General features: G+C 31.6%; 27 protein-coding genes and 1 long non-coding RNA gene across 55 annotated transcripts in view; 11 read left to right on the top strand and 17 right to left on the bottom strand.

Moving 5' to 3' along the window:
• The first annotated feature begins 5,508 nt into the window (after window positions 1-5,508).
• Nachrbeta1 (nicotinic acetylcholine receptor beta1) lies at window positions 5,509-13,630 on the top strand. 2 transcript variants are annotated; one of them, XM_072904767.1, is made up of 7 exons: window positions 5,509-5,875; window positions 6,131-6,267; window positions 6,434-6,588; window positions 6,923-7,261; window positions 7,432-7,809; window positions 7,973-8,303; window positions 8,476-13,630. In XM_072904767.1, the coding sequence occupies exons 1-7, from the start codon at window positions 5,818-5,820 to the stop codon at window positions 8,638-8,640; spliced, it is 1,563 nt and encodes a 520-aa protein (XP_072760868.1). In that variant the 5' UTR covers window positions 5,509-5,817; the 3' UTR covers window positions 8,641-13,630. The 2 variants fall into 2 exon arrangements, with proteins under 2 accessions (XP_072760868.1, XP_072760869.1); XM_072904768.1 differs by having other exon boundaries at window positions 5,871-5,998.
• Window positions 13,631-22,027: 8,397 nt separating this feature from the next.
• Window positions 22,028-200,627, bottom strand: LOC140672535 (nicotinic acetylcholine receptor alpha7 subunit). 2 transcript variants are annotated; one of them, XM_072904764.1, is made up of 12 exons: window positions 199,390-200,627; window positions 146,399-146,541; window positions 80,735-80,779; window positions 60,777-60,886; window positions 32,841-33,021; window positions 30,285-30,360; window positions 28,287-28,481; window positions 26,022-26,108; window positions 25,200-25,309; window positions 24,035-24,143; window positions 23,377-23,777; window positions 22,028-23,093 (listed from the first exon to the last, which is right to left on the bottom strand). In XM_072904764.1, the coding sequence occupies exons 1-12, from the start codon at window positions 199,436-199,438 to the stop codon at window positions 22,926-22,928; spliced, it is 1,674 nt and encodes a 557-aa protein (XP_072760865.1). In that variant the 5' UTR covers window positions 199,439-200,627; the 3' UTR covers window positions 22,028-22,925. The 2 variants fall into 2 exon arrangements, with proteins under 2 accessions (XP_072760865.1, XP_072760866.1); XM_072904765.1 differs by lacking the exon at window positions 146,399-146,541 and having other exon boundaries at window positions 22,029-23,093; window positions 199,390-200,625.
• On the top strand, window positions 43,420-196,742 carry LOC140672538 (uncharacterized). The gene is made up of 5 exons (XR_012047911.1): window positions 43,420-43,506; window positions 44,237-44,291; window positions 46,134-46,175; window positions 141,951-142,048; window positions 196,658-196,742. It is a non-coding gene; the product is annotated as an uncharacterized lncRNA (long non-coding RNA).
• Window positions 200,628-210,603: 9,976 nt separating the features above from the next.
• Window positions 210,604-213,233, top strand: Rpt5 (26S proteasome regulatory subunit Rpt5). The gene is made up of 3 exons (XM_072904920.1): window positions 210,604-210,745; window positions 211,509-212,642; window positions 212,934-213,233. Exons 1-3 carry the CDS (start codon window positions 210,704-210,706, stop codon window positions 213,042-213,044), a joined length of 1,287 nt encoding a protein of 428 aa, XP_072761021.1. The 5' UTR covers window positions 210,604-210,703; the 3' UTR covers window positions 213,045-213,233.
• A 312-nt stretch (window positions 213,234-213,545) lies between these two features.
• On the bottom strand, window positions 213,546-214,691 carry Tsu (40S ribosomal protein S12 homolog tsunagi). Its single transcript, XM_072904924.1, has 4 exons — window positions 214,473-214,691; window positions 214,063-214,209; window positions 213,725-213,986; window positions 213,546-213,639 (listed from the first exon to the last, which is right to left on the bottom strand). Exons 1-4 carry the CDS (start codon window positions 214,531-214,533, stop codon window positions 213,609-213,611), a joined length of 501 nt encoding a protein of 166 aa, XP_072761025.1. The 5' UTR covers window positions 214,534-214,691; the 3' UTR covers window positions 213,546-213,608.
• Window positions 214,692-214,830: 139 nt separating this feature from the next.
• On the top strand, window positions 214,831-217,547 carry LOC140672625 (testis-specific serine/threonine-protein kinase 3). 3 transcript variants are annotated; one of them, XM_072904922.1, is made up of 7 exons: window positions 214,831-214,871; window positions 215,699-215,893; window positions 215,979-216,148; window positions 216,317-216,466; window positions 216,588-216,861; window positions 217,178-217,354; window positions 217,428-217,547. In XM_072904922.1, the coding sequence occupies exons 2-7, from the start codon at window positions 215,723-215,725 to the stop codon at window positions 217,545-217,547; spliced, it is 1,062 nt and encodes a 353-aa protein (XP_072761023.1). In that variant the 5' UTR covers window positions 214,831-214,871; window positions 215,699-215,722. The 3 variants fall into 3 exon arrangements, with proteins under 3 accessions (XP_072761023.1, XP_072761022.1, XP_072761024.1); XM_072904921.1 differs by lacking the exon at window positions 214,831-214,871 and adding an exon at window positions 215,415-215,572; XM_072904923.1 differs by lacking the exons at window positions 214,831-214,871; window positions 217,428-217,547 and adding an exon at window positions 215,415-215,572 and having other exon boundaries at window positions 216,588-216,869; window positions 217,178-217,262.
• A 117-nt stretch (window positions 217,548-217,664) lies between these two features.
• Window positions 217,665-220,979, bottom strand: LOC140672622 (glycerol kinase 3). Of its 3 annotated transcripts, none has more exons than XM_072904913.1 (10): window positions 220,619-220,977; window positions 219,960-220,218; window positions 219,661-219,878; window positions 219,358-219,570; window positions 219,058-219,168; window positions 218,719-218,975; window positions 218,431-218,636; window positions 218,188-218,325; window positions 217,993-218,070; window positions 217,665-217,925 (listed from the first exon to the last, which is right to left on the bottom strand). In XM_072904913.1, exons 1-10 carry the CDS (start codon window positions 220,697-220,699, stop codon window positions 217,828-217,830), a joined length of 1,659 nt encoding a protein of 552 aa, XP_072761014.1. In that variant the 5' UTR covers window positions 220,700-220,977; the 3' UTR covers window positions 217,665-217,827. The 3 variants fall into 3 exon arrangements, with proteins under 3 accessions (XP_072761014.1, XP_072761016.1, XP_072761015.1); XM_072904915.1 differs by having other exon boundaries at window positions 219,960-220,208; XM_072904914.1 differs by lacking the exons at window positions 217,665-217,925; window positions 217,993-218,070 and having other exon boundaries at window positions 218,188-218,321; window positions 220,619-220,979.
• Window positions 220,980-221,758: 779 nt separating this feature from the next.
• On the top strand, window positions 221,759-226,579 carry LOC140672620 (uncharacterized). 2 transcript variants are annotated; one of them, XM_072904911.1, is made up of 12 exons: window positions 221,759-221,967; window positions 222,946-223,172; window positions 223,259-223,420; window positions 223,527-223,715; window positions 223,797-224,125; window positions 224,213-224,454; window positions 224,603-224,783; window positions 224,900-225,137; window positions 225,242-225,382; window positions 225,781-225,897; window positions 226,139-226,294; window positions 226,367-226,579. In XM_072904911.1, the coding sequence occupies exons 2-12, from the start codon at window positions 222,951-222,953 to the stop codon at window positions 226,577-226,579; spliced, it is 2,190 nt and encodes a 729-aa protein (XP_072761012.1). In that variant the 5' UTR covers window positions 221,759-221,967; window positions 222,946-222,950. The 2 variants fall into 2 exon arrangements, with proteins under 2 accessions (XP_072761012.1, XP_072761013.1); XM_072904912.1 differs by lacking the exon at window positions 221,759-221,967 and adding an exon at window positions 222,027-222,413.
• On the bottom strand, window positions 223,717-320,549 carry LOC140672619 (midasin). Its single transcript, XM_072904910.1, has 20 exons — window positions 320,330-320,549; window positions 319,892-320,130; window positions 319,153-319,413; window positions 317,967-319,018; window positions 315,115-317,859; window positions 314,430-314,913; window positions 313,790-314,162; window positions 313,376-313,693; window positions 312,977-313,285; window positions 312,668-312,892; window positions 312,457-312,585; window positions 239,561-239,705; window positions 239,216-239,442; window positions 238,192-238,403; window positions 236,854-237,851; window positions 235,476-236,599; window positions 230,577-234,985; window positions 227,890-230,325; window positions 227,462-227,702; window positions 223,717-227,333 (listed from the first exon to the last, which is right to left on the bottom strand). The coding sequence occupies exons 1-20, from the start codon at window positions 320,399-320,401 to the stop codon at window positions 227,154-227,156; spliced, it is 16,179 nt and encodes a 5,392-aa protein (XP_072761011.1). The 5' UTR covers window positions 320,402-320,549; the 3' UTR covers window positions 223,717-227,153.
• LOC140672623 (uncharacterized) lies at window positions 263,153-307,820 on the top strand. Of its 3 annotated transcripts, XM_072904917.1 has the most exons (9): window positions 263,153-263,513; window positions 281,912-282,328; window positions 299,555-299,756; window positions 300,833-301,085; window positions 303,290-303,544; window positions 303,826-303,945; window positions 304,276-304,458; window positions 305,767-306,078; window positions 306,349-307,820. In XM_072904917.1, the coding sequence occupies exons 2-9, from the start codon at window positions 282,319-282,321 to the stop codon at window positions 306,514-306,516; spliced, it is 1,503 nt and encodes a 500-aa protein (XP_072761018.1). In that variant the 5' UTR covers window positions 263,153-263,513; window positions 281,912-282,318; the 3' UTR covers window positions 306,517-307,820. The 3 variants fall into 3 exon arrangements, with proteins under 3 accessions (XP_072761018.1, XP_072761020.1, XP_072761019.1); XM_072904919.1 differs by lacking the exon at window positions 281,912-282,328; XM_072904918.1 differs by lacking the exons at window positions 263,153-263,513; window positions 281,912-282,328 and adding an exon at window positions 284,390-285,490.
• A 2,418-nt stretch (window positions 320,550-322,967) lies between the features above and the next one.
• Window positions 322,968-323,372, bottom strand: LOC140672325 (proteasome assembly chaperone 4). Its single transcript, XM_072904373.1, has one exon. It carries the CDS (start codon window positions 323,370-323,372, stop codon window positions 322,968-322,970), a length of 405 nt encoding a protein of 134 aa, XP_072760474.1.
• A 421-nt stretch (window positions 323,373-323,793) lies between these two features.
• On the top strand, window positions 323,794-325,045 carry LOC140672564 (MKI67 FHA domain-interacting nucleolar phosphoprotein-like). The gene is made up of 4 exons (XM_072904812.1): window positions 323,794-324,008; window positions 324,215-324,421; window positions 324,505-324,613; window positions 324,695-325,045. The coding sequence occupies exons 1-4, from the start codon at window positions 323,883-323,885 to the stop codon at window positions 324,952-324,954; spliced, it is 702 nt and encodes a 233-aa protein (XP_072760913.1). The 5' UTR covers window positions 323,794-323,882; the 3' UTR covers window positions 324,955-325,045.
• A 95-nt stretch (window positions 325,046-325,140) lies between these two features.
• Window positions 325,141-328,759, bottom strand: Btn (buttonless). 2 transcript variants are annotated; one of them, XM_072904810.1, is made up of 5 exons: window positions 328,666-328,759; window positions 328,057-328,345; window positions 327,296-327,603; window positions 325,341-325,498; window positions 325,141-325,262 (listed from the first exon to the last, which is right to left on the bottom strand). In XM_072904810.1, the coding sequence occupies exons 2-5, from the start codon at window positions 328,338-328,340 to the stop codon at window positions 325,176-325,178; spliced, it is 837 nt and encodes a 278-aa protein (XP_072760911.1). In that variant the 5' UTR covers window positions 328,341-328,345; window positions 328,666-328,759; the 3' UTR covers window positions 325,141-325,175. The 2 variants fall into 2 exon arrangements, with proteins under 2 accessions (XP_072760911.1, XP_072760912.1); XM_072904811.1 differs by lacking the exon at window positions 328,666-328,759 and having other exon boundaries at window positions 328,057-328,434.
• Window positions 328,760-332,267: 3,508 nt separating this feature from the next.
• Window positions 332,268-341,455, top strand: LOC140672286 (aminopeptidase N-like). Of its 2 annotated transcripts, none has more exons than XM_072904301.1 (15): window positions 332,268-332,525; window positions 333,033-333,243; window positions 333,905-334,246; window positions 334,458-334,613; window positions 334,767-335,075; window positions 335,240-335,423; window positions 335,721-336,149; window positions 336,933-337,137; window positions 337,445-337,698; window positions 339,038-339,228; window positions 339,453-339,617; window positions 340,093-340,254; window positions 340,449-340,521; window positions 340,661-340,765; window positions 341,112-341,455. In XM_072904301.1, the coding sequence occupies exons 1-15, from the start codon at window positions 332,504-332,506 to the stop codon at window positions 341,178-341,180; spliced, it is 2,877 nt and encodes a 958-aa protein (XP_072760402.1). In that variant the 5' UTR covers window positions 332,268-332,503; the 3' UTR covers window positions 341,181-341,455. The 2 variants fall into 2 exon arrangements, with proteins under 2 accessions (XP_072760402.1, XP_072760403.1); XM_072904302.1 differs by having other exon boundaries at window positions 332,268-332,538.
• Window positions 341,456-343,278: 1,823 nt separating this feature from the next.
• On the top strand, window positions 343,279-360,803 carry Kal1 (anosmin-1 Kallmann syndrome 1). Of its 2 annotated transcripts, XM_072904310.1 has the most exons (8): window positions 343,279-343,781; window positions 347,386-347,510; window positions 356,277-356,469; window positions 356,856-357,191; window positions 358,809-359,005; window positions 359,339-359,483; window positions 359,601-359,815; window positions 360,002-360,803. In XM_072904310.1, the coding sequence occupies exons 1-8, from the start codon at window positions 343,706-343,708 to the stop codon at window positions 360,227-360,229; spliced, it is 1,515 nt and encodes a 504-aa protein (XP_072760411.1). In that variant the 5' UTR covers window positions 343,279-343,705; the 3' UTR covers window positions 360,230-360,803. The 2 variants fall into 2 exon arrangements, with proteins under 2 accessions (XP_072760411.1, XP_072760412.1); XM_072904311.1 differs by lacking the exons at window positions 343,279-343,781; window positions 347,386-347,510 and adding an exon at window positions 353,931-355,379.
• A 1,029-nt stretch (window positions 360,804-361,832) lies between these two features.
• Window positions 361,833-364,697, bottom strand: LOC140672299 (uncharacterized). Its single transcript, XM_072904331.1, has 5 exons — window positions 363,778-364,697; window positions 363,341-363,440; window positions 362,656-362,763; window positions 362,192-362,347; window positions 361,833-362,094 (listed from the first exon to the last, which is right to left on the bottom strand). The coding sequence occupies exons 1-5, from the start codon at window positions 364,524-364,526 to the stop codon at window positions 362,044-362,046; spliced, it is 1,164 nt and encodes a 387-aa protein (XP_072760432.1). The 5' UTR covers window positions 364,527-364,697; the 3' UTR covers window positions 361,833-362,043.
• A 1,379-nt stretch (window positions 364,698-366,076) lies between these two features.
• On the bottom strand, window positions 366,077-368,438 carry LOC140672297 (uncharacterized). Of its 2 annotated transcripts, none has more exons than XM_072904326.1 (6): window positions 368,309-368,438; window positions 367,147-367,961; window positions 366,896-366,995; window positions 366,641-366,745; window positions 366,253-366,408; window positions 366,077-366,160 (listed from the first exon to the last, which is right to left on the bottom strand). In XM_072904326.1, exons 2-6 carry the CDS (start codon window positions 367,923-367,925, stop codon window positions 366,110-366,112), a joined length of 1,191 nt encoding a protein of 396 aa, XP_072760427.1. In that variant the 5' UTR covers window positions 367,926-367,961; window positions 368,309-368,438; the 3' UTR covers window positions 366,077-366,109. The 2 variants fall into 2 exon arrangements, with proteins under 2 accessions (XP_072760427.1, XP_072760428.1); XM_072904327.1 differs by lacking the exon at window positions 368,309-368,438 and adding an exon at window positions 368,213-368,277.
• Window positions 368,439-370,164: 1,726 nt separating this feature from the next.
• On the bottom strand, window positions 370,165-372,599 carry LOC140672292 (uncharacterized). Of its 3 annotated transcripts, none has more exons than XR_012047876.1 (6): window positions 372,393-372,599; window positions 371,234-372,054; window positions 370,854-370,953; window positions 370,599-370,706; window positions 370,332-370,471; window positions 370,165-370,219 (listed from the first exon to the last, which is right to left on the bottom strand). XR_012047876.1 is itself a non-coding variant. In XM_072904315.1 (6 exons), exons 2-6 carry the CDS (start codon window positions 372,016-372,018, stop codon window positions 370,169-370,171), a joined length of 1,200 nt encoding a protein of 399 aa, XP_072760416.1. In that variant the 5' UTR covers window positions 372,019-372,054; window positions 372,393-372,596. The 3 variants fall into 3 exon arrangements, 2 of the variants coding, with proteins under 2 accessions (XP_072760416.1, XP_072760417.1); XM_072904315.1 differs by having other exon boundaries at window positions 370,169-370,219; window positions 370,332-370,487; window positions 372,393-372,596; XM_072904316.1 differs by lacking the exon at window positions 372,393-372,599 and having other exon boundaries at window positions 370,169-370,219; window positions 370,332-370,487; window positions 371,234-371,905; window positions 371,967-372,033.
• A 631-nt stretch (window positions 372,600-373,230) lies between these two features.
• Window positions 373,231-376,546, bottom strand: LOC140672291 (uncharacterized). Its single transcript, XM_072904314.1, has 7 exons — window positions 376,481-376,546; window positions 375,264-376,086; window positions 374,853-374,952; window positions 374,550-374,657; window positions 374,232-374,387; window positions 374,065-374,147; window positions 373,231-373,261 (listed from the first exon to the last, which is right to left on the bottom strand). The coding sequence occupies exons 2-6, from the start codon at window positions 376,052-376,054 to the stop codon at window positions 374,097-374,099; spliced, it is 1,206 nt and encodes a 401-aa protein (XP_072760415.1). The 5' UTR covers window positions 376,055-376,086; window positions 376,481-376,546; the 3' UTR covers window positions 373,231-373,261; window positions 374,065-374,096.
• A 1,746-nt stretch (window positions 376,547-378,292) lies between these two features.
• LOC140672295 (uncharacterized) lies at window positions 378,293-380,578 on the bottom strand. 3 transcript variants are annotated; one of them, XM_072904324.1, is made up of 7 exons: window positions 380,347-380,578; window positions 380,130-380,217; window positions 379,400-380,071; window positions 379,015-379,114; window positions 378,772-378,879; window positions 378,483-378,638; window positions 378,293-378,375 (listed from the first exon to the last, which is right to left on the bottom strand). In XM_072904324.1, the coding sequence occupies exons 1-7, from the start codon at window positions 380,363-380,365 to the stop codon at window positions 378,325-378,327; spliced, it is 1,194 nt and encodes a 397-aa protein (XP_072760425.1). In that variant the 5' UTR covers window positions 380,366-380,578; the 3' UTR covers window positions 378,293-378,324. The 3 variants fall into 3 exon arrangements, with proteins under 3 accessions (XP_072760425.1, XP_072760426.1, XP_072760424.1); XM_072904325.1 differs by having other exon boundaries at window positions 379,400-380,036; window positions 380,347-380,576; XM_072904323.1 differs by having other exon boundaries at window positions 379,400-380,217.
• A 2,287-nt stretch (window positions 380,579-382,865) lies between these two features.
• LOC140672298 (uncharacterized) lies at window positions 382,866-384,988 on the bottom strand. Of its 2 annotated transcripts, XM_072904328.1 has the most exons (5): window positions 384,070-384,988; window positions 383,726-383,825; window positions 383,478-383,585; window positions 383,031-383,186; window positions 382,866-382,943 (listed from the first exon to the last, which is right to left on the bottom strand). In XM_072904328.1, the coding sequence occupies exons 1-5, from the start codon at window positions 384,831-384,833 to the stop codon at window positions 382,893-382,895; spliced, it is 1,179 nt and encodes a 392-aa protein (XP_072760429.1). In that variant the 5' UTR covers window positions 384,834-384,988; the 3' UTR covers window positions 382,866-382,892. The 2 variants fall into 2 exon arrangements, with proteins under 2 accessions (XP_072760429.1, XP_072760430.1); XM_072904329.1 differs by lacking the exon at window positions 382,866-382,943 and having other exon boundaries at window positions 383,037-383,186; window positions 384,078-384,988.
• A 1,484-nt stretch (window positions 384,989-386,472) lies between these two features.
• On the bottom strand, window positions 386,473-389,114 carry LOC140672290 (uncharacterized). The gene is made up of 6 exons (XM_072904313.1): window positions 388,035-389,114; window positions 387,644-387,746; window positions 387,386-387,493; window positions 387,024-387,179; window positions 386,824-386,887; window positions 386,473-386,582 (listed from the first exon to the last, which is right to left on the bottom strand). Exons 1-5 carry the CDS (start codon window positions 388,823-388,825, stop codon window positions 386,837-386,839), a joined length of 1,209 nt encoding a protein of 402 aa, XP_072760414.1. The 5' UTR covers window positions 388,826-389,114; the 3' UTR covers window positions 386,473-386,582; window positions 386,824-386,836.
• A 2,848-nt stretch (window positions 389,115-391,962) lies between these two features.
• LOC140672294 (uncharacterized) lies at window positions 391,963-395,029 on the bottom strand. Its single transcript, XM_072904322.1, has 5 exons — window positions 394,016-395,029; window positions 393,671-393,770; window positions 393,135-393,242; window positions 392,333-392,488; window positions 391,963-392,232 (listed from the first exon to the last, which is right to left on the bottom strand). The coding sequence occupies exons 1-5, from the start codon at window positions 394,795-394,797 to the stop codon at window positions 392,182-392,184; spliced, it is 1,197 nt and encodes a 398-aa protein (XP_072760423.1). The 5' UTR covers window positions 394,798-395,029; the 3' UTR covers window positions 391,963-392,181.
• Window positions 395,030-396,270: 1,241 nt separating this feature from the next.
• LOC140672293 (uncharacterized) lies at window positions 396,271-400,508 on the bottom strand. Of its 4 annotated transcripts, none has more exons than XM_072904317.1 (6): window positions 399,679-400,508; window positions 397,973-398,872; window positions 397,633-397,732; window positions 396,988-397,095; window positions 396,522-396,677; window positions 396,271-396,441 (listed from the first exon to the last, which is right to left on the bottom strand). In XM_072904317.1, exons 2-6 carry the CDS (start codon window positions 398,752-398,754, stop codon window positions 396,391-396,393), a joined length of 1,197 nt encoding a protein of 398 aa, XP_072760418.1. In that variant the 5' UTR covers window positions 398,755-398,872; window positions 399,679-400,508; the 3' UTR covers window positions 396,271-396,390. The 4 variants fall into 4 exon arrangements, with proteins under 4 accessions (XP_072760418.1, XP_072760421.1, XP_072760420.1 ...); XM_072904320.1 differs by having other exon boundaries at window positions 396,276-396,441; window positions 397,973-398,429; window positions 399,679-399,696; XM_072904319.1 differs by having other exon boundaries at window positions 396,277-396,441; window positions 397,973-398,429; window positions 399,642-400,508.
• Window positions 400,509-400,968: 460 nt separating this feature from the next.
• On the bottom strand, window positions 400,969-408,519 carry LOC140672301 (putative carbonic anhydrase 3). 2 transcript variants are annotated; one of them, XM_072904333.1, is made up of 6 exons: window positions 408,398-408,519; window positions 404,551-404,598; window positions 402,526-402,681; window positions 402,006-402,229; window positions 401,672-401,905; window positions 400,969-401,502 (listed from the first exon to the last, which is right to left on the bottom strand). In XM_072904333.1, the coding sequence occupies exons 1-6, from the start codon at window positions 408,444-408,446 to the stop codon at window positions 401,308-401,310; spliced, it is 906 nt and encodes a 301-aa protein (XP_072760434.1). In that variant the 5' UTR covers window positions 408,447-408,519; the 3' UTR covers window positions 400,969-401,307. The 2 variants fall into 2 exon arrangements, with proteins under 2 accessions (XP_072760434.1, XP_072760435.1); XM_072904334.1 differs by lacking the exon at window positions 408,398-408,519 and adding an exon at window positions 406,769-406,923.
• A 2,051-nt stretch (window positions 408,520-410,570) lies between these two features.
• On the top strand, window positions 410,571-412,097 carry LOC140672300 (TWiK family of potassium channels protein 18). Its single transcript, XM_072904332.1, has one exon. It carries the CDS (start codon window positions 410,657-410,659, stop codon window positions 411,686-411,688), a length of 1,032 nt encoding a protein of 343 aa, XP_072760433.1. The 5' UTR covers window positions 410,571-410,656; the 3' UTR covers window positions 411,689-412,097.
• A 2,290-nt stretch (window positions 412,098-414,387) lies between these two features.
• On the bottom strand, window positions 414,388-416,869 carry LOC140672302 (carbonic anhydrase-like). The gene is made up of 6 exons (XM_072904335.1): window positions 416,781-416,869; window positions 416,292-416,339; window positions 415,687-415,842; window positions 415,146-415,369; window positions 414,821-415,051; window positions 414,388-414,639 (listed from the first exon to the last, which is right to left on the bottom strand). Exons 1-6 carry the CDS (start codon window positions 416,848-416,850, stop codon window positions 414,466-414,468), a joined length of 903 nt encoding a protein of 300 aa, XP_072760436.1. The 5' UTR covers window positions 416,851-416,869; the 3' UTR covers window positions 414,388-414,465.
• Window positions 416,870-425,356: 8,487 nt separating this feature from the next.
• Nachralpha4 (nicotinic acetylcholine receptor alpha4) overlaps window positions 425,357-453,660 on the top strand; it is a 161,878-nt gene continuing 133,574 nt past the window's right edge. For 2 of the 6 annotated variants that reach the window (XR_012047875.1, XM_072904303.1), the window contains exons 1-2: window positions 425,359-425,946; window positions 433,109-433,391. Coding sequence is in view for 2 of the 6 variants with exons in the window: in XM_072904303.1 (XP_072760404.1) it covers window positions 433,188-433,391 (204 nt within the window). In the remaining 4 variants the exon portion in view is untranslated. Of the gene's footprint in view, window positions 425,947-433,108; window positions 433,392-441,317; window positions 442,522-453,660 lie in introns of those variants that run through there. The other 4 variants (XM_072904305.1, XM_072904308.1, XM_072904304.1 and 1 more) reach the window with 3 other exon arrangements.

Genomic DNA, 453,660 nt, shown 5'->3' with positions numbered 1-453,660 from the left:
TATTATATATGTCTTAAATATATGACAAACAAGATTTATTTATTGTAGTTTTTCTTTACAAATTAGCGAAATTAAAAAATTTAAATCTTATCTGATTACTAAAAAAAAAAAAAAAATAAATAAGCAACAAAAGAGATATTGGTTAGAAAAAAAATTAAATTAAAAAATCCAGCAATATAAATATGATTTAATAGATCACTGATGCGTTCGACAGCGACAGAAACTTGCGTTAAGTTTTGTCGAAAGCTTTAATCCGCATCTGAGTTTGTTAGAGCCGATTAATAGAGTTGGTTTGATCAACCGACAAGCCAATGTACGTGTCTAGCTGAATGCGGAAGGATTAAGGCGTTTGCCACGGGAACACTGAATCGGTAGCTTAGCGGTTAATTGAGAACGTCCAGATATTGACCGGCACGGGATCGATAGACGAACGATATCCAGGAAGACAAAGGGGCCGTCCGGACATATGCTGAAGTGGTCATTTGTCTGCGATTTACGTGGAGATTGACGCTAACCCGCTCATTGCTCGTTTGATCCTCGTAGTTCCCATGGAGATTCCATAAATTTAACGCCGTTATCAAGCTTTTTCTGCATCACAAGATAAAACATCGATGGAATTTACATTTTGGTCTTTAAACGTAAATGCGCGTAAAATATCTGTTAAATCATAACTTCACAGTTAGAAAAGAAAAACGGTAATCGAAACTATTATATATTGACTTGAAAATTTAATTTTCGTAAATTTTTAAGTATGCAATAATTCCAAAAATGTGCAGTATATTTAAGGTTCAGAAAAATGGATGTTCCCGGAAAATTATTGACATATTTATGTCAAATATTGAATATTTTCGAAAAATGATATTGCCATCATTCCTAATATTGTAACGGAATTTCAGAACTTCAAAGGTGATTTACGATGCGTTGTCTTATTTTTTCAACTGCAAAATTATTTGCATATCAATAAACTTGTAAATTATTTTAAAACTAATCTTCTCATGTGACTAGAAAAAAGAACTTTAAAAATATAGATTTAGACACAAGTATACTTATATTTTTAAAAAGTGATTAAACAAAGACTCGCATTGCTGTGTAAATCTTTATTTCGCCAAACAAATTTATACGTATTTTATTAAACAAAAGTTTTACGCGACTGCAATTTATAACAGTGTGTCCTTCTTCGCCGATCAAGATAAAAAAATAAATTACATACGAACGAGTCGTCAAACGTAACTAGTTTCATGGGAGAGCGTATTTAAGTAGCACAATGGCAGTGGACGAATGCAAACTTAAAGGAGCGTTAATTAGTTTCATTGAAGTCTTTTTTGTCTCTCTAAATGAATACAATTTTTCATGAATTTCTACAGTTTTCATTGTTACATGCGCTTCTTTGAATGTGAAAATTGATTTTCAGGATGTAGAGGTTGACCTATATAAAAAAAATGCATTTATATATAATATATGTGTAAATAAATATTGGTTTTAACAATTTCGTATTATTAACTAAAATTAATTTTAATTTTCAAATATTTGTTTAAAATTAATTTTGTTTCATTTTCTCAATTTTTAAATTTTAAATTAATAATTACAAAATATTAATAGCTTTAAAATAATTTTTTAAATAACAGAAAAGTATTTATATTAATTTGTTTTTTATATAATTTTTGGACATTTTAATTATAAACTTTTATGATATATATAGTATACATTTTAAAATTGCCAAATTGATTTTTAACAATACCAGATATAGTTATTCACATTTTTTATAGTTATAGTATATTTTTAAATGCTTACTTAAATTAAAATCGATTTTTCAATGAAAGAGTGACATATAGATATCAATTTGCTTGATAATCTTTAACCAGAATATTTGCAAGAAAGTTTACATAAGAAATACATTATTAAAATAACGTCCTATTTTTGCTATAATAAAATTCAAGTTTATCGATTTACATGTCCGCCAAAATGATCGATTTCATCGTAACTTTATCAATTCCATTGCATACAAACGCCTTGCTTTATTCGCGGCGCCTTAATATAAAAGTAACGTGTTTTTTATTGCTATCTCGATGCATCCGTAGGTTATGCATTTTTTTGCATTATAAGTGATAAAATCCAACACAGTTTATCGCCACTAAATTTTCATAGTTACGCAATGAGCGGCACACAAACGATTTTATAAAATCGCATGCTCTGAGAAATGCGCATCTTTGCGAGTGGGTTACGTAAACATATAGTTGCAATTTTTATTTTATTTCTGTGGACGAATGAATGACCAACAACTGTGGTTGCTTGAAATGCACGAACGAAAAAAAATTTATCTGTGCGCCATTATGTGTGTGCTATTATGTTCATTAAAAAACCAAGTTGCTAATACCGAGAAGTGGCTCTCCAGTAATGTACGGTAATGATCCTTTAAAGAAGATTAAATTTTCCCAAGTATAAGTAAATGCTTAAATGTCTCACTTTATGTTTTATGCAGTTTAATTAAAGAATTAAACTAGATATAATATTCTCGTCGCTAACTGATAAATATATTCAATATTTTGTTTTCTAAATGTGCAATTAAAAATGACAGATGCTTATATTTTTTTCAAATTGATTGCATTATTTTTAAAATCATATATAATGATTATAAAATCATATAATATACGTTACATACATATATATTTTGTACTAAATATTTTTTTTCTAGTGGTTTCCGCTTTTAACAAAGAACAAATTCTTAAGCTATTGGTTAGCAATATATATATATTCACAATTAGTTAAATAAAATAAAACATTATAAAATACAATAAAATAAAATAATTCAGTCGAGTTTACAATCGAGTTTGAAAATTTATTTCGCGGCAGATGCGTTTGAAACACTATAGTCTTTGAAGAGTCTTCTCTCGGGAAGTGACAAACGCGTGCACGACCGCAGAAAGCGGATTGTAAATATTGCGGTAAATTTGTGACTGCAAATATTTTTCGCGAAAAAGTTGTCGGTGAAAAGCGGACAGAGATTGCGGCTTCGTTGCAGTTCGGACCAAGTTTTGCGCTTCATCATACATGAACCGCCTTGCTTCGATGCAGTTGCATGGCGCTTAATCAAACAATAACGCGTACCAATGCATACACGGGCGGTCGATGCGCGTATGCAGCTTCGTGAAGCTGGACCAGTCCGTGCATACGAGCGGCATGACAGCTTTGTTTCCTGTGTGTAGGGCGCGATATACACTGCGAATCTCGCTCGTTGTTATTTTACAAAGAGCGCCGTTATTACCCGATTCCATCCATTCGGAGTTTCCGGAGTTTATTGTTTCTGGTCAACCAAGCCGTTGATTGTTTCTGACGCTGTGACTTAAGGAGAAACTACGTGAATCAGCTAGGTCAAAGGTTAATACATTTCGAGATTCATGCAATTTGACATTTGCGCAAAGTCTTTTCAATCTTTTAAAATATAAAAATTAATAATCAATTTTTATAAATTTTTGTGGTACAAGGTTTCATATAAAAGGTTTGTCCGATATAAGGTAATATTTACGATTTTGAGATTATATTATAATTATAATTTGTAACAAAGATGATGTAATTTTTCCTTGAAATTGTCTGCAGTTGTAATTTTTTATAGTCTTCTATAGTTGTTAAAATTTTTTATATCTTTTATAAATTTTTTACATTTTTTCTTCTGCACTGTAAAAACCTACTGAGATATTGTCGATAAACGGATTCGAGACTTATTGTTAGAGGCCAATAATCCATTTCTATCTAATAATTAAAATGGCAATGTTTTATTTTAAAATAAATTACGATGAATCTAACAATAAACTGAAATATAGTACAGTATTAAATATGTTTGATAACTATAATATGTCAGTGTATATGTATACCAATAAAATTATATAGGAGAATTTTGTAATATTAGGTATAATTCAACATGTTGTGGCAGAATCTTGAGAGAAACGCGTGTATAATCTTGTTCCTACGTCTACAATTAAACTGATGCAAGCCAATATCGGTCAGTGCTAGCTGCACCAGTAGTACCTTCGAAATACTAGTTTAACTGTACAACATTGTCGTACCTTAGCAATGTTGTGCCAATAGCAGCGTTACCACAGAATGGTGTTACACTCCAGTCAAATTTAATTGATGCAATGCTGACAATCAATATTGAAATAATTTATAAAAAATTATTGAATAATAATTAATTTTTAGATGAAAAATTGCAATGCAGAAATAATTTACTAATTGTTTGTCACCTTTCAAAATAAAATCACATTTTAAAATAAAATATATACGAAAATTGACAAAGAGTAAATAAATAAATAAACAAATACATTCAATTTTATTTTGAATATATATATATATATATATATATATATATATATATATATATATATATTTTCATAATAAAATTGCAAAGAAAAAATTTTCAGAAAACTAAATGTAAAAAATCGTATGAAATTGTTGTTATACTTAATAAAATAAATTATTTTAGATTTTGTTTAAAATTTGTTTCAACTGTCATCATAAAATTATTACATTCTTCTGATGCGTCAGGTGCCATCCGATTATCATGTTTTATGAAAACGTAATGCATGGATAACGAGCTAATAGAAATGTAAATGATAAATTTAAAATTCAATTTGAAAAACTCTGCGAAAACGCTACTGTGCAGGATACGATTAAATTTTTCGCAGAAAATAATAACAATATTATATTTAGCGATAATACGTAATACATACACGTCTGCTATATGACAGTTATCGCGTCGCACCTGCACTGACATAATAACGAGGGATAATGTGTAAGGAAAGTTTCGAATGTGTGTATTTTCCAAACAATTTGGAACTCGTGCGTAATATATTGCCATTTCGCTGCAATACGGCCTATATGTCACCGGAAAGTTAGGAAGCGTTTCGAAATAATCTATAATTATATACAACTTTGGCATAGCTTTCCCCACATACAGCGAGTTTCGAACTATACGGTTGGTTTATATGCAATATATTATAGAATCTAGGAGATTCCAATAATTACTTCTTAAGAGTCATAAGAGACACATCTACGTATAATGATAATTTGATATGTAAGTCAACTCTTTACCATAACTTGGAAATATGCAAATTGCCGATGATGCTTTAATTATATTTATTCTCGATGTACAATCTCACAGATGATAAAAAAAAATTTTAATAAATATTAGAAAATGTATATATGGTATAATAATAATAATTATATATAAAACAGATTCAATGACTACTTTCCAAATATATGCAAATTATATATTATATATGTATATATTGCAATTGTATATATATGTAATTATATATATAACTGTATATATTAAATTCAAAAAATGATCCAAGAAAATCCATGCGAGATTCGTTCATTCCCCTCTATGTAACTTCATCTTCCACGGTTTGTCCAGAATCCCTCGGTAAAGCAGTGCATCTACATCGAGAATGGCCAGCCAGCCCCTTAGTTGCCAACCCCTCGGGTAGCACAATTTATTCCAGTGTATTGAAAATTTCGCTATAGTTGGTGGCGTTTCTCCGTGTTCCCCTGATAACATCCCTTTTCGCCGAATGAAGTTACGGCAATTTCGATGGTGTCTTCGACAATGAATCTCCAGAGATTGTAAGAGGGTGTGCGATGACGAGAACATTTGCTTGTCGAGGGTAGGTTCGGTGTGTCGGGTTGCAAGGAAGGAAATGCAATTATTGGCCAGCGTCTGCGCTTCTATATTGATCCGTGGCAGCGACGGTGGCGGCGGCGATTGTGCTTGCGGCGCGTACGGGTGGGACCACAATCAACCCCACAACGAACCCGCCCAAAATGTATTTCTGCTTGCGTCTCGCGCGGCTATTCCTGATCTCGGCGATTTTGTGCGTCGGTAAGTGTGCCGTTTCCGGGGCGACGAAATGAAACCTGAGAGAAAGCTTGCGCGCTTTAGGAAAAGTTCAGGAATGCTTGGATGTGTAAACTTTCTGACATGACGAACGAGAGAACGAAAGAAGTAAAGTGTGCGACAGCGAAATAAAGGCGGCGTGCAAATTTTTAATTTTATATAATTTTTTCTCGCGATTTAGAATTTTCTTTATCACACTTTGATCATTTTCATTAATTGCGGTAATTGTTTTACTTGCAGGTCTGTGCTCCGAAGATGAGGAGAGACTGGTGCGAGATTTGTTCAGAGGATACAATAAACTCATCCGACCAGTGCAAAATATGACGGAGAAGGTACACGTGAGGTTCGGCCTCGCCTTCGTACAGCTGATCAATGTGGTGAGATTCTCTTGTTCCGTTTCTTCTTCGCGCAATTGAGAAATAATTTTAATCGTACAACTTTTTATTAAAAAATTTTAATTATATAAATAATTGTATATGAAATTCTGGCTCTCTCAAAAAATATCTTTCAAAATTTTTACATGGATTTTTTTTTAATTTTCAGAATGAAAAGAATCAGATCATGAAATCGAACGTATGGTTGAGATTCGTATGGATGGATTATCAATTGCAATGGGACGAAGCAGATTATGGCGGAATCGGTGTTCTGAGATTACCACCCGACAAAGTGTGGAAACCGGACATAGTATTATTCAATAAGTATGTGAGAAACTATTTATTAAAAGAATTTATTAAAAGATTTATTAAAAGAAGCTATATATTAATTGTTTATTAATCGTTTATTAATCGTTTTTATTAAAATCGAGCTATATTAATATTGTTGTATGTGCGTGTAAAATAGATTATTTAAAAATTGCAATTACTTTAAACTAATATGAATTAAAAATAGTAAAAACAATTAAATTAATATTTGCATCTATTCGTCAAAAGAAACATCATGACGATGAAATAAAGTCAAAATGTGATTTACTTTTTATTATAAAATAAAATTTGTTTTGTTATTGATTATATAACCATTGACCTTTGTTTATAGTGCTGATGGCAACTATGAAGTTCGTTACAAGAGTAACGTATTGATATATCCGAATGGCGAGGTGCTCTGGGTGCCGCCAGCGATCTATCAAAGCTCATGCACAATTGATGTCACGTATTTCCCCTTCGATCAGCAGACATGCATCATGAAGTTTGGTTCGTGGACCTTCAACGGTGATCAAGTCTCTCTCGCACTCTACAACGATAAAAACTTCGTTGATTTATCCGATTATTGGAAGAGCGGCACATGGGATATTATCAGCGTCCCGGCGTATCTTAATACTTATCAAGGTGATTTTCCCACGGAAACGGATATCACTTTCTACATAATTATCCGCAGGTACACATTTTTTATTCTTACTAATTTTATCTTTATTATTGCCTCAGCTTACAATATACGGATATTTTGACACGTTTTCATTAATACATTTATAATTAAAAACTTTAATTAAAAAAAAAATATTAGCCATACATTTCTGAAATCTTAAAATGTTTATATTATTTTTACAGGAAGACTCTCTTCTACACAGTAAACTTGATACTGCCAACAGTTTTGATTTCTTTCCTCTGCGTACTCGTCTTTTATCTTCCTGCGGAAGCTGGCGAGAAGGTCACTTTAGGTATCAGCATTCTTCTATCTCTGGTTGTGTTTCTTCTGTTAGTTAGCAAAATTCTGCCGCCTACCTCTCTTGTGCTGCCACTGATAGCCAAATATCTACTCTTCACCTTCATCATGAATACTGTCAGTATCCTTGTAACTGTTATCATCATCAACTGGAACTTTCGTGGACCGAGGACTCACAGAATGCCTCAGCTTATACGCAAGATCTTCCTTAAATATCTGCCAACAATTTTGTTTATGAGGCGGCCAAAGAAAACACGATTGAGGTAAGAGATTAATTTTAAGAAATATTATTAACAATTTGAAAGAATTTTGAAGAAATTAAAAGTATAAAATTAATAATTATTACAATTAGACATAAATGTTATAGAGATATACGTGATACAAATAATTAATATAATAAATGTGTGATACATATTTTCAATTCAGATGGATGATGGAGATACCGAATGTAACACTGCCAGCTTCCACATATTCCGGGAGCCCGACTGAGGTGCCGAAACACTTGCCAGCTTCTTTGGCCAAATCGAAGATGGAGGTGATGGAGCTGTCCGATCTGCATCATCCGAATTGTAAGATCAATCGTAAAGTGCATCACACCACGAGTAGCTCTAGCGGTGCTGGAGGAGGAGAGGGTATGGGCGATAGAAGAGGATCCGAGAGCTCGGATTCCGTGTTGCTCAGCCCGGAAGCCAGCAAAGCCACCGAGGCCGTGGAGTTTATAGCGGAGCATCTCAGGAACGAAGACTTGTATATACAGGTGAGAAAGCTTGCAATTTTTCATCTCTCTCTATAAACACTGTAAGAAACTTGGTAATAAACTATACCTTTATGCTTTATAAGCATAAAACAAAAAAGAATTTTCTTAGATTTACGTAACTAAAGTTTTCTTTTACTAAATCTTTCTTTTCTCCGACGTCTTTCTTTTATAGACAAGGGAGGATTGGAAATACGTTGCAATGGTGATCGATCGACTGCAACTTTATATCTTCTTTATAGTAACGACCGCGGGTACCGTCGGAATCCTAATGGACGCGCCTCACATTTTCGAGTACGTGGACCAGGATCGTATCATAGAAATTTATCGCGGAAAATAAAATCTGATTTGTCTTAACGAATCGCAATTACAAATAATGTGCCATCGTTACCGACCGTTCTCATTTCGTCCTTTCGTCAAAATCGATTTCGTCACGTGAATGATCTTGCCATGACAGTTGTAAACGTATAACGTTTACAACTCAAACGATTATTCGACACACACGTAATTATTTTTTATACAGGTTTTTATCAAATGTTATGCAAAGTACAAATTTATTTAATGAAAGTTTCAACTCAATCTGCTGCCATTGTGTGTATACCTTTTTTTTTGTTTAAGATTAATAAAATTTTTCACTCGCAAATGCTCTTAATTACGAAGTTGGCGCGGGCGATCGAAATGGCATACATTATGTAGATAATAATTCCACTAGAGTTAATCCAGGCTGCCTCTGCGATTGTTGTCTTCCCCAATGTCATTAACTTCCGATAGCTCTATCGCGACATGCTTAGACAAAAGATTTATAAAGCAACCAGGGAATCGAATGGTTCTCGTCTTTTATTTTTCGGAGAAAATAGATATTTCCAAAATTCTTGAGCACATTATATATTATAAGTTATTTTATCAGGTTTTTAATTTTTATTAATATTTAATTAATATGAGACACGAGGTGATATATTAACAAAAGAGATATTTCTATTTAATATTATAGTTTTTAAATTAGAGAGAGTAACTCTATTGTTTAAAAAATTTGGATTTTATTTCAAGAAAAGATATAAAAATGGCATAAATTATTTTAATAATTATGTACATTGGATAAATTTTTGTTAAAAAGAATTTGACTTTTAAAGAATGTGTTTTACTAGTATAACTCATATGTGTTGTTTAGTTCTATCTGTTTATATATTATATTTTATAAAATTGTATAGATATTTTATTGGAAATATCATGTTTGCTTCTCCAAATGTAACTACCATGTAACACACTTAATGTTAAACGATGAAATCCGCTTATGTAGTATTATATAGTATCCATAATTAGACAAATGCGGAATTAATGGAACTCTTTGGCAAGATTATTATAATATATTAATAACGATGGTACGCACAAACACATATTTAGTCAACTATATCGATATATCTCTTAAATTAGAATACAAATAATCCAATAGTCTGGTAAGTTAGCAAATATATAACGAAAAATATTATTTATATTATAAGATAATTCAAACTTACAAAAGGAAAAAAAGGAATTCACGTTTAACATTAAAATTATGTAAAATTGTCGCGTATTTTCCTAGGGCCGTAGTTTCATCATAATTTCTTAATAGATCTGTCATTAAGAATATATTTTTGTTTTTGAATTTCAGTTGTATGCACGTTTAACGTATATACATAATATGTACGTTAACAAATTTAATATTAAGTGTGTGATGAGAAAACGGTCCTTTATCTGATTTCTTGATCGCAATTTTGGCGATCAGTTTCGACCAGTATCAAAGTCTCAAATATCAAAGTTAAAAATCGTCTTGTAAAGTAAGGTCGAAACCTTCTTAATAATGCGCATCTACATGCGGATAGATATGCGGAATCAATTTTGCGACGAATGACTTAGATGTAGATTTGAAATAATTTTGATAATAATTGTGCAAATCGTCGTTGCCACATTGTAATTTAGCTGAGCTCGCGTTTGATACTCGTCGTACTGATTATATGTATTAATAGAATCGCGACGACTTCAACAAACATGCTCATCAAACATTCGCATCGACGAGTTTTTAGCGACAAATTTCATACGAGCATGAAAGATTGTAAATTAAATTAATACAAATTGTGAAGGGGTTTTCTGTCTTATCTATATGCGAATTTAATTAAATTTAGCATTGGAAGACCAATATAAGTCAAGATATAATTAAATAGAATTTTGATTAGAATTTATTCAATAATAAAATCGTGTAAAATTTGCATTATTGTTAATTTTAAATAGAAATTATACTTTCAGAATATGTTTTGACTTGAAAATTGACTTTCTTAAATTAAAAGATTCAGACTTGTACTACTTTATCGTTATAAAGTTATCTAAATAGTTATTATTGAATTATGTAGAAAATATATAAACATGGTGCACATGTCTTTTATTGTTTAAATTTTGTTTTTATTTTTAAATATTTCAATTTTATTGTTGTTATTTTTTGTTACAAACATAAAAGTATGATGGATGGCTTTTATTATCACAATTAACTTGAATGCTACGTAATAGAATTTAATAGAAAGTTTCGTCTTAGTATACAAAATAAGTAAACAAAGCAAAAATAGATAATATTTAGTTATCTAAATAGATATATGTTTAGTTGCGGGATGAGCCAATGTATTTGCCCTAATAACTATAAATGCGCATATTAGAAAAAACCCGAAATTTTACGTTCATCATAAGAACGTAGAATTGTCGTGCGTTAATAGAACATCATAATCATGCTTATCGTATTGTATTGCGTATATTGTACAGAGAGGCTGTCAAACGCTCATGTGTTCTCTAGATAGAACGTTCAGCTGACAATGAAAGAAAAGTTGCAGTCGGTTGTTGAATAGTGAGGATTCTTATGCAAGTAGTAAATTGACCGAAAAAAATGTAATCTCTTCATATTACTCTATAATTTTTATGCAGTTGTCATTTTTTACCGTATTTCTCAACGTATATGTAGATATTTGCAAATTTACAACGTTTATAAATTTTATCAATTTTATATTTCTCGCAAAACTTGTATGTACATGGCCATTCATTCGATTATGTCGAGATTAATTGTTAATTGATCAGTCTCATAGAATTTTTTAATATAACTAGCAGTTATTGTACGTACATAAATATTTTATCCTATTTGATGAAATTTAATGTTATATATATATTGTGACAGGTTTTTAAAAGTATTTACGTCCGTTACTATGTAAATTGAGCGTTATGTTTGTTCAAGCAAGTAGTCGAATAAGTTTCTTATTCAAAGACGCTTGACGACGATAGCAGTTGATATGAAATCTTTAATAAAAGACATTTTTGATCTCTTTATGTTGATTATAGTGAATTATATGGAAGAACAAGAAAAAGAATATAGTTTTACGTAATTTCTAAAATTTATAATATAATTTTTTTCTTATTTTTAGTAAATTATTAATAGTTAAGGATAAATTTTTACAAATTTACAAATTTTGTTTTTATAAACAAATTTACTCTGCAATCTTTATTATTATAATTCATTTAAAAAAATTACTGTACATCCGTAGTAAAATGAAATGTAACTAGAATAATTTCTCTGTGTTACAATGCGTTGATTACTGATAGCGAATGACGTGTCTTCCTCGAAAAAAATACAATAATTAAAGTTTTTAGAGATCAGGCATACTGTGTATATTCCGTTTTATTTTAGCTCTTTTACATTGATAGGTTTTACCTAATTTATTCAGCGTAATTTAATATAAATAATGACAGCAAAAAAATCTTTATTTCACCCAATGTATATGCGTTCTTTCGCTACTGCGAAAAAGATAATTACCACGTCAGTGAATGTATGTATTATACTTTACTTCTGCGTATCAAACGAGAAACCGTTATTGTTGAACCTACCAAGTTTGTACTTTATTATGCATGATAAATAATAGTGACTATATATTCGTTCATTACTGTATGTTGGTAGGTAAAAGAGAACTTTAACGTAATAGCTAAATAGTCCTTTTTATAATGAAATAACACATCAATAAAATCATCGAATTTCATACCTTCATGTGTTTTGATTAATATACTGTAAAAATAGTATTTTATTCTCACCGCTCAACTTCATATACAGTATATACAGGGTGTCCTCTAATTGATGAAAAATCTGTTAATGACAGATTCTTGAGATCATTTAGAGTTGTATTTTCCTCAGTGAAAATATCGAGAGACGCCATGACTTTTTGCAAGTTTCCAATTTTTATCATTATACTATATCTTTGTAATTAAGCCTTAAATTAAAATTCTATTACAGTAATCGTCTCCGTATGATCTTAAAAATCTGCCATTAGCACGTTTCTCATCAATTACTGGACACCCTGTATATAAAACATAAAAATATATATATATTATTGTTTCGAGTTGCCGAGTTGAGATGAGAAACTAGAATAAATGAAATGTTTGTGCATGGCCGAAAGAAACTGAAAAGAGGAGAGAATGGAAGACGTTTATTTTCATTTCATTTATTTCAACAATTTCATAATAACGTAATAATGTTAATAATATTACAATGCGGCGATTACAGTGCTCACCAGTTAACAGGGATTCTCATATCGATCAACGTTGCCTCGAAAAGGAGCCCAGCGTAGAAATATAACAAATTTTTATTCACGCTCTCTTATATCTCCTCCGTGGTATGGATTTACTATTATCGGACCAGGCTGTTGTTCAGAGGCATAATTAAAAGTCAAGTGAGATCGGGTGAGTTCAGTTCAATTGCATCGTCCCACCAGGGTCTACGGAAACATAGTAACTCTTTTCATACATTCTCGCGTCTTCTCTACTCTTCTTTTCGTATATATTCTCGATGGCGATCGATAACGCACACCATTGTCGATCTTAACGATTGATTGTAACGGTGGACAATACGTGACGATACCTTTTTTTTTTTTCTTTTAAAGTACATAGGGAATAAAGATATAGGTGTAGGTAGATAACGAAGAGAGTTAGATCGCGTTTTATATATAATCGGTCTTCTGAAATCGCATCAGCGCGGCTTTTACGTTCTGTTGAATTCAATAGGTTAGCATTGAGAGATAATTAGGTATAACTCCTTCTTTCTTCATCGTTAGTTTAGAGAGAAAGTGATCTCGATAAAGTTCGACCCTAACTGCTAATAGACTACCTCTGAATCACCCCTATAATTACTGTCAGAGTATAACTACGTCGCTATTGATTACAGACTAGCTTTTAATATTCAGTTAATCGATTATTAATCATTTCTTTTTATTCATTATTACGAATATGACTTTAGCATTCAATAGTTTAAATATATATAGTTTATGTTTAATGGTACATGTGATTTTTTTAATAGTTTCGTTTTTATTTATTTATTTGTTTGTTATCATTATCATTATTTATTTTGCGGTAATTTTTGATGATTACTTTTCTTCCTCGCTATTTCGCTAATCATCCAGCGCGAATACTTATATCTTTTTTTTTCTTTTTTTCTTTTTTGATAAGACAATGCAGCTTCTTGTGGAATCGCGCGTGGTAAATTAGCCGAACGAGGATCCAGTACGGAAGGAAACGAGTATTGCCTGGAAATAACTGAGTTTTACTTGTGTAAAAATTCATTTTTAAATTCATTTGGCTGTGACGTGTTTTTCTATTATCTGTTTTTTTTTTTTTTTTTTTTTTTTTTTTATAAATACATTTTTTTCTGTACGTCCTTCTTTTACTGCGGAATTCTGACGCAAAATATGTATATTCGCTCGAATCAAACTCAGGAATTTATTCTCTCCTTATTCTTTCGTTTCGCGCAATAAATTCGAGAATTACTTGGCACTAATGTTCTGCGTTTGGGCTAAAGCATATAAAAATTTAAGACAAATGTAAAGCTAAACCAAATTAATTACTTTTGTTAATACGTTATAAAAGTTGTACGTTTTGTACAATTTGCTGTCGATCTGATCGAAGAGAATGTCACATATACTTTATTTTTTTATTACATGTAAAGATGTAATCGATGTTATATATCTTTCTTTTTGCGTAAATAAAATTCAATCCTGAGATATAGAGAATAATTGTTATTACAATAATTTAATTTCGTTTCCAAAAGTTTACAGCTTATTAAACTTAATGCAATTGTGAAATAAATCGACGGGGCATTTGTTCATAGCAAATTTATAACAAATGGCGGAGTAATTTCGCAGACTCTCCCCGATCCTCTCGTAACGGATTAATTCATAATCGATCCTAATTACACGCGATTTCCGCGCCGCCTTTGATCTTTCTCACGTTAATTACATTCCTATTCAGCCCTATCGCGTAGCACGTTCGCTCCGCAATGCGCTCGTTTACGCTTTAAGGATTAGCTACAAATTTGGCACTTGAACTTACGCTTCACCTAATCAGTTAATCTAATTAATTAACTCGCCATCGTCGTGAAAAAAGATACGTGCACGAGCCTATCTTAAATATTTCTCTTCTTTTCCTTGTTTCCGCGCTTTTGCTCGCGCTAATCGACCGATCAATCCGGGCAATTGATCATTGTAATTCTGTACAAACAATGGCACAGTGGAATTTACACAAAACCTTGCCCCGAATCGCGCCGGCAAAACGATTCGACGATGATAACGTGACACTCGAAATCTACGTCGCCGCGTATGAATGGTATGAAAAGCGTCGTTTTGCTTTTCCAATTCTGTCGTGATAGATCCACGAGCCATCAAACGATACGATGACGTAGTTTTATAGCGGAAACATCCTCTATCTCTCCGTACAATCGTTCTCCATCAACAACGATTTAACTCGAGATTGGACGCGTCAATTTTTTTTTTACACTCGAAAGAGTATCGAATTCTTTTTATAGTCGACCGTTGCGTATTTCATCCAAATCGAAAATCCCTCTTGCTTGTTACACAGTTTGATATTTGTATTATTTTTTTTAAGACGTCTGAAAAATATTTACATTATTTATTATTAGAATTATTACGTAACATTTAATTTTTTTTTTTGTTTTTACGGCAATTGTTGTTTTCTTCGGCTCGTAAAATTTTTTTTATAGAAAGATTTTCTGCAAGGAGTTCATGCAATGATTGACGGTGAGCAGAACGACGCGATTCATGTAACGAGCAGCGAAATTATACGCGGACGATATCTCGTTTCGCTTAATTTAACAACGGGGCTGAGCGCGAGCAACGATTTACACGCTATGTGTCGTCGATATAATTATATATATATATATATATATATATATATATATTATATATATATATAAATCTCTGTCGGGTATATGTATAATATATAATACATGTGTATGTGTATATATATAAAGAGCGGTCTAATAAAAGAACAGGCAAGGAATCATCGATCTTTCGAACGTCTTCACCAATCTAAAATTTGTGGCTTCTTTTCAAAGATGTAGTATTTAACAAATAAAAAGCAAATTGTATTTCTGTTTTCTTTGACACTTCATTCTCTGTGACACTGATTAAAATCATCTTTAATATCACTTTTCGTTCTCTCTTCATCGAAAGCATGCGTGTGAATCATTTATTATGAAAAATTCACACTGTCTTTAAAGTCAGCACAAAACTTGGCATATTTGAAAAAAATTTGTATAATTGATTCAATCAAGTAAATTATAAAATACGTTGAGATTTAAAATTTAGAAGATTGATCATGTAATTGTGAGCCAATGTATAATTTTATTTTAACTTATTTTTTTTTGTTTTAAATGCATACAAGTTTTATTCGATGAAATCTTATTTTGTTTTGCGTTGAGAAAGGTATACAATCGCGATTTTGACGCAATTATATTCATGTAAAATGCGTAAATGTAAATACATGCATTTACTCTTAAGATAAAATTATACAATCAATTTGTCGAAATATCCGGATAAGGAAAATCCTGATAGTTTCGTTTCATTTCATTTCGCCTTTCGCTTCCCATCGTGCGGCCAGTTTCATTGTTAGATCTACGAGCGTAAAATTTGTCGCTAGAGCTTCGACTACTTACATCACAGCGAGCTACTAACGCTGAACAGCTGAATGAGCAGTTGCAACGACTTTCGCGAGCGTTCTTAAGAACCTTAATTATATCCCCTTGAACGATATTAGTGCAAACGGGATCAGTTCACGCGAGCGCGATTTACGATGATGATCTCGCGAGAGTTTCGCAACCGAGAAGACTCGTCAGCTATACTAGGCGACTAATGGCGGAAGACTTTGGCATGCTATAGTACAATAGACCTTACAATAAATTACGACAGATAATGCATCTGTCGAATTAATCTCTCGTGTTAATTAGAGGTAGTATTATATATATCGAGAAGTATAGTTTTCGTCGTCAGCCGCTTGGAGTCATCAGGGGATTGTCTTGACACTTAAACGACAGGCATAATCGATGAGCAATCGTAATTATCTCTATCGTAGTAAATCCTTAGGTAAGTCTTTAAAACGCTCGAGTAATTAATATAGGAGTTAAGTGAAGAAGAAATACTACAAAACTCGCATATGATTTAACTCGTTATAATCCGTATAAGTAAGAAAAAACAGAAAGTATTATATGTATTATATGGATTTTTATTCTATAATAAATTGAGGAAATTTACACTTGGTTATAACGAGTTAATTCCGTTGTCACGATGGGAACGTCATGTCGATTCGATGAAACGAAGCTTATCGTTTATAATTTCGAGATTGAATTATTTTAAGAGTAACAACAATAATATATATATTTGGTATATTTTTTGATCTTTTCACATTTCCGATTATTCCTTGCCTTTCATATCGATTGATGGACAAGACGTTCAAAAAATCGTTCACGTCGCACTGTCGGATTTCCTTTTTTTTTTTTTTTTTGTCGCATCACCCTGTACATCTGCATTACTACAATATCCTATGAGTCTATTAACCTTTGTTTAGTTAACTCACATATTTATTCAATTTCTTTTTTTATCTATCTTTCTGTCCGCCGCAACTACCCATTATTCGGGAACGATTCGATTCGAAATCGACTTAATCGTACATTAACGTTGTAGAAAGGAGATTTCAACATTTCGTACAGGCGAAGAGTCTCATAGCTAATACGTTTTAATATTATTATTGTTATTATTAATAATAATAGTAATATTATCATTTATCGTTATCATTAATCGTTAGCACTAACTCGTTATCGTTATTAATATTCTTTTTTTTTACAAGATTACAGTTTATATATAACAGCCCCGCGAGTATTAAGCTGAGTTGTCGATTTTAAAGGCGCAAGTCACGTTAATGCCGCTTATCTTATTCATCTTTCTCTCTCTCTCTCTCTCTCTCTCTCTCTCTCTCTCTTTTCTCACACTCTACTCTCTTTTCTCACACTCTACTCTCTTTTCTTTTATTCAGTCGTTTACTTAAAATGGTCAATTTGTACGGAAATTTCCTTATTTACTGCCACTCTAGTTTAAGATTTATAAATTAATTTGAAGAAAAAACAAGTATGAATCTAAAAATAATTGAAACATTTTATAGAATTTTTCACCCTTCTCCAAGATAAAAATTGGAAATATTTTTCTAGTTATTCTTTGTAAAATTATAGACTCGAAAAAAATAAAAGTTAAGTATATTAAATATATTAAATATATATTATAAATTAAAGAAGCATTTTTACGTGTACAAAAATTAATTGAGTAATTATTTATTTAAACACATATACCACGTACGTACGTATATATTAATTTATCAAATATGACATGAGATAATGAAAATTAATTAAAATTTGCAAAATTGAAAAATTCTACTTCTATTTGTAAAAGCTAAAAATAAACTAATAATAAATTGTACAATTAATATCCTTTTAATTTAATCTATTTCATCGAATAAGTAATAAATTTTTCAGACTTATGACCATCCATTAGTCTCGCCTACGAAAGCGTAGGCGGATCACACCATGCCTGAGTACGTTTGCTGCGTTATCTTCGGAAAATTGTCTATATCGAGTTCAAGGAGGTGGAAACTTTTCGCGCGAAGTGTCACGTTCCGCCTGAATTTAAAATCCACTTTATGGAAATTTGTGATGTTCGAGAATTTGCTGATTCCCGAGAATCTCTTTCAGCAAGAAAGATCATCGATAGCGATAGTTCTTCTTTCGATTCCTCGTCGCGGAAATCGCGGGAAGAAGCCCATTAAATTGTATAACAATGTAATCGTACGCGGAATTTGAATTTTATATGCCATAAAACTGAACAACTGTGCATCACGGTGTGAAGAAAGGTTTCAGAATCTGGCATATTATCGGATTTATTTAACTTAGCCATGAGCTTCAGTTTTAATCTCTATTATTTATTCGTTTATTGTGCAATATAGATTCAAAACCTTATCCTTTCTTGATACAAAGTTGCATTATTCCACGAATACCGGAAATCTCGCGTTGTTTTATTTTTACCTATATTTTTTTATCGTCAAAATCTTCTAGCTACTTCCGCGCAAAGGGAAAAAACGGTTGTTTCTACCGTCGTTCGCGGTGCGCTTATTAATTTATAGGAAAATAAATCAGCAGTCGTTAGCGACGAATTACAGTGAGCAATTTTCTGTCTTCGACGTAAATCTCATTACGATATGTGATAATACACATTTACAATTATAATTATAGGACAAGTATCGTCGTACAGTTATCGCGTACCGTGGTAAAACGTATTATTTTCTTTTTTTTTTTTACTATCTAATCGTTAAATCTTGATTATACATTAAAATCACGCGTTTGCTTCGCTAACACGACTTTTTGATACCCGTAATGTTCTAGGACTCGTAATCCATATATATCGCTGTTTCTAGATTAATTTTACACTTGCGATGTAATTAATCGCAGTGCCAGTATAATTAATCTCGGCCTGATACGCGTATTTATTTCTTGCGTATAACAATTGCGGTTAAATTCGCGGATTTAGAGCGAACAAGCGAAGGCTTCATTAATTAGGAAGCCCTACTTTCGACGCGACAGCAATGAGATTACTCTTTTTTAATGTACTTAGTGACTTGGAACAATGTGGCAATATTTTAAGAACGCGATAGCAATGAGATTACTCTTTTTTAATGTACTGAGTGACGTGAAACAATGTGGCTATATTTTAAGAACGCACATACATTTCACTCTGATAATATAAATACAAAGAAATTGATTACATTAATAAAACAGCCTTTGTGTTGCGATCTTAAAGATAATTGTCATTTTAAAGAAAGACAGAAAAAACAACTAGACAGAACTGGACATAAAGTTTAGCCACATCTTTCTACTTTATAAAAACTGATGGCGCATTCTCCTACATATCCTTATTGCAATAAATCGACATTGTTAATCACCTTTCCACCAACTTGAACTACAGCAAACGCACGTAAAAAGGAACGATGGGACCGGACGTTTTCCTGCAGCGATAAAAATTATCGGAGCATCGAGAATCTTCTATTTTACATGTTTCTTTGAAAACAACACAATTAATGATATTTTAAAAATAAATGTTTTTTTTTATTTAAACTATAATATTTGAGTAGTTTATTCTAATTTTTGTTATGTTATCGAGTTAATGAAAGGCTGATGTTAAGCCGCGTGTTAATTTTTATCGCATAAAGGATAATTCCTCCGGCATTAAAATGTATATGTCGATGTCTCGAACTCTCTATGCATCTTTTTTTTTTTTTTGACGAATTATTTCTTTGATTTCTTGTTAACTAGTGATAAACTTATGTGATTAATCGCGTTTCTCTCGTCTATGTAATGTAATGTACTCTCTACCTCCCTTACGAGTTTAATACACTTCGACGGTATTCTGTTATCTTTTATTTTTTAATCGTTCGCGCGCTAGAGATCAAAACACACCGTTTTATAGTTTTTATCGTACTTCTACGCGTAATCCTGCCCGCAACGCAACATGATCAACAACGGTTCATTATTTTAATAACTTTTAATAGTACATATTTAAAAGATAACGTGATTGGTTGTCGCGTATCCAGTGCCGATAGCTGAAAAATGTACAATACGACTTGAGTTCGTCTCCCCGATGTCTCGTCGAGACGGCGTCCGCCTACGTGTCCGTGAGCAAGAGCATCCTTTCTTTATCGGTCGCCATCCCACGTTGATTTTTCCTTTTCCTATTGTGACTAATCGACTTCGTCGCTTCCGCGATTTTTTACCACAACTCTCGAGCGGCTTGTGAATTAATAGAGAACGTGACGCGTGTTAAATGCACTTAAAAGTAAAGTCATGTTTCTTGTAAAATCTATCGTTTCTTGAGGAAAGAAATATTTGTCGCAAATCAACACATCGATCGTAATATTTAACATTGCGATATTGATATCTGTACAGAAGAGTTTTTCAATTCTTTTGCAATCGAGATACTTAATGTTTATCAGCGGAAATGCGCTGCGATCTTTCTAAAAAAAATGCGATGACAAAACGAGGGACGTTGAAATCACATTTCTTGTCTAACATAAGAGAAATAAAAGTTCTACGTTTAATTTTTGCGTTCTTAAATGGTTTTTCGATGTCAGAAAGAAGGTACATTATTTCCGCGATAATGATCCGTGTAATGGAATTCTTATAGCAATGAGAAAGATTGATGCATGTCAGACAAAAAGGTACGTGAGTGTTTCTATTTAGTGTGTACCAGAAAATGTGTAAGTGTGTCCGCGTAAGTCTGTTTTATTTTATCTACGTGTAATGCGAGAGATAATGATCCACTTTTTCAATGCACATTCAACGATAAATATTCGTTTTATTTTATAAATTTAAAGCTCGATAGCAATTTGTTAAATTGTTAAACTCGACGTTTGTTTAGTTCTTGAAATGTAAAACTAGATGTAAGATTATGTTAAAACATTTTCACTATTTAATTTTGGATCCAAGATAAACCAGATATCAGCGTTAAATGTGCGACGAAAATGCAGACCGGTGATACAAATAATTCGCACGTGTTTGCGGAACACCAGGGAAAGAAAGTGCGTTGCGCTCGAAACATTGAATCAGTTCAAGCGGAAATTATCGAACAACCACACAATTGTCCTTCGCGTTTTTCTCCCGCGCCCGCTTTCTGCATCCTTTCACAGTGTGTGTCCTTCGGATTTTTTTTCTCTCTTTTCTCTCCTCTCTCCCCGAGAGAGTATTTATGTTATATGACCGCCGCTTTTAAATCGTAGTACAAATCCTCCGTTTATTAAGTCGTCGTCGATTTTTACATACTAATGATACGGATAAGAAAATTCACTGGCATTATTTGAATCACCTTGGCAGTTCATCATGTGTATTCTGAGAGTGTATGCGTGTGCGTTTTACCTCTAATTGTAAAGCCCATTTCTTTTTTTCTTTTGATCCGATTCCTTTTTTTTATCATTTTTATCGTTTTCTTTTCTGTTTCTTTTCTGTTCCTTTACTTTTTATACAGCTCAAAATAATTAGTGATCGTCCTCTGTATTTTCAAGCGCTGCTCTTTGCATCTCGTCCTAGACGAAAACCAATGTCAATTTGCATATAGTAATCTCCGAATCTTTTCTGCTGCTTATATATATATTTTCGAGAACTTAAAAATTAAGTATTTGAAAACTTTGATTTTATCAATCAATTTTTGAGCATATTAATATTTATATATATTTTCGATTTTTACTTTATATAATTGTGTATATCATTTAGGGTTTATTAAAACTTTTTCCAAAGTTCTTTTTTTTTGTTTTTTTTTTTTTTGTTTTTTTGTTTTTTTTTTTTTTTTTTTTTTTGAGATACTCGAATTTAAGTTCTTTACGTCAATTCGTAATAACGTTACGAAATTTATTTAGACAGTTACATAGGATCTGTTAATACCGACAACAAATACCTTGTGTACATTCGGAGATTTCTACATCGTATCAACCTTGGGCATCGGAGTATTTTTAACTCATTGGCAAATCACGCTTCCGTGCGTATCGTCGCTCGTATATGATGTTACGTGCCTAAGTATGTATGTGTATATGTGTGTAGTTACATCCCTAAGTAGTAGTCGCGGAGGACAGACTCGTCTTGATTCGACCAATTACGTTTTTACCTTGGTGAAAACGTAATTGAATTCTGTATAGAAACTGATGGTTTAACTCTTCGTTCGAGAAAATGTACCATTTCAGCTATACAAGGCGTTCGGTTACCTTGTCCGACTGCTCTCAGGGATGCGTGTAACAAACCAACATGTACATGTCTTCTCCCGCGTGTCCTCGTGTACGTGTTTCCTTTGCTCTTGCGCGCGCGAGCTCGCGCTGTCTTGAAAACGGTGTGTCAACGTGTTTCGCTAAGGCGTCCTCGTGGGATAATTATACGATAAAGTTTTTTACCGTTACTATTACGTAATTATTATTAATACTATTATCGTTATTCTCATTATCGATAGCGTTATTATTTTCATTTTTACTGGTATTAGTATATATATCATAAAGAAACGAAGTTACTCCCCGTATTGCTTTCTTCCTAACGCGCAGGTCTCCGAAACGAAGCGGCATGCGAATCCGAAGGCGAGCACCCTCGTGGCCGATCCGGCAGAATCCGGTTAACGGGAAGGGCGGGTGCTTCGCTGACGCGAAGATGCCCGTCGGCGAGATTCTCGTCAGCCCTGGAACCACCGGCGGCAGACTGACTTTTCTGAATCACGTGACGATAATGTGCGGCGCCGATAGCAGGACGGTGATGGTAGCGATGATGGTGAACAGAGTAAAAATGATTAGGCACATCCTATCGATCACCATCGCCGCGAACTTCCAATCGTTCGTGATCTTCGTGTTCTCATCCTCGGCCTTTAGCTGATTCGTTATTATCTGAAACGAGAAATTGCTCCTTTGTGGAAAATCGTCAACTCGCAACTTTTGACTTTTTTCAAACTTTAGATGCTTAAAGATTTGAGAGGTTTTGGGCTTGGATCTATAAACTTGAGTTATTATAATTTTTTAATTATTTAAAGAAATTAAACCGTGCTGTTAAAAGCTTCGCATTTTATTCACCATACAATTTTAGAATTGTTGGATCATAGAATAAAATAAATATTTTAGAATCGAAGAAATGATCTCTGAAGATTTCTCCGATTTCTCGTCGAATCGTTACCTTAATTTCCTTCAGGATTAGCACAAGCTCGTAACGAGCGCAGAAGCACGCATTTTGGAGTATCGTTTCGACCTGCGGCCCTGACGCGTCTTGCGGATGTGGGTGATGATGCGGCGTATGCGAGATCTGGTGGCCGGGGTACGATGAGTGCGGCAGCGGCGTCGCGTGCTGATGGTGCGGCGTCGTGGGTGCGTGGCTGTGATGATGATGGGGCGTCGTGTGTATATGACTGTGGCCGTGACCCATCGCGTGCGCGTGGTGCGGCCCGGGCGTGCTATACACGTTGTTCAGCAGATTATTGTGAGACGCCAACGCGTTGTCGTCCAGGTCCAGGACGTTCGCCAACAGGGATTTACTACTCCTCTGGTGGAGTTCCAGATCGCCGTATGACTTGCTCGCACCTGACATTTCCAAAGAAAAAATGTTAGTCGTTAAATTATAGGAATGTTATGCAATTACAGTAATTATGTAATTATTAACGCGATGGAAGAGGAAGAAATGTAATTATATTAGAAAGAAAATGTATTATACGTCAATTATGAGAAGAGACTCACAATTAAATTATCCACATAAACGATATTGTAATCAACGAATAAATTGTTTAAATTTAATTAACATGCTTCTATTGAAATTTTTTTTATTTTCAAGATAATCTTACCCGTCACCGGAGATGGCTTTTGAGATTTTTGTACTTCCTTGTCCTCGTCTCCCCCTGGCCTCGACATACGGAGTATACAGGGCAGCCAGTACAGGAAAACTACCCTAATCTGTAATGCATTTTAATTAACAATATGATTCAATATACGTAATTATCTATTGGTTATTATAATGTTATTATAATGATCAAATTTTCAAAATCGCAAAAATTTGTGACTTTCAAGAGTAAAGCTGCATTTACTAATTGCATACATACAAGTTAATTTAAATTAGTAAACACAACTTCCCTCTGGGTACCTTTTGGTTGCGGAAATCTAATCGCGCGAGTAATCAATCTTCGAAATTTACATCCTAATTAAAATGACGTTTGACGAGAAATTCGATAATGCAACGTGATTTAGTATCGCGGCGCGCATTTGGCGGAGTGGCCCTTAATTATTCGCCTATAAAATTCCCGATTTATCCGTGATGAAAAGAGAGCGATGTATCGGTCTCAGTAGCGGCACGCGTTGTATTTTAATTAAAACCATAATTATTTGCCGATACATGCGGAAGTCATATAACACCGGCAATGAATTAAATTGAGCTTTAACAAAATTGTTTTTATCGTATTCCTTACGCGATTGAAAGTAATGATACAAATTGTTTGGCTAGTACATTTCAGAAACATAAATCCAGAGAATATGTAGCATCAATTAATTCTAAAAATAATTTAAAAATTTTGCACGGATAAATCGACCAATTTAATCAAATGAATAAGCCAAAGATCTTCAATAAAATTCTATGTAAGTTATTGTTGGCTATCGATTTTATATTGACAAGTTATATTAACATAAACTAGTTTATCCGATTAATTTTATACAATAGAATCAGTTATTTGTTTTATTCCATTATCTTCATTCAATTATTATTACTAATTTTGCTGCCAATAATTCATGCCATTCTTTATAAACTATATATATAAATTTAGAATATTTTAAACAATCTGTACATATATATTTTTAAAAAATAATAATAGAGAATTATACTATTAACTAGATTCTTACTATATTAACTATATTTAATTATATTAGACTAACCATATTTTTACATTATAATGCTAGCGAGATAAGTGAGTTGTAATGGCAGCAATATTATGCACTTTCATATCAATCAAAGTAAATTACCCATTCAGACATTTCATGGGAGTCGGCATTCCGATGATGATAGTTTAAGATGAGAATCGTGCTGACCACGCTGCTGGCTACCATAAACATGATGCAATTGAAGTACGTTCCTGAAAAGTACAAGATTAATTATGAGAATAAGATTAAATATAAAAATATAATTTAAAAATAAGCCAAATTATGTATATTACATATACACACATATATATACACATCAAGCAATAATTATAATACATAATATTAACTGATCAGAGTATAAAATTACATACAATACTGTAAAATTATACATTAGTGTAAAATTTGAAACTTGTTAATTGATATAAGTACCTGAATATGCTTTATTTTTCTTTCTTTAAATGTTACGTAAATTAGTAAAAACTAGCGTTAAGTTTATTCTGCATATTAAATAAATATAATTAGATTAAATTCTTTCTCAAACAAGATCGTGATTTATGTGATAATAGTATATGAATATTAATAACATTATTAGAGAGATAATAATAACATCATTTCATAATAGTTTTCAATTATTCTATTATTTTATAATTATAAATTATAATTTAATATATATAAGTATAATAATAATAAGAAAAAAAGCATATGATATTAATAATAAATTAATGAAACTTATTGTCAGTTGCATGTCTTCTTGTCTTAGGCATTTCACACTCAAGGAGCAAATCCTAGAAGACTGCAAAGATAAACCCTTCGATCCTTTTTTTCTCTATCTTTTTCCACTTGAATGGTTCACAATACAGGTGATCAATCACGCTCTCATATTAAAAAATTAATCATATCGAAAATCAATTAAATCGAGCTTACCTAAAAGCGGCACAGCGTCAGACGTCGCCGGCATTGTCTCGGCAACCATATTCAGGAACACAGTGAGGGACAAGAGGATGGTTACTCCTGCAAAAGAGGTTCGTTGGCTTCGATTAATTATCGAATGCTTCAAAGAGGTGGCCAAGCGGATTAACCCTCGGCCCTTGAACGCTCGAAGAGCCTTCAATGCGTAACAACTTCATGTTGAAGGCGCTTCGATTATCATCTTAAGACAACATGATGTCTCCGACCTCGTCGTCACGAATACAGTGACAGACAGTCGCAAAAATATTTATTATTATATTTTTTATTTATAATTTCTTGAGGAAACATATAATTATTAATATAATTATTAAATATTTTGTAACATAAAAATAGTAAGATAAAAATAAATAGTACAATGTTTTGTTGATTTTTTATTTTAATTAGTTTATCTTAAATCTTGAATAAATATTTTTGAAGATGATTAGCACATGCAAGATCTAAAAATCTAGATCTATCTTAATCCGTCACTATGCTCGGACTTTAAACTCGGTATGGCACTCATTCGCGAGCTGCGGTGTCGCGTTAAGAGCTACTTTCAAATTATTTAGACTTTCAAAACGTCGCGGCAGGTGCCTCATTTAAATATCAGATGTTACCCGAGTTTTCTCGAAGCTCGCGATATAACGCGTTGAAAGGTGTTCTCAAGTCTCTTAGGGATGCTGAGATCAATTACGATTCAAGAATATTATTTTTTCCTGCTTGTTTATTATTTCTCTTGGAATAGAATATATCTTCATTTCTTCTATTATCCGAGATTTGCATTAAGGTCGTTAAAATTGTGAGCTAACAAAAAAAAGGTATAATTTCAAAATTAATCAATAATCAATTTTAAGAAAAGATTCATTGGAAAAGTTGGTTTGTGTGTCGTTCTATTTATAAATTAAGACGATTATTGTAGAGCGACATCGCTGTGGAGAGACATTATTATCATATCTCGATCTATGAATAGCTATGAGCTTCGAAGGAATTCGCGACGGAGACGATTGCAATTGCTCGACATTGTCATTTCTATTGTCGCCGTATCTCCGCGCCGGTGATGGCGATTGTCGCCGATCGCTTCCAAATTCGACGGAGATTCACGGTAACGTTCAGCTCGCACGTTCGAAGAAACTCCTGAATAGAAGGCTCGCTGAAGTTCGCGCACCGGGATGCCGTTTCAGTCGGGATCGAGGCGAAATCTAATCGCGTAAACGTCCGATGCGCTTAGCAAACTCCGGCGCATGACTCTAATCATGGGAGCGTTTACACGGTAATGCGAGGCGAGGCGGGCAAGGAATCGGAATTATGCAGCTGAGCGGATTCGAGCTGTAGGAGGCAAAATTTCTACCGAGCATCCGGCTTCTCGCTGAATTCCAGAACTACCATGCTTACGAGGTAACAATGAAATAAATTGTGTCATGGATAGCGCTAACGTAATCGTTTTCTATCTGTGCTTCTACAATTGTAATGACATTACGACTAATTGTAAGAGATAGTCTGGAATCACATTATTCCATGTCTTATGCACGCTAGCAATAAAACTATATTATATACATTTTTCTATTAAGAAACATTCTTTGCCAAATTAATCATCATCAATGGATTATTTGCTACTATAAATTTTTTATTTACTTTAATTTAATTCGATAAACTTACCGTTAGTTTTAGAGAAAATAAAAAATTGAAAAAATACCGAAAAAAATCATACAAATATAAATATAAATTTAAAAAATTTTTTATATCTAAGAAAAAAACTTGTCGTGAGAGAATTAACGTAACGTAAAAATGTATAATAAAAAATATGTGTAGATACCCACGTATAAATAAAATTAATATTGTAGGAGTGAATTTCAATTGTTTATCTCAATTTGACATAGAATTCGTACGTTTGACATTTGATCGTTCTTTATTGAATTGCGCGGCGGTGTGAAATCGTATTCGTAAAGTTTGAATTCAACAAACCAAGTTTTCGTATAGTATATACGGAATTTTATCGGTTCTAATTTCCACGTCGAAACTCGATAAAGTCCCCGCGGTATTTGATTGCGGAAGAAACTCACTACGACACGGTGCAGAATAGTTTCTTCCCCGCGTTTCCGGATGCGGGAGAGTCCGCCGGAAGTAGGTCGAATCTAATCGCGTAAATGTCTGATGTTCTTAACAAACAGGGACGTGCCTAATCGCGAGAGTTCGAATTTACGAACTGTTGGAGAGGGAGTTTTGCATCAAGTTGAAACTTGCCGAGAGAGAGTTTCTCGCCGGAATCGGGCGGTAGGGTGAACCCGAGGACGGCCATGCTGGCAATTAGAACGCACGGCACGATCAGGTTGAAAAAGTAGTAGAGTGTGCGTCTTCTGATGATGACGACGAAAGTGATGTCTATGTACGGTTCCGGGCAGCAATTGTAGTAGATTTCGTTCCTCTTACCAGGTACCCCTAAAGGAAACAAAAGTGGGCATTAATATTATATCATTAATATTATATTATTATTTTTTAATCATAAAAGCACAAGCGAAAAATCAAAAATATGTTTTTCTAGATAGAAATATATAAAAGTCATATATATTGCAGAGTTTATACATTATTGAACATTTTGAAAGAGAGGAACTTGAGCATTTCAGTTGAAAAATGAATATCACTTTAAGATTGAGAAACTAATGGATATCAATATTCAATCGACGCTTTGAACGAGTGATTTTTCTATCGCTTTGTGAATGGCTCTCAATAGAAAACATATACACTTGAAATTTTTATTCAAATTAACATTCTCAAACGGATATTCAATCTAGCACTTATGACGTCGCGCACACGTGTAGAAATAATCGATACTGTCAATAAAACGAAATGCGCTGTCGAGCGTAACAAAAGATTGCCGGAAGCGAAAAATTCCTCTACTCTACTCCCTTGAATTATCTCGTGCAACAGGGTAGAGAAAAACGGACGATTCTATCTTACGCTATTCCTCCGGGTACAAAACGGTGCGCTCTGCTGCAGCCGTAGTTACTTAAGATACATTTCTACCGTGAGTCTCATAACTTGGGCACATACATTACACGTGTACACCGACCTACGCTATTCCCACGCGTAATGCATCGTACAATTTTTCGAAAGATACGGGAAGGGAATGCTCTTGCTTTTGCATTAGAGTAACGATAAAGACACTACGTGTGTGTTTCCTAAATTTATCCACAAAGAATTTATCAACAGCAAGTAACATATGATCGAACAATACAGTATAATTACGTTGTTATCTTTTCGAGAAATATAAACCAGATGTTTCTATTTTTATGCTGCAATTCCAATATAAAGCTACGCTTTCATACACAAGTTTATTTTCAAACCATTACAATTTAACTTGTGTAAATAAGAATATCAAAGCAATTTTTCCTTATTATAAATATTATTAATCAAATATTATTAATCACAATTATTCATTATATTATTTTATATATTTTTATATTCATTATATTATTAAATTGCACTAAAAATATAGTCTCGTAAATTTTTAAATTTAGTAGATATATATTGGTCCATTAAAAGCAGATTCCGAAAATAAAATTTATTTTTTTACATTGTAATCGACAATCCCTGCATGGGTTGATTTGAGTAATCCGAGTTTTGATATATGCAAAAATTAATTTTACAAATTTTATTGATTTTAGAATAAAATTTAATATAAAGGAATATTTTATTACGTAATTTGCGGATTAAGGCAAAAGGATTTTATACGTAGATTTTCAATAATAATCCTGTGTACACATACCTATCTATTTATGTATATATATATATAATATTAAAATAAAAGTCCATAACGGAAAATGCTATACATCTGTGAGTAAAAAACTATAATTTAAATTTTGACCTTAATAAATTCTCAAGCGATTATTCAACGATTGTGATACAAACTAGTATTCACACTTTTCAAGTGAGACCCTTCGTTGTAATTCCGACACTTTACCGATCGCCCGACGTGTGTTCGCCAACGAAAACACTAAACTTGGGGCGCGCACGAAGGGAGCCGCGTCGTGTCTCCTCTTCTCCCCCTTCGTTTGACCCAGATACAGGCAATTTTGACAGGGACAAAGCGAGGATCAATACCGTTTCCGATTTGCGAAACGATTGATCATCCGCCCGTGGCCGTGCAAGACTTTAGAATTGCTAATCGGCCGGGAATCACTTTCGGTGCAAACTATCCGGGCGTGGCGACGGTCCTCTTCGATAAGGACTGTAAAAACTCACCCAACAGATCCCACTCGCCGTTAGTGATGAAACTGCTGATGTCACCCCCGGACTCGTCCTGCAGCTGCAGATCCAACTGTCGACAATTTATGACAGCCGATTAGAGAAAACTTATTGCAATTTCACCGCATGTAAGACGACTGTTTTGTTTCAAAAGCGACAGAAAAGTCTGTTCTACAGTATGACTGAGAGATACGGAAACTTATTCTTTATAAGAAACGCCATAAAATTTGTTAGAACAAATAAGAACTACATACGTTCTCTGAATGTTTACAGAGTACTTTAAAATTAATTCATATATTATTAATATTAACTATGATTCCTGGAATATTTGTTAATTAAACATTATAGCTCATTTCTAAAATATCTGAAGATATTCTTATTTATTTGTAACAAATACATATATGTCAAGTCAACATATTTAAGAAATTAGTACTAAGAGAAAGAGAGAGAGGGAGGGAGAGAGAGAGAGAGAGAGAGAGAGATGCAGAATAAAATTATATGTATAATATAGCTAAATAATATTATTATTTACTGTGATAAATGGTCTATCAAATTTTTGACTTTATATAGTTATGACTTTATATAGTACAGTTTTATTGATATAACTCGTATGAATTCATGCATATTTACGCCAATATGAAGCTCTTGCAGCTTTTCCCAATTTCTGCACGGTTGAATGTCAATGCAAAATTTTTTTTTTTCTCGTTGACATTTGGACGCAATCTATGGCAAATTAATATCTGGATGCGAATTGTTAAGTGAGAATGGACGATTAAATCGAAAAGTCTGTTTTGCATTTCGTTTGTATTCAATTGATCGAACCGAGCTCGGGAAAATCGTGGTGCATTTTGCTATCTCCCTTGCTTTTGCGCCGCACTTCAATTACGTTCTGCTTATTGTCTTTCTTAATGAACCTCCGAGCGTTCTCGAATTGTCCGGCACCGTGTAATTCGCATCTTGAATTTTAATTATTCCAAAGTTGCACGCTCGACAATTAAACTCGCCACGTGCATTAGTCGTATAGTAGAAACGTATATTACCGGGAGAAATCGGTATTACACTTTTGTCATAACAATGGCAATATTATAATTATCATAATTTCTCTTTCTTTATCTCTCAGATATAAAATATTATCATGCTATACAGCAATCGTGTTTTAAAACTAAATATATTTTTTTTTAAATACAGAGAGAAAAAGAGAGAAAGAGAGAGAAAAAAGGAGGTTTTATTACTAATTTCGATATAGTACTTCTTTTATGAGAAATATGGTAAAATAATCACATACATATAAAAATATATTTTCCTTTTATTTTTATACAAAAAGTAGTTTTATCAATTATTAATGCTTAATTATTTACCGTTAATTGATTATCCAATTATTTATACTTTATTTAATAATTTGTTTTAATTTAACATTTTTATATTGTGTGTTTAAAAATTATTATATAAAGTCTTTCATCTTTTATAAAATTTTTTTGAAATATTGTTATAATAAATTTTGCTTTTAAAATATTTATTTAAAGTTTAAAAGAGAGGGATTTCTCTTTGATGTATTGAGTAAAAATAAAATGACAGCAGGTAAAATCGCATGTAGGTGAGAATTTTTGATGTCGTTCTCATGTTTATTGTCCTTTAAACGCGTCTTCCATGATTCGCAAATTTCCTGCAATTCACCTCGAAATGGCGTTTGCCGCCCACATCGTTGGTGATGTTTCGATGAAATGTCAAGTGCATTTTATGCCCGTTGCGGTATTCCTAGAACGCCCTAGAAATCGAGAATAGTCATGTTTCTTGAATATTTTCTAGAAAAGGTTTTAGAAAATGCATATCGATGTTCCCATAAAAAATTTGATAAAAAAAATTAATAAAATATAAAAGTAAAAAAATTTACATCATATCCTGCTTTTTCTTGTAACAGACATGAGATAATTAAAACTGAGATAATTATTTTTCTAAAATAAAAATATCAAGATATAAATTGACTTTATCATTCAATTATAGAACGTTATAGAAAGAAATCATTTATTACTTAACTCTCTCTCTCTCTCTCTCTCTCTTTCTCTTGTTCTTTCTTTCTCTTTATATACAATATTTATCACTTTATAGAATCCTACATTATATTTTTAATACAAATAAATAATCATTTTCACACACAGTTGAGACAAACGGGTACAATCTCAAAAACACTAACTCGACTTGCGTCGGAAAGGGCGGAAAATGCACCGTCGTTACGCGATCGGAGTACTTTACTCAAAGCCTGCTCCGTTCTCAGGAATTTCATGGGATGTTCTCGCGAGCGAATCTCGCATTGGCAAACAGCGAAGATTCTCTCTCTTCTCCTTCTCTTTTCCTCTTTCGTTCTCGGGTGCTAATCAAACTCTTCGATGCCGTCGCTTTAAATTATTTCCGCGTCCCGAAACGTATCGACGAGAAGTGCCGACGTGCTTCCGACAGATTGGAAAATTCGTAAGTTTGACGTCAATGTCGGGCGAACATATCAAGAAACGACGATTGGCTGACCCAATTCCGGTAATGCCTATCCCCTATGCTCACCTGAAAGCCGTCGTATGTCCAGGAGCCGAATTTCATCTCGCAGCGCTGATCATCAAAGGGAAACCAGGTAATGTCTATCTTGCAAGTACTCTTGAATATACCGGGTGGCACGTACAAGCAGGTCCCATTGTTCTTTACGACGACGTTCGTCGGGTAAGTGCCGTCGAAGCCCTCGTCGGCGCTGTAAAGAACAAGGATTCATATTATTAATCTTTCCGTGATAAAATGTAGCAGGTCGATTTAATGGGTAAATTCGATATGGTAAAAACAAAAATTAATTAAATCAATTTATAAATTTTCAAAAAGCTTAAACCGTTGCTTTATTTAAGAAAATACAGTTGGATATGTTTAATTATTGATACATATGCTCGATAAAAATTAAATGGTACAAGTATAATTATTTTACTTTATTTTTTTTTTACATTTAAAAAAATGTAAGTCATAAAAACAAACCATCGAAAAAATATATCTTTGTTTACATTTTGTATTTTTTGAATATAAATTATCCCTTTGTTGTTTTATATGTATATATTTTTTTTATTGCTTTTATTATTTATTTTATACAAAAATCCGCCTCACACTATTAATATAATCCTGTTATATCACTGAGCTATATAATTACAGTAGTTTTTATTTAAGTATTATGTCAAACATATTTTTCGTGATTTAGATAATTCCTGGACATGTGTGAAACATTTGTCTTTCTTTAAGAGACTAAACAATATTGCAGAACATGTGAACATAAAACTTAATATTAGAGCACTGATGTCCCTGAAGTAAACCCGTTGGTTTATCCCTTCCCTGCAATAATTTAGAGATAATTCAGTTGTCCCTAATGCTGTTTATCGTTACGAAGGAAAGCAACGACTATCTACTCTTTTATAATTAATATATGATGCAATTAATTCAATCTTGCATGTTAATGTCTATTTGCAAAATTACTATGTAAAAATGACACATATCTAATTTTATATGATCAATCCTATGCTTTATTAAAAGCATAATTTTGCAATTATTATAATAAACAAAATAATAAATAAAAATTATTGTAAATAAATAGTGCAAATAATAATAATAATAATAATAATAATAATCTTAGTTATAAATATAACTTTGCAAATTGTGTAATAAATTGAAATAAACATTTTCAATAAAGACAAATTTATAATATTAACAATTTTATTAATATCGAGTTATATTTATAGATATTGACATATCAATCTAGGTTCATTAAATGTTGTGCTACCAATGATCAATTGCTCTGGAATTTCGCTATACATACTCAGAAAATATGTTGATAATAAATAATCGCTGTAAAAACGAGCCGCCATCGTAACTGTAGAGTGGCATTTAAGTGTGCAATATATCCTGACATCTCGTGCAGTAAAATAAATTACTGCGAAGGCAAACATTACTTTTATGGAATATTCTTCAAAATTTAGATTGTAGAGGGGAATTCTTACAGAAAATTCAGTTTCTCCTACGAAAGCTTAAGGATAAGTTTTTATGTTATCTCACAATTGCAAGATTGAAAATGCAATATAATTTTGAATAAATTGTGATATTAGGCGACATATTAAATATTCTACACGCTGATGTAAATATACTTATTAATACTTTCTTCATAAAAGTAATTAAAGTAATTAAACATGTAAAATTGTTTATAATCATGATATGAAACAGAAACTATACTCTCTTTTACGCGTGTTTTTGATTATTGTTAAAATACGATAATTTAATTAATATTTAATTAAAATGTAAAATGTAGGGAGAGTGCGTCACAGAAATCTTCTCGTAAAAGGAAGTATTTCCTTCAATTCCATTATATACTTACTTAAGATGTCTAGAAACAACTTCTCGTACCTTCCCTACTTGGATTTAACTTACGACGACATATACGATTAAACTTCTAGGCGGCGTCACGTTAAAGTAGACTCGAATAGACTAGCAGGAGCTAATTATGGACGAATCTACGTCCCTAGGCCTTTGACGTCCTACCTCGCTTGTCCTACACCCCTTTCGATTCCGTTCCATTTGCGTTAACTAATAGGACAAACGCCAACTTTTCCTATACACTCGGACGCCAATTGACGCGATATTTATTTTTGCAGCTTCCCTCGAAGAATTGACTTTTTTATGTTTACGCTATAGAAGAAATATTCAACAGTTTTCGCCACTAGTAAAGCGTACAAAATACGTGAAGTGGGATAGTTTAATTACATTTATTTCATATGCTTTATTTTTGTTTTGATTACTTCGTTTTAATTTAAAGTTACCCAGAAGTTTTAAATTTTTTAACAGCTTTCCATGATGACTGACTTCTGCTCATTTAATAATGCGTGCAAATGAGATTTTACTATATACAAAGTGTCAATTAGAGTAATAGCTATATATTCAAGAAAATATTTAGCTTAATGTGATAGTTAATAAAGAAATTTCAAATTAATTATGTATTTTAATTTATTGACTCCTCATTAAAGTCTATCAATGAACGAGATTATTCTTGCACTAAAAAACTCGTCGATCAAAGAACTTTTCAGGTAATTAGTTTAGGTTTAAAATAATAATTATGTAAATGAGTAATATTAAAGTAAGAACAAATTAATTACAGTACACGGCGTTCTTTATTTCATGCTTGTTCTGTGCATTAAAAATAAGACAATTCTAGAGTACTGGCCTTTATATTGAAAAGAAAAATTCTATTATGTTATAGACTTAGTTTCTTAATAATACACGCCGTACATTCTTTATTCCTATTGTCTTTATTTAAACAGGCGTATATGAGCTCACATTCGTGAGAAAATATTTGTAGGAAAGGTCGGTGTACATACTCAAACCTCGTTACATTCTACAAAATAGGGTATTCTACCTCAAGTGCGTGCCTTGTGTGATAACGAGAAAGATGTAAAGAAAATTCGCTTGCAGAATTCTTGAGATTACATCGAACTTTTTAGCATCACCACATCATTCTGTTGGTGTTGCATTATTTTTATGCACTCTTAGAATGAACCGAAGCTTATTCAAGAAAATAAAAAAAAAAAAAAAAAAAGAAAAACAAAAAAAATATTTCGCCTTTCAGTTATTAAAATCGTCTTTGTCGGAAATTCTTCGTGAGCTTATTGTTTATTTTGCGCGACAGCGCGAATATTATGAGAATAAGCACACTGAGATTTTAATTTAAGATTCTTCTAAACTAGATTACATTTTCACTTGGTTGTCATCTTTTAACTGGGAAAATAGCAAATGTAATTCCGTGCCATATTCAATTTAAAAGTCCTGTTAAATGCTAGATTTATTTAATATCTACCAAAATTTTTTTTTTCATATATATATATATATATATATATATATATACATATATATAAAACTCATTTTCTTTAGTAAGAAATTTTAAAGCTATGATATGGAATAATTATTACAAATTTCCTACAATTTAAAAACAAAATGAAAACGCCCTGTTTTCTAGAAAATTACAAAAAAGATTTTGAGCGGTTTAACTATAATTCCGGATGTGCTCTACTTAATAATGAGAAGAGGTAACCTCAGGTTTTCCCTCTCGAATACTTAATGAAATAGTCACGAGATTTCCACGAATCGAGATGAGTCCTTCATTCTCGAGGCGTTACTATCCCTGTCTCTCCCACGAGAATAATATCAATGAGTAATACGACTTTCAACGAGAAAGCATATTTAATTATAATTCTGAAAATGTTCATCTTTTTGTAAACATTTTTAATTTATAATAATTATTTGCAAATTGTTAATAATTTAATTCAAAATTTTTTAATTATACCACTAGTATTTTAATCTGACTACGATTAATAACTATTCGGCCAACTAACGAGCAAATTTAAATGTGTTCACAAAATAATAATATTTATTCCTGTTCTAAATTACATCATATACGTTTCGGCTGTACGCAGCCTTCTTCAGTACATACTGAACGCAAATACAAATACAAAAAATTCGTGTAACGAAAACTACAATCAAATCCTCATTTTTAAATCTCGCATCAGTACATATGTAATGGAGCCTTTAGAGCCTCCGTGGTAGTTTTTACTACGCGCAAAGTATAAGCAAGCTTAATTGATGCCATCATAAGTTATTAGTAACCAATTATTCTGTTATCAGTTGAGGGTCAGAATTTACAGCTATCCATCAACAATCTGTGCGTTTTTAGATGCGTGGAGATGTATATTTTGTGTGTCCATTGTTTTAAAATATCAAACACCTCTTGACTCTACAAAACATCTCACTTCCAACAGATTCTAAGCTATACATTGCGTTCAGTATGTACTGAAGAAGGCTGCGTACAGCCGAAACGTATATGATGTAGTTTAGAACAGGAATAAATATTATTATTTTGTGAACACATATTTAAATTTGCTCGTTAGTTGGCCGAATAGTTATTAATCATTGTTAATAATTTATTTGATTGAGTGATTACTTATCTAACAGATTTATTCAGCAATGTTGATATTTGTGTATGTTTTGTTTAAATTTACGTAATCTTTTTCTAAATTTTATTAACAAAATTGATTAAATAATAATGATGACAATTATATCGCAAAAGAAGCAATTAATTAATAGTATAGTATACGACATTTACAAATGAAAAATTGTACATATTAAATACTTTCGGCTTGTAATTAATTGTGATTTATACATTTGTGCAATTGTTTCATATAATAATCTTATAAATCACAATAAAAGCTTTATAAATATAAAATATTTGTAAATATAAAAAAAGATGTCGTGTATATCTAATTATACAAATGTTTATAAATTTATAAAAATATACGTATACAATATAAATTCGCGCAAATTATATTGATACAATTTTTCACAATAATATCAACTATCGAGTTTGCTTCATTTACATCGAGTTTACTTGAGACTCCCACGTGCTCCGTATTACTTATCGTAAGGATGAACCCGTTATCGCAATAGCAACGTCTCGAGTACCGTTCTGGAATTCTTAATGAAATGGTCACGAGGTTTCTACGAATCGATTCACCCACTCTCAAATATATATATATATATATCATCATTCCTCATTCTTTCTGTTTCTTAATCGGTCCTTTGGGAGCCCCCGTCTGAAGAGAAAGCATAACCATGAATGAAAATCGCTCAGACATGCGATTATGAATATATGTACTCGAGAATGCGGCAATAAAGTATTGAATCAGTACAAAAGTTGTACTAACTGTTGAATGGCGCTAAAGTTCAGAGAATATTTTTGTATTTTTAACATCTGAAAAAGTTTGAATATCCCGAGATGTAGGAATATATAACTTCAGGAATATTATTTGTGAATTGTAAAAGTTGTAAGAGAAGTCTACACATATAGATTATTGAGAAGAAGTTTCATCTTGAATTCTCGAGGCATGATTCTTGACGAAAATCGCTGTGGCAAAAGCAAATACACGGTTTAAGAGATACTCAATTCTAGCATTAACGTTACAAAATATGTTATCGAAACTTTTTCGTGCGCGTAATTGTATCTAGTTGGAGCGAACACAATTTCTCAGCTACAAACGCTCGATGTAAAACGTCACGAGACTCTCGTTCGGGTCGATTCACGCTCATTCTACACAATTCTTATTTCCTTCTCGCCCCCTAGTTGTTCGCAATCTCACAGAGAAATATGATTTTGAATGGGATGCAACGGGGCGATTCTACGAATATAAGGCGGTTGAATGGTATACATAATATAGTCTCAGTCGCATCCGAACGACGAAGGATTGGTTGGAACCCAGCCAGTTGGCCGCAACCCAATCCGTTATTTCATTCTTTTCGAATCCACCCTCTGTACCACTCGTCTCGTACTCACTACCCCGCAAAATCATCTCGAGAGCATCCCGCGCAGTATCCAGTGCCACACCCACCACTACCATCGTCATCGATAACGAAGAGTGTTTCGTCTTTCGATTCGTTTTTGTCGTTCGATAAATCGCATAGGTAAGTTAAAAAACGCATTGAATGTATGAGTTTTGGCTTGAATTTGTATTGTCAATAGCAAACTACTTATGATGTAACGTGTTGCAATTTTGCACAAATTCGCATTTTAGAAAATAAAAATGAGTATGAAGATTATACAAATATAGACGGATTGAATATTATTATTCAGGTGTTAACAGTTTCATTTTTTTATAATATTATTACCTTATTTTAGATTTTTTTACCGTATGTCCACATCTATTTTAATTTTTATACATATATTATATACATTATATTTATATATAATACAAATATTATATTTTTTTTATACGTACGTATATATTCTTCTGCTCTTATTGTCACCAATCTTATTGACGAATTTTATTGAATATTTATAATCTAAATGTTAAATTTCTATAAAAAGGCGTATCTATATTTTTGTATAAAAAAATAAAACAATAAAGGGAAAAAATATATTTTGTCATGTGTGTTAAACCGAGAAACAATATAAGCGTTTTAGCCAAATATCCCATATGATCCCATAAGAAAGATCCATCATTGAACAAGCTTACATAAATAGCCATAGTATGTTATTATCTTTCAGTTTTTATTGCATTGCGTTATCACGTATTTTTATCGTTTTCATTTTAGTACAAAAGTTATGCATGTGAAAAAATGTTGAGAAACAGAAAAATTGGTCGGCCGTTACGTTACTTTGTGCGAACGTTCGTTTAACGTGCGCGCTCACGAGATACGGCAAACAAGAGAGTAATAAACGAGCGTATGAGGTAAAAGACCACGCGGGCATATTGATTTTGCAATGCAAGCGTTATCCTCGTTCCACTCACCCACACGATCAATCTCCCCGGTTCTACATTTAATACCGCATGTGCGTTATAGTGTTACGGAACTTATATTTCGGTAGAATTCGAGATTCTTTTTTGTCCTGTGAGTTGATTAATAGCACATATAAAATGCCAAAGTTTTTTAGAAGAGGAAGATTTAAATCATACAAATTTAATTCTAGACCTTATTTATCATTTATCCCATTCATTTTATTTCTGCATTATATTACTGACTACGCATTCTTATATATGATTTCGTATACATACTTTTTTTAAAAATATTTTTAATATTTTAAATTTTTTATCAATGTATAAATTACAGAGGGAGCTGATCAAAATAGAATAAAGTAATGAGTAACTCTATTGAAAATAATTTTTCAATCGCTACGAGATAAAATTAATGGTTGCAAAATATCTTCATAATATATGTTGCATCATTATCAAATTAATTTCCAATTACTAGGAATGTTTTGCAAAAAGCAGAGAAATGGTTGATTAGCCCACATGGTTTTGTTACTAACAGATTGCAATTTGATGGATATTTATCAAAATATGCCGACATGTTATTAATATAGTTAATGACTTATGTGAAAATTACCTTTTGCCCAATCTGAATAATTCGTGAATCATAATATTCACTAACGACAACAAATCATACTAATACTCAAACAAGTATCACAACCGTTAATTATCATTGTTAACTATCGATAATTTTGCGAGGCCACCAATCACCAATTACGAGAAATTAAAGAAAATTTATTTTGTGTATTTGGCGAAAATTTATTTTATATTTGTTTTGAATAAATGTTGTGTGTGTGTGTGTGTGTGTGTGTGCATCATGACAACGCTATCGTGCTAGTGGTTCCAAAAAATTTCCGGATTTTTAAATTTATTCAACATATGTTTCATTACATTTTTGCAGCATTTTATTAATTCTCGTACTTTACTTGATTTGTTTGCTGACGTCTCGGCGATAATAATTAGGAACTTCCCTCAATTGTAGCAATTATTGTTCAGCAATGCGGGCATTTTGAATTAAACTGTCGTTTCTGTCTGATGACGATGAAGCCATTGTCGATTTGAGACTCTCTCGTATGACGTTACCTTTGCGGATGTAATCGCGTTATCCTGTTATTGCCTGACATTTGGCAGAGTCTTTCCTAACGAGATAGTTCGCAAAGATATTCGCAGGATCATTTCGTGACCGAGATTTTTCAAGGTGAGAAATGACTTTGGATTACATATATTTGAATTATTTTCTTTCATTGTCAGTAGAATTAACTCTTTAGTAGAGATATAAAAAAATAAACGTAACATAAAAAAGATTTATAACAATATGTCTTTATATATTTGATACATAGTTACACCAAAAAAATATAGTTTAATGTTTAATAAGATTTACATTCATGTTTTCAGTAGCGTGTAAAGTGTAAATAATCATTAATAAGCAGCATTTTTTATTAAAAAATTTTCTGAAATACTAGCTACTGTTATAATAATTAACTCTTAACTTCACTTATTTGGCATTATAATTTATTATATATATATATATATATATATATATAACATAAATATCTGTATATACATATAATCTTAAAGAGAAATTTATATTTTTGTATATATATACCAGAAAATTTATTTGTTTTAATATAAACGAGATCACGCTTATTTTATGCCATTGAATTTAATCAAAGCCAAACTAGTGGATCGGCAATTGCATTTCCCGACAGATTAATGTAGAATAACTCTTGTCAAACTATTGGAAACAACCTATTTTCAATATCTCGCAATTACTACAACCGCCAATTTCGATTTTGTATCATAAACCGAATTGTACACTATGAGTAATATTCTGGTTTTCCATAATCATTATTGACATCGATAGAAATGTCAATTTTTTATTATTTACTCGATTTTTATATCAAAGGTTTGTCTATGTTAAAGCAACTTTACTACTTTTTGTAGAAGGAAAATAAACGTGAAACAAAATAAAATTTCAATAATTTATATTGACTCGTAAATTCTTATTTTTCATGTAATGCTAACTTGAATAAACAACAATTTAGTTTTTTAAATATAGTGAATCTAAAATTCTGAAAAATATCAATGTTTTGTGGTAACTCTACATTAAAAAAAATATTTAATACGAGAAGACTTCTCATCAACCTACATACATAGCACGTACTGCAATTGTGACAAGATATATCTCTTGATGAGCACTTTAATCTCGGTGGTAGTTATGCAGTTACGTTCGCAGCAAAGGCACATAATTGCATATTGCGCATAATGCGTACCGTCGAGAAAGGTATAATATGATGAAAACCACAAGAGTGCTCTAATAAAGCATAAAGCATTTAACCTACTTGTGAAAAATTTATCGATTTTTACCGAGCTTCTTACTGTGACCTATTTTTGAATTCATATATATAGTTACAAAACGAAAAAAATTAGGTGGTATATAAATCAGTTTAAATATAGAGGCAAAAAATATATATATATAGACACATACATCCACACACACACACACACACACACACATACACACACACACACCCCACACTCATTACACACAGAGATATATAAATAAAAATATACATATACATACATACATATATATATATTTATTTATTTATTGCAACACATTTATTGAAACAATTCAAGTAACAATATTTTCTTTAGGTTTTGATAATGCTCTAAATCGAATAGAATTCATCATTATTTAAAATATTTAAAAAAAGCCGTAAAAGAATAAGGATTTGTACTTTTTTCTTTAATGATTTAAAATGTAAACAAAGGAATATTATTTATATATATATATATATATATATATATATATATACATATACTAATTGCTCGTTGCAAATATTGTTTTACTGATATTTTAAATTAATAAAGAAAAAATAAAATCCTTATTCTCTTTATCGGTTTTTTTAAATATTTTAAATAATACGATTAATTCCATTCGATTGAGATCATTATCAAAGCCTAATGAAGATATTGTTACGTTGTTTCAATACATGTGCTACAATAAATAAATATATAAATAAGTATATATATATATATATATATATATTTCTTTCTTTCTTTCTTCATTTATTGCAGCATATTTATTGAAACAATTCAAGTAACAATATCTTCATTAATTGTTATATAATGTCCTCAATATATATATATATTTTTTTTTTGGAGCATTATCAAAGCCTATTAAAGATATTGTTTTAATAAATTGTTTTAATAAATATGCTACAATAAATAAAGAAATATATATATATATATATATATATATATATGTATATATATACTTTTTTATTTATTTATTTATTGTAGCACATGTATTAAAACAATTCAAGTAACAATATCTTTATTAAGCTTTGATAGTGCTTTCAATCGAATGGAATTAATCGTTATTTAAAATATTTAAAAGAGCCAGAAAAGAGAATAAGGTTTTTTATATTTTCTTTAATAATTTAAAATGTGTGTGTAAGCAAAGGAATATTCGCAGCGAGCAATCATCTGCGTATCAAACAACTAATATATTAAATTATGAATTTATACATAATTGAGAATATACGTACGTAATTAGATGACATCGTTTCGTTCGCTTCAGAGTTATTCTTTTCATATACGCAATACGTACGATATTGATAGTACGTATAATATTTTATATATAGTAACGAAGGATAATACGACGCACAGAGAGAGCGACTCCTCACGTACGTGAGCGCACGTTTTTTTTGAGACGCATACCTCGTCCTGTTTACATTCAGTCGCTATGCCGTCATTCGCGCGGCAGAGGTTGAGTGAGTAGGCAGAAGGACGAGTCCCTCCGTGCGTCTCATTATCCTTCGAGACACGATCGCGAGAGTATCACGCGATGAGAGGTACGAACGTTTCTTACAATAAGCGTCTATCAAAATGCGTAAGGAGCGAATTCCTGCGTATGTCAATAATACGTCGTGTCGCGTGTAGTTGTCGGCACTCGTTTAATAGACTTCGAAAAGCGAAACGACGTCATATGATTAATACGTATGTATATAGTCGCATATATATATAAATTCATACTTCTATATTTATTGCGTAATCCATAAATCTAATATTTGTACGTTAGCAATTTGTTGGAAGTATATATCGCGAGATTTATTCGGTGAAATTCTATCGCGCGACAATCGGTAATGTGATATTCCTATCATATTAGGGACGGATATTTAGCCTCAGTTATCAAATTTAGATATATATGTAGTTTTGAATGTAATATTACATAGCGGGATTGCTCTGTAAAACGCGTGAGCATTTATTTGTTAGTCAAAATGAAGAAAGTATATTTTAGGAGCAACAGGTGTAGCGACGCCGGGGGGGTGATGACGTGCGTGTATGAAGTTTGTCGCGCGTTCCTTCCGCTCGAGTTTCGTCATTTCCCGCTAATTCGCGAGACGTCACGTACATACATCAAACGAATCGTGTAAACGTATTCCGCATTATTCTTTCGTCGCAGTGTAATAAAGTTGTGTGTGTAAGTAACGTCGGGAGTGCCGATTAAAGTATCGCGTGTCGTATTTTAGTGATTAGCGCGACGATAATTAACGTGTTATAACGAGTGCTTTGAAACAGCAGCAAAGGGAGAAGGAGGAGGCCAGGAAGGCATCAGGCTATGGCAGAGAAATTAATGGTAATTTATTATTTATTATTTATGTATTATACTTGCAAAATTATTGTTTGTCTCTACGATGAACGCGTAATAAAAATAATATATAACATAATTTGTGTGTAATTTTGCATAATTGTAAACGTAATAATCAGGGTATTTGACAACAGCTGAGATAAAATGTAAAGAGATTTTTACACGATAAAATAAAACAATCAAGAGTAACAAAATTATGGTGAAAGCTTTTTTGTGGTTAAAAATAGTTGAAAAAAAATTGGCATGAAAAGTGCCTGAAGCAAATCCTCCAATTTCTGGCCTGTAAGCTACATCGGTTGAGTCACCTTTAAAATACACTGTGACGCAAAAGTATATTTATCGTACTTTTGGTACTTTTTACAACCTTGCAAATATTTATAACTAAAAAAGCGAAGCAATTTTGTTACTTTTGATTTTCGTCTTATTTTATCATGTAGAATCACTCTTTAAATTTTGTCCCAGCTGTTGTTGAACACCCTGTTTATATGAAGTATTTTGAAATTAAATTTCAGAAATATACATGATTAAAATACTATAAACAGGGTGTCTACTCCCTAGAAAAATATGAAAAACAGGGAATATTGTAAATGAGATTCATGTTATACTGGCGTTTCGATATTTAATTTGTTTAATAAATATTCTAATAATTTTTACACATACCTAGAACTTTGTTTAGAAAGCATAAGTAATTGCAGAACGACAAAAAATAACACAAAATCTCATTTAAAGGCGATTGAACATTCAAAATATGACCAATGTTTCATCTTACAATCAGTACTTGTATGTTTGGTGTCTCTAATCTAATTTGTTTAATAAATATATTGTAATAATTTTTACGCATAGAACTCTCTCTAGAAATTAAAAGTGATTATAGACTAACATTAAATTTCGTTAAAGTCGATAGAATTATTGAAATAAAACCAATGTCTCATCTCTCGATATTTATACGTTTGGCATTTCGGGCGATCTATATTTTGTAATCTGTTTAATAAATATTCTAAAAATTTTGATGTATAGAATTCTCTCTCTCTCTCTCTCTCTCTCTCTCTCTCTCTCTTTCTTTCTCTCTCGCTTTCTAAAAATTAAAAGTAATTGCAAAATAACAAAGAATAACACATCTCATCAATCGATAGAATTATCGAAATATGATTAGCGTTTAATTTGGCAATTTAATTAATTTAATTAATATTCTAATAATTTTTACAATATATAAAACTTTTCTATAAGTATTGTGAAATTCCTAAGCGCTTAAAATCTGATAAGAAATGCTTAAAAAATCGTCGACAGATAAAGTGAGACAACATGAACTTGGCGTCTCAGTTTGTTCCGTATTATAAATATATATATTTTTGTTTATATACTTAATGTCTTAAGATAATATTGAATAAGAAGTACATATATACTCTTTGTAACTTTTAAAGATAAAGAAATGAAAATTATATATAAATGAAAAATTAGCTTATGAAAATTATTCAATTTTTTTTAGTACATTTATAAATCTAACATTGAAACTTAAGAGGCTCTATGTTTTTCCTTCGTATGAATAAAAAACATTAGAAAATGCATGTAATAAAAAAATTTATTTTAGAGAAAGTTGTATTAAAAAATTTAAAAAATATTCTTTTTACTTGGAATTTTGAACAAAAATACCTGGAAAATCAGGGAATTTTCAAAGAAGTTTTTACAAGATTTGAGTAGACACCCTGATAAAATATTTATAATTATTAATTTACATATACATATATACACCACGTAAGAAATTCAATACATGCAATCTTTTAAAATATTATTTTGAGTGTTGTTATAATTTAATGTATTTATATTTTACAGATCAACGTTTCCCCTACAGTTCTGCTATTGCGTATCATGTTAGTGAGTACTTAATTATTTTTTATATTAATTTAAGATAATATTGATCTGTGTGAAAATTATGTGTGTCAGATATATCAAAATATACATGTATTGTATATCAGAAAAAATAGAATATAATAAGAGAGAATTTTATACATTTTATATTTTATATTTTAAATTTATTTTAAAATTATATAAAAATTAATAATATGTATTATTAATATTAAGATATGTTTGTAGCTAAATTGATGCACATGATTATTAATAGTACAACATCTTTTCATTGTTTCACTTATATTTTATTGTCCTTTTCGAACATCTAACATAGTAAATTGAATTAAAAATTGAATTACTCGCGTATTAATAAATACTAATGGTAAAAACAAAATCATGTAAAATAACATTATAAATCATGTACAGTAACATTTACTCTGCATCACAGAAAGTTGTTGTCATTCTTGTGTTATAATTTATTACGAAACATATATCTAACACATTCATTCTGTATGCAGAATAAATTCTAGCTACTCGATTGTATCCACAGTATCTCCGATACTGTTCGCGCTTGCGAGACCCGAAAACCACTTAATATTCGTCAAATAGAATGAGGGAAAGCGAGATAGGCGGATGGATTTTGTGAGAAACAGAAAGGGAGACACAGAATGGAGGGAATGAGAGGTAGCAGTTGCATTCGGAATTGCATATTGGCGAATCGGACTTTCGGGTACTGCCGCCAATATATTGTCTACTATTCTGGAAGCGCGATCTGTTCTCTCAATATGTAATTACTAGTAAATCAAACGGCCTGACCAAATTGATTTAGATCCCAATAACCAGTAACCAAAATGGCTAAAATCAGTACAGATAGTCGGTCACATTCCGTTTGACAAAAGATGCGCTTGTTGACAATAGAATCGTGGAGATCTTTTTCGTATAATTAATCGATTTTTCGTTGCAGAAACTTATTTTAAAACGTTCGCTGTTAGTGAAATGTTAATGCAATATGATACGTTACTATCACACCACGTGACTTCTTTCAATGTTTTTATAATACATTTACATATCATAAATATTAAAGAAACTACTGTCAACATTGCAAATGAGTATAAACAACAAGTTAACAGAGAATATGCTTTAGGACGGAGATAGAAGTTGCTATGACGTTAACATAATAAATAGCGAATGTGTTAATCCAGTATTATATGCATATTAATATATTTATTAATGTCTTTTAATATCGTGATTAATTTTTACATTTTTTAATTTAATTTAATTTTGTGGATAGTTAGCAATTATGTTAAATTTTAGATTTATTTATATTTTAATATTTTAAAGAGATGGTATATATAGATATAGATGAAGATCAAATGCGATGAATGGTAATTATCATTTACATTATCTGTATATTGTTATTTAGCTAGATAGCTAAGCTTTGTAGAAGAGAGAAACTAGAGATGTGGTTCGCGTTAATTGCTTGAAATGCAACTATTACGTTTGAGCAAATTGATCTGGTTATAATAGCTGACTGTGATAGAACAACTGAAACCTCACCCTTCCTTTATACGAATAGATAACCGCACTTGGGTGGGCTAGATAATTGAAATATCATGAAAGACGTCGGTATGCTCGTTGGTTTAATCGCAAGTTTTCGTATAATGCAGTATTATGGACAGTTTCGTTGGGGTAGTTTCATTGACGTTGAACAAAGATATTTGCTTGGCAGAACATAAATGAAGAAAAAAACTGATTATAATCGTTGTTTAATTTATTAAAACTTTATTAATTTTTCAATTAATAATGTGATAATATAATATTAAAAATTAATTACTTTTTAATAATCAGTGCACAACTAATCAGCACAAGAAAAACAAAGACATTTCGTGATATAAAAATTTTTGAAAAATATTAATTATACAATATTTAATTTATTTCTGTTTCGAAGGTTTTTTAATTTTTACGCATTTAGAACTGCCATTATTGCAGACATGAGTAAAATTAAGGAAACAATTAAGAAATTAACGCAGAAATTAAGGAAAATATATAAAATATTTGCAGGAGATTCTACAACAAATTTTTTGCATTATATTACTATCTCTTTTTATTTGTCATATAGCAGTAAATTTCTAAGAATTTTTATAACTCAATTTTAAAGGAAGTCTTAGATTGACTTTCAACTTAATTAAGAAAGTTTTAGATTGAATAATTGTATGATATTCATTAAGGAATAGAATAGAGGGAAAGCGTTAATCCTGCAAATCCATAGAACCGATGTATAATGAAGTTAATTCTTTAGTTCTAGAAATTGATAAAGAGTGTTCACACCTTGCATTTTTATATAGATATTTAAATGGTACATATATTAAATATATATTTTTTTAATTTGGTATTATTAAATGATATATTAAAGATACTAAGATATTAGATATATTAAAAATATTTTAAGATTATTATTAAAATTGTGTTATTACTCTTGCAAATTAGAAGATGGATGAAATTGTTTTTTTAAGTGTATAATGGATGTGAGAACGTTGATGTGATTTTGATAAGGTTTATGATAAGTTGTCATAAAAGAGATATGAACAAACTAGATTAAAGAGACAATTCTTTAATTCATTTTTACAAAACCGTGAAATATTTGTATAAAGATTCCCAGTTTTAAATTTATTTTTATAATATATTTGATAAAAAGCTAAAAAAAGAAATATTTTTACAAAGGATATACGCATGTATATTATTTTATAATTTCACCACTCAAACGCCGCAACTTGACTGGCGGAATTCGTAATCGCATCCATTTTCGAGAACTGTTGCCTTCTACGATGCTATAAGAGACAATAATTTCAGTTGCTTAGATAATTAATCTTTAATATCGGCCACTCAATCGAACCGATTCCGCGAATTCGCGCGTGCATAACCCGCAACCGAAATTTGACCGCATTCCGGAGCGTGTTCGTTGACCGAAATGCCGTAAAAGCTTAAGCATATTGAATTGACATTCATTATGCACGGGAAACACGACACGAGCGGTTTAGGATATAGAGAGCGCAGAGAGGGAGAAAGGCTGGCGGGGCAAAAGAATAGCGGGTGAGGAACGATTGACGGGACTGGTTACAGGATCGCCGTACTGTTTAATCTGCTTTGGCTTGAATTTCAAAATACGCGATAGCTAATACATATTGCCTTTGGCGCCACTCCAAGTCTCCTATGCAGTCGAACCCCACTCCCTCCCCCTCTCCTCCCCCTTCTCCCCCCTCTCCCTCTTTCGTTCGCAACCATCCTTCTGACCCCTCGTACACATCCGTTCTACCAAACTCTTCATTATATGTGTGCCCTACTATACTAACGCCGCGCCGTTGCCACCCCTTCGCGGCCAATGTAAACTCATTTTGTCATGCATTAAATGCCGCGAAATGTCGCTCCCTCTCCTTCTCTTACACAGTTTCTCACTGTTTATCGACACGCCTATATCTGCAATTCGTCTATCTCTCTTATCCTCTCGTTTCCTCGCCTCAAACGATATTTATGCCATATTAATTGGATATCTCCTTTATATGCGCATGCATCCTCCTTTCCTTCTCTGAGCAACTATCCCCCTACACAGTTCTCTCGTTGCCGTGTCCTGTGACGGTGGCCTGAAATTGCGGACGACCTCGCGTTTGCCTGCAACCAATCCCGGCGGTCACTTGTGTGGCGGTGAATCTTGGCGCGGGTCATTGATGATCGACTCTCGTGTATATAGATCGGTGCGGTCGCTTATTAAATTTAGTGCAACTAGCTGTAATACCAGTATTGAGTTTCTATTAGTGTCTTCATGCCATTACGTTATTAAAATGAATCTGGGACTCGGTAATAATAAAAGAAATGAACAAGAGAGCAGTCTTTCGGAAAAGAAAGTTAAATTATTTGAATTTTTACAGAATTATACATTAAATTATGAATTTCATAAAGGTGACAGATAAATAAAACAGAGATACTTATTAAATCACATATATTAAACGAAGAGATTTATTATATATGTCAAACAGAGAGATTTGTTTATGATAATTACAATATGATAATTATTTATACTATTATTACTTTTAACGACGTAACATGACGTAATAATGCAGCAATAATGACGAGTTAATATTTCTCGCGTACATTTGTACGCTTACGTACCTTTTGCGTGATATACTATAGTCTAGGGAGAGATAATTTCGATAACTTGGCCATTAACATCTAATTGAAAGGATGCGAATTGGCGGAAGGCAGAAAATTGCGCAAACGAGAAGAGATTCGATTACCGGCGATCCCAGCGATATCGTATCGAAACCGACGAAATGCGCTTAATATACTTAGGATCGTTTGTTCCACTGCTCCGACTAGCGATCCGAATCAGTCTCATCACGGCTTATTCCCGTCCGGAAAATGGTCGAAAATTGCTTTTTCGCATGCACATTCACCCGACAAACGTCAGTTGATATTCTATTATTTCGCTCCTGTGTTTCCAATTATGTCGTACAAAAAAATAGTTTTTTTTTTTTTCCTATTGAATTATGTTTACATCGCACATAATTAATTTAACTTATGTTTATCGTAATAAAGAATAATTAAATGAGAAATTATGCTTTTATAGGCAGGTTTTCAAAATTATACGTTTTGTGCATGAGTTGCGGATTGCGTGAATTTATGTTAATAATTTAAACTAAAATTTATTTAGTAAAAATTAATTTAAATAGTATAACATAATTAAAATATTGTAAATGAATTTATTCAAAATCAATTATATTGCCAAAGAATATCACAAAAAATATTTCTTTTTTCCTTTTTTTTTTTTTGATTATTCAGAAAACATATATATATGTGTGTGCGTGTGCGTGTGTGTGTGTGTGTGTGTGTGTGTGTTGTGTACTTTAATATATATACATGTATGCGAACGGTCGGTTATGACAGAAATAGACGGTCGGTTGCGCGAGAGTCATAAAATTTTTATAAAGGAACCCCGTTCGTCTTCGCGTATTCCATGATGTATCGGAATCTCGAGGCTGAAAGGAACAAACATTTTTCTCAGTGTTTTTGAACAGCATGGCAGGCTCTTTTTTATGGTCAGCCACCAAGATAGTCTGTTCCCACTCATAGTCGACGAGATTCCGGTAAGTGCACTAAGAAACAGACGTTCTATCGCGGCCAACATTCAGCTGGAATCGTCTTTTGACGACTTTTGCTTCCAGAATGCGATATATTGCAGCACTATTTCAGAACTTTAAGATCATTGCGCGTGATTTAACGTATCGAACGTGAGAAATATTTTAAAAACTTATTTTGAGAAAAACAATCTTTTCTAGTTACAATTAGCTTAATTTTTCTATTAGTTAAATAATTCAAAATAAAAATTACTTACAATTTTATGTTCTGCGTATTCTAATATATATATTGATATATATTCTTTTCGTGTGCATGTTTTATATATTTAATTCTTCAAATTTATTTTCTGCATTACGCGATTAAATTATAAATTGAATTCTATTCTGAATTTTGTCACGAATTAAAAGTAAATTTTACATACAAAAGAGAGAAAAGCAAATCAAGTGACTAAACATTCTAAATAATATTTAAAGAATTTTTCTGTCAAATAAATTGTTCCGCATAGTTTTTTAACTCTTCATTGTGGATTAAAATTGATTGCAAATTTAAAAAAAATATTTTTCGTTAAAAATAAATATTATTGATTTTAAAATATGTTGTATAATTTAGTAAAGATTAAAAATTATAATTAAAGAACTTTCTGTCAACAAATCCATTAAAATGTTTTTTGTTATAATTTTTAAAATAATCCGTACAATAAAATTTATAACACACGCATATTTTATTTAATCAATCTTCAAAATCGATAATCCGCTCTTAATTTCTACCTTGATATGTGTACAGTAATTTTTTTCAAGCCTTAACAAATCTAATACGATACTCTGTTAATGTTTGTCGACGTAAAAACCAGTGGATGGGAAATGCGCGTGAAAGTGGAACGAAAATGATTTAATCAACCGCGCGCGTAAATCGTCAATTGATAGTATCGGTAGCCAATGAATTATCTTGCCCTCGCACAATAAATTACTCTGAATTATTGACAATCATGGAATTGTATTTAAAAGGATACATTGCTCTATATTCACTACCATTTATTGTTATAATCCAAAGAATCCAAGTGATAAAAGTTTCTTATTCGCAGTACTTAAACTGATTAAATTGTATAAAAAAGATATGTGGTTCAACAAAATACTTGTAAAATCAAAGAATTTTGTTAAACAATTTATATTAATATTTGTAAAATCGAGAAAATTGAAAATCAATTGTTAGTTTTGAGAGATTCTCTTCCTTTGAATGAAATAGTTTTTTTTTATCAGATAATACTATATATACTATGTATCTATAAAAAGAAGAATCTATAAAAGCAATTATGTGATTTATATATATATATATATATATTATATATATATAAATCACATAATTGCTTTTATAGATGTATATATATATAGAATAACGGAGTTACATAATAAAATACTTATAATCAAAAATTTTTTTAAGTAATAAGTTATAAAAAATGTATGTATCAGTGGTTTGTAAAGAGTTTGGTCAGCCGGATGATATTGCACACGATAACTTTATATTTTTAATTTTTTGTTTAATTCAATATTTCTGTGTGTTAGAGCAATGCTCTAAAATATTTTATAACATATATTTTATTAAAATTTTTTATTTCTTTGCTTTTTTATTCTCTCTCTCTCTCTCTCTCTCTCTCTCTCTCTCTCTCTCTCTCTCTCTCTTATAGTATAATATTTTAATTTACTATCATATATAATTTATTACATTAACATAAGAATAATATTGTGTTATTAATTTAAAAAACTTAATTCATTATACTTACTTATTTCTTGTACGAAAGGCTATTGTAAATATGCGTTGTACAAAAAGGTCTTTGTATATCCGAGATAATTTCTCGATGTATTGTCTGACAGTGAGTGTGCGCGTTTTCAATCTCTTTTCAACACTATTATCGATACGACGTCGCTTAAAGTGTTTCCAATTCGCTCGTAACACATGCCATATCATTATCACGCAATTTTCCTTTAACAGAAATGTCGCCGCGAGCATTACGTTCTCTCACGGATAACACGAATAATGATTACATTTACACGTGAATTTGTGGGATACGCGAATGGTGCTTCGCGAATTTGCGTGCCTCGAAGCCATCGATGTAGCACGGAAACGGAGAGTAGGCGTTTGCCTGAAATATTAATTCACGACGATCACATGGGAAGTAATATGTCTACTAAACTATTCGCCTTTCCTTTGATCCCATGTGGAAGCATAAAGTACGGTTGTATTCGCGCGAACGTTAGATATACTCCGGATGGAGATTGCGATTAATCTTTGAATATAAAGCCCCAATAAATCGTTGCTTAAAACGCACTGTCCTGCGAGCATGCGGTCTATAAAATTATTCGAATGACGTCAGTTGTTAAGCTGTAAAGTCTTACGCGAATATATTTGGCGCTAACGGAATAGAAAAATATGTCTATTCGCAAAAATATCTTAGGAAATAAGCTTTGTCGATTTCGTACAATTGCTGTAGCACACTTAAATCTATTTTTAAAAACCTCTTTCTTGAATTTTGATTGTTGAAAAAAATTAAATACGAATCTAATAATTTTCACATTTTTTTGAAACTGCGAGATAATTAGATTTATCCGGAATATATGAATTTTAAAAGAATCTTTATTTATTTTAATTATTTATTTATAATTTTCCAGGCTTTTATAAATATATTCAGTTTCTTTTAATTAAGAACTATTTATTAATTTAGACTACATATAACAATATAATAATATTAATAATAATAATAGGAAAAAGTTTATTTTATTATTTTATGTTGAATGCGTGAAATGTTCACACTGACATGACAGCTTTTCGGAGCTAACCGCGACGAATTCTTTTGCGTCGCCACACTTGAAGTGTTGCATTTATTTAAAAATGTCAACTCTTCTAAACTGTTGTTTGCAAAAACAACTTCATTTTTGTACATTGTTCGAGCATAGCTTACAACATGTAAACCGATACGCTTCCATTTGCGTTTATGCTTCACTGCTAAATCCACGTTTCCGTTATCCAAGATTAACTCATCGTCGTACAATGTTTTATGATTTATTGTTCTATGCATATTCGCGTTCTTTTTAATTTGTGGATTAATGTGGCATCATGATATAGCATTTACTGGTATATTATTGTTCCTTTTCATTTTCTTATTCTTCATTTGTTTATCGTGCCACTATTTCACTCACGTTACATTTATATGTATATAATTAATTATCTTTTCCTTTTATAGTTGACTTTTTTATAAATATTTTATTTATAGCTTTGATTCATAAGACAAAATTAAGAGATATTGAAAGAAAATCGTATCAACTTAACTCTCATTATTTATAAATGTCATAGTTTATTATTGACAAATAAGATCTCATTTTCTATAATTTTTGTCGCGATAAATTTTAAATACAAATAAGCGCGTCACCAATCTCATATTTCGCGTCGTCGAATGAATACTCTTTTGACATCCCGATGGACATTCCCGGAGAATAAACGCGCGCATTTATCACAATTGATATGCGACCGAGTGATTCGTTATTTATTTTTTTTTATACAAAACCTTGCCTGTTTTGTTGGAAATTCACTTGGCTCGTTGTTTTCATGTTTACGGCAATTTTACGAAAAAAAAACCATCAGCCGCGCGCGTTCTCGCTTGAGCCATTCGCCACGAAATGAATTTTTGCCACCATCTCTCACCGTTCACGAGTGGTCCATGAAAAATTGCCGGTTTGATGGATTGACGGACGAGTAAGTAAACGTAATATCAAACAACGGTCTACTCTTCTTCTTGGCGACAGCCTGTAAAAGGAAACTGCACAAGCATCGAAAGCTGTCACTCTAGACAGATTGTTCTTGCTTTAAGAAATATCGAGATAACTGACGGTTAAAATGACATAAGAATTAGGGCTATTTTCTCGCACAGTTTAGAGATATCTTTTTTATCGATGTAAAGAGGAATAATTCAAAGTAGTTATTTAATTTTCTGATTTACATATTTTTTCGGTGAAATATTGTAATATATGATAATTATCTAAAATAGACATTTTCTTATTTTACTATTAAAATTTCATTTGTGCAGTGTAGTTACACTGCCGTGTAATTTAGATTTTGCAAGTTTCCGCATTACATTAACAGACATTATCACATGTTAAGTTCATGCAAGTAAACTCGAGGTTTAGTTTAAAGTAAGCTCAAGGTAAGCTTAAAGTAAGGTAAAATTTCATCGCGCAGTAATTACGTCCTGTTGGTCCTTTTTATGAACGATATTTGATGAAAGATTAATGTGTGACACAGGATTAATCGAGGTCGTCGTTAACAAACTAAACAGAATATAGGAGCGCGAGAGCGAAATAGCTCAAGAGCGTTGAAACGCTTGAATGAATAATCGAAGCGTGGAGCGTGAACTGAATGAGGAAAAATGTGATTGTGCACAGTTTTTGATGCACCGCCTGTGAGATATACTCGATAGGGAGGTATCAAGAAATTTTCTGTTAAAATTCAACTTCCGACTATCGTGCGGAGATATTCAAACGCTTTAAAATATTTAAATATTAAAAATTTAGATTGTCGCTTTTTTTCTCTTTTCCTGTCTGTCACGAGTATAAAGGCTATAGTTTTTGAAAAGGCCAAATAACACAAATTTAGGAATCGAACATTTGATCTATTACATTTGCGTTTAAATGTAACTATGATTTATTTTACACGCGTTAACAGATTCTTAAACCTCATCGTTCGGGTTGATTGAAATGTCGACTGAAGAACTGATAGATATCTTTATTATTGAATCAGTCTAACATTGTGCGATTAATCCGACAAAAACGAAAGTTGGGCAATCAAAGTCGCAAATCGACGGACAAAGTTTTTGTTCGCGACGACCGCGTAGAGATCGTACCATTAAACGTTTTACTTCGCCCTTCGCCGGCAAGTTGGCCAGCCATTCGTTTCTACTAATGCATCGCAAGGCGAAGTTTTAATTCGACAAATACGACGACGATGGCGACGGACACCCGATGCATTACCTACTTAAAGACAATGGTGTGGCCGCAAGCGTTTTCCGACAATGTATTATCCCGTCGGGCGGAGATACTTTCCCTGATTCCCTTTAAATGGTGGCGGTGGCTTTGTTTTTAATGCGCGTGACCCAGTTGGCCCAACGCTCCACTTTACCCATTGCACGTTGCATCTACCTCCGATAGTTTAAAACGAATTTACGCGGCGTATTCGTGATGATCATCCTGGATGAATTATTCGAAGGGATCGAATGCGTCTGGGATGTAAGTCCCGTTTTTCTTACTTTACGTTACATATCGGGTGATTAATTATCGCGTTACAGTTAGCGACATAGTCATAAGCTAATAAGTTAATAAGAAAACTCGAGAAATATATAACGAACGTTCAATGTATATGAACAAGTTTAGCATTCAATTAGAACTTTCACGTAAATCATCCTTCGAAATTTACCGTCGGGCTTTTCGAAATTCAATATGCGACAACGCTACTGGTAAGGGCCGTTTACTAATTAGCGACATCTCAGACACGTTCGAAATATATGGCAGCAAGTTTGCATTATGCGAAACAGCATATGGTCTAATATTGGCATCTTTTAGCAGCGCAATCTTTACTTTGGAAATTATTTTACTACATCTTTTGCGAGTGAAATTTATTTTTAAATTACTCAGCGCGTGATGCGAGGTGTCGATATCGCGTTGTACAAAAAAAAAAAAAAGTAACAATTATTATACACGTTTTTTTTCCTCCGTCGAATTAAACTCCGTCGTTTAGTTAACTTGGAAAGATATATATGTATATCTCGAATTTATATATATAAAAATATATGTAATATCTTGGCTTTATTGCACGTCTCTTTTGGAATCGTAGATGTTAGAAAGGAAAGTAAGAAAAATGGCGATTTGCGTATGGAACACCTTATATGCGGAATATGCACGATAAAATTGCCTCTGCGGTATGCACGTGGAAATCTGTACGGACCTGGATGAAAAGTGGAACACGGGAGAATTGCGCCGTGACGGAGCGACAAAGCAGTTAAGTGATCGATCAGTCCTTAGGCGTGTGCACCATCTTTGCGATTGACCCCCCGCGAAGCCCTCCTCTTTCAGGCCGCCGTTATATGGTATATGTATATTACGTGGTGTCCGTGCTACATAATAACGTCGGATGCAGCGCATAAAGGCGCCGTCGACGCGACGGAGACCGATTATGACTGGGTGCATGCCCGACAAAACACACGCTGCGGCGTGTATATAAAAAGAGTTCACATACTCGACTTCGTTCATTGCAACCGACGATGCATCATGCGCTCATCTCACATCAGACTCACATGGTTTCGGTAAAAATGAGGTCACTGCAAATAATAAAATTTTATATACTCAATAGTTTTTAATTTTAAACTTTAACAGAAATTGCACCGTGACTAAAATTGGATAAAATCTAATATCTAATATTGAAAATTATAAAGTTATGAAAAATAACTGTGTTTAATTAAAAAAAAAAAAAAGAATTTTATTACAGTAGCATTTTTTTTTTACATAATCAAATAACTACGCGGAATCTGAAATCGAACGACGAAAATGCCTGACTTGTAGAATATTCTTTAGTATAGTTGTTGAAATATATGTTTGTTAATAACATTTTCAAAGTGCGACACAATCAAGGAACAAAAAATGTGTACAGTGTCGAGTTGTTTACAATTTAAACGAACAAACTAAAGAACAGTGAAGTACGTATATAGTGAAATGATTATATTTTGTCTTTTCTCCATTTACTTTTTATTGAGTGAAATTTTTTTTAATGAAAGTTTTCATTATCTCTCTGTCAGTGAACGCAAAGAGCGAAAATTAAATAGCGGAAATTCTCCTCATTCAACGAGTAAATAATTCATAGCGAGCAAATTCGCACTGTGAGAAAACATGCCGAGGCTCGCTCTAAAATAATTCAACGACATTGTTTTATCGATCAATTTGCAACTCACTTTGAGCGTAAGCCGTCTTTGTAACTGACCCGATGACCTGCAGTACATTATATGGCCGCACGTTGACGTTGGTACGGCATATAAACGCAACTATGTGATAGACGTTGTATACGATGGTGCGTTTATAAACTTTCTCACGCATGCACGCATACAATGCACGCCGTCCTCGCGAATAGATCGTACAAAATAATGAAAAACGTTACAACGACGATAACGTTGCCATGTGACTAACCCTTCACGCTTAACTAATTACCGTACATCATGACAACACGTTTATTGAAAAATAAATACAGAATAGTGATGCACATATATTCTCTTTCCCATTTTATTATAAACTTAAAAAAAAAATTTTTTTCTTTTAAAATAATACAATAACATTTATGGAATGGTATCATTTTAAAACAAAACGCATGTACGATAACTTGTTTATATAAAATAGATCATAAAAAATAATTACTAATGTTAATGCAAAATTTTTAAATCTATTTTACAATTGCCGGCATCATGTTTTTTTTTTACATTTTAAATTATTACAGATTTTATACTTTAATTTATTATAGTTACATTTTCTAAACAATGCAAAAATTTCTTAAAATACAATGAAAATACTAGTGTGTGTATCAAAATGAGTAAATATTCATAAAATTAGCAAAATATTACAAGTCTCGTAAAAATAAATATATTATTTTTTCATACTGTGATACTATTGCACGAGATAAATATTAATATGTATATTTTATGTTAAAGTTTAACAGAACAAAAATTAAATTATGACTTTATACGCTTTAAATCGCTTAAGTTGTATGTATATGGAAAAAGATAATAATGTTTTATTTTCTTCTTTTTTTCAATAATTTTATTATATTTTAAATTGCATATCGTGATGCAGTACTTTAAAGAGGTCTGCATTTTTAAATAAATTACCGTAAACTGGTTAATCGATTAACTCATGGTACATCGTGGCCGTATATTACTGTTCCGCGCCGATCCCGCAGTTTAGTATTATATTATGTGGTTACAACCGTGCAAGGGCAACTATGTGAAATATGTTTGAAACATAATCGATATGTGTGATTTCGATATATTAGCAGCGTAAAGCACATATGTGTATATATAGAATTTCTCTGGACAATAACCCGCGTCGACATTACATCCTTCATTAAAAGTTGGAAATTACACCAAAAATAAATAAAATGTCGTTACAATTACCATTACACAATTGGATGCATTTTTACAATCGCGGATATTGTTTAAATATGAAGTTGAATAATATTAACATAAGAATATATTTTCTTTATTAATCCAATTTTATTGATTAAAACCTTGTTATTGTATTATTTTATATTCATAATTTTATTAATTTTATTGACTTATGCATAAATGCTTCATATATATATACTTTTTTTTAAATTATTTGTTTTATTAATTTTTTATTTTATTAATTCTTTTTATTTTATTTTTTTTTATTTTTATATACCTTGATTTTTTGATACTTTTATATACTGTTTTTATGTATTATACTAATCGTGAAATAAATAAATATATATATATATATATATATATATTGTTTAAATTGCAATATAAAGATTTTGTACATATTACTTTGAAAAATGATAATTGAATATTTTATATTTACGTTTCTAGAATTTTATCAATGAAAAAAATATGCGAGTTGAATATGAGATATCCTCATTAAATTGCATCCAATAAATTCCAACATGCATGATAAATGTTATGTAAAATTATCGAAACATTTCATCGCTTAGCTCTTCATGTAGCAAGTATATTTTTTCTAAACAATTTTAAAATATGACGATGTTAAATAAACGATAATTAAACTCAATACGTATTTTCACGAATAAGCGGGATCGTTTTAGACATAATGCACAGTTGGAAAGCAAATGACTCGTAGATATAAAGTGATATTTTTCAATGTTTATGGATGGCATTTGCTAGGTGATCGAAGGAATTTTTTTACTGTCACAAAAACGTTTCGAAAAGTTGATGAATAATGGCAAAATTGACTGCCGCGTATAACCTGTTTCTATATTTTACATTTAATGTGACGTGAACACTAGATATCATAAATATGAATTCGAATGTATGCATAAGAATGTCACCAAAAATTGTTAATATTTTATGGAGAATATTATTAATATATTTTTACGTAATATTTAATTGAGGATTCAAAACAATTATATATTATTTATTATATAGATATAATTGCGTAATATTCCTGAGTTTTTTATTTTTGATATCTCTGATTTTTGCAAATATATAAAAACTATCACTTTTTATCTTAAAATAATATTCTGACCCAAGAATTTTTCAGAATGTAGAATGAACTTATAGAAAGACACACAAGTTACATTCAAATAATGCCAATCTTTAAAAAATATATGTCAGTTCTTATTTCAAAGATGCCTTATTTGAAATTCAGAGAAATATAAAGAAGATGTACGCGTATATGAATAGGGAAGTACAGTTTTTTTTTTTTTTTTTTTTTACATTACCTGTTATACATAAGAACATCAGGTTTCCATAGCCGATGCGGTGGGATTCTTAGATCTCGCACGCCTCCGTAGTCCGAGACGTTCCATCTCATATTCACGTCGTTCCATTCCTGTAATTGAATGAAAATTACGCACGATTATACGAAAATAAGAGATAGGGATGGTTAGCGAAAAGATGAATGCAAAAAGTGACAAGCATTCTAAATCTCAAATCAAGTAAATAAATACAAACGAACATAAAAAGGCATTAATTATTAATCTCTCTTTATTATTTTTACAATAATTTGTTATAAACTTTTATATAAAACAATGCTTTGTAAAATTTTTTATAAACTTTAATAAAATAATCTTTTGTAAAATTATCAATTAAAATTATCAACTAATACTAACTTAATGCTGATATTAGTGAATGCTGTTTGTTTGCTTGGTTTCAGTTTTAAATTTAAAAAAAATATAAAGTTTTAGAAAATACAAACGAGAAATATATTTTTTAAGATAATTGCAAATGTTACAGCTATAGTTTAACAGCTGTTTATAAGAAATATCTGACATGTCTTTTTATCGATTAGATACGGAAACAAATTGATTAGAGCATCTTTTGAGCAAAATTAATGTTTCATAAAATCAGTAAAAAATATAGACTTAACATATATATACAATATCAAAATCACGTTCAACTCACTCACTGCGTTCTTTTTAAAGTGATGTTGACATTATCGATTTTTCAAGCAGCAAGTGTCGACCTTCGCTTTTCGCGCAAATATTTTAGACTACATCGTATACGTCAAGTAAACACTACAGCATTTCAATTTAATTCTCGTCCGGGGAATTTACGAACGTGCAACTTTGCGAGGCAAGTTCTGTCCTTTTGCTTCTGTAATGTACAAAGCGCACCTTTGGGAAGCCACATTACGAGTCCGTAGTTCATGTGCAAACAAATTCAATAAATTACTTCCAGTATCTTTCGTCATTTGTTTGATTTCTTTGAGTAATTTTGACATATAGGTTTAATAAATAAAGGTGTGTTGGCTTTCGTTGCAGAGAGAGCAAGAATAAATTAGTTCATTAACGTTGAAAGCTTTTAACGAAATTTTTTATCATTATTTTTTATGATAGTAAAGTTCAATATCTGCTAATAATTTTTCGACATAAATTTTAGTTAGAATTTTAGCAGTTTAATACTACATACAATATTAGTCTATCAAAGTATGCTTCTGAAATTATGCAAAAGACTATCATAGCAAAGATAATACATTTAGTTGGACACTGAGTATTACGGTGCTACGTGCCCCCTAATACTCTCTTCCCGTAGTTTTCAAGAACATTTTCCAAACTTTCCTTGCGAGTTTTCATGACTCTTCCGAAGCGATTTAGAAACTTGGAAATATTTGTGGTTCAGGAACTCTTCACTTTGTATCTGTCCTTCCTTTCTTTGGCAGAGCAAAAATAAAATAGACAGAATCGATCCGGCCAATGTAATCGTAACAGATTGCACATGTATTTTTTATCGGATTCGTTCAAGAAGATTATTCCGGTCATGTGACAAAGTCGAAAAAATATAACAAAAAAACGATATAACAACGTATGTCGATTGTTTGAAATACTAATTAAATGTTGTCCCTTTGTCATTGATTTTTCAAACAATATTCCATCTATTTTTTTTATTTATCTTTATTTATATGAATATCCAAAAAATAAAGCAGAAGTATATTTTTCTTATTTAAACTCATTAGGCTTTTCATATTAAATCAATCCACACACATTAATATACTTCAACATATTAATATTGCTGCTATTTTATTGGTAATTTTTTATTTTTTATGTTGAAAGTTACATTTTCAAATTATATTAAACATACTTTTATACTAAATAGATCTTAAGGATTAATAAGATCTTATGGACTGTCTTAATAATTATAATTATAATGAGAAAAATATATAAGATTATAATTAAGAAGATAATTAAGAAGAATATAAAAAAAATTTGCTGAGATTTTCTAAAAGGTTTTTCAATAAAATAACAATTCTTATTTTTGATAATAAGTTCAAACTCTAATATATAGCAAGCTCAAATTCCGTCGTCTCGATTGTCGTACTCGCGCCGTTTAGTCACTGACCCTGATTGATTAGCTGTTGATGGAGTGCGCTACGAGATAATTAATAATAGCGCGCGTTATTCAGCGCCGCGTGGTGGTTTGTGGAGTCGCCGTGTCGTGTGTGGAAGTAATTATTATTGTATAATCATCTTGCACGTAGGCAGAAAGCACTCTGACGTTACTAATTGCCATAGTCCAACCCTTGATACAGAAAAGTCTTTTAGCTTTCTCTCATATACAAGAGCAATATATCATCTTTTCTTAATATATCATCCGATTAATCTACATCAAGATACATATTTATACATATAATGATATCTTTAACTTTTTGTATATTGTGATTTGTCGGTCTTATATAACAACTGATGTTTTTTTAAAATCAATTAAATATATAATATATGCATATTATATACATGTATACTTTAAAAATCTTTCGATGAGAAAAATTATTTAGCGTTTTAACTTTTATTTTTATTTGTGTGTTTGCCCGAAAACTCTTTAGAGTTCTAATTTTTGTTCAGCGAAAATTCTGTTCACATCACGTTCATGAAAAGCTTGCTCGCCATTATCGTTCTCTTTAGTCTCAGTATACTGTTACTTTTTGCGAAAGAAAAACTAATTGAGTGATTGGACGTAGCCATTGAAGGTAAATCTTTCTTTTACAAAAAGCCGTCTTGTTGATCGCAGGACAACAAAGCTTGTTCGCTTTTTCCCAGAGTTAAAAACGATTCGACCCTGCCTCGGCTGCGTCTTTTTACACGCGATATCGCACCTTATCGTCCCGTTCTATGAAAAGCGAGATTCCCGAACGCGAGCAATGATCCGTCCGTCTTCCACAGAGGAGACAAATACCGGCAATCTCCTTTCGCACGCTCACTTTACAAAACATCCTCCCCTGAAAAATACGCCCCTGTGATGTACGAGCCAATGAACCGGATGCAAAAGTAACCGGATGCACCGGATAACAGTCACGAGATCGGAGCGGAATGGAATTTCGTTGCGAAATGTCGTGCAATTTTGCGAGCCATGCGGATTCCGAGCGGGACAGCTTACGAGATAAATGCCATTTACAAGTTGTGCCTTTAGAAGCGCGACCTATTTTCTAAGACGGTAATCTTTATGGAAAAAGAGAATTCTGCAAAATTTATTTTTTCTAGATAAAAATGTTTATATTATCGTTACATTGTTCGTAATTTATTTACTTGTTATATCCTCATTATTTTCTTAAATTTTATTGTATTATATTTTAATCTCTTGATTCTTGCGATATATTAATTATTAATAAGAGAAGGATAATTCTACGCAGTAATTTTCGAGTAGAGCTCTAATTGTTTCATAAGAGAACTAATCGTTTGTGGCCGATTTGTGGCTGACCCGTTAAACCACGATTTCTAAAATAGGAGTGGCTCAGTAAAAGATGAGTGTAAAGCGGCGCGACGACGGTAACGACGGAAAACCATAAAACTTAACGGTATTGCAAGCACGTGTTTTCATCTTGCGATTCCGCTGTTTATGTTATTTCACGACCGGCAAATATAGAAGAAGTAGTATAACGGATAGAATTGTTATATATTAAGATAAAAAAAAATGAGTAGAAAGATACGAATATCGTTCGAAATTGTTTGTGCAATTATGCATAATTATATATAGCGAATGAATTAGCAATTCATACAATATTCGGTAATTTTTATAAAGAATCTTTTTCCCAAACTCTTTGAGTATTAGAAAATTTTTCTAATTAAATGCAATGTATAATTTTAATTTATTACAATTTAAAAACGTGATTTATTAAAAGTAACGTGTATATATCATATTTGTGCAAAAGTAATAATTATATACAATCTAAAATTTAGCATTTATATTTTAAATACTCTTTAATATTAAGTGCCTTCATATTTATTATATATAGGTATAAATAATTCAATAATATTTATATTTGAAAGAAAAGGATAACTATAAAATATATACATATATATATAGCGTCCTATGTTCTATACAAACATAATTTATGTTTCATTAAAGTCAAGAGAGAGAGAGAATATCTATCAAGCGTGCTTTCTCTGCATGATAATTATGCATCGAGCGAAAAGTAGGAACTCTCGTGTAGTTCAGTGATTTGCATGTCTAATCCAGTCTTAGTTAGCATAACTTCATGGAGAAAACGCAGCCTAATATTCCTGCGCGTACCATAATTCCTGCAACTGTATAATGTGGGATGTTCATAAACTTGAAATATATCCGTCATATAATTTGACATCAATTTCTATGTCACGATTGAAGAATTCATTATTTATCTCCTTGCTGTTATCTTAAATTATTAAAGCTGTTTAACATTGCTGCTATTATTATTGCTTCTATTATTATTGCAAATTTAATGTAAACAGATTTAAAAGCAACTCTCAATATTTTTCTTTTCTCACATTATAATTATAAATAATACCATAATCTTATAGCAACATAGAAATTATATTTGCCAATTTTATTTTGTCAATAACTTAATTACGCCATTATTATTTATGTGTATAAATAATTTATTTATTAATACAATCACTCAGAAAACAATATTAAAATATTGATTGTGTATTTATATACATACTGCTCTCTCTATGTCATAACATATTTCATTCGTAGAAAAATTTATTTTCTTTTTCACGGATTATATTATATCGGAGCGACTTTTGTCCTTACTCAGGAAACGCAAACATATAAATGCGTTTTATGAGTTTAAAGGAAATGTCTTTTATGAGTTCACATCCATTACCAGTCCATTTGCTCGAGACAGCCACACTCTGTCTTGGAAAGAGCGTTCCAGCGGGCGACGCTGTAAAAATCAAGTATAAAATACTAACGGCCATTCTTTCTATAACGACAATTACGTATCTGGAAGATGTATGCCGCCACCCGCGGAACGAAACACAACGAGACATTATCGCGCGAGACACTTCGCTGGAAGATCGAGACAAATGAGGAAGCTTAATCGAATCGCCAGCCAATCGCGAATTCCTTCCTTTAGGAATCCACGCTTTTTTTCCCAGCCGAACGATTTTCATGAAACGAAGAGCTAGGATGACGAGGGGACAAGACATTCATGTTTTAAATTCGCAAATCGGGAATTCGAATAATTTTGATTACCATCGCTACTCAGATTCCCGGAATCCCAATCGCCATTTTATCGCATAAAATCGGGAATTGAATAAGGGGATGCGGTAGTCATGAGAAGACCGATCTATGGCGCCACATCGTCGGCAATCTTCCTTTTCGCTTCCGCTTTCTCCTTGACAAAGTTGTCGATTAAAGTAACGAACGACCGACCGAAAAAGTAATAAACTTTTTCGTGAGACAAGATTATTCAATGAAACGTAACTCCCGCGAATTAAGATTGAGATGAAGTAGAAGAAGTTGAAGTTGAATATCGTCTCCTTTTTACAATCACCGCTTGTTCCTAAATTTGCAGTTACTTTTTTTTACAATAAATGTCAAGTAAACCTATTACATTTCGCAACTTTTCAAATTTTAACATTTGATATTATCTTAGAAATTAAACTGATCAAAATTCGCATCTTTGAAATTTCGACAAAACTTTTATTTTAAAAGTCGTTTTGCTTTAAAAATACTAAAAGGATTTTTTTTAAACAAAAATCACTCATAGAGCACTACACAAAGTCTACTTTTTCTGTCAGTTTCAAAAAATCTTATATAATATATAAGAAATATATATAATAAATATAATATATAAGAAAAGAGTTGAATAATCAGAGATATTTTATAAATACTATATATTATTAAGAGAATATTATTTGGTACTTTTATTAATGAGAAATATTGAATTTATATTTTAGACTATTAAGAGAACACTTCTAAGAGAATTATATAGACTATTGAGAATACAATTCTAGTATTTGAAACCGCTATTGTTTCGATTTATATTCGCAAGATGTTAATAGAGTTAATGACCGCATTGCTACTAGACTAGAAAGCTCTTAAAGTGTCTACGTGCATTGCAAACCAAAATACGACACTTTATTAGTATTAAAAACACGTACTTATACTACAAGAATACGTTTCGGAAAGATAACGAAATAATTTTCAGGAGATGCTTCAAAATTGCTATAAAAAATTACATTTAATATCAAATCAAATGTGTGTAAATAAATAAAATAAATATTGTCAAAAAATACATATAAATGAAAGAGAGTATACATTTTTACTTTTTTATATTACATAATATTTCATATATCACACACATGTTAAGAAATAAAATAATTTAGTGCCATATAAAGAGAAAATTAATATTTAAATATTAAAAAATTACAACAAAATGATTTTTCATAATTAACTTCAAAGTCAGCAAAATATAATCATTTTTTGATATAATTAATATAGAGACTCGAACTACTTGAATACTATTAATAAAATTTGGAACAGTGCTTAATATTATTGTTAGAATTTCAATTAAATTCTTTGCGATCATAAAATAATTATAAAATGCAATTTAGCGAATTTTATTTTACTAAATTAAAATAACGTCGCTTTCGGATATCTCGCTTTGTAATGTTCTTAAGAGGAAGACGGATCGTTGGCTTTTCAACTAATAGTAAGTCTTCATTCTCTTCATGAAAGACGCAATTACAGCGCCTTCTGAAGCTTATACAAAAGGTGAACAGCAAAGGATGATGGAAGAGAACGTTATGTTACGATACGATGTTGTCGCGATGCGTAAACTGCACTATATATAGTATGTGTTCGCCTCCTGGCACTTTTATCAAAAAGACTGCAACGAGCTCTTGTTGCATTGTAACTGACAGCGTTCTAGATCGGTAGCGAATAAGGCAATACAACGCATTTCGAAAAGATACATTAGTAGTAAGAGCTTGAAAAGAGAAGCTTCTTGAAGAAATGCAGTACCGACTTATATATATATATATATTCTTTACGGAAGTTCCATTTCAGTTCTTTATATATACATATATATATATATAATATATATATTTTTTTTAATTTGCTTGTATTGCACTCAGTCATACACTCCATATACATCCGGCAAAGCAATACGTCATAAGAATGTACAGAATAGAGAACATGCTGTTGATGTTGTATTGAACTAAATTATAAAAATTCTATATAATATATTTAAATATACTTTTCGCGCGAGATATATTTAAATGTGCATATTACACATATATTTAATCATCATCAAATACACATATAAATAACTTGAAGCTTGAAATTATAATTGTTAGATTCGATCAAGAAGGGTGCCAAGGACGAGAAGTATAAGAGGGTCGCTTTTATAGTATATATTTTTGCCACTGGTTGATAGTCGTCGTGGCCAATAACAATTTACCACGACACGACTATTTCGGCACGAGTTACCCCCAGGGAAACGGAGACTCTTTTATCCAATGCCCTACCTACTCATAGAGATCCCCTTCGGACGTGGATTTAATTTAACGAGACGCTGAAATTCAAGCTACGCTTGACAAACGAAGCGCCAAGTTCAGTCCTCCCTCGAGCACATAACCTCTTGCTGTACCGCAGTTCGACCTCAATTATCTTTCTAATGTTACCTCAATTCTATCTTCGGAGAAAAGAGGAAGAACAGAATATATTGCATATTCCGGGATCTAAGAATGATTGAGATACTTCACCGATTAGGTTACATCTAGAAATAAGAGCAGTGAGTTTATAAAAAAGTACGAGAGTATGTTGAGACATTATAATGTTACCATTATAATATTTAATAAATAAAATTCAATGTATGTTTTTCAAGTAATAACAAGTTTAAAAAATTGTGTTAAATATTACATAGTAATAAATTAAATTACTTTTACAAGTTACAATACATTAATTTAGAAAAATTTATCAGCGTTGTGGCATTATTTTTTTCTCTCTTATTATTTCTTCTCTTGTATTATTTTTATAATATTATACATATATAATGTAGTTATATGTACATTTACCTAGTATTATTTCTGATATTAATCTTAAAATTTTATTTAAATTAATTTTTAATTAGCTGTCTAATAAAGCTGTCTAATAGAGTTTGTTCACGGAAATAGTGCAAATATATTTTTTGTATTCTGCATTTGATATTTTTTTTATAAATACATAATTAAAGTAATTGCACTTTAATTTTTCAACTTTTCAATTTTACGCAGTTTTTTATTAAAATATAATTATATATAATAAAAATATTTAGAAATCAATAACTAAATATAAATAAACTAAACTAAAAATGTATTTAATAAAAAATATCATTGGAAGCATTGGAAGCTGATTTTGAGATGAGAAATAATAAGGTACAAGAAGCAAAAGATATATATTTGAAAAATGTGCAATAAGATACTAAATAGCGGTAAAGTGAGCACAAAATAAAATGGAAAAAAATTATAATGAAACGTATAAGAGATAGAATCTCCTCTTTGTTTTTCATTACCTCAACTTCTGCAGATATTTTTCAATGATATTTATACAACAAAATGACGTTAATGCCATTCATTTATCACGAGATCATCAAGCTTGTTCGATAAATAATATAGCAACAGTATAATATCTCATGCAGCGTTAATAAAACGTTTCGCGTTGCAGGAGCTGCAGCTACGAAGTTTCTTTAGACGTCGCTAATTAATTATGCGAAGAAATTGTTAGCCAACTATTATTTACGTTTAAGGAACGTGCGTCCGATCGCGTTTATCTCCGTTTAAGGTTGAACCACTTTTAATTGTTGGCGTTGTTATTATTACAGCACAGCAATTCCTGTAATTCGGCGAGTTAAAAAGTCGCAGGTAATTAAGAGGCATCGAGGCTCTACTTTAATTTTAATACTCGGAACGCCGCCCGTTGCGTTCGCCTTTCATTGCTGGTTAATTAAACTCGTACGGGAAAGTCGTTTCATTGTTGTTAAGAGCATGAAGAGCGCAGAGTGAGAAATGGGAAGCGACGAAAAGAAGTGATGGCGAGATAAAAGCTATACAAGAATCCTTCCCCTCCCTCCTCAAAAGAAGTAAAAAGATAAGGACACAGTAATTTAAGTTACGTCTTTCCAAGCAACCTATTATAGAAGGCTTAACCCTTACGTATGCGAGTTTTTACCCTCTGCATGCGGGTTATGAATCTCCCAGCGTTAATCCTTTTCGTCATTTCCCCGAAATTCGCAGCGTCAGCGAACTCGCCGCATTCGCAGTTGCGAATCGTGCAACTCTCTGCGGTAGATTAGGCCAGCAAACAGAAAAGTGTATTTACGAAAGTAACGTGCAGGACTCGAAGGCTGTGCTATCGTGGCAATGCTTTAATCACGTTCGCAGCGCACGTATCGTATATTTACCCCAATAGTAAATACGCCACTTGCCTTAGCGCATAACACGTACTGATGCAGAATGCGCATAGGATATGCCCATTAATCGTGATCAAAGCACGAATGGAACTGGGTCACCCAAAGTTTCGCAGGATTTTTGTCTGTCTTACAATAGTGTCTCATGGTATTCATTCAATCTTTTCATGTTTTTCGAGTATACAGTATAATTGGTTCGTAAAATAGAAAAAAAAAAAACTTAATATATATATATATATATATATATATTATTTGAATTATATAATTAATATAAGAAATTTATTATTTGTCATTTTAGTGATTATATATTTCTATGTCAATGATTAAGCCATATTTTGTTTTTAAAGATATTTTAAAGATGTTATTTTATATGGTGAGCCGAGTAAATACATATTTGCAATATGTACATAAATTTTTAGTTAATCATTCATAAATATGTTACAAAAAATATTTTTAACGTATTGTTTTAATTTCTTAATTTATGTGTATAATTAATTGTTCAATTTTTTTATAAAAGTAAATAAAGAAAAACATGTTGTTAACATAAATTACATTAATTAATATTATTTATTTATCGAGTTCAAAGTGACTTCTTGTAATAGTTACATTATTAACTTTTAATTACAACAACTTAGAGTTAATATCCCTCGAAGTTACGCAACTCATCGTTTCTATGTAACTAAAAGCTATAAAAAGCTATAAAAGCCGTCAAAGTACTCGCGTGTCCTGCGCAACTCATACCATCACAGCAAAGAAGAAACTTTATTAGATCCTTTTTACGTGCTCGGGCCCGCATCGTGTATGCTTGCAAAAAACTTCGATCGCATGCAAACAACGAAGTAGTTATTCAGAGCAATCAAGATGAACGGCTCGGCCGGTAGATACGCGTCGAGGAAGAGACTTATTGTACTCGCACGAATATACTCACATAGAAACGCGCGCGCGTCCAAGTAAAAAGCGAAAGAGGCAAACGAGAGAAAAGAAATGGAGACTCATAAAAGTGCTGAATAACTCGGGGCCAATATAAAGCACGCCAAAGTGAAATCGAGCTTGGCACGTGAAGATCGAGCGCTTCGCGCCCCCGAGTTTACAGCCTGTCACAGCTAGACCTTGACGAATGGCTGCGGAATTTGCTCGAATCGAGTGGGTCGACTGTCCTATTTGGCCTCCGGCCTTGGGAATCAAGTAGTCTGAGGACCACCTGAATTCTTTCTTCCCGTAATTCTAAAACGACAGCTAAATGCCATTCTTTCTCGTCTTTTTCATCGTTTTCGCCCGCATGAAGGCTCTTTTCTTATTTATCTATCAGCATTTCGGAGCACGAATACGCAAGATCTCGCTGATTTCGGTACGTGAGGATAATTAAAGATGCCCAATGAACGGATATTCGTCACACGGCGTGGACTATGATGGAATTTGCGCCAAAGCCAGCGAGATTTTGCACCCACAGCTTATAACACATCGATATCCTTTGATCAGGGAGGTACCAGCAGCTAGTGGCGTAACTCAATTTTCGGCCAGAGCCAGTTAATACACCCTCGATTACTCAAGCGACCTGAATTTATTGGAAAACGGCACCCTTGTGTAAGGAGCCCTTTCTTGCCCCCAGTGGACGCGTACGTGGAGTTGAATCCCGTAGTAACCCAGATCGCGATAATACCATTCAACGTTTCTGTCCCAGAATCCGTATGACATGTATGTACGTGTAAATTTTGTATGCATATGCTCTGACGTTTGTAAAGTTTAGATTTGTACCGTGTTAACATTTAACGGGTGACGATTATAATTTAAACAATTATTTGATAAGCTTTATATAACGAAATTCATTTCACAATTTACATTTATATTCGCGACACTCTAATACAATAATATTGATTTCGCAAATTAACTATGAATTTTTCCGAAATCGCCAACAAACCGAAGTAGTTAGCCCAATTCAATTCTACACGACATAATAAATAATATGTTTAAAAAAATGGAAAAGCTGTGGATAATTTTATGGAGACAAATATAACAGCTTGGCTGAAAACAGTTTTTCATTCTCGGGGCTTGCATTTTGATCTTTCTCGAAAACATGTTTTCACGACAAATTATATTTCATTAACAGATTCGTATTTTTGTATCGCTCGTATATTTTTCTTCAATTCTCTCAGTTCGTTAACGCGCGGCGTAAGAGAAAGCTTTCAAGGATAAGAAAGAACTTCATTCTTTTCGCCATCTTTTAATGAACTGCTTTCGATATTTGTGAAAAATGCAACTTCTTTATTTCACTCACGTCGTTATGAAACAATAGAAGGAAAAAAATGAGAAGTAAATAATTAATAGAAATATATAATTACTTCAGGAATAACTGTTAATTACAAAGTTTTTTGTTAATATTAATTGAAATCTCGGAAAATCAAATATAAGAACTTAATCAGTCTATAAAAATGTCAATATTTCGTAAATTGGTGTCATTGTTTATAATATTACTTTCTATAATACCTATGGTTATATAATTATAATTAATTATATAATTACTTTTAGAATAACTGTTAATTACAAAATTTTTTGTTAATATTAATTGAAATCTAAGAAAATCAAATATAAGAACTTAATCAGTCTAATGTCAATATTTCGTAAATTGGTGTCATCGTTTGTAATATTACTTTCTGTAATACCTATGGTTAATGCTCGATTTATAAGATAGATAATAATTTACAAATTTTGCTTTAAAATTTTTGTATATTTAAATGCTTAGGCACTCTTTTAAGTAAGTTGAGAAAATATTTACGGGCAACTACATCGTTGCAGATCTAATTTATTCAACCACGTGGAATCTAAATAATTCATATCACCCATAAAGTATGCCGTTGCATCGCGAGCTTTTAACAAGAATCTTTCGAAGAAGCAGCGTAACTCTTGAAAAAGTTGGCTAATTTATCCTTAATCGCGCGTACGTCTTTCAGAAAAATATTTACGAGAGAGAATATTTTCGAGATACATTCTGTCAAGAAATGAAGCGGAAAGATTTACTGCGTATTTTCGCGATTTCTATGCTACACAGACTGCCCTAATTTCTCGTAGTTAAAATATCTTTATACACAACAGGATACACTATGCACTCTAACTTTAAATTGCTACTAAAGAAATAAAAACTATCGATCAACTCTGCTCTTTTTTCCGTGTACGTACATATTTCATGTGTTGCACTTTAAACCACAAACGTTGTTAAAAATGCTCGTTTCATTCTTACATCTTGAACGAACGCGCGTATTAAAATCACAAACCGGTACAATCGAATGCAATCAACGGCGAATTTATATTGAATCGTTGTATTAATTAGCGTATCACGCAACAGTACACACTAAATTTAAAAAAAAAAAAAAAGAAATTTTTGTATCTTTAATAGACTGTCGCGGATTTTTTCTTTTTTTCTGTTTACCCTTATATTTATGTAAATTGATAGCATATAATGTGATCTTTTTTGTCTAAAAGATAGTAAAATAGTAGTGTTAAAAAATATTTTAATTAGATGTAATGCATGTTATAAAATGAGAAAGATCACTATCTTTAACGTTTCAATTAAATAATTGTTAGCTCTTTTTAATGAGAGCATAATTTTATTTGAAGCGTTTTACGAGAGATTTTTTTTCAAATTGTTACTCGCAAATTCCGCACAAAAGATAATTGAAATTGTTCGCGTGGGATAGTCGAAACATTATAGTCGGGCGTATACTTCGGCAAATATTCCGCTTGTTCCAGTGTGCTCAAAGCTTGTGTGACGGAAAAGCGTCGTTTCCAGGTATGGCGTACGGCGGATTTGCACAGGAATTTGAGGAAACCTATTCGCATCCATTGTCCAAACATGGAAATGTCTCCGCTAAGAGAGCGCGATCTCATTGACGAAAGAATAGCTAATAGCTGCTGTTGAATGACGAGAGAAGCGTTTATCCTGTAATTTATGTACTTTTATGTTTCGAGGAGATAAAAATGCAAAGAATAGATATTTCGAAGAAAGAGAAAAATGTGCTCAATTGTATGTAGATTAATGAGTAACTAACTTAAAAATATATTGTTACATAATTCAGCATTCTTACTACATAAATAAAATATACATCAAATTATCGAACGTTATTGAATATGATAATACATAATGTGTTACATAAAAATAATAAAGATAATATATAATAATGAAATTATTGATAAATAGAGCCATTTTGATCGACAAATACTCCTTAATTTGTAATTAAATATAAATAAACTAGTAGGCTTATATATAAATTTTACGATATCTGATTGAGATGAAAATTGACACAATTTTATGTTTGATTTTACATACATATATATGAGTCTACTTTAGATAATCTATAATTTGCGACAACACGTTTCAAAATTATATTTAGGTTTTCATATTTTAATATAGATGTGCGTGATTTTTTTAAGTTTTATTGTATTATGCGATATAATTATAAAGAGAATTTTTGTGTCCTAACTTTTGTCGCAAACTATTATAGATTTTTTTAGAACGGGCTTTTTAACAAATAAAATTGAATGTGTTGGAATTCTAAAGAACGAGAAGTACGAAATTGATAACGAAGGTTTAATCTTTCATTTAAAAGACAGTCTAACCATTAAACTTTCCAGATTTATATCTTTGATCTTTATTCAGTCTTAATTCCCTTAGGCGAAAATCCTGTTATAGTTATTATCCGTGCTACAAAGCAAAAGGAATACATAAAGCCGAGCTTAAGATTTTCATATTTAGCGGAAATTTATACATCTCTCGGGAAATTTGTGTACAAAACCGACTCAAAGTTTAAAATTTGGAAAGTTTTGGATAAATATTGATAAAATATAAGTAAACAAATATCGTTGTCTACCTATTTCACACAAGTTGATGACTTTTCAACTACTTCATTATAAGTTAAACATTGATATTATTTTCAGTCTTGTTATAAACTATAAAAAATTATTGTCAAATTTTATTTTATATTTGAAAGAAAAGACAATTAGAAAAAATAAATATAATTATCTTAATAAATTTAACTATATGATTAAATTTAATTATAATTATTAAATTCTCAAATCAAGATACGATTATGTTTCTTTGAATTTCCGAGCTCTAAACGGCGAATGAGAGTACTCGGCATTCGTGATGAATTTTACAATGACCTAATTAATGATTCAATAATAGATGCGTACCTTTTAATATCAAGCTATTTTTTTTTACCGATATGAAGGAACGCAGAGAAAAAGCGCAATTAAAGCGGCGCCCTGATGCTATGAGCGCTGCAATTAATTCTGTAGGGATATGGCATGGTATTGATTAAGGTAGTGGCGGAATTAAAAGTAAGTCGATACGTGACAGCCGTTCGCAATTCGTGAAATGCCGATTGAAACGATCTAAATGGTATTGGCATTTTTTTAGATATCTATTCAGAACTTTCTTCACATCAGGAGATGCTCAGTGATTCAATGATTTTTCAACGAAAATATTGTAATTTTCCGTGATTGTTGGCCTGACAGTATGTATTTACATGGTAACGAAAATTTATTCTTAATCAGTATGCAAGAGCTATTGAAAGCGACCCGCGTATTGGCGCTTTTACAATATATTACTGGCTTCTTTTTACAAGATAAACCTTTTGATAAGGATATTGCACTCCTTCATAAATAGATCCTTGCCCGCGGTAAAAAAGAAAGATAAGGTATACGGTATCGAGGAACATTGAAAATTAAATCGATGTGAAATTAATATCAGGTAAAATCGCTCCTAACCGCTCTATTTTTTTATTATACTAATTGAGTAATTTTTGACGGATAATGGCACCTCGAAATCGAGAGTTCTCATTTTGAATAATTAACGCACGCAAGATAGTATTGTAATTTAGCTTAATCAAGATAGTAGAAACTTTATTCGATAAACACACCGGTTGAATTATTTATGATTTGGACTTTCTAGGTGTGGAATGTCCGTTAATAGTTAAATCGAACTTTAATCGAAAACTTTACTGAGTTTCTTTTTCTGTATAAATACTTTTTAATCTTTAATTAAAATTCGTTGTTAAAAGTTTCTGACTTAAAAAAAAATCAGTTGTAAACTGCTGCGTGAAAAGGCAATTGTCGGTGCCGATGCGGTTTTCTTGTGACACATTTTAATTAGTAAATCAGAAAGTTTTTAAATAAAATATCTGTTTTGCACACGTTTTTTATTTAAGTATTTAAATATTGTTTTATTTTCTAATTAAAAAAAATTTGCATTAAATGTTACATATTGTTGCGTGAAACAATTTTTTCCATCTGATTCTAATTTTTCAATTCCAAATATTTGATGTAGAGAGCAAATATAGAAAAATCCACTTTGCTTACTTAACTAAGCCAGGTATAACGTCAGTTTGATAAAACCTGCCGTACAAAGAATCGTATTGCTTTTCTTTGCGATTAATTCTAAAATTAAATACAAATCTTAATTCAAATTTTTATATCAATTCGTTAAATTATTTTCTTCTACATTCCCGAATTTAAATGGAATACATTGAATGGATGAATTCGCCTCTAAATGCACGTACGAAATGGGAAAACCGTGGAATGCGAGTGAAAAGAAGGATGAAAAAATGCAGTATACAAGGAGAAAAGCAGAAAAAGAAGCAAGAAGAAAGCAAGAAAAGAAACATTCCACTACGAATGAAAAAGAATGAAACTCGGCTGCTTATAATACCGGTTGGCCCATTAAAACTCGCTGAGATTCGCTCATGTTCTACCTTCTCGAGTGTTCTCTTTGCTAGAGTCGACCGAGAAGTTACATCAGACATAGAGAGTTTCTTCTCCGCAATCGTCTAGATTTTCTCGCGTGAAGCAGAAGTTTGTCCAACTTGAAAAAAAACGTTAGATTCGTCGATTCAATATCGCCCCGTTGATAACGTGAATAAATTGAAAATAGATGATAAACGTCTTAAAAAGTACATACATGATATTAATCATGCTTAGAAATCATTTGATATTAGAAAAAAATAATTTTCTTTTCAAATCGTCATCGATGACGAATTAAAATATATATTTAAAAAGTCTAGCCACAAATTCGTATTGCTTATTTTAAAATGTTACTAAGAATAAGTTTTTTAATTAAGATTGTTTCGAAAGCTGATCGTTTTTCATCGCGCGTTGTAACGTTTATGAAAAATCGTATTAGTCACGCCTCAAGCGTAATTCGCATACTGATGCACTTATACGTAATACATCGTCCTTGACGCGGAGCTATATATATATTTTATGTCGCACAAGAGTTGCACTGGTTTTCACCCTTAGCACGTAGTAAAGCACACACCAGTTTCGTTCGGAAACTTTTCCATACACGCATCTATATATTATTTTTGCTCCATGAGATTTATCACCTCTGCGGTAGTAATGGAACTCACGAAACCTTTCTGACAAGAAGCATGTATGTACCCAGAAGTTTTTTTTTTTTAGATATCCGTAATGTAAAACCGCCTGATAAGTTAACAAATGATCAAGAAACCATTTATAACAATATCAACAAGTTCATATACAATTATTGAATTAATTTCGAAATAATTCGATAGATACATGCAAAAATGAAAGGTCTCTGGAATCCGGAAAAAGATGATCTCACGTACCCAACGGTTACGTATACGGACGTTTTGTCTTTCGAAATACACTATATAGTCGAGAGGAAGATAACTAAATGATCTGAACACGGTATCTCCATTACCCGATAGTCTATAAAATCCCTGGGCAGCCGTTTCACCGGTCCCGCGCAACCATCACCCATCCATTGGAAGAAATTGCCAGACATCTAGGGACAGTCACGCGCATACGTGCAGATTACAAGACACCCGGTATAAGTTTCGCGCTCGCTCGCACACGCTATCGTACTTCGCACACGCTATCGCCGGCGGCTTGCGGTATCGTGCTAGTTGCATTCCCTGTTCCATCAGCGAAAATTATGTAAATACATTTCCTTCTTTCGTCCCGGTACATAGAGGCGATGGAACCGAAGTAACGAAACTTTATGCAGCGCCGTCTCGTCTCGTTTCATCTCGTCGCCAGTTTCGTCGCATTGCATTGCGTTTTTCCGCGAGCAAGTTCCGTTCTAGTTTTTACATAAATTTCAACACCGATCGTCTCGGTGTTCAGTTAATTTAAGAGAAAGTGATGCGATATATAAATATATCGATATTTATAATCGCCGTATAAACAGCTGATTGGAAATAATTTATATCAATTCGATAGTATAAGAGTATTAAATAATTATTTATCGATAATAATAAATAATTAGACCATAATAATGCCAATGATGATGACAATTTGCAAAAATGATGAAAGGATTAATATGAAAGACTAAATTTTAAATATTATACTCCCTCTCTCTTTGTCATCCTGTTTCTATCGACATACAAGTGCACCATGATATTTATTTATAACTTTTTATAACACTCAAAAAAATCAATAATTTCTCTGAAATTAATTCATCGTTCAGTTTGCAAACCAAATATTAATAAAACGCGTCAGTCTATTCAATACTGATACGGGCGAATTGGAACGGAATTGCTTTATGAGCGAGCTTGAGTAATATTCAGAGTAATATTGAAGAGTTTCTAGCGTATAAAAGTTATTTTTTAACCTTATATTTTTTTCAATTTATACATGACAAGAAATAATTGTCACGTCACTCGCGATATAGATCTGGAAATGGAATATCCAGCACGCTTGCTGGATGTGATTTAATGATCGAGCCACAAGGATTAAATTGATAATTTCTAGTGGTCGTAATTACAAATATCAAATGCATTTATAATATTGACACGGACTGTGCTAATACATCGTGCATTAGTCGACATTGACATTCAATTAACATTGCAAGTTAAATTTTGATGTATAATATGTGTATAATGCAGTCCGAAAATTATTAGAGGCAAAATTATTTCACGGATTATTATATTTTTCAAGAAATAAAAATATTTCTCATTGATCTCTGTTATTTTCATGACAGATAAAATATATTTAACTATATCTTGAAAATACGATTTTTCCATCTTGAACATGTATGTCTTTCTTCGTGGAACACGGATTTAATTTCGGCTCTTTTCTTGTATTCGATACAAGTGCATTTGATAGCGACGTTACATATAACATCATATCGATACTCGCGGACGTCGAATGTTTCTTGAATATCTACATGATTTATATTTGCAAACGTATCGGTTTTCTGAGTCAAATGCAGCTGCGTGTTACTTCCGTATGCATTGGCCGTCATGAGACACAGAGGAAAGATTAAATAGCGAGACATGGAAGTTGACGTTTCTATATCTTCGGTACGATAGTACTTTCGAAATTGCAAATGTTATCAAATTAACTCATCAAATGTCACAATGTGAAATAGTTTTACAATTGAAACAAGGTAGTTACTAAGCAAAGTATAGTATAGAATCTATATATTAAAAATAATAACGCGATAGCAGTAAGATAAATTTAATAAAATTTGTCTCGTTGAACGAATAATATTAACTCGTGCAGTTGCAAAAGTTTAAAATCACCGCGGGAAAAATTAGCCGCTAATCGGCACAATATGTAATGATAACGATTTCCACTCTCGATGCCGTCCTTTGAATTGTCAGTTGCGCCGAATGTCGCGCGTCCGACACGGTGTGATTAATCAATCAGCAGTCAAAAATGCTCATCCATAAAATCGACTATATTCGAATTTGGGTCATTGTTAGGCGCGCGTAAACTCGTGTAGAATTTACCCCGCTCGATAAACCGCGAAAAATATGCAACGACGATCGGTTTTCGTGCCCTGTGTGAGATGATCGAAACCCACTTTGTGAAAGAAAACATTATCGCAGTCTTAATAAGGGCGCATCTTGAAAGTAACCTGTTGCGGCTATTCTATTAATAGTGGGATGCCGATAAAAATCCGATCTGATGTCGCCATGGTTTTACTCCAGAACTTTTTTATCATTTTGAAATGTATTAATGATCTAATGAGAAAGTTGTAAATGCGCAATATAATCAACGTTTAAAAGTGATAAAAATATTTTTTATATCATTGATTTTATAAACTATAAAAAATGTATACTTTTTTAGATTGATAAAACAATTGCAGTTGCATATCTATTTTCAATTTTTGACGTATAAAAATGTAGTGATAAACAGACTGCGCGAGTAAAATGCACCCATATGTAAATAAAGTACATCATATTCACGATATTTTTGTTCCCCATCTTTTTGCACCGATAACTAACATGATTTACATGACGCAACTATTTCGCGAGAACGATTTGAAATGTCGAATAAAACTGAATGATGTGTAACGCGGTAATTGGATCACTCCCAAATACACTTGGAACAATTTTAGATCAATCAAGAGTGACGTTCAATTAATGGAACAGTGAAGTTTCTTTAAAAAGTGACTGAGATAGTTTCGAAGAGTTTTATACCGTTTGTGTAATTGGCAACGATTAATTGAAAAGAAGTCGCGATTTGTTTTATTTTTCATGAATTAGAAACTTTGAATAGATCAAAGAGACTTACCAGTTTCAACCAAAGATTCGTGATGAGCAACTGATTCTTCTCGTCCTGTAACAAACATTATAAATGTTAATCAAATCGAACATACATCACACATATATTAAACAACTGTTTTCTCATGAAAGCAAATTTTTAATGTTTGAATGAAAATTATTATTATTCTCAAAAAAACAGCATTTAACAATACTATTACTTATTATTATAACGACACACATTACTATTTACTATTAATTACTCAAAATTTATAGAACATAAGGATATATTTAAACAAGTTTTAAATTTCTATAATTTAGAAACTAGATGAGATGATGAATGAAAAATAAATGAAAACAAAAAAAATCTCGGTTATTCTGTGCAAAAATATCTTATACACTTTGAAAAGTAAATTTGTAATATTGCATGTTAGCATTATAAATACGTACACAGTTTTTATTTTTTTATAAAAATAGACACAAACGCGTTTGACATTCGTACGACGCAAGACAAATTAACGCGCTAGACGCAGCCTTGTATCTCATTATACAGTTTTATATCGCAATTAAAAATTGCTGTAAAAAAGCGTATATGCATTTAACAAAAAAGATTCGCGAAGACGAAGGACTTTCATTGCTCAGAGTGTCTGCAGGTTGCATAATAAAATGGAACATACAAAGTGCGTTATTATTTAATTAATTGCACATTGTTGGCGAAGTAAATTATTTGCGCATATTTTCACAATTACAAATTCAATATAATAAATTTCCGAGAGCGCGCGAGCTTTTTTAGGTGTTAGAGAACGAATAGCAAAAGATGGCCGAGCAACACTATAAATTATGCGACGTTGCACACGAGCATGATAAATATGAGATCTTATTTTTCTCGTTTGAATTTTTAGGAATTTTTTACTTACAAATTTGTGTTATATTAAAAAAAAACAAGAGAACGAATTCTTGAAAAAATGTTGCAAACAAAATGCCACGTTTAAATGTCTCTCTCCCCCCGCCCTCTCTCTCTCTCTCTATATATATATATATATATATATATATATGTGTGTGTATATAAAAAATTATATCTTTAATAATATATCTAATGTTTATTTTGGATTAAGTAATATTTTATATTACATAATTTGTTTTATATAATTATTATTATATAAAAATTATTTATTTTAATGTACAGGTAATGTCGTTTGTAAGTTTAAAAATTTATTTATTTTCATTGAAATTTCACACGCGTCGCCATGGAAATAATACTTGCAATATTTTTCAAAAATCCGTTCAGATGCATCACATGAGTGCGATGATTTTAAGCTTTAATTATGATTACAGTCAAAACTGGAATAATCTTGTTCTGGTTTTTATCAGTTTTTGTGTTATACTAATTAAAGCTTTCAACTCTTATAAAAATGTAAATTTTTTGAAGGTGATAAAATTAAAAATTAGATAATATATATATATACTAACTATTACAAAAAATCAACTTGCCATTTTATATATATATATATATATATAAGTTATATTGTAATAGGTTTAAGAAGGAATGTATTATCTAAAATTTTTCACATTTGCATTTTGCAGTTCTTAGTTTAGTTCTAAAATTTTAGTTAATGTTACATTAAAATTATATTAAACAAAATCTGTTGATCATAACTGAAAAGTAGAAGTATATGAAAAATAAAGTTTATGTAAAATAAAGAATATAAAACTATAACTTTGAAAAAATGTCGAAAACAAGATATAAGGTAGCTTCGGAAGAAAAGTTTTATATCCCATCCGCGATGTCAAGAGAAATATTCCGAAGACAAATATGGCGCATATGCGACGAGTGAATGCATGCAACGATCCTCGCGACTTCTTGACATACAAGATGAAACTGTCCTCGATATATAACGTTTAGTTAACTATATGTTGCCATTTTTACTACTGTCACAATAGGAATTTTCCGGTTTCGTTGGTTCGTTCATTTCGCGAATTGTCAGCCTCGTCACGTAAGGCATTGGCTTTCGGGTTTCCTAGTGTTCAAACCGCGTTCTTATCCTGATTACAAGCGCGTCTTACACGAGGAATGCTCACCTCCCGAGAAGCTGCATTCCCGTGTCTCAAGGGAGGCTCGCATCCACGAAGATGAGCTTCGATATATCCTCGAAACGTACAGCAATACGAGACATGGATATCGATCGTTGTATCCGGAAAGTACGCAAGGGAGAAGCGCCGGTAGGAACAAGGAAATAATATATCATGTTGTACTACAATACGAACTTTACACCGCGTTAAAGAAAGACGATTTTCCAGCCAATTTAGTGTTGGGAAAATTAATCAACAAGTATTTCGTAATTGTTGAAATTAAAATTAACAGATTAATCCTTTCTTGGATACTAAATAATTCTGTATTATATATATAGAGATAGATTTTTCTGATTTGTACTAGATATTGTAATGTTAATCTTAATATATATAATATCATATATATATCTTATCTGACTTTTAAAAATAAAACACAAGATAGACGCTATTCTATTCGCGCTTATCGCCGACAATCCTATAATTACCTCCTATCTCGATAGTTCGATTTTCTAAACCGTACATATATCAACGAAGTTAACAATCGGCTTTTCTTCTCTCACGACGTACATCGGATGTTTTCGGAGTCTCGGTCCATTCCACGGAGAAAAGTGAGCTCTGAATTTTCCGCCGGCTTATCCTTTCGTTCGCGTCCGCGAGATAAACTGTTTCTCGATAATTGGATCTTATCGTTTAACCTCGCCCCTTTCAAAAACTACCGCTCAAAATCCTCATCTAAGGTCGAGGTTAATCCACATTACTTTGCCGCATTCTCTTGCATAATTTAACGTCTCGTTGGAACTTTTCATTGCCGGCTGAGTTCTCCAAAGATTCGTCGATCTTGTAGGCTAATAGGACCATAGTTGCGCATGATCGGACAATTCTGTTTCGTTGATGTAACTGCAGTGAGAATTGAGAAATTATGTACTCAGGATAAAAGAATTTTTAAACTAACATTTCTTATGCATTTGTGCAATTAATTTTTTTGTTAGAACAAATTTCAAACTCTGTTATTTCTTAATTTTGTGTTTTATTTTTTAATCTTAATTTTCAGTTTGAAATATATAAACTTATATAATATAAAAAATCTTTTTTCAGTTATAAAATTTTTAGTTAAAATAAAAAATTAGTTCAAGCAAACTTGAAATAAAAGAAATACAAATACACAGAACAAGAAACTAAATAAAAGTTCTATTCTGCTTCACGAAGTGTAACGGTAATCAAATCTTTGATTCAGAGAAATTTTCTTCGCCAAAAGTAACGGTACTTCGTTTCTCTCGATGACTGTCGAAACGCGCAGCATACTATCTGCTATCGCCTGGATCTGTTCCAACGTACTCTGTTTTTCTGGGCCTCGAATCCAGCCAGAATTTTCGAGCAGCCTGGGGCAAATATTTGAAGGTTTAACAAGCTGTCATCCACTACGTAGTTAAACGAGAAAGAGACAGAGAGAGAGAGAGAGAGAGAGAGAGAGAAAAAAAAAAGAAAAAGTATGTTTTACTGCAATATATCACAAAACAAACTTTCACGCGCGCGTTTATCTTTTATCATTTCATTTTGCTTCTTACGTAGAACGTAGATTATTTCAAAGAAAGTTGAATAAGCGACACTTAATGAACGGATGATTGCTCCAGTAAGTGACACATAACTCTATATTCACTTTTGCGATTATATAATTCGCGTGTGATATGATACTGTCAGATTTTAATTATAAAATATTTAATTTGCTAACGTTTATCACCCGCTAATAAAAAATTAAATGCTACTAGAATTACTTGTTACAGAAATTTCACGCTCATTTAAATTAATTAAATGGCAACTCGCGTGCGTTTTAGCTATATAGCATTTTCATAACCAGATACAAGTACGCAACCGTTGCGGATATTTTGGATACTGATTAAGAAACTATGCCGAGGGTCGTTTCAAGGCTCGCTTGCGATATAGCTTAGCGCGATTGTACAGATTTTATGTGACCAAAGAGAATGTTCAGAGCCTGCCCCGACAAACTGAACACCGCCGCCGCAGACTATTGCGGTCACTTCAATCAACCACCCACAAGCTCGATTGCGTCTACAAGCAAGGTATCTCTCAGTATCTCCACTCGACACGTGCATCTAGCTATCTTATCCGATGATACTTGCACTAACAATCGTCTTGACCTTGATTATTACTCTTTAGATGAGAAATTAACCACTAATCGGATCAATGATGCTTTGATTGGCATTTTGAGGGGCACAATAACTGATTAGGTCAAAGCTTAAAGTTTTAGATGGAAACTAATTTAAGATATCTAGAATTTGCAAAAGATTATGGACAAATTTAATAATAGAGAATAATAGAGAGAATAGAGAGTATATGATTAAAATTCAAAAATATATTTTTTTGTCTTTCCTTTTATTTCATAAATTATCTGGATACACAGATTTAAATTTCTTGAACCAGTAAAAGACAGACGCGGATGATGTTAATTTAAAAAAAAAAATAATTTTTCCTTTAATTATAAAATTGCACTAGGATATAACAATATAAAGATACTTTTCTTATCTATTCTTCTTTTCGAAGGATTTATTAAAATAGTTTTGAATGAAGATTTATTTAATTACTTAGTATTGCATCAAGGAAAATTTATGTCTTGTGCACAACTATTCAGTTTCAAAGAAAAGTTAACTTTCTTTAAAATTGACATACATTCTACATCTGGTTCTAGCTCCGAGGAGTTTAAATTTATGTGTTTTATATGACAGCCTTACTAATTACATTCTTAATACACAATTTATGTTATACAAGTCGCACACATTGATGGCACGAAATAAAAATATTCAATGTATCTTATAAAATGAAAATATTCAATGTTACACGTGTATATTGCAATTTCTAATAATTAGTTAAATATTCCGCAAAGTAACCCGATTTGGATCGTGGACAGCGAGTAATAGAAATATTCCTTTTAGTGTGATGTTGTAAAAAGAAGATTGGTTTACGAAGATAATTGCAATTATGTGAATTTCCATTCAAGAAATCGCTAGTGAAAAATGCAAAACTTAATACATTTAACGTAACATTAAATATTGCTGGAACATAAATAAAATTATCGTGAAGTGGAGCGTAATTTACTTTAGACTCGACAAACTTGAAAGTATGTTTTACTCAATGATAGTTTAACTCTTTTGCCACGTGCAATGTAAATGTAACTTAAGTTATTTTTCTATGTAGATTAAGAATTTTTTTATATTAATTTTATTCAATATTTAATGTCTATGATAGAAATTAAAATAAAAAATTTATTAAAACAATATTGATTTGAAATGGAATGAAACATAAGATTGTTATTTTTAAAATCTAATTTAGTAGAAAAGTTTTTATTCTAAATATTGTTTTTTTTTATTAGCGAAATTTTTTAAGACAAATTATGTTCTTCGATAGAGTCAATATCGATACTATGATAGAGATATGATGTTATATAATGTTAGTCAGCAATTGTAGGAATGATTCGAATAACTAAATAAAAAAATGCTATCATCCTGATAGATGAGCTAAATGTCTCGATGATTTTTCATTCGTACAAAGAGAACATTCGACAATTTCATCGAAGAAAAAGCGCAGAAATATTTATGGTGAAATAAATAAAATTATCATGCGAAATGTATGTGTATGGGTGAAAGATGGTGGATATTCCTTCCGGGTCAGTGGTTTTAAGCCAAGTGTACCAGAAATATTAACGATCGCTCTAACTGTAGTAAAATATTAAAAGGCTGCTAAGACAACACACTCACGTAGGACAATTCCATGTTATTTTCGAATACGTAAACGTCGAAATGCGGAATAATTCATAAAAGTTACAATTGTAAATTTGGACTCATTTCACGAATGAAGAAAAATGAAATAAACAATTCAAAAATCTTTTTACTAAAAAAGAGACAGAAAAGACAGAGAGAGAGAGAGAGAGAGGTATGGAAGCAAATAAGTTAAGACGGATATGACATTATGTGGTATGGAATATAGCGCAATATTGCGTCGGATAAAGTTTCGCAATGGGATATTTATGTAGCTTTATACAAACAAAGTTGAATTCTCTAGTTTATGAAAATTTGTTTTATATACATGAACTTTCTCTCTCCCTCTTTTTCTCTTCTCTAAAATTAAATTAATGCAGACAAGAAATGCTTTTATTACATTTTTGAATAAAATAAAGTATTAATGTCTATTCTTTTCGGTCGCAATTAATTAATTCCGATTGGAAATGTTTTATCTCTTTTTAGATAATTTTCTAAGTAATATATCTCTCGTTTATTGCAACTTAATAATTTTTGGTAAGATATTTTAATAAAACGAATAAATAAGTTTTTGCATAAACTAAAATATCTTGTAAATTTTTCGAATATTAAGAACATTTTGATATTTGTTATATAAATATTTTTACATTTAATTAATATATAAAATTTATTACGTACTATAAAATAAAAAACTTTCTATGCTGACCACGCAGAGTTTTACTTGCTAACGAGCATAACTTGTTGAAATTATTTTATTACTTTTTATTACTTTTAATTAAAATTATTTGAAAAATTTATTATATATATATATATATATATATATATATATATACACACACACATACACTTGTTTATACATATTATATATGTATACATTATGCATATACATTACTGTTAATAGTATTGTCAACAATATATGTATGTTAATCAATATGGTGATTTATTTTTTGACGGATGTAACATTTCAAATATATAGTTTATATAATCTACCGGTTTTTGTATCCAATAAACATTTATATTCACGGTTGGTCACAATCGTATTCTGCAGAGCGGAACACAATTGATTGGATGTTAGATACGAATTGATGCACTTATAATGTTAGATTTACTTTAAAGTAGGCAGATGCGCGATCAGGACCCGAGTAATTTCCAAATCAATAGGTGTTGCGATTGCGAAGTCTTTCGAACGACTTGGCAAGGAATTTGCGTGTTCGAATGTTCGGCTATCCCGGCGGAGACATGAATCGCAAATTCGTACTCCACGCGATGGTGCATCACCGACAAGTTATACCTACTACATCGGATATAGATACGATGTAACAAAATCGTCCCAAGGGATATCATTTTGCTGCATATATCTTAGCAGCTCAAACTATTCGCGGAATCACGCTCCCACGCAATTTCTTACCGAGATATGTATTCTTCAAAAAGTTTAAGCAAATCGAGTAGTAGCATTATCCAGCGCATGAAATTTCCCACTAAATAGATTGTTTCTGGGAATTTGTATGCGAGTCTCGTAACTCATTTGTATTGTCACCGGAAAACGAACAGTCACCTAGAATTTCGTAATTCTAGGAGACATAGATATGCAATACTCTGACACAAAAATATTTATATTGTTAGATATCAGAGAATATACTTTTTGTTTTAAATAATCAGTATGAATTAAATCATAAAAGATTTATTTTTAATAATAATAATAACAAAATTTTAATGCATTATTCTCTTTAGATGTATACATCAAGACATTTAACATATTAATGTCTTAATAAAAATTATTTTCTAAAAAAAAATTCTTTTATATAGAAATCAATATGAAAATATTATTTATATACAGGATATAATGTTCCAACTATTTAAGTATTAATATTGACAACCTTAATAATGACATTTTTTAAAATAAAAAATAGTATTTTTACTGTAGATATATATTTGGCGATGTAATTTTTTAAATTGATTTTTTTAACTGTATTTTATTTTTTATACAATATTAATATAATATAAAAGGACATAAAATATGATATCAAATATAAAATTTACATAATATTGTACATATTGTTTATTTAATAAAGTCGAATATTTAAAGTTAATTTTTTCAAATTAAAATATAAGTTAATAAAAATCTTAAAATATATTAGTTATAATATTCCTAAGATATTATGTAAAATATTGGATAAACACAATATATGAATAATTTAAATGTTCTGCAAATATAAACTTGTTACTAAATAAATTAGGGTAAATAAAAATGGTCATATATCATTATTATACATCACTGTTATTTTCTATTAGGATAAACTTAGTTAACAAATTTAGTTACCTTAATCAATCGGGAGAGAATATTGTATCGCATTGATACGGTTGACATTTGCATTTCCTACATTACAGGAATTACACACACACATGTATAGCATCGTGTGGACGAAAAACTTGCATGAAAGCATGTTGGCAAACTCACTGTTGGCCCCTGAGTACGATGCATGGAAAGCGTTCTCCGAAAGCTCATCATTGGTTTGAACGCATTGTTTGGCAGATCGAGATGGGAAGAGGGGAGGGATGTGGGATGTTATGTGTACATGCATGTAACGGCTGAGAGCAATGCCATAACGTGTCACAGTCATTTGGAGAATGCCATAATATCACGTGGCCAATTTGCGTCTCGGCTATGTTTCGAGGAATCACGAACCCACGAGTGACCTCCATTGCATTGAAAAGGTCATCTGTCGATTGTTGCAACAATGTAATCGAACGGATCCATCGAGCTAAACAGACTGATCGATAATGTCCAATAGATCATTGATAACGATGTTGTGCGAATGGACACATGATGACAGAAAGATTAGAAAAAAACTGGAGTGCGAAACGTGGGCTGTGGCACTCTATATTGCGTTATGTTTTTATTAAGTTGAAAAACTACTGCATTTTTTAAATAATGATATTATTAAACATTTTTATTAAAGTATTAAAAATCTTGTCATTTTTTAAAAATCTCTTTACAAAAATATTAAAAAATATATATATATATATATATATATATATATATATATATATATTTAAAACAAGAATAAATTATTTTTTTAATATTTTTGTAAACAGATTTTTAAAAAATGACAAGATTTTTAAAATTTTAATAAAAGTGTTTAATAATAAAAGATCACACACACACACACACACACACACACACAAACACACACACACACACACACACAATTATAGAAACAATTAGAAAGGTACATTAATTGAAAAGGGCAAAATTCCAGTCTGGTTACGCGTGCGCAATCGCAGCTCATTATACGCTGTACGTCATATACACAAACGCGCGATTAAATGCTGAGTGGGCAGTAATGCGCCGAAACAACGTTGCTTTGATCAGGTAAAACATTGTGACTCGATTGATAGTTTTTAATACAATGTTCAATTATATAGTAATCGATAGTTGCCAATCAATTTCAAGCTATAAGTTGATGGTAATTTTTTTATACGTAACATTTATTTAAATTCTCTATTAAAATTATATTTAATTACACACTTCTTGGTAATTTAAATCATCTGTTTATGTTACTACAAGAAAGGTAATTAATCGCTAAAATTTTATTTGAATAATTTAGATTGTTTTTACTTTTAAAAATGTAATTGGAAAATGTAATCACCGATATATTAAATACATACGATAGCATGTAGATAAACGTCAAAGAAACATGTTTTAAGCACTCTCGTGGCTAGTGCAATACTATTATTGTACAAATGTTTTTTAGGGCATTCTATGTAGGTGAGCGATATGCATGAAACATACTATTTTTTTCGATAAACGATACTTCCGCACAAGAGTAACGTTTTATTGGAGAATTTGCAGGGGCAACCAAGCGGCTTTCATTACATCTGAAAGGTCATTCGTTGATTGCTAAAACGTCAAATAGAACAGACGGCTAGGTAACCGACAAGAGATACGAGTGTTCCCTCTTTCAAGTGATTTTAATTTGATATCAAGTGAACATATATGCATTGAAGAGATCACTCTCAAATTCGCTTATAAAAGTTTTCCAAAACAATTGTTACAAAAAGTGCTTATCAAAAATATTAAGTAGATGTTTGTTTATACAAATTATTTCAAATTGCGTATATTATTAACAGTTTTACTTAAAGTTTTATTTAAAGTTATTCTATTTAAAGCTGCAGAGAGATAAATACGAAGAGTCAATATCAATCGTATGATTATCACATCTGTCAAAAATAAAAATTTTCTCGAAGAGAAAAATATTTTAAATATCGCTTAATTTTTATCGCGAAGAATTTTATTATTAATAATAATAATAATAACTGCCAGAAAGTGAGCAGTTCATTCATTCATTTGTTAATTAGTTGACATTTGAAATGTCAATTTAAATAAGCATTAAATAGCAAGAGATGTAATTTTCTCCTCTTTTAAACGAAATTAAATCAATGGAGCGATAAAAATATAGATTGAGATGTGAATATTTATTTAAATGAATGCACTTTAAAATTTTATTATCGAAGTAAAACTGTTAATAATGAAACTAAAATAAACTTTCCTTGACATTATTAATCTGTATATACATATATATATATATATATATATCCAAAAGTCTGGTATTAAGAATTATCCTAACGCATAATAGTAAATCATTAAAAAAATATTATCTATCACTAATTTATCAATATGAATAATCTTTATATAGGATATAAAGAAAAGTTAAAGCACTATTCCGACAATATATTTCTAAGATCAAATTAAGCCAAAAAATTTTTAATAATTTTTTTTCTTAAAGTTTGTTCTCAGGAATACGCTGCTAAAAAGTGCCTTAAACTTATATTTGCACTCTGTATATTGCATATCATCCAGAGAATTCAGAGAAAGATCGAAAATAAAAATGTTACAAATATGATAAGAACTGAAATGTTTCATATATTTTTATCTCGAATATTGAGAAACGGAGTGAAGTATTACGAAGAATTCTTGTTTCAATACATTGCTATTATATTTAGATATAGCAAGCGTCAGTATGTCGCGTATGACGGATGATACATTTTACTATGTTATGAGAGTCATAAGTTAGAACGGTAAAAATACCGACTTATGCCACTTTTGCTTTTGAAAATCTTCATTTCTTCTTGCGTGCAGAAGGATGCTTTACGGCTTAACGATGTTGCCCTTTTTTTATTTAATCCTATCACGGTAGAAACTTGGCACGGTCTTGCAATTTATCATGTCTATTGGAAAAGAGTTTCTTATCCACATCCAACTTCTCACGAAAGCTTCAATAGCTTAGTTCGACTAAAGTATGAAAAAAAGAGTTCGAATTCTGCCTAAACTAGATCGCTAATAAACATGGTCTAAAAACGGAGCCACTAATTAATATAGTAAGATTATGCTTGAATTGTTAATTAAAGTGATACAAATTGATGTCGCCGCAGTATAGAGTTATTCAATATTTATATGAAATAAATCCTCGTATTGAACAATCTGATATACGTGTCGTGCGTCGATGGCGTCGGAAAGTAATTAGATACTGAATATAATTGCACGACATTGGCAGGATGTGATATGGCGATATTAATATCATAAAATGTATATAATTAAATATAGGACATTATCACGTGTGACATTTGTACAATAATAATATTGGGAAATGAATAAAGACCAACATTTGATAATTTGATAATATAACAAATATTTTTTTGTTTTTTAATTATTTTTTTTTCCCTCTCGATAAAAAAATAATATACAATTAAAAATAATAATATAATTATATAAAATTAAAAAGAATGCTGAATTTTTTGCTTCCAATTTTGATTATTTAACCATTTGAAATTTAATATTATTTTATTAACAATTAGAGATTGGATAACTTTAAATAACAGTTTCTGTCATTATTTTTAAGACATAGCGTTACAACGTTATTAATTTCTAGGATATCTATTTTTAAAAGAAAGTTTAATAGAAACCTTTTTTTCTCAAGCAATATCGTAATAGCAAATTTATTTTCACATTTTCTTAGTTTCTTTTAACTGAAATACTAAAAAGTGTTCTACAATATCATTTTTCTCCATGTAGAAGTATTCTGCTAAAGACAACGATAGTTTACATAACTTCAATCTGAGAGATACAGGATTATTTTCTATATTCTGGATTCTAATTTTTCGCTTGTTTGAAATTGATGTTGAAATTGGCAATCATCAGAAAATAATTTCAATAACATATATATAATAGTTTCAGTATACATTATCTTCAACATGTCATAATTTGCGCTATGCTTTTTTAATCTTTTTTTTTTTTTTTTTGTCAAATAGAACGACGGTGAAAATTTTTGCGCTTCCGGATTTCTGAATTTTATTCATTTCGAAAGTAAATTCAATTTACTGCGAACGTATCGAATGTAAATCCTGGAAGCGAATTCGCGCCGCGCGAGTAAGCACAGTCTGGCTCAATTAAGGCAAGTCGGTCGAAAAAAGGGGGAAATGAGAGATTTCAGCAGATCGAAATATCGGAGCGAATTCCTTTCGCGTGCGTACACAATCTATTACAGCGGCGGGTTTATATTCAAGTCACCAGGTATCGAGGGTGCGAACTTTTTCAGTAATTAATCGGGCCCGATATTTTGTTCCTTCCGGGCACTCTGGTTCACCTATTCATTTTATTTCTCATCGCCGTGCCAACCGGCAAGACCCCATTATGTTCTCGGGTAGGGTCTCGTTTTTTAATTGACATTGGCTCGATAAACTTTACTGTAACTTTGACGATGAGGGACTCTATCACCGATCGGAATAATGCCAAAGGTTCCGACACAGGTCACTATCGATGGGATCTAGATTAGCATTGGCCAAAGTTAGCCACTCAATTATTCAAACCATTGCTACAAAGGAAACTCGAGAAACACGAAAAGTACACTAGAACAAAAAACGCGCTAATTAATTGGCGGGCTCAGATGTGAAGTATTGTAACTGACTTTCGCCTTGAAGCATATTATTGAATTTTTATTAGTTGATTCCCTAATATACGTATATAATATAATATACAGTGTTTTACCGTCTGTATGACCCACAAACAAAAATTCGAAGAATATTAGATCATTTAAAATTTATTTGAATATAGATTTAATAAAAATTAATTATTGTAGATACACATATCAACATTATACGAACAAATTGTAACTATAATAAATCATTGGAAATTTAATGTTATCAATGTGCGACATTACATTGACGCGTGCCGATTAAGTAAACTTTTTGAACGGACATTAAGAGACGTATTCTTAATTGCGTCGCAAGCAAGCAACGCTAATTTCTGATTCAATCAGATTTGTAGACGTTTTAGAACGAGTCAAAGTACGCCCGGTGAGAATTAAGCGTGACATCCGACAGATGGATTAATTCCGGCGGTCCCATGCGGTATCGGAACTGGATATCATTGGTATATGCAAGTGTTATGTCAGTTGCGTGTATTAACGACCGTCAATAAACGGTCGTTACAAACATTGTATTGTGGTTTTGCGATTGGTCGCGTTTCAATACGGAACAAACGCAATATCAACAGTCGTCAACTAGATATAACATGGATATAAAACAGGAATTATTTTTTAAATATTGTACTAACCTTTATCCACCGCGATCTACCAGAATCAAAGCCACAATTGTTATATTAATTCTGATATTAAAAGATTATAGCTTTATTTTAGAAGATTTTTAATTAATTTAATATTTAATGTATTATTTTTAGCAACGTTCAATTTTATTCATGTTAATTTGATTTTAATTTCAAAATTCCTATACAAAATTTAATATCTTAATATTATAATATTTTACAGATGCTTTCATGTAGTTAACTAAAGCAACGTAATGGAAGAATGACAAAAACGCTTCCATATTGCGTCTTTTCATCAGTTTACTTTAGTCGAGACTCAACAAATCCAACAATTCTGCTCGGCAAGAGAGAAAACAAGCGTATTCCATTTACCGAGCATTACGCGCGCGTTTTTCCTTCTCGTCCGGCGTAAAAATGGCGCCATTTCCAAGCAGAATAAACCAAATCGTCATGCTCGTTCCCTTTTCGTCTTTCACACGTGTTATTTATCGCAGCGATGGGGAACCAGCGGATATAGACTAGAGATCTGACGATTTTCATGTAAATGCAGGGATTATGCGCTTTTCAACGCTCGAGAAGGTATAAAGAAGTATCTTCGACTCGGATACTTTTTAATATAGTGTTACGTGACTCGAGAGCTGTGGGATTTAGCGGATGAAAAAGGCGACCTCTCGATGCCCGTTTTAATTTTTCGCTACGTGTCTCTTCAAAAAACGTAGCGATGAGCTCCTCGCGCTATTGAACGCGATATCATAAATGGTTATAACATCGCTCGATTAATGATCACGTCATTTATTAAATCCTTAACGTTTACACTTGGTCTCCACGTGCAACTTATCTCAACTTATCTCGAGGTAGACTTTATATGTTTGCAAACAAAGGACAGAATTATAAATATCTTATTGTTAGTAGTATTTTACTTATTTATAATTTGTATATTTTAGTTATATAAAAGTTAATTAAAAATTAAAAAATTACACTTATATATATATATATATATGTGCTCTCTAAATTACAAAATATTCAATTCAAAATTTAAAGCTACTTAACTCAAGTTTAAAAATCAACAAATGCAAACTTTGATACATTTATTATATCTTTGAAGAGGATATTAGTCATCTATAAAATTCGCTGGAATAAACTTTTATTTAACATGAATGATACGTATCTATAACTGCAATTAAATATATATATATATATATATATATATATATATATATATATTGATATATATATAATGATATATATATAATGATATATTGTTCGTACGGAAAAGGAAATATTTTGTGTTCTTCATTTTGATTCCGTTTGGTTACGAATTGCCGACAATCTCTCGGTTACATTCGTCGGAAAAACAAAAATTATTCGGCGGTCTGGAAATGCGCTTCTCCAAAGATGTAACTCAAGCGGCGTGTCCCCGGCAACTGATTCTGATTTAAGCACACGAGGTTAAATCTTGCGGAATGCTTGAAAACGCTATCTACGTAAAATATGAGGCGTTCAAAAGAAATGAATTAAATTTAGAATTATCATAAATTTAGGATTAAGATTAAGACACATATTCCTTAAAGGATAATAAGTAAAGCTCACAGTAATCTGTGAAATGATTTGCATCGTTTGATACTATTATACATTATAAGAGCAAATATAATAAGTAATCGAATACGTATAATAAATCAATTAAATTTATTATAATTTATATTAATATTTGAGTGAAAATATTTCAACCAGGTTGCGAAGTAAAATTATAAACGTGGAATAAAATTTGCAGAAAAATGTCAGGAAACCGTTGAGCTACATCGGAAATGGTAATTACATTCAAATCAAGCATCGAAGAGAATCTCATCGATGATACCAAAGTGTTATATGCCACATGGGGCGACGTTATTGCGCCGTTCGAGATTCGACACATTTCGCAGTAGCAATAGAAAAAAAATATCCCGAACTGGCTCCGTTACAAGACTTTTACGTTGCTCCGGGGAAATTGCTACGGCAATTTCGATTGTCCCACGTCGGTAAACTTCGACCAAAAATTAACATTCATCTTTCGAGATACGTGAAATGAAAAAGCTCGTTAAAATTTAACTCTTGAATATTTTGAAAGCTTCGTAAGTAATTTGTGCCGTGAATACTATGTTAGTAGTGACGATTCGCTGTCACATCACAATCATTATTGCGATTATTAAATTGTCTTGTTGCGAAAGAAATTTATTTGCTGAAAATACAAACAGTCTCAACTATATTTAAGCAGCGAGAACAGGAATTTCTGTTTTCGACCATCGTAGGAATAATATCTGACACTGCATCTGTACATCTATAAAATATTGCAGAAGTTTCGAAACTGTATAATATATATATATATATTTCATATTATACAACTGCTTGATATAATGTCAAGAATATTGTAGAAAGCCGCGAAAATAAATTTAATCTATACAAGAGAAAGCCGCTAAGATTGGAACAAATGATTTTCCTTACAGAACAGTCAACTTTAATTTATATTTGGAAGCATTAAAAATTTATTTAAATAGATCATCACATAAATAGCACCGCATAAATGATATTTTCATTAATAATATTTAATAGTCTAATGAAAAAAAGAGAAAAAATAGATTTTAAAAACGAAAATCATTTTTGATAAATGTCAAAATTAAAGTCTCTTTTTCTTGTGTTAGAAATTTAGTATATATGCTAAATATATTATATTTACTGCAATTATTAATATTTTTGAAATTTGATCTAACCTTTTCAAAGATTATAACAATTTTCAAAGATATAAATAATTGTAAATACAATTAAATTATACAATTAAAGATTATAAAGAAAAATGTTTTTCTAATCTTCTTTAAAATATAATTTTCTTAATTTATTTTTATACGATAAAGTATGGAATATATAATATATAATATGAAAAAAGCTGTGCAAATTTTATGAGTATTTTGATTCAATATTTGATAATAAAAAAACTGTTATCTTTGAATACTCAAGAAAGAAGTAAATATTTGTCATAAATCAATCTTTTCTACATAAACATTTTAATAATTTTCAACAGGAAAATTTTAATAATTTTCTCTTATAAAAAAATTCAATTATTATTAGTTTTTCAATATGAAAATTAAATTTTTAATAAGGAAACAGATGAGCTTACCTCAACAAAGTGTAACAAAGTATACTTTTTCTATAATTTTCAATTGAAAATTTATATTTCTCTACGCTGTCTAATAACGTTAGAATATCAGATTCAATACAGCATGTCATCGCGAACAACTAAAACTCCACAGGTGCCAGGCAAAACCGCGCGGAATAAAGGGATGGCAAACAAGGGTAAGAACGCGAAAGGGTGGAGAGATAGGAAGAGCGAACGCGACCCACAGCCGAGAACAAGTGTAACTTCCGGTTAGACACGAGAGTCCGATCGGTGGTTTCGCCACTTGAGTTCGGGCTTGGCGACGAAGTAAATTCCGCTTACGTCTCCGCAATGCCATCGCGCAGAGGGACCCAATGCCTCCCCTAAGAAGACTTTAAGACGCTTCCGCAACCGCGCAACTGCTATTAATATAAATCATACTGCTCAAAGTCGCATAGTATAGTTTAATAAACTTAAATAAACCGCGACAGTGTAAATTTATCGTAAATGAAGATGGAGACATATAACAACCATTTTTTTTTCTTAACTTTTCAATGGAAATCTACGATCTCTTCTACAATATAAAAATATGATGTTAATGGTGGTAATAATAAAATGAATTATATGTAATTAAAGATAATACATATATATATATATATATATATATATATATATATATTTCATGATTTTTATAAATTCAATTTTTTACTAAATCAAATAATGAGAAATCTTAAATTTTATTTATTTTAGAAATTATAATATTTTATATATGTATATAGTACATACAAAAAAACTGATATTTTCCATTATTTAATATACATATATATTACACATATATAAAAAAAATATATATACAGTTATTTAAAAGATATAAAAGTAAAAAATATTATAGACTTAATTTAAATATTTTCTCGAAATCCAAAATTCAATATTCATTATTTATTTAAAGATATTTAAAACTTTAAAAAATTTATAATAAGCTCTATAGAAATTCTTAAATTTTTGCTGAAGAAAAACCAACTCCAAGATTGATTTGGACCACGTCATGCGTTGCATCATGTCCTAGGTTTCTGCGCCAATAGACTTCCTAACTTAGCGGAAGCGAAAACTATACGTCAATCAATGTCGTCGCCTTCGCGACATCCGTAAATTCAGATAGGTGCAGCTGCTAAGTCGGATAACTTCTACCAACCCGTTTGTTATGCTGAAGCCGAAATATCCATCAGCAAATTGCTCTTCATCGAACAATCAGACAGTTAGCTAAGTATTTTGCTTACATAAGCATTCTGTAAAGTTATCGGCTGTTCTTCTCTGCGATAAGTTCTTTTTCCACATAATCATCATAAAACTTGCAAATTAGATTTTATTACAAGTTGGAGAATATTTTAATGTTCTGGTTACATTCTCTTTTGAGTAAGTAAATATTTATTAATCTATTATTATTTATACTATTTAATTTTTGTTTTTCTTTTTGAAGTTAATTTAGAAATAAAATCTTTTTGAATGTGCAGTCCTTCGATGTTTCCCTGCAAACCATGAACGGTCGCGGTGCAAATTCTATCATAAATTACGCGAATTGCGAAATTATTTTCGCATGTTAGACACAGTGTTTTTTTAACTCTTTTTGCGGTTTCGCGCAAACTTTTGCAAAGTGTGACGATGTGGAAATATCGTTCACGAAGATGCAGTAGGACGCGCCACGTTATGACGTGGTCCCTCACGAAAAAAAGTTGGATAATGGAAGAAAAGAAGAGGCGTTTCTCACCGTAAACGAGCCGTGAACGTGATTTCTGTTAAACGAACACAGAAGTTTTTCTATTTGCAGTTTTCCTGCTTTTCTTCGTATTCCTTGTTCTTTAGCTCGTTTCGGGATACTAATTAAAAATTCGTAATTCTGAGCACTCATACGTGTTACACAAAGACTAAGACCTTGTAATGTCTGAGATGACAGAAAGAATGATGTGTTTTTACAGTCGGAAATTATGCAGATTAATTTCAGAATTAACAATATTTAAAATGACAAAACTATACTTGTTTTTTTGTAAGTTTGATTGTATTAATAACAAAGAACAATATATGTAAAATATAATTATTTAAATTTAACTAAATAGATTAATATGACACAGTCATACAGTTTCACATGATACATTTACACATGTATATTTATTATTATTGTTTATATTATATATATAATATAACAATCAAAGTTACAATATAAAATATAAAATTATATATATATGTATAAAATAATAAGTACAATTAAAAATTATAAGCATCCTACTTTTTTTTTATTCTCAAGAACTCTTAATGAAAAAATTATATTTTTAATACTTTGTTTTCTTTTACAATATTATCAAAAAGAAATATAAATAGTCTAATGGGTATTCAATCATGCCCATCATTCACATCTATATTATTTAATAATTTTATATATTCTTCATTTATTTCTCAGAAATAATTCCGCAAGTTAAAAATATCGCACTTTATTTTCCAAAACAGAATAGTGTAATTTTGAGAATTTCTTTACTTTCTGGTTTAAGAAAATTTATCGGTTTTTTACGTTATATATAACTATCATTGTGCATTGCTTGGCGAATTTATGGAAGTTTTCACACGTGGAGGATTTACTTCACTAACGCTTATTATCACGAAACTTGTGTGTAACAAGTTGTGGTAATTTGATTAAGATGCATATATCATATCAAATTTCCTCTACCGGCGTTTTAATAAGCTACTTCAAACTTATATGAATTATACAATAAATTTTCTACACATCCTTCCACTTTCGCGAATATTATCATTTTGGAAAATACTCTGCTTGACACATTATGTCTAATCCAAGTCAGATTAGGTTTCGTGTATACGTGGAAGAAGGCGGAAGATGCAAGGCGTTAACTTTCCAGCTCCTTAATTCTGTGCCTTTAGTGTTGATCTAATTTTCGTCGCGTCTGCGTTTGAGAGTGCGTTTTGCCTGCATAACTTGCAGTGAAATAAGCCGCGTAATAAGACCGTGTAAGCTTAGCTTGATGTAGATCCTGTTCCCCAAAATGAGTTCTCCGGCATAACTGCTAATTGCATTTACCATACTGGTAGTATCACGTTCGAGAAAGTAAATAATAATATAAAGATAATACCTAACTGCTGAAGACAATCGGACATAACTAGTGACTTGCTAAAACATGTAAAATGTATTTTCAAAGCTGCTTTGCGTTTCACAAAACAATAGAAGTGATTACTCTTGTAAAATCATTTAAGATTTTAAAATTATTGGTATACATATAAATGAAAAATTCAGAAATGTTGTTATTGCAAAACACTACAGAAATCTTAGAGTTCTATTCACAATTTGAAAATGCATGTAAATTGCATTAAATAATAATAAAATATAAACTGATTTATGTTTTTACTGAATCTGTATTTTTCCTTTTTTCTCTTTTTAGTTATTTTCTGTATATTTTATAAAAAATTATTAAAAGGAAATAATAATTAATAAAAATAATTATTAATAAGAAAGTTATTAATAAGAATAATATTTAGAATATTTTGAGATTGTATCAGTAAATTCAAACTGTTTTTCACAAAGATGCTCGTGTAATTATTTTGCCGTAAACCATAAGTATATTTTTAAAACCTTTATAATCAAAGCAAAATGATAAAAAAAGTAATAGAAAAAAATCAAAAATAAACTCGAATTTTTTTAAATTTTTTTACACAATCGTTAAAACCGTAAACGAACGATAAATATAGAGTTTACCATATTCTATGCGATATTGAACATGATTACCATTTTGTGATTATTAGGCCATTAATAGTCAAGGTTTTTCTGGTCTTTTCTTCTGTCTGCGTAGAAATCTTTTAAATTACATGAGATTTATAGGAATTTGTAAATACGCCGCTATGTAAATATTGTTTACTTTACCTACCGGAGAGTACGGCATATGCTATAAGTATAACGAGCAACTTAAACAAGAATCTCATTCTACCGCACGTTCTACGATCCTCTACACAATTTTATTACTTAGCTTAATGGACCCCTAATCCGTGAGAAAAGCGTTATAATTACAGTGTTGAGAAGCATTGTGGAAAAAAAGACTTGTTCCTTTAGTTGGATATAATTCTCTCTTTGTTTTTCTTCCCCCCCCCCTCTCTCTTTCTCTCTTTCTCTCTCTTTCTTCTCTCATCACTTATTGTTAGATTCCATTTCAATTTATAATATACAAATCATCTAGGTATACTATCGAGTGTTATAGTTTGTTCTTCGCTATTGGTATTTATAATATATATATATAAAATTTATGAATTACACACATAGAGCAATAGCTTCGATATAATTTTGACGATTATTTGAGGTTTCGTTAAATATTTAAGCTTATCCTATTTTGCATCTCTTGAACCTTTGACCCGAAAAGCTCTGTGTCTAATATTTGCATAAAATTGTCATGACACATTTGCGGAAAATTGTGAGTAGAGTAAATTGCTGAGGAAAGCTCCTTTCCTGATATTTTATTTTATTTTTTTTTTTTTTTTTTTTACTCTCTTTTTTTCTTTCTCTTGCCTTGCCTTATCCGTCCTCTGTCCGCAACCTTTTTATTTGCTTTGGAGTTGAAAAGAGCCACACGCCGATTGGTTCGCCAAGTGATGGCGGTTCTCTCTTCCGTAGTATAAAAGGGGTAGGGTTTCAATTCCGATTCGATCGCGTGAACCAACAGCGGGAGTCGAAGGATGGAAGGGGAAAGGCGAGGGTGGCTGTGCAATGTAGTATATGAGGGTTGCGTCTACAGCCAAGCCGAAAGGAAACACGTCTGCGTTGTTGATCTCTGATACGCTTGAAATGCCCTGTATAACGGCGTGTTAATGTATGACTGAAGACGGAAAGTAACGGAAGATATTAAGCGATGGGTTAAAAATTTCAACGATGAAACGTGTTATTACAATAAAAACGTCTGATGTTGATAGCGTATCGAGTGGATTATAATGGAGTATAACGTATCAGTTTGACTATATGACTTGCAATATACTAACAATTTTTTCACTAGGGACGGCTCTCGATTTTTTAAACAACATATCTAATAAAGAATTCAAGAAATTAACGGACGAAAAAGAAAACCTGAAAAAAATCTGGCAAAATCGCGCATGCAATATATCGTGTGAAATCGAATGACGAATCGTGTGGTTCATTTTTTCTGCGTGAGTGCAATTCGTATGCATTGATTTATACGAACCAATGCAACACTCCCAGTTTGTGGACAGCGAAGAATATCGTACCATCTCCCGACATTAATATAACAATTAAATACGCTAATTCTTTATCCGCGCTGCGCGATCACCGATGCGAGAAGCATCGGTCCGTTTATTATGTGTACGCTTATTCACAATAGCGTTCTCGTGAAACTGATTTCTCAGCTGGCTACGAGCTCGATACTCGAATTCAATTACAAGTAACGAGAGATACGACGATCGATAATATTCCAATACTGCATCTCCCTTTGCAACGTCTCGATTCCACATCGGCGTATAAGGTAATTCGATAACTACGGGGAGGGGGAGGGGGAGTATCCATAAACATTTTATCTGTCTCGTGACTATAAAATGTGCAAACTGCATTAGTACCTTCGTGGAAAGGAAATCGCGTGTCGATGAAATTAAAGGAAAAAGAGATTGAACTAGAATGAGTGCTACACTTTGACAAAGTCCATGAAAATTAGATTATTTCGAAAAGCGCCAGTTTACGACGTTCTATTTATTTTATAAAGAATTTGTGCACAACTTATAATTTTGCAGTCTTTAAATATTACACACATACTTAATTTAATAATATTTTATCTAAATTATATTATGAATAATAAGTTCTATTATTAATATTATTAATAATTAAAACAAAACATTTATCTTACTCATATGCACATTATTAATATATAAATATATTAATAATGTGCATACATTTCTAGTATTGTTATAATTTAAATACAACATTGCTGTTAATTAATTTTACATAAAATGAAGAATTCTGTTGAAATCTTTCATCAATAGAGCTTACAAGTAAAATATATAGAATCCGAAAAATGTCAGATGAATTATTTTTCGAGCGAGAGCCAATTTATGACGTAATTAATCGATCTTTTACACGGCAGAGGTTTATCGAGAAGCGATGTGATATCCGCAATTTTGAGATTAAAACCGCAACGGTTTCGAGCCTCGCGGAAAATCAGTATCGGCCGCGCAAACATGCCGGTTAACGTGGTGCATCGGTTCTCGTTTAGATCAGCAATAATAAATGTGTCTGGGGCCGTACATTTCGGTATTTATGGCGGCGCGATTAAAAATTTGCAGCGTAGAAAAGGAAGGGAACGTTCACTGAGTGGGCGTCGGAAAGATAGCATCACTCGGCACATCGTGGGTGTTACGTCATGTTAAAGGGGTATAATACAGGTATAAATCTTGTTCCTCGTAAATTGACGTGGACTTGTAATGAATATCGCGGAAAGAAAGAGATGATGTAATTCAACTCTTAATTGATACCTACTTTCACTTGCAATTTATTTTCAAAATCGCGATTGAGCAATATTGGAATAATAATCTCCCTTAAATTTTAGGATACTCGAAAAGAGATTACATTCTGGATTTATTTAAGTAAAGTATTAAATCAAGATGTATTTGTATAATTTCCATGTAATGTCGCTCATACATGTAGAGCGATTTAGCGTGCATAATTAATTTCTTCGATGTAAATCCGCAGATGTACAGTGTGCAACATAACAGAATATCGGATAGTGCTATCGACAGAATCGATACGATCGTGGTTGGATAAACTTAATAGTCCATTGTTAAAGGCCAATTAATAGCTTAATGAAACATGTAAACGGATTAGCATTCGCGAACGCGAGTGCAACGATAAAATTCGTAGCCTTTTGATTAGTGGTTTCCTGTAAACGACATAAAACATCAGCTTCAATGTTCAAACAGTGGAAGAAGTAACTATAAACTAGCTGTCACTATCGGAAGCAATCCAAAATTGCGAGACATGTAATGCGCTGTCAAGGCTTTGCTGTTCGGCCAACTTTGGTTGGATATGTCTATTATGGTTAACATACTTGCACAGTTGATTTGAGCGATACAATTAAGACGGGATATGAAATATAGTTTACTATACGCAAGTTTTGATGCGATGAAATGCGTAATTTAATTTCCAATCTAGATATTAGATTTCGGACATAGATTATAGAAATGTGAAATATAAATACAGCACACACACACACACACACACAAAAAAAACAATTAAATCTTTTTTTTTTACTACTTTCTACGTCTAGCATAAGTGAAAAATTTCTATCAAATAAAATTACTTATAAATGTTTTTTTTTTTTTTTTTTTTTTTTTTTATCAGAATATATTAACAAAGTTCCGTAATTACATTTGACACAATTTGCATCCACTTGACGCATCGTTCGAAGAAAGAAGCGTTATAGTGAGATACAAGAGATACTGTTAGATTTTGAAACCTGTATCACGGTTAAATAAAAGTCAAAATCACATACAGCTATAGCGGTTTAAAGCTAAATGTGTGCACAGTGAAAATACAGATCAAAGTAACCGAGCGCGCGATACAAGTAGTACAGTCGCGAGTTACTCAGCCGCGCCGGAGAACATCGCGATTACTTCCACTCGAGTTGGTCGAAATAACTCGGGGACTGCACGACCGAAAACTACCATCGTAATTAAGTTTACAGCGCGCGCAAAGACTTTGCAGATAGAACACGATCTGACGCGATTAAGAATGTTCACAAACGTGTGGGCTGCTTGCTTCCGGTATGCTTTCACCGATGACACTTTTGTGTGTAATCCGAAATTACGCGCAACTGCTATGCTCCCGGGTGTCGCCTTACTTTTGCGGTGGAAATGCGGAATGTAACTGTGTGTCTCTTAACTTGCGCGAGGTAGCAACTGAAAAGCGCACTGGCAAGTTAAGGGAATGAGATTTGCGAGGGAGTTTCGGAACGTGATGCATGTTTCCACGAGGACGATGTCCTCCAAGAGCAACACTAAATTTAATTTACAACTGGCCAAGTTATTTCTCATTGTATTGTTGCAAAAATATTACAGCTGTTTTCATCGCGTTATGTTTGCAATAATGTTAGCTGTAGTTGACGTACGTAATTTTGCTGAAAACCAAGCTTTTTTTTTTAATACTATTGAATTACCCACAAAAATAGTTTTCAAGCTCGTTGTCAAGTTTTCTACTTTTCAAGCCCTGCAATAATATAAGAGTAAGAGTTTGAAAGAATTAAATATTTTCAAAATGTGTAAATTTATAAATAACATATTTTTCTATTTTATAATTAATCTTAAATAAATTTTTTCTTTTAATTTTTTACTCGAAGCACATTAAGATATTTAAAATTAAAGATTAATAGAGAAAAAAAATTATTTCAATTTTTTAGAAAAAATATTGCTCATAAGTTGTCGAAATATATATGTTACATGTATATGTACTCATGTAATATATTACATATTTTGTTTTCCTTACTCTCATATAAAAATGTATAAAACATGTACATATATTGCTTTATGTACATACACATACATATCCTTTTTTATATACGCATCTTTTCAAACACGTACAGTACGCTGAATGCGCTGCCTACATTGTTACAATTCTAAAGAAATCGTCCCTGATTCCGTTAGATAAGTAAAAATGTAGTGTAAATCGAACAGCTGTTGAGTATTACATTGCCAACCGCCATTATCTCACCGGTTGGCACAGCTGGTATCCTGTAGCAAAATTTCATTTCACCGCAGCCTCTCGTCACACGTTTTTACTGGTTTCCGCCGTAACAAACACAATTTACCGGCGTCCTTGCAGAGACCTGTCCTGCGAACAGCTTCTCGCATGATGCAAGAAACTAGCATTGTTCCAATAATGGACACTGCAAAAAAGTATTATTTAGCCAAATATATCGAATAATTATAAAGAGGAGCAAAAAGGGAAAATTTTATCTTGAGAATAGATCGAGCTGGATTTAATTTTTTCTACATAAAAAAATTTGGAAAGTTTTAAAGGAATGAAATTTTCAACATTCAGATAAATATTTTATTTTTTAATCTCGATAAACAAAAGAAATTCGCAAACACATTATTTAAAATCGCATGTAGTCGAAATTCTTGGGATGGAAAACGTATGTGGAATAGCTTTTCTTTTGTACAGAGTATCAGCGGAGAAACGGAGGTGTGTCAAGTTCGTCTTTTCCTTTGCTCATTGCTTGCCCTTTTGCCATTTTCCTCCCTCTGTCTCGCGCAGTAGCTCGACGTATAAGGGGAAGCAAAGGTACTATCATACATGAACAATCAAAGAACAAAGAAGCATGGAGCTAAAATTGAAAAGTCGACGGCGAAGAAGAAATAGATGAGGTTGAATTGCATTGCTGGGCTTTTCAGCCGAACTGCGGCGAAACTCTTCCTTCGATACCTTCCTATCGTCGAAGCGATTTATCTGGTCAAGACAACTATAATGATTTATAATGTATACGTTACGTTTAATTTAACTAAAATTGTTAAACAGACTAAACTAACGAAAATTATCCACACTGGGAGGAATTTGCGTGCCATATTATAATCTTAGGTGTTAAGAAAATATTTAGATAGGACCTCTCTCATACATTGTACAAAGTTAGAGCCGTCTTATTTTACGATGAAATAAGCGGCAAGATTTTCTCCGTTTAATTTTAAATTAACGAACATTTAATTTGACTATTAAGCCATTTAATGTTATATTCTGAAAAGTTATGACAGAAAATTATCACTTACAGTGATAATTAAAACTTTATCTTATCAGATAGATTAATGAAATGAACTGTTTTATAAAATTTATAATAAAGAAAATGAGAATTTCTTTTAGATTTCTCTTACTAAACAATTAATTTTTAGTTTTTAGTAAAATTTTAATAATACAGAATTTTTTTTAAATTGGAAAGAAAGAGAGAAAGAGATTTAGAAAAGAAAATGTTTTGATCACAAATCAATAATGTCAGAAATTCTGGTTTATTCCAACTGGTCAAATTTTACGATGGACGACACAAGTAATGGGAAATAGAGTTAAGCGCAAAATTTTTCGATCACAAATCAGTAGTATCAGAAATCCTGATTTATCCGAATTGGTCAAATTTTACGATGGACGACGTAAGTAATGGGAAATAGAGTTAAGCGCAAAATGGGAACCCATATGCAATATTTACATTCGGGGAACTCTTACGCCATATTTGCGGACGATAAGGTTGGCAGCGGTATATTTCACAGTGCGAAGTTTTCGGATCACGAGACTACTTTTTTTTTACGAGCACATATGTTGTACGAGTGGCATCTTTTGCGAGGAAATATATTTCGTGAGGACATCTCAGTCTTCCACTTTCACGATGGACTGTCGTACGTGACGTGAGACGAGTGCGAAGTTTTATTCGGATTCGTATATCTGATCCTGTATCTAGGTACAAGGTAGAAAATTATTTTCTCCTGAAAAGAGAATTACACATATTAGAAACTTGCTCGCAGCAAAGAAATTGCTTTTATTCATTTTGATTTGAAAATACATACTCACAGTAGCCGTACATTTTATTATCGTAACAAATTTCATTTATGTTCTATCGAAACTATGAGAAAATGTAAAATTATAATCCGTCGCGTATTACGCTAGAATAATTTATAATGAAAATACATTTATATTTTTTATGAAAGAAATTCTTCCTATCCCATTTGTACGTCATCGATACGGATTCTTCAAGTTACAAACAAGTTACGTAGAACTGTGATTATTTAGTGCTTTTGTGCATTCCTATCTGGAAGTGTTTCAAAGCGAATGCGGAAGCAATCTCGGCAACGAATCGGAAAGGTAAGCTCGAACGCGGCACAAAACTCGATTAAAAATTTAATTTCACGATGCACACAATATATGCCGACATTACGCGGCTTGCCACTCGTTGCCGACCGCGAATAAAATTTCCATTGTTCTGATTTGAATATCCGGAAAAGCTGTTTTCTTCTTCTTCTGAAGAGCTGTTGTATTACAATACGATATTGAATTGAAGCTTTCGTGCAACTGCGGCGAAGGATCGTGTTTAAATCAATGTGTGAAACTCAAAAACCATATTCATCATTTTCTTATGACCATACGAGACCCAAATTCTTTCACATCATTAGTCTTTAATTAATTTGTTCTTTTTATAAGCTTTTATTAATATATATTACATATAATAAATAAATATATATATATATATATACAAGTAATAATAAAGTTGAGAAAAAGTAAAACGATAAAGATGAAAAGAATTCTTATTAAATCTTTTTTAAAAAAGGTTTAATTTCAACGAGAGATTCTCTACTACTAAAATTTTTGTTCTTATTAATTATGTAATTAATTATTTACATCTTCGCGATTTTTCGTAAGGTATTTCTTTAACAATAACCGTCGCACCACCACAAAACAGACAGATTACTTTCGAATCGGAGTGGATTTTGCCAAGACCGTCGTATCTCGCAAGATACAAATTAAAGATTAACATTTAAAAGTGTATAAGTATTAAAGAAAATTGGAAAGAACGTAAAAACGCAAAAGAATGCGAAAGGCGAGATTGGATGCTCTTCTTGAGTAATACCTCATCTATCGCGATATACATTCTTATCGTTCCGTATCTTGGAAACGAAACGGAAAAGCGCTGACAGATCCGTTGGGAAAACGCGCGCGCTGTGAGTAATAAGAGTTCGAGATCAATTATACAACAGAAATTTTCCCGTCATCTTATCTCACCTCTTACATCTATTCATGCTTGTCGAGGGCATGAGATTTACCGCTAATTATTCAACTATTTTACTCAAAGTAATTATCTTGCTTTATTTTTACTAAGCTGTGGAGTTATATTATTAAATTTTTTGATAGAAATATTATTATTATTGTTATTATATATAATTATATTTGCTAACAAATATTTATATGTATATATGTATATTAAATTGTTTTTTGTAAAATTAAAATATTATTTAGCTTACATTTTAATAATAATAGAGAATAATAAAGCAGTTAAACTATACTTTGAATTGTTTATTATTAGAAATAAGGTCTTAATATATATATATATATATATATATATATGACTATAAAAAGGAGACAATAATAATCAAATGTCGGTATGTAATCTTATTTTTTGAAAATAGAACGTACGTTTGCAATATGCTTCACATTGCACAAATTTTGGCGGATTAATTAAAATCCATGGTAGCGGATTGTGTTTCAGCGCAAGCTAAATTACACAAATTAGCGGATAACAGTACAGGCGTTGAAGTGGATCATTTTTGGAATTATGTCGGAATAAAAATTTTAAAAATAAATTCTATCAAAAATACAACATTCGATTTTTTTTGTAAAGAAACTGCAACACTTGATTTTATATTATTCTTTAGATTTTTAACGAGAAAATTATCGCGAACCCCAGCCTTATATTCCCAATATAACCTACCTAAATATAAACTGCATGAAGGCTAAAATCATTACACGCTGTTTGCGATGCATCGTTCTGAATACTTATTTTCGACGCGCAAGTAGTTTAGTTTGTGACAGACGCGTACTATTATCGTTGTTAAATGAATCCCCTGGCGAATCGCGACTTGCACTTGCAGTCGACGATAGATCGTCACAAGGATAGACGAAGAAAACAGAGGGGCAGGAAAGGGAAAGGATTACGAACGAAGAGGAAAAGAGAAGGATGAGAAAGACGAGAACGCGAGAACAGCCCTGTGGGGAAGACTCGGCAAGTAATAAGAAGTCGGGGGAGTAATTACACGCCGGGGACTTTTCCACGGCAACCCCGTTCCCTCCTCTCATGGTCCACCATCGTCTTTTTGTAACCTTTTTCCAGTCTCTCCGGGTTAACGAGCAGGTGTCCGAGGCGTCGCACTAAGAAACGCGCTGGAGTCGAGAAGGCATAACTAATCCTCGAGTTTTCCCATTCTTTCGACACGCGGCTGCTGTTTCCCTCGCGTCTTTCATCCTCGAAAGAGAATGAAAGAAGCAAGACGGTTTAACAAAAATTTTTATTTTTATTTTGTTGCTCAAGACTTGTAATCGATAGATTCTCCGATTATTTCGGTAAAATAAGAACGAGAAAATCTTTATTGAATTCAATTTCCAAGACAATAAATCTCATATGAAAGTTAATCAAATAATAATACGATTAAATTTTCTTATTAGTGCAAATAATAAATTTTATAACGGCCGTTATTCACGAAAGAATAAATAATAATATTTGAACAAAACTTGTTTTGCAAACATACTTTTAAAGAACGCAATGTCAGATCAATGTATGTCATTTATTAATTTGTATGTATGTACATATATAAGCTGTTTATCTGCTCTTTTATTAATACATAATGAGAAATGCACTTGAAACTGAGAATACGTCTGCCATTCTTGAGATTTTTCAATTTGTTAACACGCAATCTCAGTGTTTTACATCTAGTCCTGTCTTTTTTAAGATGTTGCAAGGTAGATGAATAACTTAAACATAGAAAAAAGTTTGTCAAATGGAACTGTTCAAGGCATCGCTCGAAATATATACGTATAAATTATTACGATTGTGATATAATTTTATTATTGTGATTCAAATATGTAATATAATATTTTTCAATTACTATTTAAAAATAATCTACTAGAAGTGGAATAAAAATGATGAAAGTGTCGCTTTTGTATGGGTCAAATTGTTTATCTCGACATATAAAGTTAATTGTTGAAATATCTAGATTTATTGTTTATATTTGCAGAAAATTATGGCGGACGTAATGCATTTGCTTTGCACAATTATCGCAAAATATGTAACGTTTAGTGTGATTAAAACTCGTAATAGACAAAATACATTTCGCATACTCAGCATGGATTAATACTGATTATTCCAGTTTATTCTAGTCAATTATACTTTTCATAATGTTTTGTAATATTCTATAATTGTTTAATTCATTTTTTGTCAGACAATCAGTTAATGTTAATCAAATTTCTAGAATTTTACTTAAATATTAGATTTATTAAGAGCATTTTATTTAAAATTTGTTACAATAAATGTGCAATATACAAATTTTATATCAGAGCAAGATAAAACAATTTATTTATAATCAATTTATATGAATAAAATTTTTATGTCAAATATATACATATATACATATATATTATAACTGTACCATTTTTATTTGCAATTATATAAAATTTAATAATATTTTTATTTTCTACATAAATCTTAAATGAAATTTATTTAGAATTATTATATTATAAATGTATATCTGCAATTTCTTTCTTAAAATACATTACTGTGCGATAATAGTATACGATAATAGTGCAAATGTTTAAAAAAATTAATATATAAATTTATTTTACAAGATAAAATATTAGAGAATGTCATTGCTTCACAATAATCTACTTAAATAGACAAAAATAACGTGTGTAAAAATTAATAATTACTGCAAATAATAAAGATCGAAAACATTTTAATCAAGAAATAATTGTTAATAGCAAGACATCTTGTTTGAACATAAAATATTCGACGAGATTTTAGTATTTTATTGATGACCAGAACTGAGATATAGGGAAGAATTATAATTCTCCGTGTAAAGATCTAGAAATGTGCACATAGTGACGCGGAATTCGTTGAATATTTTACCGCAACATCTTGCCCGCGTTAACCTAACCGACTTACAAATATTCGAATCTGTATCTATCGTTTTATTGAAATCGCGAAAAACCGCTGCCGTAGAAAAATTTCGTGAAAAATATCGCACGAACAACGCTTACACGGCAGAAAATCATGGCCACAAGCGGTGAGCCCACCATTATTCTGTTGGGAAATTTAACGTTAATCTTTGCTTCGTCCCGTGGTGGTCGCTCAATTTTGGTGAGATAGAGCTTTAAAGCTATATGCAAATTTTAATTCCCTAGAAACAAACGTGCGTTTGGAATGTTACATTTTTCGTTGGATGATAAAACTGTAACAATACGATCGGGTATCATATACATATATATTAAGTAAAATATAGTGGAAAACATAAAATAAAACTGAAAGCATGTGGATGGGTATTGTTAACAAACAAACACCTGACGTGAGAAGAGAGAGAAATATTACTTTTTATTACACAATATTATTGTATATGTATGTATACAGTGTATTGTATGTGAATATTCGTTATTATTTCAATCAAGCTAAAAGGCTTAGTTGGAAATAATTTCTCGTTACAGTCATTACTTAATTTCTCTGATTGTTATATCTTTTTGAAGAACGACATAACGCGATCATTAAATCAAAATCAGATTTGTCTACCACTGTGGTGCGCAATATACTTTCACATGATCGTTGGGTATCAAATCTGCGGTAAAACAAAACAGGTATACAACCGCTTTCGTACAACTATACATATAACACTGTGGCGAAACTGCAGCAAAATTCCGCTGAAACTTTAATGACTTTTTGTGCCCTACAGCGGCCACTTTGCTCTAAGAGGCTCGTAAATAACAGTACCACTGAAACCTCAAAACTTCCCTTAGAGCATTACGTGGCAGGCTTACATTGAGTGCCTGTCAAAGATTTCTTTCGCTAAAATAATGTACATTTTTACATTGCCAAGTTAAAAAAAATTTGAAAAGACATTTATATCATCAATTTTTTATTCCATGACTCTTATTTTTCGTGAATAATTATTTTTAATAAATTTGTACAGATTAATGTTTCAAAAGTAATTTATTGGTTAGTATATATCAATCTATAAATCTCATGTGTATTTTAGAGTAATTTCAAAAGTTTAAAACAACATTAAAAATATCATTTGTGTTCTTTAAGTTAATTGTATATAAATATATACATATATATATATATATCCTTTTACAATTAACAATAGTTTTTGTAATTTATCATAACTTTTTGTTCTATCTATATCTATTCAAAATTGGTTATAACAAATATATATCTATCGTCTAATAAATATGAATCAATTTTTGTAAAAAAAGAAAAATAAAATAAAATGTAGCGCACATGCACGGAGCGCCATTAATCATTATATGCCGTGGCTAAGAGAATGTTAATGTTTAATAATTGCTAAAATGAAACGAAGGAAGGCAAGCAACAATTCGAACAATATGTTACCGGATGCCTGTGCAGAAATATCGAATACCACGTCGCGCGGCTTGCGGTAATCTGAATCGAATAGGACTCCGATATCTATCTATCTATTCGCGGTATGTATCCGCAATTACGGATTCGCGAAACGTCAAGTTGCAAGAAGCGATGGCCATCTGTCGCGCACGTCGTTTGCTGGAAAAAAGGACCGATGGAAATAGACAAGTTGAAAAGTGTTCACAGACCGAAAGGAATTCGCGCGCGCGCATGCGACGAAAAAGTCGCGGATGTCGTGATGCGAATTTAATTCTGCGTATAAACGAAAACTTTCGTGGAATTCGCCGACGCGGCGCAGTAAATCGCGGCAGCGAAAACTTACCCTCGTCGCGCGAGATTTACGAGCCACGATCGATTTATCGTCCGAGCGGCAGTCGGACGCGAGCGATTATCGACGTCTTAAATCTGCCGACGTGACCGGCTTGGTCGCGCGCACGGGTTATCGGAAAGCGATCTGAAATCTTTCGCAAGCAGTGGACTTCCGCTGTACTACCCGAGGGAAAACTCTACACGGCTATATTTTTTTTTTTTTATTTATTTATTTTTTGATAAACTGGGACGAAGTATATGTTGCAAAAAAGGGCAAAATCTGAAGCAACGGGGGAAGCATTCGTTGAAAACCTGCGTACACAGCTCATTAAATGTAGCAAGATTTCAATTGTATACAGCATTTTTTTTTTTTTCATTCATTATTTTAATGAGTTTTGTAATTAATTGAACGAATATCCGAGAAAATATCGCAATCGCCTGTTTCATTTTTTAACGACGGTGCCAGAAATATAGTATGTAATTAATGTATACATGAATATATCGACGCATCATTTATTGCAAGAGCAAAATTTATTGTGTTAGCAGTTTGTATAATTTCTCTAGAAATGATATTGTCCATTCTAATTAATGCGCGAGAATTCACCACTATCAGATCGCCAGACAATTGTATAGATATCATATATTAATTAGTACATAAATAACATAAATCAAGATATATTCTATTGAAACAGCGTTAGTGTTCCGAGAAAATTTTTCGTAAAAACGTCGCGTTACATCTCGGTCGGAGGGGAACGATTAATTTTGAACAAGGCCGATTTTTCATCGTCTATTACACACCGGCCATCAATTCTCTCATGACCTACTTCGGATTTCGGGGACGAAAGCCGACGACGGAGGATATCTCCTTCGGGCGGCTCGTGATCGCTTGAGGACATCAATTAATCGTGCATACTGCTGTGCAATGTCTATATGCGTCATCGTGACGTTTGAACTCTAGGTTAGCGGGATAAACTGGGGCCTCTGAGACGCACGTTTACTCATCGAAATTCGCTGTAACAGCATGTGTTCGCAGGCGCATAGTAAGCGCATTTAAACTTGTGCACAAATGCTCGAGCATACTTGAGTTTTGATATAATCGACATACTAACCGCAGCGATCTGTTTATATGAAGATTTCGATTATCGTTTTTAATAACAAAAAAATTGATTTTTTAAACTCCTCTTCCCGAGTCGAAATATTTCCCTTATTTTTGATTTTAATTTTCAACCTAACAATAATATATATTTGATATTTCAAGGAATTAAATCACTCTCTCTCTCTCTCTCTTTCTCTCTTTCGAAACTATTTAATTTATAGTTATGTTGAAATCTCTTCTTTTTTAAATCTCTAATTGTAAGTGAAATACTGTTTATTCATTGTTAATATAAAATACTAAATAAAAGAACTTAATTTCTATATAAATTAAAATTATTTAAATTATTTAAAATTTATAAACGTGATGAGACAATTGAGATCGAAAGTAAGAGAAAAATTTTTATTCAGATTACTAAAGATTTCATTGAACATTCTAACCATCGACAAAGTCGTGCTATTAAATTTTCAAGAAGTGTTGATAACTTGCAACGTGAAGAAACATAGAACGTAAGATTTTAGTAAGGATCATTAAACAGTAACGATATTTCTTGAATGGGAAAAGCAGTCAGGATCCGAGACGACAACTTCAGTAATTCCGAGCAAAGGCATTGAGCCGTCCACGCTCGTTAAACGTTGCCATCTTGTTTAAATCCGTTTAATGATCGAATGGAAATAAAGTGGTGAAAACAATCTATAGAGGATTTCTAAAGAGAAATGTACATGCAGGTATCTCTGACAATGAAATAGCCATGTTTTAAAAGCACAACATACATTTTCGCATAAACAACGTTTAAAAATGATTTGAGATTTACTATAATTCCAAACAATATAACATATTATTCAGATAAATCAGAATATTTACAACCCATTTAACTCACTTAAATATTGTGGAAAATCTATGAATCTATACGATTCTATATGTTTCTGTCTAGATGAAAAAAACCTATTACTTATTGTTAGTATCGCGTAAATGTAGAAATCGATTTTTACTGGCGAGTACAGTCAAGGGCTTGAGAGCTTTTACTATGAAACAATGTTCTCACTCACAGAATGCAACGAGTTCACTAAAATTATAATACATAATAGCGAGCGTTGAAATTTGCGAATGCAAAATGTTACATATGCTTTTATAAGACGTAAAATATGTATCGAATTTCTTATTGAAGCAAACACAATTTTTTTTTTGTACATTATACGAAATTTGAGTAAATATTTTTTATAATGATATTGTGTTTGATGATGAAAAAAAATCATTCATTCATTTCTAAAAAGAATATTCACATTTATTAATTTATAATTTATACAGTCTTATACATATTAATTTATAATTATAAATTATATATTAAAATAACTGATATATATCATATATTCGGTTTTTTATGAATTTTTAAAATTATAATAAAGACAAATATTGTGAAATGACTATCGAAAATAATGTGTACATAAACTTGTTGGATTTTAACAATATTATTACGTGTCACTTGAAAATATAATTTTCATGTCAAATAATCGTAAAAAGAGCGACGTTAATATCAACTCGACAGATATTTTTTATCATTTATCATATGTAGAATATAATAAATGATAAAAAATATCTGTCGAGCCGGTATTAATGTCGCTCTTTTTACAAATGTTACAGAGAAATGGCGACAAGAAGCGCGTCGCTGAATCTTTGGGATTAATCGTACGTAATAGAGCGCTTAGTAAAAAGAGTGTTTTTGTACGCGTGTGTCTACAGGCTTGCATTTTCGTGAGAAATGTTGGAATTGTCCTATTTTTCTGCCCATAATCATAAGTTTTGCGAGCGAAAAGATTCATATTCTTTCCGTATGTTTTCACAAATCTTTTGCAACATCGTTAAAATAACTTCGAGCCGAACATCTCTATCTCATTCCTGTATAACGTTCATTTTTTTCCAATTTTTTGCAGCAATTCTTCATAGAGTGATTTTATTGATAATCTCTATTTTTCTCGCCGTATCCGCTGATGAATGACCGTGTAATTGTTTCTATTCTATCTCCCGTGTATCTGCGTAACGTTGAGTATCTATAGAATATAGCATACGTAATCGATTCACTGGTTCAAGATTGCGTCGAATAAATGCGTCACTTTTTATGTCGGAGCTTGAATAGATTCAATTTGAGATCGCATATTCCGCACGCCCATAGCAGCTGCACATATTTTGCGGCGTGAATGAAAATGCACGTGAATATGCATGCACATGACGTCTGTTCATCCGTTGCTTATTTGTGCTGCAGTATCGATTTCATCAAATTCTCTAAATAGTATTCTATGCCTGAAATGCACATATGCATATAATATACTTTAGTCACATTATTGGCTTTAAAATATTATCTATTCCCATAAACGTATATAAAGTATTCATGGATGATTATTAATATTAGATTAATTAATATATCAATAAAATATTTTAGTTATATTTTTTCCTCCAAATATAAAATGTGCAATTAAATTAAGAGAGTTTATCACAAAAAAAAAAAAAAATTGTAGATGTAGATATATACATTTGAAAGAGAGAGAAGTACAATACACCAGTTTTTTTTTTTTTTTTTTTTTTTTTTCTAAAGATACATAAATCTCGAAAATTATTCAATTTACGTGAAAAATAATTAAGATCTACAATAAATATAGTCTGCTGTACTGTAACAAAATATTTTTTGTATTCAGATTTTGCGCCTTTGATTTAATGCATTCTTACGCGTTATTAATTCCCTGAGTCAATAGCTTGGATTATTCCGAATAAATCGACGGGCGTGTGTGAGTGTACTATGGATACTGCCTACTAATTACTCACATCGAGAACGGATCCTCGCTTGGTCCAGATCTCGCAGCAAGATATACCTCACACTATTCCAAACGTCAAACCCGCCCCGTCGATCGAGATATCCATCGGTATATCTACATATTAACGGGTACAAGGTGGTCGGTTTGATTTTGATCTCTTGAACTTGATGCTATTTCACAACTATTCCATCAGTCTTTTTGTCGTATATGTGATGCTAAATTCTACTTTCTGATCGTATATAAGTTTCTGCTTACAAAAAATATGATAAAAAAATTATATATATTAATTAGAGATAAAATTTCTACATCGAATCAATAAGATACGACGGCGGTATAATTGTAATGAAAAGTACAATCATTCCGAAGCGGTCACTCGCGTGATTCAAACAAGAGTATTTTATCGTAAGACGACATTTTAACGATGTCAAGCCGATCACCCTGTAAGTATGCTTATACGGCATGTACATATAAACATACGACGGGGGCCGTACATATGCGCCATATATATGTATATCGTCGAGGGAACAGGCGGATTTGGCATTTCCAATTCTACTCGCATTGTCAAGTCGTGGAAGTGATTCAAAGCCACGGAGAACACGTTACCGTGTACAATCGCGATTCGCGGAATCCGCATTGTGTGCATGCGCACGTGAGAGATCGCCGGTTACTCTCGTCGGCACGCGGGGGCGGATTTTTATAGGTTCACATGTTACGCCAACGCGTGACAGACGCGATCTTCGTTCTGGCTTTACATTTTTTTTTCTGCCTCGTCGGACAGAAAATACTTAATCTTAATTTTCTGACGTCGCACAATGAACTGTTTACGACGTGTGTATCGCATTATAACTCTATGTAAACTTACTAATATATTCCATAATACGCAATCTTTTTCGTCATTTTTTGCCGATTAAACTGTTATATAGTCTCTCGTTTATACATCAAAATCGTTTTATACATTAAAATTGGTTCATGTCAAAATATGTTTGTTATGTTTTTTCGTCATTATTATGTTAAACGATTTTAAACTTATTTCCTCTTTTTGACAAAATGGTGCGTACATAATAGCGTAACAATAGTGTAACACTTCTAACGCTTTTAAAATTACTTTAAAATTAGAAAATTTTTATAATTATGTTTGACGCATAAATGATTAATATTCCGATCCAAATCATCATTATTGATTTTTCTCTCATTTTCTATATGTATAATGTTATATATTACATATAATGTTTTTGTATTTAAGAGATAAACTGCTTATCTGGCTAAAAACACAATAGAGCACATTGTGCTATTTAATCTTGATGCATTTTATGAGATTATAATAGTAATAAAATTGAGAGTTAAATAAAATTGTTACACTAAATCCTCCAATTTCTTAAAGTGAACAATTATCAAATTTCCTCTTTTTTCACAAAGTTTTTAATGATTGTCGGACACGCCCATATATACGTCTCTCATTGCGGAAGAGTTCAAGTACGCAATAAATCATCCAGCAGGATTACGTTTTTGTAAAAGTCATTGTAAGGGAAGCGAGCTCTGTTTGTTTAACCCTTTTATTCGTAAATCGTGCCAACATCATTCTAATGAAGGATATATAAATTTTACAATTAATCATCATTTATTCCTAAAAATTTTTGATAGCTTGTATATGTATATAACTGTTTTACACAAATAGAAAGTTTGAAATATCAAAGGAAACACACATATAATATGTTACTTTGTATTTATATTGTATTAAGCGCGATAAGATTTAATTATTTATGTTCAATATTATTATTATTGTCATAAAATTCGATATTATTATTATTGTCATAAAATTCGATAAAATCTAGATGAGATGAATACAGGCAAATGTAGATATATTATTATTATTATTATGTAAAACATCCAACTAAGCAGCTTTCAAGCTAGATTATACGCTAGAATTGACTAATTATTGTATGCAATAATATGAAATTACATATTATGCATGTGATTTAGCAGATAACTATTATCGTGGTTCGTGTAGGGAATATAATCTCGCTCTTCGAAAAGCGAAAGGGCGGAACGCTTGAAGAACACTATGTATGTACGATTCCAAAACTTCATAAATGTTTCGCAGGCCGCGTTTCGCTATAGCAACAACTAGGTGAGAGACCTACAGGTTTCAAGAGTCCATAAAAAGGTTTTACAGCCAGGTCTATGTAGGTCGTAGAGTAGAATGTTGCGTGTTGGTCCATGTGTTACACGAATTGTGTGGCGTAACACGATAAAGCCACACACGATTGTTTCTTCGTCCAAACATAAGATAAAAAACAATTACTGATACGTTAAATAAATATTTTTAGTTAATTAAATTGGCATGAGAAAAACTATACTTATTATTTTAACGGATGATGTAACTTTTTCATTTCTTAATTTCTTCGAAGCTTTTACTAAAATGATAGCATTTTTTTCCTGACTTTTAATAAATTAACATTGCGCAATATTTATGAACGTATAAAAATGTAATTAAATTTAATTAAACTTTTATTTTTGCATTATTGCAGCAATATGTTAATGTGTCTATTGTTGTGATGTTAATTACATTAACAAAGAAAACTTTACTACGTCACGCACAAATGATTGATAAACATTTAAAAAAAATTAGTTAGTGAAACTTATTAAATTAGATTCTGCAAGTACTCGTCTATTCAGTAAATCGCACTTGACAATTATAATTTTGCCGCTTGGCACGCGTAATTGCGAGAATTCCACGACGACCGTGTTCCTCGCCAAAAACTTTCGTAAAGCGAATTTACTCGTTAGAAAAAGTGTACGAATTGTGACAAATGGAACTTGACGTCCCTTCTCGAGGAAATAGAATTATGTAGAATTTCATTCTAGCGTTCTAAAAACGTAAATCCACTTCAACTTTAAATTCTGACTACAACGTATCACCACATCGCATTTTCCAACGCATCTATGCAGCCTGTTAATCTCTTAGCTTTTTACGTGATTGTCACATTCTATTTTTTATTAACAGTTTGCGCATATGTCTTATTTATAAAATTATATTAATATATATCCCACCTTTACCGTACATTCTGCTGTTATTATAATAATAGATTTTCTTCCAATTCCGAATTGATTTTTATTTAACGGACTGTCAAAATATTTATCATTCTTCTATCTAAATTCTGGAATAACTAGCAATTAATCATATAAGTGATTTTTTTTTTATAAAATTATCTTAATTTTTGCAGTTAATTTTAAAGAACGGCCTTTAACAAAATTTTAATAAAATTTTTAATTCAAGATATTTTTCATATAACGTCATACTTTGCATATTTTAAATATCACATATATCTAGTTTTCAACTTAATTTTTAACATATCTAGTTTTAATATTTTAACATTTTTTAAATATATCTAAAATAACTAAAAATTTTTTTATTTTTTTATTTTCCATAATATGATTGTTTATGCGAGACTGACAAGTATAGGCGTGAATGCACTTCTCACAGCAGTGTTAAGTGTAGACCTAGATCTATTTCTGGCTATTATTGTGCAGTTCGATTTAGCGAATCAATATAAAGCAGTTATCATCGAGTTAGCAACTTAAATATAGAAAAACGAACGATAGGGTGAAATTTAATTTGTCTATCCTACTCTTGCTCTCTCGCGGATTAAAGTAAATGAAGAAAATATCGATCCGTAGGGAGTTAGTTTGAGAAAGGTAGTCCTAATCTCCGAGGAACAACCCATGCCTGTTCATGGCCGGATGGATTATCGTAGTCGGTAGATATATATGTATATGCACGTCCCCGGCGCAATTTTGACGGGTTATAAACCGCTTTATAGTTTCGTTTATATACACGAGCGCCAAGATTCTTTTATGCTGCCGTCAAGTATCAGTCGGATACTGGTAATTCTTCTATCTATATACTACCGACTTTATAGGATAACAGAATATAATAATTATGGAGTGAAAAAGCTGTACATTGCGATTTTTCAATAATAATAATAATAATAATAATAATACAATATGATATATTGATAGATCAATGCCTAAATAATCTGCAAATATTTTTGAAATTATGGCAAAGTTTGTTTCTCATTAAAGTATATTTAATGAGAGATTTATAACAGTGAAAATGAGCAGCAAATGGAATGCATTCAATCAAAAAATAAAATTTACGTCAAAATTTGCATCGTATATTGTTACATTTTTGCAAAATTAACTTTTACTTGATAGATGTATAGAAAAATTATTCTTTTAAAAATGTATTTTGCTGAAGAGAGAGATAGATTTCAACTTTTAGAGATATAAATTAGTCTACTTTTACGTGTGATTATAATAGATCATTTATTATCGTTTAAACAGCGGTTATTTTTAATATCATTTTGTTCCCTTTATCTTTTATTTATCAATGAAAAATACAGAATCAGTGAATATTTTGAAATAACTATACTTTTTACTATATTGCAGTTTATATCTATATTGCAAACTGCAATATTTGATAAATCGCAAATCGATTTAAAATTGCGGAAAGCGTACTTCGATTAAGTTCTAAATTGAATTAAAAGGAATATATAATAATTTATAACATATGTATCCAGAGACAATTCAATTCTTTCGTGTAACTGCCGCAAAACATTGAGTTCTGTTTAAATTGATAAAGCAAATAAACGACAAAACTGCTGTCAACTCTCAACCGATATTTAACGGGAGCGACGTACTCGCACGACCGGATTAACTGTTGGGTAGGAAACTTCTGAATTCCCTGGATAAATTGTCGGATAGTGCAGCACGGTTAAACTCGCGAAATACCAACCTCAAAACTCAACTTTTTTGCGATAATTACAGTAGCAGTCATTAATTTGTAAACGTTTATAGAGAATTGCAAATATGCTAAGTGAAAAGTAATTCTCATTAGTTTTGTCTCTCTTGTAACATATCAAAAGTTTTTTTAATTTAAAGTAAAAAAATGATAAATATTTTTAATTAATTTTTACTTAATTTTAATTAATTAAATTTATTAAAATAACGTAATTTTAGCCATTTGTGATTTTGCTTGCGACAGAACTTTCTTCTTGTTGAATTTAATTGTTTATAAATGTTAAAAGTTAATAATTTATACACATTGAAATAAAGTTTCTAATTTTATTCTATCTCTCTATTATAATGCGTTTATTGTTATGATTACTCAAAATGCATGTGTAACTTGATTTTGTCTAAAGCATTTAGCAATTTTATCGCTGCATTACAATGATGCAGCTATCTATTCAAAATACTAAGTTTTTTTAATTCTTGACAAATAAGTAGAAAATTAATTGTCGGAAAACTTGGAAAGGAAGACCAGAATTTTACGAGTAGAAGGCAGTGTTCTTTTTGTGTTCACAAATGAACCGACCATTAGATAAACGTTAAGATCGCTTTTATGGCGCAGGTAACACACATACACACACGCATACACACACAAATATCGCAGGTAAATTGTGACTGGTTTTCTTCACTTGCAACGATTATCCGGAAAACATTCTGACATTGTCTACTAGGAATGAGTAGCGAAACGTAGCGCGAAAATCGGGTTAATGGCCACCTAAATGGTCGTGTTTGATCATGGCTGTGACGCGCATACTATCGATCCTTCACGGTAGGATGCTTTAACGTACGGGAAAGCAAGAGGGTTGTGGGCGTGTAGCGGATAAAATAATATAAACGATGCTTCTCAATTAAAATTAATCTCTAATGTAATTTATCTTTGTTTCTATATTTACCCATATTTTTTTACATAATTCAAGAAATATCTTACGATTAAAAGATTCTCTTTGCGCATGTGCTTTACGTATATTTTATGTTTTTGGCACATTATTTTCTTATGCATATTTTTACATTCAAAACTTTATTAACGAACATGTATACAATGTATTGTAACTGTGTATTTCCTCTAATAATAACATATGCATTGGAAATCATTTTCGACGGTACAAACAATCACGTCTCTAGCAAAAAAAAAAAAAGCTACAAAAACGCAGTGGAAATCTGTTCAATCAGAAATACAACCGATTATCATGTTCTTTTTTACCATAAAGAATTGAAATTTAATTGATTTATTAAACGGTTGAGCAGTATGTTACCGTGAGCGTATGAAAACAAAATAGTCACAAAAAGCGTATTTTGCGGCTGCAGCTCATTACGCCTGGCAGAGTAGAGCGTATTTATGTGCTTATTACTACACTTTAATAGTATCATTAATTTTAGCATGTACAAAGGCAAAGCGAAATAATGTATTTCACGAAGGTCACGTGGTACAAAGACGACCGTGCAAAGTACTTCCCGCTGACACGTGTTTACCAGATATTCATCATTGTTCAAGTGGGAGTTCATAGTATTTGTATTTGATAGCGGACACAGCGTGGACGATATTGAGTTTTAGAAGAACAAATAGACTGTAGGCGAAGTCAAACAATCGCGCCAAGCGAATGTATAATTTCAGAGAAGCGCAACTGCAAGTGCAATTTCGAAGTTAGAGTCAAGAATACTGGCGCATGAAAGTCGGTAACGATACCAGTGGAATAATAAATCTCGATAATATCGCGAGATAAAATATTTTAAAGATAACTCACCTTTTTGATATTAAATTAATTTATAAACAGCTCAGGTAATTAATATAACATTATATGAATACAATATAATGTTATTCAATAATATGCAAGACAAAGAATTATATTAAAATATGTAGCAAAGATATTTAATATTTCTATATTTCTATACGTAATACATATGTTGATTGTACTCATAAAGTTGAAAACAGAATTTTTTTACATGATTTGTAGTGAGATCCAAAAAATTGACTTTTCGTAAAAATCACATTTTCGCGCAAATTCAAATAAACTAAAGCCTTTCATTTAAAAAATGAGTTAGAAATATTAAATTTGTTTTGCTACGTATTTTACTTTTACTTTAAATGTAGTACACTAAGATTATAGAATAATACTTTCAATTTAATATTGGAAAAGATTGGGAACAATGTGCATTTGTTACTATAACATTCTTGCCATTATATTGCGATCAGGGTGCCATTTCTCGATCCCCGTTTATCGACAACTGTTTTCAATTTTTTAAAACAATATCAGAGAGTCCACTGTTGTTGCGAAAAAGAATAAACGAGAAAAAAGAATCGGAACAAACTTTGTATAAAAGTAGGAAGTTCTTTGTGTATCGTTTAACCGCCAGTGGAGCTCTATCTTTTTAACCCTTTTAATTATGTCATATTCACCGATCGACATTGTGTCGATTATTATTTATTTTTTGTCAAAAAAAAAAAAAAAAAAAAAAAAAACATAAAAGTGTCACAACTTTTGCAAGACTTATTGATACGACGATCAATACACAATAATGGATGGTGACCGATTGTTTTGATTGCACGTGTTCCGTTGATTAGGATAACCGTCTTTCATCACAAAACTACAGGCATCAATATATTCAGACCATCACATATTTAGCGAAAAGTATCGATCGGGCTTGTCATTTGCGATCGCGCACTTGCACGTGCGGAAAATTTGCCCATCGACGTTCCAAACTATTTGTGCCGAAGACAATTGTAATGTCATCGCAGCTTACAGAAGCTCTTTTTCATTACTTTCAACGCCTTCTTGTAATCTTTCTGAACGTGCATGGACTTTCGTAATCAATTGCACGAGATTATAGAAAGTCTATCAGCGAACGGAAAGCAATAATCTTACCTACTCGTGGAATTTCACAGCACGTGCGACCTCGTTTTTCACGGTTTTCTTTTTTTTTTTTTTTTTTTTTTTCATTTTCTACCAAAAATCCAGAATGCGACTAATTGTGAGTTGTACAGCGCGGTCACGTTTCCGTAAGATGTTAGTCCTTCGTATAAAGAACTTTCAACAATTTTTTGCGGTAAGAAGGTCGTATAATGGTCGGTCACATTTGGCAATGGTATGACGCAGAAATGAAAAAGTTGCCCTAGAAATAATAAAAAAGGAAATAAACGGGAAGAAAACGTCCATTGTCACGTGTCGTAACAGGACGAGCGGACCACATTTGGTCGATTCGTTGGGTTACAGCGATATCGAAGGGTATGTAATATAGGGTGACAGCGGTCCGCAACGAACGAACCTGCGGCAATAAAAGAACTGTATGCAACAATAAAAGTAGGACGACAACAACGACGTTCGTCTATTTTCACCGCAAATCGCTTCGAAAAAAATTCGAATATCAATGTTGCTGAAGTTACATCTATCGACGTTTAATCCTTTAACTTTAGCCATTCGAAAGCTATTTCGCTCACTGTTTTCGAGTTTCAACCATCAGATACTCGCTCGTCGCTTATCATACGATCTGCACATTGGATGCGATTGTTCTTTTTTTATATAGATACATAATTTTTCCTTTTTAGAAGTTTCTATTTTAGTCTCACTTTAGTATAGATTAATTTTATGTTATATATATATATATATATATATATATCTAAATGTATATTTCTCAATCTGCAAAATAAAATTTTAAAAAGCTTGTAAATAACATTCGAGAAATATCGTGAATTATGTATATGAGACACGATATTAAATTCTTGATTGATTAAAGAATTAAAGCAATTATTTCGATATGATTGAGTTTATTTTAGTATGCAGCATTATAACTTAAATTATGCTTATTTGTTTATTTGCGTAAATTGGGTTGCAGTATTGTATTATTTTTGATAAATACGCCGAATAATTGGACGCGCGTCCAAAAGACCGTTAAATACGTATCAGTCCACTCGGTGCATAATTTGGTTCGATTACATCGGGATGCTTTCGATAGAATGCGTGTTTTCGCGTCGAGCTTGTCGACTTTAATGACACACATTTCTCGCGCAAGAATGGTAGGTGCTGTCCAATATACATATAAGCGCAAGCCAGGCGCGATTCGATTGCATACACGGCAAAAACTGAATAAATTGCGTTGAAACGTGGCATAATAATAGTGAAAATAATATTTATACACATGGTATATTTATTATTTATTTAAACGTTATTTGAAGTATTTCTTCTTGCAATTTTATTTTTTATGTTACGTGCAATTTCTTTAAAAACATTTTTATTTAATAATAAGAGAGATAGAGTATGTATAAAGAAATAAAAAGCGCAAAAATGTTTTCAAAGGCCGTATTTTTGTGTATATCGTCGATTTTAACGACATGTATTTTGCGTTCACGGCAACAGCGGATGTACTTCTATATGTGAACGGAAGCTGCGCTCGAATCGATTGCAACGCGATAGTGAAGGCTAAGTGGAATCGAGAGGGTCGTAACGTGGTGCGGAGTTGTTTCACCGACAGTGGCGATTGATCTCACTGTTGCCGCCATTTCGATGATTGCACTGATTGATAGCTGCTCTCTTGTCCGTGTGTAAGCACGATCCGAGGAATTGCTGGTGGCGATCCTATTCACAGTATCGATTCCAAAATGTGTGTCTCTGTGTATTTCTCATAAATACACATAATTTTTAATAATTCATAAGAACGCCGGAAATATTTCGATGATATGAACAGCACTATAACCGCAGTGTTCAAATATTTTTATAGCAGACAGTAAATGGTTCTTTCTGACTATAACATTTCTCTTTACTGTTCGGAAGAAATAATTTCAAAACGGAAACGAAAAGGGAATTTAAAAAATTTCTTAAAAAGATGTTATGTCAAATATAATACGCTAAAATCAAAATATAATCCTATCTGAAGGGAGATTGGATACTTGTTCAATCTGACCCAAGCTTCGAAATTTATAATAAATTATTGAGAAAAATGTTCGCTTCTTTCAATGATGAAACTTTAAAAGTTCTATAAATTTTTGGCGAGAATACTTTTCTCTTAAATAAGTAAATTTTGCGCAGCGCTTCCGATCGCGAACCAGTTTCGTTTAAAATCCACAGTTACGATTATAGACAAGTTTGAAGACTAATTCCTCTCCGGTCTATTAATTTCAGTCACTTAGCTAGAGTAACAACATATGTCGTTAGCGATATAAATCGCTTGTCCATTTCGAGCAGTTAGAAATTTATCATCACGTGTCTTTTTGCCGTGTGATAAAGTGCACGGCGTGTCACGAAAACATGTGATGAAATTTGCATGAGAAAGAAGAGTGTGTTGCGGGAACAACGTATGAGACTCCGCGGGGAAATCTCTGCTCGATACCCGCTGACGGCACATATCTTTCGAGAAAGAAAGCGTATCTCGCGTACACGAAATATGTACTAACTCACAACGTAACGCGACATAAATTCTCGCGTGTGCGCGCATTTTCCCCCTTTTCTTTTTTTTTTCTTTTTTTTCTTACAAAATTCTTTATTGCAAAATTGTTATATTTTTAGAATTTTTAGATTAAATTATAACGTAATAATTGCGAAGCTTTTTTTTCTGCCCAAGATAGATGAGAGCAATTTTTTGAGACGCATTGCATTCTTTTATCGTGGCTCACAGTACAACGCGTACTGCGGACTTCAATGCAGAAACTGCGGCGTAACGAGGTGAAACGCGTAACTTTACTGCAGCCAGAAGATTCGCGGCACGATAATTATTATGCACGCGCGTATACAAACGGTACACTCGGCGAACTCGTAAACTAATGCGCATTGTTCAGTCCGCGAAATTGATAAACGGACGGCCGTTTTTCACGTCGCGATATAACTTGAGCTTAACAAGGATGGAATTGAATTTGCGTTCTGTGGTATTACATTGCTGATTGCGCTAATTAGCACCAACATTGCTCAATAATTGATTGAAAAATGTATGAAATGCGCATCTAAGAAACAATACGTGTATTCCACAATAATCAATACATTATTAATCAATTTATGTACACGTTTCTTGTCTAGGACGTTTGATAATTTTCACTAAAAGTAACATTGTCATAGAATTTTTATAAAATTATGTATTGATGTTTAAATATCATGTATAGTGCAGTTATCACCGTGAAACCCATGTACCACGCGATGTAGTGATTTCTTTCTTAAAAATGTTCTTTCTATTTTTTCAAAACTATTATTTTATGTATCGAGACTATTATTTGGTTTACTGTGTTATATCTATCTAATAAGATTACAGTAATGTCGTAATATGTAATCAAAGATATGATAATATTTATTCATTAAGCGTAAAATCTAAAAAATAAATATATAGAGAGAAAATGGAAAATATATGACATTATATGTATGAGTGTACAAAATAAAAATACGCACATATTTATTTACTGAATAATTACACATAATCATTTTTTTTCATTTTATGGAAATTATTTTTATGGAAGTCATGTTGCAAACTTGCATGTTCTTTAATGCATGCTTAATCTTTTTTTTTTTTCTTTTGCTTTGCAGTACATTTTAAATGTTATGCTTTTTTGATAACAATAATGTTCGCAATTTTCTAAAACTATAAAAAAACCTATAAAATGTATGTTACAAACAAAATTATTAATGGAGTAGAATACGTGTGACTCACATGGCGTGAATGGAAAGTCATCAAAAATTGGTTCAACACGCAATGTTAAGTTATATCAATAATTTATTTACAAATTATGCTGAGAAATCGCTTTAATTGAATTTTTCAATATAAATTTGAAAACTTCTCTCGTACATAATTAATTTAAATAATGATTGAGAAGACATCGGATAATGGAGGCTCAAGACTGTCCGTCAAAAGCAACAGGTTGCAACATATCACGTGCATCGGTCAGTCGATAAAACCGCAAATGGCTCTACGATCTCAGCTTGGATCGGGAAAATCATGATAGATCCGTTTATTGTTAGAGTAAATATTTGTGAGGTGAATAAATTCATTCAATCGATATCAATTGTTGTCGATTCTTTCGCATTTTTCCATAAAGTTATGGTCTATAGAATACTATAAAACAACATTTGATTTCTCATTTCCAATGTATATTAATGTCATTAATTCTAATAATCAAATTTCCATAATATAACTATTATTACGAGCTCATTTTCAGTTTAATACATTATAATAAAAAGCAATTTTATTTTTATTGCTTGCCTGCATAATAAATAGAAAAAAATTGCGACTTATCGAATTATATGGGCATTAGAAAAATGAAACTGAAACAATTTACTTTTTTCTAATATTTGATTAAATTTTGTATTTATAATGCTGCGAAAATTAATCATAATATAATTTTAACTTATTATTATTGCGTATAATAATAGTGACTTGAGAAATGTAGCTTCTTCTTGTGTATTATTATTTTTGAAGTCTAAAGTTTTCTCAGACAGAGAACTTTTAGATTATTAAAATCAATATTACTTCACTACCATCTAATAACTGGTAAATAACTTAATAATTATGTCTTGTTTAAATTTTTACGAAAAAGTTTACCAAAAATTAATTTAGAATCCGCTATTCATTAAGCTTCTGAGATGAAATTTGCTGAGATGAAAATCCTTCTACGTTTAATATTACGTAAACTCATAGTAATTAAATCCCACAAATTTTCCTTGTAGAAAAATTAAATAGGAAATGTTTATATAAAACTTATAGCTATTGAGTCAAAGTTTGCGCATAAATTTTTAAAATATTTTCTCTATTTAATATGTATATATATATATATACATCTATGTAAAAGGTGCTATATATATATATATATGTATATATATGTATATATAGTTTATAAATGTAGTGTTAAATATAGCACCTTTTACATAGATCGGTATAATTTTTTAAAAGACTCTTGATAATAATTTTTAAAAATATTTGTCTGTGTCATCACTTAAAATTTGTTATACCAATTGAATTTATTTGTATTAAAACTACTCGGAAGATTTATCGATAAAATAAAAGTCCATTAGAGCTCAAAGTACTTTTTAGGGATACAGTTATAAAATCGTTACGATTTTTCTCAGTGAGTTTAAAAACATAGCTGTTATACGAAAGAACGTAAACTTTATCCAGTAAGTGGAGAACTGATTTACGGAAGTAAACTCTCTTCCCCCTCCCCCTCCCCCCCCTCTCTCTCTCTCTCTCTCTCTCGCGCGCTTTCTTTCTCTCTTTCGCTTATAAATGCGGAAACTTTTTCCAGAGAAGTTATCCAAAGCAATTGTCAAACATCAGAAATAGAAACTATATGTAATTTTGTTAACAATTAATCATTCATTATCTGCCATTGTTTCATTGAAAAAAGGAGAAAAATATGTGCGAGAGGATAAATTTTATAATTAACTAGAAAATGTGCGACAAGTTGTATATGTTTCCTTCCTTACGCACTAATTTTCTTAGTATCAAGTTATTTTTCAATGATTGTTATTATTCAAGATGACATGATCGAAAGAGAATCTAAGGTGCACATTCCATATTTTTGCTCACATTTTTCTCTGTACGCCAGACGATTAATAATTCTCGCTCTTTATTCCTGCGCTATATCGGCGGACATTTGGAAAGGACTCGTTTTCTCATATCCGCCGAAGAATGGATTCCATGCGACGGCTGTGGGTCACACGTTCACGGCCTCTTCGAAAACTGGATAAGCTACCGCCGGCGCAATGGAAAGGCCGTGATACACACAGATCACGTGCGCAGCTCTCGGAACGGGCGAATAAAGTTTTGGGATTCACCTTTCGTCCGCACGAGCTAATTTATGTCGTAACAAATAATATAAACCAGTTGCGAACACGCTAACTTTCTCGAATGCGAAGAGAGAACGATATCGGGCCGGCAATTTGCAACGTTTAATGCAATCTCACGATTACATAAAACAATTTAAATTATTAAATTATTAATTCTCGAGACGCTAATTGCGCTAATATCTTCAGAACTTTGTTGCTGATTCAACTATGTACATAAATTTGTCATTTTAATTTTATTATCTATTAATTCTTTTCTTTTTTATTGAAAAAACATTATTCGAATGATAAAATGATAAAATGTTTGTTAAAGTTAGATATTGCAGTTGGATATATAGTAGCGAAAATTGTTCACTGGGTACGGATTCGTTGCAGCTGTTACCGAACGGCTATCGAAAGGATTGAATAAGTGTACCGGATGTTTCATCATTTTCCACGGTGAAATCGTAACGCGATCAGCACTTTCATTTTAGTGTCGAAAGTAATATTATCTAGCACGTAGGGTTATGTATCGTGTATCATAATTCTAACATAGTTGACGATTTGTTTCTACAAAAACAGACAATGATTTGTGCACCGATTCAATTTCCGACAGTACAACCTTCGAAATTTCCGATCGCGAAAGATGTTTTTTGGTGTAGCAATATCTGTCTGGCCCCTGTCTACTTCTCTTAAAGCAGAGCTTTATTCAGGAGTCAGATATATTTATCAGTACAAAAACAAAGAATCGTTCTGATATAAAAATATTCAAATAGTTAAGATCTTTAGTTAGTTTCAATTAACCAATAGAAATTGGTCATCAATTGTTACAACTATTAATAATTTACGTTTTGTACTAATTACATTTCTAACTGTGTAGCCAAAATTATAATGCCAAAATTAACATTATGCATATTAATCTGATGGCATCAAATATCACTACTTCGTAATAAATTTTCTATATATAATTCAAAGTTGCAATTATAAAAGATAATCATTTTATAATATATATCTAATAACACTAAACGTATTATTATTTTATAATAAATGAATTTTTTAAATTCTGAAATATTTAAAATCTTGTTATATAATTTCTCGCGTCCTTAAAAAATCAAATATATATTTGTCATTCGCAGATATTTAAACTGAACATGTAGCAACTGGGGAAAATCTTTTCCAATACGTGACATGGCATATTAAACGGCCTTTTGCATAATCTCATTCCAGATGTTTACTTTTCCACCCAAGTATTGAATTAAATTTTTTAAACTATTGTTACCTTTATTTATTATGTTTTAATGTATATATATGCAGGATGTCTACTCCCTAGAAAAATATGGAAAACCGGAAATATTCAGGGATTTCTTTTGTATTTGGAAAAATCAGGAAAGTCTCATGGAATTTTTTTGAAAATTTTTTTTTTATAATTTTGCTTTTTATTTTGTAAACAGTCAGCCGTGCATGTGAAACTAGCGTCTCATTTTGTAAAAACTCATTAATTGTTGAGTTTTAGCTTTATTTTTGATAATTCTAGAGTCCTTAATAAGATTAAACACACAAATAATTCTGACTATTAAACAAAAAAATGACTCAAGACAAACTGACTGTGAGATGTCAAGTTTATTGCATTTTGTTTTGTTTGTTGACGATTTTTTTAGCATTTCTTATCAGATTTTAAACTTGAAAATTCTTTAATAGTTTTACAAAAAAGTTCTATGTGTAAAAATTATTAGAATATTAATTAAACAATTAAATTGTTTACGAGATACCGGACACACGTATCGAAAGTGCCGAATTGAAGACCGACCTTTGTTTTATTATACATATCTATTAATCCGCGAAAAAATCTATTAACACACTGAATTTTTTATATGTATAACGCGCTGTACGTGGTGATTTTGTTGTTTCGTGCGACGACATGCAAGCGGATAGATATCGACATAGATTTCACGTATCAATAAACGTATAGAAATCTGGAGTGTCGTGCAAAATATCGCAAGAATGTTTTGTAAGTGCTTATGAAGCTGCATCAATGAAGGATTAAGAGAAAATGAGCAGACTTGGAATTAGACTTTGTGAGAACAATTAGATAATTTATTACGTATTGTTCGTGGAATTTATTTTTTTGTCGCAGTTATCGCATAGAATATTTCGAGCAATTCTATTTGAATGTCTGTGAAACTGGCGTCTTACTTCGCGGAAACTCATTAATTGATTTGAGAGTTTTTACTTTATTTTTAATAATTTTAGAATTCTTGATATATAATTAAACAAATTAAACAAAGAATGTTGAGCATTAAAAGAATAGGGAAAAAACCGGGACAAACTGAGACGTCAGGTTCATGCTGCATGTCACACTTTGTTCTTCGACAATTTTTTCAAAATATTCTAGTAATTTTTACGCAATAGAACTCTTTATTTAAGTATTGTGAAATTTCTAAGCGCTTAAAGTCTGATAAGAAATGCTTAAAACATCGTTGGCAGATAAACTGAGACAACGTGAACTTGTCTCAGTTTATCCCATATAAATATATATATATATATATATATATATATATATATATATATATATGTATATGTATATTTTTTTTTTTTTTTTTACCTATATACTTAATGTCTTAACATAACACTGAACATAAAGTACATACTCTTTGTTACTTTTAAAGATAAAGAAATGAAAATTTTATATGAATGAAAAATTATCTTATAAAAGATATTTAGTTTTTTTAGTATATTTATAAATCTAACATTGAAATTTAAGAGGCTCCGTGTTTTTCCTTATGAATGAAAAACACGGAGCATAGAAAATGCATGTAATAAAAAAATTTATTTTAGAGAAGGTTGTATTAAAAAGTTTTGAAAATATTCTTTTTACTTAGAATTTTGAACAAAAATACCTGGAAAATCAGACAATTTTCAGGGAATTTTTTTACAAGATTTGAGTAGACACCCTGATATGTGATGACGATTATCAGTGATAATTTATTTTAAATAATGTGTAAAAAAATATATGATAACAACTAAGTCAATAAAATTAATAAAAATTTGTTTAAATATGTGTGCATTTAATAGATATTAAATTTCATTATAAATATGTAAATATTTTGTTATAAATACTTTTTTATAGAAAGATTTTCAATCTATTTTCCATTATTCTATTCGCTGCAATGTATACATATATCAAAGACGAATAAGAAACGAGACAATCATCAAAGAGATAAGAGCCGCATAGCATTCTTGATGAATAAACTCATTTATTACATTCGCGTGACTAAAAATAAAAATACATCATTATTATCTCACGCAAGCTCACGTTTTATACGTAACGTTTTTACGTAACCTTGTAAGTATTATTAAATGAGCGAATATATTGCGGTTGTTTTTTTTTTTTTTTTTTTTTTTTTTGAAAAAAGAAACTAAGGAAGAATTAATAATAATTAATTAATTGAAAAATGTGAAAATGTATTACACGATACACATTAATTTGTATTTGTAATCCGAGTAATAAGTTTAATAGCGATTCAAATAATGCATTTTATTAAAAGGTAGGATATTACTAATATATGTGATACTACATGATATGCATTTTGTTTTTCTGACACGATTGACATGTTTTGGAAATTTCATACTGCACCTACATGCTGCTAACCGGATCATGTAACACTCGATGAAAAAATCAAAGTACAGATTAATCAATTAAAAGGTAAACGCTAATGAATAAAATAGAATAAAAGGGAAATTGCTAATCAATTTTAACTTTATTGCCGCTATTATTTACAACGTAATATGATAAATCGCGCGCGTGCGCGCGCGCACGCGCGACCTGTCATGATGTGATAATAGCGTGTCCCTGTGTTAACGATTCATTTATCTTGTTCGCGATGGTTTGACGCCGTTGCGTGATAGTGATGAATTATGGCACGCGGACAGTTAATTCAACGTACAACGATGAACGGGAAAACTTTTCGCGGTACGTGACCTGCCATAGTAAACGGTAATATGAGCCAGAGCTCGCACAAATGCCGCGTATTTTCCCGTCAAATATAACAGATCCAGTTTACGGCCTCCGGCGCATCTTTGACGCTATGCATCATTCGCCGCTACGGCGACGAAGCGAATTGAATGCGAATGTCGACGGAAACCCCGCGGCTTCCTCCTACCGTCGTCGTCGTCGTCGTCGTCGTCGTCGTCGTCGTCGTCGTCGTCGTCGTCGTTGTCGTCGTCGTCGTCGTCGTCACCCCGGTCCCATTAGCTGGCTTTCTTCCACTTGCGAATTGCATCACGCCGTATGCGAAATCGAATTGCGGCACGCGCGCACTCCCCAAGAGAGCGCACTTTTGTCGGATTTTATGGTAGACGAATGATGGAAATGAAACGAAAGCCGCAAGGAAAATTTTGAATCACATTTATCACGCGGTGATTCTAATTTATTTCTATTTATGCGACTTGAAAAACGATACTATTTTATTTTATTAAAAAATATATTTATGGATATTGTATGTGAATGAATATTTAATTCGTGAAATAACATAATCTTAAAGTTATCATTTATAGAATCATCTTAAGAATATTTGATAATAAATAATAATGAAAATTACACACAAGATTTATCTCAAGACAGTTGTAATTGATCATTAATTTTGATAAAATTTTTACGGGAAATTTCAGGAAATTTTTACAAGAGCTTTCCTTTCACGCCCGTCATATTTATCATCCGATATATTTAAGCCATCTATGTTATATATCTTGTGCTATTTTCTAAAAAGATTATGCAATGCGCATGCAAATGCGCATCCGCTATGCAAATTTCATCGAGCCACTTGCTCTTATTTTCGGCCAATCGCGTTTAGCACGTCCCGGCTTAACCAAGGATTTACAGATCGCAAAACCCTCTTTTGGCAGGCACTTCCACAGCCTATTTTGCCCAAGTTTTAACCCCGATGCCCTTGGGAATATAGTCCTTCTTCCTTAAAATCCCTCGAATTTCTCTAAACCGACCAGTCAGACTTTAACTTAAGCTTTCTACTCGGGGTGCCAACTTATTTAACTTAAATAATTAACGTAATATCGGTTTTATTTGCTTTGATATTTTCCGCAGCTGTGGCCATAATTAGAAATAAAATTATTACATACATTTATTACGCAACTGTTTTAGGAATCTAAACAATAAAGAAGTTATAATATGGAGCATAAATACATTCAAATATTTTCCACTTTCCGCGTTCAAAATATAATGTTTTCTAAATTACTTTTTCTCTTCATATTAAACTTTCTGAGAACTGTAGAAGTAACGTTAAGAGATAAGTTCAAAGAAACGGCTGATGAAGTAAGAAATTGTTTTTTTCTCATTTACTATATAACACATATTAAAATATGTACATATGTATGTATATACATACTCTTATTATTAAAATACTTTTCCCACATATTAAAAAAAAACGTATATACGCTAAGTAAAGGGTTCAAGAGTTGAAAAACTATCACTTTATCTTTAACACTGATTATAGAACCTCATTTTTGTCCCTAACTTTGAAATTCCACGGAAGCAAGAAGAAGTTTTCTGACAGAAAATGGATGTTGGAAAATGCTTTAACTTTGATAAACTATGCCGCAGGATCGTGATGGACTTTGAAAATTATTTTAATTAAGCACTTTCAACGACCATTCAAATTACGATAAGGAATTCGATAAATCAGTATGAATAACTTTGCAGTTTAACCAACAAGAAATCTCTATATCAATTCCTTAACACTATTTCAATATGTTAAAATATCAAAAGACAAAACGTTCATAACAATAATATCTAGGACTGTTATATTAATTTGATTCTGAGTTTTATGCCACAAAATCATTACGCTGAACTTTGTTTCGTACGAAGAACAATTATATAAGTTTATTAATTTAACAGAGGCATGAAGATATATTTTTTTTTAATTATTCAGTTATTATTTAATAGAAGAGAGATGATTTATATATTTCTGTAAATTGGAATTGTGTCTCTTTCTCTCTCCCTCTATATTATTATTTTTGTCTTACTTCGTGAATAATTCATGAGAATGTATTGTAATACTTATCCATTTGAGAACCAATGCGCGTATCAGAAACAATACAAAACCGGCGTTGTTTACGCTTAAATCTTCAAACGAAGTATTATTCCTGGCATGTATTTTATGCTACGATATATTTGAAACTGTTGTATAGATTATATGTCAAGTAATGCAAATTTATTATACGTCATTCTTGTTTTGAAAATAATATAACCTTGTAATTGTCGTTTTTTACATGTTAAATTATACATGTTAAATTGAAATCCAAATATTAATTTTAGTGCATCTAAAATTACAAATATGTCCTCGTGTAACAATGAAAAAAGATAGTTATTTTTTTTTTATTAAAAATAGATTTTGTCACTTAATGAGATTTCTTCTATAAAACCAAAAATATGACATAAATGCAGTAATTGACGACATTAACTTAGCATTTGCAATGATAAATTTAAGAATAGCGACTATTTACTTATCTTTTTCATGTTTAAAGCAAAGATGCAATACATATTTTTCGATTTAATTTTTGATCGAATTCATAGAGAGTGAATATGCTTGTTGATGTACTATTTCATGTTTGTTTAGCATGTGATGTGAAATTGCAAAGCATTCATAATATAGGACCACAGATGGAAGCGGGTTAAAGGTCAGGCGAAAATCAATCTAGATTATCCGGCGAAACAATTTTTGCGTTTGCCAAAAATTTATCGCATACGCTTCGAGAGGGGGAGGAATCGATAAATCGCGCGCCCATAAATAATACTGCACATAATAAAACGCAGGATGCATGATACGGCGTTCTGAATTTTCAGACGATTACACTTGCACAGTATTGTGTTAAATTTTCCAATCGCGAATAACAACAATAAATGAGTCATTTTACGGCTTAACATAAAGTTGAATAATAATATAAAATTTGCATGGGGAAATAGAACTATAAATATCAATCTGATTAAAGGTAAAACTAATCTTAAGAGTTTTCAATTGCAATCTCTCGTTATTATATGTATAATCGTTGGCGCATATCTTTTTAATCGAAAATTTTTATCAAACAACGAAAACAAGATAAAACTATAAGAAACTAGATACACGGCCAAAATAAAATTTCTTGAGAACACGCGAACCAATGTAGCGTATGGTGCAGTTTCTCCGATGTGTTCCGCGCACGGGAAAAGCTATAACTTAGATCACCGCCGTTTCGAGAATCGCTTCGCAAAGTATAACCAATGCGGTAGTATTTCAGAAGCTCTTCGGAAAGTGAAGAAAACGTCGGTTGCCGAGTGTGGATGACGTAAATGCACGGAGTATTAATGCGAGGACGTGCCACGGAATCTGGATCTGTCATAATAATGCATCGTGAATCATGTATGCGCGTAATTTTGCAGTTACGTGATATGCTTTCGTTATTCAACAAATGTAATTATGACGGATAAGAAAAGATATATTTTTGAAAAAATAACCGATGATTAATTTTGCTAATTATAAATTGTAAAATGTAATTTTTTCTGAAAAATATGTGATTTACAGTTGACTTCCGGAATAATTGAAATATGTATGTATATTATTTCGTATAAAATTGAAATTTTACCAAGCAATTTAATCTTTACATATATTTTGCATTCAAGATATTATTTTCTTAATATCAATATATTACTACTAGTTATGCTAATAAATTTCCATGAAATTATACTATAGATTTGTTTGGAAAAAAATTGCCGTATACAATTCTGAGTTCGTTATTAGAAACGGATTCCCTTGCCAATTCAGTAAAGAAGAGATTTCCCCGTCATTATTCTACAGTAAAATTCGCAAAAATGCAGTTGGTAGGGATCAGAAAAAGAAATCAATTGTATCGTTTCAGAAATCTATATATATTGCAAAAGTCATTTTTATTCCACCTTCATTTCCAATTCGATTCCACTAAGACTTTGAGTTATTATCGATTCCCACAGTTGCAATGGGTTATTTAAACCCTGGCTTAAATTGTAAAAAACAGCTCAATGAAAAAAAAAAGAACGCGATTCATTACTAGCAAAACTTTTTGGTTATAAAGAAAATTATAAGAAGACAATTAAAAAAGACTGAAAGTTTGAGTTTATATTTATGAAAAATTTAACATAGAGGACAATTTTTGTGATTATTTTCTTTATGCAAGTTAAAAATATATTTTTATTTGGAAAAGCAAATTTTTTATTACACAGTATACTTGTATGTCTAATCTATATTATATTCACAATTATAAAAATAAATATATTTTAAATGTAAATGCGAGCTATGTAAACAAAATATAAACAAAATTCATTATTTACATTTGGCAATAGGATACAAATTTAGATAAATAAATATCGAAATATCAACAATATCCAAATTTAAAAACATTGCAAAGAGAACTGGATGTAGGATATAAATAAAGTAAGCAGACTTTATGCTTTACTAAATAATTTCAAGTAGATCATGATACAGTAAATTCGAGATTTAATGTTGTCAATTAAAAAAATAGGAAATGGCTTCTTTAAAATTTTTTTATTTCACTATCAGATTTAAATAAGAAATATATCTTTAGTAAAAAAGAAAAATACAAATCAGTTTGTATTTATTTTATCATGTCGTTCGCGGCTCCACAACATTTATTTTTCCATAAACACATAATTAAAGGCAAACAGCAGGAGTAAAATTTACAATATGGCCTAACAATAAATTACGATACTTGCGTGACTCTCGGGACAAATTGCGGAAGCTAGTTATTTTCACATCTAAGATAGTATACAGAGCCTATTTGTTAAGCTACACTTATCTACAAGACAAACTTATCGCAAGATAAGGCTAAGCAGCCCTAAGGGAATGTGTGTCGAAATATATTGCGCACATTGACGATAACGCTACGAATTTCCTTCCCGTTCGTCGGAGAAACGTCGGTCGGTGCGCTGGAACCGTCGCACGTGCACTCTCACGGTCGAAGAAACGAGATAGTCGGTGCCATTGCAAGTGAGCTCTGAAACTCGGCTAATCTCCAGACTAAGTACTATTCCACTGCAGAACACTATTGAAACTTACTCCTGAACAGGCGTACCAGTTCCAGGAGCGAAATTGTTCACCATTTTGTGCACCATGGCTGTGCGAGCACTATGAAAAGGAACACTCCGAATATAATCAGTTTCTCTTAATTTTCTTGAAAAGAATTATGTCGTGTAAGACAGAACGTATTTATGCAGTAAAGTTGTAAATAAACTTCTCGCTTTAATTTTTCTTCGCTTAAAGACTTAAAAATGATATTCGTGACAACAAGGCCATATATAATATAAACAACAGCGCGCTGTGTGTCGTAAAATTCGGCGTTTATTTTTCGCGAATTATTTCGTGTATTGTCGCGATAATTTTCAAAATGCGATAGATCACGACAAATACATGTTATTACAGTATATTGTTTTTTATCTAACTAGATATTAATTTCATTTACATATAATATCGAAAAATATCGAAAGTTTGTATTAAAATTGTCGCAATGTTATATTTTAATTAAATTTTTTTACTGTATTTATTAATTAAACGCGTGAATGTGATATCTTAGTATCTCGCGAAATATCAATACTTCGATAAATAGAAAACATAAATGTAATTATTTCTTAAAGCTTAAAGTATTATTAACACTTGTATCAACACATATATGACTCGTTAGCGACGATTGTTTACCGAAACAAGCCTTATATGCGATTTAAAGTAGAAATAATAATGTTTTCGTGAGATTAATGTATACGCGCACATTGTATCACGTGTATAATATTGATTTTTAATCGTATATTTTTGGACGGTCCATCTCTTAACTAGTCATTAACTCGACTTGCGTAATATCACGTAATATTAGTTATTGATGTTATTCGCAAAATGTCATGAATATAAAACAGTATATATAAAATGATAAAATTTGATTTTAGAATCGAGTAACGGCGCGTTTAAGCTATTAATTATTAAATTAATAACTGATTTAATTTATTACTATTTATGAAAATAATTACTCTTTTTTCATCTTTGTAATAATAATTAACTTTCTATTATTTACAATGCATAAGTAAAATATCTTATATATTTTATTTTAAATATGTAATAGAATATTCACTATAATTGTTATGAAATCTTTTAGGTACACTTTGACATTGGTGGGAGGGCTCAGTACTTGGAAGGTTTATCCTGAGGGGGAAACCAAGTATTCAAAACACTGCATTATATCAAATTGGTACCAATTAAGCTAGTGATGAACTATACGTATTCTCAATTCCTGATTTGCGATTTAAATAGTATTTAAAAAAATCGGATTAAATTTGACAAATCTTCTATCTACACTATTCATGAATTATAAATGAATCGCAAATACGTGGATAATCTAGCATTGAATTAACTGGTTAAATGGATCACATGCAATGAATGCATTTAATGCGTTGAGTAGTGCGTCTGTTTTAGCGTGAATGATTCATCATGTCTTAATTTGGGAGTGTGGTACAAAGTATGGCGCATCCGTTTTTGTCGAACCGCAAATGGTTTATTGCGTCTTAATTAATTCGAAAGTGTCGTGTAAAATATCGTGCGTCTATTTTTACACCGTCCGTGAACAATTTACGCGCGACGAGTTATATTTTCACGAGTGCAATGAACTTTCTGTCAATAGGTGCGCAGGTGCAACGAACTTGACAATCCCGATGACAACTTGGGAGGAAAAGGAGGCCAGAGAGGCATCGAGTGATACGATGGCGGAGCAACCCTGGGGTGAGCATAAGTTATAAGTTATTTAATTGTTTGTTTGTTGCTTGTGAAAAATTATTCTTTAAACAAATATCATGAAATAAATTTATAATAATTAATATTTTTTCTATAAATATATAAAATATTACAACATTGTTTAAGAAATTTATAATTATTTAAATGATTTATATAAGAAATTAAATTTTCACTTACGTTTTATAAGAAAATTTATATCTAAAATATATCTAAATATATCTTTTATAAGAAAATTTATATCTAAAATATATCTAAACTATGTATCTATATATAAAATTTGTTCTTTGAACTTGTTTTTTATTAAATGTCTGTTTAAAGAACGCGAATATACTAGATATATATATATAGATGACGTAAGAAATTGAATATAGAAATAGAAAAGGAATATCAAAAGAATTAAAATCTTTCTTTTATCAATATATAAAAATCTGAGTTTGCAATAAAATAATAAATGCAACATAAATATTATTTATATTTATAAATTGCTTAATATTTAAATTTATAATTTTTTTTATTTCTATTAAATTAAATATTATATTAAAAATTAAAATTAATTATTTAAGTTAATGAGAATAAATAAATATAAATATTTTACATTCATTGCCTTTTAGAATAAAGATAAAAATATAATATTACAGACATATGAACAAAAATATATTCTACTTCATGAATATCTACGAATATAAAAAGTAATGAGATCTACGTATGGAACCAATTTTATCGCTATTTCTCTGAAGATAATTTCAGTAAACGATATCTCGATGAGAGTTATATATATAACGAGAGTTATATATATAGAGTTGTATGGTTTTTGCATACATTTATTTATTGATGATGATGTTTTTATATTCAGTGACGTACGTGTAAATTATGTCTGAATCTTTATAAAAAAAATAGATTGTAACGCTTTTTTCTACTTGTCGTACTAGAAAAAAAAATGAGATACAATATCGCGCGCCACGTCAACTCCCTACAATTAAATTTCCGCCAATTAATTCAGTGTGCGATGACATTAAAAACTTCTTATTGATTGTTTGAAAATAAAGTACGTACGTTATCACAATATATGCAAGATCTAAAGGATTTTTTACGATAAAAAAGAAACGTGGCTAAGTTTTTTTAAATACACTAAATTAATCTAACATAAATAAATGAACAAGCAATTTTAGATACATATATTTTACTCTTTAAACACATGTGTGTGTACAAAATAAATATTTCTACAAGTTTTCATAATTTTAATTTCAGAATTGCAATCAAAGAAGTGTATTTCTTAACAGAATTGCTTTAATAGAATTTTAATTTAAGACTTGCTTATTAAAATGCTTAATGTTGAAAATTAAAAAGTGCTTTCCGCTGCATTCGCGGTAATTACTGTAATCGTAAGATGGTTTTACATTTTACAAACGAGTCATTAGTTCGCGCATTATTTACGAATATTTATCTACCTCGGCATGTAAAGTGACTTTACAAATAAATAACAACAAGAATAAATTGCTACTTTGCACGTGTACTTTTTATTTGACTGAGTTTTACAGATACTCGCGACAACATATGGTGATACGCGAAACACATGTATCCGAAATATGCAGAAGCGATAGGCAGTGACACGTGTACATACATGAGTGCAAATGCAGTAACGTAGATGCAATGATACACGATCTAGATACAGTATGTGAATAAATGCATACACACGCTGATTTGTATTCCGCGATGCGAATATCTTTTGAATCATATAAGGACATAACATATTTTAATAATCACTGCATATACTCCGAGATGTGCAAACGTGCTTTGATTTCAAATATTATAATTTCTCTTTACTGTATAATTATATATATGCATCCACATAATATAGAGAAAATATATAGTAACACTGATAGAATATTTTTATTATTTTGCCGAAAAATTATTAAACAAAATATTAAATATAAATATAATATGAAAAACAAATAAAAAAAAAATTTTACTCCAAAATTTTACTCCTATCTTTTATCGTGGAAATAATCTTTTGAATTTTTCATAGATAAATTAGCGATGTCCTCTCCCTCGATATATTCACCGAAACATTATTATTAGATTCTAATACGATCACAATGCCGCGCGCTCGCAGCCCTTGCCACTCGATATTCTTCTCGGTAGTTTATCGCGCATCCCCCGGCGTTGCGTCGAAAATTGCAGCGTGCAACGTCGAAGATAAACGGCGGTGCAAGAGTGCACACAACATGCACGCTCGTGTATGTTAGCACGCTATTTATATTCGGGGTGCACGCGTGCACCGCGAAGCTGGCGATATTGCCTTTCTCGATTGAAACGGGGTAACCGAGGGTGCAGCGAGACTAGCCGTCGCGACGCCAGCCGACTATACAGATTTCGGAAATTAAAAGCTTCCTGTTTCGCGCGTATGAGAAGAGGATTCGGTCGTTGTTTCTTTGGGGAAGTCGTGCTTCACTATCGCGTTTGACCTCTTGCCACCGAATCGGTGCGAGTCACGGAAATGGAGAGAAAAATGATGGAGTTTACGAGTGTTAAAGGTAGTTGTTCTAGCAGTTAGCACGTTGAATTATTTCGGTATAATTGACTTTTTTTTATATGAACTAAATACTACAATGAATCTAAATCTCTTATTTAGGAAAAAATTAAAATAACTCATTATTAAAGATATTAATATAAATGATAGTTCTTTATAAAGCTGTTAAAAAATAGTTTTAAGAATTAATAGATATTTATTTATACATATATAACATGATGACTCTTCTACCTGAATTTTTGAATTAATTTAAAATTGATTTTTTTCTTAAAATATGCTTCTGCAAATTTTTATATATAATTAAATAAAAATATAGTTTTCTTGTCACTTTACACGTTATGTGTTTAATGTATATGTAAGAAGTTACAAAAGATATTCTTTTAATTAATTATAGTGCTTTAGTAAAAGTAATCAAAAGAGCACGAACAGTCAAGATTAGTAATTTTCTGGCTATCTCGCGCTATTATCCCGATTTATAATGTGTCTGCGGAACTAAGCGAAACTTGAGCGTCGATCTGTGACGTTGATCGGTGCATGCGATTCATCTACGACCAACTTGGGGCCAAAACTTTGGAATTCACCAGTCTGTACGCTATTTATTACACTGACACGTCTACGAATCGCAGCATTGCGGTGACTGAGTTTGGTTTGCTTTAATGTTATTTTTGCCATAAATATGCATTGCTTATAAAAAAATACAGTGCACAATACGTCAATAACGGATGCTTAAATCTATTATACATACCTAAAGTATTATATATAATCACATAAAAAAAAATCACACACCCACATTTTTTCTTAATAAGAGAATCTACGAAATCGTAGATAGAGTATCGCGCAAATTGGTAAAGAAATAATCCTATCTCTTTTTAAATCTTTCAATTGATATTAATAAAGCGAAAGTGATATTAATAAAGTATAAAGTGATATTAATAAAACTCTTCACATATGTAAAGCAATCTGATGAATAAACTTAGTAACTTTTCATCGAGGGCGAGTTTAATCAATTGTAAAAAGTAAGAAAATTTTATTACGCGTAGTTATTTTTATAACAAAAATCGTGAACGTTAACTATGCACACTTTATTATCTCGACAACCTCAGAATATACGTTATCATCACACGATTATTCAAGATTTCTAATACGCGAGTATCATATTATAATGACAAAACATGTTTATACGCAGTGCGTATGTACATCTTAATACATCTACCTAAACGCAACTTGTACCACCATTTGTATCGCCAGTGGTTAAATTGTATGAATTGCGTAGTAATAATAAATTGCGATGTATGCTTACGTCGCTAAATAGTACGTTAAAAATTAATCCTGATTAATTGACACTTTTTGAAATTTCGAAAACTAATATTGATTATTATATGAAATTTTTGTATTTGATATTTATTTATATAATCAAATAATAATTAGACAAAGACTTATTAAATCAAAAGAAATTGGCCATTACAGTCTAAAAATGTGCTCGAAAAAATCCGGAATGGCCTTTCAGGAAAAAAAAAAAAAGGAAAAAAAATTTGCAAATAAAATACAGAAGATATCTGAAGAATATGTGAGATATTTTCTGTATACACCCTTAATTGATGTTAAAACACAGATATATAAATTGCATATTAAAGTAAGAAAAGAAGAATAGAGATTTTATAACATATTACGAGCCATTGCTATGATATATATACATGATGATGTATACATAATCTATGACGCGAAAAATTGAATGCTTCGAAGAGTCGAGGGAAAATTAATCTGATGCCGGATGAAAAATATTGAAGAAAATAGTGTTGGGCACTTACGACGTCGATTATTTGCATGAGCGTGAGGCCGAAGCTCAGCACAAGGGGTTCGGACTCGTTGCCCACTGGCCGCTCCAGCACATTGTACGAGTCCAGCAGATCGTTCAGCAGCCGCTTCTCGTGTAAACCGCCACTTACCAGCCCTGCCCAATCACAATCAGTAGTCAGTGATAAGTTGCGCGCAATCAGTCGCAACGATCACCTCATCCTTGTCGCCGACGTCGCATCGCCTCGCTTCGCTTCGGGGGAAAATAAAACGCAAGAAAATGGGAGCGGGGAAACGCAGGAATGATTAATAATCGTCTCTCTCTCTCTCTCTCTCTCTCTCTCTTTTTTTCTCTCTTTTTCTCTATTTTTCTGCCGGTGTCCGAACAGAGTTTATCTTCTTAGGGCTGTGAGCCCAGACCTACCTTAGCTATTTAGTATCTACCTATCCCCGTCGCTACTGTAACCACCCCCAATCCAAAGTTCTGGACTACTTTCCGCGAATACACAACTTCGCGAATACTCTGTCTCTCTATCTCTGTCTTTCAATTCTCGTCTCTCTTTTTCTGTTTCTCCTCCTCTTTCCTTATTTCTTCCTTACTTGCTGTCTGTCTCTTTTTCTTTGTAAATCTCTATCCTCTTCTCCCTTTCTTGCTTGCTTCCTACCGTTACAACCTACAGAATCTTTCTTGTATAAATCACTCTTTTGTCTTCCTTCCTTTACCTCTACCCTAATGCTTATTAGACGGCTTTTCCTCCTTGTCTGCCTATTCTTTCTCTTTTCTCTGCTTTTTTTTGTTTATTTCTAACTTTATCATTTTCTCTCTCCTCCCCCTCTCCCTCTCTCTCTCTCTCTCTCTTCTTTTTTCTGTCTTCCTCTCTTCCTTCCTTTCTACATATCCCATTATGTTACAAATAACGAAACGTTTTGTTCAGTTAAAGTACGCGCAAATTTATGGTTCATAAAGTTTAGTAACTTTCAGATGATTCTAGTACTAATAAATTTAAAGTTTTTACAGCTTAACGTGTTTATTACATACTTAAGCAAACTTGACATACTTAACATAATTATCTTTATAGGGAGAACAATTACTGGGAGAAAATTTTTATTTGGGCATACAATTTTTTTTATTTATATATTTGTACAATGTTGAATTTATTCAGAAGATAAATAAAAAATTTCTATTATTTTTATCTTAAAAAGACGCGTATACTAAAGGGACGATATAAGTTTTAGTTATTTAGATGTGGTGCTAGGAATTCGCGCTCTAATAGTTAATACATACTAGGCCGAGCGTTCAATGGATTAAAGCACAGATTAGTGAAGTATTCGGCCTTTTAATAGCTACATCGATGTATCGAGGATCTGATACTTGGACCAAAGTTTCATATTGCGGTCGGGAGTTTATCGACACTTATCGACATCTCGGGAAGTAAGATACCGTAAAGTTTAACTAGCTTAAAGCCGAACAAGTATAACGGTACTTTCATCAATCACACTCTCAACGGAAAGCAAATGTCAAAATATTTATATTCAAATATTTAACGATATTAACAAATAATTGTTTGCAATATGAATCTGATTTATTTATATATTTTTATTAATACAAAATATATTTATACATAATCATTGAACGTGCATTATATATATTTGTCGATTTTTTTTAAAATTTTTATGTCAAATTTTTAAATTTGTAATCATTGATAGCTTGATTCAATAATTAGTTTTTAAATATCTCAATAAGCATACATAATAAAATTTTAAAATAAAATTATTAAAATCTAACAATTTAAAATTAAATTAAAATTGTTTAATATTTCCTTTGTAATATCTAGATATTGAAAGAAAGAAAAGAAAGAATTCTTTCTTTATTCGATTTCTAATACAGAAAAGAAAAAAAGAACATAATATTCGCAGTACACTTCGTACAAACAAAAAGCGATATAATTAATGTAAAGTCTTGTTCTCATTGCTAGAATCTCATCGACAAGTAAAATCCGGGCTTGTTGTTCGTGTCGTTAACATTTGCGTTTCCGTTGGAGGACGAGCGAAATTTGCATTACGTATACGCATTTACATTGTAGTCCGCCCACAAAAGTCGGGACAAAGGTGCAAGGATACGAATTTAAGTGGCATGAGGCGAATGTATAGTCAAGAAAAAATATACGTAATTAAAGCACGAACATCCCTGCTGCATAAATTCTTTTACAAGGAGCGCGATAATGCTGTGATAATAATTACATTTCAGAACAAGCGTTTCTCTTTCATTAATATAATCTGTAAAGTACTATTGAAGTCCCATGTAAAAAACTAACCTTTTGCGTCATAATTATATAATACAGTGTGTCATATTAGACTATAATACTCTCGCTCTATTATACAGTAACTTTGTAAAATCTATTTTATGATTTAATAATACGATATTTTAGAAACTAAAAAAATTGTGTATCAGAGCAAAGTTTAATATATTTCGGTAGATAGCTTTCTCTTGTTTGGCGCTCTATTTTTACCAATACACCTAAATTTCACGAATGCAAAGTATTAGATACGAGTACATTTCCTCGCGACTGGCGGCATCTCGTCGCATCTTTGCGCAGAATGATGAAAAATGCACGTGCCAGTTTCTTCCCGGTGCTTTCGAGAAATTCTCGTTATCCGCGCGGCATCGTTCCATTTCTGTCGCACATGTAAAGAAAACCATGCCACAACGTAAGCCAAATTGTAAAACTCTTAGACATACGGCATCCTTGGGAAATACAGTGGATAATTGAATTCATGAATGTTAAAGAAAGAAAAGAACAAGATAAATGTGACTTCAAGACTTCATGGATACATCATGTAACAATCAAGTTAGAAAATATTTTTTCTTAATTATTTGCATTATTAATGTATTAATTATTAAATATGAAAAGAACGGAGAGAATAATTTTTATATATTTTTTTACATACTTTAAATGCAATTTCCTGGCCTGTCTATTAAAACAGAAATTCAATATTATACGTTGCAGATGATGTTCTTTACTTCAATCAATAAACTGGTTTAGAGCTTATTCTTGTAAGTAGTGGTAGTAGTGAAAATACGAGACATTAAAATCTTGAAAGCTTTAAATAGAAGACATTCTAGCGTACTCTAATCACCGGAGTAAAAACGTTCCGACATTCCGAGTTCTACGTTAAGGCTGTGGCTATGACTTAACGATAACATTTTATCTTCCGGTAGAATAAGAGTTTCAAGTTTCATATACGGCCATTCACACGGAATTCCACGGTTACGGTTCTGCGGTGCATTTTATTCTTCTTTCTTCGCGGAAGATCGGGTGGTTTTATAACACCGAGCGCGCACGAAACGAAGAAAAGAATCGCTGACGCGTTGTCGTATGATATTTTTTATTCCGAGGAAAATTAATTTCAGTCAGTAAAGATAATCACCAAGGAATTTTTTATCGATAATATGTGTGATAATTTGAGCCGTAGATATCTCGATAAAAACAGAATTTTGTAAATAAGACGACTCTGTGTTGTTAAATATTTTCATTTTCTACTTGGCTATAGAAGGAAGAGAAGAGAAGAGAAAAAAACTCTTCCCTCCATTTATTACTAATATTAAAGACTTTTATTATCTTTTTATAGAAATAAAACTATAATGAAGATTATTTATGATATATTTTAATATGAATTATTCTAAAGTTCTTTTATATTACTATTATACAATATAAAATTTTTACAAGTAAACTGTTAAGATTAATATACATATAATATTTAATGAAATAAAATATTTATTAATTATAAGAAATATATACGTGTATAAACAATTGAACAAACGGTTATATATTATTTTCATTTGAAAGAGAGTTGCAAATTATCGAACTTATGCGGACGCCTTTGCCGATGAAATCCTATATAAAAGCGAGAATTCACACAAAAGACATTAATAATAATAAGACATAAAATTTCTGCGCGTATAGGAATTGAAACTTCTTATGGCCTCTTTTATACACAATTCTTATTGGGATTTGAATTGTGGTAAGTGCAGGACTCAGTAACCTTCGAGATATAAATAAAGATTACGTCGCAAATCTTACCAGGATTATACCAAATGGAAGATTTGAAAAATGAATTTGAAAATATTTTTTTACCGGATCACACGCATCATTCATGAATAAAAATTATATATTTGTTCATAGAGTGCTTCATTACACATGGTATATTTTATTTTATGCCATATAATTGATGGATATCAAGAAATAAAAACTTAGAGAATTGTAAGAATTTTCTCTTGTAATCTCTTTGACTTTGAACGAGAATAACGAACATCAATGACAAATTTCGCAAATTTTGAAATTTCACACTTTCAACCGAATATTACGATTCAATAGCATTGTACACTGTATTGTTTGCATACTGTTGCAAATTATCGAACGGTCAACGCATCAAAAGTCATTGAACACCAATTCACCATATCAATTTTTAACGTTTTACAAAACAAATGGTTCCTTTTTTTGTTATGTTACATAGTCAAACGCGATTGACAGTCTGACAAATTTTTGAAATATTGACTTTTATTCCCTTCGATAAGAGAAGACATCGTCATAGTACGTGAGATAAATCTGAGGCTATAAAACATCTATGTCTGTATTTTATTCATGCCGGATTTTTGCCATAAATCTGCACTGCCATAAAATCTTTGATAAGACGGCGAGCAATAAAATATCATAAAATTGTCCAAGAATTTTTTTCTCGTTAGACTCTCGTCACGTTTTGTAATAGATGTATTATATAACACTTTAATGAAACATGCTACACAAGCAATGTTTTTGTTAATATTGCATAATAGTAATTGATGTATGTACTGTCATGATACGAACGCTCAGCGTTTTAAATAGAATTAGTTCTTTAATGACTGAGAAGTAATGTGTTTTACAAAAATAAATATATATAGTTATTTTTAACAGTTTATTGCCTTATAAAAAGTTTTAAGAATTGTAGAATAACAATATATAAATTATTACAATATGGGCTTCTTTCTAATTATGCTTTACGCACTGACAGTCGCACACCTGGAATACTAATCGTATCGTAAGTTAACATTTTTCGCAAAAAACAATGTTATTCATATTTTTGAATAAAAATTAATATTTATTTTTACGATACGTTATAATCTTATATCAAGTTTTTTTAAATTAATAAGTTTATATATATAAACTTTTTTATATACTTTCTTCTTTATATACTTTCTTTTTTTGTGTACTTTCTTTATATACTTGCTTTGAACATTGATTTTTTATACGTTATACACCTAAGACATAGTTTATTTTTCAGTTTATTTCTTATAATAATATATTTTTTATAATATATATTTTTATTGAGATAAAAATAATAAGAAATTAGTTAGCTGTAATTTTTTATTGAAACAAAAATTATTCATTAAATATTTAAATTAAATATATAAATTACATTTACATATATAGTAGTCTCTCATACGCGCATTAATGCGCCTTGAATAGTATTAACAATGCTAACTGGAGCCAAAAATTTATTTAACAACTTAAACGAATGAAAAACGTCTCTCCAGTTATATATCATAATTTTAATTTTAATTTTTAATTTAATTTCAGATAAAAATGTTAAGCTTAAGCTTAAACTTTAAGTTGTAAGCTTATTTTATTTTAAAACAAAATCCTAATTTTATAATTTTATAAATTATCAAGATACTTAATGAAAAATATTAAAAAAGGGTAAAAAAATAGGAATTCTAATTAAAAATGATTTGGCTGTAGAAAAATACGACTAATTCTTTGATGCATTCCACACATACATATATACATTATATAGTGTGTATGTGTATATAGGATGCATATATGAAATTTACACGAACTGCGGAATATCTGGGACTTCGCAAACGCGATCTCGGCAAATACCACAGAATACGCCGAATAATTGAAATATCACAATGGGCGTTGTGCATTGCGATCGCAGCAGATAACGGTCACCGCGAATCGATCTTATGACAATGACTGTTGATGATTTCGTACCGGGTGCTCGTGTCCCACAGAGTTTACCTCGACATTTGGGCCTGATTTTGCGGTTAATTCACAGGCAAATTCGTCATCGGTACGTAGTCATCGTTGGCGCCCAGCTGCGTCGGCCGACGTAGATTATGGTCGTTATAGTGAACGTCACAAACGATTATGCGGCGAGACAAATGTTGCGTTTATATGAACAACTATCCCATTATAAACAGAATTACAAGATGAGAAGTTCTCTTCAGTTTGATTATAATGATTTTTTAATATCTAATGTAATTAAAATATTTTTAATACTATTTTTTAAATTGAAAGAAATAGTACTTTTACTATTTTATAATATTAGTATGATTAAAGAGATACAATGATTCTCTAATATTTAATTTTCTACCTAATGAAAGCGTTAAAAAGAAGTATAAAATACTGAAATGCTTGAACAAACTACAAGTATAAATTTATCGTACCGAAAGGACAATGCAATTGCGAGTGGTTTTGCAGGATTAAAAGATAACTGAGATTGCCGCGAACAGTTGTCCTACATTGAGTCTTTACGTAAATAATGTTAAGTGAATGGGGCGATCTGTTATTGAATTGGATTTGGAAAACTAAAAGTTTGCTGACATGTATTGATATGAATCTTTTTACTTGCTCTGAAGAACTTATTCCTAAAGTTTGTCCGATATTTCACTAACATCTTATATATGTGTTATGATGCACAATGTACAATTTTCACTGGAGACATCAACAAACACTGTGTCGCCAGTACATTTACATATTAACTAAATAAGTTGTAACGTAAAACTTGGATTGAAAAGAATTGTGTGATATTTTAAAAAAATAATTTATATAATTTATTTTTATTTATAATACATAAATATATATATAATTTATTTGTTAAATAAAAGGTCTAATATTCAAATAATAAACTTGCAACGATAACACAGCTTCAAACTCGGTATTAAACATGGCTTATCGAGAGCTGTTTAATACCGGAAAGACTCGATAGCAACTATAAAATAGCTCGAATTTCGGGATGCTGTGTCAGCTAGGTCTCGATTAATCGCACCGTCCAGTTGCTTAATTGTCGCAATTGTGGTCGATTTGTTTAATAAATCACAATCACCGATTCGAACTCGCCGAGCGAGCTTGCGCGATTGCATTAGCATCTCATTATCTCTCTCGCAAACGTCTATAATGAGCCTATAATAATTGAATTTTGAGGAGTGTATTTTCCACCGCGAAACCTATGTTTTCGGCGCTTATTCACAGATCAACACGTGTCGTCATCGAGCCAACGTGTCATATATCTGCAATATGAAAACAGGATACAATGGCTTGTTACGTGACACAATTTCTCTCCGCGTAGTTCGTTACCGATTACTAATTAACTCGATTACTACTTTTTAATCGTGATACTACGCGTGGCAAATTTATCTACTAGTTTAATGCCCGTATTGTTGACGTTGCTCGTGCATTAGTGATCCTCTCCTCGGTTGATTTTACGGAAATTAAATCTATCGAATTGCGAGAATATTTAAATTCTTAAATTTTTATCCCCGATAAATACTGTTCTTATACCGTTTCAATTAAATTAGACTACAAAACTTTTACAAATTGTTTTTACAAATTGTTTTTAGATTTTTAAAGATTCGGTAGTATCGACAAATAAAGACCGGAAATAATTACAGTTTACCGCTGAAACTATCTATATAAAACAGAATTTATGCATTTCACGGAATAAAAATGTAACCTTTTTAAAGACAAGAGCTATGGACCTAAAAGAAACCTCCCTAACATAATGCAATCGCTCGTAAAGCCTCCGCACGAACTGTCAATTTCTCTTTCCAGTGCACTTAAACTGGTTGTGGATCCGCAAGCTCCGTTGCCGAGCGGAAGTCACGTCCGCGTGAGCAAAATCGATTAAAAACTTTTCTCACTCTGCGCGCTGTTGACTCCGTATTCCGAGAGTTATCTTTCGAGAGTTGCATTCCGAGATTTGCATTCTTGAACGCGAATTGCAATAGTATGTACACACTCGAAAAAGGATCGAGTGGGCTGATAATTTAAAGATTTTACGGAAGGAAATATATATAGTGAATTGTTCACTGTTCTTATATATATAAGAGCGTCCTTTTTTGCAATTATCATGGTTAAAATCATTAATTAGCTTGCGTTTAAGATTTTAACGTTTTACAAGATTTTGGTATGCAAACTAAAAGTATTTGTGAGAGAGGTAACATAGATAAATTTGATTCGGGTCTTTCTCAAATATTCACTTCATAGTTGAAACCCACAGATTATCTTCTTAGTAAGCGTAGGCACTTTCGGATACTTTTTCAACGAAGTTCGTGTACGGGATTCTTGCCAACAAGCTGGAACCTTCACTAGACGTCGATCATGTGTTACGATCGAGTTCATCTCTCGACAACGAGATCGCGTCTAAAGAACGTGAATGTTCTCCAAAGTAGATTTCTAGCTATCGGGCTCAGGTGGCTAGAATCAGGTGACTAGTGCCAAGATGTGAATAAGCAAGTAGAGAAGTAGTTCACTTAGAAACCGAGACGGAAATTTGCTGAGATTCCTAAGCTCATTACCTTTAAGAAAATGTGAGAATAATAATGTTCCGACATAGAATTTAATTATCTGAAAAAGAGAATGATTAAAACACGAAAACACGATCAGAATAATATATTCTCATACGCTAACATAAATGTACTGATATTTTACAATTTTTTTAATGAAAAAATTTATCGAAAAATTATATTTAACATTTAATTATAAAATAAAATTTTACAAAAATTAAATAGTTTTGTTTAACAATTATGTAAACACAATAAATATATAATATATATAATAATATTCTTAAAATTACGTATACTCTTTTTCGTGAAAAATTATTCCAGTGATTTAACTTCTAATTGATTATATCATTTTTGTTAATTTAATTTAATTGGATTTTAATACGAAATATATGAAATTATTCTTTTGCTATAATAAAATATACATTTTTTCTCCCATTGTTTTTTTTCTCACTTTGAGGAAATTATTTATTTTCCATTTCTGCCTTATGTTTTATTCACGAAAATTCACGTTTATTTTATCAGAATCATAAACGAAAGATAAACATTCGCGATTCATCGACTCGTACTACTTCCGCGAGATTTTGAGTTTTATGGAGCAATTAACAACTAATTTGATTTCAATCGTGTAGAAAGAGAGCCCTGCAATTAAACAAATCCAAGCAATCAGTACGTTGTTTTAATTACGAGCTACATGTCGCTCCATCAACCATGCCAATTATAATTACAACTTGACGCATTCGCGTATGCTCTTTTGATTTTAATTAATACTTTCTAGCGATAATTGATGTGCGAATTGAATTCTTATGAACCATTCAATAGCTCTTTCGAACTTTCACGTTATATTACTCTAAAACCAAAATCAAGTTTTATTAATTTTGAATTAATCGATGGAGCATACAAAGATTCACTTTATTACAAATATTCGTATGATTGAATTCAATATTATGTAATATTCGTCAGGTAGTTCGAATCATCTAATCAAGTTCGAGCTTTTCAATTAACGAGTTCTATTCGAATAAACGAAAGCAGTGTGATTTAATTTAAATTGACCTGAGGAGATATTTTAAACAACTCAGCAGCAACGAATTGTACATTTTATTCTTTAAACAGACTTAACGTTGGAAAGTGCAATGTAAATCCATTTTCTTTCACCTATATTATTTTATGCGAATAATTTTATCTCCCCTTTTGTAATAAACTGTTTGTAATGAATTAAGCGATAAAAGGTAACATAATTAAAAGACAAAATAAAAGCGATATTTATTACAAATTTTGCAAATTTTATGATATGCAAATCCTTCTTTGGTTTGCTTTTGTCTGATTATCCACACGAGTTTAACAACTCATAGTTGTGCATTGCACAGCAAAAGATATAAAGCGTAATGATGTAATCATAACACTACGACCGCGCAGTACAATCGCAATAAAAAAATCATTATAATTTTCTATCGCGTCACATAAATACAAGAGATACACATTATTATATATTTCTCTCGCTATTGCGTCCCATCGGCGTTTCATATTTAAATTTATCTTTATTACAAAGAATGTCGTATATTAGTTACAAATTCATATTAGTTAGAGTTTCTCTAAATGTATATAAAAAAAAATGTTTTTTTGTTATCAATTATATAATCGTTAAAATCATATTTGAGTTTTCTTTAATTAATTTTTTACTACTTGCCATCTTCTCGAGCAGTAGAAAGGAGCACGTTTATACTAACAATTAATTCTGTTCTCGTTAGCGGTGTTTGCATGGGTGGTTTGCGATCAGAAACCGATCGGCTTCATTGCCGTTTAATTACTTCCGGGGCTGATAGTTTCGATTGTCGAGCATGGGGCGCGATTCTGGAGGCAACGGCTAATGAAACAAGCAGAGGCTGGTGCATTATTCTTAGCACAATGGCAAGTCATATATTTTGCGCTTACTATGTCAGGTCCGCAAAGGTGGAATAAATTAAACAAAAAAAAAATCTAAAAAGACAGGGAAAAATAACAAAAAGAAATACAGTGCTCCCCATTCGTTGCCTCATTAATTTTATATAAACATATTTAAAAATAATTTCGTATTGTTCCGTCTTGTTAAAAAATTAATTTTACTTAATTTTTTTATTTGCTTCTGGTTATCTGTCATAAATATTATACAATAATTAATTAATTAATTAAAAGCGTTTAAAAAAATGAGGCACTGATTAACTCGCTTTTTTTACAATTTATTCTTTCGTTTTGTGTAATCACGTGTCTGCTTTAATAAAATCGTCGCAGTGTCCAGCGAAGAAGGTACGTGTCGTTGATAATTCAATAACGCGAGCTTATCTTGTCCAGCGAGAGAGTATAAAGGCAATTTACGTCTTCAGTGACGCGTGACGACCTGAAGAGCGGCTCCGGAGACCTTCGTCCTGAAAATCCCGCGGGATTTAGACATTAAATACACCACCACCACTTTCGATAGGTATCTAACCGTTAAATAAACCGGCCGGAACGACTGCGCTTATTCATCACCACGGGTATTGTATGCCATACTTGACGAAATTACCGACTGCAATTATGAGCACTGGTCGAACTTGATCAGTTTCCGGTTGCCGTCCACTGGTAATTGATTTTTAACGAGTTCAACGATTCCATCGAGAATTCCAGGCTTCCGGGAGTTCTGGCGCACGCGAATTATTCTCCCTGGACGAACTAATTTCGGGCGCGAATATTAAGATATCTAAGATGAGAATTAAAATGTTGAGCATTAAAGCAAACAAAAAAACTTATACCCTCTGCTTTTTGAAATTTGTGCTAAATGAAAAGAACTTTAGTATATTCGCATTTTAATGAATTATTTTCTTCCCAAATTTAATTAAAAATGTTAATTTTGCGAAATATTTTTAACGGAAAATATAATATACGCGATAACAAAAATATAGAATAAGATTACACTTATAATTCAATTTATTAGAGAATGTTACAGTTTTGCCTTTATGCTGCATCCGTCATATAATTTTACATTCGTGCGGATTTACATTCGTAGTGGATTACAATTGATCATATTTTATAATAGAAATAGCTTATACAGATATTTATTTAATTTTGCGGTAAGAGTGGAATTATAATTATCTAACGTAATATCATTACGGTGAATGAGATTTCACATATTGCGGAAAACCATTACATTTTCGCCAGTCGATGTAATCGAGAAAATGTTCATTCACAACGACTACGGGGTAATATTCGCATCGTACTTGACTCGAATGGAGAAGACAATCCTCTCACGACATTTGAAAGGGATCGAATTGAATCTACGCCGAAGATACGATCGAGGGATTCGATTTTATTACAATACGTGTGCGTTTTATCACGCGCGATAGTGTAATAGTAATAGCAGCATTATATCTATCTACGTGACTCTTTAAAAAGACCATAAAAGATTCCTAAATTCTTACGATAAAACTCACTTACGTTCTTAGAGGATTCCACGCGAAAAACAATTTCTAGATCTATTAAAAGGATGTCTGCAATATAATTTATATATATGAGAACGTGAATTTTGATATTATTTAATGTGATATATATATAATTCATCATTGTAACTTGATTTCGTTCACATTATTCGAATCTCTCAAATTCACTCTTAATAAATGAAATTTTATAACCAGTAGTTAAATTTTTCTGTGCGTTTCATGAACACATTGAGAATTTCGGATCGTTGACGTTTCAGTCACGTAAATTGCCTGTTCAATCGGCACAAACCTCGAGTACGCAATGGAGAATGGTCAGGTATTTTATCGACTAGATGACCCGAAAATTTCACTTCACAATGATTTCCGGATATACGTCTATCGCACACGTATCTTTGGCAATAAATCATCAGCCGCTTTTCAGCTTCGCGCGGCTCGAGCGAGTTTCGGCCAGTGGGCATGAATATTACTTCAGAATTCTGCCATTGACGATAAGTTTGCCCTTTCAGGGACGCTATAGCAAGCATTGATCATAGTTAACGATAGGTTCACGAAACTTCATTCGCGGTTTAATTCAAAAACGTCTCGGATGTTTAAAGTGCCACTGACAAGTAAAGTCAAGAAAGTAAAGCACGTTTAATTAAGACACAATATACTGTTAATGTTCTATTTATCACCAGTAATATACATATATATATATATATATATATATATATATATAATGATTCTAAAACAAATACTCTGTAAAACGTATTCTAGAGTAATTAAAGAATAATAAAAAAAGAAATTCTAGAGTAATTAAAGAATAATATATCTACAAAGTTTATGGATTTAATTTTTAATTATCTTATATACACATATATATATATATATATATATATATATATTTACAAGAAAAAATCAATACTTTAGTTTTATTTATTTCAAACAAGTTTGTATTGTTTACTTTAGTTGATCCTTTATCGTACTCTTAACTTTTACAAAAAGAAGGCGATATTCGGGTTTCTTTAGTCTTCTTATTTGCATCGCACGAATAGTACGGAAAAGTACTCTTTGTATTTAAGAGAAAAACGTTGCGATAAACCGGTTAGTTAAAAAAATTAACACCACGTAATTAACATCACACTCTGTAAACTGTTGTATGTTTCCAAAAAAATTTAATGCTCTAATTTAATGCTCCAATAATCTAACGTAAAGGATGAGATCCACAATTACGTGAAAAACATTAATGCGCTCGATGCCTTTCAATATGATTGCGTATCAATACCATAATTAATAGTTACAAGTGGCAAACTTTTGACATTACAAGACATTTCTTTGAATCTTTCTTTTTTCGAAAGTTCAGAATGTATGACATAGAAATTTGCTAGCTCGCAACTGTATCTATTATAAGGCATACATAAATCATAAACGCTAGAATTAAACTATATTCTTCACGTAGGTAAAAGATTTATACAGATAGCATGTGAAAAGATTAATATCTCTTGTATGAAAATTACATTTAAAAACTCGTGTACATTTAACACCGTATAAAATAAATATTACATGATAAATAAAATTTGCAGCTTAATACTTATATGATAGGATGATTAAAAGGAGCGTAGATAGTTCGTAGCGAGAGCCGCTAATTTTGCAGCGTACACTCTGTTACAAGAAAACTTTTTAGCATGTTACAAGAGACAATTTGCCGCAACGATCAACGCAGTCGGTCAAAAATGGGAACTTTCCGCTCGAGAAGACGGTACGGGCGTAAAACGTGGATGTGCAGTTTAATTCCGGAAACAAGATTGAATCTTGCAACGTATGTGCCATGAGATGCTCCTACGTTACGTCCCGTTACATGCACGGTTACATCCCGCTGCGATACCGTAAACGTGGCGGCGATATCGCCCTACGTAACCACGAGTAATAGCACGTAGCTCTATAAATAGTTGCGCTAGATATTTTTTGCAAATAAGAAACGAAGGGTTGCGCAGTATTTCGCAACGAAAGAAGATTACCGCGTAAAAATGCAGAGAAAGTCGCTGTTTTATCCATTGCGGATGAGCATCCAGAAATTTCAGGGATATGTGCCAAATCTTCGAAAAAATGTTAAACTTACTTTAGCTAAAAGATGTGTACACAGTTTCCTTTTTAAGACACACACATAAGCTAGTTATTTTCCTACATTACAAGTTGTAAATAAGAAATTTTATAGCACATATGTTTCACGAATCGGAAAAAAGTTTTAAAATTTGTTATTTGCTGTTTTTTGATGTTCCGCAATGTAATATGAATTCGGTTTACAACATAATATCAGAATAGAATTAGATAATATAATGTAATATTCTAATTTTATCTGATAAATTTAATTAATTATATCAATATAAACATTTGTATATATATATATATATATATAGTTGGAAAACTAGTTTCCGGTAATAACGGGATTAATTAATGTGAGATTTATTCATCATCGATATTTTGAAACATATTGCAACGCAATATCTAATGAACGTGCTACGAAGGTGCAACAACAATGACTGAGGACTCAAAACAAACACTAGAAAAATAATATCTCAGACTTTCAAGATTATATCATGTGCCGCCTTCGCGAGTAGTACACTTGTACATTACGGAAGACTTGGCGTATGTACGCTCGATTACACGGTAATATTACTTTGAGGAAAAAGAATATCGCGGAGAAAGGTGTTGCGCATTACAAGTAAAAATAAACTCATCAAAGGTTGATAAATTTTTTTTTTCCGTCGCTTCTCCATCGTAACGTTACAGAAAGCTGTTAATTATGTCACGCCGTGACGCCACGTGTAAAGGCAACGATACAATGCGACGTACACATATACACTCTTACAACAGAAATATTTATATTATATATTAATTTTTTGTTTCAAATACCGCGACATTAAATATCTTTTCGAAAAATTTATTTTTAGAAAAATAGAAGATAATTTTTATTTTAACAAAGTCGTCGATTTGCACAAGCGATCGATTGATTTTTATTTCATTTCTTTTCTTTTCTTTTCTTTTTTTTTTTTACTTTAAAAGCGTCTCGTGCTTGCTAAATATTGCTTTGCTTTCTTATTAACGTGATTACATCCGAAGCGTAACAGCTGCTGCGTAGACGCGATTTCCTACGTGAACGTTCTCCAGGACATAAACTTGCACTATAATTACCGCCATAATCCAAGATATTGATTACGTGGTATACTAAATCAATAACCGTCACTATATTGTGGTTGATAATCGTTGATAGGGAACCATAAACGGTTTACAGCGTGCGATGAAGGAAAATTTTTACATTTTGATCAATAAGAAGATTTCGCGATTAATATACTTTTACGGTAAAGTACAGGACTTAATGCAATATCTCGGATTATAAGGCTTTGTACTTGATTGTCTCGATAGACTTTATTAATTTATTAATAAACATTTTATACGATATCTGTAGAGGCTCCATAACATCGCTCAAGATTCTGTTTGATTATTTTAAAACGTTGTTCTTTCTACTACATGGAACTCAATTGTCTGTTTCTGTTTGCGATTGCTAGAAAAATAGACGATGCATTTATATTTTCTACTAAAGTATGTAAAGTATATAAAGTATATTTTATATATTTGCATAATATTCTTCAATATCTTCCTTGAACATGTTATGAGTTTGCAAATATCGCTTTAACATAAAATGTTTATTTATTACTTATTTTCATATTGCAATTATTTAATTTCTAAATATATTGAGAAAATTTTCACAATAAATTGTCTCTTTTACACAATCATGAAGATTAACTAAAACTAAAATTGTATTTCTACAATATAAATGAGTTCCGCATTTACATAGAAGTGATACGGGGAATCTCTGTTGCTGTCCGGTGACAATACATAGCTATAAGACAAACTTGTGATTCCCAAAGGGAAAACTTAGAATATGTGACCACTAACTTAACAGCCATCTGGCAAAGTTACTTTCTCTAAGTTGTGTACCATCTGCTAGAAACATTCTTTGCAAACATGTATCTCTATGTAGTGAGTAACTAAATCTAAATATCTTTCTTTATAAACAGTTAAATGTTAACATTTTAATACATTTAAAAATTATTTTACTTTTTACTTCGTGTTAATTTAACTCTGTAAATTTATTATTTTAAGCTTGACAATAGATTCTATAAAACTATAAACATAGATCCAAAAGACAATTTTGTCTTTCACTGCTTTCAGAGATTTATAACTTTTCGTATATTTATAAATTCAATATATTTAACAATTTTTTGAATTATTTTTGAAATAATTTCTATTTTATTCTATTAAAGTCCAACAACTCTTAAAAAAGAATACTGAACAATAATATCACATACTTAAAAAATAAGAGGTTATTCTAAAGCGAAATAAGAGGTCTTGTATATTTTCTTCGATCTTTTTCTTGCAATAATATGTAGTATTATATCTTATACTTTAATTCCACTTATTTCTTTGCCATAATAGACTACATAAGTACACTTGAATTTCTCTTTACTTCAATTGAAATATAAGAAAAATAATTTTTGTGGATTTAAGCTGACGTGATATTTAAAACTATTTTTCCCAGGTTTACCGCGCGCCAAATATAGAGTACAAATGTCGCACTATCATTTTATTAATTTCTTCAAAAATAATGATCATATATATTGATATACATTTGAGGTTTCAAGAAATTTCATATTTGCAACAATAAAGTAGAATTAAAAATTTTTTTACAAAATTATTTTTTTCAATAATCTCTGTATTTATCTAATTTAATTTAAAAATAAGAGATAATATATCTTATTTCATTTGCATTTGTGAACGAAAGATTATACTTGAAGGGATTAACCATGTCTGCACCTACCATCGAGCGACACTACTTCTTTTGCCTCGGTGTTTTATTTTCGAACTCGGTGTCCGTCTGCAATTTATAGTCCGCTGGACCATTATTCCCGACGGTATCTTAACCTCAATCCAATATCGAGATAGAACTGATATAGTATAGTAAATGACGATCCTATAAATACTTTTAATGTCTGAAACTTAATAAGGAAATAGATGATAACATATTTTAGTTCTATATCTTGACGAGAGACTCAAAGGAATAACGGATTTTCACGACAAAAATATCTTTATTTATTTTAAGCCGTTCCGTTACAATCGTAAAACAATGATAAATTATTAGAATTTCAATTTACGACATTACCATAGAAGGATCTTATTTTAAATGTACCGATTTATTCACGTCACAAATTAAAGTATAATTCAAATTTCAATTTTACGTTCTCCAAGAATTTTGTCGGTCATGTTTAAATGTATTCTATTAAGTCTATTTTTTATTCTTGTCAATAACTTTTCAATTTTTCAATTTTGTTTGCTTCTTGTTATGCGTTCACTTCTATACCGATCAATTCAACAATTTTTTATCGACATTTATATGTACCTATATTATTGAATGCATAATTCAATGCGGCAAGTTCAATTCAGCAAAGTCTTGATAAAGAAGAAATTGACTCAAAACTCGTCAAAGAACCCGTACTCAGAACAAGTTTGATCTCAAGAATGATCCTACACCCCACTTCTCGCGTCTTTCGGTTATCATAAAAATCCATTATTCCTTCGAGATACATTATCTGCAGCGATATTGCGTTAGTTTCACAAGTATGCAAAAGTAGATGCACGTTAAGGTTACATCCTGTGTAAAGCGGAGTATTCTAGCAGAATAGCGGAAGTATCTTTCCAGAAACAGGATATATGCTTATATGGCATCATCCACCGACCTGCATTCTCTACGTTCCTCGGTGTCCGTGTTCCCTTGCTACGTTTATATCGTAAAAAGTTTATGTCCTTCGCGCATGAACATGCAGCTACAGAATTCGTCCAATGCGTCGGATTTTTCGTTTCAGACAATCTCACCTTATCTACGATTTATCATTGTTTTGTTTGAAACCATTTCTCTTCGGGAATGCTAAATGTCACAAGTAGAAATTAAATTTTTAAATCTTTTTAAGCTTTTTAAAGCTCTAAAAGTAAAAGTACTAACTATTACTTTTTCATTTTTATCCCAAGAATTGTTTTTTTTTCAGTAAAATCCATGCGACTAAATGTTTTCGATTTGATTTTAATCAAATCGGGAATTTCCAAAGTTTATTTAAAAAAAAGAAACGAGAGAAAACAGAGAGACAGTTCTACATATTTCTAATTGTTTATATATTAACAGTATCATAGAATGTGTATAGGAATAATATATATATATATATTTTTTCTAACTTCGTAAATGCAATAACTACTTACAATAACTATCTTATTCAATCCAATTCTACGACGAAAGCGTATTTTCAATTAAAACATTAGCGGGTTTTCCTATACTGGGGAAATTACAGCTTCCGGATACAGTCAATTTAGTGAAAAGACGATAATATTTCAAGGCAACGTAATATTTTCTGGTTTCCACCGTTACAGCAATTCTGGTGCTAATCGGATTGGTTAATGATTTATGATCTTTCTCGATCGCTCCGCGTGGCTTAACATGTCACAGCAAGAGCCTCGACACGTGTGCTGCTGTAAGAAACAGTCTCGAGGATAACGTGGACGGTAATATCATATATTTTACTGCGCGTTCCGAAACAGTCACCGACCATCCAAGCGAATCGATTCTGCGCTCTTTATGCTTCATATGTATAACTAAACGTTATAAATGTCTTTTTAACGGATAGGCTTTTCTCCTCAGAAACTCACAATAGTGAATACGGAAATAACGAGCCAGAAATACTCGAACTGTCCAAATAAGTTTTTTTTTTTTTAATAAAAAATACACTTAAAATATTTAACATAAAAATTCTTTATAAAATTTAAGTAAAGTCTTTTTTTATATTTTTATAATGATTATTGCATGTTCGGAAGAAAAAAATGGTCGACCTGGTTATTTCGGTAAATCCACAGCCGCAGCAATATCACCCGCCGCTAACGTCGACGGCAAACATTTGCGGTTTTTGGCGTGAGATTATTAAAGCTGTCCGAGAAAAATATCGTTTTTATCGTTGAAACAAAGCAGGGGCGAGGCGTCGTTTCGACCCGCCGAATGCAGATGATTAATAGTACGATTGACATTGGTTGATGATATGAGGAACGTTGCTGATAATTTTGGCATGGAAAATGTTTTTCTCGAAAATATAAATTAATGTCAAAATCTGTGATTTCAAGTCCTTACGATCCATAGTTTTCGAAATATAGTCAAAATCCGGAACATCTTCCCTCTGTCTTTTAATTTTAGCATAAAATTTAAAATAAATTTTTGTTATTTCATAAAATTAATCTTTACTCTAATTATTGTTAATATTTTGTTTGAAGTTGAAGAAATATTAGTCAGGCATTTTTATAAATATCCTAATTTTTATGCTTTTTTTTTTATTTAAAAAATTTTTTTCCCATCTTCGATTGTCTAATATTCACAAATCTGCAGTCCACATGACTTGCCGCGAGGTACTTTTTCATTTGGATTTCGGAGTACTGTCACGACGTTTACTCTCCACCGATGTCGAAGCGGCGCGAACGGATGGTAGTTCGAACAAGATCCGTTATCCTTCCGCAGTTTTCTGTCGCGTTCGTCGTTTTCTCGTGAAAAAGTACCGGCGAAGTGGCCGGGTGGCGTGCGAAATGTAAACGGATTGCCCAGACTGCGCTCGACATTAATGCCCAAAGTTGCACAGTGGGCTCTCCCGCTACTTCCGGTGCGCCGCGACTGAGACTGTGATATATAGCGAGCTCTCCATGTTCCCAGTATGTTGCAAAACATGTTGTTCGCATGGATTTAACCCTTTCGTCCCCTTTTCCTCCCCAATCGCGACGTGCTTTTTCTTCATTTGTGATATGCAAACGAATACATGTCGTCATAAAACGATCGTAAATCACGCAAATTAAATACCTTTACCGATATTTTATATTCAAAACAGTAAAGTCTGCTAATTTTTAAATTTATTTTACTACTTTTAAAACATTTGATAAATAATGGATATTAAATTTTACATAAATTAATGAACTGTAATTAAATCAATATGATCGTTGCTTTTCACGATACAGTTAATTGCACCTTGGATTTTCCTAAGAGACGCCAGGAGAGAGAGTTTATGTGATTTGTTGGTAATTTAATCGGTTGATCAGTGAGACTGCAATCAATTACATGATTACATCTGCAATTGGTATCCGTAACGATATTGGACGATTTATATCTACATATAGTATATTAGTTTCTTCATGTTTGAAATTCTTTATTCAAATATGAAGTTTCCTTTTTTATTAATATTGAATAGTTTATAATTAATTAAGTATATATATTTATTCTGAAATTTACTTTTAAGAAATATTGTGTAATTTTACATCGATAGAACTTTATTTAATTTTATTCAATTAATTATTGTGAATCGTTGAGTCATTAAAAAAATTTTAAATAATTGAATTACAATACATTGTTTGAAGAACAATACAATCAACAAGTAAATATTATTAACAATTGAAGTAAAGCATATAAATTACTTTTCCAGATATTAACATGTTTTTAAAAATATTTTGCGATTCAAAGTTAGTTCTGCATTCTATTGATGCAACTTTACCTCCATTATGCACGATACCTGATAAAATAAATTGCAAAAATATTTACCGCTGAAGCTTTACGAGTTTTGAATATAAAATATAAAATATTTTTAAGCGCATTTTTATGTAATTTAATTTATGATATTAAAATATTAATATTATCATGCAAGTATATTATCATGAGGTGATCGCATTATTATCACAAAGTAATACGTCTTTCTCGTATTTTAGAATATAACAAAATAAATACTAGATATCGAATTGTGATGCAAACAAGTATATCTGTATTTTCGATTATAATCATTAGCAACATAATAGCTGCATTTATATACATGTATGTACAATTATGAACATTCTATTTTGCCAGCAGATATATTGAATATACAACATAACGATTGTTAATGAATTTAACAAGAACCACATTACATGACTATAATTCATTAACGCACGCGTAGAGCGATGACCACGTTTTAACAACAAAATATAGATTGATGTGCCAACATGTACATACACAATCGCGAGATGATGGTTTCTTTATCACTTCAGCGAAATCATTTCAATAAAATTATACTAATATTTACCAAATATATAATTAACTCAAATTAATTGATTAAATTATCGCATACTGTAAATATAATTATCTGTTCTTATCGCTTGCGGAATTAAATGGAATTATGTCAATCAAAGAAAATGGGAAAATTTAACATTTTAATTGATGTAAATTCTTAATTGTACAAAAGATTGCTTTCAAAATTGGGAGGAAATAATTGAAGAGAGGAAAAGTTCTCGCCGATACGCTCGGTTGGAAATTAGCATTATTTCAGGATAATCCGGGTTTGTTTTATTGTACGTAAATTGAAATCCGGTTTCCCGAAATTGCGGGAAACTCTAATCCCCGTTGTTACACGCTATTACTGGGTAAGCCAACCGCCACCAATTTTCGCTAACTTACAACGTCATGTGCGTGTCTAAATTTAACGTGAAAAAGGAACCCGAAAGATTTTGCTTTCCAGTTGGTCGGTCGGAATTTAACTCTCGACAAATTTTGAATGATCTTCGCTGAAGTAAGAATCAAGAGAATGATGTTCTTTCATAAACATGTGATATTTGTCCTTCATATTTCAATTTCAAGAGATTTACTGGATGATATTTCAAAGTTCGCTCACGTCACTCGCAGATATTCTCTTCAGTAAACTTTGTGAGGACCTGATTGTTTTGAATTTAAGACCGATCTCCATCATCTCTCGTCGAAAGGTGAGATCACGATGAAGCACTTCTAATCAGACATGTATAATCGCTATTTCGCGAATCTTTCGAAAATATTTAGTTTAAAGTTTTCTTAAAATATTTAATTGAATTTCTTTTCTTTACAGAGTAAAATTTAAAAACACAACTATATGTACAATTAGTTAATGTTTGATTCTACAATAATTAAAAATTGATTTTATCAAAAGCTTTATTAAAAAGCCTTATATTTCTGATTTTGAAAGGAAAAAAATCATTTTCAAATGAATTGGAGCTATCGCACTAAAGTTTGTATAATATACGATGCACAATTAATAGGATTATACTATTGCATTGATTATTATATTATTAGTTATGCATTAATTTCTATACAATCTTATAATCCCCTTAATCATGTACCTAATCCCTTAGGATTATATTTGATAACATCAATTAGATTAGATTGCGTTGTTAGTCATGGGTCAGATCATTCTCTTCTGATTGAACAAGCAGATAAAAATGCAAGGAAATAAAAGGAATAAAAATAACCGGAAATCTCGTCGTATGTGGATTTAGGTCGGCCAAAGAGACAAATCTTTTGCAGATCTGTGACGAGATAAAGATACAGAAGCGCGTTTTTTTCCTCTCCCTCTCACGGGGAAAGAGATTTTGAGGAACTCACCATACTTTCTCAGGCCGTGAAATCAGTCTTTGGGTAAGCTTCATGTAACCGTTATGTCACTTTTGCGCTGTGATGCAAAAAGAAAAGGAGGCTATCTTTCGCCTTAAGGAAGGAGATTAACTATCGTTATATCAACTTTATTACTGCCGCTCATAAAATTCTTTTAGCTACGAAGGAGATTGATGGTTCTTAATTGTATACTTTTTCTTCATTTTTTTCTTCTGTGAAATAACGTGAAATAATTATGTATATTTCAAATATAGATAATTATCTTCAAGAAGATATTGAAAATATTTTTACTCGTTATTAAAATATTTTTATTTATGATATAATAGGAGTAAAAATTAATAACAGACTAAATTAGAATTAATAATATCTTTAAGATAATTAAAAAAACTAAGGCTTCAAGTAAGAAATACGTTAAAATTTATTCTGATTTTCTACAGAGAGTATCGAGAAAATCTACCATCTTAGAAGGAACGTTAATTAACGTTGTGATTGGTATCTCAATTGATATATATTATACCTTTGTCTAAAAATATATTTAACTATCAAAATCTCTTCAAGAGCGATGCTGTTCTATCGATTTATGTTCTATCATGTTAGAGTAGAGATTCGACGAAAGGAAGCTCAAAGTTCGCAAGTGAATCTGGGTCGGTCCCGGACAAATCTCTCAGCGATGCATGACGAGATAAATACGCGAATACAAAGGAAACATAATGTTACGTTTTTCTGAAGCACATCCAGTACAGCGGTTGCAAGACTTTGCGCGACTTTATCACGTATCAGTAAAGATTTCATCAGTAAAGAAAGCGGTAAAGATTTTGGCTCAGGTCTTTCGAAAACAGGGAAAGATAAACGGTCGAGCGAAAAAGCTGTTAATTCTATTAATTTTACCAAATCTGATAAAAACGACAAAAATAGACAATATATTTATATTGTATTTTGTTTCGATATCTAAATGATCTAGATTTTATTAATAAAAAAATTTATTTGATTTTAGTTATTATTTTTTGAATCTTTAAATTAATTAATTAACTGTAAATAAAATTAGACGTGTTGATAATGTTTTGTATTTTGAAAAAATACAGTTATTGTTACAAATACACAGTTATCATTTTCTAAATATTACAAGTATCTCGAAAAAAATAAAAGTTTTTTAGCAGTTGACAGATATATAAATTTTGTATTTTAATGGATATTCAGAAAGTTTCTATATATTCTCAGTTGTTTATTTCAAGATTATATAATGCTGTTTGTATTTCTACCGCGCTTTTAATGAAAAAGATTTATATAACGTGCGTCAGACACAAAAAATGATGCCTAATATAAAGCGCGTGCGTTTATTCCCGGACATTAAACAATATTATTTGGCCGGACTTATATAGGGAGAGGGCAAACCGCGCCATCGAGCGAAACGCATAATCGTATCGGTTTCAATTTCACAACTATGGCATCGCGGTCTTGCCTCATAGAGCCGTAAAGCTCCAGAGAAAAGGGTGCCGGGAGGGGCGGAAAGGAGCGAGCACGGTACGTTTCACTTTGTCGTTTCTTTCGCGTCGTTGCATCCACACAAATCGATTTTCCCTTGTCGACTTCAACTCGCGATCCTGTCCTGATGACCACGACGATCTCGAGAAAGTCACGATGGCTTTCTCTTTTTATATGTCTTGTTTTTTCTCCATCTCTTCTTTTTAACCCTTATATATATTTACCAACCATATTTGTAAATGCTGTGTCTCCCATACTATCGGCAGGATACATTTGCTAGGAATTCATAAAAAAACAAATAGTTCCAAATTGGTCTTGATAGAGATTGTGTCTTATGCAAACTATCTCTAAAAGAAATGGACACAAATTGGAGAAATCTATCTTTGTGCAACTTGGAGTCAACTTTGTTTAAAGTTGTCTAGTTCAAAAAAATATTTTCAATATATCAGAAATTTATATTTATTTACTTAAAAAATATATTTAAAAAATAATACTCACGCGTGAATGTTTTTGTAAGAAAAACATGAGATTTAACTCATAGGCTAAACGTTATCCAGAGTGAAGAGTTTTCTTTTATTTTTCCAAAGATTATTTTGGTTGCTTTATGACAGAAAAATATAAAGAATCATAATTAAAATATGTTAATATACGCAGGAAAATGTAAAAATGAAATGCAAGGATTAAATTACATTATAACTTTTTACGAATTTTTTTCATTATTTTTTCTATAAAATTATTCTAAAATAGTTAAACAGTTGAGAACGAAATGAAATAAAATTATCACATTTGATGATTCATTAACAAATTATTCATTTATTTAAGAATTTACATTTATATTTATATTTGAGAATATTATGTTTATATTTTTTAATAATATACATAAAATGTGACGTTTGTAAATCATCGAGGAAGAAAAACTCATAAACAAGTTTTGTAATTATTTCAAGCTACGTGACTCCTAAATTAATATAATTCTTGAGTTACTCCGAATGATGACGAAAGCCGGATTCGTGCGAAAATGTAAATCTTATTATTGAAAGTACTTTCGACCACGGTACTTAGGCACTTAATTAAAGGCTCTTTTTGACAGTCGTTGGTAAATGATATTATCAATTAAAAATAATTATGTCGGTGCCGGCGGGTTCTCTGTTTAACGAATCTTGATTTCCCATTAAAAGAAGTCGCGATTAAAACTCTTATACATTGCATTTGTAAATTATTTTGAATGTAAGTAATTTTCAAGAAGTATTTTATTTAGAATGACGCGAAAAATACGCATTCATCTTTATCGTTATTCTTTTTTTATACAAACAAAAAATAAAAGGTAAACCTGAACATTAAGAGCAATTTCAATTTTAATAATCTTGAAGAACGTAATCAAGATGGTTAGTTATAATAAAGTTAAGCATATTTCGATATTTTGGACGCGAAACAAGATCTAAAATGTATAGTTTCGCATAGATTTTTGATGCAAAATAAAGTCCACTCCATAATGGTATTTCGAAAAGTCCACTTCATAATGGAATGCGAAATAAAGTTTAAAACATACAATTTTGTAAATCTTTTAAATTTTTTAACGATTTTTTAAAGCGACATTCACACCATATTGCTGAGTATTGAAAATAAAACGAAGCTGTGATTAAATATTTCTAAATCTTGTTTTAGAGTCCGCGGCAACGAGCAATGTGAGGGCACAACCTGAAAAAAATATCTCTAATATTCATTTTTACAAAATAGAATATTTCATTCATTTTGAATATATAGCTTTCGTGATATAATATGAATAAAAGTAGAATATTTTATGTAGATAAATGTATCGAAAATTCTGAAATTATTATGTTGAGTTAGAGGTTTCTTTTTGTAAGCATGCATCATCGGCCACGTTATACATGACATGAAAAAATTCCGGCGCTAGATCAAACAATTTTTTCCGCGCCTAGATGTCGTTCGATTTAAAGTAAGGCACGTACAAGAATGCAGGAGGTAATACGGAATACAAGTTCCATTTCTCCTGCCTCTTTATGCCATTTTCTTAACTCACGTTGACGTCTACAGACTCGATGCGTCTCACGTCGTTGCGTCTTCCGCGTTGTTGCATCAGATCAAATCATTTTCCTCACCCGGGAATCTCGCCTGCTCTATTTTCAGGCTTGTTCAACGTAACCGGAACATCATGTAAGAAACCACACTTCCATATAAAGCAGGGTTTCCGACCGGTAATTTTCGAAAATGCTTCGTGTGTGCGTTGGCCCGGGAAATCGAAATTGTATTTCCCGTTTCGCGTCTTTGAACTCCTATATATTTATTATATATCCGATAGCGTGGCAGTTATCATTTGTTTGTAAGAATATTGAGAAAGAAGGTAACACATAATTATAAACTTTCTACATCCTGAATTTACATATCTGTAAATTGCATTTGTATAAAAAATGTAAAAGCTGTCTAAGTTTAATCAATTTAAATTACATAAATCAAACGATAGATTTAAATATGAAAAGTTGAATGTACAATACGGAACTGGAGAGATTTATAGCTATGCGAATGTTTTTTTTTTTTTTTTTTTTTTTTTACATTTCAAACATATTCACGTATAGTTAGTAGATTCTATGGACAAATCAACCAAAAGTGTTAAAAGAAAACTATCGATTCTGCTATAAAATAAAATCGATACCCAATTTCGGGTATTCATATATGGGAGAAACTTTGGAACGTCGGAGAACGCGTCAGGTCGAAGGTAAGAAGGGTAGGACGCGGTCGCTGCTGCTGCTGCTGCAGCAGCAGCATTATCGGTCCTTTGTTTCGCGCAACCATGGGACGCGGATATCACGAAACAATGCGCGAGCCTCGAGCAATGTCGAGGAAAGGATCGTACTCTTGGAAAAAAAGACAGACCAGCTAGGGAAAATGAGAAATAGGCACAGAAATGCGAAAGTGAGATAGGTAGTAAGAGAAAAAAAAATAAGGGAAAAATTAAACAGAGAAAATAACAAAACAAAAAAAAAAAAAAATAATCACAACTTCCGAAAGAAAAAGCAATGGAAAACAAGGAGGGAATATCAGAAAAATAATTGTAAAAAAATAGTATTAGAAAGAAAGAAATAATTTGAAATAAAAACAAAAAATTAGATGATGAAAGGAGGATAAAAAACATAGTAACGATAAAAATAGAATGGAAAGCGAGAGAAGCAGCGTAGTTTTCACAATCAGTGACAGTTGACAAAAAGCGTTGATAAAAAATGGTAGAAAACTCGTGAGAGAGAAAGATAACTGTAAGGCGCTAACAAGTGGCGGAGAAGATAGGAGATAAAAAGAAGTGATGACAGGCCGAGCGAGAAAGAGAGACGAGACAGGCAGACGGAAGAAACACACGAGAAGAACGGCAACGCAGAGGCAAAGAGAAACAGAGCGAGAGAAAAAGAGAGAAAGAGAGCGTGAAAGTATATCGCAAACAATATAGACGAACGAGCGGAAAAATGTCGGTTTTCAATCATCCTTCTCTATTCTCTTCCACGTTTATTCCTCGGTAGGTTTCTACCCTTCTTTTTTTTGTATTCGATATATAAGACGTTATGACGGAAAGACGTTCGGTTTCAAAATCAAGCACATCGTTGCCAGTCGCCAAAAACCGCCACGCGACGAATCGATAGTCCAGTAGGTCACGTCGGCATGGAAAACTGTGCCAAAGTCTTTTCTTTCCCGCTCTTCCGGTTTCTCTCTCCTTCCTCCTGCGTTTCCCCGTGCAACGCGAACATTACCTTCGCACTAAAGAAGGCTTTGACGTCCAGGTAAAAGCGTGAGAATCCTTACTTCCCGCTTGAGAAAGAAGGATACATCATAAGGATAAAAGCATGAAAACCTTTCCTCTTCTCGATAGGAAAAGTACGGCGCAAGGATAAAAGCGTAAGAATCTTTCTTCACGGCAAAAGGGAAAGAGAAAGAGTTCAATATAAGGATATAAAAGTGAACATCTTTTCGCACGCGATGAAGAAGGACTTGATGTGAAGGAGAATATGTGAGAACATCGATAGTTTGGAGTTCATTAGATAAGTAAGGAGTCTATTAGAGAAAGAATAAAAATTGGTCGTTTATTTCAAAATTATTCTTATTTATATATATATATATATATATATGAAGAGTGAAAAATATTTCTTTATTTTCGTTTATTAATAATATTTAATCAAGAATAGTATTTATATATTTATAATAAATATGACACATTTCAAGGTAATTAATTAGATAATAATAAAATATAAAAAAAAGAATCTCAACGCGATATGAATAGAAGTACTCTTTTTATTCATTGCGAATTGACCGACTCGAAAATCGTAGCGATTTATGACGCTGTCGCAAACGAGGCCATCCGGTGTGCGCGATGTAATGGGGATGCAAAGTTGCGCGCAACTCTCAGTTACCTCATCACGGCGGTAACAGACACATCAATGCCTCTCTCTGACAAAGACGGACTTCGTGGCCGGCACTGTCGACCGGAGAAATGCAGATATCAACACTACGCTATCCCCGTTTCTCCCCTGTCGCTGGCTCTTGCGCGGACAACCTGTTTTTAGTAGTCGAAGGCCAGACATAGACAGAGCGAATCGAGTGAAACGAGTATATGTTGAAACGTCTCAATATATACAATAAAAAAGTGTCAGTATTATCGATTCTCTAACGAAACATTGATAATATAGAGCGATGCAGAATAGAGAAATAATATTAATATCTCTTATTATATAATCAGATATCTCGATAATTTACTTTCAAAATGCAGAGTATTTTCGATATTGATTTTTAATCGATTATATATAAACTTGTCAACCTACTATAATAAATTAATCAACTATGAAAGAAAGTAAACAATTCTGATATAACATAATAAAGTGATATAAATAACAAATTGAAAATTTCTTAAATAAGTAAATAGTAAAAGGTCAAAATGAAAAGTTTTCTATTTAGACTTGCAAATATATAAATTCTAAAAGATTTAAAATATAATCTGTGTAATTGTTAAACTAGTTAACTGACAAGCGACGAGAGAAATTAACGGCTTAAAGCAACGACATAACGCCAACTCTCGGTGCTGCTATCTGCCATATTAATGGAATTGATTGCAAACTCCTGTCACGTAACACATGAGTGTCGCTTTCGCTTATTCTACCCTCGTCGGATCCCTTAGAATAGCTTTCTGAGCGTGCGACCACCGTTGAACCCTACGAATTGCCGACATCATGCGACCAAAAGGACGCAAGTGATCGTCGATCGCTGATCACGCAAAAAAAGAGACACGTCGTCATTTCGGCAATCGAAAAAATATGGGACTGATGCGACAATGAATAAGAACGAAGAATGTGCGTAGGGGAAGAAATTTGGCTTAATCCCGCGATAATTTTAACGCCATTCAGCAGAATATGTTTCATCAGACAGATTGTTTAGCTTTCTCTTACCGAGTTTCTATTTGGCATATAAAGCCCGAGAAACTTCTGACAATGAGGTAATTAACCCAACAATAGTGATCTACAAACCAAAGATATCACTTTGCACTACTCGTACAAATCGTTGATTATTAATTGAACACATAACACCAGTTAATAACAACAAATATAAATAAAACTCAATAGATATAGAAATAAGATAAGGCAAAAATAGAATAAAAATTTATATATTAATTTTAAAGAAGAGGTCATTATGTGTAAAATATTATAGTTATATTTTAAATCAGTTTCTCTCACTCTCTCTTTCTCTCTCTCTCTCTCTCTCTCTCTCTCTCTCTCTCTCTCTCTCTCTCTCTCTCTCATGATAAAATGTACAATTTAAATACTAGCAAATTTTTTCTTAAAGCTCATATTATATATAAATATATATATAATTTATTGAAAAAAAATTGCGTGCCAACAGTCTAAAAGATAACTAATCCGATATTGTTTGATAAATTTAAATCTTCTTGATTTCAAATCTAAAAGCGGTAGTTTCACCGGAGCGATTGGGAAAATCCGTAACATCGTCTATCAATGCCTAACCCGTACGAAGAACAATCTAAACAGTTTGTCAAGAGAATCCAATTTCGTAGATCCCCCGAAAGTACCAATGATTATTACCTACAGCGAAGGGCAGGAAACGCATTTTACAGTATATGGAGATTTATGAGCACTCACGATAGAAATGGGTTGCCGGTTTTTTTTTTTTTTTTTTTTGTTTTTGCATTTCGGTGAAAACACTTCCTAAACACAAATGATAGAATTAATCTTAACATACGAATGTGTAAATAATATAATTCTTTTTTACAGCGGGTACGAAAAATGAAGATAGAAATGCATAAATGTTTCAGCTGTTTAGATAGAATAAATGTTACTTGTTCTGTGTCATTATATTATTATTATATTAATAGAAAACAATTAAATCTTTATAAATTTACAAGGAACCAGCGTTGCAGTTTGCCAATTTTATTATTTATTAACAGAATAATATTTTTAATATTATATCATATTATATAACTTTTTAATATTATATAAATCTTGAGCAGATATTCTGTTTTTTTTAAAGCAAAATGCGAAAAGTTAATTTTTTCTATAAGATATTACATCGAATTTTTGCTTCATCTCTGAGAACGCAAGTTGTCGTTGATGTTTAACAGTCTCGTTGATGTCTCGGATAAATCCAATTTTAAGAAGACTTGTAATCACAGCATAGTTTTTGAAATGAGAGAAGAAATACGATATCCATGAGAAGAAGGGATCGTTGTGCTTTCTCGCAAGATGTATTCTTATTTTGCGAGTGAGCTCTTTCTCTCTCTCTCTCTCTCTCTTTTTCCTGAAATGTGTTTACGAAAGATAGTTGCCATTTCGGAAATAAATTTGCTGTGAAAAGAATACCAAGACATTTGTGTGTCCGAAAAATACACACGCCGTCAATTCTTATGAGAAGCCTCGTGAAAATGTTTCTATCCCTTGACATATAATGTATGTAACGCTTATATAGTGTGTGTTATTGTGTTTGTTGGTCTAAATTTCACTACAAATCTGCTCCGACTTAATGAAAGGATCCCGAAATGAATCAAGAAACGTCTAAGCCGCATTTTATACGTGACAGATAAAAATGATTCATACGACGAAATGTTTTCACAGACTTTTCTAGATATCTTATCTCGCAAGCTTTCCTAGCAACAGATATTGCTCCAGTCATAAACCATAAAAACATCCATGAGAAGCACCCCAATATTACCGAATATAGTACATAGTTTATTGCAAAAACTTTTACCAAGAGATACTATCAGTTCTATCGATTTGTTCCATCGATATTGACGTTGTAATCGAGAAGCAACGAATAAAATTCCAAATAAAAGATATTGTAAAGCTGAATATCAAAATTTTATATCAAAAAACATAATAATCTTCTTCTAGTATCCAAATTTTTATTCGGTTATACGATACTTATCTTGTGTCACAAAAATCAAACACGTATCATGACACTAATGCACGTGATAAAAAGACAAAATATAACGGCACGAAACTACATAATGCATAATCGGTCGCGTATGTAAAACAATGCTCGCGTGTTTATATATTGAACTTTTCTATCGAACAGTCTTGCTTTCACGATGAATTGTTATTATGCTCATATGTGGCTATCGAAAGGTGAAAACCGCGACGAGGGAGCTAAGTGCTTTGATCTGGCTGGAACTTATGGTTATCCGATAAACGCCGAGAGAAGGAGTAACTTTCCCGCTAGGGAAAGGGTTCAGTCTCTCCGCGTCTCACGCTCGATCGACTACCTTCAAGGATGGCAGGTTCTTTTGTCGCCGTCGTTCACCCGGCCAGGGTGACTGGGACTAAATTTAAGAATAAGAATATGGAGCGCTCGCGGCTTCGCGCGATGAGAGCTCTCGCTTGGAAAATATTGGCCCTTTAACGAGCGGCTTAGTAAAGTGACTTTAGGAACACGTGTCAATGGAAGCTACAGCTCGATTTCCATTTTTTATTTTTCTTTTTTTTTTTTTTTTACGAGAATATTTTCTTTTTTTTTTTTTACGCAAAATTATAGAGAGAACAGCGTGTACTCACAAACGTATCTTTCAGTAGTACAGAAGTAGTTTTAACGCGCCAAATAGATTGCAGATATCGAAACTCCGAACGAACTCGCCGCTTTAATTCACTATAATTAGTTAAATTCGGCTTGAGAACGGCAACACAACACCTGTCACTCAAAGTAACCCGCAACTCACGTTGGAATCATGCGCAGACAGGACACCCGGTATATAAGACATTAACGTAGAGACCATGTCATGCCGGATAGCACATCAGGCTAATACATCACGACGTCCTGCGGCCGCGACAAGACACAACTTTAGCTACATAAGGTACTGTAGAGATGCTTATAAAGACGTCTCATATGCTTGATAAGCTAATTTAATCTTTTATCTTACAAGCGGCATTTTATATGAATAATGTTTCGAAAATATTGAAACGTGCATATCATTTTCCAACTGATACATACCTTGAAGAAGATGCAATTCTTAGATCTAAATTATTAACAAAAATTTATTGCTAGGTCACAATAATTATGATGGAGAAGAGGGAGAAAGTGGTGTAGATAAAGAGAAATGCGAGAAACTAGAGAGAGAAAGAAAGAGAGAGAGAGAGAGAGAGAGAGAGAGAGAGAGAGAGAGAGAGATACATATTTTTATATGTATTTATATAGTCAAAAATATATATTTACTTCGTGAATATATTATATATTTTTTATTAACATTTTCTAACATACACACACGCATACATGCGCGTTCAAGTCCGCGCAGTCAAACATAATTTATTAAAAAATATAGGAATTTGTTTAAAATTTATTAAGATTTTTTATAGCTATATATTTGATTTTTAAATTAAATATCTTATTTAAATTTCATAATAACTCACGCACGCGCGTATTTATTTGGCACAACTGTTTGCCTCTCTCATCCCACGTCCCCAGCCATATTTTACGTCAAGTGTGCGTTCAGCGACTATTGTGCTTTTACAATTTGACTTTCGCGATAAATAGCGCCCCTATATAATCGGTTCCCTCATATCGGTATAAATTATCTTCGCCATCGAGTCTCGTTCACTTTGTACATGTCGAGGGGCCGAATTGGCAGCACGAAGAGGGTCGACGTGAGAAAAGAAATATATTTACGCTCAACCGACATTGAATCCTTCATTTTTAAAGGCTGCCATTTAAGTTCCTAAAAGACGAACGGATCGATGCGGTCGAGGAGAAACGACAACGTCTTTTTAAATGTTCAGAGCGTTAAAACAGCACCAAGGTGCTACTGTTTTAATTTGAATCCAATTAGTGCGGTGCCAGTAATGGTAAGTCGAGATGTATCTTGTAACAAGTTTTTAGGAAGGTAAATTATCTCGTAAGACAAATACCTGTGCAAGAGACGTGCACTGACTAAATGTCGTAAATTAAAGTGATGATTGTTTTGTTGTTAAAGTTTTAATAGCATTACGGAAAGTGTGAACATTAATTTAACAATATTAAAGGAACGACATTTTAATAAGAATTTAATTGGGTATTACTTGTTTTCATGACTCTTTAATTTTTAATATATATATTTATTTAGAATTAAAATTTTTTTTTTTAATTCTATACGCAATGCATTTTTTCTCTGCTGGTTTCTGTAGCAAAAATTATAAAATTTATTTATTTTTTTCTTTTTTATATAATTAACATGTAATAACAAATCAAAATGAAATTGTTACATATTTGTCAGAGATTTATAAGGGTTTATGGTACAGTTTACGGAATAAGTTTGCAAATGTAAGCATACGCATTAAATCGTTGATAATCCTTATAATTAAACTTCATCTTTCAATCAAGAGTAATACTTTTCGGATTTACTATGACGTACCATGAGAAATAGAAGACAAATTTGTCTCCATCTCATAAGACGTGAGATTAACGTGAATTTTCCAGAAGAACGCGGTTTGAAATCTAGAGTTACGTTCGATGTTTAATCCGGCCTCGTTACGGAAGGTTTATTTTCTCCTCGAACGGCTTGTAAGGAACACGAGAGTCGTTCGCCTTTAAAGAAGCCAGTCTATATAGAGCAAACCCTTCGCTCTTGTGACCTTTCCAATCACGTATCCTCTCTACCTGATAGCAATAAATTGTGTGAACGAACGTAACGTCCTCCACTCGTAACGCGGTGGACATCGGCCCTTTAGTGCCGGCCGGTGTTCAGCCGTGAATACAAAGCTCCTTTAAAAGGGCCACTGAACAGGATTCCATTCTGACGACCCGTGAATCAGTTTCGGATTTTGAAAGGAAATATGGTCAGTGACTAAAGTGAGAGAGCAGATGTAACCGATAGTACATAAAATATCTAAATAAAAATTCTGAAATGTGAATTTCTTAGTAGGTTCTTAAGGTTAGTAGATTTTTTTATAGATTTTCTTTGTCAGAAAAAAAGCAAATTCTATATGTTAATAATTTTTATATATAAATATATGAATCGTTCTAAATATATAATTTATTATGCAAAAATGGTGTTAGAAAAGAAAACCTTAAATTTTTTACATTTACGTTCTCTATTTCTTTTATTAAATTTGCGGAAACGTTGAAGAAATTCTTTGCATATAAATATAAATTTAAATATTAAAAAAAATTTTTTTATTTCAAATTGAATTAAAAATTCTAACTTGCTACTGTACGATATGTACACAATAAGATAAAAAATAAGTATTCCTAATGCTAACGAATAAAATTGAAGAATATAATTTGTCTCTATATCTCTCTTACTCTTTTTCTTCTTTCTTAAGTCACGATCTTATTATTTCTGACTGACAATGTTTGTAGTCTCAGACGCTCATCAAAATGCGACGAATCGATTTATATGACGGTAGACATCTTTGAAAAACTTCGCTGGAAAAACAGCTCTGGTCGTTCAACGACCTTTTCCGTGACTCATGCGTCAGGAAATTACTTGGCTTTTACCGAAATTACTAAGCAAAACGTTGTATGATGTTTACGCGAAGTGCATTATGAAATTGCAAAATGGCTACATTTAACTCTACTTGATAAAAAGTAAAGGAAAAACTCTGATTGAAATATACAATTGAATTTATGCGATAATAAAATGTAATACTAAAGCGCTTATATGAATAATTAAGCTACGTTAAAGATCTGTATTCTGCAAGTTTTCGAGAATATAAAAGTTCTTTTTTCGCTTTAATATGCCAAATTTTTTGTCACGTAAAATTTGCAATTTAATTTTTTACTGTCTCAAGTTTTATAAATATCCTTGTTGTATATATGTGACGAATATGTACGGTTAATCATATGTCGTGATATGATAGACGAGATGATGTAATCGTTGAGATATAATTGAGCAACTTTTAATTGAATATTGCATTATGTTATCAATTATTTCTCACATTTGTTTTGTGTATTTATTTAAAATATTTTGCATAAATCGCGCGCGATAGCAATTTATAATGTTGTAGCGAATTATATGGATTCTGCATGAATATATATTGTTTATTTTCCGTATTGAAACGATTAATCATTAACGATTCATCACTTTTCGATTACAAAGCATAAAATTTTAACATTCAATATTTTTATAAAATGTTATGATAAATTGAATTCAAAAAAACATCATTTAAGCTTTTATTTTTTTTTTCTTTTATGTCCTATGTCCTTTCGAATGTGACAAACTAGCTTATTTGTTTCCAACTATTACGATCAATTGAATTTACGATCGATTTCATATATCCCGAGATGAGCGAAGAATGTGATTTTTCCACTTCAACTAGAACGCAATACATTGGTTAAGAACCGTTTCCACGTTAGTTCAATCAATTTTTCCATCTGTCATATACAATAGGTTTTACTATTATGGGGATTAAAACACCAATTTATTTTTCCTGTCATTGAAGTTCTAACTATATCTTTCTATCATAAATTCTGTAATAAAGAATGGTTATAAAATTAAAGCTATTTTAAAAATGTCTTGAATGAAGTAAAGATCAAAATATTTTTATTGTTAGTCTAGCCAATTTTTGTACTTGACAATAAATTCTATTGAAATGCGCTAATTTGTAGCATTAAAAATAACCAAGGAATTCTTATATCCTGAATTATATAATAATAAATCTCAACTCTAGAGTCATTTGAAAAATAGATTGAAAAAGTTGAGTATAAAAAATTCAAGATTGGAGAAACTTAGTTGGAAGAGAATATTATCAAGAAGAGAAAGATTAATTTCCGCTGTACAAAGTCGTTTAAAAAGATTGCTTTTACATTACACGAAACGAGATATGCATAAAAATAATATTAACAAAATATCATTTGTATCTAATACATTTCCATCTTAAGCCACTTCTTATTTGAAAGATGTTTATATTAAAAAATAAAATGTTTCTGCATGCTTTCTGTGTTGACTATAAATATATATATTCTATATATATTTTAAGGGCCTTTATAATTATGAAATTATTCATACTTTTCGTGAAATAAACAAAATTTGAAGCTTTTCTTGTCAGAAAGATTTTTCCAAGTCAAGGAAATAATGCTTTCGTAGATATGATTTTTTTAATGTAATTTACTCTAACTTTTCTTAAATTAAAGTAAAATTAAATAATAAGGGAGAAAAATAAACTAATAACAGATACGTAAGCGACACCAAAAGTGTTAAAAATATAAAAATGTATTTGAGATTTAGAGTAGATTATTTTTAAATTGAAAGAGATACAATAATTTATTAAGCATGCAACACAAAATTAAAAATAGAATAAAATTAGAATTGCTGAAAACAAAGCAAGAATTCGGATAACGGATTCGTTAAAAAAAAATTTAGCACGGATGGTCGCCGATTGTAAATTTACAACTAATTCAAGCAATATACAGTTGTAGTATGTCGAGAGGTGATGCAGAATATTTTCTACAAATTTTCTACAAATAAAACAATTTAATAAAATGCGAAATCTTTTTCATGCTTTTTAACACGGAATAAAAATGTGGAATAGAAATAGATGAAGTTCTGACAATTTGTAAAATTGCGTTTTATAAAGAAAAAAAGAGGGAAAGAGATGATCCCAATCTCACACACAAGATAAAGAGAAAAAAAAGAAAAAGAGACTATTCTCATAGTCTCGCAGATGCGGGTAGACGAGAGATCGATGACGCGCGGCCTTCGCGCATCGCGCTGAAACGGTGATGAAAGAGGAAAAGGGCAGCGCGCGAGGGCGTATAAAACTTGCAGCCGCTTCTGTCTCCAAGAGTGTCACAAGGGTCGCTGACTCCCCGGCTGCTGCTGCTGCTGCTGTGGCGGCGGGAGTCGCGCTCTCTCGTTTCAAAGACGGTCCGCTGCCGCTCACACGGATCGATCGCTCGCGGTACCGCGGGCATCGCGCGCTCAAAACAGACGGACAGATAGACAGACACGCGGATTGCAGTCAAATATACGCCCGGGCAAAGCGGAATGCTATTCTCCGTTGCGTCTATGAATGCAGCTGCAACTCTCGCCGCACGATCTCGCCAAGGCGGCTCCAGGAACATTGGAATTAAAGTCGGTTTACACTATTGGCGATCACAGAGTGATCTGTGAGATACACATACATACATATCTCGTATATATTTTATTTTACATTCTTGATACTTTTCGTCATCGCTCAGACATTATAGAATGGTCTACCTATATTTCATTTTTCTCAAATTTATTACGTAATAATTAGTCTGTCTTTGAATATTTTGAACATCTTTAATTTTATTTTAATTTATGGAAAAGTTAACGCGATGGTTTTTATCTCTTTTATATTTTTTAACATCTTTAATTTTGTTTTAATTTATAGAAAAGTTAAAGTTAAAAGAGATCTTACGTACAGAGACATTAGCTTCTTAACTCATGGAAAAGCTATCTAACAAGCAAAGCTTTAAACTGTCAGAGATAATTGCTTAATCTTACAAAAGGTGCAGAGGAAAAATCGCAATTCTATTCTGATTTTGTTTGAATTAAAGATACTTTAATTTGATATAGATAATTTTAAAATTTCAGTACAACAAATTCAACTAGAGGTTCAATGAAGTTCTAGTACCAAATTTCGCCCTTTTTGTCAGACATATCGATATTCATTATCGTGGGTTTTATATATAATGCGTTTCTTCGATATAGAAGTTATCAGAGAGTGCTAAATGAGCAGCAGAGAAATGGTTGCATTTTATCGGTACAGTGCTGCACTACTAAGCTTTTTTCGAATTCCGCGATGACCTCATTCTTCGCATGTTACTTTTTTCCGCCCAACGATGGAGAAGAAATGAAGTATATTCAGCGAGTAGATGATAGGAAAAAGTAAAGATTATAATCACTTTACATAATATCGTTTGTCGGGTCATCAGGCTTTAAAAAATTCTGCCGGTAATCTTCATAATATCTGTATAATCTCTCTGTCTCTGTCGAAAAATATACATGTTACACAACGAGGGATAATTCGCACTCAATCTGCATTCTCCAGTTCAGAATTATTTTTACAGTTACCGGAAATATGTATACATCATTAATAAAAGTTTGTGAAAGAATTTTAAAATTGAAAAATCGAGTAATTCGATTATTTAAACTTAATACTTAAATTATTTAATATTTTAATTTAAGAATCGAAATTTAGATTTCAAGATTTTTAGATATTCAGAAAAGAAGTGACGGCGACTATATATTAACTGTGTATTATATAAATGTTTTGTTTATAAATGATAGATGTTTATTTTAAGACTAAGTATCTTCTTTTGTGATCGCTTAAAAAATTATAATATCAAGGACAGAAAGAGAGATAAATGGAGAAATGGAGATAGATAAATATACAGAAATATAGAGAGAACGTTATTGTGTACTCGGGGAGACAGATCCCTTAAGAGCACTAAGCTACCCACTATACCTCGGTTATATAAACAACGTGAAATTACCGTCAACGCGATACACGATAAGATACGAATAAACAATATGGTTAATTTATATGCTCTAAAATGAAGAACAAAAGAAATTTATAGTTTATTTCTGAAAGATAACCTTATGTTGTTATATAATGGCTATTATTTATTTATCATAATAAATCTATCATAAAAAATAAATTTGATATATGCATTTAAAAATTCTCTTTAAATAATAATTAGAATTATAAATAAAAATATACATATTATATATTCATACATTTGAAATATGTATAAATATATGTGATATTGTAAAATCTCTATATTTGAAGATAATTTTAATAATTATACTCTTTCATGTATATAGTAATTATTTTCTCTTTCTTTCTCAAAGAATATTTTTTGTTAAATTCTTCTCATATAGATTATTCAGTTTTTATCAGGTCAAATAAACTTTAAGACATTTCTAAATTAAAGGAAAAGACATTTTAATAACAGACTAGCAAATTTTAGAGTTATAAGCAAGAAAATAAAGTGTTTTCCCGAATTTAATTTCAGAAGGAAATTAATCATAAATACAATATTATAAAATTAATAAAAATTGCAACTTTATTCTGTATTTAGTTTCAAATGTACTTGTACAACAGAAGTTTAATTCTGGAAATATCTTAAAATTAAAATTGAATTTAATGATAAATAACAATCTTTCTCGTCATATTCATCAATATAATTAACTTAAAATTCACCACTAATTCTACCGCCATTAATGCCATTAATATTTGATCTGATAGAAATGGCATTATGTATTATAGAAAAATTTTACATGCATGAAATAATTAGTATAGATAAATTTATCGCTTCGTACGTCGATTGCACACGAGAATCGGGATAAATGCATTAACTTAAATATGCCAGAATGCATTTGAAGAACCGATAAAAAGAGAAGCAAGAGAGAAAGGTGCGCACGCGAGAGATAGCAAGGCAGGTAGGAGAAAGAGGGAGAGAGAAAAAGAGAGAGAGAGAGAGAGAGAGAGAGAGAGAGAGAGAGAGAGAGAGGAAAAAAGGATAAAGAGAGAAAGCGTTGCAGAGGGCGGCAGCTGGAGGGATGCAGGCGCAACACGTGCAAACCACTCAGCGGTTTCACTCGATAGAGAGAGACGTTAGCGTAGAATCGATAACCGGTTCGCTTTCGTATGGCTGACAATTAAATTCTCGTATGAGCTCGGCGGTCGATGAACGGCGTCCGATGGTTGCCCACTCTCGCAGTTCCTGTCCCATCCCCCTGTTTCCAACTACCCCTTCGATCTCTGCATGCATCCATTCACTTATCTCACGCTATTTATCAATAGTAACCGAAAGATTCGGTTGGCAAGAATCAGGTATACTCAGGTATATATTTCTTAAATCAATTATTTATCATTTAGTATTGTTTGGGGAGAGAGCGTTAGTTCATCAATCAATGGCGGTATAAAATATAATAGATGTGTCTAAATAACGTGTATTACTCTCTTTTATCTTCTTTTATTTAATACTTCTAAGAGATGAAAGTTAAGTTCGCTATTATTATAATCAAATAAGAGTCACGGAGAAAATAGCGTCTTGTTTTTCGTTAGCCACTTCATTAGTAACACAAAAGAAGGGATTTGAGAAAAAGACTCGAGTTACCTCGAATACGACGGATTTTCCCGTGACATTTAAAGAATTAAAGGATTTGAGTTTGACACTCTCAGAGAATGGTAGGGGTTTGAGCTTGACACTCTTAAATACATAAATCATGCGAATTGTGACGAAAAATCAAATTGGATATTGAAAGAGAGCGATAAAAATATTTTTTTAAATTCTGTCAAAATTCTAAATTTACCGTAAATCAGTTGCACATTACCCGAGCTTTACTTTCTCTACAAAAGACTTGACTGTTATATTAGTTGTCAAATTCGCATTAGCGAGAAGGCGCGTGCAAAAATGTCAATAACGGGGGAAACGAGAAGTGAAATGATGGTGTGTGACATTCGATGGATAAATACCGCAGCGGCGGCAGCTTTTACACGTATGACAGAGAGATGGTGAGAATAAGAGAGAAATAGAGATAGATGGAGAGAGAGAGAGAGAGAGAGAGAGAGAGAGAGAGAGAGAGAGAGAGAGAGAACTATACGTTATATATACCTATAATCGTATCCGCGTTGCGCACTCTCACACCCATTTATGAACGACCACTTTAGATCGAACGACGTCAGATTGCAAGCTGTTGCACCTGAACGACGATAAAGCCTCTTCCAAAACTCACCAAAACTAACTGTTTGCTTATATTGCTTCCCATTACCGGTTTCCACGTGGAACTTCGGCGAACGCCTCGGGAATAGGAAGACCTATCGTTTGAACGACGGATAATTTTGCAAACCCGTTTGGAATATAAAATGAGTAATCTCAAGTAGCAAAGTATCATATGATTAGTATGAAAATTTGCATATAACGTTTAAAAAATTACTCTCTAATGCGAACTTTAACAAAAATTGAAAAATTCTTATATAATAATTAAAAGACTTTTTTTAATGAACTTTAGTAAACTAACATTTCGAAGAAATATTCTTTAAAGCTTTTGAAAGAATATATTTCTTCGAAATGTTAGTTTACTAAAGTTCATTAAAAAGGTCTTTTAATTATTATATAAGAATTTTTCAACGCAAACGGCATCGATAATTAAAAGCTTCGGGTATAATTTAAAAGATATTTCTTGATGTTACTATTATCATGACCACTCACGTGAATAATACAGATCGTACATCGTTGAAAAATACTTTTCTTGTACTTGCAGTAAATGAAGACAAGGTGATGTGGATTATTAACAAACGTTCGACCTAGAATTGCTTAACAGAATTGTCTGATCGAACTGTCTGATACTTATTTTCGTTCACGTTGTTAGACACTCAGAATATTGCATGATTATAATGCAGCTTTATACGGACTTATAATGTTTGAATATTCTTATAAAATTATTATTGCAATCAGTACTGTTGTCATCGGAGTATTCTTATCTTCGGATCGTTAAAGTATGAAATATTAAAATGCACTGCGGTCTGATTAGATCAACGATTAGTCTCTTGCAATAACATACTCTAAAAAAGGAGAGAGAAAGAAAAAGATATTATTTAATTTTTTTTAAGTGCAATCATTCCAGTTTAAACAAAAATATGCGTTGCAATTCAATTATCATACAAATTATATATTTTTATTCTTGAATAATACTTAAATTTAGTAAATTTTATATTACAATAAAGTAAATTTTATATTGCAATAAATTATATATAAAGAGATATTAATCACAAACGATAAATATACATGACTAATAATATAATAAAATGTTCTGTTTATATTATATTATTATTATATAAAAAAATTATAATATTTTGAAATTATTACAAAATGTTCTCCAAAGTTACTGCATATGAAACTTTACATTTATCATTTTTTAAATGCACGTCTAATTCTAAATTATAAAATTTTATATACATTGTAACTTATGTAAAGTATGTATCACTTTAAATGTATGGAAATCATTTTAGAAACGTACTCTGTATTTTTACCGGAAATAATCTAATCTTATTGCCATTTAATCTCTGCCGGCGGCATAAATAATTGCGCAAAAGGAGGGCCCTTTGGTCCTCTCTAACAGTTTGATCGCGAAAGATAATTAACTCGGGCACTAATTTGCTCGGCAAGATTGCTTGCTGCAAACACTGAAGTCATTTCTACGTTAAGCCTTCCTGTATCCGAGTTTACCCTGTAACTCGCGATGCAGACCATTTCGGAAGCACAACATACACAATTATCCAGTCAAAGTCGTCGCCATGCGGTTTAAGATGGAACCCTCGACCCTTGCCGTCTCGAAACAAGTCCAATCAAGCAGTCATTGTAACCGTTATACGACAACATCGTATAACAATGTCTAATTATAGAGCTGATTACTGGAAGTAATGGATAACAATGCGCGGTCTGTGTAATACAGCCAATTTTAAAAGGAACCTCCCAATTTGCCATGAAATCAGTTTCACTGAAATATTCGGTTAATGCTGGCACTAATTGGTAAAGCTTTGTCCTGCAATCATAATTCTATCTAGCATACAAATGCTGAGAGAAAATGTAATCAATCGGTTGCTACCAATATCTAGTTAGATTAATTTTGCCAATTTATTATATTGCATCATTATTAAATTCTTATTTTATAAGTATATTCGAAATATGTATATATATATATATAGTGTCCAAGTAATGAGATGTTAAGGCTGATACGAGTGATTAGACACAAGTGCTATATAGTATTTATGGCACATCTCTCGTAGTTTTTATGTCGCTCTTCATATAACGGACCCGATAAACGTGATTGTTACTTTGTTTACAATGACTTAGTACGTGATCTCTGAGAAAAGTAAAGCGAGAATTGTGTATCATACAGTAAATGAGAGAGGCCGAAGTTTTATAGAAAGATTAATTGCCAACTTTTGGCTGATGAGAACCGGAATGAAAACTGTAAAAGAGAAGTTAACACCGCTACGGAAAACAATATAAATATTCTCTCTGCGAGAGATATATTACAAATACTTTACATAGTACCTGTATCTTAACGGCTCGTATTAATTTCGACATTACTTTGCTCAGAATTTTTCTAAGAAAACAAATAAAAATGTACTTTTATCGAAATATATATACGTGGTAATATAGCTATCATATTCCTCTAACGAGTAAGTTTCTCGCGCAGTAGAAACTTAACGAATGTAACGTTATATATACATAACTTTCGAGAGTTTCACTCGCTGTCGAAGCGATCCGCGATCTCCTTGATATCAAGATCGCGTTGATATCGTTTCTACAAGATGACAACGACGTAGAGTGTCGTTATTAATGGCGAAGTTCTAACGATTCTACTGGCAGATGAGAAGCGAGGTCGCAGTGCGTGATGAAACACAATAGTAAATCGCTGTTTTGCGTCGATTGAAATAGTTTAGAACATTGTTTAGAACATTGTTAATCCGAAACCGATAAAAGCCGCGAGACATTCTCTGCACAATGCCAATACTTTGAAAGATAGAAAGAGCGAGAGAAATAAGAAAGAAAAATAAATAGCAAATTCACGCAGCAGATTCAAATATTTATTATTTGATATATATATATCATAAAAAATCAATTGAAGGTAATGAATTGTTTGCGATGTACTCTATAAATAATTTGGAAAAGAGGAATTATATATGTGCTATATAATAAATAGAAATAACAATTTTCAAAATATTCTCAATTTAAATTAATTGTTTCAACTAAAACAATAAATGATAACCTTTTCTTCTGGATTATAAGAATAAATCACAGAATCAATAATTCTATTTAAAAATAACCACTCTTTAAATATATGAAAGGTAAAATATCTGGACACTTATTTAGAGTAATTTTATCTGAATAACGTTCAATGCTAATGTAGGGCATCTCCCATAAAAAAAAAAAGTTAGAAAGCGGAAAATGATGAAATAATTTGAAAGTGCGTATACGTACAAGAACTAACAACGTAATGTTTGAACTTGAAAATTAAACGACACTGAAACGCGAAGATGGCAGAGGCTATCGTCGACCGAGCTCGTTTCCTCGGATCTACCGGCGTGTCTTCCGTTGGGGGATGGTCATGTATTGCAGAACGAGCGCGGGATGCGCCCATGTAATATGATAATGACGGTCTGTATGGTTCCATTGCATAGCAAATGAGATTCGCAGTTAAGGCGAGCCAAGTTTCTCAGTGTTACTTGCCGCAAAGTGATGACTTCTAGTGAATATACTATCGGTATAAAAAAGGAAGAAAGTGGTAATATTCCATTTTTTAGAAGAGCAGACAAAGAGTGTAAAAATGTAAATATATTTTTTAAGCATAGAGATGTTATTAATTGAATTTAATTGTAGCAATAATAGGAGTATATGTATATATATATATATAGAACGTAGTATTTATCTTAATAAATACATATATCTTAATATATTTAGTCAGTTAATGTAGCTTGGTTTTTGATACATATATCTTTTTACAAAATAGATCAAATTAATTTTGAGTACTTTTTTGATTAGGCATTAAAATAAAAGAACTAAAAATATGTATATTACATTATTTATATTCGGGAATTTAATATTAAATTTTAATTTGAAGTAAAAAAAATTACAAAAGTATGTCAACACTGTAAAAATGCTGAACATTTCCATCGACTAAAAACATATAAATTATTGTTAAAAAAATAACTCCTAAAAACTTACCATGTGTCGCAAAATTTCCTCTTTGCCGTTGTAATTTTATGTCATCTTGAAAGGTTTATTACACATAATATTTTATTTTACATCACTGTGAGTAGTATAAAAACTCTGTGCCCTGTCAGAGCTAAGAAACTAGTAGAAGCGCGGATATAACAGATTCTTAAAATTATTCAATGTTTATTATTATATCAAATTTTATAGCAAGCAGGGATATGCGAATATGTTTCGCAATGATATAAAATACTCACGCTTTTTAATATATATATATTTTCAATTTTTCATAATTTCAATACTTCAAATTAATTGCTTCAGATATTCAAGAGAGATATATCAAGAGTTTCTCAGAGCTACAACCTAATTGATCCTTTTTCGTTATCGCTCATTTCAAGTCCTTGTAGCTTGACCCTTAGACCTTTGACCCTTTTGTTTATTCATTCAAAGATCTTTAGTCATTTGACCCTCGACTATACATTTTTATATTCGGTGGTTTTATCAGCATTAGGCGTTTCATCAGGATTCCGGCAAAGAGCCAAGTCATTAATACGCTTGGTCCGGCCCTCTAACGAATTGTGCGCCTTTTATTCACTCGCAGGCATCACCTAATCTGAGAGACAAAGAGAGACAGAAAGAGAGAGAGAAAGAGAAAACAAGCTTGGGCGTGTGCATTATTGAACACCAGGCACACGCATTTTCGTCACAAACTGCGACGGGGGCAGGCTTGTAAAACGTCTCAAGTAGCTAGGGGCTGATTTCGTCGGGGCAGCGTTTGGCACAGTTTTCGTTTTAAACATACACGATCGCGCGTCCGCTCATGCAATTCGTCAAAAGGGGGAGGGGAAGAGGAGAGAGAACGAGAAAGACAGACCTAGAGATACAAAGAGAGAAAGAGGCAAAGGGTAAGAGACAGAAATAAAGAGACAGAACACACTTGAAGGTATATCACGGAGCGGAAAGATAAAAGAGACAGAGGGAGAAAGGAATTGTCCGCTCTATGTTTGGGAACTGGCCATCTCCATCGCGAAACTTTGCTCAAACTTTTTACATGTCGTCCTAGCTTCTCACTCGGACTCGACGACTTTTTACTTTTTATTTATGGATGAAAGGGAATACGTAATATTTAAGCGGATAACTTTGTCAGTGAGGCTTATTTTCTTTTCTAATTCAATGTTCGAGAGACAATGAAATTACAATTGCCAATCTACGCCAGTTAAATTTGTGTATTCTCTCCGCAACCTCTCGAAACGAGCTTTTTATCTTTAAAACATATTATCATCTTGTCACCAAATAAATTTTTGAATTAATTGGCGTGCCGTAATAATAAAATATTTTAATAATATCTCAATATGAAAAAAATTCTCAACGCAATTTGTAGAAATTATATTTTTGCTAATAATCGCTCAAATGTGTAACTTTAATTAATAGATATATACATATATATTATACTTGGAACTGTTCGATATTCGTATTTATTGAGACTGAATAATAGTGGCGCATTAATATTCATCCAATGTTATTATTATCATTAGTAGCTTATTATAACATTAATATAAATTATATAAATTAATATAAATAATATAAATAATTATTACTCGACATTATATTATTACAGATAGGAATGATATTACACGCTTTAAATAAATCGAAAATCTAGTTTGCATCACAATAATTTTATCTAAGATATCTATTATTTGCATTATTTTACATGAAACATGTTGAATTCCTTTCTGAAGATGCATTATTTGCTTAATCTGTCAGGTATCTCAAAAAGGTGCGATACGAGATTGTGTAAGATTTCGAATATCGATATTATTACATTGCTTGATGCGTTTTTATGGTCTCGTTACTCTGTGTAATTGGATTTTGGAGGGAGATGACCAGTTTTTTTTTCGCTGGCGGACGCCTCCGCGACGCGGATGTGCGAATGCACGGATATACAAGTGCATGCGAGCGTGTATGTCACGCACGTGCGAGCGTGCAGTGTCCTCTTCCTCGCGGCTTCCACGCTACGCGTGGTCGATACTCTCCGGCACCGTCCGCCCACGTTCGCATGCCCCCGCATTTGCGTGCACCCCACAGCTCGCGCGGCACGGGACGTCTAGGGATGCTTTACGATATCGCAATATATTTGACTCGTCATTCCGATTACTTTCTATTTACTTAATCACAATATTTACCTTGAATATTAGAAACGGAATATCAAGCGTCAATCAACTGTCAATCTAGTAATATATTTTTTCATAAATAGGATACGTTATGTAACTAATATCGAGTGAGTAAAAAACACGGAGATTTTGTGAATCTCAAGCATCCCTAGATGCGTCTGGAGGCGCATAACGCGAGGCGATGCGGCGAACGACACGTCAATTTGCGATCGAACGTCGCGCGACGAATCGCACAGGTTCTTTACATTTTTATAAAGAGAGATTTCTGACGAATTTTTCTCAATAACGATATAAATGTTGTCATTTAAATATACAACACGTATTTACGAAATATACGGTTAAGTTTCTACATTGAGAGGGAATATAGAGTAGAAAAAATTTTCAATAAACATTTATGTTTGAAGTGCTTTATTAAAGTAGCTATGTATTTCTGAAATTATATTCAAAATTTATCCGTAATAATTTTTAAAAGTTTCTGAGAAAATTCAATAATTATTAATTTTATTAACACTAGAAGCTTGTATTTATGAAAAAGAAAAATATTACAAATGCCTATCATATAATCTCGATTCTTACTTTATAATTCTTTTATGATTTTTAATAAAGCATTTTTTAGCTGACAAATATGCTTATAGAAATTTTTTCAATCACTTAACTTTCTCAATATATTGTAGGAGTTTATAATATATATATATATATATATATATATATATATATATATATATATATATATATATATATATACGATAAAAATATATATATTACATATACATATATGATAATGTGATGAAAGATAAGAAGCACGCATCTTCATCACATTCTTTTCCATTAACGTACATTTGATGCTACATATATATTATCCTATTATACATTATATCCTATTTTGAAATACCATAATCTAATTTATTCTTGAGAGATATAATCCCGTTATTTTCAACATGCCGGAAATATGGCAAAATAAGTAATTGAAAAGAATATTTGCAACGATCGGCATAATTTTATAAGATATAGTGTATGTAAATATCTCTCTTTTATAGAGAAAGCATTTAAGATATACATATATGTAAAATCTTATATATAAGATAAAAAGATAGAGAAAGGTATGGGCAAAAGAAAAAGGAATAGCTAAAAGTATGGGTAAAATAGTTTGCGACGCGAACATTCGCCCACCGGTGATTTTGAGAATAACCTTCTTGAGAGTAACCTTTACCAGTTAAAAAAAAATGTAGTATGTGTGTGATACCCATGATAGTTACATCTTGATTATGTCATTATGCTATTATACCACAGCATTTGCCCGCGTTTCACCCACGCATATATACAAAAAATGTAATAAAATTTTATTTTATTTTTTTATTGAAATAATATGTAAAATACTGTACAGAATAGTTCTCTATAATATGTTTTATATTTAATTTTATTCGAAGAAATCTTTTATCTCTCCGTTGAAAGTATTCTTCAAGTGTATGTGGGATACACTTTTGAAATGCGGCTATGCTTCGAATGAGACGAAAGAATGTTACGAGCAACATCGTTTTGAGATACGCAACTTTTTAAGAGAAACTTTTTCAAGAAACGCTGAGATTCGTCAAGCGAAGTGAATCCCTCCTCCGGGATTTTCCTTGAACGGACTTTTGAGAATGTCTGAAATTTTCAAGCAACAGCATGGTTTCTCCCACAGAGGTTCTTAGAGCGGATTACACAAAAATCTTGGAATTACCAATAAACTTTTCTCAAGTTAAAAATAACAGAGTTAACCAAACTTTCACAATCACTCTGTCTTTACTTAACAATTTCTGTCTTACATTAGTATAAATGACGTGATCGGTGTAATAATTACAGATCAAGTGACAAAGTGAAAATATTATTGCGAGTAAAAGGATAAATATGTATTTTTTTTTAAGACAGACAGTTTAAAAATGTCTGCGTTTAAAACTTCTAGTTTCGCATTTGGATATAACTTAAATGGAATACTAGCAAAAAAAAAAAAAAATAAAACTGTTTTCTCAGGCGTATTGAATTCGCGAATGATTGATGTTGACTCTTTACTATCCAAAAGTTGCATAATATATCACGTCTGCAATATTTCCTTTTAAATGTGATCCTATTTAATTGCTTGCGCAGCATCCAGATTAAAAGGAACTACATCTGGTCCAAAACATTTTGTATGAAATTAATCCTTTGGGAGCCAGTGGTTTCTCATTACGAAACCATCTTTTCAAAATTCCACTTTGATATGGTAATCCTGCTAAATGAATGTATTATGGAGATGATTACAGAGTATAAAAATATTGTCGTCAAAGGATTTATATAAGAAAACTCAAGAAAGACATTTGATCGAAGTCTCTTATATCCTCTTCTTTTCTTCCGTTCACTATAGCCGATTACTACGAACGCAAGATTTGATATTTGATGCTGTGTAGGTGGACACGTCAGCAATTCACTTACAAGTTCAGTAGGCGTAATTATTCGCCGAAAGGACGAAAAAGAACAGAAGAAGTGCTTATACCTAATGTAAGATGTTCTACTTAATCAAACTGGAACTTCTAATTCGTTCTTTTTTGATGGACCTAATAAAAGAAAAATAAAAATACGCAATTTGAAATGTTAAAACAAAAATTATTATATTCATAAAAATTTATAATATATAAAAATGTGTATACATATTTTATTTTTCAAAATATTTATTCTTCAAGAAAAAAAAAAGATATATTGAAAGAAATTAGTATAAATTTTAAAAATAAATCTATATATTCTAATATATTTTTTAAAGAACACAGATAAAAGATGATGAAAAACAAGATTATTAATAATTTTATTGGTATTTTAATAATTGACAAAGTTTCTATTTATACTGTCTGTAAAAAACTTTTCATATCACGTACAAATATCTCGTTTTACATCCACAGATTTCTCTTGAGGAACGATCGATCGTCTCGACTAGACGAAAGCTCGCATTAATCACTGAAGAAGAACACTTGCCGTGCTTTCTTGCAGCGTGGGATGACTACGATTTTTGCAACCATTTTCTATTCCAATTGGCGACGTCTGCAACGGCGCCGGATGCACCGCGGCCGACAACTGCGGTGGAATGCTAATTAATCAACACGATACGTCATGGCAGAACGATCTCCCGACACGCGTGGACGAGATAGGTAACTTCCTAATTTACATTTTACACGGAACTAACATGCACAATTTGGTAGCGCAAATCGAGATAGCTTTTGACGTGCCGCGACTGCAGCGGGTGTAATGTTTCCATTCGATCTCGGTCAATATACACCAGACGTTCATAATGGAATTTTCGTGTTGTTTGCGAGCGTGGAAATATTCATGGCACTGCAATCGAGACATAATTGGACGATATTATTTTTAACGGAAACATTTAATTAATTAACGCATTGCAATGTGCGACAAGAGACATTTCTGATACGTGAGCATCAAGAGGAAGCAGTATTTGTTCAAATTTTATTACAAACGCTTTTGATGAGTGGATAATACATTTAAAACTGAAAGAAAGTCAAAGTTATTTTTAAATGGATAGTTGTCGAACTAAATGTTTAGTTTTTATAATAATATTTTTAAAGTCACCGATATACTATTATAATATCTTCAAAGAGAAATTTACATATAGATACAGGTGCAATTTAATTTTGAATTATTTTTTACTTTAAAAATATACACTAAAAAATTATATTGAAAAAGAATAAGAATTTTTTATTACATTAAAAAAAATTCTTTGTAATATCATGATTGTTTTACATCAATCATTATATCATTGCGACAGTCTATTTTCTTAATTTAAAAAAATTAATTTTCTTAATTCTGAAACTTCTAGTAATCAATGGCTAAACCTATCTCCAAAAAATAACAATTTTCATATTCCTACCAATCGATAGATGAACCTATACCAAGGTATGAATCTATATAACGATGAACTTTGTTTTTCCAACGATCTCCTCAGAAATGAAGACGACATACGATTACGCGTCAGTTAAGGTCAACGCAAAATAACTCGATAAAAAAAAAAAGCTATCGATGCAAAACACAAATATTTACGCAACGCCGATTTAGCGACATGCGCGTACATTTTCAACTCCCAGCTGGTGGCATCAACGTGCCGCTAACGAGGTACGAGACGTCGCGTCGCTCTGGAAGCGTCGCGGGTTGACGTCAATATTGAAATGCCGCGTCCTTCCCTCCTCTCTCTCTCTCTCTCTCTCTCTCTCTTCCTCTCTCTTTCTCTCTCTTGCTCTCTCTCTCTCTCTCTCTCCTCTCCTCTCCTCTCTTCTCTTCTCTCTCCTCTCTCTTCATCTCTGCCACCCTTCCGCCGTGTTCCTCCTCCCGGGATTGCGGCGCTCTACATCTGCCTGTTCCATTCAAAGCTCGAAACGAGCTCGCACCGATCTCGGAAGTAAGAGAGCGACATTGAAGAGATGAAGGATCGTGTGTGACAAGCACCCTCGCGAAAGCGAAATTCGACCTCCTGCTTATAATCCGGACAGCAACCTTGAAGAAATTTAATCGCCCGGCAGCGATTTTCGAAGAGACGAGATTCGGATATGAGTTCGACAAGCATTTTCGCGAAATAGAAACTCCCTGATAACGTAAACAACAAAACGATAAAGTTTTGTGGAAAGTTTACCTAGTTATAGAAAATTGCGCTTGTAATCCGAACAACAATGCTAAAGAGATTTCTCGAGAGATGTCTCAAAAGAGAGATGAAGAATTGACAAGCATATCCGTCTGAATGAAACTCGCTGGTTGTACTCTTCTTTCAAACAAACTCGAAGAAATTTATTTGTTTACGTGAAGAAGCCTCGTGTGAATTCCGGAAACAAGATTTGACGTTTGCAATGTCGATAGCAACGAACGCTCCTGCGAGATTGAATTCGCAAGTTGCAAATTTCAAGAATTTACATATTCTCGACAAGTGGCCGATTTTTCATATTTTCGTATATATAATGAAGATTCATAAAGTTCTGGAAAAGCAGCATCAAAAAATTTCTAAATAAAGTTGTTTGTATACCTTAAAAACTGAAATTCTTTGATACAAAAAGTTTGAATATCGATATGACATTTCTGATCACATGTTATTCTACATCAATATTATTACATGTCATGAAATAAGAGTTGGTAATAAAAAGGGGAAAAAAAAAAAGAAGCGAAATCATCACTGTGTGATATCAACAGCGTACATCACGTAAGAGAAATGTCGGCGCCACTGGTTACTGTTTGGAATAACCAACTCTGTTCGGTTTTAATTACTCTCAAGAACAATGCTAAAGAGGAATAAATTGCAATTATACTTAAGAACATCTTGAGTATAATATAATGAAAACATCGTTTCCGTAATTTTATCGTACGTTCGCAGCATCAAAAAGAAAGAGAGACAGAGGCTCGGAGCAACGGGTGACGCGTCATGACGTCGACGGACACTTGTGGAAGGGACAGGCAGAAGGAAAACATACCCTGAGAAATTGGAAAAGCAATGTCTCCTTTTTTGGCGAGGAAAAATGAATAACGGATAACGAGGCAACCGGTGGACGATTCGCGTCGCGACTAAGGTTTCATGTGAGGGACGTCGTCGGACTAACGGTAAAGTTATTCTCCTTATTCTGTGAAAATGCAAATCACTCACCGGATGCTGCCAGGGCTATCGCCGCGACGAGCGTCCACGAGCGTCTCATGTTTACTCGCGGAATACCCGGAGCGAGGCAGCTACTCCGCCTTCCTCGAAGACCACTCGATGCACCACCTCCACGTTGCCGATTTTCTCCACTTTGTTTTCCGCCGTTTTCCACCGTTGTCGCCGTCGCAGCCGCCTCACCGCTGCTCGTCCTCGCACGTGGCTACCGAATTGCGTCGAGCGAGAACGAACCTGGACCCTTTGGAGGATCAGCTGTCCTGGACGGTCCGCTGGTCGCGATAAAAACGGAGCGATCGTTCTGAATCCTCAGGGCTCGCCCGGTCGCACCTGCACCGGGCTCGCCAGGTGCATTGTCCTAGGTGCTCCGTCGAGGGCACGTGATCGCCTCCACGCAGCGAAGTTCCGGTGCGGTAGTAGTCCGCTGTTATCCCGTACCGGATGATAAAATCCGTGCGCACTATGGTCCAGACGGTCCGTACCACGACGCGGCATCGTCGGGCAGCGCGGACATCTCTTGGCGATTTGGTTTCGCCCGCGGATCCCGTTTATTTTCTCGGGTTCCTCTTTAGTCTCGCGCTTATCACCGACAACAATGATATCTGTCACACGAGCGAGTCGATTGAGTTTCAATCTCGTCAACGGCACCAGCTCGTCGCCAGGTCGTCGGGCAATCGCAGCTGGTTACACGGGCAAAGCTCTGACTTGGCGGATTTCGTATGTATGATTTCTCTATGTGTATGTGTGCGTGTGCGTATGTATGCGTGTACGTACAAAACAGGCTCAGGGACGCATCCGCAGTCCGATCATGGATTCGTTCCGCTCGTCGAGCTTCCCGCGTTCGCTCGGTAGCTGCCGCAGCATCGGGTCAGGGTGAACGACAGGGGTTCACCTTCGGTAATGTGGATCTCGGAACGCGTGCGATCGCCAGGACCGCCAGAACATCCCTCTGATTTTTCTCGTCCGTTACGGAGAGACGCGTGTAGCGCGGGCTGCCCTTCGAAATCTCGGTCGTGGGGCTATTCTATCACTCTCTCCCGGCAGGGGTGTTTTGCCAGATGCGGCCTCGCCGGCGACCAACGCTGGACTAAGATTCATTTGGCTGCAACGCCGCGCGGTACTGCCGCTTCGGCCCGCTTTGGCGCTAGCTCTGTAGTAGCTAACCGCCACCGTTCACCACCTCCGGTCCTCTTCGTTGCTCGTCATATCTTTGTCATTTCTCTCTTTCTCTTTCTCTCTCCTCTCTCTCTCTCTCTCTCTCTCTCTCTCTCTCTCTCTTTCTATTTCTCTTCCTTGCTACTATTCTCTCCGTCTAGCCCAGCATGTACACCTGCCAGTCGCCGTGCGCGTCGATCCCTCTTCTCTTCTACACCCACCCTCTCGTATCGTCGTTCTACCTCGATCACCGATGCTCTTCGTCTCTCGCACTTCTCCTCATCCCGTACCCCTCATCTCTCTCTCTCTCTCTCTCTCTCTCTCTCTCTCTCTCTCCCCCATCTCCCTCTGTTTTCTCTATCTCTTTCTCTTTTCCTCTCCAACTCGTTCTTGTCTCGTCACACACATATATATATATATATATATACACACACCTTCTCCCTCTACGACTACCTCAACGACTTGCTTTCTCTTCGTCCCACTGGCGCCTCGCCTCGCCTCGCGTTCTCGCTCGCGTTCAACCCTCGGCGGCCCACATCCGCGCATCGTGGGGTGGTGTGGTACACCATGCGGTACGACCTGCCTCCCCTTTCTCCCCTCTCTTGTTCTCTCTCCTCCCGATCTCCTCCCGCATGACTCCTCGCTCTCCGACATCCCTCTTCCTCCCGGGGCTATAGTGCATCCCAACATCGTTGGAGAAGAGAGAATCGTTACTATGGCGAGATCAATATGATAGAACGGCGCATGCCTCGGTATCCTTATACTTGAACCCCTCGCCACCATTCGCTCTGCCACGTCTCTCTCTCTCGCAGTTTCGCTCATTCCGTCATCGTCGCACATTATTATCCCAGCCTCGTCATCTCGCACTTCATCTCGTCGTCTCTGCTGTCTTCGTCGCTCGGAGATCCACATCCCCCGATGACGTCTCCCATATTTCCCGTTTTCTCGCGCATATATCCCTCTTCGTCTTGGCGCGTACTGGAGGCCGCGTGCCAGACCGTGGGCGGCGTTGACTTAAGTCGGTTCAGTCAACAGAGGGCCGTATGCGGGAGGATATCGTCCGGCCTCTCCGGTCCGGATCGACCCCCGGGATGTTCTCCTTTTCTACTTTGAATGAAACAAAAGTAACGTTGAAATGAAACAACGTAAGCTGCTGTCAGATCTGTACAGATTCGTAATCGTCAATATTTTTATATCAAAACGAAGTAGAGTGATCCCGACTGTATTTTCACAGATAGTGTTTGTAGAGAAAATGGATTGAATTGATATTTTTTGAATGTAAAAAAAGAAAAAATAAAATTGGCTACTCGGCGGAAGACAACTCGTTATACGTGTGCCAAGATATACGATATGCAATCGACTGCGTGATGCAGCATGTCACAAAGCGCGCCAAAATACTATCGTAAATAAGAGAAAGAAAACTAGCGTTTAAAAAAAACTTGATTAAATTTTTTTTATATATGGACACTTTATAACACGGCACTATCATATTGAGAGAATATAATTCTAAGATAAATTTTATTTTTTTAAATAACTGTGTGTTTTTTCTCTTAATTTTAAGGAAAAACTAGCGAAACTATTACATAAATGTCGTCTACATATTTTGAAGAGATAGTTTATATACTGATCTCGCCGAAATATTTCAATCTTTGTTTACTCTCATGATTTTTATTAACAAGTAAAAAAAATCTCAGTGACAGAGGGGGCATGAGCTTTTTCTTCTAGTTAGAAAAAGGGGTTGCTCGGACGAGGGTTAACGCTCCGATGGCCCGATTCTCCTTTGTGCTACCTTTTCTCCGTCTCTGTTGCGCTCCGTTCTTCCGCGTTGCGCGTCTCTCGCATACTCGCGTATTATGCGACGATGATGACGATAGTCACACTATGACGATATATCTTGATATATCGAATTGCGCGATCATACACGACCGCATTCTTGATGAGTCAATTTACATTTCAAACAGTCTTCCATTTTTGAAATAAAAAACTATCGTACAACAATTTATTATTTAAATGGCAATTTTAATGCAAAATTTTTTTCTCAGAATCGAGAAAAATTATTATCCATTACAGCTTTCAAAGATATTTAATGTTAAATTAAAATTTCCAAAAGGGAAAAATTATTTTTGAAATTGGATAAACAATAGTATTTTTATGTAATTGTTAAAAAAGAAATGCTAGTTTGTGAAGAAAACTTTCTTTACGATTATTTATAATTAAAAGAAATTATTTAATATTTTAATTTGTATTAAAAACGCTGATTGAAATTTAATGCGATAAAAGTAGATGTAACTATTACCGCGCTGAGTATTATGTGACTGTCAGATGATAAAACATTGTCTATATAGAATTCATTCGTAGAAATCCGATTCTATAATGCTTTGACGTTGATAACCCGTAAACACATTGAACGCATCGTATTTACACTTTGCATTACTGGCATCCAGAGCTTCGCTTTTCGCGATTTCTGCCGCTGATAATAGTCGCGAGTTTATACACTCTGCTGGCGTCAAAGTTACAACGTTTCTCGGGCAGTTTTTGAACAGTTTCCGCCAGGATGCTCCGACGTTCTTCGACATCTCCTAGTATTTCCGATTCTGATTGTCTGTTGCGTTTCCGCTTCAACGGTCCTTTACACTTTTCGATCCAAGTTATTTGACGCCGTCCAATCGCGAAGAATAACCAATGTGAACTTGACGTTTCCTAGTTTGCGATCGACTACAAAAAAAAAAGTAACATAACTTTTCCGCTTTTCAGTGCGACTCGTAGTCTTCTTGTTTCCGCTCCTATCTAACGCCGAGTCGAATGGAATATTTCATGCGATTCAACTACGTGCTTAGAGTCATAATTGTTCATCGACATTTCAGTACTTACGATGTGTGTGTATCGAGTTTTAAAAAGTTTACAGCACATATTTTATAAATGTAAGATTTATATCGTTAGTCAAAAATATAATAGATAATAAATTATTATACTATACTATGATAATAAAAAAAAAACAAAGTAATGAAAGAATTTATGAATTATTAAATATATTTCATGTTTATTCATTCGTGTTGTAATTGATTATGCATACAATTGATTGAACCGGAAATATATTCGTATTTTACCGAAAAAGAATAAGAATTACGTATATATATTTCTTATAGCTAATGCAATTAGTTGCATGTACATAATAGATAAATACAGAAAATATATTAAACATATTCTTTCAATAATTATTTTTTTAATTTTTACTAACAATAAATGTAAGATAAATTAATCGATACCCAAAAATTAAAGCTTGAAGTTTATATGATATCAAAATCTCTCGTTTTAAAAGTAGAATAAATCAAGTTTAATCAGCCGAATTAGCGACTTTAAATTAATAATTTGACAATGGGAAGACACCTTTTTGAATAAAGTTTTGATACACCCTCTTATCATTTTAATGATGAAAATAAGTGATAAATATTTTATATTTTTTTTATATTATGCAAAAATAATTCCACAGTGTTCGAAAATAAAACAATGTAACTTACAACGGCTATTGTACGTTCTTCCGATAAGTTACACGGTTCAGTAACTTCGTCGACCAACATTCCGACATTGTTTCTTTGCCATCCCGTCTGTAAGCAATCGGCGATTATTGGCGCGACGTTATTAATATTATCGATTAGTCGCTATTATCTGTGTATTACCCATTCCGTCTCGCTTGAGAGACATGAGAGACACGCGGGATCTACATCGCGATGAGACGCTAATTAACCCGAATACGATACCAAGAGATTGAAGATTGCTGTCAAGCTCAAGTATCGTATCTCGCAAGTTCACGTTGATTCTTCGCTGATTTATTATTTGCGTTCGTGGCGTAGATGGTATTCGGTAAATTTGGAGTACCTTAGTAACTATGCATCGACTAGCAGAAGCCAATTCAATTAAACGAGCGTGATCGATGAAATTGTCGGCCACATTAATTATCCATAATCCTTCTTGTGTCACGACTAGAAATTTATTTCATTTTCTAAACTGATAAATTAAAGTAACGATCGTGAAATGATGTTTGATATTTCTTTCAATAAGATTATATATAAATTGGCAAAACTCTTGATTAAAGTCTCTCTTTAGAGTTTATCTCTCAAAATTAGAATTTGAATGAATAAAACATTTTTGCATCCATTGTCGAATATATTTGTATTCATCATAATCATATTTAACATATAAAAAATATGTCGTGCATATCCGAGGGAATTATTGCATTGGATTTGCGTGAGTAATTGGTGTTTCCGTAAATGAAAATGCATCTTACATGCTTCGTGAATTCGAGAGTACGAGATCACCTGCAGACAGATGATAAATTACTGCACATAGTCAACTTCTCATAAACTACGAAGCGTGTACGTTTGAAGGATTTGCAGTAAGCGGATAAAGGGTTTCTCATTTGTCCCTTTTAGCTCAACATCGTACTAAAAAATATTAATTAGAAAGAGAGAGAGAGAGAGAGAGAGAGAGAGAGAGAGACATACAGATAATAAAAAATGTACTAAATATTCTAAATCTTTAAATAATTAGAAATATTCTCAGTCATGAATGTAATCGATTCTATTAATTAACTCTGCAACTGGAGATTCATAGTACAACAGTTTAGTAAAAAAAGGTTTTCTTTCATTATAAAAAAGTAATAGATTATCTATTTTCCAATCTCAATTTCGATAAAATCAATAATTACATTCAAGGCAGGTAGAAAGAATGACGAAAGAGATGAGACCGCGGAAAAAGAGTCATTTATCATTTGAGGGGATTGCAAAGTTTTGCGAATCGCAAGTTTAATCAATCAAGACTATTTAATAATTGGTTGCTGACGTCAGTAACCTGATGCTTTACAGTACCAAAGTTATCAAAGTTATATCACTGATTTTCCAAACTTTAAAGAACTTTATCACGTTTCTTCGCCATGGAGAAAGCGCTCCCGTATAATATTGTCAATACAAACTATTATTTTGACGTTATATTATCCGAAAATTTAACGATGCCGATCTCAATCGATATCGCTAGGAAACTTTGTTCATTTAAGGAATAAAGAGACTGTAACGTAACAATCTCATTACTCGACCACTAACGGCAGCTTCTTTCTTCTCCATTGCCGGCGCTATTTTGAGTTTTTGCCATCACACCGGCGACAAACTCCTCGATGCTAAATAAATAATCGGTTAGGTCCTTTTCTTTGTCGACGTTGAATTCTCACGCGATTGTGCAAATAGAGGAACGAGATTCACGTTCACCTCGACGCCGAGGTTCTGTTTGCGCACCTGCACTCTCTTTCTACCTCCGAGTCCAATTAACGGAATTACCTCGCGCCCACTACAAAGGATTTGTTTTAACAATCCGTAGCTATGCTCTCGCGACCAGAACTTGGCCGGAAGGAACTCCCATTTCCGCAATTACCTCTCGCGACGCACCCGTTTCAATTAATAGCATCTTTCGCTTGAAGAAAGACGCTCGCTCGATGATATGGATCGCGGTGGATGGACTGCCCTTGTCAGGACAGAAGTTTCAGGGCTTAAGGACACGACTATATCAAACTGACCGGTAATTAATATGTATTTCCACGCGCGATGCAATTGAGCACTTGGGCTTAAAACTTTGCTTCAAAACAAGATTGGATGATGCAATTTCCGTAAACGTTGACTCGACAATGGCTTATTTTGAAGTCAAGCGATTCTCTGGAAATCAGTTTCTTGTTTGATGCCGCGCGAGTGAGTTTCGTGTTTGCATATTAATAAATCTTAAATTGAAGCCGGTGCCCAATTCCCTCTCAAGTCTCTTCCAACTTGCGCCGGAAAACGCCGGAAATCGGGTCACTGTCGGTTTTTACTTCCGTCGATCGACTTACCGAAGTCGGTTCTCCCCGTTTTTCAGAAGTTTGAGACCGAACGTCGGGGCAAGGTGCCGCACTTAAAAGTCACTACCGAACGTCGTCACAACGTTTTGTAGGCAAGCTTTAAGTAAAAAAGAAAAGGACGTGCACCTGGAATGTGGGTCAAGTCAGTGTAATTTAATAACGTCTGGCCTAAAAGGTTTCGCAATGGCTTTGATGGCTGTCGTCAACGTTAAATTCCTAGCAACGCGTTCAATGCCAATTTTATTGATGGTTATTACCATCATGAAACAATGAAGATTCATAAATTTATTATTAGGTACGCGCATATCAGCAAAAATTCTATATTAATTACGGCGCATCTCAGCAAAATTCCAAAAGTTTATCTCACTATTGCATTTATCATGCAAATTTCATTCGACAGTTCCTGATATTGAATTTAATTAAAGCGATCTATTATATGAAATAAAGCAAAATTTTAATAGTGTACATGTTTATAAGCTTTTATGGCCTGCGTATAAAATTGCGTATCATTTATAACATTATTGATACAATATATTCTCTAGTCTCTCTTATCTTTCCAATAAATATTAATTATTGCGCAATTAATTAATATCATATAAAGTTGATCATTATTCGTTACGTTAATAATTAATTAATAGTTGTGTCGCAAGATTTCTTACGTCGTATTGCGACACTCAACACGCAAGAAAGAATTGCGCAAGATTTATGCATTATCCAGGTACTCAACGAGCTGTCAGTAATTAATCCATCAAGCAGAATAACGATACACAAGGCGAATATCAAATTCATCGAACAGCGTTCGTGCTGAACAATATTCGAGCTTAATTAGCGTACATTTACATGGTCACTATTTAGCATTTCAATGATGTAATCTCGCATATAGCTGCAATACCATATGCATCTAAAAAGCTCAGAAAGCTCAGGAAATTTAAGATAAACCTAAAAATAAAGTAATCTTAAATAAAGTAACACGTAATAACAAGTTTTTTTTATCCAAAGGAAAGCTCTTTTTAAATCTGTTTGAAAAGTCTGGGAAAATTTCGATCATTGCAATAAGATTAAAGTTAATATTAACTCTTAGGGTTAGTTAATTGACTGAAGGATTGATCAGAAGAAGACTAAAAGAAAAAGCAAACTAACGAGCAATATTTGGAACGATTCTTTATCGTTTGAATAAGAAGGTCGGAAAATTATCCGAAATTTATGAGAACCAACGGAAACATTTATTATGCGATACGATACGTGTTAGCATTTATCAGCAAAGTAATGGAGCGAGGACTCGTATTTTTGACATCAACAATCCCCTTGCAAGTACCAGCCGTATCAAAAATGATATCATCTTCCACCGTAAGTAAGCACAAGACATAATAACTGAAAAACTCGTGATGTTCGTTAGCGCGAGAAATTTGATCATGCTTCGTTATATTGAATAACTATATCAAAGTCATCAGTTTTGTTGATTAAACCACAGATAGCCTTGTCTAAAAGTTTGTTTTTGATATATTCGCTGTTATATCAATCCTTTACACTCTTTGAATCACATGTGTAATTAATTATTCTGTGATAACGTTAATAATGGTTGAGGCAAATATTTTGACTAAAATAATTATTGAGATTGATTATAGACTATGTGCGTAATTTGTAATCGAAATTATAAGATATAAAAGGCTATTAATGTTTTTCTTGAATGGTTTTATTTATCTTGTTGTTTTTTATACAAACAAATAGAAAAAAATATGTGTCAAAATTATTTAATTTGTCACGTATAAAAAGTTATCTCCATTTTACGGCGTTTCGTAAACTCAATGGCAATATTGAGAGAGATAGTCATAAAATTTGAAGATGTTACGAATAATATTTCCATTTTCTTGATACTTACAGAGTTATTGTATTTCAAAAATCAGCAAACTCTAACGAAATAGTAGAATTAAGAAGCAATAAAGCAATAAAAAGAAAAAAAGATAAATTACTTATATTTCTTATTTTTATAGTATAATTATAAGACCTTAAAATTGGAGAGATATAATTGTAAATTTGTTTTTTTTTTCTTTAATTAATTTACGTTAAACATGTTAAGAACATAATATCGCCTCATAGGTAATAATTAATACTTTTAAAACAAGGAAAAATGATAAAAATTCATAACAAATTTCAACTAATTGTGAGTGGATTATTGTATAAAATTGTAGGCAAAACGAGATGCATGACATCAACAACGTGCTTTCGGTTCGTCTCAAAACATTCGGTCTTGTACTTTCGTCACGTTTCATTGAAGTATTATTATATGCGATTCTGAAGATGATGGCCAAGACAACCTCGCAAGGTTGATAATGCACGGCTTTGAGTTACGATCGGTTATAAAAATTCGGAGTCGACGGACTCTTATTCAGCGACAGAGGACGTCGATATGGAAATTCGATAATATATCCTTCCAGATATTTTGCACACCCGCGATAAAAGTTGTAAAACTCCCGGCACTTCTCTTAAAACTCGAACTTCATAACCAGGATGAAATCTGATACTTTATACGATTCGGGATCGTGCTTAACAGGACGCGATAGTTAGCTACCGGTAAAAGGAGGCGTAAGTACCCTCGATTTATTGAGCGCCAAACTTTCTTTGCCAATTTAAACACGATAATTTCTTCCGATACTAACTCGATTATAAAGTGCGACCAACACATTGCGATGTTCAAATTTCAGATCAAATTTTGAAAATATATTGTTTATGTGTTTTTATATTATCATTATATAATAGGAATTAATCACCCATTTTAATAGGATAAATATAATTAATAATAATAGGAATATACATTAAGAAGTATGTATATTAAATCGCGTTTATGATAAGTTATCGAATCGCAACTAAGAAAAATATCAACGAAATTATTTAGGCCGTACACTCTTTTTCAATGGTTTAATCTGCTCTGCAAAATATTGCGCGCGTACTTGTTCATAAGATTTCTATGTTATTTTACATACTTTGTAAAGCTAAATGGTAATTAAAAATTACTGCGCGGGGACAAGTTGCAGTTCGTCCCTAAAGTAAGATTTGGTGTTCAGGTCGCGGCGCGCGATATATCAATATGTAAATTAACTCATTTATTAACTGTCCTCGCGCCACAGGCTCATATAGGATACTTACGTGTGCTATAATTATTCTGTAATTAGCCTTCAGTTATTCCGTAATTAGTGTTAATAGAGTTTAATGAAAGCTGCAGTTATCCGTTATAAACTCGTTGCTTACCGATTAGCCCGAACATGCCTAGATGCATCCCTTGGAGATGCGGGCCTCAGTACAGTGGTCCACGTATACAGAACTCGTGAAAGTAATGATACATCTTCGCCTGACTGTATGTCTGTAGATGTACGTAGATTCTGCACATTCAATAATTTATATCACAAATTATTAACTCCAACCTTGGCCATATATATCTTATTAGATGTATCTCTGTCTTTTGTCGCTCGATATGTTTCTTATTTCTTATTTACAAGAAAATTATGTAAAAATATTTACGCTATTTTCATATATTTCTCTTTTTAATTCGTTGTAATTAATTTTGATTTTATAAAAAAAAAAACACAACATATATCCTAAAAATATTGTTACAAAACAAAATTATTATTAGATTTGTAGTTCACAGTTATATTTTTGATATATGTAATATAAAATTTCAAGATACATCTATTACATTCGATTACAAATACAGCTGTCTGCACAATTTATAAAGAAAAATAAAAGAGATTTTGTTTGCAATATATGCATAATATATAAATGTAGTTTTAACACAATGATGTGCACCCGATTTACGCGCGCAAAGAACACATGGATCATACATGTGTCTTCTTTTTGAAGGTTTGTATAGTAAATTTTAATTCTTAAATCTCAAGTAGCTTTTTTCACTAATACTTACTTGTAATTAATAAGGATAGAGAATTAAATTTGAAGAATAAAGATTTCAAATATATAATCGACTAGTGTACGCGTTGTTATTCTCTCAAAAAACCATGAAACTTTCAGAGTAACTCGAAATGGAGCAGCCACGCAAATGCGACATGTACTGTCATCTACAGTGAGCGATATACTAATCAGCTAAACAGCTGATCAGTCGGTAACAATGAATCCGCACTAATTCTGCTTTCACTTGTCGGTATTATCAACAATTTTACATTCAGATGAAAACTGAGAACTGAGAACGTTGTTCGGAATACGGCTATCATTATACAAGAGAATTTAGAACAGTAAGGTAGAAAAGAGTGATTGAAAAGCTTTTAAATGGCTACGCTTGAGGATAAATCTATTTGGGAGGATGGGGAGGTATGTGATTCTGCTTGAAAGAATAATTCCAAGAGAGACTTAATTATTTAGTATCCATAAATACTGTTTTATAGGTTATGGCACTATGAATGACAAGCATATCTAAGCATATATACATTTGACACTATGTTATATTTGCTAATAATTAATCTAAATTGATTAATATTTTCATTTTCTATTTTCAGCTTCTTTTTTGCATTCATGTCTTTTCAGTATAACTGAGTTTAAGAATTTATTACAATGGCAATAAATTATTAAAATTTTCCATTCTGCAAATTTAAGTCACATTACATTACAAAAAAAAAAGTACATTAGTCAAAATCTTTTAGCATTTATTTTCTAGGTTCAAAATTGTATGTGTTATCTTTTCAAAAATATAAAGAACAAGAATAAAACTTTATTTTAATTTAATTTGATAATGTAATTAATTGTATTATTTTGTATTGATTTAAATTCACTATAAATTATAGAAATATATCAATGTTCCTAAATAAAAATTTTTGAAAGTTAGAATTGAATATGTTAATAACGAATATTTGTTCTGTAAAAATTTACAAACATATTTGCTTCTTTTATATAAGTATATGATTATATAAAATATTGTTGCTTATAAATAATTTTATATGTTTTTATTTTCAATTCTCTCTAAAATATATATTATATATATATATATAATATAAAAGCATATTTCTGTTACGTATAACACTTAATGACTTTTATAAGTAAGGAAAAATTATCATTATCATGGATCTTTGTTTCATAGGAAACACTAGGAGAAGATGTTCTACGAATGTCCACGGACGAAATCGTATCACGTACACGACTTCTGGATAATGAAATCAAGATAATGAAGAGCGAAGTGATGCGGATTTCGCATGAACTCCAGGCACAAAATGATAAGATCAAAGAAAATACAGAAAAGATTAAGGTAAACAAGACCCTACCATACCTAGTGTCCAACGTCATCGAGCTGTTAGACGTCGACCCGCAGGACATGGGGGAGGAAGATGGAGCCGTGGTCGATTTAGATGCACAGAGAAAGGGTAAATGCGCAGTTATAAAAACGTCAACCCGTCAAACATACTTTCTCCCTGTGATCGGTCTGGTTGACGCCGAATCGCTGAAGCCAGGTGATTTAGTGGGTGTGAACAAGGATAGTTATCTCGTGTTGGAGACTCTGCCTGCCGAATACGATGCCAGAGTCAAAGCTATGGAAGTAGATGAAAGACCTACAGAACAATATTCCGATATCGGTGGACTGGACAAACAAATTCAGGAGTTAATCGAAGCCGTTGTATTGCCCATGACGCATAAGGAGAAATTTGAAAATCTAGGAATACAGCCTCCTAAGGGTGTCTTACTCTATGGTCCACCTGGAACTGGAAAAACTTTGTTAGCAAGAGCCTGTGCTGCCCAAACAAAATCTACCTTTTTAAAACTCGCTGGTCCGCAACTAGTGCAGATGTTCATTGGCGATGGTGCCAAGTTAGTCAGAGACGCGTTCTCCTTGGCCAAAGAGAAAGCACCGGCAATAATTTTCATCGATGAACTAGACGCTATCGGCACAAAGCGTTTTGATTCAGAGAAAGCTGGCGACAGGGAGGTACAGCGTACTATGTTGGAGCTGCTGAATCAATTGGATGGTTTTAGCTCGACCGCCGACATCAAAGTAATCGCCGCCACGAATAGAGTAGACATTTTAGATCCGGCTTTGTTGAGATCCGGACGCTTGGATAGGAAAATTGAGTTTCCACATCCGAACGAAGAAGCTAGGGCACGCATCATGCAAATTCATTCACGCAAAATGAATATGTCACCCGATGTGAATTTCGAGGAATTATCCAGATCAACGGATGATTTTAACGGAGCACAATGCAAAGCAGTTTGCGTAGAAGCAGTAAGTTTACATTTAAGTTTAATCACAGTAATAGTGCAACACACAACGAATTCATTTATTCATTATGATAAAAATTTATTTTTTAAAGAGTTCAAAATTAAATAAAGTAAAACTATTTCTTTGCCATTATATCTACAAATATAAGTTTTATCCAATAATTAATTATTTTTTCATAATAGATATCAATAAGATCTAGTCATTATATTTGTTCAATTAATTTATGTTTATTTTAACTCGATCTTATCTATACACATAACTCGTCAAAATAATTAAGATGTAATGTGTTTACAGGGTATGATAGCATTACGACGCAATGCAACAGAAGTGACCCATGAAGATTTAATGGAAGCTATCAATGAAGTCCAGGCGAAGAAGAAAGCAAATTTGAATTATTATGCTTAATGCGCCCTGCCACACATCATTTATTTATTAAGATATCTTTTATATAAACATAATAAAAAAAGAGAAGACTAAATCTTGTCTCGATACTTCGAGATTTTTTAGCAAATACAGATTATTGCTTAAACAATAAACTGCTAAAGAAGAAAAATTTAAAGAAAATACTACACTTTATCACTGTTTTTTTTTTCTTTTTTTTTGTACAAATACTTGTATATAAATATATTATTTCACAATGTGGATTAAAAAATCATTTAACAAATTTACCAATTGAAATTTTTATTGAATATTACATGATAAAAATTACCACATTATAAAAATAAAATGTTAATGATTAATTTAGCATTTAAATGTCTTATTTCATATATGCTTTACAAGAATTTCTAATATTTAATAATATATGAAAACTAAACAAAACAAAATTTATAGAGAATGAAAGAAATATAGAAACAAAATATTTGTACAAAATATTGTTTCCTTATATAATTAGCATAGGGATTAAAATTCTTTTTATTTATTGATTAATATTTGAAATTTCTTAAAGCTTAATACGAATACATAAAATGCTCATCGCCTTCTGTGACTTCTTTTTCTGATTCTGTAAAAATAAATATCCAACAAATATATATGTACAATTTAAAGTATATTAATTCAAAAATCTTGAAATAGCTAGTATTACTTACTTTTTGGGTCCTTTCACGAAACACCAATCGACTGAAATAGCCTGACCTAAGATCTCTGTTCCATTCAGAGCCTCTTTTGCAGCTTGTGCCTCCTTAAATGTTTCATATTCCACCAATGCGTAACCTTTCAAAAATCCTGTCCTTCTATCCAAATTTAAATGCAAGTTTTTAATTTGGCCAAATTCAGAAAATTTATCCTGAATATCATCCTCTTGTGCTTCTTCATGCACTGAATTTATGAATAAGATCCAGCCTTCCACAGCTAAAAATATAAAGAGAAATAAAAGTATATTACAACAATTTCATTATTTAAAAAGTTACAAAGAAAATATTCTTACATCTTTGAGGTCCAGGCTCATTATCATCTTCCTCGACAATATTCATGGACTCATAATGGCCAACGTCATCTCTTGTTGATACTAATTCTGCACCATGACCCCTACCTTTCCTTCTCTTTGCCTTCTCCTTAAGACGAGCAATACCCTCTGAAAACATGTTAAAGTAATTAGAAGTTTATCACATTAATTCAAATTTTATTAGAACAATCTCTTCCTAATAAAAATTTGTTATCTGATGAATTCAGCTGACAAAACTTACTATCAATATTATTCAGTAACTTGTTACTTTTTAAAATTCAGCGAAAGAATATGTTATTTTAGAACACAGAAAACATCGAAGAGAAAAAAAAAATGTGAGGTTATGTATTAAAATTGATGTTTGCAAGAGCCACAAAAAAAGTGAGACTTACGATCTCCTTCATCATCGACTTCGAATTCCTCGGCGTTATCAATGTCCAAAACATCCGCCATGGTTATTTAAATAATACGTAAATGGTTCTGTTTTATATTGCGCTGTATTATTCGATTATAAACAAGAATTGCAGAATGACACAAACCACAAACTCTACCTGAAGTAAAGGCTAGGGATAGGGGCGATTCGAGTTCTAGAAGAGCGCCGCCAGAGAGAAATCTGAGAGGCGTCATGCCCCATGTTTTTCTTCAGACGCTTTTTCTCCGTGGTATAGTGGCGCTAACTAGATCAATTTTATAGCTGGCAGAACTACATGGCTGCATCCAGTTTTCGATACCATGGTAAAACGATCTATTGGTTCGTGTCCATGCTAAATTCATAATTGTAGAGTTGAAAGGTACACGAAAATATTATAGATTTATTAATGTATTTTATTACATATTATTTTAGCTCACATCTTTTTTTATTTTAATACACACACACACATATCATAGATAACAATATAACTATATATACATATATATATATATATATATGTACTGGTAGAGAAATTATTATAATTTAATATATGCGAATTCAAATTACAAGATTTCATTTTGTGCATTAAAAAAAGAAAATTAATATTAATATAAAATTTATATGATTAAATAAGTTTTTTTTATAATTTATAAATATATCACATTAGTCGTGAAATAAATACGAGAGTATCATGTAATAAATATGTGTGTAAAATATATCATTCATATACATATTAGAATTTTGTCATATTATAAAATAAATAATTTAATGATATCCGATATCTATTTAATATCTTTTTTTATATCTGTCTTATTTCGAAATTTTGAATATATCGAATGTATCAATTTGATCGATTCAGCATAATTTCGATTGCGGATACTTTTCACATTTCAGTTGTTACATATTATTTCTTTCCGAATTATTTGTCTTTCCACATTAAAAATTCAAAATTGTTTACATGTCAAAATCAAATTAAATCTGTCGTTTCAACAAATAAAAACATGCATATATCCAATACAAGTAAAATAAATTGTACTTTAAGTAGAAATTTATTTGCAGTAATATGAAGAAATTATCGAGGTTTGTACCTAAATTATTACAATAAATTCTAATAAATTAAAAAAAGAATAGAGATATAATATATATCATAAAATAAATTTTTGTTAATTTGTAATTTAGTTTGATAATCATCTTCTTTCTTTGCAGCCAAAAACTTTATCTTCGCCGGAAATGGCGATGATACCAATAATAAAGTGTACATCAAACGAACGAATGTTCGATATGAGATCAATAGACGACAAAAAAGATGACGAAAAATCAGAAAAGAAATTGACAGTTCTCGAGTCGCACGGTTATATTCTCGGGAAGACCATAGGGGCCGGATCGTATGCTATAGTCAAGGTAACATATTCCCAGGTCTATTCCATTTCTTTTTTTTTAAGTGTCAAGTTCTTTTTAATTTTAAATATTTTTTATTTATTGTTAGATCGCAAAGTCCAATCGGCACGATTGTCAAGTGGCGGTGAAGATAGTCTCGAAATTCCAAGCACCCGAAGACCACCTGACGAAATTCTTACCTCGTGAGATTGAAGTGGTGAAAGGATTAAAACATCCGAATTTGATTCGCTTCCTACAGGCCATAGAAACCACTCATCGGTTTGTGTTTCCGATATATTTTATTATCGTTTAATTTTATTGTTAATATAACATTTATAAGACCTTATCTAGAATATTAAAAGCAATTTACAGAAGTTTGTTACGTGAAAATAAATTATAAATTTTTTCATTTTTGCCACTTTTTTAAATCGTTCTACTTTTTCACAGGGTATATATTATCATGGAATACGCTCAGAACGGCAGTTTGCTCGATATAATACGCCGTGATATTTACATTGATGAGTTACGTAGCCGCAAGTGGTTTCGGCAACTCTTGGAAGCGATTGATTATTGCCATGATCGTGGCATAGTACATAGGTAAACAAATAAAAAATTAATGTTAAAAGAAATAAAATTAATATAAAAAATAACGTCTTGTTAAGCTTATGTCAGGAACATTTCCGACGGTTAACGATAATTTTTTTCTGGACATTTACAGAGACATAAAGTGCGAGAATTTGCTTATGGATCATTATTTCAATATTAAATTGTCGGACTTTGGATTCGCACGAGGCCAAATGAAGCCAAAGAATGGCGAGTGGCTCCTCAGTACAACCTACTGCGGCAGTTATGCTTACGCATCACCCGAAATTCTACGTGGTATTCCATACCAGCCTCAACTTTCCGATATATGGTCCATGGGAGTAGTGCTTTATACTATGGTGTGCGGTCGGCTGCCGTTTGATGATTCGAATCATGCGCAACTACTAAAGGTACCCAGGTATATGCCTAACCGGTATACTCAATGTACACCAGGTCAATTCCAATATTTTCGTTTATATATATATATCTCTTGTCATATAATGCATTTTCATATAAAAATTATCTATATAAATAATTTTTTAATTTAATCACATTACAAATAAAATGTAAATATTAATATAGAATATAAACAAGCATAATAAATCTATGCTATGGAAATTAAGAGATAATTTTTGTATTATCATTTCTTTTATAAATTATTTATAAATAAACCATGAATTTCACATGTTCATCTCCTTTTAATTGTAGTCCTCCATCTTTTTTCAGCAAGTACAAAACAGAGTGGGGTTTCCTAAACTTCCTAAAGTCTCTCAATCATGCCGTTCTCTTATTAGCCGCATACTAGTACCTCAATCAGCAAGACTGCGCATCAATAATATAAGAAATGATGCCTGGTTAGAGACATCCGTCGTTGCTCAAACATCGATCAGTGACAGATTCGTTGTAAGAATTAATTGATAAGATTATACACAAGTCTTATGAATTGGACTTGATTGTATTTCATATATTGTTATAGGAAATAGTACCTGAAATACCGCCAAAATCAAAAGAATCAAAAATATTTGACAAACATATAACATCAATTGTTCCGGAAATTTTTCAAAAAAATGAGAAACCTGAAGACGCTACTATCTAAGATAAAACGAAAAGACCGATTTAAAATATGAAGCTATACAACTCGTGTAATATTATAAAGAAACCATTAACATCATTAAAACGGACTAAAAATTTGAAATTATTTGATAACATTTTTATCCTAGTATGGCACTTTTTATTCTCGACTTTTTTTTAATCAATAATAAATACTATGTTTACACTGATATAAAGTAATATTTCACGCTTACGATATTTTCAATTTCACTGAGTATATCTTGCTTAAATAAAATATGTAGTACACAAAACTGCATATACAATCATTATAAAGTAGATCTGTACTTAGCAACTATAAGTACTATTATGGTGGTCATTATAAATATACCTGGTGCAGTTGCTCTATGTATATCTTTTGTTTCATCTGTAAATAGAAATATTTGCTATTAAAAATCATGTAACAATAATCATTGCTAATATTCATTATTTACCATCTGTTTCTGGAAGTAATTCCCAACCTAAGCTTCTATTAATAGCCATTTTCCACTGGGAATATAAAATATCACGTTCTAAAACAAATATATTTAATTAATTTCTATAAAAAAAGTAAAGTTAAGTTCTATAAAAAAAGTTTTAACATTTATTAACAAAGAAAAAAAAAAAAGATTGCGTTATATAATAATTACCATTTTCAGTTATTGACGGTAAGAAAATGTCGCTAGGAACGGCAGTATCACTCTTTACATCCCATTTGCGTATTCCTTCTGCACTTCCTGCAGCAATTGCGACTCCAAGTGCAGTAGTTTCACACATCAGTGGCCTAACTTATGAAATTGCATACATTTGTTTATCAACTTCTTTATTATAATTTAATTTGCTATCTTTTACATAACTCGCTGATATATATGCATTTATTTGATCCTACTTACCTACTGGAATTCCACAAATATCAGCTTGCATTTGCATTAATAAATTATTAGTAGTCATTGCACCATCTACTAATAGTTTTGACAATACCAAACCAGTATCTTCTTTCATAGCTTCTAAAATGTCTCTTGTTTGAAAGCATACTGCCTGCAGAGCTGCCTTTATAATATGTGCGCTATTAGTATCTTCGCTGATACCACATATGATACTGAAACAATTTATAAAAATATATATATATGTTGTGATTCAAAGTTTAATAAAATATTTTTATATTGATAAAATTGATAAACCTTCGCGCATCTTTTCTCCAATATGGAGCGTACAGTCCAGCAAATGCTGGCACAAAAACAACACGATTGTCTGTTGGTATTTGTTCGACAATAGTTTCACAGTCTTTTACATTAGCCAGTATTCCAAGATTATCCTTCAGCCATTGTATAACAGCACCTGCGATAGCAACAGACCCTTCAAGAGCATACACTGGAGAAGTATGTGCTCCTAATTGATAAGCAACCGTTGTTAATAAACCATGAGATGAATCCACAATCTGAAACGTCCAATACAATTCTATTCAAATAAAATTAAATATTATTTGTAATATTATAACAATGCAACGAAATATTTCTTACAGCTGTGCCAGTATTGTAAAGAAGAAAACAACCAGTACCATAAGTACTTTTTGCCTGTCCTTGTTGAAGGCACATTTGGCCTACTAAAGCTGATTGTTGATCACCTAAGCACTAGAATAAATAATTTTCATTTTATTAATTAAATCTTTTCTAACACACATTTCACATTTAATATTTTAGAACAAAATAAAGTGCAATATTTTAAAATAAAATATTACATTATTAGCATTGTTGAAAATTTTGAGATAGCATCTTTTAATATTTTACATTACAAAATAATTAAATAGTACAAGAGATTACCCCAGATATAGGAACACCTTGTAGCAATTCATCCTGTATATAACCGTAAATCTCGGAAGAGCTTCGTATTTCGGGTAAAATTTCAGCAGGTATTTTGAAAAATGATAATAGAGTAGGATCCCACTTCAGAGTCACAATATTCATTAACATTGTTCTCGAAGCGTTTGTAACATCTGTACTATGAACACCACCGTTAATACCCCCAGTCAAATTCTAATTACAAAAAAAATGGATACGTTATATAAACATAAAAATTGTATATTATTATAAGATTTTTTTCTTATAATTCTTTTATAAACAAACCCAAATTAGCCAGGAATCAATAGTTCCAAACATAAGACGTTTAGCGATCAGTGCTTCTTGAACTTGAGGTATATTTTCCAATAACCATTTTAATTTTAATGCACTAAAATAGGGGCTAATTGGTAAGCCACAAAGTGGCTTCAAGTAATTTTTGTTTCTATTACGTATACCGTTTAATATGTCATCCACAATCGATGTGGTTCTCATATCCATCCATACTGTATTATCAAGATTGATGAATCATAAATAATTGCAAACAAAATATCTGGATTGTAATATTTATAATAATATAACTTTACCTATGGCATTGTAAAGTGGCTCTCCTGTGATACAATCCCATACAACTGTAGTTTCTCTCTGGTTTGTTATACCAATTGCAACTATATCAGCTGGATCTATTGTTAATTGTCTTAAATTGAATACAGTTTGTTTGAGGCATTCCCTAACTGCTTTTAATATTTCTAAAGGCTCTTGTTCAACCCATCCTTCTTTTGGACATGTCTGCGATATTGAAACTTGATGATATGTTAAAACTTCTGCTGTATTCGCTGCAAAAACCTATATTATTGTAATAGAAGGAAAACTGTATATATATTTTTGTAATTTTATATCAGTTGTATTATATTAGTAGTATCAATATACACATTAATATACATAATAAAAAAACCAATAACAAAAAATTAATTATATAAGCCAGCATAAAGAGTTTATTTATAATCTTATATCATTAAATTATAATCTAGATCTAGACAAAAGGCACTGTTATCGTTTTTTCACTCTATATAATACAATTTGTTCAATTTATTTTTATTATATAAATAATTTATGACAGATGTCGATTTATCAATATATATTATATGCTTTATGATTCCAAGATTATGAGATATTTCATAAACTCATTATGCTTATGAATATGTTGTAATTATTAACACACTAAGTACAAACAAATTTCTCGTACCAGAAACCTAGCACTACTCGTCCCCTCGTCAATCGCGCCGACGAGAGGCCCATATCTGCTCATCGAGTCATTTTTGTTCATTTGAGCAAGCGTAATTATAATTACACCTCAACACTCGACACAATCACGACTGGCACGTCACGCGAGTTTACTATTCATGCGGCAATATCCAAAGTTGCAGCTCTTTGATTGTCAATAATCTAGATTAACTTAGATTATTGACTTTATTAATAGTTTGTTTTATTGTTTTCTAAAATATAATATAAAATAAAATTTTAATCAATGTGCAATTGTGAACAATTTAATTGAATTCAAATGATGTGAATTAACCAAAATGACTCTATGAACGATTCGCGTAGAATAAAATGACATATATATTGAAGGTTATAATATATGTGTCGATTATAAATACAAGATTAATAAAATGTTATAAAAATATCGTTTTTATATTAATATATTTTTATCAAACATATATCTAGAATAACCTATATATTTTAAGAGCTTAATAATCTCAGAAATTGTAAACAATTCATTCATCAAATGTTGACTTTTAATATATACTATTTAATACAATAAGTGTAATTATAAATTTCGTTCAAAAACATATCAGAAATCTGATTTATTTTCATAAAAAGTAAATGTTTGAATAAAATGAAATCTATTCTATCTTTCCTTTAATTATACATGATTTTTTTAAATTATATACATTTTGATTATAGAAAATGCAAGAGTATAAAGAACGGATCTAAAATTATGCAGGCACATATCACATAGCATTACCATCAGAGCAATTTGTAAAAAAATATAAATAGATATGTGTAAGACGCTTTTATTCTTCTCTATCAAAAATGTAAGCAAAAATATATATGTAAAAGACGTTTCGTACACGTAAAAAGAATGAATCACCTTGTTACATTTCTATCTTCCCTGTATTTTAATAAATAAAATGTCCACCTCGCTGTGCTGAAATACTAGCATATTTTTCGATCTCTTCAAGCCAAGTCTATTGAATGGGTCGCCGCTTTGTATCGCGTATATACGTCAAGTCAAGTGTCAAGCGGGAACGTGGCGTTCTTTTAGCGACGCGTTCCCGCCAGAGGGCGCGCTGTGCGCGCTGCAACCTTTGACGCGACATATGTAATATTCCATATTCCAGATCCTTTCTGCAGCGGCAGCTGCCGGGAAGTAAAATCGTACGGGTGCCGAATAATAACGCCGCTGCGGATCCCACTGTGCGTCGCCATTTTCGGAGCGGGACAGCTCCTCGTGTCGTACAGGCGTGAACGTCGTCGCCAGGAGCGTTTCTCACTCGCTGCCAATCGTCCGCATCCGTGGAACGAAAATTTCAAGTCAGTGCTGGCAACTTTTTGCGTCTTGTTATCGTTATATATCTGCCTCTCGCTCTCTGCGTACGTCTCGCCTGTCTGCCCGTGCGTTTCGCGGCCGAAGACCGGAGGCCGGAGGCCGGACGCCGGACGGCCGGACACGACGCGAGACGCGTGTTTACGTGTGAACGCATGATGCGATTAAACATAACGTGGCTGTCGAATATATCCAACTCTCTTCTTCTTCCTTGTTCTGAATATCCTCTGTGAAAATTACATTCGACATAAATGGCAGATGAAACAGCCAGGTTTAGTTTAGCGCTGAATCAAACGACGCTGCCGATCACGGGAATTTTCGTGATTATTCAAGCATGTCAACAAACTTTAAAGCGTCTTGTAGCATCTCGTCTAGCGCTATAAATGAAATTATTCGAAATTCTGGGATTTATTTATTGTTCGACACGCCAAGGGTAAATACGCCATAGAAAGTTTAAGGAAATCGGACAGCCATATAGCGCTAGAGTCGCGAACGTACACGTCGACGCCTCGCACACGCACACGCACACGCACACGCACACGCACACGCCAAGGACGAGTGTAATTACTCGCCTGATACTCGAACATAATTAACTGATAATTATAAATATTTATGACCGTTATTTAACACAACAATTAACGATTTGCAATTATGAGTACTGAGATGAATTACAATTTTAAAAACTCGTTTATGCATGTTGAATCTATAATAGAATTCCCACATCTTATGTAAAAATATACGCTTAAAAAAATATAGTCGCCACAAATAGATAAAATAAATTAAATAACATAAAATTATTAAATAATTAGATTATCAAACTTTCAAATAATTTATTCAATATCGTGTGAAATGTTATTTCTTCATGTTAAAAATTTCATAAGTAAGACTTGAAATAACATTGTTGCTATATTATATTATATAATTAAGCCTAATATCACCAACAAGAGGTAAATTTTAAATTACAGAAAAAATGACAGCAGATTCTGATAAGGATTGTACACACTGCTTAGTGTGCAATAGTAAAGTTGGAGTATCCACTAGGAATAGCGTTCGTATCTTCAATGATTCTACTATTACTACATCGGAGAAGCCACTTGCAGACATTATAGCAACTGTTTTAGAAACAGATATTAATGAAGAGTCTGTTCATTCTCTTGTCATTTGTAAAAAATGTTGTAAATTATTCAACGAGGTAAAGCATTTGCATTCATAGTTTTGTTAATTTGTTATATTAATTTGTTGAAAAATCTTATTGCAATTTTTTTATGATTTATATAGGTAGATGAACTTGAAACTAGATTAACAGAAATCAAACTTGAATTATTTAATAGTTACAAAAGGACAGTAAAGAAATTGTCTAACATATTTCATAACGAAGAAGAATATAATGACCATGATTACATCGACAATACAGATAGTCAAAACATTGATGAAACAGAGGTGAAAAATGTTATTTAAAGTTTGCTAAAACTCAATTACTATATATATGGTATATAATATATTTTATAATTGTACTAATGATATTTTATAATTGTACTAATGATAGGATATGCAAACTGATAAGGACTATACACTAGATGATACACTAGAAGAAGAAGAATTACTTGTAAATTCAGAAGAAGTTATATTGGAAGAGCTAAATGATAATTCAAGTGAACCAAGCACGATACAAAATTATAAAAAGAAATTGAAAAAGAACAAAATTAATACAAAAGTAGAAAACATTCAGGAACAGGTATATACAAAACAATTTATTTTCTTACAGCATATCATAAAATTATACAATTTATACTATTTATGTACATATCTTTTTCAGATTGTGCTAAGAGATGAATCTTCATACAGTTGCTTGTTATGTACAGATGAAAAGGAAAGAGTTACAGCAGATGCTAAAACTATCATAGCGCATATGAAAGATGTGCATGATGCTCGTTTGTATATTTGTGACGTGTGCGGGCAGGATTTCAGGAAAAGAAATGAACTTTCCTTGCATCTTGATGATCACGTTGCAAAGGAGGAAGGGGACTTTCAGTGCGAGATATGTAATAGAATATTTAGCAATTTACGATTATTCCGAATTCATAAAAGGATACATTATCCACAAGTGAAATCATGGCCCTGTGATACATGTGGAAAGAGATACAGGTATAGTGTAGACTATATAACCAATATAAAACGAAAAAATCATAGGATATAAATGTGAAATGTGTAAGATTATTATCTCTGTTTCAGTTCTAAAAATCTACTGGAAGAACACATGAATACACACATAGGTGTACGCCCATATGTATGTGGAACATGTAATAAAGATTTTGCATCCAAGTACACATATAAAGCACATGTAAAAACGCACGAAGTACGACCTCGTCCATTCGAATGCACTCAATGTAATAAAACATTTTTGAACCAACAAAATTTGAATCAACATGAACGAACGCATAATGGCGTAAAGGAACATGTATGTCACCAATGCGGTAAGATTGATACATTTCATATGAGTTTACATCTTTCATATTTTCAATGAATTAATAAATCTTTTATATATATCAACATTTAAGAGTTATTTTTTATTTTAACATTTTCTTATTCATACATTAACGTCTGTCTTTTTTAAAATTAAAGGCAAGGCTTTTGGCTCACCTCACAATTTGGAAGTACATAACATTGTACATACCGGATATAAACCCTATATATGTAGAATATGTGGCAAAGCGTTTGCACGTAAAGCAGAAATACGTGATCATGAACGAACCCATACGGGTGAGAAACCATACCAGTGTGAGTTCTGTGGAGCAACATTTAGGTGAGTACTCACAAAATGGGATTTATAACAGTACAGTTCTCTATAGTTACATTGATTAATTAATTAATTAATTATTCACAAACTTAAATAGTTAAGATTATTATTCTTGTATTCAGTCAGAGATCGAATCTGCAATCTCACAAGCGAGCAACCCATTATAACGATAAACGTTACAAATGCGACAAATGTCAAAAAGGTTTTAAAAGAAGAAGATTGTTAGATTACCATATAAAAGCAGCCCACACTGGCGAAAGACCGTACAAATGTGACGTATGTACAGCTACGTTTGTCTATCCTGAGCATTTTAAGAAACACGGACGCATACATACGGGCGAGAAACCGTATCTTTGCGAGGTACGTCCTTTAATATTATTATTGTTACTATGATATTTTTTTCGCATTTTATTCGACTACTGTCATTCTTGCATTCTGCATGTTCAATGTAAATGTATCTTCAGGTCTGTGGTAAAGCTTTTAACAGTAGGGATAACAGAAATGCGCATAGATTTATTCATAGCGATAAAAAACCATATGAATGTTTGGTGTGTGGAATGGGATTTATGAGGAAACCATTGCTTTATGCCCATATGCAAACTCAGGTAATGTATGAAAAAAAGTTATTTTTCTAATATATTATTTTCGTAATAATATAAATAAGATATATATAATAATGTAGATAAGAATAAAAATTATATATAATTTGTATTCTTATCTACATTATTACTACATATTGCAATATATAATATAGTCGGACCTCTTATCCTGCGACCTTCTTATGCTACGAAAACTCTTATCCTACGACAAAAAATTCTTTCATGCTACGACCGCGAAAGGGGAATTATACCCCCACTCTCAAATTTTTGTCATAGGATCAGAGGTTTAAGGCGAAGATTCCGGACCGAAAATGTCGTAAGATAAGAGATCCGACTGTATATTATCAGTAACATTATTTGATGCATTTGAATATTATTTGAATATTAATATGAATTTTATCTAGGGTCATTTAAATGATACCATAGTAGTGAATCAGCCACGACTGACAACAGAAGATGATCAAGTAATAACGATTCCTAATAATGGCGAACTGTTGATGGAAGAAACTGAAACCGAACAGGTAAATTTCTTTTTCATACATGACATAATATGCCATGCAAGCTGTGTCAACTGTGCACGTGCACAATATTACGTATTCGCAAATAGAAAATGTAAAAGAAATTAATTTATATACTTTATATTATTCTATTTATATAATTTATATATTTATTCTTAATAATAATTCAAGTGGCTATTTTGAAATATGTACATTTTAATGAACATATAAAATTTTATATGAGATACTATATTTGCTTGTTTAGCTAAATGAAACTGGATTGTACGTGACTGAATTGAAAGATCACGTAATTATACAGCAAGAGGGAGAGGATCAAATTTATAATGAAGAGGATGTTGTATTGAATATACCCGCGGAAGAAACCGTAAGCGGGGAAGTGGATCTCGTTGTTGAGGATCAGGTAAACTAATATTTCATGAAAGCTTGCAGCAATATTTATTTGTCGCATTAAATGCTGTGTTTTATCTAATAGATCAATTTTGAGGAAAACGATGACATGGATTGCAAAACTGAAGCTGTGGAACAAGTGGAAACGGTGTACGCTTATAATGAGAATGATGAAGGTGAGACGATAGTTGTGCCAGCTACAACAGACGACAAAAACGTGCGACTAGTACAGATCAGATTTCCTTCATCTGTAGATGGAGAGGGTAGAAGTTGGTTAAGTTTAGTACAAAATACTTGAATTTTTCAACACTATCAATATACCTTGCATAATTAGTGCAGTAAAAATCTAAATATTTAGATAAAAATATGATGAGAAAAACGGTATATTGTTTCTAAATTTTAATATGACATTAGAATTGCCGAATAAATAAATTATTTATTACATTCAAGAATTATCTTAATTGCTAGGTCTTAATTACTCTTTATCATAATATCTTTAGATGACAAATCCATATATAAAAATTTTAAAAACTAGCATTTTTTTTATCACATTTTTGAAAAAATATATATAGAATGTAACAAGATTAAAAACTAACAAAATAACTGATATTTAAAAAAAAATATAAAATGGTAAAGAATGGCAACAACTTAAAACTTAAATGCAGTCTGATTATTCGCTTTAATTATTTACTATTTAATTCAATTTAATGTGTAGTGTAGGTAAGAAATTTGCAAATATGATAAATTTTTATCATTTAAAATCACTAAAACTTTGTTTCTTATCACAATTTCTGTACACTCTTAGTAATTGAGAATTATATGTGAATATAAAAAAAAATTTCTAAACTAATTTTCTAATGTCTACGATTATTTTAAGTGTCTACTTTTCCAACTACTTCAAACCATTGGCGTAAAGCATCGCTTAGAACGCCTGGTAATGTGTTTATGTCTCTAAGTATTATGTAGAATGGGAACGGGAAGTTATCCATGTATGATCGAAATGTTACTTTTTTACCTTCAAATATAGGTATACGAATATCCAATATAGAGTCCTGTGAAAAAAGATAAAAGTTTTATAATAACTACTTTTTTTTTAATCCATCAATAATTAATTTGAATTAATATATTGCGATGTGTGATTATTAATAAAATGACATTTTGAAATACGATTAAAAATTACCTTATTAATCGGATTGTCAACTACTATAAAGACTAGAAAGATGTCTGCCAATTTAGCTCTCCTTATGGCATCAGTCACGGTTTTTACTCCTTCTGAATATATTCCTCTACCATCCGACAATACTACCAGCAGCTTAGCACTGTCGGATGAGGTACACTGATTTTCAAATATCTCTACTGTAGAGTTAACCAGTTGACCTATTTCCGTTTTTCTTTGATCAAATCTCACTTCTTGTATTAGTCTAAAAAAAAAATAAGAATAAAACATTAAATATTCAAATTTTTACACAGAATAAAACAAAAATAGAATTAAATAAATCGAAGCACAACTGAAAATATAAAATGATTATTATTGAAAGATAAATATATTAAGCTTATAGTTTGATAATTGAACTAAATATTTGTATTAAATAAAAAAATAATAAATACCTAGATCCACTTTGTTCTGTGAAAGTTTCTCCCAAAGGATGCAATATCTTCACCTGTTCTCCGAAGCTTACAACACTAAGTTGTCCTACTTCCAGATACGTCATAGCCTTGCTAATTAACGATAGAGATTCAAAGGCCAATTCTTTGGAATGATTATTCGCCATGCTGCTGGAATCGTCCAATGCGAGAACAATCTGATAGTCACGTTTAAAGGGCTTTGTGCGCCTGAGCCAGATTTTATCCTTGCGAAATTGACTGGCTATGTACGGAATAATTTTTCGCATATTGATGCGCTTGCCTGTTTTATAATCGCCCCTCAATCTCGACGCCTGCGTAGGTTCTAAAACTAGTCTCAATTTTTCCGACAAATCCCGAGCAGCTGCATCCGTGACCGAACACAAACAATTCCACGCGGCTGCAGCTTCCTCCGTAGATGGTATCTGTGTCCATTCGGCTAACATTTTTTCTATTTCGACTCGTTTTCTTTCCGTATAATTAGAGTCGTCGTGCTCTTCTATATTCCATTCCATTGTATGAAATGTAGTCTCATTTCCTCTCTGTACCCTCATAGTCTCCACTGTTTCCCCTTCTAATTCGACCGTCTCCTGATTGTTTTCAATGTTGTTTCTTTTACCATCGGAATCCTTCTTACGTTTTTCGCTTGAAGTCTCAGAAATCTTTTCTGGTCTCTGCTCTTTTATTTCATTATCTGCCATGTTATTTTCCTCATCATCATGCATCTCTACATCCATGTCGTCGTCCTTTTTCTCTTCCTGATTCTCTTTTTCTTTATCTGTATTAGAAGCTTGTTGTCTCACTTGATCCTCTGTCGCGGCGTCCAGCGTGTAATCGTCGAATTTCTCGGAATCCTTTACGTGTTTGACCATCTCGGCCTTGTCTCCTTCAGCGTTACCCGAATCATCCTCTTTCTCTTCCTTCGATATTTCGTCCTGCGTCGTGTAGACGGTTTTCAACTTTTTCAACGCTGGCTCGAATTTGTCCAGTAAACTGTGATCTTCGTTACTCTTACCAAGGTTCTTTCTCTTCTCGATTGAATTTGTCATGTTGTTTCTCTGCGAAGCTGGAAGAGTTTCCTGCTTGGAGGATCCTGAATGCCCGCTTTCTTCTTGCATCGATTCTGATTGACCGGTGCCGGTATCGTTACTATTCTCTTGAGTATTTTCTGCTGACGTCTCCTGCTGATCTTTGGCTTGATTCGATTGTTGTGCTACCGTATCCCGCGAACCTTCCGTCGTTTCTTCAACTTGTTGCGCAGCATCCATTTGCTTGCTCGCATCATCTGCACTTGGCGCTGCCGTCTCCTGTAGCTTTTCCTCTTCTGCTTCTTCAGTCTGATTTTGTTCCTCATCTTTGTTTTCGGTTTCCGCATTCTCTTTAGTTTCCTGATTAGTTTCGAGCTCTTCCTGTGTTTTTTGTCCGTCCGAGTCCGTACTTTCGCAGTTCTTGTCTTCATCTTCGCTAGACTCCTCCTCCTCAGGATTGTTTTCTTTATTTTCCTCAGTTTCTTTTTCAAGTTCCACATCCATTTTTTCTGGCGGCTTAGAATCCTTCATTTCATCGATGTCGAACGGATTCTCCCCTTCGCCATTATCTTCCTTATCGTCCTCGTCTAAATTTATATCTTCTGGTAAATCGAATTGTTCAGGTTCGGGTTGAGGTTGAAATTTCCCGTGATAAGGATTAATTTGATCTTCATCTATTTCTGGCTCGTTCAGTTCATTTATTTCCTTTTTATTTTCCTCTTCTTGACTTTCATCATGATTTGTATCGTTATCGTTATGTTGGTTTTTCTTGTCTTCATCATTTTTTGCACCCATTTCTTTTTCACCGATTCGTTCACCCGTACCTTCTTCATCATTTTCGTTCTCACCTGACTGCTCTTCAGATTCTTCTTTATCATCACCCCAGATTTGTTTATCAAGCTGTTCAGCATCTTCTCCCGTCTCTCCCATTTCCTTATCTAAATCATTTTGTTCGTCATCGTCACTCTGCTCTTTATCGTCGTCGTCCTTCTCTATATCCTGAGGCTTACTGTCGAAATCTTCAGACATATCAATTCCCTTTTCCTCTTCCTTACAACTTTTATCATTCTGTTTGTCTTGCTCTTGATCTGCGGGTCTTGCATCTTCAAGCTGATCCTCGGATTCTATCTGATCGGACACGTCTTTCATTCCTTCACCATCGGCTAAACCCATGCCGCCTTTTCCCGTCTTCTCGTCTGATTCATCTATTTCGTCTTTCTCGAGATCTAAATCTTTCGGCACGCAGAATCCATTTGCAGCCAAGTCCAGAAAGACATTTAATTGCAAATATAACATTTTGCATGTGACGCGGAACGACGCCACTTGTTCATATAAATAAAACTGGGTAAACAACAGATATTGTTCCAGTAGCGGTAAACATTTTAGGAGCAATCTGAAAGAAATAATAATTGGTATTTATATCAATTCACTTAATAAAATTTGTATTTTATATTCATGAAATGTTATCAATATTTTTATCATTTATAGATACAGAAATAATATAATTTTTTTTCAACAAGAGATTTCTGAGAGAAACATTACATTTTAAAATTATTTGTACTAAATTATTAAAATTAAAATATTAAACAGTAAATGATAAAAATATTAAAATTTTAAAATATTAAATAACAAAACAATTCTTACCTGATACAATAATTTGCTGATTGTAGCTCGAATTCACGTATCGACAGTAGAAGATTGAAAAATGAATTGGATACTTTGGATAATTTTAATTCGGTTATATCCCGCTCAATGAATTTAACAAGTTTTTCGTTTAATCCATTTTCTTCTATTTTCCCCTCTACATCATCTTTATCATTTTCATTATTTTCCTCATTTGGTTTCTCGCTTGCGTGTGTCACATCATTGTTCAAATTAATACGATCCTTGTATTTCTTTTGTATGATAAGTAATATCATGTTTATTAAATGTTCCAGGGCTAATTCGTATTGTTCGACAGCATTATTATTTTCTTCTAATTCTCCTTCGTCTTCGACGAATCTTCTTAAATTTTCATCATAGTTACGAAGGAAGCATTCCATCTTCGTGTCCAAGAACGCTATATTTTCCCAGATAGGATGCACAACGTCCGAGCTCTCAAACAATTGTTTCAGTTTTTTAAATCGTTCTCTTAGATTTTCAATCACCGTGTAGCATTGCTCCAAGAATTCAAAGTGCTTCGAACTGAATAAAGCATGAATGGAATCTTCGGAATCATCTACTGATAATATTTCAAACGGCATGAATAAGACGTGGAAACGTTTCGCGGTTGCTTTTATCGATTTTAAACTGTCCTCCAGCAGAGTGTTCGCGCTCCTCCAAACTTCGTCGGTTCGAGAGACGGCAATTATAGAAAGTGCGTTCGTGTCTAATGTGAGCATGGCTCTATTCGAATCCCCTGATGATTCCGCGGGGCAACATTGCAGAAACAGCAGCAGCTGCTCCAATCCAGCTTCCAACGTTATCAGTAATACCTTCAAGTTCTTTGCGCAATCCTGGCCCTCGCGTTGCTTCGATATATTCAGATGCTGTTTATGCATCTCCGACAGATTTGAAATTTGTATACGTAGTGATAAAAAGCGATCAAACGACTCGGCTATCGTCATTTTCTGTTTGTGAGCCATTAGCATCATATGTGCGGAATATCCTCGACAACGTTCCATATTTTGCAACCCCAGATCGGTCTGGCTTGTGCTGAGCATCGCGTTGAGAGCATTTAACCTGATGAGAGACTTGTAATAATACTTTTCGCAGCCCTGCCATTGTGTCAACATGTGCTCGTCTATCTTTTTTAATTTAAAATACTGACCGATTGTGGATAGATCCAAAGGTGATACTGTATAATCTATTATTTTATCCGCGTTGTTTTTCAACGTTAATGCACCGATACGATAGGAGACACCCATTTGAGTTAACGCCTTGAAGTAATTGGCGAGCGTCATTTTCTTCTGCTGCAAGATACTCTTCGCCTGAGACTTTTGTTTGTCCTTTGGCAAATTTCTGTCGATGTCCATGTTCCGAAGACACGCGCTCTGCTCCATGAAATTGATAACAAAATTCTCCAATTCTGATCGTATATCCGGGTAAGAACTTGTCAGGATTATCTTTTTACATAAATCCTTAGCCGTCGTCAATAACGTATCTGTTTTTGTGATAAGTCCGTTTGTAAACAGCGTTTTTATCTCTATAGATTGCGGAGATTTCTCTACGATAAAATCTTTAAAATCGGTCATATGCTTGTGATGTTCTTGAACATCCCAGATGCCTTGTTGTTTGATCTCTGTATTATAAGATCCTGACTTGACGATCAAACAAGAAGACACACTCTGTTTTAAGACACTTTGAAATTCCTTCGCATATTTATGCAGGGTGCGATGTGTCTTCTCGACTGTTTCCTTCACCGCATAATAATTGATATCGTTCCATCGCGCAATTTTAACATAATCCACCAGTTTCTTTTTGATAGGCGCTTTCAAATCGACGATTTTTCGATTTACATCGTCTACGAACTGCTTGTAATAATTGTATATGTTCCATAATACGGCCAAGAGTTCATTTTTGACGTTGCTGTCGTCGAAGTGATACACGTGACAATGGAACGTCAAAAGGAGATTCAATCGCGATTCAAACTCGACAAGAGATGATTCGTTCATGAAACGCTCCAATGATTCTACCAATTTTTCCCTGGTGACAGACTCGTCGTTGTTTGCATTCACATGCTCGACATCACTCCTCTCGGATCTTCTGATGTAACTCTCGATCAATGCATATAGGAAGAACCACCATTTGGATGTGTTTGATCTGAGATCTTCATACGTCGTATCGAGACAACCCTTCCAGCAAGACAACTCCAGTTTTCTCCACGATATTATTTGTTGCGTCAACGCAAACATATGGTCTCCCATACTGACGCCTTTGTGCGCGTTATCCTCCCATTGTTTCATCTTGACAAGCAGCAGGTCGAGCCCCGTCAAGAATCTGGAAATAGGCGATGTAATCGGGAATGTATAGATTCTTTCTATTATACATCGTATCGATCTTAGAGTGGGATGCTCTGGCCACTCTTCCAGCAGTTGATTGACGCGATTTAGAATCTTGCCGCACAACGGCAGACACTGCTTTGCTTCCTTGATGTTACATTCCTTATAGAAATCGTGCGCTTTTGTTTGCACTTCGGTGTTTTCGTGTAAAATTCGATCCGCGCTCTTCTCTTCACTTGCTTGCAGTCCTAAAGTAACTAGAAGATTTAAGCTGTTATATAGTTTAATCGTGAGTCCTTCACTCAAACTCGGTAATACATGGTCGAGCATTCCGTATACAGTATTATATCTCTCAATTAAAGGTCCGATATGATCCGTCGAGCACATCGATGTGGAGCTGTTGCATATCCATTTGGCCGTGATGAAAGACGTAACGATATCTGAATGAATTTCTTGAATCTCCTTAATGTCGTCCTTAGTGATGAGACCGCTAAAGGTCGATTCTGTCGATTTGGTCGGCAACGCGTTATTCCGCTCAAGGGAAGATTGCGAGTCCTCTATGTCATGAAAGTCTTTTTCGAAATGCGTGGGAAATAGCTTGCGGACTTCCAGAGCGAGTTCTTGTTCTTCAGTCAATGTATTGCCGTGAGTTTCGATTTTATTCTTGTATAAACTATCTCTTTCCGCAGCTCGTCTCTCCTCTTCCTGTTGCTGCTGCTTCCAAATCATAACTATTTGTTGTAGTAGCTCGTTCAAGTTCCGCCACAGTGACTTGGTCAAACTTCTGTTGAGAATCACATGATTATGCAATTCATGCAAACCCGACTTAAATATTCGAAACTGTTTTTGCATCCTAACGAACGCATCCGGATTTTCAATTAGACTTCTTGTGCTTTTGGAAACGCACAAATCACTCAGGTTCAAAAGACTCTCTTGTCCTTGACCGATCGTCGGAAACCGGATCAAATTGTATATCAAAGTTTCAAGATCGGCCACTCCGTTTGTATGCAGAGATATTTGTCGTCTGACTTTATTGATCAGCACATTAACACCGTGATTCAATTGTGACAAAGCCGTTAATAGCGGAAGAATTACATCTGGATAAGCTGACAAGTACCTTGTCTCGATTTGCTCGGTGAATCCTTGCACCGACAAACTCCAATTTTTTGCTTCTTCCAAAATGGTGTTGAAAGTTAAAAGATTGGCTGATTTGCATTCTTGACTTGCGATCGCGCATAGATTGTTCATGTGCTTCTCCACCATCTTGTAGGAACCTATTTGACTCATGAAATTGGCACAGTCCTTGCTGACCGAAGCAAATTGGACGGATGGTGATCTGAATGCTTTCAAACAGCTGAGTTTGTCCTTCGTCTTCAGCAAATTTCTCTCGCAATTTTTCATGGCTACGAGTCTGGGATGAGCGTGTTCATTCTTCGTTGATAATCCTAAAATACGATTCTGTAACGATGTAACATATACCGTTTTTCTACAATCAGCCACGTCCTCCTCTAGGTATTTGAGCTTCAGTTCCACCTTGTACACGGGATCGATCAGATCCAAATTTCCAAAAAGTAATAACTGAATGTAACCAAGCAATATCCATGCTCTCCCTCGTCGAATTATATTTTCCTCTTCATCGACACTTGTCTCATCGATGCTACTTATCTCATTGCACACGCTACGGAATTCTTCTACTGGATGAAAATAATCGGCTTGCAGTCTATTTTTTATGGCAGCCACGCTACTTTCGCCTTGCTTCTCTATAGCACTCTCAATCAAATTAGATATGTCATCTTCAGCGTTCATTCTATCGATGGCGGATGAGTACAAGCGTAAATAAAACTTCAATGTTACCAAGTCATTGCTGATTAAATCGTATCGTTTGTTTGTTAACGAAATGCAATTCCGCCATAAAATTTCATTCAGCAGCTGCAGCTGATCCATTTGTGCTGTGTATGTTCCGAGTGCGACCGCGGAAAGTACATTTTTTCTTTCCTTCTCTCCATTTGTTTTGTTTAACATTAATTGCAGCACTAGGTTTAAGAGAATGGCCTCGCCGAAGTAACTTTCTACCTGTAAATATGTGCGTAAACAAAAATTAATAATATATTTATCAATAAAAATCTTTTAAAAGTTTCAATAAATGACTTAAAAAAATTTAAAGAAAAAAATTGAATAAAGAATAAGTACATTTATATGTATATTGTATATGATTATTAATTTGAAGTTAACTTTGAATTATTTAATTAAGATATTTTCATTATATTATTTTAATTTTAAATTTATTTCAAAATTATAAAAATATACTGCAAAAGTTTCATATAAACATATATATACATAATATCAAATGTGTGCAAACATTAATGATTTAATATCATGGATTTGGGAAGATTTTTATATTATTTCTGATAGAAATAAATAACAATAATAATTAATTTGAAAATAAAATTCAGAATAATAATTAATTTTTAAATGAATTTCAAAGAGGGAAAGAAAAAGATTTCCCGACTTTTAAAGTTAAATAAATCATGGAATTTTTTCTATCTAAAACCAAAATACAAACCTTGTACTCGGCACAGGAAGTTAGTGACGTATTCATATCCTCTTCCGTTATACCAGACCAGTGTAAAAAGCAATTCGTACTCTTGATTGCGTGAGCGAATTGCGCAAGCTGACAGAACAATTCCGGCAGCAGCAAGATTCTCTGTGTATACTCAACCTCCGTTTGAGTCAACATGTTCAGTAAACCGATCAGATTGCTCGGTACACTAGGTACATCTGCAAATCTCGCGAGACATTCCGTCGAAGTGGCAGCGGAAATCGTTCCTTCCCGACACATCTCTGCCTGCAGAGTACAGGCAAGCGACATAAAAACGTACTCGTAAATCGGCCACAACTGTATTCTCGCGTTCAACTGCGTAATTTCCTCTTCTGGAAGTGAGCGCACTCTGTTTAAAACAGTCTCAATGTCCGCGGAAACACGTAGACGAATGTGGCTCTCGTCGCAGAATCGCTCCACTTCGGCGATGCTCGTCATCTCGTCGATCGGTTTCCTCAAATAAACATCGCTCCACAGAGAGATCATTTGATGTCTCATCGCCAACGCGTCCTTTAGTTGCACGGATATGATTTTCAGTTTTTGTTTTAAGAACATGTCTTTTTCGTTCCTTATGTTGAAATCTCTCGTTAGTCTTCTTAGCTCCGAGTGTACCTTCATGCAGATCTCCGAGGAGTGAGGCGGTGGAAGTGTTAAGTATTTTTTCACTCTCTTTGATATTTTTTTTATAGGATCATAGACCGAATCCAGTTGGCTGTTTACTTCGAATACGATCTTCCACAACTCGATTTCGCTCGTGGTCTTCTCATTCGGGAATTGTCCGGCTATTGTAGACAGTTTGCGCAGGAATTTTAACAGCCACTTATAGTGAACCTTTAGCAACGAAGAGATCTGTTCCAGATTCGTGAACGTGCTTTTAGACTTTTTCAACTTGTTTATTAACGTTGTTTCACCCAGCTCCTCGAATCTCGTGTACCATTTTAACTCCCTCCTCAGTTCGACGTATTTTTCGGCACTCACGCTTATATCGCTATCTCGTAGAATTGTCTCGATATAAGAATTCGATCGTTCAATGAATTGTACGAAATATGTTATAAGCGGCTGATCCTTCAATTGCGAGGATAGCTTACCTGTAAATATTAATAACTTGTTAATAATTTTGATTTTACTAAATATTATATTTTGAATCGAAAATGATAATTGAAAAAATTACAGATTAATTTTTAATTGGTAGAATAAGAAGGGTGAAATATGTATATGTGTATATATTTATATTTACGCGCGTATACGCAGTATAGAATCAAAATAAATTTTTTTAAAATTTTGTCTCTTACTTAAAATGCGAAATCATTAATATAATGTTACTGCAATCTAGAATATTTACCATCACGTATAATATTGGAATATTGTTTGACAGATATCACGTTTTTATCCTGTGATATTTTCGCTTTCGTTATATCATTTTTGAGTATCATACTGCACGTATACAATAGCAGTAACAATTTATTTGCATCATTGCAAGCGTTATCATCTTTATCATATGTCATTCTTCCAACAAGCTGCCATAAATCCCATGGCAGACTTTTTACGTTTGCAGAACGAAAGCGAAATAATGCGATTACATTCTCCATTAGCGCGTTCTGCTTCTCAAGTTCACCAGATATTACATTTTCTCGCAGCATCTTCGAGATCCACTTCTTCCTGAGTGGCGCATCGTCTCGCGAAGATTGTTCATAAAAATTCAATAAAAAATATGGCAATATCTCAGTAATGTCAACGTTCAATATGTACTCTTCGTCCTCTTTAAAACCGCAAAAGTCATTTAACAATTTCAATGTAACATTTCTTTCAACATTGTCTGGAATAAATTTTAGATTTAATTCGTGAATTTTGACAGCCGCCTTCAATAGTAAACTTTGCTGTCTGATTATAGTGAGTCTTGAATTGTCTTGTAGATTTTTTACGCTCCACGTGACGGCATCCAAATCGATCACCGAGATCTCTTCATTGTTGATGACAACATACCGCTCGATAGTTTCATCGATCAGAGAAAGCAAGTGCTCTCTGAACTGCTGATCGCGTATTGATCTAGCTTTTATATAGACGTCGTTACACGCGTTTCTGATCGATTGCTCCGCAGAGAATCCGCGTAGGAATCGTTGCTTTGCCAGAAACGCGGTGTGCAACAAATCGACCGCACTAAATCGGTCCACAGTGACCATTTCTTTCGACATCGTCTCGTAAATCTCAAGTAATGCATCGCAATGTGTCGATCTTACGATACCGGCATTAAATAGTAACGATTTGAGATCGATCGCGTCATCGTAGACGTTCTCCTTCGGACCAAACATGTAAATTTCGACGCCTCTATTGCGCATAGCCCTAAAATATATTGTGATAAATATATCGAAAATGATAAATATACCATCACTATAAAATTACTATAATCACCATTTTACGACGATTAATTATAATTTTAAACTTTTATCATAATCATATATAATTTATATAGTAATTTTCGTGTTCTTTTAATATTAAAATAAAATTGTCATCTAGCCGACAACTTTTTTTATTCATTCTGTGTGTTAATAAATATGTTTATATAATAAATATATAGATTTATGAATTAATTTTCGGAATCGAATAATAACTGAATTTTATGGTTTTTAAACGCGATTAATGAAAAGTCATATAACTCAAATTAGACTGAAAGAAAAATTACCTGGAAATTTCGCCGTATCGGGGATCCATAGTTAAAAATAGACGGAAATTTTCGTGTGGCTTTATGGTGACGACATTGCCGTCACTATCAACACCCCGTTCACCGATACTTAGTACACCGTTTGGCTCTAACAGTCCATTAAGTCTGTCTAATACAGCAGGACTGCATAAATTAACTTGGTCGATCAGCAACCAAGTGCCATCTTGCAAGCACTGAAAGATGATTCCATTATTATACTGGTTTAAATGTTTTGTTGATCAAAAAATAAAATTTTATATCAATACAATTTTTTCTGTATAAAATAAGCAAAAGCTAATATATATCTAAATGTTTTAATATTTTCAATCTATAGAATAATTAATATTCTTCTGATTTCTTTAAGATAAATGTCTTTTTTTATATCTATACATTTTACTTTAGTTTAGATGAAATTAAAACTTTTGATAAAAAATATAAAAAGAAAGTAGAAAATTAGAAGTAAAAAATTAGAAATTTTTCTATGTAATATATGTCTATATATACATGTAGACAGAGAATATATAAAATGTGAATAAGATATATTAGCTAGACATAGAAATTACTACACATAAGATATTAAAGTGTCACACTTTACAATTGCAATAAAAATGAAATAGCTTTACGTGTTCGAAAAGTTTTCAAAGTCGCAATTTTTGACTCTATTAAAACTTCAGCAACACTTATACATTATCGTATGTCAAGAATAAAATATTGAAAAAGGCAGCGTGCAAAGTAAAGTTCAAAGTGGTGCAACTTTACCGCCAGCAGCTACCCGCGATATGTAAAATATGAGAAGCATTATAAAGGATACACCATATAAAAGTTAACTAAATCAAATTTAGGAAATATCAAAATACACGAATAAACAAATTTTAAAGCGATCCTGTCAAAATATTTTCCACAAAATGTTCGCATTTCAACGCGTAAAATAAAATTCCGGTAATGGAAATGTAGCTCTTTCCGATAACAAAACAATCTACAAAAATACATGTCACTGATGAAATACCTTTACTAATACACTATCCACCCATTCGAATTTTCCGCCAGCATTCAGACATTTATCCTTCTTGACAGAAATTGACAGACTTTCCAATCTTGATTCGATATCTTGTAATTCTGATTCGCAACAAGGTTCCCAAAATTTAATTGCTGATACCAACTTTGACAATTCCTCGATTTTATTTAAAAATAGTTCACTTTCCGCTGCCATTGTTTTACCGGTAACATTTTTATCTGTCGACAAACGAATGATGAGTGATAAGATTAATCATTGTCTGTGATAAAAATCAGATTTTTCTTTCTCGTCAGAATGAAAATCTCATGCTGACAGTAAAATGTTCGTCTTACTTACCGAATAAATGTCGCACTTGTTCCAAATGCTTATGAAGCTCGACAACTTGCTCCAATCTGTCGATGGTTATCTTCGTTTGCAGGCTATCGATGAGCAGAGCTGTCACGCGTTCAAATAGTTGCTCGAGATGTCGATTGTAATCCGTCTAAAAAAATGATAAGAAATGCTTAATTTTGATCACATTTAAGTTATAATAAAGAATAATAAAGTTATGATAAAGTTATAATAAAGGCTAAAGTATTTTATTAATTTAAATTTATTTATTAGTTTTAAATTATATGCCAATTGTGTAAATCATTTATGATAATCAGATTCTCCTTCAGGGACTCACAGTAGTGAGTACCGGCTTAGCCAACTCGAAGTGTCTAAGCTACTTAAATTGCCTGCGTTTTTTGACTAGGCAATTTAAGTTTTACAAAGATATAAAGAAATAAGGAAACATATAAAAAGAGATGCGCATATATTTAGAATATTAAAATTCAAGTATATTTAAAATAATAAAAGCTAATAGATACTTTCATTTCAGAAATAAATTAATCTATAAAAGGAGTTTTAAGAGCCAAACGCAAGATGTAGCAATTGTAAGTGACCACACTGTTTATTTATTATTTTTGTATCACTGAGGATGGTCCGAAGAAGGACCAAAACGTCTGAATAAATTTAAATTCATTTTCTTTAAACATTGTTTTTATTTATGCCTCTACAACTTGCGTTCGGCCCTTAAAGCCCCCTTTTATTAATTAATATATTTAAAATATTAAATACTGCCGCTGATCACATTTTTGTTATTCATATGAATTTGAAATTTTTTTCCGACGACTGTATTTGGATGCTTCTTTTCATTTTAACTACGTTCAAAATAATCAATAAATAGACGCAAACGTTTATCTAATAAATATAATTGCATAAAAAGGTTTTGTAAGATACTACGCATGGAAAGAAAAAAATTTTTTTACTTAGTTATTTATTTGTTTTATAATTAACAAAATAAAATTAATAAGTGAATAAATGCGACTTAAATACTTTGACAGAATTATAATATCAGGCAAATTTATTCGGATACATAATGTTGAAAATTAAAAGAATGATGTATATTTTCTCTCTAATTTGCTCTAATAATAAAAAAGTATAATAAAAGTATAATGAAAAAAGTATAGAAATATATATAAATTATTTTTAAGAGATTGTGATTCGCGCGAAATATATATACATGCACGATAATATTTATACCTGATATTAAAATGCTTTCTTTTTCTCTTCTGACCTAGGAAATTGAATTGCAATATCAACGAACAGATCGTTGAAAATGTTGCAGTCTTGCAAAGCTCGTCAAATAGTTTGCGATCGAAGACGGCAATAAAATATCGGCCGAAAATACTCACTACATTTGGTAAATAAGTTGGCATATCGACGAGCAAAAATCAACCACCGAGAAAATTCTGTATTGCTGCATTTTTGAGTATTTTATACGTTCGAATACATATGTATGTACAAACATATCGCTATATTTATATCTTGTGCTGCCAACGCAATCAAACACATTTTCACGTGGTCGTTCGTCCTCATTCATATGCACGCGTGACACTCTTTCCAATTGTAACTTTGAAATTTTTTGTACGAGAATTTAAGAATATTAAAAGTTAGTTAGTTTTCAAATATTACGCAAGTGACATATGTGGAATAAAAAAATCTGTACTATAATTTATAATTAAATTAATTATAGTAAAAAATAATCCATTCACGTAATAATTGGATTTTATATTCCAAAAATTACACAAATAAATGACCAAACAATCGATTAATGACATGACAAATTATGTGTGAAGTTATAACTCAGCGTGGGATGTAAATTCAAAGAGAGAATTTTAATTAGTTAGCTTACAGAAAGGATATGCAGTATTCGCAAAATTGATTTATTATGAATAAATAGTAAAGGAGCATCAATCTTTGAGGAGATTTTGATATCAAAGAGAATTGTCAGAATCGCGCAAAGTACATACACATAATGAATATTCAAGGAACATGCTATAATCAACGTGGAAAATTAGGCGAATAATGGTATGTGTCTGACGTAAAATATTCACAGGCAAGATTGCAACAATATAGTTCATATATAGTTCTGCATAGTTAACAGCTTTAGTAGCTTACGAATTGAATACGGGTTTTACTGGTAAGTTTGTAAAGCCTTTGCTTTGTGCACGATGCATGATACCTTGTAAGAACTTTATAGGATCGACCGCAGCTGATTGAAAACTTCATCGTATCGTGAATAAAAGTAGGGAATCAAGTTTGCTCATGTAAAGTGAATTTTACTTGTAATCTTTTTATCTTGTAAATATTATCATATGAGAAAATAAAAAATTATCCCTGGAAGATATAGTAATTAATTAAGTAGATCATATTTTACCGAGCTGTGAAATTTTTATTATAAAGTACGACTCTGACACGATTCTGATTAATACATGAAAAGTCATGGGAGATTAATAACGATCGGTTTACGTACAAAATTCTAGAATTGAATATTTTTTCATCACGGAATCAGAACTTAATATCCATTATTATCCTAACCGACTGGATGTCTCTTTTCCTTCAACGATGAAGCCGCTCTCGTATTTTAAGAAGGCGCATTAATTCTCTGACGCGTCTTCGCAGTCGGCGAGAGGGAGATTCTCGAAGAATATCCGGCGGGATTATCCTCTGGGTGAATCGAAGGGCGCCCAAAAATATCAGGCATGAATCAAAGTGATTGATGCCGGTATGATATGGATTTCTACGTACTGGTGTAACCGGCTGATAACCTCTCAAAGTCGCCCATTTTTCACAAATCCGTCAAAAATTAAAGCCATCTGACGGAACGGTTTGCCTTGCCACCGGCGAAATCGCTGCCGGTGGAATTATGGAGCAGCTTAATCTGCCCTAAGCAAATAAATTGATTGCGAGTAAATATTCGTCATGCTTGATTGCGGATAATCGATCGCCATTTATGTAATTATTCTCGATTAATTCAGAAATTTAATTAAGTTCAATATTTTTCGTTCCAAAATCAGAAGTCATCTCGAACATATCGTTTACTTATTTATTATTTTTATTATGAATAATGAGAAACAAATCTCATATCGCTGTGCATTTTATCTTTAGTCAGATATAATGTTAATTGAAAATGAATACTGATTGTTTGTATTTATAAAAGATAATGTTATATTTTTATTCGAGATGCCAATAACATATTTTGAATGAAAGTTGTTCTCGGGTAGATATTCTATACAGATACGAATTTATTATCGTGGTGCGCTCCCGTTATACTTTTATTTCCATGGAAAACGACATCGTCGATCACGGAATTGCTAAATGTGTTTTCTGCGTGAGCAATATAAATTATGAGAAATAAATTGCACTCTTCGGAGAATTGGTCACGAGAATTTGCTTTCATCTTGCAAAATGTATACCTGTTTATTCTAGCAAAAGATAACGACTGTTTTACTCGAATATTACATTTTTTTTTTGTTTTTTAACTAGGGATAAAAATATTGCGACAAACGTGCCGATCACGTCAAATATTTTTCAAAAAAAAAAAAAAGATATGAAAAAGAATTTGTATAGAAATGGCACGGTATACCATCTCACACATTCACTCTGTACATTACGCGCATTAAATATTTATTGCATTCGCATACAGAAACCTCGAAACGACGCCATGAATTCATCTCTCGTGTGTTATACGTAGCGAGAGAACTCAATATCGAGTTTCTCCTTCGCGCTTTTCGACGCAAGCTTTACTGCCGGCTTTCTTACATGAGAAGTATCTCAAATTTTTTTCTTGACGAAACCCAAGAAGGTGAAAAAAATAAGTTACATTCCTTACCAAGAAGTCGCGATAAAAATTCCACATATGCGTGTCGAGAAATAGTTGGCTACAAATAGACAAAAAATTGAACGTGATGTGAAAATACATCTATATATAGTAAGTTTTCTTTTAAAATTTTTAGAAGAATACTTTAAGATTTTTTCTAATATCTTTTATTGGTACAAAAGATTAATTTCTCATAAATTTGACGTATAAAAATTTAAACTTTAATATTGTTGATTTTGCATCAAAGTGTAACAAAAAATAATGACGTCAGTGAAAGATCTAAATATTAATTGCTTTTTAATTTTATAATCGTACAACAATTATATCCTCTTCTGTTTCAATTTTAGAAAAATATTATTTATAATTTATATAATCATAGAAATATTTCAAATGCTATTAATTTATTACCGGTTCGAATGGTTGTTCGCTACCATATATTTTTTGCACAATCAATTTTAGATTTAAAATTATGCGTTGTCAGATATAAAAAAAATATGTGTTTTGTTTCGAACAGTTTTACTGCACAAAGGAAGACAGTAAAATTGAACATAGACATTTCCTTGTGATCAAGTCTTTAGCCTCGTTTACAATAAGAAGCGTATGGTTTTTTAAAAATAATATTCTTCCACGACAGTTTTCTTGAAGGATTCCCGTATTCGGAACACGTAAAATTCAACGAGGAGCCAACTATGAAGTGCAGAGATGAAATTCTACTGGAGGATGACAGAGAAATGCAAATTCGGAGAATAGTGCGATAGTGGAGAAAAGCGAGAACCGTCTGGAAGGAATAAACTCTTATGCAGTTAGACGAAATTTTTGATTTCATTTTAACGACTTCTTCATTGTGCGAAAGATATTGCATTCGCAAACACAGCTGTGGTATGGCAAACATTGGCACATGTGGAAATCGGTAAGAAAACGATTTAAGTTAGAAATGAGAGAAATAGGATAATGCTACTTGATTTTGCTTATTTTCGAAAATATAGACATATTTTTAATTAACTCTAAATAGCATAAAATATATTTTATATATCATATTTTACTGATATATATATATATATATATATATATATATATATATATATATATATATAATTATTACACATTTATACATATCATTAATAAATACGTAAGTTGAAAATATTATTTATCTTTTCTTTCTTTATTAACAATTTTAGACACATTTGATACAAACTCAAGAACATTTGAAAACTTAAATGCAAAGCTGAAAAAATAATTATAAAATCAATCAAAATAATTTTTACTTATGTAGTAAAGATATTATATTATATATCTTGTAATATATTTTTTTCTCTAAGCAGGGATTTAGTTCATCTTGCTATTCTGATTTGAGTATGATTGTAAAATTATGAAATTATGAAAACGGTATTCTAAAGTAAAATAGTACGTATTCACTAAAGAAATTTAATAACAAGTAAATTAAAAAGACAATATAAAAAATCATGTATTTGTAAAACGAGAATTTTAAACGGTCGATTTTTCTTGTAAACAAATTAATGATAGTTGGGCAAGTATATTAATGACTTCACGAATGATAGAAGCAAACTCATTAGATTAATTATTTTGATCATACATATAGATGCTTGTTAATCAACAAAGAACAAAAAAAATATTTGTTCAGTTTATATCTCTGATTTAAGAGATGCGTCAATTAATGTAGTTTTTCCAATTGGATTATTCAGTTCAGAGAAATAGGAAGCATAACCGAAGAAGGAAGATTTTGTCCGATCGGACGCGAGAAGTGATTTAACAAATCCTTTGGCTCAGTCACTGCTAATGGAAAAAGATTCTCTTTTTAAAGAAAAGAAAGATATACTCAAAGCGCAGAATCTCCACTGGCGCCACGTATTTTAAACAATATATATGTTTAGTGTGTGTGTATGACCCAATTTCTACAGGATGTATTTTACGCATCGAGCTTGATAAATTTGATTGTAATCACGAAATAACAGAGTAAACAATTTTGATTTTTAAATAGATATATTCGACAAAAATTAAAAGGCACATTTCTGAACATTAAATCTTTAGGCAAAATTTTAGAGAAATATTTAACAGCATTTTATTTAAACATAATTTTATGTTTACATATAAATATCGTAATTACATAAATATTTAAAGCTGTCTTTTAAAATAAAAGTATTCTTATCGAAGACGTAATTCAATCTTGTGCTTAATGTGGAGCTATCAAATGATTACAAATTGAATTAAAAGTAGTAATTCTTGAAAGTAAAATTTAATTTAGCAAGGTATCCAATTTCAAGAAATCGTGTAATTATGGAATTAAATATCAAAGTTTCCAGATTTTATAAAAACAAGAACATGGAATAACATAGATCGAAAAGGATTGAAAAACCAATCAGCCAAGAAGTTTAAAGATCCAACGATTTAAACTAATAACTCAAAAGGCTTTTCATATCTTGATAATTCGAACAAGAATTTAATAATCTGAATCTTTAATCAAATTTCTTGTATCAACAGAATCGATATAACATCTATAGCGTAACTGTTACAGATTATCACGATTTATAAAGATAGATACAATAGATCAATAAAATAGATAAAAAATAAATAGGCAAAACACAATGGAAAAAATAATAGCATATTCTTAGAGATTGCTTTAATACACTTTATACACTTTAATTTTTCCTGACAGCTCCGAAAAATCAATTATAAAGGTGAAAATAAGTTATAAGATTATGAATGAAGTGCGAAAGAAGATTTAACGAGTTCATAGGAAGTAGACCATGAGTCGTTAGCACAAATTCTTAGTCAAAGATGTTCACTTTTTGGCCATTGACTGGCAGAGCGTGATAATGACGACAACGTTTCTGAAAGGATCGGGAAAGAAAGAAATCTTGATGCTTTTCAGTTTATCCCTTCGAGCTTGTCTTTTCGCAATATTTTATTAATGACTGTACGAAGAATGTCAGTTACATGAAGCTATATAACTCAATTAGTTCCTACGGTGATGTAATACCGATTTTATCGTGATAAAATTCATTATTAAAGAAATCGTAAAATATTATTTACTTTTAAGTACTTATCATTAAGAATTAAGGGCTGAGAATTAAATCCACTAGCAAGCAAAGGTTATTAGGCTGTAATTTGAGTTAGCGATTATATCAAAAACTAATAGCTGTACTGACATAAAAAATGGATAGAATGCATGTAAGCGGTTTTATTCGGCAAATTTATTGCAGAAATAACATTTTTATGACGCCATATAACATCACCAACCCGCAAAGGGATCTACGTGTTGACTGTTATGCGTTTTCGGATATGTCTTCAAAGTCTCCTACCAGTGCAATATCATTTTAATGAGCTTTCATTACGATGGCGCTTTTCATACGGTATTAATTTGAAAGCAATTCGCCACTCTTTCATAAAATAAAAAATGCAAAAAAAATATGCGAAATAGTTATTTGCCATTTAATCATAACGATGTCAGCTTTGATTTCAGCATTTTAATGTCAACAGCAATCGAATCTCAAACAAATATTAGTTACATTTTGTTGGATTTCAATTGTAAATTTGTTAAGACTTATGTCATTTCGATAGTCGACATTGATTGAAAGGATATTTTTGCAGTTATATGTTTACATTTATTAGAAATTTTCTATTACTTTATCCATATAATTTTTCTCTAACAATATATAATATATAATTTATATTATTATATATTATTGTACGCGCGCATTTCTCAATTTTTAATGCAAAGTAACATTCTATATTATTACGTCTCACTTTTTATTTTTATTTTTATTTTACTCTTCTTTAAAATATAAGTTTTACAAAAATTTTTATATTAATCTTTATTTGATGAAAAACAGCGTAATCTTGTTACAGTTTTCACAAATTGTGCGGAAGTTTTAATCGCATTTGCATAAGAGAGGAATAGAGAAAGGACAGAGAAAAAGGAGTTGCGAGAGTGACATAATATACTGCACTAAATAGATTTTAAATTTCTAGATGTTCAGACAGTTCACAGTTCTACCATATGAAATAAAATATGATTATCGCGTACTATATGGATACGGAACGAAAATTTCGATATACATATATAGAGCATGTTCGTTCGTCTTTCTCGCGACTGTAAAGGTAAATCAAATGTAATATTAAACGAAATTTCACTCGACGCATCGTAAAGTAATCCTGCAGTTTTTAGTGTCTTGGGGAAGACGATTCGTTTAACATCCCGCATTTTACTCGAGTTTCTCGAGACGATCGATTCCGATTTGATGTACTCGACGATTTTACAACATAATTAAGACGTACTTGCGTATAGTCGTTGATATTCAGATAATAAAACAAACGTTAAAATGTCTTAAAACGATTTAAGATGCATCTTAACGCTTGATGAATGGAGATATTGAATTAAATTCATTCAATATTAATAAATAATATTATGTTTACGATGTTTATCGTCAATTAGCATTAATGTACTGCATAAAATATGCAAATTGTATAAATAATTAAAAATATTTTACTCCCATAATTTTTCACTTGGTTTCATATATATAAGAATTTCAATTAGCAACTATAACTTTAACTAGATATCCCGGCAAAACGTCCTTTTGATTTATTTCGCAGATTTCAGCATATCACTTTTAACACAATGTTTAAAACTTTTCCGAAAACTTATTTCATTAAAAGGATCGTCAAAATATATCACGCGTTGTAAACAGCAACAATACATACCACTGAAATTTATTGTTAAAAAGAAGAAATTACGAATTTAAAACAAAAGAGAATTTTCAAGCAAGCACGCTTGCCAAACACTAAACTTGAAGTACAACAGTTCCGTACCATTAAATGAGGAATAACAAACCTCCATAGAGGCAGACAAAACTCTTCCTCTTTTTAAAGTAAAAAACGAAGCAATCCTTTGAATGAATAGTAACTCTACCATCAATGAATATCTTTTTCCGTTTATTTCAGTATTGACATAACAAAATGTTTAATTAAAAATTTTCGCATATTCGCTTTAAATAAATAGCAACAAATTTTTTGCTATAAATAAAAAAAGTTAGCTCATATTTCTATACTTAAAAAAGCTCTTTAAAATTCGAAAATCGTGATAATTGTTGTATATATATATATATATATAAATCTTCGTAAAATCTTATTTTAATATATTTTAATTATATTTATTTTTATCTTTAATTAAACTTTAGCTTGACTTTTAATCTTTATTATTGCATTATAATTATGTTTTTAGAATAATGTCATAAAAGACAATTTATACTTTTAACTATTTTTTTGTTTTAATTTTGACTATCTTTGTGTGAAAAATTTCACACAGGTACGTCATCACCAGTAAACAATGTCTAGAAAAACTTTTTACTTGATTGCAAACTTTTATTTAAATATTTGCTTTAGAATCTTAGTCTTTTTTACATCTCTGATAATATGCAATCTTCTTTGATAAAAAATATTATATAATTAAGTATTCTTTTAATTATTCTTATAAGAAAATTACTAAAAAGGAAATTATTAAAAAAAAGTGTTACTCGTACTAAATTTATATTGCTTCAGAAGAAAAGCTCTTTAATCTCAGTGCTGTTTCACACAATTACTTACAATTAATTACACATGATAATCCACTGACGCTGTTGTGGTAAGATTATGTTCTATCTAACAATGCAAAATGCTGTGTACGTTATTGTGCATTTCCGAGAACATTAACGAATGAATATTGGAGATAGCTAGTTGGAAATTGTGAGTTAGTTATAGAATTCACAATTCCTTCATATTCTGTCATAATCAAATTAACAGTTACTATTGTCTTGCGTCGGCAAGTTGAATTAAACTTTGAATTTTATGTAGGAAATGAATTATTTGAACGTAGATATTCTCAACGAAAAGTTTGAAGGCTTTCCGTCGCTGATAAAACTTTTAAAAACTTTAGTACTGGTGATACTTTCTTTTAGTAATTTCATCGTAATAAAAATAAAGAAAGCGTAATTATGCGTTATAGGTGTTCTCCTTTTATCAAATAAGATATTGCGAATTATCACTGACATCAAAAGCGATTTTTTCGAAAACAAATATTGAGATAAGAATTTACAACGACATTATGATAAAAAATTAAAAGCCAAGCTTAAAGTTTTATTTACCCCTTAACAGTCACACTGGGTAAAATACACCCCAGCGTTTTTTTTGACTTTGAAAACGACCCAAAACCGTTTGAAAAATTGAAATATCTTAAAAATTGAAAAAGTTACATTCGTTTTTGTGAAAAAAAGTCACTTTTCCGACTTTTTTTCAACAATTTTTTTACACATGTTAAATTAATTTTTTGCAAATCGAACCTATACAGTCTTTTTAAGGAAGGCTTAAACTACAACAGGATATTTTTTTTTTTTTTTTAAAGTCACCTACAATTTTTTATACACGTGCAAACACGCTGGGGTGTATTTCACCCAGTGTGACCGGTACGGGATTCTCGGGAAGTGTGACTGACAAGGGTTAAAGACATACAAATAAATATATAATTAAAATAAAAATATTATTTTATTAATTAAAAGAAAAAAGATATTGTATATCTATTGTATAGAATATCTATATGTTTTTTTCCGATTTGCAGAGGTTCTATGTTTTTTTTCGTTTGGCTGAGTACACGATGCTATCGAGATTTCATTGTACTTTCGCGACAATGACTTATTAAATTTGAATAGAACGGTGGAGGCGGACGCAAACCTGCGAGATTTCTCATGTGCGACGATTATAAAAAAACCAAAGGGAGAGAATTGTTGAAAACTGTGTAAAATAAAATCTATTCGAATTTCTGTTGAAGATTAACATTTAAACATTATCGGTTAGTTCTTAGAGAAGATAGTAAAATTCAAACAATGTCATAAAATATTATAAAATTAAGTTATTCACTTGCTAGGTCTTAGAATATGAATTTTTTTATATCTATAGATTATTGTTAATATAATTTTTAACGAGAATCTTTTTAATACATCGAGTTGTACAAGCATCTATTTTTTTCTCGTTTTTTTTTTCACTAATTGAAAATATCATTAGAAGTTTATTTCAAGCTTGTTTAATTTTGATTATTCTTCGAGGAGAAATTGAAGTTTCAAGAAATGAAAATAAGTACGTTCGATTAATGTACCTCGTTATCATATCTCGGATTCTCGCTCGGAGAAAATCTACATAAATATACAAGGAGTGAATTGTTTTCGAGCCTCACCCTTTGAAATAATCACGTGTTTATAATATACGTGTTTATAATGTTAAAATATTCGTATCAAAATTTTGAACAGTTAATTATGTGCTTCATGGCACAGTATGCCAACGATGATACCGATAGAAATTTTATCGCAAATTTCACGTAACCCGATTAAAAGTTTTCTCTACTTTCGTATGCGCTGTCTCTCCTCTCTCGGCCTATATCGATTCAATACCGCGCCGTTTGTTCTTCCAACGCGAGTTTTTCCAGAAATAGAACGACTATGCCGAAACGAAGCGAAGTGGCAAATATCGAATCTTTGAATCCGGCTCATCCACTAATCTATCGGTAATATTGATGTTTGCCGGCTATTTTTACGAGTAAACTCGCGATTTGTAAAAAAATGCGAATTTACTGTTACCCTAAATTTTTTTGCACAAATCAATTTTTAAAATTTTTCTCATTGAATATTAGTATTAGTAATTTTAAATCTGAAAATTCTCGACTTATCTAACTCAAACACGATTAATGCTTTGATATAAAAGAAAATAGAAAAATATTTTTTCGTCTAAAAATAAGTTAAGAATGGAGAGTAAGTTTATGTGTGTAGGTGGTTTTTATTTTTACAATAAAAGAAAATCTTTTTCTATAATTTTAAAATTAGTTTTACAGAAAGAATCAGAGATTCTTGCTTCCATCACTCGATTATGAGACGCTCAGCGTTATTATATATTTTATGCCAAATCTATTGTTAAGGCGGTTCGCCTACATCCTCCCTATTTTATTTGGAGATCCATTCCCTCGCGTACTCAGATCCTAGCAAGATCCCATTAAAAAGCTTGTCGTGCTAGATGACAGGAGTAGCCACCGGCGAAAGATGGTAGTTTTCCCAGCCTCTGCAATGCGCGGAAGTGTCCCCTTCACGAAGATCTGAGCAAACACATCTCGGTTGCATGTCGCTCCTGAAATCGCGAACTCACTGTCAGCGAGAGAGAATCCCTCGTACTCGACCGATTCGTCGACTCAAATTCTAACTGACTTTGCAATCGCACCGATGGCATTTTCTTTCTAGTTAACACGAGCGAGTCCCAGTTCCATCACGAACTTCTATTTCGAATCAAATTACAGTTCCGCGCGTGTAGAAAATGAACAAATGTAGGAGAACACATTTTCATATAGAGATATTATGTGAGATATTATAGAGATATTGCATATATTAACTTGTTAACGCATATATATTTCAAAATATATTTAGAATAAATAAAATATGTGCTGAATATCTAGCTTATTAAAATGATAAAAAAAAGTAGAAAGTGAAAGAATATATTTGCTAATATTTAAAATTAATTAAACTGTTATATATATTATTTTTATATGCTATTGTAATACTAGTTTGAAAATTAATATAGTTAACGTTTTGAGTTTCTTGTAATTTATAATTTATAGTTGTATAAATTAACATGCATTCACACAATTATAACTCCCTTTTTTAAAAACATTATATTAATATGTTTTATAACCCGAAGCGCCTAATTAAATATCAAATATTAATTTAATGGTGGATCAAAATGCTGAACTACTTTAATGCGCTAATGGCACCGATCCAAAGATCGTTTCTAACTAAAGCAGTGATGTATGTTGTTTTTGGAGGAATGTGCAGAATACCCAAAATGATTTATTAGCCAATGTTGTGTATGTGCAAGAACCGCACTCTGCAAAGGTGCACCCGTTGTACGAAAATGTATGCACGCGCCCCAAATTCCAGAGAATCATCGAGCCAGATTCAATGAGATTTAAGGGAACCGCGTGCATGTGATATTAGTAAGACGGAAGATGTTCACGATCGATATTGTTCTTCTGACGTTATATTCTGACGTACTTACACAAGATGCTCCCAAAAACTCCTCCTTTCGATTACGAGATATAAAATACAAGAGTAAAAATTAAAACAACGATTATTCATAAGTATTAAAAGAGAATAATTAAAAAAAAGACACATTTATCCAATTAAGCATAAAATATTTTCATAAAAAATAAAATTTTATCCTGTTGTACTTTCTCTTATTTCCAAACACACTTTGAAATAATTAATACAATATTTAATATTATTTAAAATTATACTATTTAAAAAAAAAGTTGATTTTAAATTCAAAAAGAAAAACTTACTTTTGAAATATACAATTTTTAAATTATTATTTAAACAAAGTAAGGAACATTGATCTTTTTTCTATAAACAATATAAATATTTTATTGTGCATTTCTCAAGAGAGCTAAGTTTAGATTCTGATGCATATATGATGATGTGTATGCGAGTATGTGTTCCAGATTTAATATTAAATTACCTCTCTGAGCTAACTAATTGTAAGCGTTATTTGTCTTTGTTCAATGTCGACGCAAAATGGAAATTAGATATATAACTACATTCAGGGTTAAACATACGGTTGGCGTACAATAGTCGCCATCTTTGAAATTGTAAAGTGTACAATTTGAAGAGGGAAGTGCGTCGTACATCTTCCCCAGCACTTAATGTAATATATGCCACGCGTATTTTATACGATTGTTGTAGCACATTTTACAGTGGTCAATGATGTGAACGTACGATTTTTACGATTCTCGGAAATTTCAACAAGCTCGTCGCGTAAATACAGAATAAATATCTCCCTGTAGAAGCGAAACCACCCCCGAATAGACAGACACGTAAACTTTCCTTCGAGAGAAACTCGCGAGTTAAGGGATAGCAGCTTGGGGCCGGTTATTTTACGATAGTACCCTCAAAGGACGAAAAAGTAAAATAAAATTTTACGATATCAAAAATTATCCTCGATAAAGCAATCGTCTCAATAAAATTATTCCCCTTTTTATATGATATCAAATCTGATATCACTGTGCGTAAACAGAGTTGAGTCCGTACGATAGATCTTGAATGCATATTATTAATTCTGGATATGATACATTAAAACCAAGATACAATGAAAAGTTGAATGTGCAAAATGAGAAATAAAAATATAAATTGTGATATAAAATTTTAATAGACTTTTAATAAATTCTTTGATAAATTGAAAAAATCAATCTCTTTTCTCTTGAGAAAAAATTTTCAGAATTATAAAGATATTTGTATAAGTGTGCAAAATTTGTGTAAATACTTTGTATAAGTAAATAAAATTATTTTCCATCAAAGTACTATTAATTTAAAGTAGATTTTGTATTAGAAATTCGTTTATAACATTTAATTTCAATATTTAATACTAACACTAAATAGAGAATAAACTACAATTTGTTAAAGATTTTATTACGGATTAAAATAAATTAAATAAAAATACAAACAAATTAAAGTAAAATATATGGCAAGACGTACATTTTCTAAGTGTAATTTTTTATAATCACTAGATAAAAAATAAAATATAGCGCCGTAGCTGGTTATGTCGCGGCATTTTACACGCCACAGCACTTCTGACTTGGTTAATCCCGAGATACACAATGGCCATCGTTTGTCTCGGCGTTCCTGCTGTTACATGTTACATCTTACCGTCCACGTTTCCGCAATTCAAAATGTAATTCCATTTAGGAAGATCGCTTAGCCTGAAAATGAAGTGCGTGCGGCCGATAAATCTCTCGGGACAATAGTTAACCCGCGTTAAGGAATAGTGTTAAATCGATTAAATAAATTATATGGTCGCTATATCATAGATTCGGTCTCTAAATTAGAACTAATACCATGGGATTCGCCAAATGCGACAGATAAATCGCGATGCACTAAACGGGATAACAAAACGTTCATTCCGCAAGACTCATTACCGTTATCTATTCATTCATCTTTATCTAACAATAAAATAATTAGAATATACAGAAAAGTATTTTACAGATGACAAAAGAAAACTGTTAAAGATCCAAACTGTTTGTCATAACTTTCTTTATCAACTTATTTTATTTTAATCCACTTGAATAAAAAAATTAATTTGAGAATGAATAATAATTTAATTTAATTTAAATGATGTACATAGGAAATTAATATATGAGCTTTGTATGTTCATATGACTTACATATATACAAACAACATAAATACATCACAGTAAGGAGCATGATTAATAATTGGCGTCGTTATTATAAAGGTCGCACCTTCGCGGTGGAGTGAAAATAAGCGAGTAAATAACGGCGGGCATTGACAAACGAGAGCAGAGAAACGAGCGACGTCGCTGACCTGTCTTTGGCACGAGTTTCCCGCGTAGTCCATTCTCTCTCTCTGGGCGAGCACACAAAGCGATTTTCCTGCTTCGAAACTGATCGATGGATTTGCCGGGATCGGAATTGATGAAGGGAGAAAAATGGAGAGCGGGAAAGAGAGAGAGAGAGAGAGAGAGAGAGAGAGAGAGAGAGAGATAAAATCGGCAAAAGGGGTTGCGCGGCGAAATCGCGCATTAATCAAGGTAGATCAAGCAACAAAAGAAAAGGAAAATCGGTAGGTCGTTGTGTTCACGTCGAGAAAAAGAAGACAACTTTATCCCTTTGTATGAGTTCACCAGCTTGTGGTTGCGCGCGAATCACACCTGCCTTCTTGGAACTGAAATCAACCCTTTCCGGTTCGGGAGTTTAATTTTAGATATTGTAATGAATATCTGCAAAAAGTTTGTCCGCGTACAATGTTAAGGGAAATAAATAATAATCAATTTAATTTGAAACTTGATATTTTAGAGAGGCACGTTAATCTAAATTAATTTTACATTAAGAAGCTTATAAAAGCTTATAAAAGCTTACATTGCATGACCTATCAAAGATTGGAATCTCTAGATACGTTTATTTTACTTATAGAAAGATTGTAAAGAAGAAAATAAGATTATTATTATGCATAGCGATATTTATTGCTCTTAATCTTATAACAAACAAAAAACTCATATTTTTCTCTTCCAATCAATTATCTAATATATACAAAAATGTTTAAAAAATTAAAAAATTTTTTATAAAATATTGAGCAAAGTAGGTATCCTAGATATATAATTATTAGTCATTTAGAAAAGATTAAATCTTATTCAAGAGGCGTGAATGAGATTTATTTAATCATCGAGTTAAAAAATATATATATATTTATTTTTTTGTATTATAAATAAATATATATATATTAAAATATAATTTATATATATAAATTTTATTCAAGAGACCTGTGTGAGATTTATTTAAACATCGAGTTGAAAAAATATATTTATTAGTATTATAAATATATTTTTTCAACTCGATGTTTAAATAAATCTCACACAGGTCTCTTGAATAAAATTTATATATATAAATTATATTTTTGTATTAAATATGTATTAAATATATATTAAGTACAATAAATATATTAAATATATGCACAGTTGATAATTGCATACGATTATTACGTATTAATTTACGCGTAAAATTTATGCGTTTACGTTTTAATGGTGTCCCGATCTTAATGATTAAATCATTTCAGACAAGAAGACTTGATTGGAATAAAGCGCACTGTTCTGTAAAGCGAGATTATGTTCGGTACTGCGCCTGTGTATATCGATGAGTGTTGAATTGTGCACTCCGATACTATAGCAGCATGAGCTGCTACTGTCAGTGTTCATCAAATGCATCGAGATACCGCGGTCTCGCATACATAACGCTATTATAAGCTGTCCCAGCATGTTTGTGCGTACGGGCATGCTTGAATACTTCGACGCAGCTGTGCTTGAAGTACAGCTAACATAATGTCTATAGCTGTATATTTGAAGTTTCTGAAAATTACACGAGGGGTTGGAAAACAACCCAGATAGGTCAGATAGCACGGTAACGCGATAGGAGTAACGAAGATTCTTGCCTACGGGGTTGCGGAGAAAAGTCGGTGCTTACAGTTTGCGCGCAGATACCGCATTTATCTATCTTGCGGTCAAAAAAGATACGGGAAATTCCATAAGAGACGACTCAGAATTAAGTTCGTAACATTCGACGGGAGAGCGTTTCTATTTCATTTGTCTCGGTGGATTAATTGTGCCAACAATAAATAACAGAATTCATCAATTATATCTTTCCTATAAATAGTCGTAACGGTCCTCTATTTTTCTCGAGAAAATATCTTGAGACTGATTAATCACAATGAATGTGTAATAATTAATATACTTTGTGTCATTTTAGATCCAGTCGTTAAATAATCTATTACAATAGTTTGAAAACGAACTAAATTGACGATAATGACAATTTATATATACGAATAATAATAACTTATTATTATTCGCTCAATTAAATAAAGCTTATTAAACATTTGACCTAAAATTATCTATTGATATCCATGATAATGATAATAATATTAATGGCGGTGACGAATAAATTAAATTTCGATTTCATTTGCATATATACCATTGAATAACGCACTCGTTTGTACGCAATCGTATTACATTTCTACTGCGTCGCACATAATCTTCAACTATTATCAGCAAGGATGGATATTTCGACGGGATCAAAGGCGAAAAAGTAGGATCTCTCGAGAGAGATTGTGCCATCTTTCATCGCAAGTATCCTACTGGGACTTTGCCTTTCTTACCGGTCCCCTTAGCCTCGCGACACGTTCTTCGGAAGTCTTCTGTTCGACTAACAGGAAGTGCTGCAGAAGACTAGGCTTATACATAATGAAATTGTCGGTCGCTCGCGGCGAGGACAATGTCGTTCCTGTCGCCACGGAAACTGTAATAATCTCGTGAGGACAATAGAGAGTTCCTTCGAGAACTCCATTATGTCTGACAGTGAACAATTACCGATAATGTTGTTAAGATGCGCACATTACAATTTATCAGAGAATATATAATATTATATTAAATATTAACCGTAAAATCAAACTGGTTGTCATAAAATGCGATACAATTTTCATGGCATTTTTAATGTTATAAGATTTTTAAGTTAATAATCTTTTTATTTTGGAAAAAGTTGAAAAAATTCCCTCAACTGAATCTTAATTTTCGTTTAAATCAAGATTTAATTTTAAATTTTTGAAAATAAATTTTCAGATTTTTAGAATTTGTAGAGTTTAGTTTCTTATTTATGTGAAATGTGTGTACAAAATATATATAAGAGACTCAATATCATAAGATATACTCTTTCAACTTCGATGACAATACTAGATTATTACGATTGAAAATGCATTTACGACAAAGGTCGGTAATTCTGTTGTAATGTTCGCATTTCGACTTTCCAAGATTATTACCGTTTGGCTAACGACATTTCCAACGAGCTCTTCGAATGTTTGAAATGCGAAACGAAATCGCATACTCGAAACGGACGAACTTTGAGGATTATAGAAGAACAAATGCATCTAGAATCTTCAGCTACGTACATATATACAGATTGCCTTGAAATATCTTATCTCATAATAAGATTACAATAAAGTTCGATATTTTTTAATTTATTTCAGATATACTTAAATTTAGCTCTTTGATTATAATGTAGCCATTGATGAGATAAAAGATTCACGATAGTTTCGAACAATTAAAATATAAGTTTCAAAGTATCGATTAGCTCTTTTCTCAAGTTATCAAGTTTTAAAATGAATAAAATTTTGCATTATATGCTCCAATTCTTTCTTCCAAGTCTTCATTGAAAACTTTTGACTTTTTAACATGAAAAATTATGTGTCCTTTTGGATATGGCAGAAAGACTTGTGGGTGGGTCGGTGGTCGCGTAAATCACCGGCTACATCGGTCGATGCTCCGATCGATGTGATGCCCCAGGTGGTCTATTCTCGTTCTATCGGAAAACAATGAATCTAATGTCCTCATAGAACTAGTATAGCGCGTGCAAAAAGTGCCAAAAATTCTATCCAGAAGCCGAGATGAGAGAAACGGAAGATATAAATACACTTGTATTTACGTATGTACACATTATATACGTTACTTTTATATAAGATCTAACAACGACGCTCTATCCATTGCATGTGCAATTCCATATTTTATCCATAATGTATGTATTTTGTTCAATGCGAGTAATTTGTATCAAACAAAAATATGAGAAATATGCAATATTATTCGGAACATTAGTTGCGATTTATCTCGCTCAAACTCACATTTATAAAAATAAAATAAAATTGATAATATTGGAAGTACGATTAGTATTTTTTTTTTTTTTTTCTTGTGATTGTTAAAACGTTATTATTTTATAGAAATAAATCCATGGCGAATGCAGACTAAAGATATTCGCTAGCTTCTTAAACGTCACATAGTAAAAAGAACGATCGCGTATCGCATAAAATTCTTGAAAAGATAAAGTTTCCAGCTTGCAATACTGTAATGCGCTTCAAGCGTAACAACGTCACGAATCGTAAAATCGCGAATCAAAGCACAACGTCACCCTGAATCTGTTTAACATGCATGGAATTTTTCAATAAGGCAAAGAGAGATAAAGCATCAGCCGGTTTCTCGCACACGGAATCGCAAAAATCAGAGAATATCCGTTTGCATATATATGAGCATTCGAGAGAATACGATTCTTATCTAATTAAATAAATATCCGCCTACTCTTCTTCTCTCTCGTGTAACGCGCTGAGTTCTATTTTATTCGTGATTTCTTCCATAATAAATTAAATTTGCAGGAATATTTGCAGATCGTGAAATTAAGTTGAATGCATATGAATGCACCTTTACAACAGATCAGAACAGAATACGATAACTGCAGGCAATCATGTAATCAGCTTTCTATTGTTACATTTTTATTATGCCGCATCACGTCAAATTTCGCATTTGATTTTAATTGAAATAAATTAATCAACTCTTCTGAACTCGAGCGATTATTTCAAATACACGTATTTGCCAAACGGACCATAACTAATATAACAGACACGTTCGAACAAAGGGAATGCGTAAATTTGGTACGTAATAGCGGTCAATTCATTACACTTAATAAATTATTAATTTAATTTTAAATTCTCGATTTTATATTATTATATTTTTTTATTATTTATTAATCAGTGAATTATGTTATTGATATAACATCTAAAATGCATTTGTTATCTTAATTGAATCGATTGAATATTTTTTTAATTAATTGCATTTCTTGCTCATGCAACTTTGTTACCTTTTAATTCGATTAAGTGCTATTTTTTTAATTATTAAAATTTTAACCATTCTTTTCCCTCCTGAATTAGCTGCGATGGGACGTGTGTATTTCTTTTGACAAGTTATATTCTTCGCTTCGACAAACCATCCTAACGGCTGACCTATTTCCAACGTCAGAGATCCCATCGATCAATCAATCGAGCATTTAGATCGGTGGCCGAGGCTAATGCGACACGACGAGCGATGAGATGGAGAGCCCAGAGGTTTCGGTGTGGATCTCGAAGCACTTGAGAACTAATGAAAACCTATGCCCACACTTTTCGCAATCGCGTTGTCCATCACAACGAGTCAGTGTCTGTCAACCTTGTTTTTTTTTTTTTTTTTTTTTTTTTTGAGCAACAAATAGTTTTATGAAACTGACAACTACATAAATAGGTATACATATCAAATATTTTTTAATGTTACTAATTAATTTAAATTTAAGAAACTACGATGAGAACTTAGTTTTATCGAATTAATTGTGAAAAACGGAGAAATTTTGATCTTTTAAGTTAAAATCTGCAGTATTTTTAGCACTAGAATAATCGTATTTAAAATCTATTTTCTCCTCTGTTTACATGGTAAAAATGCCAAAACTTTTTAACAGTACAAAGCCAAATAGTACAAAGACAAATTGACTTCCATCCCGAGGAAACGCGGAGTTGAAAAACACTGCGTTACCGCTATATGTCGTGGTAATGCGTAAGCCGGTAGTGCACAGCACAAGTGCACTCTATGTAACTGCCGAAGCGCATCCGTGCAACATACATGCGGTTCGATGCAGCAAGGATCGAGCGCAAGCCAATGTATGTACACCAAATTGCCGGCAGCTCACAATGATTAATCGCTTCTTGTAGTTGCTTACAATCTCTAATTACCACCGTAATACTCTCGGCGTTATATCGCGCAGGAATTGTTCATTTTCTGTCAATTATTCTATCATTTCCTATTCCATCAAGTTTAGTATATTGTATTTATTATATACTCTTCTTCAATAAAAATTAATTGAAGAATGTTTTTTTATATCACAATTCAATTCCAATGCTAATTATTTTAATAAAATGTACAGTACAATTAACAAAATTGTATCAAAATATACAACTTTTCTTTAATTTGTATTTGTACCGTATTTATTGTATTGTATATTTATTTGTATTGTTTAGAAAAAAAATAATCAAGAGATTAAATGACCACAATAAATATGCCGAAGAACCTACGCCCTTCTCAATGTAATAAAAAAATTGTAACTTTTTCAGCAAAAATTTACAATTCCAGACAGCAGTGATATATCTTGATCAGGCTTAACATATCTTAGACACGTCGGCGAAAAGTCTCCTCGTACAGTATGAATGAATAAACTGTCGTGTCGTAAAAATCACCCGCTATAAAATAAATGTCGGACATTCGCCGAACAATTTCGTAAAATGGAGGGAAATATCCACTCCGTCGTGGCCAAAAAAAATTGGCGACGATGTCGTCAGCCGGATGCGGTACATACGTAGTATATATGTATCTACGTTGAATGCACACGCTTTGATGCAACAAGGCGCATCGCGATGCAACCGACGCGAAAACTACATATCCAAATTGTTCGGGATCAATTTTGCGAATTCGTGCTATATTAATTTATATGACGATTGTTGGCGCTTTTCCGACATGTCTCACTCTTTTTCTCTGTTTCTCCATTGCATACCATACTTCTCGTAAATTTTCAAACATTGCACTTTATCAAGATTTACAGAGAGAAAAAAAAATATTAATTTCAAGGAAAATACATTTAATCATATATGAAGCTGATTTTGTAAAAAAAAAAAAAAAAATGAAACAATATCTTAAATAAATTACAGACAAAAAAAGAAATTTAAACTGAAGCTCTTCGATAAAAAACGAAAAAATTAAGTCTAAAATAATAGATGTATTATTAAAGAAAAACATTTCGTTTACTCGCGCCTGTGCGCCAATCAATATTTTATTACATAATTACGTGTATTTGATCAATTTAATTAACTTTACACATTGGATGTTTCTCCCTCTTTATCTCTTCCTATTTTTATATTTACGCGTTTATTATAATTTATACGTGTAGTTTTATTCTATCCGAGAAATTCACAATATATTTTATTGTTACACAGAATAGGATTTACTTATCGGATGATATCTGTTGGCGCTTGTAAAAGTACTGCAAGTGACGTCACGGAAACGATGTATAAACGCATTGTATTCATATGCAAAAGGGAAGTATGCACAAACATACACACACAGGCGTATGAAACATTATATATACATATATAACAATTTCACCGAAGTCGTTACGGGAAGCTTTGTTGAATAACGCGCATGCATTTTCCATATAACGTTTAAATACAGAATTAAATACAATGTGTTTCCTCGTTGCGCTTTACTTAATCTTGTTTACAACATTAGTATATTTTACATTATTAAAAATAATGAGACATTAATTGAGACTGTTGATCTTGTATCTCGCAAAATAATACGAAATGGATCTCAGCCACGTTAAAATAAGCTGTGACTGCAGTTATATGTTAGAATAACATTTTTATGGTAACGAAAAACATAAAAAAAATTGATTGATCCAAAAGAAATAGAACAATTTGTTAAAAGTTATTGTTTAATTATAAAATGTGTGATTTCGTAACTTAAAATTTTCATAAAAATTGGAATATAAAAAATTACAAAAAAAATATTAAATGTCGCGAAATGTCTGTCAACTTTTTGCATTTATTATCTATAACAACATTATAGACGTGATTATTGATTTTTATTAAAAAGTAGAATAAAAAAAAAAAGGTTTTCCAAGATATTTCCAAGATACGGCGATGTATTTCTTTCCGTGTCCACCACTAATATTATTTACCCTTTACAGACATCGTGCCGAAGAAAACAGCACAGTCGGCCAAAATTAGTTGAAGGACACGCGCACACGCGAGCCCTCGGCGAAGGAATAAGTGAACGTTAGTAGAGAAATCTCGTAACTCATGTAGACCATGACGAACGATAGCATTAAGAAAGTTCGTCGGTGATCGTGTTCAGAAAAATTGGCGATCAGCCAATTCTCCCTGTCATCGAGGGACAGCTTCAAGTTATCCGAAATTGAGTGTATGTCGAGGACGACAGCATCTCGGGTGGAAACGCGAGAACGAGACGGAGCGGAAGGAGTTAAAAAGGAAAAGGTAAGACGTCGGAGCAAAGTGGACACAGCAAGACAGCAAGACGGAGATAGAATTCCCAGGAAGACGAAACGAAAAAAAAAAAAAAGAGAGACACAAACAGAGTAGGAAGGTGGCGAGTACGAGAGAGAAATACCAAGAGAGAGAGAGAGAGAGAGAGAGAGAGAGGACAGATGATGGGAGGGGAAAGAGCGGCGGCGGTCCAGGAGCAAGAGTAGCGGGGGAGGGTCGTAGCTTCGAATCAGGGGCTGCTTTCAGAGGAGCACGCAGTGCTCTCTCGTCTCGCGAGCCGAGAGAACGAGAGAGAACGTGCGTGTCGGGTCGCGGAAAGAAGGTAGTCCTCGCGTGTCTTCTTCCCAAGTGTTCTCACTCTCGCGTGTTTCTCGTTTCTGTCAAAAAAGCACGAGATATTAAAAAGAGAAACTCGTGGAAATCACCGATCGACACCTCGTATCTTTTTTTTTTTCCTCCCTCTTCCTTCCGCCGCACCCTGTGCCTCTTTGTTCTTTGCTGTTCACCTGCGTAAAATCTGGACGAGGCACTCGGGGATGAGACGACAGCTGATTAACGCGTCGGGATTTAAGACCAGGTGGAAGATCAAGGGTTAACGCTCGTCGAGACTGACAACGTGATCTTCGAGGTATCGCTCGACAGAATGATCGGAAAAATCCAAACCGAGCAATGAATTGAAATTAACCGAGCATTGATAATTAAAGTTTAAAACCAAGTGTGTGAGACAAAAAATTAATGTTCGCGAAAGATCGTAAAGAAGATCGTAACGAAGATTTATTTAAGATAACTTTCGGTCGCCTCTCCATCTTTCTCGCATATGACAAAAAAAAACTCGATATATCTCCGATCTGAAATTCTTAAAAAAACATCCCTTTAAAGACACTAGGTGTTCCATTTGGTGGATTAATTAATTTTGGAGCTGGAGAGATTAAGGCGGCAAGTGCTTTGATCGAGCTGTATGATGGTGATAATTCAATGAGTTCACTGATCCGTGATTTTTTTTATTATCACAGAAAGGAGAAAAATTATTTAGTTGAATTTAAATTTCGTTTTCTTTCATTTTATTCAATCCTAGGAGACTTTATAACGACACTTTAATTAAACTTGATTAACACGTAAATCGTTTTTAAAGGACAATATTGTGAAGCAAAAAGATGAAAACACTTTGTGAAAAAAGTAAAAAGTGCATAATAAGAATAAATTAAATATGTAAAATCTATTTAAAATATAAAAGTTACAGTTTTTAATTAAGTTTTTAATTAATAAATGCTGACTAATCTAAAATATATAAAAGATTTTTTAAAAACGTTTTCTACACACACTTTTAATAAAGATTAAATACTTAATATATTAAAAGCAAGAGGAAAATCCATCACATTATTTGTTTAATTATTAAAAATAAAAGTGAGAAAAAAGTAGTTGTCGCGTGCAATCGTATTTGTTTCTGGTTTAAAGGATAAACGTGGTTTAAAGACTTGGGCGAGAATAGTAGAAGGGTTAACGCCCAGAAGAACCGCAATAGGATTCTCGTGGTATTTCGGACTAGAGGCTAGTAGAGGCGGCGACACACGCCGTTTCTAAGAACTTTAACTCGTACTACATATCCAGGATTTTCTCGTTGACATGTTTGTCGCACATAGTTAACGCTAGAGTTGCGATTTGGAGAGAAAAGCTCCGTCCAGCTCGGAACTTTGACCCATATCTTCTCACCATGTTAGCTGCAATTGTGTGACATGAATGACGCATTTAAACGTAACGATACTAATCCTCAAGAAAAGTTATTATTTTCGCAATTTTATGTAGCAACGTAAACATAATATCAACTTTTATTTATTTAAATTTAAACTATCGTTAATTATAGATTCCCTTACAATCACACGTAATACAGAATCCCGTTTATCACCGCTAAAAAATTAAATTTGAGCTTTGACATTCCACTTTATTTTTAATTCTTCTCGTAAAAGCTTTGACACTCCACTTTGTTTTCAATTCTTCTCGTAAAAGTTCTGTATTACGATTCAGACAGAATTGTTTTTTCAAAGAGCAATAAATGTGAAAAGCCGATCGTCACAAAATACATTGATATAAAACGACATTTTTTGATAAAAAGGAGCTTTAAAACAGCAATGAGATTACTCGATCATTAATTATGTGTTAAATTTAATATAATTATGATTTTTTTTAGACATACATATGTGTATCATACCCCAAAACACAAAAGTCATTCCGATTTTAATAAATTGTAATATTCAAAGCACTATTTAATTTTCCAAAGAATTTCTCCAACGATTTCCATCATTCGGTAATCAATATGTTAATAATCCAAATATGTAACATTATATTATTAATTAAACAAATATTTAGAACACATTAATCAAATATTTAGAATACGCAAACAATCACATATATATATATATATATAAATTAATCACTTTTAGATACGATTAAAGTAATTAAAGTAAATTTTAATTTAACAGAGAATTTCAATATACATATATCTAATTTAATGTTACATAAAACTTCAATAAAAAATCGTGATAAAAATAAAACGACTGTTCTTTTTCTTAAACATCTGTAACAATTTTTATTTAATATATATATAAACCAGGAGAATTTGCTATTAACATTTTATATAGTGTTTGCGAATATCTGCACGGCAAGATTCAAAATGGTCAAGTAGCAAGTCTCGTTGCTGCATACGGTAAATCTGAAAAGCAATTCCGTCAAGGAGGCTGCCCTTTCGTTGATCTTACTCCACGCGAGACTCTCGTCGCTCTATTTACCGAGTCAGAGGAGAGTTTGTCTTTCGGGGTCGTGGGTCGGGCTTTATTTAATTATTCCTTTCGGTACATATACTCGCTCAAATCGTGGTGACGGTCGAGTCTTCCATTGTATATAGATATAGCGAAAGATTAAACCACAAATTCGACCGACTTGTGTAAAAAAAAACATTAGAACAAAATTAATTTAGAGATACTTGTCATCAGCAACCCTATAAATTTAAAGCAACTTTAGTGCAAACGTTAATACCCATCCAAATGAAATATCGTTACAGCACCGCGGATTCGTTATCTTGTACGCTGACTTTGTAATATTTGTCAATTCGATTTTGTTTCACGTAAAATTAGCGCGAACCCAATTAAGCGCGCGGCATCTAACGAGCGAACTTAATTTAATTCGTTTTTCCAAAACTGCACCCGACGTGTCCCTTTATTATGTCGAGCGCGTTGCCGTTTCGCAAAATTACGCGCCAATAAGACCGCGCTTTTTGTCAGGTCGAGGACTAATTTTGGCATAAATTTACCCTCGTCACTCTATGAGAGTGAGGCTGAAAAGGGTGCATACATACGTTCGTGTCGATAGAAATTGCCTTTGTCTTCCATTTATCTTTCTCTTTCGTAAAGACAAGAGACAAGATAAATTAATTTGACAATGTAATTTAATCGTAACTCAATTGAACTTCAAAGAGTAGGCGTATAATTTTTTTGTCTGATGTTGAGTTTATCTCTCTGTTTCGAGTCACTTAAACGAAGAATTATATGAATTGAAAATATCGCGAAAAATTAGCTTTTCAAATTGAAAAGATTAGTCGAGAAATTGATTTAATTTGAATTAATTCGTACAATAAAATGTATTTCATCTGTTTTAAATAATGTAGGTTCTTTTTTAATTTTCATACAATTATAATTTAATTTAATTTTATTTCGGCTCAAAAATTTCTATCGATACCAACAAAACCGTAGAATAATAAAAATAAAAAACCCTGTACTCTCCTTCGTGAAATAACGCGAGTAAGGTTGCTTTCAAAGTAAGAGCTAATTTCGGAACAAATTCGCTCTCGCTCGTGAGTGGTTCGCCAAGGGAAAGGCTGGCGTATAAGTTTCCATTGGCAACCGAGTTTGTCTTTTCTGTTGCGCGTCGACGAAAACAAGGAACAGTTCTGTTGCTAAACTTACAACCGAAATAGTTCGATGGCGTTGATGAGTTCGAATGCGCGATAGAAACTTTAGTGCGGTGAACGGCCCCGAATGCGTTCTGATACAACAGCCGAGGAAGTTCTCGGACTGCGATTGTGTCCAGGCTAGCGGAAAGAGTAAAACGAGATCCGGTTTTGATCCGACTCGATTATAGCACTAGCGGTTCGCTCGGAACACAAAGGGTCGCATCTGCAAGTTACATTAAAATAATCAGCACCATTTTGTTTAAATCAATATAATAATTAAACCCCTGTCAAATTTATTTTGACTTTTCCGAAAAATAAAGTAACAATAAAGAGAATGTAGTTATTACATTTTCCCTTCTTTTATGAAAATGTAATATAATATTGATTTGAAAATGACAGAAGAACATTGGTCACTCACGAAAGGAATGTAAATGGATCAGACAGTTGAAAATAATGGACATAGTCGATTGTTTATTCATCTCGCATATCAAATATTAATTCGACCAGTAGTCGGAGAAATTAAGATGGAATTGATTAACATATCGAATGTTGGTGGCGAAAATATTCGCTCATCGAATAAACTAAATCGGGCTGGTAGACACGATATCATAACGACGTAATTTACATGATAGTATACAATATCAATGATGTTGAGCGAATGAAGACAGGTTAAAATAATCTCACAGCTGTTGTGTGTGCTCTTGTTCCTCTGTTAGCTAAATATACCTTAATTAACTCGAATGTGTGTGAGTCTGCATACTTTACATCATGTACACTGTTATAGAAGCTCCTCGGAAACGTTGAATGTAATATCAAATAATGGTGCGACAGGAACAAATGTTGAATATGATTGACAAAACCCTCCGAAAGCGTTCGTATATTAAATTTGACGTCATATCTTACGCATTCAATGTTGGCGAATCGATTTTTATTTTGCACGTGTCAAATTCACATGTCATTAATAAGCCGCGATTTTGTGAAATTTATATTACAAAGTTATATTTCCCGAGATTTATCCTCGATACTGAAACATGTCATTCGTATTAATCGCACGCAAAGTGTATGTCTGATAAAAATGTATGAATATATATAAATAGAGTTTCTTTCATGTATGAGTCTCAGTCGTTTCGTTTATTTCTACAAAAGATAAAAGAGTTTCGCACTTCTCTTTCTCTTTTTAATAATATCCTTAAATTTAAATTCTGCTCACGATTTTCTATTAATGGTTTTACTCGAGTATTGGTGTTTACGGCTAGTCGTGGCATAAAATGGATTGTAAACATTGCATTTTTAGGTGCTTCTTCTAGCATGGAATTTCTTCCGCGTTTATTAAATTTTATGACGGAATCTTACTAGTAATTATTATTGCCTCATGAAGATGATTATGTACATTCAGTAATAATAACATATTGACCAGTTGTATCTAAACTTCTTCCATTAACTAAATCAATGTGTTTAAAAATCTCATTTCATACTTATTATTTCATTACTATATATATTCATACTCTCATTTCACTTATTATTTATAAGACAGTCGTTGTCGGTTTCTGTAACGTTTCTCGTTTATCAGAGAATTAAAAGTAGATTTCCTGGAATATTTTCTAGAACATTTTTTCTGCAACAAAAAGAGTAGTTTAATTTTTCTTGTCTTTATACTACCTTTATATCCATGCCAGAAAATTAAACTTCTTGAGGTTTCTCTCATGCAAGAAAATCACGATGCGGACATGAGAAGCTTTATAAGCGAGTATAAAGTGCGATAATACAAGATGCTCTAGCGAAAGATATCCTTTTATACAACTACAATATACAGATTAAAAATATCAAATGTAAAGAAAAATAGCAGTTGTTTCAATTTGACATTTAATGTTAAAAATAAATTAATGAGATTTCGCAAATTAAATCTCAAATATATACAAAAGTAAAATCTGGCTTCAATATTAAATAAACATTTTGCTCATCATCGGATTATTCATTTTTCGTAAAAGAGAGAAAAACGTATATAAAGAAATAACAATCGAAAAAGAAAGGGCAATCCGGCGTGATTAATTATATCATTCGATATCTCATGTTGATTATTTTTCGCGCCCACATCCACCAAGGTAAAAAAGCGAGACATTAAGTATTCGCGAAAGATTCATTGTCGATATCCGTGAAATAATTAAATCTCTCAAGAATGTCAAGGTAAAGATAAAAGATACATGTGAAAAATTTAATTTAGTCGCAAATAACATATCTATCAACGTAAACAAGATTACATTTCAGGGTTGTTACAATCACATCTTTCTGCCTTTAGATATTTTTTTTTTTTAATGCTTATATCATCTCGCGTATCGAATGTAATTATACATACATGCGAGATTAAATTAAAAACGCATTTTCCAACGGGAACTCTTTATAGTGCCGCTGTTCATAGTTGCATTCTCGCAACAAACTAAATTTCACTCAGTAGCAATTAGCAGCTATTGCCCGCAGCGTGCGTAAAGCTTCCCTTTTTTGCCCGTTTGCGTCATAAATTATCCAATGGACAGGTAGATTCCATGCAACTGGCTTACTCCTCTCACGTATAAAGCGATATTTGTAATGCTGTTTATGCAAGTGGTATATTACTCCAGTGGTTATCTGCCTTACAAAGTACACCTACGTTAATTCGCCACGTTCGCCAGCACTTGCGTCCCAAAGACTACCGCGTTTTAGTGCAGTCGTGACTTGGCTAGACATCATGCAAACTCGTGTCGACACGAACAGATGGTAATCACCCATCTCTTAAAGACCATTGGATTAAATTAGATCGGAAATAAATTCAACTAAATTAGTTCACAATATATAAAATCTTAACACGTTCGTATTTAATTTTAATTGAATAATTAGTAAATTAAAATATTATTTAATAATTTAATATAAATTTTCGAGTACGTCATTAATTGATTAAGAGTCAAACTTGTAAACATTAATGCTAGACAATACATCAAAAAAATTGCATACATTTATTTAAATAAGTATTATAATTAAAATTTTATTTTTACTTTATGTAAAAATAAATATAACGTATAAATACAAATTTATTTAATTCATGCTAGCGTTTATAAATTGCTAACATCTGCAGTTATCTAATAAAAATTATTTTTATACAATATTTAAAAAAACTTTCCTTACTTTATTATCTCAGTATTATGAATATAGAAATGTCCTATATATTCTTACTATTGACAGCATAATGTGTGCTTTTAGATTAAATTATAAAAATTCAATCCCTCAGCTTTAACAAATTTTATTTTTTGTTAAATTTATATATCTCTTAATATATTACTTTTCTAATGTAAGTGAAAAATCGTTTTGTATTGATCACATATTTTACACTTGAGTGCCGAACCAATAATGACAATTAGAGACAAGAATTATGCTTGTTAATAGCAAATATTGAAAAATAAATGCGAGAATCATGGACGAACACTGCTATAACTTTGTTGTTTAGGGTCGAACTATTCTTCCCTTGGGCGAAAGCTTCTGAATATTGTAACATCGCCGTAGTTTGTAACACTTTGTATACTATGATAAAGACATTATTTGCAATATCGATGCAAAACTAATTACATCGTCCGCGAATATATCGACCCAATTCATGTTAATGAACATTTGACACTGTCCTCTTCGCATCCTTTTAAAATTAAATCTAAGGTTTATTAATCTCATTTTATTTTAAATAAAGAACATGTATTATTATATTATCTCATTTATTATTTGAATAAATTCGACATTGACTTCTTCTCCTCAACAAACATATTCAAACACAGACAATATTTCAATTATATTTGCTTTGAATATCATATTTCTCTGTTTTCGAGAAAACTGACAAAAGGCTTTCTTATTCTATATCTTATTTTTATACCACAAATGTACATTATTTATTTTCAAAATTCAGTTCAATCCAAATTTTAACGTAGAATACTTAAAAATTGAAAAAAAAATTATATCAAAACTAAAGAATTCTTTTTTTTTAATCTTAATAATTCAATTAATGTAAATAACATGGCAAACCATAAATATATGTTCAAGGAAATTGTTCAAAAAAGTCAGAAGTTCAGATTTTATGAAATTAAATGGAGATTTATGTACTTTTCCATCATCATAATCTACAAAGGGAGAATATACCATTCATTCACCTAAAATTTCGGAGACGGCTATTTCCCTATAAGGAAGAGATAAAAAAGAATCTTCTTGAATTCTTTGATGAATTCTCTTGTGAAAATGTTCGGTTAGTATCCGCGAGGGAGACGTTACTGCTCCCCTTTTGCTCATTTTACGTTCTACCATAATAACATAAGTATCTCTTAACCTGTGTAGTAATACTTCCTCAGCTGAGATGTCTGAATACTCAATTGCTATAATGAAGATAGATCTAAAAAAAAATGTACCTCGTAAACTTTAACCATAATATCCTTTTTGTCTTTATAATTTCATGTGTGTGTGTGCTACTTTATTCTACTTATCAAGAAAAAAAAAAATAAAAAGTATAATAATACATTTACATTACTATTCAAACATTTCTATAATATTTGTTTTATTAAAAGTAATAAATATTATTTTTACTATCTATAGTACTCTCAAGTGCTTCTTCTTTTAATTTTCATAAGTAAATTTATTCTGAAATAGTTCTATTTTAGAATATTCTAATTTTTTTCACGTTAGCTATCACTTAATGTCAGATTTTGAAATGATTATAAAGATCTATGATGCTCTTTGTCGCCCACTTCAAAATCTAACATTACGTGACGGCTAATGTGAGAAAGATCTGAATATTCCGAATGGGTGCTATTCCAGAATAAGTTCGCTTATCTTATAAGAGAAAGATCTCCGCCATTTAACATGTTAATTAAATTTAATTATTAGCGAGTGAAAATTTAGAGGAAATTTAATATTATTATTGCCAGTTTAAAAATCTCGGTTATATAGTTACATTGTTAAAGCTAGAGATTAGAAAACGCTAAAACAAAATTGAGAACATGATATAAGCAACATCGATATCATTCTTTAATCTCACAAATGATATTACAATAATGCATTAAACAATACGTTTCAAATGAAATAATCTGAATAAAATATATTATTATTTATGATAAAAACAGTTTAAAGTTTAAGTAAAATTTTATGTAAAATCGTAAAGGTATGACTTTAAAGATTTATTCTGTATAAAGAAGATGGAAATTGCATTCGCGCAGGATTAAAGAAAGATACGATCGGGAAAACACACACAGACAGAAGCGCATTTGCTCGTTCGGGTTCCGGTACACTGTCGCGAAAGCGCGACAAAGCCAACGGTATTATCGGCTCGATATCTCTCTGGATATGTCTTTTCGCGCGACAACGTGGTAGTTTTGCCTCCCTGTCGACGCAGTTTTGCGCCTTGTTGCACCGCGGCGCGTCGCCCCATAATCCCGTTCTGCATTAGACGATGCACGAAGAAAATGCACAAAAGCTGCGGATTCATTTTTCCAATATGCCCAATTGCATCCATCAGCGTCGCCTTTGAAGCGTTAGTCGCGAGCGAGTTAATACGTGACACTTTTATCGAAATCAATTTCTCTCTTTCTTATATGAAATGTGTCGTCGAATAAACATATATAAACTATAAATTTCAATTTTTATTTTTTTTTTCCCCCAAAGTTAAAAGCAATATATTGTAATAATTAGATTCAAAGCTTTGATGCAAAAAAAGACTTCTGATGTCGCGGATTTATAAAACCGGCTCTAGTTACGATAACGAGTATGAATATTTATAGCCTATTCTGCTTACATTTCTTGCACAAAGGTATCTACTCGTGCACAAACACATCGCGGTCGATCCGTTCGCAATTTTTATTCATCTTTCTCTTTGTGTGCGCCATCCTTTTTTCAACACGTGTTACAAAGCGATGCAATCGAGAAACGAGTTGCGTTTTCCATTGCTATCGTTGTAACGTTGTTTTGAGATTTATGTTGCAATATTGCGATTTCACGTTAGTTTTGTTAGAGGTAGCTCCGATGACTTTTGCCGAGCATAACGAGATATGAGAACGAAAGATGAGATGTATAAGAAAATAATCAATCAAACACTCGAATTACTTTTGTAAAAGTAATTTTTTCCGTGTAACACTGGTTCGATAAAATTGCAGACTATGTGCATATTTTTTTTTACGCGACCCGATGTGTTAGCAATCTAATGTTTTGTAAAATTGAATTTCAAACCTACATGCAACCAATCCATAGGTTCATTGTCCAACATTTCCAAAAAAACAGGATTTATATTGCATCACGCAATGCGATTCGCGTCACGCACTTGGGACGAGCTTCTAAAATTGATGTACGCGCAAATCTACAGATTTCGTTTTACATATTTTTCGCACGATATATGTTAGAATTTTAATTTTAACATTTTTTTTTCAACGTAATTAAAGGACGGTACTTGTCCTCACGTTACGTTGTTGTAAATGTTACGGGTTACTTTGTCGTTTATCTTCTCGACCATTCTTGACAAGACGATACATGAGAAAAGCTCACCTTGCCTCGGTCGCTTCGTCGTCGAATTCTCATTAACTGAACGTAAGACTCTTTTCTCTCGGTAAAAGAACAAAGAATGATTACCAGTGTTATAAACAATGTCTTAAACTTATAAAAGCATTTTCGAAACAATTTTTTTGGAAATAGTTTGTCTCGAGATATCGTTACAAAATAAATAAATGCAAATATATGTATTACAATCATTTTATATCAATTCAAAACTATATAATACATAATATTTTATCATGTTTCTTATTTAATATACAAATAGAGAGTATAAATCTATAGATTAAAAGAGCAAAAATTTTAAATATAAATTTTATAAAAAAAGAAATGATCGTCACAAAAATTTAATTAAACCATCAATCTGTAAAACAAGATAAAATAAAACATTAATTTTAATTATTTTTAATTATTATTTTTACTATTAGAATATAGTCAATATTATAATATTAAATAAATTAATAATAGCTCAAAAAGAAATAAATATTGTTTATCATACATCTCTTTTAAGATAATTCGATAATTCTTCAATATTTTAAAAAATTATGCAAAATTCCGTAAAATTATTTTCTCTCTCTGTGTGTGTGTGTGTGTGTGTGTGTGTGTGTGTGTGTGTGTGTGTGTGTGTGTGTGTGTGTGTGTGTGTGTGTGTGTGTGTGTGTGTGTGTGTGTGTGCATATTTAATTAAAAGTTTGACAAAGATCAAACATCATTATTACTGAAAGCGTCAAATATAAACGGAAAGAGGCAGAACTAGTATTTTCAATATTCAGGAATAATTTTGAAGCGTTAGAGTTAATTGCTACATCGATTGATGGGCTATTCTCGTATATCGAGACAGGAGCATGATGTATCTGTCTAATTTCGTGACACTGTAAATTCGGGATTGGAAATACCGGCTGCTATCTCGTCAACGTGAAAAAGCACTGACAGGTCATTTGATATGATCATCGTTGGCACGAAAAAAGTTTAAGGCAACAGTGTAATCCATCACGAGGATCATAACGCGACTTTCTTCAGTCCTCGTATAGCCGGATGCGAGGCGTTGTTAAAAATGGACGGCGTGGTTTCTTCCGAGTATTCTTTCAAGAGGTTTACCCGACCGACTTGCTGCAGCTTCACTTCCGGGATAAAACGAGCATGACCAAAATACTGAATTGAGTTAAGCAAAGTTTAACTTTTTTTGCGGTAAAAAGAATTTTACTTCTCGTGTGAGCGAAGAATCGCATAATCGATCCTCCAGTAAACTGTGCGACAAGATTAACTGACGGGATTTAAAAAGAATGCGCGAAAAGGATGCGAAATACGATAGGAAATTGTAATTGAAAGGTGGAATAAACCTGTATTAGCGATACGTTGTAACCGCGAATTAAATGTAAGTTGGAGAAATTAGCGACATAGTAAAGATAAAATGCAACATTTAATTAAATGAGACCTCTAGGCAATATGCGGGTAATTAATAAATTATACATCATATATGTATATTGAAAATTACCAAATTATGTTGCTATATTATGATCATAAAATGACGATCTCTCTCCCACATATACAGATTACGCAATTTTATTTTCAAATACAAAATTATTATATTTATTTTAAAAAAAGATTATTGAATTTTACTTTTTGCACTTAAGATTTATTACAACAATAATTTTCAATGACAGTTTGCCAAATGAGCGAATCTAAATATCATTACCAGAAATTAATTAACGTATACTAATTCTCTAATATAATTAATTCTATTTAATTAGCACATTTATTGATCTCATTTCATCGCGAGCTATTAAATCTCAAGCGGAATATCTTAATGCATATAAAACTTTCCTCTCATCGTTGAAGTGCGCTTTATTTCAGCCAAGTTAGCGCGCCCTCGGTGTAATTTTGAGTAAAATATGCGACGAAGGTTCAGAATAGCAGACGCAAATCGTTATGCATGTCGTTATGCAGTTTGTTCATAAACTTTTATATTAATAGCATGTTGCCTTATGAATTTATTTTTTCTTCATTTGTGTGATGTATGTAATCATTTATTTATTTTTGAAAGTCGACAATAAAGAAAGTTGCGCATAAATAATTATGATATATTTCGCGATCATTGAGACAATTATTACCGTCATGTCACTTCCACCATTCAAGCGCGACAAAGAACTCACCTCTGAAATTAAGGGCATCTCTTGTTTCACGCAATGAGAGATACGTGGAGAACGTTTTTCATGTGCTAATATTCCATTCCACGCGCGCATAACAACCGACATTTCTTTCCGCCTACGTCATAATGTGAAACTACCAACAATACCGTACGCATTGAGACTGCATCCACTGTGCAAAACAATCGGACAACGACGTGTTTTGTTCTCACACCCGGTATAAACATTCATTTGGAATTTACATTGTCAGTCATATATAAATAAAGCTCGTGTAATAGAGGAAAAATATTTCTCCTCGGAGGTGTATATATAATCAAATTAAAAATGGTTGCAGGAAAAAATCATTTCTCGAATAAAATAATATAATCTAAAAAATGTCTCTCTCTGAGAAAAATTTGCGGCAGAAAATATTATACATATAACACGTTAGTCTACGCATTTGTTTCATTGGAGATTTATACTGATCAAATAACACAAAATTTGAAAAATTCAAAAATCAATATACTGCTATATAACTGTGATTAATCTTGCTTTATGGTTTTTCAATATTTCCGAAAATATACGAAAAGTCGCATTTATGTTTATTTGAAAATCCCGTTCTATCTCAATAATAATAAAGACAATCCAGTAATGATTAATTTGCCATAAAACTTTTGTATTTAACATTTTATAAACATGAGACAAGTTATATTTTTTTAATTATAAAAAAATATTAATTGATAAAACTGTATCTCTATAATAACTCTATAAAACTGTATCTTATAATAATTATATTATTTAATTTTCCATAACCATACCATAGATACAATAACGAGTGAAGTATGAAACTTTGCAGACAGACATAGATTAGTTTGCCCTAGAATGATCACGATATCTCGTTAACTTCGCGTAAAACTATACTGCTCGATGAGAAGTTAATGATCGCGTTTCAAGATTACGATGAGATATATATTTTCTTGAACAAGAAGAGGAAATAAATGGAGAGTAATATATGGATTTTGAAAAATTAATATGCTTTGTTACATGATATTTACACAATAAAGAAAACGGGAAATTAAAAAAAAAAAGAGAAAGAGAGAAAAGAAGGAAGACAATCTCTCACCGTCTTTTATACTACAAGAGAAAATAACACTTCAAATTTTCAATAAAAGTAAAATCCAATAACAGAAGAGAGCCCAACTAATTGCTGTCTATAACTATTGCTGCATTAAAGTACATTTGACTTTTTTTTTTTAAACACAGCTGTTTCCACTATGATATTTTTTTATTTGAATAAAATCTTTTCTCTTTAATTTTAGCATGCGTCAAACGTTTTGACGATATATAACAATATAATTTCAGCCTGTCAAATTGATAGAATCGGAAAAAATATGCCTAAAATATATAATAATATTATCAGCGAATATAACGTTGCTTGTTTCATACAATTATGAATCGATGGAAGCAAATATTGTATTAGTTCCGGATTATACGTGCTATAAACGAAAATTATCCGAGACGCCAAGCTGGATAGATAGGACTTGATTGTGTTACGACAAAATCAATATTCTATTAGCTGGTGTACTTATTGCGTTGTGTTCGCGGGAAATGAGAATCATTCCGCGTTGATGGAACACCAACGAGTGCGTGAGACATGAATGGTACGCATGGACAAATAGCTTGTCAGCTGTGTCATAGTTAAACGCGTGTGGAAGTATATACGAACACTTGGTACCCGAAAGCACTACGAAGAAGCGCTTGACTCGAGGAGAGTCGATACCTGTCAATCCGTCCGTCGTCCGATATTCAAGTCACGTGCGCGTGCCGGAGATATTATATTCGCGCGTTCAAGGTGTAAAATATAATTTAATTAAAAACATATGTATTATATTATTTAAAAAAACCTAATGTTTTAATAATAACTCGCGCAACTTATTTTCTGTTTGATGCAATTCTCATAAAATACATGAGCAGAATTTCACAATCATATTTTCGGGATTAATTACTCTCATTGTCAGTCGTAAATATAATTCTCATTATCTCCTTTCATTGAAGTAATTACAGTGCAATGGAGAAGAGAGAATTATGGTTTTACGGTATTACGGCGTGTTAGCGCAAATTAATCAGTCGTATTAAAGCCAGGAATGTAAGTCAATTTCACGTATTTAGTAGATAAACGACTCGACTATTCATTTATTATTACATAACATATATAATATATATTCCGAAATACATAGGTCAATGAGAATAGTCGCTATTAAAATAAACTATTCATTCGACAAGTAATGACACCGCTGATATCTATGTACGTTGATCTGCTGGTGTTGCAAAATGTTAATATTGCCGATACAATAATTCGCGATAAACGCACGTCGACAAAGGACGTTAAGCCAATTGTGATGAATGAGCAACGAGTCGAGAATGAATCGATTAACGGCAATAATGAATGGGAGAGCTGTACCTCCACCGTCAGATTGACCGGGATATGAAACCGGCTCGTCGCTATCCGGTTATCCCCTTGAGATTTATCCCGGTCATATTCCACAAAACCCTCCGAACGAAAAGTCGATATAGCCGACAATGATTCGCCCAGGCGTTTCCAAAGTTTTTCATATGATTTTTTTATCCAGAAAGAAGAAAGAAACTTGAAATCGAAAGATCCCATAGAGTCGGTTCGCGAAAGTTATTGACTGGCTAATAATAGATGTGGAACAGCCAGATTTTGATTTTCTTTTTGTAACATGTAACTTTGTATTGTGTATCCTCGCTAGATTTAATAATTCATCTTATATAGTAAGAAATTTCTAGCATTATTGAAGAGGAGAATTAAATAATTAATATATTTATATTTCAATTTCATATTTTAAAGAATTGATATCTTATCGAACAACTTTTGAAAAGATGAAATAAAAAATACGATAGATTTGTCGTCTCATTCAATTCTTTAATATTTTATATCGGTTTCAACAAATTTCCATAGAATACGTAAAGTCTTGACAATGTCAATGAAATATTACGTAGCAAATACGCGAAAATAATTCACTTTCAAAAGTTTTCTAATGCGAGAAAAGTGTATTATAAAAAAATTAGCTTTTCTAATATTTATTCACCGCCGTAAAAAGTCGGATGGCTTTAAAGTAGAAGAAATTTCGCGACAACCTGTCTCTGTTCACAGAAGATAAAATTTTCTCCTAAATATTAGAATAATGGCTCTCTTACGTAAACTTTGTGTCATGTAGGAATGCACCAACTGCAAAATATGTTAGAGAACAAACGTAAAACATTCGTAAACTCCGTTATCTGCCATAATGAAAAAAAAAAAAAAAAAAAATAAAGTCGAGGCAGTTAATCACTTCTCTCTCTCTCTCTCTCTCTTTCTTTGTATTTTTCTCAACTTTCAATTAGTACAGCATTCGTCTCTAAGAGTGATTCATATGTTAATTAAAGATATTAATAATCGTCATTAGTATTTTACGTGTAAATCGTTATCACGTATAATAAAACTAACCATGAAAATTCATCTAATAATGCAAACTTAAAAATTGTTGCAAAAATTTCCTTTTTTTAACTACTTTATTTTATTTTTATTAATCAAGTATTTTTAATATTTTGTTTCATAAAAAAATCTCTTTATTATACTACATATTATGTTGCTAAATGTGCCATAGTTGTGTAACTCGAAAATTTTGAATTAATTTTGGTCCCCATGATATAAAGTTCTCGCACGGAACATACTTGATACATTCATATAATATTCACGTATGTACGCATATCATCAATTAGTCAGAAATAGTAAATGACTTTCAAATATGTTACAAGGTAATGACTGATTATTTCAGTATCATATTCTAAATGTAATTTATAGAGTGATCTAAAAAATACATGAATATAAAAGTCACATTAAATATGTTCGCGATTAAATGTTAATGTAAGATTCTTCTAAATTAAAATTCATCTTTTATTACTAAATAAAGATTAAACTTTTATTGTCTTAGAAATTTAATTCATCAAAATTTTTTAATTTTTAATCATTTGTAATTCGAGAATATTTATATATTTTTTAATATATCAAGAAATTTATAAATTAATAGAATGATATTTATTCTGAAATATTTAATATCAAATAATTATATAAATAAAAAATCTCATATTAAATTGACAATTAAAAAAATATCTAAGTTCTCTTTTTAAATAAGAATTAATTTCAAAGTTCTTTCCAAAGTAACTCTGGCATCATATAATTTTTTGCGATACGTAGTCGACACTGATTATTCAGTATACATATTTAATAACGGTAAGATCTCGGATACAATATCACGAAATTTCGTCTCTTTACGGAATGTTCCTCGCTGTGAAACCACGCGTAATAACATTTCCATATTCACGACATTAGCAGTCCCGAAATACAGTTTCCGGGAAAACGTGAATTTATTTGTGTATTACATTATTAAAACCGCTGAACTTGCTAAACCATCCCGTGATAAATTTTCACTGTTTACATGTACACATTGATATTCACAAATTCATGAATATGCCTGATTTGACAGAAAATATAATAACCGAAATTTTGGAAAGCGTTTATTATTGTCAAAACAGTGTCTTAATTTCATCATCGATATCAACATGATAATAATAAAAAATATAACATTGCCGAGTAATTTTTCGTTTATAAATTTCGCTGTTTTTTCTGATTTATTAAAACTCTTTGAGTAACAATTGCAAGTCTGTGTTTTATAATATAATACAAAAATAGTATTCTTTCTTAGACTGGTACATGCACATCACTACAAGAAGTAATTTATTATTAACCAGATCTGAAAGATGCGCAAACTCAACATTATCCGCAGCTTTATAAGAATTCTTCTCAAAGAGACTTTACAACCCTGGGGAGATCAACCTTTAAAATATTCCGAACGAGAGATACGTACGTCGATTTCCAATTCAAATAATTCGCGTCTCTTCCTTGGGAAACAAAAATAATTAAGAGCATTTGATCTTTAATTATTTGTTAATTAAAGCTTCAGTTTTCCGCGAGCGATTACTGTGGTCAAGCAAATATTTGCATTTTAAAATTAAATATACTTGACTGTAGTCGGTGTATTTAACATTTCATGATAATAAAATTACACAACATTTGATGGTAACAAATATTATTATATTCAATTTATTTGCGTTATTTTGGTCGTGGTTCGATGTGTCATTTCCAGACGATTTTATGCTATATAAAATAAACTTTTTATTTTCTATGTATTAGTATGATATTCAATTAATAAATTAAAAAATTTTACTTCTGAAATAACAATATCTGATGTCGCACATATTTTTGTCATGTGTGAATATATGTATTTTCTTACGATTAATCATAGTCAGCACGTATATTGTGTATGTCTATTTTATAACATCCCTTATAATTATCAACAATTGTCTCGCGGATATCTAGCAAACTTTTTGATTTACGTTCACTAAGATTTATTACATGCAAAAGATTAAAGTAAATGCCGTAAATATGAGTAAATTCAAACAATAAATCACTCTATTATCAACAATCTCGTAAAACGAATAATCCGATGTCCCATCCATTATTTTATCCCGTGAAAGTTCCTCGTTATAAGAATCATTAAGCACAATATTACAACGAATATCGCATAATTCTTTAATACTATTATTATCATCTCCGAAACAAATACTTTTAATTGACAATATTTTTCTAAAAAAGATTATTCTACGAATTAATTGCACTATGTGAACGATATAGATTGTGATTATTATTAATTTATATAAATAAAAAAAAATTATTTTTTGAGAATGACGTTTAATTAAAAGGACAAAAACTATCAAGTATTTCGAAATAATGTAATCGCATATGATCCATCGTTCAAAACCTATCTTTCTGGTTTGTAAGAGCTAATCTCGAAATTGAAAAACGCCCGCGGCTTCGTGTCGACGATTTGATTCGATTAACAACTCGCACAGAAATAATTTCATGCCACGTTACACACCTTCATTAACCCGGAATCTCGCCCCAGAATTTCACGAGATTTCATGCTACCGGATGCGTTCGTTGCGACGATATTTCTGACACGTCAGCTAGTGGACTCTCTTTTTCCGTGACACGTCGAATTCCACAGGACAATCATCTCTCGAATCGTCCTCCGGAAAATTTTTATCCACTTTCATTCTAAATTTTTGCAAAGGTGCGCATAAATACAGGCGAGATAAATTGTTATTTATAAGTCCCCGATATTTAAAAACTACAACTAATATCTTTTTCACATTATCTTATGTCAAATAAATTATGCAGTCATGTATGTATTTTTCTCATCAAATTTATATTTATACATGGAAGAATAAGAATATTAAAGCATCAGCTGTCTTTATTCGACAAAGTATCATTTGTCACGGACTCTTTATCTGCAGATCTGCAGTTCCTTCTGGTACATTTAGACGATTCGTCACGTGCTCCTAAAAGAAGCGACGCGTACGGCAGGCAAAAATTGCCTGCACAGTTTAACAAGACGTCGATGATTAACGAGACGATATCGATGATCGGAAAACGCAATATCCGTCATAGAGACGCGTCTGCAAAAGTGACAGCGGATGGAAAGGATGACGCATCTCTCGCACGAAAGGACGACGGATCAAGAAAAAGCATTTTGCGCATCATCGAGTGCTGCCCGGGGTCATCCTCGGCGGGCCAATTAAACACAAAGGTGCTCGGTGAAGAGTAAAGCGAACTGAGAATAAGGAGAAAGAAAGAGGAAGCTGCGCTGCGAGGAAGGCAAAAAAAAAAAATCGCCAGGCAAGAAGAGAGCAGAAGAGACGAAATGGCCGCCGGTAAGTGAAAGTGGAATGTGAGCGAATTAAGCACTCACAGCAATGCACAATGCACGATTATTGAGGGCAAAAGGAGGGAGGAGAAGAGCAAAACGGTAACGCGCCTTCACGTATTAATAACAGCGGGGACTCACGCCTAGAAATTAAACTTCTCTTTTGCTTCTCGCGTCAAAGAGCATTCGCGCGAGTAGCGCTTTGTGACCGCGCGCGATCGATATCCGTAATCCAGTACGCGCTCAGCTGTTCCCGTTAGCTCTCACGCCGCGTGGTTAAATGCCACTCTGCTTGACTCTCACCTTAGACCCACGTATAGTTTCTAATTAATCCACGCCCTGTAGCGCGCAAATTTTTTCATTGCCTCGCCGGCATCGAGTCGCGTCAATTCCCGTACGGTCTGACTCGACTCAGCTGTTTCTACTTGGGTTTCTAATGCACTCGCACTCCTAGACCGCAACACCGTAATCAATTTATGCTTGCATCTTCCTCTCTATAGAATGACAATACTATATTTCTTTGATATTATTATAAAGAAAATATTATTGCATTAATTTTCTTCCAGTAGTTTAGAACAAGGAATGCGATGACAATGGTAATTAGACTTGTTACACCGTAATTCGTTAATTGCTGCATTAATTCTTATTCAATTATAGTACAATTTAACTAATTTTTATTAAGCTAATTCTTTTTATTGTTTCTGTAAGTGATGCAAAAAGTTTTAATTATATTTGAAAGAAATAAGCATCTTATCACAGCAAATCTTTTCTCTTATATTATTCATCAAAAATTTAGAAATTTTCACAAGCGACGACTTTATTACATATGCACATATAATTCTGCTACGTAATATATCTTACACAACCCTTGATGGCGCATAATTCATTATCATATGGTTTTCCTCTTGACAGTTATCGGTATAATTGCTGGCGAACATAGTATCCATAGTTAGTATCCATTAGACACACATCGTGCATTGCAAATTTAGCAACGTGTAGGAGATATGTAACATGTCAACGATATCGCGATAAAGAGAAAATTAATACGACATCTAAACGATTTCACAAACATCAGAAAATTAAAAAATCTCTACATCAATCAATTACCTTTATCTATATTGTTAAAATATTGTTTAAAATTGTATTTCTCAAAGTTTAAAAAAAAATATATATATTTAGTAAAAACATATTCCTCAAAGTTTATTAAAATAAATCTTCTTTTGCTAAAATATTATATAAAGTTAAAATATTTTTCATTCTATCTGTCACGGCAAAATTAAACTTTTTATTATAATTCTCTTCCAAATATTGCGCTTTTTTTCAATGTTGCATTTAAATCGTTCTTCTAAAGAGTTCTTAAATATTCGAGGCATTCATGAAGTCGCAATAAGCTTATTTAGTTACGTGACCCCCAACCAATCTACCTACATCTTTGAATCGCTAGAGATGCAATCGTCTTTCTCAGAAAGCGTGGCGTAAAAATGGAAGAAAATAGTCGATCTGTCAATTTCGGCGAACATCCTTCGATTTTCGCCGGGAATAGCTTTGCCTTTTTTCTATGAATATATATTTTTCTCGATGTAAACAATATTGCAATATAAGCGGTGTGCATGTTTCGTATAGATATGGATTATTAGAGCTGCGTGTTAGTTTTCATTTCAATTTTTATCTGAATGATTTTCAATTATTTACAGAAAATTTGTTATCACCACTTCTCACTTACTTATATGACAGGTATCCAGAAAGTATTACTATCATTTTAATCTTCTATTGTGGATAAGTTTTAGACGCAATTACTTGATTGAGATAGCTCTTTTATACGTAAAAGGATTGATTACAATGTCAACAATGTGTTTATTAACTTAACGAACACGCCTTGCTATACTTTGGCATTAAGTGGTATAATAAATTGAAAGTTAAATTTAAATTTAATTTATTGGAATTATTATCCAACCACAAGTTAAAATAACTGATGTATTTATTTATGACTTATTTATTTCTTCATTATTCATTTCAATTTATTTCACAAATTTTCTTCGGTCATAATCATGAAAATTAAATGGTGCATTATACTAGAAGTTAAATCTAATTCCAATTTTCATCACAATGAAAATTTGATTAAGAATAATTGGTATATTTATGTTTCCTTCTATGATAAAGACAAAACTGATTAAAGGATGGAACTTGAATTAAACCTTAAACTTTTGCCAATGCAATAAAAAAGTTTTCTGAACCACGTAGCAGAATTAATTATAAGATATTGCTCTAAATTAAAAGGTCAGAATATTCGAGCTCTCTTAACACAGTAATAGCACGTGAAGGAAAAAAAATAGAAAAATTGATAATTAAATGCCATTCCCATCGTAGGCTATAGAGAATTATCGGAGAAATGGAAGGGAAAGTGAGGGAGGCGGGAAAGGGAAGTGGCAATCATGACTCGTTTCTCGCATCGTGATATTTACCGTAAGCATGCAATATGAAAGCATATGCAGCATGCAGTGCGACATTATGCCACATCTCTATAGAACAGCTTAAAACTGGAATACCAGATACGCAATATGCATGATACGCGCACATGAACAGGAGCAATCAACAAAATGGACCATTTGCAGTAAGCGATTAGTAGCGATAAATAATAAGAATATAATGTTTTTATTCACTCGTTTATGGTGTTTGCGTTGTGTCCGAAATAAGATATAATATTTTTACAAAAAAATAAAAAATATATATATATATCTTAACTTTTTTATATTTTCAAAAACGAAGGAAACTCGCGACAGACTGAAATTGGAGAAATATTCGAGATGAAAATCCGATGCAGGGAAAATGAAAATCCCGTATGCTCGCGCTTATTTTATCATGGCAAGCATCCGCGAAAATTGTATCTTCTACGTAAAAGCCGAGAGTATCACATGGAATATGGACCACTCCTGTCGCGATATATTTCGTTTCTCCCCAGGAATATATAATATAATTTCGCTTCGATGTACACAGTGTGCGTGTCGAGAGAAGAAAAGACAATTTCACAAATAAATCTATTTTTATCCGAAGGCTCGAGTGATGATGATATCTTTGTAACTGGAAATTCGCCCATCTCCTAAAGATCTTCCGCGAAAGCACATATTGAGCAAAATCGTCGGTTATTGTTCGAGGGTTTTAGTGCTTCTATGTAAGTGGAAGTTGCCTACTATATATATATGTAACACACTAAAGTGAAATCTGTTACTAACTCTCGATAAACTAAAACTTTAAAAAATATACAATTGTTTCTTACAAAATAATTTTATATTGCAATTTTTATAAAAATTTTAAACTTCCAGCACTAGAAAATATTCTAATAAATCGTTATTTCTTTAAAAGCATATTTTCTGAAATAATTGCTTCAAAGAAGTGAAATTGTGCTTTGCTGCATCCATTTTATTTTTTACAACTCTATTTTCTAAATTAAACATGATACATATAAACGTATCATAATCATAATCTTAAAAGTTTTTTATGATATTTCTAGTGAGATAATTCGCGCTTAATATGCAAGTAGTCGAAAAAATTTTCTGCGGACGCAATTAAAACTAAAAGAGGCGAGGAAAAGTTACAGCGCAACCATGCGTAACTACATGCAATGTATATTCAGAATTGTCCGTGAAGTTATATAAAGAGAATTTAAAAAATAACATTTAGACAAAATTTGTAAATTATGATGAAAATTGTAATCTCGAATGTAACATGTTCAGAAAACTGTAAAACCGCGTTTCACTCTATCATTTCTTGCATCCTTTTATTTTCTGTCGCTCACGGCGAAAACGGAAGTAGTGTAGCTTTAATCTTGAAATTGCTTTTGCAACGTAATGCGATTCCGATTTTAGAATATGAAGGAAAAGTCGCGCGTGGAAAATTAGTATTCCCAATTACTTAGTTTTTTGTTCATGTCGGAGTTTTTATACGTTTCTAAGATTTTATTATTTAATGCAAACTCGAAAATTCTTTAAAGGCATCAAACTATATTTCGTTAAATATAAATAGATATCTTATTATTTAATCGAGGTAGTCGACAAGAAAAAGTGTAATTTTATAAAAATTTATTTAACAAGGGTTGAAGAGAGCAGGAATAAGTTAAAGCTTAAAACAATTTAATTTGGATCTAGTATCTACATGTAATAGAGATCAATTTATTGTCAACTTTTATCGACTGTTTCGATATTTTCGCACATTTGCAAATTGGGTTACACCGATTACGTCGTTATCACGTTGAAACACTCATACTAATAAAGTTATACCACTCTGTTTTTCTATGTGTGAGACGTATTTTAACGAGTTACATGAGTGTCCATTGCTAACGGGTAGTGAAAATTTATTATATCGCGACATCCGCCTCGTATCGACGATTCGATACATCGTAATTGTCATTGGGCATTCTTTTTTCTTTTCCTTAAATCAATACATGCTGCGGTAATCTCGTCGGAGATTAAAAAAAAATTTCGCGGAATCTCTGACTTGAAGAAAAATAGCTTGTTTATACTTTGTAGGTTCAGTAAATCGCACAATCTATGACTCGAGGGAATTCCGTCTGAAAAATGGCCATTTGGGTAACCCAATTTTGCGGGTCTGAGATAAGAGTATAATCTTAATGATCCAGTTAGATTACTCAGTCGTAAAAGTTTTTCGAATGGTTAAGAAATAAAAAAAATCCCCCTAGGTTTTACATAGCATTATCTAATCTAATGACATCTAAATAATATTACGTACATGTGTTTACTATTAACGTCAAGTATACATTTCTACATAAAATATATATTTTGATTTAGGAGTTACGTAATAATTTTTGACAGAAGTTACCAGTTAGTAAGAACCATAAATATATCATTTATTAGATATATGTTCATCCTATGCTGATATAATATATATTTCGTAATGTATCTTCCTTGTAGCACTTTACAATTTTTCGTAAATAGAATAAATCATACTGACATTTCTTTATGATGCAAATTTATTCGCGCACGAGTAACGAAATTCTGGTGGCTTTCCGCAAAAGTGAACGAACTTACAGACCGTGGGAGGCAATGGTGCGCAGATTATCGTTCCTGCATTAACCATTCTACTCGTCCCATTCCCCACGGAACATTAGATCCGTTCTGGAACACCAACCTTGGATATAGGCCAAGATTAAACGAAGGAAGAAGCGAATATTAGCATGTTCTTACATTTTATAATGTATACAAATCCATATTAGATTTTTAATTATTATCTCATGAGCATTAATAAATTAGTGTGAACGTATATGTTCTTTCAATACATACAATTATGTAATTATTAGATTTCTTTATATTAAATAATTACATTGATTAACATCGATTTTGCGTTTTATATAATAATAATTGAAGAATAAGAATAATTCAAAGGTAATGAATAATTATTTCAATTTAAATAAAAGAATATAGAATGCCCCGCAAATAATATAAAGACAATGTTATCTTTATCTTTTTTATATTATCTTCTTTATATCACAAACAAAATAGAATTTTTTTTTATATAAAGTAAATTTTAATAAAATGTCCAATAATAATTAAATATTGCCTAAAATTATTTTATTAACATTAAACTGCGTCTGTACAAGTCTTATTTGCTCCCTTAACTGCGATCGGGATGATTGTAGATTTAATGTAGAGATGCAAAGCAAAAGGCTCGCGTAATTCGATTTCACACTTAGACTGATATGAATAAAATATGCACATGGTTTTGAATCCGTTATGCATATTTGATCCGATATGTCTAACGTTAAAGAAAAGCTATATTAATCTTATCTTTGGTTAAAATAAATAACAATTCATAATATACATTTTAACAATAAAACTTATTTAATTAAAGAAAATTAAAATTTTCTTTGTAATAATTATATTAAGACAATAAATGTATGATATTTAGTAATATATAAAAAATAAGAATCTTACTTATATTCCCAAAAAGACAAAAATTTTTTAATTTATAGTAATTTATAGTAATTCATAAAGGTATCAATGTTCTCATTGACGATAATTATCTATTCTTTTACCTAACTAAGGTGCAAAGAGAGAATAGTATACTCGCAGAAAGCATTGTAAATGAAACTGAATGTACTAGACGCTGAAAATATTTTGTTCTATTCGACAAAAAGTAGTTACTAAAATATTTCTTCCGCATGAAATATACTTGGAGAGATTATTCGATGCAATAAAACGAAATGTTGCAGAGATATTCCTGCTATTTTCATTTATAGTTTTTAACAAATTTAAAATTAATTTTTTTAACAAGAAAGTTTAACGTGAGTTTTTGAAATAAAAGTTTCATTAAATTTAATTAAATTTAAGAATATATAGCTTCAATAGACATTTAACGTTTTATATGACTAATGAATCATTATTAATAATTTTAACTAACTTGGAGATTTCATACATTTTAAGGATTAATAACTAATTTATAAATAATAGCCAATAACAATCATAAATTTTTATTAAGATAAAGACTTCAAATTCGTTAAAGAATTTATAACTAAAAAACATAGTTTTGGAGCACAGATTGTAAGATAAAGAAGATGAAAAATTACTTACAAAACAGAGCATAGATTGTGTGACAGTTTTTAATCGCGTTGCCATTTGTACCTCGATAAGAAAGAAAATATCGCGTCACGGTCGCGATCTGTACCGGGAAAACATTTAACTACGTTTATCGCGATGTGTGATGCAATGATAAACCGTCGTATTTTTCCCGTAACGTCTGCACGACCAATGGGATCACGCAAACGATATCGGTTTACGACGGGCGAGAAGTTATGGCGATAATTATCGGACTTTGTGCATTCATGACCAGACACGCCGATGGTTAACGAACACTTCGCACGTTTCCATTTGCCTCGTCAACGCGTGGAAACGCTTTACAATGTAACCACAGTGACGAGTAATTGTCGCGCGGAGAGTGTCGTCCCCGACTCGGTCGTGAGTTCTCCGCAAATATTTGACGCCGTAACACGAGGTGTCCAAGCGGCGCGAAATTGCGGATTTACGCTCGGAAACCGCTCGTCGCAAAGTCGATCTTGCATCATTAGTCGTGAGAAAAAATTTCCCGTCAAGAACTTTCACCGCGAAAATTTGGGGCTTTAAAAAATATCAGTATGACAAAACGAAGAAGAGATATCTCTCGCATTTATCATTTTAAATCGCCGACTTTGTAATTTAATTGAATATATCTTTAACACTTGCGAAATCGCAATGTTCGCAGATCTGTCAAAAATAATTAAAGACTGTTTATAAGAAGTATAATTTTAAAAAATACTAAAAAATTAAGACTTAAAAAAATATTTAAAATATTACAATTCAAAAGTCAGACGAAAGGTTGTTAATATTTGATATGCAGATAAGGTTATTTAAAATAGATACATTTAAGATATGCATAAGATATGCATGAAAACATTTTTGATGCTTGATAAAAAAAATCTGCATACATAAATTTGCATGCGCTGAGAATTTGATATAAAAAATCACTAATAGTATCACTAACATAAAAGTAATATACATTATATTATATTCAATAATATACATCCCCGGTTTACAGAAAATTAAAATTCTTTTCCACTCGTATTAAGTATGACATTTTATAAAAGATTTTCTTAATTGTAATATAAAAGATTTATATTTTTATCCGAGGAAAAGAGAGAGAAAGAGAGGAAGAGATACAAAATTAATGTGCCGTTTCTAAATATTCAAGCTTTATAAAAGGAAACGCAAGGAAGTGTCGCATCGAGCTTGAAAGCAAGAGGTAATAACGCGTGCATTGTTGTCACTGTTTGCACAAGGAATGCGAGAAGAATGTGAAGAAAACCAGAGCGCGTTCCACACGTTACATACTCTTCGCAAAATGCTACTCAGTTTCTACTAACGGCCATCCTTTAAATTTTAAATAAAACCTTGGACCTCGGACTTGTGTGCGCGAGGACTCACCGTTCAGACAGGTAGACAATGAATTCCCATTGCCGCAGGTCAGCCTCGCCAGCAAGTCTCGAGGAAGCGGATGTATTCCCACGGAATTACCCCGTTTCAAGTCGTCGGAATAATATTTTGAGACCCGTGGAGATAAAATATTCGTTTCTCAAAAGTTAGAATAAATTTTATTCCGAGTGAGAAGGACGAGTGGGAGATCTAAAGAGGAAGAAGGAATAAGGGGGGAGGGGGAAGATTACAATGACGAAGGATGGCTAGGAGTGGTGAGAAAGAACCCTCAGGTTTATGTTTCAAGTTTCGACAAAACGTTCAACGAAGATACGGAATATTGAAAAGAGCAAAAGATAAAAGACCAGTTGAATTTTAATGTCTACCTTCGAGCTGATCTATATTCTCTGCATACATGATGAAAATATTTTTTTAAACATTTAACGTGTTTTGCATACGTTCTATATTGAGTAATACAGCTAAATTTGCTCTGAAATGTATTGTTAAAAGAGAAAAATTATATATGAAAATAATATAAAATATGAATAAATAAATATGTATCTCTTATTCGCTTACATACAAATGAGGTAAAATAAAATAAGATTAAATAAATGAATGTAGATAAGTATCTGTGTATTATTACAGATAATATATTCGCGACATATTTTTTTTAGACAAAAACTTTCAAAAAATATAAAAATATTTTAGCAATACGTTATCTCTTATTATAATAGTTTCGTTCAGAATTTGATATAATTTCTGTGCTCAGCAAGCAGCTGATTGTCAAACAAACAACCAATTCGATCCGAATCTGAATGAAAGCAACCTGCACAAGATCAAATATTGAATATCTTCCATCTATAGCTATTGTGATAGTTATTGCGATAGCTATTGCAAGCCACAGCGATGGTTTATGCGACCATCGAGACGCCGCAAAGACGATGGGAATTTTTGTGTTGAGGCTTTTATGGATTCTTCGCAAGCCACATAGTCGCGACCTCGGAAAATAGGGTCTTAAACAAAGGTCGGAGAACGCCTTTTATACCTTCAAAATTCCATTTTCCCGCCGTATTACTGAGAAAAATGCGAGGAAAAGTGATACTGGTGTTGATAACAGTCAGTCATTCTTTGATGCCGTACAAGAATGTGATATTCTCTAAGTTTTTTTTTTATATTTATTTTATCTATTCCTCTGTTACAAATTCAATCTCAATTTCTGCCAATTTAGCAAGCAATGTGGAACATGAGATGTAATTTGTAAAGGGTGGTATGAGCAAATAGAATTAATCTCGCAATACTGTGGTTAGATTACTACGCTAAGCAGATTAATTTGTATTGTATAATGATGCAAATTAGATTCTGCAATGAAAAAAGGCGATTAATATATAGTAATTTTTCAATAACATATTTAATTAATTGATTGATGAATTTCAAAACAGTATTTTTTTAATCAGAAAGTTAATTCTCTGACCCAGATTAAAAAAGCTTTGAATTGTCCTACGCGGAAATAAAAAAGTATGAACTGGTAGAAATTTATAATATTACATGACAAAAAATAGAATAAAATAAAATAATATAACGAGAAAGTTTAAAATCATTTGGGAAATCATGTATTCTAAATTTTTACATACATATAAGAGATTTTATACATGTAAGAGATAGTGCTCTATTAATTATTTCAACTATAAAAAATATAATGTATTTATCTGTCATATTTAGAAAAATTAATGTTGCATTAATTTTAAAACAAGAAAAAGTTTCTTTAAGCAATAGAAAAACAAATTCTCTGTACGACATACTTTAAAAGAACGAATAGTGTGAATTCTTATACGTTGCCAAGATTGTAACCCCCAAACTATATAGTAACCTGATAAAGCCCATAGATTCTATTTCTACTAAGGGTCAAACCGGATCTTGGCGGGTCACTGAATGGTTGATTCTGATTTGTGAATTCGATGTTTTCGGGCTAATAAGTAACTCAGAAATAACAGTATTCGACTACAGTAGTCCGGGTCGGTGATAAAGTAGACTCGGCTTCCGCCTTAAAGTTGACAGACGGTGATCGATTGGTTTGCATTACTGCTTGACAAGAAGTGAATAAAAACGGCACTTGTAAACATAAGTGATGAGCAACATTACTTTCACAAATGTAAGGCTCTCCCCTGTTTTGCAAATAAATATCACGTGTTTAATTTATAAAAAGATTTTTTTATTATTTTATAAATAAATAAAAAGAAATCTTTGTTCTCGCGAAACATGTTATTCAAAAGCAAGAAAAAAAGTCACTCTCAATATATTTTCATAAATTTATTATTTCTTGGTTAAAAAAAAAATTTTACCAAGATTACGGCTTTCCTTTATCGGGCTTCTAGGATTTCACGCGTTCATGCGCCAAGATGAACGAGCGATGGCGAAAATTCGATGAATCATATCGCGCAACTCCTTCACAACGCCATGCTAGCAAAATTGACTTTTGATACGATCGATCGACGATTTTGACAAACTGTTCAAGACGCGAAATTCAACAGCAAATTTATATTGTACGTTTTCATTTTACATTACGTTCCTTATATATACACCTATCAGATTACTTATATCCGAATTCCATTATAAAATAGCAAACACGAACTTAAGATATTTGTAACATTCTAAAACGCAGTTATCAAAAACTTTCTTTCACATATAACGTTTTAATTAAATTCTTTGTTTGCACAGTTATAACATTAATTTAAGTAATTATTGTTTATCACATTAATGCATAATAATTCATATATCTATAAGACATTAAAGATGTTATATAAATGTGCATTTTTTATACTTGTTACAGAGTAAAAAAAAAAAAACGAACAAATATTAACGATACTTTAATAAGTAAGCAATTTATCATTCACGAATTTTAGTTTAACGTAGTACACTTAGTCTTATGCGCGACAAGCGGCAAATTATAGAGGCGCGACGGCAGTTTACAAATTAATCATTCCCGAAACGGCATTCATGAATAATCATGCCACGCGCTTAAAGACGAACGATCTTGAATACGTCACCGACCACTTTCAGCCGCTGAGACGACGACGACGAACACACAAGATCCAATTACCGCCGCGGTGAGGATACGTAATTAACATCTTTGATGATGTTCCGCATTATCAGTGCACGCTCGATAAGATCTCCGTGCGCGAGGAGATACCCTCTCTCATCCAAAATTTAATTAGTCACGCGACATGATTGCCGGGCCCGAAACCTGAATAATCAAAGCGTGTCTTGCAATCGCATGATTTCAATAGCGGTGACACATCCGCCACGAATTTCCGGCGGTTGTTGCATCCTCGTGTACAGCGAGATATAAACTTGGAGAACGCGCGTGATGCATTTCTCGAATTATACCCGAAACACAGTCCGAACTCGATGAGTTAACACAGTAGGTAAGACTCAATTGCACCAACAACAGTCTAGAACTAGATAAGCATGACTCAGTGATTCGCTATCTCCTTTCAGATTAGACATTTCATACGCGATATAGATTCCGCTTGACGAAATTTCCATCTCCTCTCTATCGTCAGCTTCATCAGTGCAATCGACTTCAAGCGTTTCTACTTCTACGTGCAAATTTAACATCGATATTTTCAACAAACGAGAATCTTGCATATTTATGTTATGAAATATGAGAAATATAGAGTCTTCGTAAAATAATTATATTCATGTAAATATACAGGGTGTCCGGTAATTCGCAAAAAATCTCTCGTGTACAGATAGAACGAATCAAACTGAGCAAAAAAAGTCCTTTACCATTTTGCCATTTTCGTAATAATTATTGAGATATTAATTAAAAAATATCGACCAATTCGCACCAATATATTGTATTAGCGCTCTGCGAAAAGACAGCTCGCTGTCACACGGTTACTATGCGTGCGACTAGCAACCGCATGACAGCGGGCTGGCTTTTCTCGCCACGTGCTGATACTCACACGAATTAGTCTTTTTTGCTCAGTTTGATCCGCTCTACCTGTACACGAGATTTTTTACGAATTATCAAACACCCTGTATACACTAATAATAATTCTAAAATGTTCTGAAAATTAAAGAAACGAACATTGTATAAATAATATAATTAAACGATTTAATATAAATAATATAATTACATAATTTTTTCTCTCCACATATTAAAACATCAATATTGTATTTGCAAGTCGAAATTATTCAAAATCACCGCAGAATCACTACCTTTTTTAGAATGGAAACAGCTGGCTGCGATTTGAAGATACGAGAGAGAAAATGTTATCCATGCAAATATCTATTCTTTTGCTTTTCTTAAAGTTGCAAGATATTTTATGATATCACATATAACGTGATATAATATATAACGTGTTAAAATAATATTCTAGAATTTATAATTTAATTTTATTTGTCTTTGTTTGTCATATTTACTAAATAAGTAAGTAACAATTTAGTAATAAAATGATAGAACAATTTTGAACAAGTACATAGAAAATCAGTAAAAATTATTACACGTTAAATTGTATTACGGTTCAAGTTTTCGATTGGCCTGACGAATTATTCGGTTCGTTATTATCGTTTTCGTTCAAGCGAAAGAAAGAGAGTGATCTCACGGTTGACTGAGGTTTTTAAGAATTGGAAAAACGAAGGTGAGGAAACATCAAGTGAGATGAAATAAAGAGAAAAAAGAAAGGATGCTGGAACCTCGTCAAGACTTAACGAATTTATTTAGGTCCGACTAATTGGATTGCTTTAAATCCTATTACATTTGCTTCTACCAGAATCCACGTGCCCCACTTTATCCCTGTAAATGCGTATCAGCTACCGATATCCTATTTGCACACGAAAGTATCTATTAACCCTTTGCATATGAATGACATCTATTTGATAGGAATGGACAACAATATTTACGTAACTTAATGTAAAATAACATATAAAATCCTGTTATATAACCACATAAAAGCCTTTTACATCTAATCACACAAAAAAAGTATTATAAATAATAAATTATCGTGTTTATTATTAAATCTGATGTCATCGTACAAAATTAAAGCATATGATAATACCTTACACTATCAGATTAAGATATTACAAAGTTTAGTTTTAAAATTTGCATATGCAAACAGCAAAGGAACTAAATACTATTAAACATTCGTTATAATATTTTATTTTATATAATATTTATTCAGCAATCTGTCACACTTTCAAAATTTTTAAATCCGCATAATTTATAGAGAATTTTATTTTGTTATTTTGTTTGTCGGAATAAAATTAGATATACTCAAATTTACAATTAATATTCATTCAAGAATTTATAAAAAAGCAAGTTTAGATATTCGTTCCAGCCTTAGAAAAATTTATTACTGTGCTTTGTACAACTTTCACGTTACTATGAATTAGCGAGAATCCTCTCGATTTTTCATGAAGATTAAAATTTAGCGATTCTCAAGATAAATTTTAACTTGATTGAAAATATGTAGTATATCTCCAATGCCATGCTTATGTCAAATATTAAAAATAAAATCTCGAAAGTTTAAGAAAGAAAATTTAGTAACTAAGACAAATAAAAAAATAGCAATATTTATTCGTAAATAAAATTCGAGAAAGAAGAGAGAATTTCGTAGGGAGAAAGCAATTCATGAATCATACGCTTTTGAATTCTTTTCTATCCCATTATTTCAACACACCACCTGTACCACACGTATACCGTCATGTTGCTCAGAAATAACCATAGTAAAACTCGTGAAGACGAAACGGAAAACGCCGCGGGAAGAAACTTTCCCCTGAGAAATAACTTCGTTCTGAAACCAGCTGAATACACATTTAAGTTTTGAAACACGCGAAAAGTCATTTTGAACGTTCGGACGGCAGGGCAAAGAGCCTAGCCTGCAGCGGTACGAATTACCAGCAGGTTAATTGTGAGGTAGTTAGAGGGAGAGAGCCTCGTTGCTGATGTACCGCGGCCCTAAAATTGAATTATGTCATCTCCGCGTGAATATGCATGAGATTTCCTTCCGGTGCCTTCTGGACGCGACTCGATAAAAACTCTTGAACAGATGGGAATTTACGATTTGTGGGACGGCCAAAGAGAAAAATCACGTCAGAAAACACAAATTATTCGTCGCGATTTAATCCAAGACATTTCTTCCCTTCGAACTTTTTTTTCAACAGCGTGTTATTTTACGTCGAATTATCATTTCTAGTTAGCCAGATTATTTTAAAAAGAAATCTGATATCTGATATATTATTATATAAATTTTTATAAGCGAATAGTTTTAAAAGCGAATTATATACATATGTGTGTGTAAATTTATTTTTGTACAAAGTTATGTTTTATAACATAAAAAGAAGTACTATATTTCTTTTAGTTTTCTGTAGCATAAATTTAATTAATGTACTAATTAACAAAATTGACTGAGCGTACTTTATTTCAAAGCGCAATTGCCTCGATTAAAAGTATAAGAGGCACTTCAATCATTTTCGAAACGTTAATTTTTAGCCTCATCTTTCGTGCTCTATGATATTGTAGAGAATCTTACAATTGATCTATAAGGATCTATATAAGAGAACTAGTTAGCAATTCAAAAATAATAATATCAATTCGCTCACAGTTTCAAATCGATCGAAATTTGACGGATATAAAAGAGCAGTAGTAGTATACTTTCGAGTGATTTTTCTTTTTGACTTCGACCAGTAACTTTTTGCCGCGATCTTTATCCAAGAGAAAAGACTTGCAACGGCTGATTGCCAACTTTCAATCGTTCTAAAGTTGAAGAAGTAATGACGTCAAAAGAAGTTTTCGAAAGATCGATGATGAAGCTTCGATGACTGACAGTTATGAAATTAATGAAAAATACTCGCTTTTATTGTATTTATACGAAAATAAACAAAGCTAATTTTATAATTTCTTGTTAAAGAAATTATTTATATTTGTCTTCTCCCCTCCATAATATTATTACTTGTCTAATTTTAATTTATAACAATTTTGTATAGTAACTACTTTTGTATCGCAATTTCTGAAAGTAAATATTTAAATTATCATAAGATTAACAAAGCAACTTTATTCATCTCATATTTAAATTTCTTATTAATACTAATTAATAATTTCACATTAAGGTTAATTTATATTGTAAAACTAAAAAAAAGTTTGCCATAAAACTTTTGCTTCTTCTAAAACCAATAAGCAATATTTACAGCTAAAACAGTTGAGATAATAATTACATCTCAAAATAATTGGCTTGCAAAAATGCAAAAAAAATGCAAGAATCAACCTCGCAACGGACGAAGGAGTTTCTTGAGCGAGTTTCAATTTAAAGTGCTGAATTAAAGAAAATCTTGTAACCGTAGATGAGACCATGACAAAGCGCGAGCGTCAACACAGGCGACAGGATATTTTCTCTTTTTATTCTCGTGCTTCCTAACGCAATTAACTGCAGCTGCCTAAAATCGAATTAGTTCGTATCGGATGCCGATTAATTTCGCTGATTTAGCTATACATTGATAGGTACTACAGTCACTCGAGCCTGGCGCGGCGACCGAGTTTTTACAGGTCGAATAAAGTTGGAGTTGTTTTTGATCGCTCGTCCTCTTTCACTCTTTCTCTCTCTCTCTCTCTCTCTCTCTCTCTCTCTCTCTCTCTCTCTCTCTCTCTCTCTCTCTCTCTCTCTCTCTCTCGCGGTTAACATTTCTCGTGGCATCTCTTTCGGAAACATGGGTCACGAGTTGGAAATATGGGTCGTGTATACACGAAAACAACCAAACGCTTCGAACTCAACGCGTATTTATTCTGGTAAACGCGTAACCGAGTGATTTTGCCTAAAGGCAAGGAGAAAGGTACATGATTTCACGGTAAGCACTCTAAAGCAATGCCTCTTGAAATATACATTGGCGAACATTCGTTAGACGATAAAAGAGGTTCTCTTTTAACCCATGTATTTTACTGAAATTTTCATATTACACGTGTGTAACCTAAATTTTAATAAAAAGTTTCATATCTATTTGAAAAAATAAAAGCTTAATTCGTGAGAAGCTGCTAGTAAGCTAAAGATAAATTTTTTGTTTTCAATTTAATTTTACATATCGTGATATTTTTAACAATCGGCAAGCACAAAAGAAAGTCAAGAATCTATAGATAAAGAAAAATGGTTCCGACACATATTGTGTATGTTTCAGATATCGATACTATATAAAGTTCGGATGCACTCGCCCTTTCAATTTCTTTCCTATTTTCTCGCTTCTTCAGTTCTTCTCTTTCAGCAAAATGCGCGCGCAACTGAATCCTGACGAAAGAATAAACAGCCGATATATTCGTTGCCGTTCGGTTGGGTGGATTTCACGCTTGTTTTCGAAAATGTAAAGATACTGTGCCCGATGAGGATAGTTTAAACTAGTAAATGCTAGAAAATTGACGAAAACTAAATTGGAATTAAAATGTAAAATAATTTTTTTAAACCAATTTAATAAAATATATTAAAAAATTTTACAATGTTGTGTTTAAGCTACTAATCGAGAGCCAAGGAAATAATGTTTCTTTACGAAAACAATAAAATGTAAATAAAAGGTAAAACAAAATATTACACGCGCTACGATTGCTTAATCCATCAAAAATATTTTGCCATTTAATTTTATATATTCAACAACATTATTTTTGACATCATCAAAAGTGCACATGAATACAAAAATGTCCAAGAAATCTAAATTATACAACTTATTCTATACCTTTCAAATCATTATCAGTTCCGTTTCTATCAAAACCTAGCTAGTCTGAGTTGATAAAAAGCATGAGAGATTGTTTCCACTATTCTGTAATCATTGAAACGACTGATTATTGAGCGTTCGTTACTTCTAGTTACACGCAAAGCATGAGAGATAATCAAGATCTAACTAGAGTAACTGGATTTGAAAGCATGGGCAATTCGAGATTTGGCGAAAATGGAAATGCCTGAGATTCTCGCGCTCTTCACTGATAATAGCTCCTAACGCAACTCCTAGCAGCGGCTGAGATTCCTGCTCTGTACTTAACATAACTTGAGTAATTAGAAGCTCTACTGATCATTATATATAAGAGCATCTTGACTTAACACCCATTAATTATATAATATTAATAATATCACGTATTATGACTCCATTATATATTTGCGCTAAATATTTCGTACTTGCATTAAACCAATTCTTTTCGTATCTAAAATCTGAATTTTTAAGTATTTCACAGCTGTAAAAATTTATCGTTCATTTGAATATCGTTCGATGGCGGTAATTAAATGAGGCGATTTTCTCTTATACAGGTTCAGCGGTAGCGATGATCGGAGCTAATCTGAGGTTCGGCATCGGCGCTTCCGGGAATGTCACGTCCAACACCACTAAGGTGTTCCAGTGTCATCCCGGTGGTGTGACCGAGGCCACCGTCATATTTAGTCTCGGTGCACTGGGGATGGGGGCGAATATCATCCTCATGGCACTAATACTGGTGAAGCGACAGCTGCGCAGGTACGATAATAATCCGTCGACGAACGACGCTTTATGATCACCGCGCTTCGATCCGGAAATAACACCAGAAATTCCCGTATTATAACATTTGGCCCATTTTTAGCTAAACAAAACCGCTTTGTACGTACCCTCATACGTTGTTAAAAATAATATCATCATCATTTTTTTTGCGAATGGAAAGAAAACAAGAACACATGCATTGCTTTACCGTATCTTTTACCTCGTAATGTTTAAATGTATTGCCAGTTCAATACCATTTATCACAACAGAAATATGCCGTTTGCGATAAAGTAAAGTAAATTTACTGTAACATGACTTTTGACATTTTCGAATAAAATTTGAGAGTTAAAAGCAATTTTCCCTATCTACATGTCACGTAGACTTACTTTAATCTGGCGAAAGAGTACCTTTCCGAAACTTGTTAAACTTTACATAGATAAGTATATTGCGGCCAGGTAAATTCTACACGTGTTTACCGAATAAAATCTTGATCGTATACTATATACTTGCGAGTAAACTAAATATATTTTGTATACTCTATCTCTCGATATACTAAAATATCTGAAATATGATGTACGTGAGAAACTACAGTGTTTCTAAATGTGGTATCAAACGTATGTGTATATTCTGTAATTAAATCTATAAAATTTTATTAACAAAAACGTTGACAGAAAATATGCAATATTTTTTTAGGTTACTAGCAAATAAAATATTTTCCTAATCAAATTTGAACAGATATTTCAAGTAAATGTTACTCCAACGTACTTTTCAATTTAGTCAATATTCAGCATAAATATTGATAAGTTAATATGGAATATATCATTTTTTATGAAGAAAAAGTCAATAGATTGGTAAAATTCGATATATAAAATTTTAGATTATACCTGAATTTTTTTCTTTTATTTTAAATACAATTATAAGTAATTTGGTCTGCGGGAATAAAATATATTGACGTTATTTTGAATGCAATGTTTTATAGAATGCAAGTCCAAAAATAGCAAAACAGACAAAGGCACAGTGAAACGGCCGGAATAGCGAACGAACATATTGACACACATTTATCCTGGGATTTACAGGTGGTCCCAGGGATTATTATTCCACCAAGCCATGGTAGACTGCGCGAGGGCCGCTATATTGTTGCCTCTTGGCTCTAGTATATTGAATTGTCAACCCGTTAACAAGTGCTCTCTGGTCGAGACTGCCTTTCTGCTGCTGGTGACCGTTTCCACGGTAAATATGCTAACAACCGTGTTAAATGACAGCCCGGTATTTCCTGAGAGCGAGGAGGAGGCAGATCTGACCGCTCCCCTGCTGATGGACTCGCCTCAGGTAAAAATTCTAGTGCGCATATTTCATGTGATTTTCACTCGTATTTGCATAATTGTCTTAAATATATCGCAAAATGTGAGTTCCTACATATATACGTAAACTGTCGATCTCTATGTTCGAGTCTTGCCAGTCAAGTTTCAACTTTTGTATCTACTGTCACATTTCAAAGCCCTGAGCTCTTCGTTAGTTCACAACTCGTAACTTCTAATGTTTAATTTTCAAATTTCAATCTCACGTTTAACATGTCTCCGTTATAAATTTATATTGTATTTTTATTGTACGCTGCTGAGTTCGTACATATTGAAATTGAAATACTTATTGCAATCGTATTTTTATAATTTATTAAATAATTGTCAAATCTTTTATTAACGATTATCAATGTTCATTTAAAATATACCACTTTTAAATCCGTTAACTCAAGTCAATTTATATCCGTTTGCTTATGGCAAGCTCAAAAAAAAAACATTAATGTATAAATAAACGCGTAACTTTGACTAACGCAAACGGCGGTCGTCCATCTCGCATTTGAAATGAGAGGGATTTCAACCTAACCGCAGCATTTGCGATAACGAATTTAGTGGTGACTGATTGCGGTCCAAACTGCCTACGTCACGCGGATTGTCGAGATGAACCAAATTTTTCAAAAGAAAATTAATCGCGCCATCGTAGAAAGGCATTAATGCTCATAGTGTTGGGTAAAAACTTAATTTAATTTAATCTACATTATTTTAAAAGTGATCCATATTTTTATTTTCAATCATGCAAAATAAATTTTGCTTTAAAAATGTCAAATGTTCACCGGATTTTACGATTTTTTTTATGCAAATCTTACGAGAGATTTTATATGATGACAGAATTATCCTGGAGAAGATACTAAATTAGTGCAATTAATCCTCCAACAATTCAGCTTCCCTGGAAACATATGGTAGCAGTCGGTTCCAAATTAATTTAACGCGATAACTTGCACGTGAAGTAATAGTCGACTTGCTTTTGGAGTAACAAAATTCTAACGACACGACGGTTCGTTAAACATGCGAGATGCCTATTATATATGCGAGCAAATTGCAACCGTAGTCTGACAAGTATTATTACAAGAATAATTTTCACGATCATTTTAAGTATTACGTCTTTCAACTTCCGTTTTAATTAATTCTTTTTCAGTATAATTTATTATAGCTTTTCATGGAACAAGTTATCATATCACAAAAAATAATACTAAATTATTTACTACTTAATTTAAGTTGAAATATGCAAGAATTTTGATTTGCGATTTAGTTATCAAGATGTTCAATGTTGAAATATGAAAAGTTGTGACAAATTGAAATTTATTACAATATTTTCGAAAACAAGGAAAACTTAAAGTAATATTTCTTGCATTTCCCCATAAGCGGTAACAGTGTCTGATCAAAACTTGGCTTTGAAAGTGATGTGAATTTTTTACGATAATGAATCAATGATTGCAGATTACAGGATTTCACAAACGGTTTTAGAGTGTAAAAAAGACATTGGGATTATTGTAAACTCGTAACACAAACCAATCATGATATTCTATATAATCGAATGAATAAGAGTAATAATTTATATTTAAATGCAAAAATTTATGTGTATTGTACTTTACTAATACGCAAATAAGAGCAATAATAATTTATATTTTATATACACTTATCTCTAAAAACAAAAAGTTTTACAAGAATTTGCAGAAAAGAGATATTTAAATATATAAATATAATAATTATTTTATACATATTTATATATAATTCGCCCCGTTATTTTTCTCGCTTACGTCTCTTTAGGGGGGTAAAGAGGGAGGTATAGAATTCTCAAAAATGAGACTCTATTTCTTGTAAATACACCAAGTAAAATATGTGCCCTGTGTACGTTTCAATTTTCGTGGAAAAAATTAATTTCTAAGACGCATTACCATCTGCGTATGATGGCTCTTATTCGCCAGGTTGATAGTTGTGTGTTTATATATAATTATTTCTATATTTCCTCCCAAAAAACAAGATTCACGTTTATCTCTATAAAAATCTCGCAGTGAAAAAGTTGTTATTTGCAAAATTTTCTTCTACCAACGAGGAAAAATTCGTACAATTCGCGAAACATTACAAGCTTGTGAAATTTGCAAAATTCGAGAAAAATATCACGCGAATGGGAAAGTCTCTTTTCGCGAATTTTTTCAAACAATTTTCCATTGCTTGCAGTGCGTGCTCTTTGGCACTTTTATGATCTGGTTCGCCAGCATAACGATAAATCTGGGGCCCACGTTTCTCAGCGGGGCTTTAGCGGCCAATACAGAGAGCGGGCACAATGCGCCTAGTTGCCCGCTGATACATGGTCCTTTCCGCCACTATATACTTAACGTTCTCTGGATTGCCATCAACATCATTTGCGTGGCACTCACGCTCTTTCATTTGAGAAAATTGCACAGAGATTTGACGAAAGCTAACGTCGAAGCGGTGAGCGACAATATCAATCATATATATTAATAGTCAAAATATCGTTATAAATATACGAAAAAATATATATGAACAAGAAAATTTATGCATAAAATATGTTAATAAAAATGTAACATCAACTTGGAATAAAATATTGAACGATTTTTATATTTTTATATACTTTTTTTATGTTTTTATACTCTTTTGCGAGAAGATATTTTCCTATCTAAGAGTTTTATACATCTTGATAGATAAACATTAATAAGTTTCTTTTGTTTTTATACAACCGCGCTTATCTCCAGGTGCGAGTAGCTGGCCTCGTCACAACGCTCGTTAATGTGACAGGTGGACATCATGGTGCAACCAACGCGCTTGCAACCGAAGACGGTGTAGCTGACACGAGAAACGGTACGACACCGAAAGTAAGTCATTATCTTATTAATTTTCCACGCACAAAACATATCTCTTTATATGTTAAAAATTAAATTTTTGAAAAATAGAAATCTGTTGCTAAATTGTTACTCTTATTCCGATTTATAATTTATATAATTTAGTGTTCTTATAATTTTAAATATCGCTAATAATTATCAACAAGTCTAAATTCCTTCTTGCATACAATCGTTGCTTCTTATGCTTTATGCTATAAATGCAGACAGAATTGAGTATATGCCCAGCATAAAAGCAGCAGGAAAAGACCAGAGGCGCATAAAGATTTAAAATTATTCAGAAACGACATCTCAATATATTTTCAGAGGACAGGCGCCGTCGAGGAGCATCGAAAAATGAGGAATTACCTTAGGAGGATGGAACGCGAGGGCGTGCAAAGGGTGAAAATGTTCCTGGTCATAACGGCAGCGTACGTCATATTCTGGGGACCATTGTTTTTCGTTACCTTGGTGCACCATCCTATTATAGGCAATCCTACAGGCTACGAGGTAATTAGAATAAATAGAACATCGACGGGATGAGATAATGGGAAGTTTGTATCTGTTGTTGGCTTTTACGAAATTTAGACATTATCGACATTTATGCTCCGCAAATGTGGACATTATTTATGTCATTTGTAATCGTACATTCGTGCACTTGCAATATTATGTGAATATTAATACGCGTCCTGCATACAAATTTCATGTAAAATAAATTTTTCTTCTCGTAAAAAAAAAAACAACAGTTAAATGTCACGTTTATTCAGTCAACAAAAAAGGACCTTCATTAATTTCAGAAGATAGACTTGCCAGAAATAATCATTGATATATTTGCATTTTATGTGCATAGACACATCATAGATCTAATCTTGTCTATAGACATAAATAAATTTATTGACAAGTATCAAATAGTGACGAATCGAAATAAATTGTAAATGTCAGTGTTAAGAGTCTAGCAGCATAATACCTATAAATAAATATCTATAAATCTCCTTTCTCAATTAGAATGTTCATCATTATCATTTGGCACGAAGTCTAATAATAAAAGATACGAAATATCATGAAACTTATCAAACGACATTGATTTGATTTTCGATGCAAAATCGCGATAGAAATAAATGCAAAAAGTTCACAAAAAGACACGAAAGGCATGAAAGCGAAACTTGTTTAATCGTAGCAATATACGGCTGGTCGTAAATCGCAAATTAATGGAGCAAATTCACACGATTCTATGAGCAGAATTTCTTCCGCGAAAATCTTCTCGAGAGAATATAAATTTTCGAAAGGAGCAAGTACGCGTCAAAAAACTCAACGACATCGCACAATGGTTTTGCTGATACAGCGTCATAGCAGATGCACGAAATAGCTGCATTTAATCTTCTCAATAGATTCTCGATATTTTGACGAAGCAAAAATTATGATGCAATGAAGAAACGTAATTTAAGAAAAGAAATATGATTCTTATTTATTTCCCAACTAGATAAATTCCAATATTATTTCCACGTCCAAATTCTATATAACGCGCGCTTTAAAAAAATCTCTTTTAAATGTAATCCTTGTTTATCTTATTATTAGATAAAAATTAATAAAAATAATTAAATATATTTTTCATCTTAATTAATTTTTTGTAATAATTCTTTTCCTTTTATACTTTATGATAAATTACTATAGTTGTTTTACGCTTATTACCTCCCTTTCAATTTATGACTACGCTGTTATCTAATTTTGCATCGGTGTTTGTAGATTTACATTTACAATTTATATCGTACTATTACATACCGCATCTAAATCACCAAGTTTCGCGGTTTGTTATACTAGGTGACTCTGCACATTGCATACGTACATGCCTTCGTAAACCCAGCTCTGTTTCTCGCCCTACATCGGGGACTGCGACAAGGTATGTCGGACGTATGTTGCGGCTGCTGCGAGAGCATAGCCCGATGGATCCTCGGATCCGCCGCCACTAGTCCGATAGAAAACGTCACGTTACCCCGATACGAGGCGCCGATGAATCTACCCTCGCCACCGGATCCGCCCCTGGCAGGGCCGGTTGCGCCATCAGGATGCAATCTTACCGATGTGGCGCTCCTAAAACCACCCCTGCCACCGACTGCCAAACACTTATTGGTGGTAGGACACTTGGCCGAATAATTGTCGAAACTTATCGCGGAATTCGTTCTTAATGACTCAAAGACCGGTCTTTAACTCAAAGAGTCTTAATTACTTGAAAATTGGTCCTTAATTACTTGAAGACTAATTTTCCTTGATGTCTCCCTTTTCAAAAATATTGATTTCCTTTATGATCTTATATTCTTTTACGATATTATATTCTCTTATCATAAAAATATTTTACTAATTAAACTTGTGGTAAACCCATACAAATGTATAATTATTGTACAGGACAATTCTATCGAAGTACCCGATCCCTGGAGTTTGACTTCAAGACCGAAGAGCACTTCCAATCTTTACGAAGAAGAACTGTCCAGGAGACCGAGCCTTCTGCTACCTCCACCTACAGAATTGAACGATCTCCAAAGCCCGACAAGTAGCGACTTACCCAGCGAATAAAGCAACCCAATTAGTAAAAAATTAACAAAGCATTAGAAAACATGACAACGTTAATTGGCTACAATGTAAAAAAAATAATCGCAAAAATGATAAAAATAAATTTTTCGGGAAGAAACCTTCCTTTAAGATCCTCCCTCTTGGAATATTATACATATATTCTAATCAGATATTTATATTGTCGATAAAGCTAAAATCAAATGAATCATATAATATAAATATTGCGTCACCTAAACATTTTTTAACGACAAGCGTTAATATACCATATGTATATATCAACGAAGGCATTACAAATATTTAAATTTACACGATTACTCTTGAAAAACGTCTGTAAAACTTTTTGTTCTTACAATTTTATCAATAGAACCAAGACAAAACTCTATTATAAATTCAATTTAATTCAAATCAAATCGTAAATTGACTTGCAACAAATAGAATAATTTTCTGCGATGTCAAAGAGCGAGACATCAAGCTATTATGTAGTGTAAGATTAATCACACAAAAAAAAATGTATCTTGAATTTTAAAAAAATTATCAAAGACTTGATGTATACGTTTACTGTACTTTTATGAGATGCAAGTACACTAGATTTAAAGATATCGACAGACTGACTTTTTTTACAAAATTCGTACTTACGTCCATGTCAATTTACATAAATCTCACGTTCAAAATTGTCAGTTGAAAAAATTATTAAATATCATTGCATTTATACCTGAGAAACAGCATTGTTATTTTACTGTGTTTCAAAGGTACATACTATTTAATTTTTTGCAAATTTGTAACTCATTTTTAATTTTTATCAAAAAATGTATTTCGTCGCTCTCTAGATGTTCCAGAAATAATCATAAAATTTTATATTGTAAGCAATATTAAACATAATATTGTTATAAATATTAATTAATTGAAAATTAAATAATGAAAAATAAAATTTACTTTAATACAATTGGCAGTAAAACTCAAATTTTATATCAATTTAATACGCACTTTGGAACATCTTGTACATAAACAATGAAAGTATGTTTACTTGTTATTATAAATCGTTCATCAATTCCGTATATAATTTAACATAAAAGTTGGAATACGATTGTGTTTTTTTTAAATTGCGTTGTGCGTCTGTTGTGACAAAATCAACTAATTGTAAGTAAGAAAAAGAATGCGATAGCTAGCAAAGAAAAAAAATTAATCAACCGGGCATCATCTGAATATATCTGTGATTGCTTATCAACGTCCTAGTCTTCGTCCTGTGTAATGTCACCAATAGATTTCTATAGAGAAGATATATATATATATATTATGTTTATAGATAGAAAGCGCGCGATATACGTATGATATCTTACAATTAGAAATGTTAGATATAATTGTATATAATTTATAATCTGCTTTTTTCAGCTGTTTTCTGCAAAAACAAAACTGAAAACGAAATGAATATTTGACAATGCAGAGAAAAACAACACAAAAGAAAGTGTAACTAAAAGTAAAAGATGTAGAATTCCTTCTTTTGCATCTAAATGCACTTATTAAGATATATATATATATATATATATATATATATATATATATATATATATAACAATTGGACGTTTAATCTTTCGTAAAATGGCACTATCGTGTGAGCTTTTTCATCTGGGGACTCAATCTTCTCTCGAGAACATATATTATATATATTGAATTACATATATATTTTCTATGCAAGATTTTAGAGACTGCACCCGTTGCAATCGCACGAGTATCAGCATTTTGCTGATTTAACTACGCATTACATCAACGCTTTTGTTTTATGCAAATGAGAAGTAGCGACTAAGAGGAAGGAACCAGAGATATGTCGATTTTATTTATTTATCTCGCAATCAGAAGCGGTAATAAGCAAATGGTAATTAGCTATGGCTCATGCAAATGCACATGTAGACAACTTTGCATAAAATTTCATTTACTATTAAAATATTTTGCAAATGTGTATTTGCTATTAATTCTTTTTTGGTAATTCGTATTATCGTAATTATTATTAATTTGAACTCAACATTCAGTCTTCAACATTTCTTTCCAAAATAAGATTATGCAAAATTATTGTTATAGTTTTTTGCTAAACTGCGAACAGAAAGCAATATATCCCTCCGCATATTTCAAATTTTTGCTCATATTACTCTTGTAATAAAGAAAGACCCAAACATATATTTTAGGATTCTCCCTAAGAAATTATAATATTGAATAGAATAATATAGATAATATTAAAGAATGCATTAAAAAATGACAGATTTTAAACGATAAAAATTCGAGAGAATGAGATGAGAAAAAATTGTAATATAAGAAATTAAAGCTAATCAAAATTCAGTTAATCGAAACTTAAAAATGATCAAATAATTCGATCTAATAATTTGAATTTTCATGTTACATAATTTTTTAAAATACACAGAAAGATATAACATTTCCAAGTTAAAAATAATAAAGAAAACTATAATAAAAAATAGCGATTTTGTGTAAGAAATTTTTAAAAAATTATTCATATCAAACTATAGCGTCATTATATTACGTTACAATTGATAAATCATTTTTTTAACTAAAATAAGAACTATTTTAGTTGTAAAAAAAAAATATATGAAAAGTAAAATTTACACACGCAAACATACAATTCGCTAACGGACATTTTTCTTAATGTCTTTTTATATTATTTATAAGTTCAATAAAAAAATTAATTTCTTTTGATGAAATTACTAAAATATGCATATTCAGGCTTCATTAAAATATATATGTATATTATATATTATATTATATTATGTATATTAAAAATATATTAAAATTGTTAGAAAGAGAGAGAGAGAGAGAGAGAGAGAGAGAGAGAGAGAGAGAGAGAGAGAGAGAGAGAGAAAGAGAGAGAGAGTATAGAATATTTCTTATTGTATAGTAAAAAGCATATCAATGTAGTGTCACGTATTTAGAAACGAGTATGAAACGTAATATTATGTGGCGACTGTGTTGATGTTTGTTAAAATTACGTGAGATTAATTCCTCACTCAATCCTATCTTTTTTTATTTGCCGCAAATGTGTTAAAAGCGGCACAGAAAAAATGCTGCTTGAATACAAGTCAATTAACTACCATAATTACCACACTTTCTTCCGAAGTATATTACATGTAATAAATGTCCAATGTAAATTAATGTAAAGTATACGTAAGGGAAAATGTCAGAATGAGATCGAAATTTTTTATTGTAATTTTATATATGCAATATCAAGAGAACGAAAAATGGCCTATATCCAATAATGGCAATTGTAAGAAATATAGAAAAAAAAATATTCAAGTATATAAAAAATATATGAAAAGGTGCATCAAAATCGAAAAAATTTTGATGTTATCATAATTAAATATGTGTTTGATGCACTGTACAACTTATTTTTGCAACAATGCTATTATTGTTAGTTGGGACATATAGATATATATTCTACAATTGATATTTTGTTTCTCAACAATTGAATGTCATATTTGGCTAATTTAAAATTTATTAAAAAAATCCAGTACATTTAATGTATAGATTTAAAATTTTATAGTGCGATTATTTAGGATTAGATTTATTGTATGTAATTAAACCTACTTAATTTCATTTTCTTTTAATAACAAATATCTTGAAATTGCTATCAAAATTAATTTTTTTGAAAGTGTGCTTAAAAGTTAAAGCACTGGAGCGAATTATTCTAAATAATCTCGTCAGGGAAAAATATTATTAAGAATATTTCTAAGCGAATAGCGTCTGAGAAATTGTTGCAAATTAACAGCAATGTATGCGACACTATACAAGCTATAATATTCATAAATCTTTGTCAAAAAAAAAGAGAGAAAAAATGCGTTATATTTAAATGTATATAAAATCCTGCTCACATATTTGAAATAAAGATCTGTGTAATATATGTAATCATATGTTCACCTTTTTATCAAATATCAAATTATTTATTACAAGGACAACTTATATAAAGAGCTAATATCTTATCTTGTGATTACTAAAGTGCTTTGTGGACTCATCTTTCAAACAACTATAATTATTCTATTAATTTGTTGTTCCTTGTGTTCCGTATTCTTAGTTCAATATTAAAGTTAACATATTACTTTTTAAAAGAGTGTCATATTTTTTGTGCAAATGTTTGTAAATGAGTGATAGTACGAAGATAAATATCAAAATTAATTAAAATCAATCAGAAGGCGTAATAAAACAATAATATATTTTCAATAATATATTATAAACAATAATATATTTCGAAAATTATTAATTCTTTCATCAATTCTCTCTATTTTAATATACAATATACTTTTATATAAATAAGTGTAAAAATAACTATTTTTTTATACTATGTAAAAAAAAGAAAAAATATATGTATATAAAATTACATATAAAAGTTATAATATTATGTATATTGTAGGTAAGCGAATGGTACTATTGTCGACAGAACTCTCCAGTGATATATGAATGCCTGGTTAAAAACTGTTAGAAGAGCCAGAAAAGGATGAAACGGAAAGTATCTTTTGCCCCGAAAAGGACGAGAGCGAACTAATGGCTATACGTGAGTATCCATGAAACAATTCTTAGCATTATAAAAAAGCTATTTCTTATGTTTTCAAACAAACAACTATCAACCTGGCAAATAAGAACCATACGCAGATGTAAATGCGTCTCCCCGATTGAAACGTGCACAGGATACAAATTTTACTTGGTGTATTTAACAAGAAATAGATTCTCATTTTTGAGAATTCTATACCTCCCTCTTTACCCTCCTAAAGAGATGTAGGCGAGAAAAATAACGGGGCGAATTATATATAAATATATATAAAGTAATTATTATATTTTTATATATTTAAATATCTCTTTTCTGCAAATTCTTGTAAAACTTTTTGTTTTTTAGAGATAAGAGTATATAAAATATAAATTATTATTGCTCTTATTTGCGTATTAGTAAAGTACAATACACATAAATTTTTGCATTTAAATATAAATTATTACACTTATTCATTCGATTATATAGAATATCATGATTGGTTTGTGTTACGAGTTTACAATAATCCCAATGTCTTTTTTACACTCTAAAACCGTTTGTGAAATCCTGTAATCTGCAATCATTGATCCATTATCGTAAAAAATTTACATCACTTTCAAAGCCAAGTTTTGATCAGACACTGTTACCGCTTATGGGGAGATGCAAGAAATATTACTTTAAGTTTTCCTTATTTTATCGAAAATATTGTAATAAATTTCCATTTGTTATAACTTTTCATATTTCAACATTGAACATCTTGATAACTAAATCGCAAATCAAAATTCTTGCATATTTCAATTTAAATTAAGTAGCAAATAATTTAGTATTATTTTTTATGATATGATAACTTGTTTCATGAAACGCTCTAATAAATTATACTGAAAAAGAATTAATTAAAACGGAAGTTGAAAGACGTAATACTTAAAATGATCGTGAAAATTATTCTTGTAATAACACTTGCAAGACTACAGTTGCAATTTGCTCGCATATATAATAGGCATCTCGCATGTTTAACAAACCGTCGTGTCGTTAAAATTTTGTTACTCCAAAAGCGAGTCGACTTTTACTTCACGTGCAAGTTATCGCGTTAAATTAATTGGGAATCGATTGCTACCACATGCTTCCAGGGAAGCTGAATTATTGGAGGATTAATTGCACTAATTTAGTATCTTAATTTAGAGTCTTTCACTTGCCGGGCGACTGCTCTTACATATGTTTTCTTTGAAAATAAAAACAAAACCGTATGTAGATTGTCAATTTCATTGTCATTGACAATTCACAATCTTATCATTAAATAAAAGCGAAACCGTATGTAGATTGACATTTTCATTGTCATTGGCAATTCATAATTTTATCATTATTTTTCAGGATATTATAAACGCATTATTAGAAAAATATTTAATTATCTGTCTCACGTTGTCACTTACCTGTTCGAAGCCACCTAATATCTCTGTCGTGTCCATCGCGGAGTTCACAGCTATCGATTTCAGCTTCTGACTCGTCAAAGCAGCAAGTAAACGAACGACATTACTTTTCCCACAACCAGAAGGACCAACCTGTAATATTAAGTTTATGATTGATCAAACATGAAAAATTCTATAATATAAAATATATATGAAACAATATAAATAAACATACAAGTATAGACATCCAATTCATCTTAACGCATTGCATGAGGCTCTTTAATACTGTTCTTTGATCTCTGAGCACTAACAAATTGCAGTCCTCGTCTGCACAGCAATTTTTCCGGTTTAATGTTACATCGCCAATGAAAAGTTTATCTGCCGTAATGTGCATCGGCAACTGATTAAGTGGAAGTGAATATTTTTCAGGTGAGAACATTTCTTGATATATGTCATAGATCTGCAAAATAAATCCATAATATAAAAAATACTATAAAAAGAATTTTACGTATTTTAATGTGGATTTTAATATCGGTAAGCTTACCTTTTGGCGATCTTCATTAGTCCTCATTCTATTAACGTAAATAAGCTCCACACTGTCACCCGGATTAAAATACTGTTTATCGCCACGAAATTTGTTAAAAGCAGCTTCAATAGTCGTCTCACACCATCGAGTGATATCTCGCAGATTCATTTCCCACGGAGACCCGGCATGTCCCCATACAACGCCAATTTCTGACGCTAATTTACTATTGAATTGTACCATATCACTGATCAAGTCTGCAGCAAGTTGTGGAAATTGCACACTGAGTATAAACTTCAAGTCGTCCTCCATTAATGCCTCTATAGAAACCTATAAAAATAGTAAGTTATACTTTAATAACATACTTAAAGTACAGAATCTATACTTTAATAAAATTATACCGAGTTCTGTAAATAGTACCTGAGTAAATCTATTTAAAAAGGATCTCGGTAATCCTCGTCTTGCTCCACCCTGCCGCAAGGGATTTTGACAGCCGAACAACCTTGTACCAGGCTTGACGAAGAACGTCTTTCCTAGTTCAGGAATATATATCTCTCCCCTATGATCGAAGCAGGCGTTAAGACCTTCCAAGACTGATTGCGAGGCTAGATTTAATTCATCGAGCAAGATCCAATATCCCGCCCGCAAAGCTCGCAAAAACGGCCCATCTCGCCATGCAAATTCACCACCTTTCCCACCTTCTACGGGAAGATCGGCGCCAAACAAATCGGATACGTCCTGTAAAAAGATGTTATTTATATTAATTTTTAATACAATATATATTACTTTGATAACGATGCTGAAACTCATGTGTCATTTTTTTATGACATGTACCGTTTGATCACTTAAATTGATTCTAAGCAAAGTCTGCCCTGCAGCTTTGGCAAGTGCGGAAACCAGACTGGTTTTTCCTACACCTGGACTTCCTTCCAGCAGGATCGGTTTGCTCAATTGCAATGCTCTTAACAGTTTCAATGTATTCAGCTTCGTAGCGGGAGTTGTAAATGTAAAAACGTAATTTTCCGAAGAGGTGTGCGAACCTTTCTTAATATAAAACGGTGGTATGCCAAATACGTCTGAAGTATCCATGATGTTTTTTTCGTTTGTCCAAGAAGTTTCATTATTAAGATCAGATCTTATTGTATTTTCAACTTCTGATCTAACAAATCGAAGAGCTGCTTTTGCAAAGTCTTTCAATTTGCTGATGCTAAAAATAAATAATAATTAATCATTAGATATTGAGTTTTTTGTTACGTTCATTAAAGTAAATGAGTTTTACATTAAAACATGATACGATAGAACTTGTGCATTTTCTATTCAATATAAAATTACTAAATAATTTAATTTGATAAAATTTATTAAGTTTCTTAAATTAAATCTCTTATGTAAAATTTCTTTGGGAAGATTTAATAAATTAAATTCAGCCAAAATTTTTATATATCAAATTACGATTATTTGCTAATATAATGCTTACCTTTCCGACCCTGTACAGCCGGATCCGAGGCTATCGATGTACGTGAGACAAGCACCGTGATAATACGCTTCTCCGATAGGCAGTTTTGATATGAGTGCATCACACCGAGTGCACGTGTTTATGAAATCAACCCAAGTGAGTACATCTCGTATGGTAACGGTGAGCTTCTTGCCTACTTCGGTCGTGTGTAACCATTCGGTGAATCTCAATATCGCGGCAGCGACGGACTCTTTCGTCGATTGCGAGACGATGCAGAGATTGTGCACTATTATGTCGCGCCAATCGTTCCTTGCCATACATCCTTCGCACCACACCTCGGTGAAGCGATTTCGCAAAGCTGGTGAGAGCTCCTTTTTACCGTAATCACCGCCGGGATTCATCGTGCCAATAAATATAAATTTCTCATCCGCCACGATCACAGCGTTTTCTTCACCATGTGAGGATTCGATTCCTCTCTCGGTCAATAGAAGACTACGTTCCGGTTCTATAACATAGAAAAATCACAAGTTCCTTAATAATAAAATAAACTATATTTGATATATCCTTTTCTTTTATTTTAAAAGTTTATATTCTAAAATTAAATTATTATTGCCATTGTCTATACTTTGAAATTTTTATGAGACACATATAATTGATTTCTTTCTAAACACTTTGATCTAATTTATCATTCGCTGCTTATACTCACCCAGTAATGAATTTAATCGCTCCAAAACGCTATCATCGGCCAGTGAGATTTCATCAGCTAAAAACAGGTCGCCGTTACGCATGGCATTTATCAGAGAACCATCCACCCATTCGAAAAGCCTCTGATCACCTTCGGCACGCTCTCGAACTGGTCGTAGATTTCCCAGGAAATCGGACGACTCGGTGTGCATGTGACAATTGACGCTGCGCATAGTTTGACCGTTGATAGCAGCGATCAATTGACAGACAGTCGTTTTGCCTCCGCCGGTTTCCCCGACTAGAAGCACCGGTTCTTTGAATTGACAAGCTTTCTTTATCAATACCGCCATTCTACGCATATGATAAGTCCACACGATGTGGTCAAAGCCCGGAACCTTGTTGTTCAAGATCTCCTCCAAAATGCTCCTCGTCACAGGCGAAGTCTTGTCGTTTAATGTAAACAAATTGTTAGGATCCACGTCCTTCTTCAGATGCTTTTTTAATACTTGTCTTATCTGGTCCGCTTCCTCCGCTCGACGGACTTTAGCCGCGAGAACGAGGTAACCTTCGTCCGCCATATGTTGATTCCAATCGTAAAATTTGTCGCCTACATCTGCTAATCTATACCTCTCGCCCCAACGAAACAAATCTCGCAAAGTTATAAATCCTTTTTTACCAGCAAAAGCCGCTGTACTTTTACGTCTTATTTGAAGCTCCGTCATGACGTTAATTACTTGCTTGCAATACGACTCGGGCATATTGCACCTTTTATGAAGTATCGTCTGTAACTCATTCGGCGGTATTTCATCGAAATGTAATTCTACGAATCGGTTTCTAAATGCTCGGGATAAAACTTTTCGACCGCCGTAGAGACCAGGAGGATTTTGTGTCGCGAATAACATAAAGTGTTTGTGCGCTTTCACGACTTGTTGCGTCTCGGGTATGAAGAGTTCTCTGTTGTCATCAAGAACTCGATTTAGAGCTTCCAGGACGTCGCTTGGGGCTAAATTTAACTCGTCCAAGATAATCCAATATCCTTTACGCATCGCATCGACTAAGATGCCTTCTTTGAACACCAGCTTGCCAGTTTCGTCGGCCATATAACTTCCGACGTACTCCTCTAAATCTGTATGCTCGTGATTGTTTATTCGAACACAGACATGTCCTGTAATCTTTGCCAGATAAGAAATCAAACTGGTCTTCCCTACGGATGTGTCACCTTGTAGTAAAACTGGGATTTTTCCGATCGACACTGCTCTCACCAAGTCTTTCAAATTTTTTCTGATGGAATCAGTCAATATGTAGTTGCTAGGTACTTCGGGCGTTAAACTTCCTTGAAGAACCCAGTATCCTTCGATATATACATATTCCTCGCCCGTGTTACATTTTGGTTTCGGTATGCGAGTACCAAGGAAGGCTTTAATGTTCTGATCACGCAAGATAGTTTTTGTGATCATTTCCTGTACGATCGGATATGAGTTATAATCCAACTGCGTTAGGAAACTTAAAGAGAAGGCTTCGTATATGGATCTCTGGATGTTACCACACGGATTTAACGTAGAAATATGCAGTGCGCGACAGAGCGTCCTAAGACTGTAATGCGGTTTGTGCGCCGTACCGTCGAACAACGTGTTCATAGCTTCCTTCCTCACCTTCAAATAGAATTGTACGATCGCTTCGTGTATCTTTGCGGGCATATGCAGACGTTCCAAATAAGAGTTCACGAGCAGCCGAAGATCGGATAGCGCGGTTAACTCGTCGATGTAGAATTCGGTGAATCTGTTTCTCAAACCGACCGGTAAATCTTTCTTTCCAACATCTGTGGCCGGATTCATACAGGCAAACACTGTGAAGTCAGGATGTCTTTTCACGGGCTCGCCCTCGCCGTGTTCGTGCAATAACAGCGACTCCGAAGAACTTTCTAACAAACCGGAGAGACACTCCAGCGTCTCCGCGCTCGCCAGATTAATCTCGTCTAAGAGAACCCAATCACCATTCCGCAAAGCCTTGATCAAGCTCCCTTCTATGAAAGAGAACGCATACGGACTCTTCACTTGACTTTTCAGTTTATTAAGTTTATTCCTTATCTTCTTCCATTTTCTCAACATATCTAGATGACTGAGTAGTCTGGAATGTTTCGCTTCGTCTGGCTTAAGCTCAAAATCTTTCACTAACACTTGCAATCTTTCTTTCTGTATCCTTATACCCGCGTGTGTACCTCGAAACATTTTATTTAGAAGGTCATTCCATCTATGCTGCTCATAATACAAAGTTATAGTCTCCAAAAACTTCTTGTTTGGCTCTTTTACGAAATATAAATAAAACAGCTCCTTAAATTCCTTTAGAATAGGTAAGATCAGAAACTTTAAATCGATCGGTTTGTAACCACCTAATAAATCGACACTTTCACTCTGCTGATTCATATTTATAATTGTCAACTTGTGATTAGTGATCCTCGCCAAATACTGTATTGCACTTGTTTTTCCAGTACCCGTTTCACCGACGAGCAGGACAGGCTCCTTTTGCATAATGCAGCCAATTATACGCTCCAATAAACATGCAGAAAGTCTTGTAAACGAGAAATTTGTATTTTCCGAGTCTGTACAATCATATTGTACTTCTTTGCGAAGCAGCTGCGTTCTACCCACTATTAGAACATTAGCACGCAAATCTGTTAAGGGTTTGTGCACGTTACAGAAGTACTCCGCTTTAATCTCTATAATGCCGAGTTTGCAAGCTACCATTTTGGCCAAGTTTAATCGTTGATCTGTAAAAAAGTTATGATAATCAATGATATAATTAAAATCCTTTTAAATAAAGCTATCTTAATGCCATATCATAAAAAAACAAAGGAAAAAATAGATAAAAACATACTTTGATTAGGCACCGAATAGCAAAAGACATCCAAAGCATCCTGATATATTTTTAATGCAGAATTTAGCGTTGATACATCAAAATTGACGATAGCTCTGGAACACCACTTTATTAAATCCCGTGTCGATGTCTGTCGTCCAAACTTCAATGATGCTATAGCATTACTTGCATCATTTTCACTATCATGATGTCCTACAGAAAACAATAAGAACACGTCTACTATCCTAGTAGCAATAGTGCTCAGTACTGGAAATAGTGTTTTGACTACAGTCACTAATTCGCTTTTGGATAAAGGTTCCACATTTAGACACAACCAATGTTTCTGCAATAAACTTAAAGATCCTGTAACATGCTTCTGAATGCCCGTAGTAGATACCATCAATCGCCGAGTGACGAATAACTGAAATCTACTGTTGGCATAAACAGTATCACGATAGCCGGGTACACAGAGTGTTCCTGTTTCCATCAAGTTGCTTAGAACACTGACTACGTCCAGCGCAGCGCTGTCTATGTCTTCTAATAGTAACCACTTGCCACCGATAACTGCTTGCGTGAGAACACCTGGTTGCCAAACGAATTCGCCAGGAACATCAGTACACTTGTACATCCCCAGTAGCATCTTCGAGTCAGTCTGATCACCTAGTTGCACTTTGACAAAGTTCGACGTGTCGTGTCCGGTCACTTTGGCTAAAGACTCCACTAGAGCTGTCTTACCACAGCCTACCGGTCCTTGCAAGCAGATACATTTGTTAGAGCCAATGGCCATGGCCAGGCTTTGCAAATTTTTCATCGTGGACGGGACTATAACTAAATTATGAGAGCTTTTAGTCTTAAGAGTAGGTAACAAGATGTCACCGACGGATATGATACATGAAATATTTTTGACTGTATCTTCCATCGACTCAAAGCTCGTACAAGCAATTCTAGTGTCTCTCCTCTTGTCTTCATAATCAGTCAGAAAATTTTCAAAATGTGGAATAAATGTTTGCGCACACAACAATCTTGTTGATTCAGACATGTTCAAAACTATCGCTATGCATTTTAAAGCAATCCTGGAATCAAAGAAAGTTTTTTATTTTCAAAAGTAATCTTAGTAAAAATAATTAAATTCCTCTTGATATTAACATTGATTATTCTTTTTAAAAATTCAAAACTTTTATTAGTAAATTAATTTCAATATACATACCATTTTACTCTGTTATCTGCATTTATTAGATATTTATAAAATTTTGACCAATTCCATTTGTGTTTAAAATGGCTGATAGCAGATTGCAAAATGTTATAACATGCAACAACAATGTCATACTCAGAAATTGTAGCAACATTATATGATAATTTTTTGGTATTTCGTCTTTTTTCGGGTAGAACAGTTTCAAGAGAAGAATTATCTGTGTCGTAAAACTCATGAAATGGTGCTGGATTAACATCAAAGTACCGTAAAACAAATCTGAAATAACAAAATAATATTATGTCAAAATATATTAATGTAAAGAAAGCTTAATATTATAAATATATGTAAAAAATCATTTATTTTCTATTATTAGCCACAAATAATATTGAATTTCTAACTTATAAACTGAAGAATATAAAAACTGATGAAACTATTTTCAGTTTCAACATTTTAACATGCCAATGAATATCATAACATTTAACATATTTATCTAATTCATATATATATATGCATATCACTAACTGTCAGTAAAGCTTATTAAAGTCAAATTAAATTAAATTATTTAATCAAACTAGATTTTTATCAAAATCAATTGCTTGTTAATTTTGTAGTAAAAAATATAAATAAAATATATAAATTTAAATTTATTTAATTTTAATTTCTTTCTCACTCTTTTTCTTATCATAAAAAGTTGATTGACTGTACATAAAAAATTATATACAATGTATAAAATAAATATATCATAAGTACATACGTTTTTATTAAATCTTGATTAACTAGAAGTAGCTTTCCTAATATAATGCAATTCAATCTATGAATAATATCCTTGTCAATTAGCGTAGACGATTGCATGTTATCTGTAGATATCGCCATTGAAACAAGTGCTGGTAACAATTCTGGAAAACAGTCAGCAACATCTTCTGTGCACTCTGGCTGCATTAAAAATTCACATAATATTTCTAAAATTCTGTCAGGCTCAATTTGATGAAATCCCTACAGAAACAAACAAGGAATTAAATTCATATCTATTAGTTTTACATATATAATTAACTACACATATAATTACTTATATAAATCACATACAACCAGAATTTATAAATAATAATTTGAAAAAGAGAAACATACGATTAACCGGTTGTAACTGTATCACGATTAAATATACGTTAAACAATATTGCAAAAATAATACTTACTTCAGGAGGGATAAATCTTTGTTTATACTTTTCATTTCGCTCACAGAAATTTGACAATTTCTGCATTAACATTGCGCACGATTATATTTCGAAAAACTATAATAACCACAAGCTCGAACACACAACACGTGATAAATCTCACACTGAATGAAGGTTAGATAACATCTGACAAACCACGTGTAACACATTCGTGTACTTTCGGAACATTTCGGAGTATAAATATCTTTGCCTCTTTTGCTCTTGGTCAATCAAATTTGAAGCATTTAAAACGTCAAATGGAACGTATTCTATCGGATGAAAAAAGTATGTACATAACGCTTTTTTTTTGCAATATGCTAACGCCAACTAGATCCATTTTAAAGCGGGCGAAACTACTTCGGTCTCATGGTAAAATAACTGGTTGGTTCATGTCCATGCTAGATAATTGTGGATTTGAAAAGTCACGAAAATATTATGAAAATATTATAAGTTTATTAATATATTTCATCACATATTATTTTAGCTGCGCGTAATCTTTTTTCATTTTAATATATGTTATAACTAACAATTAGGTATATGTACTATTAGAAATTATTAAAAATTATTAAAATTATTACTAAAAAATTATTAAAATTATTTTACGTATGTATATTTATATATAAAAATATATAGGTATAATATATATAATATATATAAACTTACGTATTATAATATATGTTATTAAAATATTTTTTTACAAAATTCTTGAAATTATGATGCGCAATAGCGGATGTTAAAGTTACTTTGTCTCTGTAACATATAAATATAAAGTCCAAATAATAGCATTGCTTAAAAAAATTAATATTTAAGAATTTATTATTGTACTTATCGAATTTTATATTAATGCGTACAATAATAAGCAGTTATATAAATATGGACTAATTTTTACAAATAAAAAATAAACTATTTTTTAAATAGAAACTTTTATAAGATTTATGTAAAAATTATTTCTGACTCTGTTGGAATCATTCAAATAAATAAATCAAATTAATTCGTATATGCGATTTATAATAAATATTATAGTATATATATAAATATAATAATAACACTAGGATTGCTCCACCGGTACAGGATGCCTCTCCTAGGCCTCCTCCTTCTCTCAGATTGTCAAGGATTTATTGTCTTATTCGCGCGATATTTTTTTTAATTTATTTAATCCACACAAAAATAAAGCAACGCTGAAAGAATCTCATTTATTCGGCATCAAATATACACGATCCCCGACAACAATTTCGAGATTGAAATCAAGATATTATATGAACGGAAACACGATCGCGATCGCAACGAAGCCGAGATAAATGTCAAAAACAATAGCGCGCTATATATCATTGCAAGGTCGAAATGTTATTTTATTTCGGAGTTATTTTAACACGTTAAGATTTATCGTAATATTATTCCGTATTATTCGTACTATTATAACGTATATTATCGTCGCGAGAAACGTTTGCGGCGCGTTCGACTTCGAGATGACAAGCGCGAGACGCACGTGCCATCGCCGGAATAAAAACACGTGCGCACACTACGCCCGCCAGACTCGAAATGAATGGCGCACAGCTGTCACGGCTCACGTATTCTCTACTCTCCCCTCCCTTACTACGCAACGCATGACGTCAAGGAGAGATGCTCTTTCTCTCTCTTGCGCGCGCTAACAAACACGTATTATACTATGTGATAAAATTCGACACGTTAAAATATATACATCAAATGATTCTAAAACGCATATAAAATTTTCTAATTAAAATGATATTATTATTAGATGTTTTCAACGCGCTTTGAAGAGTGTAATGCGATTACGAAATACTCTTTCTTTTCCCGTTTTCACTAACTTGAATTTGAGAGTCTTATTAATTTTTATTAATAAAAATATTTTGTAGAAATAAATTGCAAAAACCGAAAAAGAACCATAACAGAAAATAATTTAACAGTATGGTTATGATTTCGATATTATAAATTTTAGTACGGTTTACACGCGGTTTCGATCCAACAAAAAAAGCGATTACGAACTAAAAAAAAACAATTATCATTTCTGATTCTATTTCTGTCTGGGTCCTTCGTTTTAATAATATATTATATTTCATTAAATTACAAATTACTGGAAATATCCTCTTTGTCCCACGCAAAATATCTTACTCAATAAATAAAAGAACCATGTGTAATAATAATACACACATTTCGAATCTTTATTTTTTTGTTATGTACAGTGAGATCCATTGACTCTAAAATGGATAGTTAGCATTAGTAGTTCCTTTCAGACTTTTTTCTGTTAAAATAAAGAGACAATTAATATGTTACATGCAATTAAAAAAAGATATTAAAATAATTTAAATTTAATATGATGCTTACACAATCTTCCACGTGTTTACATGCAGAAAATTTCATTTCAAAACTGTTGATGAAAAAGGAAAACATTCATTTATTAGTATCTTTATTATTGAAAATCATATTTCTGTTTTACATAATTTCAAGTTAAAGATTTATTAGTGTAATAAGGGATGGTATTTCGTTAATATGTTATACACGTATACTTTATTATATTTTTTAAATTATACACAATAGAAAATATTTATTATAATAAGTTCTTTAAATATGAAAAATTATCTGTTAATAAAGTTAAATTCTGTTAATGCTCAAAATTCAATAAATTACCATGCACCTTGAATTCTTCTTGTACTCTTTTCTCAATCCCTAGCAGTAACATATTGTTCGCTGTTACATTAAAACTAACATATATTGGCTTTCCAAGCTTTATGCTTAATCTCCTAGCCATGTTTGCAGATGTAGTATCTGCTATAGCACCCATAATTTTGGTTGTAATAGGCTGTGCTTCAAGGTTTGATGTAAAAGAGAAGGATAAGTCTTCCATAGTAGGATTCGTAGAATCTCCTATCCATAGATACAAGGAATCTTCCATCTTCATGATTTCACAATTAATAGTAACATCACCGACTGTAGCGACAAACTGGTGAAATTTGATGCCACATTGCAGTAATTCCACTGGAGATTCTTGTTCCTTTACATCTGCCATTCTTTATTACAATTCTTCCTTTTTATCTGTAAATTATTGTATAAGTTTTATAAGTCAAATCATTAAAAAAGCAATAAAAGTAATTGAAAGGACTATATAATTTAACAGAATATAAGAAGTAATCTTACTAGAAAATCAAAATAATCTAATTGATTATACCTTGCATTTTAAGTAATTCAAGTAGTTCAAATGACTTTTAAAGATCAGATTGTATGTGTGTAATTAGCAGAATCACGTTTAAATCATTACACATTTTTACTTCATGCAGTTCTCATGCTCCTAAAAAATTGTGTTCAGAAACACATTATTAAGTAACGTGTCGTTTATGATTGGTGCGTAATTATAAATCCACCAATGAGATTCATTTTCCAATGCACACTTTGTTGTCTTTTCTGAACGCACCTAAACTTTATACGCTGTGTCTTTCTATAACCTTACATCTTACATCAAGGTAGCGTTCATTTCCTAGGGCAAGTCGTTTTGAAATTTATTTTCATATTTCTAACAAAGATGGATTTGATACGTCTTGAGAAAAACACAAAAACAAAAAAGGAGAGTGCGATGCAAATAATATTGAGGCCAAGAGCAAACGATAATCTTAAAAGAGCTGTTAGAAATGTGCAACATATTTTGAAGGTTAGAACCGTAGATAACAAAATATACTGATTTATGTTATTCTATTATTGATACTCTATTATTATTTATATTATTCTATTATTTTGTAATTTGTTGTAAATGCATAATTATTTTAATATCTAAAATTTTTTTTATAAAATTTTTAACAAATTTAAATAACCTGAATATTGATGAACACTGAATGTTTATGAATTCTCTTTTTTCAGAAAAAGGAAGCACAAATTAAAGCTGACAAGAAAAGAGAAACAAAACATTTAAAACCTAAAAGTAAAAGAAGTAAAGTACAAAAACGGAGAAGCAAAGGGATAGTTTATATAGGACATATACCCCATGGATTTTATGATGAACAAATAAAAGATTATTTCAAACAATTTGGGAAAGTATCACGAGTACGAGTGGCACGATCTAAAAGAGTAAGGATAAATTTTAACAAATGAAAAATTGTAACTGTTTTATGAGAGTGCAATAACTTTTAAAATTTTTTAATTACTTACAGACTGGAAAAAGTCGTGGCTATGCTTATGTAGAATTCTTTTACCCAGAAGTTGCTCAAATTGCAGCAGAGAGTATGAACAATTATCTCATGTGTGGTCGATTATTGAAAGGTATAGTCTAAACTTTAAATTTAAACTTTAACATATTAAGTTTGATTACCTTTCTTTATTTAATATATATGTGTTTTTTAGCCACATATATTCCACCCGAGAAGCAACACGTGGGATTTTTTGCAGGAATAAATTGGTCAGAAGATAACTATCCTAAATTGAGAAACAGGAGAAACTCAATTCAACATAAAAACCGTGTTCAGAGTACTGAAAATTACAAGAAGTATATTGAAAAATCGCTCAATAAACTTTCTACGTTAGAAAGTAAACTGCAGGCCAAAGGAATTAGCATGAAATTTCAACCCGTTGATGTACCCGTTGATGAAGTAATAAACAGTTAAAGGTATAATTTGGTTTTATTTTACTTTTTTAAAGCATCTTTAAAGCCCATCGTTTGTATATTGGAGAAACAATAAAAATTTATACGGTTAATACGAGTCTCTACTATACTTATAACAATAAACATTATACAAATTTCTAATGCTTCTGTAAATATCTGTGTAAATCGTTATGTACAATTATATCTAAATGTATACTAGATCATTGATGCACTCGAAAATTATCACGATACAGTAGTCGCTTCCTGTACATTCGTGCTCCCTTTTGTTCGCTTCCATTTCATACGCCTATTCTGAAACCACACTTTCACCTATAAAAATATGATTGAACGAGATAAATGGATGTATAGAAATTCCATAGTTTATTCATTAAATTGTTTATAATATACCTGACGTTCCGTCAAATCCAGCGCTACAGCAATCTCATAGCGACGCAAACGTGTTAAATAATTACTATGCGCGAATTCGCACTCCAGATGCCGAACTTGTTGCTTCGTGAACGCGGTTCTCTCCTTTCGTGGCTTCTCGCTTGTCCTTTTTGTCGATTCTGTAAAGAATAATCAAAGAATTAGAACAATGCGCTATCGGAACTCACGTGGTATTTCTATAATCTAATATTTCTTGATAAGATCAACCTCTAGCGTCAATTTTAATCAGCAAAATTTTTTATAACTTTCTTACTTTTATTATTTCTTAAAAAAGCGAATATATTATATGATTTTAAACAAATGTAGCATATTAAAAAAAAATTTAATTGAATTTAGAGAAAAATACTACTAATGTATGAAGTCCAACACAAAAATGCTGAATCTATAAAATATAAAATCCTTGCGTTTTTTAGCTGTCGAGATATAATTCTGTTTGATTTTTAATATATATGTAGAGAGAGTAAATTGCAGTCTGCAAAAAACAAACTTATATCAGTTCTGAAGAACATCTTGTGTAGATCTTGCGTAGATAATTCCGATTTGGACACGAAGGCTCTCTTGCGCGTTAAGAGAGACTGGTCCAGTTCCTGGACGGTGACATAACGCTCATCATCCAGCTCGATCTCGCTGCGGTTTTCCGCGGCAAGATTTCGCGGCAGCGGCGACTTTTTGTCGCCGGCGAGATGAAAATAGCCGCGCGTACGATGCGTCAGTGCGTGATTACACCCGTTCGCAGCTTGCGAAACCCGCGTTTGCTGGAGAAGCGCGGCTTCTACCGCATAACGACACGTGGCCACCAAGAAATAGAGAGAGAGAGAGAGAGAGAGAGGCAGGAAATTTTCTCTCTTTTTCTCGAGGCCCTTAACTTTGCTTCCGTGCCGCTATCTCGGCTCTAATTGCTAGCTGACGTCAATTGCGAGATCTCTCGTATAATCCGTGGCCGGCATCGATGGTCACTATTGGACTAGTTACGAGAATAAAGCGATACATCAGACGAAAGCGCGTCATCTTTGCGAGTTGTATTTCGATGCGACCAATTTACAAACTAAATGACTTTTGATAAAAAGATATATAAATTGAAGCTTTTTATCGGTATGTGAAATTAATATGAATATATATTAGTTTTACATAATAAAATTTAATTAAAATTACATCCTGATTTTAACGATAACAGACGATGATTTCTATCATCATACATGATTTCTTTTTTTAGTTAAATTTACTTGTTTAACATTTAGTAATGTTAATCAAAATACTAATAAAGTTAATAATTTAAAAAATATATTATATTAACTTTTTTAAGTTTTGATTGTGAGAAATGGTTTATTATTTTATTTAATTTGACGATGTCAGAAACCGATAAAAATTTTTCAGTTTGAAAGATTTATTTGCTGTTTATCAAGCCAAGCAGTGTAAAGAGAGACAGTAATTAAATTGATATTATAAATGTCAGTATAATAGGGAGAGACACAACTCGACGTTTATTACGCAAGACATATACTAGCTCGAAATACATTAGACATTTGATAAATATTTAGATTGTACTGGGCCCGTTATGGCCGCATTGGCGACGCTAAAGACATAAACCTTCCAATTGTACTGTCAACGATTTACATCGGAAATCCGTCGAAGCTACACGATCCGAAATGTTTCAAACTAATTTATTACATACAGCTGTGCACAGCACTATTAGAAATTATATTTAAATTATTGTGTCCCAATTAAATGAATAAAAATGATATGACTCGTTCTTCAATTTATTATAATCAATTTTTAAATAATTGATTATTTTTACATTATTACACTTTTAATACAATTTCAAAAAATCAGACTTCTGATTGTATTAAAGATATAATCTAGAATTCAGAATAGGTATAGAATATAATTGAAAGATTGATAACAAAATAATGTATTACCTTGTTCTCGATGAAGCGGACGTGTGTTTTCTCCGAAGAATGAATTCACATAGCTTTCATTGTGTTGCGAATCTTGCCAAAATTGATACTTGTTCTTATCCTCGTAATCTATAATCGTATTTTGCAAATGAGGCATTTCCCAAGTACGAAACATTGTATCTGTATTTATCATTGTATGTCGATCTTGATTTTCGTATAATAAATCTTTAGATTCGTTCGAAGATGTCACATCTTCCTTCTCATTCGACGGATCGATCATCGTATGACAATCTGCGGCATCTTGCTGGAAATATTGTGTGTGCTCCCACCTTCAAAAATAAAACATTATAATTAATATGTTATAGTAAAATATGCAATTATATAAGATACATCGTAATTGTAATTATAATAGCAATTTTATTACGGTTCTTCGTTTTAAATCTATGAAAAGTTAGAATAGCAAAAGAATTTTGAAAATATTCTTTTTGTAATAATTTTTAATATAATTGAAATTATTAATTTTAATAAATTATGCATGATTTTAAAAATCGCACACAATGTATATTTTTTACAAAAGCAGAGATATAATTTTTAAACAAATATTCTTTAGAATACAAAATACATAATGAAATATTCTCATAAATGTAATAATAATATTAAAATACTACTATTTTGTTTAAATAAAAAAGTACTCAAATGTTGATGAAAATAGATTATCAAATATTCCATTAATTACATTTTGTAAATCTCTCAATCTTTTTACGTAAAATGTAAAGCTTTACCTATACGTGCGATAATTTTGATTGGTATTGCTGCTTTGAAGGAAATTCGCGATACATGATGAAGGATGTAAACGTGCGATTTCGTCATTCGTAACGTCGAATCCGCTGCAAGGATTGCTCCAGGACCACCTGTGACACCAAGGTGTCATTTCGCAATCTGTTGTCGCTGATCTCAGATTCTGTCTTTCCAAGTAAAGACACGACGATGTCGATGATGCCGGTGATAATTCAAAATTGTCGGATGTCCGACGACTGTTCGTAATCGTGTTTTTTGGCCACGACATCACGACTAATAATGAAATAAATAAAGATTTCGACAATTTTTCGACCCGTGTGTAAAAGCTATTAAATGTATGTATGAGATTTTTTGCAAATATGTTAATATATAGAAATTAAAAAAAGTAATTAAGCTCGATAATTCTTTCCCAATAATTATTTACATAATTTTATAACTAAAAAGAGAAAAAGAGAGAGATTTTTTGTCTTCTCGCTCTGACTTTTTCCTTTCTTTTTTTTCTTTACTTTTTCAGTAAAATCGCATAAAATCTCGTATGTATTGAAAACTATTTCATGTTTTAACGTTAAACATATTTAACAATTGGAACACACCGTATCTAATTAATCGTTCAAGAAATTCACATGGACGAGCACAGTTTCACCACAGGATCACTCCGCGCGCGACTCGGTGCGAATTGCGTTAGCGCCTACTCGGAAATGTCAAACGAGTACATGTGACAGCGTCGTCCTAAGACCCGCGGTAACATCATGGAGAACGCCGTAGGAGTAGGGTCTCTCATGGAAGTTCCGGAATCTTCTTTCGGTTTTTCAACCAATCTCTGACCTATGAATCGTTTCTCGCAGCCAAAGTGACTAATCGACGTTCGCGAAAGAATTTAATTAGTGAAGGCGGTCTCATTGAATTTTTTGCATTCCATATATCATTTGCTGAAAATCGAGAGTATTTTAGACGACGCCTACGTGGAAGTAATGCTTTTATAAATTAATTTATTTGTGAACCGTTAATTTTTAATAAATAAATGTAAATAGATTTTAAAATATATTTTGAAATAAACATTTTCTTTTATAAAATTTTTAAGTAAATTTTATGAAGCAATTAAAGCGATTAAAATAGAATAAACTAAATTGAATTTGTCTATATCTTTAATCAATATTAATATTTTTAATTATATAATTAGATAATTTTTACATCAAATAGCTAAAATTAAATTTAACACCACTGTAATAATTAAATGTTAAAATATGATTCAAGTTTCTTCCATTTTGAAATGTAATATTAACTTAGGACTACAAGACATGCTATATTAGAAAAGAAGGAAGCATTCACTTTCGGTTGTCAAAAATATTGATTAAAAGTAAAATTAAAATTAAAATAATTTTATATAGATTCAGTGAAATAGAAAAAAAAAACCTTATACAGTTTGGATTTGCTCATTGTCAGAATTAGTAAACAGAAATTGTATTGAGATTATTATACTCTGGGAAAAAAAACACGGTTACTTTCCACTTTGGGGCCTACGATTAGTAATCAAATTATTTGGATTGCTCGTAACCCTAATTTTACGCAAATAAGTAATTAAGCAATTTGACATTTTAATTAGTGCCCTTTAAATAAAAATTATCTTTGTGCATTGCTGAATATCGACGAAACTAATTGAAAGAATTGACTAGTATAACTTAAAAATCTTTGAAATAAATAAATTAGCTAATTACAAAATTTAGTTACGAGCAATCCAAATAATTTGATTACTAATCCTGAGCGCCAAAGTGGGTTGTAACCGTGTTTTCTTTTCCAGAGTAATTTTAATTGATTTATTACATATGGAAACTTGTCGTCCACATTGAAAAAAAGTTTAATCATTGAAACCAATCGAATAATCATTTAACATTGAAAATTTAAGCGCAATTTTCTTTAACAGACCCTAAACGTAAAGAAGATATGAAAGAGGGAAATTAAGGTGTCTTTTTTTCTCGAGACGATTCATTCACGAATTCGTCGTCGAATGTTTCATTGAGGAAGGCCATCATTCCATCAATGAGGAGCATAAAAGCCCTTCAATCGAGGGAAGGGGCGGAGGGGAGGAAACCACCTAAGAAAACACGGAGGGCGAAAGTGAGAGTGCAAGTCGGGATCCGATGTGTTTCGAGGAGTCGACCTCTCTTCGAGGGTCACGCGTCTCCATTAGTCATCGGCATTGTTTGGCTTCCTTTTTCAGGATGGTGGTCACACGCGTGCCGAAAGAGACGCGGCAAGAGGCCCACCATCTCGCCAAGCACTCAGCTCTCGGCACAGGAAGCGGGATTCCCTGAAACGAGACACTTCCAACCGTAGTGGTGCCAAGCAGTCTCGGAGGACGGAAACGTTTGAACCCGCATTTTCCGCGTTTCACGCCTCGCAACTCATTTTTTTCAGCGCACACATCCTCTGCATACACATATACAATAAACCTGAAAATCCATGAAAACAATCAGATCTTTAGAATTAATAAAAATAGTTTAAATACTGCAGTACTATAATATTATTATTAACTGTAACGTAAATTAATTATAAACGCCAGTTCCATGTGTTTTTTTGGATTGAAATCTTTTCCACTGATGTATAAAGAATTGAAATAAGTGATACATGAAATAATTTTCTAAATCGATACATAAAAAAACCAGATATCTACTTACGGGTTTATATTCGGCATCCTGTTGATGACTGAACTGCTCGCAACATTCTCTGAAAAATAAAACCTTTTTCTCACGAATTTTATTTTTCGACAGATATTTAGATTAGACAATATTTTATAAATTCAAACCTTTTTTCGTGAAGTCAAGTGCGACGTAATGTGAAAAAAAAGCGAAATCCCACAATGAATACTTGTCGCGGTCTCGGAATAAGAATCTGGCTTTCTCATTAGCAGCCGAAAGGAGATTCTCATGCGACTAACTCAAAAGTTACATGCTAATGTGTAGACATATCTAGTAGTAGTTACAGCACATTAAGCGCACATCAGATACCCATGTCTTAGTTGTACTTATTCAATTAGTTTATTTTACCAATTTAACTGTTTGTTCATGATTTACGCAAATATTATATTGATAATAAATCGCTAAACAATTATTTATTCTTAAAAAAGGTTTAATAAATGTATCAAACTTGTATGTATCAAAAATCAAAATCCTCTGGAAAATCTCAAAGTTTAGTGTTGCTTCTTTTCCGTAAAACTGATTGAACTTTTGATGTTAGCAACTATCTTCACATAATTTTATGTTTCTTCAAAAATGAAAATTTACTTTGATAAATATCCGTTATTTTGCTACACTTACAGATTATTAATAGTAAAATAAATTAATTTGCTAAACTTATTAATTTTTTAAATTTTCTTAAAAAAACATTTAAATTTAGTCTTGCTAAAAATAATTTTACTTTAATTTAAATTATTTATAATTTCCGTAATTTTAATTTTAATTTACATAATTTTTACATATGAGTTTAATTTTAATTTTTCTAAAATAAATTTTATTTTATTTTCCTTAAGAGTTATTTTAATTGTCTTTAATTTTTTTTATAAAATATATAATTTATATTATTTACATTTTACTTTTATTTTTAACTTTTTCAATCTTGTTCTTAATAATCTTGATAATTGTGAGCTAATAATATCTTGTTTTTTTAATTTCTTAACAGCTAGCGGAAACTCAGAACGTCGAGATTTTTAGCAAAATTTTGCAAACATTTTAGATCCGTTTTATATCGATACTTTTTTTCTATAGCTCTTATATATGAGCATATATGTATATATTTTTGGAATTATTTAAGAAAGTTTACAGAGCTTACATTGTCCTGCATTGCGAAACAGTTTGGCAGTTTATGAAATTCCTGTATAAACAGCAGATTTAAGGCGTAATATGTAATGATCTAATCAACACGATACCGAGTTTTAGACATGTGATAATCAATTAGACGCATGTATTATCTTCAATTTTGCAATATATAATACATATAAATTTTGGAATCAACGAATTGTTTTATGAATCTAGCCAGTTCTGTCTTTTTTGTGTGCGTGATTAATGGACAAAACGACCCCGACCTTCCCTCAGTTCTTTACCGGAAGCTTTAATTTACAAGTGCAAGATGACGACGTTGCCCGTGTGTATTCTTGAGCGCATTGCATAACGAAATGCGCGCTTGTCACGACAGAACGACGCCCGCGATTTCACGCGAGTTTTGGACGTATTGCGATTGACGATATAATTCGCGTGAATGATGATATTCGATGTCCAAGTGGCTCTCTTGGTGTATTTTTGGCGAGCACATCTGGCCAAAGCACTAGGCCCTTGACGTGTTCCCCGCCTTTCGGACGCAGTCGCCGCTAGTTATTCGTCGTGGCAATGTTCCTCCATTCGCTAGATCCTGCGGGAGCGTAGCACCTGTTCGATAAGTATGGAGGATCGTCAAGTACAAGGTAACAGCACAGGGTAGGGTCAAAGGAACAATCTATCAAGGATGTACATTAGGGTATAAAAATACGATGTGCAATTTGGAAGGGGATATTTAACAGACTCGATCAATCGTCATGCATGAGATTTTATACAGTGTTTTCAGAAATCGTAAAAAATGCTGCTCATTCTAATGAAACAAAAATGCAATACATAAAATAATTATTAATTTTTAACTGAAGTGATATTGATAAATATCATATGCGAGGAATCGAAAATTAATTATTACACTTTGATTATTCTCTGCCGTTTTTATTATTTACATTATTTTGATATAATTTATCTATATTGCATTGTAAACAGCTAGATTACATTGATTTATTTTTCGTTTATTGCAATCTTTTAAATTGAGAGAGTTTTATCAAATCTTACATTAATGTAAGTATAAGTTACTCAGTTTTCTATATCATTTTTAATATCAAACAAATATAAAAATTTATTGTAATTTATTTTTGATGAAAAAAATGCTTCAGGGAGTTCGCGTCACAGATGGCACGTGAGAACGCGAATCGCGGTAATGATATTCATCTGCGTAGCCATCGGTTCGATGATCATTTTCTGGTTCGTCAGTTCGATTGTAGAGAATCGGCAGGATGGTAGATATAGAGGATCGGTCGGTGGAAAATCCCATAAAATGGCTTATTTGAAGAGACTATCCAATCAAGTTTTACCATTGGAATACACGTAAGCGCATCCAGAATATTTTTTCGCTTTTAACTATTAATGCATCAAAAACAGAAAAAATAAAAAAGATATTTTTCTGTTTATTGCAATTGAGTTTATTGAATTGAGAGAGTTTTGTCAAATCTTACATTAATGTGTACTGGCGTGAATGTATCTAAGTCACTCAGTTTTCTATATCATTTTTAATATCAATCAAATATAAAAACTGACAAGTATATTTAATCAAATTTTTTAGATTTGGTTAGCAAAAGAAAATACTTGCAACGATATTTACGATATATACGATATTTAAATAAATTTTCTCTAATTTTAAATCTAAAATTGAAGTAGTGTGCAATGTAAACTTAACAAGTTTGTCACAGTCAATGACAGACTGACATTGAATTTTCTGTCTGCGGCGCATGTCAATCATCTGAATGATTGATATTGCAGACGTAAACTAGAATATTTGCAGCGCATAACTTTACTCCGACTAAAATTAACGTTAGAATTTAATCATAGCGTAACAGCAAGGAAATAAAAATAAATATTTATGTTTAAAGCAAGTAACAGCACATCTAATAATAAATTAAAACGACCGAAACATTAACTTACGCCACTTTTATTTTTACATTTTTTTATATCATAATGCTTTTCTTTTTAAAGAAAATTTACGTTGCAGTTTGAAAATAATGCCTATATTAGAAGAGAAAAATTTCACGATGATCGGCATCGCACAGATTCAATTTTATTCCAAGATTCCGACTAAGCATATACGCTTTCACGCCCGCAAACTCGTCATACAAGATATTAGCGTGAAGGAATATCGTTCGCCAAACGCATCAAAGCTGATTAGCAAATATGTCGTGATAGATGAGGAGGATTTTATCGATATATTTTTTTTGCAAATATTAATGGCGGGAGAGACTTACGTTTTGCTCGTAGAATATACGATTCCATTGCATGAGAAACCAACAGGACTTTTTAGAAGCGCACACGTCGACCGTGATACCAACGAAACCAGGTAAGTAACGATTGACGCAAAGGTGATATTAATATTACCATCAATGTTTAATTAATTAATATTACCATCAATTTTTTGTTATCATCAATGTAATCTATCAATAAAGACAAAAATTAATTTTTTTGTTATGATATAATATTTAATGCAATTCGTGTTTATGCATTATACGTATATATTTGCATCTTGTGGCAGCAAATATTCTATTTTTTAGATGGATAGCAGTGTCAAATTTCTCCCCAGATTACGCTCGCACCGCCTTTCCATGCTTTGACGAGCCGTGGATCAAGACGCCATTTCGCATTTCAATCGGCAGAAAGTCTAATATGCGATCGCACTCGAATTCAATGCGAAAAGTCACCGAAGAAATGTAAAAGAGATCCATTCAATTTTGCTGTATTATAACGTACCGCATCGTTAATCGCATCTCCAACTGCTGCAAAGACTTATATATAATGTATTCGCGTTTAATTCTAAAAATTGATTATATAATATTCAAATTTAATTCAGTTTTTCTCTTCAGTCGTGATATGCCAGGATATGTTTGGGATCATTACGAGAAGACGTTACCGATGCCTACTTACTTGGTCGCCTTCATGGTCACCGATTTCATGAGTTACGAAGTTGCTGTCACAGATCGACCGTCGCATACGATCTTTTTCAGGAAAGATGTCGCAAATAATACAAGATATATCGGCAATTTGATACCAAAGTTGCTTCGTTCAATTCAAAATTTTACCGAATTTTATTACGAACTGGACAAGCTAGATGCGATTGTGGTTCCCAACTTTGCTTATTCCGCGATGGAAAACTGGGGTCTTATAACGTTTCGGTAAACAAACAGTTTCACTTTTTTGTAAAAGATCTACTACACCTCGTGATTGGCTTTTTTTAAAAAAAGAAAATTATATTTTATATATGTAATGTTGTAACACAAATGTCAATTAACAAAATTTTAAGTACAGCTGAAATTGGGAGTTATATTTATGCTTTTAGAGAAGATTCCATCCTCGTAAAGGAAACTGACGGTACTGCGGACGTTAAAAAAGAACTTGCTAGTATCGCGGCGCACGAAGTCGCCCATCAATGGTTCGGTAATCTCGTAACACCGAAATGGTGGGACGACGTATGGTTGAAAGAAGGGTTCTCCTCATTTTTCGGATACTTAGCATTAAGCGTGGTAAAGTGTACATAAATCAATTTTTAAAAATTAATACTAATCCTCTCTCCTCTGCTTTCCAAAAGTCATCAATCATAATTACGAGCATTTTTCTTCTACATTTTTCACGTAATAATCTAGTAATTTCTATGTGATTTTTCAATATTTCTAATACATAATTGACTGATAATTTTTTCATGCTTATCGTGTGTCTTAATGGTTTATGAGAACTAATTATTTATTTTTATAGTTGCGCAATCATGACGTTGTGGCATTTACTCGACGATTACCTTGCGATTACTTCTCTTGATCTTCCAGCTCGAGCCTGCATCCTGGGATCTGCAGACCAGCTTCCTGATCGAGTGCCGCGACGTGTTTGACAGCGATGCCGACGAAACGGCACACCCATTGCATATTGATTTGAGCGAACTGAGCGAGCTCGCCGATGTCTTCGATTTGACGTCGTACGTCAAGGGTAATTGCATGGCGCACATGATCTATCATTTTCTGGGTGAGCGGATCTTTCTGTCGTCTGTGCGCCGCTACATACACACATACTGCTATCGCAGCGCTAATCAAACGGATCTCTGGAGCGCTTTTCAGGCTGAGATCGATGGAGCGAACGGGCTACCGGCTTCTTCTGGGCTCCGCATGAAGGACGTTATGCGAACTTGGACGTATCAGGCAGGCTTCCCTGTCCTGCACGTCCGACAGAATCGTGAAACCGGTGCGATCGAGCTTACGCAGGTGCGCCCCATGTTTATCGCAGATCGATCTACATAGGCGTGTTTCTTCATCTCTCTCCCTTGTTTCGTCGACGACAAATTATTTATCGATGGAATGCGTTTACGACGATATTAATCATCGTTATTCCTTCAATGAAATGAGAGAAAAAAGACGTTATGTGGCTTTACGAATAAATTATATAGGATGCTACTGTGTATATACATATATTTTAATCTATACATAATCTCTCGGCTACAGATCCTTCGATTAATCTGGAATAAATTTTTTTCTTGCCGAAAATTTGATCAAGTTTTATATTTAGCCGCGATATTTCAACATTTTGGATTAATTGGTAATTGAACTTTGTATTGAAATTTTTTGTTAATATAAATTTTATTTGTTTAATGTAAAGGTCATTTATTTCAAATATTTTTTTATTAAAAGTTGAATTACAACGAAAATTGTAATTTAAAATAGTAATCACTGGCAAATAAATAATTTGTATATTAATTTGTCAGCATAGTTAATAATTTCTTTCGATTCTAATTTCTCTTTCTTATATCATATATGTATATGTATATGATATGCAAAATTAAATATAAAATTTAATTAATATTTAAAGTTAATGTTATATTTAATTATAATGCTTCATATAAGCATTATAATTAAGTATAACTTTTGCAGGAAAATTATCGCAATTTATAATCTCCATCGTTACAATAGATAAATAGATAAAACACAACGGTGAAATATCTGCGTGGACGTCGATAAAAATTGCTCAATTATGCGATGTTTGTATTTCAGGATCGATTTTATCATTACGGCCTACATAATACAAGCGAAGAGTTATGGCATATCCCGTTGACGTGGACAACCGAAAATGAACAGCAATTTGGTAATACCTTGCCAAAGGCATGGATGGTCAAGAAACACATGAAAATTAACGACACTGCTCTGAGCCGAGCGACTTTCAACAATCAATGGATTCTGTTCAATATCAATCAAACGGGTAATATCACTGTCGAAACATCCACCGTTCAATTAAAAAGATAATATCCAGAGCGATATTTTTACCGGCAATGATCGGTGTCGATCAATTTAAAAATGTATCCGAGCTACTTGATAAATTTACAAATATTTCTTTCATATAAAATGTTTCAGAATTACTACACATATGGAATGAGCTGAATTAAGACCCAGCGTTATTCATTTAAATGTTCAAAAATTAATAATCCACGAACTCTGAAACAATTTTTCTATCCCTTTCAAATATTCAAGATTTCTATTAATAATATTTATCGTTTTATATTTTCCAGCTTTGTATCGTGTCAATTATGATATAGAAAATTGGAAATTATTAACGAAATCTTTCCGAGCTTTACCGAAAGTAGCAAAAGTGCAAGTGCTGACTGACTCGTCTGCGATGATTAACGCTGGACTGCTCGATAAAAGAATTATGTGGAGTATTCTTGAGAAACTAAAAACGGAGAGCGGAGAAATGTTGTGGACACCCGCGATACCTTTATTGACTATCATCCAGAATCGTCTTTGGGACTCAAGCGTATTCGAGGTAATTTCTGAGATCATCAATGTCGCACGTTATACTCAATATCTATATAATAAAAAAAACTTTGTTAATTATTAACAATCGTTTTTTCGATAACACAAAATTATACATCTATAAATCAACGGGTCCGTAAATTTTCGCCATATTTTTACTACGTTTGAAACTCATTTTACAACTCTTCTTTGATGATACATTGTAAGGAAAAAATTGGAGCACATTTCGTTTTATTATTAATTTATACGACCGCGGCGCGCGATAAGATATGCGAGATATAATCGATGCCGCCTCGCGCGATCTAAATTGTCCGCTATGCAGTTCTGCCTTATGTCGTTATTACGCGCAGTTAAGGCTTAAGTATGGCATTATAAAGCGTATGATTATCCCTGAGACAGATATATAAGCGATTATCGGCCCATCGGCCGTCGTTACGATTCGACGTTCTCAATTAGGTCGGAGGACTCAATCATTATTTGCACCGAAATATGAGGCACGTAACATTTAATTAAGCACTCGCGCCGACCAATGTTGCCGTAACAGTTTCCTTTTCACAGAAGCCATTATTGCAAAAATATACGAGAGGAAGGTCTCACCGCGAGTAAAGAGGCGGGCTCCGCGCGCGATTTCTTTGGACGCTCCGTGTCCGTAAGCCTAACGTGCCAAATTAAATAAATACGCCGCGGCGTATCTTCGCGTTTTAATCCACCCGGTTTATTGCTCGTAAATTCTGAATAAATGGAATTACTCTCTTACTCCTTGCGCGAATCAACTGCAGATCTCCATAATGTTGCGATAAATATCGCTGCCGCGGTTACTTTGCCTTCCTTCTCGCAATTTCACGAGAACATTTTGATATTTTACAAAAAAGTGAAACGGAATATTGTGTAAGTGTGTGTGTGTGTATGTATGTATGACATTTGCTTAAACTGTAGCAGTAGTTTGTACGATGTAGTTTCTTTTCCTTTTACAAAGAAAAATAACTCTACAATACATAAAAAATGAAGAGAGAGAGAAAGAGAAAACTTATAGTTTTAAAAGCAGAAAATGCAGATTTTTTTTTTTTATTTTTAAAATTATTTTTAAGTTACATAATAATTATAATAATTACTTTTTGTATTCACCCAGGTATAATTTTAGTCGCAACAACTTACAATCTCTAGAATGTATGGTAGTTGTATTTTACTCTCTCTGAATAATATATTTTAGCTTGAAATATATTAATATATAATGGATATTTTTTAAAATATTAAAATATAATTAACTTTATTTTTAAAAACCTATTTATTTTATATTAAAATTTTATATTCTCTAAACAAAAAGCAAAAATTTAATTGATTTCTTTCAGTTTGTGATGTGCAAATTCATAGATGAGATGTACAACAAAATAGCACTGTCGCTAATTCATAAAGATCCTGTATTGTGGACAGAATTCGAGGTCAATGTAATGAAATCGGCATGTTTGGCGGGTCATCGGGCATGTTTAAAAGCAGCTATCAACTTTGCTCTTAAAATGCTACGAAACGAGTCGTCAAACTCGTAAGTAGCATTGTAATTGCAAATACTGACCGTATATTTAATTCCAAATATAACTGGTTATTTTGGCAATTTATTTATTTTTTACCAACGCGATATACATATACATTAAATACATATTAAATAAGAATTAGAAAATCGCTTTAGATGTTAAATATATGGTGAGAGTGACATGTTTAAAGGGTATAGATGCTATTATGATAATAGAAAAATCACCATTGAACTAGTGTTCCAGAGAAATTTCGTAGCTGGACGTATTGTACGTTTATGAAAGTTGCCACGGATGGACAATGGTTTGCATTCTTGAAGAGGTACAACGAATCAGCGATGTACGAAAAGGAAAGCCTCGCTTTCGCATTAGGATGTCATGTTAATTCAAACCTATTGAAAAAGTAAGTTACATATAATTTTTACATGTAAATAAAATATTCATTATGATAAAATTATTCTACACACTCTAGAATCCTTCATATAATAATTATATAAAAAGCATCAAGAATTAGTTTTAACTCTGTTTTGAATTAGAAATATTTTATTTTTTATATGTAATGTCACTATTTTGTTATTTAAAAACCTATTTTTTAATTTAGTTTTTAATTGACGGTTAGTTTCTTTTACATAAAAATGATCTCTATATTAATTATTATTTTTAATTATATTTTGATAATTAGATAATCTAGATCTTTAAATGTATAATTTAAGTAAAAAAATATTTTCTTAATTATGTAAGATATAATATATGTATAATTTAAATAAATTTATAATTTAAGTAAAAAAATGTTTTCTTAGTTATATAATATATACAAAAGAGAGATTTAATATTCAATTCTTATGAATCATAAATTAAGTTAATATAAATACTTTCAGATATTTGCCTGTGATATTTTCACAAAAGAATACGCCTGAACTTGTAGAAGGGGCTCTAAGATCCGTTGTGTTAAATCCACATGGGTATCATGTTGCAATGGAATTCTTAATTCAACATTGGGATAAGTTTAATGCGAATGCGACAGAAAAACATAATAATTAGTAAGTTAAATTAACTTACGCGATAAATGTCAGCTTTGTTTCAAACTTTTTTTCGAAAAGATCATTTATTAAAAAATTTTATTTTCAAACATTTTTGTTTTTAAATTTTTACTTTTAAATATTGATTTCTTTCTATATATTTTACATCCAATTCATTAATATTTTCATCAATATTTACATTATTTTACTTCCAGCGCGAATGTTACTCTGACCAATACATTGCGTGCCTTCGAGAAACGTATTCGTCAAGAAGAGGACGTGGAATGGGTAAGAAAATTGCACGAGTGGTGAAACTTCACGAGGATCGGAAAGTGAACGATAGCGTTCCCCGAAAACGGATATGCATACCTCGCGGGTATAAAAAGTGCCGAATTATTATGTAACCATCACGTTCTTTTTTTCCCAGCTACGACGACTAAGAGGCAAGAGCGAGAAATACGACACCGTGATCGGACAGGTTATTAATAGAGCCCGGACCAATGTCGCATGGTACAAAGAAGAAAAAAATGAGGTAACGGGTCTTTAGTTATTCAGAAAGTGAAACAAAGTTCTGCACCTGACAGCAAAACTTCATTTGGTTCAAAATCTTGCCGTTCTTTTTTTTTTTTTTTTTTTTTTTTCATTTTCGTTGTTTCATCAGCCAGTCGGTTGTTATGAAGATTGTTACCTAATGGCATTTAATACATTCTGATGTATTTATCACCTATCGTAATTTACATGACAAAGTAAGAAAGCACACACATGATAAAACGAATCCTTTCATAGCTGTTTATATGTTGTCAGTTTTAAAAGGAACAGAAAGTTTGCCAGCAAAGTGCTAACATTTGATTCTTAAATACATATATTCTCTTGTACAGACATTGAAGATACTGAAGGAAATTTCTACGGGATACGACGAAACGAAAAATTGCAAGAAGCGGACTTAATTGTATTAAAGATCCGTAGAAAAAGTAAAACACCAGTGCCATGTATATGCGATTACAAAAAATCGACAAAATAATTACAAATAATTTATGAAACGTTTAATTATGCAAGTGTCATGCCAAGACACAACTTCGGAAAAAACTGCGTTTTCACTTTCGTATTAATAAAAATTATTATAAAATTTATTGTTCACTAATGAATATAATTATAAATAAAAAATGTCTATTTTTTATATCATTATTAAATATAAAAAGCTCTTTCTATTTCTTCTATGGAATTGTGTGCTGCTAGTTTCTTTTTTTTTTTTTTTTTTGAAACCTGATAAATTGATATAAAAAAAAATCTATGGCTAACAATTTCAATATATACTATAAAGAAGTGTGTGAAATATGTTAAAATCCAGGCGGTGACATTTTTCGTTCTCTTTTCGAAATCATCCCTCGAGTATGAAATGCGTTGAGCTGGAATATAATCAATCAATATAAGAAATAATCAGTTGTTAGGTTATCGATACCGCATCACGGATGTGCGGATAATCGGGGTATCGTCAGCATCCCCCGAGGATCGTTGCGAGAAGTTCTTGCTGCGAGAAGCGCCGGCGGAACCCCGCTCCTAATCGGGCAGTAACGAGCCGGGCTTTCGTGTGGTCGGAGAACGTTGGCTAAGTAAGGGATTGATTCACGGGCAGTTATAATACCGCCAAACCGAAGGCCCTAATAGATTCAGGTCAATGCCACTACCGTTCTTCGAAGTCGTTTATTATGTGGGAAGAGCGGACCCCCGTTCTCATGCCACACAGGTCGCCGGTAACCTGTGTGTGCAACGGGCTCTCCGCGGCGGTAGAGGATTCGCCAGGAACGCCGAAGTCCAAGGACCCATCGAGAGAACCTCTCTCTATCCACACGAGGGGGACTCTTCCTCCGCACGGTTCTTCTTTTATTTTTACATGCACCTCTCTCGATGTAGTTCATTGGACAAAAATGAAACACGATTCGATTCACCTCTTCCTTTTCATCTTTGTGGTCTTTTTTTCAATTTTGGATCACGTTGTGTGATCAGGAGGATACATGCTAAAATTGAACCAAGATCGATATACTTCAATACTAAATTTCTTAAATTTTTCATTTTTTTTTTTTTCTAAATAAATATTTAATTTACAATACAAGTTTTTTGAAGAATCTTTTTTGCACAATATTATATGCTTGCAAAAAGTAAAACTGCTAATAGTAATATATATATATATATCTTCTTTGTCGATTAAAATTGTAAAGTTTGCCAAGGGAAGTTGATTGGTAACTTTCTCACGCCTGAATGGTTACCCTTTGAAAAAAAAATCTCACGCCAAGTTGTTTTGACCAGCATAGTTACACGAGTGGCGTTTAAGTTCATTTTTGAAGAATGTTTCTAGTATAAGTCACGTATCGGTTTCTGAATTAATATATACACACATATATATATACATATATATATATATGGTGTGTATGCCGTATTCACACGTATATTCACAAACGCGATAGAAAAATATAGACGTTACTTTTGCATATGAATAAAATAGAAATAAAATTAGCATATAATTGTAATTCATATTAATTATAATATATTCCTTCTCTAGATATTTTTTAACTATTAAAAACGTATACTTAATGACTAAATAAATTTCTTCTTCAATAAATTTCTTCACATTTTCAATAGGCTATAAAAATTACTTTGTTTGATATTAAAACAATAAATGATATAAGTAAAAAGAAAATCTTATGCGCACACATTTTAATAAAATAATGAATAATGAAAGACTCTATAGTTTTGTTCGATCCATGGTGTATGGTTAGAAGAAACGAGCACGGTTAGATTAAAGAAAGAACCCTTTTCTCCCTCGAAAAGAGGGGTCAAAGAGCGCTACCGTGTCCTCAAACGCGACGGGGACGTGCAAAAGGAAGAAAGAAAGGAATAGGAAGGAAGCTCTCCCGTCGTCGGTTCGGCGAACGCGCTCCCCGCGCGTGTACTCCTCGCTTGCGCGTGCGAGCCCCAGGACCCTTCCTGAAGTTAATGATTCGGTCATTGCGATGGGTGGCGGTGACGGTGGAGAGTGGTGGAAACCAAGTGGTGTGGGCCCGGTGTGTAGAGTAGGAGAAGAGTACGCCAGGAGGGCGAGAGAGCAAGGAGAGAAGGAGGATCGGCCTGCACAAGAAAGTAAGCCCGATCCCAGTTCGAACGCTTCGGCTCGGTCTTACGGGTTTAGTCTTGTTGCGGATTGTTGCCGTGGCTGTGTGGTCGGCGGAAACCCAGAGATAGATAAGGTCCCACGCAAAGCAGCCCGTTATCAGTTGCCGAGCGAGCCTGACAGTCTGGCGCCATGGTCTACCACCGACCGTCTCTCCTCTAGTAAAGACGACGCGTCGTTCGCGGTGAAACAGGAAGCGCCCTGATCCGAGGAGAGATCCTTGGTGCTCATTTCCCGTGGACAGAAATTCGCGTGATAGAATTCACGGTCGAGCAGGTCGCTCCCGGAAAACCATCTTGCGATCAGATGCCGCACGCCGGCAACTCAATGTCAGCTGTAGCCGCGAAGAGAAGGCGGAGGCAGCAACCGGTCACCCTCAAAAGTACGTATGGGGATGTGGGGATGTAATGGAAAAGAGACAAATATCCGACGATGACATTAATTAATTGAGAAAGAATTGGAATCAAAATGTCAGTCGCTTTGCATACTTTATTGTCTATGATGATAATTTTACCATTCACATATTTCTTATATATTTTAATTTATAATTAACATTATACTGTAGAAATATTCATAAAGTCAACATCTATATATTATATGTAAAAACGTTTAAGATTAAAATTATTGTTTAAGAAAAAAAATATAGTCTCGCAATTAATATTTCTATCTGATTAACTCTCTCGTTAAATATGGCTGTTATATACATATGATTTGCATTTTATTTTTCAATAAATTTTCTTCAATTCGGGACATATATCAGAAACTTTTAATTTTAATTATAATTTATTTAAATGATAAATTAATGCAAATGATACATAAGTTACAATAATTTGAGGTAATAATAATCTAAAATTAATTTTAATTGCAATCTTAAGAAATAAATAGTTTTTTTCGAAAAAGAGAAAAGCTATTTAGAAATTTTTGCATAATCTTTCTCTCTCTCTCTCTCGCTCTCTCTTTTTTTAGCATATGAGAAAAAATTCTAAAAATAATGCAGTATGATATGAAATAAGACATTTCGCGTATTCAAGTGAAAAAGCTAAAGTGGATTGACGAGAACCACTTACAGACTCCGGTCTTACCAAAGTACCGTTTTAACTCAAAGCTTCCCAGAGTAGCACATTCGAACCCTTGAAGTATTCCCTTATTACTGAAAATTGAAGATTACGATCAAAGTAAATTATACAGATTAAAGCTGTCATCAAACATTTTAAGAAATACAATCAAGTTATTAAATTAATTTAAAATTATCAAGAAAATATTTAATATCGATAAATTTAAAGTTTTACATTATCTAACAAGAAATATTAAACATAATAAGATTAAGCAAGTATTTATTGTAATTTAAAAAAATTTTAAACTTGCATTTAGATACATACGTAAAAATTAAAAAAAAAAGATTAAATTAAATGTATTCCAATCACAGAATCATAAAAATATAAGTAATACGATTAGATGCAAACATTTTTCAACTTCAAATCAATAATAATAAAAATATTTGTTATAACGTTTTGAAATCATATGAAAAAAATGAAAAGAGAAAATATCATACAATTAATTTCTTAAATTAGTAGCAATCTTACCATGCTAGCATATAATATTTGCAAAGCTGCAAGGCTAATATCTCAGGGATATCAGGTGATGTGCGCATTCCAAAACGCATAGCGTACTTTCCTGCGAAAGACATTGAGATAAGCGTAATGAGCAAGAAGAACGTTGAGACAGGAATTATCGGTAAGATTAGAGACGTGGAATAAATCCAGCTGGTATTAAGGAATAAATGCATGAGTCATAAATTTCCATTTCAATCGTATGTGCAAGATGCACTAACTAAAAGAATAATAATAAAGGAAGAATTATATAAGACAGAAAAAAGTAAAAATTAATCAATTTATCGAAATTAGCAAAATGTTGTCGATTTAATAACCGCTTAATCCGCTCAATCAGATGTTAATTTGTCAGAATTTAAATAATGAATTTTATTCTTATCGAGCAAAATTGACAGCATTATTATACTTTCCCAACGAGAAGTATAATAATTTTAATTATCAGCAGGAGTATACTCGCACATTATAGAATAAAGCGCCGGTACTTGAACACGCTTTCAAGAGATGCGCATTAATTAACCGGCTGAAGTCGGGCTATTAAACGCGCGAATTGACAGCCGGCAAAAAATTAAGGGGTCGTCATGTCTGTGACGTTCGATTGTCGCTGGTAACCGGCGACTCTTTCTCGACCACTCTCTCAGGACGAGCACGTCCTTCTCGGTGAGAGAAGGCATTGAAGTCACCGACAAACGCGGTTCTCTTTGACGACCGATGTCGTAACACGAATTAATCGTGTATTAATATTCAGTTGATGTTTATAGGCAAATTAACAAAATTAAGATGACATAAAATTGTTATATTACATTGTGACTAATATAATATATTTTTATTATAAATATACGTTTAATTCTTATAAAACTATTGTATATATAATGATATAATGATAAAACTTATAATTACGATAAAAAAAAAATGCAAGTTTTAATCTTTTTAATATAACATTTCAATTATAATAATATGATAGCATAAGTTCAACATAATTGATAGATTGGATAAAAATATTGCAAATAAAAAAATTATCATTAACATTCTTATAATTAGTTTGAAGAATAAAAAAATTAATTATTTAATAATGTCGGGAATTCACATTTTTTTCACATATATCCTTTTTCTCTTATTAGTGATATCCACGCAAAGAAATTGACTTGCAGATCTTATTCCTTACTTGCTTTCCCGCTTATTCATACGGACATGATCGATCGCGATCATCGCCGGTGTCCGTGCATCTTTCACGTGATCTCCGTCGTATCATTCCGGTCTCTGCATTTACGTGAAAAAGCGGACGCGATCGACTTCTACCTTCTTGTCGACAAGATCCAATCGGAATTCCGAGGAGGCGCGTGGAATCGGCGCAGGTAGCATATATCCCGCGATTGCGATCGCGATCGAACGAACGTACGCGATCGTATGAATCGTATACTTTTGTGCTAAAAGGGAGAAACAATCTCCGAGAACTGTACGGATAGTGGTGGCGAATAGCTCGTTCTCTCTTGATGCGCGAGGAATAAAAAAAATAAATTCCTGAGATGAGCTAAATGACGCTCGGAGCTAATCATATTCAGCCAGTAATATACACTAACGGCATACATTTACGTATCATACTCCTTCAGAGCTACTGCCGTGGAAGTAATGTTAATAGCAAATAGATATGCAATGTGTAATGAGGAAGTACAAAGTGCTGATAAACAAATATTGTGTATAAGCATTGGTATAATTAAAAGTGAAAATGATGCAAAGAAGTAAAAATTCTGAAATTTATATTTTTAAGATTTTAATTTATATTTTAAAGAGAGAGAAAAGGAGACAGAAAGATTTTTAAAAAACAGATTAAAATTGTGAATATGTATTTATTAATATTCTACAAAGTTATTGTTAAATCTTGTTACAGTTGTCAATATAGTTGTCTGTATTTTTTAAGAATCCTTCTTAATATTTTAAAACATATCTTTAATATTTATTTCCTTGTTTTTATTTTTTAATTAATTTCTATCTCCATTTCTTGTTTAATTTGCATTTTTTAATTTCTTCTATTTTCATTTGCTATATTTTATAATTTCTATTCTATAGTAATTTTTTATATAATAGATTTTTCCTTCTATTTTTATATTTTCGATCTTTTAATTAATTTTTATATAATTCCTAGTTAATCAAAACATATGATAATAGTATTGGCCGTTTATTTAGAAAGTATATATAGTAAGAAATTTAATAAAATATTAAGTATATAGACGACGATAAACAATTAAAAAATTATAATTTGCGAAATATTTTGATTTTAAAATTATATGTTTATATAACATAATAAACAACATATTATAAACAAAGAAAAAATATGTTTCCATTAATTATACTGGATAGTTAATAACAATGTCTGTGCAGAATGGTGGCTGTGGGGGTTACTGCTACCAGGATGTTTGGCATCATGGACGCGATTTGTCGAGGAATACGATTCTATTAGAGTGGCCAGATGTGATGCTCGATGCGGAGAGAATTATCCGGATGAGGTATGTACGATGAGGGCACGTGTTGTGCAACTGCACAATTATTTCATCTCATTAACATCTGTAATATTGTTATTACTGATAATATATTGTATCTACAAATAACATTGTTCTTCAATCTCTTATATAAGCTATAAATTCCAATATAAAATATTATTAATACATGGAAAATATTTTTCGTATATAAACAGTTTTTTGACGTTTTAAATCTTATTAGAAACATTTGCACGCGCAAACGCATTTTATGCAAAGAGCTATTTAATAAACATCGCATAGAAAATATTAATTGTCAAAATATTAATACTTGAAAGGATTAACGTCACAGGGTAGATTATTAGCATCGCATCGAACAACCATTATTCCTCGACAAGCTCGATCGTTGTTGGCGTTTATAGCAACGATCTGCGCGTCGCAATCAGCCGAAATAATCGGTTCGATTAATCAACGCGCTATATTGTGCACGCCGCTGTCCGAGTGGAGATCGATTTTAATTTCGATGGCCGATTCGACACTCGATAGCGTCGCTAAATAAACTGGTTTCCCGCAATGCATTGTCGCCTCCCGAGAGTCGCACAGACGCGCTCGTCGATGATTCATCCGAGGCTTGTCCAGGTTTTGCGGGTTCTCGTTCGCGTGTAATTAGTTATGCGAATCCCGAGCGTCCCTGAGTCCGCGCCCACTTGAATCATCGTCACGCTCGACGATTTATGAGGCACGCCGTGCCATCGGCCGTGGGACTTGACTCGGACGATGCTAATTCGGCGGTCAACAACGGTGGATCGATAATACCTTATTTGGGCCACATCTTGAGTCAAAAGAAAATTCGCAGTTTCCAGGAAAGGAAAAAAAAAACCCGGATGTTTCTTAGCGAGTGGAAAGCACGATTTAATCAACGTTTTAATCGCGGTTGGCAATAACTTTGATAAAAGTGTTCTAAGAAAAATATATTGACATTATATCTTTATTTATTGTGTTTTTAAAAAAAGTGACATAGTGTGTTAATTTTTGCATGTTTTGAATGGAATCGTAGTTTTTCCAATTCCTGCAACAGCATCTCGTGTTTCTGAGACTATCTCTCTGCATATCACAAGTGCACGTCACAAGAAAATAAAGCATATCTACTAAGAGATAATGAGAGAATAAAACATTAACTTTAATTGGCATCGGTCGATAATGAAAAAGCAATGACACTCATTGACTTAACTAGTAACTCACCGGTGGTCTCGATGCACATTATTGTTTGTATTTTTTGCCAGCATGCATACACATGTCATTACGGTCCCGAAATGATTTCGGAGAGCCGTCGATGGGCAGGGTGGACGAGGAGAAATGACGAAGAGATAGCCTCCGAGCTCTGACTAGCGACCGGCAATAAAGTCCCGAAGTAATGGCCTATAAAAGGGTTGCGCGCGCGAGCGGCAACGCACTTGTAAGTCCGGATACGCGTCTCTATGGTGTACTAGAAACGTATCTTTCGACATTGTCGAAAACAGGTTCCTATCCCGAAGCACCTACAATCAATCCTCCGAATGGCATTCGTCTGTACCGCGTGTATATTCGCGGTGTGCTTCGAGAATTTCGCGAACGAGACTCTTCGTTTTCCTCACCGTTTCTGTCTTCGATCGTCTTTGAAGACGAAATTAAGTCCTTCGTGCTTCCGATCGATATCTGCTGCAGACAAATATTGAAGTTAGCGAGATATATTATAATTATGAAAGAGATTGAGCACACACAGAAAAAAGTAAGTGTCAAGTCAAAACTTATATACTCATATGAACGCGTTCATTGTTTCATATATACGCAACAATTTATAATCTTCCTGGAAGAATTTAAAAGCCTTAAGTTTTAACAATATTATAATCTTATTTCAATACTTGTCATTTCAAGAATAAAATAATTATTGTAACTCTAAGAAAATTATAATCTTCGATTTAAACATATGTTATTCTCTATCCAACATTTTTTCCTCTCCATTCAAGAAAATTATTTTTAAATAATAAGAATATATTTTTCTTGGTTGAACTGTATAAAATGTCTTCATCCAAGCAAATTTTCTTTGCTTAACGCAATCTAATCTCATTTCAAGATTTATATTTTGAAACTAAAGATATTGTCAAAATAAGAATATTCTTTTTTTCTGTGCAAAAATGAAATAATTCATAAGATTTGTTATAGAGACGATTACTTTGTACGAAAGTAAACTCGTTAATTATTATCTCTTATTTTTCTGCTGAACCTTTACCATCTCCTCCATTAAATCTTATACGTAATTATTGATCGACACATAGGATAGATCAATATAAATTATATTGGTAACTTTAATTTCCTTGGTAAAAGTATAGCGTAGTATTCAACGTACCAATTTAATAGAGTAACCATTACTTTTCCAATCATTTTAAGAATAAAGTTAGAATAGGAAGTTTCTGTTCTAAGATTAGTATGTTTTTAATTTATAAAAATAATTTTATCTTTTGGCTTATATTTCAGTTTGCATTCATTGGTATGTTTTTGTGTCACTTGGTATGTGAAGTATATTTATAAAGCATTCATCGTCATTCTAGTCGAATACGTTCTATTAAATTAATCACGCCGCATTTTTATCTTCACGCGACCTGTGTTATGTAATCTTCCGCATTCTTTTAATAGCGCTCACTGTTACTATAATTAGCTGACGTAATAGTGGCCGTTGAACTTCGTTAGCAAGTTAAGAATATTAAGACGGACAAATGTAAATGCCAGGATATGAATCACACGACATCTTATCGAAGATATTAATTATTGATTATTTAACAATATAAAAAAAGTGAAAGAGCACGAAGAAAAAAATAATTACCATATACCATAATTAATTTTATTAACGCGACCGTCAAGCGGAATTTCACTGGTAACTTTCTGCCCGCATGTTAAGAGAAATATTAAAGAAATCGAAGAGGAAAAAAGAGAAAGCAAAGAAATGCGACGCATGCTGTTATTACAATTAACTTCATTAGCGTGATTGTCATTGCGAAACTTCATTTTGGAAAGTATCGTTTAATAAACGGGCATGAATTCCTCGATATCTCAATGCGGCGGCGTCCTTTAGTATGATGATGAAAAAAGATAAACCCTCGCCGTTATAACAATCGACTTCGTTAGCGCGTTCGTTATATCGCGGAGAACTCCACCGGGAACTCCACCGTTCGCCGATCAAATGCAAGTCCCGCACGCGGCGCTCTTTCGATTGTTAATTATCGGTGTCGTCGCGGTGGAAAGAATAAAGGGAAGTGCAAGGGAAAGAAGAAGATGAAGAAGAAGCGAGAAGAAAACGACACTGGCAAAACGCCAATGGGCAATATAATTTTCTTAACGACGACGATCGCCGGCCAGCCAATTCTTGCGATGAACTTCGATCGAAGGCCGCCTCGACCATACCGATCTTAATGAATACTTCAAACCGCGAAGTCTTTAATTGGGGTAGCCTACCGATGTGAGAGAAAGAGAAAGAAAAGAAAAAAAGAGAAAGAGAGAAAGAGATGGGCTCCTAAAGGAAAGCGGGGAAAGAAGAAGCAACGATCGGCTTGCATGATTTTTCAGTATTGCCGATCGACACTATCGCCGATCTTCGCGGCGGACTACATTAGTCTCCTGCCATACCCTGATCTTCGCGATCACTTCACGACGGCCGCGTGCTTCGATCTTCACGAAGAAGCTCTCGACTGGAACAGATCGGCCCTTGCGCGCCTTCGGCTCGGTCGATGCGGAGGGCGAGAAGGAGAGAAGAGCGAGATCTGGTGAACTTCATTAGCCTTCTTGTATACTTTGATCCGCGCGATTGCCTCAGATATCACTCGATGATCTCGGCGTGCATCGGCCAAGTTAATTCTTCGATCGTGACGACGCTTCATCAGATCGCGTTGTTCGCTCACTTCGATTTGCTCTTTTCACCCTTTTATGTCCTGGAGACGATTATCACTCACGATGCGAGCGTTGCGAAACAGTCGATCGTCCACTTTACTTCCTTTGATGCGTATCGAAAAAAACGTAGAGAAAATCGCGACGGGATGCCTTAATCTTTTAAGTCTGTAGTCTGTATTTTTTAAATTTTGTGTCTAAAAATTATTTTAACATTAATATTTGCTTTCCTTAAAATAGAATTTATTTATGTATTTATTTTAATTTTTTCAATTATTATATCCAGCCATCCACACAGATGTATACATGTAGAAATATCTATTTAGAAAATGCTTACAGCAAATTATAATTTAAAAAATAATAATAATAAAGAAATTAAATATATTAAAAATTTTTTTATTTAGAAAATTAAATCTTTGCATTTAGGTTTTATTAACAAAGTTTAAATTTCTAATACATTGAGTTAATGAGTAATAAAATAAAAATTGTTTAATATAATATTACCAATTTTAATTAACCTTGAAAAAACATGTGATATTAATTTTATCCGATTGATTTATATATACATATATATATATATATATTTAATTATAAATATATATATATATATTTATTTATAATTTACAATGAGACTGAATATAAATAGAATGATACAACAATATAGCAAATAATAATCAATGTCCTATTTCGTAACAATATCGATGGTATTTATTATCGTATCAGCCTACATAATAGTGCTCCTTCTATTGCTCTTATTATCTGATATCATCGAATCACACATAGGCGTTACATTGCTCTAGAGAATGGAATTCCTGTTAATGATAAATAGAAACTTAAATTAAACTCTCTTGCAGTATTACATACACAGAGATTTATATATACTATAAAGAGAGATTCATGATAACTCCAAAGTATTTATGTATTTTATTTTATCTGTTCTGTTACAATATCCTATAGCTATAATTTTACATATTACAATTTACACTCTCGTTAAAAAATAATTTACAAAAAGAATTGAGATCTTAGAGATAAACTAAGAATGTTTTATAACATTAAAAAGATATCAGAAAAAATATAAGAAAATTCTAAAATTGCGGTCCAGATGTTTTTATATTCTTTTAATTTCTAAAATTATATTTTTTTCTCTTCAAATTATGTACCGTTTGAAGTAAAGCAACTTGAATGATAAATAATAATAAAGTTCAGAAATATTACTAAGATACTGAGATGTAATATTTCTGTTTGACTTGCAATAAATCTTGGCCAACAATGAAATGCGGAAGCAGAGTTATTAATCGATGTTATTAATAACATGCGTTTGCATTTTTACGGAAAGTATATTTGAGAAAGAAAGATACTATGTTGCCTTATACATTATAAATATAATATATGTATCATGCTTTCTAAATTATCTGAAATATAATCTGCTATAAAAAATTATCTACTAAAATTATTTAAGATATTAAGCTGTGATTAGATTAATCTTAGATTCATTTTCTCTCTTGTATTTGATTTGTAGATGATTAAACAGAATTTAATTTATTAAAATATTTCTTTCTGGAAATGCTTTAAAAAATTAAATCAAAAATTAAATATATAAACATTTATATCCATATCTATTGTATTTTATATAATAAATAGATTTTAATAAATTAAATTCTATTTATTATATAAAATATCGCGCGATTTCGTTCTGCAGTACGATCGGCGCAGATTCTCGGGAGCTTGTGTGAAGGAGTCTCCCAGGAAAAGAGAATAGAGTCTGTAAAGTGTATTGCCCTATATATAATTTTGCGACAATGCCGATCGCAATGCTATCAACGAGATGTGATCCTCGAGAAAATCCTTGGGGGAACTTTATTTAGTTGGTCAACAGCCCTGGGCGAGCACCGTCGTCGATCGACGATGATGAAGTCGCGGATTTGTTCTACTCAACTCAGCTCGATTCCCTCTGTAAAAAGTAGGCCAATAAATTAACCAGAAAATAAGTGAACCAGTTTTCCCGACTGTCGCAATGATATATTATACATCGCGGTCATAACAGCAGCACAATATCAAGTGCACGCTCCTGTTGTCAAACTGCATGGAATACTTCTGGACCTTCTCCAGCGATTCGCCATTTTGGAAATCTCATGGGGTTCCGCGGCAGGACTCGACTGTGATGTTGTCCGATCTTTGAATTTCTAAGATCCCTAATATCAACGTATATTATTAATCATGACGTAAACGTAAAATAAAACGTCAAAGGAAAAAAGTAAAAAAATAAATAAATTTTTCTTTTATTTTTTTTTTGACTAATTAAGTACATAATTTTTTGCGTTTAAATGACACTAAAATTTTAAACAGTTCATGTAAATTTTTTGTTGTTTTACTTTCTTAGTTTTTTCATTGTATTTTTTTTTTTTTTTTGTATGATGCATGCGTTTCTTTTTTTCTTTTCTTCTTTACGCGACAATTTTCGCTTATATTACATTAACGCAGAGCAAGTCGACAAATATTAAACTTTATTTTTTAAACATCAACTTTTAAATTTTGCCTGGAGGTATAACATACAAAGATCGTACGACTCATATGCCGCATGTAACTGGCAGTCATCTCTTTCAATCAGATTAATATTCGATACTTGTTCCCTCCCTCTTGTCATGCATATTTAAATATCGAATATATGTATAATCCTTAATATACATTTAATGTATCTCATAACGATAAACCATGTCATGTCATTAATAATGTCACCTCTTTAATGCATTTAAACAACTTAGGCTGTTGTCCGTTTGTATATGAATTATGACTTATAAATAAATTATTTGCAAAATAATTATAAATCTTTCATACTATTTTATAGCGGTTACGCGAGTTTTATTGCTTAGAATTTATTCTTTGCTTATTTAGGTTAAAACAAATGTAATATATGATATGCTTGTGAGAAGTCATATAGAATTAGCTTTATTGGTTGTCTGAAATGACCATCAATAATGTGATGGTTACATACGCTACAATGTTCGTGATGGCGTAAGATGTCACGTAACGTCTTCGTCAAATGCGCTCGTTTGCGAGAATAACACGTTTCCCTACATAGAAAAGATTCTTTATGGGTCATCGATAATTACATGCGCGCGTGTCACTGTACGACAGTAGAGTGCAAAAGGATGATCCGATCCGTGAAATAAAGCGTAAAACGTGCATTGCGTTTCAATCAACAACGATCAACGAGATTCTTCTTCTGGCAGACGTCGGCACGTCTACGTCGAAGCTAACAAAGTCACGATTTTAAAATTTGATATGATGCACTTACTTTATAACAAGACTTTGCAAATTTTCCCTGAATCTCACGCTATTAAGCTTAACGACTCGTTAACAACTTTGCGAACTTCATATTACGCTTGTAATCATGCATCTTAATGCGCCGTCGGCGCTTATCTTATATGTTGCATTTTTTCGATCGACTTTCGTCGGGCCGGCTCTCTCGCGTCTACATTGTACGAAAATAATGACGGGATAAAAACACGGCAGCGCGCGCCAATTCGAACGCGCATTAAGTTGAAATATATATGAATAGGCACCTTCATCCTGACGATCAGGAATACGCCTCGGGGATCGTTTAAAGAACCCGGACTCGCATTTCGCATAAGAACGGAATCGAGGAGCGAGGCAGTTTCGTAACTATGTAGCGAGGACTGGCTTCCAAGAAAATGGCAGGGAAGCTCTCAATCGCGGCAGAACTCGATATCGGCGGCAATTTGTTGTATTTTTATTTTTTTCCGCCAATTGACCGTATCTTTTTCGGTATCGACGGGATTGGATCGGATCGGATCGGATCGGATCGGATCGGATCGCGGATGGAGCAGATCAAGAGTGCTCCGATTAAGATGGCATGCGGTGAAGTCCGAGTCGACCTTGATAAACCCGCCCGCGGAATGAGCGTTGAAGAAACAGCTTTACACGAACCATTGAACGAAATGATGGTACAAGTCTGCAAAAGTAAGATTTTTAGACTTATACCAGCTTTTTCGTGAATAATAATTTTATAAACAGGATACATTTTTTACACATTTTTTTTTAAACATCTTTCTTCTAATCGCCGAATCTTAAAATTTGTAATATTTTGTGTCTTAAGAGTATTCTACATATCCTAGTTTTCTATTCATTGTAATTGAATTACAATAGCAAATTTGATTGGTTGTTTTAAAATTTATAACAACAATACATTTTTTAATCAATTTTACTTTTATTTTTTTCTATTAAATCAATATAAAAAAAATTAACTAAATTCAGCGTAAACTGTATTATTAGTTTTAAAACTGGGATGAGAACTCAAGCAGCAGCTTCTTTCGCATCATTAAATGTTTTTGCACTGCGTCATCGACATTGCATCCGCATCTCGACTTAAACTTCCGGTGATGAAGATGGCGATGAAAATATCATCATGATGCGCGGTGCAAAAACTGAGCCACTTATCGCTGCTACGCATATTTCAAGACAAACATGTTGAATTAATTAAATAAGAGTAGCTAATTGGATAAGTGTTTGTCATTTACTTTCGACAATCTCCGGTCGTTAAACTTATGAGTATGCTTATAATTTTATTCTACAAGAGAAACAAAAATATTTTTTGATGGAATATGTTGCCAACAGACTATCTGAATATTTAATTACTCAAATATTGATGTATTAATATTGACACATATTTAACCATCGAACGATTTTAAAACAGCGATTACATTAATTATAACAATGTTTACTTATTTGTACATTTGTTCATGTAATTAACATTATTTGTTTATTAATATATTTTCTGACAACAGGAAATCAAGAATTATATTAAAAACAAATATCAATTTTATAAATCTTTTTTTGTACTTTATCATTGTGTTGTAGTGCGTAGAAAATTGCTTAGCATCGAATTATACGAAACCTGGTTATTGCCCCGAGAGGACGTCCATGACGCCTTTCGAAGCCGCCTGTTTGGTTGCCTGCGTCGACGATTCTCGTTGTCCGGATTTGGCAAAGTGTTGCTCCCATGATTGTGGCATCACGTGCATGCATCCTATCGGTCTGGACAGTCGAAATGGTGAGAGCAACCAGTGTCTTGTGACTCCTCTCTTATTTTATTTATATTTCTTTATATTTTGCAGACTATTTTTCACATTGTAATTGAAAATTATATAGTTACAAGAGTTTTCAAAAACAAAGCTTTAAAAAATATTCATGATACACACACATGCTATATTATTATTTTTAATTTTTCTTTTAAATGGACTTTACTTTAACATATGTAATTTGATAGTTAATTAAAATAATATTAATAATAAAAATTTAGTAACAATAATTTACGTTGATATTTTCGCTACAAAAAATTCAAATAAAAAATTTCGCAGATAAAATCTTTGTAAATCTTAATAGATCGCTTATCATAAGCCTGCTATGAACTTATTTGGATTATGATATTTAAATTAGATCTGCCAGCTGTGCCGGAGAATCTGCAGATACAACAGCAGAAAAGAAACCTCGTGCTTCTGACGTGGCGTAACGGCAGGCCAGGAATAAGCAATGTATCTGCCAATGAAAACGATAGCGCGGTTCGATATCTAGTGGAGGAACGTCATCTCGTCGGTCCCAGATACTTGGAGTCCAGGCTAAGTTCCTGGACCGTTTGTCACGTATCGACGAAGCCGCATGCGACTCTTCGAGGCCGGTTAAAGACGGGACATTGGTATCAATTCCGTGTAGCGGCCGTCAATGGAAATGGATCGCGTGGGTATTCGCAACCCTCCAGACCCTTTAAAACAAAAGGTGTGTATATTTAGAAACGATAAGAGTAAATCCACACAGTAACTACTCGCAATTGTTTATCATGTTGAATGAATCGTTCAAACTAAAAAAGGAATTAATTTAAAAAACAAAAGAACAATATTGAAAAAAAAAAGTAAGTTTCTTTGCTGAAAACTGTCATACAATTTCAAGAGGAGATTTAAAAAATGCCAAGAATATTTGTAATTATTTTATACATATATGTACATGTGTATGTAAAATCAGAAAATATTACCAAAAAAAGTTGAATTAAACCTTCAAATATCACAAGCTTTTACATTTCAATTTATTACTCATTAAATAAAAATGTGCGTTTTATTGATGATTCAAGTCAATATCAAGTTTTCGTAGGACACTTTGTTCATAATTTCTTCATTATAAATTGACACAAGGGAACAATAATTTAAGGATGTTATGGAAGGTTAGAGCTATTATCGTTGATTGTACGAACTTGTGGAACAACTTGTTTCTCACGCAAGGTCGACACGCTTCGGTGAAGAAAATTTACCTGTGAATACGTTTGTATTTGTTTGTTAACTGGGAATTCTGGTCATTAACCTGCAGCGAAAAGTTTCAGAGTTGTGTTAATCGCTTGTGTAAATCGCCACGGTAAGTATTGCTTACCGTTGGCCTCTCGCACGCAAATTAAATTTCGCAGGCCATTGACTAACGTGAGAATAAACATCGAAAGGTCGCGAAATGCAATTATTCAGGATTTGACAAAGAAAGATGATCGTAATGATACGCGAGTCCGAATATTAATTTAATTATTAATTAAGCAGCACAAATATAAATTGAATTGTCAACTATTATGTTGAGCGGGTGTCTCTCAAACAGATCGTTGATATATTTTCATATAAATTTTCCATCTCTATTGCAACCATGCCAAACAGGTTCGATCTATAAAAATAAAATGATAATTAGTATGACGAACGCATCAACAGATCATGCAAAACCGGATTAAGTATTCAAGTTGTTTCAAAGTAGCTAAGAAATCAAATTAAAAAAATCACATATCCTGGCGGTTATCATTCTACATCAATCAAGTTAAGATGGTCCTTTTATTAGTTTATCTATTATTTATTTCTTGTTTTTCTTGATGTACAAAATTTCTTTTAATTATGCAGATTATTAAAAAAAAAATAAATTTTCTAAATCTACAAATAGTATAGTGATAACAATTTCAGAACATTCTATATTTTAATTCGTTTTTCATTGCTCTTATTTTAGATATATAACTATTATATTATACAGACAAATAAAAAGATTGAAAATGAGATGAAAGAGAAATATAATTTTATGCTATGTAAAGATTGTTAATTTTGAATTTTAATTAATAATTATTATTTGTAAAATATAATTTAAAAACGTTTGTATGTATTATATGTATGTAGAGATAATAAAAAAGTTTATAAAGAAATGTTGTAATAATGGACAACAATTTAGTGTGACAAAAAATTACGTTTTTTATTATCTTTAGTGCGAGATTTAAATATACAGCTACAAATTATACTAGTTAATGATTACTAATTAATACTATAAGGACAATTATCACTAAAGGACAATTACCTTAATATGACATTTCGTCGATTGTTGCAGAACCACGAAATCCGAAGGAACCGCAAAACTTGACCTTGTCTAATGCACGTCTTGTCGGCGGGAAGCTGCGTATTAACTTGCGATGGGTTAAACCGGCATCGGATGTGCCAATATCATTCTACAAAGTGTTTTGGAGTAGACTCATTCATGGACCAACGAACGATTCCATCCTCGTTTACCACAAAACAATTCTGAAAGTAAATTTACGAATTAGAAAAATTTATTTTAATGATTGTCTTATTTATGACAAAAAATTAAACTAATATTATATTAAATTATTAAATATAAATATGTACATGTGTGATTCAAAATAATTAATTTCATCGTCCTTTATATAAATGTTTAAATATTCTAAATAGAGAGTTCAAGCGGATAAAATCTATAAGACTCGTATTTTAAAGCGATAAACTTTATAAAACATGAAGTGATATTTACGAACGTAATCAACTTTAACTTTAAACGCTTGAAAAATTTTACCGACAATCTCCACTTCTTTTATACGCAATTAAGATTTCCGTGGTGTTTTTTAGGATAAGACATGTTATGAATTGAAGAATTTGGAGCTCAAGTGCCAATATTTCCTGCAAGTACAGGCGGTGGCGGTTTACGGCGGTCGGCGTTTGACGTCGCGCAAGGCATCCAAGGTTTTCAACAGCACAGATTATATGGCATACGGTAAGGTATCAAACTGACTCATCTTCGGCGCGATAAGCTCATTAGTCCTTCCCTCAGTCTCCCTTCTAAGTCCAGTGTAGTTGGATAACCAACGAAAGCGGTGACCTTTCATTGAAGCCGACGTCGGGAGACGTTCTCGCAGGTGCGAGCGAACCCAGGCCGGCCTCCACGTGCGTCGCATGAACTGTCAGTGCGGAGAAGTCAAGGCGCGTTTGGTTTGGCCGACAAGCAGCGACGTCGACACATATAATGTCACGTGGCAAGAGGAATCGTGCTCGCGCGAGAAAGGCTCGGAACGTCGACGGAAATCTGCTGCTTGGAAAACGGTTCAGGTACACAGATTTCAGATTCTTCTACTCTCAGAAACAACATTTTTTTTTTTCAATTGTTATCTTCGTGCACAAAAATATTAAGCTTTGAGTTATATAAAATCATATGGTACGTAAACAAGATAATATAAATATAAATTAATTGAAAAATACAAAATTTTTAAGTTTTATCGTTATAAATAATTTCAGACATCGTATTACGATCTACGACAACTTCGAAACGACTGCATGTACAGTGCAACTGTGCGAAACATATTGAAAAACGGAGAGAGCGACGGTCATGGGACCAGTATAGAGTTCTTCGCGACCGGATGTCAGGGAGATGAAAAGCGGCAAAAGTATTCGCGACGAAAGGCAGGGCGATGTAAGAAATCGTCCAGATCAAGAAGGCAATTCTCCGGTTTATTTGTGATATAAATTTACTGGCTGCTTATGTAAAGCGGATAAATAAACTATAATATAATATTCATGATATATGAATATCCTAATAATAATCTTCATAGAAATTATGAATATTATTATAGCAATTTAATTTAATTTTTATGATCAACAAGAGAAAGAGTTACATTAATCGTATTCAATAATGCAACATTGCAAAATCTTTTCATTGTCAAAATATTTGAAGTAATTTGTTCGAAATAAAGTTTGAAGAGAGAAATCACACTTCTGCGATATATTAATATATATGTTTTTATAGTAAAATGTGAAGATATAGATATCTACTATATATTTTACTACATTTATATCTTGGAAGAAAAGTCTAACTACTTATAACAAAAATTTTGAACATGATCTATGTCCAGAGTTTTATATCACTGAGAATTAAAGAACTCTTATCGCGCGATGATTTTCATTTAAAAGTTTAGATAGCACATTTATCATTTTTGTTTCTCAATACGTTTCTAAATAAGATACTTTATTTTAAAAAATTATGAAAAATGTTTTCAAGAACTTAAAAAATAAGTTGTAGATATATAAGTTCTTGATTATGTTACAAAAGAGCATTTATAAATGAGGAATATTTGATACAAGTTTAACAAGATGCAAATATGTAAATCATAAACTGAACTGATGTAAGTCTACGAATAAGATCTTTTTTATAAAATCAAATTTATTGTCTTATATCTTATATCTTATACGTATTTTAGTTTAAGTAAATCAAAATAATAATATTTATTCTTTTACCATTTAATTATACAAACATGGTATAATACACATTGCAAATTGATTTATATATTTTTATGTAACATAAAGTAATTTTTATAAAAATTAAATTGTGTTTTACTTAAAACTCATTATCACATGTGTTTATGAACGAGACTGTAACATTAAGATTAATGATTAATCAAAAGAAAATTTCAATTATCAGGATCATTATCGGGATCCTAAATAAATTACAATGTTTGTGTACCGCTTTATGCCACTGTGCTTAAAAACAAATGTAAATGTTCAAAAATTTAATTTATACCAGACAAGAAAACACATTATTTTAGTTAAATATTTGGGACACTAATTATTACTTATCTCAATTAATTAAATGACGTTTCTTTCTAAATTATCATTTTGATTCTTAAAATTGATCTTTTTTCTTACTTATTTCAGTTAATTAAACGACATTTCTCTCTAAACTACAATTTTGTTTTTATATAGAAAGAGAAAGTTTATTTAACTAAAGTTTATTTAACTAAAAGTTTATTTAATGGCCAAACAGTTAATACAAATTGAAACAAATAATATCTTAAAACTAATAACTGTTTATAAAACTAACAACATACTTATTTACCTTGGATTTTTACATCCATCCATGTTTATATCAGTTGTTTCTTATTCAGAAGAACATAGATTTTCAAATTATTTGGATGTAAAAAATATGGGGAGTCTAGAAAGACAGAGAAAGAAAGAGAGAGAGAGAGAGAGAGAGAGAGAGAGAGAGAGAGAGAGAGAGACAAAGAAAAAAATGTATGTATGAATAAGCGTCATCACAACATAACACAATACAACACACATACATCCACACATATCTCTCTCATTAGTTTTATTTATCTTTTTCATGCTAGTTCAGTTTACAAATTATACTATAATTACAATAATATTTGCTTTTTAATAGTTACCTGTGTTCAAACTGCTATTTAATTACAAATCTGTTAATTATTGTCTCGAATAAAAAGTAAGAATTTGATTTAAAGAGTACTGTATTTAAAAAGTCTACAAAATATGTCTTTCGTTATTGTTCACTTTACCCTTAAAAGCAGAAGAGCAATCGAATATGATTGATTTAAAATCTAAAAACCCATTAAAAAAATTTGAAGGTTATAAAAATGATATAAAATTCGAACAAAATCGTTTATATATTCAAAGTTACAGAAGACATTATCTTACCGTCATAAATGAGGGTAAAGATAGATTAAACTTCTCGCACGTGGAAAGTTTACATCCTAAATTATTACCTAATATTATTAACATAAATGTACGTTTTACGGACGGTTCAAATTGATACCATTTTTCGTGAAATGCTTTATCTGTCACTTTTCTGCTCTAAATTAAATATAAAAAAACAAAATATAAATTAATAATTAATTATAAGTTATAATTATAAGTGATACAATTAGCTATCACTTTATGTTGTTTTGTTCAGTATTCACATTTTTGAAAACTCAATGATCAAATTAAACATATGTATATTGATTATTCAGCAATTATCTTTTTAATTATTCAAATCCAGAAAAAAAATATAAATTTTTTAAATATTAAAACAGAATGGTAGCTAATAGCAAAAATTTAAATTAAGAAAGAAACACAACTATAAATACTATATATATATATTTATATACGACAAAACTTACTGCATCCATTAATTGTTGAACACAAAAGCATAACATGTAAAATTGAACTACAGAGCCTGATGCAAACATAATGATCGAAGAACCTTCCAAAAAAGTTGTCGATGATACCTGATGATACATATGTGTTAAAACATATATCGCTTATAACATAATTTAAAATAAAAAAATATTAATAATAATATTTTTTAAAAATAATATAGATTTATCATTTAAAAACTATTTATACAATACATTTATATATACAAGGTGTCCGGTAATTACTGCCTCACATCTCTAGGGCTGATAGAGCAGGTCAAACTGAACATAAAAGTTCTCTACCATTTTGCGATTTGCGCAATAATTATTAAAATATTAATTAAAAACGCTCAGCGTATAAGCGCGCGCCGTATATAGTACTCAGCATAACGTTTTGAACGTTTTTAATTAATATTTTAATAATTATTGCGAAAATCGCAAAATGGTAGAGGACTTTTATGTTCAGTTTGACTTGCTCTATCAGCCCTAGAGAGGTGGGGTGATTATTACCAGACACTTTGTATATATATATATATATATATATATATATATAATATCGTTCGCTGAGTGTTTTTAATTAATAGTTTAATAATTATTGCGCAAATCGCAAAATGTAAACATATAAACTATTAATATTAATAGACAATTAATGTTAGCAGTTGCTACTCACTGTACTCAACATGATACCGATGAAACAAAATCGTAAGACGCTAGTTACATATAACATACTAAAGTTCAGAGATAGTAATTTTTTAAGTATAGAAGATAAGCTAAAAAAACTTTCATATGTATAAGGCATGTATGTATAAAATATGATAATTTTTAACTTAAAACACAGAAATAATAACCTAAAATTCAATTATTTCTCAAAATTCTTACTTTTTTATAGCTTAAATTGTGCATCAAGTTATAAGATTGCAATTTTATAAAATCGTAGCTTACGTTTACGAAAATAATATTATAAATATATTATTAAGTTAACGTATTTGCTACAATAAGAATTTTTTAATCAAATAAACATACATATTGATGCACTTTCTTAAATAATTTTATCTTTAACACAGTTTAGTACAATTTTATTGATTAGAAACTGACTCAATTATTTACCGAATAACAGAATTGTGATGCCGACATAATTCTCTCATTTCTCTTTTTACCCACTGATCCGTAAGCGGATTATTTTGCGGATTTCCATCTCGAAATATTGTCGCGAGCTTCGTAGCGATATATCGATATTGTGCCGTTATTAGCAGCACTAGATGTATCATATAAACATCCACCCCGACTTTCTTCACAAAAATATACATATTACTCATCAGCAAGAATATACTCCCTACTAGGAAGATGTCAATCGAGAAAGGTTGTTTGGAGAAGATAGCTGGTGTCCTGTAATCCTCGTAAAGGAAGGCAATCTTCTTGAAGATTAATAGAAATGGCAAGGAGCACCATACCAAAACAGCCAACCAACCACCTAGTAAATAAAATTTGAGTGGATCTTCTATGGGCTTTAAGGTAGCTATCACAATATTTTTCATGGTCTCATCCGCAACGCATAAAATATCATTTAATTTTTGGATCAATTGGTTCATCAGTTTTCTGCGTGCTTGAATCCTCATGATCATAAAGAATACCTCTATGGTGACTACGCAAGTAACTGTACCGTCTTTCAAGACCTTTTCTAGTGGCACAAAAATAATCCCGGGAATTAATACAATTGCATGCATTATTTCAATCAGCCATACAAAGACGCTGTACATCTTCCACGTTATCGGAAATTCATCTTTTGACAGGGGTAACAAATTACCCGAAATAATGTTTACGCGAATATTTAAAGGATTTATGCTTTGAAAATTCATCTTCTCGAGACAAAGTTTTCTCGTGATAAACACTCACTTCTTTTAAATGTTCGTGTTTTCTAAATTACTTACTCGCGGTGCTGATCATTACAATACATTTAAAACAAAATATATGAATGCCATGTAAAGATCGTGCGCTTTCTACCATATGTCCCGATTCTACCATCACGCTAGCTCCTTTCTATCCAGACTGGCGTGCGTCGCTTTTTCGCGCTTTGGAAGTTACTCTAGATATTGATCGTCAATCTATAAATACTTATTATTTTTCTTAAGTTATTAATTCTGAAGCTTACCTCTATTATTGTCATGATCATTGTATAAAAAGCAGAGACATTCTGCTACCTTTAATAAATGAGAGTATACATTAATAAGATATAATATTAGGGTAAGAAAAACTCAGAAATTCTTTACATATCTTATAGACAAATAAAAGAGATCGTGACTGTCCCTGCAAATAAACCTTATTCTTATGCAGAGAAAGAGAGAAAAAGAGATAGAAATAATCTATTTTATTTTATAAAGCGACAATTATCTTATAGTGCTCCTTTGATAATTACAAAGTAATAAAATTCGCAAATATCGTGGATGTATCTCGTACTAAAAAAATGTGAACTTTGCTGGCTCGAAATTATGAGTTAGTCTACGATTTGCTGCTATAAGTGTTGCAAAGCAGGTTACAAATCGATTCTTTCGATTGTATTTTTTTCCGTTACAAATGGTAGTTAAAGAAAATTCTCATTTTAATGTATTTTATATAATATTTTATAAAATATAATATATTAACTATAACAATAAGTAAAATACAGTAACAGTAAAGAATGCTTAGTATAATTAAAAGCAGCAAATTATATATTTGTACATTTGTGCTGCCATGGAACTGTAACTATCATATTTAACTTAAGACTTTCCTCATTTTACTTTTTACCTTTTACAGTTTACATTTTACTTTCTTCATCATTATTTTTAAGATACAAAATAGATGTCATTTTTTCTTTACATTTAACAGAAAGTTTTCTTTACTAATATTGTATTTTTATTTTGAATAATTGCAATACTTCTATATATGAATTTACACATCTTTGTAAAAAATAGGCAAGAATATTGAAAATCTCATATGCTATATAAAATAGTCCACGCATTTAATTTAAAATGATATTTAAATTTACAATAATAACAAATGAGAAAATAAAGATTAGTATTGTTATAAAGATGACGTAATTTTATTATTCAGCTAGTTTAAAATATTACATTACATAAAGATATTAATTATTAAAATATTCCGGATTTTATACTGCATTAATGTAGAATATGATTTTTCATGCTTCGCGCGCGTATGATGACGTTTATATCTTCTTACTAGGATCATATAATTCATCTATCAATCTATATAATTTAATCATTAATTTAAAATTGTAAATATTATATTAATTATTATTTGTTACTATATTACTTTTTACTGAGATAAAAAAAATGCAAATTTTAATAAAAGAAAATAAAAGTTTATCTATATATTATTTATAACATTATATAAATAATCTTTAGTTATCATATTACAGAACGCATAGCATTGCTTTCTTTTTTCTTTATTTCATTCTTAATAATAGAAGTGCGATAGAATATGATTGATTTAAAACCTAAAAATTTTAGAAAATTATACAAAAATTATCTCAAAAGACTAGTAATAAAACATTATATTCATATTATACAGCAAAAATAAATATCTTACCGCCATGAACGAAGGCAAAGACAAACTAAATTTTTCAAATGTTGAAAGTTTTAATTCCAAATTACCAGCCATTATCACTAATATGAATGTACGTTTTATGGATATATCAAATCGATACCAGTTCTCATGAAATGCTTTGTCCGTTACTTCCATACTCTACACAAAATAACAGTGCACAATATACTTTATAATTATAAGACATTTCGAGTTAAAATCAATTATGTTTAGATAATTTTATGTTCGTACAACTTGAGAGCAATTATAAAATGATTTTATTGTAATTTTTATTAAGTACGGATCATTGTATGGAAAAATGTAAAATTTTCCGCAATTTAGAAATTATTTTCTAAACTCATAATAAGTATACATGTATTACAAGAAATTTTACCGCCTCTACTAATTTCTGGACGGAAGAACACAATATGTAAAATTGCAATATCGCGCCAGATCCGTACATAAAGACCATAAATCCTTCGAGGACAGATGTTGATATCTAAAGTTTCACGAAGACACATCGCTGCTATACTATAATATATTTGATGATAATTGCGAGAATAATTCGATAATATTTATTATGTCATTGTATCTGTAAAATTGAGACAGCATTTCTAAAATAACTAGTGTCAAAAATTTTTACTCTCACCTTAGTCAGCATAATACCAATAAAACAAAATCGAAAAACATTGTTTATGTATATCAACGAGAAGTTTAGAGATAACAATTTCTTCAGCATTAATATTATGCTGAAACAGAGAAACACAATTTGTGTACATAATATTGCATAAAAATCAAAATACAGTAAATTATATTGCAGATGAAAAATAGATGTGTGTTTTGGAAAATTCTTCAAGATAGTTTGTAATTTTACTAATAACGTTTAAGAAATGCACTTACCATGTGACAGAGTTATAATGCCGACATAAAATTTTGATCTCCTTCTTTGTGAAGAAATCTATATTGTTAGAATGATTCTCTTGGAAACTGCCATTATTACACTGCGGATCATCGTCTCGAAATATCGATACAAGTCTTAAAGAGACGTATTGATACTGTGCTGTTATCAACGCTACCAGATATGTCATATACACGTCCACGCCGACTTTTCTAAAAAAAACGTACATGTTGCTGATCAATAATATTATACTGCCCAGCAAAAAAATATCAGTAGAGAATGGCTCCTTGGAAAAGATGACCGGTATCTTGTAATCTTCATAAAAGAAAGTATTCTTCTCCATGGCTAACGGAAGAGACGTGCAGCAAAACAGAAAGACAGACAGCGAACCACCTGCCAGATAAAGTCTGAATGGGATCTCCATGGGCTTTAGATTTGTCATGACAATTCTCTTCATGTCTTTATCTTCAACGCGCAGAACGTCGTTAAATTTCCGTATCAATTCTTGTACCAATCCTCTCTGCGCGTGAATTCGTGCAACTATAAAGATTCCTTCTACGCTGACAATTAGACTGAGTAAGCCATCATTTAATGCTTTCTCTACTGATACGCAAAAGCAGCCGCAGATTAACGACCCCATGTATACCAATGCGAGTAACCATACAAAGACGCTGTAGATCTTCCAGATTATCGGAAACGATGAATTGGCAGTCATCGGTAATAAATTGCCTGATAGCAGATTTAGCCAGATATTGAAAGAATTCATTTTTTGAAAATCCATGTTCAAAGTCGATCTTTACGGTAAATAAATGTTGTTCTAGAAGAGAAAGACATAGTATTGTTGCTTAATTGACCGATTCTATTCTTTTGTAGGTGTAAAATTTTACTATGTGTTGAATAAGATTTATACATATACTAATTGTGGTTGTTTTTTTACAATTTTATTAATATTGATTGTATAGATGCTTGTATTACTTTAATAATAATTAAAGCCAGTTTGCAATCAATCAAATTCAGTTAATAATGTTTGTTTCAAAATTTTACAAATAAAACAAATTTGAAATTTACTTAGTTTCAATTGTTCTTAATATATATGTTCTATGAAAGAGCCACTTTTAGCACTATATTCTTGAGGAAAATATTAGACACTATATAAGCACTTACTTTTGTTTCACGTTTCTAGCGATATGCCCTTCTCTGATCAAAAGAATATGTAAGGCATTTTATATCAGTATTTAAAAGTTACTAATATATCTTCAACAATTTATTAGTTGACGTGCGTGAATTCTTCTGTGTTGTATTAATATACAGCAATTTGCAGCATTAGAAATCGTTGTAATTACCTGTACTCGTTGTAATTACAAACATATGTTCTATATTCATCGAATGCATCGCGGATGAATCATTAACAATTACGAATAGCTGATAAGCCAGAAATACTCTACACTATGCATATGAATATAAGGACTTTTGTGTGAAACAACAAATGACATGATAATTAATGAATGTGATAATTATTGAAGAAAACAGGTTTTTACGCGACCGTCAACTTGCTTGTAATTATTATCAAGGTGATATAAAGTAGCAATTATCTTATGGTGCAATCCTCTTCCTCTTGTGACCCTCTTCCATGTCAGAACTGCAAAATCCGAAAAGCGTTCAAAACTTGTTGCTATCTGATACATGCTACATCGCTAGAAAGACTTTATATTGATCTGGAATAAATTACTATAAAGTGTTTCAGTAGGTTAATCTATAAAATATTTAAATATTCAATCTTTATATGCCGCAAGCTGATTACTAATGTAAGTTATTATACATTTAGTTCGTTACTATTTGATATTCTATTAATGATAAATTTTCAAATACATTTATTTATTAAAGACACACATTTATATATTTTTGCATTAAAAGAATAACAGTTATTAATTAAAAATATATAATTATTATTTAAGATTTGAATTATAAGAATATATTCTTGAACACATTTGTTTTAGATCGTCATTAATAGTTAGAATATTTATTGCTTATAATTTTTTCATTACAATGAAAACTATATACATATAGTATATTACTAGTATTATTACTTATATTTTGTGACTTATTGTTAGTAATTACTTTTAATGTATTGTATTTTATAACATATCGTTTTTACTCTGCAACAATTAATATATATGTATTTTAGATAAATGTAAAATTGATTTTAAATATTTTAACTTTTTTACATATATTTTGTTTGTAGAATAACAGTCTTTCTCATACACTGATTGTATATAAAATCTACACAGAATTCATCACTTTTCAATTAGTTCTTAACAGTATAAGTGTGATCGAATATGATTAATTTAAGATCTAGAATAATATTTAAAAATATACAATAAATAATTTAAAATACTAACAAAAAATTAGAATAATAATACAGTTATAACCTCACTGCTATGAATGAAGACAGAGACAAATTGTATTATTCAAACGTGGAGAGAATTATTAACATTACATCATAAACATAAATGTTCATTTTACAAAAGATACAAATTGACATTATCCTTCATGAACATTATATTGATGGAATAACTGCTACTCATTGTCAGTATTTTAATAATATATGAAACAATTGTATATATCTAATTTAATAATTGTATACATCTTCATTTAATTGTATATATGTTGCAAACTTATTTTTAACACAAGTTATTATATATAATTACAATTACTACAATATTTAACGTTTTACTAATAATAAATTTTTAAAATCATAAAAGAGTAATAATTTTAGGTTGTTATATATTAAAAATAATTAATAATAATTGAAATTATATATAATTGTTATTTAATGTAAGATAAAATTCAAGAATAAACTCTACTACAAATTCAATATTTTACCTTGTCATAAACAGTTAAAATTTATTGTTTGTAAAATGTATTGTTATCTCACAATCAGTTAAAATTTTTTGTTAAAGTAAAATATATATATTAAACTATATACTTACTTCATGTAAAATCTATAAAGTAACATCTTCTTTTTTAATTAGTTTTTATTAATAAAAGCGCAATAGAGTATGATTGATTTAAGATCTAGAATATTATTCAATAATAATTAAAATAGAAGAAAATAAAAATACGAATAATAATAAAAATAATAACAAAATATTTTACAATATAGGATATATATAATACAAAAACTCACCACCATAAATGAGGGCAGAGACAGATTGTATTTTTCAAACGTTGAAAGTTTAAGATCTAAATTATTAGCCATTATCATAAACATGAATGTCCGTTTTATAGAAGTTCCAAATTGATACCATTTTTTATGAAAGGCCTCATCTGTTATTTCAATACTCTAAATTATATAGATAATGGTAATATGTATAATAATATTTTTTTAAATATACATATGTATATATATTTGTGTGTGTATATGAATGGTATGTACATTAAATTAAATATTTACCGCATCTAATAATTGTTGTACACAAGAACATATTATATAGAGTTGCACTATTCCTCCAGATGCGTACATAGCGATCAAGGAACCTTCCAATAAAGTTGTTGATGGAATCTAAAATTTGAAAAAGACATAAAAAGTTGTGATATAATTGATAACATACTACAGTTAATAATATTTTGCGATAAGATATATCAGATATATATAATTTTTATGTCGTCAAAAATTTCTAAATTATCTGACTTAAAAATTTTTACTCACTGAACATAACATGATAGCGATACCACAAAACCGAAGAACGCTGATAATATATATTAGACTAAAATTCAAAGATAGCAGCTTTCTTAACATTAACGTTATGCTAAAACAAAATTCTCAAAATATCATCAAATTATATATTATATTAAATAAAAAAAAATAAAACTAAAATCTTTTATTAAATGTCAATTACAATAATAAATATATCTAATTAAATATTACAGTAAAATATTTCAAATTTATTTTGCTTATGCAATTTAATTATTTAAGTGCATTTTTTTATTAATTATAAAACATCATGAAAAGATTTTATTAAGTCAAAAGATTTTAAGAAATAAAATATCTGATTGTATTGACATCAAATTTTCAACTAATAAATTTACCGAATAACCGCGTTATGGTGCCGACATAAAGATTTCATCTCTTCTTCTACAGAATAATTTGTTTTAGAATAATTTTCCTTTTGGTCGGAATTATTGTTATTAATATGTGAAATTTTATCGTGAAATATCATCGAGAGTTTTAAAGCGATGTATTTATATTGTGCCGTTGTTAACAGTATCAGATTTATCATGTAACTATCCACGCTGACTTTTTTTGTAAAAATGTACATGCTGCTGGTCATTATGACAACACTTCCAATCACAAAAATACCGGTCGAGAACGGTTCTTTGGTGTAGGCAATCGGCATTCTGAAATCCACGTAGAAAAAGGTATCTTTTCGTAAGATTAAGAAAAATGGTACGCCACTCCATATAATTATGGATACCATGCCGGCCATCCAGTAAAATCTAAAAGGAATCCTCATCGGTTCCAGCGTTCCCACTACCGCGCTTTTCATCATCTCGTCCTGTATGCATAAAAGGTTATTCAATTTCTGGATCAATTGTTGCATTAATCCCCTACGCGCGTGAATTTGTACGACCAGGAAGACCACTTCTATTGTGACCACAATAGCGACCGAACCATCTTTTAGAGCTTTTTCTCTCGGCACGAACATGCACCCAGGAATTATTATACATGTTTGAACTAGTTCAAGCAACCACACTAGAAAGCTGTACATCTTCCATAATACGGGAAACGATGAATTTTTAGCAGTCATTGGCAAAAGATTACCTGAGATCATGTTTAGTAGTACATTTAAAGGATTAACATTTTGAACATCCATGAGCTTGATATCGTCTTTTGGCGTGATAAGTTTTATCTATATGAAATAAAAGACATAATAATAACTGAGATTTTGACCAGATCGGTCTCTTCTTTCTTAAAAAGTATGTATTTTTACTATATATTAAATAAAACATTAACGATCATTTATTTGGCCATTTCTCAAAATTTTATTTGTACTTTTGAGTATGTTTTTCATGTATAATCAACGAGCTTGTAATTAATGAATTAGCAATATATTTTTCTAATCTAAAGTTTTCAAAAATAAAGATAGGTTGCTTCTTTAATTTCAATCATAACACCCGTTCTACAAAAAAAATTACTTCAGCATTATATTTTAAATAAAAACCATATAGACACCGTATACACATTTACCTTTTACCGCTTTAACGTTTTTATGTTGATGCTCACACGCTCTTTTCTATCAAAGTGTACAATAAAGCCAAAGTTATTGCTATACGTTCAGCAATTTAATATTTCTTTCAATTTTTTTCTCCTTTATCATCATTATACGATAATATACAATAAAATATAAATGTTATACTCTTTTCATTTGAACTAGAGATATTTGTCCTATTATTACTGTTAAGAATACATCGGAGGCGAATCATTTATAGTCGCATCACAATTCTCTTGATAAATTAGAAAGACTTTATGTATATAGGAATAAAAGAAAGTATGTGAAAAAGAAAAAACAAATCTTATAATAGATAGTAATTTATTGCAGAAAACTGCACTTTATTTTTAATAAAAAACAAATGCAACTATCAATTTATTTGTGATTATCTTATAAAGCTATAATACGTTCCTATAAAGCTACAATATAATTATCTTATGGTATATGGCTGCCACCCTCATGTGCAATCCAATAGATGCGCAAAACTTACTAATATAATGTATAACGCATGATATATCGATAAGAAAACTTTATACGCACATGGAATAACTACTGCTCAGTAAATTAATAGAATATATGAAATATTTAATTATATATATCTGCATATATGTCGCACGCTTACTTTTAACACAAGTTATTAATTAAAATTACTATTTGGTGTTTTGCTAATGATAAATGTCCAGAACCATAAAATTCAATATGTTATGTTGTCGTAAACAAATAGGATTTATTGCTTTTCAATTTTTCGTTACAATAAAATTTATATTGAACTAACTTGTTTCCTTACACTTGTTTTCACATATTTTTTTATAATTGTCTATTTTATCGTACTATTTATTAACACTATCTGTAGAAAAAGAAATTATAAATTTTAGATTAAAAAAAGTATGTTTCATAAAAAATAAATTTTGATATAACGGGTGATCATTTAAATTGTGTTGAAAATAAATAGCTAATATTTTGCGACAAGTAGGTCAACAAAATAAATGTAACGCCAATTTGTAAAAAAAATTTGTAAATTTTATTACTGTCAATACGAAAAAAATATATAACATTTTAATAATTCAAATACATATTATAAAAAAAGAGAAAAATTTTTTTGTACGCATGAACTATGTTGAAGCATGTTTCTAAATATTATTAATCAAATCCGCACAAGACTGCAATTATTTACAAACTTTGAAATACAAGTAAAAAAAAATAAATAAATATTTTATTTTTATTAAAATTTTTTTTATTTGAAAAAAAATTCTTTTATATTTTTATTTATTTTTATCTTGTTTTTTATTTTAAAAACACATAAAATCTTAGATATTTAACGTAATATGTCAATGTGTAAAGATTATGGTGTGATTCCAGAAAGAAAGAGAGTAAAAAATATCGAAAACAACTTTTGAGTGCGCTCTTTCAAACTTTTTTACATCAATATTTGCAACGGAATTTACAATACTCCTCAGTATAGATTTTTTTTTTGTATTGTAGAATTTTGTCTGTATTGTAGAAGCACTTTTCCTTCGATGTGTAACGTGTTCCTCTTGATACTTGTACAAAGGCAAATAACCGAAATCGAAAAAAGGAAATACCGTTTTCTTTCAACACAATTTACACGATCACCCTTATTCTATTCCTTATAATAAAATATATACTTACTGTGTAAAATCTATAAAGTAACATCTTCTTTTTCAATTAGTTTTTAATAATAGAAGTGCGATAGAGTATGACTGATTCAAGATCTAGAATATTATTCAAGAATAATTAAAATAAAAGAAAATGAAAATGATAATAGGATATTTTATGAGATACATAAAACTACTTACCACCATGAATGAGGCCAGAGAGAGATTATATTTTTCAAACGTTGAAAGTTTAAGGTCTAAATTATTAGCCATTATCAAAAATACGAACATTTGTTTTATAGAAGCTCCAAATTTATACCATTTCTCGTGAAAAGTTTGATCCGTTATTTCAATACTCTAAATTAAATAAAGAAAAACACACACACACACACACACACACACACACGCATATATATATATATATGTAACATTTTTTTATTAATAATTCATTTTTTTTACTTATTTTGCGTTGTATAATATTTAATATCTATATGTGAACATATGCATTACTGTAATTACCGCATCTAATAGTTGTTGCACACAAGAACACAATATGTAAAGCTGTACTACTCCACCGCATGCGTACATAATGATCACGAACGTTTCCAACAACGTCGTTGATGGAATCTGAAGTTTCATCAAGATACGAAGAATCATGAACGATGATACTATAATTAATAATTTACGATAAAGTGCACTAGCATTATATTGCTTAGTTATAATATATGTATAAACATACATATTTAGCAAAAATATTATTTAAATATTCAGATTATTAATTATTAATTACGTCTAAATTATTTAATGTCAAAAATTACTCACTGAAATCATCATAATAGCTATGCAACAAAACCGAAAAACACTGATAATATATATTAGACTAAAATTCAAAGATAACAATTTTCTTAGCAAAAACGATATGCTAAAACAGAATCCACAAAATATATTATCACATTACATATTATATTAAAAATTAAAATCAAAATATTGTATTAAATTTTAATTATTATATAATTTCAATTATAAAAATAAACCTCACAATTATAATAATAAATTGATCTTAATATAAATATTACAAAGAAACATTTCAAATTTATTTTATTTATAAAATTTAATAAATTAAATGATTTTTTTTATAATGAACTAGAAGTCATTATAAAATTTTCATTAAATCAAAAAGTTTCGACACAAAAGTATCTGATTGTATAGACAACTTTCAGCTAATAAACTTACTGAATAACCATGTTATGATGCTGACATAAAGATTTCATCTGTTTTTCTACATAATAATTTTTAGAATAATGCTTTTGATTAGCACTATTGTAATTCATCTGTGAAATTTTATCTTGAAATATCATCGAGAGTTTTAAAGCAATATATTTATATTGTGCCGTCATTAACAATATCAGATTCATCATATAGCTATCCACGCTGACTTTTTTTGTAAAAATGTACATACTGCTTGTCATTACGACAAAACTTCCCAACATAAAAATAATGGATGTGAATGGCTCTTTGGAAAACACCACCGGCATTCTATAATCCACGTAGAAAAAGTCACTTTTTTGAAAGACTAACGTAAACGGTACACTACTCCATATAATTATGGACATTACGCCGGCTGTCCAGTAAAATTTAAACAGAATCTCTTTTGACTTTATTGTGTCCATTACTATGTTCCTCATAATTTCGTCATCTATGTGCAAAATATCATTCAATTTTTCAATCAATTGTTGCACCAATTCTTTACGCGCGTGAATTTGTACGACCAAGAAGACCACTTCTATTGTGACCACAATACCAATCAGACCGTCTTTTAATGCTTTTTCTTTTGGCACATGAAAGCATCCATAAGTTAGCACAAACATTTGAACTATTTCGAGCAACCATACTAGAATACTGTATACTTTCCAGAATATGGGAAACGACGAATCGTCAGCAGTCATCGGTAATAAATTACCTGAGACTATGTTTAACCGAACATTCAAAGAATTCACATTTTGTATGTCCATGGACTTTTTCATAGTATTCTTTTTTAAAACTAATAAGTATTTTTCTGTAAAACAGAATAATTAATTTTATTCTATAAAATATAACAATTGAGGCTTCGACTAATTGTATCTACTTTTTCGTGTTTATGTGTTTTTATTACATACATATTAAATAAGTAAAACTGTACTAAATGTGACTATTTCTTTAACAAAAGTACTTCTTGTAACATGTGTTAATGCAGTGTATAAGCGTTATTTTTAGTAATATTTATGTAATATTACGTAATATTACGATCTCAACACACTTATAATTAATATAAATAAGAAACATTTATTCTTCATAAAACTTTTGAAAGTAAAGAGAAGTTTTCTTAATTTCAATTTTTTATAACATTTACTTTCAGAATTATATTTTAAATAAAATCATACAAACAGTTTATACATAATATATACACTTACTTCTACTTTCACGTTTCTTTATCGATGTTTACGCTGCGAGAAGAAAGAAAGTACAACAAAAAAAGCCCAAACAATATTTGAATGTTATTGCTATACCACAATTTATTATTCTCCTTTAATGTCTTCTTTTTCATCAATGCACTATTGGCTATTATTATGCGACGACATATACAAAACAGGAAAATGCTTTTAGCATTTTAATAATTAACAATTGCTTTATGATCACTGCTTGAATGTGAGTAAATTTTTTATTTTAATGGGGTTTGAGTATCTTACACGTTAAGAAATTTATTGAAAAATAATAATTTGTAATTATAGATGTCTATCTATTGCAGACAATTTTTACATTCAGTACAGAAATAAACGCGATTGTAAATGTTTGCTTGTTATTACTATTCGAAGTTAATAATTATCTTATAGGGTTTCTCTCTCCGCAATTGTAAGATACAAAGGACGCTGAAAACTTACTGCTGACTATACATTATATCAACTGGTATTAATGTGAAATATACTGAAAGAAGTATTTCAGTAGGTCAATCTATTTCTAAAAGAAGAAGATATTTAATGTCTAATAATTTCTTTAATTCTCTCTTCATATTTTGCAGACGAATTCTTAACGTATGTTACATTTAGTTAATTGATATTATTAATATTCTATTAATAATAAATGTTTAGAAGTATTAAAGGAACAAGTTTTATATTTTTACATATTAAAATTTATATATATTATAAGTAACAGCTATTAATTTAATTAAAAATTAAAAGCTATATGTATAATTTTATATAAGATTTGAATTAGAAAAGAAAATGTATTTTGTTGAATATATACATACATTTTATGTTGTCATGAATAATTAGAATATTTATTGCTTACAATCTTTTCATCGTAATGAAATATATACATATATTAGTAGTATATTACTAATGCTATTTGATACTTACATTTTGTGATTTAATAACTAGTTTTAATATATTGAATTTTTTATTATACTTTTTAAGATATTGTTTCTACTAAGAAACAATTATTATATACCTACATGCATTTTAGAAAAATGTAAAATTAATTTTTACTATCTTAATTTTTCCATTTATTTTGTATTTTTTTTAATAGAATGAAGGATCACACTTATAAACTGTGTATAAAATTTTTACAACAAATTCATCATTTTTTAATTCTATTTTTAATCATTTTTCATTAATATTTTTTAAATTAATATTCTTAATAAGTGCAATTGAATATGATTGATATAAAATTGATTTGATATGAGTGAAAATAGAGTAAATATAATTAATATAAAATTATTATTATAATATTATAATATTATTATAAATAAAATTATTAACACTATTATAAAGATAAATGTTTATTTTTAAGAACATCTCAATTTACATTATCCCTTATGAACATTATATTGATATAAAATAATTACTACTCATTGTCAGTATTTTAATAAGTCGATATATGAAATGTTTAATAACTTACATATCATCGTTTAATTGTATATGTTGCAAACTTACTTTAACACAAATTATTATAAATAATTACAATTACTATTGATGTTGTTTTGCTAATAATAAATTTTCAGAATCATAAAAGAGTAAAAATTTTACGTTGTTATATATTTAAAAAAATTAATAATAATTAAAATTATTTATAATTGTTACGTAATGTAAGATAAAATTCAAGAATAAACTCTATTACAAATTCAATATTTTATGTTGTCATGAACAGTTAAAATTTATTGTTTTTCTCACAATCAGTTAAAATTTTTTATTAATATAAAATCTACATATTAAACTATATACTTACTCTGTGTAAAATCTATAAAGTAACATCTTCTTTTTCAATTAGTTTTTATTAATAGAAGCGCGATAGAGTATGATTGATTTAAGATCTAGAATATTATTCAAGAACAATTAAGAAAATAAAAATACAAATATTAATAAAAAGAATAATAGAATATTTTACAATATAGGATATATACATAACACAAAGACTTACCACCATAAATGAGGGCAGAGATAGATTGTATTTTTCAAACATTGAAAGTTTAAGATCTAAATTATTAGCCATTATCATAAACATGAATGTTCGTTTTATAGAAGTTCCAAATTGATACCATTTTTTATGAAAGGCCTCATCCGTTATTTCAATGCTCTAAATAAAATAGATGATAGTAATATGTATAATAATATACTTTGTATCATATATATATATATATATATATATATATATATATATATATGTGTGTGTGTGTGTGAAAAATATGTACACTGAACTAAATATTTACCGCATCTAATAACTGTTGTACACAAGAACATATTATATAGAGTTGCACTATTCCTCCAGATGCGTACATAGCGATCAAAGATCCTTCCAACAAAGTTGTTGATGGAATCTAAAATTTGGAGAAGATGCAAAGATTGTGATTTAATTGGTAACACACAATATTTTGCGGTAAAATACATCAGCAATTATTGTTTTTATATCGCCAAAAATTTCTAAATTATCTGACTTAAAAATTTTTACTCACTGAACATAACATGATAGCGATACCGCAAAACCGAAGAACGCTGATAATATATATTAGACTGAAATTCAAAGATAGCAGCTTTCTTAACATTAACGTAATGCTAAAACAAAATTCTCGAAATATTATCAAATTACAAATTATATTATATTGTATAAAAAATAAAATTAAAATCTTGTATTAAATGTCAATTGCAATAATAAATATATCCAATTAAATATTACAGTAAAATATTTTAAATTTACTTTGTTTATTCAATTTAATTATTTAAGTGCATTTTTTGTTATTAATTAGAAAATATCATGAAAAAATTTATACTAAGTAAAATGGTTTCAAAAAATAAATTATCTGATTATATTGACATAAAATTTGTTGCTAATAAATTTACCGAACAACCGCGTTATGATGCCGACATAAAGATTTCATCTCTTCTTCTACAGAATAATTTGCTTTAGAATAATTTTCCTTTTGGTCGGAATTATTGTTATTAATATGTGAAATTTTATCGTGAAATATCATCGAGAGTTTTAAAGCGATGTATTTATATTGTGCTGTTGTTAACAATATCAGATTTATCATGTAACTATCCACGCTGACTTTTTTTGTAAAAATGTACGTGCTGCTGATCATTAGGACAAAACATCCAATCACAAAAATACCGGTCGAGAACGGTTCTTTGGTGTAGGCAATCGGCATTCTGAAATCCACGTAGAAAAAGGTATCTCTTCGAAAGATTAACATAATCGGTAGGCCACTCCATATAATTATAGATGCTATGCCGGCCATCCAGTAAAATCTAAGAGGAATTTTTATCGGTTCCAGCGTTGTCACTATCGCGTTTTTCATCATCTCATTATCCATACATAAAAGGTTATTCAATTTCTGGATCAATTGCTGCATTAATCCCTTACGCGCGTGAATTTGTACGACCAGAAAAATTACTTCTATTGTTACCACAATAGCGACCAAACCATCTTTTAGAGCTTTTTCTCTCGGCACGAACATACACCCAGGAATTATTATAACTGTTTGAAATAATGCAAGCAACCACACTAGAAAGCTGTACATCTTCCATAATATAGGAAACGAAGTTTTAGCAGTCATTGGTAAAAGATTACCTGAGATCATGTTTAGTTGTACATTTAAAGAATTGACTTTTTGAATATCCATGAGCTTGATGTCGTCCTTTGGCGTGATAAGTTTTATCTATATGAAATGGAAAACATAATAATAATAAGAATTGAGATTTCGATCAACTACACGTTCTTATAAATATATATTTTTTTATATATCAAATAAAACATTAATGACTATTTCCTAAGATTTTATTTATACCTTTCAGTATGTTCTTCATATACTATCAACGCGCTGGCAATTAATGAATTAGCAATGTTTTTTTTAATCTAAAGTTTTCAAAAATAAAGAAAGACTACTTCTTTAATTTCAATCATAATCCGGTTCACAAAAGAGTTTTAGCATTATATTTTATAATAAATAAAAAATGGACACTGTGTATGTACCGTATACACTTTCCTTTTATTGCTTTACGCTTTTATACTGATGCACACATTTTTATACGATACTTTTCTATTAAAGTGTACAGTCAAGACATAGGTATTGCTATAAGTTTAGCAATTAAAGATAATTCGTTCTAAATAAATTAAATTAATATAAATTCTTCCCATCTTTCAATATGCTCTATCATTATAATATGACAATATAAAATATAAATAGCATGCTCTTTTCATTTGAACTATAGATATTTTCCTTATTATTACTGCTAGAATACATCGCGGGTAAACCATATATAGTCACATTATAATTCTTTTGATAAATTAGAAAGATTTTGTGTATTAGAACACGAATAAAAAAGAATATATGAAAAAGGAAAAACAAATGTTGTGATAGACAATTATTTATTCTAGAAAATTGCACTAAATTCGGTATAAAAAATAAATGCAATTATAAATTTATTTGTGATTATCTTATAAAGCTGTAATACGTTCCTATAAAGCTACAATGTAATTATTGTATCTTATAGCTGCGACCCTCACCGGCAATCCAATAGACGCACAACTTACTAATGTCTAATGCTAGATATATCGATAAGAAAACTTCATATTCACATGTGGAATAACTAGGTACCACTCACTGTTTCAGTATGTTAATATAATATATAAAATGTTTAATAATTGTATGTATCTTCATATATGTTGCAAGCTTATTTTTAACACAAGTTATTAATTAAAATTACTATTTGATGTTTTGCTAATGATAAATCTTCAAAAGCGTAATAAAAATTTTATATTTTTGTATATTATATTACAAATAATTAATATTAATTTAAAATATATAAAACTTATTTATAATTTAATAATATTATTGCATATGCTTATAATTAATTTAAACTTCAAATTTGAAAACTAAAATGTTTTATATAAAATTAAAATTCTTAATATATATAACTCTGATTTTATTAATGTGTGATTTTTGGCAAAAAAAATCTTACTAAAAAACTGCGTTGATACTAATATAAAGAGCTTATCTTTTTCCCCACGCAAAAAATTGTTTTAAGGCTAATGCTCCTTTCCATTAAAATTTTCATTTAAATTTATTTTTAATATTATCTTACTTTTTGTGTCATTATTTATTACAGAAGTACGTGAAATCCAGCAGTCTTTGTGGAAAACTATAATATTTGGAATGGATTTGTTCGTCATTAGAATATGTCGATCAAGTGTAAAACAGTGTTAAAACAGCTTCATTTTTATGAGCAAATTGATTCTGATAACATCTGGAAAATTATAAGTCAGCAGCTAACTCAGAATAAAAAATAATATAGGTATGTAATAACAATGTTTATTACTTAATAACTATTGCATATAAGGACACAGTATATTACACTATTTCATATTTTTATAAAATGCACATATAATTCAAAAATTCTTTCAACAAAGTCGTTAATGATAACTAAAGTGTGACGAAAATATTTTATATATATTTAGAAGATAATGTATAATATTTCCATAAGGATTAAAAGTTTTTATTAGTTATTCTGACTTATTTATTATTCCTATTTATAAAATAAGTTTTCTTTTCTTTTAATAATTTATTTTCACGTCGCTTATATCGTTAATAAGAAATTCTTTTGATAAATTAAAAAAAAGTTTACATTTATTAAAAAATTTATGTCAGAATTAAAAACGATTGTATGTGTATGTACAGTTAATTTTTCATTTCTTTTTTTTTTATTAAATTTTTTTAAAGAAAATTTTTATGTACACGTATGAAAATAAATAAAAGCGGCAAAATATTTTAAACCATTTTTGGTAAATACATTAGAATGATAAAATTTTTATTTATTATATTTTAAACATTTTATGTTTTACTATGTATATGATACTATAATGATAAAAAAAACATTTTATTATCAACCCCATTTTTTGCGTTACTTATTGGCAAAAGCAACATGTCGCGAAAGATCTTTATCCATCAAATTCGATGCCGGAAGACATTTCAATTTCCTGTGACCTGCGATAAACATAATTTCATACGTTTTATCACTTTTTTTAATACGAATTTTATCCTCTCAATTTCACTACAACACAAGCTATAATAAACTTCATACATATTTTGTCATAAATGGTCGGTACTTTTATTGTTTTCCGTGCTATAGCTACAAAATTCTAATCTTTCACTAATTTTTAGTAAATTATTTTCAGCTACTCTGTTAAAATAAAAAAAATATTTCAACAATATAAATTAATTGTTCATTCTATTATTAAGTTAGATTTCTTCGAGTAATATAACAATAATAAATATAAATAATTAATATACTAAAAAAATAAATAATCCATACAGATAAGATGTTACATCGCTTTTTATTTCATTTTTAGAAATAGAAGAGAGACCGAATATGATTGATTTAAAATCTGTAAAAATGAATAATTTTTGAAAATAAAATATAATATGACCTTAAAATATAATATAAGAACAAAAAGAATATATAAACATCTTACCGCCATAAACGAAGGTAGAGAAAGATTGAAATTTTCAAACGTTGCAAGTTTGCATTCTAAATTATTAGCCATAATTATTAAAATAAACATGCGTTTTATCGATGGTTTGAGTAGATACCATTCTTCGTGAAATGCCTTATCTGTCATTTCCGTGCTCTATTTTTTATACAAAAAATTAATTTATGTAAAAATAATTATTAATCACAATCTGCAGTTTGCAAAGTTGTTCATTGTTTTGTCTAGCTTTCTTAAATTCAAAAATATTATTTTATATTATAGTTATTTTATATTGTAGTTATTTTGTATAGAATGAAAGTGTTGTTATGATAAAGGATGTTATGATAAACGTACTATAAAAATACATAATTGGGAAATCTTGCATTAATTTATAAAGTTCTATGTTATATTAATTAAATAAAAAAAAGAAAAGTATTATAATAAACTTACCGCGTCTAATAATTGTTGCACGCAAGAACACAAGATAAAAAGTTGTACCACTGCTCCTGACGCGTACATACTGATCGAAATTCCTTCCCAAAATGTTGTCGATGGTATCTGAAATTTTACGAAGACACCATGAGTAATAAATATTTGTTAAAATTCAATAGCATTGTGTGATTACTGCTTCGTAACATTCCGAAAATCTTTTTATAATTAATATTAATAATATTGTTAACAATATTAATATTACTTACCTTGCTTAGCATGATACCAATAAAGCAAAATCGAAAAACACTGTTCATGTAAATTAAACTGAAGTTTAAAGACAACATTTTTTTTAGCAACGAAGTTATACTAAAAAAAATATAATATATATATTTAAAACATTATGAAACAATGCACTGAGAAATTAATTCAAAAATAAACACAATTAATAAACTTAGAAATTAACTCATAAACACACATATAAAACTTGAAAACTTTCATTCAAATAAGTAACCTATTTGTATCAGTATTAATTTATCGTGCTTTTATAATTATTACGTTATATTCAGAAAAAAAGTTAGAAAAGTAGTTGATTCAATTTTATAATATTTACTGAATCACCATGTTGTGATGTCGACATAGTAAACTAATTTCCTTTTCTTTTCTTTGATTCGACCCAGAAAATTGTTCCTTGTTATCTTTATCATTTTCTTGAAATATCATTGCAATTTTCACCGCAATATATCGATACTGCGCCGTTGTCATCAACACCAGATGCACCATGTATACATCTACACCGACTTTTTTTAAAAACATATATACGGCGCTAATCATTAAGAATAGACTTCCCAGCAGGAAAATCTCAAGTGAGAATGGCTGTTTCGAGAAAGCAGCAGGTATCCTGTAATCTTCGTAGTAGAAAAAATTCTTTTCGAATATTAATACAAGCGGTATACAAGTCCACGCTATTATCGATGCCACGCCAGCCAACCAGTAAAAATTGAGCGGAGCCTCCACCGGTCTCAAAGTCGACGTCACAACGCTTTCCATGGTCTCGTCGGCAGTGTGCAAAATGTCATTCAATTTTCGAATTAAATGATTTGCCACATCCTTACAAATATGAATTCGCATAATCAAGAAAGCCATTTCTATGAAGACTACGAAGCAAATCATGCCGTCCTTCAGAACCTTCTCCGTTGATACATACATGCAACCTGGAATTAATACAACACCTATGATCAATTCGATCATCCACACAAAGACGCTATATGCCTTCCATAATAATGGAAAAGATGAATCGTAGCTGGTCATCGGTAATAAGTTGCCCGATAACAAGTTCAATCGGATATTTAGAGGATTCACGCTCTGGAAGTTCATGACTGTTTTAGTGTCATCAATCGAAATCGATGTCCCTCTGCATTTGTGTTTTTCCCATTTTGAAATGCTTGCGTGAATATATTCTCTTTTTCTGATCAAAAGAATATACGTGACTTTCTTTTTGAATTCCTATTAATATTCTTGCATTGTCGCGATATTTTCCGCTCTCTTCATTTTAATTATCCCCATTTATTCTGTAATTATTGTATATAAAGAAGATTATATAATAAAATATGTAGAGAAATTCCGGACAAAGACTGAAGATTTTCAGTCTTCTATCATGTAGAAAAAAATGTATAAATTGACAAATAAGTGCTACAGTATAAAGAAATAAAGATAAAAATATATATTTTATTACGTTTATCACAGAGATGAGTAAAATCATAAAGTTTCTTGCAACTATAGATTACATACCTTATGAAGTAATAATTATCTTATAGTATTTTGTCCACTGTACGTGCATCGCGAAACTTTGGAACTGCGAAAGGCTGCAATATTAAATGTCATTGCACACGTGCTTCAAAGAACGGCGAAATCATTTACTGTAGGATAAATTTAGGTATAAAATATATTAAGTAAAATATATTAAGTCCGAGTTTACTTTTCGATATTTCAGTGAAATTAATACTACTTTCCATAAAATATTTTATTCATTAATTATGTATTCTAAATTTAAAACAAAATGACAATATATAAAAAAATGCCATTATCAAAGATAAGATTTTACTTCTTTAAAGCATATTATCTTCCATTTTCAAATGTTCTTGACAGAAAGGGATGTGAAAGCATCTAAACACCTTTATAATTATTTTTGCAGTAAAGTAGCAATTATCTTATGGCACTATGTTCCTTGTAGTCTCGAATTCAGAAACAATATTTAATATTGTATTTGATGCATTCTTAATCGAGTTACTAAAAATCGATGTTTGATCGGTTATACCTGGAATTGAAAAATGCCGATATTATGAAATAATACTTCAAAAAAATATGTATATACATATATATGTATACATAAAAATGTATTTTTAAATATTTTGTTTTCCAATCAATAATTGCAATAAATTTTTTTCATCATTGATAGATGTCTTACATATCCAGTGAGACATATAAAACTTTAAACTATTAACAATTTTAATTAATATTATTGAATTATTTTTGCTATTTTTAATTTCGTGTAATATTTATTTGTTGCAAAACATTATTTTATCAGCAGACTATTCAACAAACATATACATACATTAAAGTCTATTGTACCTTTTTACCTATTTTGTAATAATGGATTTTGCGAGAATGTTTTAATAAGTTGCAGGAATTATTACACATTCTTTTTCAACAACTAAAATATAATATCTCGCTTGTGCTTCGAAAGTTATTATTCGTCCTCTACGTCATCAGCTTCTTGCATATGTAAAAATGTCATCATAGCAATTATTTCCATGGCGGCAATAATGTTATCCTTCAACGCGTTTTCTTTCACTAAATATATATTTATTATATCACACAGAATGATTTTTAAATAAGTTCTTAACGTAAGTTTTTTAAATATATTTTAGTTAACTGAAAATTTATAAAACGTAGAAATATAATTTAATGGAAGTATAAAAAGAACTTTGGAGCATATAGGTTTAATTTTTTATTTTCTCTTGCTATATATGTACATATAATATCGTATAATTAATATTAACATTTTTAATTCAGTAATTAATATTTTAATAAAATTTTAAATATTTCTTATCTTCTCTCTTTGTTCTAAAACAAAAAGGAAGTATGTTAGATAGCAACATAAATAAGATAATTATACAATAATTATTCTGTTGTATAACGTATACAAGTATAGTAATTATAATATAATTATATGTATAATAAAATTCTATGACTTATATAATGTATATAAGTTACAATAATTTTACATGATTATATTATATAAGTAGCAATTTTAAAAATATAAAAGTTATATTGCATAATATATTTAAAATAAGTAAAAACGTACCTCATATAAATCTTTAGTTTGTTCTTAAAAATAAAAGAGCAAACGAGTACGATTGATTTAAAATCTAAAAAACATGTAAAAGAAATAAGTTAAAGCAATATTATTGGTAGTAAAATTAAAATTTAAATAATTATTATAAAATTAATAAAAATAATTAAACATATTTAATGTTTTCATAATATACATTTTATAAATCTTACTGTCATGAAAGAAGGAAGAGACAAATTAAATTTTTCAGATGTCGAAAGTTTGCATTCTAAATTGTTGGATATTATCATCATCATGAACATGTATTTCAGCGATGGTTTAAATTGATACCACTTTCCATGAAACGCTTTATCTGTCAATTCTGTACTCTAAATTTAAAACAAAATGACAATACATAAAAGAATAGTTATCAATCACAAGATTTTACTTTCTTAAAGAGAATATACATTATTGATATTTTCTATTTTTAATTTGTATTTTTACAAATAAAATAGCTTTTTTATATAAGATTATTTTAACTCCTAAATATTAAATTGCGTACAATAAAAGACTACAACTCTTTAATAAAACTTACCGCATCTAATAATTGATGAACGCACAAGCATAGAATATAAAGCTGTACTAATCCACCGCATATGTACATAATGACCATGACTGCTTCTAGGGGAGCCTTTGATAATATCTATATATTTAACACATTAATTATTAAAATGTACAATGTAACATATTGTTAAAAGTATTCACAATTTAATAATGTTAAATACTATTTATAGATTCTGCTCGTTTAAAAACATTTTTAAGATAATTAATAGTTATTAATTATTATACTGACCGCACTTATAAGCATGATGTCGAGAAAACAAAAAATAAAAACATTCGTCAAATATAATAAACTCATGTTTACAGATAATATTTTCTTTAGCATTAACGTCATTCTGAAAAATATTTAATAATTATATATGTATTATATTACTGTTATTATCACATTATTATCATTTATATATTATTTATATATTTATATTAGATTTATGTATATGTATGTAAAGTCATATAATGACATAAATATTCATAAATCATAATGACTTATAGATATTTATGTCTATCAAACGCTAAAGAATTACGCTTCAGTAATAATATAAACTAAGAAAGAATAATTTTAAGAGAATGTGAAACAGTAACAATTTGTAAAAAAATAGATTAGTAAACGTTTATTAATTACTTACTGAATCACAACATTATGATGTCGACATAACATTTTTATTTCTTTCTCTAACGAATCTGCAATATAGGTACCTTTTTTTTTAGACTCATTCTGTGAAGTGTCCTCGCAAAATAATACTGCAAGTTTTATCGCGATATAGCGATACTGCGCTGTTATCAGTAAAATTAAATTTATCATGTAGACGTCCAAAGCAACCTTCTTTATAAACATGTACACGCTGGCGATGGACGCAATCAAGTTTCCCAATAGGAAGATTTCTGTCGAGAATGGCTGTCTCGAAAGAACAATCGGTAGTCTATAATCCTCATAAAGAAAATGTTTCTTCTCTAAAACCAACAGGAAAGATAGAAGGCACCACACTATTATGGATCCAGTTCCTGCCATACAATAAAACTTGAGCGGAGTCTGTACCGGCTTTAAGGTCGATTTCACGATAATCTTCATGGTCTCGTCCTCCGTACACAGAGTGTCATTCAGTCTGTGTACTAGTTGACTTACAAGAAATCTATGCACATGCATTCGTCTGAGTAAGAAAATTACTTCTATAGTGACAACGATACCAACCGTTGCGTCTTTCAGAGCTTTATCTTTGGGCACGAACATGATACCAGGAATTATTGCGCTGGTTTGGATCACTTCAATCAGCCATATAACAGCGCTATATATTCTCCACACTGCAGGAAATAGAGAATCGTCGCTAGTCATCGGTAACAAATTGCCTGAGAGCATGTTTAACCGAACGTTTAGAGGATTTACGTTTTGAAAGTTCATGCTGATCCCTTCGTGATGCATACAAAGTACTGTGCAAAATACAGCTTGACAAAAGTTTGTCTTCAATATTTTTCTTTATGCTTTGCGTGTAATATACTGAAGAGTATTATTTTATTATTTAAACTAAAAGAATATTTAATTAAAAAGCAACAATTACTTTTAGCGTATAAATTTACTCAATTGTACATTTGTATTTATCTCCGTTTGATTTTTCCATTATTACACATAATCTTTTGTCAAAAGAATATACAGAGTGTACGGAATGGCAAAAGTTGATCATAAGCAATCATTAATCTTGAACAATACCTTATTTTTCTTGAATTTGTACTTATTCGTATAATTTGCATTATTATAAAATATACACAGCGACATTGTTCCTCATTTGTAAAAATTATTGATTTATGCTATAATAATAGTACATGATAAATCAATTTTCATTAATAAAACCTACTACCTTAATAAAAACTTTTACCTATATATTAGACTATATATTATAACGTAAAGAAATAAAAGAATTTATAAATAATTCTTTCTATACAATATGACAAGTTTAAGATGTGTCATATGATTCTTTTTATTCTTTTTACGAAGGGAATGGAGAAGACTATAAGCGTCTTTGTAATTATCCTTGCTTTATAAAGCAACGATTATCTTATGGCACTGCATTCTTCACTGTAGTCTCGCATTCGCAAAAGACACTGCAATATCTAATATTGTATTTGATCGCACTTTTGATCGAGATACTAAAAATTGATCAACATCAGTTACATCTAGAATTCAAAAGTGACAATATATATATATATATATATATATATATATATATATATATATATATATATATATTATTAAAAAGTATTTTGAAATATTTTATTTCGATCAATTGCAGTGAGTACTTTTCATCATTAATAGTAGATTTTAGTGTTAGACATGTAAAACTTTTAACTATTAACAATTGTAATTAATTTTATCAAATTAATTAATAATTTTGCTATTAATTGCTTACAATATTTATATTACAATATATTTTTATCAGCAAATTATTCAACAAACACACACACACACACACATATATATATATATATTGAAAGTTTATCTGTGATACTCTTATCTATTTTGCAAGAATATTTTAAAAAGTTTCAAGAATTATTACACATCTTTTTTAACAGCTAAAATATAATGCCTTGCCTGCATTTTGAAAGATATTATTCTTCTACATCATCAACTTCTTGGGTGTGTAACAATACGTCATCATGGCAACTTTATGATGATAAAGACGATGATGTTCTTTAATGATTTTTTTTTTAATATCAGAATAAACACAGGTATAATCGTCGTATAGGCTACTTCGAATAACAACGCACAATATCGCAAACTTTATACCGAATTCGGTAAAGTTTTCAACATTTTGCGTTGTTAATCGGTAATAAATGGAGTGAAAAATTATGTTTGTTTGATTATGTAAAATTGTATTTATATTAAAAGATTAAACTCTTGATATTTTTCATTTGCTTGCGGAAAATTAGAATTATTTTGATAATTGTTTACAAAGATCAATATTTATATTGTTATTAGCGATCATCTCATGTTTTGCCATTACTAATGTATTTTATAAATTAGGGAAGTACATGCATTTTTTATTATTATCTTGAAATAATTGGCCTATAACTGATTATTTTTAGCAATTTTACGTTAAATTTCTCATTTTATCTGGCTTTGATTAATATGTTCTATACAATTAGCATTTTCTGCCTTCTTTATCATAATTGTCAACTTGTTCTTGTATGATTATTTTACAGATGTATTGGAGCTTAAATATCATAAATATAATAGCATTTATAAATAAAACAATGAGACGGAGATTGTTTTATTAAAAAAAATATAAATATGAATAAATAAAATATCGTGATATTAAAAATTAAGATAAATATTTTGTATTTTGTTTATCGCAAGGATAAGTAGGATCACTGACTTTCTTATAACGATTCGTATTGCATGTTAAAATGATTATCTCATACTCTGTTGATCATGTATGTATATACATGTGCGTGCAGCTAAATTCTGAGTCATAAAGAAAACGTCTAATATACATACGTCTTAATTGGCAGAAAACTGGTTGTTTGATTTAGATTAAATTAATACATTATATATATTTATAATATTTTACAAAACCAACAGTTGCTTAATTATCTTGTAATATTATATTCAAAGTAAATTTTATTTTATTCCGTTATACTCGTTATTCATTAAAATAAATTTATATTAAAAAGTAAATTAAAAATGTAGATATGTAAAATGAAATAATATGATTGAAATAAAAGTATTAAAAAAAGATAATAATAAACTTCAAATACATTGCCAATAATTAATATTTGCAACCTTTTTGGTGCTATTTTTAGTAATATGTACATATTCTATAAAAATACTTATATGTATATTTCATTTACATTTATACAAATCTTACCTTTTTAATCTTGTTTTATATATACTTTATATTTATGAAATCTTTTCTGTACTATAATAAGAGAATAAAAAAAAGTATAATTTTTAATAACATGTGCATATAATTATTTAATTTATTAGGCAAAGATATAGAATCAATGTCTAAAATAAAATATAAAGCTTCTCAATTTTCATTTCATTTTTAAAAGCAGAAAGCAATTGAATACGATTGATTAAGAATTTAGAACAATATTTGAACATTTAAAACACGCTGACAAATTAAAAAAATGTAACACAAATATAAGAAACCAAGTTAATTAAGATCAATCACGTAATTTTAATTAAAAAATTAAAAGCTGAAGACGATAACTTAAAATCCAATACTATTTTACAAAATGTTCCAATCACATTAATTTCACAGATTAACAACTATAGTAAACTACCTTATTCGGTGTCTGAAATTTTACAGAAAAATGTTAGACATGTATATAATATATATTACACACAATATTTCAATATAATCACACATATGCTTATATTTTTTTATTGGAAAAAAATGAGTATTACAAATATTAAAAACATCAAATAAATTATCAAAGTATATTAATTTATTTTCTAATTTAAAAAAAAATAAGGAAGAGGAAGGTTAATAGAAAACAAAAATTAAATTTCTTTTTAATATATTGTCATGTAATATTATAAATATCTTAGAATATTATGTTCATCATATTCCTATTCTTTGAATTATTATGTGAAACAGATGTATGCTATGAGTCTGTGTGTGTGTGTGTGTGTATGTGTGTGTGTGTGTGTGTGTTCGCGCGCATGTTATGTGCAGACCTTTTCTTTAAGTAATTTTTCTTAATTTTCTTTTTGTCTTCGCTAACCATACTCTTAACTTCTATTTACCAAATTTAAACGTGAGCGATGATTTTGTTTTAATTGGCTCTTAAAAATAGAAGAGCAATCGAATATGATTGATTCATGATCTACAATATTATCAGAAAATATGACGTAAGGACCATCAGAATTAAAATACTGATAAGTTCATATTATGCATAAATAATAAACATATATGTTAAAATTTACCGTCATAAATGAAGGTAGAGACAGATTGAATCTATCAACCGCCGCAATTTTACACTCTAGATTGTTAGACATTATTAGTAACATGAATATTCGTTTCATTGATGGTCTAAATTGATACCAAGCTTCATCAAATGCTTTATTCGTCACTTTGGTACTCTATATGTTAAATTCCAAAGGATAATATATGAAAAATATGAAAAAAGAAATTATTGATTATTGATTATTGATTATCGATAGTTTCATAACATAATAAGGCCGAAATTGCAACTTTACAGGAATTGGAAAAAACAGTTTAAAATTTGCATTTAATACATAGAAATACGTCTCTAAATATTTCTGTATTTAATTCCATTACTATTAGACCAATTAGTATGCAGCTCTATTATAAGATGCAATACGTATAGAACTTTCGTATATTTTAATATCTCATTTTCTTTAAAATTATCTCTCATTATTATAAATCCTTGATACATTATTTTCAATTTAATTTTCTCAACATTTATGCCTTAAATAATTTTTATACATAATATTTATTATTTACAAGCAGGATTAGTACCTATGCGTGAGCATATATACATATAAGTTACTTTTTTGTTTACTGTTAATTATTATTCATAATTATTATGTTGATTAAAAACTTTTTTAATAAATTTATAAAAAATCTGCAGACATCTAATTAGTATACATAATATTTAATAAATTATGTTATTCTTGATATTAAAATATTATTGCTTATGCAGAAAAAAGCAATTTTAGTAATATAAAGTACAATATAAAATATATAGTACAATAAATCTCTTACCGCGTCTGACAATGTCTGCACAGAAGAACATAACAAAAAGAATTGCATTACTGAACCCATTGTAAACGATAAGACAGAAATTGCTTCCATGCATGTCATATATGGCACCTAAAAATTGATAAATGCACTTCATTATAAAAAATAAAAAATATAAAACAACTTTCACATTTCTCACAAAAAAATTTTCTGCAGAATTAAATAAATAAATTAAATTTTTGCTTAATTTTTAATTAAATTAATTTTTGCATTGTTTATGTTTTTATTTTAGAATCAAATTATAAACGCGGAGTATTTGTCATACTTTTATTATTTGCGTTTATTACTTATGAAAGTAAACATTAATTTTTTTTAGAATCAAGAATTTCGTAGAATAAAACATTAAACATAATTAGTTAATATGGATATAGATTGCTATTAGATATTTAAAGACTTTTTTATATAAAAAAAGCAAATTTCTGTTTTCTTAATTTTTTTATATTCTTTGTTTTCTTTGAATTTTATTAATATTTGTTTCGGTACTGTTTATCAATACTCACTGTGCTCATTAGAATACCTATAAAGCAAAACCGTAAAACGCTGTTGAGATATATTAGACTGAAGTTCACAGACAGAAGTTTTTTTAACAAAAATGACATGCTGAAATACAACATGGAATAAATATATAAAATATACAAAATATAAAATATAGACATGTAAAATAAAATATAAATCATAAAATAAAAAAATTAATATTTCATAATTTATGACAAATATACAGGAAATCTCATGAGATTTGAGTAATGCTGCAATTTATCATTTAACGACTATTTTAGAAGCATAATTATTTAATTATAATTTCATAATTAAAATGTCTCAAAAAATGTTTTTCTATTTACACTTACTGCAAAACAGTATTTTGACGCCGACATAAGTCTCTCAGTTCTTTTTCTGCCCATCGATCTGTCATAGGATGTCTTTCTTGAAACTCGTCGCGATTGCCTTGTGAATTTTGAAAGAATAATGATAATTTTATCGCTATATATTGATATTGTGCGGTTAACATTAACACCAAATGTATCATATATATGTCCACACTATATTTCTTCAAAAAGCTGTATACACTGGCAATGGTCATAAAGACAGTCGACCAAATCAAGACATTGATTGAAAACGGCTCGGCACTGAAAGCAGTTGGCAAATTATAATCTACGTAAAAAAAAGTAGTCTTCTCGAAAACCAATAAAACCGGCTGAATGGTCCATATAGTAATAGATATCACTCCAGCTGTCCCATAAATTATGAACGGCATTATTATTGGTTTCAGAGTCGTCTTCACAATATCCTCCGTAATCTCGTCCGCAGTTTGCAAAATATCATTTATTTTCTGGATAAATGACACCATTAATTTTTTGTTTATGTAAATACGCGTGAGTAAGAAACACGATTCAATGAGGACGACAACGGCGACAGTACCGTCCTTCAGAGCCTTTTCTTTTGGCGTCACGACCATTGCGATGAGCAACACTATCGCGTAAATAAATTGCATTAACCAGACGACGGCGCTATGTATGCGCCATAGTATTGAATATTGCGAACCATCGGCTGCTACCAGTAATAGATTTCCCGAGAGCATGTTCGCTCGATCGTTTAGAGTATTCACATTTTGGAAATTTATTCTTGTCATACTGTACTACTCGATGAATTAGAAAAACCTTGATAAATATAGCGTATAAAAATTAAGACTTTTGCACTTGTATTAATTCCTCTCTCACGTTCAACTGTCGCGTACGCTTCTTCCTGCACGAGTAAACATGACGTCTCTATCGGTATTTCAAAATTATCTCTAAGGACATTCAGAAAATTGTCAAGTTTCTTGAACATTTGTTTTCACTTGGCTATCATTAAAACATTATACGCAGTCATATACAATGAACATTGATCTTTCTCTTTTATTGTTTCAATACTTGGTCTGTGATCTTACTGTATAAATATTTAAATATTTAAATTTTCTCCAAGGTATGCTTCGAGGGGATAGATAATAATTTTAAATGGTTAGGTTCTGTGTCTCTTACTATAAAGTACTACATAGTAGTTTTTAATTAAATGTCACGATATACTGAGTGATAATTATTCATTAGAAGTAAAAGATATATGTATGGCTATATATCTTCCATTCCATTTACTAAGAATATAGATGTGACAATTAAACTTGTACTACTACCTTATATTGTGAGGTGGCAATTATCTTATAGCATTCTGTTGAATATCGCAGAATTGTCAGATTTCAGTGAAATCACAGAACAGTGCAACGTGTTTGACTAACGCGTGCATTGTCAATTAAAATATTTAACTTTATTTGTAAAGATTGGGCAAAAATCGATTGTGAATAAATAAAGTGGATAGGAAATATTTTGTGACAAGTTTAATTATAGATCAATTAATAAATTCATTTGTATTAAATGCAATTGTGTGTGATCTTCACAATAAGTATCTTTTGATAAAAGATTTATGAATAAGTGTAAAATAACAAATATATTATTATATAGTATATAATAATAAAAGTAAATGTACAGAGATCTATATAATTATTATATAGTTATATAATAATTACATAGGTCTCTGTACATTTACTTTTATGTATATTTAATGTTTCATTATATGACATTTATTATATTAACGTCCTCATTATTTTCTCATTTGTTTAAAATAATTTTATAAATTTTTATCATTTTTATAGAATTCTTTATCATAATTTAAAAGTTTTATAGATAAATAATATCAAATTTAAGCAATTTGTTATTTCTCTACATGACTTTAACAAACCTTTATATATGTATAGTACATATGTATAGTACATATGATATTATATGTATATTATATATATATTTCTCTTAATATTATATTTTGAATTACATACATACACTAATATCTTTCTTATTAAAGAGAGTAAATTGTAATAATACAAAATATTATATGTCGTAAAATATATGTATATAATTTTATGTACAAATATAATCTTTTATTTTCAGTTTAAAAAATAATAGGGAAAGGCTAATAAAAAACAAAGATTAAATTTCAGCAATCATGTTTATAACATTATGTTTGTTATATATATATATTTCTTGAATTATTAACCAAAACAGACGCATCTATCTCTACAGACTTTTTTTTTAATATAATTTTCTTTAATTTTTTGTGTCTTTGATTTGTACTTTATCTTATTTTCTCTATTACATTACTCTACTTATTACATTTAGTGCACAATGTGTCTTCTGCTTTATTTTGCTCTTAAAAACAAAAGAGCAATGGAGTATGCCTGATTCATAATCTAAAATATTATCATAAAAAATGTGACATAAGAAACTTCAAATTTTATATAAGCAATGAACGTAGTATATTAAAAATTACCGTCATAAATGAGGGCAGAGACAGATTGAATTTTTCAACAGCAGCAATTTTACATTCTAGATTATTAGCCTCTATTAATAATAAGAATAAACGTTTTATTGATGGCCGAAATTGATACCAGCTTTCATCAAACGCTTTATCCGTTACTTTAGTACTCTGTGCTTGGTAAAGTATCGAAAGAATGATATATGGAAAAAAGAAAATTGTTTCTTTTTTTGTTTATTAATTATAGATTATAATTTTTTGTTTATTAATTATTAATTATTGATTTATATTTTTGTTTTATAATTACTTTTTTTTAATAAGCAAATATATAACAAGGAAAAATTTACAGTAATAGTATATATAAAAATAGTATATATAAAAATTTAACAAATTGTTTTTTGATTAATATTATTTTGATTAACATTATTCGCTTATATGGGGGAAAAATAATTTCGATAATATAAAGCACAATAAATCTTACCGCATCTGATAATGTCTGGACGGAAGAACATAACAGAAAGAATTGCATTACTGAACCAACTGCGAAAAATAAAATTGACATTCCTTCCATAAGTGTTAGAGATGGTATCTAAAAATTTATAAATTTGTTAGAAAACTCAAAATAAAAAATATGAAGAGAAATTATATAATTCTCACTTTCTTAATTGAAAAAATGTATATGTACATATAAAGTCGAATAAATTATAATTTTATATATCTATTTATTTCAAAATTGAATTACAATGTATATTGTATGTGATAAGTACAAAACAAAACAAAATAAACAATGAAATATTGTTTATTTTTTTTTGTTTTGTACTTATCACATTTTTATGTAAAAATAATGTATATAATAAGATCAATTTAAAAATAAATTTTTTTGTTTTAATTTAATTTTATAAAACCGAGAAGTATATATTCTTTTTCTTTATGTTACTTAACATAACATAAATAATATAAATATTAATTTCTCAAAATAAATTTTAATTCAAACAAATAAAATAAAATCGAACAAAACATGATTTGTTAATAGATAAAAATTATTATTAAATAGAAGATGATTTTAAAAGAAAATTTCTATGCTCTATTCTCTATCTGAATTCTAATGTTCGCTATTGTTACCTACTGTAGTCATTAGGATACCTATAAAGCAAAATCGGAAAACACTGTTAAGATATAATAGGCTGAAGTTGAGAGACAGAAGTTTCCTTAACATAATTGATATGCTGTAACAACATAAGAAAAAAATATATAGAATATTTGAAAAATATATATATATATAATAAGATTTCGATAATATTAATGTAATTTATAATTTTTCAAGTATTTAAAAAACGTAATTGTTTAATCACAATTCTATTGGATTCAATTGGAGCATCCTCAAAAGTGCTTTTCTATTATTTAATAATTATTTTCTCTTTTCTAATTGAATAATTATATTATGTTTACTGTGCAAAAACACGTACTGCAAAACATTGTTTTGGTGTCGACATAACTTTTTCAGTTCTTTTTCCACCCATTGATCTGTCATAGAATAACATTTTTTTTGAGAATTGTCGCTATCGTCTTGTGAATTCCAAAATAATAATGATAATTTTATTGCTGTGTATCGATATTGCGCAGTTAACATCAATACCAGATGCATCATGTACACGTCCAAGCTGTATTTTCTCAGAAACATGTAGACACTGCCCGTTGTCATAAGAATAGTCGATGGAATTAGAACATAAATTGAAAATGGTTCGGGGCTGAAAGCTGCTGGCAAATTGTAATCCACGTAGTAAAAAGTAGTTTTTTCAAAAACCAATACAATCGGATGTATAGTCCATATAATAACCGATATCACGTTGACCACTCCATAAATTATAAATGGCAAAATTATTGGTTTCACTGCCGCTTTTACGATGTCCACCATCATAACATCTGCAGTTCGAAGGATTTCATTCATTTTCTGAATCACTTGCATTGTTAATTTTTTACGTACGTAAATACTCCCAAGCAAAAAAGATGCCTCTATTAGGACGACGACGGAAAGAATACCGTCTTTTAAAGCCTTCTCTTTTGGACTTACGCATATTCCGATAATTAGCGCGATCGCATGAATCACTTCTATTAACCAAACGATAGCCCTATATATACGCCAGAATATTGAAAACGAATCATCAGATGTTAATGATAACAAATTCCCCGAAATATAGCTTGCTCGACTGTTTAGAAAATTTACGTTTTGGAAATTTATTTTTTTCATGTCGTTCTATTTATGATGATTTGGAATAACTTGAAAAATATAGCGATTAAGATTAGCGATAAGAATTAACCCTTGCTTCCCACACTAACGTACAGGATATCCCACGTCGAACATTTAGCTGAAAATAGAAGAAAAAAATCAATTGTTTTTAACAAATATTTTTTTCAATCAAAACGCCAGACATCAAGGTATATGTCTAACAATAAGTAAAAATGAAAAATATGAAAAAGACAGCAGTTTATAAAATATTGAAAAAATCTTTTAACTTTTTTTCTAACAAAGATAATTTAAATTTTCATGCAGATTCTGAAAAGAGCAGACTTAAAATGACGAGTAAAAAGTTTGCAAATTATAAACTTTAATTTTAAGAGAGAAACTGCAAGGGGTCAATATTGCTAATTTTGCACTTTTTATTTTTCACACACTGCATAAAACTTTTGTTGTAATTCATTTTTCTTTGACCCATTAGAGTTATCAAAAGAAGAGGCATAAAGCAGTATATTTAAGCATTTGATATAAAACATTAATATTGCAAATTAAACATAAATAATAGGAAAATTATCAGGAAACAAACAGATATGAGGCTTATGCAGAAAAGAAATTTGTATATTTTATAGATGGCATTGTGATAAGTTTTTCTATCAAAATGCATTAATATTAATCATTAATTTATATATGATACCATTTTCTATGCGCATATACTTCAATATAATGAAATAAAAAACTACTTTTGGAAAGATTACTTCCTATATTGGAGTTATGTTATACTCCGGCCAAATTTGTTTTCTCTAATGGTTGATTGTTGGTTTATGAGCGACTGAACCAGACAAGGATGTTATACCTTCACAAGGATCTAACATAAGCTCATAATGCGCACAGTTATTTACCCAAAAATTTTCCAAATAGCAGACTTAAAAATCTTACTTGGAGTTATACAGCTTCTCCGGCGTGGAAAGCTAAGGTTAAACTTCGATTATTATCTCTGTCTCACCTTCTGCGCCATGTATATCTCTTCTTTTGAAAGTAAAAATTAATTACTTTTCTCTTCATATTCTATATCTAACATTCAGAAGTTTATAGGAAATTGTCATTCTTTTTGAACTTTTACTTCTGTTTGACTATTATTAATGCACTGTCATGTGACAATGAAATTTCTCTTATTCTATTTTTTTAGTCTCTAATCATTGTGTATTTCAAAATTTAAATATTCTCGATAGAGTAGGATATCTTCGAGTAGATAAGTTGGGGTTTTATTTTTTATTATAAAGAAGCATGAGAGAATTTATACTGACAGATAACTTATTTACTACGGCACTCCATGTTTTATTCTGTTTATTGGAAATATAGACGGGACCGTGGAATTCCTTGTGCTACCTCCCTATATTATAAAGTGACAATTATCTTATGGCTCTCCATCAAACACTGCAAAAACTGAAATCTAGGAAAGCCTCAATATGCAATGGGCAGATATTAGCTGAAGCTTTATTAATAAAGTTGTACAAAATATTGTACAGGAACATCTATATAACTATGAATCAATTAACAAATGCGTTTTGATTAATTATGAACTAACTATCACAGTAAGCTTTTTTCTTTAATAATAGATTTATATAAGTAATTTTAGATAAAAATTTAGATTTTGTGATCCTAATAGTTATTGTTATTTAAAAATACAAAGTTATTTTCTTATATAAAATTATTATTATTACTTTTAATCTCTTCGTGTATTTAATATTTTTAATATTAAAAATAAAAAATTTGTGCACATTGTGCACATTGACTTTGTAAAAATTAATTTTTATGTTTAATTAATTTACAATTGTTTCGAAAGAGAATATTGTACAAAAAAAATTCGATATTTTTTATTTTTTAATTTCCAAGGTATCTAATTCCATTTCATATTAAATAAAAAATCTGTAAATATTAGAAAAGAATTAATATATGTATATTGATGTCATATAGAATATTTATGTAACGTAATTTACCTTTTTATAAATAAAAGAATGTCTTTGTTATAAAAACTTTTCTTTTATTTGTCATTTGTTTTGATTTCTAATCGGTAATTTTTTATTATCATTAATATTAATATTCACTTACGATTAAATTAAAGACACGTTAAAACATACATATTGTTCGTATTAAATAGTAATATATATACTATATATTATATCATTATGTTTGTTACAAAATAGAATGTGTTTATATTTAAAAAAACACACAAATTAACACCTAAACATTTAATAATAAAAGAATCCATTATATCAAAAGAAATTATCTTAACATTTGATTCACTTTACTGTATATTACTCTTCAGAAAAGAATAATCTTTTTCATTATTCATAAAATTTTTATCTTTTAATATACTTATTGTAGCAATAGTTCCAGAGAGCTTCCAATGCATTATTTTAGAAATGCAAAATATATATAATGCAGTTATACAACATTCATTATAATAAATACACATCTTTCTTCTAAAGCAATGTATATAACAAATAACATCACACAATTGCCGTTACACACGTTGTAACTTAAGGTTCAGCTTGCTATTTCAGATTAAAAAGTCTTGCGTAGAAAACTGACTAGAAGAATATTGACAACCGTGCAAATCATACTCGAAGCATATAAGGACGACGCACTATTATATCCGTCCAGGCGATGATATACCTTTCTATCACCGAGGTTCTGTTTAGGCCTGTAATTATACTTCAGAGTGCCATTGTTGCTCTGTACATGTCTGAACACATTCACCTGTATGTGCACGCGATTACATATTAGACATTAAAACAATTATTATATTATTCTAATAGCAGATATTTCAAATGAAAAAATTATTTCATAATAACATCTTTAAAGAAATTACATTATTAATTGTCTATTAAAACAAACATTTTGTGCATAAATTTTATACTTAAATTACCTGCGCCTCCGATATCGGGAGTTTTTCAGTCATAACAAACCACATTACAGATTCCTGACATCCCGGCGTGGTCAAGGATCCCTCATAATTATAATACGTTGTATGATCCTTCGGTAGAAGCAACAAAGGTATCAATTTACTTCTTATCGGTGTCATGCTCTTTCCCACCCAATTCGACACTATTTTTGTCGTCTCTAGAATCTGTATTAAATCCGGATTGTCGTAAGTGTTCAACTATAACAAAATATCACAATTAATACGTGTTTATATTTTTAAAAATTATTAATATTAGGAGAGGAAAAGACACGAGTAACGTAACGAATATTATTCCTACTTCAAACAAAACCGCAACAACGACAATCCCATTTTCATGCTGTGTGGCTTCGCTAAAATTCGCGTACTGATTATCGTAATGCACTAAATGCAACTCCAACGGATCACGTAAACCGTCCACGGTATGTTCGGCACTCCAATGAAAATGCATTTGCTCCAGAATGTATACCGATGGCAAACTTCCACCGCTTAAATGGATTGGTACACCGTGTAATTTAATTTGTACTGTAAATAGATTTATTTTTTCTTATTAAAAATATATACTTGAATTATTGATAAATCATTGTTGACACATATATATATATATATATATATATATATATATATATATATATATATATTATAAACAAAATTTTTATAAATAATGTTAAATAAATATAATATAGAAACTTAAAAAAAAATATAAAACAAATTATAAAAAAAATAAATGTACAATGATACTGATAGCTAGAAAAATAGCTGAAAAATATATGTTTAATAAAACAAAAATATTGAAATGTAATACATTGTAATTTACTTACTGGTATGTCCATTATTAGTCAGCGTGCCAGAAAACGCGAAATCGTATCGATCGAACTTGAGAGCACCAAGATCAATTCTTATGGCATCTTCTGTCACAATGTCAATCGGTGACTGTTTCTTTCCTGTCGTGCACATTCCCGGCCAACTCTTTGGTCCTGTAGAATTATTTACAAGAATTAGTAAGACACGCACATAATAATTTTAATTATGATATAAGGCAACACAGAAAATTTAATTATTATATAGTATTATTAAAAATAGTTGAGACATTATTATATGTATATTATATTTGTATATAACATTATTATTATATGAGCTAATAGAGAATTATAATTTCAGATTCACACATCATATATATTACTCTTACGTTATTTTCTTAATATTTTTATATCTTTAATAATATGTATATTAAAATAAGTTGCATAAATACTAAACAAAATTGGAAGCATTTTTAATTACAGCAAAATATTATCTATTTTAATATATTTTAATATATTAAGAATCCTTGATCAATAATTATTTGAAGAAATAGAAAAGTTCTGATATTTTTATCATATTATTTTTATCATAACATCTAGAATTGGATTAATAATTATCAATATTTTTTTATTACTTTCAAAAAAAGATACGTCGTGGTTAAATGTTTCATAAAACATTTTAGCGATAGAACATTGACGTAATGTTACGATTGAACGTGCGAACGTGCTATTTTCATCATAATACATAATATACATTTATAAAGTTATTACTACCTATATACGTTATGATTACATCGTATCGTATTACAGTTTGATATAAGAAAATAATATCGGCTTTAATAGAGCATTTTTTAATAGAAAGGTAACAAAAAAAAATTAAAATTATAATATAAACTAAGTGAATATAGTATGCGATAAACATATTAAACATCAATTTAAAAAATGGTGAGATTATTATTTTTTTATATATTATATAAAGCGCTTTTATATTTATTGAAATATACTGTCTGTCGATAATATTTGTTTAAAGTTTTTTAAACGTTTACATAAAGTAGATAACTAATCTGTAGTCTTACGAAAGTCTAAAATTATTTTAGACCTTCGCACTAATTTGCACACACTCATGAGTATTCAATGTTCATTTACAATAAATGAAGCATAAGTGCATGTGTTATCACAAATAGGCGCTTTCGATATATGTAATAATAAATGTATTAAAGTAAAAATTTATATACGTATATATTGATAATTTATATTAATATTATATGTATGTCACAGAAATTTAAAATATTATAATATTTCTAGTATAAGTAATAAAAAAAAGGACGCATTAAACTGTAAATGCGTAAGATTTTTTAGAAAATTTATATAGATTTTGGATTTTTTCTTTACTCACAAATGCTTGAATTTTCTTTGTTTCATTAAAAGAAATTTAATACTGACTTTGTTCTTAAATATCTTCAAGTGACATTCAAGGTTGTCGTTATTAAATCGCTAATGGCTTACATGTTTCGCATGAGCTAAGTGAGAACAATGTTGAACAATGTTGCATTTGTATATGTTTCTCGCAAATAAAATTTTCTGAGCATCAAAATTTGTAATCACAACGATCATAAAATCATCATCTGATGATCGATAAAAAAATCATTAAACAGTAGATAAGAATTTTTAATAAAAATGCGATTCAAAATATTATATTTATTGAGTGTGTATATTCTTACACGATATGTCGCTTTAAAAGATAAAATTATACATTGTTATTGTTTCAGATAATGAATTTTTGTATTGCAAAATAAAAAGATAATGAACAAATAATTATTTCCTTAACTCGAATGGCTCAATATTGATAATAATTTATGTTATCTTTACTTAGGAAACTGATGCTCTCTCTTTTAGACATGATTAACTTTGGAAAAAGTATTGCATACTTTAATGTTAAACATCATTTATTGAAGAAATTGTTTGATATCGATCGTAAATTAGAAATGCGTATATGTAAATATGTAAAACATAGTATAAAAATTGTATCATAATTATTGTAATTACCATATTTGCCCCAATATCCCCACTCAAATGCTGTCACTACTTGTAAACCTGAAACAAAATATATACAATATTTATACAATATTTTTTTTGCAGTTAAGAATATTTATCTTTTAGTGATTATAGTTAAGGAAGAAATTTTTATAGCAGGAACAATGCAATTACACATCATTCAATCCTCTTATAACGAGCAAATGAAATAGTGACATGCGAATCTTTAAATTTAATCTCGCCCATAACTCATTCCAACACATATACTTACATCAATTATATTTCTTACGTTAAACTACTAATTTGAAACGGTATTTTGTAAAATAACAATATTCATATTTTAGAACAATTTCCTTTAAATAGTATTTTAGTTAACATTCTTTCCAATTATTTTATAATTGATTCAGATTTTTTAAATAAAACGCTATATATTATTATAAAAATATATAATTACGTATTTATATATACAACATTATTTATAAATATTATTTAAAATTTAAAAAATGTGCTTCTCAAAGATATTAATGACAGCAGTCTTTGAGTATTACTTTCAAAACAGTAGTTGTAATTACTATTAAAACTAAAATTCTATATATGTAAAATAACTATACATAATATACATAACAAAATATTACACTTCTGTAGTTACATATATTTCGTCGAGATTATGTCGATTAAGTCAATTCGCTCAATTACAGTGTTAGATGCAAATACGAATGAGAATTCCGAATGAGATTTTGTGGAGAACGTGTGCGCTATAATAATCGCGAGCTAAAGCCGGCGCTGACTTCGTCCTCGTGGTATTAATTTGCCGAGTTTGCACGAACTGTCAATAAAATAATTGTTTCCACGCTACCGCCACGCGAACGGTTCGCCAGATCGCGAGCATGTTCGTTCCGTTAGGCTCGATAAGTAATTGAACACGCGCGACAGGAAACAGAATTGACCCCATTGACCGCTCGGGTCACGTCAAATTCGCACTTGTTCCTAATCGTATTCTATCGTCGTGGTGAAAGAAAAAAGGGCGACAATCCGAGCAAAAGCGATCGTTCCACGAAAGACAGTCCGCGCGGCGGACTGTCAATTGGATCACAAATCGGCGGATAAACGCCGGCGCTTTCTAGATCAGCGGCCGCAACAACGGCCGAATCATTCAAACGACCCGCAGATTTTAATGAGCATAATGCATACTTCCGCTGCGGGGATAGCGTGCAAGATCGGTCGATCGGTACACGAGTTTCGTTCATAGTTTTAGGGATGCTTAAGATATTTCAGCATCATAAACATATGTATATCGCGATTTGTATTTTGTCTGCGATTCTAAATACTTTACTTGTGGAAAAGTGACATATTATATTGTGTGTTGCTTGTTTATATTATGTACATTAATCTTGCGTCGAACATGTATTACAGCAAAATTCGAAAATACGTATTCTTTTATTCTTTTTAATTATTAAATATTTATTCCTTGGCCATGTTACCAAGTTTGAAAAGTTTATTACTTTAGCGATAGACATATTTATAATAACAATAATAATTGTTAAGAGATATCTCTTTAGATTATCTCTTAATAAATCTGTGTGATAGTATTTTTTTATACATAAATTATTTAAGTACTAGAATTTCTTAATAGAAAAATTTATAAATAGTAATATATGTAATATTTTACCAATTTAAAATGTCTCTTTTTCTCTAGAAAAATAAAACAAATATTTTATGTAGTTTATGAACAAATATATGGAATAGTAGCAATGTTGGTTCAAATAGATAAATGTATATTTGTGGCATAACCAAGAGAGATATGAAATTATCTAAACTATTTCATTTAAAATAATGAGCATGATAATAAGTATGAAAGAACAATTAAGATAAATAATCGTAAGACAGCTCTATCAGAATATTGGAGCTGATAAAAAAGGAGAAACCTACTAAGATATATTATAACCAAATGTCTGACTAAATTGTCTACAACATAAATTTTACAAAAATTTATTACAATACTGAAAATAAATTGAATGTCCTAAATGCATTGTTTACATTAATATTTTACAGATGCATAATTAAAACAGGATTAATAAATTAATCGCGAGATGAAGATACTGAAAAATGTTTTTTTAATAAATTCTTTTATTTATATTGATATGTTTCCCAGATAAATTAACAGGCAAAATGGCAAAAGTAATCATAGCAGAAATGAACTATCGAGCAAACGCAACGATAAAGTTCTTACCTAGAAAAACGATTAGACAGAAGAGATGCATCGCGGAGAACCACCTGAAACGATCGCGATGGATAACACACGAGCGCGATGACGACAAGTGTACGACTGATGAACGCGACGTAAATGTAACTAGATAACCCCGAGATTACACGAGGAGCTATCGCATGAGATTTAGTATGTACAGCGGCGAGGCATTGCAATCACAGCATATGACGCGGACCAACCGGTCATCTGATTAGAGCGTATCCTATTAGGTAAACGGCATTCTTGAATGCTAGAATTGAACTGATTTACCCAATAATCGCGTGCATTCATTTATTTGTACTAATTTATCGCGAATCAAATAAATGATGAAATAATTCGTTCAATCTACATTTTGATTAATTAAATTATTTTTTAAAGAATAATTAAGAGGAGAGATGAAAAAATGAAACAATATTTCAACTATTCGATTATTGCACAAAATTTATAAATTCTGTTCTCTTTAACAAAATTGCTTCTGCAATTTTTTTTTATATACAATTTTTTTCCTTTTTTTTATAAAATATGACATATACTTTTTTATATTAAATTTAAAAAATTGTAACAAAATACTAAAAGAAAAATATTACAGAATTACAGATATTATATTTTGTTATTACTTTGTTCATAAAAAAATAAGTAAGATATTATATTATCGTTGCGCTGATGCACCATCGTCGTCGTGTGCAAACTGTAGCGCTCAACCGAGTAAAATTAAATTCGCGAACAAAACATGGTCCAAATCTTAAATTTAGACACACGGTTTATACATTCATCAACCGATGGTATCAACCGGATTGAGGTATTCGATCTTCGATCAACAAGCAAGTAACAGCATAGCTATCATCAGCGTTACATACTTTTTTTTTTTACTGAAAATAATCATTAGTCACTCGTATACAAATGTTTTCAACAAGATTTATACAATAGAGAGAAATTTATACTGAAGCCAGATTGAGCGCAACATTCTTTCGTTATTCCGTAAATATTTTGGAGGAAAATAGATCCATTTTTTCAAATAATCAAATTTGTATCAAAATTTGATTAACAATAGTCATTTTAAGGCTTAAAATAAATTTTGTAACATGAAAAGGATGATGAACAAGAAATTCTTCATTGACTGATATATATATATATATGTAAATATTTTTGGACATGTTTTCAAAAATTTAATTCAAAGAAACGGAATGAAAACGGATTAATATGTTAAATTAAATCGTTACCTTTTTTTAACAATACATATATTGAAAAAACGATTATATCAGAAATGGATTTAGTATAAATAATAACTTAATTATTTTTAAATAAAATGCCATTTTACTTTTAATTCTTAATTATTTCTCTTTAGTTTCTTACTTTTAATGTTTAATTATTTTTAAACACACACAAAATGCTGTCTCTGATTTTTGAATCTCTCAATATATGTATCCAATATTATTTTTCTTTTTTTTCTTCGATTCTTTCATATTTCTCTCTTTTTTAATATACAAAATATTGCACACACATTAATTTATGCACTCAGAAATCAAATCGATTTTTTGGTATCTTTCCAAAGTCCAATAATAACTCAGGACAAAGAAACGCGGAATATCATTAAAAAATGGCAAAATGTTTTACCTGTGCAAAACAACGTTAACGAGATTATTAGCAAGTGACCTAAACCCATTTTACACGTGATGTGCTAGTTATTTTACCGAGAAGTGGCTTGGACGACGATCGCTGTTCGACTGATCTACCTGGCAAATTTCTCGTCGACAAGCTGATGTAGCCAACCCCCCGTGTTGACGCATATTGAACTCTCGCGAAACTGCATTCTCGATCAGTCGATTTCAGAACTGCGTACCTCGATGATCAATTGCACGGAAGCTCGAATGGACGCCAAAATATGTAGCATATCTCCATAAAATATCACTTGTTTATCTTTAAAATACAAGTGTATAAAATTTTAACAACAGTTACGACGGCGTAAACTTTAAATTTCTCAGTAAAATTGCATAAGTTGGCATGAGTATATATATATATATCTATTAAAGTTAAAATAAGCATTTCAATATACACAAGAAATAATATTAAATTTATGTATGTATATTTTCGTTTATTTTAGTTTTGCAAAAGATAAATAAATTAACAAAGAGGAACTCCTCCTCTTTTATGATGATGCGGTTTATTATGTCATACGATCATCTCCCTATCTCCCCTTCAAGTTCCGATATACTTGTGATGCTATTTGGAATGCTGATGACACATCACGCCGTTAAAGCTGCTTTCACACTTAATATTGTTTTACAATTATTCTTTTCATTGTATTTCACATGACATTGACATAATAAAGACAAGTTACAATAAGAAGGAAGTTCTTTATAAATCGTTTAAGGAACTTCTTTATAAATCATTTATCTTATGTTTTATAATATCAAATGTATCTAATAATAACGCACATCTGTAATAATGCTTCGTGTCTTTTTTTAGGATAAAAGAAATAATTTTAATTTCTTTCGTGTAGGTTGTCGCTAAATTTATTTGGCAGCAATCACTGCATGTAACTATTTCAAGTCCACTTACTCGTATTTTGGCAAATTTAGTAGAGATTGTTCGTGGAGGTGTCGATAAAATTAGTAAACTGCATGTTGCACTCAATTTGCATATACTCGCCTTAATAACAAGACTATTTTTTGCCTGAATGGCACCAAAGGGAGAGAAATTACACTTTAGAAGATATTAAAATAAATTAAATAACTAGTATCAAGGCTCTCTGTGTAAATAAGAATAAATTGAATAAGAATAAAGGCAGTAGAGAGCAAATTATATATCGTATAAACGGAGTTAGGTAGCAATTGAGAATATTAGAACTGTTAATATAATAGAATATTTAATGTAATGACAAATTTAATGTATTAACAATGAATGAAATCTACGAATATGTAGTGAATTAGTATGGTTTCAAATTTATAAAATCGCAAAAACATATAACATATAAGCATATAAAATCTCATTGTTAATACATTAAATTTGTCACTACATTAAATATTCTATTATATTAACAGTTCTAATATTCTCAATTGTTACCTAACTCCGTTTATACGATATATAATTTGCTCTCTACTGCCTTTATTGTTATTCAATTAAAATAAATTATCATCCAAATTAATAAATTAAATTTAACATTAATAACAAACATTTATATAATTTACAAATATTTTAATATTTTAGAGAGAGAGAAAGTATACAATACCTAAAATTTTAATATATATATATATATATATATAAACTCCTTATTAAAAAAAAAAAATTAATATAAAATAGAACTTGAAAATTCGTTCTCTACAAATTTTAAGATAAGATCACACTACTTAATTTTTATTTTTTTAGAAATTTTATATATTTTATATATGCTTCTTTCTTTTCTCTCTCTCTTTTAAAATTTAGTAAGAAATGTTATATAATATTAAACCATTTTATAATGTACAAAGAACGATAGCTTATATTATGAAGTTATACATATTTATAGCTTGTTTATTGTTTAGAGATTAAGTTGATTTTAACATAAACAATTAATTTTGCTGTAAGAAAATTTAATCTGCAGAAAACCTTTCCATATTCATGAAACGCTTTCAAGTTGACGAATCTAATCCCGTGGAAGTTGTCCACAAGAGTGAAACGATCCGCGTAGCAGTGTGTACACACGAGTCGACAAAAGAAGAGAGAAAGAGAGAAAAAGGCAGCGAAAGCTCGAAGAAGAAACGAGAAACGAGCGGGGCGTCCCGACCAAAAATAGAAAAGCGGCACGAGGGGAGTCGTTGAGTATCAGCGCCAAGGTAGCGTTCCATGTGAATCTCTTCGTCGGATCGGTCCGGATCTGGTAGTTCGTGTTCAAACATGCCACGCGGCGTGGTACCAATGAGATCCTCTCTGAGGAGTCGAGATTCGTCCTCGACATCAACCGGGGTTGATCCTCGAGAGCGCGTCAAGGACTGTTGCCGAAAGCTGGTGGCTTTTATGTGCACCCAAGTGGGTGTAGGAGGATTAGTGGTGGGTTACGCTATAGTGGGCGCATTCGGCTTCATAATGATCGAAACTAGTGAGTTCGATCAGCCGGCGATAGTGTGCGAGCGAGAGTTCATTCGCATGGAGTACGCCAACGAGTTGTGGTTTAGTACTGCCAGCAATCAGTCGGTGAACGTGTTAAACCGGGCTGCTTTTCACGTGGTGTCCAACAATATTCTGCGCCGCTACCAGGAGAACATCACCAACGGCGTGCGGCAGAAGATAAACTGCAGCGGTCTCTCACCTGTCGAGATCTGGACGTTCCCAGCGGCATTGATGTTCTGTCTGTCAGTGTTCACCATGATCGGCTACGGCAGTCTGGTGCCTAAGACTTCGTGGGGCAAGGGTGCCACCGTGGTCTATGCGGTACTTGGTATTCCGCTGTACGTGCTCTATTTCCTAAACATGGGCAGCGTGCTCGCGCAGACTTTTAAATGGCTTTACACGCGATTGCACGAATGCACCGGCCAGCGGAAACCTGGACAAAAGATCACTGTACCCTCGACCGCCTGTCTCTGGGTAATATTCGCCTACATTCTTGCCGGCTCGATCATGTTTGCCCAGTGGGAAGGATGGGAATTTCTAGATAGCGCTTATTTCTGTGTCACGTCGCTCTGCAAAATCGGTATGGGCGATCTAGTGCCAGGCTGGAGCCATGGAAATTCCACGCAGAGTAACCAGACCAAGCTCATCATTAATTTCGTGTACTTACTGCTGGGCATGGGCTTGATAGCCATGTGCTATAATCTGATGAAGGAAGATGTATATGTGAAAGCTCGAGAGCTCAAACAACAGCTGAATCAAGCGATGGATGCGATTCATTATAAGATGGTGACGTGTTGTAAGTCGGAACCTATGGATTGAAAATAAAAAAGAAGATCGCGAAGTGCATTATTGAAACTGTAAATAACGTCAAAATATATTTATTTAGTATATATTTATTTAAGGAAGTGTAAAAAAGCGTTAATAAAATAAGAATTTTTCGTTGATGTTTTTATCATAGAAGAAACTATAAGCAGTGAGAAATATTATAAAAAGCTGTATAAACATAGAAAAGACAATATTGTATCAGAAGTGAAAACACGCTGTATATAAACATGAATATTATTACATAAACACATAAATGTTATCATATAAGTACTTTGATCAAACAATATTAAAAATATTCACTGATATTACACACATCCGTAATCTAAACTACGTTTCTTATTCACATACAATATTATCGTACATATAGAGCGATAAAATTAATTAGTTTTGATATACTAGAAAAAAAAGAGATCATTTGTTGATATATGAAGTAAGTTTTCTACTAGATTGTTAAATAATTGATAAATAGAATAGAATAAAAAAGCACTATAAAAATGCTATAAAATATATTATACAAATTATGCAATTTTTAATTTTTGCTATCATACATTATGCAATATTAATATAATTATTTATATTATGATAATATTAAATTGTTAGATTATTAATATTATTAATATTATTAATATTATGATAATTTAAATTGCTAAAAGATAAATTGTTAATATTTTTAAATTTAATCAATTAGATTAAGTTACGTATAAACTATGTAGATAACAGTGTGTCAGAATAACTTGCTTGAATACGAATCGTGATTTATATTAATAGATAGCTTAATATAAATCACAGTTCGTATTTAACTAGCAAGCTATGTCAGTAATAGTTTTGATATCATTGTGAAATCTACATCATATTGCGTCGATTTTATTCGCGAATAGTATGTTTGAGACAAAGATGTGCAATCGTTTACATTAATTATTAATTGATTAGATATAATTTACATTGATCGTTAGATATTGGTCACTTCATAATTTCTTGAACATATTATTTACATTTTTTGGTGTTGGAAACGTGTCGTCGAAATGTAAACTTATATATACAATTTTCAAAATATATACAGTTTTCAAAAATTATTACTATTCTATAAATAGAAATGCGAAAATTCTAGAACATATGTTAGTCAAGTATACAAAGAATAAAAAAAGTCGATACAAAGGTATCGATAATTTCTTATTTACTTAACTTTTATTTAATATTTTCATCAAAATATTAATTAATATTTATAAATAATATTATTTTACTTTACATTTTATATATCAAATAAGTAAATATAAATCAAATATATTTTATCGTTTTATAAGAAAGTTTATATAAGGGATAAGTTCTTTTTATAATATTAATGTTCTAATAAACGTGGATAATTTATAAAGTTTATATTTTCTGATGATAAATGATAACCGTTGATTAATGTAATTACGGTTTTCTCTTATTTATCGCGAATTGGAAACGACAGAAATTTATGGAGCTACTGATAAAGTGTGACATGATATTGAACGTAGACATGAATATATATTTATTGTAAATATACACATTGATCCATACAACATACAATCATGAAATAATCGATTACGTATAATAATAATTGTTCCTCTGAGAATATAATTATTTTGCTAATAATCGTGAATATGTTCACCTAAATTTATGAACTTGCAATACTTGGCTAAAAAAAACGATGCACTAATGTAAATAAAAATTTATTACGGGCATTGTTATACATTCCAGAAAAATAATTGGTACACAACAGCTCAAAAAATAAAAGTACTACTACACTTTGACAACAAAACCAAGCTTACATTATTGAAATATGTGTTTTAATTTTTATAACCATATGCATTTTACAAAAATAATTTTATTAATTACAAAAATTATGCATTTTATTAATATCGTAGCTAGTATATTATTGAGGCATTGTAAGGTACCTGACTAATATTTTCTCTTTCTGGCTGTATATCTGTTCTTAAATAGAATTCGACGTATTTAATTTTCCAGTTCAATGTACTATTCGAGTGTGGACGCTCTCTTTCTCTCTCTCTCTCTCTCTCTTTCTTATAGATATTTTACATGTATCTATCTTGAAATAATCCGTCACAGAAATAACCTAACCCAAAACTGTCATGATTCTCATGAATCATTTCATTGCAGTTCATTTCGCTGCAAAGGGATAGTAACGAAATTATCTATATCTCCTATATACAATCTTTTCAATCAAATAATTTTTCAATATATATTCTTTATGTCGCATAAATCTTAAAATCTATGCATAATAGCAATAGTAAATTAAAATGTGTCACTGAAAGAGATTTTATGGTCTTGTAGTATAAAGATCAGCTAAAAATAAATTGTAAAATTCTGTAATATTATTGTTTTACTGCTAGTAAAAAACGATCATCTACACTTTTTCTAGAATTATATTGTAAATTTTTCGATTATGATTTTAATCTACATTATTAATTTATGTAACTAAAATATTTTTAATAATTATTATATAACATTCAGAATACAGTATTTTTATTTAAATATCATTTGTGTAAAATATCTGTCATATTATGGATCTCACATGAAAAATGCTAATATAATAAAAAAAAATGTTTTTCTATAGAGAAGATAAATTAAGAAAATTTATGATTTCCATGTAAAAACCGGCAACGTTTATATTTACTTTGTATTCAAGTGGGAATAACAAATATCAGATATTTATTTCGTGAAAGATTAAATACAAAAGTAAAGTAAACAATGCAAAAAATTTTTATTAATACTTTTTTCAAATAAAATCAATTAAGTAACATTTTTGTATCTAGATAAATCAAACAACACTTATTAAATGAAACGTTAGAGGGATCAAATCTTAAATGATGGTACACTATTCTGTCATTAAGTGCCTGCACGGGTCTGTAATTCTGCTTCAGTTTGCCATTATCGCCCCGAAGATGTTTGAATACATTCATCTATGTATGTGCGAATACATTTAGTATTAAATCTTTATATTATCATTAGATTATCCTAGTATGATAAATTAAATTTAAAAAAAATTACTTTTATTTTAATATCAAATTCCTTAAAAAAAGAAAATTTAAATGTCTATCAAATAAATTACCATGTGTACATGAAATTTTATATTTAAATCACCTGTGATTTCGACACCGTAAGTTTTTCAGTCAGAACAAACCACGCTACGGATTCTTGACATGCCGGCGTAGTCAAGGATCCCTGATAATGATAATACGTTGTGTGATCTTTTGGTAGCAACACTAAAGGTCTCAGGTGTCCACTTATTAGTGCGCTCTTTCCTACTTTAAACAATACTTCTTTTGTCGCTTTCACAATCGACTTCAGAAGCGGATTATCGTACTTGTCCAACTGTAACGAAATATTATAATCAACGTCATGTTTAAAAAATATTATTGATATGGAGGAGAAGATGAGAGCGCAACGTAATAAATATTATCTCTACCTTAAACAGAACCGAGACAACGGCAATTCCGTTCTCGTGTCGCGCGGCTACGCTTAAATTCGCGTACTGACTATTATAGTGCACTATATGCAATTCCAAAGGATTACGTAAACCGTTGATGGTATGCTCAGAGCCCCAATGAAAATGCAAGTGGTCCAGAACATATACCGATTGCAGATTTGCGCCGCTTAAATGACTCGGAACACCCTTCATGTCAATTCCCACTATGAAGAGATATGTTAAAAAAATGTCTAATAATATTGTTGATATGAACAATGATAAGCCGATAAGTTGAACTTTATTACATCCATTATAATAAAATTTAAGTTATTAATAAATATAAATTCTTCTTTTATTATTTTTAAACGCATTTTTATCACAGCATTTTAATTATTTAAACCTCAAATAAACATTATTTTTTTTTTTACGTGTAATATTTCATGCATTTTTATTCAATATATATATTCATATATTTATTCAAACATAAATTTTTTTTAAATCAAAAACTATTTACGTAATATATTGCAAGCTATTTATTTACCAGAATGTCCATTATTCTTCAGCGTAGCAGGAAACGCTAAATCATATCCATCAAATTTGAGAGCACCAAGATTAGTTTTTATAGCATCTTCCGTCACAATATCAATCGGTGATTGTTTTTTTCCAGTTTTGCAAATTCCTGGCCAATTCTCTGGTCCTGTGTATTTATTTAAAAAATCCCGCAATTCGCAGATAATAACTTTAATAATACATAGCAAAAATAAAATAGAAAGTTTAGCATATATATATATATATATATATATATATTATTTATGATGTTATGATTTTTCTATATTTAAAACTAAAGAGATGGAGAAAACTTGATCCTTCTCTCTTTTAGAGAAGTATTTAACACACATTCATACACAAAATTTTAAATATTATTTATTAAAAATTTATTTATATATATATATATAAATTTTGTGTATAAATGTGTGTTAAATACTTCTCTAAAAGAGAGAAGAATCAAGTTTTCTCCGTCTCTTTATTTTTAAATCATAAAAAAAATATATATATATCGGTGACATCGGTAAAACATACTCGCGTTAATGTGCAAAACATAAATTGTATGCAATGTAAAAGTTCTATGTTAATTATTATAATTACCATTTTTGCCGCAATATCCCCAATTGGCAGCTGTCGCTATTTTTAAATCTAAGAAAAAACTTTTTTGTAGTACAAAAACGCGCAAATAATGCATAAGAATGATATGTCCATATGTGCCTTATCTTATAATAAACAAATAAAGTAATAAATTATGAATTAACTTTGTCGATAACTCCAACAAATGCGTAATGATTCTTACGCTGAAGAGTACTAGTTTTAAATATTATAGTATTCTAAGAAATAACAACAATTATATTGTAAAACCTTTCAGTAAAGACATGCTTACAAAATATTATAGTTAACATCATTAATTGTTATATTTTTGAATTTATCTAGATTTTTTAAAATAAAATTTTACGTGTATTATAGAAATATATCTTATTATGGAAATATATAATTATATGTGCTAATAAAATATATAATTATGGATACTAATCCTGTTTAAAAGAAACAGTATTTTATTTTACTGAAAAAAGTAAAATGTTTTACCTATGAAAAATAACGTTAGTGTAATCAGTAAGTGATTTAAGTCCATTTTCACGCGTGATACGCCAATCATTTTACACAACTAGAGCGACAATCACAATGCGACTGATCTGCCCGTAAATTTATAACAAGCTGATATAGCTAATCTCCAGAGTCATATCAAATTCCACGAAACCACACTCTCGTTCAATCAATTTGGAAACCACATGTTGGAAATCAAATCGATTAATCAATCGCATTAATGTGCTCAAGTGTAAATTCAACATATTGGAATACCTCTTAGAAATAAGAATAGAAGAAAGAAATAAGAATAGAAATCGAGAAATTTTATTTGTGAGATTGTGTTTCTGTTAGTGACACATGGCAAACCTATTTACAGTTTTAATTAGAAACTTGAGTTTCCGATTAATAATGAGTTTCGAATCGGTTTACCATCTCATTATGTAACAACAGCGATTTTCTCAAGCAAGAACCTTGATTGGAATCAATTTTTTACTCACAAAATATCAGAAACTCTTTTATTGTTTCGGAAATTCATCATTCCGATCATTATTTTAATAAAGGATTGCTAACAAGAAACATTATTGAATTAGAAATTATTGTGATTGCAAACAAATCTTTAAATTATGCCAAATTATAGAAGAATTTAAGATTTATTTTAAAATTATTTTGTTCTATTTTATATTTAGATTTATAAGAGAGAAAGACAGACAAAAATATATATTTAAAGTTATATTGCAAAGAAACAATCTTTTTTCATATCAAACGTATTTTATATATAATTGCAAGATATATTAATTCATATTAATTATTTACATATAATATTTATAATTATTTATAAATAATATTTGTCTTGAATATTATAAATAGTGTAAATTAGGGTATAATGGCCATACGGAAAAAATAGCCATAGGCTGTAATTTTTCTAATAATCGTTACATAATGCGCTTTTTTAGTCATTAATCGATATTTACAACATCGATTATCTTTGATAATGACTAAAAAAGCACACTATGTAGCTCTTATTAGAAAATATACAGCCTATGGCCATCATACCCTAGTTTACCCTACATGATTATATCGGTAGTTAATTTATACATATATATATATATATATATATTTATTTATAAATTAAATCGTAGTAGGTAAATAAATTGTACTATAGGTTATAAAACATTAGTTTTTATAATATCCTTGAAAAAATTAATTCTGCAATAAGAGAAAATAAATGATTTATAATTGTACATCGTTATAATAATCGTTAATTAATGCGATTATTTATCATTATAATAATTATTGATTAATGCAATTACATTTTTTTTATTTAGGCAATTTATTCCAAATTTAAAGATTATAAGAATTTATGAAGCTACCGATTAAGTCAGATAAGACCGAATATAGATACGTGTTTATGCAAATATTTTGATCCACCAAAACCATATGTCAACCATGAAATAATTATGCCTCCGATTACTGAAAATGTAGTCACTCTGCTAATTTATCGATCGTGATAATGTCTAGCCTGGTAAATTAATAGGTCTAAAATTCCTCAAGAAACAATGTACTGTAGATAAGGTATAATATAATGTAGATCATTATTATACCTTCCACAAAATAATTTGCAAATGATGATCCAAAAAACAATAACATTGCTATCAACAAGATCTATTATTAAAATGCATTCTTTTATTTTTGTAACCATATATATTGTGTTTTAGCACAAAAATATAATTTTTTTAACAATAAAATAATTGCAATTTATTAATATTGTGGTTGTTATATATATATATATATATATATATATATATATATATATATATATATGTATAGATATTGTAATGTATCTGAATAATATCTTTTTCCATGTATATCTACAGAGATGTTTTTAAGATCTTTATAATTAATTATACATATAAATAAAATAGAGATGATATATTATAACTACTGTATATTATATATTTTTATATCAATATTGTTCTAAATTCTAAAATTCTTCAGTTCAATCAGTTTTTCTCTCTCTTATTGTTAGCTCTTTCGTCATTATTTTTTTTTATTTTCTGTTGCCATAATATCTTGGATTTATCAAAAACTTGATACTTACTGGGCGATCATATCATAAACATAAAAGAAATAATTAACAATTAATGAATAAAATTCTTTAGAAATCGAAAGATTACAGTTAAAACTATAGGAAAATTATAAAAATTATAGTAGAATACGTCTTCGTTTCGGAAATCAAGTTTTCGTAATCTGTCTCCGAAAACGCAACAGTATTATCTATTGAATAAACACTAGAATTTGACATTTTTCTTTTACCTTTTTTTGAAAAATGGTATTCTTTTAATATTTGTATCTTTTCTGGTAAAATCTATCTATTTCCTCTGATAAAACTAACTTATGTTGAAATAAAAAGTGGCAAAGTTTTCTATTTTATCTTCATTTAGTAAGATCGTGTAATATTTCGCAATGACTCAAACCTATTTATTGGTTGCAGATAAATGATGATGAGATAAATGATGTATAGATTCTATCTTAGTTTAAACAATAATTTTTTAAGTCATAATATTAGAATAAATATAAATGTTATATTATACAGACAAAAGAGTAAAATATTTTCAATAAAAATTGTGTAATGTACGTAAAATCTGACAATTTAAATTTTATGTCCAAATATTTAACTTTCAATACATATATTATAGTACCTTTATACAATAGAATTATATACATTCTTTTCACATAACAAATAAATAATGTTATAGATAAAAAAAATTCTTAAGATTTTTTGTATTCTCTATTTTAAAGAAAATATCCATAAATGCTTCATTTGAAAAAATGAGATAATTTTATGTAATGAGATGATAAATTGCATAAAATTATTTTAGCAGCTCTCAAAACAAAATCTTTATAATTCATAAGTCTCAACGAGAGCGCTGTACACATTAAATCATGCAAATTGCAAAAAACGGAATTTATAATAGGCCTTCAGTTTCGTGTTAATTTATTTAAATTCTTTTACCAACCTTGGTTTGATCTAATAGAATTTTAAAGAAATCGGATGAGTACCAATATATCATTTAAGTGTAAACAGTGTATTTGCATTAATATTGCATTTCGATTAGCGAATTAATTAACTACAAATAATTGTATAATAATTAATACGTACATTGTAATTAATTAATTAAATTTATTTTTATTATTATTATCTTTGTATTATAATTATTACGATAAATTAACTTTTTTCTTTATAAATCAATTAAATTAGAAATTAATTATTATTTTTTTTAATTATATTAAATTATAACAAAATAATATGTATAGTATGTACATTAAAATTAAAAATAATAAGAATTAAATATAAAATAGTTAAAAAATACATTTACTAAAAGAGTTTCCTCGTATATATTAATGCTACAATCACAGATATTTGCGAATGCCTCTCACATATAAGAAATAAACTTTATGGACAACGGTAAAATCAACCACTTTCGAATTCTGGCGGAAAATCCACCTGAGAATTACCTCGATGACAGGTTGGCACTGTCGTCGAATTGTTGAAATTTGCAATGAGGGTCCTTACAGGCGTCCAAGCTTACTGGAGCAATTTGTTGGGTTGCCCTCACTTGGCATCTGAATGCAAGCAGACTGCAGTTCTCCAGGATTGCCGAATCACACACTGCAGAGTTCTTGTTTCTCTTAGCTGTTCTTCACCGCATCCATAGAGACTACATATACATAGATCTACAGATATATGTGCGAAGAGTTCTAACCAGTAATACACGTAAAATGAAAAATAATTAGAAATGTCAACCAATTATTATTAAAAGTTGCTTGCGAAAAGAAATAACACTTATAGTGATTCCTCTTGAAAAATTATTTTATTATTTAACACTTTATGCAATTATCATACACATAATTAGTATATTTTTTACTATATGTATATTTTCTGTGTGTATTTTCCAAATTATATTTTGAATTACAATATATATATATATAATTAAAAATAATAAGAATTAAGAGTTAAAGTTATATATAAGTTATATATATATATATATATATTTTTATTTATTTATTTATTTATAACAATATACATTATTTCATATTTAATAAAATTATTAATTTATATTTGCATTATGCGATAATGCCTGAACAGAAATGGCTATGACTTGATATTTAACTAATAAATCTTTAATTAACTATATTATTTCTTAATAAAAGGTTTCTGTTTAATCAAGACAATAGTAGCTCTTCAGCTAAAATCGAAAGGTTTGCAAACTCGTCGGCTGAATATTAATAATCCGTAATAGTTTCCGAATTTAATTAAACGTGCTGCTTTTGATTTTGTACTAGACGCAAAATAAATTCAATTGAATTGATGATCGTTGTCTATTTAATTGTCTCTTTTTAATTAAATTGATCTTGCAATAAAATACAAGCGCCGTAATCGATATTTATTACAAGAATATTTTCGATTCTCTGGGAGAACGTGATCTCGAGAGCGGAATTAATTAAAAATTCCGATGTGGGAAGATCAAGGCGACGAGAGAAGTTGAGTGTCACTGATCAGTACAATGGTGGAAGAAATATGTTTGCGCTATACTATAAAATATTTGTAGGGATCCATATTGACGGAGATATTTTCATCTGTACTGAAGTTTGAAGGCGCGCAGACACCTGAATCAACACCAAGTGCAGTGCACTTTCTCGCGGAAGCCGCTCGCATTTTGCAAAGTCGCTGTTGATTCTGACAGATTTTCGTCCGAAAGAGTCTGTCAAACAAAACTCGAAAGTTTCGACGAAGATTCTACTTCGAAATCGCAAAACAAAGCCAAACAAAACTTCTTCGGTACAATAATAGTAAGGCAATCTACCACGCTCGTACCGCGTATCTCACAATTAGTCCAAACTAAAAAATTTAATTGTTAAAAGTTCTAATTAATGAGAATAGACATTAAGGAATGAATTAATATTCAACTTATATTCAGCATACTCTGAGAAAGCTGTAACGTTAACACGTTCATTAATTATTATTGCAACAACAACTAAAGTTCTTAATTGATTAACTGATTAGCGTGACAAATTACTACTGATAGCTCGTTAATTCATTAATCTCTCTCTCTCTCTCTCTCTCTCTCTCATAACTCTTTCTCTCGTAAAATAATTGACAAACTTTTTTGCCACTCTTCCAGGTATTAGAAGCTTGTCAGGGTATCATAGATTATGATCTCGGTACTTCCGTAATAAAAGGAATATTCGTCTCCGTGGTCTCGGAGAGAGCCGGATCACAGTTTGGAAATTCTATAGCGATAACTCGATTTAAACTGAGAGTCAACTCCTGCCGCTGAAACATCGCGAACTGCGTTGGACTTGAAATTAATAGTAACTTCTGTGCTCGCGAGCGTATCTGCTTTGACTACATATACAAAGCAAAATCTCGGCGGTAATATGAAGGTAATTTCCATCCAGGACACTTTGACTCCAATCAAGTTTCTACGCTGAGAGCGAACTAGCTTTAAATTTCCCCATCTTAGATATCCAACTTTTACCGAGTCACTGAGCGTTTCTTGAAAAGTATTCAATCGTTATTTTATCTTAAATATTCTTTATATTTACGCGTATAATTTTGTAGTTTTCTTTACCACCATTTAATGACTAAAATTGCACAACACTATATATCTTTGTGGCAATTTAATAATTGTTTACATAGTACATAATTTTCAATTTGTTATGTCTTTAATTGCATTTATCAGAAACTTCCAAAAAGTTATTTCTTTTTATTGAGTATTTAATATAAATGTTTTTCTGTTTATGTTGACAATGAGTGCAATTTTACAACATTAGCATCATGTCAAAAGTGAAGAAGCGATTATGAGATTATCTGACATATTTCTTCATCTTCAATCTAAAATTATTACATTTTATTTAATTCACATATACAACCATTAAAAGTGCAAGTAGATTTCTATTTTGCATCATATTTGCATACAAAGAAACGTCCACGAGCGTCCATAAGCTGCCTCGGATGCAAGATCGATGGCTCAATCGCGTATTTTTCCGGCTTGTATTTTTCCCGGATTCTAATTCCAGTAACGCCGCCTGACATTTTTCACCTCGATGTTCTCGACTCAATCACGCACACACACACACACACACACACACTTACATATATAAATACCTATCACGTACACGTTGGACAGAAGTAAATCGGTCGGGTGAGCTCACGGTTTGAGACCGAAATCGCGAGGTACAGGTAGGATAACGCCGATGATGGTGATCCAAGGAGATTATTGGAACTTTGCCAAGTCCCCTTCAATATGGAGCTTCCATGTCAACCACCCACCTTCATCTCTTCGCGTTTATCCGATCGTTCGACACACGATGTATAACTCACACAATGGGCAAAGGAAAAATATGTCAGCCTGGTAAAAAGCACAGGTGATAGAAATACCCGCCTTTGTCGTTGAAGGGCTTTCGCGTCCTCCACGGTGGAATTAAGTTTGCATCCTATGTGAATAGATGTGAACCAAACCTTTCGGAATAAAGCATCACTCTGACAATGCGTGTAAAACGATAATAATGAAATTACGGAATGTAACATTTCATGTATCAAATTAACATAAACATTTTGTTCTCTGAATTATTTTTCTTTTGTAAAAAAAAAATATTGTAATGCGCGCTGAACAAAGGTTAATATTCTTTTAATGAACGGTATTTTCGGTGGTTTGAGAAACGGCTCGTTGCTACCGACCCTTAAAATGCCCCTAAAAATCAACGATGAGAAAACTAAGAGAAGAAAGAGATCTTAATCTGCGTCGGGGACGAAGAAGTACGGATTGATCCAGCAATTTCTGGGGCACGTCGGTTCGAAGTACCCGCGCTATAACGATCCGCCGGATGAATTAAGAGAGAGGACTTTAATTCTTGACAAACAACCCGCCGAACTTTCCCGGTCCCTTTTTCCTCCGTTCCCGGGCGCCGCAGTCTTTCCACCCGTCTCAACCTTTTTTCTCATTCGTCGGGAGAAAGATTGGCATTCAAAGTCCGAAATGATAAATGAGCTAGCCTGAATCGAAACGAACCACTTTATTACGCCTGTTTCACTCGGTCCAGTCTATCTTATTATTGGATTCGAATTTAGGATCGGGCTCATCTCCCTGTCTTTTTGTCTCCCTTTCTTTTTGTAACCTGATAATTTATCAATATGTCGGTGCACTATCGAAAGCCGGATATTTCGTAGGTAGTTTAAAGGGATCGCAGTACGGTGGTTAATGTGCCGCCACACAATGCGATCCATTGTTTTAGCTAAGGAACATCCATTGCCCGGCACCCGATGCTTTTCATGGAGCTGGCTTAGTCTATGCTATAAAATGGAGAGTCTAGGTTCATGAGCCACATTAAATTAAATTCACGTGAGGACTGTCTCGTATTATCCCTATCTAGTCGTATCCCCAATATCATTATAATACAACCAGTTTATTTAAGACAAGTTACATTTACACGAGAAGTATATACGCGAGACAATGTAATAAATTTTGATTAAATAAAAATTAAATTGGTATGGAGATGGTATGGAATTTTAAGAAATCTAGAAGATTAGATTTCCACATTTAAAGCAAAAAACTAATATATTACATTACAATATATTTTAATGTATAAGATATTCAAGAATTACGTTTTTCAAATTTTACTGTACATTATTTTGTGGTAGCTAAAAGTTTTCCAATAATCGTTATTTAATCGTTACATAACATTCAGAAAACACAGTGTTGTTCAAATATCATTTATATAAAATATTTGTTACATCACAAGTTTCACGAAGAACATTGATATGATATAAGAAATGCTCTTTTTCATTGGAGAGATAGATTACGACAATTTATGATCTTTATACATATAATACTCGTAACGTTATTCTTATTTTAGACGTTTGTCGAATGACATCGTCATAAATTAGTCAATTTTTCAACAAGATAATCCGAGCGGAAATAATATGAATAATTATTTCACATTGTATTTATAATAGGATTTATTATTCATTGTTAGAGAAGTTTTACTGTAATCTCGAAAAATGAAGTAATTAATTTTGAAAAACAATTTTTTAATCTTATTAACGACACACGAGCGTTAAACGATCCAAATAAAATTTTGCCTTATATTTCAGAGACGGAGAAACTAAAATTAGATATGTTCATGTGGTGAATAAAGATTTTAATACATATTATTTAACGAAAGCTATGTAAAAAAGATTCCCTTAATGCTCTTTTCAAATAAAATGATTAAAATAATTTTTCTATATCTCTTTAAAGTCGAGGTAGAATTTAAATTTAGCAAATTTTTAATTATTTTTTATGTGTGCATATAGAGCAATTTTTTTAATATCTTTATACATGATATAAATCTCCTCTGATAATATCAGATCGGTCTGATCTGAAATTATTCTCGGAATGATTTAAGAGACGGATTATCGATCCGCAAGCTCTTAAAGGAAATTTTGGCGGCGTCGCGACAGCGTCGGATGCATACACGATCAGCTTGATCGACTTGTCAATCGATATCTCGCAAGTCTATTCAACTACATTTAATTGGATTCCCGCCACATTTCTTGCGCCGCTTTTTCCAGCTGGTGCTTTGCGGTTACTGTATCGGCGATTTCGCACGCGCGCAAGATCGGTCCAGATTCCTGCGGAATCCACCCCGCCCGGCGCGCGAACCACTTTTCCCGGATGCGCCTGTCTCTCCCGCGGGCTCTCCTCGTCGCGTCCGGTGGCGCGCACCCGGTGGCGCCGCCAAGCGACCGAGATATCCCGGCTCGTCGCACCCCGTTGCGACAACTCTACCCCGACGGCGCCCGCCTTCAGTCGTGGGTGCAGTGCGTGCGAGTGTGCAGCGGTCCCGAGAGCTGCTGCGAGAGACACCGGCGTGGCTTGGAGTGCGCGCGAAGTTAGGGCCAGTGTTAATCCCGTCGTCGACGTTGACGTCGACGAGGGCACCGCTTGGGAACGACAGCACCCGGGGACTCCGCTCACCATCATCGGATAGGGGGTTCCAGGCGCCTCTGGAACGCCGCGCGGTTCCCGGTAGGCGTGATGCACATCTCTCCGAGGGATCTGCCGCGGATCTCCTCGCGTTCGCCACGCATTTGAGGAGAAACGAACCACGCGAATTTTCGAAGGTTTGTACACTTTATGTATTATTATTATTTTTTTTTTTTTTTTTCAAAAATCTCTTTGCGTAATCAGTTCTCCACGAAATCGTCAAAATATATTTCATAAAAATTTCATGTAAAAGTATAAAAATAATGGAAAGTAAAAATTCTCAGTATTGATTACGCAAATCTGGATTTCCTGGATTTTAATATATTTCCATAAAACAAAGTTTATACAATATATTAATGTACGTTGCAATATTTGTTCTGATAATTGCAAAAATAAAACTGTTAAATGTTAATTTCTAACATACGTCAATATAAATTTTTGGCGCGAATTGGAATTTCCGTGATTGCAAAGAACGTTTACCGTTTTTCAAGAAATGCATTGTTAGATAAAATTAAATATTCATCGCATAAAAGCGTAATAATCGTAGAAAACATGAGTTCCCAAATAGAGATAGTACTGAGTATCTGCGCGAATAACGCTTTAAAACTTATCGCATGGATTCAAACGCGCGTAAGATATAATCGCAAGTAATTAGAGCAAAGTTGCGGGAATGGTTCGCGCTCGCTCTCGGCAGCTGCTGCACTAATCTGAATTCGCATAAACTTTAATCGCGAAAAGCAAGAGCGTGCGGGGTAATAACGGAGAGATTCGCAAGCGACTCGTAATTTTACGCACGACATTTCTGCGGAGGCGACGCGATGGCGATGGCGATGGCGATGGCGATGGCGACGGCGACGGCGACGATGCGAATCCGCGCCGCGGGATTGTCTAATCCAAGCGAGATTCGGTGATTATCGAATGCATTCCGATGCACGAGCGCACGCGATGTCGCGTGGCGTTCTTTTCACTATTATTTCACATCTCCCCCCCCCCTTCCCTCCCCCCTCCATGCTCCCCTCGAATTCAATATCCTGCACCGTGCAAAATCCTTTTCATTGTGTCCGCGCGCCCTAAAACTTTCGCCCGGTATTCCAATTGGAATTGCGCCGCGATTTTTATCCAAGTTTAATAAACGTTCCAATTCTGAATATCATTCATAAAGTACTATTAATATCCCTACGAAATCCTTTCGATTCCAGTACTTCGTATCCAGTGATAGACAATTTGGTTTGTAAAATTGTTCTGAGTTTTTTTTTTTTTTTTTTTTTTTTTTTATTATTACAATAGCGATAGTTATATTTCTTGAAGACAGAGTAATAATTCTCTGGCGATTCTTTTTTTACAAACATAATTCATATTAATTGTTTGAAATATATTTGTAATAAATTTATAAATTATAACATCAACTCTTAACTCGATCATTTTTTATAGATGAAGATTCTTTCTTGGAGAGGGACATATATATCGTTTATATTATCTCGATTTGCAAATATACATATTTCGTATTTAATGATAATTGAAATAACGGATAATGAAAAATCCCGAGAGCTTTGACGGGCAGTGTCACAGATCGACAGATTCTCGTTTAAATATTCATTGTCGGTGCAAAGTACATTCTGAGTCTTTTCAATTATGCGTCCCAATCGAATGGCCCGATGCGCGATACCACGCGTGGAATCCTTTTCAGTCGACAGAGCTAATGGATTGTCAAGAATAGAAACTTCACATGGCTTTGCGATCGTTGGCTCGGCCGTTCGCTGGAGACACACACAATCGAATGTTTTCAATTCTATTTTCCGCGAACCGTGTTTCGTCCTCTCTGCCAAACTAAAATAGTTTTGGAGATAGACGTCGCTGAATACAACGTGCCATTTCCACACGATAACTTTTTAATCCGCAATCCACACACCGTGCAGAATATACATATATCGCTGTCGACCGTCCTATCATAATTATCGAATGTTAAGAGAAAAAACAGCGCGCCTGGTGCACGCAAAAAATCGTTGGCTATTATTACTAACAGTGCAGCATAATTTAAACGTTCTATAATTTCACTCAATAATCTCAATAATTTTGATTAAAAATTTTGATCAAACTAATTACTATACCTATGTATTAAAACTGACAAAATTAAAAGTAAACATACTATCGATCATCTGACCATGCTGTTTTAAATTCAACTTCAAAGATTTTAAACGTTTCATACTATAAATGCAAATAGACGCGAGAAAAGCTATTGTCTGGTAGGATCGTTAATCCTATAGTGTCCTAATATGGATTGCTAACCGAATTCATTGTCTCGATTTCCATCGAATTCGTTCGCGCACTAGAAACGATCCTTATTCGGAAGCACTCGAGCGATCACAAAGAGAGCTATAAAGTAATTTAGTTTTCCGATAGAAAAATAGAAAGAAAGCAGTGTAAAACGAGGGCAAAGCGGACTTTAAAGTATGCTGAGCCGTAGAGATGTTTTAAATCTTTTTGGATTGTACGACTGTGCTCGATACGCGAATTATGCACGCTTTAAGATCAATCGACGACGGGTCTTCCCTCCAAATCTTTTTTCCATGAATGTGTGTGTGTCTCGCAGTATTTAAAAGTTTCCCCTTTTATGTATATTTATTGTAGATAAACATTTGCGATTTATTAATTTGGATTATAAATAAGGCATATAAAACATGTAAGTAGAATCATGAGAAAAAGTTGTAAAAAAACTCATGTAAAGCAAGAATAACAAGAATCCGAGATAGTGAGTTTAACGATATTAATATTTATTTTCTGATTTTAATATTTTAAATATAAGCACCGCTCGATATATATTTCCTTATTTATATCTGTGTCTTGAAGACATCTTTAGTGACCTGGTTAAAAAAATCTTCAGGTGTTAAGTACCTCTGGTACTTCGAGCTTACTAAGGCCTCATCATTGTGAATCTCAGAGGATGTAGTAAAATATAACCCTCTTGCATAATCATGTAACAATAAAGTTAAAAAAATATTTTTTACATACAGCGGCGACAATAACAAATGCCTCATTTCGAATCTACATTTATTGATTCTGAATGCAAAATACTAGATACAGGTTTAATTTTCTCTTTTGCGTACAGTTAGTACATTCGCGAATACACGTTTTAATATATATATATATTATATTTATTTTACCTTAATCAAATATATTCTTATTTTAGAAATAGAAAATTTAGAAATTTAGGAATTTCACAAATATTGAAAGCACAATGCTAAAGTTACATCATTAATTGAAATTATCGAATTGAAATTGGTAATTTCAATGTGTTGATAGTACCGAATTTAACGTTGAATAGACGTTCTTAGTGCTTATGGCAACTTTGTCTGGATCTAAGATGGATTTCAGGTTGATGATAACATCGTGAGATCGGCTCTCCTCGGTCTGCTAATCCGAAATAATATACCGCTGACCCAGTTAGCGGGGCGCAACAGCAATTAGATATTCGCGCGGCGGCAGACGAAGTGGGACCAGGGCGCTGATCGATCCTTCCTCGCCGCCGAGCGTATGTATGTAGGTACTCGCGTAAATTCTCACCCTTCATATTCGCGTATCAACCGCGTACATACATTGACAGCGATGTGAATTATACGGAATCATTCACCTGAGGGCAAGAGAAACATGCCTGATTACAACGCAACTGGAAATCTCGATATAATGATTCGATAATTTGATTTCATGACTATTGATCTTATAAAGTACTATTTAACAATTGAGAACAGATAAACAGGCTCTGGAGCAACTTTTTTGTTTTTTTCTTTTCTTATATTTATACTCTTTGAAATATGTATATACTTTTTTCGATAATTATTTGCAATATGTATTAACTAGTATCTCTATAAAATGTCTTTATAAAAATATCTTCCTTTACATAATAATAATAATAATCATATTAAGATATAGTTGGCATCAATCAGACTATTACTCGAATTTAAATCCCAAACGGTATACGACGTCAATCGGATTTGATATCATTTTTGTATAATTAATATTGCAATAGGTAATTTAAATATATCTTTAAATTTATTTTTAATCAAAATATATGAACATTATAATTTAATAATTCGAATTATTACATAATAATGCTCATATATTTTATTAAAAATAAATTTTAAAACTCTTTATAGTTAAGATAAGTTACATTTGGATCACCTATTGTAATGTTAATTATACAGAAATGACATCTCGACGCTAAAAGTTATCTCTTCTTCAAATAGAAAAAAATTTTGCAGAAAGTACAAAGCTTTTAAAGTATTTTTTCATTAGTGGTTCTACTTTCTCAACTAGTAGCTTTGTTGCATAGTAGAATCAGGTAGATGCATTTAAACTCGTGCACTCTTTTCTATCTCAGAATATATTAAAATTTTAAAATATCATCGAGACGTGAAATAAAAAAAATAATAATTTATATTCCTCCTTCTCTCTTTTATTCTCGTTCTCCCTTTCTCATTGGTTTCCGCATTATAATAAATTAATAATCATGAATATGTTCCCATCCGAATTGTCATCTGTAACAACAGTATTATTATTCATTATATTCGGATCATATTTTGTGGTAATCCAAGAAGCACATGCAAATTACATTAAACAAATTATTCATTTCTATTTGCGTGTTAATATATTAAATTATACAATTGCAGATCTTTTTTAAGTATATTTAAGTTTAACATGATTAACTCTTGTAAAAAATGTAGGAAAATGCTGATCTTAAAATGAAATTCGAACCAAAGTATTTGAACCTATCTTGAATTTAAAAATATATATAAACTTAAAGTTTATCATATTAAACATGTCATTGAAGAGAACCCAATAGCGATTGATCTGGGAATAATACTAAAATTAATATCTCGATATTTATTACGTGAAGAAAAATAGCTTACACCTTATCACTTATATTGTCGTTACATTTTCCGCAATGCGGAAATCTCAGGCATTCTCGAGGCAGCTTGACCGAAGCATCAATGGCCGAGTATCAATTTCCCATTTGCGCAAATATCGACGATATAACGCCGCTATCAGTACCCAGATTCGCGAAGAGCGAGGCAAAATCCTCGCGGATAATCCTAATCGTCGAAACAATGCAACGTTTTATCCGCTAATCCCACACTGGACGCCTACGACGATCGAATCCGATTGACGTCGTATACCATTTGGGATTTAATATCTAGCCATGAAGAGGATTTTTATATCTGATCGCGAAAAGGAGAAGAGGGAGTCCTGGAGGAGGATGCACTGTATGTGCGTTTAAAATAGAATTTTTAAACTAGAAAATCGAATCAAGTGAGATAAAATGATTTTGATTTTCTTATTTATATATATATATATATATATATATATATATATATATATATATATATATCTGTATTTAAACATTTTGATTGTATAAATAATAAAAATATATATTGTTAAATTAAATTAAATCAAAGATATTTTCTATTTTATTAAAACAAAATTACTTGAGATACTTAATATATCATAATCTTTTTGTATTTCAATACATTTGACACGATTTTAAAGTTTATAAAATATTACTTTAAAAATTATTGTTACATATATTTTTATATAATATATATATATATATACATATGTATGTGTGTGTATATATTTTCTTCCTTATGTATTTTTATTACATATTATATATTTAAGGAAATAAATTGAGAATAATTTGCTTCAATCTAAAATATGTACGACGATTGAAGGCACGTGAAATATCGAGATAAAAAATCTTTCTCAAATTTTCACAATTTTCAAACAGTTACACAATTCAATACGTATATATCGTGCATCATTAAATTGGAAAATCCAATCATACCTTTTAGCAATGTATTGTAACTATGTATTTACTACACGATGTGGTCATAAAACGCTAAAAGTCGCAAAGTGCTGCTGGGTTTGCCTTAATTGTCGCAATTTTCTCTGTCATTCATATAACATTTTCCTTGTTTATGTAGCAACGAAAAAAGGGAATCGAGCCGTTTTGTCCGTATTAAAAATTGATTGGTTATTAAAACGTTTAACCATATTTATGATAGTAATTGACACAACGTACATCACGTGTAATGACGACAATCGGACCCCGATCTATTGGTTTGACTCCGTTAAATTCTGGCTGGAATGCGCAAACACCTCGCGATTTGCGAAACATGCGATCAATCCGTTCCGTGACGGAGTACGATTTGCGGCCACGAATTAGCGGCTTAATGCGCGTCGAAAATCAACGCCCACATGCTAAGTGTCGGCTTGTCGTTAATCGGCCCGATTCCACATGAACACTTTAACATCGTTACGCATTGCGAGATCATTTGCCCTCATCTGTTTTCAATTCTACTGCTCGTATCGCCGGCACCGTAGTTTACGTTTAGTATTGCGATTATGATTGTATTTCCGTTTATACATCACATGTATATATAAGGTGTAATATTCATCGCGAAAAAGATAAAAAAAGATTCTCGCGGCCTCAGAGAAACATTTCGTAGCCTTGTGAAAAAAAAAAACAAAAGAAAGAAAAAAATCAAAGATTTAAAGAAATTTAAATCTTTGATTTTCGGAAATAGCAGAAAATGTACGTCTTTTTTATGTCGGGCGATATTATTTTTTGTGTTCAACATAGCGAAATTTTTTTACGTGAGGGAGAGAAGCGAGGATCGTGAACTCGTTACTTGTATCCATAAATCCGCCTGCGGACCAAGTTGTATCGTTCCCAGTCCATGGTGTGCTATATGGCGGGAATTGCACGTACCGTAACGAAGTGTAGTCTGGCAAGGTGTAATACAGCAGCCCAACATAGAGTTTCGTTCGTACGTGTTAGTATACATGGCATACCAGAATTTATGTATTCTCTTCTGACTACATTTCGGAGCAATTGTGTAGATTTCTGTTTTAACAAAAATTTGAGGAAAAAATCTTTTTTTTTTATAATTTCTTAATTGAATCTCAAATGAAAAATTTCCCTAAATAATTCTTTTTTTCATTTTTAATTGACACTCAATATGGAAATTAATTATTAAACTAATTAAAAATACGAACCAAAAATTTTATTACAAACGTTAATTAATTTTCAAAATTGAAAATTAATAACAGAATTGTATAAATTAATTAAACTCTTTTATCTTAACGCAAAACTCTTGGACATTAAATAATAAAGTAAATAAGAAAGAGAGGCTCCTCTCTTTCTCTCTCTCTCTCTCTCTCTCTCTCTCTCTCTTAACGGGTGTTTGCTGGAATACAAATTAAGAAAAAGTAACGGTTAATTTTTATTTTTTTATCTTTATTTAGATACGTAGTCCGTGCGGCCAGAGAGAGGGCACAAAGGGGTCAAGCGCGTCTTTCATAGTGGAGGATTCGGGGGATCACGATGCCCCCCATAATCGGGGAAACGCTGCGCGTATGGTTCCTCTCGGCGCTGGTCGTTCACGGAGCCGTCGCCGGGAATCCGGACGCGAAACGCCTCTACGACGATCTGCTATCCAATTATAACAAGCTCGTACGCCCCGTGGTAAACACCTCGGATGTGCTGCGCGTGTGCATCAAGCTTAAGCTCTCGCAACTCATCGATGTGGTAAGTAAAAGAACTTTATTTGGAAAATTTTTACATATTCCACAAAATTGCTCGATCGTTCTTACCGTCGCTAATTATTGAAGAAATAATCCGATATATTATCAGTTACATATTTAAATAATTATTGGCATATTATTTGAATGCAATATATTTACAATTGACAACTGTTAAAATATATACATATAGCCTAAATGATTATAGAGATTATATAGAGTTAGATTATAGAGATAATATGGAATATTAGTACTGTACTTGACAGCTATCTATCACCAATCAAACTTTTCAGTTTAAAATAAATCATACACAATGTAATATTAATATTGATGAAAATTTATGGAAATATCATTATGAGTATGGATAAATAAGAATCTTTCTATAAATTTATTTTTTATCAAGTATCCCACTTTTCATTATTTTTGTCATGTTTGACGTAACTTATTTTTTTCCAATTATTCAATTTTTGCCAGATTCAGCACACATATAAATTATTCTTTTGATCGTAAAAGAATAAATCTATCTGTGAAATTTTCTTCTTTCCACTTATTGAGAGTCACCGAATCTCAGTTCTCAAGGGGGTACCTAGAAAATGTTTTCAAACTTTGCTAATATTACAAACCCTCTAAGACGATGATTAAACTTGCGTAAGTATTAAAGCGCGCGTTATGGCTATTATAAAATCAATAGCTTGTAAAGTCTACAGGCATTCTAATATGGCCAATTTGCGATTTGGGTTAAGATACTCCTCCGGAAATTACCGTAGAAATTGTCGCTAAGGAAAATGGCACGAAACTTAAGTAATCAGAATAATTACTTGATCGTACTTTGACGGAATTTTAGTCAATGTTGCGATTGTGATTATTAAAGTTAGATTATGAAAGCATAAAAATTTTAACAAAAATATATTTGCTTCTTTTTATTTATCAAACATAATATTTCATCAAAGAACAATATTTAATTCTATTAGAAGCGATACTATTGTTATATGCGATAATAATTAATTTGTACTATTAATGAATCTACAGAGATATATGTGATATTCAGAACTTTCTGCTGGCAGACGGAATATAACTTAACAGCTTAAAGGATTATAACAGAGCATGTAAAATTAGCAAATATGTAGCGTAGCTTTGGATTAATACGCTTACATTTTTAATTAGGGTGATAAACGCGCGCCATAGAGAATCAAGAAATATCTTTCTGTTTATTGACTGTGCCAAAAGCTCGTGTGTTTAATTCCTGCACTTGCCTAGCAACAAAGCACTTAAGGCCGACAATGTACGCATAAATTAATGAGGAAAGTCGTTAAGTTACTCCTCGTTGAAACCAGTTTAAACTCGTCGTCGATTTAACATTAGTATTTAACAATTGCACAAGCCTTACATACTCATTAAATCATATTTAAACTCTATTAATAACGTACCTTTCCGATTGAAAATTATAGTTCATTTCACATATGCAAAGGTAATAGATATTTTAATAGCTATTTTAATTTAGCTAAACAACCTTTTTAAAACATTATGTTTAACGGATAAAAAAGAGCAAGTACTTTTATGAAAAATTTTTGGCTTTTTTATCTCTCTTTCTCTGTAAAAGGTTGGCTTACGCAAAGCGCATAATAATCTTTCTTTCCCAATTCAGTCATCCAGACATGGAAATTCGATATGAAGTGTGATACTGCGAGAATTTATCGTGTGGCATATGAGAGTCACAGACCGACAAGCGTTGGATGATAAAACATCGCGCGGCACAACTAAAAATTTTTGTGGACAAGTCTAGCAGCGATAAAATTTACGGATATAGAGAGCCACGAGTAATATACCCGACAATAACACCGCACGTCCATTTCGGACCGTGGAGAATAATATCGCGATTTCAGTCTCACGAAAACGTACAAGAGGCAAAGTTATTTCTTGAAATTCTCGACCGTGATTAACATTCTCAGAAATGTCCAAACACAAAATTTGCATACCCTTGTGGATGGACATTTGGTATCGTTATTTGACCGATGAAAATTCCAACAATATTTGGACCATTGAAAAATTTCTATGCCCTTAGACTTTATGTATCCTGTCACACGTTGTGATTTAACAATGTATGTTACACGTGCAGATATTTAAGATTAATTTTCGAAAGTATGAAAAATAAATTTTTCTGACAAGAGTTCGCTTTTAATTTCAAAAATAAATCCGTCCGTCAGGTACTTTTTACGTTAATTTTAATATACCTGGTGCAAAATATACATTTCTATATATTACTTCTATATATTTTACAATATACTCAGAATATATTATTAATATAGAGAAATAACCAAATTATGGCTTGATGAAAACTTGATTAAAACCATAGCAATCAGCGTAATAGCCAAAGCAGACAATTTGTTTTAAAGCGATGATAAGAGATCGCTCGTTCAGCTAGAAATCTCACCAAGAATTTATTCCAATGTAAAATCCAAATTACTTAAATCTCCACGGTCGATTTGCGTGACCTCTCGTAACTCGTCGCCCTCCTCCCGGAAGTGCAATTTTAGCGATACGCAAATGTGATTCTCGGAAAGGGATATTCCCGCGTTTTGCTTTTACGATCTGAGGTATGGAAAGCCACGTTATCTCATCGTAATGCCGGAACTCGATAAATCTACGCGCCAAGTCTTTCTCGGCCGATTTATCCGCACGACAAATAGATCCGGTAATTATGCGCGCGTGTCACAGAAATTTCCACGCGAATCATTCGGCCATGGTTATATTTCCCGACCCGCATAATCCGCACAGAGTGCGTAATTACGTAGTAATTTACGTGACCGCTAGCGTTGTAAAAATGCGAGGCTTTCATACTGTCGGAAACGCGCGAAAACTGCGAGCGCGGCTTCTCTCGAGATTAAATTTTATAGGGGTTGCGCGAAACGCGCATCTCACGTTGGCGAAATTTTGCACGCGTCACGTTGGAATTTAACTAACTTTATGTAGTATTTCGCATATTATAACTTGTAAATTGTAATATCGACGCGAGAGTATCGGAAATCACTTAACCGACCCTCGAACTAGAAGCTCATTAGTTCTCTGCTCTTTTCACAATACGATTGTACGTCACGAAATATTTTTCTCTTCAACTCTTGTTTTTTTTATAAAAAAAAAAAAAAATTCTCTCGTTTTTATATAAAATTCTCATTTTATATTAAAAAGAAAATAAAGAAGAAATTAATGACAGTTGAGGATGAACAGCTGATCCGAAGATGATTACTTCAAGAAGTGTGTGACAGTGACAGATTATTGATAATTCGTCTTCGCTTACTTAAAAAAATTTGTCATTATTATCATGTGGATAAATGGATCAGTGTACACTATAAATACTAAAGGGAATATGTTCCAGGTGATTGAACTCGTTCTCTTCTTTGTCGAAAGGCAAGTAACGTAACGGCGGCCATCATCGTCAGGGCAACTTCGTGTACGGCATCGAATCGATACTTCGCCATACCTCGCGAGTCGCTGATGGATGCTTTCGCGCCACGTTCGATCAGCGCCGCGGTTTCTTGCGTGATCAAAGCGCGATCACGCGAGTTCTCATTTTCCCGGGGATAGCCTGAGCTTTACGAGCGCCAAAGGCGCTCGGCCAATTTTCTCCGGGATTGCGGGCCTGCAGTATCGCTACCGAGGAAGGCTGTTGAAAGTTAACGAAAGATAGAAAAACGGCGGTGGTTAAAAGAAAAAGAAAAGAGAAATAAGCGCGGACGTCATTGCGTCTGATTTTATCGGGCTTAGGGAGGTATATCCATCAACGCTGCCAGATGCACAAGCATTCCTGGCCAGCATCTCGAAAATTCCTCATGCTTTTATAGAGCCTCGTGAAAGTTTCATTCTGCGTTAGTCGCGCCTTCTCGTCGGGGGAGGAATTCTTCCATTTGTATCAAATGAAGCGGCGAACGAGTGAAAGAGATGCATCGCATTCTTACACGTTTCTATTCTTTCTCATGGATAATTTGTTCTCCTTCGTTTGTTTACAATAGTTTTATAATGGATTTATATCGCAAAAGAGTTTTAATTCTACATAAATCCGTGTAAAAATAATCCACTCATAATTTAAATTATACATTGTTTCAATTTTTATCTTCGAAATCAAGAAACTAGCAAAAAATAAAGGATAATATACATACATAAATGTATAATAAATATAAAAGAAAGCAGCTATTTACATGATTTGTTGGAATTGTAATGAAATATCCTTTTCTCGCACAAATGTCATTTATCTGTCGTTTAAATGTTAAAAAAGTAAACAAGTCAGCCGTAATAAGATATAAAAATAAGAATTTGTTACTTCAGGATATACTATTGTGCATGACAGTTATCTCTGTGCGCGACATATCTCTTGCGTAATAATTGTCTTTGAAATCACTACGGTAAGATGTAATAAGATAGAAAGATTGCTCACGCAACATTTCAATATTCCTCTCTCTCTCTCTCTTTCTCTCTCTCTCTCTATCTATCTATCTTTCTTTCGGCAAACTAATAAAAATATCAAATATAGTAAATATAAAAGGACATTTTTAATTTGACATGTTTCAATATTAAACTCGGTTAATAAATAAGAGTTCTTTCAATATTTTATAATTTAATAAACCCAATATCTCTAATTTATTTAGATTCCTAGAGTTCTGGAAATCTTTTAATTCAAGAATATAATTTTACGAAGATTTAATACGTCGAGCAAACTTAAAGTTTAATAATAATTAATTAATTTTTCATATTTAATAATTTAATAATTACTCTTTACACACGCATATTAAATACTTGAGCTAAAATGCATTAAAGCATTTTAAAAATGGCGCTTTGATTTATGCTACAGAAATTTAATTTGACATGAAATTATTATTACGATAATATACGTACCTTTTTCCTTTGTAATTATATCTTTAATTAATCTTCCAATTAAATCACATAGGGAATAAAAGAATAGCAAAGGCTTGTCTTTTAATAAAAATTAATGAAGCTTTATCTTCAATTAATTGAGAAAGGAATTTTAAAAAAATTCTCTACAATTGACGAATTAAAAAATCTAATTATCAAATATAATAAAAAAATTCATAATCCATGAATACATGTTAGATATTACTTTATATTTAATATTAACATTTTAGAAGTTTGAAACTCACTTTTTCATTTCGATATCAAATCGTTCGTTGTATCAAATTTCAATTATAAATTTTTGAAACAGTTCATATCGCGAGAACACGTCCGTAAGAGTAACGCGAGACCGCGAAGCGCGTGAATAGAAGGAGGCGGTAGATATCTTCAGATTTCATCATGTATAGCAGGGTGCGATAGTGCATATAGGGGGTGGTAGGATACCGCCCATGTACGTTACTATTTACGACCTCGGCTTAGGTACTGCTCTGCTTCCATTGTCGAGACGATCTATCATAAGCAGTGCACTTTGCGCGCTGCGATGTATAGTGAAGGTATTACCGACACGAGTGAACGCGACGCGAAGTTCTCGAGGATTGCCGATTGGATTCCATTAGACTTCATTAAAGCTTATTACGAAGGCCCTCATCTGAGCAAGGCGATCCATCCACTTCGAAACCTGAGCGGAGATAATCATCCCGGAATTTCAATGTTAAAATCGTCGGCCTTTCGTCACGAGTGTATAAAGCCTGGCGTCTCACTTTGTGAAAACTCATTAATTGTTCAGTATTCTGCCTTTATTTTTATTGATAGTTTTAAAGTTTTTGATAGACTAAACAATAGTTATGGTCATAAAATAAAAAAATAAATAAAATAGTTATGGTCATAAAATAAAAAAAAAATAGCTCGAGAGACAAATAGCTGACAATGAGACGCCAAGTCACGCTGCGTCTCACTTTGTCTGCCGACGATTTTTTAAATATTTCTTATCAGATTTTAAGCGTTTGAAAATTTTATAATAGTTTAACAAAGAAATTCTATGCATGAAAATTATTAGAATATTTATTAAATAAATTAGATCGCCCCAGACGCCGGACGTATAAACAAGATGAGACGCTGGTCGTATTTCAATAGACCTATTGATTTTAAACAAGATTTCAATCTGTCAATCTGTAATCACTTTTCATTTTCAGAAAGAGTTCTATAAAATTATTAGGATATTTATTAAACAAATTAGACTGCCCAAAACTCTGAGCATATGTACAAGTACTGAGGTGAGATGTTGATCATATATTTGACAGTTTTATCGATTAAAAATTTTTAGATTTTGGATTTTGTGTTATTCTGCAATCACTTGGATTTTCTAATCAAAGTTCTGTGCGTAAAAATTATTAGAATATTTATTAAATAAATTTAGATCGTTCGAGACGTCAGGCGAACGTATAAGACGAAAAATCATTTAAAGTTGATAGAACAATCGAAATACGACCAATGCTTCGGTGTTTATCCGTCCGCATCTCGAGTGTAATTTAATTTGTTTAATATTTTAATCATTTTTACGTATAAAACTTTTCGTAGACTTTATTGTAAAAGTCTCAAGCGCTGAAAAGCTGGTAAGAAATGCTAAAAAAATCGTCGGACAAAATGAGACATTTGTGTCTCTCAGTGTGTTTTAAGTCATTTTTTTCGTTTGACAACCAGTATTTGTTAAATCTGTCAAAAACTCTAGAGTTATTAAAAAATAAAGCCAAAACTCTGAACAATTAATGTTTCCACAAAGTGAAACGTCAGTTTCATACACATTAAATTGGAATTGCATGAAAAATACGTTATGCGATTACGGCAAAATACACAAAAGAATTAATTCCGTGAATAATATGTAATCAATTACCTCGTGTTTGCTCCGACAAGCTCAATGCCATCCTAGGTTCATCCTTTTCTAATCTTCTGTTGATGCATCTTGCAAAGCATTTACAAACACTCGCGTTTAATTCGCGATCGTATTTCGATACATATTACGAAATTATTTATTAATACAGGAAACCTATGTCGACCGATATCTTTGATTCGTTCGTCGCACGAACGATAATCACAGCGCGTTAAAAAAAATGTAATGTGTACTTTCTCGCGGATTAATAGAGATGTACGTCCGTTTTTCAATTAACCCTCCCGACACTCGTTCGAACAATATAACGCGGTAAATTATCTTTATATCGCTCTCGACGAATATTGAAAGACGTAAATCGTAAATCGCGACCCCGCAGACTAATAGACGTACTGAGATCTGAAATCGCCCGTTATTTAATTCGGCACTTCCGATACTCGTTTCGCGCGCGAAATTCACTTTTTTGATCGATAAAAAGAAGTGAGAAACACAAGGCGCGAACATCCTCTCGAACGTAATTAAAACGGTGAAAAATTACGACTGTGTTCACGGACTGGTAGACAGGCGCTATATGTGCTTTAGTTCGAGCGAGCGGGATAACGATCTCTCTGTTCTGATTGGTCTCTTCTCAGACAAAAAATGTGACGTAAGAAATGTAGATGAGAAAGCGAGATTTTAAGGTGCGTTCCACTTAACGCTCGAAGCGCTCGTGAAATTATTTTATTCTTGGTTTCCACCGAAAATTAAACAAAGATAGCTAATACTTACGAGAGTTGTGATCGTTTAGTGGAAAGCAGCCTTAATGACGAGCTAAATAATTCCTATATAGTTATATAGGTATATTATAGTTTTGGGCATGTATCGTTCAATTATATCGTTTCATATAAAACTGATCGAGATTACAAAAATGTTGCTCGAATGTGAATTTTTTTATCTTTGTTTATGACACGAAGATTTTTTTCCACCAGGCGTTTCACGCGTTTTCCCTCGTATTTAGAATAGAATTCTATTTACATTTTTATGTCCTACGTGACGCCCTCTTTCTTTCTCTTTCTTTCTCTCTCTCTCTCTCTCTTCCTTCTTTATTAATATATATGTGTGTATCCGGATATTTTATATATATATACATTAATAAGTAGAGAGAGAGAGAGAGAGAGAGAGAGAGAGAGAGTGAGACAAACATAGAACATAAAATTCTAAATAGAATTCTAACTTGAGTTTTGTAATTATAAACATGCACAAATAAATAATTATCTAATGCGAGGTAACTGGCACAGTTTCATGGCATGAGAATCGATAAGTAGATAAATACATATAAATGCAAGAAAACGCGTCGTCGAGAGACAGAAGGAGCCGTGAAAAAAGATATTCATATCATAAACAATAAGAAAAGTAAGGCTCGAGTGCAACGCATCGGTTTACATGACGAAATGATACAATTAAACGATACACGTGTACGTAAAACATGCATGCAACTGTAACAGATAATTATTGAACTCGTCGTTGAAACTTCGCTTTCTTATCTCCGTTTCTTATGCCACAGGATTTTTCCTGGAAAAGAGGCGCGCTCGCCACCGGCGAGCAGTTCAGACAAACATTTCCTATCCTTGTTTCCCCTGTACGTCATCCTAGCCAGCTGGTCTGTCGCTGCATTCGTGTAGGCGCTAGATCGACCAATCAGAGCAAAGATATCGTCATCCTGCTCGCTCGAGCTGAGGTACATATAGCGCCAGTCCGCCGGTTCATGCACACAGTCGTAATTTTTCAACGCTACTCTTACGTTTCGCACGTAAGTAAGGATATGTTTTTTTTTTCTTTTTGTGTTTCTCGCGGCGTTTTATCGGTCGGGAAAAGTGAATTTCGCGCGCGAACAAATATCGGGAGTGCCGAATGAAATAACGGGCGATTATTTTAGATCTCGGCGCGTCTATTAGTTATCCGCGCGATCGCGATTTACGATTTACGTCCTTTGATATTCGATGGATCGCCATATTGAGATTTACCGCGTTATTGCGTGCGACGGATTTCCTCGAGTTTCGGGAGTGCCGAATTGAAAACGGACGATCGTTTCGGTGTACATAATTATTAATTCGCGAAAAAGTACACGCTAATTTGTTGAATGTATGTATGTGTAACGCACTGTACGCAGTGATTTTGTGCGGCGACTGACTCGAAGCGGGAAACTACCGGTTAACGTTTTGTGTGTCGAATAAACGTCGTAATATTAATCGAAATACGATCGCGAATTAAACTCGAGTGTTTGTGAGTGCTTTCCAAGATGCATCGACAAAGGATCCGGAAGGGATGAGCCTGGGATGGCATCGAGCTTTGTCGGAGCAATCATGATCAGGTAATTTATTACGTTATTATTATTCGCGGAATTAATTTTATTATCGCGGTGATCGCGACATAGCAACGTATTTCGTGCAGTTCTATTTGTGTGAAGATGGCGTCTGATTTCGTGGAAACATTAATTGTTCATAGTTTAGACTTCTATTTTTAATCTTTCTTGATCGATTAAACAAATAATTCTGATCATTAAATTTAAAAAAAAATGACTTGGGTGATTGTGAGATGCAAAATTCACGCTGCGTCTCACTTTGTTCTCCAACAATTTTTTTAGCATTTTTATCAGATTTTAAACGTTTGAGAATTTTACGAAAAGTTCTATGAATAAAAATTATTAGAATATTAAAATTTATTTATTTAAAATTTACTTAAAATTTATTTATTAAAATTTATTAAAATTATTATAATAAAATAAAATTTATTATATTAAAATAAAATCGTCCGAGACGTGTTGGACGTATAGTACGAAATCTTGTTTAAAGTCGATAGACCTATCGAAATATACACGTCCAGTGTCTCATCTCGTTACTTACATGTCCGGCATCTCGAGCGATCTTATTTATTTAATAAATATTTTAATAATTTTTACGCATAGAACTCTTTTTAGAAATTATAAATGATTACAGATTGATGTAAAATCTCATTTAAAGTCGATAGAATTATCGAAATTCGAAGTATAACCAGCGTCACATCCCAATGATTATACGTTCGCGTCTCGGGCGATCTAATTTGTTTAATTAATAATTTAATAACTTTTACGCATAGAACGATTTTTCTAGAACTATTTTAGAATTTTCAAGCGCTTAAAATTTGTCAAGAAATGCTAAAAAAAAATCATCGGAGAACAAAGTGAGACGCAGCATGAACTTGGTGTCTCAGTTTATTCCGAGTCATTTTTTTTGGTTTAATGGCTAGAATTATTTATAATCTATCAAGAACTCTAGAAATATTAAAAACTACTAAAAAATTAAAGCTCAAAACAATTTCCACAAAGTGAGACGGCTTTACATGCATTCTCGTCTGAGTATTGACTATAAATTGTTCATCCACCAGAAATATTAAGGACGACTTATTAACAGATCAGCTATATATATGATAAAAGTTGATACATTTAATACATATTTAGATTCGTGAATTTGACATTGTGCAAAAAATAGGTTTTAAAATAAAGCCTTTTAAAATAGAAAATTAATAATTTGTAAGTTAAAGTAAAGAATTGTCTGGATTTGTCCTATAGAATTAAAATTTTCATTTTCATGAATTTTTATGTACAATCATTATAAAATTTCCGTAATATAAAATAATTATATTAAATCGATGCAAGATAATATATTTCATATTATAGTTCTTTCTAATACTCTTTTAAATTGAATCGAGGATTGTTATTGATTTAAATGACGTACGATTTTATCGAATATCTATGAAGATCAATAAAATATTCATATGATTTTCGGTAACAATATTTCTGTTCTATTCCTTCATCTTATAATAGTAATAATACTGATAATACTAATTCCACTTGAAGAGAATACTGCACGATCTCATTGCACAAATGTTAATTGAAATACTGGTTCTCGAATAGTATTGTCGCATGTTTCTCATAAATAGTACGCTCGAGAGAGAAGCCAAAACTAATTAGCCACGGTACGAAGAGTAATGATTTCACGTCGACGAGAAATAATCGACGCCATGTACAAAGGGATCCTATCTCTATCCGCGCTCACGTGCATCGGTGTTATCAAAATGTTATCAAAGAGACGCCAGTCACAATATCCACAGCGACGTGTTGAGAGAAAAAAAAAAAACGCATTGTCCATTACATGCGGGCATATCGAATGATGCGCGACATCGACGAGATAATTTCATCGCCACCGCGCCCCGTCATTACTTCCATTACTCGATTATGCGCGTCGTGCGTATAAATTTATAAATTACACGCTACTTGCCGATATATGCGCGGGAGAAATTTGCATACCAGGCGTATATGAGTATATCATCGTTTTAATACCGTCACGTAAATCAAGTAAGGCTCGTTGACCGGCTTCCGGTATTATTGTGAAGAAAATTTATATATACAATGCGTGTCGCATTTTTATACACTCTGAAAATTAAATTTTGTTTTTCCGACTGTGTTATGTAATAAGAATTACAATCACACAGTACGTATAATTGCCGGGCTGTTATTGCAACTGACTCGCTCGTGCAGGCTATAGGAATAACGGACGTGATGCGTTCATCAAGCTGGATGAATTAATTACCAAACGATTTCGCATAGTCCTCTCGTCGAAATCATCTTGAATTACATATTATCCTACGAGTTTCTGAGATTACCCGCGTCCGTCACGTCATCGTGTCACGGTGTTTAATAAAATTTTACATTTGATTACGCTGATGCATCGTGAAAATTAATCATATATGTGAATTTTTGTCAGTTTAAATATCAATTACGTGGAACGCTCTATATATATTTAAAGAAGAAAATTTCGAAATGAAATGTTTATATGCAACAGTGTAAAAGTTTCCGTTTATTAGCCAGCAATCGATTGTCTCGGCAAATTTGTTGTTGCATTAAATCGAGAAGAGATGACACGCGCGACGAACCGGCAAGCGAGTAATTTAGGCAGTACGGCTTTTTGCATTATGGAGACCACCTTTATTGACCTAGTGCCCAAGCTCTTTCACATCAACGTTCATGTCACCGTGTTTGTTGCTTTGATATTCATAACAACACGTTGAAGGCCTCGTTACCTTGCAGTCTGATGCAATCATTTTGATATTTGGCACGACCTCGCAAAACTTTGAACGAAACTGCAAGTATAACAACGATACAAACTCGAGTTTGCTATGTCTTCATCAATAGTGTCGAAATATTTATAAAACGTATATCTGACGTGCGACTTCTTCGCAGCATTTTTAATTATTTAATATTGGATATCATTGTATAATCAGTATATCGATTTCTTAAAGAGTCAAATTTTAATTACAATAGCACATAACATATTCATGTATTCAAACAAAAATTTCTTTAGTTTTATTTAATTTTGAATGCACTTTGTCGCGTCGTAAAGAAATTTGATTTAAAAAATTCGGAAAAAGGTGGAAATCAATCAAATTTTCGTCAAGGGAAAAATATAGAAAATTTATCGTCCAAAGCAACGCTTAATACACTTTAGACATCAAGGCTACTGTAGCATCAAAAAAATTTCAATCACATTAAAGTCGATACTGATTAAAGAGATGAAAGTGTAGAAACGGGGGGGGGGGGGGAGGATGAAACAGCATGGAAGAAGGAGCGAAAGGACAGTTTATATAGAAAAAGAAGGTGAAATGCCCGGGGAAATATAAACAAGCAGGGTTTTCAGTATACGTCGCACGAATGAGCAATGGTTATTGCAAAAGTTTTCCATCGGTACGTGCCCTCACGAATATCGCAAATGTGACCGTGCATTTCCGGAACGCCGACGATTTGTCACAAAAAGTCCCGTAAGCCCCCTTGGTTCGCCGTTTTCTTCGAAAGGGTGACAAAGATATTTTTCCCGAGAATTCGAAATTTTATTATCGATCTCCGTCCTTTCCGTCTTTAACATTATTACAGTGATAGCGTTTTGGTTTATTTAATTATCGAGCAATTTCATAATAAGTAGAATATCACTAGTCAATGTTTTTTAATATTGAATTTTTTAAATATTTAATATTTAATTTAATAATGGAATAACACTGGTTTTACAATTAATTTTAAATTGATTAATTATTTAATCTCATTTTAGATGAATTAATTTTTTTATATATATTTATATTGCATGTCATATTTAACATCTTCGATTAAATTTTTTGTTTTGTTTTATAACTTACAATGTTTGAGACCTCTTAGCTTTCAGGATATAAATATCACAAAAAAAAAAAAAAAAAAAAAAAAAAAATCGAAAATTTTATTGGCCTTCTTTTTTTTAGGAGAGTAAATCCTAATAAACTTGCGAGTATTTTTTCGATCGCGAATATTTTTTTATTTTTTCGTTTTTATTTAAGAAAGCTCCGACTACGCTCAGATATACCGATATCATCTTAGCTGTAATTTCAGACGGTCGAGGTCGATTCCCCGAGATCAACCTTTCACTGGAAAATACGTGAAGTCTTCCGGCATTCGTATTCCCGCAGGAATAGCGAATAATATCGGATCCGAGTACATTCGATCTCACGCAAAGGTGTCCTCATCTCCTCTTTCTCGCGTTACACGCGAGGATTGATACGAAAGTCGAGATCCTGGGTTCGCGCTTCTATAAACCGTAAGCATAAGAGACATCTCGACGGTTTTCAATTAATTTAGACGCGAATCATTAACGGATAAATCCGCCGGGATTTCCGAGGCGTTCCCCACGACCATCATTAACGCCGCGATAAATGAACCATATACATTCGCGCATCTGTGTACCATGACTATTTACGAGAATCCTAAAATCTCCTATTCGATGTATTGTGGTTGGAACGGTATTAACGAAAAAATAAATCGAACTGGCATTAAAATTTACAATGTGAGAACAAAAAGTAAGATACGATAGTAATACGTATCCAGGTTGAATTAAATTATTTCAAGATTATCGATGATGTATTTTATAAACGTGGTTCTATTCTTCTTGGAAATATATTTGGAACATTATCGTATGCTTTTCGATAGATATTGGATATCGACTCTTTGTATTCGAAACTTTAAATAAAAATTTTGTATACCGTAAAATCTGCTTAAACTTAGAATATAGGAGATTGTGTTATACATTTCAAACTTCAGTCGCAATAAATGTTATTTTTAATCGCTTGTGATTTTCTGAATCTATTACTTTACTAATCTATTAATCTATTAATGTTTTAATATCTTTGAGAAACTAGATAGAATATGTTTATACATTTCAAACTTCAGTCGCAATAAATGTTATTTTTAATCGCTTGTGATTTTCTGAATCTATTACTTTACTAATCTATTAATCTATTAATGTTTTAATATCTTTGAGAAACTAGATAGAATATGTTTATACATTTCAAACTTCAGTCGCAATAAATGTTATTTTTAATCGCTTGTGATTTTCTGAATCTATTACTTTACTAATCTATTAATCTATTAATGTTTTAATATCTTTGAGAAACTAGTTAGAATATGTTTATTTGAAAATCATGCTCTACATGAAACACGCATCTTTGAAAATACATCTTTGAGAATAAAGTACAGAACTCGAGAAACGCTTATGAGTTTGGCTCGACAAGTTTGTCATCCGATGAATAACTTTCCCAAACTCGCCGTGAGTCTCAAGCGGCGACCCGCGACTTAATACGAAAGCGGAAGCTGTAGATTATACGATCGACGTACTAGCGCTTTCGATCGCAACTACAATATCGACATTGTCTGCTGCCAATATTATAGTTCATTGATCGCGCGGTAAAATTGCTGTCCCTGTCGATTATCGATGAGACGCATTTTGTTGTGTTGAAATTTCATCGACGGTAAAGAATATTTATTAGCAAAGTTAAAATAAACTATATTATCACATTCAGCACTTATCAAAACAAGTATCGATATTCAATAAAAAACACGGTTTTAGTATCTTGTGCAAGAAAAATTGTTCTTTCCTTTGAGAATAAATTATCTTTGAATTTATTCATCTTTTAATCTCTCTCTTTTTTTTTTTTTTTTAATATTTTTATAAAACAGAAAATGAAGAAATATCGTAAAACAATGTCTCAACATTAGGATGCATATTTTTTTTATTTAGATTCGGTACATATATATGCCTGTTAAAATATTATTTATTAAAAATATTTTTTTTATAAATACACAGAAATATAACTACTAATATTATTATATGCTGCATTTTACATGATAAATAATATTTGATTTATATGGGTTGAGTTATTTAATTTAAATAAGAGGTAATATCATGTTTTATGTTGCGGTAATTTTATTACTATTAAAAATGGAAGCTTCTAACTAAAATTGTAACAGAAGCATCGGCGAACAAATTGCCATGGAACCACAAAGCTGAACCGACGTTGGTTGGTTTGTGCTTTATACGCGAAGCCACGTTTATACTTTGTTCGTTGCACAGCAGTTGTTTGGCGTATCCCGAAGTTGATACCCAAATTTCACTGCTAAATCAACTGCACTTAATGCGAGCTTACTGGCTGAAGGAAGGCTAAAACGTTTGATAAAAGTTTCAGACGCACACGCGTATTGCGTGTTAGTTCGGTAAACATTAAAAATACGAAAACAGTTACTCTTTTAAATTAACGCACATTTTTCCACTAGCTAGGAAAGTCTCGGGAAATAAAATAGCACAAGTTGCAGATACCTGTTAGAATCATACCGTATGATTTTAATTGTAAAACAGAAAACGTGCTTTTAACTGATTAAAATTAGGACCTTTCTTTTGCTCGTCGTAATTTCATCTCGAACAAATTATAAAATTCTGATTATTTGAACATTCAATTTGTAATTAATTGTGCAGCATCGCGGCAATCCGCAATCTCAATCAGACTATATTATGTTGCAATATATACACATTGTCTAATGGCATATAATATTGATCCGATACCCAAGAAAGACTTGATTACAAAGCTGATTACTGTGTCCCCTAATTACACGAAGATTAAGCCACTAAAATTAACGTCGAATTTTCTTCTGCAATTGCACACATTGTAAGATATACATATATAATAATGTAAAATTTTATCTTATGTATATGTAACTAATTCGTGTAAGTCTTTGTTTAAATCTTGTGTTTATGAAATTGATTATTGAATTCTTAATTCGCAACATTACTAATTGTAAGTCTTTTTTCATTATCTTTATATATTTTTTACACAAAAAATGTAAAAATATCTACAATATTATCCATGATTTTTTTAAATTGATATTTAACGTGTTTGTGTATTGAAACAAAAATAAATTGTGGTATCAAGAATCGGATATTCGGTGAAATTTATGAAAAAAATTGAACATTTGTTATTTTAAAAATTTCACTAGACAGTTTTTTTCTAAAGACGCTTTATGTATCTCGAGGAAATAAAAAAAGAGGAAACGCGTACACAGCCCATTGGGATGAAATTGCCCCTGAAATGTTTCGTATGAGCCAAGGAAATAGTCGGGTGTCCCATCAGGCTGTTTCAAGTTTCAACCGTCTTAAGAATACGAGACAAAAAGGATCTGGCCATTCTTTTCTCCTCTAAAACGTGATGAGAGAAAAAAAACGTCGTTTCCGCGTAAAAAAAAGAAAAAAACACTACGCTAAGATAGAGAAAGACGCGTGTTAAATGTGATTAGGGTCATGCCAGTAATTGGAGTTACGTTACGTAAACTTGGCTAAGAGCGAAATGATGACTCTATAAAATTATTTTTTATTTTATTATGAGTGGATCTGCGGATCTCGGTTGCCCGGATAAGAGGTAATTTCTCATTTATTAATTAGCTATCTCGAAGATAGCTGCACGACTAAATAGTTTAAAATAAGTAATATACAATCTGGATTATACGATCTGCAACCTAATCTTGATATATTGTTTTACCATTCTTCCATTTGCAATATTTTTATTCTTTTTATAAACGTTTAAGAAAGGGAGAAATTAAAATATAAGTAAGTATAAAGAGATTATCTATTCTCGATGAAGAAAAAACGTTGAAGATTAAAAGATAAGTCATGATATCCACCGAGCCTTATCCAAATTATGATATAATTTTAATCTGTATATTTATACTGTTTATATAATCAACTTTATTTTTGATACAAAATTTATTGCCTTATGTATGTTTTATTATTTTATTTTAAATTATTTTATTTATATTCGTACTTCACAGGCTGCAATGTCAAGCATTTCTTGTGCACTTTGGATAATAAATCTCACTACTTTTTGCATAAGCTTTATTATCTATATGCAAAAACATTAATTGTATTTTGTTAATTAACTTATATACCGACCGTTCTGTTTCGGTTTGTATTTGCTCGACAATATTATATTGCTCGAGGATATGCGTGTCGTATTAGCCATCCTACTACAAAGCTTTGACGAATAAACGGATCATAACTATCCATGTTCTTGTTTTAATGTTTACAAGCATTGCTTATTTACTACTTTCAAAAGAAGAGTAAATCAAAACATCTGATTAAACGATTAAATTAATTTAAATACTAAAAATACATTGTGTATTATACAGATTTATTAGCTTAATATTATAATATGCATTGAAAAAATTTACACATTTACGTAGAGAAATATTTGATTTAAAAGTTGTCAAATATAAATCTAAAATTCATCGTTTCATCAATATTTTTTTTTTTTTTTTTTTTTGTATAATCGACAACTTGATACGCGATGACAAAGGTAAATTTTTCGAAATTCGACGTACTTTCGGTACTCTGTTAAGTTAAACAGTGCCTCGAGACGGAGATTGGCGCGAGGAACAGAAACAGAAACGAGCTCGTGTCCTCGATATTCGAGCTACCTCTCGAAATCCAATTTAATACGGGTGTCGGCGTATCGTCGCCACTCACGACGGGTCCCTCGTGACAACACTGGCGCGTTATCGAGAAGCGTAAAGAAACACCGAAGAGAATCGAGAAGACGCGCTGGCAAAGTGAGAGATCCCGAAATCCTGTTAGCCAGAGGTACCGTACAGAGAAAAATAACAGTATCAACAATCTCGGGCGGTAGATTTTTTTTTTTTTTTTTTTTTTTTTTCTCCGCGCCGTTTTCTCGAGCAAGTTAATTTTCCATTTTTTATTACGCTGAAATATCGACAGACCAGCTTTTTCGTGTCTCTACAATCTCAGCTTTTCAAAAGAATATATATTTTCGTGACCGTGTCGATAATAAATGTACGCTGAGTGAAACCACGACGGATTGGCGGGACGACTTTTAGCGTGTCAAACGATCTATACGCCGGAGGCGTTCACGGTGCATCGAACGGCAAAAGATAACACCCGGAAGCGAATGCGAGGGTTTCTCTACGCGCGAGATGCACGAGGGAACGGTTGAGAGGGAATTTGCGAGACGGGCGGGCCCCCAGCGCCTTGTTCTAAAGTGCCTCAGACAACCAGCCGATATTGATGCATTTCATCGAACGTTCGTCGTCATCACATAATATTTCGATATTTACGACGATTGAGAGTCCTTTTCGCAGAATTGCTGTCGAGTGTTATGACTATACTTTAGGAGACCGCTCGGACGATATAAATTTGTGTCAAAGGCTCGGAAATGTCAATTTATGTACGTTCGAAAATAGAGTATAGAGTATTCTCTATCAAATTCTGAGTACTAAGGTATCTTGCAATGCAATACACTTATATATCCTTGATTTTTCAAGTGTCAAAAGAGGACACTTGATGTTACTTAAAATTATTGCTACTATAAATTGTCTTTTTTCACTGTATTGAAAATATTTTACAGAGTGATTCTATTTTAATCGTTTTCTAACGATAAGATGAGAAATTTATAATTATTGTTTGATTGTTGTTTTTTTTGCATTAGATGATTTGTTTTCATAATGCTCTTACGCGAGAGGCGAAGCATACAACTTTTGCATTAGCTAGCGAATGGCTTGAACTCTCGTCGCGAGTGTAACCAAAATACGAGATGAGATTCCGTGGGCAAACATCGGAAATTGAAATTTACCGGCAGGAGATTCGTTTATTTGACACTCATGGCAAAAGACTTTATTGTGCCAGTTTCGAAACGAGTCTTCGACTCTACGTAGCTGAGAAATAGAAAGAGATCTCGACGATGTGGTGATCGAGAGGAGCAAGGGGGAAGGAGGTAAAGAGATATAGATAAGGGCGCCGTTATGCAAGAAACCCTTTTGGTCGAGAATAACGGTGAACAGAAGGAGAAAGCGACTTCGAATTCGCCAACGGATGGCGGGAAAAGGAAGAAGAAAGAAAAGAATGGTCGGAGAGGAGGAGAAAGTAAGGGTTAAGAGGTGAGGGTGAGATACGAGGGCGCGGAAACTACGTTGGGAATTCGACCTAACTGAGAATCAATAGAAATTTCCACGGTGCGCGCATCGGAGAAGTTTCGATATCCATTTCTGTCCCCCCCCCCCCCCCCACCTCCCTCCCTCACAAACAAACGTCTTTTGGTATCGTAATCTTTTCCGAGTACATCCGTCGCTCTCGCTTCCTCGCTTTCTCTCACTCACGCCCTCGTGTTGTTCTTCAATATCCGGTTGATCCCGCGGTTTGACCCGAATCGCGCCTGACCATCTCAAAGAGAACAGAAATATTCTCTCGCTTTTTCGGCTCGTCGAATGACACATTTCATCTTGCGATTGGTTCCACAGAGAATTGGCTTACTATGGATATATCGCAGATCTTTTTTGTATAAATCGTCGGTCTTTTTATAAAGCACCGAATTTTTGATCGACGTTTTATTTTAAAGCTTAAAAAGAAAAACCTCTGACATATGTATACATATATATCGATTATTTCGTGTATAAAATTTGTACAATACATATATAACATAATATATAATAATATAAAAATCATGCATTATATAAAAATTTACATAAAAAATTTTTGCGAAATTTTATAGTAATATATATGATGTAATATTAATAATATATCGGAGTATGTCTATGTGGAAGTAAGAAAATGTATTCACTAATGACAGGAAGAACATTCATTCGAAAACTCGCCAGGTATCGATTTATTCTAAAGATTTAATGACTCCTTGATGGATAGCACGATTTAACGCGAGCATCGTAAGTTACTCTTTCCGGTCGAGGGTCGCAAACCGCCTTTAAGCTTGCCTTGCATGGGCAATGGCTCGGAAGGCACTAAATTCTGGTCACGGACTATTTCGATTAGGAACAGAGGCAACGGCAATGATTTGCCGCAATGACCGTGCGCAAGTTCTCGATAGATCGATCTTTGGTCAATCGATTTTCAGTGCAACATTGTGTTTTCGAAGCGAATTTCGATATTAAAACGACTGGATACAATGCCGAATACGAATATGTATGTCCGTGAAACAACGATTTTATTCCAGATAGCGTGAAGAGAATTAAAAATATTACGCAATAGCAAGCGCGCTTTTTATCGGATTTGTATCTCGCGATTAAAAATATTTTCCGCTGTGGAAACTCGATGAAAGCGACACTCACGGA

Source organism: Anoplolepis gracilipes, chromosome 13, assembly GCF_047496725.1.
Source record: "Anoplolepis gracilipes chromosome 13, ASM4749672v1, whole genome shotgun sequence".
Lineage (NCBI taxonomy): Eukaryota > Metazoa > Arthropoda > Insecta > Hymenoptera > Formicidae > Anoplolepis > Anoplolepis gracilipes.
Note: the sequence above shows the minus strand (reverse complement) of the source record. Positions and strands in the feature narration are given on the sequence as shown.

Bases quoted from the DNA above. Each gene is read 5' to 3' on its own strand.
- LOC140672564 (XM_072904812.1), top strand. From the start codon at position 323,883: ATGGATTTGATACGTCTTGAGAAAAACACAAAAACAAAAAAGGAGAGT. The intron at 324,009-324,214 runs GTTAGAACCGTA...CTCTTTTTTCAG, and splicing joins ATGTGCAACATATTTTGAAG to AAAAAGGAAGCACAAATTAA. The intron at 324,614-324,694 runs GTATAGTCTAAA...TGTGTTTTTTAG, and splicing joins GTGTGGTCGATTATTGAAAG to CCACATATATTCCACCCGAG.
- LOC140672302 (XM_072904335.1), bottom strand. From the start codon at position 416,850: ATGATTGGCGTATCACGCGTGAAAATGGACTTAAATCACTTACTGATT. The intron at 415,843-416,291 runs GTAATTATAATA...ATAAATACACAG, and splicing joins GGGATATTGCGGCAAAAATG to GACCAGAGAATTGGCCAGGA. The intron at 415,052-415,145 runs GTAGAGATAATA...ATTTCGTTACAG, and splicing joins TTGTCTCGGTTCTGTTTAAG to TTGGACAAGTACGATAATCC.
- Btn (XM_072904810.1), bottom strand. From the start codon at position 328,340: ATGTCGTGGCCAAAAAACACGATTACGAACAGTCGTCGGACATCCGAC. The intron at 325,499-327,295 runs GTAATACATTAT...TATTCTTTACAG, and splicing joins TCCGCTTCATCGAGAACAAG to AATCGACAAAAAGGACAAGC. The intron at 325,263-325,340 runs GTATATTATAAA...ATATTTTTATAG, and splicing joins TGGATTTGACGGAACGTCAG to GTGAAAGTGTGGTTTCAGAA.
- LOC140672286 (XM_072904301.1), top strand. From the start codon at position 332,504: ATGGAGGATCGTCAAGTACAAG. The intron at 336,150-336,932 runs GTGCGCCCCATG...TTTGTATTTCAG, and splicing joins GTGCGATCGAGCTTACGCAG to GATCGATTTTATCATTACGG. The intron at 337,138-337,444 runs GTAATATCACTG...TATATTTTCCAG, and splicing joins GTTCAATATCAATCAAACGG to CTTTGTATCGTGTCAATTAT.
- LOC140672325 (XM_072904373.1), bottom strand. From the start codon at position 323,372: ATGGCAGATGTAAAGGAACAAGAATCTCCAGTGGAATTACTGCAATGT.
- LOC140672623 (XM_072904917.1), top strand. The intron at 299,757-300,832 runs GTACGATAATAA...TGGGATTTACAG, and splicing joins GTGAAGCGACAGCTGCGCAG to GTGGTCCCAGGGATTATTAT. The intron at 306,079-306,348 runs GTAGGACACTTG...ATTATTGTACAG, and splicing joins CTGCCAAACACTTATTGGTG to GACAATTCTATCGAAGTACC.
- LOC140672622 (XM_072904913.1), bottom strand. From the start codon at position 220,699: ATGAACAAAAATGACTCGATGAGCAGATATGGGCCTCTCGTCGGCGCG. The intron at 219,571-219,660 runs GTTTGTTTATAA...TTTTGTAATTAG, and splicing joins TTGATTCCTGGCTAATTTGG to AATTTGACTGGGGGTATTAA. The intron at 217,926-217,992 runs GTAAATAATGAA...TTCTATTTACAG, and splicing joins ATTACTTCCAGAAACAGATG to ATGAAACAAAAGATATACAT.
- LOC140672297 (XM_072904326.1), bottom strand. From the start codon at position 367,925: ATGGATTTTCAAAAAATGAATTCTTTCAATATCTGGCTAAATCTGCTA. The intron at 366,746-366,895 runs GTGAGAGTAAAA...GTGAAACTTTAG, and splicing joins TTGGTATTATGCTGACTAAG to ATATCAACATCTGTCCTCGA. The intron at 366,161-366,252 runs GTAAGATATTTA...TAAAATTTTTAG, and splicing joins CTTTGCCTTCGTTCATGGCG to GTTTTAAATCAATCATATTC.
- LOC140672294 (XM_072904322.1), bottom strand. From the start codon at position 394,797: ATGACAAGAATAAATTTCCAAAATGTGAATACTCTAAACGATCGAGCG. The intron at 393,243-393,670 runs GTGAGTATTGAT...ATCAATTTTTAG, and splicing joins TAGGTATTCTAATGAGCACA to GTGCCATATATGACATGCAT. The intron at 392,489-393,134 runs GTAAGAGATTTA...TTTAACATATAG, and splicing joins TGCAGACATTGTCAGACGCG to AGTACCAAAGTGACGAATAA.
- LOC140672292 (XM_072904315.1), bottom strand. From the start codon at position 372,018: ATGGATGTTCAAAATGTTAATCCTTTAAATGTACTACTAAACATGATC. The intron at 370,954-371,233 runs GTAAATTTATTA...ATTTTGTTTTAG, and splicing joins CACCATAACGCGGTTATTCG to CATAACGTTAATGTTAAGAA. The intron at 370,707-370,853 runs GTGAGTAAAAAT...TTCAAATTTTAG, and splicing joins TCGCTATCATGTTATGTTCA to ATTCCATCAACAACTTTATT.
- LOC140672295 (XM_072904323.1), bottom strand. From the start codon at position 380,181: ATGGATATTCAAAAAGTCAATTCTTTAAATGTACAACTAAACATGATC. The intron at 379,115-379,399 runs GTAAATTTATTA...ATTTTGTTTTAG, and splicing joins CATCATAACGCGGTTGTTCG to CATTACGTTAATGTTAAGAA. The intron at 378,639-378,771 runs GTAAATATTTAG...TATTTTATTTAG, and splicing joins TACAACAGTTATTAGATGCG to AGCATTGAAATAACGGATGA.
- Tsu (XM_072904924.1), bottom strand. From the start codon at position 214,533: ATGGCGGATGTTTTGGACATTGATAACGCCGAGGAATTCGAAGTCGAT. The intron at 213,987-214,062 runs GTAAGAATATTT...TTATATTTTTAG, and splicing joins TGAGCCTGGACCTCAAAGAT to CTGTGGAAGGCTGGATCTTA. The intron at 213,640-213,724 runs GTAAGTAATACT...TTATTTTTACAG, and splicing joins TTCGTGAAAGGACCCAAAAA to AATCAGAAAAAGAAGTCACA.
- Rpt5 (XM_072904920.1), top strand. From the start codon at position 210,704: ATGGCTACGCTTGAGGATAAATCTATTTGGGAGGATGGGGAG. The intron at 210,746-211,508 runs GTATGTGATTCT...TTTGTTTCATAG, and splicing joins CTATTTGGGAGGATGGGGAG to GAAACACTAGGAGAAGATGT. The intron at 212,643-212,933 runs GTAAGTTTACAT...ATGTGTTTACAG, and splicing joins AAGCAGTTTGCGTAGAAGCA to GGTATGATAGCATTACGACG.
- LOC140672625 (XM_072904922.1), top strand. From the start codon at position 215,723: ATGGCGATGATACCAATAATAAAGTGTACATCAAACGAACGAATGTTC. The intron at 216,467-216,587 runs GTAAACAAATAA...GGACATTTACAG, and splicing joins GATCGTGGCATAGTACATAG to AGACATAAAGTGCGAGAATT. The intron at 217,355-217,427 runs GTAAGAATTAAT...ATATTGTTATAG, and splicing joins CGATCAGTGACAGATTCGTT to GAAATAGTACCTGAAATACC.
- LOC140672535 (XM_072904764.1), bottom strand. From the start codon at position 199,438: ATGAGACGCTCGTGGACGCTCGTCGCGGCGATAGCCCTGGCAGCATCC. The intron at 146,542-199,389 runs GTGAGTGATTTG...GTGATTGGGCAG, and splicing joins GATAGCCCTGGCAGCATCCG to GGCTGGTAAGTGGCGGTTTA. The intron at 25,310-26,021 runs GTAAGCTCGATT...TGTACTTTTCAG, and splicing joins TGACGCTGTGCCGCTTTTAG to GAACGTACTTCAATTGCATC.
- Kal1 (XM_072904310.1), top strand. From the start codon at position 343,706: ATGCCGCACGCCGGCAACTCAATGTCAGCTGTAGCCGCGAAGAGAAGG. The intron at 359,484-359,600 runs GTAAGGTATCAA...CTTTCATTGAAG, and splicing joins CACAGATTATATGGCATACG to CCGACGTCGGGAGACGTTCT. The intron at 359,816-360,001 runs GTACACAGATTT...AAATAATTTCAG, and splicing joins CTGCTTGGAAAACGGTTCAG to ACATCGTATTACGATCTACG.
- LOC140672290 (XM_072904313.1), bottom strand. From the start codon at position 388,825: ATGCATCACGAAGGGATCAGCATGAACTTTCAAAACGTAAATCCTCTA. The intron at 387,180-387,385 runs GTAAGTTTTATT...TTTTAAATTTAG, and splicing joins TTCATCAATTATTAGATGCG to AGTACAGAATTGACAGATAA. The intron at 386,888-387,023 runs GTAAGATTTATA...CATGTTTTTTAG, and splicing joins CTCTTCCTTCTTTCATGACA to ATTTTAAATCAATCGTACTC.
- LOC140672293 (XM_072904317.1), bottom strand. From the start codon at position 398,754: ATGAAAAAAATAAATTTCCAAAACGTAAATTTTCTAAACAGTCGAGCA. The intron at 397,733-397,972 runs GTACGTGTTTTT...ATGTTGTTACAG, and splicing joins CACCAAAACAATGTTTTGCA to CATATCAATTATGTTAAGGA. The intron at 396,678-396,987 runs GTAAGATTTATT...TACCAAGCACAG, and splicing joins TCCAGACATTATCAGATGCG to AGTACTAAAGTAACGGATAA.
- LOC140672299 (XM_072904331.1), bottom strand. From the start codon at position 364,526: ATGAATTTTCAAAGCATAAATCCTTTAAATATTCGCGTAAACATTATT. The intron at 362,764-363,340 runs GTGAGTAGCAAC...ATGTATCATCAG, and splicing joins TCGGTATCATGTTGAGTACA to GTATCATCGACAACTTTTTT. The intron at 362,095-362,191 runs GTAAGATAATGT...ATGGGTTTTTAG, and splicing joins CTTTACCCTCATTTATGACG to ATTTTAAATCAATCATATTC.
- LOC140672620 (XM_072904911.1), top strand. From the start codon at position 222,951: ATGACAGCAGATTCTGATAAGGATTGTACACACTGCTTAGTGTGCAAT. The intron at 224,784-224,899 runs GTGAGTACTCAC...TCTTGTATTCAG, and splicing joins TTCTGTGGAGCAACATTTAG to TCAGAGATCGAATCTGCAAT. The intron at 225,383-225,780 runs GTAATGTATGAA...AATTTTATCTAG, and splicing joins ATGCCCATATGCAAACTCAG to GGTCATTTAAATGATACCAT.
- Nachrbeta1 (XM_072904767.1), top strand. From the start codon at position 5,818: ATGTATTTCTGCTTGCGTCTCGCGCGGCTATTCCTGATCTCGGCGATT. The intron at 6,268-6,433 runs GTGAGATTCTCT...TTTAATTTTCAG, and splicing joins TCGTACAGCTGATCAATGTG to AATGAAAAGAATCAGATCAT. The intron at 7,262-7,431 runs GTACACATTTTT...TTATTTTTACAG, and splicing joins TTCTACATAATTATCCGCAG to GAAGACTCTCTTCTACACAG.
- LOC140672291 (XM_072904314.1), bottom strand. From the start codon at position 376,054: ATGAAAAAGTCCATGGACATACAAAATGTGAATTCTTTGAATGTTCGG. The intron at 374,953-375,263 runs GTAAGTTTATTA...ATTCTGTTTTAG, and splicing joins CATCATAACATGGTTATTCA to CATATCGTTTTTGCTAAGAA. The intron at 374,388-374,549 runs GTAATTACAGTA...TATTTAATTTAG, and splicing joins TGCAACAACTATTAGATGCG to AGTATTGAAATAACGGATCA.
- LOC140672301 (XM_072904333.1), bottom strand. From the start codon at position 408,446: ATGGGTTTAGGTCACTTGCTAATAATCTCGTTAACGTTGTTTTGCACA. The intron at 401,906-402,005 runs GTAGGAATAATA...ATTTTGTTATAG, and splicing joins TTGTTGCGGTTTTGTTTGAA to TTGAACACTTACGACAATCC. The intron at 401,503-401,671 runs GTAATTTAAGTA...GTGCACATACAG, and splicing joins TCCCGATATCGGAGGCGCAG to GTGAATGTGTTCAGACATGT.
- LOC140672619 (XM_072904910.1), bottom strand. From the start codon at position 320,401: ATGTTAATGCAGAAATTGTCAAATTTCTGTGAGCGAAATGAAAAGTAT. The intron at 314,163-314,429 runs GTAAGCATTATA...ATTTATTTTTAG, and splicing joins GGCTGTACAGGGTCGGAAAG to CATCAGCAAATTGAAAGACT. The intron at 239,706-312,456 runs GTAAGTGACAAC...TCATTTTTTTAG, and splicing joins TATTAGGTGGCTTCGAACAG to ACGGATTACAATCGACATCT.
- LOC140672298 (XM_072904328.1), bottom strand. From the start codon at position 384,833: ATGAACTTCCAGAGCGTGAATCCTCTAAATATCCGATTGAACTTGTTA. The intron at 383,826-384,069 runs GTAAATATTATA...TATTTTTTTTAG, and splicing joins CATCACAACATGGTGATTCA to TATAACTTCGTTGCTAAAAA. The intron at 383,187-383,477 runs GTAAGTTTATTA...TATAAAAAATAG, and splicing joins TGCAACAATTATTAGACGCG to AGCACGGAAATGACAGATAA.
- LOC140672300 (XM_072904332.1), top strand. From the start codon at position 410,657: ATGCCACGCGGCGTGGTACCAATGAGATCCTCTCTGAGGAGTCGAGAT.